Source organism: Phyllostomus discolor, chromosome 2 (assembly GCF_004126475.2).
Source record: "Phyllostomus discolor isolate MPI-MPIP mPhyDis1 chromosome 2, mPhyDis1.pri.v3, whole genome shotgun sequence".
NCBI lineage: Eukaryota > Metazoa > Chordata > Mammalia > Chiroptera > Phyllostomidae > Phyllostomus > Phyllostomus discolor.
In genome coordinates, this window is record NC_040904.2 from 111,881,937 (window position 1) to 112,374,788 (window position 492,852).

General features: G+C 39.9%; 6 protein-coding genes, 1 non-coding gene and 1 pseudogene across 16 annotated transcripts; 2 read left to right on the forward strand and 6 right to left on the reverse strand.

Moving 5' to 3' along the window:
- Positions 1-17,519: 17,519 nt before the first annotated feature.
- Positions 17,520-23,637, reverse strand: CDX2 (caudal type homeobox 2). 2 transcript variants are annotated; one of them, XM_028505301.2, is made up of 3 exons: positions 22,987-23,637; positions 19,519-19,664; positions 17,520-18,666 (listed from the first exon to the last, which is right to left on the reverse strand). In XM_028505301.2, the coding sequence occupies exons 1-3, from the start codon at positions 23,525-23,527 to the stop codon at positions 18,424-18,426; spliced, it is 930 nt and encodes a 309-aa protein (XP_028361102.1). In that variant the 5' UTR covers positions 23,528-23,637; the 3' UTR covers positions 17,520-18,423. The 2 variants fall into 2 exon arrangements, with proteins under 2 accessions (XP_028361102.1, XP_035874244.1); XM_036018351.1 differs by having other exon boundaries at positions 18,448-18,666; positions 19,523-19,664.
- Positions 23,638-31,380: 7,743 nt separating this feature from the next.
- On the reverse strand, positions 31,381-39,617 carry URAD (ureidoimidazoline (2-oxo-4-hydroxy-4-carboxy-5-) decarboxylase). Its single transcript, XM_028503069.2, has 2 exons — positions 39,371-39,617; positions 31,381-32,108 (listed from the first exon to the last, which is right to left on the reverse strand). Exons 1-2 carry the CDS (start codon positions 39,564-39,566, stop codon positions 31,759-31,761), a joined length of 546 nt encoding a protein of 181 aa, XP_028358870.1. The 5' UTR covers positions 39,567-39,617; the 3' UTR covers positions 31,381-31,758.
- Positions 39,618-58,335: 18,718 nt separating this feature from the next.
- Positions 58,336-117,877, reverse strand: FLT3 (fms related receptor tyrosine kinase 3). Its single transcript, XM_036018352.1, has 24 exons — positions 117,596-117,877; positions 105,906-106,027; positions 98,088-98,293; positions 95,775-95,890; positions 91,407-91,536; positions 88,674-88,801; positions 88,216-88,355; positions 87,967-88,120; positions 86,982-87,150; positions 81,191-81,294; positions 80,399-80,510; positions 78,500-78,678; positions 77,600-77,706; positions 77,345-77,477; positions 77,151-77,255; positions 73,876-73,986; positions 72,860-73,013; positions 70,643-70,725; positions 69,155-69,282; positions 65,295-65,417; positions 63,339-63,450; positions 62,879-62,978; positions 62,270-62,375; positions 58,336-58,898 (listed from the first exon to the last, which is right to left on the reverse strand). Exons 1-24 carry the CDS (start codon positions 117,636-117,638, stop codon positions 58,776-58,778), a joined length of 2,988 nt encoding a protein of 995 aa, XP_035874245.1. The 5' UTR covers positions 117,639-117,877; the 3' UTR covers positions 58,336-58,775.
- On the reverse strand, positions 59,945-60,050 carry LOC114491151. Its single transcript, XR_003683966.1, has one exon. It is a non-coding gene; the product is annotated as a U6 spliceosomal RNA (small nuclear RNA).
- Positions 117,878-123,977: 6,100 nt separating the features above from the next.
- LOC114490696 (ATP synthase subunit g, mitochondrial-like) lies at positions 123,978-124,505 on the reverse strand. Its single transcript, XM_036018353.1, has one exon. The coding sequence runs from the start codon at positions 124,470-124,472 to the stop codon at positions 124,161-124,163; it is 312 nt and encodes a 103-aa protein (XP_035874246.1). The 5' UTR covers positions 124,473-124,505; the 3' UTR covers positions 123,978-124,160.
- Positions 124,506-126,763: 2,258 nt separating this feature from the next.
- On the forward strand, positions 126,764-127,623 carry LOC114489001 (annotated as a pseudogene).
- A 20,541-nt stretch (positions 127,624-148,164) lies between these two features.
- Positions 148,165-284,878, forward strand: PAN3 (poly(A) specific ribonuclease subunit PAN3). 8 transcript variants are annotated; one of them, XM_036018355.1, is made up of 21 exons: positions 148,165-148,298; positions 148,468-148,962; positions 170,905-171,026; positions 171,812-171,878; positions 174,460-174,530; positions 189,876-190,037; positions 216,436-216,583; positions 249,258-249,505; positions 250,651-250,707; positions 251,935-252,039; positions 252,845-252,902; positions 258,892-259,050; positions 259,279-259,395; positions 259,483-259,584; positions 263,456-263,621; positions 264,707-264,797; positions 269,705-269,844; positions 272,353-272,482; positions 272,938-273,002; positions 278,504-278,642; positions 281,951-284,878. In XM_036018355.1, exons 2-21 carry the CDS (start codon positions 148,530-148,532, stop codon positions 282,089-282,091), a joined length of 2,721 nt encoding a protein of 906 aa, XP_035874248.1. In that variant the 5' UTR covers positions 148,165-148,298; positions 148,468-148,529; the 3' UTR covers positions 282,092-284,878. The 8 variants fall into 8 exon arrangements, 6 of the variants coding, with proteins under 6 accessions (XP_035874248.1, XP_035874247.1, XP_035874249.1 ...); XM_036018354.1 differs by having other exon boundaries at positions 258,889-259,050; positions 281,951-284,532; XR_004901420.1 differs by lacking the exon at positions 272,938-273,002 and having other exon boundaries at positions 258,889-259,050.
- Positions 284,879-289,776: 4,898 nt separating this feature from the next.
- FLT1 (fms related receptor tyrosine kinase 1) lies at positions 289,777-478,070 on the reverse strand. Of its 2 annotated transcripts, none has more exons than XM_036018359.1 (31): positions 477,732-478,070; positions 476,590-476,953; positions 449,325-449,421; positions 448,719-448,945; positions 426,683-426,807; positions 421,585-421,747; positions 421,345-421,481; positions 418,685-418,862; positions 417,595-417,712; positions 415,328-415,497; positions 414,753-414,912; positions 395,750-395,864; positions 387,638-387,746; positions 381,105-381,413; positions 376,190-376,336; positions 342,991-343,122; positions 332,937-333,043; positions 328,709-328,841; positions 323,752-323,856; positions 320,445-320,558; positions 318,528-318,616; positions 314,778-314,934; positions 314,256-314,353; positions 313,466-313,588; positions 311,784-311,895; positions 310,100-310,199; positions 302,515-302,620; positions 302,108-302,250; positions 300,247-300,331; positions 295,749-295,843; positions 289,777-292,717 (listed from the first exon to the last, which is right to left on the reverse strand). In XM_036018359.1, exons 2-31 carry the CDS (start codon positions 476,651-476,653, stop codon positions 292,519-292,521), a joined length of 4,017 nt encoding a protein of 1,338 aa, XP_035874252.1. In that variant the 5' UTR covers positions 476,654-476,953; positions 477,732-478,070; the 3' UTR covers positions 289,777-292,518. The 2 variants fall into 2 exon arrangements, with proteins under 2 accessions (XP_035874252.1, XP_035874253.1); XM_036018360.1 differs by lacking the exon at positions 477,732-478,070 and adding an exon at positions 477,086-477,407.
- Positions 478,071-492,852: the final 14,782 nt, after the last annotated feature.

Here is a 492,852-nt window from a genome sequence, read left to right on the forward strand (position 1 = left end):
TGATATTTACTATACATTAATAAAGGCTTAGGAGATGTATTGACCAATCATAATTTGCAAACCTTTTTTGTAATCTAGCATAAACAAACAAAATTATAAAATAAAAACATTTGCAAGACTTATGAGGCAGTTGTAACTTTGAACACAAACTAGATATATTCCTATTTTTATTGAGGTATAATTGACACACATTGTATTAGTTACAGGTGTACAACATGATTATTGAATGGCCACCATAAATTCAGCAAAAATCATTCACCATACACAGTTACAAAAAACTTCTTCTTGTAATGAGAACTTCAAGATCTGCTCTCCAAGTGACTCAAAAGTGCAATATAGTATAAGTTATGTTCACCATGTTGTATATTATAACCCCATGAATTATTTTATAATTGGAAATTTGCACCTTTTGACCCCATCACCCATTTTGTCCACCCCTACCCCTAACTCAGGCAAAGGTCCATCCATGTCCTTGCAAATGGCAACATTTGCTTTTTAATGGCCAAATAATATTCATATGCATATATATATATATATATATATATATATATACATATATCACATCTTCTTTACCTATTCACTCATCGATGGACACTTAGGTTGCTTCCATATATTGGCTATTGTGAATAAGGCTACAATGAGCACAGAGGTATGTATATCTTTTCAAATTAGCATTTTCATTTTCTTTGAGTATATACCCAGAAGTGGGATTGCTGAGTAATATGGTAGTTCTGTTTTTAATTATTTTGAGGGAACTCCATCCTGTTTTGCATAGTGGCTGCACCAATTTACATTCCCACAAACAAGAAAGTGTTCCCATTCCTCTAGGACCTCATCAACACTTTTTTTAATTGTTCAAACATCAATGTTTATTTGTATAACCACCACTTTATTTCTTGTCTCTTAGATAATAACCATTCTGACAGGTGTGAGGTGATAGCTCATTGTGGTTTTAATTTGCACTTTCCTGGTGATTAGTGATGTTGAGCACCTTTTCATATGTCTGTTGACCATCTTTATGTCTTCTCTGGAAAAATGTCTATTTGGATCCTCTGCCCACTTTTTAATTATATTGTTTCTTTAGTGTTATTTATTTTGGATATTAACCTCTTATCAAATATATGATTTGCAAATATTTTCTCCTGTTCAATAGATTGTGTATTCGTTTTGTTGATGGTTTCCTTTGCTGTGCAAAAGTGCTGTTTTTAAGGTATGATAATGATAAAAGTGTCCATATCTTTTAATGATATACTCTAAAATATTTAGAGATAAATTGATATGATATTGGGTGTTTTATTGAGAATATTGGGAAGATGTAAATGAAGCAAGATTGGCTACAAGCCCATCATTATTGTAGTTGGGTGATGTGTATAAGGCAATTTCTCAGACTATTTGTCTTTTGAATGTCCTTAAAACTTGTCATAATAGCCCTGAACTGTGTGGCTCAGTTGGTTGGAGCATCATCTCACACATCAAAAGGTTGTAGGTTGGACCCCCTGTCCAGACACATATGGAAACAACCAATTAATGTTTCTCTCTCACACTGATATTTCTCTTTCTCTCTAATGTGTGTATGTGTGTGTGTGTAAATCTCCTCAGGTGAGGACTTTAAAAAGATGTCTTTCCATCTAAAAGATATATATAAAATTTGAGAAATGTAGAAGAGTCTAAGGAAAAGGAGAAAAAATAAATACACAGCAGTGATTATTTCTCTTTAAAAAATATTTTATTTATTTTTAGAGAAAGGGGAAGGGAGGAAAAAAGAGAGAGAGAGAAACATAGATGTGTGAGAAATGCATTGATCAGTTGCCTCTCACATGCCCTCAACTGGGGACCTGACCCAAAACTGAGGCACGTGCCCTGACTGGAAATTAAACCAGTGACCTTTCAGTTCACAGGCCGCACTCAATCCTAGGGATTAGGACATAGCTATCTGTTAGAGGGCCATTTTCAGCCTATCACAACTGCAGAGTTACAAAGGTGATACTATATAGATTCTTTTGTGTCCTGACGTCTTGATGTGTGAGCCAAAAGGAATAAGCATTCCCCCAGATTGTCAAACACTCTGAAAAGGGCATCTTTAAAGATTATATAATATTCTACTGAATGATATACTATAATTTAGTTTTCCAAAATCTTAGACACTTATTTCCAGCTCCCTACTTCTGATTATTTCCTTAGATTAATTCTAGATGTTGGTATTATTGAAGTCAATGAGTGTATTTTAAGACTTATAAAATATATTGTTCAATTGCCATCCAAAAACATATGAATTTACAAACTTTTCAATAATCTGGGAAGTGCTGGTCTCATCATACCCTCTCTGGCATTGAGTACTGATTTTTTAAAAGTTTTGTGTCATTTCACATTTCTTTAGAGGTCTAGTATTTTTCTTATTATTTTTCATTGAATTTTTTATATATTAAGGATAACCATCATCTTTCATTTTCTGAGTAAATACTTTTTTTCTTTTTTTGCTTTTAAATTTTGAAACTGATGTTTTTGATAGCTATTTATTGTTTTATTTATAATTTGTTACTTTCCTATACACTTACAAAGTCTGCCAACTTCAGAGATTAGATTCAATAGTGGTTGAAATAGCATGGTGTTTGATGTCAGAAAGGCTGGGATTAGAATCTATCTCATAGAGATAGATGATGGTTGTTACAAAGATTAAATGAAAATCTAGAAATAACAGATTCAAGCAAATCACAGAAAATGCAAATGTCCAATAAAAATGAAAATGTGCTCACCTGCTCAATGACTATAGCATGTAAAATTAAATTAGTTACCATTTTCTGCCCATTAGATTAAGATAACCTACAGACTTCTGGCCCAGATGGAGGTGTAGGTAGACACACTGTGCCTCCTCGCACAATCAAAAGAAGAACAACAACAAATTTAAAAACAAAAAAACAACCAGAACTGACAGAAAACTGAACTCTATGGAAGTCGAACAACCAAGGAGTTAAAGAAGACTTACTCATTCAGACTGGTAGGAGGGGCAGAGCCAGGCACCAGGGTGGAGAAGACTCCAGGCAAGGCGACAGCTGGAGGACTGGGTGGGGCAAGGCGGTAACTGGCAGACTGAGCAGTCCCACATTCCTCTGCAGATAAACCGGGAAGAACTACTGGGAAGCAAGACAAACCACACAACCCAGAGTTCCAGCTTGGGAAAATAAAGCCTCAAGCCTCTGACTGAAAATACTTGTGAAGGTTGAGTCTCACAGGAGAATTCACTGGAGAGACCCACAGGGTCCTAGAATGTACACAAGCTCACCTGGGAATCAGCACCAGAAGGGCCCAAGTTGCTTGTGGGTAGCAGGGGAAGAGACTGAAAACTGGCAGAGAGCAGAGCAAGCGCCATTGTTCCTTCTGGGACCCCTCCCCCACAGACAGAGCCAGAACACAGCAATGTGGGTTGCCCTGCCCTGGTGAAAACCTAAGGCTCTGCCCCTTACTATGTAACAGGTGAACCCAGACAAAAAAAAAAAATGGCCCAAATGAAAGAACAGATCAAAGCTCCAGAAAAATACAACTAAGCAATAAAGAGATAGCCAACCTATCAGATGCATAGTTCAAAACACTAGTAATCAGGCTGCTCACAGAATTGGTTGAGTATGGGTGCAAAGTAGAGGAAAAAGTGAAGGCTATGCTAAGTGAAATAAAGGAAAATGTACAGAAAACCAACAGTGATGGGAAGGAATCTGGGACTGAAATCAATGGTGTGGACCAGAAGGAAGAAAGAAACATTCAACAAGAACAGAATGAAGAAATAAGAATTCAGAAAAATGAAGAGAGGCTTAGGAGCCTCCAAGACACTTTAAACATCCCAACATCTGAATCATAAGGGTGCCAGAAGAAGAAGAACAACAGCAAGAAATTGAAAACTTATCGGAACAAATAATGAAGGAGAACTTCCCCAATCTGACAAAGGAAATAGACTTCCAGGAAGTCCAGGAAGCTCAGAGAGTCCCAAAGAAGTTGGACCCAAGGAGGAACACACCAAGGCATATCATAATTACATTAGCCAAGATAGGAGAGAATCTTAAAAGCAGCAAGAGAAAAGGAGAGAGTTACCTACAAAGGAGTCCCCATAAGACTGTCAGCTGATTTCTCAAAAGAAATCATGCAGGCAAGAAGGGGCTGGAAAGAAATATTCCAAGTCATGAAAGGCAAGGACTTACATCCAAGATAACTCTATCCAGCAAAGCTATCATTTAGAATGGAAGGGCAGATAAAGTGCTTCCCAGGTAAGGTCAAGTTAAAAGAGTTCATCATCACCAAGCCCTTATTTTATGAAATGCTAAAGGGACTTATCTAAGAAAAAGAAGATTAAAAATATGAACAGTAAAATGACAGCAAACTCACAGTTATTAACAACCACACCTAAAACAAAAACAAAAACAAAAACAAACTAAGCAAACAACTAGAACAGGAACAGAATCCCAGAAATGGATATCACAGGGAGGGTTATCAGCAGGGGAGTGGGTGGGGGTGAGAGGGGGAAAAGGTCCAGAGAATAAGTAGCATAAATGGTAGGTAGAAGATAGACAGGGGGAGGTTAAGAATAGTATAGGAAATGTAGAAGCCAAAGAACTTATATGTATGACTCTTGGACATGAAGTAAAGGGGGGAATGCAGGTGGGAGGGGGTGTGCAAGGTGGAGGGGAATAAAGGGGGGAAATGGGATGACTGTAATAGCATAATCAATAAAACATATTTTAAAAAATAAAATAAATAAAAGATAACCTACAGTGCAAAGAGGTTACGGTGCAGAAGAAAGAACTCACTCATAGGCACCTGTGATGGTATTGTGAAGTACTAAACCTTTTTGAAAAGTAATGATTATACTTATTAAAGTAAAAAATAAGCATTTTCTTTGATGTAGCATTTCCAATGTAAGTAATCTATCCTTTAAAAATACAAAGAGCCACAGCTGGGTGGCTCAGTTGGTTGGAATGTCATCAGTATACCAAAAGGTTTTGAGTAAGATTCCCATTCAGGGCACATGCCTAGGTTTTGGGTTTGATCTCTAGTTGGGGCATCTATGGGAGGCAACACATCCATGTTTCTCTCTCACATCAATGTTTCTCCCTTTCTCTCTCCCTTCCTCTCTCTCCAAAAGCAATAAACATGCCCTGACTGGTGTGGCTCAGTGGGCTGAGCATCATTCCTGCAAACTGAGGGGTCACTGGTTCAATTCCTGGTCAGGGCACATGCCTGGGTTACTGGGTGGGTCCCAGGGTGGGGGTGAGCAAGAGGCAGCCAATGGATGTTTCTCTCATACATGATGTTTTTCTCCCTCTCTTTCTCCTTCCCCCTCTCTAAAAATAAATAAATAAAACCTTTTTTAAAATAAAAGCAATAAACATATTCCTGGGTGAGGATTTAAAATACACACACAGACACAATGATACAGGAGGGGCCCCACAGCCTGCTTATCTTGGCTGGGCACAGGCTTTGCACGGCACCCACCAGAGTCGGTTATGTAAACAAAGGGCTGCAAAACCACATGACCAATGTAGCCACTCACTGGCCTAACCATTTCTGGAGTCACCAAGCTGCCTGCTGCTTGCCTTGGTCCCACCCCACAAGGCCCACCTCACAATTTCTGGACCTTCCTTCCTCATGATCAGAGTGAGAGGGTCTCCTTGCTGGATTGATAAAGTAATGACCATATTGAGGAAGCCCATACATAGGTCAGGGACTGTGGAGGGCCTCTAGGACACCAGGCAGCCTTCAGTCAACAGCCAGCACATAGCAGGACCCTTGGCTGTCAAGCCACAACGAAGTCACCTCTGCCAACCACCTGAGTGAGCCTGGAAGTGGATGTTTCCCCGATGGGCCCTCGGATGAGACTAGGGCCCTGGCCAGCACCTGGACTGTGGCCTGTGAGGCCCAAGCAGAGGAGCCAGCGAGGCTGTGCTCAGATTCCTGGCCCAAACAGACTGTGAGATACCAAGGTGTGTTGTTTTAAACTGCTAAGGTTGTGGTAATTTGTTATGCAACAATAGAAAATGAATTCATCAGGTCACAATCCACTAGATGAATTTCATGACCCATTCATGAGTTGCAACCTACAAGCTGAAAAGCACAGAATTACTCAAATGAAAGCTACAAATACTTTTGGAATTTGCAGGAATGTGGCCTTGTGACAACAACAAATCTCTTAAGTATATTTGTTACAGGAAATTGAATGTGCATGCCTAAAGAAGAGAACAAAACAAAAGCTGCATAGAAGTATTCCAAACTATGATTCCATTTTTTCCTGAAATAAAAGAATCGAATCTGCAATTTAAAAAAATCATTATATGAGGAAAAATGATGTACAAAATTCATCATGGGGCCATATCTGTTAAAGTGATTAGACTTCCAAAATAAAGAATAATAATTTGGGCATCCAAAAAGAAAATCAATTGTCTTAAAAGGAGTGCGATGATAAGACTTGACTCAGACTTCTAACCCACCATGGCAGAGCCTGCCAGATGTTCAGTCTCATTTTCTCTTCTTTCTGGGTACAAAAAATTTCTACATTTCCTAACACACTATGCAGATAGGTGGGTCATTGTCTAGATCTGGCCAACAGTAAGTTAGTGGGAACTATGTGTACCCTTTGGGGCCTAGGCTTTTTTAAAAGATTGTATTTATTTATTTTTAGAGAGAGGGGAAGGGAGGGGGAGAAATATGGATATATGAGAGAAACATCCATCGGTTATCTCTCACACACACACAAGCCAGGACTGAACCCACAATCCAGGCTTGTGCCCTGACTGAGAATTGAACCAGTGACCTTTTTGCTTTGCAGTATGATACCCAACCAACTGAGCCACGCTGGTCAGGGCTGGGGCCCAGGCTTTTAAAGAAGCAGTTTTGCCCTCTCCCTGCATTCTCTTCTGCCAGCTGGATACTGGTGGCTTTATACTATGAAAGAAGCCTACGTCACTGAATTACCATGCTAAAGAGTGTTTTACTACCAACCAGAAACGCCCGCTTCATAGTATTTTAGAAGAAGTAAATTTTATCATATGTGAACCATAATATCTTTGGGTCCATTTTTATGGGTGTGAGCATTAGTGCTACTAGTACATCTGTGTTCAACAGTAGAAGAGATTGAAGCTGTGCTTATGAAGAGCCCAGGGAAGAAAGTATAACCCAAGATTTTTTTCAGAAACCACAGGCTATATAGGAAGATGATTTTTAAAAAGAAGCAGTACAGAAAGTACAGCAGTAAGAAAGTTTTATTTTTTTTAAAGATTTTATTTATTTATTTTTAGAGAGGGAAGGGAGGGAGATAGAGAGAGAGAGAGAAACATCAATGTGTGGTTGCTGGGGGTTATGGCCTGCAACCCAGGCATGTACCCTGGCTGGGAATCAAACCTGCGACACTTTGGTTCGCAGCCCGAGCTCAATCCACTGAGCTACGCCAGCCAGGGCTGAAAGTTTTATATAAAATAAGATGACAGAGCTGAGACCAAAGGTGTTTGTCATATCAGTAAGTGCTAATGGTAAGAAAATTAGATATCCATATGCAAAACAATAAACTTGGTCCCTTACCCTACACCATATACAAAAAATTAACTCAAATTGGGTCAAAGACTTAAACCTAAGGGCTAAAATATTAAATTCTTAAAAGAAAACATAGGGGGAAAGCTTCATGACATTAGATTTGGGAGTGATTTCTTAGATGTAACAGCAAGAACACAAGCAATGAAACAAAATAATTGGTAGATTGACTACATTAAAATAAAAAACTTCTGTATATCACAGAATACAATAAACAAAGGGAAGAGTCAACCAATGGAATGCGAGAAAATATTGTAAATCATAGTCTGATAAGGGGTTACACATAAAGAACTACAATTCAACAAAAACAAAAAAGACAATCTGATTAATAACAGGCAAAGGACTTGAACAGATATTTTTCCCAGAAAGATACACAAACAACCAATAAGCACATGAAAAGATGCTCAACACCACTAATAATTAGGGAAATACAAATCAATACCACAATGAGATACCTCCTGCAACCCACTAAGATGGCTACTATAAAAACAAAACAAAACATTGAGCCCTGGCTGGTGTGGCTCGGTGGACTGAGCACCAGCCTGAGGAAAGAGGTCACTGCTTCAATTCCCAGTCAGGACACATGTCGGGCTGTGTGCCAGGTCCCCAGCTGGGGGCATGTGAGAGGCAACCAATCAATGTATTTCACACACATCAATGGTTCTCTCCCTCTCTTTCTCCCTCCCGCCCCCTCTCTCTAAAAATTAATAAAGTATTTTTTAAATTGAATGCCAAGTGTTGATGAGAGTGTGGAGAAAGTGGAACACTTGTGCACTGTTGATAGGAATGTAAAGTGGTGCAACTAATATGGAAAATAGTCTGGTGGTTCCTTAAAACATTAGACCCAGAATTACCATATGATCCAACAAATCTACTTCCAGAGAAGCATATATACTTCTTTTATATTAAAAGCAGAGTCCTGAAGAGAGATTTGTACATCCATGCTTTATTCATTATAGCCAAGAGCTGGAAGCAACCCAAGTAAGTATCCTTCAGTGGATGCATAGATAAACAAAATGTGGTATATACATGCAATGGGACATGTATTCAGCCTTAAAAAGGCAGGAAATTCTGGCATATGCCTCAACACAGATGAAACTTAAGGACATTATACTAAAAGAAATAAGCTAGACATACAAAAGACATTTCATCTATACATTTCATCTAGATGAGGTACTTAAAGTAGGCACACTCATATAGACAGAAAGTAACATGGTGATTGCCAGTAGTTGGGAGGAGGGAGGATGGGAATTGTTGTTTAATGGTTACAGATTTTCGATTTTGCAAGATGAAAAATGTTCTGGAGATTGATTGCACAACAATGTGAATATTCTTAACAGTCCTGAACTGTACACTTAAATACGGTTCAGGTGTGTCTCTGGCTGGTATGGCTCAGTGCATTGAGCACCAGCCTGAGAGCCCAAAGGAACCCAAAGGTCACCAGTCCTGTTCCTGGTCAGGGCACATGCCTGGGTCGCAGGCCAGGTCCTCAGTCTCGGCCCTCGGAGAGGCAACAGATTGGTGTCTCTCTCCCTCTCTTTCTCTCTACCTTCCCCTCTTCCTAAAAATAAAATCTTTTAAAAATGGTTAAGATGCTAAATTTGTTCTGAGTATTTTACCATAATTAAACATAATTTTAAAAACTCAAAAAACAAGGATACAAAGAATATATGTAAAAAGATATTTACATATCTTATTATAGGATATTTACATTTGTACCACTTATAATAGCAAACTGCTGACAACTTGAATATTCATCATTAGGGAAGTAAAGAAATATCCTCTCCCCACTAGAAGTAACCTCTCAGAACACAGGGATTCTTATTTGTGATCTTATTACTGTTTTCCCAGCACCTGAGTATAACAAACATTCAAAGAAATTTTTGCATAAATGAATGAGTAAAAATTCTGGTATATCCAAATTTTATAAAATATGGTGGTCATTAAAAAGAATCAGTCAATATAATGACCTGGGGAAATGTCCATGGTATATTATTAAGTGATATAAACTAGTCACAAAGTATGACTTAATTTTTTGGTGCTTTTGTTTAATGGACAGAAAAGAGAATAACAAGACTATATGCAATGTACATTTGTGTACATAGAAAAAATTCTTAGTGTTATGGACCAGGGAGTTAACACCCAGTCCCAGCTGGGCCTGATAGAATGGAGAAATTATTAACTCATTTTCATTTCTCTAAATGGTTTAATTTCATTGGAAGAAATTGTAATTTCTTAAAACAATTACCTTGTATTAGTAAAGGCTTAAGCCCAACCAAACTCCGCTATGGAAAAGACAGCACGTTAGAATCCTTTACGCACACTTTAGAAAAAAAGTGCCCTTAACAGAGTTAGGTATTCTTTTTACAGTATTGGTCTTATTTTATTAGTGTTTGTTGAACACCTAACACTGTTACAGGTAAATTCTGTTCCCCGCACCCTCTCATCTGCCTCTCCTTAGTTTGCTCTGCTTGTTCCCTTCCTGCGGGTCCCTCTCCTGTCACCCCTCTGACTCCTCCCGCCTGCTTATCTGCACGCCGCACATTCCTGCTAGAGCCCGTGGGCGGGCGCTGCTTCCGTGAGGCAGCTGCGGTGTGCGTGCTCGACCTTTGCCACTCGCCGCCCTCAGTGACCCGGAGATTTGCAAGGACGGGGCCCACGGCTCCTTATTTCAGGAATGCACCCCAAAGTACAAGTTTCATCTCCATAGCGAGGGGTCCTGCCTTGGAAGTGGAAGGGCCGAGAGCCGAAGATGAAGCGTGGGAGAAGCACCTGCACGGCACCTCCACCACTATTAATATTAACTTTTACTAAGATTGGCCTTTCTGTCCCGGGGCATCACGAAGCAGGAAGTCAGGGCAGTGGTGCAGGGAAGGGAACTGGCAGGCCGAGAAGAACTGTAGTAAATTATTTAGCTGTGAGCTCAGATGAAGAGGGATCCCGCCCCTCCCCCACAAATCCCAAAGTGGGTGCGGGCTGAAGACCAGGCCTGGAACCGCCCCTCATCATTTAAACCGGAAAGTATCTGGAGGCTGGTGAGGGGTAGACCACGTTGGCACTTCTCTGCCAAGAGGCGCGCGAAAGCGGCAGGACCCCCGGGCCTGACCTGGCTCTAGGGAAGATGGCCTCCCCTCCGACCCTCCACCGTCGCGGCCGCCCCTTTCGGCGGCTGCAAGAAGTAGCTGGGGACGAAACTGCGACAACGCAGCCGCAGCCAAGGAAGGTGGACAGGTGGAAGGCAGTCCGTTCGCACCCGCAGTTTCAGGCGAGGCTTCCTGCAACCGACCCTCGTTCTTACGCTCTGCCGGGGGCCGAAGAAGCGGCCACGGGGCCTACCCGGCAGCTGCCCGCGGCCGGCTGCCCCTGCTTAGCCTTCGGGCTTCGGGATCCGGTTCCCCTGTGGATACTGAGGTCTTAGCACCGAGCCAATTGCCGCGCGGAGTCGCGGCCGCTCTGCCCGCTTCGCTGGAGCAGCAGCGCCGCCTGCCGGACACCTCTTGCTAGCTGAACCGCTGAACAGACCCAGACCCAGACCCAGACCCAGACCCAGACCCAGACCCGCCCGAGATCCGCAGGGAGCACCGAGGCTCCAGTCCGCCCCCAAATCTAGTCCCTCCCGCGCCCCCCCCCCGCCACCTCCCGGGGCGCTCCGCTCCTCCGGGTGGAAGCCCGGCCGGGAGCTCATCGCCCGGGCCTGCCGACACCCGCGACCCGGGTTCTCCTCACCTTCCCCACCCACACTGGGCGTTTAACTTTAACGACGACGAGAGCAACCGCTGACGCCCAGCTGTTCCAAAGAAAAAGAAAGTGCCTGGGATCTCGAGTCGCGACCTCTGCGGGCTCAGGGAGCGACCCGCGCGCGCGCGGCGGGGTCCCTTGCGTGTACCCACGCCGCGTCCCCACACGCGGGAAACGCCGCGGGTCCCAGACCGCAGCCAAGACGCGGTGCGGGCGGGCCTCCAGCTCGGGGCCCACTGAGAGCGGAGGGGTCAGGTGGTGCTTGGGCCGGCGGTGGGCTCTGGTGGCCTTGGAGAGAACCCAGGAGCCTGAAGCCTTGCGAATCGTCCATCTAGGCCACAGGGGAAGAGGGAGGCCTCTATCACCTGAGCTCTGTCTTCCCTGATGGCTGGGTCACGCACAGATGCCTTTTATTTTGATTGATTGATTAATTGATTGATTGATTAGAGAGAAACATAAATTTGTTGTTCCACTTATTTATGTATTTATTAATTGATTCTTGTACGTGCCCTGAGAGAGTGGAACAGCAACCTCGCCACCTTGGCTATCCGGGCCACGCTCTAACCAGCTGAGCTACCCCGCCAGGGCAGGAGCCCAGATGTCTTGGTGCCAGGCCCAATGCCTCTCCCAAGCCTGTATTAGACAGCTGGCCTCTTTGGGCATGAGCAGAATTTTCTTTCTTTCTTCTTTTTTTTTTTTTTTTGAATGTCTAAAACATTCCAAGATTCAAATCCAGACAGCACCTTCTCTGAGGATAGAGGTGGGAGATGGGAATAAATGAAGTTTCTGCTAAGGAAACAGCTTGCTGCTTCTCTGCTTTGTCTGGCTTTAGATTTGCAAAAGCTTACTCAGTACTACCAAGACCATTCTAAAACTGCACCTACCAACCTGGTTGGTGTAGCTCAGTGGATTGAGCACGGGTCTGTAGATCCAAAGCTCACTAGTTTGATTCCCAGTCAGGGGACATACCTGAGTTGAAGCTAGGTCTGCAGTTGGGGGCTTGTGAGAGGCAACCACACATTGATGTTATTCTCCTCCTCTTTCTCTTTCTCTTCCCCTCTCTCTAAAAGTAAGTAAATGAAATCTTTTAAAAAATAAAAATCAAAATTCTACTCACTGAACAGCTGCAGATGGCATGGTCACTTGTGATTTACTTCATTTGATCATTTGGCCTTTTAGCTCTCAGTTCTGGCCAAGGATCCACCCAAGAGAAGCACTCCTAACACTGGGTGTACATTTAAAGACTCTAACCCAGAAATGAGAAATAAGTGTTTTATTTCTTAAGAAATGGTTTTCTGCCCTGGCTGGCGTAGCTCAGTGGATTGGGCTCGGGCTGCGAACCACATATCGCAGGTTCGATTCCCAGTCAGGTCACATGCCTAGGTTGCAGGCCATGGCCCCCAGCAACCGCACATTGATGTATTGATGTTTCTCTCTCTCTTTCTCTCTCCCCCCTCTTCCCTCTCTAAAAAATAAACAAATAAAATCTTTAAAAAAAAGAAATGGTTTTCTTTGGACTTAAGATCATGACCAAGAACTGTATCTGAATAGTGTTTAATGTGTATAACAGTGTCACTAACATATCTAAATGTATAAAGGTGGTTATATGAAATTAACAGGTATGAAGAAAATTATAACAGGCACAAATGAAAATAATTAGAGGAATTTGGATTTCTGAAGTTTACATTATTCTCAATAAAGTAACATGAGGGGAATCATCAATCAGTTGCCTCTAGCATGCTGTCGACTTGACTGGAACAGAGTAACCTTTTGGTTTTCAGGGACAGCACCCAACCCACTGAGCTACAACAGTCGGGGTGCCTGCACTCTTCTGTATTGCTGTTTATTGGATAATGGCCTCTGATTCTCAGTTAATTATGTCTTTCCTCAGTTTGTTTCTGGCAATGCACATAGAAAAATGGGAGGAGAGACTGCAAATAGAATATAATTATGTTGAGTTTTGTTTTGGTTGTTTTTAATACATTAGGTACACAGAGTTAAAGAACAATACACCGTGTCTCTCGTGAGTAAAAGACAGAGCCTGCCCAGGTCATTTTTAACAACTTCTAATCTGTGGTCTAGGTACTTAATCTCTGTTGCTGATTCTAGTAATCAAGAATAAGTCAAAATTATTTAAGTGCTACACAACAGGTCATTGTATATTTGTACTTTAGCTCTCACATTGTTTCTCATTGTTTGCTTGCCTGAGGTTGGAGAGGAATTTATCAACTACCACTTGGATAAAACCTATTATTGTCACACTGCAGATACCAAGTGTTGTGATAGCAGATTGTCAATCCTGGAAGTTCTGAGATAACACATGAACAATTAGAAAAGAATTCCTTTCCTAGAAATTAAAACACAAGTATTACAATGCAGGAATGCCTGGGTTCATATCAATAAAATACTGGATATATAAACCCAATGCATGACCTGAATATTATTTTTAAGTAAATGTGAGTATGTGAAGGAACAGTTTGTTTATCATTTGAACTCAGGGAACTCTTCTTCATGAATCAAAATTGGTTGTGTTCTGGTTTATGGATTAAATCTCTAGGACAGAATTGCCAGGGTCCTGCAGAAGGAAGAACAAACGGGTCACTTTACTTTGGGGCCCTGGAAAGTTAGGTGATATTATCTATATTCACTGAGATTAATGACAAATTCCAATTTGGAAAAACTGCTGTTAAAACAAATGTAATGTTTGGGTACTAGAGATATAGTAGCCAAAGTTTTCTATGCAATTGCCTTCATCTTCTCTAAACTGATTCTTCAAGGTAAATGTTGGTATAACCTCTGTAATGGACATTCTACTTTCCTTGTTGGAATTTGACAGGTTATTTTGCCCCTCCATCCAATTTCATAACCTTGAAATAAGTAGTGATAAGATATATTCTCTTTGATTTGTAGCTAAGTAAATTTAGAGATTGTTTTGGCCCAGTATCACTCAGTTCATCCCAGTTACCAATGAAAGCTGCTCAATTTCCTAAATCATAGTCATCATATTAAATAAGAAGAGTAGAGAAGAAAGAAAAAAGGCAAGGGGATAAATGACTAAATGTAAGAGTTATGGGGATTGAGAGTTTATATGGTCTAAAAGTGATTTAAGAAAATAATTTAAATTTTAACTTAAATACTTAAAATAGCAAAATAAAGAGTATGGAATTGATTTTGAGATGCTCGGATGGAAATTGTTTCAAAATAAAGAAACTTTTTAAAAGTGCCCTAATAGATTATGAGGAGGTTCCCAACTACATCTTCAACTGATCTGTCTCCTAGGTAAAACTCTAAGTGGGGACATATCTTCTGGTAGATGAAAGGGCAAGTAAACTATGTAGATCAGCAATCATCCTCACATCTGGAATGTTAGTGCTTTGTCACTTGAGATTTCATGCAGACTCTGACACTGTGGAAACCAGAGAAAACAGACTTGAGGCTATTTTGAAATACGCAATGAATGCATTAGAAACAATTCTGGGAATGGGGTTAATCTATCATTATTGGAGACCTTATCCTTGCTCTGAGTTTCTTTGGAAGGCCCCTTGAGCACTTTGCAGAGAAGATAGTTCGATAAAAAGAAGGAGCGGCTGTAATTATCGAGATCTAATCATATGTGTATGCTTACATCATTACCTCAGTTGGCCTCCATATTACAGATGCAGAAGTGGCGACTCAGAGTTTGTGATCTCCCCAAGGTCATTAAACTTGTATATAGCAGCCTGTCTCTAAAACCATATGAAAACAATACCCCTAAAAACCATTAGGGGTATTGCCAGAATCTCTTCTTAAGATTCTGCAGCTGAGTTTTCCTTCATTTCAGTATTCTTTTACTTTTTCCTGAGTAGTTGTGAATAACAGCAAGAATATTGCTGTTTATATATTTAGATTTCTATTTAAGATTGGTTTCTTGACTAGCGTAGGTGGCTTACCAGAAAGAAGCTAGCATCATTGAAACTTTTACTGCCTTCATCAGCAGTGCATCTTGTTAACTTTATTGGATGGATACTGTAAAGCCATGAATTGTTCACAGAAAAAAAAATAAGACTCAGGTTGATTTCTCTCCATATATACTTTTTTTTACAAGAGTTCCACAATGCTGGTACTACTCCCTCTCCTTGTTTATCTTGAGTTCTCAGTCGCTGCGTGTATCAGTTTACTCAAACTAATGTAATTTTTTAAGGAAACATCTTGGGCCAAAAGACCCTTTAGAGTGGTGGATATCTCCCCTCCGTCAAATTTGCTTTTCTTAAACATTGAACAGATCCAGCAATCTCCTACGCCTGTCTTAGTTGAACTTTGTTTTCAAAAGGCCCGCGGCAAGAGTGGGGAAATCTCGCCCGACCCAAGCTTGTCAGCGGTTGGGGTGCGAGAAGCGCGGTCAGAGCCCGGTCCCTTTCCGGGTCCGCGCCGCAGGCGGCGAGGAGCTCAGGCTTTGGCCCCGCTCTTCCTGGAGCGCGTGCGCCCTCTGGCGGCCGGAGCCCAGAGTAGGGTGCCGGAGAGCGAGGGATTCCGGGGTCCTCCACGCTGGCCCAGCGCTAGAGGCGCCCGCACCCGGCAGTCACCCCGCCAAATACAAGTCCGCGGATCGCGGCCCCGACCTCGCTTGGTGTCCCCACGCTGCTCTGCCCACTCGCGCCACGTGCGCCTGTTCCGGGCTCGCTCCAGGGGAGCTGTCCTGGCGTAGGAGCGCGGCCGCCCGCGGTGCCGGCGCGGGCCCGCGTCTTTCCGTGGCTGTAAAGACTGGCGGGCGGGCGCCGGGCGCCGGGTGCCGGCTCGTCCGAGCCGCCGAGCGCCCCTTCCTTGCCCGGAAGCACCCGGCGCAGCAGACCCGCCGCCGGCTTCGGAACCGGATCGGGTCGGGTCGGGAGAAGGAAGAGCTTGTAATCGCTCGCGGCGGGACAAGGCCGACTTTTGAACCTCTAACCACTAAGCAAACAACCCTTGGGCTCTCGCTCCAATGTCCAAACAGGGTTTATTGACAGGTGTTTCGCAGCAACCCATAGCAACCGCGGCGGTGGCGGTGAGGAGGCGGGCGTGAGGGCGCGGCCCTCCTGGGCTCCGGGCTCCCCTAGCGGCGCCTGGATACCCCGGGGCGCCCCCTGCTCAGCAGACCCCCCCCCCCCCCGCCCCAGGCTCTCCCCGGCACTGGCCCTCGCACTCAGGGGCTCAGCCACCAGAGCCCTTTTCCCAACTCGAGTGCAGTGCGCCGCCCGGGAAGGCCACGGAATTGGAGAGATGCTGGAGGGAACGGTTATGTCTCCAAGCTCTCTGCTCATCCTCCCCAGCCCACAGCGCACCTCCTTTCTGTGTGAAGGCGCCAAGTAGGACTCGAAAGAAAGACCTGGGGGGATGCTGGAATCGAGGGCAAAGTCCTGCCCAGAATGGCCTTCCCAGCGGCTTCCAGAACCAAGAACCACAAGGACAACAGTCAGGTCCCCAGCGAATCAGCTGGATAATAAGCAACCATCACTGAAAGGGTCTTCTTATACTGGTTCTTGAATTCTTGTTTATGGGGGTAGGTGGGACGAGGGCGGTGGGACGAGGGCTGTGGGATAAGGAAACTGCGTGGGACAGGGCAAGAGGTGGAACCAGAAACGGCTCACGTCAATGCCTGGCCATTAACAGGAGACCGACCATATTCGTGGAAATATTCCCTGGGAAATCAGAAAATAAAATAATTGTACTCAATGTTCATGTTTAACTAGCTGGCTTGTGGGGCATTCTTTGGAAGGAGGAAACCACTGTTGAAGGAAATGTTTGCAATTGCCTTGGCGTGAATTCGATGAGACGCTATGAAGGGGTCTGTGGCACCGCTCCCCCCAACCCCACCCCTCCAACCCCCAAAACTCATTGTAGCTGGAGAGCAACGGCCCATTTAGATGTGCATTTTGCCCAAAGGCACACCCAGGGGAATCACACATTTCACAGTCCTAGGCTGGGCTAAAGCTTGGGGGCAGGGAACGTCTCACAACCTGCCCTTTTTTTTTTTTTTTTTTTGGCTTCTGACGCTCTGGGGTAAAATGAGGTTGTCCAGATAACCTTCTCCACCCTGCCCTGATTTTGCTAATTCTCTTTGGCAAGTACAAAAGATTTTCCCTTTCTTAAAAAAATAATTCTGGAAAAAATCTGAAAACAATAAATACAGAATCTGAAATATGGAAATCTCATTTATCTTTTTTCTTTTTAGAAAAAATTCAACTGTGTTCAAACACCCCCACTTCCCTTCACCATATCACTTCTCTCCCCATGGATCCAGAAGGCTTTTTAAAGACTGGCTTGGATGCTACACAGACCAACAACTCAAACAGCAGCAACAACAACTCTCCTTCTTCATCAGCCCCAAGGTTGTGAAAATGACAGGAAGTCCAGGTCGGCTCTGGCATTTATAGCACTGACATACATTCAGCTCAGAGAAGCTCTGGTGACAGGTTTGCTAAACAAGGTCCAGTCCTGGGCCCTCTTGCCAGGCCTAGAGTCCAAAACCACCCCCTCACACCATCCACCACACATACGCCAGCCAAGCCTTTTCTGGTCTGGGGAGTGAAGAGAAGAAAGACAAAGACCTGGGGATTCTGCAGTCTTCGGCCTGTCCAGGTTTCTATCTTAGCTGTCTCTAGCTTCCACAGTTTAAATCTTGCCTGCCCTTGAGGCCAGAGAGGCCAGCTGGTCATCAGATGGCAGTAAGTAGGCAGTAGCCAACTTGACTCTAAGCATTGGCGTTCCCCTGAGTTCCTCTCCCCCCTCAGCTCCAACCAGAGATGCATCCTGAAGATTTTGGAGGTACAGAGCTGGGGAAGGGGGGCTGAGAGCCTGGTCTGTTTAGCCAGCACTGCTTCTGCCAGCACTACATGGAATCCCAGTTGTTGTCACTTCCTGTCTCCTTCCTGGCAGTCAGACCAAAAAAAAAGTCAAAATCTGGGACAATGTCTTCCTCATTGAGGCCCCCAACCCCACTTGTCTTTACTCCTGGCTCTCAGTTTTCCTCTGAGAGCTGGATAAATTGGTGCACTGTGTACATTTGTAGGCAGGAGAAGAGGGTTCTCGCCTGAGGATTCAAGCAGAGTCCATGCTCCTCACCACTCAGTCTGGAATTGCTCTGCTGCTGCAGGCCACTGTAGGTCACTGGGTGACAGCAGAGTTCAACACCCCTCCAGCTGGCCCCAGAACCCCAGGGACAGAGCCTGGCACAGAAGCTTGCAGGGTAGACACAGGACTCAGGGGCTCTGGGACACTTCTCAGAGGACCTGGCTGTGGCTGGGGAGGCTGGGCTGCAGGCGGTGGAGGCTGCTGCTGCTGCTGCTGCAATTTCTTCTTGTTGATTTTCCTTTCCTTCGCTCTGCGGTTTTGAAACCAAATTTTAACCTGGAAATGGGCAGGTGGATAAAACAGAGGATGGTGAAAAAGAGATGTGGGTGGGGGGGAGAACTGGTATCAGCACTAGCATCCCTATTTTTCTTGCCAACTAAAGAAGTGTCTCTCTTAAGCAAGGACCCCCTAACCCTCTCTCAGCCTTTCATGGGATATCTCCATAACAGCCCACCTCTGGAGCCCCTCCCAAGCCCAATTCAGCACCCTAAGAGCCTTCCCCATTCACCTTGTTCCCCAGGTTTCTTTCCAAAGCTGCCTTTATCTACAACGTTACTAGAAAAGTTCAGAGTCTCAAAACCAAGGAAAACAGAAGCCACGAGGCCCTTTCTGTACCAAGCAAGAGGAAGCCAGGGCTGGATGGACTTCACTTGACAACCTTTGGCCCCTCAAAACTAAACTAAAAAGTAATATTCCTCACCTTGGGGCAGAGAATGAGATTTAATGTGGGCTTCCTGGCTGTGAATTTGACCTGTTTTATTCTAGACCATACAGAGATTTCAGGAGCCAAGCCTCACCCACCTAGTTATAGTTTTTATGGGCAGGGACTGGGGTCTATTAATTTTTTTCCAGGTACAGTGACCCAAATAGAATTCTGTATTAAACCAGTGCTGTTTTTTTTTTTCTTACATCGCCCAGGCCTCTCACAATAGAAAAAGAAATATTCAACATCATCAAATAAGACAACTACAGGTGGAAAAAGCCTTTTCTTTCTTTCCTTTTTAAGCATTCAGAAGGAAAATGCTCTCCATCCTGCTGCTTTAATCTGCAGTTTGGCTTCTAACTCTCCCCACGCGACTCCCAACCCCAAGCAGTGACCAGGTGGGGAAGGGGAAGGGCAGTTCCCACCTGCCTCTCGGAAAGCCCCAGGGTGGCGGCCAGCTCGGCTTTCCTCCGGATGGTGATGTAGCGACTGTAGTGAAACTCCTTCTCCAGCTCTAGCCGCTGGTGGTCGGTGTACACCACCCGGTATTTGTCTTTCGTCCTGGTTTTCACTGGAGGAAGGAGAAGTCAGAGCTGAGAGCTGCAAGGCAGCCCATCAGTCATGGGTAATGACAAACCTCCCTAACCCAAGGGCCATTTCTCTTCCTCCACCGCCCTGGGAGGCCGGAGTTTGGCTGGTTCCTGCCAGTTTGACAAGACCCCCCCCCCCAAGAGGGCCCTGGGGGGAGGGTGTGGGGCTCTCCAGGACACTAGACTAACCTTGGGGTTAAGTGGTTTTTAAAAACTAAGAAAAACTAAAACTTCTACACACAGAAGAAAGCAGAACCCAGCCTCCACTTTGGTGAACCAAATATGGCACTGGAGCCCGCTAGGAAAAGAGAACAGGAGAAGGAGTCCAGAGCCCGGGGGGGAATATTCAGACTTCCAGTCCCACCAGAAATGGAAGCCCTCCTAAAAACGTGGGTATGTATTAGTAGTGGCGGAGGGGTGGACATTACTTTCTGTCTGCTTTTTAGAAGTGCAAAGGGGGGTACAGGCGCTCACAGGCTCCCTCGGGTCGGCAGAATCACCCCCCAGCACCCTAGGCCCCTCTGCGGAAACCGAGCGGGGCCTGGCAGGCAGCGCAGGCAGAAAGCCCCGCTTGCTGGAACACTGGAGATACGTGGCTTGGCATTTCCGACTCTTTTTTAAATGCCCCATTTATTTCTGCGTCAAACCCTGCAGAGCTATCCTGACCAGGGATCCATATTCACTGGATTGAGTCAACATATTAAACCTCGGATTGATTGTTTTACTGAAGGGTCTTGACAAATGGTGCCGCCTCAGCTGGAGCAGACCCGAGACTGGCGTCTCCGCTGCATCTGTCCAGAGTCAACCCCCGGCAAAGCCCTGGCCAGGCTCCTGTCTTCTGGCAGCAGAGCGGTCCAGCCGCCCAGTGCCCAGTCCGACAGAAAGATCTAAAGGGTCTCAGAGCTGCTCGGAGGTGTTTAATGCCCCGCAGGCCGACTTTGTTCAGGTAAAACCCTTTGCAAAGCACAACAAAAGCGCCCTGGGAAGATACAGGCTGGATCAGAGGGAACTCCCCCAAGCCTCTGAAAAGGGGACACGGTCGCAAACAATGCCGGACAAGGCGATCTTATCAAAGAAAAGCCCTTTCAATGCCTTAATAACAACCGCATTCTGTTTGAATTACCACTACTGAGCAAATGGCGGCCCCGGCTTTCATCCCCCTCCCCGCCAGGCGCATTAACATAAACACCGCCCGGCAGGCGCATTTGAATGGGCGCTGCGGCCCCGACCCCGCGCGGGCAAAGAAAGCGAAGGGAACTAACACGTCGCGAGGGACTTCCTAGAGGTAGGCGCGTTCCCACACGCTGCCGCCCGCCCCACCCCCCGCCCCCGGTTACCACTCGAGGCTGCCAGTGGCAGTCGCCCCTTTGTACAGATGAGAAAACGGAAAATCAGACGAAGTCATGCAGATAGTAAAGGTGCGACTGGCACCTTGGTCAGGTTGAAGCTACGAAACACACCTCCAGGGCTGGGGAGCGGGACGCAAAGGAGTCGTCCGAGTCCAGTTCCCCAGTAGTGACGCACCTTGGGGCGCTCGGGAGTCACTGTTGTTCGGGTGCTGAATACCCCGGAGGGGCTGGGAAACGCGGAGGCCAGGAGGACCCTTTGCGCGCCGAAGCCCGCGCCCAAGGGCCTTGCAGGCGCCCCTCACCCCCTGGGAACCGAAGAAGGGGCTGGAAGAGGGGAGAGATGAGAGGGACTTGCCAGAATTCATTATTGACTGCGAAAGTCACCACCCTCTTTCCGGGCCCTAAAAGAGACAATGGCAGAGCTGGGAAGGTGTATATCAAAGCGGACGGGGCCGAGGACCACCCCCTCGCCCCTTGACAGATGAAGCTCGGCAGAGAAGCCGGGGTCCAGCCGGCGGGCCGCAGCCTTCCTACATTAACATCATAAGGGCGCCGGGCGCCGACTGCGGCCTTGCCACCTTGGCGCGGGACTTCACAGCGACCTCTCATCTGCTGACCTCCAGGCCCGGGCTCCCGCGGTTCTCCTCCCTCTCCCACACCTCTGCCCCCTCCCGGGACGCGCCAAAGGTCTCCCTTAGGCCGTCGGGTCGCTGCCAGTTGCGCCCCTGGCAGGCTCTGGAGAGAAAGCCTTCTTTGGGCTCGCGCTCCATTCTGACCAGGGTGCCTCCTCTCAGGGAAGGGACCAAGCAGAGGTTGCAAGGCTGGCCCTGCGGCCTTCCCACCTGAAAGATACCGGCATGTGCCCAGTGACGCAAAGCCCGATCCCCAAAGACAGCCCCCAACGGCTGCTCTGATTTATGCGTCTGTCATTGGCTGTAAACCTCTTCGAAGTGGCCATAACCTGCATGCAGCCGGGATGGGGCAGAAAAGAGGGAAGAGAGAAAAGCGGAAGTGCAGAGGGCTGGAAAGACTTCCTGGAGTAAAAAGGCGACGCCAAAAGGAATCTCCGAAACACACCTATTCGCCCTTCCTTCCCACCTTGAACCACATCGCTACACCTGAAGGGGCAGACCCGGAACCAATGAGCCCCACAGTCTGGCAGATCTAGGATCTTTGCAGGAACATCTCCTGAGCAAGCGTCTTGACCGTCTGTGTGCGCGAGCACTTGTGCACACACACGCCTAGATCCTTGATTCAGAGCAAATGATCCTTGTCTGAAGCAGCGGCTGAATCCGCATCACGGTTTCCTCTTTCCCGAGGGTTCTTACCTCCAGCTCCAGACTGAAATAACCCCGTTGCAGATCAAAAGTTCAAAGACCGGGGCGCGCCCCCTTCACCTTAGCTCCGGTGGCCAACATCTCCTTTTCAGACACAGCACCTCTGCCCGATCTCCAGACTTGCCGTAGCTCCGGTCCCTTGAGTGGACCCGAATGGCTAGACCTGGGCCCACGCGCCGCTCTCCTGGTCCCCCGGCCACCCCTCTTCCTGAGTAGTCAGATGAGGAAGGAGGGCACGGAGACCTACAGTAGACCTCCCGGGCCGTAGAGTTCGACGCTCCCTCTTCTCGGTGGCTAGAAGCGGCGCACCGCGTGGGAGCAGAGGCTGCAAGTGGGGAGGACACGATCCACTCGGTACAGCCAAGCTTCGCCTCTGCCTTAAACGGAGCCAGAGGTGTAAGGTCAAAACATTCACCCCCGACCCTCGCCAGCCTAGAAGCTAGGGAAGCCGCGAAGGCCCGAGTTTCCTGACGTCGTCTCCCCTACCGTCCCTACTGGCGCGGAGCCCCCAGCAGCCCCGGACGCCCGGGTGCGCACTGGATGCGCGACTAGCCCGGCAGCCGGCGCCGGGTCCGCGCCTCCCCGGGCGCCCTCCCGCGGGGCGCGCCGCCGCTTACCTTGGCTTCCGAGGGACTGCTGCGCCGGCTTCCGCATCCACTCGCACAGGTTCCGCCGCTGGCCGCCGGGGGACAGCTGCTCCGCGGCAGCGGTGGCGGCGGGCCCGGGAGGGCCGGGGTTGAGAGTCTGCAGCAATCCTGAGGCGCAGGAAGGTGCAGCGGGCGGGTGGTGCGGGTGATGGTGCGGGTGGTGGTGAGGATGGTAGTCGGCGGGGCTGCTGTAGCCCATGGCGGCTGCCGGCGAGCCCCCGTTGAGCCCGTGCGCCACGGCGTTGGCGGAGACTGCGGCGCCACTCGGCGCGTAACCGTTCCAGTCCTCCCGGAGTGGGGCGCCGTAAGCTGCGGGCCAGGACGGCCCCGGGGACTGAGCATTGTCCAAGTTCGCGGCTGCCGCGGCCGCGGCCGCCACATGATAGCCGCCGTAGTCCGGGTACTGCGGGGGGCTGACGAAGTTCTGCGGGGCCAGGTTGAGGCCGCCCGAGTGGCGCACGGAGCTGGGGTACATGCTCATGTCCTTGTCCAGGAGGTAGCTCACGTACATGGTGGCGAAGGCCCGACAGTCAACCTCACCATGCTGCCTGGGGACGGACGCTGGGGACTGCCGCGGGGCGCAAAAGGGAAAGGTCGCGGGGACACGAAGAGCCACGGGTGGCTGCGCCCCAGCCTGCGGTGTTCCGCTGGCTACTCGCGGCAATTCTGCCTCTAAGGCAGTCCCTCCCACTGGCCTGTCTCCTCCCCCCTCCCTCCCTCCTTCCCTCCCCCTCTTCCTTCTTTCCTCCCACCTCCTACCCACTAAGCTGCAGAGACCGGGAAGACGCGCCACAGGCTGGCGTAGGGACCCGGGAGCCCGGGGCCCGCAGCCTTACGTGATTAACAAGTGTTTACAGGACTTTATTAGTAATCACACAGACACCAATGGCTGGAGACGTCTAGGCGAAGCGCGCACCCCGCGCACAACCCCCCGAAACATGATTTGCATTTTAAAAGATAAGGGGGGAGGGGGCTCGCGAGATGGCAGCGACTCGATCACTGCTAAATAGTCAAACCTTTATTGTTAAGAACTTCCTCCTTCCAACATGGTGCACTTTAACCTCCAATTTCAGAGAACGAAATCACGAAACTTACAAAAGAGAGGGGAAAGAGTTGTCTCGGTGGTATCTGGACTTGGAGACTAAGGAGTTGTGTTTATGCAAAGACCTGGGGGGGCGGGGGTCGTCAAGACGCTCCTTCTATTCCCAGAGTAAAGGGCAGCCATTGCTTGGATGACGAGGTTTCTAACCGACCCCGGAGGTGAAGAGCGGAGCGGGAAGGCAGGCTCAGGCTCCTTCCCGCTCTGCGTCCCTGGCGGGAACGATTGCGCGCCCCACACAGCTGTCATCGCTGATCATTCATTTTCTTCCCCGAGGAAACCAACCGCTCGCCCTCCGCATGAGATAAACCATGACCCTAGCTACAGGCTGCATCTCCGAGTTCATCTAATACTTGGGATTTAAGTTAAAGCAATTTTTAAGTAATTGCGCTTAAGATCAAAAGCCTTTACTACACACCAAATTAGAAATCAGGCTAGGGGAGGGCAGTGATGGGGCAGGAGGTTGCTGGAGTGCAGATACTGGTCACACTGTGTGTTTGTGAAAACTCCGCGAGCTACACTTTAAGTTTACTATACTTAAATAAGTGACTAAAAATCAAGGAAAAGCGAGCCTAGAATGTCTGCTAATGTGTACCTAAGTCCTAAAAGCACTCTTTCCTTTACAAAGTAAAACGTTCTTGACAGAAAATTATTTTTCATCTGGGAGGGGATGGTGAGGGAACCGTGGCCCATTACTAATGATTACTAATGAAAAGCTCCGAGTGGGGAAGGGTTGAGAAAGGATCTTCCTTGGTGTTTGAAGCACTGTGCTCAAGGAGCCAGGGACTGGAAGTGGCAGCCGCGGGGATCTCTGCTGCGGGGCCTGGCTGGGGATCTGCACCTACAGGAGCACAGGCCCAGGAGATTCCGCTCTGGTAGTGTGCTCTCAGCTGACTGACCACAGGGAGACGGCCGAGGTCAGCGTCGGCCTTCTCTCCCAGTCCACATGGCAATGCCACGTGAGGATTCGCAGGGCTGGTGCGGCAGTCAGTGCAGGCTGACTGGGTGGCTTTGCGCCTGCTCTGGAAACGGCGGGGCGCTGGCCACTCTCCTCCGGATCTGCACTTGGCTCTCACTGTCAAGCACTCTCTGGTATTTGTCATTTCATGTGGTCGTCTCTGGGGCCCTTTCCAGTGACTTTTATCTCCCCGATCCGCACTTCTCCCTTGATCCAGAACAAAGCTGTTGTTGTCAAGCTCTTCGTTTTACAGATGATACCCACCAGGCTGCGTGTTGCAGAGACACCATGCCCAGGCAGGTTCAGGGCTTCTCAGGGTCCCCTGCTCGCTGGTCCCTCCCATTCTTTGTGTTTCCTGAGGAAGAAGGTTAAAATTGAGGGTGGGAGCAGGGCAGCAAGCTGAGAACTCAAGAGGCAGGAGATCCAAGCAGGTCATCCATGTGGACCCCTGGGCCTAGCGCAGACAGCTGAGTGTCATCAGGACCTCTCCAGAAAAAAATAGAAAATACACTGCAAACGCCATCACAAAAGCCAAATCATTGAGTGTGGGGTGGGTGTGAGAGGGGTGTCTGCAGTCCTGATGTGGCAGGAATGTGAGAGGTTAAATGATGGGCACTGCAGACTTTTGATCTAGTAAACATCTTCCTCCTCTTCCTGGAGACACAGTCCCTCCTTCCGTCCCCCACACCCCCCTCCCAGGCCTCTAGCTCTGGAAGCCAGCCGAGGCACAGTCTTCAGCCTGTGTCTTCGGAATGTGGGCATTCTTTGTAACAATCACTTTATTGGGGACAGCAGTCCCCTTCACCCTGCGGTGGCCACTTCCTGCGTTTTTATGGCCCGGCTGCCAGCCACTGGCTAATTGTCCCGCCTTTCCAGCTGTGTCTCTGCTCTGGCCTAGAGAAAGGGCTCTGGACTGCCCACCCAAATGTTTTGGGGGTGGCTAGGGTTGCTCTGGCCGCAGGGGTCATGCCTAGCCCCAGAAATGGCCAGACTTCAGGGAAACCTTAGGCTCACTTGGGGTTGGAGGGCTGGAGAAAGGAAATAATTGTGAAAACCAATCAGCTTCCTTCCTGGAAAAGGGGGCCTGTGGTAGCAGCATGGCCCCACCCCTGAGCCTCAGGTCTAGGCTGTTGGGTGAGGGGAAAGGAAACCAATAATGATGTCCTTAGACAAGTTCCATGGAGTGAAATTGTCCCATCACATCTAAGCACACTACAGCGGTGGGATGGTGGAGCAATCTGAGAAGGGTGGAGGTGTTCTTTCTGATGCTGATGGTTTAGCCTCCGGCGGGTCTTTATCAGGTGCTTATTCTAAGGCCTGCTGTGGATAGGGCAGCTCCTCTAGCCTCTGGGTGCAGGTGTGTGGCCCTGGGGGGGGGGGGGGGGATGCAGGTGCTACCTGCGTTAGGGCCCCAGGCGGTGCTTTTTCTAAGGTGCTTGACACCTTCCTCAGAGCCTTTTGGCCTGAGCTGAGAAGCACCGAGCAAGGTCAACCCCAAGCTTGCTGCTCAAGGCTCCTTCCAGCTAGTACCCCTGGTCTCCAGCTGGCTGCCCCACCAGAGAAGCCCTCAGCAAGTCACTCTGGAAGAAGCCAGCTTATTTGAAGAGCTTGGGGCTGGGCTTGGCCTGGGACTGAAGCTATGGTGGCCCCATGGAGCCAGGGCTAGAGCAGGCTTTTAAAGGCAAACAAAGGTGAGAAGAGGGACCCAGGTAAATAAAGTGTTAGGAAGACTACTTGGGCAGCCATGACTCAGTCATCAAAGGGATTTCTCCCTGTCACTGACATTGTAGAGGTCATTCTACATTCCTCAGAGAGGGTCGGGGCTTCCAGAATCCAGCCTGGTGGCAAGGGCAGGGGTGCAGAGGGGGATGGGAAGCAGGAGGCTCCAGAAGGGGCGGGCTGTTTCTCCAGGCAGATGAGACACTCCTTGAATCCACAGATCATTGACAGGGCTCCCTCCCTGCTCAAAGGTCCCCAGTGTTTGCTCCACCTTGGGGGACCCTGCCTTCCCCCTTATTTGTGGTTCCTGGAAACTATGGAGTCTGTGGCCCTTGTCACCTAGATAGGGCAGGCTGGCTCTACCTACCTTCACATGCAAGTCTACTTTCTAAATCCCTTTTAAAATCAAGGAAATTATCCAAATAGTGCACCATTCCCGACTCCCTCCTCACCCCTGCACAGGAAACCCTCACCCTGCATTGACTTGAGTTCCCAGGATAATTAAGAGAGAATGAGAAGGAAGAAAATGTCTGATAAAATTGTTCTGCTTGGCAATAGATATTGCTGTTGGGAAAGTGACTCAAACTTCACTGGAGTTTAGGGAGTTCCTCAGCCATTGCATCCAACCAGCACCCCCACACACGTTCAAAGGAAGGCTTCATAATCGTTGGTTTGACCCCAGCGGCCCCACCCTAGCCTGCCACACAGCCCATTTAGCTAACCTCGCTGAAAAGGAAATGGATCAGAGTGTCCTATCTGTGGGGCCTCCCCAGAGTCCACCATCTGCTCAGCCCCATCAGGCCACGTGGAGCTTGACGTGTTCATCCTGAAAAGCAGAGACGGACCACAGCCATCCAAAGCTGCCCAGGAGCAGGTCTGTCCCTGCCAGTGGAGTCAGACTGAATGTCTGGTCCTCTCTACCTAAAGAAAAGTTCCTGAATTTGTAGGAGGTCATTGGTGGCCTCAGGGGCCGGGGCCCCAGACAGTGTGGAAAACAGCTGCCTTACTCTTGTCATGGAGGTGCCACCAAGCATTCAGATCAAGGCAAGCAATACCTCTTTTCCTGTTCTTCTATCCAAGATAAATATTCTCAAAGCCAGGAGAGCTGGGAAAATAAAGAGCCCCAGGAAAGGGCTTGGAACTTGGGGACAGAAATCTGGTTTGGCCCCCGAGAGAGAGAGGGACTTGGGGTTCTCACCACAGAGGAAAACCCTTGATGCTGGGAGAACAAGACTGTCAGGCCAGCAGCGGCTAGAGGCTATGACAGAGCCTTCAGTTACCATTCGCTCACTCGTCAGTGCCTCCTGCTTCCAGCGACCTTTGTGTAGCATATGAAAATATGTTCCTAGGAAGTCCTACACAGTAGGCTTTATGGGGCTGTGGGAAGGGGCTCGAGTAAAGGTTCAGCTCTCCTTGAGTCACTGGTCCCATTGGAAAGCTACCCTTCCTGGAGAGGAGACAGGGGACTTAGCGTCTGTGTAGCCCTTGCTTTTTACAAAGGAGAAATCAGAGGCCCAGAAAGGTTAGGTGACTTTCCCAAGACCACACAGCTAACTATTTCAGTCACTAAAATTAAGTGAGTTGCTACAGTGCAGCAATTTTTCACCTGGGCACCACAAGAATTTTTAAAACATGCAATACCTGACTATTTAGTCAGGGACACTGACCTCTTTTCCCATAGATCATCAAGTTTTTTTTTTAAAGGCAACAGACAACACAACAACAGCCATCAGATCGGCAAAAAAATATACTATTTTTTGGTGTGCTGAAGAATATTAGTAATTTATGTGTGCTGTGAGATGGAAAAGGTTGAAAATCTCTGCTACCATGCATTCTCTGTAATTCCGCGCCCGTGTTCATTATTACTAAGGCTGCTGGTGCCGCCCTGGAAACACTGTCTCCCCAACAGGAGACCAAGGAGCACCCCAACTGCCCACCCCCACCCCAAACTGTGCCAGAACAACCCGTTTCTTCCTTTAGGACAGGTCGAGTGATTTCCCCCATCCAATTGATTTCCCCCTTTCACAGGCACCTGCTAACTGCGGTTTATGAGTTTATTGGATGGTGACTTTTCCACAAATTCCATCTCAGATTTTTCTCCAGTTGCCAAAGAAGGTATCCATTTACTTTTGTCCCGCAGTCAATACTTTCCGAAAAGAGATGTTTATTTTTTAATGAAAACTGGTATCATGTGGCTGTTCTCTGGAAATGTGTCCAAAGTAAAATGAGTAAAGGTTTTGCAAAGAAATTGTGCCGCCTTTCCCTTTCCCGGCTTCCCTTCATCCGGCGTCAGTGCCCGAGGGGAGCGTTTGGACACAGACCGAAAGCCTGTTCACCCGGGAGATGAGGGAAGCCCCCACTCGGGTTCCGGTTACACAGGTGAAAGCCCAGCTCCGTCGGGCCCATGAACTCGTGACGGGAGCTGTGGGAGCTGTCGGGTCCACTCATTCAGGCAACACCTGGGCTGGGCTTGAACATTTTAAGGGGACGTGAAGATGGACAAAGCAACGCCTGCTCAGAAGCGCATGTGCTTGTAGGGGCCGAAGGGTTTCGGATCCTGAATCCAGGTCCTCGGCCTCAGCGTTGCCATCGCGCTTTTGTAACGAATTGGTAAGTAAAGTATTATTATTCACCCTGGAACCTGCACCAACTACTTCTGTGCCCCCGCCACGCGCTGGGTGCGCTCTGGTCACCCAAAGCGCCTCGGTGGGTGCCCACAGGCGGAGGTCCAGGTTCTCGCAGCGGTCCCTGTTGTCGGTTCGTCTCCCGCATCCTGCGCACCCGAGCGGAACCGAGAAAGGGTCTCCGCCAGACCTGAGGCTGGCGAGGCCCAGGTGCCTCATTGTTTGAGCCAAACTGTGGCTGGAGAAAACTGCACTGCCAGGCGGCCTGCGCGCGAGGAAAGGCCTCTCTGCCGCTGCTCCTACCGGAGAAGAGAGCAGGAGCCACCGGCGGCTTCGGCCAAGGCACTTCCCAGACCGGAGTCCGGCCCTCCCGCCGCGAAGGCTCGGGCTGCTTTGAAAGAGGCACTGGGCAGCCGGCTCTCCCTGCCCTGCACCCACAGCTCCTTTGAAGGGGCAGACCCAGCGTCTTTCCCCACGCGTACTCCCTTCTGCAGAAATAAACAATTTCCCCGACAGGCTTTGAACCGCTGAAACGTAGCTGTGAAATCGAGACACCAGGTCGTTCCTGAGAGGTCTAGATCACTCCTACACTCGTTCTAAAAACAGCGTTTGGAAGGCCTGGCTGTCTTAGAGTGAGCACATTCACAGAGGGAGCCCAGACTCTGCATTTGGGGGCCCATCTGTCTAAGAGCTGGACTCGGCCAGGGTTTGACAGGGTGCCTTGCAGCTACTGCGCGATTCTGAGTGTGCCGGCCAGCCTGTGGCACTTGTATCCTGGGCCAAGCAGCAGGTTTCTTGTGTATGGTATGTCAGGAAAATTGCCAAGTTACCCTGGCCGGAGAGAGACAGGCATCTAGCCCTAGGCCCAGGGGCTCCACCATTGCCCCAGGGGCCTACAGCACAGATACCAAGTCATTGAGTTCCCTTTGTGGTTCGCACCTGACCTTCCTACCCCGGAGCAGGCGTCAGGCACAGACCCCAGCTACAAAGATACTAGTGACCACAGCTCCCTCCCCTGGTCCCCCCACTTATGCCTTCACCCTTACCACTAACAGCAACAACTGTAAGATGGGAAGGGAGAATGAGGTTACTTGATTAGAATTCCAGTGTTCCTGGAGTGGCTTCTTTCTGTTGGATTCAGCCCCAAACAAGGGTGTGGCCACACAAGCCAGATCACTTTGTATGGGAAAGAAGGTATTCTTGTTGCTGTTGCTGCTGCTAACCCAGACCAGCCGGTCCCAGCGGGCCACTAGTGGAGGTTCTTGTCTGTAAAAGGACCAACTCTGCCTTCACTTCCAGCGTGTTGGTGATGGGGAGGGTACACGTGGCTAGTTTCTCCTCTGCCAAAAGAAACATAAGTAGCAGTTGTTGGCGTCTGTTAGATCTTCCAGTGTGTGTGGCAGAAAGATAGAAAGACAGAGAGAGAGAGAGAGAGAGAGAGAGAGAGAGAGAGAGATGGGCTCCTCCTGCATGAGTGGACACTCTGGAGACCCAGGGATGACACATTCTGTTGAGCCGACCTACCCTGGCCAAAAACATTTCTTTGGGCAATGCTTTTCTTCCATTACCCACTGTATCAGCGCTATGGCGTTGCATCTTCATCCCACAATACCCGGCACTGTTCAATGAGTATTATTAAATTATTAATTTTTATTGTTAATTTTAAAAATGACTAATGGGTTTCCTGGGCAGCCTGAAGTTCTGACGAGCCCACCTCCAGGAGAGACCTGTCGCAAGGGACGCCTTCCCAGCTCTGGCCTGCCGCGGTGCTCTCTCCCACCCATCTTTCCCACACTCAGCGACCTCCGCGCGGCGCCTGCACCGCAGACTGAGACCCCCGCTTGCTTTCCTTGCACGGGCTCCTCTCCCTGCCCCAAAGTGAGAACGCTGCTCCGCTCACACGTAAATGTTGGTGCAGCAAATAAGGTGAGAGGAAGGGGGAAAAAAAAAACAACAGGCAAACCCCAATGGAATAAAAGATTAATTCTCCGTTCGTTTTGCTTGGCAGCTCCAGCTTAGCAGGAAAGGGTAGGCAGCCAGAGCTGGATAAGCGCTTTGGAAACCACAAAAGCTGGTGGTGTCAACGACCCGCAAAGGGAGTGAAGAAGTGAAGCAGTGAGCTGGATAAATGGGGCAAAGCACGAAACTACAGAGATATTTTGGCAACGCGTACGGATGTGGGGAGGTGAACAAAAGGGCTCATTATTCGTATGATTGCCTCAGTCCTCCCCTCCTTTGTGTGCGCTTGTGGACACGGTCTGGGGCTGTACCAGCCTCCCGCCCAGGGCGCACCGTGCAGGGTCGCGGTCTCCGCGCATCCTGGGCCAGGGAGCGCGCAGCCGCTACAGTCGGGCAGCAGGGTCCACGCCGAAGAGGTCGGCGAGCCGCAGGCGGCCAATCTTCTTCACCTCGCCCAAGGCTGTGCGCAGCTCCAGCGCAGACGGGCAGTGCAGCCGGCGCTCCAGCTCGCGGAACACGGTCTCCCGGTCGCTGAGGCGCGCGGCGAGCACGAAGGGGAAGCCGAAGCGCGCGCGGTACTGCGAGTTGAGCTCAGCCAGCCTTAGCCCCTCGTTGGCACCCAAGCTCATCAGGCCCGCGACGCTGTGCTCCCGCTGCGACTCCGCAGTCAGCGTGCCCTGATGCAGCTCGTGGCCCGCCAGGTCCGGGTAGCAGCGAAGGACGCCCTCCTGGCCTGCGGAGAAGCACAGACACACCGGCGGGAGCCCGTTACCGCAGCGCTGACGCAGAGGAAGGGACTCTACCTCTCCCCTGCCCCGAGGAGGCTTCGGTTGGGAACCGAGGCCCCCGGGAGGCGATGAGGGGCAAAAAGGAGTATCCTGGAGGAACAGGGGCTTCCATTGCACTCGCCCCCCAAACATATCTGGACCTTTGCGTCCCTCCGCCTCCGCTTCTTTCGGCCTCCGCTAGGACCCAGGGGCGGGGCGGGAAGTGACAAATTTGTCCTTTGAGACCTTAGGGCAAGAGGAGCGGAGGGGGTGAGGCTGTTGAGACTCGGAATTTACAACTTGCTCGGGAGGGAGCAGAGACGAGATAAGGAGCCTGAGCTTTTCGTGTCTTTTCAAAGTCCTTTGCTCTCAGGGGGACTTTGATGTCGAAGAGGGCTGGACGGAGGCCTGAGGACTTCCTGCAAAGGCCCAGGAACGGGGTTCCTTCTGTTCCAAAGGAGAAGGACGAGGAGGGTCCACGGGGGTAACATCCATGGGGCGTGGCAAAATGCCCAGGGTTTTGTGGCCCCTCTGGAATCAGGCCTCCAAAGAGCCCTGCAGATGATTAACTGGGGGGAAAAAAATTCCCGCCAGAATTCCGCAGCCCTTTGAATGAAAGTGGCTTTCCTCCTTTTAGGAAAACAGCACCCACTCGCCACCACACACCCTATCTGAGGCTCATTCCCCTTTCTCAGCGGTGGATCCCAAGTAGACCGTGGAGCACAACATTCTTTCCTACTCCCCTGGAAGTGAAATGGGGCTCAGTGTGATGCCTGGGAGTTAAATCCCAACCCAGGGGTTTTCTCGGGGACCTGGCCACTCTTTCCACTTAGCTCTCTAGGGGGGATTGGAAACCTCAGAGCCACAATCTGCACAGCGAGGGTATGTCGCTGAATTTGCTGAGCAGTTGTAAGGATTAGAGACGACTCCTCTACCTAAAACACCGTGCCCAACGCTGTCAGAGTTCAACAGCCACTATTCTCATGGTAAACTCGTAAATGACTAAGGCAGGGCCTGAAGCATCTGACTCTGGCACTGGGGATAGGCTGGAGGCTCTACTGGAAAAGGTGATCATTTAAAATCCACCTCCATTGTGATGCAAATACCCCTTTACTCAAATTTTATCATTTCTGACCAATTAAAAGATGGTTGTGATCGCACCATCTAACTCATGGACCAGAGTCCTGAGCCGTGGGGAGAACTGTGGGGGACCACCTGCATTTATGAGAGGATTCAGTGGAGGCTCAGAAAAGGTTAGGAGACTCCCTAGGTCAGCTAGCCAGAGGCTGATCGCACCTGGACGCCGGACTCCAAATCCTGAGCATCTTTTGGGGCACTGACTGCCTCTACAAGGTTAGGGGCAGTTTAAAAGGAAACCCATTGTCACCAGTAATTCCACGTCTATATCACCATGGTTTTAGAATCCCTCTCATGAGCTTTGCCCCTTGGGCCCTGCAAAGAGGAGATGGTGCTTTCTCATTTCCTGCATCCAGCCCTGTCCAGGTGGTGCGAAAATGTAGATGTTAAAATTGGTGCCTGGGGGTCCTCCTCCTTATATCCCTGAATCAGAGCTGGCTGTGCCGCGAGACCACTGAATCTGTTTCTGCTCCGCACCCCCTCAGCCCTGGGACCCTCAGACCCCTAGGCTGGGAGAGGGGAAACTTCAAGTCCGGGGTGACTTGGCAGGTCCCCACCTGTCAGCTCCCACCCTGTGCCCCATCTTTGCATATTCAGATTTTCAAAGCAGCCTCTAGGGAAGGAGAAGACTCAGAGGAGGGGGAGCAGCCCCAGTCCTTTCTCAAGACTCCTAGTCTCTTTGCTTCCCTTCCTCCTATTTCTTAACTTTTCAGAGGCTCAGCTCTAGCTTTAGGACAGTAATTAGTTACCTGTGGGAGACCCCAGTGTGGGGGCAGGGCCTGTCCCTTTACGGCCTCACTGTCCTGCATGGGCCCCACCTGCCTCTTTTCTTCTTGCCTTTGCACCTTGCTTCTAATTCCCCTAGGTTTGTCTCCTCTCTTGAAAACACTGCCTGGGGTTAATGTTTGCCTAGGACTGAGCCTGTGTTTTCCACTGTTTGCAGGAGGAGAGAAAGGAGGATGAGAAAAGGGGAAGAGCACAGGGAAGAAGAGACTGAAAACTAAACTGGAAGATACACGCACACAAACCTCAGCTGCAAGAAATAGAACCTGATGAGGGGTCCTGTCGTCTGTCCTTATTGCCCCAACCACTGAATCCTGAGCACTGCTCAGGATGGCCCTGATCCAGTCCCCCAGCCTGCAGCAAAGCTTCCGTTCCCCTCCCAATGCTGCACCCTGGAAGCACTTCCAGCCCTGGCCTGAAACTTCAGAGTAGCAGGTACTTCCCACCTCCCTGCCTTCAGTCCTGCAGATCCTCCCACTTGGAATGCCAAGCTTCTAACTAGAAGTCCCTTGAATGTCCCTTGGTTCTGAGGGCCATTTCAATGCTGCCTGTTCTTTTGCCACTCACTCCCTGTGCCACTGACATGCCATGTGTAGAGATGTGGATATGTATTGTTTGCTGCAGTCGTGAGACATGTATCTATGCATCAGAAGAATTCCTAGCATAGAGCTGATACTCTCTGTTCCAATAAAAGAAGACAGGGCAGGCTACAGTGGCCACTGAAGAGCAGGCAGTTGGATTAAAAACCTGTTCCAGTCCACTTGTGTCCCTACATCTGTGCCAAGTAGTGCGTGCACCTTCCTCGTACAATAGATCGTCTAGTCCCTCTGGCAAAGACCGACCTCTCCACTGGTGTTCTTGAAGCCAGTCTCCCTTTTCATCTCAAAGACTGCAATTTCAAACATCAATTTCTCTTCCTTCAACTCATCGTTGATATATGAACATGCCACAGAATCACTCATCCCATAAACAAAACCGAATCCCTCTCTTGAGTTCCTCTTGTCCTCTAGCTTCTCCCTGAGTCTCTGCTCCTCCTTGTAGCAACACAGGGGAGCTAGGGTCTACGCAGGATCTCCACTTCTTCACTTCCCACCCCAGGTTCACTCTACTAAGCTTTCAGCCCCACCCATCAACAAATCTGCATTCATCAAGGGCACAGAAGATGGACATTTTGCCCAAACCCATGACAAGGTCTCTGGCCTCTTCTCTCACCTCTTTGGGAGCATGTCACAGGGCTGGCCCTCTTTCCCTCTTGAAGGATTACCATCATTTGCCTACTTTCACCATCTTGCTCAGCCAGATTACTACTGAAGTACCAAGGACCCACATCTCCTCCCTTCTGTATTTACACTGATGCCCTATGTGTTCTCATCTAGTCCCATTGCTTGAGAGGCTATAAGGTCTTTGGTGACACTCAGATCTATGCCATCCCTCAGCTTTTCACTGGGTGCCTTTTTTTCTTTTAAGATTTTATTTATTTATTTTTAGAGAGGGAAGGGAGGGAGAGAGAGAGAGAGAAAGACAGAGAGAAACATCAATGTGCGGTTGCTGGGGGTTATGGCCTGCAACCCAGGCATGTACCCTGGCTGGGAATCTGAGTGCCTTTTTTATGGCCCACCTGAACCTGCTATATTTTCATCCAGGTGAATACCAGGCATCTCACACTTAGCCAACTCCCATTCTCCACCTTGTCCTCTGGATTATTTTTTAAAAGATTTTAATTAATTATTTTTAGAGAGAGGGGAAGGGAGAGAAAAAGAAAAGTAGAGAAACATCAATGTGTGGTTGCCTCTCATATGGCCCCCACTGGGGACCTGGCCTGCAACCCAGGCACGTGCCCTGACTGGAGTCGAACTGGCAACCCTTTGGTTTGCAGGCTGGTGCTCAATCCTCTGAGCCACACCAGCCAGGGCTCCTCTGGATTCTTGTCTTCCTCACTGTAGAAAGCAGTGCCCCCACCCACCCAGTTGCTCAGACTAAAAACTTAGGAGTTATCCTTAATTTCTCTTAGATTTTGACCTGCTGTCCCCCAACAAATTTCAAACACCTGTTGGCTCTAACGCTAACATCTATTTTGAGAATCCGGCCACATCTGTCCTTCTTCAATCCTTGTCCCGAGACCTCTCACTTTTACTACCACAGAAGCTCTGCTCACTGACCTCTCTCTCCTCATATTTCTCCATTTCTCACTACTCTCCAACCATCTTGATCTTTTGGTGTCCCCAAATGCCAGAAGTCTCAGGCTCCTTTTCTCAGAGTGGCCTTCTCCTAGATCTTTGACGGCTTCCTTCTCATCCTTTGGTTTTAAACTCAAATATCATTTTCTAAGGAAGACCTCTTTTTATGTATTTTCTATAATAGTAAATATTTTCTTTTAATAGTTCCTAGAACCTGAAATTATTTATTTATGCTAATTCTGTCTCTCTTCACTGGAATGTAAACTCGTTGAAGGCAAGGACTTATCTTGGTCACTGTTCCAATCCCCAGTGCCTGGGACAATTTCTGGGGCTAGTGGGCACTCAAGAAGTATTTGTTAACCAACACGTCACTCTTGGGAAGGAATTTAATATATTCTTTGACAGAACACATTTTAATAGCCTCTTCTACCTTATAGCCTGCATTCAAGGGATTTATTAGTATCTAACTTCATTAATTCAACAAGTCTGTTTTGAAATGAGTATTAAATAATGAATTATGCCATTACTGCAACTGTGAGATGCCATGAAGAGATGCATGATTAACTCTATCATAATAGTTTTTTTGCACTTTGATTTTTAACACAAACCAGTGTTTGTGCTGAACTAATTCATTATTGGCCCCACGTGTTTCACCATTCTTCCCTTTGCTATTGCCACTCCCCTTTCCTGGAAATCAGGAGGTTGGCTTCAAAGGATGCTTTGCCAATTATTGCCAGAGCTAAATATTAATCCTGGACTGCCATCTACTGGCTAACAGTCATCATAGCATAATCTAAATGGATTATCAATGGATTGTCAACCTTGGTTTACTGTAAAAACAGGATCTTCAGTTTTCTGTTAGTGGTAGAGTATTTTCTTAGATTATTCAAAAAAAAGTTTGATGAGGTAAATCACCACAGCCTGCACATCTCCTCAAAGTCGCTTTTTAGTTTTAGGATACAAAGACTATTGCCCCCAGCTTGTTTCTTGCTATTCAAGGAATAAGGCTAGACTGTGCAGGAAATCCCCTTTTATTTGACTGTTTAAACAACCAAAATGAGGTCTGTGGCATTAAGCATTTATGTTAATTAAATAAATTAGTAAACAAATGAATAAAACCCCTAGAAATTGTTTCTAGGCTTTGCTTCTGACTCTCTGGAAGAATCCTGCATAGGTTGCTGGGTTGACCATCAGGGGTTGAGTCCCAGTCCTGCCCCTTTCTAGCCGTGTGTCCTTGATCTCATTACTTAATGTCTCCGTGCTTCAGTTTCCACCGCTGTAAAGTGGGCATAATAATGTTAACACTTTTTTTATAGAATTACTATGAGGTTCAAATGAGTTAACAAATGCAAAGTGTTTGGGAAAGTGTCTGAAACACACTGATAGTAAGGGTCGAATACATTTTAACTACTGTTATTATTATTACTTTGCTAGCCTCACCTTTCGGGGATCATTAAGATGATTAGATACGGAGCCACCACCCAGGCAGCAGGAGGCTCTGCTCCCAGCTGCCTGCCTAAGACAGGTGTGGACGCCAGCATCGGGCTGAGAAGCAGGCTCCACCAGCAGAGAGGTCCCTTAACTAGAACTTAACTAACCTTAACTAGGGCTTCTAGGCCAACTGGTTGGAGTGACTGCTGGTAGGAAAGAAGACCGATATAGGGAAATTTTAATTTCATTATCTAAGCTCCTGGAACAGAGCAAACTCCAAATAAATGTTGAATAACTGATAAAGCAATGAATACAAGGCTGAAGTTATTTATGCTGTCACAGCATTCTCTCTAAATACATTCCTTCCCTGGCCCTACCTCCACTTTGGGTATTGAGACAGATAATAGGATTTTCCTCCTCTTTTTTTTTTTCCTTTTCCTGATAGAGCATAAATGTCATTCATAAAGCATTCATATGGTTTAAAAATCATTTCCCCTCCAGGTTCGGAGATTCTCATTTGGCCTCATCCGTTTCCCACCAGACATTTTGAACCTGGGCTCCCAAGGCCTCTTGCTCTCTCCAGCTTGCTCTGCAGGCCTGGCTGACTGTGCTGGTGGGTCATCAGTCAGAGGGCCCTGTGGTCCATCAGCTCCCCTAGCACCTGAGCACAGTGGTGGAGGGAGAGCTCAGCTTTGAAGAGGCTCTGAGAAATGGGTGTCAACATGGTTCTGACATTTCTGTTAGTTTGATTTTGTAACACTCTCTTCCACTCTTCCTAATTGTGTCTAAAAGGAATTAAAATGAGCTTCTTACTTGTGAGATGTTCGTCTGACAATGGGAAACCATCCTAGATATTGAAGGCCTAGGCAGATAGGCGAGACTGCCAGCCTCATGGAAGCAAGGAGAGGGTCAGCTCCACCACACCCCCTCCCCACCCAGGTCTCTGTGGAAGGCCCCTCTGTGAAGGCAGCGCTTGCCCCCCACCCCCTGCCTGTCCCTTCAGTTCCATCCAGCTGTCTCTGAAGAGTTATCTAGACAATCTCTTTGGCCTCTAAATCCCTGTGAGGCTGAGTCACTTGGGGTTTGCCTAAACCCCACACCCAGAAGTGCCTCATTTTCTCTATCTACCCAGAGAAAATCAACAACTTCCTTCCCTTTCTCCAGAGGAATTCATCCCGAATTTTTGTCTTTTCTTCCTCATTCCCCTCTGGGAGAAGCTGATTTGAATGTATTTACTTTCCTCAGCAGTCTAGTCAAACTGGCCCTTTTGGTAAAAAATGTCAGCCACGTGCTCTTTCCCCTGGGCTCTTGAGATATTCTGATACGGAGCAGACTTCTCTCCCGAATACAGGACACTCCCAAAGTGAACGCACTCAGCTGAAACAGGTAGGCCTTCCGCCAGACCTTTGGCCTCTGAGCCCCGTGAGGCCCCATTCTCTTTCCTCATGACCTCACAGCTTTAACATTTAACAGCTGCTTTACCCGAGCCAATATACATTCTTTTACCTACCTTTTGGCTTAACACCTTGCAAGTGCTGGACTTCCATTTACTAATTTTGAGGAAACTTAGTGGCCCTTACAATAAAAATAGCTAAATATAATATAGCAATTATAACTAACTAAAGGAGCTAAACATGTTTTGATAAGAATATTTGCAACCCCTTTGTGGGGAATCTCAGAATATAATACTGAAGTCTTACCTGACTGTGGCAGAGCATCAATAAAGGCAGAAAAGTGCCTCGCTAAATCTTCCCAGTCAGAGAATGGGCTCTGGGACCACACAGCAGCTGCTATCAGGGGACATCTCTCAATGACATTCCCAAACACTTCCACGAATTCTCTGAAGTCCATGGAGTTGACCTTCCCCATGTCCATTGCTTGCAGGCAGCGGGACATCGGCCCCTCTCTTGCTGAGTGGCAGCGACTCTGCTCACCAGGTTGTATTTGCTGAACGCACAGTTTTTATGTAACACCCGGTTGGCATGTTTCAAATGCCTCTGGAGCAGTAGGTCCTGAGGAGTTGTGTAATGAGCAAACACAGGCTAAGGATTCTAATCCAGGGAGTGACAACCTCTGTGTGGTAAACATGTTCAATCAAACTGTTTCCACCATCAAAGCCACAGCGGCTATATTTCACTCTCAGCATTTGAGCCACATACAGTTTTGGTGTCAGTAACATTTTAATGTCAATATATCCAGGGTAAATTTTCCCTGAGAACTTCAAAGACAGGTCACAAGTCAACCCACTTGGAATTTCATTGCCCACCTATTGTTGCTGCTGTGGAGGGCAGGTAGTATGTTTTACTCTTTCTCTGTATCACAAACGCTTCACATACTAAGTATTTAGTAAATGCTCATTTAACAGGGGACCTAGAACAGTGCCCATGGTGGGCTGGCAATAATCTGTGGGCTGAATTAGTTGATCAAATGACCATATAGATTAATTGTCACCCTCATATTATTCACAGACAACCCCCCAGAAACACTGTGGATGATAAAGTAAAGAAAAGGAAGAGTCAGAATTTAAAAATAAAGACATTGCAATTTCCCTTTAGAACCAAAAACGCAATCATATTCCCGAAATTTGTATTAGCTATACATTTGCTTCCATCTGAATCAAATTCAAAGAGAGAGCAACTGCGTTAACATTAAGAAAGCAGTTGCTTTAGTCCCTGTGGTCTGTGAGAGACCTGGGGGACCTGTGAGAGACCTAGTACCTGGGACAACCTATCACAGCTACAGATTTTATCCTAATTCTGTCTACATGTCCCAGCCCAGGTCTCACCCTCACTGCCTGGGCCGAGGTTATGACTGAAGGATGGACCTCATCCCTTGAAAAGAAACCAATGAAATTTGCTTTTCAAAGGGGAAAATCTGGTGCCAGAAGTACCACCATTACTGATCTTGTCTTCAACATGAAGGATGCTATGTAAGATAAACACTTAACATGTCACAACCTACGTATATGTAAAAACACGTAGGGTCTGGTGGAGTGCATGCTGCTTCAGGGTTCTGACCTGCTCTGCCACCTACCATCTGACATCTGGCAAGTTAGTGAACTTTTCTGTACCCCAGTTTCTTTGTTTGTAAAATGAAGATCATAATAGCATTTGCATCATGGGATTTCTGCAAAGGTTAAATAAATTAATGTACTAAAGTGCTTCAAGTGGCTCCTTTGCATAGCATTACCTGGGTGTTGGCTAATATAACATTTTCTATTACAGTCTCTCCATTAGACTAATTCTATTCTAGAATAGAATAGAATTTTCTCTATTTCCCATTCCACCACCAGAGTCACGTGGACTTTCCCTTGCCCCCGAGGTTCTGCCACTGACCCAGGTGACAGCCCAGTCTCCACTTTGCGCCCTTCTCCCCCCACCACCGCCCTGAGCCTTGGTGCATCCTGGAGCCAACCTGTGCAGTGCCTGCAATGTCAGAGTGCCCCCTGGGGAAAGGGAAGGTGTGGTCCGTCTACGGCCCCACAACAGTCCACCCAGCTCCCCACCCTGATTCCTAGGCTCTGGGTGGCTGTGGAAAAGATGGAGCAGAAACTGAGGAAGAAGGGGGTCCTGGCTCCACTGTGTTTGTCCCCCACCTACTTGCCTGACCCTCTTACCATTTCCTCTTATCTCTGTACACCAAGGGTCTCCTTGTCCTCATAGGAGCTTCTGCCTGGGGCGTTGAGCCCAGGGAGGGGTCAGTTCTTCTGATAGCAGAGGGAGATAGGCATCAGCATTTGCAGGTGGAAGAGGCTCAGGCTCACACGCCTAGAAATGCTGATACACCTGGTGGGAAGGGCTGCCTCAATGCATTTTTGGCACAGACTGGAAAGCTAACCTCCTTTTATTTTTATAAAAAATTTTATTAAATTTACTGGGGTGACGTTAGTTAATAAAATTACGTAGGTTTCAAGTGTACAATTCTGTCACACATCATCTGTATGAGTGTTCACCACCTAAAATCAAGTATCCTTCCATCACCATTTATCCCCAACTCTACCCTCTTCCACTTGCCCCCACGGGCATTTCCGCCTGGTGATCACCATATTGTTGTCTGTGTCTACGAGTTTTTGCTGTTTGTTTGTTTGTTTGTTTTCTTCACCCCTTCACCTTTTCCACCCGCTCCCAACCCTCTTCCCTAATCTCCTTTTATTTCATTCTGTCGATAATACAGGGTCTGGCAGAAGGAAGGCCTGCTTCACTGTGGTTGGTAGGTGATAATACAGGTGTAATAATTTGTAATTTTAATTTGAACATTTCACCTAAAATGCCATATGGTGTGTGTGATATTGTTATGTTACAGAATTACATGCTCATGATTTAGTAATAAAAGATTTTGTAATAAAAAGAGGCGTTATTTATGCTGGACCCTGTATAATGATGGAACCCCAAATAACCTACAACACATGAAACTTTAAGATACCAAGGTTAAGGAATGAAGTAGTCATGGATATGGAAACAACTCTGACAAAAAACCCAAATTACTAACATGGAGCTAACACGGCAGCCCACGCCTCAGAAGCTCCCTGGGGCTCACCGTTTCCTGTCTGACTCTCACCAATCAACTCAATCAACGTAATGTAAGGTGGTCAGAGGTGAGGCAATTTTCATCCAAGCATAAAGCTGAGTTGTTGAATTGCATATGAGAAATAGGTAAACTGGTGGTATATGAATTATATATCCAAAAACTAGGTTTGTAAAAGTTAGTTTATATATAAATGTAGTCTCATAATTTGTGTTTAACAATACAATACATGTTCTTATGTTCTAATTGCTGAATGTATTATAGTTGACTTTATTATAATTTTTCTTTTAAGAGACTTTTAGCAGCACATGCAAAAAATTCTTAAATAGGCACAGTTAAATTTTTATTTCATTTTTCAGTTGAAACATTTCATGTGCCTGCTCCCTTCAGCTGTAGCTGTTAACTTTCCATGAATGAGCCCATGCAGGAGGGTTTTCTCAATAAGATACCAGAAAGAAAACTCACTTTCCTGTGTATACGTTCATGATTTGAGGCAAACTGAAAGTTGGAAATCCTATAATCTTGCTGCTACCAGAAGGCTTTCCTTCGCTGAGGACTGAGCCCAAAGCAAAATGAAGGGCTGCAGGAAGGAGCCCCCTGGAGGCCGGTGTGGCTGAGAGAAGACAGGCAGGGGGTCTAGGCCAGGCCTGTGCTGAGCGCTTCCTCTGTGTGTTTCAACTTCCAAGGGCCTACCTCACAACTTGTTAAATGAAACAATGCATATCAAGCCTTTAGCAACCGCTCTAGGATACATGTGTTTTCCATAAATGCTAATATAAAGAATGCATCGAAGCAAACCTTGAAGACATTACGTTAGGTGAAACAAGCCAGTTATACAAAGACAAATACTATATGTTCCACTTCTGTGAGGTACCTACAGAATCTACTTTACAGAAGCAGAAAGTAGAATGATGGGCACCAGGGCTGGGGGAAGGGTGGGTGGGGAATAGACAGAGTTTCATTTCGGGAAGAGGGGCTGGTTCTGGAGACGGACGGTAGGGATGGCTGCACAACCATGTGAATGTACCTAGTGGTTAAAATGACACATTTTATTTTATGTATATTTTGCCACAAAAAAATCATCAAAGCCTTTTCAGCCTTGTTAAGACAATTCGAAATTTAATATAAGTTTGAACCCCTGGGAGCTAAAAAGATGTGTTTTTTTGTGGAGGGTGAGAAATCTCCCCTTACCTTTCATTGCTGTCGTTGCTGGTGGTGATTGTGGCATTGACAGAAACAAACGTGCATACTGACATGCCGCTTACTTGTGACAAAAATGACAGTGGGAGTAGCAGAGGAGTTCAGATCAATCTGTTACTGAGAAAGTCCCTCATGAAGAACTAAGGTGAGAGAGGGAAGTCCAGGAAGAAAACCCAGTGGCAGTGGTGGGGGGAGGAGGGACAGAAAGGAATGCGGGTAACTGAGGGCTGCGATAAGAGATCACCCAGGACATCTTCCTGCTGCAGGCCAAATGCCCCTGGCTGTTTTTCTTACTCCAAAAAATCTCCAGGAAATAGGCTTTTTATTTCAGGACAGGAAGTCAGTCCAGCCTCAGACAACACTGAGCATAGAAATAGAAGGTGATCCAGGAAGAAGTTCAAAAGTCAATTCCTTGTGCAGAGGAAGGCACTCTGTGGGACAGAGTGGTTAAAAACCAGGTTCTATAAAAGAATCTGACATGGGGCTGCTCAGTTCATGTCAGGAATGTGGTAAATAAATAATACACATAAAAATGCATGCATAATTGTTATCCTAGACAAGAAACAACCAAATGTTAAATAAATAGATTGAAGTTATCTTTACAGAGGGTTTTTTCTTTGTAATTATATGACTGACCTTTCCTTTAATCCTGCTGAAAATGTGCCTTTCCTGGGGCGGGGTGCAATAAGGAAGTCCGGGGCAAAGGCTGGGATTAATTAACAATCAGCAGTCCTGGGGTGCCACCTACTGGTGAGATGACTGTAAAGGCCTGGCTGAAGAGGCTGCCCAAACAGTAGCAGGAACATCTCCAAAATCAGTGTAATTGTGTTCTCATCTCTGTGTAGCCTTGGCAGGGACACCACTTTACCTAAACCAAAACCCAATCTGTTGTAAAAGCTGGGCTTAATATAATCTTATTTCACTGTAAACGCCATCTGTCCTTAGAGAATGTTGCCTTTTAAATATCCTATTTGGTATAACAGATGTTACAAAAGTAAAATGATAAAATAAACACTTGTGAATCCATTACCCTAACGAGTCCAAAACACTCCAAATGTCATCAGTGTGAGAGTGACTAAATAATAGTGATTCTGTGTTCACATAGTACAACAGTGAATGAAAGAACCAAAGGTTCATGTAATACCGTGAGTGAATCTCAGAGGCGTAATGTTGATTTTTAAAAAAATGAAGCAAGATCTCGAAGTCTGTATAGAGTGTGCTGCCATTTTCTAAAGCTCATGAACAATACAACATTCATTTTCAAGGAAATCAAATCCTCCGGTGCTTTTAACACTGCAACAACAAGGGGTGTACTGGATAGATGGTTCCATGGACAGATGTATTCACTCAGCTCCATCCACAGGGCAGTCAGGTTCAGAATGTGTGTGCATCCTGAAATCACTCTGGCCGATGGAAAAGTGCAGCATCCCCATGCATGTTAACTTGCTTTTTTGTTCCTCCTTGTAGCCACCAATGTTTTTGGACAAGCTATTAGAGAGCATACCAGTGCTTGGGACTCCACTCCCTCCCATCCTATCAGGATGGTAGAAGAGCATGCCTGTGAAGATAGATCAGCATGGCACTTGAAGATCAAAGAAGACCACTGGCAACCAAAACAGAAAGGACTTTCCAGAGAAGATAAAGCAGGTGAAACCCCCAGTTCAGCCAAGGAGACTGAGTTAGCTCAGGTGTTTGGGCTGAGGTCCTCAGGTTGTATGCAACAGGGGCAGACTTGGGCTCACTGCCTCAGAGGAGGACTTACTGATCTGACAGGAAGGCTGCATACCAAGGCTTGGGCAAGAAGGGGGACCAAAGCAACTCCCTAGAACTGAGAAGTGGGAAGTGCTTGTCATTGAAGGCATGGACTGGTGCTGTGTAAGTGATAAGCTCCAACTCCTGTTTCCATTCTTGCCTGAATCCAGTCAAGGTACAAAGTTCCACAATAAGAGAGGGTGTTTATTCACCTACCTTAAGTAAGAGCCCCCCTTGGCTAGAAAGCAAAGCCCCCTGACTAAAGTTCCACCGCATTGCATATAACAGGGAGAAGTGATACCACAACTCAACAGTGCTGTTACCAAAAGAAATGGGAATTGATACTGGATGGCTAAAGAAACATGTGATCACTACAACAGAGTCTTCAAAAATCATAAATACAACAAAACTTAAAAACACTATTACCACATTGTTCAGCAATCCCACTACTGGGTATATATACAGAAGAATTGACAGTAGGGTTTCAACAAGATATTTGTGCACCCATGTTCATACCAGCATTGTTTACAATAGCCAAGCGGTGGGAGCAAACCAGATGTCCATTAACAGATAAAGGAAGAAACAAAATGTGATATATATATATATATATATATATATATGCATGCATACGCCATGGAATATTATTCAACCTTAAAAAGGAAGGAAATCCTGTCACATGCTACAACATGGATGAATCTTAAGGACAATATGCTATGTGAAATAAGACAGTCACAAAAAGACACATACTGTATGATTCCACTTGTATGAGTTATCCGGAGAAGTCAAACTCATAGAGATAGAAAGTAGAGTGGTCATTACTAGGGCATTCAGGGAGAGGGATTGTTTAATGGGTAGAGAGTTTCAGTTTTGCAAGATGAAAAACTTCTGGAAATCTGTTTTACAACGAAGTGAATACATTGAACACTACTAAGCTTAAAATTGGGCAAAATGCCCTAACCAGCATGGCTCAGTGGGTTGAGCATCGATCAGCAAAGCAAAAGGTTGCCGGTTCAATTGTTGGTCAGGGCACATGCCTGGATTTTGGGCCAAGTCCCTGGCTGGGGACATGCGAGAGGCAGCTGATCAATATTTCTCTCATGCAAGGCCAAATGGAGGGGTAGGTAGACACACTGTGACTCCTTGCACAACTTCAGTTGCACAACTGAAAGAAGGACAACAACAAATTTAAAAACAAAAAACAATCAGAACTGACAGAAAATCAACCTGTATGGAAGTCCAACAACCTAGTTGTTAAAGAAGAAATATTCATCCAGACAGATAGGAGGGGCAGAGATGTGCAGCCAGGGCAGAGAGGACACATAGCAAGGCAGCGGCTGGAGGATGAAAGTGGGGAAGGTGGCAGATGGTGGGGGGTGTGGTCCCACATTTGCGTGCAGATAAACTGAGAGGAACCATTGGGGAGCAAGATAGACCACGCAACCCAGACTTTCAGTGCAGGGAAATAAAGCCTCAAAACCTCTGACTGGAAACACCTGTGGGGGTTGAGGCAGCAGGAGAAACTCCTAGCCTCACAGGAGAGTTCATTGGAACGAGTCCTAGAATGTACACAAACCCACCCACCAGGAACCAGCACCAGAAGGGCCCAATTTGCTTGTGGGAAGCAGGGGAAGTGACTGAAAGCTGTCAGTGAGCGGAGTAAGTACCATTGTTCCTTCTTTGACCCCTCCCCCACATACAGGTCACAATGCAGCAATGTGGGTTGCCCTGCCCTGGTGAACTCCTAAGGCTCCTCCCCTTGCTACATAACAAGAGCACTGAGACAAAAAAAAAATGGCCCAAATGAAAGAACAGATCAAAGCTCCAGAAAAAAACACAACTAAGCAATGAAGAGATAGCCAACCTATCAGATGCACAGTTCAAAACACTGGTAATCAGGATGCTCACAGAACTGGTTGAGTATGGTTGCAAAAAAAAGGAAAAAAATGAAGGCTATGGAAAGTGAAATAAAGGAAAATGTACAGGGAACCAACAGTGAAGGGAAGGAAACCAGGACTCAAATCAATGGTTTGGACAAGAAGGAAGAAATAAACATTCAACCAGAACAGAATGAAGAAAAAAGAATTAAAAAAAAAGATTGAGGAGAGCCCTGGCTGGTGGAGCTCAGTGAATTGAGCATGGGCTGCAAACTGAAGGGTCACTAGTTCAATTCCCAGTCAGGGCACATGCCTGGGTTGTGGGCCAGGTCCCCAGTGGGGGCCATGTGAGAGGCAACCACATATTGATATTTCTCTCTCTCTCCCTCCCTTCCCCTTTCTAAAAATACAGAAATAAAATCTTTTTAAAAAATGAGGAGAGGCTTAGGAAACTCCAGGACAACTTTAAATGTTCCAACATCCAAATCATAGGGGTGCCAGAAGGAGAAGAAGAGCAAGAAATTGAAAACTTATTTGAAAAAAAAACAGATAATCTGAAGATGGCGTCGGAGTAGGAAGGAGCAGATTCGGCTTTCCGCTGCTCAGGGGAGAAAATCCTGACCGATCTATGGAGTAGCGAGGCAAGCAACCAACATACTTCAGCATTTTTGAAAATAGAGGACCAAGGATTGTGGCAGAACCGAAAGACCAAAGAACGGACCGTAAGGGGAGTGCTGCAACAAGGTAGGGTCCCAGGACCAGCCTGTGGTCCCGGGGCTGCAGCCCCAGGCCCAGGGACGCTGCTGGGTTTGCCAAAGGGTCCTTGGGAGAGAGCCAGGTTAACTGCCCCCTCCCCAGCCAAACAAGGTCTGACCAGCTCTGGGAGGAATCCAGGTGCTGGCAAACACACGGGGGCTGTGAGCACCTTTGGAGGGGCACCGGAGGGGCTGAGTCGCACAGCGGACCCGGACCCCCGCGGTCACTGGTCTGGCTGGAGCCTTTGGCTGTGGGAGAAGCCAGGCCACAGTGGGAGAGGCCAGGCTACTGTGGGGAGTGGCAGGCTTGAACAGGAGGAATTTCTCAAGAGGAAGGAGTGAATAGACACAGACACTATTTGGGGAATTCTCCTAAAGTGATCAGTAGCGCCAGCCTCCCTGCTACCCAGCCGTTGGCACCAGCGCACGGGCGCACCGGTGCGCCTGCGGGGAGAGCATCCCCACACACCAGCCCACAGCAGTAACCCTGGGGAAAGACCTGATTCCCACACCCAGGGCGCAAGGCTGAGGAGCCAGTGCGAACTCCACTGGCCAAGGGAGAAAAGCCAAACAAATCATCCTTCAGCCTGCCTCAACCAGCAAGAGCAGAAAAACCAATTTGGCCACTTTGAAATCAAGAGACTTTTTAATTTGATTCTATTTTTTTTAACAATTTTTAATTTTTTAATTTTTATTGTTTTTATTCTCTTTTGATTTCTTTTTCCTCTCTTACCTGATTTCTTGTTTTATTCCTTCCTCCTTCCTGTCCTCCAATTTTATCTCTTCTTCCTTCCTTCGTTTGCCTTTTCTATTTTTTACTTTTTAAAATTTTTTTCTAAATACCTACAAGTGAGACAAAAGCCTGGATCTGTGAAAAGACCAAAGTTGAACCCAAAGAAGGGGCATCACAACAGCTGGGACAGTGAGATAAATGTCACTCTGCTATTACAGAGAACCTGCAAGTTATTGCATATTTGTATTACTGTTTTTCCAGTATTCCTACATCTTTTTTAAATAGTATTTTTATATCCCTCTTCTTTTTGTATAGTCTGCTTTGCTAGGCTGGATATATTGTATGACCTGACAGCTTTCCCCTGATATCTCTTTCTATACTGTATTACTAATCTACTGTCCTTTAACTCACCTGTGTCCCATTAGCACACTATTCGATGTTCTGTACTCCCTATTCTTGTTACCTAGATCTCATAGACTCTGTCATATGAATGTTACCATAATATTATTGTAAATAACTGCTGTTCCATGCAATTGTAATCACTTCACAACAACCCCCCACCCCCAGATCTTAGCCCATTTCAAAGTTTCCTGAACTCTATTACTGTAGTGGTTAACTCTATTCTCTCACACACTACACCTATTTACTATCCTTTACTCTCACCTTACCCCAGAATCTGACCTCCCACAACCTCCCTGCTTTATAGATCCAACTCACAACCCTTCCTTCCGCAACAAGAGTCTTACCTTCTTTCCATCCATTCTAAAAATCAGCTAGGTGGGTGGAAGATCACGGTTAACACTATACATAGTCAAAGGATCTCCTATCTCTTCCCTACTTGCTACTACTGTAAATAGCATAGAATTCTCAGTTGCTGTCTTAAACCATTTTGCCTTCCCCCTCCAACTGATGACAAAAAAGAATAGGTGGAGGAGGTGAACACCAGGATACCCACTGGAAGAGGAAACCCAACAACAAAGGAACCACTCACAGATAACAACAGAAGAAGGTGAAGGAGGGAGTAGTAACCACACAAACCTCAATCCAGGACCTATCTGGAAATACAACTAAACAGTAGAGACAGTACCCAATACAAACAACTGAACAAGAATTCTTTAAACCTTGTACACACAGAAGAAAGAGCTTCAACACAACCTGCCCTCACCAGCACAACAAAATACAGGAGGTGGTGGACAGAGTGACTCTCATTTAACCAGCTGGTGGGAAGGAACCACCAAAGAAGGACTCAACAACAACCAAAACCCAAAGGCAAACACAAAGCCAACTTAAACGACAGCCCAAGAACAGTGAGCTTGGGAGATCAAGGAAACAGCACCACTGAAACTCACTGCTATTCTACTAAAGAAGTTCACAACATAAACCCGGGGAGCCAGAACAGATCAATATAAGAAGCTGAGGCAAACAAGAAGAGTCTCACAAATAATGGGAAGACAAAGAAATAATCCCCAAATGAAAGGAAAGGAGGAAGCCTCAGAAAGAATGCTAAATGAAATAGAGGCAATTCAACTATCAGATATTGAGTTCAAAGCAATGATTATCAGGAAGCTCAATGAACTCACAATGAGCTACCAGAAACTACAGGGAAGCTACAATGAACTCACTGAAAACTACATCAGCATAAAAAAGGAAATAGAAACTCTCAACAAGGGCCAAGAGGAAATGAAGAATACAATTTCTGAAATGAAGAACACAGTAGAAGGAATGAAAAGCAGGATCGATGAAGCAGAAGATCGGATCAGCGAGCTAGAGGACAAAGTAGAAGAAAACACCCAGAAAGAGCAAGAAAAGGAAAAGAGGCTCAGAAAAAATGAAGAGGGATTAAGAGAAATGCAAGACAATATGAAACGTAATAATATCCATATAATAGGGATACCAGAAGGAGAAGAGGAAGAACAAGGGATAGAAAACCTATTTGAAAAAGTGATGATGGAAAACTTCCCTAATTTGATGAGAGAAAAAGTCACACAAATCCAGGAAACACAGAGAGTCCCAATCAAGAGGAACCCAAAGAAGCCCACCTCAAGACACATCATAATTAAAATGCCAAAATTTCAAGACAAAGAGAGAATCTTAAAGGCAGCGAGGGAGAAACAGGAAGTAACATACAAGGGAGCCCCAATAAGGCTAACAGCTGACTTCTCAATGGAAACACTCCAAGCCAGAAGAGAATGGCAAGAAATAATCCAAGTAATGAGAACCAGAGGCCTGCAACCACAACTACTTTACCCAGCAAGGCTCTCAATCAAGATAGAAGGCCAAATAAGAAGCTTCTCAGACAAAAGGAGTCTAAAAGAATACACCTCCACTAAACCAGCTCTGCAAGAGATGCTAAAGGGACTGCTTTAAGGAAAGAAAGGAAAAGAGAGAGTGAGACAGGAACACACGTACATAAAAGGCAATGAATAAGTACCTATCAATAATAACCTTAAACGTAAATGGATTAAATGCTCCAATCAAAAGACATAGAATAGCTGAATGGATAAGAAAACATGACCCACACATATGCTGCCTACAAGAGACCTAGATCAGGATAAAAGATCTACAGGCTGAAAGTGAAGGGCTGGAAACAAATTTTCCAAGCAAATGGACAGGAAAAAAAAGCCGGGGTAGCAATACTCATATCTGACAAACTAGACTTCCAAAGAAGGACCATAAAGAGAGACCCAGAACGTCATTTCATAATACTCAAGGGAAGAATTCACCAAGAAGACATAAATATTGTAAATATATATGCACCCAACATAGGAGCACCCAAATACATAAAGAAAATCTTAGAGGACTTCAAGAAAGATATGGACAGCAACACAATTATTGTGGGGGATTTTAACACCCCACTATAAAAAATGGACAGATCTTCCAAACAAAATATCAACAAAGATATTGTGGCATTGAACAATGTCCTAGATGAAATGGGCTTTACTGATATTTACAGAACCCTCCATCCCAAAGAAGCTAAATACACATTTTTTTCAAATGTATATGGAACATTTTCAAAGATTGACCACATGATAGGACACAAAACAAGCCTCAAGAATTTCAAAAAAATTGAAATCATACCAAGCATCTTCTCGGACCACAAGGGACTGAAACTAGAAACCAACCCCAAGGAAAAAAAACCCAAACACTCAAATTCATGGAGATTAAATAGCATGTTATTAAACAATGAATGGGTCAAGAATGATATTAGGGAAGAAATCAAAAGGTTTCTGGAAACAAATGAAAATGAACTCACAACAACCCAAAACTTATGGGACACAGCCAAGGCAGTCCTGAGAGGGAAGTTCATAGTGATACAGGCCCACCTAAAAAGGTTAGAAACATTCCAAACAAACAACCTAACCCTACGTCTACAAGAACTCGAGGAACAACAACAAAGACAGCCCAGAGCAAGCAGAAGGAAGGAAATAACCAAGATCAGAGCAGAATTAAATGACATAGAGACTAAAAGCACAATTCTAAAGATCAATGAATCCAAAAGTTGGTTCTTTGAAAAGATAAACAAAATCGACAAGCCTTTAAGCAGACTCATCAAGAAAAAAAGAGAGAAAACCCAAATAAACACAATCAGAAATGAAAGAGGAGAGATTACAACAGATACCACAGAAATACAAAGGATTGTAAGAAATTACTACGAAGAACAAATTTGAAAACCTAGATGAAATGGACAAATTTCTAGAAAAATACTATCTTCCAAAACTCAATAAAAAAAAAAAACAGAAAGCCTGAACAAACCAATAACAGCAAAGGAAATTGAAGCAGTAATCAAAAAACTCCCAACACACAAAGCCCTGGACCTGATGGTTTCACAGGAGAATTCTACAAAGCATTTAAGGAAGAGCTAACACCTATCCTTCACAGACTATTTCAAAAAATCCAAAAAGATGGAAGACTCCCAAATTCTTTTTATGAGGCCAACATCATCTTAATTCCAAAACCAGATAAAGACACAACAAAGAAAGAAAACTACAGGCCAATATCGCTGATGAACATTGACGCTAAAATCCTCAACAAGATACTGGCAAACCGCATCCAACAGTACATTACGAAGATCATACACCATGACCAAGTGGGATTCATTCAAGGGATGCAAGGATGGTACAATATTCACAAATCAGTAAATGTAATACATCACATAAACAAAAGCAAAGACAAAAACCACATGATCATATCAATAGATGCAGAAAAAGCATTTGATAAGGTACAGCACCCATTTATGATAAAAACACTCAGTAAAGTGGGAATAGAGGGAGCATTCCTCAACATAATAAAGGCCATATATGAGAAGCCTACAGCCAACATTATACTCAATGGGCAAAAATTAAAATCTTTTCCACTAAGAACAGGAACAAGACAAGGATATCCACTTTCACCACTGCTATTCAATATAGTACTGGAAGTTTTAGCCACAGCAATCAGACAAGAAAAAGAAATAAAAGGAATCCAAATCGGAAAGGGGAAACAAAACTGTCACTGTTTACAGATGACATGATAGTGTACACAGAAAATCCTATAGACTCCACCAAAAAACTGCTTGACCTAATAAATGAATTTGGCAAAACAGAGGGATACAAAGTCAATATCCAGAAATCGAAGGCATTTCTGTACACCAACAATGAAACAGCAGAAGCAGAAATCAAGAAAAAAATCTCATTTGAAATAGCAAAAAGAAAAATAAAATACCTAGGAATAAACCTAACCAAAGAGGTAAAAGACCTGTATTCAGAAAACTATATAACACTGAGGAGAGAAATCAAGGAAGACACAAACAAATGGAAACATATACTGTGTTCATGGATTGGAAGAATTAATATCATCAAAATGTCCATACTACCAAAAGCAATTTACACATTCAATGCAATACCTATTAAAGTACCCATGGCATATTTCACAGACATAGAACAAACACTTCAACAATTTATATGTAACCATAAACGACCCCAAATAGCTGCTGCAATTTTGAGAAAGAAGAGTAAAGTAGGAGGGATCACAATACCTGACACTAAACTATACTACAAGGCCACTGTAATCAAAACTGCCTGGTACTGGCATAAAAACAGGCACATGGACAAATGGAACAGAACAGAGAGCCCAGAAATAAACCCAAGTCTCTACAGTCAATTAATATTTGACAAAGGAGGCAGCAACATAAAATGGAATAAAAATAGCCTCTTCAACAAATGGTGTTGGGAGAACTGGACAGCTATGTGCAAAAAAATGAAACTTGAGCACCAACTTACACCTTATACAAAAATAGATTCAAGGTGGATAAAAGACTTAAATATAAAATGTGACACCATTAAAGTCCTAGAGGAGAATGTAGGTAGGAAAATCTCAGATATTTTACGAAGAAACTTTTTTACTGACTTGTCCCCTAGAGCAAGGGACATAAAGGAAAGAATAAACAAATGGGACCTCATCAAAATTAAAAGCTTCTGCACAGCTAAAGAAAACAGTATCAAAATTAAAAGAGAACCAACTGTATGGGAAAACATATTTGCCAGTGATACCTCAGACAAGGGTTTAATCTCCAAAATATATAAAGAACTTACATGACTCCACTAAGAAGACAAGTAACCCAATTAAAAAATGGGCAAAGGACTTGAACAGACACTTCTCCAAGGAGGACATACAGAAAATCCAAAGACACATGAAACGATGCTCAATATCGCTAGCTATCAGAGAGATGCAGATTAAAACCACAATGAGATACCACTTCACACCAGTCAGAATGGCCATCATAAACAAAGCAACAAACAGCAAGTGTTGGAGAGGTTGTGGAGAAAAGGGGACCCTAGTGCACTGTTGGTGGGACTGCAGACTGGTACAACCATTATGGAAAGCAGTTTGGAACTTCCTCAGAAAACTGAAAATGGATCTGCCTTTTGACCCTGCAATTCCACTGCTGGGACTCTATCCTAAGAATACTAAAACACCAATTCAAAAGAACCTATGCATCCCAATGTTCATAGCAGCACAATTTACAATAGCTAGATGCTGGAAGCAACCTAGATGCCCATCAGTAAATGAATGGATCAAAAAAATATGGTACATTTATACAATGGAATTCTATGCAGCAGAAAGAAAGAAGGAGCTCCTACCCTTTGCAACAGCATGGATGGAGCTGGAAAGCATTATGCTAAGCGAAACAAGCCAGGCAGTGAAAGACAAATACCACATGATATCACCTTTAACAGGAACCTAAACAACAAAACAAAGAAACAAGCAAAATATAAGCAAAGACACTGAAATAGGGGACAGGCTGATGGTGACAGGAGGGGAGAGAAGAGGGAATTTCAGGGGGGAATGGGTAGGGTTTACAGGAACAAATTTGGAGGACACATGGACAAAAACTAGGGGTGGGGGTAATGGGGGGAAGAGGGGAGGGTTGGGTGGGTGGGCTGGAATTGGAGCAAATGGGAGAAAACTGTATTTGAACAATGATTAAAATAAAATTATAAAAAAAAAGAAAAAAGAAAAAAAACAATGAAGGAGAACTTCCCCTGTCTGGCAAAGAAAACAGATTTCCAGGAAGTCCAGGAAGCTCAGAGAGTCCCAAAGAAGTTGGACCCAAGCAAGCACACACCAAGGCACATCATAATTACATTACTCAAGACTAAAGATAAAGAGGGAATCTTAAAAGCAGCAAGAGAACAGGAGACAGTTACCTACACAGGAGTTTCCATGAGACTGTCAGCTGATTTCTCAAGAGAAAACTTGCAGGCAAAAAGGGGCTGGAAAGAATATTCAAAGTCATGAAAGTCAAGGACCTATATCCAAGATTACTGTATCCAGCAAAGCTATCATTTAGAGTGGAAGGGCAGATAAAGTGCTTCCCAGATAAGGTCAAGTTAAAGGAGTTCATCATCACCCAGCCCTTACTATATGAAATGTTAAAGGGACTTATCTAAGAAAAGGAAGACGATCAAAAATATGAACAGTAAAATGACACCAAATTCACAACCATCAACAATCAAACCTAAAACAAAAACAAACGAAGCAAACAACTAGAATAGGAACAGAATCCCAGAAATGGAGATCACATGGAGGGTTACCAGTGGGGAGGGGCAGAGGGTAATGGGGGAAAAGGTACAGTGACTAAGAAGCATAAAAGGTAGGTACAAAATAAATAGGGGGAGGTTAAGAATAGTACAGGAAATGTAGAAGCCAAAGAACTTATATGTATGGCTCATGGACATGAACTAAGGGGGGGAATGCATTTGGGAGGAGGTGTGCAGGGCAGAGGGGAATAAAGGGGGAAAATGGGACAACTGTAATAGCATAATCAATAAAATATATATTTTTTAAAAAGTATTTCTCTCACACATTGTTTCCCTCCTTTTCTTTCTCCCTCCCTTACCCTCTCTCTAGAAAAAAAATAAATTTTTAAAAATGGTCAAGATAGTAAGTCTTATATTAGGTTTTTTAATCATAATTTAAAATAAATATAATAAATACAATAAATAAAATAATAATAGAACCCAAGAGAAATTGCAAGGTAAGTGTTAACAGGGACTTGACTGCAAGTTATTGATCTGTTTCAATTTCCTTCGAAAAAAATTAGTGTGATTTTGGTATCTATTTCATAAGGTATTTATGAAGGTGAAATGAGATAATGCATATGAAATTAGCAAATGCTTAGCACACAAACTACATAGTTGAGAAAAATATCAGCATCTTGTGAAAAATAAAAAGTCTGTTTGACAGTATGACTAGTATAATTCCACTTATGTAAAAACAAAGACTTCTGGCTCTGACCTGTGTGGCTTGGTTGGTTGGGCATCATTCCATAAGGTGAAAGGCTGCCAGTCTGACTCCCAGCGGGGGCACATGCCTGGGTTGCAGGTTCTGTCCCCGGTCGGGGTGTCTGCAAGAGGCAGCCAGCCAATCAATAGTTCTGTGCCACATCACTGTTTCTCTCTAAAAATATTTGTTTAAAAAACCCCAAAGACCTCCACATGTGTGTTTGTGTGTAAACACATGTGAGTAACAAAATGATCTTTAAACAAGAAGATGGAGAAAATATACCTTAAATCTGAACAGTGGTTCTCCCAAAGAAGCATTTTGGGATTTGAGTACACGAAGGAGAAATTTCACTATTACTATAAGTAAAAACATAAAATTATTTGAATGTTTAATATCAACCATATTTTATGCTTCAAGTAGATAAAAAATATTGTGTCCTGACTAGACATACAAATAGAAGTGTGGCACACAGCTTGGCACAAATCGTATCTTCATTTTCAAAAGGATGTTTACTTAAGAAAATAAGTCATCAGGCAGACAACTGTACTTGAACAGTAAAAAAAAAAAAACCCATAAATAAATAAGTTTTAATTAAGAAATAAACAAATTATGTATAAACTAAAAAAATAAAAAGAAAATAAAAAAGAAAACACATCATCATGTAAGGTAGGTAGACTATATGTTCAGAGCCAAGCAGACAATACAGACACAAAGCCCATACAAAATTTCAGTGGGGGGAGCCATCACTAATGGTGGATAGAGCTGAAAAAGACCTGAGCAGAAGACAGAGCACCAGTCTGCTCTTGAAGCAAAGGCTTAAATAGGGAGAGGAGGAGGGAGTTGGCATCTCAAGTAGAGGGAGGGTGAAGAGAAGAAACAGATGAGAATGCTTTAGACATCTTCACTGAACAGGGCTGGGAGGTTTGGACTAGACAGACAGGACATGTTATCTAATATAAGAAATGCAGTTGAACCAGCTGCAGGGGCCCGAATGCTGGGAATCTGACCTTAGCAAGTAGAACACAGAACCACTGAAAGCTCTCCAGCCCAGGAGTAATAGATGCAGATCAATCCTTTGGGAAGATGAAGCTGTCTGTGGCTCACAGAAAACACTGGGTGGTGGAGAGACAGGGAGCAGAGTTAGGTGAAGAAGAAATCAGTGTATTCTAAGTGACTTTGTGGAGGCCTGATCTACAGCAAAAAATTAAAAGCAGAAAAGGAAGCACACATGACATTAGATTATCTCTACTGTCCAGGCATTGATCTAAGTGATTTATATGTTTGTGTAATATATGCATACATATAGATATGTGTAATTCATTTAATTCTCACAACAGCCCTGTAAGATAGACACCATTATTATCTGATTTTCCAGAAGAGAAAACTGGGACCTAAAGAAGTTCAGTTACTTGCCCAACATTGCAAAGCTAAAAAGTGGTAGAGAGCTCTTATTTGTTAACCACTATACTAGAAGCGAGGACAAGAAGAAAGAGGAGGCAGAACTTCACCACATTCTTCACCAAGAACTACACCTGGCGTGTAAGAAGGAGGACAAGTCCAAGCTTATAAGCCTATGGGGTGGAGAGTGCTAAGTTTCAAAGGATGAAGGGGACTGCATCAAAGCAGTTCTACAGAGAAGACAGCAGATGTCCAACATCAGCTGTTCTCCTAGTCTGGGAGGCAGCAGTACGAGTCCTTTTAAGAATCTGTTGAACCCTGACTAGCATGGCTCAGCTGAGCATCATCCTGTTAAGTGAGGGGTCAGTGGTTTGATTCCTAGTCAGGGCACATGCTTAGGTTGTGGGCCTGGTCTTTGGTTGGGGTGCATATGAGAGGCAGCTGATTAATGTTTCTCTCACACATTGGTGTTTCTCTCCCTCTCTTTCTCCCTCCCTTCCCCTCTCTGTAAAACTAAATAAATAAAACCTTTAAAAAAATCTGATGAAACAATGGGCCTTCTCAGTAGGAAAAAAAATACACATGTACCAACAAAACATCACAATTTCAGTAGGTTCATGAACTCCAGATAAGTCTTGCCCTAAACATACTGTGTAAACAATTCAGTCACAAACATTTCTGTAGTAGAAATTTTATTTCCATTCATAAAATATATCACTAAATAGCTATAAAAGTTACATATTATTTTAAAACATAGAATTAAAAAAATCACATTAGCTTTTCCTTAGCAAAATGCTTCTGTTTTATGTATTTACAAGAATATACTATACTTTAGGTACACAATTTTCCCTCAAGCCAGCCTGGGAAGGCCTCTGGATGTAGGTAGATGCTCCAATAAGCTCTTCCTGCCTTGTGCAAATTCAATTTTACAAAAGTTCCTTTGAAAACAAGAGTAAATACAGAGAACTTCTAGAGAAAAAGTCCAGCAAAGCAGCAGTTGAGAATACATTTCCTCTTAGTGGTAAAGTTAATCTTGTTTTGGTAATCGATAACCTGTTGAAGGTGGGCAGGTGCAGGGAGGAGTCCTTAAGACTAAATTGTTTCTCTATGAGTCTTCAGTGTGGTCCTGAGGAGAGGGTAGCCCTGCATCCACCTCTCTGCCGTAAGGTCGCCTGTTTTGGTAGCCAGAAGGACGTTTGGAAACATGGCCATCCATGTTCTGATACATCTGAATATGGGAAAGAGACAGAATACCCATCATCTGAGGAAGACTTCCCATGTTATGTGCCTACATCACCAAGTATTACTTGCTTTCAGTGTGCACAGGCCTTAGAAGCTATTCTGTGCATTAACTGACAAAGCAATTTTGGTCCTTATATTAATGGAGAAATCGAGTCATAGTCAAATATTTTATTTCATTATTGTTTTCTACTTTAGATATTATATCTTCATCTAGAAAACCTAAAACCATGAAGAAAAACCACAAAAGAGAAAGTCCACCAAAAAAGACATCTGTTCATTATGCAAATAATACAGGAGACTGATTCTTCAGTTCTCACTTGGGAATTTAGTGACGTTTAATTGTTTTTTTTTTAATTATTTTCTATAAAAATGAAAACAGCTCTACTTTTCTGTCTGGTTAGCAAATTAATACATGTTCATATAGATAATATAAGCAATATAGAATGTTCTATAGAAAAAGCTAAGACCATCAGAGGTACTCTCCATTATAGATAGCTTGCTATGCATGCACATGAATTTGTGTCAGCCAGCGCAGACTACAGATTCTGTTTCAGAACCTTATTTTGAATTACTAGTGTGTTGTTTATATGTTACATGTGTCAACTATGTTCACTTTACATGCTACATATTTTCACTATTTACTAAACATGAACACATATCTTTTTATTATTTTAAGTACATTTTATTGATTATGCTATTATAGTTGTCCCAATTTTTTCTCCTCTTTATCCCTCTCCACCCTGCACCTGCCCCCACCAGTCTCCCCCCACTCTAGTTCAGGACCACGGGTCATACATATAAGTCCTTTGGATTCTCTGTTTCCTGTACTGTTCTTAACCTCCCTTGCCTACTTGATGCCTACCAATTATGCGTCTTATTCCCTGTACCTTTTCCCCCATTCTTCCCTCCCCCCCCAACTGATAACCCTCCACGTGATCTCCATTTCTGGGATTCTGTTCCTGTTCTAGTTGTTTGCTTGGTTTTTGTTTTTGTCTTTTAGGTTCAGTTGTTGATAGTTATGAGTTGTCATTTAAAAACATGGAATGCTTCACAAATTGCATGTCATCTTTGTGCAGGGGTCATGCTAATCTTCTCTGTATTGTTCCAATTTTAGTATATGTGCTGTTGAAGCAAGCACCAAACACATATCTTTTTAATGGCAGCCTAGGGTTCTGTAGTACTGATGTACCATAATTAACTTTTGATGGACTATTTATATGATATAAAGTGAAAAAGTACACATGCGACCATGTCTGTCTTTGGGAGAAGTGGGGGAGGTGACCAAAGGGGATGAACAGTTGATCTGTGATATGCTTGACCTGGGCTGCCCTGTGGAAGAGTTTCCTTATTTCTACTCCTATCAACTGTGTGTGGGAAGACTTTTTTCTCAGAGCCTTACCGACAGGGGGTAGTAACAATCTTTCTAGGCTCTAGCCCTTTGTCCAGCAACATGTTTTATCTCCCTACTTATCTGTATATGTTTCATGATAAGCAAAGTTAAGCATCTTTTTCTGTATTCAATGGCTTTTTGCATTTAATTGTAAATAGTCTGCTTATCTCCATTGCCTTTGTATATCGCACTGACATGTTTTCCTTATTATTTATAAGAACTCCTTATGAGGTAGAGATGGTGCATTCTTTAAGTTTGACAGACTCCTCCACTTCCCCACTCCTTGCTACTGTCTTTGTTGTTATTCATTTGTTTTAGACAATCAGTTATACTGTTAAATGAATGGACTGTTTCCTACTCTGAAGTTTTCTTTCTAGAAAACAAAAAAATACATATATCCTTTCCGCCCAGTCTGCATAACGACAGTGTGCCTTTGCCCTTCAGGAGGGGTGGTAACAACACATCTTTTCTGTAGACCAGACCTGGCAGTTGGTTGCACTGCCTTCACCGTCTTGTTCCTCCCACACCCTCCCCCCTCACCCAATACCGTAGCCACAACCAGTTATTTCCCATTCTGATTTCTCGACGTTGACCCTTTATATTACTCATCCAGCGTGGAACATACTACTAACCCTCCATTCTCCAATGGCCAAAATACTATGCATTCTTCACCGTAGTTCAAAGACCTCTGCAAATCCATACCTAACCCCCTGGCAAGTAAAAATCACTCAACCCTTTTTCTTTATGCAAACAGCTCATTTCTTGTTTCTCTCTATCACTCTTCTTTCAGTTTATTTCATAGTTTCATTAACTGTTTACAGGTCATCTGTTCAATAGCTTACAGTCCCTTGGGGGCTTTCTATGTCCCCCAACCTGTTGGACATAATTTCCTGACAATAACCTTGTTTCTATATGTGATTTTTAAAAAGTCAGAGCAGGAGAACAGGACACTCACCATCTACACAGGTCTTGAGAGAGACACAGAATTGAAAATGGATGCTTAATAGTTTTAAAACAGAAGACAGACAATTCATTAAAGAATCACAATTATATTTAAGTCACATTTATTGAGTAACTACTAAGTACCCACTATGTAGTAAGTCTTTTCACATATCTCACCTTAAGTATTCCTTACAACTTCACAAAGTAAGGTTTGTTAATCCTATATTTCAGATAATGTCTGAGATCCCAGAAAAGGCTAAATGACTTAAGTCTTATTAGAAGCAAATGATGGAGCCAAGATTTGAACCTAGGTATACAGAATTCGAGACACTATCTTTTGCTCACTTCACCTAGGCAACGGCTCCTTTTGCCGCACCAGTTGGTACTGATAAGAGGAAGAGTCCTCAAAATAAGTCCATGTTCCTGCAATTCAGGGATCATCTAGCTTAACCCATTCTATGGGTGAGAAAACTAAGGCTCAGAGAAATAAAGTGATTTGCCATAAAACACACAGCTATTAGTGGGCAGAATGGTGGAGCTGGTATCTGGCTCTCACAGCTCTGGGTCCGTGTTCTCCCCACTCTACTATATTGCATGATTGCACTGTACAAAGCTTCACGTTGAATTAGGAACGATAGGCCAGGGATTACGTTTTAGTTAGTTGTCTAGTCTTCTGCACCTGATGCTTAAAAGCATTTAATTTCTTAGTCCATTGGCTGATATTTCCAGGAAAAGCCTCCCTCCCCCCAATCATTTATCAATAAGTATGTCTTACCTATACTACCTTTCTCTTTTTTAAAATTAAGTTTAATTTTTCCATAAAAGTGTTCAATTACACTTGATGTATAATATTATATTAGTTTCAGGCGTATCAGCCCTGATATCAGCCCACGTAACTTTTACAGAGTGACCAGGACAAGTTGGGGTGAGGAAGACAACTTGGTGCCTTTGGTTCTTAGGAAACCAGCAAAGAGTGTTCTCGCTGCTTTCCTTCTCATCACAAGGGAGAAAGTGCTGCCACATACCGCTTCCTCTGCATCTGCCAGCTGACATCCCAAACACGAGGTCAGATTAGGGAAGGATGGCCGTTTCCTTGAGTCAAAAGCCCAGCAGGACTGCATTATAAAGTATCTGTAAGAGTAACAGAGCAGGCAGCAAGATGAGGAAATCTAAACAAAGAAATAGGAAACATTTTTCACTTAATGAAATACCACTGATTGCCAGGGAGCTGCTTGTTTACGGCACGCTTGTTTTGTAGCAAGTACTCGACTAGATTTTGAACTCACACCAGAAAGGACAAATGCAACAATAAACAGAAATTCATTTAAAAAAATATAGTATGAACAGCAGTCAGGAAATGGAGTCTTATCACCCTCATGGATCCCTCAAACAGAGGAACTGAAACCCAGAAGTGAGAGTACCTCAGGGCAGGAAAGGTTCAGTTTTGTTCAGAACTGCCCCCCACCCCCTCTGCCCCCCACCCCCTCCACCAAACACAAAGGAAGAGTTTTCTTTTTTTAAGAGGAATCATATAAGCTTTGCAGTAAGAAGTTTTACTTTTTTTGTCATGCATTGGGAACTAGACAGACCGCACATTTCTGATTTCAGCCACTTTACAGCCTGTGTGAACTTACATTTCTTCCGTAGCATAAAATGGCTGGTCCATTTTAAATCCACTCTGAATGAGTTTATAAAAGTTAGCATCAACTTGAATGCCAGGGTAAGGATTGACACCTGAGGAAAACATTGGGGAATGTAAGCATTTACCATTCTTCATTTCTTTATTCATTCACTCAATTAACAAGCATGTGTGGTGAATGCCCATGGGCCAGACACTGAACTATGCTAGGCTGCTATATAGGGCAAAGCCATGGTTCCTGCTCTCAAGTGGGGTACAGGCTGAAGACAGAACTATTGACACCGGCAAGTAAAACCCCAAGTGGCACCTGTCACAACAGAAGTAAGGCTCGGGGGCTCTGGGTGCATTCCAGGTGGCATTTCACCCACTCTGACTTGGGAGCTGGGGAGGGGCGGAGAGGGACAGCCCGTCCTGAAGACCCAGGCCCAGACAGGGCAGCAAACTGTCAAACTTACCGAGTGAGAATATCTCCCAGAGTAATATTCCGTACGACCAGACATCACTCTTAATTGTGTAGATCCCTTCGAACAAGCTTTCAGGGGCCATCCACTTCACAGGCAGGCGGGCCTGTGAAAGATCCAAGAGGAGATCAGTGGTGAGGTTTCCAAGGGGACAGGCATTACTTCTTATCTATTGTGAACTAGAAAATAAATTTTATCTTCCTAAGGACACTCTTAATGCTTACTTGAGAAAAGCTATTCCTCACGCGGAAGTGTTTCACTTAAAATTAACATTTTAATGCAGTAGCCATAAAAAAAAACACACCCATCTTTCTTTAAAACTTATCTTGAAGAAAAACTTGTGCTTGCATTTGGGAAGTTTAACAGTAGAAACTCTCCACGAAGGAGTAGCTAGTCCGTTGCCCAGAGGTGAGTGGATATACTAGCAAATCAGGGCACTATTTTGTTAAAGCATTCCTTGGAAGAACTAGAGTGAAAATGCTCGCCACTACAACGTGGTGAAGGGAGCACACATCCTCAGTTTCGGAAATGATAGCAGGCTGGCTGGCTTCTGTGGCTTTAACAGTTTCCAGTAGCATGAAACGGGCTTTTGAATGAGTCCGGCCTCAGATTGGAATTGAGACAGAGATGAAGAGCACTGTGTAGTAGCTTCTTTTCCGTGGGTGGAGGAGCCCTTCACAGTGCACACTTATTCTGCCAAGTAAAATCAAAACTCAAGAGAGAAACCCTATCTTAAATCCTCCACAAACTGACAAGCTGATAGAATCAATTTGATCAACTGAAGGAATTAATTGTGGTTGCAAATAGGATTCAGCTTCCCACACAAGAGACTGCCAGCTGGTAGGGCAGAAACTGCACAGCCACAGATGAGCATTCATCATATCTGTGACTTCAGCTACGACGAGGCACAAAATCAGCTGAGATGATTATGCGAGTCTAGTGGGAATACAGCTGAGTTTGGCTTTTGACATTTATTGGATGTTTACCCTGGACAGGAGCTCTCATGTAAGTTTTATTAGTTTGTCCCCACGCAATGCTGAGGTCAGTGTATAATCCTCATGTGAAATACTGTATGCCATAGGACTGTGGCCACACAGGCTCAGACCTTTCACGTTCTAACCATAGGCTGTGTGATCACCGACAGGTTACATGTCTGTGCCTCGGTTTCCTCACACACAAATGGGTATTACAGGACTACCTGAGTTAATATGAGCAAAGCACTTAGACAGTCCCTAACACACAGTGAGCATGATATCAGCATTTGTTGTTATTATTATTTCACAAATAGGGACAATAAAGCAGCTAGAATTCCCAAATATGAAGAGCCAAAAAAAAAAAATAGGGGCTTGAATCCAGGTTTGTAATTTTTAACAACCATACTCTTTTGACTAGCTACACGATGTTGTCATCTAGTATTTCTGACAGCTCTCCTGTAATAACACACCTGTCCTCATCTTTTAAAACAAGTAAGTTTAGTCATGTTCTAGGTTTCCCTGTGTGACAGTAGTAGGATGATGAATATTCACTGACTAATATTTAATTTAAATATTGCGCATTTTAGAAATGTATATTTAATATTTAATTTACATATTGTATTTTTAAGTGCTCTATTGTAACTATTAGCTATTTCCATCATTAGAAACATAACTTAATCGTCACTTTTTAGTTAAGGGAACTGAGATAAATGCAAGCAAGCTAAGTACGGTTGGCATTCAAAGGGCCCTCATCTATTCTGACTAGCCCGAGGGTGGATGTGTTGCTGTTTTGCTCAACTTTTATCACAAATGGAATATTCCCTGAAGCTATGGGAAAACCTGTTAAGCATAAGAAGGCAAACTGCTGTGAGGACTCATTTGGATGTTAATTAACACCCTGCAGTGAGTGTACATGTTCACCCTGACAAGACAAAACACAAAACAACAGAAGAACAGGAAGAAAAGGCAGTCTCACGTTGCCCCTGATGACGTAGTTGGAATCACTCATAATATCTCGAGCCAGTCCAAAGTCACATATCTTCACCACTTTGCCGCGGGTTACCAGCACATTCCTGGCCGCCAGGTCTCTGTGGATGCACTATAAGGAATGGCATTGGAGTGTTATTTGCTGTGGTGTAGAGGCTCAGAGCATTCAGTCTTTCTCCTGGCTTACAGATGGAGTTACAGATGACAAATGTATGGTTCATGTGGTGCCTTATCTCTGCTGGGGCATGAGCAGTCATCATGAAATGTCACCAAGTCTGTCAGTGAGCCCAGGGCTCCCTTCTCCAGCTATGCAGACATTGTGCTGTGTGTGGGACATTCCCAGAGACCAAAGGGGACAGGTTCTCAGGAAGGAGATCAAACTTAGCCAATGTCGCGTCTTGCTATAAATGAGAGACAGGGCCCTCTGGCGAGCTCCCAAAGGGACTTGCAGAGGCTGTCTTCCTGCACAGTTAGAGAATTGAGAGGGTGGGGAAAATAATCTCCTTTCCGTGGAAAATAGCTTTGGCAATAAAATGGAGTAACCTCAAAAGAAATATTCAGAAGGGTATTTCTAAAAATAAATTTGGGATGGTTGACTAAACCAGAATTAGAAGGAACCCCTTAATTGAAACATGGTGTGGCATTAATCCTGGTGGTCTGTTAAGAAAACTAACTCTAGCCCTGGCTGGTGTGACTCAGTCGATAGAGCGCTGGCCTGTGAACTGAAAGGACTCTGGTTCAATTCCTAGTCAGAGCACATGCCTGGATTGATATTTCTTTCACACATCGATGTTTCTCTCCCTCTTCCTTCCTGCCTTCAGCTCTCTCTAAAAATAAATAAATAAAAATATTTTTAAAAAAGAACGTTAGTTCTAAAAGGGAAGATTTTTAAAAGAACAAGGGCACTAGTAGCAAAAGTCTAAAGGTCTATCTTCAATACTTAAAAAATAAAAGCAAAAACCATAAAGACTCAAGTTCCTGTAGCTCTCTTTCCTCCGTATCTGGTTTTCTGGGAGTGTTGTCAGCCTGCATGTTCCATTTACATCTCACCCACTTCCCCACCAGGCCCTGCAGCCCGCCTCCTAACTGGCTGCCCAGGCTGCTCTGGCCAAGCCCTGCAATGACCTGCATGGCATCAATCCAGGCAAGATTTGATTTGACCTGAAGGAGGCCAGCCCTCCTTCTGTGGGTTATGCAGCTCACTCCTCCTGCTCTAGTGATTCCACATCTTTTCCTGAACCACTTCATCCAAACCCAGGGATGCAACTACCATCACCCAGATCTCCAGTTCCAATCCAGCAGTTCCCTTGAGCTTTAGATAGGCATAGCCAAGTGTCTACTGACTGGACTGAGCTCTACTTTGAATCTCACATTCAACATGTTGAACTCGCCCTGGTGAGTTCTCATGGGAGGCAGAGCTCAGCTCAGTGGATTGAGCACGGGCTGCAAACCAGTGGGTTGCTGGTTCAATTCCCAGTCAGGGCACATGCCTGGGTTGCAGGCCAGGTCCTCAGTGGAGGCCATGTGAGAAGCAACCACACATTGATGTTTCTTTCCTTCTCTTTCTCTCTCCTTTACCCTGTCTCTAAATATAAATAAATAAAAATCTTTAAAAAAAAACCCATGTTGACCTTTCTCAACAAACTTCTTTCTGTCCATACTGATTCCATATTCCTGACCCTATCCCGTGTTCCCTGCTGGCTTTCTTTTGGAAAGATTTTTCTGCACTGCTTCTCTCCAGGTCTGTGCCTGTCCCTCCACTGGGTTCCCAGCTCTTGCTGGAACACAATATTTATCATGCTCCAGTTTAATCACTGATTTAAGTCATTCATAGGGAGCACACAGTCTAGATCCCTCACATGCACAGTTCACAGGAAGGTTCATGCTCCTTTGAGAACCTAATGCCCCTACTGATCTGATAGGGGGCAGAGCTCAGACAGTAATGCAAATGATGGGGAGTGGCTGTAAATACAGATGAAGCTTCACTCACTAGCCCACCACTCACCTCTTGCTCTGTGGCTCAGTTCCTAAGAGACCACAGACCGGTAACGGTCCATGGCCTGGGGGTGGGGACCCTTGACTGAGGGAGTCACAGAGCTTACAGATGGACCTGAGGAACAACCAAAGAGGGAGAAAAGCAGGAGCCAGTGCCATCATGACTTAGGAGGAAGGCTACATGGAAAACAATGGGAGAGAGATGGACATTCTTCAAAAATTCTTATTACAAGCCCAAAGGAAGAAATAACAGTGCTCCCTGACCCCCAATTGTGAGCAGTTTGAATATTTACTTAATGTAATAGGCAGCCAACCAGGCCAGACGAACCAGGTGGATAACTCTCCAACATCTATAAAGGTCCCTGTGAAAGTACTATTGTAGACATATGGTAGTCATGCAGGTGACGATACAGATAAAGAAACTTGGACAAGAGAAATCCAGCTGCAGGGAAGAAGATGGAGAGAAGAATGTGCCTTAAAGATGAGGGGTGGGAAAAACTATGAGACAGTAATTTTTTTAAACCATTTTAAGTAAGGATGCCTAAATTTGGAAAAGAAGGTAACAGGCACTTTTAATATCCCTAAGGGAGAGGTAGGGGTGATCCATGCACTCCTAACTAGGGTTGTGCCCAATTTAGGGTAGGCAAAAGTAGGTTTACAGTTGTGATATGCAAAACACAGAGTTAATAAAGCCATTGTAATAATCATAACCTGCATGTCTTTTTCCATATGAAAAACTGTAAGCCTACTCTCACCCACTTCTGTATACAGATTAATATGGAGAAAAACGACCTTTAAACATTAATTCTCTCCTATGAACATAGTAGAACTCATTTATTTGGGTCTTGTTTTTTGCCCTTTGGTGAAATTTCACAGGTTTCTTTTATTTAAAGATGTTTTTTGTTGTTTATCTCAAGATGTCTTAGAAGTTTAGTTGCTTCTAGTCTTCAAAGCTATTGATTTATTTCTTGTTAATTTTTTAAAAAATTGAGATATAACTGACATGTAACATTATATTAGAGACTAATTTTTTAAGGGAGAAAAATACGGTTGAAATTATTTTCTCCAAATTCAGAGAGAAAGAGGAGAGGGGAAGCAAATGGGGGGAAGTGGAGGAGAGAGGGAGGAAGAGAATAAAAGACATCCCCTCCCCCCAAAAAAAAGAGGAGGAAAAAGTTTGGGAAATAAAGAGAGGGTAATGGAAGGTAAGCAAACGAGAACAGAAAGTAGCTGGGGGAATGGTCTGAATCTGCGTGTAGGCAGGAGACACTTGAAATGTCAGAGAACAGCAGGGCTGAAAAGCAGTTACAGAAACAACACAAAGGTGAGATAGAGCCGCGGTGGGTGGCAGGCTCCTGGACCTTGTCATTACAGCCCTGAAGGATCTGGGAAGAGCAGTGGGGAGGCAGTAGGCAGGCCTCTGGGACACTGCGGAGTAGACAAAGGCACCCATGGTGGCTGGCTTGGCCAGCAGAGAACTCTGCATTTGAGCCTCCTCTCATTCCTCCAGTTGAACGCCCCTGTGTGAGGCACAGCCTGGCAACCTGAACTGCCTGAGGGAGGGCCCACACTGCTGTACCCCGCTGCTGCAAGGAGGGATTCCTGAGGACTTCCTGTGTGGCCCTGTCAGGGTAGCTGGGGAGGGCTCTAATAACCAGTATCTAAGAAGGGCCCCTGAGCCTTTATATTATAATTAGCCAAGAGCCAGGCAACATTCTAGGTGACTCCAACAGTGGAAGAGACTGGGAAAGGCAGACTAAGGAACATAAGTTCAAATAAACAGGAAAGAAAAACACTCTCTTTTTCAGAATTATCTTTTGTTATTGTTGTTAGTTTCTTCTTTAAGGAACATACCGACTTAAATTCCAGAAATTCCATTCCTTTGGCAACTTGATAAGCAAAGCAAAGAAGATCTTCAAATGTAAGCACATTCAAGTCTTCTTCTTCCTCCAGCCTTTTTTGGTTTTCATATTCAATTTCATCTGTAAAATAGAAATGGTCCTCATTTTTGTCAAGACTCTAAGAAGTTGCTTTATCAAATCTCCATGAGGTTATTAAAGCCACAGTTAGGTGAGGTGCCAAGATATATGAGTACAGGCCTCACACCGTGTTCCTGGTAACACAAGGGCTATTTATGCTGAGAACTATACAGCCTCTGAAGAGTCACCTAAAGACTCTTTTTGGTGAGAGGGATAAATTACTAATTCTTTAGCTGGGCTGGTGACAGATGGCCTCTGGATCAGCCAAGGAGTCTCAGATGCTCTTCTTTTGCACTAGGTAGTTTTGTTACAATGGGAAAGTAATTCACATCAACCAAACACATTGTACACTTAATGTTCTTCCATATAACCTTCTAACAGTCTGATGAGAGAAGTATCATTAGGCCCATTTTACAAATGAGAAAATTATGGCTTGGATGGTTAAATAATTCATCCAAAGTCACTTAGCCAGAAAGTGAAGGAACCATAGGTTACCCCAACACCTGACTCCAGAACTCAGTACCTTTTCTACTTCTCAGGTAATAGCATGGCTCTAATTAATTTATGACTTTTAAAAGAATAATGTGACCAAATAAAATAGCCCTCTGTGTTTATTAGCTAAACATTGACATAAGATTCACAATACATAAACTATTGATTTTAACTGCTTTTTTAAAAGTATATTTTATTGATTATGCTATAACAGTTGTCCCAATTTTTCTCCCCTTTATGCCCCCCACCCTTCACCCCACTACCTTCCAATCTCCCTCCCCGACTTAGTTCGTGTCCATGGGTTGTAGACGTAAGTTCTTCGGCTTCTTTATTTCCTATACCATTGTTAACCTCCCCCTCTCTATCTCGTACCTACCAATTATGCTTCTTCCCTGTACTTCCTCCCTCCCATTCTCCCCACTCCCCCACCCCACTGATAACCCTCGTGTGACCTCCATTTCTGTGATTCTGTTCCTATTCTAGTTGTTTGCTTAGTTTGTTTTTGTTTTTGTTTTAGGTGTGGTTGTTAATAATTGTGAGTTTGTTGTCATTTTACTGTACATGTTTTTGATCTTCTTTTTCCTAGATAAGTCCCTTTAACATTCCATAGAATAAGGGCTTGGTGATGATGAACTCCTTGAACTTTACCTTATCTGGGAAGCACTTTATCGGCCCTTCCATTCTATCTAACAAAGCTATCTTTTAGATTCTTAACTACTTTTAAAGCAAGTGTGCATTCATCAAGCCTATAGATAACCGTAGCAAAGTAAAACAAGCTTTTGCATTTACACATGAAAATAAAAGATAGCTAACACAGAATTCTTGTATTCATTTCTACTTTTAAGTGCTACTAATTAGGATAAAATATTACCTTTGGGTTGAGATGAACTCCCATTCAACCCTGAGGTGCGATCTGAGTCTTGGTGTGTTTGAACTTCTTGTGAACCAAGCATACTATTAGAAAAATATTATTTCATTATTTATGTACTTCTTCTCAGTAGACATTTTATTTTTGAAAATACAATTTATCAAAGAAATGACTTGCAATCATAAATGGACTTTTAAATTAAAAGCACAGCACCAACTTGTCCATTTTTTGTGGAGTTAAAAACACCTGTGTAATTGAGCCCATCTAACTAGGCGAGGAGTGAGCCTGGTCTCTGTATGGAGCCCAACACTTCAAAGATGACTTTGCTTAATTCTTACCACAAGAAGATCTTACTACACGTGGGTGTCAAAGTCATATTTTGTAAAAGAAAACTTGGGCTTAGGGAGATGGATATGATTTGTTGAAATCATGAAGCTAGTAAAGATTTGCAACTGCACCTGGGTCCTCTGTTTCTAAACTCCGTTAACAGCTCAAGTAACACAAAGCTCTTACGGGGACCCTTACATATTCTCCCATCCTCCTCTTCTCAAGGTGACCTTTGCAAAGCTCATTTCCTCTTCTTGTGAAATTAATAAATAGTAATAATGCTAATTCTTTCACGGTACATGATACAGAACTCTTCACTGAGGAACTTTGTGTGTATTACATACACACAATGATTCAATTTATTCCAGAATATAAATTTACCCCAACTTACAGTTGCCATATTTTTGGAAAATGGCTTAAAGCTTTTAGGCCACAGATATTCCAAAAGTAACTGCTTCAGTGTATTTCATAGCCCAGTGACTGACTGAATCAAAGACGCCGAGTTCACCAGCCTGGGTTATTACTAACCAAGGACGGCCAGTCACGCACACCTGACGCATCAGGAAAGCCTCTCTGTTCCAAAACACACGTGACAGTAGAACTGCCTCAGTTAGGATGTGAACTGAGAAATGAACTAGTGTGAACTGTGTAAATCGGTGAAGGGAGCTGCACAAAGGCATACAAGGGGATCTCAGTGGGGCCTCACGGCTCTAGATGCTGGGTCTGTCTCACGCCTTAGAAAGCTAAAGGCCTACACTGAAACATATGCTAAGAAAACAAAGCTGGATCTCAAATGCACTCTCCAAAAGTCCCCCAGTAAAGATAGAAAGACTCTGATAAATTTGTCTTTAGGATAAGGGAGAGCATTCCCATATCCAGGGGAACAGGAAAGCACTGTGGATTGAGGAATGATTCTATCAGAGGATCATTCCTCTGAATGATAAATTTACTCAGAGGAAGGTGTTATAAATGCCTATAAATTTACTCAGAGGAAGGTGTTATACAGCTACAATGTTCAAGTATTCAATAATTAGTAAGGAATTCCTAAGGATCAGGACGAGCATCCCACCAAACTTCTCCAGCCCTCATCCACACACACTAGAACAAGCAGTCTGCCAGGGCCAAGAGTCCTTCAGGATGCCCACAGATGGGGGAGTATACAATGCAGAGCAGAGACCAGTATTACCACAACTTTATTCTGTCCCCATCACATTACATCAATGGAACTACCCTATTTTTTAAGTCCAATTTATACTGGCCAATGTGGCTCAGTGGATTGAGCACTGGCCTGCAAACCTAAAGGTCACTGGTTCAATTCCCAGTCAGGGCAGATGCCTGGGTTGTGGCCCAGGTCCCCATTTGGGGGTTTGCAAGAAGCAACTGATCAATGTATCTCTCACACACATCCATGTTTCTCTCCCTCTCTTTTTCCGTCCCTTTTCCTCTCTCTAAAGAATACATGAAATCTTTTTTAAAAATCTCACTTATAAAAATATAAACAAATAAATAAATAAATACATCCAATTTATAGGTTTAGAGCTCTTTTGTGCAATATTCCCAGGACCTCTATGAACATTTTCAGGACTTTGGAAAAAGGGTTCATTCTCTTACTAATACCTGTGTGTTAACCAGGTGGTCAGAACTAAATATGTGCGTAGAGTGTCATTTAGGCACAGGTGGGCAGAGATTGACTCAGCTCCAGTGCCTGTCATGCAAGAAAGGTCTCATTGTTCCAAGTCAACAGGGAAGCTCTAGGAATGATAAGTGACTTTTCTAGGTCTTAGAACCCCCCTACTCCACAATGCTAGAGTATGGCTTTTAGCAGCTGTTTAACCGTCGCACTTTGCATGTGTCCTAGACACATCCTCACGAAACCTTGGCCTGTTCTCTTACCTAGAATTTGGATGTGACTGGAAAGTGGGGTAAAAACTGAAATTGTGTTCCTTGAAAATTTCCGTCCATGTCCTGTGAAATTTTTCTCTTTTACTTCTTAGATAGTTGAGGAGATCGCCATAGCAACAATATTCAAAAATCAAATAAATTGGCCCTGAAATAGTGACAATTTTAATGGTAAGTAAAGGAATACCAAGTAATTTTTCAGATGTCTGTGCAGCAGGGAACATCTCTATGAGGACTCACTTCTCTCCTGACTTTGGGAGAGTGCAACTTTTTCTGAGCCTGTCTCTTACACTTTAAATTCAGTGTCAGCCTTTCATTCAAACTCCTTTGGAAAGTACAATAGTTTTTTCTTGCCTTCCACTTTAGCCTTTGTACATGTGGCCTCACCAATAATCACTGTCCACCTAGATTCTTCAGTTTGCAACTGGAAATCATAAGCCAGTTGCATGATGAGCACTTGGTAAATAGATGCTGATTTGGCCTGAGGAGGGAGAAATCTGTGCTTGGCCTAATCTCCTCAGAGATCCATTTTCTCTTCTGCTCTTCTAGTCCCAGTCCCAGGCCACCTGTCCCAGAAAGAATGACCCTGGTTTGGGTTATTTCTAGGCAGAAGTGAAAGAATCAGGGTGTGTGTTCCATTGGATTCTGAGAAAATAAAGTTTGACATCCCACCTGGGTTGTGCTTCTTTGAAGCAGCCCGTGAGGGCGGCAGCTGAGCCCAGTAGCCCTTCACAGCTGGGAAGAATGTAGAGAGAGAACCTACAAGCTGTATACTTGCAATGTGGTGACTGTTTTTACATAGGTTAGAATCATGAGGCACATCCCAATAAAGAGAGGCATCCCCTACGTCTACACTGAGTCATCTGCTTAGAGCGCACTCATGTCTAACTCCACTTGGGTCTGAGGACCTACAACATGACTGAGAGAAGAGAAACACATGAGAACAAATGCCCCCTTTGTCTTTAGGCTAACCTGTGTTGGACTAGGAGTTTTCAGTGGGAATTGATTACCTGACTGTGTACACGCCCCCAGCAGGTTCACAATATTCTCATGGCTCCCCAGCCGAGTCAGCATTTTGAGCTCAGACATGAGAGCTTCTCGTTCGCAGCTGTCTGCTTTTTCTGTCAATGGAAAAGAATAAATGTAAAACTAAAGTAAAATGGAAATTGTAGGTCATTTAATGAATTAAAACTTTCCTCAGTTCAGAGCAGATTTGCATAAACATTTTAAAAATATATAAACTACTACATGAATATTGAATAATATCCTGCTGTAAGAAAGATTTCAAAGATTTTATTACTATGAAAGTTGAATCTAAAATGTGCCTTTCTTTTGGGTATCCCTCCACCGAAATAAATACCCTTAATATTGACCCTCAAAAAGCAACACAGAATGAAATAAAAACAATAGCTTTTCCTCCACAGAAATTAATACAAATGTTGAAGGAAAAAACATACATTTTTTTTGCTTTTGAATCTGTTGGATTCATTGAGAAACAAGACAATAATGTCAGTGGGGTGGCCGACTCCAGCCTGTTGGCCCTCAGGTCTACAACCTTAAATCTGTAAGTGGGGTCAATGGTGAAGGGCTGAGAAGGACCACTTCTCAGTAACTAAGTTCTCCAGAGACTCATTAATTGATAGTGAGAAACAGAACTGATGAGTAGGCTAGAATGTATCCACTGGCCTATGCATTCTCTCCCTGGAGAAAAAGTCTAGATAGCTTGGCAAATTGTACTTATGCTTAGAAGCATAGCAGAGGGGTAATCACTGAGGAACTCAAAGGTCCTGTATCACTGAGGCTGATGTGCCAGCTGGCCAGGGAACCCTTGCCCAGGTGGGTGCTGGAGCCCTAGAGACAACAACAGTGTCTTCAGTGTTCCCTCTCCAGGTTCCAGGCACCAGACACCCACACCTCTGTTAACTTATTATTTCTTATGAACATAGTCTTTTCTTTATATTCAATGAAGATTTAATTAGCTATTTCCAGGTCTCTTTATTTTTTCCTGGAAGACATCCCAGCCTTTACTGTGTTTTTTTCCAGAGTGCTGATGCCATCAGGGGGATCATATCTCCAACATCTGGGCTTGGGTGTGAGATCCATCACTTTGGACCATTGTGACCCACTAGCACCTCATGTCTTCTGCTGCTTCATGTTTTGTAGGGACTCATGGCTTTCAATTGCCCGTGTCTTATTCCTCATATCCAAAATAATACATTTTATGGCATGCTTAACATTTTCAAAGCACTTTCATATACCATTACCTGAAGTTCATTCATTCATTCATTCATTCATTGAACAAGTGTTTGCTGAGTGCCTACTGTATATGAAGCAATGTGTCAAGCACTGGGGGAATAAATGATAGACAAGACAGATCCCTGCCTTCCTGGAGCTTAGAGTCTCCTGGAAAAGGGAGACACGTGAACAAATAATTACAATAGGCTGTGAGGTCACATCAGAGGGACACTAACCTAGACTTCAGAAAGGTGGAGAAAGAGACACCAAATGTCTATGTTGAGACCTAGGTGGTCAAAAATTAACCAGGTGAATGCACAGTGAGGAGGTAGAGAGAAGAACACTTTATATGGAAAGAACAGGACAGGCAGAGACTAAGGAACAAGAGACCAAAGCAAACAGATACAGACCCTGCCCTCCTGAGGCTTACAGACTAATGTGGCAAATAAGACATTGATTGAGTAATTAAACAAAGATATAATTATATATTGTGATAAATTCTGTGGGCAAAGAGTCTACAGAGAGCTAAGATAGCATCTAGCAAGGTACTTGATCTTGTCTTTGGTATGAAGGTAAGTTTCCCTGAAGAAGTGATATTTAAGCTGAGATCTGAAGGAGGAGTGGAACAGAACTCTGTGGAAGGGGAAGGGTGAGAGAGAGGGTCAGACTGTGCCAGGTTCCTGGACAGGAGGGAGCATGGTGCTCTGGAGGAAATGAAAGAAGTCTGAGAATGCAGGGTGGGGTGCTGAGCAGACAACAAATCAGGCAGGGCTGTGTAGTGTGTTTCAAGAGTAAAAGCAAGTGGAAAAGTTAGATAGGAAAATGACAGGATCTGCCTTGCATTTCATAGCCATCACTTGAACTTCGGTACAGAGAATCTGAAAGGAAGTAGGAATGCATATGGAGTAGCTAATTGGAAGGCTATTGCAGCTTTTCAGAAGAGATAACCTTGGACTAGTGTGGTAGTAATAGAGATAAGAGAGAGGATGGACTCAAAAGACACTAAGCAGAATCTGATGGGAATAGTTTCTGTGGTGTTAGAATGGGGATGGTTTCAAGGATGAGTCCTAGGTTTCTGGTTTGCCCAATTGTGTGGACAGTGGCAAGTCATGGGTACTCATACCAATTACTGAAGAGGGAGTATTGATGGAGGGCCGCGGTTGGAGGAGTTCAGTTTCAGTGAGCTGAATTAAAGGGACCTCTCAGACAGCTAAGCATTTGGACATATGATCCTGAGGCTTAGGAGGAAGGTGCAATCATGAGAACCACTGGTGGACCACACCCAGGTAAAGTCCTGGGTGTGGTTGAGATGGCCTATGGTGAGCATGTGGGGTGAAGATGGCAGGGGACGCAGCAGCAAGCCTCCTGGAACTCCACACAAAGAGCTGGGCAGAAGGCAAGCTGGCAAAGGGCTGTGAAGCAGTGAGTGAGTTAGGAGGAAACCCAGAAAAAAAAATGGTGACAAGCAAACCAAAAGAAAAAGGCTTTTAAGAGGAGAAAAGTCAATCCTGCTGATTTATGTTAAAAATTCAAGTCACATGAGAACTGAAAAATGCCCATTAGACTTCAGTTCACTGGAGGTCACTGATCACTTTAGCAAAGCCAGCAGGGTGGGGAAGGGGGTTCTTGCAAAGTGAGCAAAGTTGAGGGGGGTGATGGAGGTGGGAGCCAGATGGGATTGGATGGAGCAAGGGGTGAGAAACAATACAGAGAGCTCCAATATGTTCTTCTACCCAGAGTCTATGTCAAAATGGCATCAACAACATCTTCCTATAGTAACAGTACCCCCAAATACTGACTCCCTCCCCCACCCAACAACAACAGCAACAACAACAACAACAACAATCACTAAACAAGGAGAACAGGAAGAAGAGGTGCAGTTCTGGATTCATGACTTGCATGCTGTACTCACAATTTGGTTGGCACTAACCCCAACTCACTTCCTTTTCAGCTTTGAAGAATGGCAAGCAGTACCCACAAAAATGGTGGAAAAGAGAAGGGGAGGAGGAAGCCTGCACCGCCCATCTTTGTGGCCATCATTCCACTGTACCTTTCAGCATTTTGACAGCAACCTGGATGGAGACTCCTGTTTTACTAATTCCATAAGCTGTTGCATTCATCACTTTTCCAAAAGCACCTGCTCCTAGTACCTTCCCTGTAAGATAAATGGTGAGTGAGTGCAGGTTCGAGATTTTCCCACAGAAAGGACATGCTAGGGAAACATCTGGAACATTCCATTCTTACCAAATTCTAAGTTTTCTCTTGGAAACTCCCATTCAAGATCATACTCATATTCTCTGAAATCAATGTAAAAGTACTCATTATCCAAAGAACCAGTCACCTGCACCATCTGCAGCTGGCTTTCATACCTAAATTGCTTTGGAGATGAAATAACAAGTCAGTTAGCAACAAGCAGCTCTTCAGAGAGAGGAAACCATGATAAATTGTTACCTTTTAGTTTTAGGGTTTGTTTGTTTGTTTGCTTGTTTGTTTGTTTACCTTTTTGTACTTGTGACAAAGTAGCATGGTTAAAATAGCAATGAAGGGGAGACAGAGCCCAATGGTTGCATAGAATGAAATGTTGTCCTGGAGAAAAGGGAAGGGACCTGCAACAACAAAACAAAAGTGTCACCGAGCAGTGACAGGATTCCTGCCTGATCTGACAGGGAATGCACAGCACGATCTCACACATCCTGCTTGAGTCATCAGGACTTGCAACCTCTGAAGTTCTCTACAAATGTTCTACTCCCCACAGAAAATCAGGCCATGGTAGTATAAAGGACAAGTTTCCTCCCTAGGAAGTTTTTATGATCCTGCACCCATTCTTAAAAATCATGGGATTATAGGAATTATATCTACTTCAACCCACAGGATAGACAAGTCAGGTAAAAAAAGATATTGAAGGTATTATATTGTATGAATATGGAGAATGCGTTATAGGATGTTGGTTTGATTCTGGATAAGTATAGGCAGCTAGGCTTCAGAATTAACTTAGGATGGCTCTAAAAAGAACCAAAACTAAAAATTATAAAACAGCAAGCTAAAGGCAAATAAGGAGATCAAGCAAAAGGGAAAAATGGCAGCAACTCCAAATTACTAAATCTATTTTTCTAAAATTGAGCCTCTCGGGAGATAGTGACTGCTCTGGAAGTTTGTGGTTCTACCTACATCACTCTAACCCATGAGTCATAATACTGTTCCACTGAAGTCACTCTGTCCCTGAACTACACAACAGTGTAGGTTCAGTGGGGATTCCTGCCTGACTCAAAAATCCTTCTGGTATCACACACTGAACCTCTACGTTCTTACAAAATCCCCCAAACAAAAATGAACAACAGGGACTAATTTCTAGTGGGGAATTCCTGAAGGTGGTGCATTACGATAGCAGCTGCTGTGTACCTGGTGAGCTTAAATGGATTGTTTCACAAGCCGTGCCCAGGGAATTATGTGCACAGCACATCACGAGAAACCCTTTGATGGCTTCACTCATGTTCAGAGTACTGTTCGATAGCCACTGTCCAGATACTTTTTCATTAGCCTTTTTATTCCAAATTCCTTCCGTGATTTCTTCTGTGCAGCTGGAAAGAAATGATAGACAGAGTGGTAAGTTACATAGGTGGGGCTGTCATCAGACTGGAAGTTGGGGTTTCTCTAAGTGAGCTCGAAAAGATATTCATCTATCATGAGTTATCAGAAATAATCTATGACCACATAGAATTATGGTGGATTCAGAGTTGTGCATTTTAAGTATTTCATCATTTCTTCTTAAACTGTTTTTATAAGAAAGAGCCAATATGTCAAGAAGAGTGTGAATTTCATGTTCTTCCAATATAAGAGATGCCAGTGTCTTTTTTTTTTGATGTTAAAGAAGTCTTTATTCGAAAGCAGATACTGACACTTATCAAGTTATAGCTTTAATCACTTAAGCCTATCAATTAGGGCTAAACTCTAACATCTGAGTGGTCCTATCTTTTCCCAGTTAAGTTTCTATGGTTATCTTGTCTCTATAAGGTTAGTTTACAAATTAAAAACAACATAATACACAAAAACTACACAAGAACTGGAGAAATAACAACAAAGACAGCCTAGAGCAAGTAGAAGGAAGGAGATAACCAAGATTAGAGCAGAATTAAACAACATAGAAACCAAAAGCACAATTCTAAGGATCAATAAACCTAGGAGCTAGTTCTTTGAAAAGATAAAATCAACAAGCCTTTAGGTCAGGGGTGTCAAACTCATTTTCACTGGGGGCCACATCAGCCTTGAGATTGCCTTCAAAGGGCTGAAATAATTTTAGGACTGTATAAATATAATTTTTTTAAAGATAAATATAAATACTCCTTAACTGTTAAGGAGTTGAAATGATTTTCAGCCCTCTGAAGGCAACCACGAGGCTGATGTGGTCCCCAGTGAAAATGAGTTTGACATTCCTGTTTTAAGGAGACTCATCAAGAAAAAAAGAGAGAGGACCCAAATAAACACAATCAGAAATGAAAGAGGAGAGATTACAACTGATACCACAGAAATACAAAGGACTGTAAGAAATTACTATGAAGAACTGTATACCAAGAAATTTGAAAACCTGGGTGAAATGGACAAATTTCCAGAAAAATATGATCTTCCAAAACTGAATGAAGAAGAAGCAGAAAGCCTGAACAGTCCAATAGTAGCTGACTAAATTGAAGCAGTAATCAAAAAACTTCCAGCACACAAAAGCCCTGGACTGGAAGTTTCACAGGAGAATTTTATAAAGCATTTAAGAAAGAGCTAACCCCTATCCTTCACAGACTATTCCAAAACCTCCAAGAAGACAGAAGACTCCCAAAGTCTTTTTATGAAGCCAGCATCATCCTAATTCCAAAACCAGATAAAGACACAACAAAGAAAGAAAACTATAGACCAATATTGCTGATTAACAAAGATGCTAAAATCCTCAACAAAATATTGGCAAACTACATTCAACAATGCATTAAAAGATCATATACCATGAGCAAGTGGGATTCATACCAGGGATGCAAGGATGGTACAATATTTGCAAATCAATAAGCATAATATATCACATAAACAAAAGGAAAGACAAAAATCATATGATCATAGCACAGATGTGGAAAAAGCACAATTGATAAAGTACAGCACCCATTTATGATAAAAACACTCAGCAAAGTGGGAATAGAGGGAGCATTCCTCAACATAATAAAGGCCATATATGAGAGACCTACAGCCAACATCATACTCAATGGACAAAAACTAAAAGCTTTCCCACTAAGATCAGGAACAAGATGCCAGTGTCTTGATTACTTGGGAGACTTGTCTGAACACTTCTTCCAGGTCCAAGATGGTAATGGATATCCACCCGAGGAACAAGAGGCGTAACCTGCTGATGATTCCTTGCTCAACACATGAGGTTTCCCTGTAGAGAATAACATGAAAAATAAGCTCAGAGAGAACAGTACTTTACAGAAATGGTTTCCAAGTCAGCTTTGTACAGGTGACCCATTTACTCCAAGCAGTTTGTGCTTATGGGAGGGTTTCCCATGCAAGATGACACAAGGCTTCTGGTTATTTCCTCTTTGCCCACCATGTAACCTTCTGCATAGGCAGCCTGACTGCCTGTCTACATAACACCACTTTCCCATTGCTAGGCTCCATAGAGAGCTAAGGTATAGACCTCTATCTACCTCAAGATGATTCTTAGCTTCAGAAGTAGCTACAATACTTCCAGTGAAATGTACTCTTATCTTTTTACAGATCAGAGAAACAAAAAAATATTAAAATGAGTAAAAAGCAGGTAATATGGCATTTGGCCTTTCCTTAACACGACCTTTCAAAGTACTAAAGTCAACAGTCACAACACTAAACACATTCACAGAGCACATGGAATAAGTCTCTCAGCTTCAAAGGATGAGCACAGAAAAAGATATATGTAAAAACAAAGCCAGTAGGTATGAAAGTGAAATTTCAAAACACTTCAGTATATGAGAAGTTTTACATCAGTGCCTGTAAGTCATTACTTAGCTCTTTCAGGCCATAGTTAATTAATAGTTAAGGAATTATAAGGCTAAAATTAAATTTCGTGATAATTTAACTTACTTCTTACATGCAGCGTGAACATTTTTGTAAACCGGGCATCATCATTTTCTGCATGGAATATGTATTCTCCTGGCTGGTATTTGTGGTTGCAAAACTCAGATACACTGTTTTAAAAAGAATTGAAGACAGACTTAGCACAATTCTTACAGGAGATGCTAAAATGAATGATGGTGTGCATGGGAGGAATCTCCCTCAGACATTCACTCTCTAAAGTTCAATGGGCAAGGAGTGTCTGTGTGCTGGGCCCTTGCTACTCAAAGTGTGGTCTGTGGGCAGGCGGCAGCAGCACCTGTGTTATCTGTCAGCTTGTTCGAAACATAAAATCAGGCTCCAACCGAAGCCTACTAACTCAGAGTCTAAATTTTAAGATGATTTCCATGTGATTCCTATGCAAATTAAAAGTTGAGACACACTGACCCTGGCTGAGGCTCCTTAGAGAGACAAGAAGATTCCCACCCCTGCTGTTCTACACACTCTGGACTAGTCCAAATTCCCAGAAATATGGAAAAACCTCTGTGCTGAAGGAGCCCGTAACTCCCTTGCTTCCTAAAAGAATGGTTCTCTGGCATGGGTCCAAAGCAAAACCTATAACCAACCTTTGACTTAAATAGAAATTAACAGTGATGAGGACTCAAATCAACTGAATGTGTACAAAATCTTTGGGCAATCTCAGCAGGCTCTAATATCTACTTGGAATGCTCATCAACCACTCAACACATTTTAACATAGATAACTTGATCTTGGGGGTTATCCACCATATCTGTCATGTATATGAGATGCTGGCTATTGTAGTGGGATGTGGGATAGTATAAGAGAAGTAGGGGAGTGAGGACCTGTTGAATATGCCTTCATGCATTGAAGAAATAAAAAAAGTTCCCCTCCCTGAATGGTGTGGCTCAGCAGGTTGGGTGTCTTCCCACAAAGCATAGGTTGACGGTCACTGGTTAGATTCTTAGTCAGGGCACATGCCTGGGTTGCAGGCCAGGTCCCTGGTTGGGGATGCGTGAGAGGCAACCAATCAATGTTTCTCCCTCATTCCTATGTTTCTCTCCTTCTCTTTCTCCCTCCCTTGCCCTTTCTCTAAATATACATATATGGATGTATAAAGATTTTTTAAGGTTCTCCTTAGATTAAAAAAAATAAGGCTTTTTCAAAGGTTATTTAATTAGGCTTCACCTATACAGTCTGCTTAAAATGAAAAAACAAAAAACGAAGACTGGGTGTGGACAAGGTAGAAACATAAACAGGTAGACCAGAGTGAGGGCCAGCCATAAACTAGGAGCTATAGAAGATGCAAAAAACATATAAAATATGGCTCCTGTCCTCAACAATATACCCAGGTAGGTGGACATAACTACATAAACAGAATAGTTATAACATTAAACAATATAATAAGGCCAGCAGAAGATAAATGGATCAGAGGCCAGTAGAGATGAGCCAAATATCAATGGCTTCCTAGAAGTGGGACTTGTGCCAGATCTCCATGAATGAGTTAGTTTTAATGGTAGGGCAAAAGAAAAGATTTCTGAGGAGAAGGCAAGGGCAGGATTTAAGACATGAGATGGAAATTCATACAGCCACAAAGGAGAGTAATAGGGAGGCCAATGGACTGAGCAGAAGTGCTCGTTGGGATACGGGTAGAAAAGAGGGCTAAATGGGTGGGGGAGAGCCAATGATCAAGGACCTTGAAAACTCATTGAATTATTTAGAACTGATGGAGAAAGCAGAAGATGCTATAGACTCCTGAGCAAGGGAGGATTATCAGGAACACTATTTTAATTTAGACTAATGGCCATAGGAAAAGTTTATAGGAGAGAAATCTGGAGGCAGTCGTTGTAACCCAGGAATTCATTCATTCATTCATTCATTCATTCTACAATCATTGGTAGAGCCTATTTGTGGGAGGAATCAGGAATACAACAGTGATTTAGAAAAAATAGATTTCTGTTCTCAGAGTTTATAGTTTGGGGATAAAGGCAGATAAGTCAATAAGCAGTTACAGTATTATGTGGGAAGTCCTAGGAGAGAAGTAAAAATTCAGATTTCAACAGAGCATTAAAAGGTGAGCATTGCCTAAGGTAGGGAAAATGGGAAAGGAGAGAGGTACCTGGAAAAGGAGAAAGCAGGTGCTGGACTGGATATGGAGATGAAGGAGAAACCAGAATACCAGCTGATGCCTAAGATTCAAATTGCACAGCTAGCAATGGATGAGTAGCTTTGAACCTGTGTTTATCTGACACCAATGTTGTGTATCCTTAACTCCGAAGCTGGAAGGTAATTCTGACTGCATGTTTGATTCCCAGTCAGGGCACATACCTAGGTTTGGGGTTCAATCCCCAGTCAGGATGTATATGAGAGGCAACCGATCAATGTTTCTCTCTCACATCAGTGTTTCTATTTCTCTCCTTGCCTTCCTCTCACTCTGGAATCAATGAACATATCCCCGTGTGAGGATTAATATAAATAAATAACATTTTTTAAAAAGTAAAAAGGTGGTGGGGGAAAATGGAGACAACAGTACTTGAACAACAATAAAAAATTTTTTAAACCTATCAAAAAATAGTAAAAAGGGAATTTTTTATCCTGACCTACTTCTGGACAACAAGAAGAAATGACTGTGAAGTGCAAGTGGTAGAAAGATTAGGGGAAAGCCAATTTATAACACTAGAGAGAAAAGTAAATTATGTGATTTCCAGACTTAAGCAAGACAGAGTTTAAGTGGTCCAAGAGAAGGATGTGAGCCACTATAAGGGAAAATGTAATTCTCACTAGACAACGGCCAAAGACACTGAAAAGGAACAAGAGATTAAGAAGAAGAAGAAAAAAAGCCATGTGGCTAGCCAGGGACCATACCAAAAGCACAAATTAATTTGATAGAGGAAGAAATTACCAATACAACTATTGATTGTCATGCAGTCCAAAACAAAGTGTTCTGTAAATTCTTTCCCTCCTAAGTCTTTTGTGCTGTCTTCATGGAGTGTGACTGGCCCTGGTATCAAGCAGATAGCACCTTGCATGTCCTTAATCTCAGGTAGGAAAGTGGTCACATAAATAACCTGAAGGCAGAGGTGAATATCCGGGTTGTTTTAAGCTGCTTGTCTTCCTGTTTATGAGTCAGTCATAGCAGTAGAAACAACAGCATTGCTGAACCTCTTTTGGAAATTCCAAAGGGACTAACCTATTAGGTGGCTATGAGATTCAAAGCTTCCTCTTTCCTTCAGTGTTCTTCTGAAAATGGTCAGCTGGTATGAGACAATGGGAGATGAGGGAATTGGGGTTTACATTGACATAGTATCTCAGTGACTAAGATGTTCTCTCACTGCACAGTACAGAGGGTTTTCTCCTCTGAACAATCAAAATACAGGTCATTTTTATTTTCCACTTAGGGCCTAAAGGGAGGAGTTGAGAAAGGGCAGCCTCTTTCTAGTAGCTCAGGAAGTAATTTGACTATAAAGTGAAGAATGCTTTACTCAAAGAACAAGGGATTATGCAGTCAAATCGAAATGCCGAGAATAATAAAATGGGCCCTGGGGAAACTAGAGAGCAGAGAGCTGATGGACTGAGGTGCTTTACCAAGAAGCAGATGATCCTGTCTTCCTCAGACTCAAGTTTCCATGGAGGCCAAAGGAATGTCTTTAAGAAGAAATTACCAAATAATTATAAAATTCTAATAATTTGGGATTTTTTCTTACCACCAAACTAGAAAAAGCAAAGGTAGATTTGTTTGTAATTCAGTTTATAGAGATAAAATATTGTAGAAACTAACAGATAAACTATCCTAGAACCTTTTCTCAAGACCAGGCTATCAGAACTGCTGGAAAGTTACAGTTTGATAATTGTGAACACATAAAGGCAAGCCGTAGTGAACTCGGGGGTAATATTTGAGGAAGTAGATTGCAGAAACGAAGCTGCAAATGAGGGGAACCTGAGAGGCGTCTGGCGCACACACTGTGACCACATCAAAGCTCTTTCGGGAGTCATGTTATTATATAAACCTTTCAGTTGCACACAAAAATTTGTATCACGTCTTGAAACAGTAAAATACTGTACTTGACAAACAAAATTCAGTCTGATTAAATTGTTGAATCTATGTGGTGGGAAAAGGAACCTCGTTGTACTATTCTTGGAGTTTATTGGTAAATTTGAAATTTTTATGATAAAAAGTTGAAAAGAACCCAGATTATAACTTAGTCTGCCACCCCCTATCTCAACACTGAGCCTTGTGTAGACAGCAAAAGACATTTAGAGTGCTAGTGTTCACATATTTTGTGGGGTTTTCTTGAGATTTCATTTATTTATTTTTAGAGAGAGGGGAAACGAGGGAGAAAGAAAGGGAAGGAAACACCGATGTTCAAGAGAAACATCGATTGATTGCCTCCTGCAGGCCCCCAAATGGGGACCTGGCCTGCAACCCAGGCATGTACCCTGACCAGGAACTGAACCAACAACATTTTGGTTTACAGAACAATGTTCAACTCACTGAGCCACACCAGTCAAGACTGTTGTTCATTTTATGCAATATTTTGACCACTTTTTCATGATGAATTTGGCACCATATTCCTTTTGCATTTGTATTAAGTGGTGCATCATTATTATCAACAAACGCTATAGCTCTTCAAGAACTTTTTAAAATAAAATGAACACTGAGTGCTGGGTGTTGTGGTAAGTGCTGTGTGTGATCCTTGCAGTGCAAAAAGGATGCACTGACTCATCTTTGGTCCAGGTTTTACACTTGGAGTTGCCTTCCTGGGGTGACAACGATTTGTTCATTTATTAAACACCCTGGACTGAAGGAGGCATTATACAAAGACAGAGAAATGACAGATGGCCAACACTTTTGGAGCATATAAACTCAATGGTGACATTCAACACACAAAGAGCTTAACTGTATCACCAGTTCATGTTAAATGAAAAGCAAAAACCACTATGGGAATCAGGACCTGCCTTGATTCATTCATTTAGCTAGATAGTTATAAGATAACTACTTGGAGTCAGGAGTATAGATTTTGATTATGGAAAGAAACCAAATTAACTTGCCTACTAGATTAGCCCACGACCCATATATCAGAAACATGTCCTCTAATCAATGAATCTGTAAAATCTTAAGGGGATGTACCAGGTGTCACCAGCACAGTAGCAATGATCTCCCAGGTGGCCTCTGGCGCTTACACATGCCTCTGTACATTTGAGGAGGACAGAAACACTACCTTATTCACCCTGGTAGCCCCACAGAGCATCAAACTCATCAAGAAAGATATTAAGGAAATATTCACTGAACTAAATTGAATTGATGTTTGAAATCTTTGAATTAGGTTAAAAAGAGAATCCCATAGGGCCAAGTGCTTCTCTGACACCAGAGGAAAACAAAATTTTCCTTGAGCATTGATTATTGGGCAATTTCTGCACCAGTTTTTGAAAACAAATCAATACACTGACAGGTTATTCTTTCCCGTCTTTCAAGGGCTCTACTTCCTCAATCCTCTGCAGATCTGCTGAGGGAGAGTCCTGTGCTCACTGCAGCACGTCCTCTCCAACAGGAAGTGACAATCTGGTGACTCAGAAAACACCACAGAACCTTGCTCAAACTAACAGGATTCTTTCCGTTTTTCAGGTGGTGGTTACAGTATCTGAACTGATTATAAAACTCTCTCTTACTGTGTCCTCACATCTGCTGTCTCCAGTGTCAACTCAATAATACACGAACTCATAACACAAAGTTACTCCTCTGTTAGGGCAACGAGGAGAGCTGTGCTAAGATGATGCCGAGACCTGGAGCTCTGTGTTGTCTCACCTGTATCCATCATCAAGGCTACTCTGTTCACAAGGAAATGATTTTTGAGAGAAGGTCCATGTACATCTGATTTGTGGGTATGCTTTAAACCTGACAGAAAAACAAAACTTTTCATGCTGGTCAATTTCATAATCTTCATTGGTTTTGGAAGCATTTATAAATCCCTTTTCTGTTAAAAAAAAAGCATTTATAAATTAGGTGAGATCCATATGAAAATATATTGAGACAATGAATACATTGTTATTTATCATTTTTAATGCAAGAAAACTCTTTGCAGACAATTTCTAAGGGTTGAAAGGTCGTGTACATGACAGCTGGCCATGTACAGAGTAGGGGTCCTCAGACAGACTGGCTCTCTCAGTGACACATGTCATGTAAAGTAACCTCAGGGCACAAGAAAAAGAACAAAAGAACAATCTATAGCCAGCACTACTCACAAGGCTTCCTTGTGGAACACTTCCTTATCAGTGTGATAAGAGAATCACTTCACATCTTAGCATTTAACAAATCTGAAATTACTTAAGGCATGATTATTTTCAAATCCTCCTTAGTCTACCCAAATTTCAAAGCATGTAGGTGCTTGTCTAGATCTCTCAGCCACTGTCCACTGTCCTCTCAGTTCTTAGAACAAGCATGTATTAACAGCCCATTTTGTGTCAGGCTCTCTGCCATGTTCTGGGACTACAAGGACAGAATTACTCCTGTCCTTAAGAAACTTACAGTCTACTGGAAGACAAAACTCCACAAACAGATGATCACATTACAATGGAGTAAGTATGAAGACAGTGACATTCAAGAGAGCTCAGTTTAACTGGAAAAGGAAGGCAGTGGGCAGCTTACGTTTGCAAAGCTATTCTGATTCAGTGTCTTTATCAGCTTTTGACACTAACATTATATTGAAATCCGAATTTGCAGCACGTACCTCACAGTCCACACTAAAGCAACTAAAAATAAGAATAAAGATTGCGTGAGCAGCCTGCATTACCTACGATGGTGACCAACGCTGACTGACTGGGATGCTGGGAGGAGGAACAAGTGTAGTATCCAGTGTCGTTTCTTCGCACTGATGACACAAAAGCAAACAGAATCCGTATCATAGTTCTGTTTGTGGAATAGGTGCTCATCTCAAAGTAGCTGCCCTAGGTTTTAATAAAACAAAATGAATTTAATGATTTCAACTGGGACTATCAGTTTGCTGTTTCTGCATTTTCAGAATGCAAACACATCATATTACCTCCTCCAGGGCTTTATTTTCTAATTTCCACTTGAGCCCGAATCTATGGTTTACATGAACAGCTTTGCACCTTATCCACAAGGGCTCCCCCACTTTAAGAAATAATTGTGGCAGTGTGGTCTGGGGAGTCTGATTTAGGTCTACAAGACAAAAGCATTCCAAGTAAGAAAAAAAGTGATTTGTCTTCATCACACAATATATACCGAGCATTCTGAAGAGCTAAGATTTTGATGTCATCACAAATGTTATGAGCCTCTTATTATGTTATTAATCTTAAAAATCTTTCATTTTTTGTTAAATCTTGTAGCACTTACAGATCCATAATATTGCATTTAAACTGGTATAAAGGTACCATAGAATTTCTGAAGTTGAATGATCACCTAAATGTTTATGGTTAGTCTCAGGTTGTTTCTAAGGAATAGTCACTAAAAAAAGAAATACATAACATTATGTCTTACCTATGGTGAACAGCTTGGTACATTCCTGGCCCAGCTCATTTCTTGCACAACACCTTATGTCTGTTCCAAACAACTCATGAAGTATGCTTTTCTCCTTTGTAACAACAGCTGAACTTTCTCCTTTACAACTACAATTAGAAAATAAATGTCATTTGACTAAATATGCTTTCAAATTACAAATGAATGTTCAGAAGAACATAGTTACAGGTTCTAGAGCTTGTTTTACTAAGAGTTTTGTCTAGGGTTTTATCAAGAGCCTGCCTAAAAGTGCAAAGAAGGGAGAAGGTCAAAAGGCAAACAAAAGCCCACATCTGTGATTTCAGCAGAGTCCATAAGGAACTAGCTACTCATTATCTCAAGAATTAGAATAACACTAGAGAGAATTACATAATAAAAGTTTCTGTGTGTGTGTGTGTGTGTGTGTGTGTGTGTTTGGTGACTCCTTCCTTGTTGTTTAAAGAGAAAAAAAGAATTGAGAAAGAGGACAGAAGTGAGGGGGAGGAAGAGAGAGAAAAGGAAAGCATGATGAAGTTTATAATACAGCTTAACAAGGTAGGTGTCTTTTCTTTGAAGCATGGAAGGGGACAAAGCAGTGAGAGTAGCAAAGTCTTCAGTTCCCAGAGCTGACCGGGGAGGGCCAGGTATCCCTCCAGAGGGATGCTGTCAGCCCTCAGTCCCATCTCAGGATTTAGCAAGCCCTTCCCTCTCCCCCAGCAGAAGATGGACTTTGGTTCCTCCTCAGAGCTTCCCTAACTTTGACCTTTCCCAAAACAGATCCAGCTTTTGGAGTCTAGTTATTGTCACTTCTCCCCTCTTTATCACTTTAGTCAGAGGTATTCTTTTCTTCATTTGTGCATCAATCCTTGAGAGCTTTTTTTTTTTCTTATTATAATGAGGCAGGAAGGTAAGAAGCTAGGAAAATTCCTTAGCAAGTGGAATGGGGAAACAGAGATGGAAAGCTGAACAAACTGGCTGAGCAATTTACAGCCAGATAATAAATCACAAGGTCTTCTCTTGCCTAACCAAGGACACTTAGGAGCATATGGTTACGCATTCCAGAGCGTGCTGGGGCAGACCCGCCCCAATCCCAGTCCCTCTAGGGTGACATTCTTTGATGGTGAAACTGACCAGAGAATGACCCTGACCCCTCTATACACTTATTTTGATCAACAGCACATAGAAGGACACACCTGGAAAGCTGATGAATATTCTATTGAGATCCTCCCCTGAGATTCCCCTAAAATTCCTGCCTTTAGAAAACAGATAAAATCCCTCAAGATAAAGGAAGCCTGTGAGTGCTGTCCATGCAGCACACCTGCACCTCCCCATTCCTTGGGCTTGTACATTCGCTGTCTTTCTCCTAAACTCCAAGGGTCCCCAAGAAACTTGCATCCAGGAGAGCAGCGGGCAGTGGCAGCTCGTCCCAGGCTAACTCTCTGAACCTGTCTCTATGGCCCATTTTCTCTGCCTTGTCAATGAGCTAAATTTAAGCAGCCTAGCCGTGGCTCACTTTCGTCACTGTAACTTTTACTTCTCGGTGAGTCCACACAGCCCTCAACCCCACAAGGCTCACTTTCCTATAATGTTTCCAGGGAGCTAAAGCAGAGCACCCCCTAGGTTCTCTGCTGTTGTTTCTTCTGTCCTAAGCCCATCCTTGTTTCACTGCCCCCAGCTTTCATAAACATACTCTCAGAATCACCTGGACAGGTGTTGTGAAATCCTTCCTGCACAAAGTCAAGGACACACATGCTCTAGGCTAGCCTGAGGCAGACCCATCCCAGGCCAGTCTGTTTCTAGGGACAATAAGACAACAATAGTTGGATTCACTGTAGGAATTTTGGAAAATTTAGGGGGAAAAATAAAAGAGTTTTAAATTACCTAGATTTTGGTGTGCAGCTCTCTAATTTTGTCATCGTGGTGGTGGTAGTCTATGCACACAGTACATGTATATCTACAGGTAACCTCTTTTTCTTTCCCATCGAAAATTTGGAATCACATGCATGTCCTTTAATAACCTGATTTCTTTTTCTCCTCTTTAGTCCCATTTTTAAATAAAAATTGTTCCGCAAATTTTAATTAGTTCATATTGCATGAATTCTTACTTTGTGAAAACTTAGCTAGGGCACATTCAAAAAACAAAAGTAAACAGTTATATGGAACTTACTATCTGCTAGGCTCTGTTCTTTGTGTTTCAAAAACTTCAATTCATTTATCCACCATAGAAATCTTACAAGGCAAGTACCACTACCATCCCCATTCTTCAAGGCCATGCAGGTAGTAAGCAAACTAGGGTTCAAACTCAGGCTAGATTCTAAGTCCTTAAACAACCGTATTCAACTATTCTTCCAAAATGAAAAGAATAATCACAAATTAAGCATTTACTCACAGGTAAGTTCTTACTTATAGGGAACAATACACTAAAATCCCTATGTTTCTTTTTCTCTAACCAGATACTCAGGGAGCTAACAACCCTAAAACTTAAAAGGGCTTCTATGTCCAGGGAGGACCCTGCAGTTGAGTGACCGGACCCAGGAGCATTTTGAAAGGCCTCCTGGCTAAAGCAGCACCTCCCATCCTCCCTGGAAAGTCCACACTAATCATTGATTAGGGGGCCAAAGTTTCCTGTTAACATGGTGACAGATTTAACTGTGCATCCAGTATGATGTCAACTGTTTTAGAAAAATACCAAACAAGTAAAGAAATCTTAGCAGTTATCTCTATTACATGTCATACCTTTCACTCTGTGAATTGCAAAACACCCATTTCACAGTTGGTTCCGGAATGCTCTCAGACACACAGATCAGGGCATCCTGATTTTCCATTTTTCTAAAGTATGGTCTCCTTAATGTGTAAAGCTGTGTATCTAAAGCATCACAAATTATTAACATTTTAATATTTTAAAAATAATTATCTTAGCAGCCCCCTCAGAAAAATTCTACATCATTAAGAAAAGCTAGTGTTTTATATCATAGCAGTGTCTTCTGCTCCACTCTAAATATATATATAATAATATAACCCCTTCTGACCAACATAATAAATTTAACTCTGGCTGACATGCCAACTTTAGCATTTATACTCTTAGCCAGTTTCTTTGGGCACTTCATAAATCCACAGACAACTAAAGACAAATGGGGTGAAGCCATGTGAAAATACAAATATTGACACAATAGGTAAAAGAAAACTGGAAATAACATGAAGTTTAAAACCCATACTTTTATGGTTGAAGACCCAACTGTTTTCAAATAATTTTATCTAGATTTAGGCAGAAATATATGGCTTTAGAAATACAAATGTATAATAGGATAGAGTTAGAATGGGAACTGAGTAATACTGAGTGTTAACTATAATTGAAAAATAAAATTAAAAATAAAAAGAACTGGAACTGAATTGAGAGTACAAACTGGCCTCCCGTTGGCACTGGACCACTACACCTTCGCCCCCCTCCCCACTCCCCATCTGCCGCTCTCGCAATGCCAAATATATAAACTTTCTTTTCGCTTCTCCTCGGGCCCCTCCAGGGAGAGGAGTTTACTATCTCCCTGAATAGATCCTTCCATTTTTCAACAAACCTTTTTTTAAAAGAAAGTTTCCCTATGCTAAATTCCAATCTCCCATCTTTAAATTTTATCTTAAAGTACTTCATATTTTATGCATATGTGTGTTTGTATGTGTATGCATATATATACACAAAAGAATATATGAAATATGAGTTTTGGAGCCTAATAATAAAAACTAATACCCATGGACCCATACCCAGGTCAATATCCAGAATACTAATAAGCCCCTTTGAATCAACTTTTGTACTTTTTCCCCTCTTTCAACCCTAGGTAACCTTTATCCTAAATTTTGTTTATCATTCCCATGCTTTTAAAAATGTTTTCACTGCTTTGGCTGGGTGGCTCAGTTGGTTGGAGCATTGCCTCATACACCAAAAAAATTACAGGTTCGATCCCTGGTGGGGACACATACAGGAAGTAGCCAATTGATATTTCTCCCTCTCTCTCTCTCTCTCTCTTTCCCAAATGAGTGGGCATGTCCTTGGGTAAGGGTTAAAAAAATGTTTTCAACACATAGGCATGTAGCCATAAAAATATATTAGTTTCGTTTGTTTGTTTTTGAGCTTCCACAGAAAGTTCACTCAATATGTAGTCTTGCACAACTTCCTTTTTTATCCACTCTTATGTTTTTAGTTCATACATTGTACTTCATTTTTTTTACTACTACATAGTATTCTATCAGCGAATATATCATAGTCTATGACTCCATTTTTTTGCAGTGGATATTTGGGTAGTTTCCAGTTTTTCATATTACCACCAATGGTGCTATGAACATTTTGTACATTCCTCCTGAGGCAGTGTGTAAGCTTCTTTAGTAATACACCTAGGAGTAGAACTCCTGGTTTATATGGTTTATATGGTTCAGTTTTACACATAATAACAATGTTTTCCAAAGTGCTCATACTAATTTCCACTTACATCTCAGGACATGAGATTGACTAGTGTTCCCGATACTCACCAAGACTTCTGAATTCTCAACAATCTAGTGAGTATAAAATGATACCTCGTCATGGTAATAATTTGCACTTTTTGATTATTAATTTAACATATTTTCTGACCATTTCGTTTTCAGGTTCTGAAAAAGAAATCACCACTCATGTCTTTTGTTCATTTTTCTGTTTTTTCTTATTGATGTATAGGAGTTCTCTATCTATTCTGACTATTAATCCTTTGTTGATTACATGTTGCAAATATTCCATTTTCTATTGGTTTTTATGTTTTCTCCCTGTAATTTCTGACCATTGACCCCAATTCACCCTTCTAGAGCAAATTTTTTAAAGTGTAGGAAACTACACTTTAAAAAATCAGAAGACATGGGGCTTCTACATGTAAATCTTTCATGCATTCAAAATTAGAAACCAACCATTTCACAAGTTATAGAAATGCTGTATACCTGAAACTAGTATAATATTAAATGTCAACTGGAACTGAAAAATTTAAAAATATATAATTGCTACGAAAAGAAAAACAAAATTAGAAACCATCCAAGGAACTCTAACTAGTTAGACCAGGTGTCCTGAGTCACATGTCTGAGAATTCCCTCGGCGTCCTCACACGCCGCCCATCTCCCCCTCTCCTCAGAAACACTCCCTCCTCTCCATTAACTGCTGCCAGTTCCTTCTGCTGCTCCTAACTTCAGGAATTCCAAGTTCTCCACTATCCTGGTCGCTGTTTCATCAATATTCATCTGGGGGAAAAATGGAGAACTGAAAATAATAATCTTCTACTAATTTCCTTAACCTAGACAGTAGATTTTTATGAACACTGCCAAGGCTCAGATTTCCTTTTTACCGACCATGCCATGCTGGCAGTTAACACAGAACCTGTGGTTCACGAAACCCTCTTTTCTTTTTCACACTGACTGTTGCCAAGTCTCACCTGGTTCTTTTGAACCTTGCCACTCAGGTGAATGCTAAAAACAGATTACAATGTATTTGGATGGCTGTTAAAATTTTCATAAATCTTAAGTGAAAAGAAGATATTTGAAGTATAACTGAGACACAGCAGATGCCCACTTACCTTAAACAAATTCAAATATTAACACTGAGAGAGAGAATGAAAACAAGCAAGAAATCTCTCATTTTCTTTCATCTGGAGGCACACGGAGTCACTGTCCCACAGAAGGGGGTCAGGGATTGGGGAGGGAACAGAGAACAAGACCAAACTCAAAGAGCAACAGAAGGTAGTTCTTGTCTTTTGAGCTTTTAAGGCTCTGATTCCATAAATCTCAGAGTAGTGGAAGGGCTTTTCAGAACAAATATGGCTAATTTTGACTTAACCTAATTTTTGCCTTACAGGATAACTTTAGAGCCAACAGCCCATCCCTAATGCCAGTAACATGACACTTCTGGGAACCCAAAGTGCTGTTGCAGTCAGCAGCTTTGACTGCAAGCCCTGTGCAGCGTGGTGCAGGAAGTACAGCCTGGCTAAACTCAGCTCTAACTGTGCCCTTCATCACACCTCTCTGTGTGTCCATTCTCTCTCCTACGTGTAGGCGGGATCACTGTGGGGATGGAGAGGGTACGTGCAGAACACTGTCACAGAGGCTGATCCTGAGCCTCAGCACATCTGCGGGCTGGACTCATGCGGACCACACCTGGGCTTGGTGCCTTCTAGTCACTGACAAGGAAGAGGGGGCCCTAACAAGTCCTACCAATATGTACCAGGGATCTTCACTTACTGTGGCACAGACTCAGAATTTTGGGATGCCTGCCCTGGCCCCTAAGAGCAGTAGGACCTATGGGAATGCACCTGCCTCTAGTGCTGTCTGTCACGGGAAGTAAGCGTCAGTGTGTGTACCGTGCAACTGCGCGCTTACTAGGCTGGTACGCAATTAAGAGGAAACGAGAAGGCAGAAGACATACACAGGTAATGATTCTGCCACACAGTTACCTCTCTGGTTAAGAACATTTAGATTATTCCTTACAGTTTGCAGAGTGATTGGGTATTTGTATACATACAGCAGCCACTTGCTAGATTCAGCATTTTAAATTAAAATTTTAATTTATTCACGTTAAATAAAATTAAAACTTCGGTTCCTCAGTCACACTGGTCACATTTCAAGTGTTTGACAAACATGTGTGGCCAGTGACTACCATATTGGAAAGAGCAGGCGCAGTCTCAGAGACGATGGATTGCTCTAAGATCTTACAGTCTATGAGGCATGTATTTTTATCCCTTTTTTACAGGTATAGAAATTGAGGCTCAGGATGACTAAGTGACCTGCCAGAGGTGATAACAGCAGATCCAGAATAAGAACCCAGGTCTTCTGATTCCAAGATCAAAATGTTTTCCATTTCTTCCCTGTCAGCCATCTGTCACTGAAGAGAGGATGGCCTGGGTTTCTCAGAATGCTGACTCTGGTACTCCATGGGTCCTATCAGAGAGTCTCAATAGGTCATATGGATGATTGAATTGAATTCAATCAATTCAACCACACATTGAGGGAAACCTGTATATTGTGTGCAGAGCATCTAGGAAAAACTCATGAGTTCCACACAGTATCATCGTCTATGGTGGAGACCTAGTAGCGAGGTGCACTTACTTCTTATACTCACTGTAAACAATATAGTATAATTGGTCACAGCACCCTGAATATAAAGTAGGTATTCTCCAGCTTGTGTTTCTGTCATTTTCAAAATGAACATGGAAACAACGCCTCTGAAAAAGCAAGAAAGAGAACTGGTTATTTTGTAAAATGTGTGAAACTAAAAACAAAATATTTCATACTGAGTCAGAAGCCTGTCGGCTGTCTCCCACATTCTGCCTCTGACTGTGGTGCAGACTGCTGCTCTGTGGAGAACACAGCTTCTGTCCTGTGCCCAGCACTTAGCCGGGGCCCTGCTACTTTGATTTTGATTTTTAACCAGCCTCTCCCTTGAAAGTGAAGGACTTCCATTCCAGCACCTTCACCTCATGCTTTCCAAGCCCGTTGGAGGGAAATCTTCCATCCAAAACCACAAATGTGCAGGGTGCGCACCCACTGGCAGTGGCAAGCAGGCCATTCCCTTCAGTGACAAAACACCCTTCACAATCACACTGGCCCAGTCGCCTGGCCCCCAGACTCAGTTCCCATTTTCAGAACCAGACCACTGTGTAAGCAAGATACACTGAGAAAGACAGTCAGTGCCTCTCTAAATAAGAGAATTCAGCCAAAACCTGACACAAGACATTTTCCTATGAAGTAATAATGACACTGACATACCACATAGACATAAGGAGGAAGATGCCTCAATGTTTGTATTTTTAACTCTTCAGATATTCGGTAAAAATAAATTTGGCTGGCGGCATTCACTTCAAAGAAACAGCTTTGGTGTGTGTTTGGCAATACTCATTCTCATTAAAGGTCGAAGCATTTCTCTAGCAGTTTGTTAAGTAATGTTGGATTTAAATGGACACTTTCTGACATTTAGATCTTTACTACTCATAGTGTGGTCTTTCCCTAACTGAGTTTGCATCAGCTGGGGGTTGACAGAGACACCAAATAGTTCTCACTGGCATGAAATTTGATACCAAATAGTTCTCACTGGCATCAAATTTTAATAAGATTACCAGATCATTTCTTGAAGCCAAACTTCTTAATACAAGAGTGTTTTAGTTCAACCCAAAGATAAAGGTAACCAAAAAACAGAAGTAATACAGTCTCAAAAGAGGAAAAGAAAATGAATGTGTTCAAAGATTTAGAACCAGAATTCAGAATTATAGTCACTGTCCTGAAAATTACTTAAGAGTTTGCATGAACTTAAAGAAACAATAGAAATACTTGGAACAAGTCCACCACAGAGATGTCCCCCCATTATGTCATTTGAGTGTCATTTACTGTCATTTTGTTTTCGAAAGACGATATCTTTTCTACAGCTCTTGGGCACCAAAAGATCTCCCAGAATTAGAGAGAAAGGCAGTCTTAGAATGATTAACTGGACATTTAGATATCCGTGCCCCTTGCTTCCTGCCCCCATCTGATCTCAGCAAGAGGACAGGGACAGCAGGTAACAGCAACCAAGACAGCTAGACACAGGCTTGGATGTCAATGCACAAAGAGTGGCTAAGATATTTTTCTGGATCATGAGACCGATGTTCCTCACACAGAGATCAATTTCTTGCTAAAACATTTTGTGGATATCACATTTCCATTCTGTTCGTCATGCTGTGAGGCAAGAGATAAAACTAGATGTTCTTTTCCCAAGCATTTCCCAGAAAGAAGCTTCTTGCTACTTGAACTAGAATGCACTGAAAACTTTCCAACTTTTTTTATCTTTAAGATAATTAAAAACCAAGACACCTTAAAAATCCCAAATAGTCTTTTCACTATTCATTTTATATTTCACCAGCCTAGTCACTGCTTTGCCCTAGCTTATAGGCCCTAACTATACTTACCTATATATCTATGTACAATTTTTTAAATTAATAGACTTGTTTAGAGCACTGTTAGATTTACAGAAAAATTGAGCAGAGAGTACAGAGAAATTCCACATACATCCTTCTGCCTACCAACTCCCCGCACCCCCCTCCCCCAGTTTCCTTATTATTAACATCTTGGTAGGTGTAGTATATTTGCTACAGTTGATGATCCATTATTTACATAACTAAAGTTCATAGTTTACATTAGGCTTCACTCTTTGTGTTGTACATCTTAGGGTTTGTACAAATATATATAATATATTTATAACAAATATATAATGCCATACATCCATGCCCTAACTATATTTTTAGTTCATTATTTCACTGGAGATAAGGGTTATAGTAGGTATGTACAGAAATTTACAAATAAACTCTAAATGAAGCAAAAACTATTTTTATGTCAAAAAAGTGTTCTGCCATAAATCCTTATGGTTGCACATCCACACCCCTCCCTTACCTGTTTTGTAAATCAAAGCGTGGTTGGCAATTCAGGGAGCTGCGTTTAAAGACCCAGAGACAGGAAATGTTCCCTGGGGTGGTGACCAGCACTTGCAGTGTGATGGACGCAGACTTGTCTACTTCTACAGCAGCTGCTTCATAGACTGCCTCCTCCGCACTCGCAGGCCTCAAGGCACAGCCAAGGTCTTCTGGAGGTTCTGATGCCTGTGTTACAGACGAAACACTGATCGGTCGCCTCTACCAACTGGGGACCTGCCCTGAAACACAGGCATGTGCCCTGACCGGAACTGAACCGGCAACCTTTCAGTTCCCAGGCCAGTGTTCAACCCACTCAGCCACACCAGAAAGGGCACAAGTGCATGTTGAATGCAGCCTCTTACTTGAAACCTTTGCCAAATATTGATACATACATGTCGATATGCTGCAATAACACCCCTTGAGAACATATCACTGACTGAAAATTCCATTAATTATAATTCTGCCCATAGGCTCACTGCCACCACCACACTTGTTGTCTGCTTCAAAAAATTGAGGTATACTGAGAGGAGGATGGGGTAGCAGCTTCTGCTTCTGGAACCCTCACCCCCACCCTCTAACATGTAGTACGTGTCATGCACACACATAGACTAAAGCTTCTTCAGGTGATGAGCAAGGTAGCTCTTCTGCTATTGGTCACGAACCATGTTTCTGGTTTTATTTGTTCACTTATTCAGTAGTATCAGATAAGTTCATGTAATTAATATCTGGTAAGTGCTCAACCACCTGCCAGGCACTCTATGAAACCAGAAAGAAAAGATACTGATCTTGTCCTTAAAGAGTTTTTTTTTTTCTAAGATTTTATTCATCTAGTTTTAGAGAGGGGCGAAGGGAGGGAGAAAGAAAGGGAGAGAAACATTGAAGTGAGAGAGAAACATGGATCAGTTGCCTCTCAAACACACCCTAATGGGGAACCAAACCTGCAACCCAACCATGTGCCCTGACTGGGAATTGAACCAGTGACCTTTTGCTTTGCAGAATGATGCTCAACCAACTGAGCCACACTAGCCAGGGCCTTAAAGATTTTTGAGTCTACTAATAAACTGAAGTAAAACTGAAATAGAATGCCAACCATAAAAAGGTACCGACTACTTTAAAAGGTAAAATTAAGTGCTCTGAGAATTCAGCGGACGGATAGGTAGCTTCCAAGCTGGGGTGGTAGGCATGCCTCACTGAAGTCCAGCAATGGAGCTAAATCTTAAAAGATGGGCATTGAATAAAATTTTTAAAAACCTGATGTACTTGAAGAAAGTATTTGCAATATATATTACAAATAAAGGACAAATACCCCTAATATATAAATACATTTTAAAAATTGAGTGACACAGGACAAAAAAACAGTAGAAAAATGGGAAAATGAAATGAATAGACAGTTCACACACAAAATATAAAGAACAGTCTTTTAACATATGAAAAAATGCTCAGCCATGCTTATAATTAGAGAAATATAAATTAAAACAACACTGAACTATCGCTTCTCATCTATCAGACTGGCACAGATTTTAAAGTAGGACAATGCATTCTGTTGGTGAGGTTGTGAGGAAACGGTTACTTTCATACATTGCTGGAGGATTACAAACTGGTACAACCCTTCTAGAGGGGAATTTGGCAGTACCTGATAAAACTATATGTGTACTCACTATTTGAACCAGCAATCCCACTTCTAGAAATATACCTCCAACAATTAACTATAGTGTCACTTGTAACTGTACAATATTAGAAACACCCTAAATGCTCATACATAGGAGAGTGGTCCAATAAACTATGGTACACTCATACAATGGGAACCTACAGAGCTGTAATGAAGAAAAAGAATGGTCTCTGCGTGCTGATATGAAGCAATTTCCTGGATATACTGTAAAGTAAAGAAGCTAAGGACAAAAAGTATCTACTTTCAAGTATGCTACACTTCATACAAAAAAGAAGGGGATATAAGAAAATACACATGCATCTGCTTAATTGTGCACAAGAAATACAGTAATAACAATAAAATTCTAAAGGAATTAGTTAAGTACAGGAGGTAACTAGAAAAAAGATAGAAACTTGGTGATAAAGATGGGGAGAGGGATACATCTCTGAGTATACCTTTTTATATTGCTTTGTTTTTAGAACCATAATCATGTTTCATATACTTATAAAAATAATAGTTAACACCAACCAGGATATGAGAGGAACTCAGAATGGAACACAAACCAAATGAATTTAATGTGTAACAAATAAATAATAACATAGCCATAGTGAAGGGGGTAGGAGAGTAAAGAATTAACCTAGGGAACTTTGGAAAATAACAATTTGGATACAATAAGGTTAAAGACAAAAATAACTGAAACACAAATACAGTATTCTAATTAGGATGCCTGCTTCTCATTAGGATGTGGATTAACAATTCTGAAACTACTTTATGTATATGCTTGGGTTGAATACATAAGTAAGTATTATACATAGTGAGAGCTAGGTTTCTTACTGTCCAAGAGAAATATAATTAAGGAAAGAGGGAAAGCTGTAATGAACACTGGTGCCAAATTAAAATCAGAGTTATCAGCCTGACCTATGGTGATAGATGGAGAGATAGATAATAGATAGATGATTGATAGATAGACAGACAGACAGAATTAACACACAGATAGATGCAGGCACGATAGAGATAAATATTAATATAGTATGTGTGGGGTTAGTATACATACATACATTTCCTAGCTCTGCCAGCTGAGAGGGATTAGAAGCAATGACATCCCAGTAGCAATGAGTACTTCCAGCTCTCAGATCTTGGTTTCTAAATACTGTCCTCCAAGAAACCAGTGCTCCTTGGAGAAGTAGTTAACTCCAGGGCCGAGGCCAGAAAAGTACAAGGTGAGCCTCAAGTATGTTGTAGTGCTGAAATGTAAGGAAGCGCTTGAAAAAAGAAGAGGACATGCTGAAGGGACATGGGCCACCCTGAAGTAGGTCTCAATGGCCATATGCGGGGCCATTTGTACAACAGAACAAAAATGACAGTTTGGGGTTAGCGCCCATAGAATAAAATAAATATCCATATGAGTCCATACTGATATAACTAAATAATTGAATAAATAAAAAAAACAGAGAAGGGATAGCTCTTCCTCACAGAAAAATGCCAATTAATACATGTAGAGGGAATGGGGGGGGGGGAATCACCCTTAGGCAAACATCACAGTAGTAATTGTAGACAAAGTCCATCAGTGGTAGCTAAAATCAGCAGGTAAAAATTGGAGGAGAAAAAGGATATTTGTGTCTCCCCTCAAATATCTGTTAATTACCAAAAAAGTAACTTCACAGTAGAGAAACCCAGCACACAGCATCTTAATCTTCAAACAAAAATTAAAAATGATGAAAATATTCAGATTTTAAACAACTATTAGGTAGATTGTGGGAATAGTAACAGCGTCTTATTTTGGGTACGGGATATACTGGTAACATAGCCAAGGATGTTTACATGGGCAAGTTTTGTCTACTAAAGAGTGTTTGGTTATTCAAAACACCGTTGGACTATAATGTTTCCAGAAAGATGTCTCACCTGAGAACTGTGAACTGTGGAATAAATAGAAACCCCTTTTTTAAAAAAAAAGTGAGTAGAGGGAAGAAAATAATAAAGAGCAGAGCAGAAATAAATGAAATAGAGTCTAAAAAACCAAAAGATCAATGAATGCAAAAGCTGGTTCTTTGAAAAGATAGACAAGATTGACACACTTTTAACCAGATTCATCAAGAAAAAAAGGGAAAGAATCTAAATAAATAAAATCAAAATTGAAAGGGAGAAATAACTGATGCCAGAGAAATACAAAGAATTGTAAGAAAATATTATGAACAATTATATGCCAACAAACTGGACATCCTGGATGAAATGGAATTTTAGTCTTCCAAAATGAAGTAAGGAAGAATCAGGGAATCTGAATAGGCAGATAATACCTAGTGATATGGAAACGGTAATCGAAAAACTCAAGAAACAGAAGCCCAGACAGGTTGGCTTCACAGGTAAATTTTACCAAACATTCTGAGAAGAACTAACACTTTTCCTTCTCAAACTATTCATAAAATTCAAGAGGAGGGAAGGCTACCAAACTCATTTACATGATCTTAATTCCAAAACTAGACAAAGACACTACAAAGAAAGAAAATTATATGTCAATATCCCTGATGAATATAGATGCTAAAGGCCTCAACAAAATATTAGCAAACCAAATACAGCAATGCATCAAAAAGATCATGAGCCATGATCATGTGGGATTTATTCTGGGAATTCAAGATTGGTACAACATCAGCTACATACTACCCAAACATGTCCATACTACCCAAAGCAATCAAAAGATTCAATGCAATTCCTATCAAGACTCTAATGACATATTTCACAGAACTAGAGCAAATATTTCAAAAATTTATATGGAATCTCAAAAGGCCCCACATAGCAATAGCAATCCTGAGAAAGAAGAACAAAGTTGGAGGAATCATGCTAACTGTACTATAAGGCCATAGTAATCAAAACAGCATGGTACTGGCATAAAAACAGATACATCAATCAAGGGAACAGAATAGAGAGCCCAGAAATAAACCCACACCTTCATAGTCAATTAATATTTGACAGAGGAAGCAAGCACATACAATGGACTGAAGACAGTTTATTCAATAAATGGTGTTGGGGAAATTGGACAGATACGTGCAGAAAAGTGACACTGGGCCACCTTCTTACAACACAATCAGAAATAAATTCAAAATGGGTCAAAGATGTAAATGTTAGACCCCAAATCATAAAAATCATAGAAGAAAACATAGGCAGCAAAATCTTGGACATTGCTTATAGCAATTTTTTATCAGAGCAATTTCCCCAGGCAAGGAAACAAAAGAAAAAATAAACAAATAGAACTACATCAAACTAAAAAATTTTTGCACAGCAAAGGAAATCATCAACAAAATAAAAAGACAACCCAGAGAATGGGAGAACATATTCACCAATATATCTGATAAGATGTTAATATCCAAAATGTATAAAGTACTTATAAAACTCAACACCAAAAAACTCCCCTAACAATCCAATTAAAAAATGGGCAAAGGACTTGAATAGAGGCCGTTCTTCTCCAAGGAGGACATACAGAGAGCCAATAGAAATATGAGAAGATGTTCAATGTCACTAATCATCAAAGAAATGCAAATTAAAACCACAATGAGATACCACCTCACAACTGTTAGAATGGTTATCATCAATCAATCAACAAACAAGTGCTGGTAAGGATGTGGAGAAAGGGGAACCTTTTTTCACTGTTTGTGGGAATGCAGACTGGTGTAACCACTGTGGAAAGCACTAGGGAGATATCTCAAAAAATTAAAAATGGATCTGTCTTTGACCCAGAGATTCCACTTTTGGGAATATATCCAAAAGAACCTCAAACACTAATTTGAAAGAACATAAGCACCACATGTTCATTGCAGCATTATTTACAATTGCCAAGATACAGAAGCAGCCCAAGTGTCTATCAGTAGAAGAATGCATAAAACAACTATGGGACATTACCACAATGGAATACTACTCAGCCATGAAAAAGGAGAAAATTTTACCCTTTGCAACAGCATGGACGGCCCTGAAGAACATAATGCCAAGTGAAACAAGCCAGTCACAGAAAAACAAATGATATACTATTTCACTCATATGAACAAACTGAACAAATTGAACAATCTAATGAACAAACTGAACTAGCAAGGAAAATGGAGATAGATTCATAGATGGAGAGCGGGATGACAGCTAGTGGTGGGGTAGAAGGTAGAGGGTGAGGTGTGGAGGGATTAAGCAAAAAGGAAAAAGGACTCATGGACACGGGCAACAGTGTGGTGATTGCTGGGGGGAAGAGGGAATAAGGAAACTAAATGGTAATGGAAAAAATACAATAAAGATTAAATAAATAAATAAATGCAAAGCTATAGACACCCTAGGACATTCCACTCCACATTGAAGTGGAGAAATGGCCAAATGCAGCAGCTTCAGCTTCAAGGAAATGAACATGCATGATGAGGAACGTTCATCTTTGCCACAGTTAGAATTCCTATGGTTGTTTAATGTTGTTTAAGAACTACTGGGTCTCAATATAATCCTGAATATTGCATAAAAATATAATTTATACTAGATGAAAAAAAATGCAGGACTTAATACTAGCAACCAAGACCAATCATCATTAATTTCTTTTAAGACTGTGTTTTAGCCCTGGCTAGCATGGCTCAGTGGATTGAGTGCCTGCCTGAGAACCAAAAGGCCACTGAACCAAAAGGCCACCAAACCAAAACAAAAGGTCGCCAATTCAATTCTAGTCATACCACATGCCTGGGTTGTAGGCCAGGTCCCTAGTTGGGAGTGTTCAAGAGGCAACCAATCAATGTTTCTCTCCCTCTCTTTCTCCCTCCCTTCTCCTCTCTCTGAAAATAAAATAAAAAGTTTACAAAAAAGACTGTGTTATAAGAAAACACTTAAATGTGTGCATTTATTTTCTGATGTTGAAAAGACACTAAAAGTTTAAAACACTATAGAAATAATATTAATTTTTGTCTGCACTGAAATGCTATGTATGCAAATAATGTTAATAAGTCACTGTGTTATGATACCAATAGTGATTTAAAAATTGAAATCAACCATGCTTCTGGCATAAAAAAAATCATAAAGTAGGTGTTTTTATTCATGTAGAATGTCATTAAAACCTATTTGACATTGATTCAAAAATTTTAGAATATTTCTAATATCTCTGATTGGGGGGCATATAGGTTATCGTATCATGTGATTACATGTTCACCTATGCAAAAGAAAATAGTGACTCTGTATTTGCATAAGTCCTTAACTGGAAATGTCCACAGAATTGACTAATTTAGGTTCACTTTTTATTGCACATAGGCTTCTAATATTCTCAGTTGTCTATCATTTAAGCTTCCTTTATTTGCATAAATACCTAGGTTATGTTAGATTAATAGTAAGAAGGAGAAGAGTAATGAAAACAGAGACTGGAATCTGAAGGAGCCAGAGCCAGATTATGGAGCAATTTGCACATTAATCTGAGGGAGGTCACTGACGGTCTGTACGGTCTGTACATGGGCAGTAGGAGACGGAGCTGTGCTTCAAGAAGAGTCTGACAGCTCATCTGAGATGACCTGTGAAAGGGAGAAGCCACGTAGGATATGACTGAGATTAAGATGGAGTTAATGAGGGCTTGAATTAGGGAAGTGACAGTGCGACTTAGAGAATCTGAGGTGACTAGATGAGAACGAGTGGAAAATGGATATTGACAAGGCTTGGTAACTGATCACATGTGAAAGCAAAGGACACTAGGTACTCCAAAGTATCACTAAGCCTTCAAGCCTGCAAACAAGACAGGGCCATACATAGAAATCAGTTAATACAAGAATGGGAGCGGATTTGGGGAAATAGGAGTGGAAGGAATTATGGAGGTGAATTTTAACAAGCAAATGGAAAATTTCTTTGTCTATATCCAGGAGATAGTTAGAATATGGAGACTCAGGCTTGAGAGAGAAATCTGGATTCTCTTTAAAAAGAAAGGGAAATTCCTGTTACTTATTGATGCTGAGCATCAGTGTCCTTCCTGAAACCAAACTGGAAGAGAACTTGACTTGATGGAATGGAATGCCAGGTAGCAGTGACTGTAGATGCTCATATGCACCAGATATGAGTACATAATATACTCAAATACATGTAAAGAAAGGCCTATATAGCCATTGTAGGTATCAATAGATTCCACAGAAAGTAGTTAAATTTATAATATTAATATTACTTTACCGTGGGATATGATGATGTTATCCCCACTGATGAATCTCTGTTCTTATGATTGATTAAAACACACTTGATCACAGGCAGATCTTGATTTGTAATAGTCTCAAATATCATTGCTGAAAAAACAACTGTAAAACAAAATAAAAATAATGATGTTGATACGTGCACACCTTAAAAAGAAAATTATGTACTTAGCTTGCAACAAAACGACACAACAAAAGGTAATCAAGGACAAGTGGCCAGCAGGAAAGTATGCAGGAAATACAATTTCAGAAGGGTGAGTCTTAACTCTACGTCAGGAGCAGAGGCACTTAGATCAGTGCTGTTCAGCAGAATGTTCTGCAGCAATGGAAATACTCTTTATCTGTGCTGTTCTAGGTGGTTGTCACTAGGTACATGTGAGTATTAAGCACTTGAAAAGAGACTGGTCAACTGAGGAGCTGATTGTGTACAAACCATTTCTTCTCCTTTACAGATGCTTGTTGATCTTTGTGCACTACAACTTTCAAGAGTATGTGCTTTTTTGAAACTCTATATTCATCTGCAGTATTAGATATTCAGTGGGCCTTTTCAATCTAGAAACTCATATCCTTCTCTTTAGAGAAGTTTCCTTTGAATTATTTCCTTGATTCCTTCTCTTTTACTTCCATTCTCCTATTATAGGGATGTTTTCCCCAAATAAGTGATGATCCTTGACAGTTTGCTCATGTATAATAATGCAGCACAAAATGATTGTGTAAGCTCAGTGTACATGGTGTGACCTGCTGCCTGATCTTCTCCCTACAGTTATCTTGAGGTTTTCTGAGGGGCTGGTCAGCTTCCCCAGAGAGGACCCTTCTCTCTCTTGCCTGCTGCCCACACTGTGGGAGCTGGTGCTGACAACTTAGACTCTTTTGGGGTCCTGCAGTGAAAATCAGGTTGCTTCTCAGCTTTCTCAACTCCACCTTATGATTCAGCTTTCTTCATGCACTTTAATGCTTTCAAAATTTTATTTTCTCCATCCCCATTATCTTTGTCATGTTATGTTTATGTCTTAATTTTTTTCTTTTACTATCATTTGAGTGAACTATTGGTAGACAGGAGGTAAGTGTATGTGTTCAGCCACCTTCGTACCTTGTAATCTGTTTTACAATCTCAGTATTTCAGCTATGGGAACTACATGTTAAGATACATTTACTGGTTTGTTTTAATCTGTCTTTATTATTTTATTCTTTGTTAAAGAATACACATTATACCAATATTAGTGGAACTAGAAGTAAAAATTTACTCTAAATCCTGATGTCCTAACAAATGAATCCTTTTCATTTCTCTAGAACCTTTCCTAATTTGTACATACTTTTCAATTAATTGTATTGATAGAGTAGAAATAATTTTATATTCTGACTTAAACACAATATAAGCATTTTTTATGATTCTATGTGTAATCGATTTGCATTCCTTTAGTGGATATAAAATGACCCAATTGTTCCCTTGTTTGCATTTGACTGTTTTCCCCTGCCTTTTAAAATACTGCACTAAGCCTTTCACTTTTAAAATATTATTTCCTTAGTATAAATTTCCAGAGGAGGAATAAGTGGATCAAGGACATAAATATATTTCAACGGTTCTTGGTATGCACTGCCTTCTTGTTTTCCAGGGGTGCTATACCATTTTATGTTGTGAATTGGAAGATGAGAAGGTAATTGTTTTATTTACAACCACATTAGCGTCTAGGCATTATGCATTTTTATTTCTTCTAAGAGAGCTCCTATTCTTTTAAAGGAAACTAAATGAGCATAACTGCAAGGGCAAGGGCAGAGAGAGGGGAGGGGAGGGGAGGGAAGGGAAGGGAAGGGAAGGGGGAGAGGAAGGAAGGAAGGATACTTTCCTACTTTATTCCCAAATATTATTCCCCCCTATGCTTTTTTAAAGTTGTATTCAGTATAACTGACATAGAATAAATTGAGCATATTTAAAGTGTGTAATTTGATAACTTCTGACATAAATACCCACGAACATATATATCTGTAAAACCATCACCAATCAAAATATTGAATCCAGACATCACCCCAAAAAGTTTCTGCATGCTTCTTTGTAATCCCTCTCTCCTACCCACCCTACACACCCATGCCCAAGCAATATCCCATCTCCTTTCAGTCACTACAGTTTTAACTTCTAGAATTTTGTACAGATGGAATCATACAATATGAACTCTTTTTTTTTTTTTGGAAGGAAGTCTGGCTTCTTTCACCGTTTCATTTTGTTTTGTTTTTGAGCTTGGCCCATATTGAATATAATCAGCATTGCATTCCTTTCAACTGTTGGTAGTAGTCTATTATTCAGATATAACACAATATTTTAACTCATTCATCTGTGGATAGAATTTGGATTGTTTCTATTTGGAAGATCTTATTAATAAAGCACTATGAACATCTGTATAAAAGTCTCGGTGTGGACATATGCTTTCATTCTTGAGTAAATACCAAGGAGTAGATACCTAAGTCATATGTGAGGTATCTGTAACTTTTTAAGAAAGTACCAAACTGTTCTCCAAAGAGGTTGTATCACTTTCTATTTCTACTAGTAGCTTCTAGTGGTGCAACATCCTCACCAACACTTGGTATAATGAGAATTTTTAATTTTAGCCATTCTAATAGGTGTATTATATCTCTTTGTCATCTTAATTTGCATTTTTCTACTAATGATGTGAAGTGTCCTTTCAGGTGATTACATGGCTTCCTATATATCCTTTCATAGTGTGTCTGTTCATATGTTTTACCCAAATCAAGTCCTTTTAAATTGGGTTATTTTCTTTTTAAAAAAATATCTTTTATTGATTATACTATTACAGTTGTCCCATTTTCCCCACTTGATTCCTCTCCGTCCTCCACACCCCTTCCCACCCTCATTCCCTCCCTTTAGTTCATGTCCATGGGTCCTATCTATACATTCTTTGGCTTCAATATTTCCTATACTTCTCTTAACTTCCCCTTTCTATCTTCTACCTACAATTTGTGCTACTTATTCTCTGTATCTTTTCCCCCTCTCACCCCCTCTCACTCCCCTGTTGATAACCCTCCATGTGATCTCCATTTCTGTGGTTCTGTTCCTGTTCTAGTTGTTTGCTTAGTTTGTTTTTGTTTTTCTTTTAGACTCAGTTGTTAATAACTGTGAGTTTGTTGTCATTTTACTGTTCATATTTTTATCTTCTTTTTCTTAGATAAATCCCTTTAACATTTCATATAATAAAGGCTGGGTGATGATGAACTCTTTTAACTTGACCTTATCTGGGAAGCACTTTATCTGCCCTTCCATTCTAAATGAAAGGTTTGCTAGATAGAGCAATCTGGGATGTAGGTCCTTGACTTCCATGACTTGGAACACTTCTTTCCAGCCCCTTTTTGCCTGCAAGATTTCTTTTGAGAAATCAGCTGACAGTCTTATGAGAACTCCTTTGTAGGTAACTGTCTCCTTTTCTCTTGCTGCATTTAAGATTCTCTCCTTCTCTTTAATCTTGGCTAATGTAATTATGATGTGCCTTGGTGTGTGTTTCCTTGGGTCCAACTTCTTTGAGACTCTCTGAGCTTCCTGGACTTCCTGGAAGTCTATTTCCTTTGCCAGACTGGGAAGTTCTCCTTCATTATTTGTTCAAATAAATTTTCAATTTCTTGTTCTTCCTCTTCTCTTCTGGCACCCCTATGATTCAGATGTTGGGACCTTTAAAGATGTCCTGGAGGTTCCTAAGCCTCTCCTCATTTTTTTGAGTTCTTATTTCTTTATTCTGTTCTGGTTGAATTTTTTTTCCTTCTTTCTGGTCCACACCATTGATTTGAGTCCCAGTTTCCTTACTCTCACCGTTGGTTCCCTGTAAATTTTCCTTTATTTTACTTAGCATAGCCTTCATTTTTCCATCTAATTTGCAACCATACTTAACCAATTCTGTGAGCATCCTGATTACCAGTGTTTTGAACTGTGCATCTGATAAGTTGGCTATCTCTTCATTGCTTAGTTAAATTTTTTGAAGCTTTGATTTGTTCTTTCATTTGGGCCATTTTTTTTTGTCTGGGCACGCCTGTTATATAGTAAGGGGCAGAGCCTTAGGTGTTCACCAGGACAGGACAACCCATGTTGCTGCACTGTGATGCTTAAATTGGGTTGTTTATTTTCTTATGATTGAGTTTTGAGAGTTCACCCCCCCCCCTAGTTTTGTTGAGACATTATCAACATGTAACATTGTATAAGGTTAAGGTATGTAAAATGTAAAATGTAATGATTTGGCATATGTATATTTGAGACATAGTTATGCAATAAGTTTAACATCCATCACCTCACATAGTTACAATTTTTTTCTTGTGATAAGAACTTTTAAGATCTACTCTTAGCAACTTTCAAATTTCATATAGTCACCATGTTGTACATTGCATGGTGAATTTTACCTGGTTTTTAACCTGGTTTTTGTATTCTGTTAAATATTCTTGAACTTTTTCCCTGAGATTCAGTTAAGCTTATTGTAAACATTTTGTTTCTTGTGTTTAAGATTTTGGGTGGGACCAGAGTAGTATTCAGCCTATAGCTAATTTTTTTTTCTGCTAGTGGGCTTCATCAAAATGAATAATTTATGCTCTTCAAAAGAGACTATTTAAAAATTGAAAAGACAAGTCATAAATTGGGAGAAAGTATTTTCAAAACACATATTTGATAAAGGACTTGCCTCCAGAATACATAAAAAACTAATAAAAAACAAACATCCTGATTTTTTTTAAAATATGGGCGAAAGATTTTAGGAAACACTTCACCAAAGTATAGGATGGCACGCACCCTGGCTGTTATGGCTCAGTGGATTGAGTGCTGGCCTGTGAACTAAAAGGTCACAGGTTGGATTCCAAGCCAGAGTTTTGGGTTTTGGGTCAGCTCCCTGGTTGGGGTTATGGGAGAGGCAACAAAGGGATGTTTCTCTCCTTCCCTTTCTCCCTCCCTTCCCATATCTCTAAAAAAATAAATAAAATCTTTAAAAAATAAATAGGATGGCAATTAAACACACAAAAAGATGATCAACATTATTAGTCATTAGGCAAATGCAAATTATAACCACGATGACATCACTACCCCACTTTTAGAATGGCTAAAACACAAAACCAAAAAACTGAGCATACCAAGTGCCGACAATGATGCTGAATGGTACAATTATTCTGAAAGACTGGAATCCAGTGCAGTAATACAATACCATTCCTGGGTATTTACCAAAGAAAAATTAAAGCCCATCCTTGCCCCAGACCTATATTCAAATATTTGTAGCTGCTTTATTCATAACTGCCAGAAACTAGAAGCAAACAAATGAACATCAGCTGGTTAATCGATGAACATCCATACAATGGAATACTACTCAGTAATAGAAATGGAAAATATATTGATATACATAAAAATACACTGAGTACATAACAACATTGATAAATCTCAAAGAATTGTGCTATGTAAAAGAAACATACCCAAAAGGCTGCATATTGTTAAATTTCACTTACAGACATTCTGGAAAAAGAAAAGTGGCAAGGACAGAATAGAGGCTACTGGTCGTTGGGGTGGGAGTGGGCACTGGGGTTGACTAGAAAGGGGTAAAAGGGGAGTCTGGCAGAAAATGGACATGTTCTGTATCTTGCTAGTGGTGGTAGTTACGTGACTATATGTGTTAGTTAAATGAGTGGAACCATACACTGAAGAAGGTAAAACTTGCTATATAAAAATTGTACCTCAGTAAACCTGCTTAAAAAAAAAAGAAAAGCCAGAGGAAGAATTTGCCACCATTGATAGGCTCTTCCTGGGAATCCATTCCTAAACCCTAGGAGCACTTCCCAGAGACCAGTTCTAAACCCATTCTGAACAGGGAGGACAACTGTAGAATTGGAAAAGCACTCCAGCAGTCATCTACTTTGAAGGGACAGGACTGGGGGTGGGGATGGGGCGGGTGGAGAAAAATATTTGGCATGAATTTAAAATAAAATTTCTGGTAAAAGTAAAATCTACTCCATTGAAAAGAGTGATGGATTTAGGCATTACAAAACAAACCACAGGAAGTCAGGGCACCTCATTCACACATCCTCCTGCTGAGTCCCCTGTGAGGCACAGACAAAGGTAACTGGGTAAGACAGAAGACCTGAGTCCCAAGTTCCTCTCATGAGGTTTATCCATTTTGATAATTTTGAATTTCAACAAGTCATATAACCTCTTTGGGACCCATTTTCCTCCTCTAGTTAAAAAGAGCAGTAGACTAGTGTGGTACATTTGGTCTTAGCCCTGGTTCCTGGCACAAAATTCCAAAGACCCTCAATTTCCTGAGCCACAGAGTGTCTTTTATTATTCATAAGGGTCACCTTCAGAGCACCACTGAGTTTATGCTAATGTGGTAACTTAGGGTGGGACCCCTACATAGCCTTAAGATGGGGCTGGTCACCAGAAAGACCACGTGATAAGAGAGTGGGAGTTTTAGCCCCACCACTGGCCACAGTAAAGGGGCAGGGGGCTACAGATTAAGCTCAATAAAAATTCTTCAACATTATTTATTTATTTTTTTTTTAGAAAGAGAAGAAGCAGGGGAGAGAGAGAAACATCAGTTTGTTGGTCTACTTATTTATGCATTCATTGGCTGCTTCTTTCCAAAATAATACCATGTATACACATACACAGACACACACCCTGAGAGATACAATGGACCACTGAATCCCATCCAGAGACTCTTGGTCTTCATGCTAAAGTCCAAGTTCCTTATCACATCACTACAACATTCCTCACAAAGGACAGACTGAGCCTCTGGCAATCCTGAATTCTTTAAATGCTAACCATTGAACAGTCTGCAGGCAATTTTCTGAGTCACAACTTAGTAAATGATAGCTGTTGTCTTCCTGGAGGCCTTACACATCGTGTCCCAGCAACCAGGAAGGGGATTACAGTTTTCTGTCTACTTCATGTTCCTTACCTCTGTATAGTTTTCTTTGCTTGGAATCTCCTTATCCTCCCTTTCCCTGTCAACCTGTACTTAGCTTTCTAGTGCTGGCTCTGGTGTTACTTCTTGAAAGCCTTGCCTTATTTTCCTAGTCTAGTCAGAGGCTCCACCTCTGTGCCTATATTTAAAACTGCACTGCTGTTTTCCTTTTATATTCCTGACCCTTTTCTGCTGACACCCCCATTAGACTGTGAGTTCTTGGAGGGAAGAAACCATTTCTATGTGGCACTTAACACAAGTCCTGGACATAGTCGATGCTCAACATGTCTAAAAAGGGAAGGAGGAAAGTCCTGTGACTCTAAATCCTAATGACTGCTCCAGATTTTGTACATTTCTCTTTCTGCAAAACACCTGTCTGAAGAGGAACACAGCTGTGCTTTATAGGCATTATCTGATGAAGGACTAAGATACTGCTTGTCTCCTTTTTTTGTTTACAAATGAGGAACTTGAGTGCAGAGAAATTCCCATGTTGTTAGACCTACCTGCATCCCTCCCAAAAGAGAATCCCTCACATTAGGAAAATCTGAACTCAAACAGCAATGCATTTGAAGAATGAATTCAGTGGATATCTTATAACTAAAACATAAAAGTTTAAAGAAATAATAATATCCTATTTTAATGGGGATTGTAAATAATTTTATGGAGGATCCTTGGCTACCAATTGACTTATAATGACAGCAGTAAAAAATATTTTTACTGTTTAACCTAAAAAATAACAATAGTTCCTCTTTTAGAGTCTTATGCAATCCTTCTAGCCACAAAAGAACATTGTGTGTGTACTTTATATTATTTTTAAATTTCCTCCACATGTGTTGGTACCCTTAGAACAGAAATGCATGTTTCAAATTAACGACCATCAGCAAGTGCAACCACAGCTTTCATCCCTTGAGGACCACTAATGATACACCTGTAGAAGGTATCAACCAAAGGTAATGAAATCACCTACATGTAAAGCTCATAGAACCCAGGAAGACAGAAAGACATAACTCTGGCTACCTGAGAAGTGGCGAAAGCTTATTTTGGAAATCAGGGTGAAAATCTTGAGATCACAAAGTCATCTGATGAAAACCAAGAGCTCCACTCAAACAAACCACCTACTATGAGATTCATAAGAGTTTGCTGTTTCAGAGTGAATGAAGGATACAGCATAGAGGCAAGACAATGCTGAGCAAATTAAATGGTAAAGCAGGCAAAGCTAGTTTTAAGCCCCTCAGTAGCCCTCTCCAATGTCTTACTCCTCTTACCCCTATTCTCTGCAAGGTCTCTTTCAACATCCAGAAAAATGACAAAATAGAATACTTTGAAGATTATTTGCTTTTTGTCAAATCAGAATCTTGACCCAAAAGGTTAAGGTAGTATCTGGTGGGTATTTGAGGAGTCAGCAAGATTGTAATCTTCAACACTGAATGTAAGCACTTCTGTGCCATGCTTTCTGAGTTTCATTAGAGAATGACAAGATAAGGAGGACAAGAGATGTGCAGAAAGTAATATGGCTGAGCCATCCTGTGGGCTTCTCCAGTCAGCAAAAATGCTCTCTGGGAATAAAATGTAGTCAACACATTTGTTCAAAGAACATTTGGAAACTTCGTCCCCAACCTAAAAGATGGTCATAATTATGGAACAGCCCATTTGTTTCATTAGAAATGGAAGAGTGGTTTCTTTCCCATAACCATTAACTATATTCTTCACTGGACCAGGATGTGTTTATGTAGTTTTAGGGGACAAGAAACCTGGATTCCTGTTCTGACCTGGTTGAGCCTTCCTTCACTGAAGCATGCTATTTTTTGTCTATGGCTATTGAATGGTCACAAGAACTATGTTAGAAGGTTGAACTAAAAAGCAAGCTACAGGTTCAAATGCTTTCCCCTAGGGATAGGCCATTGTCCATGCATTTACTTAAATAGAATGGAATTCATGATTTCTAGTAAGCGCCCCTTCCCCCCCACCCCTTTTCATCTCTATACTCCTTGTACCTAGCACAGGAATAGGTTTTCAATAAAAACTTGTCAAAGAGAAAATTTCTTTCTTATGCATGCTTCCTCCTCATCTTTCTTATCTGAATTCTTCCCTGGGATGTAAGTGAGTGGTCCTCCTTCACTTTACTATCGCATTACCTGGTTGTTTTTCATTTAAATGGCAGAAGTCAAGAACAACAATAACAAAATATTTACTGATACTTAAGAGTTACTAAAAGTGTCTCTTAAGTTACAAAAAGTAGAGCCATTTTCTAATGGCAGGCAAGTTCACAATTAAACTCAAGAGGATCATTTATTACAGACAGATGTACAGTACCTAGAGAGAAATGAATAGGCATCTAAATGAGTATGAAGGCACCAATTCAAACTAGACTTTTACAATTGAAAGGACCTTAAATATCAGGTCACCAGATCTGGCGTCTTATTCAACCCAGACCAACCTTGGCCTAGTATCTCTTCCCTCTACCTCCTCCTGAGGCTAGCAGCTCACAAGAAGGCAAGTAAAGTAAGATAAACAACAAGGACAAAAGATAGCAACTGAAATGTGTAATTCAAGGCTCTGAATATGAATTTTCTGACACTAGTGAGATAAATTACATCACAGTTACTAAAATATTGAATTTCTCCCTTTCTTATCCAGTATCAGCACACAATACAGTTAAGTCATGGTGAGTACTCTTCCATTCTTTACATACTACTTAGAAAACATCATCATTATTCATAAAAGGTAGTTATAATATAAGGGAAACGGTGGTTGCTTCTTATAATTCAAGGAATTTAAAGCTTTTTTAAAGCCCTTACTTTTTAGCATCTTACTTTGTGCTTCTTTATTCAAGAAAATCTGTAATACTGAGTGTTGGCAGAGATGTGAGGACCTGGAACTCCCGTATGCTGCGAGTAGAAGTGTACACTGGTATGACCACTCTGGGAAACTGCTGGATAGTATCTAGCAAAACTGAACATATGCCTTCCCTTATAATCCAGGAATTCTACTCTCAGGTATCATCCTAGGAGAAGTGGGTGTTGTGTACACTAAAAACATGTTTTAAAAAGTTCACAGCAGTATTATGCATAGCACACAAAATTGAAAACAACCTACATGTTCTTCAATAGAATGGATAAAGAAAATTGTACAGTAAATCCATACCAAGGAATAGCGCCCAACAATTTTAAAAAATGACCATTGCTACTGAGAACAAAGTTGAGTCTCATAATCATTGAATGATTGAATGAAAAGAAGCTGAACATAAAAGAGTACATAATGGTTGGCAATCTTGTTTACATGAAGTTCAAAAACAGGCAAACTGATGATATCAGAAGTCAAAACAGTGGCTACTTTTGCAGGATAGTGACGGAGATAGGGCTGGGCTAGAATTGTTCTATATCTTGATCCAATGATTATGTGGGTATACATACATAATAAAAGCTAATGGAGTTGTACTGTTAAAACTTGTGCATATTTGCTATACGCAAATTATACATCATTTACCAAAATCTGCAGAGATAGAGAAATTTGGGGGCCCTTTCCTAAATAAAAAACTCAATACAGATTAAATATAGCTGTAAATCGTAATCTTTATACTTTTCAAAAATCTTTGTAGGCCACTGAAAAACTCCCTAGCATCATACTTAACAGAAAGTTAACTTTTTGTATTCATAGACTGAAAAACATACTGTACTCTACGTTTCAAGTGTACACATTTACTAATTAGTAAAAATGTTTAAGAAATACAACTCTTTCCCCCCACATTTTGCCCCTTAGGTTACATTTCTTACTGTTATTCTGAATTATTTGTAACAAAAACTATTGGACATAATTCCTGCACAGAGACTGTAAGGGAGAACCCTAGAATTTGGGAGCAGTGCCTGCCAATTCTAAGACCGCAGAACGAGGGCAGGGATCTGAGGCTCCCGGGCTCTCAGAACTGTCTCCTTCACCCGAAACTCCGAAACTCCGGCAACCCTCCCACCTTTGCAAACAGATGAAGTGCATCGAATGGATTGGGGTTTTTTTGTTTGTTTGGGGATTTTTTTTTTTTTTGGCGGAGTCCTTGAAAACTCCCTCGGGTTTTAATGCCAGAATAAAAATTGAATAGAGAAGGAAGGAACAGCTAGAGTCTTAATATGTAAATCTTGTTTGCATAATATTCCCAAAGTAACTGAACGTTTAATCCAACTGAAATTCGTCAAGGGAAGGGGTTGTTGTTCAGAATGACTTGCTTTGGGGGAGAAGGCGGGCGAATTTGCTAGAGCTCACTCCATACATAACCCCCCCCGGAAAAGTTCAAGACACCATCCAGGAGCCTACAGGATCCTGGGTCGGTCCCATCAAGGTCCAGAGCCACCTGGCGCAACCCTTGGGGTGGCAGACAGCAGGTGGAGGGCCCAGCAACTGAGCGAGCCAGCCGACCCGGCTGGCAGGAAGGAGCGAGGGCTGTGGGGCGGCCCAGCCCCCTGCCCCGGGCAGATCCTCAGCGAGGCCGCCTGCAGAGTCCCGGCAGCACGGTCCGAGCGGTCAGCGACTTTAGAGAGGAGGCAGGAGGGCATGGGGTGGGCAGGGTGGGGTCCTTGGGCCATCCGGGGGGAGTCGGAGAGCGCGACAGAGGGGAGGGGCGCGGGAGCCGGGGAAGGCGCTGGGTGGCGCGCGCGCGGAGGGGATGGCCAGGCGTGAGCCAGGGACTGTGCAGCCGGGGGCTGAGGCCACGCCGGGACTGCGGGGGGCTTCAAGTGGGCGAGCGGGGCCTTACCGAACAGCGGCAGCCGGCCGCCGAGGCGCGCCAACGCCGGCATGGCCTCCGGAGCCCGGGGTCCCCAGGCCGTACCGGCCCAGCCCTGTGATGCTGCCCACAGCGGCGCGCCCAGCACCGCAGGTGACTCTTAAGGATACGCGTCACTGACCGCAAATTCCCTCGGACTGGTGCAAAGTGGAAAGGGGCTGGATCTCTCTTAGTACTGACAGGGGCCGAGGCGGGCGGGCGCGCAGAGGTTGGGCCGAGCCAGGAGCGGGAGCCTGGCGCTGCGCAGCGGCCGCTGCCGAGCCCACGTGCCCGGTGTCCGCAGCCTGCGGCTCCACGGAGCCTGGGGCTCCCGGCAGCGGTGGTGGCGGGGATTGAGCACCACACTACCAAGGCAGTTATATAGGCTCAGCGACTCTGGTTGGGGAGGAGGCTCCGCGAGTCCCTGAACAACCTCTTTGGGACATCAGAGAACCAGAAAGCTTCCTCCTTGCGTGCGCGCGCGGGGTCCTTGAGGACCCAGAATGGGGGCTAAATCCGGCTACACCTGCGACCCTGGTCTGCGCGGAGGCTAACAGAGGGTTTCGATCCACTCTGGGTGGATCTTAACTAACCAAAGGTCTACTTTGTCTTCCTCACCATCTTCTACAATCCCGGGGCCGGGTCAGCAGTGGCAGCAAGAAAAGCAGGCTCGGTTTCACTGTCAACCTAGGCAATTCGGCAGGCTGATAACCAGCTAAAGAAACAAAAGCAAAATACAGTGCGTCCCAGAAGTCGTTCTGAATAATCCACTCCCTAATGCTTTTTCTTCATCGCATAATAAGTGCAGTAAGTTGAAGTTTGGAAAGCTCAGAATGCCCTTTCTGACTCCTCAGTTAACTAGCGCTTTGACCTTCACAAGCCGCATCTTTTCCACCTCCCACTGGACTTAACCTTCAAATGAGGTGAACAGATCAAATGGTTTATATTGTTTCTAAATTCCAGAAACTCCATGCTTTTAATAATTTGCCAATAAAGTATGAAAATTGACAGTGTTCATTTTTGGACATACAATCCTTTTACTTGGCTCTCATCTGCAGTAAAATGATCCCCCTCCCAGGGCAAGACAGAAACTTATTTAAAAGTGTGTCTTATGGTGCCGCCTCTATGGAAAACAGTATGGTAGCTTCTCAAAAAAATTAGAAATAAAACTCCCATGTGATCCAGCAGTTCCACTTCTGGGTATCTACCCAAAAGAATTAAAAGCTGGGTTGTGAAGATGTATATTTGTGCATCCATATTTATAGCAACATTATTCACAATAGCCCAAAGATGCAAGCGGCCCGGGTGCCCATCCACAGATAAACGGATAAATGAAATTGAACGAATGGATAAACAAAATGCGGTAGATACATGTAATGGAACATTATGCATCCTTAAAAAGGGAGGAAATTCTGAAATGCCACAACATAAATGAACCTTGAGGACATACTAAGTGAAGGAAGCCAGTCACAAAAACCATATAATTCTGTTTATATGGGACACCTAGAGTAGTCGAATTCACACAGACAGAAAATGGAATGGGGGTTTCCAGAGGCTGGTGGAGAGAGAATAGAGAGTGGTTGTTAATGGGGACAGAGATGCAGTTTTGCAGGACAGAAGGAGTTCTGGGGGTGGCTGTGGCAACAGTTTCACAGCAATGTGGGTGTTCTGAGCACTGCTGAACTGTGTGCACTGTGAAATGGCAGAAGGGCTCAGTTCCATGTTATGTGCATTTTGCCACAATTAAAAGTTTAAAATTCTTCAAGTGTCTGTCTTAGGTCATAGCTAGAGGAAGAGGCATGAGTTAAGTGAGACAGGAAGCTGGCTGGTGATGGGAAGAAATGTGAGCTAGTGAGCCTTCCAATTGCCCAGACCTAATGCATTACCTTTCACTTATAGTTTGATTATTGCAAACTAAAAAAAAAAGTTGGTGATTTTAAGTTTGCAAAATATCAGTTTGGGTGAGGCACTGTTCAAGGACACAAAATCATGATGCTATTGCTGCTTTTTCAAAGAATCTCGGATGCAAGGCAGAAATCTCTGCAAAGCGATGGTAAAATGGGAGAAATTTGGAATGGTTTCTAAGTGCACCTGATTTCCCCTGGAAATTGGTGGAGAAAAATAATTCTAGAAAAAGTAAATTGCATGGACTGAAAAATTTTGGAGGATGAGGCATAGGCTACCATTTAGAAGTTGAGAGAATGCCAATCATTCTTTGAAGTGTGCCAGAGTCATGCCTATCATGGTACCTAATTTATTCCTCATGATGACACTCTAAGGAAGGCAGCCCCCCATTGTCTAGAGCCTTAGAATACTAGTTATGAACACCCAAGTGTAAAATTTTATTGCCAGAGGTTGTGATACTAATGACAGCTATTATAAAAATGTGCTGTTAAAAGGTGCAGGAAACAACCAGGAGGAATACTATGGGGGAAAAATCACGAGAGAAGAGTAAGTTTGTGTGAGGGTTGGATGGAACATCTTGCCTTAGCCCTACAAGTGAAACATTTTATCTAGATTCTTGCCCTCATGAAGCTTAGGGGCTACATAGCCATGAGTGCGTGACCATCCATTTCATGAACATCTCTCCAGCGTCTCAGTTGCACACATATTTCTCTTCACAAATCGTGATATATTTTCAATGGCAACCATAGGCACAATGCTTCCATGTTATTTTTTTAAAATTCAAAGATTTAAAAAATAATACAAAGCTTTATGTTTTTCTTAAAATAAGGGTCAAGCAAAGGAAATATTTGAATAGGAGTCCTGTGAATTCAGTTGACATATTCTCATAGTACATGAGTATATATACTGGAGCCTGGAATGTGGGTATCCTCCTAGCTCTTCATTGCTACTTACACACCATTACCTCTTTTTTTCTCTTTTAAACAGAATAAAAATATACATGTTTAATACAAAAAAAACTGGGAAGTACAGTCATACACAAATACCTATGAATACCAACTAGTAATTATGACCAATCTGAGTCCATCCAGATTTTTCTCTATATATGTATGTACACATACATGTAGATTTTAAAAAATTAGTATTGAAAAATAGGATAATCTTATATATGCTTGTTCATAGCTTGTTTTTCCAAAAATCAAATGTCCATGTTGATTTTTCCACAAAGTAATTCTTAATAGTTAAAAATCCCATAATATGGATGAGTCATAATTTATGTAACCAATCCGTGTTGTTGGGCATTTTACTACTCTTTTTATTTTAGTTAATATTCAGTTATCATTGCAAATTTTAGGATTTAATTTTTTCAAAGCTTTTGAGCTCAATTTACACATCTTATTTTATTTATAAATCTGATATAATTTGTCCATAAATTTAAAAGACAACCTTTACTTGTAATTGATTAATAATGATCTTATAAATTTAAATTATTAATTTAAAATTTATTGTTAAATCTCTCTAAACATTTAACTTTTTTTTAATTTTGGGAAATTGAACACTTTTTTTTAAAGATTTTATTTATTTATTTTTAGAGAGGGAAAGGAGGGAGAGAGAGAGAGCAAAACATCAATGTGCGGTTGCTGGGGGCCATGGCCTGCAACCCAGGCATGTGCCCTGACTGGGAATCGAACCTGCAATGCTTTGGTTTGCAGCCTGCACTCAATCCACTGAGCTACGCTAGCCAGGGCTACATTTAACACTTTGATCAAATTCTCTTAGGCATTTCAAACCATAAGTCACACATTTAGTAAATGTATTCCTCTGTAGCACTTCAAATACCTAATAAAGTCTAATCAAACTTTTTTGAGTATTTATGTGCATAATGAGATAAAACTTGTAGATTTAAAACATAAACATTATTTATGAATTCAATTTGTTAAATATGTGTACATACCCACCACATAAAAATATAAGTTTAAAATGTAAGATTTTCTTACATATCAAATATTTCAAATGATGAATAAAATATAGAAACTGTAACAATGATTATAAAACCTATCACAAGATCTGTAGAAAAAGATTAACACTGTAATTTGACATTAATTTTTTACCATCTAAAAAGTTATTTTTGCACTTTCCCAGACTTGCAAGCTTACTTATCTAAGAGAAGCTCAGGCTGGCTGCAATGTGCATTTAAGATCATAGTTCACAGATTTGGCATTAGGAGATGAGAAGATGTCACAATAATTCACACAGGCCAGTCTTTATTTGGCCCACTACTTCTTCAAACCATTTTTTAAAATTAAAATCTAGTACACTATATAGTCTTCTTAGCTACTGCCAGTCTTTTCTTCACAATTTACTAGTTCATTTCTGTGATCACTTCTTGAAAATCCTTTACCTATGAAATCTTAAATTTTGATACACTAAACTAACAGCAACTCTCAACCCCTCCCTGGTCTGCTTCTTAATCAAGTCTAATTAGATTTGTGTGAAGAACGATCATCTGGAGTTAATCTGGAAAGTGAGCCTCAGCAGACTTTTAAAGGAAGGGGAAGGTCAAATGTGTTTTGACAGAGAGAAATATAAAGGTTCTGCTATCAATCAAGATGACTGTTACGTCATCTTGAGATCAGTGGAGGAGTCAAGTCATCATGGAAAACTCCTCTTGGGGTATAATGAAAGATGAGTTAGTTAAACGAAAGGAGGGGGATCGATTTTACGTAAGGGCTTTACTTTGAAACGGGAATTGGGTGTCATTCTCAGAGCAGCACGTTTTCATTCTAGGAAAAAACAGTAGGAAGGCTTAAACTTTGACCGTTACAAGAGAAAGTCTTTAAGGGTGAGTGACCATCACTTGCCAAGAACAAAACTGTTCCTGAGCACTTCGGGCTATAGGTTTTAAGAAATACAAGTTTCGGAGAATTTTTAAATTGAATGTATTGAGTGACGTTGGTTAATGATACCATACAGGTTTCAAGTGTACAGTTCTATAACACATCATCTGCACAGTCTCCTTCCGTCCCCATTTATTCCCTCTTTGCCCTCTTTCACCTCCCAAGTTTCAGAGAATTTTAATGTCACAATTATGATTTTAGAGATGGACCATATTTCATATATTTCTTCCTCAAATACTATGAACATAATCCTAAAAGTCCCAGCATTCCAGCAAACAATAACCAAATGTCTTCGGTTAGTACTACACTATATACATACATAGGTATCAAGACATTTGATTATATCTCCAGATTTACGGTTAACCATTTAAAAAGAGTTGCTTTAACTAAAGACTTTCTTTGCTTCAATCAGTCTTATTACTTAAGGGTTCATTATCCGATTTGGGTTAAAGTTGAAATGGTTCATGACTAGTTTGTTCCCTGTGGTAGGCAGCCTTTAAAACGGTCCCAAGGATCCCCGCCTCCTAGTATCCATGCCCTTGTGTAATTACCTCTCCTGACTGTAGGCTGGATCTGATGAGTCAATTCTAACATGCACAAAAACGGCAAAAGTGACAGGATAACATCTCCGAGGTTAGGTTACAGGAAGATGAAGGCTTTTATCTTTCTTACCCTCTACCCCCTCTCATTCACCTGCTCCCAGGGAAGTCCAACACCATATTGTGAGCTTCCTCATGAGGAGATCCATTTGACAAAAAAAATGTCTCTGGCCAACAGCCAGTGAGGACACGAGGCCCGACGACAGCCACAGAATGTGAGTTTAGAAGGTGATCCTCCCAGGTGGGTCCTGCAGGCCTGGCTTTAATCGAAATCCGAGGGAGCCTCTGAGCCAGATGAATTCACTTAAGCCCCACCCAGATTCCTCACCCTGAGGAACTGTGGTATAACAACTGCTCCTTGTTTTCGGCTGCTAAATATTTGGGTGATCTGTTAAACACTAATAGATACCTAATAAAGTCTCCTTTCTTTAGACTACTTTCAAATCTTAATAAATAAGTTCAGAAATGTATGGAACTTGGGTCAAGCAGGGTATCATTAAATTCTATGAAAGGACGAAAGTTGGAATGTGTTGAAAATAAAGAACAATGAGAATATGTTAGTAATAGTATGTAAAAATGGCTTTTATTTTAGCATCAGTATAAAATTTCCTTTGGATTGATTTATTTTAGTAAGATGAATGCATTTGCGTTGACTCATCAATACATCAATTTTTTTAGAGCTGTATTAATGTTTTATTTTATTTTAATTGTTGTTCAAGTACAGTTTTCTTTTACTCCCATTGCAGCCCACCCCCACAGCCCTCCACACCTCCCTCCCACTTCCATCCCCCCCTAGTTTTTGTCTATGTGTTCTTTATGCTTGTTCCTGTAAACCCTTCCCTTTTTCCCCTGAAATTCCCTCCCCTCTCCCCTCTGGTCACTGTCGGCCTGTTCTGTGTTTCAGTGTCTTTGGTTATATTTTGCTTGCGTGTTTGTTTTGTTGTTTAGGTTCCTGTTAAAGGTTGTATTAACGTTATTAAAACAAAAGACAACCCAACCTAATATCAAGAGAAATTGACCTTTCCATGAAGTGTTTGATATAGAAAACACCGATTTTGAAACATCTTTTTTTTTATTCAAATACCATTCTGATTATTCATGGTCCAAGAACATTCAAATAATAACCAAAAAGAAACAGTTGTTAAAGGTTGATCTTCAAACATTATAGCCAATGATGCCACGCTTGCCTATGATTTCGCCAATGTAAAACCACATCCACACCTCAGTGGCCACCAAACCATTCAGCACAGCTTCCTTAACTGTGAGCTGTTTGAAGCTACCAGTTTGAGCACTACTGACTATTTTTTTCAAGCTCTGTATAGCTGTTAGGATCTCAGCAGGGGTTGGAGGAATCAGCTCAACCTTGGCATAGTGCCAAAATGTGGCCAGTCGAGGTTTTGAGTAAGTCACAGCAGCATTTACCACCACTGGGGCCTTCTCTACAAGGTTACGGACAAATTGGGCCATAGTTGCTGGATGGAAATTCTGTGGTCCTCCAGGCCAGCTCAGTACATCAATCTTTAGGCTCAATGGCACACACAAGTATTTGGGTACCAGTTGGGCTGTACAGGATGACGAATGGCTAAAGAAGATGGTGAGAATAGCTCAGGCTAATCAAAATTGAAGTCATAGCACCATGGATGCAATTGGAAAACATTATGTTAAACAAAATAAGCCAGGCAGTGAAAGACAAATACCATATATCTCACCTTTAACAGGAACCTAATCAACAAAACAAACAGACAAGCAAAATATAACCAAAGACACTGAAATTGAGAACAGGCTGACAGTGACCAGAGGGGAGAGGGGAGGGAATTTCTGGAGAAAGGGGGAAGGGTTTGCAGGAACAAGTATAAAGGACACATGGACAGCCCTGGCTGGTGTAGTTCAGTGGACTGAGTGCAGGCTCGCAGACCAAAGGATCACAGTTCGATTCCCAGTCAGGGTACATGCCTGGGCTGCAGGCCAGTTCCCAGCAGGGGATGCACGAGAGGCAACCATACATTGATATTTCTCTTCCTCTCTCCTTCACTTCCCCTCTAGAGATAAATAAATAAAATCTTTTTTTTTTTTTTAAAAAAAGGACACATGGACAATAACAAGGGGGGAGGTGGAAACGAGAGGGAGGTGGGGAGGACTGGGGGTGTTGGGCTGGGATGGGGGTAAAAGGTAGAAAACTGTACTTGAACAACAATTAAAATTTAAAAAATGAAGTCATAGGCTTCTTGAGATCAAGGAATAGACAAAATCATTTTCAACTCTATCTCTGGTCTCTAGCACAGAGCTGTCCAATAGCAATATAATGCAAGCCACATATGTTGTTTAAAAATTTTCAGTAGCCACATGTTTAAAAGATGAAAAGAAACAGGTAAAATTAATTTTAATAAGAGATTTTATTTAACCCCAAATATAAAAATATTATCATTTCAGTATGTAATCAGTATATTAATGAGATATTTCAGTGATTTTTGCACTGAATCTTCAAAAGCTAGTACATATTTTACACTTACAGTACCTCTGAATTTGGAAAAAGTGCTAAGTTTTTATTGTAAATACTTGAACTATACTTGCACTTCATATAATTTAGAGTTAAAAAGTAGATTTGCACTCCCAAGTTGTTCCAAACATGCTTAAAAGTCTTCCAATAACTGAGTTGAGTACCATTTCCTAACTTTAAATTTACTAAAATTAAATAAGTAAAAAAAATTAAATGCTCAATCACACTAGCCATCTTTCAAGTTCTCAGTAGTGTGGCTGGTGGCTATGGTGTTGTATCACACACAGCTGATGTATAGTATATTTTCAATAAATGGCTGCTGGATGAATGAACTTTGCAACATCATTTTACCAACTAAATTATAGCCATGAGTTAAGCTGAAGAAAGGCTGCCTGGCATTTCTTCCAGAAAAACAATTATTAGTAATGATTATTAGTATCAACCAGAATGTTTTCAGTATTGTGTGGTTTTACTTCTGTTAATACCCAGCATGCTCTTCTACAAAGTGAAATTTGAACTCTAAGTCACCAGGGACTCCCTTTGAAATGTTTAAATTCTTTGATAACATTTATTTGTATTTTGGACTTTGGATATTTTGGGGACTTAAAATTCTCAACTAATAGGTATGGGGATGAAAGTCAAAATGACTAATGAATCGTGAATGGCAAAAAAAAGCCATTTTAAGAGTTAAAATGACAAGTAAATTTTCAAAACCATTGCAACCAATATTACCTTTGCATAAAAAATTTACTACACAGATTTTGCATATTTATAAAACCACACCAATGTTTTTCCCCATCCACACACTCATCTTCCATGGATTTAGAAATAGATCAGAAGTTTACTCTCCAAGTTGGGGTACAATGTTCACTTGAAAGACAATAGAAGACTGAGAGTAAACACAGGCTATTTCTGGATATTTAACAGAGTGGTGCATAGAAAAGCATAGAATGTTCATCTTATCAGTTCCATTCCCTTTCTGAAGCTAAAGCCATTTCTGTCCCTTTGGTAACAAGGGACGGACTGTTAAGCTTAGGCTGAGTTTTCAAATCTAAGCTGAGGGTTAAGACTTCAAAAATGTAGTGGTGGGCCTCGGACACCCATGGACCCACACCAGCTGACTGCACCTGTGCAGCTGTGCCTGCTGCCAGTTGTTGAAAAATGAATCCTTCACTCTTTCTGACTGCCCAAAAGTTGATGGAAGTTTAGATGCACAATGATACACCAGCGGGCAGCCACACACAGGGAACAATGTGGAGTGAATGAAGAAGTATAGAGGAGAGCACTGTGAGAGCATATGGGAATGACTGAACTACACAGTCAGAAACACAGCTGAAGGAAACAGCGTCACCATGACGATGAATGCCTTTGGTGACATGGTCAATGAAGATTTTAGACTGGCCTTCAAAACCAGAAGCACAGTAAGGGGAATATATGGTATTCTGAGAAACTTTCCTTGCAGAGAGCCCCTCATTTCTGGACTGGAGAGAGAAAGGCTGTGTAACTTCTGTGAAGGGTCAGGGGCTGCATAATTTTGTTGGACTTTCAGTGCAACTGGTGCCCTGGAGGGACAGATATTCTGAAAAATGTGCAAACTTATTCCACTAGGTGAGCAGAACCTAGTGGTCTGCTCTCAGTCTCAAGACCAGGAGGGCTGCAATGGTGGCTATAAGGCTTGTGCCTTCCATAATGGACAATGAGGGCTAGACTGAGAAGAAGCCTGGTATTATGCAAAGGCTGAATCTTGCAAATATGAGCCTGACTATTCTGCTGCCAATGGCATTGGCTTTGTAGACACCCATAAGTGGGAGAAGTCCCTTTTGAGGGCAGTGGCAGTTATCGAATCCATCTTGTTAGTATAGATGCAGTCCAGGATACCTTCAAATTCTATAAAGAAGGCATTTATTATGATCCAGACTGTAGCAGTGAACACCTGGATCATGGCATTCTGGTGGGTGGCTTTGACTTTGAAGGAGCAGATAAGATAACAGTAAATATTGGCTTGTCAAGAACAGCTGGGTTACAGGCTGGGGCATGAATAGCCACATAAAGATGGCCAAAGACTTGAACAATCATTGTGGTATCACCATCATAGCCAGCTGTCCTATCATGTGGCAGTGATGAAGAAGGACTTGATTGAGAATAGAATATCCAGAGGAGGAATTTTATCTTAAAACTGACCAGACCTTATTGTGAGGGATAAAACACTTGAATCATTGAAGAAGATCCAAGTTGTGATTTGAATTCTGTGACATTTCACACTGGTAAAATTTTACCACTTCTTTAATTACTGCTGCAAACAACTTTGTGTGATTGACTTGCCTAATAAGTTTTGAATTTTCATGTTTTAAAAGGGTGTATAAAGTTTTAGCTTTGATTTTTTATTTTTTTAATTGTTATTCTATTACAGGTGTCCCACTTTTTCTCCTGTTGCCCTCCTCCACTCAGCCCACTCCCTGCTCCCACAGTCCATCCCCACAGTGTTGTCCATGCCCATGGGTCATTCATACAGGTTCTTTGACTAGCCCCTTCCCCTTCTTCCTACCATTATCCCCTCCCATCTCCACTCTGGCAGCTGTCAGTCTGTTGCCTGTTTCCATATCTCTGGTTCTATTTTGTTTGTTAGTTTATTTTGTTTACTAGATTCCTCTTATAAGTGGGATTATATGGTATTTGTTTTTCACCAACTGGCTTATTTCAAATAAAACTTAATTTCAAAGTAGACAAAGAAAAACAAAGGGCCATGAATCTTAGCTCTCTTTTTTCCTTTCTTCATTTCTTTCTCCCTTTCTTTTTTCTTTCTCTTTCTCCTTGTCTTCCTATCTATAAATTAAAAGCCAACCATTTAAAGCTAAGCTGGTCCTGCAAATTGAGGGTATATATGTGTAATAGTATCAGTTCTAGCACCAAACACTTTCCCTTCAGTGATAGAAATTCCCCATCCACCCCCTAGTCACTTGCCTAATAATTATACTGTTTTCATTTTGACTTTGAAATTTTGTTTAGTTAGATAGATATACATTTTCTTAGTTCTAAGGAGGTAATTTATATGCTTTTCAAGAAAAATATTTGATTTGTTGGTTGGGAGATCAAATTAAAAAGTCAGAGAAAAAAAATCCTTTTAAAAATCTAAATCTAGCCCTGCCTGGCATGGCTCGGTCTGTCAGGCATCCTCCATGGATCGAAGGTCGCCGGTCTGAGTCTCAGTCCGGGCTTGTGTCTGGGTTGCGGCTTACATCCCTGTTGAGGCATGTGCCAGAGGCAACCCATGGAGGTTCTCTCACGCATCGATGTTTCTCCTTCTCTCTTTCCCTCTCCCTTCCCCTCTCTCTAAAAGTTAATGTATAAAATCTTTTTAAAAAAATCCAAATCTAAATTCCCAGAGTTTTTTAAGTGCTAGGTGGAAAAACCACAGACACACACAACTCTGAGACAGAAAGTGATTCAGAAGACTTGGGATCTAAAAGTGAAGAAATTTAAGAAAAAATAACCAATTAATTTTCCTCTTTTTGATGTTTTAAGGTATTTAATTTTCCATAAATACCCTAATAAGAGACTATTACCAAACAGATTAAAGCTTTGATTTTTATGAGGGAAATATTGATTTATTGAATTATGCAGATATTCTCAATATTGATACATTTCATTATATAAGACATCATATTAATTAAAACCACCATTTATTTTATGGGAAGTCTTTAAAAGTTGTCAAGTTCATAAAGGTGGATATATTCCATTTTCTAAAATTCCAATTTTTGCTTGAAAGCTTGAATTTTGTATTTGACAATGAATACTGTCAGTTGATTTTTTTTGCCGTGACAGACTCCTTTCATTTATTAGAAAAAAATGGCAATATCCTAAGGTCTAAATAAACATAGTTTTTTTCTTTTTTAAATTGTCTTTTATTATTTTATTTGTTTTTAATTATTTTTTTATGTTTCAATTACATTTTATATTCAATATTATTCTGTATCAGTTTCAGATGTAAAGCGGTTAGAAAATCATGTATTTTACACAGTGGTCTTCCCCACTGCCTCAAGTACCCACTTGGCCCCATACATATTTATCTTGATGCTATTGACTATGTTCTTTATTTTGTAATCTGTATCTCTGTGACTATTCTGTACCTACCAATTTGTACTGCTTAATCACTTTACCTTTTTTCACCCAGCCCTTCCATTTCCCTCTGACAGCTGTCAGTCTGTCCTCTGTATCTATGAGTCTGTTTTTGTTTTGTTCATTAGATCCCATCCATGTACTAGTGAAATTGTGTGCTATTTGTCTTTCTCTGTCTGACTTATTTCATTTAGCGTAATACCCTCTAGGTCCATCTATGCTGTTGCAAAAGGTAAGATTTCTCCTTTTCTTTTCTTTTCTTTTCTTTTCTTTTCTTTTCTTTTCTTTTCTTTTCTTTTCTCTTCTCTTCTCTTCTCTTCTCTTTTCTTTTCTTTCTTTCTTCTTTCTTCTTCTGGTGAGTAGTATTCCATGTGTAAATGTATCACAGATTTTTATCTTCTCATCTGATAGGCACTTGGGCTACTTCCATATGTTTCCTAGCTTCCGTATCTTGGCTGTTATAAATAATGCTTCAATGAACATAGGGGTGCATATATTCTTTTGAATTATTGTTTCAGGTTTCTTTGGATATATTCCCAGAAGTAGAATCACTGGGTCATAAGTCAGTTCAATTTTTTGTTTTTATTTATTTATTTTTCAGGTTTTTATTGAATTTATTGGGATTACATTGGTTAATAGAATTATGTTTCAAGAGTATAATTCTATAACACATCATCTGTATATTGTATTGTGTGTTCACCACTCAAATCAAGTTTCTTTCCATCACCATTTATCACTTTTTCACTCTTCTACCTCCCCTACCCCCTTCCCTTCTAATAATCACCATACTGTTGTCTGTGTCTATGAATTATTTTTTTTGCTTAATCCCTTCACCTTTTTCACCCAGCCCCCTAACCCTCCTCCCTTCTGACAGCTGTCAGTCTGTTCTCTGTATTTATGAGTCTGTATCTATGTTGTTTGTTAGTTTATTTTGTCCATTAGATTCTACATATAAGTGAAATCATATGGTATTTGTTTTTTTCTGACTGGCTCATTTCAATAAACATGATACTCTCCAGGTCCATCCATGCTGTCTCAAAAGGTAGGATTTCTTTCTTTTTTTATGGCCGAATAGTATTCCAATGTGTAAATGTACCACAGCTGTTTTATCCACTCATTTATTGATGGGTACTTGGGCTGCTTCCAAATCTTGGCTATTGTAATTAATGTTGCAATGAATACACAGGGGTGCATATATTCTTTTGAACCAGTGTTTCTTCAGATATATTCCCAGAAGTGGCATCTCTAGGTCACAAGGCAATTCCATTTTAAATTCCTTGAGGAACCTCCATATTGTTTTCTACAGTGGTTGCACCAGTCTGCATTCCCACTAATAGTGCATGAGGGTTCCCTTTTCTCCATGTCCACGCCAACACTTGTTGTTTGTTGATTTATTGATGATCACCATTCTGACAGGTGTGAGGTGGTATCTCAAAGTGGTTTTATTTTGCATTTCTCTGGTAATTATTGATGTTGAGTAACTTTTCATATGTTTATTGGCTACTTGTGTGTCTTCCTTGGAGAAGTGTCTATTCAGGTCTCCTGCCTACTCCTTAATTGGGTTGTTTTTCTGGTGTTGACTTGTATGACTTCTTTACAAACTTTAGATATTAACCCCTTATCAGATATATCACTGGAAAATATGTTCCCCCATTCAGTAGACTGACTTTTCATTTTGTTGATGGTTTCCTTTGCGGTGAAAAAACTTTTTAGTTTGATGTAGTCTCATGTTTTTTTTTTTTTCTTTTGTTTCCTATGCCTGAGGAGATATACTGGAAAAAATATTGCTGTGAGAAATATCTGAGTTTTTACTGCCTATGTTTTCTTCTAGGAGTTTTATGGTTTTGAGTCTTACATGTAAGTATTTAATCCATTAAAATATTTTTAATTGATTTGAGAGAGAAAAAGAAACATTTCATTGTTTCACTTATTTATGCATTTATTAGTTGATTCTTGTATGTGCCCTGATTGGGGACCAAACTCACAAGTGTTTTTTCTTGTGTATGGTCTAAGAATGTGGTCTTGTTTCAAATTTTTGTACATGTCTGTCCAATTTCCCCAATACCATTTATTGAATAGACTGTATTTATCCCATTGTATGTTCTTACCTCCTTTGCCTAATATTAATTGGCCATATAAATATGGGCTCATTTCTTGGCTCTCTATTCTGTCCCATTGATCTATATACCTGTTCTTATGCCAACACCAGGCTGTTTTGATTACTATGGCCTTGTAGTATAGTTTGATATCAGGTAGTGTGATACCATTAACTTTGTTCTTCTTTCTCAAGATCACTGAGGCCATTCAGGTCTTTCATGGTCCCATATAAATTTTTGGATTATTAGTTCTAGTTCTGTAAATATGCCATTGGCATTTTGATAGGAATTGCATTAAATCTATAAATTGCTTTGGACAGTATGGACATTTTATTATTATTATTTTTAAAATCCTCAGCCAAGGACATTTTTTAGTTGTTGCTTTTAGAGATAGAGAAAGGGGGAGAGAGAAAGAGAGAGACATCAACATGAGAAACATTGACTAGTTGCATCCTGTACATGCTCTGACCAAGGAGGTTGAACTGGAGATCAAATCCACAACCTTTAGGTTTACAAAATGCTGCTCCAACCAACTGAGCCACCCCAACCAGGGTGGTATGGGTATTTTAATGTTGTTAATTATTTCTATTCATGAACATGGTATATGCTCCCACTTATTTGTATCTTCAATTTCTTCAGTATCTTACAATTTTCTGAGTATAGGTCTTTTACTCCTTTGATTAAATTTATTCCTCGGTACTTTATTTTTCTTTTTTTTAAGACTTTATTTATTTATTTTTATAGGGAGGGGAAGCGAGGGAGAAAGGGAGAAAGAGAGAAAGAGAAACATTGATATGCAAGAGACACATGGATAGATTTGTTGCCTCTTACTCACCCCCAACCAGGAACCTGGCCTGCAACCCAGGCATGTACCATGACTGGGAATTGAACAGTAGATCTTTCATTTGTGGGATAATGCCCAACCCACTGAGCCACACCAGTCAAGACCCCCTTTTTAAAAAATACAGTTGTAAATGGGATGGTTTTCTTAGTTTTTTTCTTTCTTTTTCTGATAGTTCATTATTGGTATATAAAAATTTCTGCCCTGAGGCCCCAGCTGGCATAGCTCAGTGGATTTCAAATGGATCTGTGAGCCAAGGGGTGATGGGTTTGATTCTCAGTTGGGACACATGCCTGGGTTGCCCACCAGTAGGTGGCATGGGAGAGGTGCACAGTGATGCTTCTCTCCTCTTTCTCCCTCCCTTCCCCTCTCTATAAAATAAGTAAATAAAATCTTTAAAAAATACCATCAATTTCTGAATATTAATTTTGTATCCTGCTACTTTACTGAATTTATTTATCAATTCTAGTGTTTTTTTGTGTGTGGAATCTGTAGGGTTCTTTATACACAGTATCATATCATCTGCAAATAATGCCAGTTTTACTTCTTCCTTTCCAATCTGGATGCCTTTTATTGCTTCATCTTGTTTGATTGCTGTGGCTAGGACTTCCAGTACTACATTGAATAGGAGTGGTGAAAGTGGGCACCGTTGTCTTGTTTCTGATCTTAAGGGAAACACTTTTAGTTTTTGCCCTTTGCATATGAGTTTGGCTGTGGGTTTGTCATATATGGCCTTCATTATATTGAGGTATGATTTGTCTATTCCCACTCTGCTCAGTTTTTATCATAGATAGGTGCTAAGTTTGCTTTTATTTTCCTGTTTATGTAGGCTAAGAGTGTATATAATTTAAAGAAAAACATGTCTAAATAAGTCTAAAAGAGCTCTAATGATGTGTATAAAATAAAAATTTGAAATGCTAAGAAGACTGTTTTCTTAGTATTACATAAAATAGCAGTGTTTCTTATAATCAATGGCTCCTTATACTTGATGGAATATAATAATCCAATTTACATAGTAATTTTTTAGTGTAAAGATGTTCTAAAATATTTTAAATTAATAAAGTTGTTATATATTCCTATAGGTAGTTTAAAAATATTGAAATGCTCAATTATTATATAATAACATCTAAAAATCCTTTCTTCGGAAAGTCAGTATTTACTAAACAGACTTCAAAATAGTTTGAAATATTATAGCAGTAAAAATTGTGTCCTAAAATATTTTTATTAGTGTAGTTAGCATTTACAATTTCATGCTTTCTCCCCTTTCCTGCAGCTCTTTGCTACTTCCTAGTGAAAAAAAATCACTGGTATAGCCATTATTACAAGAGCTGGTGTATCATTCACATACTATATAAACTTAGCAGGTCACAACTTCTTTATTTTTCACCCATAAGGCTACTCTAGCTCTAGGCAGGTTTTTAATATTGGAGAGTCTATAATTCAGCTGATAGTAATTATTATCAGGCTGAGAAAAGGCAAAATATTTGGCACTCAGCTCACAAACAATACTGACATGAAGACCAAAAGATAATAGTAGGAGCAGAGATTATTTTCTTCTAATCCTATACCATACTTTTAGTAGGCTTGCTTTAATTTTAATTAGACATTATGCTATTTATTCATTCAGTCAACAAATATTTATCAAGAGCTTTTTGTTTACCAATTGCTGAGCTACACAGAAACAGTTCTTGCCCTCATGGAGCTTATAGCCAAGGAGGATAGACAAATATTAAACAAATAACTTGTAATTACAAATTATAATGTATGCTTAAAGGAAGAAAATGTAGGGTGTTAATGAAAGATTATATAATGGAGACCTAATTTAAATAGGATGGTAAGGGAAGGCCTCTCAAAGGAGATTTAAACTGAGATCTAGGATTTGTGCAAGTTAGTTAGACAAAGTACATGTGTGTTGAGGTGAGGGTGGGAGGCTGCATTCTAGGCAGAGGAAATGGTGTGTATGAAGACCCTGAATACAAAAGTTTGGTGTGCCAAGAAACTCAAATAAAGCCAAGGGGCTATACTACCAGGAAATGAGCTAGAGAATGTATCATATCATTCAGGCCTCCACAGGTTCGAGGAGTTTAGATACATATTGAATTCCATGTGAGATGAATGAAGATTTTAATGGGAGTGAGGGGGGGGGGTGTAATTTGATCCTCCAGTTACAATATTTACTTTTTATTTATTTCCCCCCAGCTGTTTTAAGGTATAATTGACGTATAAGACTGTGTTAGTTTAAGGTGTACAATGTGATTTGATTCATGTATATAGTAAAATGAGTACCACAATTAGGTTAGCTAACACATCTATCACCTCACATAATTACATTTTTTGTGTGTTGTGAAAACAATTAAGAGCTACACCCCTAGCAATTTTCAAGCATGTAACAAAGTATTATTAACTACAGTTACTACATTGAATATTAGATCCACAAAATTATTCAAATTATAACTGGAATTTTGTACCCTTTGACAATTTATATATTTTAAATGTTAATTGGTGTTTCTTTGGAGAAAGAATTGTAGAAGTTAAAGTAGGAAGCCAACACAATCTTCTAGGATAGAGGTGATGGTTATATGAACAAAAGCCATGATAGTGAAGGGGAAGAGAAGAGAGTTGGTGTATTTTGAGGGTAGGGTGAAAGGAGTTAGGGAGAAGGAGTGCCCAGGATGACTTTCCGTTTTCTGCCCTAAGAAACTGGCTGTTTGGAGATGCCCTTTACTAAGATAGGATGGCTGGCAGAGGAAGAAGTTTGGAGAAATAGTGAGAATGTGGTTTAGACATGGTATGGTTGAAATATCTGTGAAAATTCAAGTAATAATGACATACACATCAAGAGATCAGACTGAAGGTATACATTTGGTTTACCCTTTTATAGATATTGTTGTGACTGACTTTTAGTTTAAATTTGTGATTAGAGACAATATATAATTTCAATTCTTTGAAATTCAGTGAGATGAGAGTTACTTTATAGCTCAGCATACGGTCAGTTTTATAAATGTTCTGTATGCACTTGGAAAGAATATATATATTTTGCTACTGCAGGTGAAGTACCTAACAGGGCAAATTGGTTCATCAAATTTACATTTTGTGTATCCTTACTGATTTTGCCTGCCTGGTCCATCACTTATTGAGATATGTGTTCAAAATTTCCCATTTTGAATGGGGATTTCTCTATATTCTCCTTTCAGTTTGGACAATTTATATTACATATTTTGAGTATACAAGGTCTGTCCAGAAAAAGTCCAGCCATTGTTAATATAACAAGAACGGTTTGTGCAACATTGATGTAACCTGGCAGCCAAGGAGAGTGAACTGGAATGCGCATGTGGGAACAATGATGACTTCACTGCACTAGTCCGTGGGGGTTGTAGATGCCATTGGGTGAATGTGTGTACTGTGTGGCCGTCACATTCAAAATGACTGAGCAAATAGGGCAATGAATCTGTATCAAACTTTGCATTAACCTTGAACATTACTCTGCAGAAAGTATTTGGATGACTCAAAAGCCTGCAGGTATGGGCAACTGGTGATTGGCAGCTTCATCATGACAATGCAACCACTCATGTTATCACATCTCATGCAGAGTTTTTTGGCAAAACACCAAATCATACAGGTGACTCAGTCCCCCTACAGCCCAGATTTGGCGCCCTGTGACTTCTGGCTTTTCCCCAAACTAAAATCACCTTTGAGAGGGAAGAGATTTCAGACCATAGGTGAGATTCAGGAAACTACGACTGGGCAGCTGATGGAGACTGGGAGAACTGTGAGGTGCCAGGGTGCCTACTTTGAAGGGGACAGAGACATCATTGTCTTCTCGTATCTTCTTCAATAAATGTCTCTATTTTTCATAGTACATGGCTGGATACTTTATGGACAGACCTTGTATATTATATAATACAAATTTAGAACTATTAAATCTTATTGGTGACTTTAAATTATCAATTTGAAATGTCCTGCTTTGTCTCTGGAAGTACTTCTTATTGTGTTGTTATACATATTTTCGATCCTTTTACTTGCAATTTTTTGATTCCTGGTTTTCAATTTATTGATTGATTTGGGGGGAGTAAGAGGGAGAGAGATAGAGAGACATTGATTTGTTGTGCTGTTCATTGGTTGATTCTTGTATGTGCCCTGACTGGGGATCGAACCTACAACCTTGGCATATAAGGACAATGTTCCAACCATCAGAGCTACCTGGGCAGTGCTGATTCCTGATTTTTAAAGTAGCATATTGTAGCAGATTATATTTTCCAAAGATGGTTTCAACAATATATCCCATCCCACATGCTCTCCTAGAAACCTCATCAAAAAGTAATTTCCTAGCCTTGAATCTGGGTGAGTGGAAACCTGCTTCCTAGACAGAGTATAGTGTAAGTGATTCTGTGCAGCTTCCTAGTCTCAGTTAGAAAAGACCATGCAATTTCTTCCCAATTCATATCAGACACATACTCTGGGAACCCAGACAACCAGCTGTGAGGCAGCCCAAGCAGCCCAGGTTGAGATATGGTAGAACAGAATGGAGACCCTTGGCCCACAATCCTGAGTAGTTTCCCCATATGACAACTAGCAACAACTTGCCAGCCATGTGAGTGAGATATCTTGAAAGTGGATTCCCAAGGGGTGTGGGTAGAGGTAGAAGAAGGTATAGGGTGGATAAATGGTGATGGAAAAAATTAAAAATAAATAAATTTTAAATTGTAGATCCCAAGTTCCCAGACAAGCTGTCCTAGCTGACTGCATGGGGCAGAGATGAGCAATTCCTGACAAACACTACCAAAATTGTGGGTTCATGAGGAGAAATCAATGACTGCTATAGTGGTCAGACACTGTTTTGGGTGTGGTTTGTCAAGCAGAAAGGAAATGGAATCTTATGGATGGATTAACTGGTATTGTTCTAGATTATTTAGATTTAGTTCTCTGACCTGATTATGTTTAAAAATATTAATTACTGTTTGCATTGGTAATAAGGGCACATGTTAACTGATCCATTGAATTAGGGGTTGAGACTGCAGCTGACCATATTTAGCTTTTCATGCTTGCAAATCAAAGAAAGGAATGAATGAAGTAGCTTGGGTGACTGATCCTAGCTATCAGGGGAAATTGTATTGGTACTATACAAACAGCTAGGGAGTATGCTCAGAATGCAGGAGATACCCTGGGGCATTTCATAGTACTCCCCTACCCATTGATTAAAGCCAATAGCAAACTATAACTACCCAATATCGGCAGGACTGCTAGAGGTCCAGACCTCTCAGGAATGAAGGTTTGGGTCACCTCAATAGATAAGAAATCATGAACAGCAAAAGGTGCTTGCTGAGGCCAGGGGAATAAAGAATGGGTAATGGAGGGAGGCAGTAATATAAACAGCCATGACCATGTGAGATTAAGTTGAACAAACAAGGTTGGAATAGCAATTTCTTTTGATTTGAATATATTTGTGTATATTACACAAACTTTTCCTCTCCCTTCTGATTCCCCTACCATTTAACACAGTCTATGTTAATAGTAAGGATATCAACAAGAGAATGTGTAATTCAGTTAGGAGTGAATTTGCTTGTTTTGAGTTTATGGTTAGCTGATCATGTTGGCTGGAACCACACTTTGCTATCATCTTTATTTCCAAGTTAAAGGAAAAGCATGCACAGATACCAAGTTGACATGTCAAGGACAGTGGAGGCTTTGTTCTATGTCAAATTAGCTAAACTGGAACTTATATTTAGCAGAATTTATTTCCCAGTATGGTTCTTCATTAGTGCTGAGCGCAAGAGGAATGTGCATGTAATTTGGAAGGAGAAGGGCATTAGGCATTATGGCCACTGATTGGCAAGCCACCCTTTTGGTGTGGAGAAGTGCCAGGGCCTGAAGTTCTTTTAGTTTCTTTCAATTTTTATGATTCTTGGGCCAAGAACAGGTGCAACACCATGACAACCACTGAACTCAGTGAGAAACACATGGGGTTTCCAGTTCTTCCTCACAAATTCCAGTTATCCTTTTAGGTTCCAGCTTGTCCTGTTCTTAATCACATTCAGCACTCATTTGTTATCGTTGGATAGGCCAACCCATAGTGGCTTCAGCTCTGTACCAGATGCAAACACCAGCACTGCTTAGATGCCCCCAATTGTGTAAGATCTATTCTTCACCATTCACAGTGGTTGGTGCTTCTCTGATTGATACAAATATCATCTTTTTTCTTAATTTAACCAGAGTTTTTAAAATTATATTTTGATTATGCTGTTATAGTTGTACTGATTTTTCCCCCTTTGCCCCTTTCCACCAGCATCCCCTACTCCCTCAGGCAATCCCCCCACCATTGTTCATGTCCATGGGTCATGCCTATAAATTCTTTGGCTACTTTATTTCCTATACTGTACTTCACATCCCCATGGCTATTCTGTAACTACCTACTTGTACTTCTTAATCCCCACACCTCTTCACCCATTCTCTACCCCCCCCGCCCCCACTGCCATCTGGCAACTTTCTGGCAACTAATTTCTTTTCTCTTGCTTTTAAAGGTCTATCTTTAACCTTTGGCCTTTTAATAATGATGTGTCTTGGAGTGGACCTCTTTGCATCCATCATAATTGGGACTCTGCACTTCCTGGACTTGCATGTTTATTTCCTTCACCAAATTAGGGAAGTTTTCTGTCACTGTTTTTTTCAGATAGATTTCCAATTTCTTGCTCTTTCTCTCCTCCTTCTGGCACCCATATGAGGTGAACATTGGACCTCTTAAAGCTATCCCAGAGGCTGTTTATACTAAAGTTCTTTTAGTTTAAGTTTAAACTAAACTTTTTTTTATTCCTTTTTCTTCTGGTTGTTGTGTGTGGGTTTTTTTTTTGCTTCCTTATGTTCCAAATCATTGATTTGATTCTCAGCTTCATCCACTCTATTGTTGCTTCCCTGTAAATTCTTTATTTCAATTAGTGTATACTTCCTTCTGACTGGATCTATTTTAAGCTGCTGAGGACCTCACTAAGTTCCTTGAGTATCCTTATAAACAGTGTTTTGAACTCTGCATCAAAAAGATTACTTATTTACATTTCATGTAGCTCTTTTTCTGGGGGTCTGATCTGTTTTTATTTGGGCCATGTTTCTTTGTGTCCTCATTTTGGCAGTCTCCCCGTGTTTGTTTCTGTATTAGGTAGAGGTGCTTTTACTTTGTGTCTTGGTAGTGTGCCTAATGTAGTAGGTGTCGTGTAGGGTACAGTGGCACAGCCTCCACTACCACCCAAGCTGGGTACTCAAGGTGCACCCTCTGGGTGGGCTGAGTACACCCTCTTCTTGTAGTTGAGCCTTGGTTGCTGTTGGCAGATCAGTGGGAGGAATTTATCCATGCCAGTCAGCTGCAAAGACTGGCTATGACCCTCAGCCTCTGCCATCTGTGGAGGATCAGCTGTGCAAGGGCAGGGTGGTTGTGGTTTGACATGTTCTATAGCTGTCCACTGGGTGTGCTGGCCCTGGGGTTTCCTAGGTGGTGCAGGCCAGGGTCAGCTCCCTCCTGTTTTGCCTGAGGCACCCTGCCTGAGCTGTAAAGCAATCTTAGATGGCTGTTACCTGTGCTGGGCTTGGAGATTCCCAGGTAATGCCAAGCTGTGAGTCTAAGTTGGCTGCCACTAGGGCTCTGAAGCCAGCTGTTGCTTGTTTGATAGGAGTTAGAAACCAAGACCAGCCATTTATATGGAAAAGCAGCTTGGGTGGGCTTGTAATTTGGTTGTAGAGCCTCTGTGGATCTCCAAGGTGGGTCACCCAGTGTTAGCCAGGTTGATGGGGTTTCAGATATGGTATGAGCCTACCAGCTTTGTGGGGGAGAGGGCTCAGCAAAGGGACAATGGTCTCTGCTTGACCCGATGCCAGATACTTCAGTCTCTATCCCTGTATACCACTGGTGTTCTTCAAGCTGCCACCCTTGTGCTGGAGCTCAGAGGGAGTGAGTCTGAGTGGGTGAATCTGTGTGGGTTCCCTAAGAGGAACTGCTTAGGGCTCCAGCAGCCTCCTCCACTGACTCAATCCCTGCTGGCTTTTGCAGCCAGTTGTGGGGACTTACCTTCCTGGCACTGGAAACCTGGTCTGGGGGGCATGGTGTCAGTCTAGGATTCCTCACTCCTGAGATATTCCTCCCAAATTTTATACAGGGGGGAGGAAGAAAGAGAGGGAGAAAAACATCAATGTATGATTGCCTCTCACGTGCCCCCTACAGGGGCCCTGGCTTATGCCCTGACTAGGAATTGAACTGGAGACCCTTTGGTTCACAGGCCAGCACTCAACCTGCTGAGCTGCACCAGCCAGGGCCCTCCTGAATTTTTATTCATGTGGGTGTAAGGCCAGCCTGTTCCACATCTGCATCCCTCCTACCAGTGTGGATGGACATGTTTTCCTCAATTCTGTAGTTGTCAGACTTCCATTCATCTCAATTTCTGACATTCCTGAGTGATGGTTGTTCTATATTGTAGTTGTAATTTTGATGTGCTTGTGTGAAGTGGCAAGCCATGTCTGCCTGTCGCCATCTTGACTGGAAGCTCAGCCTCTGATTCAGATGCTTTGTTTTAAAATTCTCATTCAAGGATATGGTTTTTGATTTTTAGAGAGAGGAAAGGAGGGAGGAAGGGGTGGGGGGGGGAGAGAGGTAAAGAGAAACATCTACTGGTTGCCTCCCCTATACACTCCAACTGGGGATTAAACCTGAAATCTAGGTATGTGCCCTGAGCCGGGATCAAACCTGGAACCTTTTAAGTGCACACAGGACAATGCTCCAATAAACTGAGCCACCTGGCCAGGGCCTGAAAGGTTTTTTTTTTTTTTTTTTTTTTAAATTTTTACTTATTTATTTTTAAAGAGAGGAGAAGGGAGAGAAACAACTGGTTACCTCTTGTACACCTCCAACTGGGGACCTGGCCTGCAACCCAGGCACGTGCCCTAACTGGGAATTAACCAGCGACTTTTGGGTTTGTGAAACAACACCCAAGCCACTGACACAGGGCAGTCAGGACTAAAAGTTTTTTTTTAAGAAACTTTGTTTTCTACCATCCTTATTTCCAATTCCTGTTTAAATGTTTGCTGAACTGTGGAGGGGCTCTGTCCGCAGGGCCCTCCCCTCCAGCCGCCATGCCTCTACCAAGACGTGATCTGCTTGGGGAGGAAAGGTGGCTGATCTCTCAGAGGACAAGGGCCAAGAGCCTTTTCCCTAGTGGGCTTTTATTGGGTTCAATTTGCACAGGAATACAGGTAAAGCTCATTAATCATTGTCAGGCAGTAATGATCAAACAATAGCTAGCATACAAAGAACTACTATGGCTTATTTTGAGTCAGGGTCTGTTAGCTAAAGGGTTATAAAACTTTGGGAAACAAACTCATTTTCTGCTCTGACCCTTATCATTTAATTGAGAGCATTCTTAGCAAAGCAGGTTTCACAGGATTTTATGTATTCTTTCTTTGGCCTGATTGCCCCAGGGAACCTGCCCTTTCCAGCACAGGGCTGTGCCACCCTCTGGCATTGTTTCAGGCTTAAGTCAGGCAGGGGAAGTAAAGCAGCCAAGAGAGTAGGAGATTTCTTACAGACAAAATGAGAACTCAGACTATGTCAAAGCTGAGGGACGAGGGTCTATCACCCTCTTTTGCTATAGCCCCCCAAATCCTTCCCTGGGCCCCCTCCCCATGATTGTACCTGTTATAGGTTGTCCCTTCCTTGAGGAATCTTACCCACCATTGGCTAACGGATCATGCACTAGGGGCTAGGCAGGGTGAAGTAAAAGGGGCAGAGGTGGGTGCCTCTGCTAGGGAGATAAGCTTTGTCTCCTTTGTGGCGGCTTGTGGTCCCAAGGTCTGTCACTCAGCCTTAGCCAGGGTGGGGGGGGGTGTGTGGGGGTGGGAGTTACAGCTTCTGAAACCAGGCAGGGCAGCTCCCAACATTGAACAGTAGTTTAGGACCACCTGGTGGTTGTTCCTACCCATTCAGTGGCCTGAGAAGTCAGGGCTGCAGACCAGTTGTCAGTGGCAGGCTGAGTGCTCCAGGCTTCAGGAGGAAACTGCTGAGTAGCCATGGAGCGCACCAGGACTCCTTCCTTGGTTGAGTAGCAATACATTTTATTCTTGTTGTCTTCCGGCCAAGATGGACGTGTAGATAGACACACTGTCCCTTCTCGCACAATCAAAAGGAGGACAACAAGAATTTAAAAACAAAAACAACCAGAACTGATAGAAAATTGAACTGTATGGAAGTCCAACAACCAAGGAATTAAAGAAACAGTCAACTAGAACAACCAGACCCATGCACCAAGACAAAGTAATAGGGCCCAAATGAAAGAACAGAGAAAAGCTTCAGAAAGAGGCTAAGTGATGAGGAGGTAGCCAACCTATCTGATGGAGAATTTAAAGCCCTGATAATCAAAATGCTCACAGAACTGATTGAGCTTGGTCAAAAAATGAAGAAACAAATGAAAAACACCCAAAATGAAACAAAGCAAAATATTCAGGGAACCAAGAGTGACAGGAAGGAAACCAGGACTCAAAGCAATGATTTGGAACAAAAGGAAGAAATAAACATCCAACCAGAAGAGAATGAAGAAATAAGAATCCAAAAAAAATGAAGAGAGGCTGAGGAACCTCTGGGACAACCTGAAATGTTCCAATATCCTAATTATAGGGGTGCCAGAAGAAGAACAAGAGCAACAAATTGAAAACTTATATGAACAAATAATGAAGGAAAATTTCCCCAATCTGGTGAAGGAAACAGACTTTCAGGAAGTCCAGGAAGCCCAAAGAGTCCCAAAGAAGTTGGACCCAAAAAGGAACACACCAAGGCACATCAATCATTAAGTTACCCAAGATTAATGATAAAGAGACAATCCTCAAAGCAAGAGAAAAGGGGAGTTATCTACAAAACAGTTCCCATAAGGCTATCAGCTGATTTCTCAAAAGAAATCTTGCAGGCAAGAAGAGGCTGGAAAGAAGTATTCAAAGTCATGAAAGGCAAGGACCTACATCCAAGATTACTCTATCCAGCAAAGCTTTCATTTAGAATGGAAGGGCAGATAAAGTGCTTCCCAGAGAAGGTCAAGTTAAAGGAGTTCATCATCACCAAGCCCTTATTATATAAAATGTTAAAGGGACTTATCTGAGAAAAAGATAAAAAATATGAACAGTAAAATGACAACAAACTCATAGCTATCAACAAATGAACCTAAAAGAAAAAACAAACAACGAAAGCAAAAACTAAGCAAACAACTAGAACAGGAACAGAATCAGAGAAATGGACATCACATGGAGGGATTTCAGTGGAGGGGGGAAGGGAGGAATAGGGGGAAAAGGTACAGAAAAGAAGTATAATTGGTAGGCATAAAATAGATGGGGAGAGGTCAAAAATGGTATAGGAAACAGAACTCAAAGAACTCATATGTACAACCCATGGACATGAACTAAGTGGGGGGATACTGGAGGGTTGGGGGGTACAGGGTGGGGGGGCATAAAGGGGCAGAAACTGGGAAAACTGTAATAGCATAATCAATAAAATATACTTAAAAAATAGAGAATTATAGCACATCATACTAAAGGCTCAGAAAAAGGCTCGAAGTAAATAAAGTTGTTTAATTCAGTGTTTCCCAAACTTTCTCAACAATAGAACCTTTCTTTGTGTAATACCAAGTAATATGATTTTGAACCAGCCTTCCATGAAATATACTTTGAGAAACACTAGACTAATGAGAATTTGAAGAAATGGCCAACAATGAGTGTCCAATTGTCTTCATAAAATGAATATGAAAGAAAAAAACCCAAAATACAGAGTACAAATTAACAAGCATCCATGGACTCCTCAGAATTAAGTTAAATTTTAATGCTTATTTTTCTGTTATAGAAATAATCATGTTGTGATACAAATTTGAGAAGTAGAGGAAAAAAAAGGAAATACCTACTTTGTCATTTTCCCACCTCAGTAAAACCACTGTTAATGTTCTGAGGCAGCTACTTAAATCTTCATTTCTATTACAGTTTTTAAGTTGTTTACATCATTACAGTAACACAGCATATATAATTTTATGTTAAATATTTACATTGCATTATAAGCACTGTTGTACATTTCCAATGCTATAATTTTTAATGGTTAAATAGTTCAATATTTAACCATTCCCCTTGTTTTTAGAATTTAGGTTGTTTACAACTTTTTCTTTTAGCTTTCACATGTAATATTGCAATGAGTACATGGGAACATAAAATTTCTTTTTTAAAATTTATTTATTTATTTTTAGAGAGAGAAGGGAGGGAGAGAGAGAGAGAAAGAGAGAGAGAAACATCAATGTGTGGTTGCTGGGGGTTATGGCCTGCAACCCAGAAATGTACCCTGGCTGGGAATTGAACCTGCGACACTTCGGTTCACAGCCCACGCTCAATCCACTGAGCTACGCCAGCCAGGGCGGAACATAAAACTTCTTAGTTATTTTCTTAGGAATTATTTGCCAAGTAGAATAATAATATTTCAAAGGCAATGCACATTTTAAAGGGCATTTGAAAAAAAAAACTGCAAACATGACTGGAATGAAGTGGGGTGGAGGAAGAGATTGCATCAACAGCATATTAAAGTGACAGCCCTGTTTTCCCCAATTTAATTCAGGTTTTGTTAGCACTAGTCAATTTTTCCAGCTAATGGAGATTTACAAATCCTAATCTGCTGTTTATTAAATTATCTATCACCACCGGTTTTGCAACATATTGCAGATCTGCTAAATATGCTGTCTATTTCTTCATCTAGGCAGTAGATAACACTTTTTTTATAAAAGCAGGCTAAGAAGACGGTAATGGCCACGTTGAAATAGATCAGTTTATTAGTACTCTTTGGATATTGTTCAGGGAGCTCCAAAATCATCTTTATCAACACTTTATGACTAATTAGAATACTAAAGTCACCTAGCTGTAGTACCCCAGCCTACTTTCTTCCATCTTGTCCAGAGGATTTAATAGGAAACTTAGTCAAATGTGGTTCTGAGGAATGATTTACTTCATTTTTGGCATTTCCCTCATTGTTCTCAGTAACTCTTGGGGATAGGTTATACCTTACACATTTTTGTATATTGGAGTCTAGAACAGAACTTGATTGGTATGTAGTATAATATATAGTAGATTCTCAGTAAAGGTTTGAAATTCATTAAGCATGAATGACATGCTTAATTTGGTATGAACTTAATGAACTTCTGCTGTCTCACCATAAGACACCACTTTCTAACCCATCAGTGAATGTAAACTTTCATTTAGAAATGGCAAAATGTGTAGTGAATTAAAGCGCATATTTTGTAATCGGCAGTTCAGAGTTAAAGTCCTGGTTTTGCAATTTTCAGCTGGTAATTTTGTATAACTCTAAGTCTTGGTTCATCTACAAAATTGTGATAACCCATCTTCTTCTTTACTTTCCTTATATGTTCTTAGAAGGATCAAAATTTTTCTTCTAAAGGGAAATGTGATCATGTCATTGACTTTTTAAAACCCTGTAGTAACTTTCTATTACCCTCAAGAAAAAGTCTAATCCTTTAACATGCCTTGTAAGGACTTCTGTGATATGATCCCTGCTCAGTTCTGCATGATCACTAACCAACAATCTAATCTTTCTTACTCCTCAGGTCCTTTTGTATGAGTTGTTGGTTTTGCCTGGAATGCTTTTTCCTGTATTTTCATTTGTTGACTACTACTAGCCACAGTATTACTAATACCAGTAACTGCAACCTACTGAATTCTCACTAAGCAGGGGACACTTTATATACATTTGTTTATGCTTTAGGAAGTAGGCACTAATTATTAGGTTGTACAGATAAGGCACAGAAGTGAAGCAACTTACCCAGAGTAACACAGCTATTAAGTACAGGCACTGAGTCACGAACTCTGATCTGTCTGGATTGAAGGCACTTCTCAACTCCTGCTATTAAGGTATCAACTTTCTCCACCAAGTATAACATCTGTAAAATCCTCTAACAGTCAATGTAATAAGGTTAGCTCCCAAAACACTGATTTATAAAATTAACTGTGTACTTTCTACCTCCCCATCCAGAGGATAAACAAGCCATTTGAACTCTGGCAAGACTGCATATTGTTTACTTTTACTGCCCCAGTTTAATAAATATTTGTTGAATAAATAATAAATATGGGAAAATGTAGCCCTGGCTGGCGTAGCTCAGTGGATTGAGCGCGGGCTGGGAACCAAAGTGTCCCAGGTTCGATTCCCAGCCAGGGTACATTCCTGGGTTGCAGGCCATAACTCCCAGCAACCGAACATTGATCTTTTTCTCTCTCTCTTTCTCTCGCTCTCGCTCTCTCGCTCTATCTCCCTCCCTTGCCTCCCTAAAAATAAATAAATAAAATCTTAAAAAATAATAATAAATATGGGAAAATGTTTAAAAAACATAATGCAATGTTTTTTTTTTTTCTAATTTAGTTAAGGAATATCACCAGGCTTACCAGTTTGTAGTTCATGAAATGAACTTTTCCCTCTTTTGGTAGTGTGGCACACTTGCTTATATCTCTTCTTCTGTGACCTCTTCTATTTGCCACAGTTCCTTAAACACTACCAACAAATATTCCTCCCACCCCTTAGTAACTGCCATACTGATTTTAAGAAAATCTTTTACAAAGGAAAAAGACTGTTAAAAGTACTTATACCTTCATAGCAATTCTTTAAAACTTTTTTTTTTTAATATAGCAGAGCAAAACACCAGAGATCTTAGGATAAAAAGTATCTTTTAAAAGTGAATTTCAAGCCCTGGCCAGGTAGCTCAGTTGGTTAGTGTCCTCCAAGGTTGTGGGCTTGATCTCTAGTCAGGGCACATACAAGAATTAACCAATAAATTAACAAATAATCAGAACAACAAATAGATGTTTCTCTCTCTCCCCCAACCTCTCTAAAATCAATAGAAAAAAAAAAGGATTTCAAGTCAAGGCTAGGCTGAGAAAAACATCCTAATACATTTATAAAATAAATCATCCGGTGCTGCCTAGGCAGTGGTCCCAGGTGGCATCTTATTTTTCACCTTTTATTGAAGCCTTTCGGTAACATAAATCAAGAAAACACAGGTGCTGCACTGAGCAGGGGATTTGTCTAAATAAACACTTAAAAAAAAAAACCCGCCCAGAATTTAATCAGCCCTGTAGTTGTCACCACCTTCACGGGGAAAGGGAAAAAGGGTGATGAAAATATAGGAAGTGCGGCAAACAGGATGAAACTTCTCCACATAAGATCAGAGTCTTGGGCTTCGTCCCCAGGTGCAGCGCCCCAAAATGACCGTTTGCATTCCGTTACTTTCGTCCCTTTCATCAAAGCATGACACCTAGCTTCACAAGTAACAGGTTGTACAGAAAGAGAAGGTATTCGTCTCGTAAGCACCTCACCACCGGACCAGCGTCTGGGAACGCCACTGCAGACCGCCGGCAGAACCACCGGTAGCTCGCAGATGCCCCGCGGGCCGGACGCCAGACGAGGTTTCCCCTCTCGCTCTCGCTACCCACAAGCCCCCGCGCCTCGGCGCGCATGCGCAGCGCTGACGGCCGTCTCAGGAAGAGGAAAATGGAATAAACAACTCCGAGCAAGCGAAGCGCAAGACCGCGAGTGGAGGCAGAATTTAAAAATAAACCGGACCTTCCGCCATCTCCACCTCCTCGCGGCTGCCGCTTTCCGTCCCCTAGCCCGTGCCCTCCAAGTCCCTGTCGGCGCCCGCGCGCCCACCCCGTCGTCCCGTGCGGCCCCTTTAAGAAAAGAGAACGAGAGAGTGAGTGAGAGAATCCCAACTCTCCCCCTCCCCTCCGCGCCTTCCTACCCCGTCCACCCTCCCCTCTCCCCTCCCCCCTCTCCCCAGGCGGCTTGGGCTCCCTCAGCGGGACAGACCCACCCGCCCAGGTTTTTCTCCGGCACCGGCAGCGTCCTCCTTCCCTCTCCAGTCTATGGTGGCGGCGGCGGCTTCTCCTCCGGTAGCAGCGGAAGACGGAGCTGCGGCGTTGCCATGAACAGTGGCGGCGGCCTCCCGCCCCCCTCAGCCGCCGCCTCCTCTTCCTCCTCCTCTTCTCTGGCGGCGGCAGTGGCGGTGGTGGCCCCGCCGGGGGTCGGAGGTGTCCCCGGAGGTGCGGCGGCGGGAGTAAAGCTGAAGTATTGCCGCTACTACGCTAAGGATAAGACTTGCTTCTACGGGGAGGAGTGTCAGTTCCTGCATGAGGACCCCGCGGCCGGAGCGGCCCCGGGCTTCGGCCTCCATAGCAACAGCGTCCCCCTAGCTCTAGCTGGCGCGCCGGTGGCCGGCTTTCCGCCCGGAGCGGTCCCTTGTGGGGGAACCGGGCCACCCCCGGGGCCCAAGAAGCCGGACCTGGGGGCCCCGGGGACAGGAGCCGCACCTGGTGGAGGAGGCAGCAGCGGGGTACTCGATGGACCGCGGCTGGCAAGTGAGTACGGTCCGGGCTGGGAGGGCGGCCTCTGGGTGGCAGGGAAGGGAAGGCCTAGGGCCGGAGGGGGCCGGATGAGGCCCTGCAGCCGAGCCTAGCCTGCGGGTTCTTCCCCTCGCCTCCCTAGGCGGTCTGAGAGGCCTAGGCCAATCCTGATTCCTCCTTCCTTCTTGCTTTCTCCCCACGGCCTCGGTCGAGCCGGGGAGTGAGGGGAGACTGGGTTCCCGGGAACGTGGGTGGGTGGACTAGGGTGGTGTGAGTGGGGGCGGGGAGGAAGGGGGATGGGTTGTGGCGTGCGGTGTGCGAGAAAGGGGGTGTCGTTTCCGGGGGGTGTGGAAAGGGGCTGGGTTTGCAGGCACATGTGTTGTGCGTGCCCGTGTGGAGTGGTGTCTGCCGAGTGTTGAGGTTCCCTAGTGGATGTGTGTGGGTAGGGGGGCGGGAGGTGAGGGGCGGGCTTAAGGCTTCCGGGAGTAGGTTGAAAGAACGGAAAAGTTTGTCTAAGGCTTATGGGAGAAAAGTTTCCAGGCAGGAAATGCTTTCGAAGGATTAGGAGAGAACGAACAGCAGCTTTTATAGTGTGCTTACGTTTAGTTTAGTCAGGAGTTTAGGAGTTTCACAAGATTTGCATTTTTCACGTAGTTTTCTTCAGAGCTGGAGTAAGTTTGCTGGGTGTCAGTAGGGGGATCGTGTCTTCTACAACTTTGGATCCAGCAAACTGTCACCTTGGAGCCTTCAAAGCGTGGCAGGTGCAGGGCACATTTGTGTGCGTGCAACTTAGCGCTTGAGTTGAGAAATTTTGGGCTGTTTGTATTTTGTACAATCATTTGTTATTTTCTATTAGCTTAGAGCTTTTTAATAGTTTATTAGTAGAGTTTACAGTAGTGTTTAAAGTGTAATCTGTTTAACAGACTGTTGCTCTTTAGGAAAAAGAAGAGCAGGTGTCAAGGTTTTCCTTTTTTGTTTCCGAATAAATTTCTAAGCCAAATGGAAAAGACCTATATTTGGGGGAATTCTAAAGTGTTTGTATCGTAAAATAACTTGATAGGTTGAATTGCATGTCCAAACATTTTTGTCTTCTTTAAAAAAAAACTGCAAGTGGGCTTGATGTTGTAGCATTTATTTGCTCTACAGGGATTGTTAAGTGTTTTCAGATATTTTTGTGCGCGTGTTTTAAAGATTGTGTTTCTTTTGCTGGGATGGACTTGGCTTTATGCAGATATGGTTGGTGAGGCTGATATGGTAAGAAGATTAATTTGTAACTTAAAATGTTTTGTAAGAAATAACTGCTTTTTGGTGGAATTTAATTCACTTTAGAGAAGCAGCTTTGCATTTTCAAGATAGATTTTTGCTGGATGGGTGAGTTATGGCTCATTAACTGAAGAGTAATGTTTAATTAGTAAGCAATGAAACTGAACTGTAGTTTTGTTACCTACAGAAAGAGGCACTTTCAAAAATGCTCGTCTGTGATTTTTTTAGGATTTTCTAATATAAAGAAGTAGTAGGTTTGAGACATGAAAGATAGCTAGGTGAAGATGGGAGGTGGAGGAAGAATACTAGCTATGGCTCAAAGGTGGGGATCTTTTAATATCTCCAAAGAAAAAGGACATAATTGCCTTGACTGTAGGGTCTTGAGAGGACAGGCAATTAATGCTAAGAAGGCATTTTAAAGGTAATTAGTCATGTAACAGTTATTTGATTGAATAGCTGAGTTATGGATTTGGATTGGGTAGGCTTGCTTTAACTGGACTAGGTGAAGTCTGAGGCTCCTCTCTTCTGCTGTGCATTGTTTTGGTAACTCGCATCAGTACCTAGGTTGTGACTCCTTGGGGATGAGATAAACTTGCTTCATACCAGTGAATGGCAAGTAAAGTTGCTGAGGAACCAGGGAAGAGGATTGTGATGGTGATTTAATGGCTGCTTTGAATTTTTCAATTAATTGATTATTTTTTAGTCTCCTTTCTACCTTTAGTGTATTTTCATACTATCTTTTGAGACAGGCTTGATTTGTTAAATAAATGTATGAGGTAATAGGAGGAAGGTGCAAAATGACAGCTTAGGAGGATGTTGAGCTCAACCCTCTCCCATGACACACTGAATATACATTTGTATACAGAACAGATTTTCCTGAGACACAACTGAGGGCCAGTTGAACAGTTTCTATAGCTTCTGCACACCAAATGAATGAGAGATAGATAGATAGATAGATAGATAGATGGATGATAGATAGATACTGAGATTGCATGGAGAAGATGGGGGAACTGAGAAAGCACTCTGAGATCTGAGGGAACTTTCCAGAATTGGAGAACCCAGTGAGTGCCATTGTTTACATTTTCCACCTGGATAGTACAAGCAGGAGTTGTATCCTGGTGCACTGGCTGACCTGCAGGGCTGTAGTAGTGCCTTCCTGGCCACTTCTGGAGCTAGCTCCCTCAGGAGCAACAGGGTGCAGTAGAGTGTGTACGTGTGGCCCTCCCACTTGGAGCTTGATCCATTGGATCAAATGGGATACTGCAGTGTGTGTACCAGCCTGCCTCACTCAAATCAGCAGGATGCTGAAGTGTCGGAACACCAGTCTGCCCTGGCCAGACCTCATTTTGGCCATGGATAGGCAGAACAGGGAGCTACCACATGTGCAAACACACCAGAATGCCCTGCCCTGACCCACTTCTTCTGGCCAGGTGTCACTTTTGCCTGCCCTTACTCCAACCAGCCTGCTAAAGCCACCTGGCACACAGAGGCCACTTCTGTACAAAACATTTTTTCAAGATTGGGAGAAGTAGTTATTTCATCTAATTCATAACAAATACAGAAAAAATACAGAAAATCAAACAAAATGAGAAGATAGAGGACTATACTCCAAATGAAAGAACAGAAAAAACCCCCTAGTGAAACGCAGGTTAGTAATCTGTGTGATGAAGAATTCAAATAAACAGTTACAAGTATGCTCACCAAACTTTAGCGTAGAATAGAAAAACTTAGAACTTTAACAAGGAAGGAAACAGACCTCTAGTTTCCAGGAAGCACAGTTCCAAACAAGATGAAACCAAAGAGGCCCACATGAAGATGTAATTAAAATGGCAAAAGTTGAGGAATTAGAGATAATCTTGAAGGCACAAGAGAAAAACAAGAAGTCACATACAAAGCAACTCCCTCCTCCCCTAAACCCCCCTAAAGCTAATAGCTGATTTCTTAGCAGAAACTGTTTAGGCCAGAAAGGAGTGGCAGGAAATACTTCAAGTTCTGAAAGAGGGGAACCTGCAACCCACAGTACTCTACCCAGCAATGTACTTATTCAGAATTGAAGGAAAGGTAAAGAGTTTGCCAGGCAAAACTAGAAGAGTCTGTTATCACTAAACTGGCTTTATAAGAAGTTAGAGTGTGTCTTTAAGCAGAAAAGGCCATAACCAGAAAAAAAAATCGTGAAAGAAAAAAAAAAAATCTCACAGGTCTTTAACACTGAATCAGCTACTTCAAAAGCTAGTGTGAAGATTAAATGAACTATAGCAACAATAAATAAGAGATAAACAAACTAAAAGATCTAAAATACGATGTCAAAGCGTGGAGGGGGAAGTAAAAGTGTAGTGCTTTTAGAATGTGTTTGAATTTAAATACCTGTCACCTTAAAATGGACTGCTGTAGCTGTAGATGAAAATATATGAACTTCATGGTAACCGAAAACCTACAAAAAATACACCAAAAATAAAAAGAAAGTAACCCAAACAAGACACTAAAGAAAAAGCAGTCAATATAAATGGAAAGAAAGGAACAGAGAACTACAAACAACAAAAAGGAATGAACAAAAGGGCAATAAGTACATACCTGTCAATAATTACTTTAAATGTAAATGTACTAAATGCTCCAATCAAACATATAGGGTGAATCAATGGAGAAAAAAGATTAGATCCCATCTGTTTTCTGCCTATAAGAGACTAATTTCAGATGGAAACATATACACAGAAAGTGAAGGGATGGAAAAAATATTCCATGCAGATTGAAATGAAAAGAAAGCTAGGGTAGCAAAACTTATAACAGACCCTCTCTGATTTCAAACTATATTACAGAGCTATTACAATCTAAGAAGCATGGTACTGGCACAAAAACAGACATAGATCATTGGAACAGAATAGGGAGACCAGAAGTAAACCTTGCTTACATGGTCAGTTAGTCTATGAGAAAAGAAACAAAATTATAAAGTAGAGAAATGACAGTCTCTTCAACTAGTGATGTTAAGAAAACTAGCAGAGGTACTGAATATGCAAAAATGGAAGTAGACCACTCTCTTACACCATATACAAAAAGAAACTTGAAATGGATTAAATAGTTAAATGTAAGACATGAAACTGTGAGACTCCTGAAAGGAAAGAGGTGGTAAGCTCCTTGACATCAGTTTTTACAGTATCTTTCTGGATAAGTCTCCTCAAGTAAAGGAAACAAAAGCAAGACTAAACAGATGGGACTAGATCAAACTAAAAAGCTGCTACACAGTGAAATAAACCATCAACAAGACAAAAAGATAGCCTGCTGAATGGGAGAATATATTTGAAAATGATACATCTAGTAAGGGTTATTAGCCAGAATCTATGAAAAACTCATACAAATCAACATCAGAAAATACAAACAATCCAATTAAAAAGTGGGCAGAGTACATGAATAGGCATTTTTTTAAAGAAGACATGCAGATGGTGAATAGGTATGAAAAGATGCTCAATATCATTAATCAGGGAACTGCAAATGAAAGCCACATTGAGTTACCACTTCCTATCTGCTAGAATGGCTATTATCAAAAGACCGAAAAACAGTGTGTTTGCAAGGATGTGTCCTACTGGTGAGTATGTAAAATGGTGCAGCCATTAGGGAATACAATATGGAGGTTTTTCAGAAAATTAAAAATAGAATTGCCATACAACCCAGAAATTCCACTTACGGTTATATATCTGAAAAAAATGCAAACACTAATTCATAAGGATCTATGTACCTCTGTGTTCATTGCAGCATTATTTACCATAGCCAAGATATAGAGGCAACCTAGGTATCTATTGATAGGTGAATGGACAAAGAATAAGTGATAAGTATAAACAATAGCATATTACTCAGCAATAAAAAAAGGAGATCTTGCCATCTCTGACAACATGGATGGACCTCGAGGGTATTCTAAGTGAAATAAGTTAATCAGAGAAAGACAAATACTGTATGATTTCACTTATATGTGGAATCTAGAAAAACAAAACAAATGAACAAACAAGACAAAAACAGGCTCATAGAAACAAAACAAGCGGATGGTTGCCAGAGAGGAGGAGGAAACGGGGGATGTATGAAAAAGGTGAAGGGGAGTAAGATGAACAAATACACAGAAAAGGAAAAAGATTCTTTCCAAAAAAAGGTACTAGGCAATTAAAATAGTCTAAGAGATATTGTTATTAGAATAGTTGCTGACCTGATCATGTAGCATGAGAGGATTTTATTTTGCTTTTATTTTTTCTTTGCTCTTCTTTAAATATAAGGTTGTACAGTATTTGTATAGCTGAGAGATCATAAACTGATCTGTTCTGATTAGCTGGATCTCCCTGCAGAAATAGTTTGGGAATCTTCTGTGTTTGTATTTGTGTTTTTTAAGTTTTTATTGAAGTACACATAGCTGGGGGAATGCATACAAATCATAAGTTCTTATAAGAACATGTAACTAGCATTCAGATTTAAAAAACAGGACATAGTTAGTGCCCTCATAAATCCTGCTCTTGTCCCATCCCAATTTCTACCTTTTCCCAAAGGTAACTGCTGATTTCTAACACAGTAGATTCAGTTTTTAATTTCTTTGTACTTTTAAAAAACTTTATAGTAATGGAATCATATAGTTGTACTATTTTTTTTCTTTTTTAAATATATTTTATTGATTATGCTATTACAGTTGTCCCATTTCCCCCCTTCTCTCCCCTCCACCCTGTACCCCCCTCCCACCCACATTTCCCCCTTTAGTTCATGTCCATGTGTCATACATATGAGTTCTTTAGTTTCTACATTTCCCGTTCTGGGTCTTGCCCTCCCCCTATCTATTTTCAACCTACATTCTATGCTACTTATTCTCTATACCTTTTCCCCCTCTCTCCTCCTCCCACCCCCCTGCTGCTAACCCCCCATGTGCCCTCCATTTCTGTGGTTCTGTTCCTGTTCTAATTGTTTACTTAGTTTCTTTTGGTTTTGCTTTAGGTGTGGTTGTTAATATTTGTGAGTTTGCTGTCCTTTTACTATACATGTCTTTTCTTTATCTTCTTTTCTTAGATAAGTCCCTTTAGCATTTCATAAAATAAGGGCTTGGTGATGATGAACTCCTTTAACTTGACCTTATCCGAGAAGCACTTTATCTTCTCTTCCATTCTAAATGAGAGCTTTGCTGGATAGAGCAATCTGGGATGTAGGTCCTTGTCTTTCATGACTTGGAATATTTCTTTCCAGCCCCTTCTTGCCTGTAAGGTCTCTTTGGAGAAATCAGCTGACAGTCTGATGGGAACTCCTTTGTAGGTGACTGTCCCCTTACCTCTTGCTGCTTCTAGGATTCTCTCCTTCGTTTTTACCTTGGCTAATGTAATTATGATGTGCCTTGGTGTGTTTCTTCTTGGGTCCAACTTCTTTGGGGCTCTCTGAGCTTCTTGGATTTCTTGGAAGACTGTTCCCTTTGCCAGATTGGGGAAGTTCTCCTTTATTATTTGTTCAAATACGTGCTCAATCTGTTGCTTTTCCCCTTCCGATTCTGGTACCCCTATGATTCGGATATTGGAACGTTTAAAGGTGTCTTGGATGCTCTTAATCTTTTCTTCAATTTTTTGAATTCTTATTTCATCATGCTTTCCTGCTTGGTTGATTCTATCTTCCTTCTGGTCCACTGTATTGTTTTGAGACTTATATTCCTTCCTTTCACTATTGGCTCTCCTCCGCGTGTCTTCCTGCATCTGTTTTATGGTAATCTGCATTCTTTCATCTAAATTTCGTCCAAAATCAACCAGTTCCGTGAGCTTTCTGATCACCAGTGTTTTGAACTGCGCATCTGATAGATTGGCTAATTCTTGGTCGCTCAAAAGGATGAGTCCTGGGGGACTGATCTGCTCTGTTGAAAACATACTTTTTTTTCCCCTGTCCTTTTTTTTTTTTTCCGGTCTGGTTGCTCTTGTTACAGTGGGGGGCGGAGCCTTAGGTGCTCACCGGGGCTGGGCGCCCCCATCGCTAGATTGTGACGTTATATGTGGGGGCGGGGTGGGAGTGGGGCGGGAGAAAACAATGGCGGTAGTTCCGTTCCCCTGGACTCAGACCCTTGTCTGGGCTTCCGGGCCTCGAGTTCTGCCCTGGTCCACAATCGCTGCCCCTCTGGGTTTGCCAGCCGCAGCTTGCGTACTCAGGGATCACTGCTGCCTTCTTGCGCGCCGGATGGCTTTTGCGCCGAGTTCGCGCCAAACCTTCCCCCGACCTCCGCGCGCCGCCGACCCGAGCCAGCCCCGTGCCCGCCCGGCTCGTCTTCTCCTACCAGTCCGGATGAACGCGTCTACTTCAACTTCTTGGCTGCCCGACTTCCATTCAGATAAATCCTCTGCCGGATCTGGGTGTTATTCTGATAGTAAATTATTGTTGTAAATTATTGGTTTTCTAATCTTGGTTGTACGAGGAGGAACCGTGCGTCCACCTATTCCTCCATCTTGCCGGAAGTCCCTAGTTGTACTATTTTTGTGGGCTTTTTTCTTCTCAGCATATTTGTGAGATTGATATTATATAGGAATAGCCTCTGTAGTCTCATTCCTGTATAGTGTTATTACGTGAATGTACCATATTTTATTTCCTTATTTTGTTGCTGGTGGACAATGGAATGTTTCCAATTTTTGTCTCTTAAGAACACTTGTTTCAAACTTTTCTTGCATGTGTTTTTGGGTGGACAAATTTATGCATTTCTGTTGGATCACCTAAGAGTAGAATTGCTTGATATATACAGGGTGTACTAACTGCATGTGTTCAGCTGTAATAGATGCTGTCAAACAGTTTTCTGAAGTGATTATACTGTGCCTGCATTACCCCCAGCAGTTGTATGAGAGTTCCAGTTGCTCCACATTCTCCCCAACACTTGGTATTGACCATGTTATAATTTTAACTATTTTGGTGGCTAAAATTTATTGTATAATTTCATGTTTTTAATTTACATGTGTGTGGATTGTAGTTTACTTAGTTGACAGCATTTCAGAAATCAGAGATAATAGAATTTTGGCTACCCTTGAAAGGCAACTCTTAACTTGTATTTGAGTAAGGCCCGTTGGTGGGGCAAGACTCTCCATTTTGCCTTACTTCTTTACCAGATGACTTTTACATGCCTGGCTCCTCTAGGACTTTCTGATCCTAGCTTTAGTACTTCACATTTGCAGAATGGTTTTGTGTTTCAGATCCTGTTAAAACTGTAGAGTAAATGCAAGAGAAAATTTTATTCTTATTTTTTAAGCATTGGAAAACTGAAGCACAAAGGCCTTTTCTTAGCACATTTAGTTATAATGATGTTTCAGTCTTGTGAAGGAACCATACTTTCATTTGTTGCTCACTTTTTGTATATACGGAGTATATTTTCTTACTCTGTTGACCTGGCAGTGTTCAGGCATTCAAGATTGTTGTTTGGGGAATACCAGAGTTTCTTTTTTATTTTTTATTTTTGGCTTGGTTGGAGTGTTGATTACTGGTCAGGGCACGTACCTAGGTTGCAGGTTCAGTTCCCTGTTGGGGTGCATATGGGAGGCAACCAATCAGTGTTCTTCTGCATCGATGTTTCTCTTTCTCTCTCTATCTCAAGTCAATAAACATTGAAAAAAATTTTTTTAGAAAAGGCTTTATTTTAAGTTTTTTGACGTTTAATATTTCTTTTGGGCTTGGGATCTTGTAAGGCTTAAATGTGGACTTATTTGGGTTTACTTAAATTACTGATTCTTATTTTGATGATGTAATTATATTTCCAGCTAGCTAAAATTTTAATCTTTAAGGTGTTCAGTTTTTAGCAGTTGAAGTATTTATTTTACCATTATTTGTATTTTATGTACATTACTTTATTTGAAACTCAGTAGATTTATCAAAGTAAATCTAGCTTTCATTTCTACTGATTTAGCTAGCAGTCGAAGCTTTGGTGTAAGACCTATCTCAGATGGAGTCCTGACTCTCTTACAGGCTTTATCATCTTGGGCAAAATTTTATTCCGTTTTTCTTGTCTTAAAAATGGAGGTTTAATAGCACTCTTGATAGGGTTGCTTGTGACACTCTCAGTGCATTGCCTGGCACATAGTGAAGTATCATCAGTCTTAGTTGCTGTTGTTATTGAATATTATTACTATTAAGTCTGTAATTAACCTATACATTTCACTCCCTCCCATCTTTGAAAGTATACAGTTTACCCTCCTCATCTACGGATTCCACATCCACAGACACAACCAAATGGGAATGGAAAATACTTGAAAGAAAAATGTTATGTTGTTGCCGACATGCACTATGGAGTTAGGCCTATGATGGTTGTGTCTGTCGTGAACATGTACAGACTATTTTTCTTGCTATTATTACTCAAACAATATAGTATAACAACTACTTATGTAGCATTTACATTATATTAAGTATTATACATCATCTAAAGGTTATTCAAAGTATATAGGAGGATGTATGCATAGGTTTTATATATATTTTGTGTAAGGGACTTGGACATCCTCAGATTTTTGTATCCACAGGAGTCCAGGAACCAGTTCTTTGTGATACTGAAGGACAACTCGACTTTCAAGACCAGTAAAATAGCTGCAGATTATTGAACTGGGCTTGTCTGTCCAACCAGAGGAATAGAGTAGTGGATGACCTGAAGTTCATATACTAGCTTTGGAATGTATAGTGTGTATGTCAAAACTGTGTTTATTTAAGCCGGGATTATACTTTTCTTTCCATAAACTTATATCAGCTGATGGACAAGTGAGTGCTGGAATTTGTCATTAGGATAGCTGATAATAGGTTTTTAATATTTTTATTGGACAATACACAAAGACTTCATAATGTCATTTCACTCATTTAATTTTGTGCTTGCAAGGTGGCAAGCTTTGATCTGGGTGATACGAATACAACACTGAATGAAACAAAATTCTGCCTTAATGCACTTTACCTTCTAGTAGGGAATGCAAACATATGTATAAGTTAATATTAGGTCTCGATAAGTTTTATGAGGAAAACTCAGGTTTATGAGGAATACTCAAAAAGGGATGTGCTACTATGTAAGTCTAGGTAAGATTCATTTAACAGGTAAAACACTTCTTTACATGAAAGTTCATTTGAAATGACCCTGTAAGAAAAATGATTGTCCAAATAAAATTAGTATCTTTCTATTTTTGACCTTTTGTAGATTTTAAAAAATATATTAACTTTTTGTTTTGAGACAATTTAGAGTTTCATGATGTTGTAAGACATAATAAAGAGAGATCTTGTCCCATCACCCAGTTTCTCCCAGTGGTAACATCTTCTAGAGCTGTAATACAGTATTACAACCAGCATTGATTAATATGATCTGCTTTTTCAGATTTCCCTAGTTTATTTGCACTTGTGTGTGTGCATGTGTGTAAATTTGGTTCTATGGAGTTTTAACACATGTATGTTTGTGTACCTGCCAGCACAGTCAAAGATAGTTCAGTCAGTCTCAGATTGCCCTTTTATAACTTGCCTTCCCTCCCAATCACTGGCAATTAGTAATTTGCTCCCCATTTCTATAATTTTGTCACTTTAACAGTGTTTTATAAATGGAATTATATAGCCTGTAACCTTTTGGGATTAGCTTTTTATCGACATAATTGACATACAGTATCCTATTTTAGATGTACATCACAATGATTTAACATATACATTATAATAGTCCTCTTCCATAAAAAGCTCCCATTTGGAGGTCTCTTTTGGTATCTCTCTTGCTTTTTCTTTAAAAACAAAAAAAAGCCCTGTTTCTGTTTTTCTAAGGTAGTTTTACATTACTTTTAACATTAAAAATTCTTGCTTTAGGAAAAATAGGAACAATATCATGTTTTGCTTTAGAATTAGAAATATTAAAAATTTAAATAGCACAAAAGGGTACACAATGAGAAATAGTCATCCTCCTTCCTTATTCCCTGTCCGTCTCCAAAAGGCAGTCACTCTTTCCCATTTGTTAATATCTCTTCAGAAATGTTCTTTGTCTATATGCAGTTTTTATATGTTAATATTTCCCTATTTCTAGCACATATTTACTCCCCATGTGTGCACACATGGGGAGGCCTAATGAGCTTTGAAGTTTCTTACCAAATTGCATATCTTGTAGTTTGTTCCACATCCACAGATAGAAATCTGTCCTACTCTCTTTATTTTTAGTCCTCACCTGAGGATGCTTTTTAAAAAAATTGCTTTGAGAGGGGAGGAAAGGAAAAGAGAAAGAGAAAAACATTGCTCTGAGAGAAACATTGATCGCCTCTTGAATGTGCCCCGACCAGGGATTGAACCTGCAACCTAGGTGTGCCCTGACCAGGAAATCAAAACTTTTGGTGTATGGGATGATGTTCCAACCAACGAGCCACCTGGTCAGGGCTGTCCTACTCTTTTTAATGGCTATATAACATTCCACTGTATATTTCTATTCTTTTTAATGGATATTTAGATTGTTTATATTCTTTTATAAATGATGGCACTAAACTGTTATAAGTGTATTATGTATATTTATACATAAATTTACATAAAATATACATATGTTAAGGAGCATACAGAATCTTCAGTAACCTGGTTCAAATTTGGTGCATTAAAAAATTATGTAGCTAAATACCGTGTAATCTTACTTGCATGTAGAATCTAAAAAAAAAAAGCGCAAACTGGTACATACAACAGGTTGGTGGTTGCCAGAGACTGGGTGGGGAATGGTGAAGGGTGGGTGAAATGGATGCAGGTGGTCAAAAGGCACAAACTTCCAGTTAGAAGTTAAATAAGTCCTGGATATTATAATGTACCAAAATGTGGCTATAGTTAGCAATACTACATTGTATTTTTGAAAGTATCTTCTAAGAGTAGTTCTTAAAAGTCCTCATTATAAGAAGAAAAATTGTAACTGTGTGGTGATGGATGTTAAATAAACTCATTGTAGCAATCATTTTGCAATATATACATATAACATGTTGTACATCTAAAACTAATACAATGTTTTATGCAATTATATTTCAACAAAAAACTATGTATTTTATATACCATTAGCTGAAAATAAGATATTTGAAATAGTCATACTTTTCAGATCTGCCCCAGCAGGACTTTTTCCCCAGTGGCTCATATACTTGGAGATAGTTACGGAAATTATCAAGGTAGCTTTGAAAATAAAAATTTTAGCAAGGTCCTCTAATATATATTACAAGAAGATTTAATGTATACAAATTAATATGTTAAAGATTTATATTAGCTCCAACTTTCAACTTAGTGTAATTTGGGCTAAAAGTAGAGATTCATTCATTCATTTAATTAACAGTTATTGAGCAGTTACTCAGTGTCAGGTACTGCCTTTTAGATTCTTGGGTTGCATTAGCCCCAATAATTTTAAAATATGAAAAAAGATGACTAGTGCTATTAAAAAAAAACCCAACCCATCTCTACTCCTCAGTTCTCAATGAGTCATGGGTTAAGATGATCTGAAGCTAATTCGCACAAGGAATATGCTGGTTTTTAGAAACAAATTTTCTCCCTCCATTATGAAATTTCAAGTTACTTTGCTGAGAAAACAAGAACAGTAGAAGACTTTTCAAAACATTTCTTGCTTTATTGACAACTTTTGATCATATAGAAAAAGCAATTGTCTTGGCACTTACCCCAAATTAAAACTGCCTTTTATTGGAAGACATCATTCAGTAAGCAATCGCATGAACAGCTCTAAGTATTAAATAGCTTCACTGGAGAGCCCATTTATTTAGTTGTTTATAGTCAGCTTCGTAGCCAGCTTACTTTGGAAGGCCTGTAGTGTTGTAGCACTCCTAGAATCAGGTGTTCACCAGACTCTGCTGCACTGCTGTCCTTTCAGATTTAGTAGACTAATAATAATGCATATTTAAAAATGTTTTCAAGTCAAAGCAGTTTATATAGTCCAGTGTAGAACAATAGACTTTCAGCTGTTAAACCTCTTGATCTGTATGAAATAGCTGTTCCAGGATTTTCCTCCTAGGTCTTGCCATAGGCATTGCTGTGGTTATTACGGTGCAAAGGTTAGACAGGTTCTATGAGGGCCAGTTTGCCAGATAGTTCTTGCAGATTTTAAAACAATGTCAGCTTGCTTGTGTGGAGGTCTGATATTTTATGCAGATGACTTACTCTTTAGTAAGTGGCATAGTATATGTATACTCTGGGCACTGACTAGAGAAAGCTTAATTACTGAATATTTATTGAACAACTCTGTGCCAGATATACAGGTATTGGGGGTAAAGAAACGATGCATGGTCTAGTAAAGAATTTTGAAATGTGTAAGTTTTGCATGGTGTGATATGCTATAAATATGAAATGTGTAATAAACTCTATTCAGGGATATTTTGGAAGGTTTCTTGAAGAGGTCACATTTGAACTATTTTTTGAAAGAAGGCTGAAGCATGCCCAAGTACTAAAGAAAAACATCCTAGGCACATGAAAACAAGGACACAAAGATTTTGAGAGGAAGTGTTGAATTACGATTTTGTTGTGTAGTCATTTGATGTAATACAGAATAGGCAGTATATTATGGAGAGTGGTATGGGATGATAGACTGTGTGCCCACATTGTGAATGCCCTTGTAGGCTGTGCTAAGTGAAGTGATAAGGTTTCTGTCTTAAAAAGAACTGTGGCTGCTAAGGATCGAGATAGGGAAACCATTTGGAGTAGTTTTTTTAATAGTTGAAGGGAGAGAAATACAAGCACCTGATTTGGTCAAGTGGAAATGAAACATAGGGGACACATTTGAGAGAGATTTGGCAAAGCAGTTACTTGAGGACGGAATGGAAGAGGGAGAGAAAGGAGCTAAGGACAAATGAAATTTTAACTTAAAAGTACTTGTCACATAATTTAGTTGGAGGCATTTAATAGTAGGCAGTTGCAATTGTGAGTCTGGAGTTTAGGAATGACTGAGAGGAATATAGTATATTTGATTTTGGAGCCTTTGAAGTAAGACTGTTCTGGTTTCAAATCTCTGGCACTGCCACCAAAATGGGCAGTAATGATGTATATGTTAAAGGATTGTTGAGATTGGGTATATAAAATTTATCTATCTGTCTATCAATCAATCAATCAATCAATCATCTATCTAGCCCAGGAATGAATGCTTCAAAGGAAAGGGGTAAGAGTTCAAGAGGGAAAAGTTTGGTTTAGTTGGTCACTGAAAAGCTAAATATTTGAATCACATTGTTAGCTCCTTGTGTAATTATCTCAATTAGGTTGTGGTTTAAATATTATGTTTTCTACTTAAGAATAAATATGAAAAGTGTTTTAAGAAATCTTATCTAGAATGAAGATGCATGATGTTCAGTGCTCCAGCAATGGAGAAATTCTTGTAATAATAAAGTTTAGTACTAAGAAGTGCTTTGTTCTAAAAATTTACTTGTTATTTTTCTACATATTTTTTAACTTACACTTTTTTCTTTTTAATATTTTAACTGAGATACTTTTCTTTAGCCTGTTGTTGGTTTAATTCATTTAAACTTTTATTTGTCTTTCTTTTGTTTTTGGCTTAACAGAAATCTATTGTTTTACAATTCTAAAACCTGAAAGTTCAAGGTCAGGGTTTTGGATGGATTGTTTTCTTTTCTCTAATCCTCTCCTGAGGATACATTTATTGATTTTAGAGAGAGAGGAAAGGGAGTGGGGGGAGAGAAACATCTATTGGTCGTCTCCCTTATGCGCCCTGACTGGGGACCGAACTTGATCCTGCAATCCAGGTGTGCCCCCTGACCAGGAATTGAACCTACAACCTTTTGGTGCATAGGATGACCCTCTAACCAACTGGGCCACACTGGCCAGGGTTGGGTCACTTTCTTTTAGGGGATGTGGGAAATACACTGTTTTATGCCTCTCACCTAGCTTCTGGTGGTTTGCCAGCAGTCTTTGGGTTCCTTGGCTTGTAGAATCATCACCTGACCTCTGCTTTCATCTTCACAGGACATTTTTCCCAGGCGTGTGTCTGTGTCTAAATTCTTCCTTATTAGGTCATGAGTCATTGGATTAGGGCTCATCCTAATGACCTCCTCTTAACTAACCACACCTGCAAGACTCTATACCCAAATAATGTCAGTTCTGAGATTTTGGGGGTTAGGACATCAACATATAAATACTGGAAGGACACGGTTCAATTTTCAACAGTTGTTGAGTAGGTAAAACAATTAAATAATTCACTTGAAATGCCTACTACATCTGACTTAACAATTGGTGCTCTGTGCTCCTAAGTAAGGCCTCACTTCTCTCTGGCATTCATCAGTGTTGGTTAATGGTGCTTTGGAGTTAGGTGGGGAACTTAAAGTGTAGAATTGGTCTTTTTGTGGCTCTGCACAGAACCTTTATCACAAGATAACAGAGGACACCTGCAGGCCTTCAGACCTGTGACCTCAGGTTGAGCAGCACTGAACTCAGATTCTGGTGTAGTCCCTTCACCCCAAAATTCTTTAGTCACAGCTTTTTCATCAGTGACCTCTTTTCAATCTCTTAAGGGTCTCTGTAGAAGTAGGAATCAGGCATGATCTCCCATGGGTGTTTGTGGAAGATGGTGCCACACATGTGCAGAACTTCCCAGGCCAGCATCCAGCACCTCAGACCCAGTGAGTGGGCCCCCTTGCCATTGCCAGAGAAGGCAATGTCCAGACAGTGTGGAGGAGAGTCTGTGACACAGAACAGTGGTAGGCAGGTTAACACGAGAGGCCTCTGTGAGAGGCTGGTGGTCAGTCCTGGGATCAGTAACCACCAGCAGTTGCAGCTCTGGGAAGGCTGCCTAGATTTGGTTAGTGACAATTCCAGGAGGGAGGTGGCAGACGACAGCAGTGGCTACAGTGGCAGCAGCAAATATCAGCACAGCTCACTGACCAGCATTCCTGGATGATATGACACTGACATTAGTGTTTTTCCTTTTGAATTTTTTTTTATTGAATTTATTGTGGTTGTCATTGGAGTTTTCAATGGCAACAGTGGAACAAGCTGCCAGCAGAAGCTTCTCCCAGGTTCTCTTCAGATTTATGATGTAGATGCCATCACTTTTCCTTTTATAGATACACTATTCCATTTGGAAGTCAACATTGGTGCTACCTAAGAGAGTTCCTGCTGCAAGGAATTTGAGGACATCCTCCTCCTTATTTGCCAGGACACCAAGTGTTCCAGACATTGTGAAAGTTTTCCTTTAGGTTATGTGGGAACAGAGAAATGCTATATGGATCTCTCTCTGGGTAGTGCGGAAAGAATTTGAGGGCTTTTTAATATCAGACTGAGAAGTTTGCATTTCATCTTTTAGGGTAGCATTGCCAGCATCTTGTCTGTGATGTCCCTGTTGGCAGAGGAAAACCACTAGGCACTTTTTGTAAAGTGTGTTCTATGGAACTCCAGTCCCTCAGGCTATTTGTTCTGTGTGGAAAGAGTTTTTTAGCCAAGTGAATTTGGCAAGTATTCTACTTTTTTTTTTGATTGTCACAGTTCACATGGTATATGCAGGTCTAGATAAGTTGTTCAGTAAAAAAATGGTGTGCTTTTCTTCCCAGCATTTATCAAAATTATTGGACTGTCCTTTGAGTAACATTGATCTATTGTGATGTTTTGGGAAGTGAAACTCATTTTCACAGAGAGAGGGGGCAAGACTAACAGTGAAGTAGGATATTTATTTAGTTAAGCTATGGGATGGGCTTCTTTTAAAAAGTAGATTATTACCATACACATTTTATATGTTGGAAGTTGTGTTGGAAAATTCAGATTGTGTAGGGTAACTGCTGACAGATGCAGAAGTTCTAATTCTTTAGGTACTGTAAGACCCTTTGGTTTGAAGTTGGAGTGTCTCATGATCATTTAAAAACTGAAGGCTTGAAATTTCATCTTTTTATTTCTAATTCCCTCTCTTAAAAATTGAAAGACAGTTTAGTGAATAGAGAAATTGCTTTGTGACTTTGGGTAAGCTGTCTAATCTCTCTGAATCATAGTTGAACTGTAAAACAAAAGGAATATCAGCCTTGCCACAGTTGTCTTTCAGACTGAGACTCATATCTATGCAGTGATTGTTTAATTACTGTTCCATAGAGATATAATAGTTACAATAAGTATTGTAACACACCTTTCATAGAAATAGTAAGCCTTTAATTTAAAGTGGATTGCAAATTATTATTCCACAGAGATGGTGTAAAGTTTACTTAAAAGTGGATTGTAAGGATAAGGGGTAGAAGGAATGAAAAGTTCTGGATTCTCTAGTCTTGGTAATTAAGGTCTCTAACATATCTTATATGCATCTACATAACCTTTTCTCATTGAATATCCTATGATATAGGTAGGGTAGGACATGTATCTGTTCTTAGTAACTTAAGAAAATTAGTAACTTTGTGATCTATATAGAATGGAGTGATATACTATATGTTAGTGATTTTCCTAACTATTCTTGATGTGCCAATTCCCATTCCTGTACTTCCAAAACTGTAATTTTCCAAGACAGGAAAGCATAAGTATATGTATGGAATGCTATCTTTTTCTCCCAGCTTTAGTGAGATATTGTAAACATATAACATATGTAAGTTTAAGGTGTATGATTTGGCATATACCTTATTTGCAATAAATAATATTTATTGCAAAATGAATACCACAATAAAGATAGTTAACACCTCCACCCCATCATAAATTACCCATCATAAATTACCTTTTTTCTTTTGGTGGTAACTTTTAGGATCTATTCTTTTATACAGTATTATTATAGTCACTGTACTGTACATTAGATCTCCAGAACTTATTCATCTTATAGCTGGAAGTTTGTATCCTTTGACCAGCTTCTCCCCATTACTGCCACTCCTCAGCTCCTGGCAACCCTTGTTTGCCTCTCAATTTCTTTGAGTTGGGCTTTTTTTAGATTGCACATAAAAGTGAGATCATACAGTGTTTAACTTTTTTCTGTCTGACTTATTTTACTTGTGTAATGCCCCTAGGTCCATCCATGTTGTCACAAATTACAGGATTTCCCTTTTTTATGGCTAAAAAATGTTCCATTGTCTGTGTATGTGTCACATTTTCTTGATCCATTCATCTGTCAGTAGATACTTAAGTTGTTTCCATGTCTTGATTATTCTGAGTAATGTTTCAGTGAACATGGGAGTGTAGATATATTTCTTTTGAGATAGTGATTTCATTTTCTTTGGGTTTATATCCAGAATTGAGATTGCTGGATCATGTGGTAGTTCTGTTTTTAATTTTTTGAGGGATCTCCATATTGTTTTCCATTATAGCTGTACCATTCATAGTCTCACCAGCAGTGCACATCTCCACCAAAACTTGTTGTCTCTTGTCTTTTTCATAATAGCCATTGTAACAGGTGTGAGGTGATATCTCATGTGGTTTTGATTTCATTTCCCTGATGATTAGTGAAGTTGAGCGCTTTTTCAAGTCCCTGTTGGCCATTTGACTATCTTCTTTACAAAAATGTTTAAGTCCTTTGTCCTTTTCTTTTTATAAAATTCAGATTGTGTTTTAAAAAGTTTTTGATATTGAGTTGTAGGTGTTCCTTATATATTTTGGTTATTAACCCCTTATGTGAGATACATGGTTTGAAAATGCTTTCTACCTTTCCATAGATTGCCTTTTTGTTGTATTGATTGGTTCTTTTGATGTGCTTTTTAGTTTGATATAATATCACTTGTTTATTTTTGCTTTTGTTCTTGTGTGTTTTTGGTGTTATATTCAGAAAAGTGTTGCCAACACCAGCGTCAAGGAGCTCTCCCTCTGTGTTTTCTTCTAGTTGTTTTAGAGTTTTGGGTATTTGTGTGGAAAAATTAATCCTTAATTATTGGCTATATTTAACCCCTCCCATTCCTCCCCCCCCCCTTTTTTTTGGTTAAACCTATTCAAAGATGATCCTCTATTAGGGAACATGTTTCCTCTTTCAAAATTGTGCATCCTAAAGGAATATGAATCAATTTTAATGTAGTGAAAATCACTACCAGAAAATTGATAATATATTTGGAAAAACTGTTCCTTAATGATATAGTATTTTTTTAAAGATTTTATTTATTTTTAGAGAGGGAAGGGAGGGAGATAGAGAGAGAGAGAGAAACATCAATGTGCGGTTGCTGGGGGTCATGGCCTGCAACACAGGCATGTACCCTGATTGGGAATCGAACCTGCGACACTTTGGTTTGCAGCCTGCGCTCAATCCACTGAGCTACGCCAGCCAGGGCTGATATAGTATTTTTAAAGGATAGGATGTTTATAAGACTGTTTTATTGTCCTCTAATAGCAATTTAATATTCATTTACTTCACACATTTTTTAGGCTTAGGCATGTATTTTTAGTTCAGTGGATCTTAAAGTCAAGTAAGATAAGGCATTGACCATAGATAGTTGAATTCTGGCATGTTCAGTAATAATTTTCTTCATATTTTATATCAGCTAATACAATAAAAGAGAAAATTGGATATGAATTTTAAAAAAGCATTTGAAATAAACATGCTTTATTAAAAAATAATTTGACTCTGTTATTGTACTCTATTTTTGAAAACCATTTTATTTTATTAGGAAAAGATAAGGAATAGATGCCATAAGGGTTTTGCTTGAAAGGAGAAAAGACTAAACCTCTTCCATTCAGTCAACCAGATAACACAAGATTAACATTTTGGTATATTTTATTGTCTTATATTCTGTGTGTGTATATATAAGTACACACAATTATTCTGTAAATAAAAATGTGTTCCCTTTTCACTTCCCATTGGGAATAGTTACCACACCATTACTTAATATTTATTATCCTCACACCAATATTTAATATATATTAAATATCCTCATTCTCTACAGCCTTTTATCAACGGATGTTTCTGACTGATAAAGGAGGAGAGGAGAGTATAATAATCCCTATCATTCAGCTTTAACAGTGATCAATGTTTGTCGAGTCTTATTTTATTTGTCCCTCTTTCCAGTTTTTGTTTTGATTTGCTAGAGAATTAAATAAATTTCAGACATTACTTACCATGATTTTGATTTATTCCATAGTATTCAGAATTTAATCATTCTTCTAATGGGCATTTCACATTGTTTCTAATTTTTTGTGATTAAAATAACACTTTTAATACTTGTACATAAATGAACATAATGACAACCATCTTTACATACAAATCTACAGGTGTTTCTGATTATTTTCTAAAGTCGAACTTGAAATTGCAGTCACAAATTTAAAAGATATGAACCATTAAAGATTATTTTTTGTAATTATAAAAATAATATACTTTAATTGTGGACATTTTGAGAAATACATTTAAAAAACAGGAAAGAAAAATGACATCAGATTGTTTCCAAGGAATTCCTGTGTCTTAGTCTTTTTGTGTTGCTCTGACAAAATACCATAAGCTGGGTGGTTTATAAACAACTGAAATTTATTTTTGCAGTTCTGGCAGCTGGGAATTCCAAGATCATGGCAGATTTTTTATGGTGATTGGTGAGGATCCACTTCCTGGTTCATAGATGGGCACTTTCTTGCTGCGTCTTCACGTGGGGGAAGGGTCTAGGAATCTTTCTAGGGTCTCTTTTATAAGAACACTAATTTCACGCATGAGGGCTCTACTCATAACCTAGGTACCTCCTAAAGGCTCCACATCCCAATACCATAATCTTTGGGGGTTAGGATTTCAATATATACATTTTGGGGGTATACAGAAATTCAGATTATAGAACCCTACATGCATCTATCAGCATTTCTTTAGTTTACTTCTTAGTCAGGAGTGGGAGTGGTTTCATTGGTTCTTAGAGGCCCTGCCCAGAAGAGGGCAACCCTACTTGCAGTTTAGTTGATTTATAAAGTGTAAGGCTTTATAGTTAACTAGCAACTTAAAACCAGCAGCATTCCAAGTACTTACCAGGAAGTAGCATCTAAAGCATATTGTCCGTGACTTTGTTGGTATATGGTAGATTATTCTACTAGTTGAAATCATTCTGCAAAATCTGCAGACAGGATGTCATTCTGAACTGTATCCCATTTCTACCTCTGCAGAATTGTTTTTATTGAATTATATAATATATAAGTTAATATGAGTTTGCTGGTCTTTTTCATTTGATGTTTTTTGAGAAACAGTCCTGAGAAACAGTCCTGAGAAACAGTCCTAAGAAACTTGCTTCTTTTTACCATATGAAGATGCCCAGGAGAAATTGCAGTGCTTTATATACTCTGTGGACCACTTGCAAAGTTAAAGAAAGAAGACTGGAGCCCTGGCCACATGGCTCATTTGGTTGGAGCTCTGTCCCATACACCAAAAGGTTATGGGCTCGATTCCCAGTCAGGGCACATACCTGGGTTGGGGTTTGATCCCCAGTTGAGGCACGTAAGGGAGGCGACCGATTGATGTTTCTCTCTCACATCAATGGGTTCTCTCTTTCTCTCTCCTCTTCCCCCTCTCTGTCTCTCTCTAAAAGCAGTAAAAACATATCTTCTAATGAGGATTAATTAAAAAAAAGAAAACTGGAAATGTAAGTGTGGTTTATTTCATGTTGTGCTTGGTGGCTTTTAGGTGACTAATACAAAATAAATTACTATCTCTGTGGGAAAAACTAGTCAACTTGAGCACTGTTTGACAGATTTTTAGAGCTGAGCCAATTTTATTTGGTCCTGCTTTTTGTTATGAATAGGTAAATAAAAATAAGTGTGACAGAGATTGATACTTTAAAAGTTACGTAGGAACACAGAGGCTACATCAATGTTAGTGCTTTAAAATAATTAAATATTTGAATTTTCCTTTTCTTTCAGTTCCTGGAATAGATGGAGGTGCTTTAACTGATACCAGTCTCACAGATTCCTATTTCAGCACTAGCTTTATTGGAGTCAATGGATTTGGAAGCCCTGTAGAAACAAAATATCCCTTGATGCAGGTATCATTAGTATGAGTTTATATGGCACAAAACAGTGAAGTTTATTCTAGGGGTGGGGAGCATTTAAAGTCTTCATTTATTTCTAAATGTGTTTGTCGGGGTGAGATTTTAGATAACGAGGTAGGTGGGATATAGTTAAGCCATCTTATCTCCTTGTAGGGTTAGAGCCGGGGTGAACTTTCAAGGGTGGGGGTGGGGTTGGGATGACCATGAAGTATGTAGAAGATAGAAAGAGACTAGTTTCACTCCTCTGTGTGTTTTGTGGTTATGGAATGAAGGCCTTTCTAGAGATTTTGGAGTATGTTGAGAATACATAGGACATGTTTAGAGAACAGATAATAGCCTAATTTTGTAGAATGTATAAGGTACATGAAGGATAATATGCATTGGGAGAAGATATCAGAGAACATTATTGGCTTTATACATAGCCATTTTAAGTCTTATTGGATAGATAACTAGAATTTAAATTTTGTGGACAAGGAAACTTAGTAGTTATATATGTTTGGTCTAGGCTGTTAAGCTAGAGATGTATAATTCAAAATAGGTCTGTAGCTTTGATTTTAAATACCTGGCTAGTGAATAAAATTTTCATTTGATGTGTTACACAGAGTATTTGGAAGTTTGCATAGATTGTTGTAATCCAAGCACCAGTGATCAGAATATTAGTAATGTGAAAAATGGATGGGAGGGGAAGAAACAAAGAGGGTCAGTCTTAACTTTTCAGTTGAATATTCTTCATTCTAGTGATACTTTATGTATACGTGTGTGTATATATTCTTTTTCAGAGAATGACTAATAGTAGCAGCTCCCCAAGCCTTCTAAATGACAGTGCCAAGCCATACGCAGGCCATGGTAAGATGTGGTTCCTTTTCCTCTTTTATATTTGTATTTCTGACTCTAAAAACAGTATGTCCATTGTGGAAATTTTGAACATTATAGACAGGTGTCTGGAAGAAAATAAAAAATAATTGATTATTTTATATTCAGAGAACTATTAAGATTTGTATTCCTGATATATATATAATACATAATTCTTACGTATATATGTACATAATAATACTTGGATTACATTAAATATATTTTTAGTGGGTGTTTCTTGATAATTATAAATTGAATTCTCTTGTTTATTTTCGTAATTTACTGAACTATTTTTTTTTAACATTTTGACCAATTATTTTTTTTATTCTTTTTTAATTTTATTTATTTTATTTTTATTTTTTTTTAAAGATTTTATTTATTTTTAGAGAGGGAAGGGAGGGAGAGAGGGAGAGGGGGAGAGAGAGAGAGAGAGAGAGAGGGAGAGAGAGAGAGAGAGAGAGGGAGAGAGAGAAAGAGAAACATCAATGTGCGGTTGCTGGGGGTTATGGCCTGCAACCCAGGAATGTACCCTGGCTGGGAATCGAACCTGGGACACTTTGGTTCCCAGTCCGTGCTCAATCCACTGAGCTACACCAGCCAGGGCTCAACTGAACTATTTTTGTTCTATTCTTTTAAAAGAAAAATTAGGCCCTGGCTGGCGTAGCTCAGTGGATTTAGCGTGGGCTGCGAACCAAAGTGTCGCAGGTTTGATGCCCAGTCAGGGTACATGCCTAGGTTGTAGGCCATGACCCCCAGCAACCGCACATTGATGTTTCTCTCTCTCTCTTTCTCCCTCCCTTCCCTCTCCAAAAATAAATAAATAAAATCTTTTAAAAAAGGTTGTATTTAAAAAAAAGAAAAAGAAAAATTAATTATACTCCAATATTTGATTATATATATGAATCTGTGTTCATATTTTGAGTTATTTCTTTTGGAAACATTCTTAGATACAGAATTATTATTTCAAAGATTATAGACTTTTAAGGCTTTTGATGTAGAAGTTCTAGATATCTTTTCCTATTTTATTTTATTTTTTAAAAAATATTTTATTTATTTATTTTTAGAGAGAGAGGAAGGGAGGGAGAAAGGGAGAGAAACATCAGTGTGTGGTTGCCTCTCACCTGGCCCCCACTGGGGACCTGGCCTGCAATTCAGGCATGTGCCCTGACTGGGAATTGAACTGGCAACCCTTTGGTTTTCAGGCTGGTATTCAATCCACTGAGCTACACCAGCCAGGTCTTTTCCTATTTTAAAAATAAATGTTCAAGGGTGATTTTTTAAAAATATGTAACAATCTTTGAGTATTAATACTCTGCATCAGCAACATGTTAACAATTATTAAAAAATGACATCAAGAATTTGCATGCTTGATTATTTCCTGTGATAGACATTTTGTGTGTGTGTGCCAGTTCTCTATCACTATTTGGAAATTTCATTCTTTATTTCTCTTGCTGTAGAAAACTATAACAACATGTTGTTAATATATTGAATAAAATTATTAGAAACTAATTTGTAGTATTGTAGTGTTTTTTGGCATTCCCAACAAGTCTATATGCTGATTTTTATACTCTATTAAAGATAGCATAAAGGATAAATAATATTACCTATTTTAAGTGCCTTAAATGTATAAGTTACATAAAAATATCTATATCTTGCTATTTTATTTCTTTCTGTTTGAATTATTAGTTATGTTAAATTAATGTTAGTCTATTGAAGGACTGCACTAGGAAAATTGAGGCATAAACAGCCAAAGATATTAAGCAGCAATCTTTGTGTACTGCATTGTGAAGAAAATTAAGGTTTCTTTAAATGAGACTATGTACTATATTTTTAAAGGATTTTACAGATAATTTAAAAAGAAACATAAGATTAACTTAAAGGTCAGAAATGAAGATAAAATATTTTAATGTATGTCATGCACACCTTTTCAGAAACTTTTCTGACTTAGGTTTGTAATTTCTGGCCATAAAGTAATAGAACTCTGAATCTATAAAATTTTCATGTTTGTGTTTTACATTTTAATTTATCCTTTTTAGTAAGAATATCAAGTATTTGGTGATAAACTTAAAAATATGAACTATTTTGTAGAGTAGATGGGTATAGGGCTTTGCCTGAGTATTAAAATCCAAGTCTGATCACTCTGAGTATGGGTGACTGACTACCTTCCCTTTCACCCCCTTTTTATATTTTTCTCCTGATTTAGTCTCTAAACATTTATTGCAGGTAGACTTTCTTCATAAACACATTCCTAGTGTGCTTATGACATGGTTAAGAATCATCTTTTTTTTTTTCTCTCTGATTTTTCTTTTAGTTTCAAGCAAACAGAAGCATCCTAATCTACATAGCTTCTGGATAAATGCTTACTATTATTAGCTAAATGAAGTATTCTTCAATTTGTGTTTCATTCACTCAGAAAATATTTGAACATCCATGCTATGTGAGGCATTGAGTTTAACTCTTAGTGTAGTATGTGATTATCATTAGTTTTGTAAGCATCGCAAAGCTAAGCATTTATTATTAGATCTGTGGGTTATTGGGGTTGTGCATGTGGAAACTTACGTAACTTACCTTCCAGATCCTCTAACTTCACCTGCTGCATCGTTGTTTAATGACTTTGGTGCCCTCAACATCTCTCAGAGAAGAAAGGTAGGTGAAATTGAAACTTTGAAGCTAAATGGAATGTACAGGTGATATTGGTGGTTATCTACATCATGGTCAATATTCTTAAGTGGGGAGAGGGCTTTTAATGGACTGTAACCTTTTTCTTTCTTTTTGCTTACCCTTTTCTTTGTTATATATCCCTTGTATGTAGAATTTTATTTCATCTCTGTACATGGAATAGAAATGTTTTTGTGTAAAGGCTTGAAATCCTTTGGTTTATTTTTGTTCATTTTCCATATTTAAGATACTCTCTTTTTAAGATAACATCGACTTTAATGTTGTAGTTCTGTTGATGATTCATTTTAGGTATATTGATCATGTTTTAATATTATTTTCTGACTGCTTTGTTTAACTTTCAATGATTTTTTTGCATAATTTAAACTGCTCGTTACAAAGCAAACTTAAAATCTTAAACTTTTCATAATTGGCTCAACTATTTAAAAATAGTTTAAAATTTCTTATTCTCCCCATACATTTTTATTTTATTATATTGAATTTATTGGGATGACGTTGATTAATAAAATTAAAATCTCTTCATACTAGAAATTTAATGTAGTTTTATTTGGAATTGAGGTTGACAGACCTTGCATAGATTTTTTAAAAAAGATTTTATTCATCTTTTTATAGAGAGGGGGTGGGAAGGAGAGTAACATCAATGTGAAAGAGAAACATCTATTGTTAGCCTCTCACATACCCCATACTGGGGACATGGGCTGCAGCCCAGGCATTGCCCTGACTGGGAATCAAACTGGCCACCTTTTGGTTCACAGGCTGATGCCCAGTCCACTGAGCCATACCAGCCAGGGCAACCTTGCAGATTGCAGGTAGCAATCTTGATAGATTTTGAGGTTTGTCATAGGGACTGATCCTGTGACAGGTAAAAATTGAAACTTATTGTAGTTTGATGCTTTTGAGTTGTAACAAGAATTATTATGTTAATATTAATAATCGAGGGGTATTTTGGGGGGGTTAGGATCAATAGCAGTGAAAGATATTCAGGAGGTTGTAAATCTTGGTGGAAATTACTATAAAGTTAATAATAATTCATTTTCCTAAGTAATAAAAGAAAGACCCAAAAGAGGAGAATATTAATTTTAGAAAACTGATAGAAGCTTAAGATGCTTTTAGTAAGTATCTGATTAGAGGGTAGTATAAAATGAAATTCAAAACAAAAAATTTATGGGGTCAGGTATGAATTATATCAGTACCACATATACTTAGTATTATCTCTATTTTGAAACAGATGAGAACAAGGAGGTAATTAATTACAAAATGCTTTTAAGCATCTAGATTTGATAGACGAAAATATATGGGTTTGACTTGATAGACTTCCTTGTAGGCTCTTACCAAGAACACATTTACCCTTGCTTTATATACAATTTATATAATTTGAAATATGTAGTTTCTAAATCCACATGGTACAGGTTGAACAGAGTTGGACACAAGCAGGATCATTGGCAATAGTGAGAAGTGATAATGGACAAAGCCTGTCAGTATGGAAGAAAACAGTAAAATGCTGAAGAGCAGAAAACAACCTAGAAATCAAGTTATCAGGACCTATTGGGTTGGCCAACCCAAAAGTTTGTTTGGTATTTTCCTTAAGATGGCTCTAGGTAACGCTTAGTTTTCTTTAACTTCATTTAAGACAATTTTGTTAGATTGTATTGTGACAGCTGTCATATCAGTATGCATTTAAAAAAATCAAAATTGGTAAGTTTTTCTGTAGGCATTTTAATATTGAAGATAGAAGAAAGTAAGCAACATTTTTGGCATATTATGCTTTACCATTTCAAGAAAGATAAAAATGTAACTGAAACACAAAAAAAGATTAGTGCAGTCTAATCTTGTGGAGAAGATGCTATGAGTGCTTTGCCAAGTTTTGTGTGGGACATTTTTCACTAGATGATGCTCCAGGGTCGGCGGGTAGACCAGTTGAAGTTGATAAAATCGAGTGATCAAACTGAGACATTAATTGAGAACAGTCAACATTATACCACACAGGAGATAGCCAGCTTGCTCAATATATCCAAATCACTGAAGTTATTGGTGAAAATGAAAAATGTGTCTTTTATTTTATGAAAAAAACCATATGACTTTTTGGCCAACACAGTATTTAGTTTATGGGGAAAGAGAAAGCCCATAAGTGGTCTCAGGTGTCCCTGTAATGGCCTTTTCACAGCCTTGAATTAATAATTGGTTAACTGTGATAAGTAGCATTTCTGATGTATGAATAGAAAGTTAAAGTAGAATGGCAAATACGAGTATTCCTAATATGGGGGTTTAGTTCATTGTATCTTATAGCTGAAATATATGATTTAGAGCTACTGATGTTATTTTTGAGAAAATAGTGAAAATTCCTGGAGATCAGAGAAAGGAAGAAACAGTGCCTATTCTTTAAAAATGTATTTAGTAAAGGAAAATAATAAAAAGGAAATGTTAATACAAATGTGACCTCAGTATTTGGAGAGATATTAGAAAATATCCTAATGGAAGCAGATTAATGTTAGTGAAATGAATACTTTGCTGCAATTTTTGAGGTCCTGGATCTCTAGCTTTATAATCTTGGGCCAACTTTCTTTCCAGACTGTAATCTTCACATTCGTGAACTGATGAGCATGGCCTGGATAATTGCTTTCTTTCATCTCTAAAAATTCAGTGTCTTTCTAAACTGAAAGAACCTCATGTGTCAGTCTCTACTTAGAAGCTCAGGGTTCACAGAATATACAGGGTCTGGCAGAAGTAACTCGGCTTGGATGTGGTTGGTAGGGTAATAATACTGGTGTAGTAACTTACAGTTGTAATTGAACATTTCATCTAAAATGTCATATGGTATGCTTGAGTGTGACATTGTGATGTTATAGAATTACATGCTTATGATTTTGTAATAAAAGATTTTGTAATAAAAAGGTGTTACTTGTGCTGGACGCTGTATTTTAGAAGGACCATATTCTCTTGCCATTTATATCTAAAAAAGTATGTAGGGGCATAGAGTTTTTCGGTAGTGGGCTATATGTATATATTCTGTAATCTATGAGGGTACGGGGTGCATACATTTTAAAATTATTAATGGTTGAGTTGAGAAGGGTTAAAATCTCTTGGTATTAGAAATACTCTTGGCATAAGAATATTGCAAACTAAACATTGTGAACTGAGGGCATATTATTTTGTTGTAATTTATTGTGTCTGTTTAATGATGTAATTTTAGTGGAAGTAACTCAAATTTATGTAGAATAATTCTGTGTTGACCTAAACAGGCTACCGTGATTACTCAGTGATATTTTATTTTATAATGATATTGGAGAAGAAGTAGTTAGGCCATGCTTACTGTTTACTACTCTTTCATAGCTAGTTGGGTAAATTTTTTTCTGGAAATCTCAGTTGGACCAATCCCTGGGCCAGGCATGTTGCCTTTTTGCCTGTCGATGTGTAAACTATTGGGCTCAGATCAGTTAAGTATTTTTACTGTAGGCAGCCTTTCATGTGCTATCTGGAGAATTTAAGTATGGATTGATATTTTTCCTACTTCCTCAAATATAATTGAAGAGACAATACATGAACCTACTAGAGAACATTTATACAGCAGCATGTTAATTAGTGCCAATATAGATATCTGATGGTTGCTAAGAAGCAGCAAGTTCTCCAGATCCAGAACAGTTTATAGTGAACTTGTGTAACAATTTCATAATACAGCAACATCAGATTATATGATCATTTTTTCTAGCAATTCATGTTCATTTTATAAAAGAATAGGACCATGATATAGAGAAAAATTTTTTAAAGTGATCTTTCACAATTAACTTTTTTTCACATTAGGAATACATAATTGTATAAATAGAACAAGTAACTACTATTTATTGTTGGCCAGGGGTGGTGGTGGTGGAAGAAACTGAATTATGACTATATAGCCTGTGGGGAGTTAAGCCCCCAAAACACTGGAGGTGCAGTTTTCTTGAAAATGGGAGTTAATGTATTAGATCAATAAATGAGGAAACCTTAACAGCAAGATAGATAAGGTTGAGAACTAATATGATAGGAAAAGACTTGAGAGTGAATCACAAATGTGATCTAGTCAGCAGTATAATTTTTGGTAAGAAATCTTTTGGGAAAAAATCTTTATAGTGAAGTTATATGTTGAAGTACAGTTTCTTAAATGAAGTAATTGAGTACTGTGACATCTTGCTGACTATACTTGGTAAGCTTGTGAGTTTTTATGCAGGGCATCCCCGGATAATTGAGACAAATCCTAGGAAAAGTTTAAAAGTTAGTGTCTGGCATTCTTGGCTTCCCCTTTTATATCTTTCTTGACCCTTTCCCCCCCTCTTTTAGTCATCTATCTAGCCATTATCCTATTCAGCTTCCTCTCTCCCCACATGAAGGCATAAAAGCCTTTAGTGCCTGTCATTTACTTAATTGTGCTTTAGGATTTTATTTCTATCATTATACAGCTTTACCTAGGCATTTGTGCATTGTGTTTCTAATAGTGGGATAACAGATTTTTAGTTTTGTAAATTTTTTAGGCTTTCATAACAAGCTAAATTCTTGGGGGTTAGGGGACAGAAATTTCTGAAGTATTATGTTTATTTTTGTGTTCTTGATTTTAAAGATCTGATAGGATAAGGCAGGGAAAGTCAAAACTGCCGGCTTATCTCATAGTGTTTTGTTTGTGAGGAGATTTAGGTGGTGGAGGCCCAGTTCTGGATTATTCTGCTTGAGGGGAAAGTTCACTGGCAGGACTTTCTCTTCCTTCCCTGTTTGTCTCAGTTTGGAACCTCCTTTCCATTGTTCTCTCTCTTAAAAGCAGCTGTCCCTAGTCCTACAACCTCTATTACAGACTTTACTGATGATACATATTATATGTTTTCTGATTAATTTGACATTTAAAGTTTTTCTTGTAGCATTTCTGTTTGGTGTCTTCAAAAGATGATTTTACATTATTTCTACTCAAGGGAATAAAATATGAAATGACAAAGAAACTGGAAAACATTTATGGTAGAGTTCTTTTATGGAGAAAGCTAAAGGTAATCTAAAAAGGTAACCTAGGTGTAATGTAAATCCGTCCTTAATCCTTCTGGTTAGGCCCAGTTTGGAACATCTAAGTATTCAATATATTTTCTCAAATATCGGTTTCCTTAGTATTTAGATTTCCAGGTCAGCCACATCAGTATCTTTTTCCTGTAAATATTGTGAAGTAAGGGTTCTGTGAAAAATTGTGTTCAGAGTTCCAAATTAATACACTCAGAGCTATTCTTCTTTTGCTGGAATAAACTCCACTTCTGTTCACCTGCATTTGCAAAGCTGTGGGAATGTACACTATCTGACTTTAGCCAAATGTAGGGGAGATTTTAGATTTGGAGATACACAATGGCCCCTTATGCTAATTGATAGAGTTGTTAGAGTCCCAAGTTCCCACAGGGGAGCACCTATTTATGGATTATTTTGTGTAGCTTGCTCAAAGCCTGTCAGTGAGTGTTGATTTCTCTCAAACAGCAAACAGTAAGAAGAGTAATAACCCAAGAGTATTGACAACTGAGTAATGATTAAGGTTTTAGAGTTTGGAGTTGGATGTCAGGCAATCTGAATTGAAAGTTAAACCTTTCTGTTTCTTCATTTGAAGAATGAGAGTAATACTTAGTACTTACTATGGAGAGTGGTATGAGGACATTCCCTGTCACCAAAGTGCCTACTAAATGGCAGCTGTTACTGGTAGTAATGTGGTGTTAGCCAGTCCTTTCTAGCCTAATTTATTTAATTGTTGTTGAATAAATGTCTGTTGCAATTCATTCTGGATGCGGTTGTATTAGGATTGTCCACTGGAAGAGCTACTCTGAGGATATCCATCTTTTCTTAGAGGTTTTTAGGGTGCTGCTACCACAACATTGCTTTTTTGCCTTCTCCCTGCATAGCTGTTAGCTTCTCAAGCATATTCTTTAAATTTGGTGAAGATCCATCTGGGCTTTTTTCACGGTGTAGTGACAGACAGAAACTTGATTTCATTTATATTCACAATGATTTTCCGTGGCTGTTCCAGGTAGTATGGTAAACATTATTCTTTTATAAATGAAATGTTTTATGTTTTATTATTAATTACCCCAACAGTTCTTTAGGAGATTTTTTTTTTGCATTTTACAGATTTAGAAATGGAAGTTATGAGAGCTCAAAGTAATTTACCAAGAATAATATAGATAATATTTAAATTTCAGAGGAAAAAATCTCTCAAGGACAATATAAGAAGGGCAGGATTACTGGGTACTGTGTTAAATGGAAAATGGAGGGAGCTAGTGGAGATACCGGTAATATACAGAAGAGGAGATGAGACATTGATTGGCCTGTGCCTGCTGCTTTTTCCATTTATGTGGTTGTCTTTGTAAATGTCTATAAACAGAGTTTCTAGGGCAAGAATATGTAATTAAATTTTTGATAATTGCCAGATAATTGCCAGCATTTCTAAAAGAAATGCTGCATAAATTTGTATTCCTACTCATAAGTTCTGTTTTTTTATAGCTTTGAAAACAGGTGGAAAAATATTCAAATCCTTGTCATTTTATAAGCAAAAATCCCTATTGTTTAAATTTCATTACTGGTGGTGTTGAACTTCTCTTTTGTGTTGTAGTGTTCCTTTCATGTCCTTTGCTCATTTTCTGTTGGGCTATCCTTTTTTAATTCATTGTTAGCTCTTTGTGTATTTGATTTAAGCCACTTCTGTCAGATGTTTTAGTCTATTCCCCCCATTTTGTTTTTTGTCTTGAATTTTACCAGTAATTTATGCTGTCAGTTTTGAATGCCATACTTATTCTGACTATCGTTTATTAAGTACATTTTAAAAAAACAAAACATTAAGCTCCTTTTTGTTAAAATAACACCTTAATTTCCTCTTTGATAAGTTTGTGATTTTTGAATTGAAAGGACTGTCATTGTTTTTGTGTAAATGAATCTACTATCACTTTTATTGCTGCTAATCTATAGTAATCAACTTCCCTTAGCAAATGGGCATGTTCTTTTTTTTTCTGCATTTTAATTGTCAGAGTTATGGTTTACCTCCACTCAGTCTATTCTTTTCTTAAAATGCTATGCAAGTAACATTAGATTTAAACTTGTTTTAAAATACGACAGTTCCCGTAAACAAAGCATCAGTTTTGAATGAGTTAGAACACTACATGTTGAACTTCCAAGGTTAAGTTTAGATAAAGATGTACTTTATCTAAACAAATTAGGAGTTCAGTTATGTACTTTCTGTATTTTATTTGGTACTTTGTGTATAGTGATTTCTTGGTTTTGTTGAGTTAAGAAAGGGCTTTCCAAATTTATGATTGAAAAGGAATTTTCTACTGATTTTTAAAAAGATCTCATGAGAGATATATATATCGGAGGCTTCTTTTTTAAGTGTGTGGTGCTTTTAGTGTGTGATACTTTATTACCATATTTAAACACCTGGACTGAAACAGCATGCCTTTTATATATAATATGTAATATTGTCTACTTTTAGCTTTGGGAATTTTGAGTTAGTTTTTACCTAATAATGATAGTTCAGTGAAACCATGGCGCATTTACCACTTTGACCTGTAAATTAGTAGATCATTCCGAGATTATCTGATCAGCTTCTGTACATCCCGCTCTGATTGTTGCATTTACAAAGTATAGTAGCTGATAGTAAGAGCTTGGCATCCCTGGTGATTCTCCCCATTTTCCTAGGAAGTAGGGGTTAGGAATGAATTCTCAGAGATAAAGTTAGGATTTTCACCCACAAACATGTTAGCTCAAGTTTTAAGCTAAATTTAACCAAAGCTATGTAATTTTCCCCAACTCTATTTAATTCCCAAGATTTGTTCTCCTTACATTTTGAAAATGGGGAGGGAGAGCTGCTTAAGTTATTTCTTCGAAGTCTCTGTAGTTATTGTTTCTCTTTGATCTCATCCATGCCAGTTAGATTCAAAGAAAGATTGATTCATTTAGGAATTTTGCTCATTTTAGGATTAGCTAGAATAATGTTCAGATTATAATAGGTTAAGGAATATTATAGAAGGTGGAATAGATTTCTTGGAATTGGAGGCAGAATTCCATAGTTAAGAGTACAAGCTCTGGAGCCCAATCTTATGTTAGTTGTGAGATTATGGGCAAGTTATTTTAACCTCTTCTAAACTTCATTTTTTTTTGTCTGTGAAGTTGGTATTATAATAGAACCTTTCTTATAGAATTATGAGTATTAAATACGTTAATGGGTATAAAATGCTTGGCATAGTGCCTTGTGCTTGTCAAATGGTGGTTGTTGTTACACTCTTCTATTGCTTATGACTGTAATTTAGAAACAGGCTTATTTGTTTCTGAATGTGTGTAAGATTAATTTTGATGAACCACTACCTTAGTTTAAGTTTAGTTATAGTGAAGAGCATTTTGCAGATACTCAACTTGAAGATTAAATTTAAGCAAGGATACACATATAAAGAAATCAGAAGGGAACATTTTCTTAATCAGCAAATAGACATTTTAGCATGGTGGTTTGTTTTGATAAGGGACTAAAATTCATATAAGAACTTTTATGATTATTTCAGTTGATAGTTTATTGTGGAAATAACTTTCATGACTTAAACAAACACTTTTATTCACTTTCACTTAAAATATTTTAATAATTTGGCATGATATTTTATTTCCTCACATCTTGTATTCTGGTTCCATTCTGAAGCAAAAGAATAAAAGACTTTGTAGTTTGGTGTTTCAGTTCTTTAGAAATTGAATGTGACCTTATTTAGTAACAGTATACCAGCTGGTCATTTTTTATGACAAAATGCCATTGTAACATTGAAGTTTTAAGAACAGAAGTAATGACTGTTTCATAGGTTTTCTTAAATATATGTAGATAACACTGGGGTGCTTTCCCCCCAGGCTCTGATTCACAGTAGAGCTTAAAAATACGTGTGTGTGCACGTATGTGGATCCCATTCTGCTGTATTTCATATAATTCATGTCAGTGTTTACCTAGCAGTACCCTCTCTTTTCTTTGTCTCATCCTTTACATGATTTGTGTATTAACTTCATAAAATAGAAAGCCTTTTTAATTTATAGATGCTTACTTATCCATGAATCTTTAACAGTGACTGTCTGTTTTTCCATAGACTTATCTTTTGTAGACATACTCACCCACCCATCCCATCCTAATATTGTCTTTATTTAAACAATGAAAATGTAAGGAACTTAATATAAAGGGTCTGGCAGAAGTAACACCATTGGGTGTGGTTGGTAGGCTACGTGAATGTCTCACACGAGATGGACAGCATAGAACATTTTACCTAAAATGTCATATGGTGTGCTTGAGTGGGATATTGTTATGTTACAGAATTATATGCTCATGATTTTGTAATAAAAGATTTGGTATAGATTACCAGCAGGGAATTATTTGTGCTGGACCCTGTATTTTCATGAAAGGCCCAAGGTTTATAATAATTCTTGGGTTTACTATTCTAAATTAATTAGGTGTAGGAGCCTTTAAAATCCAGGTGTTTTAACACACCTAATTAACTAATAAATTAGGTAGAGGTAGTTCCTGATTATATGGAAATTAGTTTGATTTAAAAGATTGAAATGGTTTTAATTATTTTGGGGTCTATTTTTTTCCAGTGAGTCTACATTGACCACTGATGACTAATGGAATTATAACTTGTATTTATTTCTCATCATTGCAAACATTCTAAAATATCAGGATATTTACTTAATTGAAGGAAGACCATTGTGAACCAGAAGAGGCTATAAAAGAAATGTAGGTTTATTTTCAAATAAATATATAGTAAATTATAGGCCAGAGGTTTCTATTAGTGGACCCTTGGGATTGGCAGGAAGTAGGTTGCTGAGTTGTTACTTCAAAGGATAATGAATTAATATAGTCATTAAGCATTATTTGAAGGGAGATAATATTTCATATATGGGTACTACTGTTTTCCAAGTATGTGAAGATATTCTGATTCATAAAATGCAAATCATTTTAAAGTGTTATATCCATAGCAACTTTAAATCATATTGTTTCAGAGTACAAATAGTGAAAGCACAGTTATTATGTTTTGGATGTCCAGAGGAGGTTCTTAAAAATCAAAGTCTTGGAAACTTTTTGTCACGGGATAGCAGTTTGATTTTTCTCATTTATTACTAATGATAGATTATGTAATATAGCATATGGTTGGTGTGAAGCATTGTAGAGATGAGGTTGTTTTGCAGTTTTACTAAAAGAATTGTGCACTGAAAATTAGTCTGTTACTTGCTAGCTTTAACTACATTTTCTATGCAAACAGTGTTTATAGGCTTTTATTTTGCTAGACTGAATTTTTAGGGGAATGAATAGAGCTTTTTATTATTTTTCTAGGAAGAGCAAAAAGCCTTATGCTGAAATGTTGAGTGAATGAATGAAAAAAGGTGTATGTGTGCGCACATGGAATTAAAGCAGTCCTATAAATTAGTTTTTATTGTTCTTTGACATAGACTAGAGATTTATCTTATTATTTATTTATTTATTTTTTTTAGGAATGAGAGTAGATTTCCTTTAGTCCTAAACCACTAGAATGGGGTTTTATAAATAGGGCAAGATTTTTGAAGAGCCAGGGCTTTAGGGGCTATGAGTAATGGTCTTGAAGACTCTTAAGTATCTTGGTCAAGATATAAGAAGTTGGGTTGTAGAACTACTGAACCACTGTTCTTTTTTATCTTGGAGGTTGACCCCAATTTCCATTTGCACCATTAGTTGTTTCTCATCTAGGTCTTTTTCTCTGACATTCTTTAGAACCTTACTTCTCAAAGTGTGGACACCAGACCAGCAGCACTAGCAGTCTTGGAGCTTTTTGGAAATTCAGAATCTCAGACTTCATACTAAGCCTACTGAGATAGAAAATTTATTTTAACAAGATCTCTATGATTGATATGTTTGTTACAGTTTGAGAAATACTAATCTAGAATACATTACCAGACTTTTTTTTTTACCATTGAAAACTTTCATTTAAGCCCAAAGTTTTTTTAAATGCCCAGTAAAAAGGGTAAGGTAAAAGTGTTTTCAACTATCTTATGCAGTTTATTTAGATTTTGTGAAGAATGATAAAAATCAGTCACCTCTGCAGTGAATCTTGAGACTTAAAGTAAAAACTGTTTATATGTGTGTGTGTGAGAGAGAGAGGGAGGGAGCATGTGCATGAACACCAGTTGCAGGCTCTGCTGGTATATTTTACTACAGGAAGAAAAAGAGATGGAATTTTGATGTACAGTATTGACTTACAGGGAGGTGGAACAGAAAAGCTGGTTATTTACCAATAGGACGTGGCATTCTGAAATGCGTGCACTTCATAATAACTAGTAGGTTGGACTGACAGGGCTATGAAGGGAGGATCAACAAGGGAATCTATCTATCTATCTATCTATCTATCTGACCATCGAATTCTCAAGATTTGTCTGGGAGAGGATTTCTGGAAGTTAAGGATAAGGGAAGTAGAGTGGTTGCTTTTATTGGTTCTGGATCTTATAGAACACAGAAAACGTTAGAGAGTTAACTTTAGGGACAAGCAAATATTTCCCATAAAATTCTGTTTGCCCCTTTTTATTTTTTCACCTTCCATTTGATCTCTCCATTTCCCTCGGTTCCCAACCGTTTTTGTTTTAATCCTCACTCGATGATATATTTGTTCATTTGAGAGAGAAAAAGAGCAAGAGAGAGAGACCGACAGACATCAACAAGAGAGAGAAACATGTCATTGGTTGCCTCCCATACGTGCCTGACTGGGAATCAAACCTACAACCTTGTGGTGAACAGGATGATGCTCCAAACAACTGACCCACCCACCCAGGGTTCCAACAGTTGATTTTAACCTAGCAGATTTTCCTCCAACCATGCCTTAGCTCTCTATTCCCCGTTTGAGTTTCCTGGGTTCACATCCTTTACCTAGACCAGTGATTCTCAAATGGGGGCCATTTTGATTTTCCAAGGGGACACTGAAGATACAAGAGTTATTTTTGGTTGTCATAACTGGGGCTATGGTACTACTGGCATCGTGGGTACAGGCCAGGGATACTGCTAGGCATCTTACAATGCACAGGACAGTCCCTCACAACAAAGAATTATCCAAAGTTTATTGGTGAGGTTGAGAAACTCTCACTTCAATTATTGCCAGAGTGCAGTAATGTGTCTACCTGTTTCCAGTTTAATTCCCCTTAAGTTTTCAAGAGTTTCTGGCACCCATGGTATGAAGTCTAAACTCCTTGCCATAGGATATAAAACAATTTAAGGGTTGTTTGTTTTTTCTTTTTATTGCTTTCATTGCTCTTAAAAGAGCCTCATTTTTGGCTCTTAAAGTCATCTCTGTACTAATAGTAGACTCAGTAACACCACAGTGCCTGTACGCCTCAACATACACGTTATTTTGTAGCCTGTAATACATTATCTATTTATCGATCTATCTAGCTAGGTACAATTTAGTTCTTGTTGAAAATTTCTCAGGCATTTACCTTCTCTTTAAAGCCTTTGTTTCTGCCCTGTTGGTACTTTGATTATAATGTGTATATTGTATGACAGTGAATATGTTCTGGTTGCACGACTTTGTTACCCACTAGTTTATGTCCTCTTTTTGAGGGAAAGGTGTGTGCCTTGTCACCATTGTATTCCAAGTACTTAGAACAGTTCCTGATACAAAGTAGGCTGTTAAGTGTTTAGTTGAAAATATGTTTTTTCTCCAAGGGATAACCACAGTTCAAATAATTTTGAAATTTGTTTGCAAGTGAGATTTTACTATAATTTATTTTCTGTGTAATGAGACTTCTATGTTTAATTTTTCTGCTTCACCACCATACTTTGTATTGCTGTCTTCTTTTCAGATGTCGTTTTGTCTTCTGAAGCTTATAATGCTATTTTCTTTTTTTTTTATTTTACTTTTTTTTTTTTTTTATTTCAATCATTGTTCAAGTACAGTTTTCTGCCCCCTACTCCCGTTTCAGCCCCTCCACCCAACCCTCCCCCCTTCCCCCCATTACCCCCCACCCTTAGTATAATGCTATTTTCAATGTTATTGATACCTTATGTCATACCATTCAGTATCACATGGGAGTAGATTTTAATCACTGGTTATTGATTGAAGAAACTTAAATCTATAATGGCACAAGTTTGGAGATCTCTTTTTATCTAAAAGGAAAAAATTCTTAGGCTAATTATAGGTTTTGGGGGAGATAGGGAAGAGTGGGAGGAGTGATGAATCCCTCTTTGGAAAAACAAGAAACATATAATGAAAACTGTTAGGGAAGGAGGATGACACACTCCATTTATTTAAAACTCTTTTTCTATGTTGCTTAATGCCCTACAATAAGAAAATAAATTGTCCTAATTGCACTAATTGTAATTTTCGGGTCAAAAAGCAAGTCTGAGTTTGTGAAGGAACTTAGTAACAGAGGAACATTTAAAGCAGTAATTTTCTTGCATTCAAATATATGACTGGAATTTAGGTGTCCTTATTTAAGTCCTATTTGACAAGTTGTGATTTTGTTAAATAAATATCCTTTGATGTGTCAAATTTTTCTGATAGTTTGAATAAGCTTTAGTCCCTACATTTTCTAAAATATAAATTTCAAATTAGTGAAGGCTTAATTAAGGTTATATTATTTTTGCTGTATATTGAATCTTTATAATTGTGAGATGTTACTAGAAATAACTTGCTTTAAAATTTCCATTTGTAATATCGCTCTGAAGTCTACATTTTTATCCTCATCTACAAAAGTATCTTGTGATGAGACAGAGGATAATTGATTTGTCCCATGATTGGATAGAGGTGGAGTTGTTTTACCCTCATCGAACTTTATCCATGATTATAATTATTGTGTATGTAGGTAGACTAGTTGCCTTTCTTATGAAAGTTTAATCTTTTTTCTCTCCTTAAACCAAAGAAAATACAGTGGAGGGCCATTTGTGGACTGGAGAATCTGAAGTACATAGAATAACTTTCATAGGCATAATTTACAAGGTCATTTTGAAATTTTGAAATCAAGTGTTTTCTTCAAATTGGTTATATTTTTCAGTATTTTTATACTGGAAAAATTATTTTTTATGTATTTTCTATATTTCTCCAATTATGACACATTTTATGAAAAGAGTTAACTTAATTATTTGCTTCAACAAGCTTATGACAAAGCAATGAGTAAACATAGATTTTTAAAATTTCAGGTCTTAAATTAGATATCTTCCCTGGAATGTATCAGCATTCCTTAAAGGGAAAACACACACACACACACACACACACACACACAGTCCCTTTATGATTCAGTTTGGTGTAACTTTGCTACAACTAAATGAAGTATGATGGTGGAAACTATCATTAACTTGCATACAGTAAGAAACCCTGCATCACGAAGATTATTTACTAACTTTATTCTGTTAGCCAGTGAATTTATGCTTTTATTGGATAATTTATTACCAATCTGTTCAAATTACTGAGATTTATAAGACCAGTAATATGTGTGTGTGTGTGTATATATATATATATATATATATAGCCTGATATTATTTATAAAGATTTTTTTTATTTTTAGGTGGGGGAGGGAGGGAGAAAGAGAGGGAGAGAAACATTGATGTGAGAGAGAAACATCTATCACTTGCATCTGGTATACACCCCCAATGGGGGACTGAACCTGCAACCCAGGCGTGTACCCTGACTGGGAATTGAACTGGCGACCTTTCGCTTTACAGGATGATGCCCAACCAACAGAGCTACACCAGTCAGAGTTGAGATTATTTCTTTTCATTGAGTACCTTCAGTTGAATGCCCACTTCAGATAGAATGAATTGTACTCTGATCTACTGTGTACATAATTTTAAAAATTAAAAATAGTACATTCTTTAGGAATTAGCCTCTTCTTTAAAGCGAGGTAGTTCCCAGTAGGAAATAAGACAGTGAGATGGGGAGCAGAAAATGGTATAGTTTGGAGAAATTTTTTACCTATATTTTGTGCCCTTGAAGCCATTTCTTCATATTGCAATGAGAATAGGTAAGTGCCAGTGGAAAAAATTTTGCAAAGCATTTACTTTGCTGATAAGTTCTATTTATTAAGGTGTTATTAACTCAGATAATAATGCATTTCTCTAAAACATCTGTTGCTTTATATTATAATATTGCTGTTAAGCCTGTTAGGACTGTGGGTTTTTTGGAGGCATGTGTTGGGGGTGGGGGTGGAAAATAGTGGGTGGTGATAAGGACATTAGAAGAACTGTTTTAGCAATTTAATTGTTTTCTATTCCACCATTCCAAATATCTTGTTAGTTATGCTAGTTTAGATTAGTGTGGGGGATGTTAGGAGTGGCCTGGTTTCTTTCCTTCTTTTTCCTAGCCAAGGAAGTATCGCCTGGGGATGCTGGAGGAGAGGCTAGTTCCGATGGGATCAAAGGCACGAAAAGCAAAGAACCCTATTGGCTGCCTTGCTGACAGGTGTAAATCAGGAGTACCCATCAGTATGGTTTGGTGGAACAGAGTCACAGAAAACAATTTACAGGTAAAAATAATTTTACTGGACATTTTTTGAAAGTGAATATCTTGGCTGCTTTCTGTGTCTTTGGGGTGGTGGGTGTGATATTGGGTAGCTTAGATGATGCATTTAAGAGAGGCTAGTGGCCCCATTAACCAACTAAATGATTTTGTTTGGTGGCTTTTTGAGTTTTCTCTGTCTTTAGATTTTTCTGTTCTTTTATTAAATTTAGTTTTTTCCTTTTGGATCTTGTTAACAGTTGAGTTTAATTATTTTTAATACACAGAGTTATTCAGGATACTACATTGAAAAATATTATAAAATTTACTATAGAAAATCTCATTTGTTTGGAATTTGAACAACAGGAAGCTTAGTATTTTGTATTTTTGTACATTTTTACTAGGAAATAAGAATTGTGAACAAATTTATCAAGTGTTTTCTCTAAAACCACCTTCAGTAGTATGTTATACGATTATTATAGATACCAGTCTTTGACTCTGCCTTATCAGTCAGTGCTAACTAATGAAAATGAATTTTTGTAACTCAAAGGCTAGCTTTGGTGTAAAATTCTGAAATACCTATAAAATAATTGAATTATGTTCAGCTTGGTTATATTCTTATTTTTAAAAATTGGTGGTTGTGTAATATAGATCTATTAATCAAAATTCAATTTAGTCGGAAGTAGAATATCTTTCCTTTCTGAATAAATTGGTATCTTTAATATATTGCTAGCAAAAAGACTATAATTCCACATATACATACCACAAACTGAAAAGGTAAAACAAAGTTAAAAACTTGGTTTTATTTCTGTCACCAACCTTGTATTATGAAAGTGTTCCACAGTATTTTGGTCTATTCAATATTAATACCTGAACAATACCTATATTGCTTTGGATACAGAAATAAAGAAGTTACTCTAAATATTGCAAAATATGGGATTTGCCCAACTGAAATTTTGGTAGCAACTATAAAGATAAACTGGTGTGGGGGGACCACATAATCATATACTTAAAATTTCAGTGTAAAGTTTTGGATGTATCAGTTATGAATTGCAATATAGTTTACTGTATTTTTGATTTGAGACCAGAAGGAGAGAGATTTGATATGGATTGTTAGAATTATTTTTCAGTTTTAAAATGAAAGTCTGAAAATAAATTGGACCTGAACTATGTAAGAATAGATATAAGTGGACCTGGAATTGCTTGTAGTAGGTTGTAGAGTGAAACACTGATAAATACAAAGGTACAGAGCCACTCAACCTCCACAGCTGCCCCTGTCCCCTTATCCCAGTGGCAGTTTTCAGATACCTCTTTTTAGCACAGCTTGAAAAATTGTTAGGTTAGTATAAGAATATATGCTCCAATTATGCTTAGTTTTTAATTAAAACAGCTAGTAATAGATTTGCTTTCATTGTGAGAAAGATTGACTTGCTGATACCTGAATCTAGTACTTCAAATACTACTATTATGCTTCAGATAGTTCTTTTCTTTTAAGAACATGATGAATGCCTTGTTAGTTTGGTCTAATATTGGAGGGGCAGTAATACCTCACACTGTGTCTCATGTTGAAGTACTGAAAATACCCATCTAGTTTGGTCTTCATTACTATCTTTATGGATTCCTAAATTGGGTATTTGGTGTTGCTTTCTTTTTTTATATTGGGTTTTTAAGTCTTTTTGTTGTATAAGAAAAATAATTTATATAAACCAATTCTATACCAATATTTTTTTAGTTTTGTATGTTTACTTTTTTATATTTTATGTTTTTCACATAAATTTCAAAGGATTGTATGGCTGGATATGTTAATATTCCTTGTTTCATTTATTTTCTTTAAAACTTAGATCTTCTTAATCCTAAGGTCAGAGAAAGTTTGTCTATATTTTATTTTAGTAATTATAGCTATGTTTCTTTTTTTTTTTTTTTAAAGACTTTATTTATTTATTTTTAGGGAGGGAAGGCGGAGAGGGGGGAGAGAGAGAGAGACAGACAGACAGACAGACATCAATGTGCGGTTGCTGGGGGTTATGGCCTGCAACCCAGGAATGTACCCTGGCTGGGAATCGAACCTGGGATACTGCTATGTTTCTTAAATGGTTATTTTGTGCCAGGCACTGCGCTAAGTTCTTTACATATATTGTCTCTTTGGTCTTGCTAATAACTTTGGGACAAATGTTGCTGTTAAATTAAGTATTTTCAGTGAAGCTAAGTAACATTAAGGTTAAGCAGTAGTTAGTAGAGAAGAACTGAAATTTTAACGCATCCTTATGAGACTTCAAAACTTTGCATTTCTGTGTGATAGAGCTCTAGTTATATTAGAAATTTAATTGGTTTAGTTATCTAACAGGATAATTGAACCTTTTTTGAGGATGAGAAAGCCTACATAGTTTTTCAGGTATGAACTGTGTCTTCTCTTTGCAGCATTTGTGAGACTACCTTTTTTTCCTTTTGAGGCATAATTTTCTCAGGGACCTTTAACTACCTTTCTTTCTGGAACTTGAAACATTTCTTTACATTGACTTCTTCATCTTGATCTAACATCTTTAGAAGTATTTTCATTGCTGAAAACAAAAGAAAACTAACCAAACTGTCCCCCCCAAAACCACACCTTAAAGCAACAATAACAAAAAAAAAATCTTTCTCTGAAAGTTTCTACCTGTATTTTTCATAAGTGCATTTGTTTTCTTCAGTGCTGGACTTCTTTCAAGAGCCATGATCCCCAACCTTTTAGTGCTTAATGATCTCTTTATTTATTTCCTACCAAAAAATCTCATAATATGGAAGAATTGTCTACCAAACATACATTTATAAAACAGTGACTCATGCTTTCATTCTAAAAAATCTATAATATTGTTAATTAGAGAATCAAAGAAACAATATTTTTCTTAGTCTTTTGTAGGTTGGTAGAAGATAAATTTGTTTTTCATATGGCTATTTGAAATATTGATAATACCCACCTGGTCTCCATTACCATGTGAATTTCATGCTTCGGACCCTTTGAATAGATTCAGTCTTCTCTGTGATTTCTTTACCAGCCATTTATTCCTTCACTGCCTGTGGTTTGGTGCCGCCAAAATTTCACTAAAACTGCTCTCAGAGTTTGTCAGAGATCTCCTTCATTAGCAAATTGAGTAGTTTTACTCAATACTTAATATGGCTGGTTTTTTGTTTTTGAAACTTTCCTCTTTACAGTCTTATTTTACTTTTACACGTTTAATTATATTTTATTGGTTATGCTATTACAGTCCCAATTTTTCCCCTTTTGCCCCCCTCCACCCAGCACCTCCCACTCCCTCAGGTACTCTCCACACCATTGTTCATGTCCATGGATTATGCATGTAAGTCCTGTGGCTACTCAATTTCCTATGCTATACTTTATATCCCCATGGCTATTCTGTAACTACCTGTTTATACTTAATTCCCTCCCCTCTTCATCCATTCCCCCTATCTTCCTCCCATCTGGCAACCATCAAAATGCTGTGTGGATCCATGATTCTGTCTATGTTCCTCTTGTTTGTTTAGTTTGTTTTTTAGATTCAGTTGTTGATAGATACGTATTTAAGCTATGTTATTGTTCATAGTTTTGATCTTCGTTTTCTTAGATAAGTCCCTTTAACATTTCTTATAATAATGGTTTGGTGATGATGAACTCTAAAGTTTTTTCTTATCTGGGAAGCTCTTTATCTGCCCTTTGATTCTAAATGGTAGCTTTGCTGGGTAGAGGAAGCTTGGCTGTAGGTCCCTGCTTTTCATGACTTTGAGTATTTCTTACTAATCCCTTCCAGCTTGCAAAGTTTCCTTTGAGAAATCAGCTGGCAGTCTTATGGGAACTCCTCTGTAGGCAACTAACTTATTTTCTCTTGCTGCTTTTAAGATTTGCTCTTTATCTTTAACCTGTGGCATTTTAATTATGATGTGCCTTGGGAGTGAGCCTCTTTGCATCCATCTTGTTTGGGACTCTCTCTGCTTTCTGGATGTACATGTCTACCTCCTTCAGCAAGTTAGGGAAGTTTTTTTTCATTATATTTTCAAATAGATTTCCATTGTCTTGCTCTTTGTCTTCCCCTTGTTGTAGGATGCAACATCCCCCTAGGATGCGAACATTGGACCTCTTAAAGTTGTCCCAGAGGCTGTTTATACTATCCTTATTTTTTTAATTCTTTTTCCTTCTTGTTGTTCTGCATGTTTGTTTCTTGCTTCCTTATGTTCCAAATCATTGATTTGATTCTCAGCTTCATCCACTCTATTGTTCCTTCCCTATAAATTGTTCTTTATTTCGATTAGTGTATCCTTTGTTTCTGACCAGATCTTTTTTATGCTTTTGAGGTCCTCACTAAGTTCCTTGAGCAAACTTATAACCAGTGTTTTGAACTCTGCATCTGATAGACTGCTTATCTCTGTTTTGTTTACTTCTTTTTCTGGAGTTCTGATCTGTTCTTTCATTTGGGCCATATTTCTCTGTCTCCTCATTTTGGAAGCCTTCCTGTGTTTGTTTCTGTGTATTAGGTAGAGCTGCTGTGACTCCATCCTGGTAGTGTTGCCTAGTGTAGTAGGTGTCCTTTAGGGTCCAGTGGCACAGCCTGCTTATCACCAAAACTGGGTACTTGAAGTGCTCCCTTCATGTGGGCTGAGTACACCCTCTTCTTGTAGTTGAGCCTTAGTTGCTGTTGGCAGATCAATGAGAGGGATTTTTCCATGCCAGTCAGCTGCAAGGACTGGCTGTGACTACTGTCCACCAACCTCTGCCCTCTGTGGAGGATCAGCTGTGCAGGGGCAGAGCAGTAAGTTCTCTGATGTGGTCTGTAGTTGTCCACTGGGTACTTAGGCTCTGGGGTTTCCAAGGTGGTCCAGGCCGAGGTCAGCCCCCAAATGTGTTCTGCCCAGAGCCACCTGCGTATGCTACAAAGCAATTTTAGATGGCTGCTACTTGTGCTGGGCTTGGAAATTCCCAGGTGAAGCCACGTTGTGAATCTAGTATGGCTACTGCTAATGCCATGCCCAGGGCCACTTAATAAGTGGTATGGGGTAGGAAGGGTTTGGGGCTTATTGAGACCAGCTGTTGCTTATTTGATAGGATTTAGGAAGCATGAGCCATGACCAACCATTCCTATGGAAAATGCACTGTTAAGATCTTGGGTGAGCCCCTAAGCTGGGTGGTATGGAATCTGGGATTTCCAGGGTGGGGTAAATAGTGTTAGCCAGGTTGATGGAATCTCAGATATGGCACCTGCCTGCTGACTCTGTGAGGGGAGGGTTTGGAAAAGGGTCGTGCCCTCTATCTGCTTTTCTGTCTGGGAGAAAGCTGTTTCCTAGCTCCCTTGATGGTAGACACTTCAGTTCTTCCCTGTATGCCACTGTGCTGGAGCTCAGAGGGAGTGAGTCTGAATAAGTCCATGTGTGGGTTCTTTAAGGGAAACTGTTTGGGACTCCAGAAGATTCTTCTACCAACTCAATTCCCATTGGTTTTTGCAGCCAGGAGTTATAGGGACTTCTTTTTCTGGCACTGGAACCCTGGGCTGGGGGACTTGGTGTGGGGCTGGCATTCCTTGATCCCAAGATATCCCTCCTGAGTTTTTATCTGCTACCCATGGATGTGGGACCAGCCTGTTGCGCATCTCTACCCTTCCTACCAGTCTGGATGGATGCGGTTTTCTTTAATTCCATAGTGGTCAGCCTTCCATTCAACTTGATTTCTGATCGTTCTGAGGGATTGTGGTTGTTTAAAGAGGCGAGCCATGTTTACCTATGTTGCCATCTTGAGCAGAAGTTTGCATTAAAAATTTTTTTTCTTTTATTGATGTAGAGAGAGGAATTGAGGGAGAAAGGGAGAGAAACATTGATGTGAGATAGAGAAACATCCATTGATTGTCTCTTGCACGTGCCCCAACTGGGGTTGAACCCACAACCCAGGCATGTACTCTGACTTGGGAATTCAACCAGCAACCTTTGGGTTTTCGGGAGTATGCCCAACCAACTGAACCACACCGGCCAGGGCTCCTCTTTGCATTCACATCTCTGTTTCATCCTGGCTCCTTGTGAACTCCTGTTCTTTGCTTGTTCTTTGTTTCCCTCTGTATGCCTAAGATTCTTAAAATTTTATTTCTATTCTGTCTTCTGTGTCAAGACCCCCATTTTTCCTGCCTGTGATACTTTTACATGTGGATACACTATTTCACTGTCACTGCAAATTTGACATGTAAGCTGACTGTAGTTTTCTGTTCTTCCCAATCTACTGCTTTTTAAAATAATTCTCTTATATTCCTTCTTTAATTAATGCCTTTATCTTCCTAGTCACTGAGGCTGTGTTACGTGACTCTTTCCCATTATCACTAACACTCTGCCTTTTATTATGAGAAGGAAACTGAAAAGCAGTACAGCAGGCAGGCTTCATTTGCCCTTCTGTTAAGGCTTTACCACAATAATGTCATTATCCACATTTGAGAAATACAGAAATGGCATTTTAGAAAATCCTCATTGTTAGTAAGAAATAGAGCTGGGATTCTAGTTCACATCTGTTTTATGCTAAATCCTTGCATTTTCCTATTATATCATCCACCTCTAATCCTTATGCTTTAAATTCTTCAGTATCCTTCTCTTTGCTTTTGTTAGCACTGCTGACTAGTTTATACCTTAAGTGTATGTTCTGAATAATTTTTGTCAGTTCCTTTCAGGATCTGTTCTGCCTTTCTAGGGCTATATCTCTAACCATCCACACATACTAAATTTAATCATATGGAATCTTTCATACTTTAAGTAATGTGAAATACATTGTCAGTTCTCTGTTATGTACCTTTGTATCTCTACTGTTGTTAACTTAACCTGAAAAAATATTTCCTTTCTTTTCCTTTAAGAGTTAGCTCAGGTGCTACCTTCTCTGTGAATACTTGCTCAAACACTACAAATCAACATTTTCCCCCCTATTTCCACATACTTGGTATTAACAATTATTTCATTGTGTTTTATATTAAGTTTGCTTACCTGTTTGTCTTTTTCTACTGGATTGTAATTATTTGAAAATAGGCATGTGTTTACTTTATTATTTTTGTTCCCTTAAGGTATTTTGCTTAACTCTAAATGTTGCCATCTAACTTGCTTTTTTTAGGTCTTATGTGCTATTTGTGACAGTTTATTTTAAGACTTTTATATATTTAAAAAAATCTATTACAGGTTTTCTGAAGTTTGTAGCCACCATATGTTACCAGTGTTTAGTTTTATTATCACAACTGACTTAGAACGTAGGATGGTGACTTCTTTTGAAATGTTGAGGGTCTTTTTTTTTTTTTTAATCCTCATCTGAAGACATACTTACATGGTTAAGAGAGGGAGGTCAGGAGAGAGAGGAAGAGAAACACTGATCAGTTGCCTCTTCTATGTACCTGGACCAGGGACTGAACCCACAACCCAGGCATGTTCCCTGGCCAGGTTTCAAGCCCCTAACCCTTTGGTCCACGGGATGATGCTGCAGTGAACTGAGGTATACTGGCCAGGTGGGTCTTCTAATTTTTAAAACATAAAGGTTAACATTGTCCAGGTATTCTTGATATTTTTCAATTTTCTGAGCCTGGTAGTAGTCTTACTAACTTCTTGACAGTGTTGTTAAGGGACAGAGCTTCTCTATTTTGTATTTTTTCCATGATCTCTGCCCAGACACCTAGTAGATGGTAGATGGAAGGTCATCTAAGACTCCATATCAGCAATACTATATTTCACCTAATTGCAAATTTACTTTTATCTTTTCTCGGTCTCTGCCTAGGATGTTTACCCATCCCTCTACCTGATCAATCTGTATGTGAATTCAAGATTTTTCATTTGTGTAAAGTTCAAATGCTGTTGTTCAGGTTTGAAATATTTTATCACTTACCTTTCCAAATTGTTTTGAGGATTCAAATTTCTAAGAACATAGCAGATATTAAATACATGTCCATTCCTCCAGTTTTACCTCATCACTCCAAAACTAGTCTTTGTTTATATTTATTTAGGGTGCTAGCTGTCAGTAAGTTAAGTTGAGATATATGTGGCATCATGGTATAGAATGAGGCAGTGACAATTGTCTTTCAGCATATTTTAATGTTGATGCATTGGGATATTTTAAAAAATTAATTTAAAATGCTTTTTTTTTTTGAGGGAATAACACTGTGTTCCCATCCTTCATGTAGGAATTAGGTGTCAACTTGAATGAAAGGATGGAAAATGCATTCCTTTGTAAATGTCTGAGGATCTGTCATGTTAAGATTTCCTAAAAATAGTGACATGTTAAATAAAATTGTATTCATTCATCTCAGACCTTTGGAAATATTGTGGTTATGAATCATAAATTTTAGTATTACTATTGTTTTAGCTTATCCCCAATGTGGTGTAAATGTATGAGAACTATTGGGTGTATTAGGAAATTCATACTTGTCAACACCTCTTTCGATAGTGTTTTTCCCTTGTTGTCTGATGAAATGGCTTTTCTTTTAAGAAATGTTTAATTATGAGAATGCTCATATTAAAATATCTTGACACAAAAATCGTCCTATGAATTCTGGTTGTTTGTTACTGTGCTTTTAAGGTCCCAGAGAGGTTTTATAAACTTACTGGATCTGCTTGAATCTTGGTTACTTGTGAGTTTTGGTGTTTTTTCAGGTGATTTCTAGTCTTTAGGTCTCAGAAAATGGGGTCATTTGGGTTTTAGATGGAATGAATTGGAATGTATAAGGGTGAAGCTTCAACCCATCTACTCAGAGTTTCTCAATGCTTTGAAGAGCTAAAAAACTCTGGTGCAGCTAAAATGGAGTTGCTATATAGATATTACTTTCTGACCTCAATCTCACCTCAGAACCTCTTCTTTTTCTGCTGTTCTCTGTAACTGCTGTTCTTAATCTTGAATCTCTTAAAACCTACTCACTCCCTCTCTTCACTTTTGAGCAAATGACTTGTGTTCTTCAGAAGTGCGGGAAAAGTCATTGAGAAAGAGTTGCCTCATGCGTCAGCCTTCTACCTATGTAGAGCATTTTCGATTGTACCTTTGCTTACTGTTTTTCTTCCTGATCAGACAAAGGGGTGTTCCTTTACTGTATGCTTTAGAACCTGTCTTTATTCCATTTCCTGCCCCTTTTCAGTTTTAGACAGTCTCTCCCTTGACATGCTATGTTGACGTTTCACCCATTCTGGAAGAACCAGAACCAAGGAACCACAGAATACTTCCAGAGGAAATGTTCTGTGGTCAGTGCATTTGGGAAACTGATACAGCTGGAGAAAGGCTTATTGTCACTAGTTATTGCTCTCACTACTTTTTCACCTTTCATTTACCCCTTAATTCCTAGCTTTTGCCTTTCAATATGACCACTATAGAAATTCTTTCAGTAAGGTTACCTGACTACCAAATATAACAGTTCTTACTTGGCTGCTGCTCCATTTGACATTGTTGCCCATTCCTCAGTCCTTGAAACTTCTGTTCTCTTTTCTTAGATGTTCTTGGTCTTTTTTGGGGATCTCTTGCCCTCAGGAACTCTCCCGACCTCTGTCCTTGATTCCCCTCTTTTACTCTACACGTTGCCCCTTGGTGATCTCACATATCTTCATTACTTCAGCTATTCCCTAATCACATTGTACTCCAGGATATATTTTATTATTTTCCCAGTTCTATATTCTCACTCATTCTAAATATTAGCTTCTTTTAAACATATCTATATGGCATAAGACTTTAAATCTAACATGTGTACAGTGAACACCACATCTTTTCTTTCAAACCCATTCTTTCATTTCATTTACACACATCTGTACATGGTCATTCACAAGTATATGCCCACTATTTGTCTTGATTACTGATAACCACACAGTTACTTCATTTTTGAGCTCTTGACTCTTCCATCTTCCTTATTGGCCATATTCTTCATCCACTGAGATCTACTGATTGTGATACTTTGAAATTGTCTTCACTTTTCATATCACTAAGTTTAATTTAGGCCTACCTTTATTTTTTATCTGGACTATTATTATTATAGTTTCTTATCTGGTTCCTTGCTAATGGTCTTACCTTTCAAACTACTACCTGGGAATTATCTGGATTCGTTTCTAGTTTGTGTTATCTGTTCTTTGTCATTAGAGCAAAATCCATGTATTTTAGAAAGGTATCTGAGGTATCTCCCTCCTGATTACTGCGGCAGACTTACTGAACTATTTGCTGTACAATACTCTTTCTGTTGCTGCCTTTGAACACTCACTTTGCTTGGTGTGCTCTTCTCTCGACTCAGCAAACTTGTCTTTTAAGATTCAGTTTAAATATACGGTTTTATGATCTAATTAGACAGCTTTAAGCATTAGGAACACAACTTTTCTCTAGAATTTACATTGCTCTGATAAATGTATATGTAACTTGTCTTATAGGACAGTTTAAGTCACACGATAGACAGTTAATATTTTTGATATGTGGATGTTCTAAGCTTTGGGGGGGGTACGGAATTGGGTTCAAGGCACATTCTATACCTGTGGAATGCCATTCTGTGACCTTCTAGAACACAGTGGCTATGCTTTATATATCTTCTCCATGGTGCCTAGCACAGTGTCTTATGTGTTAGCTATTCAAATGATTGACTGAATGAGCCCAGATTAAAGATTAGCTGGTGAGATGAGTCTTTGATCTAATATTAGTCCTCAAATTTAATGTTTTCTACATTTTTAAAAATTTTTGTTTGTTACAGTTGCATGACAAAATATCATTACGGAAAAATATTTGAAAAATCTTAATATATGTTAAATTTTGTAATTGAATTGGTTATATGAATAACCAGTCCCCTGTCCCCCTTCCCTCTGGCAACCATCAGTACTATTCTCTGTATCTATGAATCTGGTTCAGTTTTGTTGGTTTGTTTGTTTTGTTCTTTAGATTACACATATAAGTGAAATCATGTGGTGTCTGTCTTTCTCTGACTTAATACACTTAACACAGTACCCCCAAGGTCCATTCATGCTCTTGGCAAATGGTAAGATTTCCTTCTCTTTTATGGCCAAGTAATACTTCATTGTATACATGTACCACAACTTTTTTTATCTACTCATCTACTGATGAGCACACAATATGTTTCTATATCTTGGCTATTGTAAATAATGCTGCAGTGAACATAGGCGTGTATATATTCTTTCAAGTTAGTGTTTCAGATTTCTTCTGAAATACACCCAGAAGTAGAATTGCTGTGTCTTAAGGACCCTGCGCACTGTTTTAATTTTTTGAGGAACCTCCATACTGTTTATCACAGTGGCTGCCACCAATTTGCATTTCCACTAACAGTGCACTAGGGTTCCCTTTTGTCCACATCCTTGTTAGTACTTGTTTGTTGATTTATTGACAATAGCCATTCTGACAGGTGTGAGGTGATATGTAATTGTAGTTTAATTTGTGTTTTTCTGATGTCAACCCACATGATTATTAATGGCTGCACACTGTTGTATGTATCATGATCCACATAACTGTATTCCTACTGATAGATATTGTACTTCCTTTTAAAAATAATAATAAAACAATGTGATAAATTAAAAATTTTTACTTGGTTGATTTTCTCTTTAGCTATAATTCCTAGAAGTAGGAGTACCAGGTCAAAAGTCATGTTTATTTTTAAATTTTGATGCATACTATCAAACTATTCTCAAGAACAGTGTTCATAGTATTACTTATTTCTGACAAGCATTGTAAAGGCTGAACTGAATAAGTATCAGTATTCTAGGAGTCTTGGAAATTTATGTACCTATAATTTTAAGGTGTTACATATAATTACCTTATGCTGACTTCATGAAAATGTATTTGTTTAATTCTACCATAGGATAAAGCTCTTATTACTAATTGATTTTCATTTGGCAGGTTCTAGCATTACACATGCTACATATTCCATTATGATAGTCAAATTACAAATAGGAGAACCTGTATTTAAAAGAACACTTATGTAAATCTCTTAGAAGCACTAGTAATCAGCTCTTTTTGGTTTCATCAGTTTGATTCTGATTTATTTAGAATATCATTTTCTTTATTGGGTATTTTTCTTTTTTTTTTTAAAGATTTTATTCATTTTTTTTAGAGAGGGAAGGGAGGGAGAAAGAGAGAGAGAGAAACATCAATGTGCGGTTGCTGGGGGTCACGGCCTACAACCCAGGCATGTACCCTGGCTGGGAATCGAACCTGGGACACTTTGGTTCCCAGCCCGTGCTCAATCCACTGAGCTACGCCAGCCAGGGCCTTCTTTATTGGGTAGTTTTCAGAGGACCCAGTTTGTTTCAGAAAATTTGTAAATTGTGATATTAGACTAATTTCAAAGTAGTACTGATATTTAAATGTGAAATTTTATAAGATGAACCATGACAGATTTTAAATAGGTGAGTTTCTGAATAATTCAGAAGTTGATTTTATTTTGATAATAATTGACCACATTTGGCTATGCTTGAAATCTGGGAAAATAACCCATTAAGTTAAAAAAGATTGTAGAAATGTGAACTTGGAGGTTCGGGTTAGCCATTTGACTTCTCCTTTCTGTCTCCTCACCCTGTTCCTCTTTATTCTGTGTTGTTTATGAACACTGAAGACTAGTAAAAATAGCACTGCACAGGGCTGGTCTTTATATCCATGGGTCTCATCTTTTTATATTTTTTTAGATTGTTTTATCAAGGTAAAATGCTTGCCTATTCCTTCCCTTTTCCCACATCGTCAGTGTCCCCTCTTTTACCTTCCCAAATAATTCACTGCTTTTTGCTCTTGCCAAGATGCCCCTCCCCCAGCACACACTCACACAGTTATATACACACACACAAAAACGCTTGCTTACCAATTTTGGACTTGTATCTTTTGAATTAATCTCAACTAGGCTCCTTTGTCACTCCAGAGAGGGAAGACTAGTAGTGAAGATGGGAGATTGGAGTTGTAGGTTTTGGAAAAAATTAGATAAGGTTAAGATTAATATTAACATTTTATTTCCCATTTTTAAAAATTGATTTAATTCGGTGAAGGGCAGTGGAGACTTGACATGGTCAATCTGGTTGGATGTCAGCAGAAAAGCAACTAAATAAAACTTTCCTTCTCCTTTTTTCTTTCCACTTTCCTTTTTTTTCTCCTTCTCTTCCCATCTTTTTCTACTTTCTCTTCTACTCTCTTTTGTCCTGGCTGAAAAGTGAAAGATGGATTGCAGTCAAGCAAGATGAATCAAGTTGGTCCATTGAGATGATGTTGTGAGTAGAGATGATGGTAACTTAGACTAGGGTACTGAGAGTGAAATGAGTAGAAGTCATTGAATTTGAGAGCTATTTAGGATGTAGAATAGACTCCATGACTTGTTGCTGCAAAGACATCTGCATTATCAGAAGGATAGTTACTTGTGACATAATTTATCTGATCTAGAAAGAGACAATATAGAAAGGAAAACAAGAGTTGAAAAGGAAAGTCAGCTATTTAGGATGTAAAATAGACTCCATGACTTCCTTGCTTTATAAGGAAGTAATTGATTTCCTCACAAATTGTTTGAAATGATGATTGTAAAGTACCACTTTTTACCGCTGTCTGATCTAACCGAAACAAGGGGTTGGCGAATTTTTATATGTCAGTAATTTAAGATCAAATCAGGAATGCCTTATGTTTTGAAAACATCACTATTAGATTTATCTTGTGGCAAGACAAAAGAATGAGGATTAGTCTTCTTTCCAGAAATAGAAAAAAAAAAACTGAACGAAATATATAAAAGAATACTTTTCAAGACATGAGATATGAGGCATGGGAGGAATCTGATCCCTGATTGGTGGAAAATAGATGAGGTGAGCTCTATGATTACTCCAGCTTACTGCCTGGAGAGAGTTTTCCAGACTTGGTGCCTGGAAAAGGAACTCAGGTGGGACCTGTCTAATTGAGGATACCAAACTGGAAGTTCACAGAGGCCTAGGTGGCTATAGTTCATAAAAGAAAGTACTGGAGAGGAGGGAGCTCATACTCAGAGGGAATTTGGACACTTGCAGATGGGTCCCGCGAGTCTTCAGTTGAGTATTGATTAGAAGATAGGAGTGAGCAGGCTGCTTGAACTAGAAGAAGAAGAAGTATCTGAAAAGATCACTGGAAATAAATCTGAGAGCTCATACAAGGTCAAGAATAGTTCCTGTCCTTACCAGCTGACATGGAAAACATAATTCATGAAGTATTAAATAGGCTAATGGGTGGCTTTTTGCTTCAGTATTAGGGCCAGTAGCCTTAGAATAAATGCTGCCCTAGTCCTTCATAATAAAGCTTAAAGCAATACCTGAGAGGATCAGACTAAGTTTTAAGTAGTCTGACTGCAATGGAGAGCAAAACTGAAGAAGATTTATAGGAATAAAGAAAACTCAGCATCCAGCAGGCTAAAGTAACAATATTTGACATCAATAAAAAATTAGCAGATATGCAAAAAAGTAGGAAAATTGGATTCACGAAGAGAAGAAAATGTAATCAATTAAAAATGACCTAGAAATGTCACGTCAATAGTGTAAGAACATGAAGTCAGTTTTATAACTATATTCAATATGTTCAGGAAGGTATAGGAAAGATTAAACATGTTAGCATAGACATGAAAGTTTAAAATCCAAATTGAACTTCTAAAATTTAAAACTACAATATAGGAATGAAAAATATATTGGATGGAATTAATGGCAGATTAGACATTGTATAAGAAAAGATTAGTAAACTTGAAGGCATAACAATAGAAACTATCTAAAAAAACAAAAGTGAGCTGTGGGATAACTTGAAGCATTCTAACACTCTTGTATTTGGAGTACCTGAGCCAGGGTAGGGCAGGGGTGGGCACATAGAACAAATATTTTAAAAAATGATGGACAAATGCCTTCTAAATTGAATAAAAACTATAAACCTACAAATCCAAGAAACCCAGAGAACACAAGCACAAAAGAATCATGGGAAAAACATAAAACTACACCAAGGCACACCAAATAAGAGCCAGAGGAAAAAATACCCATTTTTGAGCAACAAAGATACAAATGGCAGCATATTTCTTGTTGGTTGCAATGCAAGCCAGAAGACCATTGAGCAATACCTTTATAATACAGGAAGTAAAAATATTTCAACTTAGAACTCTGCTCTTGGGGAAAATATCTTACAAGAATGAAATCGAATGAGTGCATATAAGTCTGGTAAAATCTGAGTAATACTGTAGTTAATGTGAGCTGTTATTTTTGGGGAAAGATAGTGAAGGGTACTACTTTTCGTGAGCCTTAAGTTATTTCAAAATTTAAAAAGTTTTGATAACTTTTTAAAAAACGTACTTTTTCAGATATACAAGAATTGAAAGGATTCACCATTAGCAGAAATATACTTCAATAGATGTTAAGATATTGAAGTACTTTAGGAAGGAAAACAATACCTTGTGGAGATATAGATCTATACAAAGAAATGAAGAATACTAGAAATAGTAACTGCATGAGTAAATAGTCACGCACTGCTGAACGATGGGAATACATTCTGAGAAATGAATTATTAGACAATTTTGTCATTTTGTGAACATCGTAGAGTGCACTTACCCAAACCTAGATGGTGCTACTACACATGTAGGCTATAACATATAGCTTATTGCTTCTAGGCTATAAACTTGTATGGTGCGTTACTGTACAATACAACATGAGATTAAGTTAAGTACAAGAGAAAATTATGCAGTCAAGACATGGTAAACATTAGACATAAGAGACTACTGCTGGTGTAAAAAGCAAACCTTTACAGGGAACTTTTTTTATAAGTAGAAATAGTATAGTCTAACGATAAAATATAGTATAGTAAATATACAAACCAGTAATAGTTGTTTATTATTATTGTGAAGTATTGTATACTGTATTAATTGTACATGCTACACTTTTATATGCCTGGCTGCATAGCAGGTTTGTTTAGCCCAGCGTCACAACAAGCACATGTGTGAGTGCTGTGTTGTGCTACAACGTTATGGTGTAACTAACTAGTCTATAGGAAATTTCAGCTCAATTTTAATCTTTGGGAACAGTGTCATATAAGCAGTTTTTTGTTGACCAAAATGGTGTGTAACTGTATAGGAAACTTTCCTTCTTACTATTTAAGTCTCTTTGAAAGATAATTGACTCTTCAAAGCAAAAATAGTAACTGTATTTTAGGGTTTATAACATATGTAGAAATAAAATATATGATGACAGTAGCACAAGGTCTGGGAGGGGAGAAATGGAAGTATAATGTTGTAAGCTTGTTGTAGTATATCTGTAGTATTTTAAGACTATGATAGTGAATATTATGGACTGCATTGTTTCTCCCCCAAATTTGTATGTTTAAGCCCTAACCTTTAATGTGACTATATTTAGAAATGGGGCCTTCAGTGTGGTATTAAGCTTCAGTGTGGTCTTAAGGTTGGGGCCCTAATCCAGTGACTGGTACCCTTAAAAGGCGACAGATACCAGGTGCACGTACACTGGAAAGGGCCTGTTGCTATGAGGACACTGCAAGAAGATGGCTGTCTGAAAGCCAAGGACAGAGGCCTCAGAAGAAAGCAGCACTACTGGCACCATGGTCTTGGACTCCTACCTTCAATTTCTGTGAAGTCACTCAGTGTGTGCTATTTTGTTACGGCTCCAGTAGCCTAAGATGGTTGCTGATACATACTTTAAAACTGAAGGCAACTACCACAGTAATGGAGAGTTAAGCTAATAAGAGAGAGAGGATACAATTTAATGAAAGTATCAGTTGATCCCAAAGAAGGCAGAAAAAGGAATGGGGAAAAAGGAACACATGAAACAAACAGAAAGCAAATAGCAAGATGGTAGGTAGATTTAAACCCAAACAAAGCAATAATCCTATTAAATGTAAGTAATCTAAACATCCCAAGAAAAAGGCAGAGATTTTCTGATTGGATTTAGAAAAATTGAACAAGATCTAACTATGTAAAGATAAGAAATTTACGTTAGACATAAAGACAAAAGTAAATTAGAAGTAATACCTTGCACTAGTCAAAAGAAAGCTGGGATAGCTATATTCATATCAGACATAGTAGATTTTAGAGTAGAAACTATTACCATGGAAAAAGTATTATTTGATAAAGGTAAAGGGGACATGGGTATACCATTTTTAAATGTTTATGCACTGAGTGATAGGGTTAATAAAAATAGACAAAGACTAAATAGAATTGCAAGGAGATATAGAGAAACAATGCTAGGAATTTTAATACTTCATTAAAAAATTTATTTATTTTTAGAGAGAGTGGAAGGTAGGGAGAAGGAGAGTGAGAGAAACATTGATCATCAGACTTCCGCATACCCCCGGGTGGGACCTGGCCCACGACTCAGGCATGTGCCCTGATGGGGAATCAAACCAGCCACCCTTTGGTCTGCAGGATGTCACTCAACCTGCAGAGCCACAGCCACACCAATCAGGGCAGTATTCCACTTTCAATAAAAGAAGAAAGAGACGGAAAATCAGTAAGGAAATGAGAGATTTGAACAATTCTAACTACCACTTTGATATTTATGGAACACTATGCCCTACAACAACTAAAGACATTTTTTTTTTAAGTGCACATGGGATATTGACTAAGACTGACCAATTATAAATCAGAGAACAAGTCTCAATAAATTTAAAGAGATGCAAACCACACAAATATGTTCTCTGACCATGATAAAATTAAATTAGGAATCAGTAGCAGAAAGATCTTTGGAAACTCTTCATTCAAGTATTTGGAAACTGAATTACATATTTCTAAATTACTCATGGGTCAAAGAAGAAGTAGAAGGGGAAATTAGCCCTGACCAGCATGGCTCACTGGGTAGGCATTGCCCCACAAGGCACAGACAGAAGGGTCATAGGTTTGATTCCTGGTCAGGACACATGCCTGGGTTGCGGGCCAGGTCTCCAGTTGGGGGTGTTTGAGAAGCCACAGATCAATGTCTGTCTCGCACATTGGTGTTTCTCCCCCTCTCTTTTTCCCTTTCTTCCCCCTCTCTAAAAATAAATGAAAACATTTTTTTAAAAAAGGGAAGTTAGAAAGTATTTGAATTGAATGAAAAGGAAAACATGTCAAAAGTTTTGGGGTGCCACTAAAGCAGTAATCAGAGGGAAATTTAAAGCACTAAAAGCCTATGTCAGAAAAGGACAAATGTTCTCAAATCAGTGCTCTCAGCTTCCACCTGAAAAAGTAGGAAAAGAAAAACAAATTAAAGCTAAAGAAAGCATAAGAAATAATTAAGATCAGAGCAGAAATAATAGGAAACAAAAACAAGGGAGAAAAAATGAAACCCCAAACTAGTTCTTTGAAAAGATCAGTAAAATTGGTAAATAGCTACCCAGAGTAAGTAAGAAAAAACAAGATAAAAGGCACAAATTACCATTATCAGGAATGAAATAATTGGCATGGTTAGGTTGTACAGATGTTAATAAGGACACTAAGGAAATATTATGAATTATTGTATGGCAATAAATTTGATAAGGGATGAAACAGACAAAGCTTTGAAAGACAGAAACTACCCAAGTTCACTCAAGATGTAATAGATAACATGGCTAGTGTTAAATATTTTGAACAAATTGAAGGCCTGGATGACTCCACTGGTAAATTCTACCAAATATTTAAGGAAGAAATAATATAAGTTATATACAAGCTTTTTTAAAAATTGAAAAGAAAGAAATACATGCTAACATCATTACTATCATAGCAAAACCAGATGAAGACTGCATAAAAAAAAGAAAACCAGTGTGTATCATTTATATAGATATACAGATTCTTAAAAAATTTTAGCAGAATGAATTCTAATGGAAAATAAAAAGGATAATATACCACAACAGAGTATTGGAACTTGTCCTGGTAATGTAAAGTTGGTTTAATATATAAAAACTCATTGATGTAATTAATCATATTACCCAACTAACACCAGATGATCATCTCAATCGACAGAAAAAACATTTGACAAAAATCTATATCTATTACTGGTAAAAGATCTCAGCAAACTAGAAATACAGGGGTACCTATCTCCTTAACCTGAAAAAGAGCATCTGGGAAAAAAACGACAGCTAATATTATGCTTAATGGTGGAAAAGTAAATACTTTCCTCTTAAGATCAGAAGTAAGGAGAGAATGTCTGCTTTCACCATTTCTATTTTTACTGGGTATTTTAATGTAATAAGACAAGAAGAAATAAAAGACTGGAAAGAAGGGAAAATGTCTTTTACAGAGAGACATGATCATTGGAAGTTAAAATATAAACATCTGTAACTAATAAGATAAATAAGGGAGTTCTGTAAAGTCTCTTGGTGCAAAATTAACACATACAGTTCAGCTTTATTTCTCTCAAATATTGTGCTGAATGGTAACCTCCAAAAGATGGGTTCATTCATAATCCTTGGATCTTGTGAATTTCACTTCATTTAGAAAGAGTCTTTGTAGATGGGATGAATTAAAGATCTTGAGATAAGATCATCCGGAATTATTCAAGTGGGTCTTGACTCCAATAACAAGTGTCTTTATAAGACTGCAGCTGAGGGAGATTAAACACAAAGAAGGTGATTTGTGGATAGGGGCAGAAATTGAAGTAATGTGGATGCCAAGGAACGCCAAAGAATGTTGACAGTAACCCAAAGATAGGTGAGGCGTGGAATGGATCATGCTCTAGTTCCTCTGGAGGGAGTGCCAACACCTTGACTTTGGACTTTGGGCCTCCAGAAACTAAGAGAATAAATTGCTGTTGTTTTAAGCCATCAGGTTTGTGGTAATTTGTTAAAGCAGCCACAGGAAACTGATGGCATAACATACTAGCAGAACTATAAAAATTATGCAACTTACAATATCAGAAATATAAAATAGGTATCACTCTGATAAAATGTCTGTAGGTGTGTACATTGGAAACTTAAAAACATTTCTGAGAGGAATTAAAGAAGACGAAGTAAATGGAGATGTGTATCATATTCATGGATCTGAAGACTGAATTATAAGATGTCAGTTCTCTCCAAATTGATCTATAGATTCAGTATAGTCTCAAAATTCAGTAAGCTATTTAATAGAAATTGATAAACTCAGTCTAGTATTCATATGAAAATGCCAAAGATCTACAAACCAAACCAGATTAAAAAAAAGAAAAAATGCAAGACTTAACAATACCTGACTTCCAGACTTACTGCACAGCTACAGTAAACAAGATAAAGTGATATTGACATGAAGGTAGATTGGCATCAATGGAATAATTAACTCACTTATTAGTTGATTTTCAGTACACTAGTAAAGGCTATTTGGTGGAGACAGAATGATGTTTTTAATAAACAGTGCTGGAATAGCTGTGTATATGCAAGAAATTACTGATATACAAAACTTAACTCAGTATGTATCATAGACCTAAAGGTGAAACCTGAAATCACAAAACTTACAGAAGAAAACAGGAGAAAATATCTGTGACCTTTGGTTAGGTAAAATGTCTTTACTACAACACCATATACATGACTCATAAAAGAAAAATTTGATAAAGTGGACTTCATCAAGATTTAAGAATTTTTGTTCTTTGAAAGGTAACTGTTAACAGGATGAAAAGACATAGACCTGGAGAAAAAAGGATTTCTGTCCAGAACTGTGAAAATTTCTTAATAGAAAACAAAGCCAATAAAATTGGTAAAAAATGTGAACAGACACTTTACCAAAGAAGATACAGAATGGCAAATTAGTCATTTGGGAAATGAAAATTAAAATGACAGTGAGATATCACTATACACATATTAGAATTTCTGAAATGTGAAAGTCCTACCAAATCTCATGTTCCCAAGTATGTAGAGCAACTTGAGTTCTCTATACAGTGCTGGTGAACATACTGAAATAGTAAAACTACTCTGGAAAACAGCTTATCAGTTTTTTAAAAAATTTTAAAAAAATCACTTATGTATGTAAGATTAATTTATATTAAATTCTAGAAAACGCAGACTACTCTAATAGGGGCAGAAAACTGGGTTGAACAAAATAGTGGAGCAGAGAGGAATGGGAGGGAGGAGTTTAAAAGGCTTGTGGAAACGTTTTTGGGCAGGATGGATATATTTCATTATCTTGATTTGGGTAATGGTGCCATTATTGCCTGCCTATGTCAGGAGTTATCAAAACTTATATTTTAAATCTGTGCAGTTTGGCAGAAGGGGACCCTCCAATTCCAGGAAGATCTGCTGTGGAAAGTAGCTATTTCATAGTTCAGATAGTTCCAGCCAAGATGGAGGCATAGGTGGAAACCCTTCGCTTCCTCACACAACCAAAAGGAGGATAACAACCAATCTAAAATCAATGTACAACCAGAAGTGCCAGAAAATCAAACTGCAAAGAACTCCTACAACCAAGGAATGAAAGAAGTAGTCAACTAGAACAACCAGACCCATGCACCAAGACAAAGAAATAGGGCCCAAATCAAAGAACAGAGAAAAGCTTCAGAAAGAGGCTAAGTGATGAGGAGGTAGCCAACCTATCTGATGGAGAATTTAAAGCCCTGGTAATCAAAATGCTCACAGATCTGATTGAGCTTGGTCAAAAAATGAAAAAACAAAGGAAAAACACCCAAAATGAAACAAAGCAAAATATTCAGGGAACCAAGAGTGACCGGAAGGAAACCGGGGCTCAAAGCAATGATTTGGGACAAAAGGAAGAAATAAACATCCAACCACAAGAGAATGAAGAAACAAGAATCCAAAAAAATGAAGAGAGGCTGAGAAACCTCTGGGACAACCTGAAATGTTCCAATAGGAACATTGTATAGAAGGAGAAGAACAAGAGCAAGAAATTGAAAACTTATTTGAACGAATAATGAAGGAAAATTTCCCCAATCTGGTGAAGGAAACAGACTTCCAGGAAATCCAGGAAGCCCAAGAGTCCCAAAGAAGTTGAACCCAAAGAGGAACACACCAAGGCACATTATAATTAAGTTACCGGTGATTAAAGATAAGGAGAGAATCATAAAAGCAGCAAGAGGGAAGGAAAGAGTTATCTACAAAGAAGTGCCCATAAGGCTATCAGCTGATTTCTGAAAAGAAATCAGGCAGGCAGGAAGGGGCTGGAAAGAAATATTTGAAGTCATGAAAGGCAAGGACCTACATCCAAGATTAGCCTATCCAGAAAAGCTTTCATTTAGAATGGAAGGGCAGATAAAGTGCTTCTCAGATAAGGTCAAGTTAAAGAAGTTCATCATCACCAACCCCTTATATGAAATGTTAAAGGGACTTATCTAAGAAAAAGAGGATCAAAACTATGAACAGTAAAATGACAACAAACTCACAACTATCAACAAATGAACCTAAAAGAAAAACAATGAAAGCAAAAACTAAGCAAACAACTAGAACAGGAACAGAATCAGAGAAACAGACATCACATGGAGGGATTTCATGGGGAGGAGGAAGGGAGGAATAGGGGGAAAACAGTACAGGGAAGAAGCATAATTGGTAGGCATAAAATAGATGGTGAGACGTCAAGAATGGTATAGGAAACAGAGAACCCAAAGAACTTATATGTACAACCTATGGACATGAACTAAGTGGGAGGATACTGGAGGGTTGGGTACAGGGCAGAGGGGGGATAAAGAGGGAGAAATGGGAAAAACTGTAATAGCATAATCAATAAAAATACTTAAAAAATAAAGTAGCTATTTCATGAAACTAAAACCACAGTTTATTATATGTTAGTTACATCTAAATAAAGGTGTTAAAAATCACCAGGTCATGTTTCATTCAGAGAGTAGAAAGATTACTGGTGACAACTTATGAAGCCATAAGACAGGTAAACAAGTAGAGCTCATTATAAGGAGCTGTACCATGGAAGATATGGTATGGTTTTGTAAATTTACTGTGTGATGACAAAGAAACCTGACCAATATTTAGGAATATAATGATTTCTCAATTATTCACTTCACCTTCAGACAGCTCTTTTTCTTATATACCTTTCTGACAGACTTGTTGAAATACTACATAATATTTTGTTTTCTGTTTTCACTTCATATAAACCTCTTTCTGTACTTTCTGTCTAATTAAGAAAATATGTAATAGCCGCACCTTTAATTTTGTTGCATGAATTAAATTAGGTTGTTAATTTAGGGGACTGATATATCATGGTCTTAAATAGTAAGTCATATGTAGTAGAATCCAGTAGAATATTAAATACTGTGTCACTTTAAAACTTCCATGGAATCAAATGATATTAGGAAAGCATAAAATTGTGTTAAACTTGAGTTAGAAACCTCATCAGAAAACATGTTCATTTGTAAAAAGACCTTTATCAGTCATTTGTATGTAGGAAATACTGTATCATTGTGGTAGGGTAGGATGTGTGGATTGAAACACTTATTATTTCATTTAAAATATGATAAAATTATAACAGTGCTTTTAAAGCTGAAGGTCACAACTCTTGATTTAGTATATTGCTATCTAGAGTATAGGTCGGTGCCATTCAAATGTTAGGGATGTCAGTTTGTAGAACTCACTATATAAAAAGTATTTGGTTGTTTTTGGCATGAAAGATGCAGTATGAATTTAAGTATATGAGAACCCAGAACTCCATTTTTATTGATGAACTCTCACAAAGAGAATGTTATTTAACTTGATGAAGCATAGGTTTCTTTCAAATGTGCATTTATAGCTGTTAAAAATATAAATAAAAATTAGGATTAAAATATGAATAGAAATTAGAATAGAAATATATAGTAGAAATACAATTACCTGTGTCTTTAAAAAATATAAATTTAGTGATGTAGGAATATACGTAGATATTTAGAAAGGCATTAGCTTCTAAATCATAGGTCAGAAATAATAAAACTTTGATTTTCTTTCCACTCTCCCTTTTCTAATTTCTTTTCTTTAGCGTTTTTGAAGTTAGACAAATAATTTATGTAACCCAAGTTGGAGTCTTCCTTCTAGATATAACCATCACCCCTTAAAGCTAAGATAAATGGTTTATTTTCTGATGAATAGGTAGTTCATTGTAATGTCATCAGTTTATTTACCACTTTTGCCTTATATTTTTAAAAAGTATTCTTAGCATACATAATAAAGGTGTGTGCCTATGCTATTTTACTTTATAAAACCGTTATTTATACTTTAAAACAATATTAAAGCAGTTTTAAGAGTACATCTTTCTGTTGTAGTTATTTTAACTGATTTTATTATCAAAAAGTATTCAGTATTATAATTTATCATTGCTTTAAATATTTCTGATAGTTTGCTGATATGACTGTAGGAGTTTATATTATCTGTCAGTAACAATAGCACTACTCTGTTATTCCTAGATTTTGTTTTTTGTGTTGTACCTAAAATTCTTTTTTTCTGGTGTTTAAATTCTTTGACTCAAATACTCAGGGCTGAATAAAACAAACTTTTAAACCACCCATTCAAGGGAAATGCCTTGCATCTTAAATCAGGACTTAAAGGAGAGAGGATTTAGAACCCTTTTTTCACTTCTGAATTAAAATTCACTGTTAGGTAGATTCTTTGCATTTGTGGTTGTTGAAGTTTCTAGAAGTTGAAGTTCAGTGTGCAAATTTTTAGTTTTGTTGTTTTTAATAACTTGTGTTATAAGTTTTGAGGTCCTCTATACTTTGTTAGAATGATATTTTATGTGATTTGTTTGGCAAAGGTAGAACATACTTTCACTTCTCATTTCTCATTTATAGGATGCCTTAAAGTAGGCTTTCAGATAAATTTAAATGGATTTGTTTTATAGAGAAACTTGTCTCTCAGATCAGATAGACTGCTCTTCACAGTAAACGTAGGGTATGTGTGAAATAGAAATGGTGACATTTATTTCTCAGGAGCATGCTATTAAAAAGTTTTGCATGCATATATAATTTTCTTTGTCTAAATCTGGCATCTTTTAGTAATCTGTTAATCCTAAAGTCCTCATCTTTCGTAGGCATTCTGAACTCTTTCACTAAGATACTTGATTGCTTTTAAAATGTTGACTTTGTTTTGTCAAATAGGTTTAGAATTAACTGGTACAAACAGATGTAGCTCAGAAGTTATTCCACCAGTAGCCATTTGTTTCCTACAATTAGGTATTAACACATCAGTGAAATGCAGTGGTTTATTTTCTACTCCAGAAATTAAAGAACTGACCATACTTTTAAAGAATGTGCCACAGTTTTTGAAAACTTTAGAATTTGGAAGGTTTACTGTGTATGTGTCTGAATGTGTATGAGAGATAGAAGGAGATTTTATTTTTCTCTTTGGAAAATATATTTTGGCTTAGGACTGATTCTCCACTTCCTCCCCACAGAATTTCATGTCTTAGATGTGGCAGTAAAAGAGGTTCATTTGATATATGTAGAATATTTCTATTAAGCTCAGATTAGAGTTTAAAATTAGGTTAGCCTGTTGATTTATCTTCCAAATCTTATATTTTGAACTCTAACTTGACAGTTCCAAGTGTCATTCATATCAAATAGGAAAGTTTTCTTGGGTTCTGCAGTGATTCATCCATTTTCTGATTTTCTAATGATTAGTTCTAGAATACTTCTGAGTTATTAAATTCTTTGTGTCATGATTCAGTCCTTTAAACTTAGTTTCTATGCATAAATAAATTGTGACCTGAAGTATGAACATACTGAATTATTTCCCTGGTTGACCCTACTAGAGTTTGAATTCAAATGATGTCACTCATGTTATTGGTTATTGAATCTTTATCACACTTAAACATGTAGAATTTAAAATGTTCACTATTTCAGAAAAATATTTAGGATATTAATTTGTTTCACATGGACAAAAATATAGTCCATTTGTGAATTTGAAGTACTCTCATATGTTCTACTAGTTCTTAAAGCCAAAAGTACCATGCCACTTTAATATATAAATGTGACATAGCACAACTGTGGAGGAATATTTCAAATGTAATCTTATGGTAAAATATTTTCAATATAATGTAAGTTACATGTGATACTTTACATGCATTGGGGCCTTTATTTTAGCTGTATATCTTGATTTTTCCCACATTTGCCTTGTTTATAAGTATTTGTTTTGTCTTTGTTACTTAAATACATGGCACCATATTGTTGAGAAAATGTCTTAAGTGCTTATAAAAAAGGAAGTGATTAATTTTGGAATAAAGGCAGTTTTGACTTTAATACTGGTAGAAATGGTTTAAAAGTATTAAATTTGAAACTTGTTGCTCAGTTTTGAGGTAGTCTCAACCTCCCAGTTCTCTAAAATGTGTTAGGATAGTTTGGTAATGATGCGTATTTGACAAGAAAGGCAAATTTTACATGTTTTTGAGGTTAAACTCTGCAAGTGAAATGATTAAAATTCACAAATTTGATATAAAAAAATCTCTCAAGAAATTTAATCATACCACTCCAAATTATGGAAACTAAAAAACACCGTTAAGTTTTTCAGTGAAATATTTAATCAGTAAATAAAACACTGTGGAATTATGCCTCGTAGATTCAATGTTTTTTTGGACTTAAAGTGTGTTAACTTACTATATTTGATTTTTAAATAGACACCAAATCCTACCGCAAGCGAGTTTATTCCTAAAGGAGGATCAACCTCCAGGCTGAGTAACGTGTCCCAGTCAAATATGTCTGCCTTCTCTCAAGTTTTCTCTCACCCATCCATGGGAAGTCCTGCTGCTGCTGGATTAGCACCAGGTAAGTTGAGTAACTGTTTCCAGTGAGTTCCAGATATCAAATCTGTAAGCACCATTTACTATTAGTTTATCAGAACTGAAATTGTATACTTGGATGATTCACATTTGAACACATTGTGAGTTTTATGTTCTAGATTTTGGTACCATAGTTAAAAAATTGAAAGCAGAGTTTAAATGTGAGCAAAAATTATATATCAGGGTGTTTAAAAGCACAGAAATAAATTTAAAGAAGAAACTCGTTCTTTAGGAAAAATATCTATCTGGGTTTAGTATTTCCCTTTTTAAGAAGTCAGTGATAATGCTATTTCACTTAAAAACTTCTCTAAGATCATAAGAAAAAAGTATTGATGTATAGATGTGTTTCAAAAGTCCTTTTGTACTAAATTTCTAAATAACATTCTTTATTATTCAAAACACATGTTTAGATGTATTTATTAACTTTCAGATGTTTGATTATAAATCTGTAATAGTAATTTTTAATTGGATAAAGTATTATAAACAATAGTAGGAAGGAAGTATAAAAGTATTAGGGGTCATTGAGGTAGGGAAAACAGTATTTCTCAATTGTTTTCTTCCAGGTTTACCCATAATGACAGAAGAATTTGAACAAATGTACTTAGACCCCAGGGGTTCTGGGGAATGGTTCATAGTGACCCTTTGACAACTTTTTTTAAACTTCTCTCTTTTATCTTAAAAATTCATGCAACTTTTACATTCTAATTCATGACATAAACATTTATTATAATATAAAAATATGAAACAATTTTTAGATAACATCAGCCATCTCTAGTGGTCTCTACCTTAATCAGAAAAGTGAGATATGCAAAACTACATTGAATTATCATAAGTGCTGAGCAGGTTATCTTGTGTCTGTAAAATATGTGAGTTCTCCACACAGATTTTGTACGTATATTAAATGAAGCCAAAATACTAACTAGATCAGCCTGGAACTAGCACTGCCTGCAGGGCTTAATCAAATTAGTAAGAAAATCATTGGTTTTGATGCTGGTATGGAATCAAGGACCTTTTGGGGAAAAATGAGAGAAGGTAATGATGACTTTATGGAACAGAATATTCAGTTTAGCATGTAAAGTATCAAGTATACTCAGAGACTAAGTAACCTTGTGTTGCCACGGGTTTATCAGTACTTCCTTCCCCTACCTTTCTCTTTCACTCTTCCTCTCCACTCATTTCCTTCAACCGTTCAACTTCTTTCCCTTCACATGTCCCCTTACCTTTTCTTCAACTTTGGCTCTTTTCAGGTTCAGTTAAATTTGTAAACATTTTCCCTTCTTCCCTAGAGAACAATGTCAGAATTGAATATCCCTGGTAGCCTAAAAGTTTTACTTGTAAGTAATGTGCTACTGTGATTTTTCTCCCAGTGAGGTGTGTTCACATTGTGTACATGAGCATAATTTGCATGTCAGCTGTACCTTTAAAATTTCTTAGAGATTGTCCAGACTTCTGAGAAGTTTTTATAAAGTGCTCAACAATGGTATCCATATACCAATAGAAAACTTTGGCTTTTGTAATTAAGCACCAATATGTTTTGACATAATAACACATCTTCCTTTGTTTCAAAAATAAATATTTTGTTCTTATTGTTGATCAGACTAGTTCAGGCTTGCTATTTAAAAAAAATAGGCTTTTTAAATATTGGAGGCATTAAAAATGTCAAAGGGAATTTTAGACCTTGAAATGTTTAGTTAAGAAATCCATTAATGTTGGGGTGTTTAAGCTTTTCAGTAGGTATTATCTTGTGTGTAGGTAAGTGTTTTATTGGCCCCAGTTGGATATTATAACCTAAATTTGGGATGAAATTAATTAATTTAAAAATTAAATTAGATGAGAAACTATTTACTCTTCTACATAGCTCTAATGTTAAATTGGTCCTTCTATTTCTTATTGATGAGAGTAATTACTGTGTGGAACCATTGGAAGTAGGTCAGTATATTGTATTAAATATATTCCTAAATTTTTTATACATGTTATTTAAAAATAATTCTTCATTTCAAATGACAACAAAGCTAATATAGTTTCCAAGAATAGATGAATAGTTTTGCATTTATTATTTCCCCATATTTTCTTGTTTTAGTTAATGTTTTAACACTCTCTGGAAATGAGCAAAGAAAAAATTAAGTCTGACTTATTTTCAAAAAAACCATTTACCCCTTCAGTGTCTTCCATTACTTCTTACCCACAAGTGATATTTTTTTCAAGGCCTAAGAAGAGTTCTTGACATTCTCCTTTAAGGTTGTAGAGTTAAAAATGGTCATAAAGTTTGCCTTAGTGATGATGTAATTTATTGTCACTGCCTCTTGTCTACTGCATATATAACCTATTCATAATTTTCAGTTATGAAATTTCATTTTCTTTTCTCCAATTTCTGTTCCATATTGTTACCCTCAAAAACATGTGCAGCTACTGTTTCTCTTTTAAAAAGTATAAAGCCTTAAATATTTTGGCATTCAAATTTAAACTAGAGTAATATCATTTTCATTATGTACGAAGAATACATACTCAAATTATATCTCTTGACTAAAATGTAAAACGCTTGAGTAGAGTTGAGTAGATATTAAGATTTTGAATTCCCTCAGACTGTAAGAAACAAAAGCATACTTCCAGGAACAAAGTAGATCCTGAGTGAATCAAGTCTCCTTTTTTTAATCTTGTTTTGATCATCTTTAAAACATGATTTGTACTTTTAAAAAAGTTTTAATGCAACAAGCAAAACTTTATATACAAGTTACTCCGAATTTATAGCCAAATAGGTTTAAAGGTACTTAAAAATGTTAAAAATATGCAGCATATTTCCATTGAATTGTGTACACAATCATTTTATTCTATTTTCGTTTAAGAAATTAAGGATTTACTTGCTTATGCACTCAACCTAAGAACAATAGCCAGGTTTCTAAGAATCTTCTAAGAGGGTAGTTGTTACATGAGTATGGGGAATGGCACTTAACTTGGGCTGCATTGTCTTTGAAAACACCTAAATTTGTAAATATGCCCTTTTCCCTGGTCCCAGCTTGTATTATCCTGAGATTCACAGCTTTGAAAAGATAAGAATCATTGGTTTAACCCAGTCTTAGAAAAATTCATTTTATTTCTAGAGCATGTAGTCTAAAGGAATATGTATATATATTTTAATAGCTTTTGCTCTAGGCAAACAGATTTTAGATAGGCCTTTAGAAATGAAAATATGACTGCACTAAGTGTATGAAATGATAGTTTATGCTTTAATTTTTTATTCCATGAAAAATAATTTTATCATGAGAAACAATTGCTGAATATTTTTCTTAATCAGAATTTTTCCTAAGAGTGTTCTGATTTGATAGTAGATGATACAACTAACTTGGTGTGCTTTAATTACCTCAGCATTAGCCTCAATCTGTTTGAAAGTGCTTGAGAGAGGTAGCAACAGGAGCATACATTTCTAGATGGTGTTATGATATTTCATCTAGTGATTTCATGTGCTTTCTGACTCAGGAATTGAGTATCTCTTGTTCTGCTTAATTGTGTGCGGACACTTGGGAGAGACAGAAGGGAGTTCTTGGACTTGAAAAATACCACCATTGATTCATGAATGAAAGAGCCATAAGTGACTTACAATATTTTCAAATATTTATTCTTTCAAGATGAGGATGGTGCAGATTTTTGGACCATTTGGTATATTTCATTATAAATTTATATTTTATTGATTTGGGGAAAATATTTATACTAAACTTACTATTATTGAATAATTATATTCATTTATCTTATTTTTAGATGCAGTTTTTGAAGTACTTTGTCACTCATATATTCCTGAGGGTACCAAATAGATGGGTAAAATTGGCAAATATTATTTTTTGATAAAGATTTTATTTTATTTTATTTTATTTTATTTTATTTTATTTTATTTTATTTATTTATTTTTTTTAGAGAGAGGGGAAGGGATGGAGAAAGAGAGGGAGAGAAACATCAATGTGTGAGAGAAACATCACTGGGTTGCTTCTCGTAGGCTCCCGGACTTACAGGGCTGAACCTGCAACCCAGGCATGTGCCCTGACTAGGAATTGAACCGCAGCCTTTCACTTAGCGGGATGATGCCCAACCAGCTGAGCCACACCAATCAGGGATGGCTAATATTCTTTGATATATTTTTTGGCTTGGTCAAGATGTGGGGGGAAAGGGGAAATTAATATTTATTCATCATTCTTGTTGAAAATATTAAAGTATTGAACTTTATATGCAGGGCTGGCACAGATAATGCCCCCTTTTTATTACAGAATCATAAGTTTATAATTTTGTAACATAACAGTATCACACTTAAGCACACCATATGACATTTTAGGTGAAATGTTCAAATTGCTGTCCATCTCATGTGAGACATTTACATACTCTAGCAAGCACACTCAAGCAAGCCTTACTTCTGCTGGACCCTGTATATAATATACTATTTAAAATATTTATTCTTTTTAATTTTCTAAAGATTTTATTTATTTTTAAAGAGAGGAGAAGAGAGGGAGAAAGAGAGGGAGAGAAACACTGGTGTGTGGTTGCCTCTTGTGTGCCCCCTACTGGGGACCTGGCCCTGTAGCCCAGGCGTGTGCCCTGACCAGGAATCAAACAGTGACTGTTTGGTTTGCAGTCCAGCACTCAATCCACTGAGTCACACCAGCCAGGGCTAAAATATTTATTCTTATATGGTTGAAAGGTTTGGATGAGGAAATCCTTTTACTTTTAAAGTTCAATGCTAAAAAGTAAAGTTTTGTGATTTTCTTCTCTGTATGACATTTCATATCATAGATGGATAAAATGGAGGCTTAGTTCATTCAGTTGCAGAATAGTTAACTTATGTGATAATCTGATATTGATCATTGATCTAAGTGAAACCTTTGGGGCTTCCATAGTTCAGCCTTGTACCAGTGTAGAGGTGGCATTCCTGACAGAGTATCATCTAGCTTTTGCTTTGTCACTTATAGAAGCAATAAGGAATTCATTAACCAAGGCAGCTCAGTGTGCATTTGTAGTCTGAATAGAGAAGAAAATTATATCTTGTCTGAACTAATTTCTGTCTTGTCTTTTATCCACTAGTCCTAGTTCTTTCCTTTTGTATTGAATGGAATAAATGAAAATCTTTTCTACATGATAGTCCTTTCAATTATTTTTTAGGCTAGTCATATGTCTGTGTATATCCATATAACTTGTATGACTGAAAAATGAGAGAAGGCAAACTGGGAAAATATTGTTAAATATTTTAATAAACCATATTAGTTTAATTAATAAACCATATAGCTTAAAATCTTGAACTGTTTAAAGTCATAATGGCTAGACAGAATTGAATCCACAGATCTGCCTCACTGTATTACTACCCTGATGTCCAACAAAGCAGTGTATATACCACTAGGAAAACAGGAAGCTTTGCTAAGTCTTGCAGATGGTGAATATCTAAGTTCATATTTAAAAGTTCACTGTATATCCTAGACTCTAGGTTAAAGTCACTAAAGGCATAACAATTTCATAAGCTGTCATTTTAGATTATGTTTTACTAAATGGGATAATTGTTGAAAATAAAAATCATAAAAAATAGTTACATAATTCTTAAACATTGTCATGTTTTATAGGATGTAACTCTAAGCAGATTTTCTTTGCAATTATTTTTCAAGTCTACTGGATTCTGTTGGACTGTCAAGTAATTCTATCATGAGTTTTTTGAGATTCATTTTCAACTGATTTTACTGAATTATTTTTACACTTAATAGCAATAGAGGTAGTTTAGCATTAAAATGTTCTTCTAATTGTTTTAAATACCAGTCTAGATTTCCCAAGCATATTACAAATTCCTTAAGAAGAAGGGATCTTGTCATTTCTTACCTTGCACAAATTTAGCCATACTGATGGTGCCTAGTAAATGTTTACTCATTTAACTAAGTTTCCTTTCTGTCATGGAAAAACATTTTTAGTTGATGGGTATCTCTTAAATATAGTGAATTTTAATCAGTAAACATCTTTGATGAACTTTAGGAAAATGCAAATGTTCAAAAGGATATAGATGAATATTTATATGAGGAACAGAAATATGCCTGTTGAAAGTTAACTGCATCAGAACTAGAGTCATTATGTGTTTTGAGGTGCTAAAACATTAAAACCAGTTAAAATATTTGTAAGTATTATGTTTAAATTGCATATTTCCATTTTTTTTGTAACTACTTTGTTTTTCAGGTACATTCAGCAGAGTCACTCAAACCTTTCCAGGTTTTCTAATTGGGGATTACTTTCTACATTAAAAAAATAAAATAAAAATGTATAGTTAAGATCAGGAGTCCCCAGATTTTTGTGTAGAGGGGTTTTTCACTGCCCTAATGTCAAGCTCATCCTAGGTTGGGGGTCACCGTGTATATGCATGTATATGGATACAGATGTTGATGTCTGAGAGAAGGTTACTAACAGTAGAACTGTAGAACCATAACTGGTTTGGGAGTGCTTGCTGGCTGTATTCCCTTCTCAGTTGGGAATTTCAGGAAACTGAGGCGAGACGTTAATGGCACAGAGGGGGATATGTCTGCTGCAGCTGGCTTGGAGACCTGTCAGGTAAGGCTTAAATAGCTCCCAGTAGATACTGTTCTACTGGTTGGTAATCCCTGGTTAATGTGTCCTGTTAAGATTGAGAGTTCCTGTTGTGGATTTCCTGTTTAAATCTCATATATTGGCTAACTTGTCCCTTAATTAAAGGGTAGGGGCTTCATGGGAGTGGGTAGGGCTCCCTTGGACTGTAGGTTCATTGGTCTACTCCTGCAGCAAGGTCTCCTGCTGCTCTTGAGCCACTTTGATTGGCTCCATTGCCTTCAGAATATGGTGCCAGTTTTTATACCAAAATAGGTATGTGACTTTTGACACTCTCTTTTGTCCCTGTGTTTTAGCATCTTCTTTTCTATAATATAGAAGATTTTAAAAGTCTTTCTAATCTAAAATTCTGTTGTTTTGTGACACAGTGATCTATAGGAGATAGGTACACTAAAAGACAAATGAAGACAATGATGAGAGGTAGCAAAAAGGAGAAAAGAATTTGATTTTTGTACTAGACTTTAAAAGGACTTTCAAAGGCATATGGACTTCCTTGACATAGTCTGTGTAAATAGGAAATCCCACCAAGGCTCCCTTTGCATCCTAGGTGGAGATGAGGGGAGTTTTGTTTCTGTAGTGTAAGATTAGAGTCTGAGGTAACTTAGAGTGTTGTAGTGGTTTCGGATGAACTAAAAGGCAGAGAGAGCAGATTCCTGATTCTTAGCTGGATGTGGCGATTTAGAAGTCAGTCGTTTTCTTTCCTTTTCAGTCAAATAGGTTGAGAGCTCCAGGTTTTCTTTAGCCATTTGGCTCAGTGGCACCTAGGAACATTGTAGCTACTCAGTGGAGAGCGAGAGTGTTTATGTGAATTAAATAGACTGTGCTGTGTGTAACATGTCTAGTTAGGAGCAGTCCTCTAATTGTGTAGGAAGAAATTCACTGGTGGCAGCCTCTTCTGTTTCTTGAATTATTTGAGTCTTCTCAACTTAACTAATTATCTTTATTCTTATTCTTTTTTTAAAAAAAAGATTTTATTTATTTTTAGAGAGAGGGGAAGGAGGGGAAAAGAGAAGGAGAGAAATGTCACTGTGTGGTGGACTCTCACGTGGCCCCCACTGGGTACCTGGCCCACAACCCAGGCATGTGCCCTGACTGGGAATCAAACCAGTGACCCTTTGATTTGCAGCCCACCCTCAATCTACTAAGACAGGGCTTTTCTTCCCCTTACTCTTTTTGCCTTTCAGATGTGCCCTGAGTAGGGCACATGGGAAAGATTTTAGTAAAAGGAGAGGAATTAAGAGATGTACCCCTTTTAAAATTTTTAGTGCACACAGACCTGTAAAATCTACAGGTCCCATGAATACTCAAATGTGGACTGCATGTTTATATGATAGTTACATGTTTAGTTCTGAATTTTTTTTAGTCAGGAATCTCTCCCATGTTGATGTGTATAAGGTGAGATGTTTTCTTAAGATTTTATAAGTATCTTCCCATATTTTAAATGTGTTTATCCAGATTTTAGGCTGGTATTCCTATAAATTGTAAGTACTAATTAGAAGTCGCTTTGAGGGGTTTTGTACCTGTTAGAAAACAATAGGATATTAATACAATTGTAGTCACCAAACTGCTAAGTCATAATTACTATGGACAGTAATCTTATTGCTCACTGTCTGTGCTGTTGAAACAAATAGATTAAAAATGTAATGTCTTCACAGGACAGAATTTTATTTTTTACTTTATTAACAGTGAATGCAGATGTTCAGTTGTCTGTGATGAGCTCCTCCACATAGTCAGGTTGGATCCCAGGTCCGGTGGCTTCTAGGTATCTCTCCAGTCACCTGGAAGGGAGAAAGTGCAGAGGAGCATCAGTGGGAAATTGTTATAGACAAGTCTGGAAATTGGAAGCTCCTCCAGTGATAACTGTCTACTAAAATCGGGACTTTTGTTTTTTAAAGCAGCTTTTGAATACATTTCCCAGGCTTTTTGGGATGTAAAATTTTAACAGTGGAATCCCATATATACATTTTTGGGCATTATCTTATTTGCATCTTTTGTGTCTGCAGCTGCAGTAATTGATTTACCAGCATCATAAGATATGGAGCTTTTCAGCATACCTGACATTTTTGGATATCAGAAACTTTATGGCTTTGTCAAAACTTTACATTTTCCACAAGTTTTCAAAGAAAGATTTCCAAAATTTACAGTCTTCTGTTGCTTCAGAGAAATACAATTTTTTTTATGGCTTGTGCTCAGCTTTATTTACCTCGGTGATTGTATTGAATCAGAATACAAATGATATCCTTTAGGTATCAGGATTCCTAGAGCAATTTTAATTTACTTAGAGTCTTTACCCTTTTCATTGTCTTCCTGTCCCAATATATTAGATTATAACGCCTTGAGGGTATGTCCTTTCTCTCGATCTCTGAAAGTGAGATGATGCTGATATGGTTATTTTTCTTGGGATGCCATTTTGAGGATCACTACTTACTAGGTCCTCTATGCTGTTTTGTCTCCTCTTTTTTTCTTATAATCTTTTATTCTCCTCCTAATCTGCTTAGGGTCAAGAACACAAATACATTTTTAATACCTTTAAAAAAAAAAAAGACTGGGTCACGGACTTGAATCATTGCCTGTGAATAAGGTAAATTGGTTTTAAATTATACTTTGGCTGAGGCTAGTTTCAGTCTTTTGGTTCTTGCCTGTGTTCTGGGTAAATTAAGTTATCAGGCAAGGAACCACTGAATTATAGGGGTCCCTGGAGCTCAAGTCAAGATCACAAATACAGTTTTAATAAAACTGAGCAACAGAGATTTCTTCTACTTTAATAATGTTAATGGGATAAAAATAATATAAATTATTGTAATAGATCTAACAAAATTTTCAGAATACCTGAAAAATGAATATCATAGGTACCTTTGCTGTTTAAAATGCAAAAGCCCATGGGTCTAGAAGTAGTAGTCAAATATCTTATTTGCACATTACATTTTAATGTGTATGTTTTAAAATTTTTATGTAGAAATCCAAAGTTAAAATTATAGTGTTAACTAGTATTAATCTTACATCATTTTTTATGAATAGCTATAATTTTAAAAAAAGATTTTATTTATTTTTAGAGAAGGGAGAGAGAGAGAGAGAGAGAGAGAGAGAGAGAGAGAGAGAGAGAGAGGGAGGGAGAGAGAGAGAGAGAGAGACAAATCAATGTGCGGTTGCTGGGGACCATGGCCTACAACCCAGGCATGTACCCTGGCTGGGAATCAAACCTGTGATGCTTTGGTTTGCAGCCCACGCTCAATCCACTGAGTTACGCCAGCCAGGGCTCCGAGTAGCTATAATTTTTATAATCAGGCACACTTATCTTAGAGGAAGTTTCTGGTTTATAAACAATACAATATAATTCATCACTGAATGAAGGATCCCATTTGCTCACAAACATTCACTATCATTTGAGAAGAAAAAATGGTTCTTTCAATCCAAAAGAGTTTGGTAGCTAACACCTATCCTCTTCCCATTTTGTTTTGACCTTTAGTTTTAAATAACTTAAGTGTTAATGATTTAAAAGATTGCCATTATTGCAGAGGCTAGATTATTTGGTCAAGTTGGGGGCAAGCAGGTCAGTGTTCTGTTTCTTCAAATATTGTAGTGATCAAAGTTAATTACCTACTTATGCAGGCTAGAGAGTATAGTTCTTAAAATTGTAAATCAAACCCTAAAAGTGTTTTTTTTTTAATGTGGAAAACTTACATTTCTTACATTTCAGAAGTTTAGGCACTGTATTATATGCACGGTCAATATTCTAATAATATTTGTTGACTTACTTAATGAAAACTCACAGGGAAATGAGGCTGTTGAGAGAGTAAGGCTGAAGTTAGGTCACAGGGAAAGCTACTCTGCGTAGACATGGAAAGCAGAATAATTGTGCAGGATATGGTTCCCATAAAATACTATCTTAAGAGTATGTGGTTGATAAAACTTAGTTTACATTCATAATATGAACTCACAGTTATTTGCCTAAATTTGGTCGATGAAATTCAATAAATTTTGAGGGAGCTTTAGGGTTCTTAACAGCTTCATTAATGCTTACAGTATTTCGAATACCCAGGTAGTCCAAATACTTTATATCACAGATAGACATTCAGCCAAAGTGAAATATGATTATATAAATCAGTTGCTGAAATTCTTTAGATATTGAGGGGAAAACCAGAGATGGAAACCAAATTGCATTTATTTTGGCAACATCCACATGACTTCTACTAAAGGTTATTTACATGTAGAGAATAAAGTAAATATATAAAGCTTTTTTAGAACATGTTGAAATTTGTCATTTTTATTGTGTAATGTAATGAAGAGAGAAAATATTCGTATTTTTAATCAAATATAATTTTGTAATTGAAATGTTACTATAATTCAGTAATTAAAATTTCATGCTTTTTCTTTATATTTTCTTAAAAGTAAAAATAATGCTGATTCTTTATATTTCTTAAAAATGAAAAAGATTACTTTATTGTTGATATCTTTGCCCTAGTCATATAATTTTTAGTTCAGTTCTTTCTTGGTGGAGGCTTTAAAAACAAGATTCAAATTTTTTCCAGTCATCATTAGGTTAGAGGCTTTAAGGTAGAAATTGGATGATGGCAAAATAGGAGTAGAAAGAGGTATACCACAAATACTGGTTTGGTTTACCATGAATCTAGATTTTGAGGACTTCATGAATAGAAAAATGTTTTATTGGATCTTACAAAAAGCATTGTTTCAATGGTAGCTGATGATTTGATTCTTTTCCCCTCTACATAGGAAATATTTCCATGTAGAATGTGAAGCTCCAGCATAGAAAAATTCATGTAGTGCATACTTTATTGAGAATTTAATTTCCATAGGCATAAAAACAAATAATATCCACAGGTTTAAATATGTTTATATTAAGATTCAGAATAAGTATTTAGGCAATATATTTAACTTATATTAATTTGGGTTTTGACATGAATAACTTTCACCTACAAAATTTGTTTAAAAAATGCTCTCTTTTATCATGTTTAGTAAAAGCCTTAATCTGTTAACAGGAAAATAATTTATAGGTGAGATCTGTGGTGAAATTATGCCTCTGGTTAAATAATGGTCTCTGAGTGTACATATTTCCTGTTATTTTTACAGAATAAATTCTTAGCTTAGGCTCAGTCCAAAACTTTTACCTGAACTTACAGATTAGAACACAATTTTCTTACCTTTTTTTTTTTCTTGAGTAGATAAACACATGTCTAGCATGCATACTATTAAACTGGAAAACGAGAATTTTAAATCAGGAATTACAATTGAAGGCAAGTGTAATGATATAATTGAAAAAATAATGGATAGTAGCTTTGGATGGTTGCGTTTATCATTCTTAAATAAAAACAATGAGAGAAATTGTATTTATCAGCTCATATATCTTTTCTTAAATTAATAATGAAAATAAGCCCTGGCTGGCATAGCTCAGTGGATTGAGCTCGGGCTGCGAACCAAAGTGTCACAGGTTCGATTCCCAGTCAGGACACATGCCTGGGTTGCAGGCCATGGCCCCCAGCAATCGCACATTGATGTTTCTCTCTCTCTCTCTCTTTCTCCCTCCCTTCCCTCTCTAAAAATAAATAAATAAAATCTTTTTAAAAATTAATGATGAAAATAAATCTTAAAACAGTGTGACTAAAAATACTATAAATAGGATAGAGTTTTTTCTCATTCAATATATAGTTCTCTAGAGTCTTACATGTTAATTACTTGTATTCCATTTATTCATCTTATTAGTAAATATAATATTTAAAACTTTTATTATTTATACATTCTAATATCCTATAGAGAAGCAGGGATTTTGTGAGTTGCTCAGTCGCATTGTTTCTTAATATTCTGGAAATTATGACAGTTATATTTTTGGAGTTGTGACTTCTTTGGGAGGAAAAGTATATTGTGTGGTTTGTGTGCATTTTTATGCTATGAACTAATTTTGTGTGTGAGGAAGATTTAGCACTATCTCAGGATGTCATAACATCAGGTTAGAGGTACAGTTGGTTTTCATTGTTTCACTGGCAAAAATCAGGGTTAGAGTATAATCTAATTTTCCTGATGAGAGAGCTCTGAGTTTTTTGTTTGTTTGTTTGTTTTTAAGATTTTATTTATTTATTTTTAGAGGCGGGAAGGGAGGGAGAAAGAGAGGGAGAGAACCATCAGTGTGTGGTTGCCTCTTGTGTGCCCCCTACTAGGGACCCGGCCCACAACCCAGGCATGTGCCCTGACCAGGAATCAAACAGTGAGCGTTTGGTTTGCAGTCCAGCACTCAATCCACTGAGCCACACCAGTCAGGGCAGCTCTGAGTTTTTCATCATTATTTCTATAAGAAGAACAGATTTGTAATTAAAAATTTTTATCTAATGAAAAGTAGTTTATTTAGTGAAAATTTGTTTTGTTGCATTAAATAAAATGACTTGGTGAAATAAATATTAATGCATCACCAATGTTTTTAAATTTTGAAAAATTTAAATTGTTGAGGCGTTTTGTTTCTCATATTGAGTTGAGCAGAAAGTTTTAGTTTCTTCTGTAAGATGGCTCTTAGTTGTCTTTAACTTCATTTGAAACAGTTTTGGTAAATTGTATTGTGAAAGCTGTCATATCAGCATGTATTCAAAAAATTATCAAAATTGGTGAAATTTTGTGCAGCCATTTTAATATTGAAAATGGGAGAAAATGTGTAACATTTTTGGCTTATTGTGCTTTATTATTTCAAGAAAGGAAAAATGCAACTGAAACACACAAAAAGATTTGTGCAGTGTAAGGAGAAGATGCAATGACTGATGGAAAGTATCAAAAGTGGTTTGTGAAGTTTCTTGGTACTGTTGGCATTTTGGCCATATAATTCTTCACTGTGGGACTGTCTTTATGCATTGGGAGATGTTTAGCAGCACCCCTGGCCTCTACCCACTAGAACCCCATAGCAGGAGATGGCCGACATACTCAACTATCCAAAATAAATACAGTTACTGGTGAAAAAGAAAAAAATGTGTCTTTCCAGAAAAAAAATGTAAGGGGCTTTTTGGCCAACCCAGTACTTAACTCCTGGAGGTAACTTAGTATGTGCTTATATTCACAGGAAATAACTTAGTATCCCATGGGGAAATTGCTTGGAGAAACTTTAAGCACATGTTTAGACTTGGTTTTATCATAAAGTAATACTATATTTAAACTGAAATCTGTGGGAAACACGACTACCCCCAAACCTCGCCAAAAAAGAAAGGTCTCTTTTAAATATAATTGTGTAAAAATAATCCTTTTATTTTGCGACTTCAGTAATTTTGACTTTTAACTCTAACATACAGTAAGCCAAGTACACTTACACTCATGAAATATTTCTGACTGTAATAGATTTATCTCATGGCTTCAACCATTAATACTAGAAGAAGCCACTAATTTAAAAAATTGTGTGAAAATTAGCTTTAAAAAATCTTTTAAAGGTTAGCAAAGGATGTGCAATCAATATTTCCCAGGGTGCTTTTAAAATGTATACAGTTCCCTACCAGGGCCTATCTTAAACCTGTCATTCTACTTTCTTACCCAGGTCCTTTCTTCCTCTTCCCTCCACTTTTGTAGATACCTGTTTTTTGAAAGCCTTTCTGATAATTCTGATGTCCATTTCTGGTTAAGAACCAGACCTTTAGGAGGCTTGGGGCAGTGGAGAAAAGCTATTGTTGTTACAATGAGGTAGAGCTGGACTTTTACTTGTTTTAGATACTTTCAATTCCATATGTTTGTAATTAAAAGAAAATGTTAACATATTGTCAGAAAATTTTTACTTTTAGAGTATTTCATTATTATGGAGCTATCATGTGTGCAAGCAGATGTATAATTTATATATGTTTTAAAACAATTATAGGCAGCAAGGATTCTAAGTTGCTGAATTCCTTTCCCAGCTTCAGTTCCCCCTTGAGCTAACTAAGCCATATGAAAATCTCCTAATTACCTTAGAAGCATATATCCTGACTTCTCTGGGTACCTCAGTTTGTTACTGAACAGCAATTGGGGTCATGCTGCCCATCACCACCCTCTAGGCAAAAATCCAGAGGTAAATGTTAGGTGATAAAGAAAAGTAGTCTTTTTTCGAAATCTTCACAATTTTGGAATAACAGCTTTCCATATGCATTAGCCACCGAAGCCTATCCATTAAGGCTAAACTAACACCTGAACTCTATCATGCCCCTTGTTTGTTTTTAGTTTTCTTATTTGCATAAGGTTAGTGTACAAACTAAAACAACATAAGAAACAAAAGCTACACAATTTTGGAAGAATGGCAGGTTTCTGCCTCAGGGCCCATCTCTTCTAGAACACCTAAAGAAAGATAACCCTGCTACCCTCTGCCAGGCCAGCCTGATCCTAGGCTGCACGTGGAGTTATTTCCCAGCTGAAACACTGGGAAATGCAGGCAGCTGCTGCAGGATCATCCAGGCTTTCTCAAGGAAGAGAGCTGCTTTTATTTCAAATCTCCTTGCCCATAATTCCATGCTCTCTGGAAGCATTCAGCTTCTCTGCCAATCCTGTCCTAGGCTGTTCACCATCACCTTGGGCAACTTCCTTCTATGGCCCTGTCCCTATACCTTCCCAGTGATCTGATCAGATCTCTCTGTATCAAGTTCACTTTAGAATTCGGTAATTATTATTATTATTATTATTCTGCCTTCCATTTGCTGAGTTAAGATTTTTTCTTGTCTGGCTTCCAGCTTTATGAAGTTGAGTAAACCTATCATCACCCTCTGGAAGGTGTTTGAGCAAGAAATGAAACTCATCTTTGTTCTCTTTCCTCCACTCTCTACAGCTATGAGTAGTCTTGTCAGTTCAACCTTCACATTATACCTTTAGAATATACAGCCTCCATTTTAGAACCAGTCATCATTGCCTCTTTTGTGTACTCTTAACAGCCTAATTGGTCTACCCCTGCAATTCATTTTCCATATAAAAACAAAAACAATCTTAAGTATAAATCAGATCATGACTTTCTAATTGTCATTGGAATAAAATCAGAGCCCCTTGACCTGTGTCTGATACATCTCTCCAGTCTCACCCATTCACTCTTAACATTGTGTCCCAGTTGTGTACCAGTCCCGGCCATACTGGTCTTCCTCAAGTATGTCAGGCTGCTTTCTGGCTCATGCTTTCTGCCTATATTGTTCCACCTGTTCTTTCTTTGGCTGACTCCTTTTCATCTCTTACCTGCCAGCTGAAATCTCACTTACAAAGAAAGGCCTTTGACCACTGTAAAGGAAATCTTTTGCCATTAGTTTCCATCATGTTATCCTGTTTATTTCCTTTGGGAATTTATTACAATTTGAGGTTTTGTTTAAATTAGGATGAGTGGTCATCCTCACTCCTATTGGGATATAACCTCCCTTGTGGCAGGAACCACGTCTAGATGCTCAGTAAATATTTTTAGAATTAAAATAATAGAAGAATACTACAAAAGACTACTAGCTTTTCTTACTAAATGAGTCTAGTGCCTTTTACTTTATCTCATAGAGGAACTACTCTATTATAAAATACATACCCTTTTTGAGAATTAATCTCTCCCATTTCAGTGCATTTGTAGTGTTTTGAGTATTATAATTTTTTTTAAAAGTTCATGTGTATGTTTTATACATATTTATTTTTTCCACTAAAGTTAAATATTTCTAGAGACATTTTTATTATTTCATCCCTTATTATGATCACACATGGAAACCTAAAGTAAAAATTTAAGCATTTTAGTGGGCTTTATGATGGTGTGTGAACTTTGTAAGGTCAGTACTAGACTTTGTTTCTGGAATTCCTGGAACCTTGCTCACTGCCTGATATCTGCAGGAAAGCTTTCAGATGTGATTACAGGTAAGAATCACCTGTGGTGCTTTGACACTCCAGCTCCCCTTGCCCTCCTCTAAAACCTAATAAAACAGACACTCCACATTTGGAGCATTTGGAGCATTGGACCAGAAGTTTTATAGTTTTAAAAACTTCATGGGTGATTCTGACATCTACCCCCTTTACTTTGAGAGGAAAAAAAGATCAAAATGTCAGAAAATTTGAAGGAATGTGAGATTTTATCAGATTGGAATGAGGATATCTAGGAAAGAAAGGCTTATGGAAAAGGAAGTATTTGAGATGGGTTTTAAAGGATGGATAGGAATTTTTAAATCATTTTAAAAACAGTTGATAATCTATAAAACTTTCCCCAGTTTTGTTTTAATGGGTTTAATAGCATAATATAGAAATGTTCTCACCCAATCAGTAGACTATCAGTAGACTTTTAAATTTAAGTAATTTAATTAAAAAAGTAACAGCCCGAGTTAGGTAAAAACTGAATAGATGTGAAGCAAATCTGACAGGCACCTGTCTCTGGCCTGTTAGGAACTGGGCACCACAGCAGGAAGTGAGCTGAAATGATCCTGAAACCATGCTCCCACCCCTTGTCTGTGGTGCAAGAAAGGCTGGGGACTGCCGGTTTAGAGAACATGGATAGCAGGAACTTACAACTTAGCAGGCATCAAGAACTTAAGGCTTTATTACCATTTCTGCCCCTACGAGAACCTGTGAACCAGGAATACCAAAACTTAATTAGAACTTAGAACGGTTGTTTTTAAACATTTTTGAAAAGCAGGGGAACTCTTATGAAGTCTATATACAATCCCCCAATCTACAGTTATATAAATTAGATAAAACTGGCATTTTTCAGGCTCAGGTTTATTAAATTTACTCATAAAGTTATTCAGTGAGATAACAAGTCTTGGTGGTATTTTGTGGAATGCAATAGCTTAACCTTGATGGGTAAAGAATAATTGTCTTATATTTCTCAGTCTCCTTTTCTGTATTTTCTGTCATGTAGAACATGAAAGACATGATTCACATGAATAAGTTGTGTACTTACTCAGTTTTGTCTGAGTACCTGTGTATTTAAATACTGATTATCACAGAGTCACTACCTTCCTAGTAAAAAATCCGTATACATATGCGGAATGACTGGAGAGGCCTTATTCTGAGGTTTTCATGAAAATACCCTACCCAACACAAATTAAGTATGTTTGTGATAATCTCTAGTATTTAAAGAATGAATGCATGTTAATTTGGACCTGCATTTGTGATTTTATTATTGATTGAATAAATAGTGAAAAAAACCAGAAGAAATTCAAATCAAGAATTTGCAGAACTCAGGGCTCTGCTTAATACAGTTTGAAAACCACTGGCACAGAAGGCCTATGGAGAAAACTTGTTGTACACAGGTTAAGGAAACTGGGAGGGTTATACCTTTTCTCAACTGAGATTCCTCATCTGAACCACAAAATACAGAAAATGATTAGTGTTGAGTGGCCATTTTGTGAATTCTGAGGATAGTATACAACAGGTACCAATTATTACATACAGTGGTCTGTTTTAGCTCATTAAGACTGAACTCCTTTCTCTGAGAAAGGCTAGGAAAGTGAGGAGTCAGTAAGGTTTTAAACTAACCAAAATACCCACCACCCCTGCAAATTCCCAAAGTGTCAGATGCCTGTATCAAATGAGTGCAATTTTGAAGGAAATGTGTAGTCACTGGTTCTGTCCTCCATAAATCCGAGCCCTAAGTCACTGAGATCCTTGGTTGAGAATCAAGAATTTTTCATATTACAACTTGGAAATGACAAGGAAAAAATTTTTATTAGAATTTTTTCCCACACTTGAATAAATAATGCAATTAATAAATTTTTTAACAATGGAAAGTTGTACCAGTGACATCATGATTCTTTCTGGACACAGTCTTCAGTAACATGTTTGTTTTGTGAAAACACTAACCTAATTCACGTGAAAGGACAAAATGACATTTCAGTGTTCTAAAATTAGCTTGAGCTCTTTGGTTGCTTCTTACCGAGTTTTTTTTCCTCTTGTATCCATAATAATTTATTGTTGTAGACAAAACCAACTCACGAAATGGGAAGTCCACTTTTTCGTTGTGATGTGTGAAAGGCTATGTGCACGTTACCATGTTGACTACTTCTGGCAGGGGGAAATATTTAATCACTCCTCATACATGCACACTAGGAAAGCTGTTTTTCAATGATTAAAACGAAACAACAGTTTTGGCCCTTGGAATACTTTCCATTTATATTCTTTGCAAATTTCTTGAGTGAGAAACCCTGTGTTTTGCGTAATAACTTCTTTTAAGCTTTTAAAAGCTACATAACATTTATTTTAACTAAGTGAAAGCTTTAACCGTGAACTGCCAATGGCATATAAATGCCTTCAGTTTGTTGGCTACTTTGTAGTTGAAAGGAAGTTGAACTATTTTTTTTTTTTTTGGACCCAATAAGTTGTCCTTTCCACTTGGGTGTTGAAAGAGCTTATGAGCAGTAGCTGTTCTGATTTTTGTTGGTTGTTTTCTCTAGGGAACAAGCTACCCTCTGAGTCAGCACTGGACTTGAAGATAAATCCTACAATTCATGAAACTGACTGATTCGACTAAAGGATGGATAGTTTGGGCAGCGTTGGACAGCTCTGTGAGGGGTCTGTTTGTTTAACTGAAGGGATTGTTGAGTTCAGCAACTTTTCATTCCCCAAGCATAAGGGGTTGCTGTTGTATAAACAGGGTCTGTGAGGGAATCAGTTCTGGCATTTAACACCAGTGTTTTTACTGACTCCATTTTCATTTTCTCACCACACTTTATGGGACAGGTCTTTAAAGGGTAGAAATTTTACTGCTGTTTTTGGTCACCAAGAATTAGTCTGCCTCTGAGAGGTTAAACTAGGAATTTTGCAGTCTACTTATGAATCGGGGTTAATCCCTTTGTCACATGGGGTATAAACATTTCTCTCAAGTAAACCTTTTGGCATTTGGGTTGTTTCTTCTTTGCAAAGGGAGTTTGCATTTGTGTCCTGAAACTTTTAGGGTTAAATTGAACTTAGTTTGATATTTTACTAGACAAGTGAATAATTTATGTTTTGTTTTATGGATAATATTATAATATGATTTTGATAATCAGTAATTTTTACCTTAAAAATTACAGTACTTTTTAGTAATCTACCTTTGACAAAATAAGAATAATGTTTAATTAAATAGATTTTTAAAAATCTAAAACATGAAGAATTTAAGCAACAGAAAGAAACAATTTTCATATCCTAGTAGTCTAGGCCATAGTAAATTGTGCAGGAATAACACGGATTGTCTTTTTTGGATGCTTTTAAAAACAGTGTGGTGTAATATAGGGAATACTTTGGCTAAAGGCATGTCTGCATAGTAACACATATACCCCTGAGCTTTCAGAGTTAAAAGTTTATAACTATATCAATAATATTTTAATTAGCTGAAAGGTAGTTTGACTTAAAATATATAGGGGTAATGGGAATTTTACCTAGCCAAGATTTAACTTTATTATTATTAAATATCCTTTATTTTTTAGCCCAGAAGGGCAAATTTCCATTCACATCAGAGTTTCAAAAATTGGACTTTAGACAAGGGAGCTTTTATGTAGTGCAACTGAAGGTCCATTAGTTGCATGATTATTATGATCTTAAGTATAGTACTTTTGATTAAGAACATTTTTAGCCAGTTTTGATAATTACCTGCAAAACTGAATTTGATTGAATGATAAAATTATTATGGGCAAAGAAATAAAGGTTAGTATTTCTCGTAGCTTCTGCTTCCTAATTTTGTTGCTTTTTGGATGATCATTTGTTTTATTTTGTAGTCTGAGGATTAGATGCACATTTAAAATGCACACATGTCTATATGATGGCTATTTCAGTTATATCTTTATTGGGTCTACTTTTTCAAGTTTCCTTTTGTCACCTCTTTGTTACTTAAAAAGAATGGTGAAATGTTCCCAAGTTAAAATGTAGAAAATACTGACTTTATTCCTCCTTGACGGCAAGATATCGAAGGACTATTGCCATTTGTCCTCTTATTGGTCAAAAAAAGTGGCCAAATCATAATAAAAATATATCATATTCCTGGATTCTATCATGCCACCTATTATAAAATAGATCCCATCAATTTAATAATAGGCTTTGGGGGGAGAAAAATTGTTACTAGATACATAAATCTAAAAATAATCTGTAATAAAAAAATAGTTCAAATGTCAATATTGCTAGGATTCTTCAGAAATACTAAATTTTAATTGTCTTTCAGTTCAGGGGTTGTCTGAATCATACTCATCTGTAGCAGTTGTACGTGGCTTCATAGGACTGCTTTATTTTCATAGTACCTAAAGCATTCAGACTGGCAGTATAATTTTGAGGCATGTTGTAGAATTTAGAAACTTGAACAGATAAATGTTTTGAACTGGTTGTACAATCCTCTCTTCCTTTTAACATATTATATGTTCTGAAGTTTGACAGTTCTGCGTTTAATATATTCCTTTAATGCTCTAACTTTTCCTTTTAGGAGCATTATTTTCTATGACCATTAGGGATTTAAATTTAGGTTAAATTTAGTAGTGTGAAAGTGCTGCCGTGGGCTGTAGTAGCACCCAAGGGACCTAGATTCTAGTCTGATTTCTCTCATCACTGAGTTTACATGACTAAACCAGTCACTGAGCTATGTTTAGCCCCATTTATCTAATTTGTAGAAAGAGGGGAAAATGCTGTTTACTGATCATTTACTGAACAGCATTTCAGGTCAAGTTATTAAATATTCAAACAGCTTTTTCATATTTTCTATCTGAATCAAATAACTGTATCATGGGAAAAAATTTAGTGTACATCACAGAGCATCACTTACAATCAGTTGTTTTCCCCTAAAACCATTCTTACCACCTTAATTGACCAGTTGATTAACAGTGTGTTCTCTTACCTTCATATCATATTACATTCAGTGCTTTTAAACTTATTTATTAAAAAGTTGAATCTTTGTGTTACCTTTTAAAAAGCAGCATGTCTGTATATACTCTGTGTGTGTACATATTTGTCAGCTATAAATATCTTCTAGGATTTAGGACTATTTCTTTAGGATTCTTTCCAGAACTAGAATTTCTGGAACAAAGGTTGTGAATAGTTTTTAAGCTGTCAAAATTGAAAGCAGCTATTTTTGATGTATATGCCAAATCATAGCATAGATGATCCTCTTTGGAATTGATCTCCAAATTGAATACTAAAAAGAAAGGTTGTTATTTCTGGTAGTTAAGTAAACCTTTTGAATGGCTTTTATAATTTTTAGTATGATACTAGCTAAAATAGCACTTAACTAACGGTCTTACAAAGTCTCTTCTATTTAATGGTAGTAGCCAAAGTCTTATTTTAAGCCATAACATATATATTTAATTAGTGTATATGGTTAGATAGCTTATATACTAGGGCAAGGAGCTAGTAAAACAGGTTCATCTCCTTTTTATATGAACTATATTTCATTTTGCTTTGCTATATTTCCTAGCCAGGTAGTGTACAACATTAATATATGCCATTTTTATCAATGTGCATGGACAAAAATTGGTGGAATCAACATAAATCCATTACCCTAATTTAAGGCTTACTGTTTTTCTTCTCCCCCTTGTCTGAGGAATAGGTATGTTTAGATGAGAAAAATAAAACATTTGCTGTTGTGATTTTCTACAACAAAATTCCCTGTGTGTAGAGCAGAATTATGGAAAAGTGGTAATGATAACTATACTGGAGACAATTTAAGCACTTTGTGCAGAAATTAGTTAATGTGGCAGGCTGCTGTCCTTAAAAAAGCCTGCTTCCAAGGTTGTCCTTGGGCTGGTATCTGGGAACTTGGAGAGTGTTTTTATTCGAGTGCCTGTTTGACCAGTCCCCTATTAAAACCTTGGGTGCTGAATCTTAGTGAGCTTCTCTGAGCATATGCATAGCACACACTACTGGGAGAAGAGTGAGTTGTGTGATCTCTCATAGGAGGAAGAGAACATAAGGAATATTGTGCTTGAATTTCTTTAGATGCCATCTATGTCTTTTCTGTCTGGAGATCGGGATGTGCATGCTTTCCACTTCGCAGTGATAAATCTTAGCCATGAGTGCCATTCAATGCTAAGTCCTTTGGGTTCCAGGAAATTTCTGAACATGGGGATGGGCTTGAGGGCCCCCAGTCAAGTATCTCTGTTACTAAATTTACTGAGAAACTCTATGACTTGTAGGTTAAAGTAATTTTATTTGTATAGTAATCACCAACATTATATGAAGAGTTTGGTGCATTTCTGAGATTATTCTGTGACTTTTAACATTTTATTTTAGAAAGTTCTAGTCAATAGAAATCTATCTGCATACAGTATAGTTACCTAGAGTCGCTTAGAAATTTGTTGGACAAGTTGCATCAAATTGCAGATAACCCCCACTAGATCTAAACTTTTAATTATTAAAATGACTGCAATTAAATACTTGCTTTTAACTCATTTTTTCCTTCTGCTGAGAACATCTAGTGATAGAAATGGACTAAGAAAGCTTGTCTCTGAAGCATTGAAAGAGCAAATGGGGAGAGAAAAGTGCTCTGAACTGAACTTTGGGGTGGACCTTTTATACTGACCCTCTACATTAGCAGTGAAGTCAAGGAATATAATTGATTAGTTCTTAATATGCTCAGGACCCTGTTAGAATTTAGGAGTGCACTTAGTGTCAGTTTTGGGGGGCTAAAGCTGTGCATTGTTTTATTTGTCGGGAAGTGGGTATGATTGGGGAATTTGGTTTAAAAATGAACAAAGGAAGAAATGTATTTTTAGTAGTACCTTTGAGCTTTTTTGTGTTCCTGAATATGTTCATATAAATTTAGTATGATTTTTTTCTCTCAGATGAAGCCCCAATATTGGCCCTGTTGTTAAGAAGGTTATGCTTCCTCTATTTGTCTTCAGTTTAGGTTCATCTGTTCAATATGAGATATATTCTGGTAATCTAAACCATTCTTTTTAACGTGGCCATTCATGGCAATTTATTATTGGGGATTTAATTTGGTTATTGGAACTTTGTTAAAATCTTTACTATAACTTAGATATACATGGGCTACATTGACCTGGAAGGAATAATACTAGAGCATTCAGATTGTTCTTCAGAAGAATGTCCTTCACCTCAAATTTTTTAAAATTCCTCTTTCACAATGGCTTGTGGCTAGTCTCACGTCTGCTTTTACATAGTAATAACTGACACATACGCCATTTGACAGCATGACTGTTGCTTTTCTTCTGCCTCCTTGCTTTACTCAGGTAATTCTGTGATGGCATTCTCCATTTCCTGATGATAGCTGTTGCTGTGTTTAGCAGCTTGGCTGTTGATACCAATCTGAGGAAACATTTACACTTATGTCTCTTTTCTTTCAGCGCATTTATTGTGTGCTGGTACTGTACCATTCCCTGTGTAGTTGAGAATAGTGAGGGTATTAAAGCATGATTCTTCCCTACAGAAAGATAATTTGAATTGTGTGGTACTAGCAGCAAAAGATCAAATACAAAATGATGAGAATAATTTTTAAAAATGGGTATCAAAAATTTTATAGAGTAAGAAGATTTTTTCAGAGGGATGAATTGGGAGATTCTGTGAGGATGGAGTTTATAGAATTTGGTGTTGGCAAGGGGGGCTGTTGATTAATGTACCGGAAGAGTTTATTCGGTAACACCTGTGCTTGCCTCATGAAGCAGCATGGTGTCTTCAGGAAACTTGTATGGACTCTTTTAGTTACTACTTTTCTATCCATGAATGTGGGCTATCTCTCCATTTCTTTTTTCCAGGTCTTTTCACAAAGTTTTATAATTTTTGTACTCAGGTCTCATATGTATTTTGTTACATATTCTGAGATCTATTGAATTTGTTAGTATTATAATTGGAGTATTTAAAAAATAATTGTTTTCTAATTGGTTATTTCCAGTGTTTAGATATGTGGTTAAGTTTTATATGTGGGTTACTTTGATAAACTCTTTAACATTTTGTAGATTTTCATAGATGAACAATTACCTGCAAATAGTGATAGTTTTATCTCTCCCTTTGTAATCTATTTTCTGTTGTTGCATTGGCAAAGGCCTGTTGTGTGTTATGTATAGAAGTAGTCATAGTTGACATTTTTATCTTGTTCCTGATTTTAAAAGGAATGTTTCTGGTGTTTTCATATTTACAAGTATCTTCACTTTGGTTTCTCAGATGCATTTGTATCTGAGAGGACTTTTTTGAGTTCTCAGGGAGAAAGAAACATTACTTTTGTTTCTTCCTGGAAAGCTTTTAAAAGTAACCTAAGCACTTTTTCATGAAGCATTTATTCAGTAAATCTGGAGAGTCACAAAGTTGAGCAAGACAAAAATACCCACTTTTATGGAATTCATAGTTTTTATTTTTTATTTAATGACTTTTTTGTTTCAATTATTTACTACTATTATGTCAATTAAAACGTTTTAGTTGACAGATACTGCCAGATTTTCTTCCAAAAGACATTGTAACAGTCAATACTAAAAGTGTGTGAAAGTATTTATATGTCATTCACCCTTTTAATAATTGTCATATAAACTTTTAAATCTGTTCCAATCCATGAAGAGACTGATGTTATGCTGGTTTTAATTTGCATCTCTTTAATTATCAGTGAAAATGAGCACCTTTTTATATATTTGTGGTTTTTAATTTTTTCTATGAACTGGCCACCCTTTGTACAATTTCTTTACTTCTGTTGGTTATATTTCTTTCACATATCCTTTTTTTGTTTAGAAATATTTATTTTTTAGAAGTCAATTTGACTAACATTTTCTTTTTTACCTTTACAGTTTATGTCTTTATAACATATTTTTTAAAAATATTCTTTCAGATAATTTCATTTTAAATGTTTAAATATTCACTCTGTTAGAAATTTATGTGGGTATAATAAGTAAAAGAATGAGTTGCTTTTGTTTACTTTGTCTAAATAACCATCTGTTTGCTTATATCTGTATTCATTCCATCATTTAGTGATAGCAATTACTGTAGCTTTATATTGTTATTAATATATACTGGTCTTACCCTATACTTTTTTTCTTCCTTTTATATTTTAATTCTTCTTTTCCTTTGTTCTTCCTTAGTACTGGCTTTTTTTTTTTAAGTTATTTTTCTGGCTACTAATGTTTATTTTCCCACATGGTTATAATTGGTTTGGCTAATTTAAAAAATTTTGTTCTTACTTCAGTAGAGTTTAACCTTTTCTTCATATAAATCCAGCACATTTCCAGTTAAGTTTATTCCTAGGTATTTTATCTTTTTATTGCTAATAATGTAAGTGGATTTTTTTGCAATTAATTCATGGCCCATTCTCTTCCTGTTGGATTGAGGTTTTCTGATCCTTCTTTCCTCATTTCTAGCAATGATTTCCTGTTAACTATTTTTTTTTGAGATGTGTAATTCACATATCATAAAATTTATTCTTTCAAAGTATACAGTTCCATAGTTTTCGGTATATTCACAAGATTGTATAACCCTTAGTCACTATCTAATTCCACAATGTACTCATCACACCCCCCAAAAACTGCCTACCTGTTAGTGTAGTTATTACCATTGGTCCCTCTCCCCAGTTCCTGGAAAATACTCATCCACTTTCAGTTTTTGTGGATTTGCCTAGTCTGGACATTTCATATAAATAGACTCATACAATAAGTGGTCTTTTTGTGTCTGGCTTCTTTCACTTGTTTTCGAGGTTCATCCATGTGGCAGGTATCAGTATTTTCCTTTTTTTATATATATATAACTTTTTTTAAAGATTTTATTTATTTATTTTTAGAGAGGGAAGGGAGGGAGATAGAGAGAGAGAAACATCAATGTGCAGTTGCTGGGGGCATGGCCTGCAACCCAGGAATGTACCCTGACTGGGAATCGAACCTGGGACACTTTGGTTCCCAGCCCGCGCTCAATCCACTGAGCTACATCAGCCAGGGACAGTATTTTCCTTTTGAGGTGAATATAGTTTTTCATTTTATGTATAGATCACATTTTGTTTAACCATTTATCAGTTGATAGATGTTTAGGTTGTTTCCAGTGTTTGACTTCTACATAACGATGCTCTGAACATTCATGTAAATTTTTTGTGTAAACATATATTTTGAATTTTCTTGGGTAATATTTGGTGGAATTTCTGGACCCCAATGGTAACTCTGTGTTTAACAATTTGATGAACTGCCAAACTGTTTTCCAAAGTGACTGCGTCATTGTACATTCCTACTAGCAGTGTATGAGGATTTAAATTTCTTCATTTCCTTGCTAGCAATTGTTACTGCCCTTGCTTTTGATTATACCCATCCTAGTGGGAATGAAGTAGTATTGTGGTTTTGATTTGCATGTCCCTGATGACTGATAATGTTGAACTTTTTTGTATGTGTTTATCCACCATTTGTTTATCTTCTTTGGAAAAATGTCTATTCAAATCTTTTGCCCATTTTTAAATTTAGTTATTTCTTTTTATTGTTGAGTTATATGAGTTCTTTATATATTCTGCATACTAGACCATTATCAAATATATGATTTGTAAATATTTATTCCTATTATGTAGGTTGCCTTTTCACTTTCTTGATAGTTTCCTGTGAAGTACAAAAAGTTTTAAATTTTAAAGTTCATTTTATTTTATTTGATTTTTGTGTGTACTCTAGGTGTCATATCTTGAGAAAATACTGCTTAGCTAAAGGTCATGAAGGTTTATACTTGTTTTCTTTTCAGAGTTCCATATTTTAGCTACTACACTGAGGGTTTTGATCTGTTTTGACATAATTCTTATATATGGTATGAAGTGGGTTATTACAGGTTTCTGTTTCTGTGTATTGATCACCCCTAGAATTCTACCATTCATGCTTTACTAAGTATAACAGTGTTGAAGAGGAAGAAAGATATTAATACAAGGGTTTTCATTTTCAATGCTGTAATTAGTTATCTTGAGTTTTAATTATACTTTGACTTTAACCTAAATATTTATGACTAAGAATTCTTCTTTTACTGTTAATGCTTATTGCTTTACCATACATTCTTATATTCTGTGCCTTTTGGAAAGAAGGAATTTTCTCTCTGCAGAATTTGATCAGTTAATTGTTCTTTCACCAAGGAGTGTGTAAAATTGGCTTATTTTTCTCTTTGTTTGCAAATTGCATATAAACTTTAAGGTGATAGTTATATTCCTCCTTTACTTTGAATACGTAATTTCATTGTCTGGTGTTGCCGGTTCAGTCTCCTGTCAATGTAATTCTTCTTTTTATTTTAGATAATTTGTCTCTCTTCTGGTAACTTACCACATTTTTTTCTCTTTGTCTTTGGCCTGCTAATATTTCACCTGATTGAAAGGTATTTATTTTTACTTCTGGTGAAAACTCTTGCTCAGGACTTCTTGAATGAGAATTTATATGGTAAAGTAGTTCTTGAAAATTACAAATCTTTCCTTTGACTATTGCTTCTCCGGTATCCTTTCTTTTTTCTCCTGCACATTTGCCTTCTCATTCTACCTTTTGTGTCTGTAATTCACTCTTTTATATTTTCCAAGTTTTATTTCTAGTGAATTTCCTCATTTCTTTCTCTGGTTGACTTTTTCTGTCTTTGATAGTATTTACTCTGCTTTTTTAACTCATCCGTTGAGTTTTTTCCTTTAATTTTAATTGTATTTTTTCCTCTTGTAGAGTCTAGCTTATTTTGTTTAAGAGGAACAAATGTTTCTCTTTTTTTGTGATATTCATCACTTCTTTCATGTCTTTAGTCATTTTAGTTGTAGTTATTTTATCTCATTTACAGGGTTATATTATTTGGGACTCATTATTCTCAGGGTCCTAATTCTCAAGTGTATTTTGCATGCTGATTCTCATTTTGAGAGTTCTTTTAAAGTGAGATTTATTTTCTGGGGTGATATCCTGTATGTTCTGGGTTGTAAAAGTGTTCACCAGAATAATTGATGTTTGCCTCATTTAGGTGTCCTCTAGGTGCCAAAGCAGTTCAAGTTTTATGTTAATCTCTTCCTGCGGTTCCTATAATTCCTGGGAATTTTCTCTCATGTCTACGCATGGTACAGGCGTGAGGTTTCCATTTCCACTGATACCACCCCACCTCTCTTATTTCCTCCATCTTTCTTTCACAAACAAAGTTACCTCTTGCCTCTGTGGGTTGATAGTTTGAATTTTTTTTGCCCTAGATTCACTGATGTGCAGTTTTTCAAGACTCCTGTCTTTACACTAGGATTTGAGTTTTATTCTCCACATTTAATGTGCTGAAGGCCATGCTTCATATGCCCCACATGGGCATTAAAGCCTCAAGTTATAGACACTATATCTGTCATAGGTTGTAGTTTTCCAAACTTCCCACAATATAACCTCTTAATTCCAAATTCTGCCTTAGTTTTACATTCTTAGAGTTTTGTTGTTGTTCTTTTTATCTCAGCTATATTTTAAAAATTGGGTATCGTATTTTATCTTGTAGTTCTAAGTATCTATAAATTGGTGGGGACTGAGGGAGGATATTTCTGTTATTTAGTCTCTCATTTCCCAGAAACCATATTGCCCTAACTGGCTGGTTATATTTAGGAAGGCCATTCACTTAGTATATACAGAGTGGGGCAAAAGTAGGTTTACAGTTGTTCATATGGAAAGTAATACAATAGTTAATAAATTATAATAATAGTAATACAAGAATAAGCTCTGTGTTTCACAGACTCACAACTGAAAACCTACTTTTGTTCCACCCTGTATTAGTATTATAAACGTTTACTATAATGAATTATGTCATTATTTGCAACTCTTTTTTGTTGGTTTTCTTTGTTTTTTTCAGGTAAAGTAAAAATCATGTCACCCCAAAATACTGACTTTTGCCTACATAAATTAAACTTGAAATTTCCTGTATCTCATTTCTTTAGTTTGTTAATTGCTCTCATTAATTTATCCATTGAGCATTTCTGTATTGTTTCTAACTTTTATTTGAATTGGATACTTTTTAGAATTTTTTCAAATGTTCAGAGGCAGTTAATTTATTATACATGACTTAAATATCTCAGTTTGCATATTCAATTACTAAGAAATTAAACTGCAATTATTGTATATGATGTCATCCAAAAGTTACTGTTCTAAGAGTATAGAATAACTTTCTCCAAGAAGATATATGCATATTTTACTCAGTTCTTTAACATGTTTGTAAAATATTCTGGTGGCACAAAGCCATGCCTTTTGTGATTAGATTTGATATTTCTGTAATCTAAGGGTTAATTTTGTTTCTAGCTTCCTATACAGTTGAAAATTTCCTGTTATACTTTTGAGTAGTGATACTTCCTATTTTACCAGTCAGCTTCAGCTCAGATTTATGAACTCAAATTTCATTGTTGCAATTTTGTATTAGAATAGCCACAAAATTAAAAATTCTTGAGTGAGTGAAAGCTTATTATCTATAACTTATAAAGTCTACTGTACATGAATTTCCTTCTTAACTGATTTTGGATCTTTTTGATAATCTTATTCAATGTATTCAGTCTTTTTTTTTTTTAATTCTCCCTCAAGAATATGTTTATTGATTTTTTGGGGTGGGGGCAGGGGCACAGGGAGAGAGAGAGAAACATTGATTGGTTGCCACCTCTACGCTCCCTGACCATGAAGGGAATGCAACCTAGGTATGCACCCTGACTAGGGATTGAACTCACAACTTTTTTTTTTTAAGTATTGCATCTTCTTTTTTTTATGATTTTATTCATTTCACCTTTAGATAGGGAAGGGAGGGAGAAAAGGAGAGAGAGAAACATCAGTGTGGTGTTGCTGGGGGCCATGGCCTGCAACCCAGGCATGCACCCTGACTGGGACCTGAACCTGTGATGCTTTGGTTCGCAGCCCGAGCTCAATCCACTGAGCTACTCCAGCCAGGGCTGAACTTAACAACTTTTTGATGTACAGGATGATGCTCCAAACAACTGGGCCACCCAGCCAAGGGCCCCAGCATCCAACCTTAAAGAGAGATTCTACTATTGTCTCACTTATACATCTACTTTGATGTCAGCAACTCTGGCTTTACCCCATGCTACACCTTCCCCTCCCCATATAGCTCAGATATAAGACCTAGCAATTGGGCAACTGTAGAGCATATTAGCTAAGACCACAGGCTTTGAAATCAAATAGACCTGTTTTGGATCTTGATTCTATCCTTTAATAACCTATATTGCCCTTACAGTACGTTTAAAAATATTAAGTTTTTTTCTGTGAGGCGAATGTGATACACCTACCTCCGAAGGTTGTTGTGAGGATGAACAGACTAACTGAACACTTTTACTAGTGCTGGACGTATGGAAAGTGCCTAAGAGTTGGTCACTTACATTGGTTATATTCTTCTTTGGTGACTCGGCCCGTTTTATCTTGGCCTAAAACTGGAGGCCAGTTTTAGGAAAACTCTCGAAATGCATTTCGTATTAACTGGGGAATATTTATTTTTTGAAAATAGTTTAATAATCCCCCCAATTTTTACTGAATGGATTACCCTGCATTAAATGTATAATATAGAGTTAGAAAGACACAGAGAACTCTGGAACAATTTTTTTTTTAATTAGGCTTATATCTTGATATAGTAGTTCCGCTTCCTTATACATTGTTTTTAAAGGGAGTTTCAAAGTTTCTTATAGATGCATTAATGCCCACTGGAGAATTGCTGGCCTGTGTTAATGCCAGTGCAGTACACATTGCATTACAGTAGTAGGAGTGTTCAGTTGGGAGTTTGGGGACTTGGGTTTGAGGCCTGGCTTTTTGCTGTCGACTTCGCACTTGTCCTTGGTCAAATAAAGCCCCTTTTGTCTCAATTCTGATCTGTATTGTGGTACTTGTAACCTCACCTACCTACTCAACTTAGTTGTTCAGAACAACTTAGTTGTTCAGAAAATCAGATGAAGCAATTCTCAAGACTTTTTAAAAAGTGCAAAGGGCTATTTAAAGGTAAATGTTTTATCCCAGTTTTCACCTTATTTTTGTTCATCTACATGTTTTCAGAAAACAGTGTTGGTGTCTTAAGAGCTTTTAGAAATTGAAATTTATATCCCTGTTAATCCTGTTTCTTTGACCAGAGGCATTTGGTAACTTTCTTTTTTTAATTGTGAGATGCATATTACTTCAGAGGTGAAAGATTTTAGTCATTTCCCAAGTAGCCAGAAGAGATTTCCTGGATAAGCTAATTTTTTTCAGGAAGTGTAACTGTAGCTCTAGAAACTCTCTTTCATCTCTGCTCAGAACTCATCACTTCCATTAAGCCTTTAATTAACTACCTGGTTTTAATTAATTTGCACCATCTGCATTTATGCATGTAGTTTACAGTATATTAATTTATATTTAAATGTTTTTGTAAGTCATTTTATGTCTCTTATATGTGACCTGGTCTTGTTTTCTCAGCTAGCTTGGAATCTTTCTGAAGGGTAAAGACAGTTTTTTCTTCAAAGCAGATTCATTCATAATAGAGACACTCCGCATATAATGGCTTCTTACTAGTTGAGTTTAGATAAAACTTCCCTAGAACATAATGAATCATTTGTTCTAATTTTAAAGAGTATAGATTTGCAGAAAATTTCAGTTTTAGCATGTGCCTATTTAGAGTTAAAAACAAAAGGCACCAAAACAATGTACTGCTTGATTAAAAAATACGGTGTTTACGCTGCCATGTATTTCAACTAAGGTTTAAGATTTTTCCTTTTTCATACCATTCTGTTAATTATGTTTAGCCAAAAGAAATCTAGTAAATCTCATTAAATAGCATGGTTTAAAAAAAATACTCTAATATTTTAGGTTGACTGTGGTATTTCTATTGTTAATAGCCAAAAAAGGAGTCATGTCTTCTATAAAAATTTTTAATAGATTTTTGTAGATTTAATCTCACAATTAAAAAAGATTTTTGTAGAAGGCGTACTTTTACAAAGTGTCCTAATTTGTTATTTCTCATTTTTGCATTAAATTAATTTATTAAATTTTTGGTGAGCCTTACTATTGAAGTTTCTCATGTAAACCTTGATGTGGAGGAGACTATTGTTGCAATAAATTTTCTGATTTACTTCAAAATGAGTATATTTGAAAGTAAACTTCTTTACATTTGCTTTAATCAGAGCTTGTAATCAAAACAAAATAAAATTACATTTTCGCACTTAAAGAATTTGCTAAAGACAATGTTTCTTCCAAATTAATGTTTGCATTTTACTTTCCAGTTTTTTCCCTCTAAAACCAATTTTTGCTCCCTAAGAAATGTTTTTGTGTCTTCTTCAGGAATGTCATTGTCTGCTGGCTCTTCCCCTCTTCATTCCCCCAAGATCACTCCACATACTTCTCCTGCTCCCAGAAGAAGAAGTCACACTCCAAATCCAGCAAATTATATGGTGCCTTCTAGTGCCTCTACACCTGTTAATAATCCTGTTTCTCAGACTCCATCCTCTGGTCAGGTGATTCAAAAGGAAACTGTCGGTGGGACAACATACTTCTATACAGATACAACTCCAGCCCCTTTGACTGGAATGGTATGTCTCTGCATTAAAGGGAAGTGACAGTACCCTTATATAGTTCCTTCTGACTCATGAGATTCATGAGGTGTTTAACCTGCTTGCATCTTTTTATTTTGATGGGAAGAAGTATTTAATTTTCTAACTTAGATGGTAATTCTGATCTCTTATCTTTTCAAAGTAATTTGTTTTTTCAGTAGTCAGAACTCAAGTTTTGAACCAGTCGGGTTTTAGTCAGAAATTAGATTATATTCAAGTCCTAGTTTAGTACTTTATGTCATGTTTTGCTTATGGGGTTACCTAGTGCTAGCTGGAGCTGAAGCTTGATGACATTTGTTACAGGTAGTTTTTCCTCTAGTAAGAAGTTAGAGAAAGGAGATGTTATTTATTTATTTATTTATTTATTTTTAAATCAGTACTTAATGAAAGGAAACTGATGATGAACTCTCACCTTAGGTGAGTCAGTGATTTAATAACTAGGCCTCTGGATAGTAGAGTACAGTGAATGGAAGTCTTCAGTATGGGGCATTCATTGTTAAAGGGGAGGGCGTTGAGTGCGCCCTGATTATAGATGAGGAAAAGAGCTGCCACAGCACTGACAGGGGAAGGAGGGGGAGGGTAGAAGGGAAGCATTGCAGTGTTAGAAATCGTACCATTTTAGCTTCATTATTTTGCTTCTGTTCAAAAATTATTTTTTAACTATAGAACATTAAGTAGCAGATGAGGAACTTGAGCAAAAACACAAAATTCCATTAAAACATCAAAGCTGATCTAAACCATAGACATTCATCATGTTCATAGATGAGAGGCTCAGATGAAAAGTATAGTTGGATTTTAGTAAGCAGGCAGGTTTTGATCCCACAAGTTAAATTAATGATTTATTTTGATTATGTTTAATGTTTTACTAAAAGGCAATTTGAGTAGAAAGATAACAGATTTTTTGTTACTTATTTTTAAGAGTCCTAGGTCTGCCATTGTTTTGTGACTCTTGAATCTTGGTACCTCTGAGATTGTTTCCCCAGTCGTACATGGGGATAATCATACCTAACCATCTTATGAAAAATGTGAAGACATTTATAGAAGTATTTGTAAATCATGTAAAATGCCTTTTAAGAAATAATGAAATAGCTAATAGTTTTTTATTTTGTTTTGTTTTTGGTCAGAGATCTTTCAAAAATTATCACAGAACAGCTTGCCGAACAGAAGGTCAAATAATTGAGGTAGAGTAGAGACTTTCCTTGGTTCTTTCAAGTAAGAATTCTATCAATGTTTTACCTTTTGGGGGCTTATTATATTTTATAATTATTTATACTTTTATTATATTTTATCATATTTGTAGAAAGAAGAGATTTAATTTATAAACAGGTTCTTTTGTCACAAAACTGTCTCAGCTCTTTTTGTAGAGATTATATATGGTACATTTTTATGTTTTTGCCCTTCAAACCACTCAAAACTATGCTCATGGTAAACCTGATGTAGTTAAGTCAAACTATGCTATCTGATGATGTAAGGAAACCAAGGCAAGAAAAAAGGCATTATTCTCCCTGTAGATATTGGTTAAAGGAAACCTTACAAGCATTGCAAAATCACTGCCTGCTTGAGAACAGAATGGAATAATTATCTGAGAGGAACAGAAATTGGCTGAGTTAACTTTTAAAAGAGAAAAAATGTTTGTTTCACCTTTTAAAATGAAAGAAGAAAGCAAAAGGAAAGATATTTTAGAACTTTGAAAGATACTTTAGTACTTTGATTTTGTATGATAGACCAGTGATGGAAAGGAGAGGCAGAGAAAAAAAAAGAAGAAAGGGTGGTGGGGAAAGTCCAGTTGGAAGAATGAAAGACAGGAAGCTGGAAACAGATTTAGTAACTGGGTTGTAGTTTGCTTGGAACATTAAATACATTATTGTACCCTTCTGTTCACTTAACCTATTGACTCAGAGTAAATCTGCCCTCTTTATGTTTGAAGTGTTTTGAGAAGTACTTAGGTAACACTTTTTTGTTTACATTTGCCACAAAAAGCCCACAAGGGGGCAGTACTTTGGGCAGCTAGGACAGTGTTACTTCATTATCTGAGCTGCAACACCTTTAATAACTGCTTTCTTTCTGCCTTCCAATTTCTTTTTAAAATACTTAGAAAATGTTTGTGTAACATTTCATCCAAAGAGCTCCTTTTGCCTCTCATTAGAGCTTATATTTTACTGTATGTGAAGAAATGTTTCATTACATTTTTCATATTGATTATTAAATATAAGGTTACTTTTAAAATGAATTCAGAAAGTATACTGATAACAGTTTTTCTCGGAGGTATTTAATTCATTATAACTTAAAGATTTAAAATTATCAATTTATTACTATCATTTAAAGATGAAAACTTTATCAGAACAATGATAAAGCTTGTCAATTGAGAAAAATTGATAATTACACTTTCTCCTTCCCTGCCTTTTTAGGTATTTCCAAACTATCATATTTATCCTCCAACCGCACCTCATGTTGCTTATATGCAACCAAAAGCAAATGCACCTTCCTTCTTCATGGCCGATGAGCTCCGACAGGTATGCATCCAGAATTCCTTGTAGGGATGCTGAATGTCTCTTGTTCTTTAGTAAAGAACTGGAAAAACAACACAGTTCTTTTCAAAACACATTATTTAATCAAATATGCTGTCCTAAAACAGAATTTAGAACTTACGAGTTCTAAGCGACATGTAAGGAAAGCTGTTTTTTAAGAAAGTGTCAGGTAATTATGGGTTCCGATGTAAAACATAGGATAGCTATTTAAATGGGCCACCTTTCTGCATGTCGTATCGTGTGCATTAAAAGCCCTCTTCGAAATATGTTAATTATTTAAATGGTTTCTGACCTTTAGAAACCTTTTGCTAATATCTACAGATTTAGACTAGGTAGTTGGCCCAGAAATAAACCTCATTCTTAGGAAAGCTCAATAGTTTCTGTTCAGTAGGTTTTATAAAAGAATTTTTTGTTAAGACAGCTAGGTATTCCTTGTTACGTTGACTTTCACTTTATACTTAAATATTTTTGTTTCACAGAAGTATGTTGTACTTGTATAATGTTTATAGACTGAACTATTGACCAACTTAGCGTAGACCTTGAATTTCAGCCAGAGTTAGTTATGTGCTTTAGGTTATGGCACAGTTACTGGAACCCAATCTTAATTAGGGGCAGGTATATCTAAGACTGGAATTTTGTCATTATACCAGTATTAGAATAGTTATTTTATGACATCAGCATTAAAAAGTACACATACCAAAACATTAATACATTTGTTATTTAGTTATAATAGAAAATCCAGAATTTAGAGCCTGTGTTTAGATGTAAATATACTTTTTTCCCCCCTTAGGAGCTCATTAACAGACATTTAATAACAATGGCTCAAATTGATCAAGCAGATATGCCAGGTAAAATTCAAGTTGATTCATTCTTATTCTTACTTTTAAAGGATATGATAATTCTTAGCCCTGACCAGTGTGGCTTAGTTGGTTTGGTGTCATTCCACAAAGCGAAAGGTTGTGGGTTCAATTCCTAGTCAGGGCACGTAACGACAAGTGACCCATCGATGTTTCTGTCCCTCCCTTCCTCTCTCTCTAAAAATAAATAATGAAAATCTTTAAAGGATATTATAATTTTGTGTAATCCTACACATTTTTATGTCTTAAACTAGCTAATGACTATTTTATGAATATTTATTTCAAATCTACTTAAGAATTCCAGGATACCACAGATTACCCAGTTTATTTAAATTAATTTTACACATGACGGTAATGTAGTTCATCAAAAAATTAGATAGTTTTATATTTGTGGTGATTTATCTCACTGTATACTAGAATATTATTGTTTTCTGAAACTTGGATCAAGTGTATAGGTTTTTAAGCAGCAGGGAAAGGTGATTTTTATTGTTATTATTTTTTAGACTACTGTATGCCAAGCTGTGTGATGTTTTATGACTTTTCTGCTTACAGAAATCTTGTGACATGGATACTAGTATTATCATCTCCATTTTACATCTGAGGAAAATTAAAGTTGACAGGCAGGTTCAGTAACTTTCTAAGAACAGTGGCTACTAATTGCGTGGCTGAGTCAGAATTTAAACCTAGGTTTTTCTGACTGTACCACAGTGTCTCCAAGAGAGCATTAAAATCTCTTTCCCTAGTTTATACTGTGTAATCAAGAGTAAATATGGTATAATTTAACAAAACTATAAATAACACTAGGAATACATTTGCCACAGAGATAATCTTAAAACACCAGTTGTTATGAAGGATTCAGCTTGTCTACTGTGTGTCTTTTTGACTGCTAAAAAAATCAAAAGGAGTGTGTCTGGCTGTATGTCTTAAGACTGATCTTTCCATTAGATATGCAGAAAATTTACCTGTTGTAACGTTTGACAGGCTGGGATTTTCTTAATTATTTAGCTTTACATTTGAGGCCCTACTGAGGGTAAAAGAAAAAAATGAAAAATAAATAGGTTTATGTAGTATTCTAGTCTTTATGACTCCAGTCATGTATAAATCATATGTTGGTACATTAGACATAATTTGAAGTTATAGTAGAATTTAGAAAATAACTGTATATGAGATTAATATATCTCACTTGCATTTCTGTAGACTGGTAGCCAATAATCATTTGCAGTGGTTTCAGAATATCAGTACCTAGGAGTAAATACAACAAAAGATGTGTAAGTTCTCATTGGGGGAGATAAATAGAGGGAAATACTTTATTCATGAATAGGAGTATGTATAATGATTAAGATGTTAATTTTTCTAAACTGACTTATAGATTCACTATAGTACTAATGAAAGCATGTGAACTTTTTTAACTGAAAATACTTCTGACATCTAATTTGTGTCCTAACAATTGTTAAAGGCTCAGTCCCACAAGATTATTGCTATGCCAGATGCTAGTTTAAAGGGGGTATGCTGGCTACCCACACTTTCGTCTGGCCAATTACAAATTTGGGGCATTTTTACCACCCCCTCAGGTTTGGTAATTTGGAATGACTCACAGAACTCTGGAAAGCACTTTATGTACTATTATTGCTTTATTATAAAGGATACAACTCAGGAACAGCCAAGTTCAAGAGATGTATTAGTACATATTGGAGGAGGATGGAGTGTGGGCAACTTCCTTGCCTTCTCTGGGTATGCCACCCTCCGAGTACCTCAGTGAGTTCCCCAACTTGTAAGCTCTTTGAGTCTCACTGTTTGTTTAGGGTTTTTTATGGAAATTTCATTGTGTGGGCATGGTCAAATAAATCTTTGGCTGTTGGTGATAACTCAACCTCCAGCCCCCCCCCCCCTTCTCCCTAGACTTTGTGGGTAGGGTAGTCTGAAAGTTCCAAGCTTCTAATAGAGGTTGGTCTTTATTTTTATTTTTTTTATTATGTTATAGCATAGCAGAGCTTTTCATAGTATATGATAAAATCATCAAAGAGAAAAGGACCAAGGTCCTTTGAAGATTATGATTAGGAATTTTGGGTATGTTGTGGAAGGGGAGACTTGGTTTGAGTCTGCAGTGACTAACAGCGTGGCCATGGCACTGGTAGAACAGACTCAGGGAGAGCCTGGGCCCTTTCTGTGATAGAGGTGGCATGTTAGTAGGGAAAGCAAGACATCGCAAAAATGGTTGTGTTTAAGTAAAAATTGGATCTTCTCAAACCACATCTAAAAATCAACTCCAAATAGAGAACTTAAATGTCTAAAACAAAACTGTAAAACTCTTACTATAAAATATAAATAAATAGAGGAGTCAGGTATTGTTGACTCAAAGAAAATACTAATACATTTCACTAAATTAAAATTTGAAACACTCCAGAGGCACCTATAGTAAAGAAAAAACTTGGAAGAAGATATTTATAAAACTGACAAAGAATATAAAATACAAATCAGTAAGAGCATGAACAGTCCAATAAAAAAATGACCAAAGGATAGGAATATACACTTCCAGAAAATGTAAATTCATGTGACTAATAAATATAAGAAAAGATGTCGGCCATCACTGATTAGGGAAATACAAATAAAATTCTGTTTTAAAATCTGATCATATAAGGCATGAGCATATGGATCCATAGGTTCTCCAGTACATGGCTATTAGTAGTGTAAATTGGTGAACTTGTTACCACTTTTAAAACTAAAGTTGAATATCTCTGTTCCCTATGATTCAGCTATTCTGCTCTTAGATATAGGTATACCCCTACATATTTTCAACCAGAAAATGTGTAAGGTATTCATAATATTACTGCTCATAAAATCAGAAACCTTGATCAATCCAAATGCCCACCTAAAGGGTGGGATGAATGAACTCTGATAGGGTTAGACAATGGAATATTATATAGGTGTTAAAGTGAAGAAAGTGTGCTGACACGCAACAATACAGAAGAGGCTTGTAATGTAATATTAAGTAAAAAAGTAAGTTGCGACAGATTACATACAGCACAACAGCTTTTTATAAACCTAACTGAAGTGTATATGCATATTTAAGTTCATGTAAGTATGTGTGTATATCATACATGCATGAACATATACATACATAATAAACTTGAGTACGTATAGGTATAGTAAAACCATATAAAAGGGAAGGAAGAGAAAGAGAAGGAAAGCAAAGGTTGGTAGAATCATATAATTAATTTTTAATCCTCACCCAAGGATATGTTTACTGATTTTAGAGAGAGGGGAATGGGGAGAGAGAGAAAAACATTGATGTGAGAGAGAAACATCAAGTGGTTGCCTCTCGTCCATGCCCTCCACACCCTGACTCAGGATTCAGCCTGCAACCTAAGTATGTTTCCACTGCAGCACAATTTTTTTCCCTTTGCACTGTTTGGAATTCAGCATGACTTGGTTGAAGGTAGACAGAGGGATGAAGGAGTTGAGACCATAAGATTTTTAGCTGATTGTGTCCCTCATGCAGTCTCCTTTTTACACTGATGCTGTGAGTACCACTGCTAGCATAGTAAATTTCAAGTACTTATGTGGCTTTAAATTTCCCTCAGATTGAATTCCAGCATACCTCTGTCAGCTTTATCTCCACTCTGCACCTCCTCTGTGCTACGCCCCCACCCCTGTTCCTCCACCACTTGAGATTTCACTATCATGCCTTGTTCATTGTTTTTGTACATTCATTCCTTGTTTTTTGTTTTTGTCCTGTTTATTCCCTCACAGTAAAGCACTCTTTCCACTTGTTTTAACTCATTAATTTCTAGTAAACATGCCAAATCAGCTATAAGATCTTTCCTAATATCCTTGGGAATGGCTCCCTTGTCTGTGTTTCCATGTATAGTGGTTCCAAAGTATGGGTCCTTGACCTTTCCCCCCACCCCCCACCCCTACCCCACCTGCAGAGTCCTTTCATCATCACCTGGGAGCTTGTTAGAATAGTAAATTCTTGGGCCCTACTTTTGACCTACTGAATCAAAAACTTTGGGCATGGGGCCCAGCAAACTGTTTTCACAAGATTCTGCATGGTGCTAAAATTTAAGAACCAGTGCCATGGTGAATTGCTCTTTTTAAATAACTATTTTGCCTTGAATATATATATTTAAGATTTTGTTTATTTTTAGAGAGTGGGGAAGGGAGGGAGAGAAACATATGCGAGAGAGAAACACTGATCGGCTGCCTCTCATACATACCCTGATCAGGAACTGGACCTGCAACCCAGGCCTGTCCTTGTGCTGTATTTTATATAAATCTCTTAGCCTCTTGTTAAGAACCCATATTTCATTGATACTGGTTCACTAATACATAGTAGGTACTCAATACATTTTTACTAATTGGAAATTAATTACTTCCCTTATGAAATAGCTAGAAAACAAAATTTATTAGTTGTTTTTGGAAATTACACTGATCATTCAAATACATCATAAATGAGTAAAAGTTACAGCTGCATTCACTTGTCTCTATTCTTCCCTTATTGCCTTTATTTCAGTGGAACATGCTACTTGACCATGGTTTGAAAGTTACATTGAATTGATGTTTTGCACTATGGCTAAAATGCCATGTAGGAGTTAAGAGCACAAGACTCCAAAATCAGCCTCTTGAGTTTGTCTCCCTACTCCTTCTCTAGAGGAGTAATCCTTGTTCTCCTTATTTATGAAATAAGGAGTTCTATCATAAAATTGTTCCTTGAACTAAGACATTATAAGTGTTAGAATTCGGCAAAGGCATAGCAGGAGGGGTCCTTTTGAATCTGTCTTCTGGAATTAGAGTTTTCTTAATAGGGTTTCACCAGAATTTTTAATAGTCATAGGTTAAAAATTATTTGTTGTTTTTGTTTGTGAATTTTTCATAAGATATATTGCCATGTTTCTAAATAGTGTTAAACATGTTTATAAAAAGTTTGGCAACTACAGACTAGTGTAATAAGTAGGGGAAAATCCTCCCACTTTGTATTTACAATTGTTAAAATTTTGCTGTAAAATCATTTTACTAGATGATTTTCTAGGCATAGCTGCATGTTCACTCATCTGCTTTTCAATTGAGATATGATGAGCATTCCTAAGTCATTCAAGACATTTCACCACTGGAAGCTTTCCAGGTGGAAAATATAGTTGATTATATTTGAAACATTAAAAACTATTCTCTATTTGGATTGTAACACTGATTCATGTTTGTTCTAGATAATACGGAACAATAAAGAAGGGACAATTAAATACCTATACTCAGTAGAGAAACCAACCACTGAGTACATTTTCATGTTCAACTTTCTAGTCTTTTTAAGAAACAACACATAGGGATTCAAGATAAACAGTTTTTAATACACAACAGTATTACAAACAAATCCCAATGCGTTATATAGCCGTAAACATAATTTTTCTTTCTTTGAGGAAGATAGCAGGCTTGGTAGTAAAGTTGTTTAATTTTCTTTTATGTTTTGCTAGGGATTAAAACTGTGCTGTTCCACTGAGTGATTAGAGAGTTTTGATACAGATTGCCGTATTTATACATACATATACACACCACCACACTATATATACACACTCTCCATTTTAATGTTACTTACTTTGAATTTCTTTATGCTTTAAAAACAAGAATTCGTAGCTTAACCTCATTGTCTAAATATATTTTATACAAATAAATGTTTAAAAAAAACAAAATATATCTTGATTTTTATTCAGTATCAGAATCAGAAATGTTTAATATTTCTAAGTGATTAGACATTGTTTCTGATGTTTGCTGTAATTTTGAGTGTATGAAATCTATGGTTGTTTTATAATGCCTGTTTAATGTTGATAATGAAACCAGTTTTATATAATTATGAATGTTGCCACTGTTCTTGAACAGAAAGTCCATTTTGATACCAGTTATTTATAGTAGGTTTGATTTCTTCTTTATTATTCTGAGAGATTTATGAATGTCTGCAAGTCATGTGTCTTTTTATGAATTACTCTAGCAGTCCCTGCAGAAGTTGATAGCTACCATAGCCTATTCCCTCTAGAACCACTCCCACCCCCCAACCGGATACAGAAATCAAGTAATTTTGGCTACATTACATCTTGCTACAAAGCCGTAAATAGCAAAGATGATCTGCCATATTGTCTTCGGAGGATACATGGTAAGGAAAATAAATTATCCTCTTTTAGAAGCATATTATTGAGGCTGAGATTTTTCAAACATTCCTGAATATATTTACTTAATATATGATTTTAAAATAAATAAATTTATTATTTCATTTCACGATTAGTGATTCATAGTAATGTATAACATGGTTTTTTCCTTCATATTTCTGATGGAATAGGGGAGATGTCATTGACAATTTAGTAGAAAAATTTTACTTTTTCAGGTTTTCGTCTTGTTAACACAAAATGCATGGTGTTGGTTGATATGTGGAAAAAAATTCAGCACTCAAATATTGTAACCTTGCGTGAGGTATTTACCACTAAAGCATTTGCAGAGCCTTGTGAGTAATTTGCAATTGTCTTTCTTCTTATGAGTTTAACTGTTTAAAGCCAGATTGCAGTAATGAACGTTTGTGTTTTATTTTAAGCTCTTGTGTTTGCATATGATTTCCATGCTGGAGGGGAGACTATGATGAGCAGACACTTCAATGACCCCAATGCTGATGCCTACTTCACAAAGAGAAAGTGGGGTAAGGAAAAGCAGCAAGCAAGATGTATGTTGACAAATGCTTTTTTGCTCTGTGGGAGAGTAGTTTGTATTTTAAAATACATAAAATTCTATCCCTGTCGTCATTCCACTTAGAGACCCTATTGCATTTTAAAAAGAAATGGGGTAAATCTGTAACAAGTTAGGAAATAACGTGCTATGTATATAGACTGAGATGAAGATGGGTTCTGAAAGACTCACATAGATATCTGAAATTTTAATAACAGAATATGATGGGAGTTTTATTCTCTTAACAGTTTTTTTTTCTTTTAGGAATCTAATGCTTTCTGAGTAGAGATGATTTGGAAAATTCAGTAAATTGAAAGATAATCCCTATAGTTTCACTACAGCAAAACATGACCATTATGGGTGTCATTATGTATTTCTTTTCAGCTTTGGTGTTTTGGTTTATTTGGTTTCCTTTTGTATTGTTATTTTATATCATATTGCATTTTCCATTTATTATAAATATTTTCCCTTAATTTTTACATTTTCTGAGTTTAATTCAGTGACTACCTCAGAGTCCAGTGTGACTATATATCATTTATGAAATTATTTCCCTAAACCAGTGCTTTTGTTTAAATGTAGGATTTCATGTTACTGAAGGAACTAGTCTTTAAAATAAATTTTCAGGTAATTTAAATGGGGAATATTATCTTTTTTCTCATTTTTAATAATATTATAAGAACCAAAATATTCTGACAAATGTTTATTTAAAGGATAAATCATTTCAGAGTAAAAGTAAATCCATTTGAGATGTCGTTAATTTATATATTTGGGGGGAAGTGTGGTTCATTTTCTTTGGTGGGGTCAGGAAAGAAGCATTGTGTTTACCACAAGTTTTAATATTTTAAAGATTTTTCTTGAATACATACTGAGAGAAACTAAGGAGGGAGAAAGATTTGAGTCACATGACAGTAATTTTTTGGATTATAACTTTTTGAAGGATTCTACCTATGGTAAAAATATATTCTGTTTACTTGTAACTTTGCTTTTTGACAGTTACAAAAAGAAACCTGTGGTTACATGGTTGTTTCACATTGAAAATCTGGTCATATAGTGTGGTCATTTCTTTTCCTTTTGCCATGTCATCTGTAGACACATAATTTTGTTGAAAGGGATGTGGTATGACTTTTTTTACAGATGAACATAGCTGTAGTTGTTCAAGTTTATTTTAGTAATACCACCTGTGAAATGACTGTTGGCTATAATTTATAGCTGGATTTCCCAAGATCAGCCCTGTTGACATTTGGAGCTGGACAATTACTTGGGTAGGGTCTGTCCTGTGCATTGCAGGATATTCAGCAGTATCCCTGGCCTCTACCCACTAGAGGCTAGTAGCAATCCCCCACTCCAGTTGTGGTGCCAAAAATATTTCCAGACATTGACAAATGTCCCTTAAGGAGGGCAAAATTTACTTCTGTTGAGAACCACTGATTTACAGCACTTCTTTCTGGCTTTTTTTTTCTTTACTTTATTGTGTTTTTGATGTTGACTGATTATTTGATATGTTTACATTTTCACAAGAATCAGTCCTTTTTCTAATATTTGAAAGTATTGTTTGAATGGCAGTAACATCCCTAAACGTACCATGTATACTTTAATTTATAGCGGCTTCTATACAAAGCAGTCCTCTGTTTTCCCAATGTGACTATTAAAAAAAGAAAATAAAGGCCAATAATCGTTTAAACTCATAGAGACATAAATGAAAGTGTAATATTTTCTTAAACTATTTAACTTATTAACTTAGCACAAAAAATTGCATATTTCAAGAAATATGCTAATTTAGAAAAGAGGTATAATAGTAATACTGTACCTTATAGGAGTTGTGATAAGAGGTTTAAAGTAAGAAAATGTGGGTAAAGTAACTAGACACAATCTGGTACACAGTAAGCATTGTTTCTTGATAAATATTTGTTTTCCTTATTGCCACATTTATTATATAGTTTTATTTAAATTCTTTATAGCTGTCTTTAATATTGTCTTGGCAGTTATCAGTAGAGCCACTTTTTGAATCATCTAAGACTGTTTTCCTGATTTTATTATCTTTAGTTTTGTCTAAATTCAGGGATAACAATTTTTGAATTTTGTATTTGCTTTTTTCCTGAAAATTTTATCCCAAGCCTTTTAAGTACCTTTCTTTTTTTTCCCTTTTTTTATCCCCTTTATCCCCCTCCTTCCTGCACCCCACTACCCTCCAGCATCCCTCCCCCCTTAGTTCATGTCCATGGTTTGTACACATAAATTCTTCGGCCAAGGCTTAAGTATCTGTTTGCTGTTTATTATCTCCACACTTAATCATTTAACTGTGTTTTCAGACCCGATTCACAAAAGGTTTGTTTACAACCATATGAACCCTTGAATTTATAAGGTTATGTTCCCTAAAACACAGGAGTTCCCCTTTATCCACGGAGGACATGTTCCAAGACTCCCAGTGGATGCTAAAACTGGGAGTAGTACTGATAAAGTTAAATTTATAAATTAGGCACACTAAGAGATTAACAATAGTAACCAATGATAAAATAGAACATTTATATAAAAATATATGGTAATAAAAGTTATATGAACGTGATCTCTCTCTCAAAACATATTATTCTATTTAACCCTTCTTGTGATGACGTGAGATAAAATACCAATATGATAAGATGAAGTGAGGTGAATGATATAGGTAAGCACTGGGACGTAGTGTTAGGCTACTATTGACCTCAGTGGTACATCAGAAGGAAAACCCTCTGCTTCCATAGATCCTGGATCATTGAGCCACGATGGTGTCAGTGGCTGGATGTCAGGAGCAGATGATGTTGATGGTTGGGGAAATTTAATATTTTCTGACTATGGTCCATATCTGGTAACTGAAACCATGGAAGATGAAACTGTGGATAAGGGGGAACAACTATATTTATGAAATCTGGATCAAATTTATATGGTTCCTTTCCTATTGATTTTAGTATTAACAGTGACCCAGAAAATAGTATCAGGAAGCATTTTTAAGAGTCGATAGATCCCTGGCTGGTGTGGCTCAGTGGATTGAATGCTGGCCTCCGAACCAAAGGGTTGCTGGTTCAATTCCCAGCCAGGGCACATGTCTGGGTTACAGGTCAGGTCCCCAGTGGGAGGGCACGCGTGAGGCAACCACACATTGATGTTTCTCTCCCTCTCTTTTCTCCTTCCTTTCCTCTCTCTCTAAAAATAAATAAAACCTTAAAAAATAAAGGAATCAATAGAATAAAAATGATTACTTTTCATGGTAAACCAGATTTTTTTTTGTATTTTATCTTTACACATAAGTGACATTCAGTGTTTTACATTCGTGTTTTTGTGAATTGGACGTCATCATATCTAACTGACATGGCTGTAATAGAGGAGGCTAAGAAGTACAAGAAGAACAAGGAAATGTTCAGCATAAATGATAGTAGAGACTTTTATTTCCCTCAAACCATAGAATGAACAGGTCTCACATGCTTGGACAATAATATATGCTACGAATATCCATATTTTAAGTAAAATAACATTCTCTGCAGTTCCTGTTTTTTAATCAATTTGCATTTATTTGGTTCGTAATTAAATGCAAGTTCTTTAAACAATTTTTGTTTAGTTAATTATAGTAGTCACATAAAAGAGCAGTTCAGTGAGAGCTCTGCTGCTACTAACAATATAAAGGTATAATCTCAAAATGGAAAATTTTGGGTTTGTCCCTTAAATTCTTATAGACTAAACTTAAATTTTACCTATATATGTATATATATATTGACAAATTATGCCATGAATATAGATAAATTTTCTGTTATTTCAGTTTTAATGTTTTAGCTCATTACTTAAATTAAGATTTTTAAAAATTATTATTTGCTTTATAGGTCAACATGATGGACCATTGCCCAGACAGCATGCTGGACTATTGCCAGAATCTCTTATTTGGGCATATATTGTCCAGTTGAGCTCTGCATTGCGTACCATTCATACGGCAGGTTTGGCGTGTCGAGTTATGGACCCAACAAAGATTCTGATAACTGGCAAAACTAGGTACTAGCATTTTGAGTTTTGGCTTCTTTATTCAACATTTAACCTATGACAGGTTTTAAACAAAGCATGATGACTTGTTTTAATTTTACCTTTTCATATGTTCCATCCAGAAGAACTGCTGTGACTTTGAATTTATTTGTAAATTTTTAAAAAAATGTTGAATTCTTAATAAAATGCCTGGTTATTAACCAAGAATCTTGTAAGGGTTTGGAGGTATGTATGGTTAGGATTGCAGGGACATACAGTGCACAGCCATCGTTCTCAGATTTCACTATGAATCAGAACTATCCAGGGGGAGCTCATTTAGCACACATAGTTGGGCTCCAGCCCCAGAGTCCTCTCTAGATAAATCTGGAGTAACACCTGAGAGTCTGCATTTCCAAAAAGTTCCTAGGTGTCCTCTTGCTGTCGACTGGGCCCTGTGCCTTGAGAACTACTGATAGAGTCAAACACACAGATCCTGACTTCAGCAGAGTTTCATTTGAATTGTAATTTTGAGTCTTGTCTTGGGCAGTGTAGCACGAACAGCTCAGGACGTAGTACTAGATGACCAGGGTTCATATCCTGGCTCTGTTACTGACTTTACAACCCTGATCAAGTTATTTAACTTCTGTGTGTTCAGTAACCTTATCAGCCATGTACTATTCTCTCCATTTTCCACATTTATAAGACAATTGTCTCATTAAGAATATTAATAGGATTGAATAAGTTAATGTATGTAAAATGCCTCCAATGTTGACTAGTACATGTTCAACAAGTGTTAGGAAGATAACTAGTTCTCTTTACATGAATGAAGCAGCTTGGTACAATGGAAAGACCCCTGGGCTGGTAGTCAGAGATATGAGTTATAGTTCTGGCATTATTAGTTGCTGGCTTTTATATTTTTATAGCCTTAGGTCTGTCACTTCATACTTCTCACCTCTGAAATGGTGATTGGTAGAGGTTATATAGGGGTAGGACAGGAGGTTAGAGGAGATAATATTTTGAGATCCTTCCAAATATTACAGGAAGTGATAAATTTCTACTAGTATATAATTTTTAAAATTTTGTTTTAATTTATTTTTTAAATTCTCTGATCTTTAAAGGTTGCGAGTAAACTGTGTTGGAGTATTTGATGTTTTAACATTTGATAACAGTCAGAATAATAATCCATTGGCATTAATGGCGCAGTATCAGGTGAGTAAGAATTGAAAGGAATACTTAATAGCTTAAGCCTTGGTCTTTCTTTAAGACAAATTTTGTTTATTTTAACATACTTCAGGGTTTTAAGTATAGATTTCAGTTTATTCTGGGTGGTCTTTGTGCACACTTTGAATGGGTATTTCTTAATGTCTGTGATGCATTTAGTGTAGAGCCCTTATAGGTTGGAATGTATAGAATTAATGACAGTGTCGGAGACTCCAGCTGTTCAAATGAAAATGTGTTTATGGGATTAGGAAATTTGTCCTTGGCAGAGGTTAAAATAGATTAATTGGTCAGCTAAAAGAATATAATAAATGAGATTTTACTTTTAGAACAATTGTCCCACTACCAATCTGATTGGCAAAATTGTAGAAGTATTTTCAGAGGAATAGTGTTTTATTGCTGTTTTATAAGTAATTCTTTTTTTCTTAATCAAAGCCCATCACTCCTTGTACGTTATCAGAATTTGGTTATAGTCTGATTTTGTATTAATAGTGTGGCTTTAGGTCTTATTATGTCCTTAGCTATTTATTTCTTATTTCTTGAATAATCCAAGATGCAGAATAAGAACCTGTATCTACAAGGAGCGTGAAGTGTAGCTGCTTTTATCTTGACTGCCCTGTGCAAATGCCCTGGCTGTTCAAAGTGTGTTTCAGGTCATCCCGTTTGTATTGCAGTCATATTTGGGAGGCTGTGCAGCTGTGCAGCTGTCGTTTTAAGGCAATGTTCTCTTTGTGTAAGGCATTTTTGCATGTTTCTGAACATTTATTAACTTAGACAGAGATTTGATATGAAGCAGAATCTCTTCTTGTTACATGGAAAAACGAGGAAAAGAACACCTTGTCTTCCCATTGTTCTCATTTCAACTTCTTTTGTTTAAATCTTGAAAGGAGATTTTAGTTCACTTTATTGTAAGACAAAATTTCCAAACAAAAAGGAAGGATCGGACTGAGAGTAGAGTCTAAGTAGGGTTTAATATTCCAACTCATGTGTAAACTTCTCTTGCCACCGACAGTGCAGTCTCAGAGACTTAGAGCCACTCAGCACATTCGCTTAGTTGTGTGCAGACTTTTCACATCTCCTTCCATTCTGCTTGTGCCCATCTAACCTCAGTGGCAGCCAAGCTCTCCTGGTTGGTAGCATCATGTAGTGGCCTCAACATGCAAGACCATGGCTCCCTCTCCCCTAGTGGCAGGAGCTTTCTTCTATCTAAGGAGATTTGCTCCCTCTTCTTTTTTAAATCTAGGTGGTTGTTAATTATCTACTTTCCTTATTAGTTTTTGTCTGATATATATTGGCTAATTGGCTCTGAAAATTTTTCTTCATAATCATTGTGCTCCTTAAAGTGACTGATTATTGACTATTAAAAATAGTAGTGATTTTCATATATGTAGGAAAGTAATATTAAATTTTTTAAGAGAAATTAAACATTATTTTGAACTAGTACCGTCAACCTCTATTGCAAGTATCTGGAAACCCTGTATCTGCATTAAAAAATAGCCTTACGTATTCTTATTCTTCTTCATTCTGAATAGAGGTCCTTTTTATTTAATTTACTAATATAAAATAAGACCAGTTTGATTTTCCTCTGTGTCACAACAGTATTACTTAACATTTTTTCTTTGCAAGTGTACATTATTTCATTTATGTTATGGATTGTCAGATTGACCTTGAAAAATAATTTTTCATAAGAAAAAGTAATCCCAGAGTTCCAAACAGAGAACTTTTAGGTAGGCATTTGGGGCAGCTGACTGGGTAAGTTAGCAATTGCCATCATTCATAAACTCAGGCTACTTTCAACCCATTGTCACCTCCCCTTTTTTTTTCAGTAGTAAAGGTATATCAGATTTTTTTGTCTTTATTTTTTGGGGTGTGGGTATATATGTATAGAAGATTTTTCATATAGTTTATGGTAATGTAAAGGAGACAATTAAAGATAGTCCCAAACAGGGAATTGTGATTTTATAGAGAAGAGGGCACATGAGAAAGGAGTACGTTGTCTCTTGTAGTCTATTTCTCATAGTCTGTTTCAGAAACGTGAGTAGAGACTGACATAAATAGAGCCATAGATAGAATCAGAAAAATCAAGAAATCAAGAATCAGGAAGAAACTGAAAATGAGTTGTGGGGAAGAACCTCCAGAATTCAACAAATGGGGAGGAGGGGATCAGATGGAAGTAAGAAGCAAAATAACAACTGGAAAATTATTGGGTTAGCCAAAAATTCCATTATTTTTTTCTGTAAAATAAAAGACACATTTTTCATTTTCACCAGTAACTTTATTGATTTGCATATTTTGAGAATGTCTGCTGTCTCCTGCTGTTGACTTCTAGTGGGTAGAGGCCAGAGGTTCTGCTAAACATCTTCTAATGCATAAGACAGCCCCATAGCTAAGAAATACTTGGTCAGAATGTCAGTAGTGCCAAGAAACTTTGCAGACTACTTTTGACGCGTTCGATCAGTCACAGCACCTTATCCACATACTATACAAACCTTTTTCTGCGTTTCAGTTGCCTTTTTTCCTTTCTTGAAATAATAAAGCATAATACACCAAAAATGTTGTGTATTGTCTTCCATCTTTAATATTAAAATGGCTGCACAAAAATTTTGATAAGTTTTTTTTAAACTCACACTGATAAGACAGCAGTCACAATACAGTCTAACAAAATTGTTTTGAATGAGGTTAATGACAAGTAAGCACTGCTGGAGTCATTGTACAGAAAAAAACGTAACGAACTTTTTTGGCCAACCCAATATTTAGCTGGGAAATAAGGAAAGGAGAGTTACTGAAGTTCTTATGATGTTAGATGCTCTTAATTGAGCAGGACTTGGTTAACCTCTTTTATTTAAAAAAGTAGTTCTAATTTAATCTGGATTATGTGACACACATATTTTATTTCTGAAGTGGGTACTCCACTTTGAGTCAGCTTTAGAAGGGTGGTAGGAGGTACTCAAGGAGATGCTCCTATTCTTTAAATCCATCAGTCCTTCAGTGTACTTGGACTTCTGTTTCCTTGTCTTGTGGCAGGGACTGATGGGATATTCTATGCAGGAGGTTTACTTATAGCATCAGTTCACGGTGGAGCTAACCTGAAAATTCTTCTGTTTTAAGGGTGGGGAGGCAGTGTGTTGGTACATGCTGCTCACATACTGGAGAAATAATAACCCTCTGTTTGCTTTACTGATGATGTTAGATTGCAACACTTAGAACAATTTCCAGTTGGAGTTTAGATGCATCAATTTATGGTTTCATTAATATAACATGGGATGTTTACTTGATCTTGAGAATGGCTAAAGGGAGTCCTTCTTGAGTTCGTTCACTGCAATGCCCTCCAGAGAAAGAAATTGTGGCAGCAGTGACTTTTCCCATGCCACCTTCCCTTCCGCCTCTGGCTCCTAACTCTGTACCTCTAATGAAGTTTTAAATAGTTTCTCTGACATGAATCCTTGGTATCTCTTGCCCTGCTGGATTCACAGAAGCTTGTTTTTTGTAATTAGTTTTTCTACTGGTTACGGGATCTTATGTTAACAGTGTCAGATTCACAAATGCTAGTTTGGGATAAATTTTTAAATTTGAACTTCTTCATGTTATTTTAGTAATGGACTTTGACTTCCTGTTATACTTTATTATTTGGATAGAATGTGTTAAGGATAGCTATATAGTGCTAACGTTTCATTATTGATTGTCTTGAAATACTCCCCCGATGTTGCAAATGTACTGTTGTAAATACTCCATAAAACCAGTGGTTTTGAACCCTCACTGCTTATCAGAATCTCTTGTGGAAGCTTTGAAAAATAGCAATGCCTAGATCTTACCCCAGATAATAACAGCAGAACTGAGATGAGGGGATGACCACTGGGTGATTTTTGTTGTTAAGCTCCTCAGATGGTTTTAATATATAGCTAGGTTTGAAAACTCCTTACACTAAACCAGTATTCAGTAACTGAACATGTATCCAGTAATTCAGATGAAATTTCAGGTTCTGAAGATTTACAGAAGTTTTCTGTAGAAATTACTTCAGGTGATTTCATTTAACTCTGAGCTGCTCCATTCTCCCAGGTATATGCTGAGCAGGGCTGTGTGGGTCACCATTTTGTTTCCTGGAGTCATAATGTGGTAGTAGGTAATGGAGAGCTCGCCTCAGTTCATCCCACTGTCTTTTGAAACCCTTTTAAAAGGAAGGCCTCAGACTGGTAAATCTTTTTTTTTTTTAAAAAAAAAGGGGAAACAGGTGGTTACAGACCTCAAAGACCTATTATAGTGGGAGTATAATTGTCTGTTTAGAACATTGGCAGATGGGATGTCATTGGGTTAGCAGCATTTTTGATGTTCTGGAGAACATACTTGAATCAGGTGTTGGCTGATGTTGTGTTTGGAGTAATGGAATAACTTTTCTCTAAGTCATCAAATGCCCAATATATTATAAGCATCATGGAAAATGAAAAAGTGCACATTATAAATTGTAGTGATCGTAGTAAAGCAAGTGTATATGGTAGGCAGCCTTGAATTTCTTGTGATGGTAAGAGTATTACAGCTCGATTTAAATACATTTTCTTTAACATTTTAAGACATCAGTTCTGTAGTTGTCATGTGAAGTTTATTTAGAGTAATCTTTCTTAAAGTATAGTCTGAGAACTACCTTCATCAGAATTACCTGGGTGCTTTAAAAATACTGGGCCTCTTCCCAGACCTACTGAGTGACAATCTCTGGGGAAGAGGCTCAGAAATTCTTTTTGAGAAGCTCCCAGCTAATCCGGATGAGCACCAATACTAGAGACCCCTGTGCTGCACTTTGCAGCTCCTTTGTACAAGTGATTTTTCCATGCAGTCACTAGTGTCAGTGTATTAAATTTGTACCTATAAAATAAAAATTAAAAGTTGTGTTTATTCTTTTATGTCAGCAAGCAGATCTGATATCATTAGGAAAAGTTGTGTTGGCTTTGGCTTGCAACTCTTTGGCAGGAATTCAGCGAGAGAATTTACAGAAAGCCATGGAGCTGGTGACAATCAACTACTCCTCTGACCTGAAGAATCTGATTTTGTAAGTTTTCATATGTGATTTTGTGTGTATCATGATCATATGAGATAAGACAACTTATTTTTCATAAAGACCTTTTCACAGTGATTGTGTTTATTTTAATTTCTACTATTTAAAATCAGGCAAAACACAATTAAGCAACTTGTAATTTATTTTTATTGCCAAGTATGTATTTCTTGGAATAAATTTATAAACCATTGTGTTTAAATCAGTTACTGATATTTTAAACATTTGCCAAAGGGCACGTTCTGAAGCTGCATTGGTATGTACTAGCTATGTATAACCTCTTAAGTTTAAACTAATTAAAATGAAATAAAAGTTAAAATTAAGTTCTTCGGTTGTACTAACCACTTTTCAAGAGCTCAGAAGTCACACATAGCTCCTGGCTGATATTAGACAGTGTAGACGTAGAACATTTTCATCATCTCAGAAAGTTATGTCAGACAGCACCGCTCACCAGAGTAGTCAGTGTCTTTGTGAAAGCCGTCATAAATAAGCCTCAGGGTCAATTCATGATGTACTCTATGGTCAGAACACCCATTCCAGGCAGCATGTATAGAACAGTCTCTGCGTTTCCACTCCAGTGTTGTTAGACTCCACAACACTGGAATCCTTGTGTGCAGGGTTAAATGAATTGGGCTTAAGAGAAACCCACTGTGGACTGCTATCACTACAGAAAGACTTCTTCCTGTTTAAGATACCTCTAACTCACAGGAATTCCGGAGGGTGGGCAACCCTTACAAATTATTCTGGAGAACAGATGCTAGGAAGTCTCTTTTGAGATTTATCATCCTGTTGTGTTCTAGAAGCAATTAGAGCTCATTGATCCTTTTTACTCTTTCTTTAGTTTCCAGCTGTTCTTCTGATTTTTCTCGTGACCCTGGATGATCCTTTTCTTTTTGGACTAGCCTTGGGGTATGGAATTGAGGGATGGAGGATGGGGCTGCCCACCTGTGCTTTGTTACATTGGCATAAGTGTCCTGTTTGTGACAGAGCACTTGAAGCCAGTGGTACCTGATTTGATTACAGAAATCATGTAATCAAATAACATGATTTTTTCTATAAGTGAAAATACTTGTTTCATATATTATCACAACAGTGATTCTTAGCTTTAGTTTGCAACACCTAGGATGTCTCTAATCTCAAGTTATAATCTCCAAAGTTTCCTTGTTGAAAAGAAAGAGTAAAGGATATAAATGTAACAAAGTTGGCCATACATTAATAATTATTGAAATTGGGTGATGGGTACATGGAGATTCAGTATATAATTTTCTTGTATAAATGATTGAAATTTTCCTTAATAAAAAGTGAATAAACAAAAAAGTCATACTTTAATACAACACTAACCAATAACTAAAATTTATAGGGCAGTAAACCACGTGTCAGGCACTTTTGAACTGATTGATATGAATTAATTCACTTAATTCTCCCAGTAACCCTATAAATTAAGTACCATTCTTAGCTCCATGTTAAAGATAGCAAAGCTGAGGCATAGAATGGTAACTTGCCAAAGTCACATAGCTTGTAAAATTTTAAATATGAGTAACTAGATGTAAATATGTCAGTAATTACAGATGAATAGCTAAGATGTAGATTATCCACATGAATATAACTATTTATTCAACGAAAGAATGTGTGCTATATGCCAGATGCTGAAGATGCTTTGAACAGATGCACAAAATTCCCATCTCCTGGAGCTTCCACCCTAATGGGGAGGAGTTAATGAACATGTGAACAAGTAAGATGTTTGCAGATAATGATAAGTCCTATGGAGAAAGTAAGACAAGTATAAGCAGAAAGTGAAAGAAGGGGGGGGCTGCTTTAATGAGAATGGTTAGGAAATAGCTCACCTATCAGAATGAGCAAAAATATGTGATTAATAATAATTGTACTCTAGAAGGTAGCTCTTTGAAACATGTAGTTGTTTTCTGCCTTAATTGTAACAAAAGAAGAAATTTAATTGGTCTGTTCTGATGTGCGTTAGTGCATGAAGATTTCTCAGAAACAAGTATACCATGACAGCTGGTAAATGAAGTCACAGAGCTGAGGACACCTTCCTAAAAAGCTGCGGCTTGTTTGATTTATCAAAATTGAAGACCCAGTTTTAGTTTCAAAAATTATTTTTGAGGAACAATGGAAAAACTTCCTCACCTACAACCACCCCCTATTTCACTTCTTCAAAAAAGTGTGTAACAATCTTTTCATCTCACTATTGTAAAGAAGGGTTTGAGAATGGAAATGGTAAGTGTAACCTACTCAATTTTCCTTTCTCATTTTCATAATAGTAAAAATGAAGGGAAAGAGACACATTTACAGTTTTCTCATTGGCTCTTAAGGTTTTTCCAGAGAAAAGAAATATAATTATTAAGTTTACAAGTGAATTTGCATGAAAGAGTGTTTTCAAAATTGTGCGCACTGATATGATAACAGCACTAGTAGCCATGTGCTTGTGGGCTATGTTTTTTTGATTGCATGTTTGGCATTCAAGTGATTTTTCTGTATGTTGGGTAGATACCTGTTGACTGACCAAAACAGGATGCGAAGTGTCAATGACATCATGCCCATGATTGGTGCTCGATTTTATACTCAATTGGATGCTGCTCAAATGAGAAATGATGTCATAGAGGAGGACCTTGCAAAGGTAAAGAGTGCATTTAAGAGCCTGTATATAGGCTTGCATCTGTGTGTACAAATAAATATAAAGCATAGTAATTATTACACTGAATATAGTGCATAGTTGGCTCAGATGGTTTGCAGATATTTTTGCCCTCACTGAATGCTTAACATTTTGATTTTTTATGTGGCACTTGTTCTTTTTGTTCATGGCCTTGCTATAGTGATGTGACATAATCTTGATTTTTTATTTAATGTGAATTATGTTAACAATTCTTAAAAAAGGCCAGCTGCATAATCTTGAGTATTACTGCTAAGTGACATGGACACATTGTGTTTAAAAGTATAATCAAAAGGTTGGAATATTAGGGTCTGTTGCTTAAAGGTTATGTTGGTGCAGGATACCAGTTTTTGTAAACTTTTGCTTTTATATTCAGTTAGCTGGAACATTAATATTCTGTCTCTTTTTAAAATGTTTTATAGGAAGTTCAAAATGGAAGACTGTTTAGGCTTCTAGCAAAATTGGGAACAATCAATGAGAGGCCGGAGTAAGGATTTACAGTATTTTACAACACTTTTTCAATCAAGGGCATGATTTTGCATAATAAAAATGAGTATACCTTACCCTTACTGGTTTTATTTGGAAAAAAAAAACTCAGGCGAAGTGACCTTAAGCCTACTGTTAGTCATTAGGGTACTGTCTTTTAATCATAGCCTAGGCATGGTGGTCCTTAAGGATTTCGCACACATATGTACCTAAAAAAAAATACACTGTGTTAGATCTCCAGTGTGGTTTGCACATGAGTGAACATTCTATGATGATCAGTAGTACTACCTTTACCCTGACTCCTTTTTGAATTCTGGTCAATTCAGTTTACCTGTCGAAAGTAGAGATTTCAAAAATCTCTCATTGTTGTATGTCTTTTATCTTCTAATAAAGCACATTATTTATAGCTGTCATATCAGTGACAGTGGAAAAGCATCACCATCTTACATTATTTGTCATGTAGTTCTGCCTCATTTGTAAGTTAACCATTTGTTCAAGAAAGAAGCAGAACTGATGTTTGAACTGCATAACTGTCAAAGACAGAGAGCAGTGTCAGAGCTGTTGTGACTATAGTGTCAGCTACAGATCAGGAGTGTCACCTCTGTCACAGAGATAGATAAATGTCATTGCTTGAGGGTTTTTTTTTTTACCACAGAATTCAGGTCCACTTATCTTTCTTCAAAATTAAAAGACTCAATTAGTATTTTCCCTAAGAATTTTTCTAAATGAAGAGAATATGACTATATGCTGAACTATTTTTTAGATACTTTTATGTTTCTCTTGGCATTTATCTCTTTATTTTTAAATGGATTCTTACAGTACTTTTTCTTGCTTTTGTTCACTATTTAACTCACCTAGTGATTTTGTCTTGTGAAAGATGCTTTATCTTTCATACTCCTTCCCATTAACTGAAAACACACACTCCCATAAATGTTAAGTTTTGATTCAGTGTTAGTTATTATAATAAGATAAATCTAAATAGCTGTATCACATACTAAATCATAACTATTTTTCTTTTGTGTTTTGTTTCTCAATTTTTGTTTTTATAACATTAATGAGTATCTTACATAAAAAACTACTAAGCAAATGAAAAACTGTTACTGCCAGTCCATTCCAAACTCCCTGCCAGAGTTCTAAAACACCTTTCCATATGGTCAGAATTAGGTAACCTACCAATTCCTTTGTTTTCTCCCCCTTAGAGAAGTTGCCCTTGGAGCCTCTGTCCTGTTCCTATCTGGGGTGGTTGAGATTTAAGCCTGCTCACATTCACACTTTCGAAACTGGAGCTTCCCTTTACTTTTATTCTGGGAGTTTTCATTGTCTCTCCCTTTATGTTGGATATCCTGCTTCTTGCTCTTTTTCTTGGTTTAGTCTTTTTTGGTTTGATGTAGCACATCCTCCTGTAGCTTCCTGAGAAAGGTGAGTTTTTTTTGTTTTTGCAAGTTTGAGAATATCTTTATTCTACTTTCATACTTTATTGGGTATAAAATTCTAGATTGTCCTCAGAAAATTCTTTTTTTGTTAATTAAGTCTTTTGAATAGACTTAATTAACAATGGACACATTTTTTTTAAAAAAGTAGGAAAGGGTTTACAGTAAAAATAATAAAATCTCTCCTTTTATACCTAATATACCCAGTCTCCCCAATTTCTCCCACCAACCTTTATTAGTTTCTTATATATACTTCCGAGGGTTTTACTATGTCTTCTCACTCCCCCCCCACCCAAACTCCTACCTGCACCTGTCAATTATCAATATATATAGATTGTAAACCATACAGTTGCTTTTTTTGTATATTGCTGCTTTTCTCAAAATAATACATTTTAGAAATCATTTTGTTCAGATATATTTAGTGTACCGCAAACACTGTTGTCAGTGGTTTACAAAAATGACCTAACATAAGCCTCATAACGACCCTGTGACGCAGGTGCTGTTAGTGTTCGCATTTAACAGAGAATTGAGGCATAGAAAGGTGACTACCTTGTCCAGGCTCACATAATTAGTAAGTATATGAGCCAGTTTTGAATCCAGGCATTATGGTTCCAGAGTCTGTGCTCTTAGCCAAGTATGCTGTTCTTCGTCATAATTTATGGCCATTTAACATAGTCCATTCTATGGATGCACTGTTTCTCCAGTTCCTTATTGATGGGCATTTGGGTGGTTTTCCATCTTTGCTAGTATAAACAGTGCTGCAGAAGACTGGCTCTACTTCATGTTGTGAGCATGAATATAGGCCCAGTGGTGATTGTTAGGTTAGTGGGAATGTCACTGTAATTTATTATCACAAAAGGGTTTATAATGTATGAGGGTCTTTCACCAACAATACTTTTTTTAAACTTGCAGATTTTTGCCAACCCGGTAGGTGCAGTTTTATTTTGTTTTTATTCTTAATGGGCATGTTGCCTGTTTTTTATATTTTTGATTCATTTGTGTTCTTCTGTGTCGGTTCATTTCTTTTTCTCATTTTTATTTTCAGTTGGATTGTCTTTTTTTGAGAATAGGAGCTAGAGAGACTTTTCGTGATTTTTTTCTTTTAGGTGTTTCATCTTTCTTTTGACTCTGCTTATTTTTTTTCCATATTAAAATTTTTATATATACTTGGGATGTAGGATGTAAGGTATGTATGAGTCCCAGAAAACTACCCAGTGATCCAAAAGCTATCTTATTGAGTAACTTAGCTTTCCTTCAGTGGTTTTAAGGCAGTATCTTTCACATTCTTTTAATTTTTGACATTTTAAAAAGTAGTAGTATTCTTTCTTACGTCCATTTTATTTTGTGTTGTTTTTGCTGTTTTCCTAAAACTGCTTAATGTTCTGTATAAATTGTATAATCAGCTTATTTTAGTTTATAAAAAAATCAGTAAACCTGATGGCATTTTTTAGAGGATGACATGTCAGGTTTATTAATAACTTTAAGGAATATCTGTGTTTTTATATGTCAAGTTCTTTTAACCAAGGTAGTGTCATGTCACTGTATTGGCTGACTTCTGCTTTCTTTGGTGTTTAAGTTGTTCTTTATATAGTTACAGCACACCAAGCTTATTCTTAGGTGTTTTTTCTTGTTGCCATTATAAATGGGAGTTTTTCCTTCATTCTGTTTTCTATACTGCTTATCAATGTACATGAAAATTACAGATTTCTATAAATTTTTTACCCTATTAATAACCTTACAGATTCTCTTGGGTTTCCTAGCATATAGTCATATATTCAAATATTCTTAGTTATATTTACTCCTTTTTAAATTCTATAACTTTAATTCCTCTTGAGTGATTGTGTTACCTAGTACTTCTAGTAGGACATAGCTGACTAATAGTAATGCTAGTTTTATTCAGAATTTGAGGTATTGATCCATTGTCTTTTAACTTCCAGACAGATTTAAAGCGATTTTCTTTCCAAATCCTTCCCCTCCCCCCATACTTTTAGGGTCTTTATCACTGACGTTCAAGAATTCACATAGATATGCCTTTGTGTGTATAACTTCTTCTCTTTCTGGAATTCCTGTTGTTCAGATGTTACATTTTGTAACTGATTTTCTAATATTCTCTTCTATTTTTTGTATCATATCTTTTTGTTCTGCTTGCTAGGCAATTATCTCGACTTATTTTGTCTAAAATGAAAGGTTTTTCTAATCCTTGAATTTTTTAATTTCTGCTATCATATTTCTAATTTTCAAGAACTTTCTGCTCTCTGAGACTGTCAGAGATTTTTGGTTTTAAGTTTTATTCTGTTCCCTTCAGTATTTCATAGGAAACAAGAATTTGCTTTGTTTTGTTTTTTTCCACAAAGCATTTCTGATGCTTGGTTGTCCATTTGTATTAAAAATGAGGCCCTAAAAAGCTAATGGGAAACTCCTTGTGGGGGCAGAAATTGTGACACAAGCAGAGTGTGTGATGCTGTTAGGTATGACTTTTATTTGTTTTTGTTAGACTCCCCAATGTCAGTATTTCCGTTGGGCAGGTCAACAGCTCCAGAAAAGAATCTTCCAACCTTCTGTCTGTAGTATAAACTCCATAAGCCAAGCTTTGGGAAGCTAGGGAGGGGAAAAGTGTAGGTCGAATAGTCTCACCCACTGCTCCTCAGCTCCTGTGTTGCCTGGCATACCAGAGACTGGAGATTCTTCTGTTTGCCCTGTTTAGAAGATTTCTGGTGGGGACAGGGATGAAAAATGAGTTATCTGTTTGCTGTGTGTGGGACTTTTTATCATTCTGCTATTTTCAGCCTCAGTTCACACTGGCACTTTTAGCGATACCTAATGACGTCAGTCCCTGAGCCTTACTGTTCTGGCTGGCTTCTTGTGATCTTTCCTCTTCAATCCCCTCTTAAGCATTGGAGTTCAGTTTTGTTCAGTTCTGCTGAGTCATACCTGTCTGCCTTCTACCTTCCAAATTTCTGTGACAGTTTTTTTGTCTGCTATTGTTGCTTATGATCCCTTTGTCCTTGTGTGTTTGTACCCTTTTAAAGATATTTGTTGTTGATTTGGTGACGGTTTGAAAGGGAACAGAGGTAAATGGGTATGTTGAATCAATTTTAATTGGAAGTCCCTGGAATGATGTTTGCGAAGCATGAGTGTAAGTGTATTTAACCATGTGCTGGGCTCCCCCCTTGTTCTTAGAATGCAGAGTAATGTTTTAACATGGCCAAGGCTGCACAGTCTGACCTCTTTCTTATTCTTGCTTCAGTTCTGCCTTTTTCCTTTTAATTTTCTCCTCCTTGCCTTTATTCTCTAACGCTCTCTTTGTACTCCTTTTTTCTCTAAGTCTTTTCTCGCCCATTCCCATTCAACCACACTGACCTTTCGTTATGTTTCTTAAGTGCTTCATGCTGTGTCCGTTGCAATATTGATCATTTCTGTCTGTACTATATCTCTTTTTCTTAATCAGATTATTTAGATGCAGTTACAACTTTCTTTGGTTATTTGGATGTCTGCTTTCACTACTAGACCATAAGTTTCAAAGGTCACTGAAATCAAACCTGGTAATCTGGTCAGTTCTCAATTTTTTGCAGCACACTTTCACCTCATCATGTGAGACTAGGAAACCAGTAAGCACATGCCTCACTATCTCTGCTCTGTAACCTGACGGTGGGAGGGGGGAAAAGATAACCCCTTTAACCAAATTCTCACCTAAAGTATCTTTTATAACCTAAGGATATCTGAACCCATTTCTTTCTCCCCCATTTTATCTAATGGTAGGAGCTTAAATAAGGAAGTGATTCTAAAATAGGGTTATGTATGGGGTGATGACCCTTGAGAATTAGAAGCTGGTATTCAAATACTTGCATGTTAAATGAGATTATTTTTAAAATATAAGTCTGGGCAATATTAGCATAAAATATGAAAAAAAATTTCAGCCTTCCTATAACTTGTGGAGGATTAAAAAGAACTACACAGAACCCCTTTATTTATTGGAGAAAATAAAATAAAGCTAGTTTTGAGTCTGAAGAATAAACATACAGTCATGTGGCATATAGCATGAGTTATTGAGGTAAAGTATTACCTTCTCCAGGTTTCAGAAGGATCCTACCTGGTCAGAGACTGGAGACCGTTATCTGTTGAAACTCTTTAGGGATCATCTTTTTCATCAAGTGACAGAAGCAGGTGCTCCTTGGATTGACCTCAGTCATATCATTTCTTGTCTTAACAAGGTAATTTGTATCTGGATTTTTAAGACATAATGCTATCTATAGTTTGTGCAGTTGCATTTCGTACTAATACTGAGAGACTTAAGAAATTAAATGTACTCTACTATAGTCTATAAGACATTAAGTTTTAGATGTCTCTACTTAATTTTTAGGACAGGAGTTTTTAAACACCTAAATACATAATATTTTTTATTGTAGTAATGCCACAAAATGACTGCCTCTCCAACCCAATTATACTGTATTTTATTTACATGTTATTTTGTTATACCAAATAAAACGAGTGGGAAAACAGCAAAATAATTCTTTCTGTGTTTAAGTATTTTTAAATTGTTGAATTCCTTTCTTCTAAGTCATTCTGAGTAATGTTGACTGTCCTGCATGTTAAAAGTTCATTGTTGACTATGGATATACTAATCAAGTAGTATAATTGTAAAAACACAGTACTGGGAATGTCAGTAGGCCCAGCTGTTATAAATGGGGAATTAGGTGAAAGGTATATAATGTACTTGAGAGGCAAACTGTGTGTTTCTGAAAGGGCTGAAAGTGATATAATTTACAGAGGAAAGAAGAAATCCTTTTTCCTTATGGATTATGTAGAATTACAGAGCTTAGAATGGGTCTCCAGAAGTAAATCCTAGCCTTTGTATAGGTTTATTATATCTAAATCAGGGGTTGACAGATTGTGGCCCATGAACCAGATCCATTCGATGGCCTGTTTTTTTATAGTCTGGACACAAAAATAGTTTTTACATTTATAAGAGATTGTTAAAACAAAAAAATAAGGGATATGTAACACAGACTGTATGTGGCCCTGAAATTTAAAGCATTTACTAATGGACCTTTACAGAAAACACGTGCTGCCTCTTGGTCTCAACTGTCCCTAAATGATAAGCACTAGGAGAGAAAAGTACCTGCTGTCACATGAGTTAAAACTGTTAACATAAGAGAGGGGACCCCCCAAAATGGAATTTATTTGTAAAAATATGTGTTTATTCTTAACATGTTTGAACCTCAGTCACCTTCAAAGTACTTTCCATTTGATGCAATACACCTATTGAGACGCTTTGTCCACTGCTCAAAACAGTTTTTGAACTTGTCAATTTTGATGCCTTTTTAGTGCTTCTTCCATTTTTGCTTTCACCTCTTCCACACTGGCAAAACGTTTCCCTTTGAGGACTTTTTCTCATCCCAGGCAACAAAAAAAAAGTCTCTCACGGAGAGATCAGGTGAAGGGTGGGGGTGACAGGGGTCCTGCCATTTTTGTTCAAAAACTACTGAATACCTCAGTGAGGTGTGGGCAAGTGTGCTCATAAATCACCCATCATGATATGGACACAAACAGGTTGAAAGAGTCTTCAAAATTCACTGAAGCTGAACGCAGCCTCTCACAATGCCAGCTGTCACACTGATACAGATGGGTTCCTAGAGCACTCACTTAATGGGGGAAGCCTGTACTACAAGGGGCCCACCCTCCAGTAGCTAACCCAGGTTTTGTGGGGTACACCCCTCATACAGTATGTTAACCCTCCAGGGAAACTACCATGGTGTTTTGTTTTTAAGCACTGCTTTGTCTTGTTTAAACCTTAAAACTCTTCAGAGAGTATTGTCAGTTACCTACAATAAGACAACATAATACTTATGTACGATACCGTTGAACTAATCCAGTATGATTTATATATTCATTTGCCCTTTTCCCTTAGTGGGAAAACGTTTTTCTTCATCAATGAGTGGAGAAGAATTCTACCAGATTTTTTAAAAAGGTATCCATAATATCAAAACACCAGTAACTAAAACTGCGTAAAAATCAAACAAACAAACAGATAAATAAATTAAGCTGTAACTAGAAAAAACACTGGTACATAGATATGATGGAATAAGGTTGGGCCAGATATCATAAGAGAATAATTTTTTCATTATTGATTGGTTGATTTGAGAGAGAGAGAGAGAGAAACATTGATTTGTTATTCCACTTATTTGTGCATTCATTGGTTAATTCTTGTATGTGTCCTGACTGGGGATTGAATCTGCAACCTTACCCTATCTGGACAACACTCTGTAACCAATTGAGCTACTGAGTCAGGGCGAGAGAACATTTTTTAATGAATATTAAGATAATTGAAAATTTGAAGAGTCCTGGCTGGTGTAGCACAGTGGATTGAGCGCCAGATTGCGAAGTAGGGGGTCATGGGTTTGATTCCCAGTCAGGGCATGTGCCTGGGTTACAGACTCCGTCCCCAGTGAGGGGTGTACGAGAGGCAGCTACACATTGATGTTTTTTCTCTCTCTCTCTTTCTCCCTCCCTTCCCCTTCTCTCTAAAAAATAAAGTCTTTTTAAAAAGAAAAGATAATTCTATTTCATTTTATAAAATAAGAGTATAGTAGATAAGATCTATCCCAAATCTGAAAGTGTAACAATTTTAAAATTTGAAAAAGAGACTAATAAATTAAAAAGGAGAAATTGCCATATAGATATATAAATATCAAAATTTAACATAGCTCATTTTGGTGAAGATAATGAGTGAAATTAACTGGAAAATGATTTGAGAGTTTTAGTCAGATTAGTTTTAAATATATTTTAATGAATTAATAAAAAAAGGAAAAGCGAACATTGAAAACTAAGAAAAATAAAATTAAGACTATAACAAGGTAAGTTAGTTGCTGGATTAAGGATTAGTATTTACACTATAGGGACTTCATTAAAATACTGCTGCTGAATCCTTACAGATCAGTGTGTAAAGACCGCAAACTGGCACGTACCCAAGTGGAAATAACAACAGAGAATGTATGAAAGCATTTGGTAATGTAATAACATTGTAAACTAAAACAGCAAGGCACTTATTTGATGTGGTGTTGCTGTTAAATTGATACAACTTATAAATCGGTGTCTGATATCTTTTGGAAAGCTATTTGTATGTATAAGCTGTAAAATTACTCATATTTTCTGATTCATTGTACTTTTAAGTTTCCTAAGGAAATAATTTGATAGAAAAATTAAATAGATGAATATGTTCATCACACTGTAATTCATGAAACAAAATGGGGGGTGTTGGGAATAATTAAATTGTGGAATATAATGCAGTCTAATAGAAAAAGCATGAGAGATGGGAGAAACATAGGGTAGCATTTGTGTGAAAGCATCTGAGCTGAAAAGTGTGTGCCTGCTGATTAGTGATATGAAATATTTATGTGTCTCTAGAAGTGAATTTGACAAAAATTTTAAATTGTTTATCATCATTGCAAATGTCCTAAACTAGATAAAGTAGATAATCTTCTATATGCTGTCAACTCCGTATTTTATGTATCTGTTTCAGTTAGATGCTGGTGTGCCAGAAAAAATAAGCCTCATTTCCAGAGATGAGAAGAGTGTACTTGTGGTGACTTACAGTGATTTAAAGCGCTGCTTTGAAAATACTTTTCAAGAACTGATTGCAGCTGCCAATGGGCAGTTGTAGTATTTGCTAACAGCACGCAGGACATGGCTGAGAAACTTAACCAATAGTGAATTGCACTACAGCTGAACTGTCTTCATCATCTCATTTCGTATCTGGGAAACAAACAGAAGATGAACAAAGCTGCTTGCATTTCAGTCAGGTACACTGTTGGCTTGAAAGGAAGAATGTTTCAATCATCCTAGAGCTGTGGCTGCCATTGGGGCCATATCTGTGAAGAATTTATTTTAGATTAAGGAGCACCAGTAGTCAAATGATACTCCAGCTTTGGTTTTTTCCATTTGTATCTGCACTAATTTTAATTTTTTAAAGACTTTTTTCTGATCTTTGAACTTTTGCCACATTGTATACTTATTTAGGGAATTTATTTGCAAGGACATTTTTGGGAAATGATGTTGAGCAGCAGTTGTCACTGAGGGTTGCAGAATTTGCTCTTTCAGGGATGGGTTGCCCTTTATAATGTAATGGACCAGGTAAATAATTTCATAGCAGTTCAGTATAGCGCATAGTTCTTGTAAGGGTATTGTATGCAAGCTCTCCATGCCACCCACTGTTAGTTCAGATTGAGATTGGGGGGGGGGGGGTGTTTTGTTTTTTAAAACACACAAGGAGAAATATCAGTGAATTGTTGGATATGAATTTCCCTATCATTTGATTTAAGTCCTTTCTGTAAGGATTGGATGAACAGTAACGGAAGGAGCACATAGAGCTCTGCTCCAAATTCAGCCAGAGCCTTGTGTGAAAAAGGTGTTTCCCTGCTAGTCAGATACATTTACATTTATGCAGTCTTTTTTAAATAGAAAAACATATATTGTGTTAAAGGCCTGAAGTTCAGGAGTATATTGCTTTAGCTTCTTTCCAGTTTGCTTTTTTTTGTATAAAGTTCTGTTCTTTGAACTACAGCTTTATTATGGTACTTTACACTGGATACAGACACAGAGACACTGTTCAGAAGATGAACTAAAACACAGCAGTGGTCTGGCATCAAGAGCTTTCTGAATTACAACCTGAATCTGGAGGGATAACAATCTGCTGTGCCTTTGCAGTCACTGCTTAGCCCAAAGTAATAGTACTTTTGATAATAACTATGTGGGATATTCCTGAGTAAGTCAATCTCAAAAATTGGAATTTTCCTCCTCTTACTTTTCTTAATATTTAGACGTGCAGTTGTCGCCAAACTTGGGTATTCATGGAATTTCTAGTTAATGAAATACTTATACTTTGATACAGAAGACTGCCAAATACATAGAATTTTCTTAAAAAACAGTAATGAAGACTATATCCTTTCCCAGCACTGAATGTTTTACTAGCACTGGGTGCTCACCATGCAACTATGAAGAAAATGTGGAAACTCAAGAGATCAGGAAAGACTTCCAAGCACTTGCAACTGATGTTATGGTCTTCAATTTTAATAATTATACATATTTGTAGTTTTCAGAGAAGTTTTTAATATTTCTCTGTCCACTTTTTATAAGCTTTAAAATGATTTTCTCTGCCTTGAGATTTGGATCAAGAAAAAGCACCTCTCTTCACCTGAAAGCTTTGAAGACTAGAGACACGCTTCTCATGTTGTAACGAGTGCGTTTGCGTCCACATGCGGTAGCATCAGTTGTGAAAAAGGAAATCAGTGATTGCATTTGATCTGGACGGATTTTAAAAGAACATAATGTTCACTACTCAAAGGATAAATAACATTTGCCACCATGACGTTCTTTTATGTAAAAGGAACAGGAACTTGGAGACATTAACATGCAAAAGTCTTTTATCATTAGCTCATGTATTTGAGGAAGAGCAGCTGTCTTTTTATATGTTTTTTGACAAATCATATTGTAATTCTTTTGTACAAAAAAGAACTACTTGTATTCTAGAAGAAATATGAAATGCTTAATTTATAAGCGGGCTGGAGATTTTTTCCAATATTGTTTTCTTTGAAAATGAAAGGGGATCATCTATTTTAGTTTTGGGATCTGGGGACTTTTGGAAAATTTAATTTGTGGACCAATGTTTTACAAAAGCTAAGGAAGGGCAGGGGTAAAATAGGGCTTGAATTTCTCATTCTGTATAGACCAGCAAACTTCCCTCTGCAAGGCAGGTTCAAATCACAAACCCAAGAATGTTTGTGTCGTAAATGCTAGTTTGCTTCAGCCCCTAGTAACCTCAGGACTTGGTTTGAATATAAAAGGTAGACAGCTGATATGTTTTCATGAGTAAATATCATCAGCCTGAAAACAGTTGGTATCAGGTAATAACATATTTTTTTAAGCCTTGTTTTATATTTATTTTTCATTCAGTTTTTACTGGGAATGGTTTTCAATAGAACTCTTACTTCTGCTTAGGTGTTTTTTGGGGGAGCCCTCTTTTCCATAGTGTAATTCCATTTAAGAGGTTGTCTAAAAAAAGTTAAGTCTTTTCAATTAATAGGAAGATTTTAATATCTGAAAAAAGTCAAGTAAAGGATATAAACTTTCCATTCCTTCCTGTTATGATAGATAATAAAAAGCACAGAAAGGACAACCCTTAATCATGTAGCATTGGGCCATTTCAATTTTTTGTACCTATTTTAAGTTTCTGTTAGTGTATTTACTTTATTGTAAATATTTTTGAGGGTACCTTTGTATTTTGCTTTTGACCTTGGTTCTGTGATTTGGATGTCAACAACTTCCCTGAAAAGCACCAGTATGTTAAGTTCTAATGTCATGATCCCAATATGAGTTATTCATCCTTAGTCCTGTTTTCAGTCTCTATGTGTACAGCAGTATTTTTAATAAAGAGTTACAGAGAGAAACTTGTCTTTTGTTGTTGTTGTTACCAGTTTATTTAACAAGATGATTTGTTGAATGATAGGAATTTAAAAGGGTATTTACTTCCTGTTCTGGAGGAATTTTGGTCTTTGGATGAAATGGTGGCAGATTTATTGATTTATCAAATATTTATGAAATACCTTCTGGGATGTGTTCTAGGCACTCAACATGCAAATATGAAATACTTATTATTCACAAAATTTATCATTGTGCCCAAACATGTCTATATACTACATGGCTTACAGTGAAATTTAGGAGAGAAGACCTACTGTGTGAATGGATGGGAATGATACATAACTAGTCTTTTCAGTGCTTAATTTACTGCATAGGTTAAGGGTGTCTCTCCCCCCTGGTCTTTCAGAAGCATTTTTCAGAAGGTAAGGATAGATAAAAAAAATACAACATTTGTTGGATCTGGGTACTCAGTGTTTATTGTGGGTTTTTCTTTTTTTCTGTATGTTTGAAATGAAAAGTTGAAAAAAATACAGAATGCAAAGTGATAAGAGACTTTAGGCATAGGTGCAAAGTAACTAGAATAATGAAGGAGGGGTTATTTTCAGCTGAAGGAACCGGTGAGTTGTTTTTAGGAATTCAAAGAAGGAAGAGAGTAAGTATAGAAGGTGTTTTATGTAGAAGGATCTTGAAAAAAAATCCATGGAATCAGATACAAAATAAAATGGACCATTGTGGGTTCATGGAGAAGAAGGGAAACTAGTCTGCCTAGAATTGAGGAGGTGTTTAGGGATCTTTAAGGTTTAAATTTCTTAGGAGAAAACATTAAAAATACTGTTTATGTTAGGCCAGTGTTACATCTGATACACTCTGGCAAGTGGAGATACAAATACAAATACTTTATTGTTTTCATCTTCTGTGAAACCAGTGGTTTTTTTTCCTTCCACCTTTAGCAAGTAGACATATGCATAAAATAATCCTTCTATGTAAATGTGATGGGAGGAGAGGTGAGGAATGAGAATTTAAAATTGCATGTCCTTAATTATTTCAAACAGCATGGATAGTGGTTAAGAAACAAGCTTAATTATTCTAGTAGGAAGAAGACAAAGTATGTAGTACGTTAGAGGAACTAATGGTTACGAAAAGAAAAGTAGAGGATGTGGATGGGGTGCCTGATTTAGCAAACATAAATATAGAAACCAAAGTTGAGTTTGAGTTTTAGATAATTTCTTATGTCTCGTATATTGCATGGGACATAGTTATGTTAAAAACTGGTCATCCTGTGTTTAATCTTGCAGCTCCAGATGGGGGGAATGTGCTGGTGGTGATAGAATTTCCAGTGGGAGGACTTACATGGTAGCCTCTCCGAGAAGGACTTAAAATGAAGCAAATGAGCCAGCAGTCATGCAGGTATCAGAGGGGAGGAGTTCCAGGTACGGAGGTGTGCCAGGAGTATTTGAAGGGTGGCAGGAAGTCCATGTGGCTAGAATCCAGTGAGTCAGAAATGAAGACAGAGGTAATGAGGATAGTGTCTTGTAGATGATTTTAAGACCATTTTGTCCTTTACTCTCAGGGAAAGGGGAAGCTGCAGGAGAATTTGGAGCAGAATAGTGTGATAGGACACTTAAAAAGGATCACTTTGGCCTCTGGTTAGGAAACTCTTGCACTATTTCAAGTGAAAGATGGTGGGGACCTGGGTAGGGCAACAGCAGTAAAAGTGGTGTGAAGTGAATGGATTCTGATTATATGTAGAGCCCACAGGATATTCTGATTTATTGGATGTGAAGGAAGAGGGAAGTCTGGAGCATCGTACTGAGTTGACAGAGGCTGTTGTAGAAACAAAGGGTTGGTGGGGTAGGAGGCAGGGATGGATGGGGAAGTGAGGAAAGACAATTAGGAGTTTGGTCTGGGGCCTGTTAACTTTAAGATGTTTAGTACACATTGTTCTGGTTTGGTAATAAGCAACTCCAAATTTAATGGCAAAAAACAACCATCTTTTTTTATTCTCAGGGGTTCTGTGGGTCAGCAATTTGGGCAGGGCATAGCTGGATGGCTTCTCTATTTTATTATGTTTGGCGCCTCAGCTGGGAAATCATCTGATCTTGCACCTGAACTGAATTCCTTGAAGGCTGGCCCAGCTGGGGGCTGTCAGTGAAAGCACCTGCTATGGCCTCTTCATGTGGCTTAGGCTCATCACACATGGGCACTGGGTCTCTCTAATGGGAGCTCTCAGAGAATGACTATACCAAAGGATTGTGGAAAATGCATGATTTTTTTTTTTTATCCTCACCCAAGGACATCCTTACTGACTTTAGAGAGAGGAGAAGGGAGGGAGAGACACATCAATTGGTTGCCTATTTTATATGCCCCAACCAGGACCAAACCTGCAACCTACATATGTTCCTTGAGTGGGAATTGAAACCACAAGCTTTTGGTTTATGGGATGATACTCCAACCAACTGAGCCAACCTTCCAGGGCACGTGATTTTTTTTTTTTTTTTCTTACTAGGCTTCTGAGTCGTATAGTGTCCCTCCTGCCACATTCTGTTGATTACAAGTGAGTCATAAAGCCAGGTCTGATTCTGGGGGAAAGGAGTTGAACGGGGAAATGGCAAGCGCACATTGCCAAAGGTCATGTGGGATTCGGGAGCCATTGTTGCAGATCTTCAGGAATGTTTTCTCTTCAGGAACGCCTGCCACGGCATCCAGAAGAGATGTCAACTTAGCACTTGCATACACATGACTTTGGAGTTTAGAGCTGAGATGTAGTTCACATGTGCAATTTATAAGTCATGGTCATACTGGTGGAGGTGATGAAAGGAGTTAATGTAGACCAAGAAAAGGTCCATGGGCAGAGCTCTGGGGTAACTGGAGCAATGTTCAAAGGTCAGAGAAGAGAAAACCAGTAAGAGAAACATCAGTGACCAGTGAGTTAGGGCAAAAAAACCCAAAAAACAAAAAACAAAACCCAACCAATGTGATGTCTTGGGATCTAAGTAAAAACGTGTCAGGTTGTTGATGGGTCAAGAAAGACTGTGGCTGAAAATGGGCCATTAGGTTAAGCAGTCTGGAGGCCACCAATAACCTGGTGGAACAGCTTCAGTGAGTGTGACAGCAAACACTGGTCTCAGGGAGATTTAAAGTGCCTGGGGGGTGAGGAATAGAAACAAGGAGTATAACCAATTCTTTCAAGGAGTACCGCTGTGAAGAGGAATAGAGAAATGAGGTGGCTGCCGGAAGGGAAAGCATAGATGTACGGTTTTTGTTCTGAATATAAGAGATGATTCAGTGGGAAAGGGAAACACTGGTGGGGGTAAGGGAGTGGTGAATTGCCGGAGCAGTGCCCTTGTGTAGATGAGAGCAAGTAAGGGGTCGGGTGCCCCAGCAGGCGTTTTGAGTTGGCTGTCCAGAGGGAAGGCAGAGTAGAGTGTGAGCACAGATGCTGTAGGAGGGTAGATGTGATGGTGGGATTTTGAAGTTCTCCTTTGATTAATCCAATTTTCCCATTGACATGAAGGCTTTGCTAATCCAAGGGGGGACCCCAAAACTGGGCGGCTTCGAAAATTAAGTGAGTTTTTCCTTCTAAAGCACTTAGAATAGTTGCTGGCACATAAAGTTAATATTTTTTAGCCTGAGATTAAGCTCCTACTCCTTTTAAAATGGGATTCTAAAGATAATCTTTTATTGAAGAATAGCATACACAAATTTGCAAATAAGCATATAGTTCATTGGATTATCACAAAGTAAACACACTCAGCTCAAGAGATAGAACGTTAGTGGCATCCACTTGGTTTTTGGTTTGTTTTTTTTTTTCTTTCTTAAATGTCTTCAGCTCAAAAAAATAGAAAGCTAGTCATCCTTGTGTCGGAGTGTCATCCCATAAACCAAGATATTTTTGAAAGATATTTTTGAAAAATTCCCTGGCCTGTGAAATCCCCAAATCTGGTAATATATTTAACACCAAGGACTCTAATAAACCTTAACGGGCCATCCTTCTGCTGGAGGAAATTTTAAAAAATCAATTCCCAAATGAACTGTTAAGTTTCCAGAGTCGTGAGAAAATTTCTAACCCATGACATGAGACCCGTTCCTCGAGCATTCTTCAGATCATTTCCCTAGATGAGTGACTTTACTCTTATGTTATGAAAGCCACTGATATTTCTCAAGACTTAGATATTTGAAGATAAAATGCCTCTTGCCCCCTTTAGTTAACCACATATTTACTGAGATTAGTCATTTATCCCTTTAATTTATACTGTTTACCTTTGTCCCTAAGAAAGCAGGTCTGTTTTCCCTTACAGCATCTCTCCAAACCAGTCTCCTGTGTATTAGGAAGGTGATGATTATGAGCAGTTCCTCAGACAGTGTATCAATCACTTTTTCTATGTTGACAGTGATTGTCTGAATTGTTTATTTTTCTTACTAGGATTTCACCCACAAAACAAAATTGTAGAATACTTAGCTGGTGTACTTTCTTTGTCTCAAATACCATTATTTTGTTTGGTTTCCTGCACACAACCTCAAATACGATACACAACTGTGTGCAGGCATGCACACATACACCCTATAATTATGGTAATTGTTTATTAGCTGAAAATTAATGTTTGGAAAAGCCTGCCTCTTTTTAAATTGAGGGCACTTTCATCTGCAGCCAGCACTCAGCCTGTACATTTTAATTGTGGTCTTAGTCATTTTAGTGTTTCCTGGGCAGTCTGCCTAGTTTGATTTGATTTGATTGTTAAGAGCAGCTGTTTTGCCGTGTCGAGAGAAGGCTCTTCACCCCGTCTAGCAGTGCTCGAGTTACCTTTCTTGTGGTGTGTTTAGTGATTTGTATTTAAAGAGACCTTCCTGAACCCCAGCTCCCCATCCCTGGGGAAACCTGTGACTCCTGTTGTTCTCTTTTCTAAGCAAGTCAGGAAGAAAATACTTAGACGATTTTGGGAGTTAACTTTATTATGTGAAGATAGTATACAAAATACATTCATATTGACTAGAGAGATAGGACCAAATCATATATCTATCTGCAGCATAATTGTTGGTTTATATAAAAGTAACTTTAAAATTCCAGTTTCCTTAAATAGTTCTGCACAAAACACACACACACACACACACATATATACATTTAATTACTACCATGTCAGTCAAAAGATGCATTCATCCTTTAGTCAACTAAAAGGGGCTGGCAAATGTTTATTTTATGCTTGACATTCTTACAGGCTAGGGAACAGGGCAGAGCTAGAAGACCTAAGGAACATTTTCCAGGATTTGGACAAACACGTTAGTTGCACGGGCTCCAACTAAGGTCTGAGCATCGTTTCTTAGACTGACTAGACCAGCACTTCCCCGCGTTTTGTCCCCTTCTGCCCGTGCTGCTACACGCGTGCTCTCTCTCCAATCCTGCAAGAAACACTGCTGTGGCCTGTCAGTGCCGACCCTGCCTGTCGGGACAGACGACCCTCATGACGCCATCGGTTGGATAGTGCTGTAGTTTTCGGTGCTGCTTCAGTGAACTTGTCTGTGGCGAGCACTGTGCAACTTCATACAGCACACGTTACTGCAAGCTGCCATTTTCCTTCCTTTGTCCAGACTCCAGATGGGAACCTTTTTTGACAGATGAACTTGCAGGCTACACACTCAAGTCTTTCAAGAAACTGAATTAACATATGATACATTGTTTTCTATTGGTAAGATGGTATTATTAAGGTTTCAGTGATTAAAAATGAGATGATTGGAATCAGGACCTCATACATAGCTAAGGTTTTACTTGATTTTCACTAATTGCTGGATCCTTATCTGATTTGAAAAAATGAGAAAATTGATTGCGGTCGTCTTTATCCTCCCCATGTTTAACCTCCTCTTGGTTTCCTGGTTTACACTGTCACCGGTTGTCACAGGTGCTTTTGTGCAGGTGATGTTTGGACTTGGCTGTTGGCGGACAGGCCGACCCAGTGCTCTGCTGGCTGGAGGCGCCCGCAGCAGAGCTACCGTCGGAGCAGCCACTGTCTCACTAGGGATGTGACGAATTCCATCTCTTCGTACAAAGAACCTTAAAACCAGACTGACAACGGGAAGGATTCTTCCACTACTTACATTTCGGGTTCTAGAATTAAGTTACATGAATCAAGGGAACCACATCTTCTCTACTGGAAGCAGCAATTTGCTGTTGCCTCTCCAGCTGTGACTGGCTCCAAGTGCCCTGAATACTGAGCATCAAACAGAACAGAACCATCCGGGAGGCCAGGGCCCTCAGACCATGGAAGAGCAGGCACCCTGCACACCCGGTTCCCTGTTTCCATCCTCCTCAGACCAAGGCGAGGTCCAAAGCAGATGAAGAGAGGCTTTTCTCCTGTTGATGGCTGATTAATATCCTGAGTCCTGATTCTAGAAATATCTTACGTATCACCTCTGTTCTCAAGCAGCATAAAGTGCTTAATAAACCTTGGTAAATGCTCTAACACATCTTCCCAGGAGAAAAACTGGACAGTGGAATCCCCGTGAAATTTAAAAAAGAAAAACAAAACCATGATTGACTTCTATCCTTTGGGTCCCAATTGTTTCTGTGAGTTGGTTTGGTTGGTAGAGAGAGGGGCTTTCACTCTGCCTTGTCTTTTTCACTCCTATCCTAGTTTTGATATAGAGAAAGCCTCCACAAGACTGCATTTTCATTCTCCTCAGCTTCCTTTTACAACTAACTGTACAAAACAGGCTAATACAAAACACTGAGGTAAGTGTCTTGACTATACATTAACACTCAAAATAGACTCCAACAATATTCTCTAAAATGGGGCCTTAAGCCCACCAGAGACGCTCCCTAACAGACGAGAGACGTTCCCGTGAGGTTACTGTGAGCTCTATGCTGCACACCCTGATCTAATATGCCGACTGGGCTAGCTCAGTGAGTATTCAGTGTGTCTTGATCGAGGGGCCAGTAGTATGGGCTCAGCTCTGAGTACCACCCTCAGTGCTAGAAGTAAAAAATGTGCCATATACAGGAATGGACAAAGAACTAGTCCTCTAGCTGATGTTATAAAATTTGCTTTCTTGTCCCCCAAAATGTTTGCTCTTTCCTTGCCTCCCAGAATGAGGAAAGGTGCCCTCTTTCTGCAAACCCCAGGCTGGGCTCTCAAATGGGACAGGTCAGGTCAGGGCTTTGGGAGCCACTGGAGGGGCCTTGCAGGAAGCCCTCACCTCTTTCTTGTGGTCCAGCTCAAACTCTCCTTTCTCACACCCTGTCCTCTGTTTCTCTCTTCTGCATTTCTCCCTTCCTTCCCCTTGCACGGCATGTCTGCCGAAGGACCCAGAGGCATCGCTCCAGCCAGCTTGGTTCCAGGGCTGCAGCAGCTGGCCAGCCTCCTGTGCTGGGTGTCTTCTGAGTCATCCATGCCCTCCCATCTGCGGGAAGGAGCAGGGACTCTCTGGGCTTAAACAGTTTTCTCGAGCACGCTGAGTAATGTGAGAGTGTAGCAGTAGTGGCCTTCACTTGTCACCATTACTCTCTCTATCTGGGGTTATATTCTTGTTAGTCAGAAAAAAAGCACTATTAAAAATCACATAAAGCATGTGGCCCCTGTGGAAAGGTAGAGGTGTAAATGTATATGTGTATAATACTGGCAAAAGCTCATTTTCTCAGGGTATAAATACACATGTGGCTGTGGAAATCAGGCTGTGTGTCACACTTCAGACGGGGGGTGTGGAGTATAGGACCACCGACTTGTAGTCAGGGGGAGGAGAGCAGCACAAGACCTTGTCCAGCTCGGAGTCATCAGAGGCGAACCTGCGCGTGCCTTTGCTGATGCGCCCACAGCCCGAGTTGCGGAAAGTAGGCCTGGTGAGGTCAGAAAGCCCCGACTCCTTACTCTTGCTGGTTACTCTCATGCTAAAGAAAAAAAGAAAATCATCAAATGTACAAATTCAGTTTCTTGAAATCACACTGATGTCTTCTCTTTCTTAATGTGTCATTTGCTCAAATTGTCCTAGAGTTGATGGCTGTTGAATCCCATTTCAGACTCAGGTGAGGTTCTCTGTCCTGCAGGGCACACCACCTCTCTACCAGCTGCCTGTCACCAGGCAGAAGGATGCGCCCTGCTGGCTGGGGTTGCAATATGTGATGAGATCATGCAAAACTATAAATCCAGCAGGAAAGTAACTCCCAAGACTTGGGGATAGCTCTCCTCCACTCTTGGTTCAATTAGCTTCTGGGGTAGGCTAGAAAATGCTCCCCAAAGTACTGATGTCAAGTTCCTGGGATCTGTGACTAGTACCTTATATGGCAAGTGATGTGACTAAGCTGAGAATCTTCAGAGAAGGAGCTTATCCTGAATTATCTAGGTGGGCCCAAAATACAATCACCTGCATCCTTATAAAAGAGGCAGGGAGGGAGATTCACAACCAGAGACAGGAGGAGGTGATGTGAAGGTGAAGCAGAGAAACATGGCCACAAGTCAAAGACTGCCAGGGGCCACCAGGAGCTGGGGGAGGCAAGAGATGAATTCTCCCCCATAGCTTCCAACGCCTTGATCTGCAAGAGAATACATTTCTCATCTTAAGCCCACCACGTTGGTGGTAATTTGTTACGGTAGTCTCAAGAAACTAACAGAGCTTCATACAAAAAGATTAGCACAGTTGCTTCCTTGTCATGTTTGCATTCTAGGAAACTGTATGTCACTGACAAGTCTCAATAGTGACAAGCTTGCTTCTGGGCTCTACATGTTAACATCCAGTTTAAGCAGACACGCAGGAAGAAAAGCTCTGCTTCCATGTTTGTTCAGCGGTTTTCTCTCATGGCTGGGATGAAGATGAAAGGGCCTGTGCACCGCCACTCGGTTGGGCGGGCTCTGGCCTAGCTCGCCCAGCATTTGCCCTGTGTTCCGTATTCTCCATTTTACTTAATGGTGTTCCTTCCTTTAGGAAGATCTAGATAAACATGGTTGCACATTTGCTACGGTGTTCCAAAGGAGGAGACAACAGACCATGGTATCCTACACTTCCCCCCACCCCTCGTGGCTCCCCCATCTGTCGTCCTCTGAAGACATCAGGAAGGCACTCGATTCTGGTGCTGTTACCGTGCTCATGGGAGAAGCAAACAGATGTGCAGAGGTTTGCCTGAACGTGTTCCCCTCCAACAGAGTTGTGGCCAGTGAGCTCTGTGGACTGCGTCACCGAGCGGCATTAGTCACTCTCCTTTGATTTAGATCAGGGCCGGCAAACACACCTGTTTGTTTGTGGGCTGGCCCCCCGTTTGGTTTTGCTTTTGATTTAAATGACAGCTTTGTCGATATGTGATTGGCATACTATACAATTCCCCTATATAAAGTGTACAATGGTTTTTAGTATATTCACAGATGGCACAACCATAAGCACACTCAATTTTAGAAGATTTTTGTCATCGCCCCCAAACCCATACAGACCCGGAGGTGTACCCTGCCACCCTCCCCCTGCAGCCTGGACCACTGCTGAGCCGCTTCCCATCATGATAGAGTTGCCCCTCCTGGGCATTTCCTATGAACGGACTCATTCAATAGGTGGTATTCTATGACTGGCTTCCCTCACTTAACAATGTTTTCAGGGTTCATCCATGTTGTAGTGTGTGTCAGTACTTCATACTTAAAAAAGTATTCTATTGTTTGTGCTATTACAATTGTCCCAATTTTTCCACTTTTGTCCCCTTCCATCCAGCACCCCCCACAGTACTTCAGACTTTGTATTGCCAAATGATACTCTGTTGTATGGATATGCTGCACTTCATTTATTCATTCATGAATTGATGGGCATCAGGATGGTTTCTTCTTTTGGTTATTATGAGAAATGCTGCTACAAACACTTGTGTACATGGCTTTCATTTATGTTGGGTGTGGGAGTGGAATGGCCGGGTCACAGAGTGACTCCACTGAACGTTTTGAGGAACCGCTTGATTGCTTTCTGCAGCGGCTGCACCGTTCACATTCCCACCAGCACTGCACAAGGGTTCCCATTGCTCCACACCGCCTCCAAGAGACTTTTTGATTCTAGCCATCCTAGTTGTGTGAAGTACTGTCTCATTGTGGATTTGATTTGCATGTTCCTGATGACTACTGATGCTAAGCATCTTTTCATGTGCTCCTTGGCTAGGGCCGCCTGCCTGTTTTTGAAGTTTATTGGAATACAGCCACACCTCTTTGCTTATATATTGTCAGGGCTGCTTTTAGATTGCGGGTGGCAGAGTGGAGTCTTTGTTTACCCTCTGGCCCTTGAGAAAGAGTCTGCTGACCTCTGACTTCGATGAAAGAGGAGCAGGTTCTGCCTGTGGGTGAGATGGGCAGGCACTGAAACCAGGAAAGGATGGAATGCCTGCCAGGGCCAGTGGAGTACAAAGCAAGGGCTGAAGTAATTCTGAGAGTAGTTGTTGCTGGCCCCAGTATGTAAGGAGAAATGCCAGGATCAAACAGGAAGCAAGTCTTCCTTCGAAGGGCTGGATTCTCAGGGTGGCCTGTTTTAGGGTTGGGAAATAGCACTGCACTGTGACCCTTCTTGCACAAATGCCGCTGGCCCTGGGCATAACGATGGGTGTGACTTCTCTCCCTGCCCCACAGCATGTCTGATGCCTGCTCTGTTCACAGTTGGGCAGATTGGGCAGTTCCTGGGGCACTGTGTTTGGTGTGTTTGGACTGCCTGTCTTTGCTGGAAATTTCTGCATATTCTCTCTTCTTAAACCAGTTTTTCTTTCCAGGGCTTAGTGCTCTTATGTCTGATTTTATGTCCTCCTCCTTGCCCTTCTGAGGGAAAAAAACATTTTTCAGTACTGCCTGAACGCTATGGTTCAGGAGGACAAGTGGCTCTCAAATATCCCCATTAAACCATTTTTTCAGCATTTTTCTTCACTCCCTCAACCCCCATCAACAGATCATAGGAAAGACACCCAGCTTCCTTACTCAGTCTTCAGTGAGGCCTTGGGTTTGCTCTCAGTCCAGGTGAAGCGCTTCAGCAAAGGGGAGGCCAGCAGAGTGCCACCATCCAGCCGATAATCCTGGTGGGAAGAAAGACAGAGGTGATGTAACGGTGCAGCCAAGGGTGGGGCCCAAATAGGGATTTGTAACAGGATCCAGAACTCAAGGTGTCCAGGAAATATTAGAAATATATATATATGATGTCCTCACCCCCACAAGTCTGAGCTGGGGAAAGGGACACATGGAGCAGCACCATTGAAAGCTGTTTTGCATAGCAACAGCTTTGCAGCTAACCTCTGGCATGGTCATTTAACATATCTATAGCCTTTAACTGGCTTCAGGGATATGTTAAACAGCTGTAGCCAGGCTTTGAGCCAGGGGAATGGAAGTGACTTCCATCCAAGATGTAACTGGGGGGCAGCTCCCCTTGCTTACAGCACCGGGGTGAGAGCTTGGAGATGATTGGGTCCATGCCATGGGGCCACACCTGCCCCAGCAGATTCACTGGTAGCCCAGTGAAGCTGGAAGAATAGGGGAATGCTGGTGGGTATAACTGATCGTAGGAGAAGTCGGAAATGGGACTGCAGAGGAAGACTCGTGCTGGGATTTAAACCCAGGTGCAGCAGCCATACCAGGGAAAGCCATGAGGCTTTGGCAGAGTGGGGACCCTGCGGCTTTGGGGTGCTCCCTTTTGCCACATGGCTTAGGCAGCAGGAGAGACTTTGCCTGGGAGAAAAGGGGTGAAAGGACTCTTGATAGTGGGCCATGAGAAGGTGCCACATGGTTTGGGACTAACTGGAGATTGTGGCGGTGACAGAGCTGATGGTGCCAGGAGCTCAAATCACAGACGTCTACTTCTTTTCCTGAGATATGATACCCCAGACTAGGGCAGAGGGAGAAGGAAGGACTGTGTGCATCTGTATTCTAAAGGACTTTAGTGTTTTAATGAAGACATTAAGTCATTACTCTTAAGTCTGTATAGCTTTAAATAAAAATCCTTTCCTTTTCACAAATCTCTGGCATTGAGAGATGTCTTTCCTCTGGCAGCAGGTGTAGCAAACCTAGTGTGGGGGAAACCCACAGTTGCCCGGAGAAAAAGGGGGGTCCTTTTGGTAATAGTATATTGTACATCCCTCCCCCCGGTTTTGTTCTGTAACAGTTACACTTCTTGTTTGACCCAGGGTGTCCACACTAGATTTGGGGGGAATAGGAGGATGCACTTCTAAAGTCATTCCAGACTACATTCTCACCTTCCACAACCCCTGCCCATTAAAACAAAGCAGTCTCCATATTGGTAAGTCTAAACCTTGTCAGTTGCAAGAAATGCCTATTCCCAGTGGCTTTGAGGCCCTTCCTGATGGTAGAAAAAAATAAAATGGGAAACTGTAGATAACAGAAGAGCATTTTTCATAGGAAACTTTTATGCAAATTATAAATATACAAGGTATGTATGGAAAAAGTCCAACCCTTGTTAATATGCTGAATGGTTTGCATGACACTGATGTAACCTGCAGCCAAGGAGAGTGAACTGGAATGCGCATGTATGAACAATGACAACTTCACTGTACTAGTCAATGGGGGTGGTAGATGCTGTTGAGTGAGCATGTGTGCTGTGTGGCCAAAGCATTCAAAATGACTGAGCGAGTAGAGCATGAGTCTGCATGAAATTTTGTGTTAAGTTTGAACATTCCTCTGTGGAAACTGTTTGAGTGACTCAGAAGGCCACAGCTATGGGCAACTGGTGATTGGCAGCTTCATCATGACAACATGCCCACTCATGCATCATGTCCTGTGCAGAATTTTTTGGCAAAACGTCAAATCACCCAGGTGACTCAGCCCCCCTCTACAGCCCAGATTTGGTGCCCTGTGACATCTGGCTTTTCCCCAAACTAAAATCACCTTTGAAAGGGAGGAGATTTCAGACGGTTGATGAGATTCAGGAAAATATGTCGGGACAACTGACAGTAATTGGGAGAACAGTGTGAGGTCCCAAGGTGCCTACTTTGAAGGGGGCTGAGGTGTCATTGTCCTGTGTACAAAGTTTCTTGTCTTCTTCAATATGTGTGTCTCTTTTTCATAGTATGTGGCTGGATACTTTCTGGACAGACTCGTATTAAAACTGATTCTGGCAGATGAGTATTGGCTATAAGAATGCTGTTATTTGGTGGCCATGATATGCAGAAATTCTGAGAAATATAAAGACATGGCTTATTTCTTTTTCTTGAAGATTCTATGGAATTTTCAGGCCCTTCTTGGCTATGGTTTCCAACAATTCTATTTTCTCGTTGGTTCATCTTTAGCATTGAGTTTGTGCAGACTCATTACTCTTTTAATACACCATTTCCAGTAAGCAAATTCCATACTTTTTCCTGCCACCCTTTGTACATGCTGCTGAGCTGTGTTCATGTCCTTAATCGCCAGTAAACAGGCCTGAGCAAGCACAGAAGCTGCCGCAATTCCCACTGGATGAGGGTGGGGAGGGTAAGATGGAGAGAAACCCTCCACATTTGCTTGGTATCATTTCCCTGGACCTAAGACCTATGTACTAAGCGGCAAAACAAGATTTCCAGCTACTTTACCTTTGTATTCTGGGCTTATTTGTGATGTTTCTTAAATGTTTAAATAATCTTTTCCTCTTGGTGTGTTTGAAGCAGTTTTGCTGGGGTTTTTTGTTTGTTTGTTTGTTTGTTTGTTTGTTTACTGTTCAAGCACAGTTGCCTCCATTTCACCCCCGCCGCTCCCTGCCACCCCAGCCATCCCCGCTTCCCTCCCCTGTGTTTGTCTGTTTGTTTATGGTGACTGTGCTCTGTCGCAAGGCCACACTGTGGTCATTTCCTGCCCATTATAGCTGGTTTTCTAGGCCCCCTGTGGGACACAGTCATCAGCAGCACTTGTCAAACTTCAATGTACACATGAGTCCCCTGGGATCCTGTGACAGTGCAAAGGCAGGCTCGGTGGGTATGGCTGGTCCCAAGAGCCAGTAGTGGTGGCCCACTTAGGGGCAGCATTGTGTTCCTGGGGACCACACTGTGAGGCTGAGGCTCTGTGATGCCACAGGGACATGCTTGCCCAGCACTCCCTCTCCTCCCATATCTCCTCAACTCCGGGCCCCAGGGCTTTAAAGAGACAAGCTGTTGAGCCCTCCCATGTGCCAGATGACATGGATTGCTCCTCCCAGTGTCTGGCTGGCAACATGGCTGTTCAACCTCTGGAACCTAAGTGGCAAGGAACATAGGCCCAGATGAACTTCTTCCAGAGTCTCCGGTTATTCTTGTGAGAAAGTTTGCACGCTTGGCCACTCACCATTTTGAGTGCTGTTCCTCTGAAAGTGGGGTTCCATTGCTGGTAGCCAAGAAGCTTACAAACACACAATGAAGTTTCCTAAGGGACTAAATTATGACGAAGCAAAGACTTGGATCCTGGAGTGAATTCTGGGTCATCTTCAAACTATGGAATAGTTTGGGTCTGCCCTGCCTGGTCTCAGGAAGCTGTAACCCTCCATGGCTCAGGCTGAGTAAGAGACCTTCAGACCAGGAGACACTGAGGAGATAAAACTTATTTCCCTGGCATGAACGCTGCCTGTTCTGTGCCGGCCCCCAATGCTTGATCAGTTAGCTAATGACAGGTAAGATTTCCCATGGGGGGAAATCGTCTAAGACAGGCAGGATCATGAGGAGGCCTCAGGGAAAGACTTGGGGGGCTGTGGAAATGAAGGGGTGATCGACATCGACCCCTCCCCTTCGGCTTTGTCAAAGCCTGAGTCCTTGTTCTTAGTTGTGAGAAATCCAAGTCTCCTGGCAGCCTTTGTCTCCTCTGCCCGACTCAGGCCTGCGGAAATACTAGGGGCGGTGCAGTCCAGACGAGAGTCGATGGACCCCCGGGTAATCAGACCTGAGACATAGAATATGCAAGATCCTGTGAGATCTGCTTGCTGGATGATGCTCTTGAATTAGAATATGAAGGCATAGGCAGGAAACGAAACTAGCCTTTTAGGTCCTGTAGTCTTTTAAAGTGAGAAAACCTAAAAATCTCAGCCCAGAATCCCAGCAGGAGATCTGCCAGCCCCTTTGAAAGCTACCTACTTGTTTTATCTTCCCTGCCAGACTGTAATCCACAAACTGTATCTGTATTCTTAATAAAAGCCTACTCAGGTGGCTACTCGGGGCACTCTCCAGTAGAGAGAGTGGCCGTTTCGTCCCTATTCCTCCATAGGACTCGTCGTCCATGTGTATGTTTTCTCGTGTTTTCGAGCATCTACAGCAGCGATGGATACTACTGGCTGGTGTCCGCCACATGGAATTACCTTTCAAATGAGCTCTGTATAATTGTGTGGTTGTCAATCTCCCTGAAACTGCCATTTCAGCCACCACTCATTACCGGCCCGCATTGACTGAGAGCCACCAGACTACTAGAGTTTGTGTTTGGGTGGAGTCTGGCAAAAGGCTTTCCAGGGTGCATTGAGTAAGCTAATTCCACTACTTACATCAAGCATGGAGATGACTTTTGGTGAAAGCTCTTCAAATGTTTTGATTCTTTCCAGGCTTATGAAATTGAAAGCATTTACATATCTAATGAAGAAGCAGAAAGAACAATCAAGACAGGAAAGTGCATCCAGCTTTGATTAGTCAGGAGACCATGGGCACCACATCCCAGCAAAGATGAACCAAAATACCAGAAGGAATCACCTTACTCCCGAGACTGAAGTTCCCCTAGGGGTCCTGACACTCCTCCCAGTAGTGGCTAGGCCTCTGGCCCCTTGTGGAATCAGAAAATGGGAGGCCTAGAAGAGACCTGCCATTAGTCTAAACACCTCACATTATGAAGGAGAAGAAATAATGTCCAGAGAATTAATGTGACTTTATCACGTAGCTGCCTCCTTCTAAAAGAACATGAGGGAATAAATGAAATGAAGGGTTAAAGTCTAACAGCTGATTTAATGGCACAGTTGAGTACTAGAGCAAGTCTTGCATATTCTGTTCTGTGTTCCAGATTGGCAGAAATGGATAATATTTGTGTGATTTGCCCGTAAATACCTCCTGGCCTTTTACTGGTGATCTGTTAGGGAGGACGGTCAGCTATCCACCATATGGCTACTCAAAAGACAAATTTTCAGCCTGATACCCTGTCACCATCTGCAAGGCCCAGTTTCTTAGGTAAGCTCTCTATTGGGCCTAAGGCTAAGCAATATACTGGAAGGGCCCAAATAACTTTGACACTCCCCTCCCCCATCTCTGACTCAATCAGACCCTGACAATTTATTTAATCCAAGCTAGTTTTCTCATTTAAAAAAATAGATGACCCATCTGTCTCAGCTTCTTGGGCTGGTTGTGAAACATGAGCAGTGCCACTGACCTATTCAACCTGATCACAAATCTAGGTTGGCCTCTGGGCTTCTCAGCTATCAGTCTTTCTAGACTGTGCAGCTCTTCCCGACGATGCCTTCCCTGGTCCCCTGCCAAGTTTGGCTGAACTGAGGGCAGAGTCCCAGGGTTCTATCAGTTGCAGACAAAGATGCTAGAAGGCCCACAGGATAGTCAAAGTCCTAAAAAGAGTCCTGATTGCATGGGAATGGGAGGGAGTGTCAGAACACCCAGGTTAGAAACTCTTCAGCTCCATTCCAGGCACACACTTTTGGCAAGTTATTCTCCATGGAGCCTTAATGTCCACAGCTGTATAATATGAATAAGAATATTTCCTCCGTAGGATTATTTTGAGCATTGAAGGAGTTGCTATATGCAAAAAGCTGAGCCCAGTGCCCATCCACATGCAGCATGTGTCTGTGTGACCATTTGTGTACAGATTGTACATGATACACACATAACCATTAGTACAGAGTGTCATACATGTGCCATCATTAGTGCTGATGTGCAATAACATGTATAATGATTAGTAACATGTGTGACATGTAACAGTGCTAAATGTGTGGGCTACACATGAAAAAAAGTCAATGTCATTGAAACAAAGATAGAGGAATTATTTTAGAATAAGAGACTAAAGGGACTGAAGAAAAAAGAAAATAAGGTGTAAAAGACATTTGGGGAAATCTGAATATCTAACGATATTAAAATATCTGTTTCTTTGGTGTGATAATTTTGGTGTGGTTACACAGGAGAATGTCCTTCTTACAAGATGTATGCCAAAGTAGTTAGGGGCAAAGTGTCACAATGGCCTAGACCTCTTTTCAAATGCTTCAGCAAAAAGAAAAATACACAGAGACTGTGTATAAATATATTGGTATAGACATAGACAAAATAGGGCTGTTAACTATGGTTAAATTTAGGAGGTGCAATTTTTCTTGTATATGCCTGAAAACATTATAAAGTTGGGGGGAAAAGAAATCTTACCTGACATTATCAGAACTTCCTGAAGTAAGCCTTGGAGCTGAAATATCTTCCTTGAAGAAGTCCTCAGGGAAGGCAGGAGTTGAGTATGTGAACCCACTATTTCCTGTGAGTATGGCATTTAGTGGGATATAGTCTTTACCATCCTAAAATACCAAAGATCAAGCTCTAAGTGCAGAAATTTCTACTTCAACTTGTTTCAGTGAAACATTGTGTCAGCTTCAACTATGTCACTTTCACAATCTTAGCTTGGTTTGGAAAGAAAATTCTGTGAAAGATAACAGTGTGCCCATGTGCATGCACACACATCCACATTTTTTTTAAACTGCTGATCTTAGCTATTAAAGCACCCCCTTTACTTACACTCAAAGGCACCTGGCTGCTGATACTCTAGGTAAGTTTGGCTTTACCTGCTGTACATTTGCTTGAAGCAGATCTCCGAGTTTTTCCACAAGTTCTGCAAACCTCGGCCTTTCTCTGGGGTCTCTGTGCCAGCAGTCCAGCATGATCTGATAGCTGTTAGGGGGGAGCACAGCAGAAATGGCTGGGGAGCAGGGTCATTACACAGATCACCCTCCATGTCCTGTCAGCAAAGTGACAGGTGTTGTCATGCATATAAAGATTTTGCTTTGTACATGGTATCTGCCTGTATTTGTAGATTTGCATATGCAGCACCACCACATAAGTGGCTGTTTGGGTCCGGTCCCGCCAGTAGTTGGAGATACGTCTACAAGGGCAGACTAATGAACCACCCTCCAGAGCCCATCCCTGACCCAGAGTTATTCAGAAAGGAAAAGCCACTGTTCACTTGCAGTCAGGTCTGAAGTGTAACACTTCTCCCCTCACTGCCGAAAGACGATGTCCTTACAGGTAAAAAGTTAACACAGACACAAGTATCAGTGGGTGCATAGTTTGCAGCACTCAGTATGTTCTCGGGCTTCAGCAGAGGTTGACAGGTGGCATTTCCAAGTCCTCACAGTCCCACTGTTGAGCTCAGCTGTGGAGACTGACAGGCAAGGCCCTGTGTACAGGACTCATAGCACCTTGAGTGCCAGCATCTCCCTGGGCTGTGTGCAAGGTTCTTGCATGTGGCTGATTTTCCCTCTAGCATTTCAAAGCTGCCATTATAAACTGGCTTCCTACCAGTTAAGGCAAAAAGTACAGGCTGGGCTTGTGGACCTGAAAATGTTTGTCTTAATATTACAGAAGCTGAATCTTGTACCGAGATTTCAATGTCAGCAGGTTGCTCTGTGATTATTCTCCTCTGACATCTAAGGAGTGAAGGTATCAGGCCCCTCTCTTGGAAGCATCTGCAGGGAGTATAGATCTCTACCTGCCCCTCTCGGCAAAACACCACAGCAAGACTGGCTTAAGGATTTATTTTCTTTGGGCTCTTTCCTCTGCTCAACACATGCTTATTGTAGGTAATCTCTTCTCTCAGTAGATATTTGGACTAGAGAGGACTCTGATTGAGTAGGATCAAAATCTGAATGGGGAGACTTCCGGTCAAGAAGGAGGTGTAGGTAAACATGGCTTGCCTTCTTGCACAACCACAGCAAAAATTACAACTAGACTACAAAACAAATATCAAATATCACCCAGAATCATCAGAAAATCGAGCTGTGTGGAAGTCTGACAATCAAGGAATTGAAATCACTTTCATCCAGATGGGTAGGAGGGGCGGAGAGGTGGAGACACATTGAGAGGCATGAAGATGGGGAGATACGGAATGGGTGGTTCCATTCTCTCATATGGTAGATAAAAATCAGGAGGGATACCTCGAGAGTGAGGGATCCCAGCCCCAAACCAGACCACCCAGCCCAGAGTTCCAGTGCCAGGAATATAAATCCCCATAATTTCTGGCTGTAAAAACCAGTGGGGGTTGGGGTGGCAGACGAAACTACGGGATTCCCAGGAGTCTCCTCTTAAAGGGCCTGCCATGGACTTAGGACTTAATCAGGCTCACTTCCTCTGGGCTTCAGCACCAGTGCAGCACTGGAAGGGTACCAGTGGCATATGGGGAGAAATTGAAGTGTCTGACATCAGGGCGAGTGCTAGGGGACAGCTTCCTCTCAGACAAAACTCCAGAGGTCAGGTTGTAGCACTGTCCCCTTTCTGAGACCTCTGCCACACACAGGCACAGAGTGGCAACACCATATCGGAGACTCCATCAACTTGATTATAACAGGTTGCTCCACTCTGGTGATTACCTAAAGCTCTGCCCCATCCAACTTACTGCTGTGCTTTTGTACAATAGGCCATGCAGCTAAGACAGGGAGTCACAGCAGCTCTACCTGATACATGGGAACAAACACAGAGAAGCTGCCAAAATGAGGAGACAAAGAAATATAGCCCAAATGAAAGTACAGAACAACATTCCAGAAAAGAACTAAACAAAATGGAGATAAACAATCTATCAGATGCAGAGATCAAAATAGTGGTTATTAGGATGCTCAAGGAACTCACTGGGTACTTCAACAGCATAAAAAAGACCCAGGCAGCAATGAAAGTTACACTAAGTGAAATAATGAAAAATTTACAGGGAACCAACAGTGAAGTGGAGGAAGTCAAGAATCAAATCAATGATTTGAAACATAAGGGGAAAAAAAATCAATCAGAACAGCAAGAAAAAAAAGAATTAAAAAAAATAAGGATAGGTTAAGGAGCTTCTGGGACAACTTCAAATATACCAACATTCAAATCATAGGGATGCCGGAAGAAGAGAAAGAGCAAGAAATTGAAAAGTTATTTGAAAAAGTAATAAAAGAAAGCTTCTCTAATTTGGTGAAGGAAATAGACATACAGGACCAGGAAGCACAGAGAATCCCAAACAAGATGGACCCAAAGAGGCCTCCACGACACATCATAATTAAAATGTCAAATGTTAAAGATGAAGAGAGAATCTTAAAAGCAGAAAAAAAAGCTGATAGTTACCTGCAAAGGAGTTCCCATAAGACTGTCAGCTGATTTCTCAAAAGAAACTTTGCAGGCTAGGAGGGACTGACAAGAAGTATTCAAAGTGATGAAAACCTAAATTACTGTATCCAGCAAAGCTATCATTTAGAATCAAAGGGCAGATAAATTGCTTCCCAGACAAGGTAAAGCTAAAGGAGTTCGTCATCACCAAGCCCTTATTGTATGAAATGTTAAAGGGACTTACTTAAGAAAAAGAAGATCAAAGTGATGAACAATTAAAATGGCAATAAATTCACAACTGTCAATAATTGAATCTAAAAACCAAACTAAGCAAACAAGCAGAACAGAACAGAAACATAGATATGGAGATCATTTGAAAGGTTATTAGTTGGGGGAAGGGGAAGAATGGGGGAAAAAATTTAGGGACTAGGAAGTACAAATTGTTAGGGACAGAATAGACAGGAGGTGTTAAGAACAGTATAAGAAATGGGGAAGCCAAGGAACTTATATGCATGACCCATGGAGAGACTGCCGGAGGGAATGGGGGTACTGGGTGGAAGGGGTCAAAAGGGGAAAAATTGGGACAAACGTAATAACATTAATCAATAAAATATATTTTTATTTTTATTATATTTTTACAAAATCTGAATGGGCTCAGAATTTGGAACTAGGTGGGGGCCTTATGGCCATGCTCCTTTCCCAGCTCAGGGCCTGGCGTCCAAGCTGAAGGAGGTCAGGCCGTTCTCAGGGAGGGGGGGGGCACCTGAGGAAACCAGTGCCCTCTGACCTCTGCCGCTTCCCTGCTGCGTGCTTTCAGGTTGTCTCCTAAGGATACCCCTATTTGGTGTCAAAGCATATGAAGTGGCTGGTAAAGACACTAAGAATATAGGAAGATTTAAAAAAGAGAGGGAGAGTATCAGGAGGAAGGTAAAATAAAGATTAAAAGGGTGGAAGTACAGACATAGTTAATATGCAAAGTTTATTTCATGATTCCCAGGCAGCTGGAAAAAAGGAGGCACAATCAATTACCTGACACACCCGAGCCAGAAGCTTGAAACAAATTAGTTAACTTGGAAGAAGGATGGCCATTTCCAGAACTGAAATCTGAAAGGAGGCCCTCCTAGATGCCTCTCAGCATCATTACTATCTGGGCAATAACGGTTTTGTGGGAGTGTCTCCTACATCGTCTTTTAATGTGGCCCGAAGCCTTCATGGCAAAAAAACACCACTCAGTGAAAACAATCCTGCCAGCAGAACAGTGTGGTTCAGGTGATGCGTCCTAAGGTTCTGAACTAACACGGGGATGAACTTCTAGGCGCCCAGGGGAGAGGTGCACTGTGTGACCTCCAGACACCCTCCCCGGGCACTGGTCTGGACGAGCAAGCTGTCCTCACAGTTTGGTCTTGAGGTTCTGCTCGCTGACGAGGACCCAGCAAGCAGATGTCCGAAGCCTCTGATTGGGAACTGGAGCTCATGAAGGTCACTTGTCTGCATCACAAATTCTCCTCCCCTTCTCGGAGGTGATTCCAGTTCCCTCTCACCCCTGTGCTTCAGCCTGAACCCATTCTGCCTCCCTCCTGAGGGATGTGGAGTGGCCCAACCAGTTCGGAGAGCTGTGAGGGGCCTTTGGTGAGTGTGATGTGTGGGCCGGCATTGAGACCACTGCACTGGGCTGAGTTATAGACGGAGCAGACTGGGAACGAGGATGGGAACTCTAACTCGGGGCCATGGTCCTTGTTCTCTGGGAGACACAGGCCGGGGCTGCAGTGCCTCGCGGTGAAGGCTTAAGGCACTCGTTCAGGCCGCCGGGGCCAGCCTGCTCTGAACTAGTGTAAGACAGGCAGTCTGCACAATCCTATGTGAGTCTCATTTTAAGGTAAGTTTACACATTTTACTAATGTTAAGATAGGTGCAAAAATGTATTTGCCACAGAGGCAGGGGGTCACTAGAGAACTAAGTCAGATCCCCACCCCAAGGTGCACGGGCTGTGGCAGAGGCTGGCCTGCTCCCACCTGACCACAGTCAAGCCTAACAGGCCAAGGCTCCTGTATCTTTAGCAATAAACAGAACTCGGAGGCCACTGGAGGAACATGAACCATAGAAGTCGATGACCTATAAAAGGAAGTCAAAGCAAGAAAGGTTTGAGCTGGAAAAACAAAAAGGGGCCGTGAGGCAGGAGTGCTGGTAAGAGGTCCCAGCTCATCTGCAGCCAGCACCATTTCCCACCGCAGGCCGCTGGGGGTTCTGACTGTGAGCAGGGCTCTTCTGGTCTCCTGTGCCGAGACTAGCAAGACAGGCCACTGACAGCTATTGCTATTCTGCGTTTTGATTCTTGGTTTCTGATTTCCAGTTTCCATTTTCCTGACTAAAATTCAATGCAATCATTTTAGCAAACATTAAAGGAAAAGGAAAAAAAACACATTAAGTGCTTATTCCCATATTGAAAGGCATCTGATTAAATTGGCTCTGGGCAGAAAACCTACACCTGAGCATTAAACAGTTTTACACCACTGAGTAAACAAGTTTAATGCAGTAAAAGGGCACCAGGGGCACCCAACCCAACAGTCCTTGCAACAAGCTGGGGGCGAGGAGCCTATGGGAAGAGCTTCCTGTCGGAGCTGTCGCCCGAGCTCCCAAGCGCGCGCCACTTCAGGCCACTTCAGGTCGCAGAACTCCAGTTCTGAGAGCTGTACTGTGTGCGTCCTCACCCCCGAAGCTTCCAAACGCTTGAGAATGGCTCAAGGTTTGAATTCCGGCCTTCTGAACCAACATTTCAAAACAGCTGCTTCGTACTTTCTATCATTTCTGAAATAAACCCCTAGAACTAAGAAACAATCCTTTCTAAGGGTTGTCTGGGTACCAAGGCGACCTGGGAGAGGGTTATGTGAAGGTTATATGACTCGAAGGTTTGGTGAGGTTCAAGGGAGCTTTGAGTCCAAAGTCGATACAACTCTATAGCTGGACAGTTATTCTGGACCAGGAGCGGGGTAAGGATTGGAAATACACTGTGCAGGTGCGTAGCACAGTTCTGTGGACTTTGGAGTCAGACTGGGTTTGCTGAACTTACTGGCGATGTGGCAGATCGCTTAGATGTTCTATGCTCTTTGGTGTTCTCCTCCGTAAAATGGAGATAATAACAGTACCTACTTTATAGGGTTGTTATGAGCATTAGGAAAATTAACATATATTAAAAGTGCTATAAACAGTGCCTGACACTTTATAAGCACGAAATAAGTATTAAGCATTGTTTACTAATGACTACAATTATTACTACTACTGTTAGCAATAACACACTCGTGATTTCCACATTATGTGAAAAGTGGAAGGAACTATTTAATTCAGATCACGAGTGGACATATTGGAAAACATTTCTTCTATGGTACATGGGCTATATTCCTAATCTAACAGTCCTGGGATCTAGGGAGACCAGCCCAAGGGACTGGCTTCTAAATTTGCCTCCTCTACTACTTCGCCGATAGTGGACAGATCACCTCTCTTCTCAGAGGCTTAGTTTCATTATTTATCAAAGTCACATTGTATATCTGCCTGCCTGCTCCTCAAGGTTGCTGGGAACTTCACATGAGACGGTATGGAGGAAAACATTTAGAAAACCGAAAATGTAAAGTAATCTCATTTTAAACCAGATCTCCTAGGGTTTGCCTCTCTCCACCAAGTAAAATGAAGCAAGTAATTACAAACTCTCAATGCACCCTGGCTGGTGTGGCACAGTGGATTGAGTGCCAGCCTGAGAAGCAAGAGGTCTCCGGTTTGATTCCCAGGCAGGACACATGCCTGGGTTGCAGGCCAGGTCCCCAGGAGGGGGCGTGCGAGAGGCAACCACACACTGATGTTTCTCTCCCTTTCTTTCTCCCTCCCTTCCCCTTTAAAAATAAATAAATAAAATATCCTTGTAAAAAATCTCCCGATGCTTGCAATACTACCAACACTACCACCCCAATGCTGCCCAAGAGCTGATATATCTGTCCCCAGCCTTGCCTCAAGCTCCCTGCATGTTCCTGATGAGGACACCATCGTGTAAGACTGACAAGAACAGGTCCACTCTGTCCCCTCTCTCCTCTCTGCACTAAGGCTGCTCCCCTAACTCAGCCTTCACAGGCCTGAGTTTCCTGTCCTCATCCTGCATCTGACCTAGCCTTGTCTCCAGACATGAAGGAAAGAGACCTCGACCTTGCACTTTGGCCAAGCCCCCACTTCCTTCGTTCTCTCCGACTCCTCCTCAAAGGCCATCCCAGGGCTTCTGACAGGACCCACTGTGTGGGCGGGGTGAGGGGGCCGCCTGTCAGTTCAGGAAAGGTGGTGCCGCCCTGGGCAGGCCCATGTCCTTGTCAGCAGCTCAACAAAACTGCAAATGTCATCACATTCCTGCTCAGGACTCAAAGTGCAAAACATCCACAAAGCTACAGGAAAAAAGAGCATCCCAGAGAGGCAAGCAAGGACTGAACAATGGAGAAACCTTCACACAGAGCCCGGCATCTTCCTGGAGTCACGGGGCTGCACAGCAGGAAGCCATCGCAAGAAGCAGTTCCAGACGGCTGCCCAGACGATTCCTAAACTGAGCCTAAAGCAGTCTTATTGCACAAGTAGCCTCTGGGGAGCATAATTACTAATTCCATGAGGAAGGTCCCTCTTCCTTTCCTATACCTCTTCCACTGCATTCCAAACCAACCCCCTCACTGGTCTTCAGTGCGGATAGAGGACTGGTCTTGGTGGCTACCAGCCCTTCATCCCTGTGGCTGCTTAGTGCATTTGGCTTCCACTTTCTGCACCAGGACAAGGTCTTACATTCAGTTCCTGAGTGATCTGCTAGTTTTGCCTGGATTCAGACCAGCACTGAGTTTCTGACTTCAGTTCCCAGCCAGAGGTCTTGAAAAGTCATGCCCATGATCAAGAGAAGAAACAGGTAAGGATGAAGCGAGGACAATGTGCCTCACTTCTGGAAAATACTACCTGAGCAGCTGGACCTCATCGAGGCTAAAACTCAACGGAACATCCCCTTTCTGAGGTGTCCTGTGGGGACAAGAGCTGTCAGGGTGGGAAAGGAGGAGACCAAGGGCTCACATTTCAGGGGTGGCGTACTCAGGAGCCCTCATCCTCATGCCCTCCTTCAGGCGACTGCAGAAGTCCTCATCCATTTGCACTCCCGGATACGGAGACCCACCTGCACGAGACAATGGGGAAAGCACAGGGCACATTATGGCTTCGGGGCACAAAAGACCATGAGGGGTAACTCAGTGTCCGTTTCCTCCCTTTAAAGTGATGGTTTAGTAATAAATTCCCAGTGATTGCAATGGATCTCCACACACAGCACAGTTCATGCTGAAGCTCAGCAAAGCCTCACTAGTGACACACCTGTGGTTGGTTGTCCCCGTGCAGCTGTGTGTCTGATGCCCCAGGTCATTCCTGTGGCTACTCCTGTCCATTTGGTCAGGAGAGAGGGTGTCATCTAAAGGGTCCCTTTCCTCTCCCCATGAGGGAATCTAAAGAAATCCCACCTCAAGAGACTCATTCCCTGGGTTAATGACCTTATTTTTAAAAGACCAAAGGACTCAGAATAGGTCAGTTGTGGATGACACCTCAGTGAGAATGATTTTAATTCACTACTTTCTTGTAAACTTGGGATCTAGGAAGCCTAGTTGCTACGATGGCCCTAAGGGAAAGGGGGGTCTTGAGCTCCAGGAGTAGGCTGAAGGTAGGGGTTGCCTGTGGACAGGAGTCTGTGGACCAGAGGGTCCCAGAGGCGTCCAGACTTTGCTTTTTGCTAGTTTCACTGTTCAGGATGCCCGTGTAACCTTTCCTTCAGGGATATTCTTGGCTAGAGGTAGTGGTGAACCAGGCCTCCCAGTCCGCTCTGTTTCAGACTTCGAACCTCATCTATCTCAGCATTTGTTTGCCTGTGCTTTCTAGTGATTACTGCTGGTAGGAAGCAGCTGGGAGGCGTGCAGTGCTGGCACTGTGTCACTTCGGGGCCATTGTGGCCGCCAAGCTGCTTTCAAAGACTGGAAGCAACAGGTGCCTGTCATCGAAAGCAGGGGAATGATTTTCACACATTACAGGAAACCAGGGATGTTACTGCATGATTTTTATTTGCTCTGAAAGGCAAATTTTTGGCAAAGTCCAAAAGACTCTTGGCTAAACCCCACACTTGGGAGGCTTCAGAGCAGCGGTGTGTGTCTGCAAGCAGATGTGGGCTGTGTGCACATCTCTGTGCTCGGGGCCTTGCACATGGTCTCCAGCCACCCACAGTGGATGTGGCTGGAAGCAGAATGAACACAGGCCATGCTCCCGTGTACTCAGCCCACACAAATCAGTGTCCAGGACAGGCTGAGTTAATGTCAGCGGCACTAGAAAGGCCTCTGGTTCCTAACACTGTGGGACCGTGCTTGTTGGGGCCTTTTCTAGAAAATTCTGAGAAGAGGCATGATGCCGAGAGAGGGGAGGGAAGGGCACTAGGATCGGGGTGTTTCAGGAGTTTAGGAGAAGCGGCCAAAGGACAGAAAAAGGAGAAGCCAGACTGGCTGACTGCATGCCTGACTTCAGATTTCATGCTGTCTGACATCATGTTTGGGTGAGGCAGCGTTACTATCCGGGAGACACAGGCCCACACCATTCCGCATCGGAGATTCTGCATGGGCCATGCCTTTCAGTTCTCTCAGATGCTGACCTAAAGGTCCTATCTAACCAGAGGACACTCGACAGGCATTTGGTTCAGGTCTTTTTGATTTTTTCCTTCCCCCAAATTTACCTAAGGAGAAGATTTCCCACAGCAGTACTCCGTAAGACCACACGTCACTCTTGGTGCTGTAGATTTTGTCAAAGATGGATTCAGGAGCCATCCATTTCAGAGGAAGTCGAGTCTGGAAGAGGAGAAGCGGGCCTTGAGCAGAACATGCAAACACAGCACATTCAACCCAAGTGCCCCTAGGGTCACCTCCCGGATAACACTTGGCCCAGAAATCATTTCCTAGAGCAGTTATGGTTTTCAAACACAGAGAAACTCTTATAACATGCAGCATTAAACTAAAAGAGAGAGCTGTGTGCTGTACCAACTCCTAGGAAGATAATATATGTTTAGTGAGCCCCTCCTATGTGCCCTGTATGTCCTGACTCTATGACTCTGTAAAATCATTTCCCCCCAAAACTTGCACTCCACAGCAACCTGGAAAATAGTGCTTTGAATTAGAAGACATCCTGGAAATCCATAAATTCCAGGAAGTTTTCTTAGGAAGGACGATTTTGAAAGGCATTCTCATGCAAAGCTGCGGAATTTTAAAAGTCATTGAATGGGGGTGGTGGGCAAAGACACTGGGAAGAAAGAAGGTGAGAGGCAGTATTTAGGAGACCATGTGGCTGATTTTCAAGTGTGCAGACAAATTTTTGTTCTCCTCTAGGTCGCAGGAATCCCAGTGCACTAGGCCTTGCCCTTTAGATGGATGGGAATTGACTGGAAGCACAGGACAATGGAGAGAGACAGAGGACAATGCGACAGGAGGGTCGGGGAGAGAGTGGCTGAAAGAGATGCAGATGAACAGAAGAGACACACAGGTAGCCGCCACCTCTGCACACCAGGGCTCCCCAGGGAAGTATGTTGATTTTTTTCTTTTATAAAAAGAGACATGAAGCACTAGTTCTCCAAGTAGAGTCCTGGGGACCGACTGTGTCAGCAGCATCTAACATTTTTTAGAAAGGCAGACTCTGAGGTCCCACCCAAGACTTCCTAAATGAGAAGTCCTGGGGTTGGGGCCCAGCAGAAGTGTAGTTCCACAAGCCCCTCAGGGGGTCTGTGTGCTCACTGAAGTCTGAGAAGCACTACTGCAGAGTGACCAGCAGAGCCCAGGCTCAGGCTCAGACTCGCAGGGTACCAGCGGAGGAGGGAGGACACAGGAGGTCATTTACAAAAGTGAAACATAACACTATGTCCACAAACAAGCAGGGAAGCCGGTGTGAGCCAGCAGGGCGATGCTGGGGTGGAAGGCAGGGGTGGGGGCGGGATGGGACACACAGCTTCCTCCACAGCAAGATAATAACCAGTACCTCCCCCACCCTTTCCTGAGAGGCATACACCTGCTGAATCAATCACCCGGGTTTATTTGAGGGAAAGAGTCCAGGCTGTTCTTTCCAGTGGTTCTGAAAACTCCCACAGGAGTCAAAGGGAGGAGCCCAGGGTCCTGCTAAACACTTCTCAGGTTAGCATGCTCGGTCAGCACTGCCCGGAGGACAGGGACCGGGCGGGGGTCAGGAGGAACAGGACCCGAGACTGCGGTCTCTCCGGGACACAGCCCATCTGGACTGCTTGTCTCCCTGGAAAGCACACAACAGCTTTCAGGGGCCACTGTTGAGGAAGTGTCAACATTTACCAAGGGCTTTGGTCTGTGGTTTAAAAATGATAGGGTAGAAAAGAGTCAAATAAACATCAAACTGACTTACATCTCCTTTTCTCACATAATCGGGGTTCTTATAAATATCCCGGGCAAGGCCAAAATCACAAATCTTCACCACGTTGTTCTCAGATAAAAGAATATTTCTCGCTGCCAGGTCCCGATGAATGCACTATAATAAAGCAGTTGCATAATCAGTGTGTTTCCTCAATCTAACTGACTAATTTCCTGCAGCTTGTCAGTGTCATTCTTCTTCTTCTTTTGAGGATCTGTGACATGCCGGAAGCAACCCCTAGTGCTCACGGAGTCACCGTAAACGTGGAGGGCCTCTTCACAAATAGTGGCCCCCGGAGACCCTGGAGCCAAAGCAAGGCCTGACTCCAGCATCCTGGTCAATGCAGTTGCAACCGCATTCTTTCAGTGAGCAAAGCGTCCCCCCAGCCTTTGCACCTAAGTTGTGGCAATCGGACAGTGATCCAGCTGCAGAGCCGGTCAGACTCACGGGCCCTCCCGGGAAGTGGTGTGTGCTGTGGCTCTGGCCAGTGTTGTGAAGACACTGGAGGGCAATGTGGAGAATGGAGGCCAAGACTGTCCGGTGGGATTTTTCCCTGGAGTTAAGTTCTACCCCTTGGTATCTAAGACTCAGTGTTCTCAGAATTCCTCACTCCTATCAGGACAAACTCGGGCATTTGTCCTGATGTCTACTTTATATTTAAGGATGTAAGCAAATACTAAGAGAAGTGGATTTATAGCAAACATATGTTTGTCCATGTGAGTGTCCACATGCCAAGGCCTGGCAAGAACAACAATGAAGAGCAAGACTGAAGAGCAAGACTGACCTTTCTTGAAGACAAAAACTCCATGCCTCTAGCCACTTGGAAACTGTAAGAAATCAGGTCTTCCATAGTTATGGGCTGCTTGTAGAAACCCTCGGAATCTGGAAAGCATTAAAACCACAGCAGTCTGTAATGGTGCTTGCTATCCCGCCAAATCCCAGCTCACTGAAACAATGTTAGTAAAACATAAAAGAAACCAACAAGTGGATCAGAGTTCATTTTCAAGAGCATTGGAGTTTCGGTACAAATAGCAGAGATTTTTCCAGGCCTCTGGCCTGTTTTACCAAAGCGTAGGGGTCTGTTAAGACAGAAAGGCTCGAGGGGAGACAATTGTACAGAGTTCCCTGTCCAAATTAGTAACTCTGTAAATAATCTTAATTCAAATCTTATCTCCTCAGGACATTACCCTTCGAGTCTCCCACGGATGTTTATTAGGGTGATAAATAAGAAAAAAATTTCAGAGATGCGCAGTATGTTGTAAAAATATCTCGGACTGTAAGACAGGAAGGAATTATTAATACCTACCCTCCTCTTCCTCAACATCACTTAGACTTTTATCTTCTTGAAACCCGGAGCTCGCGAAGCTCTCGCTGCTGGCGACACTATCTAGTCTCTGTTTCTTGCCTTGCTCCGAGTCTGGCTCCATGTTTTCTTTTTTAGGCTCCACGTGTAATGCTGCATCCTTTGCACAGAACGAGAAGGACACAGATGAAAGGGAGCTCCAGACTGAAATGGGGAACACAGTCCATCGAGATGGCCACTGCCCGAGTGGGGAGAAGGTCATTCTGTACAAGGGAGAGTGAGTGAGCAGCCAGGGCCCTGTGGTGGCCAGGCACCTGCCTGCTCCTGGGGTCGTGAGTCTATACCGCTCTTGACCGGGCTTCTAGACAGCATCTTAGGTAGGATGAAGGGGTATTAATGTCAGCTGGAACTCACTGACAGCTTATTCAGTGTGAGCCAGAATATTAAGAATTTTAGGTATATGTTCTCATTTAATCTTTCCAACAATTCTGTGAAATAGTTCCTGCTTATACACTTAAAAATAGGTACAGAGAAGTCAAGTAACCAAAGTCATATGCAGCTAGTAAATGGCAAAGCTTGAACTCAGGTTCAGCCATCTGTAGCCTGTACCCTTAACCACATTTCCCTACTATGCACCATCTTGTTAAAGATGGTTTGGATGATAGGAAAGGGTCCCCAGTGAATTTGGGGCTTTACTTTGTAATCCCTGTGAGGAGGAATAGGAGAGGGCTATAGTTATCAGTTTCTCTGGTTTCCTTAGGAAAGGAGGGCATATGAACTTTTTTCCCCTCCAATGAAAACGAAGATACAGTTTGACCCCAGCAGGGGCAGAGCAGGCCCTTCATCCTGGACTGAGCGTCCAGGCCCTGGTGTACGGTCTGGCTCTGCCATTCAGCATGTGATCTTGGGCAAATCACCTTACTTTTCTGGGTTTCCTTTTCCTCATCTGAAAAGCTCTATCATCCCATTGTGTTTTGACTCACAGAAAAGGAGCTGTTGCTCTGGGTGTTCCTTTGGGACCAGGAAAAATTTTTACCACATTTAGTAATTCATCTAGTAACTGCGAAGACGACAGAAATTTAGCACTCCCAGTGGCCTCGTGATGGGACCATGTACTTAGGCTCAGTTCTGCTAGATGACCAGACTGAAATAGGACCTAGAGGGACTGGGGTTCCATGGTGCCCCGTGACCCCTCAGTGCCGAGTGGCAGTGCTAGGTTCCTTGGCTTTTCCTAGAAATGTCACAAAGTAGGAGTGATCCCTCCACTAGAGGGCACAGTGGGAGCAAGCACAGGACCGAAGAGGGAGCTGCAGGAGGGGTGGCGACTTGGCAATGCACGGTTGGCGATGGATGGTGTCGGGCTCCTTCCCAGGAAAAGAGACCTTCTGGTGCTACAGGAGGGGAGGCAGGCCTCGAGTGCACACCCACCGCCACCCCAGCTGACCCACCTGAGAGCTGGTAAAGAATATAAGCTTTTGTTATCGTCTCCCCGAGGCAGTTAGAATTCATTCTGCTCAGCGGGGGACTGGACTTTTATTTTTTATGAGATTCTCTCCAGGACAGAAGGCAGCAGAGGAAGCGTGCTGACGAGGGTGTCGAGGGTGTCGGGAGGAAAGTGCTGGGCAGGCCCACTCGCAGCTCCGGGCTGTGACAGCGCTCTCTGGGCGGCCTTCTGCACTTTCCCAGAAGTCTCAGCGGAGCATGTCTCCAAGCTCACAACTCAAGCCTCCTCACCCTCTTCCTGACTCTCAATCAATGGTATATTCAGCTTTGCTTATTGTTAAATAAAGGTTGATTTACTGAACTTTTGGGACTCTGTCAGAATACAGTGATTTATTTGGAAAATAAAATATCCCATTTCTATTTTGCCTTTTGGCTTTTCCTTCACCTTCTCTTTATATTCCTTTAGGTTCCAAACATGAAATACAGCCATGTGTTTTCCACGAAAACCCTAGGCTCCGCCAGCCAACAGGGTGGTGGATCATTAAATATAGCCAGAGAAGGAAGCAAACTCTTCAAAACAAAGGACGCATGAACCCAAACGTTCCATCCTGCCCTGATCCCTAGGGTATTCTGCTGGCTTAGTTCTTCCTGAAGCCAGTCCAGGATTTCAGGGACTGAGGGGAGTCTGAACTGCTCCTAGCCCAGGGCACCACTTTCCGCTTTTTCTTATGTTTTCCCCTCCTTACCCAGCGTCACGCACAGAAAAGGCATTAGAAGGGGAGAGAAGAGAGCTGGGTTCTTTCTCCCCAACTTCATCACTTGGTAGGTATCTGTTCGTAAGTCAACCACATGACTTTTCTGGGTACATCTGAAATGTAAGAGTGTGAACTAGCTGATCACAAAGATCCCTTTCAGCTTTAACATTCTAATTATGAGAGGGCATGGTTTAAAATGTGAGAAAACATGTTTTTGCATATATGCTGCCTGTCAAGTAGAACACCTGAATCTTTGGCTGGGCCAAAGTTTAGGAGATGAGAGATTGGGCTGGCTGTCCTTATGTGTATGCCACATCACGCCTCTTGCCCGTGTGCCAGGGATGGGCAGCATTCATGGGTGTTAGACACTTAATCTATAATACAAATCATACAGGCCAGTGGCATGTATGAGTTGTATTAAGTTGAACCCACCCAACCTTTCCATCTCAGTGGGTCAGTGCTGGTGATGATGATAGTGAACATTCACTGAGCACTTAAATGTATTCAATTCTCCCAACAATCCCTTGAGCTGGGTTTTGTCATTACTTCCATTTACTAAGTGAGAAACTGAAACTTGGAGAGACGGAGTAACTTGCTCAAGGCCCCAGACCTCGTGAGTGGTAGAAGTAGGATTCAAACACAGGCGGTCTGATTCTAGAGTCCGGGTGCTTAGCCACCACGCTGTGTGGACTCATCACCTATATTGCTCATTATCAGTTCATAGTGTTGAACCATAGTCTCCTGAGCTTCTCCAGACCAGAGGAGGATGCCCATTGGTGGGGTGGGCCACGCTGGCACAGTTTTATCACACTCTTTTCTCCTCCACTCATTAATCTCTTTTAAACTTGGTTTGCCCTTAGGACGCAGGCCTGAGTGCTTCTTTTATTTTAGTGGATAAGGCTGGTTCAGTGTGCGTGTAGGGGTGACAGGGGTGTGAAGGTGTGGGGACGTGGGAGAAAGGGGAGCAGGAAGGAAAGAACATGTTTTCTCGGGACTCATCCTTGGTCTATTGTAGACTGTAAAGTCACTCAGCTGGTTGAGTCCTTAATTTCTCTAGTATAATAAACTGAGACAATTACACTTGCTGTCATCTTTTAAAAAACAAGTAAATAAGTGGTTTGTGTCTGCCTGTGTGTATCTGGGGAGGGAGAGGAAGAGGGAGCAGAAGAGAGAGAGAGAGAGAGAGCTATCAAGATGATTTCATAGGTATTTAGATAGATGGCCAGTAAATTTTAACCCCAAATTATCACTGCACACTGAGACCAAATATTCTCTGTGCTGCCCACCAAAACAGTATGATGTGTTAGGGTGGGAGGAATATTATTTGAAAAAGGAATTATTTGAAAAATGAATAATTTGAAAAATTATTTGAAATTATTCATTTGAATATTTGAATATTCAAATATTCAATAATATTTGAAAAAGGAGGGAGAAACAGACACTGAATTTTAAATGTAGTCATTAATGGAAATATGCAGATTTCTCTTGCTTTATACTGTTACAGCCTAAATGGAAAGTCATTGCTATCTTAACCTCCAACCCCTAAATTCCTTACCTTGTTGAGAAAGAATAAGTCTCGTTTGCTCTTGAGGTAGTTGGACAGATTTCCATATTTGCAGTACTCAACAATCACCATGAGAGGACCTGCAACCGAAACAACACAAGCTCAGCCACACCAAGCCGGCCAGCTGTGTGCCAGCCTTCGGTGGGCCTGAGAAACCTCAGACCGACTTGCCTTTATATTCGTGGGGCCTAGAGGTGCAACTTAGGGTGGGAATTTTTTTTCAATTAAAAAATACCAAAAGGGTGAGAGGGGGATGCAGGGCGGAGGAAAATAAAGGGGAAAAAAAATGGGACAACTATAATAGCATAATCAATAAACTATACTTAAAAAATACAAAAAGAATAGGAGACAATTGGGGGTTGGGGCTGGGGGGTGGGAGAAACAGAAAAAAAAAATAAAAGAGGAAAAAGAAGGAACTTTGAGGAGAAGAGGTCCCAAACCAGGGCTCTACCTGTAACGGCCAGCCACCTCCTCTGCTTGTTTGCAGGACCCTAGCGAGTGCAGGGGCCTCAGACACTGTCACACCGGCCCCAGGACTGTCAAGCAGCCCCTTCCTTCCGTTGTGAAAAGAGTCTGGTTCCGCCTGCCCTGTCTGTGCCCCTCGCACGGCCGCTGGGGGTGTCTGCACAGCCTTTGCCTTGGGGCTTGTAAGAAAGGCTGAAGCAGGGGCCATCAGACTTTTTTGTAAAGGACCAGATTGTAAATATTTTAGGCTTCGTAGGCCATAAAGCTCCTCAGTTAATGCCTTTACAGTGTGAAAGCAGCCATAGCCAACAATACTACCAATTGAAAGACTGTGCTTCAATAAAATTTTATGAACACATGAATTTGAATTTCATATAATTCTCACTTCACAAAATATGATTCTTTTGAGTTTTCCCCTCAACCATTTAAAATGGTCAAATTAAGCTCACAGGCTGGACCCATGGTTTGCCAACGACTTCTGGTTGAAAGAAAGCAAGAGGGTCACCAGGACTGTGCTGGTTTAAAAGTGTACATGAGAAACCCTGACAGCACCTCCTCTTCCCTCGGGTTACAGAACAGGAAGTTGCTTCTACAGGTCGTATGTCTCCCCACCACCTAGGAGGATTCTCTGCCTCTCGGCTGCCTGCCAGGGGTCCAGCAACCCTGCACTCAGGAGGGGCTTCCATCCCGAAGCCGGCTACCTGGAGCTCAGAGACACAGGCAGAGGCAGGTTCTCTGCTTAGCCGTGGTCAGCTTTGATGGTGACTTTGAAGGAGGCTGACCAGAGCCAGGGTAAATGCATGGAAAGAGCTTATAACTTGTCGATACTCAAGGATGACAGAAAAGCAGGCGGGCTGTTTGTGTCCCTAGGACTCTCTCTAGTTCTGGCCTCCCTAGTGCGTAGCTGCTCTCTCTACCCGCTGCGACTTCCAACCGGCAGGTCTTTCCCAGCTGTCCTTCACCGCTCCTACCTTTGTTGAGCTTGGAAAACATTTCTATGTACAGGGACCTTACACCTTTCCTTCTGGCTCAAGCAGCGATCACAGCCAAGCAGTAACCTTGCCATAAGGGAAGACAGAAAGGTGTTCAAGAACGTTCATTCCTTTAGGTGAAGCTTCAAGGAGTGTGTGCGCAAACTTCTATGCATTTACTTTAGCTCTGGTCACACTCCTTCAAAGTCACCATCAAATAAAAAATGCCCTCCACTTGACCCTGAGCCTGTGGAAGGTGATCTACAAGATGGTCCTTTTCGGGACCTTTAAGTTAACTGTACAGAGAAGGCATTTCTAGGATGGGGACCCCCTTTTATAGGTGACAAACTGTTTCCTCTGGACCTATTGAAAGGCCATTTTCCGGCAGGTGATGAGGGACAGGGGTGGGGAGAAAGAGCTGCATGTTGGAGAACTCTATCTCAGCACGTGAATGGGGAGATGAAACATTTACCTCCTTGCTTGGTACAGGCTCCTAGCAGGTTGACTACATTCAGGTGGTGGCCAATGTGAGTCAAGATCTTGAGCTCAGTCATCAGAGCTTTGTACTCGCTGGCTGTGGCCCCCTCTGTGTGAGAAGCAAGGAAGAGTCAAGGTCGAGGGACAATGGGACTCTTTCCACCAGAGGTGGCATCCCTGTCCTCCATGTTTGTCAGTGCTCAAACTGTTGCTTCATTAACTCCCCCACATTCTGCAGAAAGGCCAAGTCCCAGGACTGTTTTCGCTACTCCCACTCTCCTGAGCCAACATCCTTTTGGCTGCAGTAAGGCCCAGAGCAGTGTTGGGGTAGTCACTGCACATTTCCTCTTTGTGGACCCAGTCCTGCTCAGGAATGCGCTGACTCAGAGCAGGGAGCCTGTGGAAGCACCTTCCAGGCTTCCCTCCTTCCAAACCTTCCTTCCGGGAAGGGGTGTGGCCACAGCTCACCTCCTTTTCTCAATTTCCCCTGCTTTGAGGAATTACAAAGAGAGAGCACAAGAACCTGCAACAGCAGAATGGCCATTTCTGCAAACATCTCTTCCATGTGTTATTTTCTCCCTCTATATAACCTTTTCTGCTTTGGAAAAGCAGAAAAGTTTCATTCTCAGAGATAAAGAACATCAGTTTAAGAATTAGCAGAGTCTAAAGCCTAAATTAACTTCTGTCTCTTTTTATTGGTTAATTTCTAAGGTATTTAAATATTTTGAGTTTACTTTTAGAAATAAAAAGTCATATAATCTTACTGTAAAATATTTCAATGGTATGATGTTTATAGAGTAAAAAGTGAAAGCTGGTCCAGCCCACTTAACTTTTTAAAAGTAGCCAACAGTAGCCAGTAGTAGTGTTCATCTTTTGGGATTTCAGACCTCTGCATGCTTTTTTAAATCTATCTATCTATCTATCTATCTATCCATCCATCTACCCAATCAAACGTCATTTTTATTTACATGAATGGGATTGCATATATATTTAAATATATATATACATATATTTAAAATTTGCCTTTCCTCCTTCTTAATATATCAGAGGTTCTTTCCACTTTTTAAAGTTGGTTTATGACATTCCTAACATTTAGACTATCCACAGTTTTGGGGTTTTTTTTGCCATTACAGATAATGCTGTAATAGGCAGCCTGTGTGTAGCCTTTGTACACATGTGTATTTCTGTAAGATGGTCCTGGAATAGGTCAAAGGGTATATGCATTTAACATTGTGGTAGATACTGACATGGTATTTCATAAGCACAAATCATTTTTCATAATAATTAGATAAACTTTGGAAGCCTCCCAGTGAAGCTGGGAGTGGCTCACAGAAAACGCTCAACAAATATTTATTAGATAAATAAACAACATGCTTACTCTTCTCATTTCAGACATGGGCCTAATGCCCCAAAAGGTTAAACGTTTTGCTCAAGGGCATTTTGAAAATGCTTCTGGCTCATGGCCTTTGTTTGACATTCTGCCTTTTCAGTTTCTCCTAGAAACAGATGGCCAACCAATTTAACAAGAGAGCTGAATGAAAATAGTTTTTAGGAATTTTATATAGTGGATGATTTGGCAGTCTTTTTCAACCAAAGCTGATGGCTTTAAAAAAAAAGTATTTATAAAGATAGTACACATACTATTTCTATATTATATAGAGTCGATTCTTTGGGCCTTTAAAAAGAAGCCTCAGGTCAGAATTTCCCTCCTCAAGCTCATCATTCCCTCCGTGCGTTTATTTGTACCCCTTTAGCACAGCCTATGCGCCTGTCTCAGGTTCAGAGGGTGGGATTAAGCAGGGAAATGGGACCAGCTGAGGAAGCAGATGCTTCCAGATTAAGTTTGAACAGGCAGGATCATCTTCAGGGTTTTGGAGCAACAGGCATTTCCAGGAAGCACTGCTCTCAAAGCTGAAAGACTTGCACTCAAACCCTTACTTCTACACTGGGGAGCTGCGTGGCCTTGCAGAGACTGTTTAACCTTTCTGGGCCATATTTCTTCATCTGGGGACCTGGACAATAGTATCTACCTCACAAGGCTGTAGAGGGAAAATTAAGAAAATGGCGATTTCAAGTGGTTCATCCTAATATACTAAAGCACCTATACTAATATACTGGTGCTTTCTCACACAGAAAACATGTTGATGCCTTTTCAGAATCTGGGCTGGGGGTGTACAGGGTTGGGTGTTGGAATATAGGTATTCTCACGGAAATCCTTCCATCGCCTGGGTTGTCCGCCTTAAACGAAAAGTCCTGACTTGTGGGTGCAAAACCTCTTTCTTGGCTAGTTTCAGAGTAGAACTGTCAGGTTCTTTGTATAGTTTTACCAAAGCTTTCCTTCCAAAAGGACAGCCTTTTGAGGTGGAAAACATCATTACATGACACTGTGGTGGTGATGGTGTCAGGGCGGGAAGAAGATGAAGAAGAGCCTTGAGGTCTCCTCCAGCAAATGGCCCTTTTTCTCCTGGAGGCTTTTGCTGGGAACCTGCTTAGCTGGGTGCATGGCTTCCAGCGCCTCAGAATCCCCTGGCAATATCTTAGAGACTCTGGAAAGCTGAAAACTGCCCTTTGGGTTTTTTCAGTCCTGTTTCTTTTGATTTGGGGACTTTAAAATGCACTGAAGTAACATGAAAATTCCACCATAAATGAGGAAGTGAATATTTTCTGAACTTCAAAGGACCCATGAGTCTTTGATTCGTTTGGTCTACATAGTTTCCACTTTCGATAGGCCTTGTGGTGGTGGTCATATCTCTGTGGATTTGGCTCTGCCCCCCAGCACTTCACACTAGAAAGATAATTAGTTGTTGTTGTTGTTATTTTCTAAAGACAAGATGTTTTATGGCTGGGACTTGACAGTATAAAGTAGTTTAGGGTTTTGATCATTTCAGTTGTTTTAGTTTCGTAGTTTTACTTTATAGTTAGGCTAAGCCTTTGGGATTTATGATGTACAGTTAAGTTTCCATTATAATGTCATAGTGGATCATTTCAAAAGTTTGAACCCGTGGTTCCCATGGGCTTAAGTCCCTGATAGTCTAGAGCCTGAGAGGTGTTAGAAGAACTATCTTCGAGGTGACAGAAATAATTTTCCCATAGACCACGCTGATTGTTTCATTAACAAGATTTATTCTGGACTCTCACTGGCCTAATCTTAGACTCCTGAAGTAAAGGGGGTCCCAGCAGTAGAAGAAAGTTATGTGGCCACAGCAGAAAGAGCTTGAATCTATTCCTAGGCTACACCCAACTCATCTCAACATGTAGGAGATGTAATGGGTCGGTTGAAAGCCAAACCACAGTGTCCTTACCTTTCAGCATTTTTACAGCCACAGTCCGGCACGTGGGTGATTTCTTAATGCCAAATGCAGATGCTTGTACCACTTTTCCAAAAGCCCCTCTTCCAAGTGATTTGCCTACAATAAAAATGATAACACTGATTTGAATGCCAAGCCAATAGAGTGAGTTGAACTCTTTTTCAGGAAGGAAGTGCCATTTTTTCCTATGTGTGTATGTGAGGCATGTAGTTTTGAATGGGATCTCCAACGACCTGACCCCAAAAGAGTCAAAGTAAGGGACATATTTCCGAAGTATCTTCTTTCCGACTCTTTACTGTGTATCCACGATGCCCTCATTCTTCACAGCTGTGCTGGGCCCCTAGCAGACCAGCACACTTTGGTGCAAGTGGATGGCCAATTTCCTTTTCACAAAATCCTCCTGGAAGGAGGAGGCCACCAAATCCTGAGTAGTCTCTTCCATTGCTAATAACATTATTAACAAGAATATTTCCCTGTGTTTAATATAGGCCCATTTTCTTGCCACTTAAGGTCATTTCTTTTGATCTGTTTTCAGCAGAAAGTAAGAAATTGAGAATGTTAGTTATGGCTATTGGTGATAATAATGCTTCATAGATTAAAAATAATAATAACCATAAAGTCATTTCTCTGACTTCCTTGCCAGGCAAAATAGCCCCAGTATTTCAACCATGTCTTCACATGATGATTATAAGTCTTCATGGTTCAGCACATCAGTCTATCAGCCACTGGCAGTAATTGTTTCAACCGCAGGGAGGTGGTTGCCATGCCATAACGAAGCAAGGTTTCTTTCGTGGCATCCATTATGTAACACTACGACTGTTCACAGGCTTCTTTCCTCACCCTTGCAGGAGACAACTTGACTGAGAGGAGCAGTGATCACATCTGAATCTTCCAGAACCTTCCACAGTGCCTAGTGCATAGAAGGGCCCATGAGATAGAGACCTTGAGCGTGGTGCTCTGTGAGGAGGGCATCCTCTGGGCAGCCTTTAGCTACCTTTTGTAAGGAAGTCCTCTGGGACTTCCTTTTGGCTCACCAGGAAATAGGGGGAGCTAAGTAGAACCTAGAGCAACATTTCACCTCAAGCATGATACGGCAAAAGGAGTGAGCCAAGAAGTCACTCCTCTTGGTTCTTCTGGGGGAAAAATGCCAACAAAATGCCTCTGGTCAAATGTTAAGCCCCGGTAGTTACGAGTGTTGATTTAATACAACACCTGCTCTCCCAAGCAAGTCTTCTTTCTCAAACTGTTCTGATAAGGCCTCAGTTAGTTAGCCGTCTTCCCTCCCTCCCTTCCTCTGTCCCTTCCTTCCTTCCTTAGTCCCTCATACTCTAGTTCCTTTCCCCAAAGGACACTGTTTTTTAAGATTTTTAAAAGTTTATAATGAAGCTTTTCTGCCGCTTCACCATATTAGAATCTTTATACTTTTACTGCACAATTTCTCAGTAACAAAGATGTCCTTACCCTGCCTCTGCCTAGTGTCTTCCATTACCAACCACCCTAGGCATCCAGATCAGACACACGAAGAGCTCAGCTACCAAGGCAATCACACGAGCCTCCTTACAGCAGTCTCTGCATCTACCTCACAGGGACACACGCTGCCTTAGGAAGGCAGCACTGGTGGGATCACATGCTTTTCCTCTGGTCACACACCCACCTGTAGTGACTGACAAAGACCATTCCTCTCAGAGCACACACCATGGCCTGGGATGTAGTCAGTGCTTGCTTCTTCAGATAAAATTGTCTGAGATACAGACCAACAGGGGGACTGTTAGTTTACACAGAAGAACCTCCAGAGGTGGAGATCACATATGGGGAGAGCACTGGCAGATCCCTCCTTCAGACTTGTAAAAATTGCTGCATTTGATCTCAGGTTTATTCCTTGTTTTTGTTTTTTTGTTGTTTTTTTTTAGGGTAAAAGAACAACATTTTCCTTTTGAAGTGCCTCCTTCTACCATCTAGTATGAAAAGTGTCCTGAGTCTGAGACATAGTAAGACTATCTGTGTCTCAGGACACCTCCCCACATGCTGCAGAGACTCTTGCTTGTCTGGGGCAGATGGAATCCTTTTCCTTCCACACGCCAGCCCCCATGCATTCCCTTTGTAGCCACCACAAGACCTTTGTTTTAACCAGCACTTGGAGACTTGGTTTCTGTCAGTGAGAATCAGTTCATTTTCACTTGGCTTCCTTCAGTCTTTCCCTTTTTTCTCTTAGAAGCTGACTGCTGCCTCGCAGAACAGCATGAAGCTATTGTGGGCTCCTTAACCTTCTGGAGTCCTGCACCGGAATTCTTCAGCACCGGAGTCCTTAGGCAGACCCACAGCTCCAGTTCCAGTGGCGCCTAGTCACACTGGACTGGAACTGCCTGATACTCCTTTTCATTTAAAGTCTTCCTTGGTGTTACCCAAATGCTACTAGCTAGTTTGGAAAAGTGCTAGGTCATTTTCATACAATGAAACGATTTTGGAATTTCTTCCAAGAATGACTGGCCAGGGTCCCTGGGAAGATCTGGGGACCCGGTGTGGCAGCTTGGGGCTCGGCCCCTCTCTGGCACCCACGGCCAGCAGCATCAGCCCAGGCAGCATCCACCTGCCAAAATCCAGACTGCCTCTGTTGTTTCCGATATTTGCTAATTCTGACTTTATTTTCCAATAGAAAGGGGCAGTGTCAGACATTCATAAATTTATAGGAAGGGAATTTTCTCTGAGGTTTAGGGAGGAATCACTAACAAAATAGATTTCTTTTGTTACTGGACTTTAGGAATTTCAATGGTAGCAACACCTTTGACTCAAGCTTCAACTTATCTAGCTATCAGGTACTGTAAATTCCCACTTCTCTCCACAGGGCTGATAGTAACCCACTGAGTGCAGACAGATGAGATCAGAAGCAGCTTGGTCTGTGCATTTCCTGTGCATTTCTCTACGTTTATAACCCCGCTGTACTCTGTCCATCAAACCTGCCTTTTCTTCCCATGTGTCCAGACATAATCTTGGTTACTCTCACTTGCCAGACTGCTTCAGATTTCTTTGTCATTTATTTGGCTTAAAACAAACAAACAAATCTTGGGCCTCTTTGCTCCCAAGTTAGTTAGAGGAGAATTTCTCTGGCCCTTGCAGATACACTCTGCATTGAAAGACTGTTAGCTGACTTGCTACACTTCCTCTCGCTCATCAAAGACACTCACATGTACATGAACCAAATCATAGCATCTGACCACTCTGGGAAGAACCATGAGAAAGCTCTTCTACAAGGAGAATCTCCTAAAATGGGACTATCTAAATCCACAGCGCCCCAGGGGAATTCTGGTAGAAGGATTAGCAATCTTCCTGGATGTGTTCTGGATCACAATGACACTAGGCCAAGGAATGAAGAAATGGGACGGAAAGCTCACGTGTCCTACACTGGAAGGAGCACACTTGATTGTGACTAATAACTCTGGAAAGCAACGTGGCCTGAGAATGGCTTATGGTTGTGGGAAAACTACCCCATGTCTTGTGCCAAGGTCACTGAAGGGGCTTGGCCAGCTGCCATATAATTTAGACTTGCAGAAGGAACTCATCTAGTTGCCACCTGCCCTTAACTACTCTAAATTTGGTTGATTTTCTTTCCTGTCAGCAGCCATTAATGGCCTTTGTCTGCCTCTCCAGCTTTTTTACTGATTTCTAATTTTCGTCTTCAAGCCAAATAGAACATACTCTTGGGGCCAAGTACTCTTTCTCATGTAGAAGGAAACGTAAGTGGAATCATTTCAAGGCCCGAGAGAATGAGAAAAGCTACTTCTTCCTCTCTGTTGCCTCACACCTTCACCTCCATATAGTCCGTGTGTGGGAGGGAGAAAGGAAGGGGGGCCATGCCACTGAATTTGGAACAACGGGCCCTCTACACAGAGTGACAAGTTCTGGGGACACCGGATGCATGATCTCTTTTCTGAGATCCAGCTACTAATGACCCTGGCATGCATAGGAGTGAGTGGAAAACCTTCAGAGCCACAATCCAAATATTTTAAGCAGGAGTGATTGAGGGACCCATTGTTTTGTAGCAACTGAGCTGGAGATTAATTTGCACTGTGGTGTTCAAGCTAGAGCAACTTGGGGGTAAACTGAGGGAAAGCACATTTGCCTGGTGTTTATAGCACTTGTGTTACCTGGAATACAACAGCCTTTGCTTTTCAAAAGTAAAACTTGGCTCTGACCAGGTGGCTCAGTTGGTTGGGGTGTTGTCCTGTACACCAAATGTTGAGGGTTTGATCCCTAGTCAGGGCACATGAGGGAGGCAACTGATTGATGTTTCTCTCCCTCTCTTTCCCTTCTCTCTCTCTCCAATCAATAAAAACATATTCTCAGATGAAGATTAAAAAAAAAGAGTGGTCTTGACACATGGAATTAGGGGATGGGAGGGTGTTTTTTTTTTTAAAGAAACTTAAATGAATTCCTAGGGCTTTCAAAGGATGTAAAAGGTGGGTTTGTGCAAAGCAATTTTTGATCCACAGCCTTGAAGAGTACCAACTCTTTCCCCAAATGTTTGATTTTGTTGTTCCTCATCATCCTGAATTGTGTTCCAGGTCATAAGTTTCTGACTCCTCAAAAATGTCATTATTTAAGAGTGTCTGTACTTGTCAGGCTCCTGATGGAACTAGCCTCTCCTCCTTTTCTTTCACTGTCTACTTTTATGGTGATCTCCTTAGATAGAAGAGATCTAGACACCTTTGTGTTTGCTGCTCAGAGAAGGTGCTTGGTAACTGTTGAAAGAACGTGCAGGTGTTCCTTGTCCCCTGGCTGTCCTCTCAGCATTCTCATAGAATCCTGTGCCTCCATGTCCCTCTCCCTTGCCAGGTTGTGAACAGCCGTGGGGGAGAATCCCAAGCCTAGTCTACTTTTGTGTCCCTCAACGCAGCCTTTTGTATGTAGTAGGTTCTCATTATGGGTTTAGGAATCTGTTGAACAAATATATTACCCAGTTTAAGTCTCTCCCGGGCAAACTCCCACTTGCTGGCATCATACGGGAGCCGCTCACACTGCTCATCCAGGGGAACTTCGTCTGGGTCCATTATAATTGACAGGTAGTCAGTCTTTATTTCAGAAGAAGACTGAAAAATGAAAAGATCTCAAGGTCATAAATAAGGAAACAACTTTGAAATCTCCTGATATCCAATTTAAAACAATACTTGGCAACACCTGTTGCTATTTTGGTTCCTTATGTTAAAACCACATGGTCAGGTATAGAAAGTATCCCTCAGGATACGTATGCACATCACACCTGAGCACGTGACGTCTATTAAACAGCCTTCACTGTCCCACCCTGCATTTCTGGAGTATTGTCTCAGACAAAGTTCACTCAACTTCTCCAGCAACCTTATTGTTTGTTCTTAAACAGTTAGCATATGATTAGCATAGTCCTCTAAAAAATGCAAAGCATTTTATAAAATCATTCCAAACAATGACTAAAAATGACTTTCCATGGCCATTCTGTGTAAGCAGGAACACACACACACACACACACACACACACACACACACAGCTGGGCTAACAGTGGTTTATGATTGTGGCTTCTCTACATTTGCTAGAAAGGCCAAAGCTGGCGAAGTAAGCCCAGGGTCCTTCCCTGGGACAGTCTAGAGGCACATTTCATATGAAGTGTTTAAATATACTCAGAAGGCCTGGCCCTTAGTTATCGTAGCTGTCTGTAAGACTGTGAGCTCCATTAGTGAGAGTAGACTAGGATTTACCTTCAGTAAGAAATTGGAATTGATTATTTCAAATACCAAGGAGTAAGACTTATACACAGCAACATTCATCCAAGTTCCTTTGACCATTGGTAGGACGTCAAGTGTGCAAAAGGCGGACATCTGGCTTCACGTGCTTGTTCTATCTTGGTCACTCAAATCAAGCCCAGAAAATACCCTTTATTTCAGATCATAAATAACTGGATTTACATTCAGTGTCTTAGATTCATATCCATGGGTGTGTCTTTCCTTTTAGTTACTTGTAGAATTGATTGCATTTCTGTGGGCAGCGCAGAAAGGAAGCCTGCTTACCCATATAAGGTGGGTTCTGATAACTCTTGTCAGAGTTATGTAAACTTCATTTAAATGAGTTTTAGGGCCCTTCCTTTCAGGGTCTCCCTCTCAACCAGATCAGAGTTCAGTAGAGAAGACAACATCTCCATACACACCATTTCCCACCCACCCACATTCTTCAGTCCTTACTCACCCTGTCCTGGGCTGTCACAGCTCACCTCATCCATCACTTGCAATCAGTCTCTTTCTCACAAAAATTATCACTAAAATGTGTGACACATAGCTCAAGGCAGAAAGATTTTCCTGGCCTCCACAAAGAATGGATAAACAGAGAAAGATCTGGAGCACGTTTGTCACAGACTGCATTTGCCACATGGGTTCGACTGCGAGGGCCCAGCCTGTCAGACACAGTGTGTGTCTGCAAGACGGGAGGGGAGTTTAAGCCCCTGTGCCAGGGCACGCGTGTGGCGGAACTTCTCAAAGTCTGATATAGCCAGGGCTCTGAGGGGCAATCTCCAGTCTCCCGAGAACACAGGGTCGCCGAGCCTGGCAGGGACATCTGGGGTTCTGCAGGATGCGAGGGGAGGTTGGCAGTGGTGTTGATGGGGCCGGAGAGCAGGCCATGGAAGACACTCTCCTCATGTGTCACCTGTGGAATTTTATGGTTTGTCTCAATAAGGCAGATGAGAGGAAACACCAAAAAAAAGTTAGGGCTTTGAGGAGAGTGTGGTAGTAGAATCTCAGTTGTCACCTATTTGCTCTTTTAATTGCCATTAACACTGAGCAACCTCGAGGTGCTTGGCATGAAAATTGCACATCTCAGCTTGCCAGTACCCAGGCCTTGAGGCTGGCTGCCTGGATTGGAATCACAGCCCAGCTTCTGACCAGCACAGAACTCGGGACAAATTGCTTAACCTTTCGAAGCCTAGTGTCCTTATCTTTAAAATAGTGATAAAGATGGTACTTATCTCACAGGGTTGTTGTGAATATAAAATGAAACAATCCACGTAAAGCTGTTAAGCATCAATAAATGTTGGGTTATAATTATAACACTGGCTCATACAGGGTGGGGACAGAAAGATAAAGTAGCCTCTATCAGTGATGAATTTACATTGTGGTTAGAGAAACCACATGGAGATAGTTTTTGATGCCTTTTTCCTCTTTGCCTCCCACAACCAATCACTTGTCAGATTTTATAGGCATTCCAGCACTTGCTCTTATCCTTTCCTATTGACGCCAAAATGGCAAAGACTTTTAGAAATACAAGAGACCCACTCAGTTTAGTCCCAGTTTGTCTTTCCAGTTTTATTTCCACTCTGTTCCTGCAGGCAAAGTCACTGGACTCCCTCCCTAACCTGGGGACTGGGGAGCAGCAGGAGGGCTGTGTTTTTCTGCCTCTTTCCTTCCAGCAACAGCCTTCAAAGTCTGTCTCTAAACTTTGCTTTCTCCGAAGTTTTTTCTCCCACTCTCCTCTTTGAACTCCAATAGTCTCTGTACCTCCTCTACAGATTTGGCAAGTTGTTTTTTGTTAGATTTCTTTCCCTATATGATGTATCTCCCCTTTCAAATGCTATTGTTTGACCTGTTTCCTTCTAAAGTAGTGTTCTGAATTGTCCTGTCTCAAAACCAGTCACGCCACAGAGCAAAAGCTTAACATTATGTATTCAATGTAGAGGATGGCTGCTGGCCTTCCTTCTCACAAGCAAGTTTTGGATATCTAGTCTAAGGTCAAACAAGTAGGCTTCAAAACTCAGCTCCAACTCTGCTTAGCAGTGTGACTACGGAGAAGTTACCTTGATTCCCGGAGCCTCTGTTTCCCTCTCTATAAAGTGGTAATAAAAATATATTTACCTCTGCATTTTTTGAATGACTAACTCAGATACTACATAAAAAGCTTCCCACAGGCTTGGTACATTAATAAGGACTGACAAATGTTTAGACATTGAGTAGGCCTCTTTGACATTCTTCAGGTTTTCTTGATTTTACCCCCTAAATATCTCCCGACTCTAATCATTTAGACTAAGCTGCCACCATCTCTTACTCAGACTACTGTTGAGCCTTCCCCTGGGTGCCTCTCGATTCGCTCTTGCCCCTCTGGTCCATTCACCTCACAGCAGCCAAAATCGTCATCGCAGACACACATTTCTCACACTTAGAATTACCTACCTTTGCTTCACAACCTGCTCCAAGGCTTCCTATTATCGTCTAGAATACAGACTAGATTCCTTCCTATAGCCTAAAGCCCTGCCCGATCAGGCATGGCAGCCTTTCCTCTCCTCTCCTGCCACACACCCTCATGCCTTGTTTCCACCACTGTGCCCACACTGGCCTTCTGTCAGCCACTCATTGTCCTGGAGTCCCTCTGCCCTGCCCCTGCTTCATACACACTCCTCTCCATCTGCAATGCTTTCCTTCCTTCTTTACCTGGCCACCCATCCCCTCTGCTCCAGCCCAGGGCATCTTCTAGTCAGCTCACTGCGGTTACACTTTGCATTGCGCAAGTGTACCTGATTAAAGCCCCAGACTGCACATCGTAGCATTTGCTATCCATTGTCATCAGAGAGCCCCACGGGGCCTGGCACTCTGCACAGAGCAGGCTCAAAGTTAATATTTGAGGCGCAAATAAGAGAATTAGTGTTGGCTCTTTCCTCACTGAACTTCAGAGAAGCTCTCAAGTCATGCTATAGACCAAATTGTAGAAATCTGATGTCCCGAATTCCAACCTGAACCTCACACTCTAAAGAACGGGATTTTACCACAGCAGTGAACGTCTCTGTGTTTCTGTATTATGAGAAAGAAGTCAGAGTGGTGTCTTTGTTTTGCTTTTTCTTTTTGTTTTTCAGCAGAGAATGAGGTTGAAAAAATTAAGGCTTCATAGGTCTTATGCTAAATTTAATTTAAATACTTTATTACATATTTTTATATCAAAAATATCCTTTATGTTCCTAGGAAATATTCACCTCTTCATTGCTCTAGCATTTCCTTTTGAATGCCCCACTTTATGGTTGAAAGACATTTTTATTATTCATTTTCCAGTGCTCACCAGGTCAGAGGTAAAGGGAAGAAAAGGGTCTAACATTTATTCAGTGCCTGTCCCAGACATCAGGTGAGCATTTTAGGATATTATGTAAAAAGGATCACAGAACTTATCTGAAATATCCTTACCCTCTTCAGTTTTCGGATAAAGAGAGTTAGGAGGAGCCAGAAGAGGGTTGCAGCCACACAGGTGCACGTCAGAGTGATTAGCTCCAGATTTGACTTGTCCGAGGTTCCTGGAAAGACAAAAACACCAAGATGGTGCTAAACACCAGCTCTCAAGTGCAGGCCTTTGTGATGTTATAACAGAGGTCCATTGCCTCTGAAAGGTTCCCCATGGTGGACGCAGTCTGCTGGCGCAAGAATTAGTGTCTGGAATAGATCTCCTCTTTCCTTCTGATTCAGGCAGGGTCCACGAATGATATTATCATAATAAACTCACAAATCAATGAAAAATCTTTCCAGAAATGTAGCTATTGAGATCGTAAACTTCATAATCCCAGAAATAGCTAATTAAAAATCAGAGGAGAAATTAAAAATGGGGGAAAAGTTATGCAGGAACAAAAGCCCATTAAAGTGCTAAATCTGGGATATGTTAAATCTCCCTAATGGGTTTTAGAGGAAATTCTAAAGAAAAAAAAATATTACATAAAAGAGTTCCTTTGGGACTCACAAAATTCTTCAAAGTAGATTTAAAAATAAAACGAAAACTCAAGGCCTATCCCAGTTGCCGGCTCGCTGCTGTAGGAACCGCCGGGCCAGCTCACTCACCTCACGGGTCCCATGGCCAAGGGCTGGTTCTGACCTCTCCAGCAGTCCGCCTGCAGGGGCTGAGGTGAGAGGAGGTAACCGCTCGAGTGGGATTCTTCCCCATCACCTCATTTCCCAGAACCACAGAGATAAAAAGCTGAGTACTGTTTGCTCATGGTCACGAAAGATCCAAAGCATTCACCAGAAGCCTCCAGAGAGGAAACTCTAGAACCTGTAAAGGAAGGCCCAGAGGCCAGAATAGTGTTTCCCTACTTATTGCCTCCAGTGGACAATTTCCTAGGAATCTCTAAAGCAATACCTGTATCCTTCAACTGCATTAAAAGAGACAGAGGCTCTTTCCTCTGTCTCTTTTATAGAGTTAGTATAAAGTTAGGCCAAGACTAAGTGGAACTCTTTTTAGAAATGATGGTGTGGATGGTGTCATTTATTGAGCCACACCCTCCTCGTCACCCTATGAAGTAGGTGGCAATCACATCCCGTTTCCTAGATGAGTATGTCCGCTAATTGGCTCTTTGTTTTAGTTCAATGAGGTTCCAGGCTGGAGGACGCAGGAAGATAAGAAGGGAAAGCCATCCCTTTCAAAGCACTCTCTCACAAACTGAACTCAGAGACTTAAGGCAAATACAAAGGAATTAGATAGAAAGAGTATCTGAGATTGAGGGAATCTAACACTCTTTGGAAGAGGTGACATCTGAAATGGACTTGATCTAAGGAGATACAGACAGGAGAGGGCATTATAAGGCAGAGGGAACAGTATGAGTTAGGACCCAGAACTCGGAAATGATAGGGGATTGATGGCAGTATAATGTAAGACCTAGGACAGGACCAGGCCACAGACAATCTGAGATCTGTATGAAGGTTCTCTGCCCTGAATAATGGCAAATACTCAAGCTAGAATTCCTTCTTCCCTCGTATACATTCAGCCTCTACTCTCTGTGGGCCATAGTCCCTGCAGCGTATTGTTTAGTTTGCAGGGGAAACTGACATTTTCTCTCCATCTGGTCCATCACAAGTTTCAGATCATGAAGTTATCGCCACCTGTTCTTGCTCACAATCACTGCCTGAATCAAGGCCTCATCAGCTCTCACCTGGACACCTGCATTAGCTTCTTAACGACCTCGACTCCCCCAGTCTCTCCTCCACTCTGTAGCCAGGGCTGTCTTCTCGAATCACAAATTTAATCCTACTACTCCTCTATCTAAATTCCATCGTTGCCAACCCCGCCCCCCGTCACTGTCAGGATAAAAAAAATCTTTCAATCCTCTATGCCCAACCTATTCTATCACTCCAGCTTCATCTCCTGCTATCTTCACTTGCTCCAGTCACACCAAAATACTTGTAGTTTTTAAAATATGCCAGCCCTCCTGTGCCACTATTCTTTGGCCTTTGCTGTTTCTCTACCAGGCTGTAAGCTTCTCAGAGGCTGAGGCCACATCTTATTCATCTTTATATCCCCACTCATCTGATTGGGTGAACTAGTGGATATAGAATGTTTTGCTTTGTCTCCAAAGAGTTTCATGAAGCTTTCAAAGCATTCAGGGTCAAATTCCTATTTCATGTGTGTTAATCCAGTAAATATAGGAAAGCGGCCTATAGTCCAGGTTCTGTTCTGGGTGCTGGTGTACAGTGGTGAATGAAAGGGCATGGTCTGGAGCTCAGTCTGGTGCTCATACCTGAACTGATGACTATGTTACGGGTTCAGGGTGAAGCAGCAGAAGCAGACTATAGGAGCGTGGTCCTTTAGTTCACTGCTACCTCTCAGTATTAAGAATTGAGTTCCTGGCATGCGGGAGGCATCCTTCAAATACTGGTTAAGTGAATACATGAATTTGGCTCCATTTGCTGCTTAGTCAGCTTAGGGTTGTTTTCCTGAACCTCGTGAGATTGATTGAGAACAGCCTCCTTGAAGAACTTTCAAAGTATGACCACCTTTTTTTCAGTATGCATCCTTTCCATGGGGATATGCTAAGCTCAGGTTAATATAAGTTTGAATTTTAGCCCCAACAGGGGCAGGTCTGCTGCTGTTGTACACACACGCACACACATGCAGAGAAATGCACACACACTTCTTTGCTTGTGATGCAAGGAAGTTTTGTGGAATCTGATTGAGGCCTGCTGAGGGCACAATGGCCTTTGGCCTTTGGAGATGCTGATAGCATCTCAAGTCTTGGCCTGTCTGCATAAACCTCTGTGGACACCTCCTGCGTGGAGTGCCCTGAGAGAGGCTCCCTCCCATTGTGGGAACATTCCTGCTGTATTCCACGGGGCAGGAAGTTGACCCCAAAGTAATTCCATAGTCCTTACTCAGACAAAATTCCGTATATGTTTGTGTGCACTTACACATTTAAAGAACCAGCTCATTAAAAACATCTTCAAGAACATTTATTAAAAGGAAAATATCTATTTAATGTATTCCTGCTCACTGAATACTATAAGAATTGTATAAGATGTAATGTAGTATATATGCTCATTCTCATTTGATAGCTCAATCTCTGTCTTTATTTGGAAAGTAACCATCAGGATGACCTTAGGCTGGGTAGACTGACTAAAATCAGCAACATCTCTTCCTATACAGCTTTTGGATGTTTGCTCAGAGGTCAAGCATCCACACACTAGCCTGACTAGAGCCAGCTTCAACTTGCTGGTGACAGCTGATGAGTTCAGTGCGTGAAACAGCCCAGCTGCACGTGGCAGGGGAAAGGAGGCCAGCAGAAGTGTGGGTGGGATTTAGCAGTGACTGGGAGTTCACTTAGGCTCTCAGGAATGTCAGGCCCATATGATGTGTGGTTCTACATTGGCGTAATTTTTCTAAGGCTTATTGGAATATTAAAATTGGCCTTCATACTATTTTTGAAGCTTTATAGGAATCTATGTACACCAATTTGGAATCCCTATTAAGGAGAATGATGTATGGAGATACTGTATTAAGATTAAATTTGAAGTACATTTTCAAGAGTAATTTTATTTATTTATATATTTTTTAAAGATTTTATTTATTTTAGAGCAGAAGAGAGGGAGTTAAGAGAGAAAGAGAAACATCAATATGTGGTCGTTTATCACACACCCCCTACTGGAGACCTGGTCTGCAACCCAGGCATGTGCCCTGACTGGGAATTTAACCATTGACCCTTTGGTTTGCAGGCCAGTGCTCAGTGGACTGAATCACACCAGCCAGGGCTCAAGAGTAATTTTAGGTAAAGATATTTAAAATTTCTCTTATGTGCCATCAGTTCTATATCACGCTTTTATTGTGGCAAATTAAATCCTTAGGTCAAATAGAAATTTTGCGGTTTGGAACACCATTTTGGTGACTTACTGGTTAAGTCTGGGAAAGCCATAGTATAAAGGTTTTGTTGAAATAGGATTTGGTGTATCATTACAAAATAATGATGTTAATTAATATTTCAAAAGCTTCTATTATGTGCTAGACAGTGTTTTAAATGTGCTCATCCTTACCACAACCCTGTAAGTTGGAGTACCGTTATCAACATACATTTTGTAGGTGAGCATACTGAAGCACCAGGAAGGTACCATATTTTTCAGACTATAACATGCACTTTTTTCTCTCCCCCCAAATTTGGGAGGAATAATGATTGTTAATGCTGCTGTTGAGTTCTGTTTACATTTACATTGGTGAAATATTATGTTATTTATGTTATTAAATATTTTACCACATTTTTTGCTTCAAAAATTTATTTCCTATTTTCCTCCTCTAAAACCTAGGTGCATCTTATGGTCTGAAAAATATGGTAAGTAACTGGCCCAGTGTTACACAGCTCATGAGCAGTGACACACCTCACTTTAGAGTGGGTCCTCTTCCCCTCATGGCTCTCCTGCCTTAGAGCTGAGAGGCGATAGTGCAGAATGGTTAAACATGGATCCAGTTCTCAGCTCTGCCACACCCTAGCTTAGGAACTTGGGACAAAGTTCTAAACCCCTCTGAGCCTCAGATTCTCACTTGTAAATGGAAAAAAAAATCCTCATTGGATTTCTGCAAAAGTTAAAGAGGTTAATGCATGTTATGTGCTTTAAAAAGTGCACTACATGTTCCATAAACATGACTGAATGAATTCCATCACCATTTTTTGAATTCATGTTCAAGTCCAGCTTTATGTCATTGTGGATTTGTGCCCAAAGGCAGAAGTCCTGTCCCCTGGCCCTCCTGTGCAAAATAGTGGGCAGCCAATTCGGCTCTCTGTTGTGAGCACTATCCTCTCCTTGGGAAACCCTTTTGCATTGCCAACACCCATGAGAGGAGTAATATCAATCACCAACATCATCGCCTGGATTAGTTCATCACATCCTTCCTAGTGTCGGAGAGCTGTGGGGTGAATGTGGGGACATGATTCATGAAGAAAGGGGCTAACGCGGAGGACAGCCAGGAATTGGGGGAGAAACGACGACTGAAAGCTGGTCAGGGTGAGATAAAGGAGTTTTGTTTTGATCTGTTCCTGTTCTTTACTCTTGGAATTTTATGAAAGGACATAGTGTGTACTTTCTGCTGTATGAGTCCTTTTCTGAAATGTGTTGATGTGCAGTCACTGTGGCACACAATTTATAAATCACACCTTTAATGCCATTTCAAGCAGGGAGACCTGCTGGGCCCTGAGGCCATCACCCTTTTGTATCCATCAGTCATCCTAAAAAATGTTTAAAAAGGTAGTTCTTCTTCATGTTGTTTTCTCCTGTGTAATTATAAACACTATTGAAATAGCATTGCAATAGCAAGGTCTAAATCTGTTACAGGAATGTATCTATACATATTGTAACTATTACTTCCCATAATAATTATAAAATAGAGTTTTATCTTACGTCCTTGAATGCAAATGCATCACACTCTCATCGCAACAGTCCATTGAACTCCACCGGCTATTGAAGGCTGTGTTAAGTTCAGGAATTATTTTGGTTAGTAACAGTTTTGTTGTTGTTGTTTTTAATATTAGAACTTCCCCTGCGAGAGGTCCACGTGCACTCGCTCGCTCCTGCACGGGTGTGCGGTCCAAGCCAAACAAGAGTCATGATTATTTAAAGAAGCTCCTTTGACTCCACAGTCCACTCATCCTTTTCAGATACAAAAATAACACATTGTTTTATCTCTGAGTATAAGAATCGTGTTTCAAAGGAAATAAAAAGAGCAGACAGTTTCCTTCCTGGCTAATTCATGAACCTCTTTAAATCTGTTAAACATAACCACAGACACAACTTACTCGCCTGGTTTCATTTCCTAAACTCAACCTGACAAGATAGGTCAGTGGGAAGGGACAATTTGCATATATTAGAAAATCAGGCTAAAGCCAGGGAACGTTTCACAGCCACTGGAGTGAGGAGAATAGTGCTTTAGACTCTAGGGCAGGAATCTAATTTCAGAGATAAAATTAGTAAGCAGGTACTGCATTCTATTGTTCTGAACAGCATTCAAAGATCAAATTTTTATTCAGTGAACCCAAAGTATTTTAATTTAAGATGGCATATAACTCATAGGAGTCATATAATATCAACTTTCAAAAAGTTTTCCTACTGAAAATGATAGTTATCCTTAAATGGAGCTGAAACCTGCCTCCTTGAAACCTCACCACCATCTCCTACCTTGGTTCTCTCCTTCTCTGTGTCAAAGAATGAGTTAAATGTCTCCTTGATCTGAAAGCCTTTAAATATTTGAAGAAAACAATCAGCCTAAGTTGTCTCATTTTTAGAGTAAACAATCTCATTTCCTTGTACTGTTTTATCATTACCGTATTAGGACTATGGTACCACTAATTTATGCTTCTGTTACAGATGGATGTAATGTCTCAGGTGTGATGACTGCAGAGCACGTCATCTGTTTTCTCAGCTAACCACAACAGTTGAACAGAGAGTTTGGATACAGTCATCACTCTAAAAAAGTACAAAAGGGAGCAAGTGAGAAGGCAGAAACACTATGAAAAGCAGATACAAGAACTGAAAAGCACGGCAGCTGGGCAGCGGCCAGTAAAAGCAAGGTTGTATGGAGCATCCGTGGCTGTGCTGCAAACTCCACCATTTCTCTGAGTGATGGCAGAAGTTAATGCCGCATGAGGGAAAAGAGGTCATGGATCAAAACCACAGATTCCTCATGAAGTTCAATGGACTGGACAATAGGAAATGTATAGAATTATTTAGACTCTGTAATTACCAAAGAAGATATCAATGTAGAAAGTCCAAAGTCGCTTCATAACTTGCTGCTTTTCTCCTGACTCATTCACCTTGCCAATCCAATATCCTACAAGGCCTCCTCAGAGGTCAAGTCACCGTGTCCTTTCTTGCCCCTATGAACATCTTGAGCCCCTATTAGCGGCATTACGTCTTGTTTTATACAAACTAGTATTTCTACTTTACCTTTAAGAAGCAATCAGAGTGTTTATTTAACTGGTTCTAATTGTTTCACATGCACCTTACTCTCCTTCCAACTAGGTCCTCAAAGCCCTTTGAAGTTGGTCATGGCTTACACTTCCACAGCCTGCATAATCCTGGGCAAATGAATGTGTTGAGTTAACAACAAACTGAATTTGGCTTATCTCTATTGCCCTAAACAATATATTGTTTTTCAGATATTCAGTGGTGGTTTTCTAAATAGATAAATCCAACAAACACTTATCAACTGCTCTGGGATAGCCAAGTGAATAATAGGCAATGATAAGCATTGCATTAAAGGTGCATGTCAAGTGCCATGGGAGCATGGAAGGGCCTGTGATGGTGTGACAGGTAGTCAGGTGTAGAGAAAGTGAATTTTAACAGATGAGTGGGATTGTCTGGGGCAGGGGGAAGATGGGAAGGAAGCCTCTTCAGGCAAAAGAAAAATGTAAAGGCAGAAGACTAGAAGGAGCACAGTGTGCACGCTGAATCACAAGCAGTGCAGGCCAGCTGCAGTGCTGGGCGTGGGAGGGATGTGGGGTGAGGATGGAGAGCAGACCATGGAGGACCTGTGTGCCTGGTGAAGGGAACAGGTGTTTGGGAACCTCTGCAACTTTTGAAGCAGGGAAGTAACATGTCCTAGGTTACTCATTCAAAAAGATCGCTGTAGATTTGGGAGCGCGTTGGAGGGTAAGAGGAGTAGATAGGCTGCTTGGGAGGCTAAGATATGATGTCGAGAGATGATAGGGGGTCAGAACATCTGCAATGGCAGCTGATATGGGCAATTCAAGTAACGGTTATTTCCCCTTTCCTCAACAGAAAATGATATAGGCTGATAGAAACTGTCAGAACTTACCAGTGACAGCAGTATTCCTGTCTGACTTTTCAGGAAAGCATAACATTAGTGGGAAAAAGAATCAGTGTAGGAAATCTAAAAGCAGGTAGAGAGAAAGCCAAATAAGAGGATAACTGAGTCTAAAAACTCAGTTTTATGCTAAGGCCTTGCAGACAACTCCCAAGACACCTCAGGAATGAGAAGAATGGAGGGAGGATGGAAATGGACAGTTTCCAAAGACGTGAGCTCAGGTCTTAGCCTCACTACCTATTCTTTGTGCAGCTTTGGTCAAGTAACTTAACCCCTTCAAGTCTCTTTCTTCCTATCTGTAGCCTGAAGATAATACTATAATACTTCTTTGGACTAAATAAATATTAGTCTCTTGCTAAGTGCTGGGTATGGGTATGGGATACAACGATATGTCAGACACAGTTCACTATTGAGTAGGGAAGAAAAGCATATAGATAATTAAATAATAACAGAATGCAGAATAAAATGAGTCTGACTAAAGACCTAGGAACCATGGTGTGGGAGAGCAGAGAAAAAATGAGGAGAAAACATCTGACTCAGCTGTTCATCTTGGAGGACATTACCAGGTAGAATGCACCTAAACCATCCTGGAGGGTAAGGAACAAGTCAATGAAACAGGGAGGAGCCTGGACAAAAGACTTCACAGGCTGTGTTCACGGCCATTTTTGACCCACATTCAGGCAGAAGTGGGTACAGACACCTGGGAAGGGAGAGCAGCTATGTGGTGGGTTGGAGTGAGTCAGCGCCCACTTGCCATTCCTGGCTATAGGATTAAGCTAACCATTTCATTCCTCTCTGGGTTTATTAGAACTGCTCCAAATATCTTGCAGGGTTGCTGTGAGGATATGGGGGAAAATGACTTCTGTACTGAGCATTAGGAGTCTTCCTTGCTACCCCTTGCTCAGATGCAGGTCCCTCTGTGCCCCAGTGCAGCTCCTCTCTGAGAGTCACATCTGGGGTTCTTGTTAAGAGATAACTTAACAGTCCTTTGAGGAATGAAGCATTAATGAGAGATTCACACCTAATAAATCATTTTCTCCCTGTATAAGCAGAAAACTTGAAACAATACTTTAAAACAAGGGTTATCTGGGAGACAAATAGGACCATCACTAGAAGTATGTGGGAATGCTGCCTCGGCTTCCTCTGAAAGCCTAAGTTTGTGGGAGAGTACTTTCAGATTTGTTAGGAGACCCTCTAAAATAATTTCCTTGTAAAAGTGTGGGGATGCTGTTCTCTTTTAAAGGAGCCTGAATTCTCAGAGTTACAATCTCTAAGTACTGAAAATTTCTAGGGCAGAGGAACAGGTGTATATTGCCTTCTCCCTACATGTTCTGAAGTCTGGGGAGCATTTGGAGATAGGCTACTGAGCAAATTCTCTCTTTTCGTGTAAAACCTCAGTGTACTATAGATATTTACATCTAATCACTGCCAATTTAATATTTTATGATGCACTAACTGTTATGTTTTGGGTGATTCTTGGCACTGGAGAATTGAAACTGAGGTCTAAACTATTTTCTAAATGGAAGCCACATGGCCACAGCTCCGGGTGGGATGAGGCCTCTTTGGATTTTGCTGCTCAACAAACTATCTGAAGACCATAAAGAAGAAGCGCTTGGAATATTTTCCAGGTGGTCTTAAAAGTGGTCTGTTTATTGTGTTGCTTCTCTTAAAGGTGGTCTGTTTATTGTGTTGCTTCTCTCTGATAATATTTTGCTGCCTACTTCATGTTAAAAACCGCCTTGTGAAAAATTTGGAAGATATGTCTAACTCACGGAAATTAGAAATGGGAAAAAAATGAACAATTTCCAGTGTGTCGTGTTTCTGTTCCCATCTACACCCATCTTCCTTTTTGGATCTCCTTCTCACAGGTGTGGCCACTCAGTCATCCTCTGTGGGTCAATGTCATCACACTGGCAGCAGCTGGTTTTCTTCTGGGAGCTGCTCCCCTCACGAAGACTCTGTTCTGATGGCTCTCTAGGGCAGCCAGCCCATGTCCTCACCTTCTGTCTTGCCAAGTGGAGCCAGACAAGCTCTTCCCAGAGGGATAGGGGGAAGGGCAGGAGGTCAGGGAAAGGCACAGATGGGAGGGGCAACAGGAGACTGGGAGGTGAAAAGTTAAACAAACAGGGAAATAGATGTCTGAACAGTTTCTGGTTGCTCTCTAAAGCAGCTGTTTACCTTGAACAGTGAGGTATGCTGAACTTTCCACGGACCCCCTCCGGTTGGTGGCTTTGCAGTGATAGAAGCCTTCATCCTCTTCTGTGACTCTTTCAATAAACAGCGTGCTGCTTCCTGGTCCTAAAATAATTCCTAAGGAGTGAGAGATGTTTGGATTAGTGGGCCTGGATGACAAACATAAACAGCTCCTTTTGTAACACAACCCGTTCCTATCACTATGCATTCAGACAAGGAAATCCGAGCTTGGGCTAACCTGGGGCCGGACTGCTTATTTGTTTTCTCTGATCCAGGCTCTTTAATAGCACCTTCACCACCCAGCAGCACTCTGACCCCCAGCTTTGGGGATGCGTCTGACCAAGGCCTTTCGCTGTACGAAAGAAATGAGATGGGCAAATCTCATTCGAAGAGCAAATATCAAGGAGGCAGCATGCCTAATAATGATAACTACCATTCGCTCAGGGTCTGCCGCATTCTGGGCATTATGCGAGACACTATCTTGGGTTTAGAACCATCTGTGAGGTGTGGTCTCCATTTTATGAACGTGGAAACTGAGGTTTGGTGAGTTAAGCAAATGCAAGAGCATTTGCATCTTGACCAAGAGCATACAGCTGGACTGAACACGCATTTGTGGCACTTGGGTTGAAGGAAATCAGGCTTCGTTTGTCACAGGGGTAGAGATCTTGGGCTATATTTAATCTAGACCTTACTGCTTCAAGCTTTGTCACTTTCAGCAAGTTACTTAACCTTTCTAGGTTTCAGTTACCTCAGTCTTAAGATGAATATGAAAGTGGTTCCTACTCGATAAACGGGAAAATGAAGGCAAGTGTACAGCATATAGTAAGTAAATATAAGCTTAAGTATCACTACGGAGCAGGGTGTCATGACAGGAGCATCAGGAATCTTCAGATCCTGGCTTGAGACCCAGTAGCTTCAATGCCAAGTGCTATCACCATGTATTTATTGAGTGCTTACTCTGCCATTAGCCCATGGTAGAGACTGGAGGTGGGGGAAGGGAAGAGAGAGAGCCAGGCTAAGACAACACCTGCTGAGAAAGGAAAATTAACTCATACCAAACACACACACACACACACACACACACACACACACACACACACATCTGACACACAGCTATACCAACAAACAAAAAATGGTTAATGAATGAGAATGAATAAATGTAGCACAGCATACACAATTAAACACCTAGGGTGGGGGTGGGGGGTGAGATCGGTAGGACTAGGAATACTCAGGGAAGGCAGCATGGAGAGAGAAATGGAGGAGGCGGGCCTTGAACTGAGATTTGAAGGGTTAGCAGAGGTGAAGGGAGAAAGGGAGGCTGCAGAGAAGGTGTGATGCTGAAATGAGTATGCAGCGAGTGCTTGTGCTGGCACAGTGACAAAATGGGCCTGACCGGACTGCAGGGTATATTTTGTTAGTTTAAATAGTTTGTAGTCTCTCTGATTATAATATATTCAATATAGAAAATTTGAGAAATCTTAGAAAGCATAAAGAATATGTGAAAGAAAAAACCTATACTCTTATCTCTGATATTTTTTCTTTAGTCTTTTAAGTGGACTTTTTTGTAAACTGTTTGTTTGTTCACATAATAAATATTTTTGAGTTCCTACCATTACTGGACAGTATTCTAGAGGCTGGTGATATAATAATAAGCAAGGCAAATAAATATTTGCCTACAAAGGGCTTAAGTTATAGTTTTAGAGAACTATAAATAAATAATGCAATATCAAGCAGCTAAAAAGTCTGAGAAGAAAATAAGCCTGATTAAGGAGATTGTGGGTGAAGGAGGGTTAGGAAGCTTATATAGGGTGTTTTGGGAAGGCTCTCTGAGGAAATGACGTTTGAGCAGATACTAGAAAGTTGGGAAAGAATGAGCCATTTGAAGATCTGGAAAAGAGCATTTTAGACATGAAGTCCCTGGGGCAAGAATGAGTTTAAGGAATAGTGAAAAGACCATTGCGACTAGGGTAGAGTGAGCACCAGGAGAGATGAGAGCAAGGCAGTACCCACAGGCCATGGTAAACATTTTGGGTTTTTCCTAAGCACAGAAGAAGCCAGTGGAGGGTTATAATGCTGTAGGGGGACCAGGGTGGAAACAGTGAGAGCAGTTGGCTAGCTACTGAAAGTGTCCATGAAAGATATGTGGCTTTTTCCTGGAGTGACTGTGTTGGAAGTTGTAAGAAATGTTGGCTTTGGGGATATTTGCAAAGGCAGAACCAATCAGCTTGCTTATGGGTTAGTATATGATACATGAAAAGGAGTGATGGAAGTGAATGATTTGAATACCTGGAAGAGAATAGTGGAAGGAATAGTACCTTTCCTGTGGGGGAACAGGTTCAAGGGAGGAAAATCAAGAGTTCTGTTTCACACATGGTAAGACTGGTGTGCCTATTACACATCCAGAATGAGGTTTTGCTGAGAGATCAGGCAGGATATTGGGAGTAGAGACAGCTACACGGAATCAACGTACAGAAGGTGCATCAAGCCCTGGGGACAGAAATAAACCTCATCAGACACGAGTCCAAATAGAGAAGAGAGCAGATATGAAGGCTGAGCAGTAAGAACTTAGAGGAAGAGGAAACAGCAACAGAGGCCAAAAAGGAGTAGGCTCTGAGCTGGCAAGAAAACAGAAGAGCGGGATGCTCAGAAGCCGAGGAAAGAGTTCACAAGGACAGAGTAGTCAGTCCATGCAATACTGCTGCGAGACTATGGCGAAGGGAGACAGCTGGCCACTGGATTTGACAATGATCCATTCCAGTGAAGTTTGGGATGAAAAGCATGATTAATGTAACTTAGAGAATAGGAGATAATGAACTAGAGATTACTTTCAAAGAGGTAGCTGGAGAACAACATGAGCACAAAGAATGAATTCTTTTTTGAAATGTGAAATTTTATATCATGCTCTTGTGCTAATAGGAAAAATGTGTATGTGTGTGTGTGTGTGTGTGTGTGTGTGAGAGAGAGAGAGAGAGAGAGAGAGAGAGAGAGAGAGAGAGAGAATATAAATATGAATGAATGTGAATGCCAGGAGTAAAATTTCTGAAGTGAAAGGGAATGGAATTCTGTGGCCAAATTGGCCTTAGGTAGGAGTAGAGATAGTTAATTCATTTTAACAGGAAGGATGGAAGAGTATAATGGGAGAGGTAAACTGGATAATTTGGTGATATATATTTTTAATAAATAAGTGGTACTCATCTTTTTAAATTCAGGAAGAGGAGGAAATTTTGGAGTTGTGAAGAGAGAGAAAAAGGTGTGAAATATTGTGCTGGGAAAGAAAGTAAACAAATTCAGCACTGAAATGTAAGACTTCTAATTATAAAATACTAATTCCCCCTTCCCCAATATCAAGCATAAGTATTCCCCCATGCTCTTATGTACTTTTAGTATAATCATTCATTAGGTGTGTGTAGTCTATCAGTGGCATTAGGTTATATATCTAATTGCTCATAAATATAAATAATAATGCAGTTAATGTCTTTAGGCATAAAGGTTTTTGTGTATTTCAGATTATTTCCTTAGCATAGATTTTCAGAAACAGATTAGGTCAAAAACTCTTAATTCATATAACCAAAATGCCTTCCAAAAAGATCATACCAATTAACACTTCAATAGCAGAGGATAAGAGACTATTTTATCACTCTCCTGCCAGTACTGAGCAGTATCACCTAAAATATAAAACAAAACTTTGCTGATTTGATAGATGAAGATCACAGTCATTTTAATGTGTATTTCTTTGCACATTCTTTCATATGTTTGGTAGCCATGTTTACTTTTAAAGTACTGGTTTTGAGTAGTTGAAAAGGTGAGTTCATACTAAGGAGAGCTCTGAAATCCTGGCTGAGGAGTTCCCATTCCATGTAGAAGGAAAGAGGGGGTCACAAAGATTTTTGAGCAGGGAAATGACATGTGAAGGCAATGTTTAAGGAAGTTTAGTCTAGAAGGAGAATGCAGAATGAAGAAAAATGAGGAAAACGTGGTGTCTGGAAGGCCAGCTCAGCAGATGTAATCCAGGCAGGGGAAGATGAGGACCCAAACCTGGAGGGTGGGGAAGGAAGCGGAGAAGAGAAATGGAAATGGACACTTTGTAGAAACGATCTACAGGAATTAGTGCTTCATTGGATATAGGAATGGGAGGAGGTGAGTTTTACAGGGTTTCAGTGTCCTAAGTCCAGAAGACAGGGAAAAAATGAAGAGTTTCCCCTTGTAACCTTGGCTAACCCATTTAATCTCTTTGAGGGTGTTTCCCCAACTGTTAAATGAGAATTATATCAGCTTTGCCCATTTCATGGTATTGTTATGAGGTCAATTAAAATCATATTAGTGAAGCTTTGAAGCTTTGAAAAGATGAAGATATAAGTGGTAATCACAGAAAGTAAAAGTATGCCTGGATAATAGGTGGTTGGGGGTAATGAATGTTTATAACGCAGCTATTTTGTTACCCTTAATCATCTCTTGCAGCAGACGTGAGCCTCATCCAATTTTTCTATCACTCAAATCCCAATTTAAGGCCAACACCATGAACAAATACAGCCAAAGGACTTGGATTCCAGCCAAAGAGACAAATGTATGGTTGTAAAGGAGAGAGGAATAGTGCCAAGAATGCTGATAAGCTAACATCTGGAACAGTTTCCTCTTTCCATCACATGGAGAAGAGGAGATGGGGTGAGAGGGTATCCCACATCAACAAGTAAAGCTCTTCCTTCTGATTTGCTCTCACATTGCACCATAACAAATGGCAGACATTGATGGCCCCCATCAGATATGCCACTCAAAATCTCATTCGCTACTCTTGTTATTTATTTCCCTTCTCACAAAATAGGCCAGCTACTGCCCTTATTATATTTTGCTCATAATTCAAATTTTCTGCCCATATTTATTCAGAGTTATCTCCTTCTTTAATGCCTTAACCTATTATTCCTCACTTCCTATTACCCAATTCCTGTGATACAGGCTCTGTTCTATGGAGAAACGCACTTTTTAAAGAGTTCTCTCTTTTTCATTCATTTTTTTTTCATTGTGATTAATTTTAAGCATTTAAAAAGTACATAAAAATACGACCCATGTACCACCATTAAGATAATCAGATGTCAACATTTTGCCATATTTGCTCTAGACCCCTCTCTTTCATATGAATAAAATGTGCAGCTAATCCTTTTCTGCTCCCTCTTTCCAGGGGCACCACTGTCCTGAAGTTGGTGCGTGTCATTCTCATTAATGTTTTTGTGCCTTTCCTACATAGGATATGTATCTCTATAGGCTATAAAATGATGTTTTGTGGGTTTAAAAATTCTGAATAAAAATATTATACAGCATGTATAATTTTTCAACTTGTTTTTACCTATTCAACATTTTAATATTTATCCTTGTTGATAAATGTAGATGGAATTCATTTTTAGGTATATTTTATTGATTTGATATTATAGTTGTCCCATTTTTTTCTCCCCTTTATCCCCCTCTACCCAGTATCCCCATTCTCTCCAGCATTCCCCTACTTAGTTCATGTCCATGGGATGTACATATAAGTTCTTTGGTTTCTCCATTTCCTATATAGCTCTTAAACTCCCCCTGTCTATTTGGTGCCTACCAATTATGCTTCTTATTCCCTGTACCTTTTCACCCATTTTCCCGCTCCCCACTCCATACTGATAAACCTCGAGATGTGGTCATATGTCTGTGATTCTGTTCTTGTTCCAGTTGTTTGATTAGTTTGTTTTTGTTGTTTTTTTAGGTTTAGTTGCTGATAGTTATAAGTTTGTTGTCATTTTACTGTTCATAGTTTTGATCTTCTTTTTATTAGATAAGTCCCTTTAACATTTCACATAATAAGAGTTTGGTGATGCTGAACTTTAACTTGACCTTATCTGGGAAGCACTTTATCAGCCCTTCCATTCTAAATGAAAGCTTTGCTGGATAGAGTCATTTTAGATGTAGGTCCTCGCCTTTCACGACTTGGAATACTTCTTTCCAGCCCCTTCTTTTTGGGCTACAAGGTTCCTTTTGAGAGGCTTAGGAACCTCTGGGATAACTTTAAAGATTCCAACATCCAAATCATAGGGGTGCCAGAAGAAGAAGAGGAAGAGCAAGAAATTGAAAACTTATTTGAAAAAATTGTGAAGGAAAACTTCCTCAATCTGGCAAAGGAAATAGACATACAAGTCCAGGAAGCTCAGAGAGTCCCAAAGAAGTTGGAACCAAAGAGGAATACACCAAGACACATCATAATTAAATTACCCAAGATTAAAGATAAGGAGAGAATCTTAAAAGCAGCAAGAGGAAAGAAGAGAGTTACCTACAAAGGAGTTATTATAAGACAGAGTTCATTTTTAACTATGTTGTATTCCATTGTATAAAGAATCCACAGTGTTGTTGTTTTTTTTAAATCCACTTCTTTACTGTAGGATAGATAAGTAGTTTTGATTGTGTTTGCTACTACAGAGAAGGCTACAGTGCACATCTGATACAGCTATGTGTACATAGTTATATATATCACCTTTTGCTGGGTTACAAGGTAATCCCAATTTCAACTCTACCAAGTATTGCAAAATTGTTTTCCAAAAGATACCAGTTTATACTTTAACCAGTAATGAGTAAGAGCTCATGTTTCCTCACACACTTACCAATACTTGACATTATCAGATTTTTAAAAACACTAATATTTACATGAGTAACATATTTCATAATTGTACAAATATATGTAAGTAAATTATAATTAATTTCTTTATAATTAACAATATATCTTGGAGCTGTCCCTTGTAAGTTTGTTTTTTATTTACTTTAATTGTATTTTTTGGTTACAGTTGACATTCAATATTATTTCCTATTAGTTTCAGGTGTATAGCATAGTGGTTAGACAGTTACATAATTTACAAAGAGATCTTCCCAATAATTCTAGTACACCCATACATAGTTAATACAATATTATTGACTGTATTCCTGATGCTGTACTTTACATCCCCATGACTATTTTGTAACTACCAATTTGTACTTTTTAATCCCTTTACCTTTTTCACCCATTCCCCCAACCCCTCCCACCTAGCAACCCTCAGTTTGTTCTCTGTATCTATGAGTCTGTTTCTGTTTTGTTTGTTCATTATTTTATTCTTTAGATTTCACATGTAAGTGAAATCAGTGATATTTGTTTGACTTAATTCACTTAGCATGATACCCTTTAGGTCAATCCATGTTGTTGCAAATGGTAAGGTTTTATTAATTTTTATGGCCAAGAAATATTCCATTGGATATATGTACCACACCTTGTTTATTCACTCATCTATTGATGGGCACTAGGGCTGCTTCCACATCTTGGCTATTGTAAATAACACTACAATGAACATAAGTGTGCATATATCTTTTTGAATTAGTGGTTTGGGTTTCTTTGGATATATACCCAGAAGAGCAATTGCTGAGTCATGGGTAGTTTTATTTTTAATTTTTTGAGAAACCTCCATACTGTTTTCCATAGTGGCTGCACCAATTTACAATCCCACCAACAGTGGGAGTTCTCTTATTTCCACATTCTTGCCAACACTGGTTGTTTGTTGATTTATTGATGATAGTCATTCTGACAGGTGTGAGATAATATCTTATTTTGGTTTTAATTTGCATTTCTCTTATGATTAGTGACATTGAGCATCTTTTCATATGTCTATTGGCCATCTGGATATCCTCTTTGGAAAAGTGTCTATTCAGGTCCTCTGACCATATTTTAATTGGACTTTTTTTTTGGTGTTGAGTTATATGAGTTCTTTTAAAAAAAAGATTTTATTTATTTATTTTTAGAGAGGGGAAGGGAGGGAGAAAGAGAAGGAGAGAAACATCAATGTGTGGTTGCCTCTCAAGTTCCCCCTACTGGGGAACTGTCCCATAACCCAGGCCTGTGCCCTGACTGGGAATTGAACTGGCAACCCTTTGGTTCACAGGCCAGTGCTCAATACACTGAGCCACACCAGCCAGGGTAAGTTGTATGAGTTCTTTATAAATTTTGGATATTAACCCTCCATCAGATGTGTCATTGGCAATTATCTTCTGCCATTTAGTACATTGTGTTTTCATTTTGTTGATGGTCCTTTGCTCTACAAAAACTTTTTAGTTTGATGTAGTCCCATTTGTTTATTTTCTTCTTTTGTTTTTCTTGTCTGAGGAAGTATATCAGGAGAAATATTACTAAGAGAAATGTCAGAGATTTTACTGTGTCTTCTTCTGGGAGTTTTGTGGTTTTGAGCCTCACATTTAAGTCTCTAACCCATTTTGGTTTACTCTTGTACATGGTGTAAGAAGGTACTGTAGTTTCATTTTTTTTTGCATGTATTGTTCCAATTTTCCCAGTACTATTTATTGAATAGAATGTCATTTTCCTATTGTAGATTCTTGCCTCCTTTATCATATATTAATTGATAATATAGACATTGATTTATTTCTGGACTCTCTATTCTGTTCCATCAATCTATGTGCCTGCTTTTGTGCAAATATCATGCTGTTTTGATTACCATGGCCTTGTAGTATAGTTTGATACCAGGTAGTGTGATACCTCCAACTTTGTTTTTCTTCCTCAAGATTGCTGTGGATATTCAAGGTATTTTGTAGTTCCACATGAATTTGAGGGTTATTTGTCCTAACCCTGTGAGAATATCATTGGTATTTTGATAGGGATTACATGGGATCTATAGATTTCTTTGGGTAGTATGGACATTTTAATGATGTTAATTCTTCCTACACATGAGCATGGTATATGTTTCCATTTATTTGTATCTTCTTCAAGTTCTTTCTTCAATGTCTTACAATTTTCCAAATACAGGTCTTTTACCTATTTTGTAAATATTTTCTAGGTATTTTTCTGATACAATTGTAAATGGGATTTTCTTAATTTTTCTTTCTGATAATACAGTATTCATATATACAAATGCCACTGATTTCTGAATATTAATTTTGTATCCTGCTACTTTACATTTATCAGTTCCAGTAGTTTTTGGATGGAATCTTTAGGGTTCTCTGCAGTATCATGTCATCTGCAAATAATGAGTTTTACTTCTTCATTGCCAATTTTGATATTTTATTTTTTTCTTGTCTGATTTCTGTAGGTAGGACTTCTAATACTGTTGAATAAAGGTGGTGAAAGTAGATAACCTTGTCTTGTTTCTTAAGGAAAACACTTTTAGCTTTTTCCCATTGAGTATGTTAGTGCGGGTTTATCATATGTAGCTTTAATTATGTTAAGGTGTGTTCCCTCTGTTCCCATTTTGTTGAGAATTGTTAACACAAATGGGTTTATATCTGTGATTAAAACCCATTTAAGATGAAACCCATTAAAAAACTCATTTGACTGGGTTTTGATATAATTTTTATTCTTCATTTTGTTTGTGTGGTGTATCACATTCAGTGATTTGCAGACCTTGGACCTAACTTGCGTTCCAGGAATACATCCCACTTGATCATGGTGCATGATCTTTTTAAGATATTGCTGAATCTGGTTTGCTAATATTTTGTTGAGGATTTTTACATCTACGTTCACCAGGTATATTGGCCTATAACTTTCTTTTCTTTTTTTGTAATGTCTTTTCCTGGCTTTGGAATCAGGATAATGGCAGCCTCATAAAATGAGCTTGGGAGCCTTATCTCCTTTTGACTATTTTAGGATAGTTAGAGAGGGATAGGTGTTAATTCTTCTTTGAATGCTTGGTAAAAAGTCACCTGTGGTGCTATTTGGTCCAGGAATTTTTTGTATGAAGTTGTTTTGATTACTGATTTGATTTTCTCTAAAATAATCCATTCAGATTTTCTGTTTCTTCTTGATTCAGTTTTACAAGATTGTATGTTTAGAAGATTGTGTTTCTAGAAATTTACTCATTTCTTCCACATTGTCTAATTTGCTGGCATATAATTGTTTGTAGCATTTTAAATAATCATTTGTATTGCTGTGATTTTGGTTGCTCTTATTTTTCATTTCTGACTTTATTTGTTTGGGTCCTTTCTCTTTTTTCTTGAGGAGTCCAGTTAAAGGAATATCAATCTTGTTTATCTTTTCAAAGAACCGGCTATTGGCCCTGGTCAGTGTGGCTCAGTTGGTTGGAGTGTCATCCTGCAAATCAGAAGGTTGTAGGTTTGATTCCTGGTCAGGGCACAAGCCTTGGTTGCTAGTTTTGTCCCCAGTCAGAGCGTGTACAAGAGGCAACCACTTGATGTTTCTCTCTCATATTGGTGTTTCTCTCCCTCTCTCTCTCCCTTCCTTCCTCTCTCTCTAAAATCAATAAGCATGTCCTCAGGTGAGGGTTAAAAAAATAAAATCAGCTCTTGGTTTCATTAATGTTTTGTATTTTTAAACTCTATTTTTTTTTTAATTTTCTGCTCTGATCTTTATTATTGCCTTCTTTCTCCTTATTTTTGGTTTTGTTGTTTTTTTTTTCTAGTCTCTTCAGGTGTAAGGTTAGATTGTTTATTTGAGACTCTTCTTGTTTCTTGAGGTAGCCTTGTATTGCTATGAATTTCCCTCTTTGGACTGCTTTTGCTGTGTCCCATAGATTTTGGGTCACTGTGTTTTAATTTGCACTTGATTTCTTCCTTGATTTCACTGTTTGTGTGTTTATCAGTTTTCTTGTAATTGATTTTTAGTTTTATATCATTGCAGTAAGAGAAGATACTTGAGATGATTTCAATATTCTTAAATTTATTGAGACTTGTTTTGTGGCCTAACATGTGGTCTATCCCAGAAAATATTCCATGTGCACTTGAAAGAATGTATATTCTAATGCTTTGGGGTAAAATGCTCTGAAAATATTAATTCTATCTGGTTTAATGTGCCACTTAAGGCCACTGTTTGTTGATTTTCTGTCTGAAAGATGAACCCATTGATGTCAAAGGGTTGTTAAGAGTCCCCTACTATGACTATATTACTGTCAATTTTTCTTTTTATATCCATCAATATTTGTTTTATACATTTAAGTGTTCAAATATTTACAAGTGTTATATCCTCTTGTTGGATTGATCCCTTCATCATTATGTAATGTCCTTCTTCATCTTTGTTTTAAAGTTTGTTTTTGTTTGATGTAAGTATTGCTACCTCACCTATTTTTTCATTCCCATGTGCATGAAATATGATTTTCCATTCCTTTACTTTTAGTCTGCATGAGTATTTTAATCTGAAGTGAGTCTGTTGTAGACAGTTTATGTATGGTTTTTTTTTAAGATTTTATTTATTTATTTTTAGAGAGGGAAGGGAGGGAGATAGAGGGAGAGAGAAACATCAATGTGCGGTTGCTGGGGGTCATGGCCTGCAACCCAGGCATGTACCCTGACTGGGAATCGAACCTGTGACACTTTGGTTCGCAGCCCGTGCTCAATCCACTGAACTACGCCAGCCAGGGCTGGGTTTTGTTTTTTTATCCACCCAGTTACCCTGTTTGGAGCATTTAATCCATTCACATTTAAAGTGATTATTGATAGGTATGTAGTTATTGCCATTTTATTATTCATATTTATGTTTTTTTCTTTCTTCTTTTTAAAGAAGTCCCTTTAACATTTCTTGTATTACTAGTTTGGTGATGATGAATTCCTTTGACCTTCTGCTGCCTAGGAAGCTTTATATCTCTCCTTCAATTTTAAATGCATAACCCTGACACATAGAATAGTCTTGGTTGTAGGTCCTTGCTCTTCATCACTGAATATTTTGTGTCAATCGCTTCTGACCTGCAAAGTTTCTGTCGAGAAATTAGCTAACAGTCTTACGGGGGCTCCCTTGTAGGTAACTGTTTTTTTTTCTTGCTGTTTTTAAGGTTCTTTGTCTTTCACCTTTACAATTTTAATAATGAGGTGTTTTTGTGTTGTCTCTTTGGGTTTATCTTGTTTGGGACTCTCTGTGCTTCTCAGACTTGTATATCTTTATCCTTTGCTAAGCAAAGGAAGTTTTCAGTCATTATTTCTTTAAATAGGTTCCCAACCCCTTGCTCTGTCTTTTCTCTTTCTTGTACCCCTAAGATGTCAATGTTGTTACACTTGATGCTGTCCCAGAGGTCCCTTAGATTATCCTCATTTTTAAAATTCTGTTTTCTTTTGGGTGTTCTGATTGTGTATGTTCTGCTACTTTGTCTTCCAAATCACTGATTTGATCCTCTGCTTCATCTAATTTGCTATTGATTCTTTCTAGTGTATTCCTCATTTCAGCTATTTTATTCTTCACTTCTGACTCTTTTTTTTCTTATGGTACATCTTTTTCATGTTTGCTATCTCTTTTTTGAAGCTTTCACTGATTTTATCTTTCTTTTAAGTTCTTTGGGCATCCTTTTAAGCAGTGTTTTGAACTCTGTCTGGTAGATTACTTGGTTCTATGTCACTTAGTTCTTTTTCCTGGAGATTTCTCCTTTTATATGGGACACATTTCTTTATTTCCCCCCTTTAGCTGCCTCTCTGTGTTTGTTTCTATATATTAAGTAGATATGCTATATTGCATAGCCTTGGCAGGGTAACCTTATATAGTAGGTGTCCTGTGGGCCCAGTGGCAGTTTCCATGAGTACCTCAGCTGGGTGCTCCAGGAGGGTCCTTTGTCTGTGGTGTGTGTGTCCTCCTGTTGTAGTTGAGCTTGGTCTCTGTTGGTACATCAGTGGGTGGAATTGACCCTCAGGATGGCTGATTGTGAGGATTGGCCATGACCATAATGTATGAGCTGAGGTCTTAGGCTAACTCCACCAAGAGGGATTCACCCCAGCAGGGCCTGGTGCCTGCTGAGATCTCCCTTTGGGTGTGCTGCTTGTAGAGCTAATTGGGTGATGCTCTATTTTGGTCTGAAGCTGACAACTGTGTATGTTTGTTCTAGAGATTCTTATGAGGGACTCTGGGGCAGGTCAATGTCAGATACTGCCTGTAACAGACCTGGGACTATCCATTAGGAGCTACAAACTGATCCATGGTTGGTAGCTGGGTCTGGATGTGTGTGGGAGGGGCCATGATGTGATCTGGCACTGGCTGCCACCAGAACTGGGCCTGGGATAAGTCAGCAAAAGACACAAGGCACACTGAGACCTGCCACTGGCTGCTGACTGTCCACAAGGCTCTGTTGTTGAAAGACCCTAGGGCTGGGTGAGGCAGGGTCTCAGGCAATCCCCAGGGTGGGGTGAGTGGTGCTCACCAGTAACCAGGTTCAGATTTGGCACTAGTGCTGGGCCTGAGGATAATTAGTAAAAGTGTCAGGGAACACCAAGACCAGCTCCCACAGCCTAGGGCTCTCAGGGAGTCATCAGGGTGGAGGTAGTGGAGATCACTAGGCTAATGCAGATTCAGATTGGGTCGTGTGGAGAGAGGGACAACACAGGGACAAAGGCAGCTGTCCCTCCAGGCCTTGCCCCAACACCACACAACTCAGTTTTCCTTTGTCTCTGGCACCCCTCAAGCTGCTGTCATTTATGTGATTTTTATCATATAAATAGCCAATTATCCCAGTGTCATTTACTCAGTAATCTCTGTTCCCATTGAGTTGTGGTGTCAGTTCTGTCAGATGCTAAGTTTCCATATATTTGTATGGTTCTACTTTTAGGTTCTCCATTTGTTCATGATGATCTATTTATTTACCCAACACAACTTATGATTGCTTGGTAATACATTTTGATATTTGGTGTGGCATGATCCCTTCTTCAAAATTGTCTTCGCCCTCTATAACTCCAATATGAATTTCAGGTTTGGCTTGTTGAATTCTGTAAAAAGCACTGTTCACATATTGATGGGAATTCCGCTGAATTTATTTAACAATTACAGGAATTTTTTATATTTATTTTCAAGTTGAAACAAATGAAATTGCCAATACTTTGACATAAAAATGTTTCAACCTAAATAATTATTCCCATTCAAGAATGTCAAATATCTTTAAGTTATTTAAGTCTTCATTTATATCATTAAAGTTTTATGATTTTCTCTGTAAATATTGTGCTTTTCAGTTATATTTATTCCTAGCTATGTTACAATTTTTGTTGTTATGCAAAATGGTATTTTCTCTTTCCCCTTTTGGTGTCAGTCATCAGATCTAACAAGTAGAATTCACTTAGAAGTGTGATGTTCTGCTTTATGTTGCTGACATAATTTAATTGTAAGCCCGCTTGCTTCTAGAGGGATGGCTGAAGTGATTTCCAACCCCTAAAAGCATAACAATTCCCATAGAAATTTACAATTTATTTCCCTTTATTATAGGAAGCTGTATCAAATTGTATGAACAGGACACAGAGCAGGATCTGTAAATGTGGATGTCTTCAGGGGCCAGGCACATAGCATAAATGAGTAGGGGATGAGATCATGAGATCATGGGAGAGGAACCAGGTATGGAGCATAGAGGGCCTGTCTCCCATATAAAGGCAGAAGCATTAGCTCTAATCAATTGGAATCTAGAAAATTGAGTTCAGAATTATCTTCTGAGTTTTAAAGAGAAGATAGAAATCTGGATTTTTCAAAATAAAGCTCATGATTTTTAAATGCTGGGGATCAAATCAACTTATTTCAATTTGCTGTGAGGACCAGTACAGCTTGTATGCTAGGTAGATTAGACACAACTTTGACCTAAAGGATGTACATGGGAATATACTGCTATATTTTTATTAAGGAAAGACCTCTATGATTAGGCTGTCTGCCTGGCTTTCCAGTGTCTGTCCTGTTATATCCCTAAATGTATCCCTGGTGTGAACCATACTGATCTAGTGACAGTTCTTGATAAGACACAAGAACTTTGTACATTATTATTTTCTGAGCTGCCACTTGACTGGCATTCACTTGTTATTAACATTTAGCTCAAGGATTAGCTGCTCTGGAAAGCATCTTCTCATGCTCTTGGACCTGTACTCTATTACTCTTGTACCACCTTGTCTGTGCCTCTGCTCTGGCACTTTCCACTTTGTAGTGAACGTGCTGATTTTCTCACTTGCTCTTAGAGAGCAGTAACTGTGCTGTCTGTACTCATTAATGAGTCCTCAGTATCTAGAGCTGTACCAACAGATAGCAGACATTCAGTAACTGAGTAAATGTCCAAATAAACCAAGACAATAGCAAAGGGAATTTAGGGGTGAGGAAAGGAGTGAGCATTGCCATGTTTGTGAAGTTATGAAGCTAAGGTGGCAGAAAATGCTGACTCCTTATGTAGTATTGACTATGACTCGCTGAATGAGCAGCTCTCCTCAGTCTGTAAAATTGTATGTCAGTTAATATTTTTGTCTTACAATTGATTTGAAGAGCTCCAGTTCCTAGAGGTTAGAAATGCAGACTCAGGTCATTTCATAGTTCTGCTAGAACATTAGCCCTAAAGGGTCAAGTAAAATTTCACACTGAGTTATTTTTTGTAGGAACTTGCAACGTACTCCAGGAAATCAGATGATGAGGCTCAGTGTCAAGACATGCGTTATCTCTTGTGTTGGTTGCTAATGGGGGTTGTGGAGCAGTGTGTGATGATGTTGGTCTACATATTTATCCATGGGATATAGTCTAAATTTTAAACCCATGTCCACTCCTTCAGTTTTTAGCATTTTCAAGGGATTGCAATCTTGCCATTTATATATAAGCATTTTTGTCCAGGGAAGAACAAGGAATAGAACTTTAATTCAGTTTACCACTGAGTAAATAAGTCTGCAGATTTTGGATTCACACATTTGATGAAATAAGGGCACAACATTTGTTTGCTTTCTGTTTCTCACACAAAAATCTGACTTGTTGTTTTCCTAAATTGTCTAATAGATTGACCAATGACTTACACTTTGTTGTTCTGTTGAGCATTTGTACTTCTGACTTAAAGAATATTATGTACATCCAATGTGGCCAAATTGTCATCATCAAAACTCTCTTCATCTACCAAAGTCTGATTCAAATGACATCTTCATGAAGCTTACCCTGAGCACCTCAATCAGATGTGCTAATTTATATTTAGTAGCATTCACACCATTCATGTTGTATATTTATGAATAACCTTTGTACCTATTATGTGTAAGTTTTTCAAAGGTAAGGGCTAAGTTTTCTCTTTTTCATTTTCTCTAGAATATAACAAAATGTCTAGTTCATGGTAGGTAATTAATATATGTTTGTTGTTTTAATGAAGTAAAAAGTAAATTTCATTTGTTATTATTATGATAGGCTCTCCAACTAAATGATAAATTCTCTGAAGTTGGCACATGATATACTTTCAATAAATGTAAGTTATTGTGATGGTGATGTGTACAGCTCCAGGTACATAGTAAATAATCATACCTTTAGGCTGCTGGCTCTTTTTTATATGATTGATTTAATTATTTTTTCAGCAGGAGAAAAAAGAATAAAGCTACAAGATTCTTTTAATATTTTTACAATGTGGACTTCTAGCCAAGATGGAGGCATAGATAGACACACTGTGCCTCCTCACACAACCAAAAGAAGGACAACAACAAATTTAAAAACAAAACAACCAGAACTGACAGAAAATTGAACTGTATGGAAGTCTGACAACCAAGGAGTTAAAAAGAAACATCCATCCAAAGGGGTAGGAGGGGCGGAGACAGGCAGCCAAGTGGAGAGAACTCTTGGCAAGGTGGCTGCTGGAGGACTGGGCAGTCCCACATTAGCATGCAGATAAACAAGAAGGAACAACTGGGGAATGAGACTGACTGTGCAACCCAGGGTTCTAGTACCAGGAAATAAAGCCTCAAAGCCTCTGACTGAAAACACCTGTGGGGGTTGAGGCAGCAGTGGGAGAAACTCCCAGCCTCACAGGAGAGTTCGTTGGAGAGACCCACAGGGTCCTAGAATGTACACAAACCCACCCACCTGGGAATCAGCACCAGGAGGGCCCAATTTGATTGTGGGTGGCAGAGGAAGTGATTGAAAACTGGCAGAGAGCAGAGCAAGAGGCATTGTTCCCTCTTGGACCCTTCCCTTTCCCCACAGACAGCATCACAAAGCAGCAATGTGAGTTGCCCTGCCCTGGTGAACACCTAAGACTCCACCTCTTACTGTGTAACAGTTGTGCCAAGACAAAAAAAAATGGCCCAAATGAAAGAACAGATTAAAGCTCCAGATAAAATATAACTAAGCAATGAAGAGATAGCCAACATATCAGATGCACAGTTCAAAACACTGGTAATCAGGATGCTCACAGAATTGGTTGAATATGGTCACAAATTAGAGAAAAGAGTGAAGGTTATAAAAAGTGAAATAAAGGAAAATGTACAGGGAACCAACAGTGATGGGAAGGAAACCGGGACTCAAATCCACAGTTTGGAGCAGAAGAAGAAAAGAAATATTCAACCAGAACAGAATGAAGAAACAAGAATTCAAAAAAATGAGGAGAGGCTTAGGAACCTCCAGGGCATCTTTAAATGTTCCAACATCCAAATCATAGATGTGCCAGAAAGAGAAGAGGAAAAGCAAGTAATTGAGACTTATTTGAATAAATAATGAAGGAGAACTTCCCCAATCTGGTGAAGGAAATAGACTTTCAGGAAGTCCAGGAAGCTCAGAGAGTCCCAAACAAGTTGGACCCAAGCAAGCACACACCAAGGCACATCATAATTACATTACCCAAGATTAAAGATAAAGAGAGAATCTTAAAAGCAGCGAGAGAAAAGGAGACAGTTACCCTCAAAGGAGTTCCCATTAGACTATCAGCTGATTTCTCAAAAGAAACCTTTCTGGCAAGGATGGGCTGGAAAGAAGTATTTGAAGTCATGAAAGGCAAGGACCTCCATCCAAGATGTCTCTATCCAGCAAAGCTTTCATTTAGAATGGAAGTGCTTCCAAGAAAAGGTCAAGTTAAAAGAGTTCATCATCACCAAGCTCTTATTCTGTGAAAGTTAAAGGGACTTATTTAAGAAAAAGAAGACCAAAACTATGAACAGTAAAACGACAACAAATTCACAACTATCAGCAACTGGATCTAAAAAAAAAACAATAAAAACAAACTAAGTAAACAACTAGAACAAGAACAGAATCACAGAAATGGAGATCACATGGAGGGTTATCAGCAGGGGAGTGGGAGGGGGAGAGAAGGGGAAAAGGTACAGAGAATAAGTAGCATAAATGATAGGTAGAAAATAGACATGGGGAGGTTAAGAATAGTATGGGAAATGGAGAAGCCAAAGAACTTATATGTATGACCCATGGACATGAACTAAAAGGGGGGAATGCTAGTGGAAGGGGGTGGTGCAGGGTAGAGGGGAATAAAGGGGGTAAAATGGGACAACTGTAATAGCATAATCAATAAAATACTTTAAAAATATTTCTACAGTGTTAAAACTAAAACTGAACTCCAGGTATGTGTGTAAATAAGTACATCTAGAACGCAAAAGGGTTAAATAAGATTTTTTCTTTTGAAGATACAAAAATTTAAGCTTTTCTTACATTTATTTATTTACCTCCCTTTTTAAAATTCTATATTATTGATTATGCCATTTCAGTTGTCCTGAATTTTCCCCCTATGCTTGCCTCCACCCAGCATCCCCCACTCTCTCAGGAAATCCCCACACTATTGTTCATGTCCATGGGTCATGCATCTAAGTTCTTTGGTTACTCCCTTTCCTATATTACTTTACATCCCTATGGTTATTCTGTAATTACCTATTTATACTTCTTAATTCCCTCACCTCTCACCTATTCTCCTACACCCCCTCTTTCATCTCTTTGTCTTTAGCCTTTGGCATTTTAATTATGATGTGTCTTGGAGTGGGCCTCCTTGTGTCCGTCTTGTTTGGGACCCTCTGTGCTTCCTGGACTTGCACATTTATTTTCTTCACCAAATTAGGGAAGTTTTCTTTCATTATTTTTTCAAATAGATTTTCCAATTTCTTGCTCTTCCTTTTTTCCTTCTGACACCCCTATGAAGCAAATGTTGGATTGCTTAAAGTTGTCCCACAGGCTGCTTACACTATCCTTGTATTTTGTATTCTTTTTTCTTCTTGTTCTGCACGGTTGTTTTTGGCTTCCTTATGCTCCCAATCATTGATTTGATTCTCGGCTTCATCCACTCTACTATTGTTTCCTGTAAATTGTTCTTGATTTCAATTAGTGTATTTTTTTTGTTTTAGACTGGATCTTTTTATGCAGTTAAGGTCCTCACTTAGTTCCTTGAGCATCCTTATAAACAGTGTTTTGAACTCTGCATCTGATAGATTGCTTACCTCCATTTCATTTAGCTCTTCTTCTGGAGTTTTGATCTGTCCTTTCATTTGGGCCATGTTTCTTTGTCTCTTCATTCTCAAAGCCTCCCTGTGTTTGTTTCTATGTATTTGGTAGAGGTGTTTTGACTCTGTGTCTTGGTAGTGGGACCTAATGTAGTAGGTGTCCTGTAGGGCCCAGTGGCACAGCCTCCCCTATCACTCAAGCTGGGTACTCAAGGTACACCCTTCCTCTGGGCTGAGTATACTCTCTTCCTATAGTTGAGCCTTGGTTGCTGTTGGCAGGTCAATAGGAGGGATTTACCCAGGCCAGTCAGCTGCAAGGTTTGGCTGTGACTGCTAAGCACCAACCCCCACCTTCCATGGAGGATCAGCTGTGCAGGGACAGGGTGGTTGTGTTCGGACATGGTCTGTAGCTGTCCACTGGGTGTGCTGGCCTTGATGTTTCCCGGATGGTGCAGGCCAAGATCATCCCCTATCTGTGTTTAGCCTGGGACCACCCTTCCTGAGTTAGAAAATAATATGAGATGGCTGCTACTTGTGCTGGGCTTGGAGATTTCCAGGGGAAGCCAAGCTGTGACTCTAGGCTGCTAGCCTGAGGCTCACAGAGGCCAGCTGCTGCTTGTTTGAGAGGACTTAGGAAGTTGTGAAGCAAGAGCCAAGACCAGACATTCATATGGAAAACCAGTTTGGGTGCGTCCGTAAGATGGATGGGGTGGAGTCATGGGGATCTCCAAGGCAGGTCAAACAGTGTTAGCCAGGTTGATGGAATCTTAGATATGGCACCAATCTGCTGGCCCTGTGGGAGAAGGGCCCGGAAAAGGGACAATGGCCTCTGCTCACCTCAATGCCAAATACCTCAGCCCCCCTCTACAAGCCACTGGTTCCCCTCAAGCCACCTCCCCAGTGCCAGAGCCCAGAGGGAGTGAGTCTGAGTAGGTGAGTCCATATGTGGGTTCTATAAGAGGAACTTCTTGGGGCTCCAGAGGTTTCTTCCACTGACTCAATTTCTGCTGGTTTTTGCAGCCAGATGCTGTGGGGACTTATCTTCCTTCCTGGGCTGGGGGGGCCTGGTTTGGGCCTGGGATTCCTCATTCCTGATACCCCTTCTGAATTTTTATTTACCACACAGGTCAGCCTGTTCCTCGTCTGTGCCCTTCCTACCAGTCTGGATGGATGTGGTTTCTTTAATTCCGTAGTTGACTTTCATTCAACTTGGTTTTGGTTGGTTCTAAGTGATGGTTGTTCTATATTTTAGTTGCCATTTTGTTGTGGTTGTGGGAAGAGGTGAGCCATGTCTGCTTACGCTGCCATCTTGATCAGAAGTCTCTAAGCTTTCCTTATATTTAACAAGCTCCATAGAACAGATACCATAGAACAAGCCCTTCTTCATCATCTCTACCTTCAGGAAGTGAACATGGGCAGCGAGCCCTGTGTTCAGTGTTCCCCAGAGAGCCTGCTTTCTATTGCTGCCTCCAAGCAGCAGCCAGCTGGTAGCTCTTAAAGGCACTGATTATTGAACTAAGGACCAAAAGAACCAAAACATAGATTCAGGATGGCTAAAGGTAACTGAAGAAAATTAGGGAGAGCATGTCTGATTGATTTCCCACAAAGAATACAAAGGCTATTTCGTATATCCAGTCTTTGGAAGTTTGGAAAACTATGTCTGGGGAAAAGAAATCCAAGTTTAGTAAACTATGTAGGCTGACAACATTGGGAAATGAAGGATGATGGACTCATTAAATGGCACTAAAATATAAATGAGTCCAGTGTGTTCAAATGGTTACCGTGTGGCCTCTTTCTTGTCTATGGTGAATTTTACCCTAAGGTCAAACCTCGTGGAAAAGCCTTTGTAGATGTGAGAAAAAAGAAGTTGGTGAAAGGTGGAATAATCTGAGACATAGTGAAAAGCAGCTTCATGATAATGTGTTAAGTAGGAAGAGAATTATGAGATGTTAAAAACAGATGGTCTAAAGGAAATCTGATGGGAATGTGATCCCTGATGAGACAACTTACTCTTTAGCCATGGAAAAGACAGAGAAAAAAGAGGAGCTCTTAGATAAGAGTAGGACTGATGACAGTGGTGAAAGAAGCTATATATATTATTCTTCTCCATGTAATAAAGAAAAAGCCATAAACCAAGGTGCTTTCATTGGGGATAATATCTAGTCCTTTGCTAATTTAACTTATAAAATTAGGTTATGATAATAGAAAAGTTTCCAAAAGCTTTCAAGAAGTTATAAACTCGTTGACTTGAAGGGGTTATAGTGGAAGTAAGCACCTTGAAACTGTGCCAAAAACACATGTATTTTTAAACATTTAAAAATGAAAAGCATTTTTGTGTCTATCCCCTGTGAACTTTGCTGTTGTTCTAATGAAGTACTTCAAAATGATTCAGGCACATCAAATGGTCTTGAAAACGTGTCAAGCAGAGCTAATTCTATGATTATTAGCTATAAAACCTTAGTTATCAACTACATATATCTACAAATTGTGAAATACGCACATGTACACACACATGCACTCATCCTTGCCCCAACAAGTTCTTGTGGTGTGTTCAGATTTGCCACAGCTCCTCCATGAGGTTGGGTGCATTTATACTGCAGGATATAGCCACTCATCTAAATGGCCTTTCTGTGTGTAGTGAAGCAGTGTTTTTGTGACCATTTTAATAGCATTGCATTGCATAAGAGGTTAAAGTTAAGGAAGTGTTTTTCCATCAGAAGAAGAATAGCTAAATAAATTATGGGAATACATAGTATATTATAGTGCATAGCTGCTAAAGTGAATGAGCTAGAATAATATGTACTGACACAGAAAGAACTCCCAGACAAATTGTGATAAAAGCCAGTCATAAAACAAAACAGCATGGTCTCAGCTCCGATTTGTCTTACAGATACTGGCTTTCCCATAAAACCCCACTATTGGCCCCTCACTATAATCCATGATCTTGTTTTCTTCATCGTAGCAGTTATTACTATCTCATTGTATGTTATATGCTTACAGTTTTGTTTGCTTACAAAATTTATGACCTGTAATTTTCCATTAGAATGTAAATTCAAGGTTCCTGCCTTGTCCCCAGCACTAGTGTATTTCTGGCCCAGAGCTGGCTCTCAGTGAAGAGCTGATGAAGGAATGAATGACTGAATCCTGTTCATTATTTGTCCCACTCTTGCCTCACATTTGAACATATGCATATATATATATATATATATATATATATATGTAAAAACAGAAAAATCATTGACAAGGTACACATTATACAGTTATCATGTGTTAATTCTGCATAAGGGAAATTTTTATAATTTTTTCTGTTCTAGTACTATGTAATCTTTTACCATAAAATGTGTTCATGTATTGCTTATTTAATTAAAATAAATATTGGTAGTTTAAAAAATGAAACTGTAGGCATCTTTATCATCAGCCAAGAGCCATTGAATTAAAGCTTGAAAACTATATAGATCCAAATACTTAAACATTTGCAAAACTTTATAATATTGACTATAAAGGAACAATGAAATATTTTTGAAGCAAGAAAAATGTATTTACACTTCACAAGAATTTACAAATTTAGATCAAAGCAATAAAAGGACAAATCAAAACCCATTCCATCAACTGGCCCCTATAAAGTGTGTATGTGTGTCAGGGGAAAGTATGGCATATAATATGTTTTTTAATTTTTTTCATTTGTCAGTGATGTTCAGTTTAATTATGACCAAGTTAAATGAGATAGCTCCATAAGCAAATATACGAATTCATTGTTTAAGACTCCTTAGCAGCAGAGGTTATGTGAAAATCAGGTTTATCACTTGGATGTGGAGTGGAGCAGGCATAGACTTTCTTTTATAACTATATTTTATTGATTATGTTACAGTTTTCCCATTTTTTCTCCACATTATCCCCCCTCTGCCCAGCACCCCCACCAACCCTCCAGCATTCCCCCCCCTTATTTTGTGTCCATGGGTTATACATGTATCTGTCTCCTGTACTATTCTTAACCTCTCCCTATCTATTTCATACCTGCCACATATGGTTCTTGTTCCCTGTACCTTCCCCCACTTCTTCTTCCCCACCCTGCTGAAACCCTCCATGTGATCTCCATTTCTCTGGTTCTGTTCCTGTTCCAATTGTTTGCTTAGTTTTTGTTTTTGTTTTTTGGTTCAGTTGTTGACAGTTGTAAGTTTGTTGTCATTTTACGGTTCACAGTTTTTGATCTTCAATTTCTTAGATAAGTCCCTTTAACATTTCATCTGATAAGGGCTTGGTGATGATGAACTCCTTTAACTTGACCTTATCTGGGAAGCACTTCATCTGCCCACCAATTCTGAATGATAGCTTTGCTAGGTAGAATAATCTTGGATATAGGTCCTTGCCTTTCATGACTTCGAATACTTCTTTCCAGACCCTTTTTGCCTGCAAAGGTTTCTTTTGAGAAATCAGCTGATAGCCTTATGGGAACTCCTTTGTAGGTAACTTTCTCCTTTCTTTTTGCTGCTTTTAAGATTCTTTCTTTATCTTTCATCTGGGGTAACTTAATGATGATGTGCCTTGTCATGTTCCTCCTTGGGTCCAACTTGTTTGGGACTCTCTGGGCATCCTGGACTTCCTGGAAGTCAATTTCTTTTGCCAGATTGGGGAAGTTTTCCTTCATTATTTGTTCAAATAAGTTTTCAACTTCTTGCTTTTGTTCTTCTCCTTCTGGAACCCCTAAGATTCTTATATGAGAATGTTTAAAGTTGTTCCAGAAGTTCCTAAGCCTTTCGTCATTTTTCTTTTGAATTCTTGTTTCTTCATTTTGTTCTGGTTGGATGCTTATTTTTTTGTTGTTGTTCCAAATTGTTGATTTGAGTCCTGGTTTCCTTCCCTTTGCTGTTGGTTCCCTGTATATTTTGCTTTATTTTACTTTGGGTAGCCTTCATTTCTTCCTTCATTTTGTGACTGAGCTCAACCAATTCTGTGAGCATCCTGATTACCAGTGTTTTGAACTCTGCATCAGATAGGTTGGCTATCACCTCATCGCTTAGCTCTTTTTTTTTTTGAGCTTTGATTGTTCTTTCATTTGGGCCATATTTCTTTGTCTCAGTGCACCTCTTCTGTTATAAGGGGCAGGGCCTTAGGTGTTCACTAGGCTGGGCAACCCATGTTGCTGCGTTGAGGCGCTGTCTGTGGGGGAGCAGTCAGAGAGGGAACAATGCCGCTCACTTGCTCTGCTTCAGCTCCACCTTTCAATGAACTCTCTCCTGTGAGACAAGAAGTTTCTCCCACCATTGCAACTCCTGCAGTAGTTTACAGCTAGCTTTGAGTCTTTAGTTTCCCATTCAGCCAGCCCCACGGTTCCACTGCCTTGCTGAGTGTCCTCTCCACTCACCTGCCAGTCTCTGGTCTCCGCCCCTCCTACCGGTCTGGGTGAATGTTTCTTTAACTCCTTGGTTGTCGGAGTTCCCTGCAGTTTGATTTTCTGGCGTTTCTGGTTGTTTATTTTTTTTAGATTGGTTGTTATCCTTCTGCTGGTTATGTGAGGAAGCAAAGCATTTGTACCTATGCCTCCATCTTGGCCAGAACTCAGGAATAGACTTTATTTATTTGACTTTTTCAGCAATTCAGAATAATGTGAGTGATAGGCTGAGTTCACTGAATAAGTTATCTGAGGATATATTTGTGTACTTATTTTCCTTAATTGCATCGAGCATAGTGATGACCCCAGCTGCACTGCTATGTCACTTTTGGTTCTGGCTACACCGCTTCAAGTTTGTACTTGGGTAGAGGAGGGGTTTCCATGGTTACTGTAGATATGTGTAACAGAAAAACCTCATGTAATTTTTTTTGCTAAGAGATAGAGAAGAAGACTTATCTAAGGTACTGTAAGAGTTTTCCTTCTTTAGTCTCCCAGTTTTCTGTGTAGATTGGGCATTGAGACCCCTCCTACTCTAAGAGCCCAAACAGGGATGTTAGTTTGGGGGTTACTGACTTTGGATGGGGTACATCCAAGTCAGTAACTTTGGATTACAGGGAGTCACAGTCAACTCCCTGAAATCTCTGGGTTGACTGCTGGGTGTCTTCTCTCCCTTGTCCCCCATCATATTTCTATGTTTCTTTATTTTTCTCTTCTTTGGTTTTTCGTTCCCCATTTCTTTTTCTCCGCTCCTGGCCCTGCAAACATCAACTGCTCTTTAGACAAAACAAGTGGCTGATCTCAGCCATGTCACACTACAGTTCCATGTGTTGCATCAGAGGTCACAGAAAGAATTAAAAGAGGAGGCTGATTCACAGTCAAAAGGGAGAAGCTGTCATGGGCATGAGGTTTCCATTTGAGATGATGAAAAAGTCCTGAAACTAGACAGTGGGGATGGTTGCACAGCATTGTGGACATACTTAATGTCACTGAATTGTACACTTCAAAGTGGTTAGAATGGTAAAATTTATGTTATGTGTACTTTGCCACAATAAAAAAAAAGGGAGGGGCCTTTCCCAAAGCAATGGCCACATTTGTGAGTTCTCCTCTCCCATTTCTTACATCCTAAATTTTTCATTTGAAAATTTTAGGACTTTTAAAAAACGCACACAATGGGGAGTGGTGGGGGATAATGGAGACAACTGTACTTTAACACCAATAAAAATGTGGAAAAAATAAAAAAGCACACAAGGTCTTAACCAGATGACAGGGTCCCTGCCATTGATGTGAATGGATTTGTGCCACCCAGTGTGTGATCCCTCGGGTGCGTCCTGCTATGAGGCGTTTCTGGGCTGAATGGGGATGAGGATGATATGCTGGAAAATACATCCAAGAAGTCTGGGGGGGGGAAGCATTATGATATAATATAATGCTGTGTATATATGTGTAAGACCTAAATAAGCTGGAACTTGACAAGGAAGAGGTATATTGGAGGGGGTCGAGATCGATTCTCCATAAATAACTTTTGATTTCCAATACAAAAGGGGACTGTACTCTTGGGCTACTTGACTTTCCTGGGTGTAAATTGTAGAACTCTGCAGCTGTTCCCATCAGTCTCCTTGAACTAGCCAGACATTAGCAAGTCACTGCAGAATTTCTGGAAGCGAATGAAGTAATATTCTCCATTTTTCACCATGTTAGGGCTATGGTTCAAGTCAGGCTTCCTTTTTTTTTTCTGGGGTTGGGCTTGTAGCCAACCAACTGTATGTCTTCCCTGCTATTACCCCACTCCACTTCTTAATTTCATTCCTCTCTCTTCACCTTCTAAATGGAAGTTTTTCCTTAAGAAAGAACCAAGCCTTGGTTCTGCAACATGTTCAGGATGTCCCTTATGCTTATATTTTTGTCAGAGGTACACCTAAACCTTAAGAACTTGTTTGAAGATTTTGGCAGGGGAGAAGAGCTACTGGCATATCCGCTAGAGAAGCCGGGCCCTTCTTGGTCTGGGTACATGACACATTGAAAAGAAGGGAATGGTGAGAATGGCTGCTTAGCCAATCACATCAACAGACCAGCTGGCTCTGTGGGAGTCATGGATGGAGCAGCCAGCTCCCCTTCCATGCACCACCCTAGTGTACCTGGGAATCTTGTACACATTTCTTTTCTGCAATATTTCTTAATTCACTATGCACTATAAGGGTGGGTTTCATGAGTAAGGAAAGGCAATTACTACTCAAGTTTTGCAAAAGATAATTGACATTTCTGGATTTTATTTTTACTAAGAAATCAGGCAGAGCTGCTAATTCAAATAGCCTGAGGGTGACAGTCAGTCATCCCCAGGCATTAATATTCCCATTCATCTCTTTCCTCTCCTTTTCCTTAAGATCTCTCCTAGGTCTATGAAAACCACTTTAAACTTCAGATATAATTCTGTTTTCCCGGGTACTATGACAGGTCACCTTGGTCTGAATGTGCATTTACAGGTACAGATATTTGGTGTCAGTGATACAGTGGTGATAGGAAAAAACTCCCTGTTAAGTCACGAAATAGTCCTGGGGACTAAGGTTCCCAGGTCACTAATTCATAATGAATATCATTAATCAGTGGGTTAGAGCAACTCTCCTCTTCCAACCTCAGTCTATTTAAGACAGAACTTACTCTTTCTAAACTCTTTGTTGTTCCAATCTTACTGTTTTAATCTTAAAGTATTCTGAAAATATCTTGCTGTTATAGAAATTTAGTTTAAGTAATAGTTTGATGATGGTTTTTTGGGTTCAGGCAGGCCTGACTAAAAACATCTCAGGTCAATATTGCCTTCTGTCTTCTTGAATATTTTCAGAGAAGGAGAGTTTGTTACTTTGTTTAGCATTCTAATGACTTTTCCAAATACCCCAATTTTCTCTGCACAATGGTTTGTGTGATGATTCATTCTTGTGTCGGTGTAAAACCAGGCTAGACAGGCCTTTTGCCATATCTGCTTTGCAAACGTATCTCGGATCCTCACAGTGCCAGTTCTGAAGGAAGTTGCCAAACTTCTCCTTGTTCACACAATATGTCCTTTAAAAATACTTAGGGCCTCTTTGGAGGATCTGTGAAGTATGAGGTAGATGGGTAACTGTTGATCATTTTGAAGGAACTGCTGGTCCCTTGGCCACGTGGCTGGAGAAGTAGTGAAGACATTGGGAGTCAAACATTTTCCAAGGTGATCTCTTTCCATCATCCCAAGTCTGGATGCAAACCATGTACATTTTTAGCCCAACAGGAATGAATGTTTCCTAAAAGAGCTTTGCTGTCTCTGTACCTCTAAGACTTGAACAGTACTCAAAGCAGCCACTGTCACACAGAATTTGTCTCCAATGAGAACTCTTGCATGGTGCTTTTTGGTATGGGTCCTTCCATATTATGTGTGTGTGTGTTTTTTTTGTTTTTTGTTTTTGTTTTTTGGTATGCCCAGTCCATTCTCTTTTCCCCTGTCTCTTCAAAGTAAATACGTCTCAAATTACCTCCCTCTTTCAACTCTTTGCACCTCATTAGTCCCTGTTAATAGTTACCAATTCCTTCTTTGCTCACTTCTAATGTGAATGTTCTCCTACCTTCATTGCTTCTCACATATTTTCTCTTTATCTCTTGTCCATTCTCTGCATTTTAATCCTGTGATTGAGCCATACTATTTTCTACTTGTCCCACTTATTAATTCACCTTATCTCATTTTAGACCCATTAAATCTGGTTAATAGAAATGATGATAGTGAGTAAGGACACAGTTGCTGCTTGAAGAAGCTGTATTCATTTAAACACAGGAATTAATTACACTAGATATTCGGTTATGCCAATTTTAGTTTTCTTGTTGATTGCTGTACTTGCCAAGCCAAGAATAGCACCAAACACAAAGATGTGTCTTATTAACGTTTGCTGAGTGAGTAAAAGTGTGTTGGGCTGATACGCAATGCATTCTAGAACTTTAAAAATTGAAAAGTAAGTTGATTTGAGTTTGAAATGATTTTTAACTTTATATATGGCATGTCTGCTTTTAAAAAGTGCTTTAAATCTTTTTATTATGCTTTACAAATTTTTAATAAATAAATTAAAAAATAAACTGTAGTCTTTAGGAAGCTTACTCTTTAAGGGTTGGAAATGAGAAAATAAATATTCATTGTTTAAATGCATGCTTGTTAATGGCCATGAGGTCATTTAAAACTAGTACCTCTTTGTTCTTTTGTGAGTGACATGTACTGAGCATAGCCCCACCTCCTCAGGTGCAGAGCACAGGCTCACGGTCACTTCTGGTCTGAGCCTTGGTCACCTCCCCCTACGACTTGGGGCCAGTTATCTCTCCTCTCTGCCTCCACTTCCTCATCCTTTGATCTGTGATCCAGGCATAACAATTTAGCAAACTTCGTAGAATTGCTTTGAGGAGCAAAGAAGTTCATATTAATAAAGTGCTTAGAACAGCACCGGGCACCTAACAAGTGCCTGCTAAAAGAGACTGTGAAATGAATCTAATAACATTACCTACCTCAGATGACAGCTGTGAAAAGTAAATGAGATGTTGGTAAAACTCCTAACACAGGACCTTCATATCTCCTATAACACAGTTTATATCTATCTACAAAGGCTTTAAAAATAAGCATACATAAAACAAGGGAACAACTGAATGATGCTCTCTGTGACGGGAACCGAAACTAAAGCCAGACGCCAGAGAAAAGGAGTGTGAAAGAAGGACCCCTGCCCAGGGCAGCCCTTGGGGCCCAGAGGCTGAGGGGGAGAGGAAAGGGGAGACACTCTAGGAGTGCTAGGGGTGCTGGGGGTGAGTCATAATTAGTAGGCCATGCAGCGGAGGCCCTGGAAAGCCTGAACTTGTGCTGGAGTTGGAGGCTGGCGGCAGGACACCCTGTCCGTGGGTGTCGGGCAGCATGGTGTCCAGGTGCCTGGTTTCTTCTCACTTGGGCTGCCCTGGTGGAGTTGCTCCATGTCTCCTGCACACACGCTTTCCTGGGTCTGTGTGCTGAGGGTCCCTGTTGTTCCTGCTCAATACCCAAGACTTTAGTACTTAGCTTTCATAACACTTTCTTGAAATTTCATTTCTTCTATAGAATGGCTGTGCCCCACTGAAAGGTTTCCCTGAAAGGAAATGAGCAGGGAGGGAAAATGTCCCAGTCCCCTAAGTCCTTGCAGCAGGCATTATGTGGTCACTTGTCTAGTGAGGTCTCACATGTGTCCTGCTTCCTCTCTCCTATTTTCTTTGGAATAGAGTAAGGTGACATTTAACAAGTAACAATGATAATGGGCCAGATCCTATCAGTGATCCAAGGTCACTAAAATGCTGTCAGTGTATAAATTCTTCCTGAGTTGCCAGGCTTCACATAAAAGATGCCTCTCGAGTCTCTAAAGGATGTGATTTATTCTCAGGGCTTTTACTCTCAGTCTAGCTTTCCAAAGGCTTAGTATATTGTGAACCAGTTTTCAGTCATTTTCAGGTTGTAATCTCAATGTTTTTCCATTTTTGCTTTGGAACCACCAGTGAGTCAAAGAGTATCATTTTGGTTACCTGTAATCTTTACCCAGAGGTCTGTAAAAAGACATAACTGTGAGAGAACTGGTATTTTGAAGATATCTACACGCATGAGCATCGGGGTCATAGTCACAGAGCACATTGCATTGGCTGCTGAATTCGCTGCCTCAGATAGAAATTTTACATAAGAAACTTTATAAATACTATATGCATGTAACAGATTATCCCTAGAAAATGAAGAAATTCCTTTTTAAAAGGCTATAGTAGTTTTAAGGAGTAAAAAAAAGGAAGAGAGATAAAATTGACAACTTAATAGAGTTGAACTCAATAAATCCTAAGAGTAGCATATTAGAATAAGATTCAGAAAAGATTTTACATAAGAATTTATAAGATTCTGTAGATATTCTTCTTTTGGCCCTTGGAAGATCAAAGAAGGCTGGGAGGAAGATACCTTTATTGGATTTAGAGTTGTCTGACGCTTGACCTGACACCTTCCGGTGAATTCTGACAACTCATTGGCCAATTTCTATATAAATGAAGTGGGTCAGAAGGTCTCATTTACTAAGTAAGTCATGATTACCTGCCAACTTATAGTAACTCATTTAAACCTCACATGTGCCTGTGAGGTCAGTATTATCCCTATTTTATAAGTAAGGAAATTGAGGCTCAGAGAGTAAGGGGTGAGTTGCCCAAATCCTCTGGCCAATGAGGACAATGCTAGTACTCAGGCCTTCCCTAACACCTCATAATCTTTCTCTTTTTGTAGTAACTGCCTTACAACATTCTCTTGCGTGTTTACCCTCTAGTCTCAGAATGCTTTCGAGCTTTCAAAATTGGTTCAGCTATAATTCTTTAATCTACATCCAAGGTATGAAAACTGAACTTAAGTCAAAATTATTTTTTCAAAGAACCACATCTTACATTAACATTTCATAAAAAGTATTTTGTGTCCAAGAGAGTTGAGGGAATAAAGAACTTGAAATCATAGTTTACCTGATTTCTTCAGTACAGGACTTCTTTGGGTGCTTAATATACTGGTGTGAACTCCGAATCTCTAATGGGAGGACATTATACTCGTAGGTATAGTTTCACAAGCTATTTATTCATTCTTTTATTTTGGTAGGCTACCTCAGGGGATTAGTTTTCTATGAAACTACATGTCTTAATTATATATCATCTTGGACAAGATTATGTATCTTAATTATGTATCATCATTTCACTTCTTTGGACCTAAATTTTCTGTTTTACAAATGGGGCTAAAAATATTCCAAAGTTTTCTTTAGCTCTAAAAATTCTATGACATACCCCCCTCTCCCCACCAAGTTTAAGCATTTGTACTACCAAGTGAACTTGCTAAGGATAGAATAAGATTTTCTAAAGATCATTCATTCATTCATAAAACATTTATTTTTTATTTTTTATTTTTTTAAGATTTTATTTATTTATTTTTAGAGAAGGAAGGGAGGGAGATAGAGAGAGAGAGAGAGAAACATCAATGTGCAGTTGCTAGGGGTTATAGCCTGCAACCCAGGCATGTACCCTGGCTGGGAATCGAACCTGGGACACTTTGGTTCCCAGCCCTCGCTCAATCCACATAAAACATTTATTGATTGCCAAGCACTGTGCCAGGTTCTGAGGATAAAAAAACAAGTAGGATGCAAAGAAGCCTAAGCTCCACTGTGTGCCCTCAGGGTGAAGGTGTGCTATGCTGATGCACAGACAGTAAGAGAGCATGTGCAGGAAAGATGGACAACATAGTCAGAGGGCAGTGTGAACGGATGATCATAAAACAACTCAGAAGAGAGAACAGAAACATTCATACATAATAAAGACTCCAGGAGCACCCGCCACCTCTTTGCAGGGGTTCAGCAAGGCTGTCTGGAAGGTGAACACCCAATCTGGGTTTAAGGGATGGGTAGGTGTTAGGGGAAGGGAAGGTAGGCATTCCAGGCAGAGGTGCCATGGGAACAGCAAAGGCACAGGGGGTTGGAGCAGCATAACGCGTGCACAGTGTGCAGTTCGCAGAGATCTCGGGGAGTGTGGCAATTGCTAGAATGTAAAGTGTGAGGGAGAGTACAGAGTTGTAGGAGTAGGTAGGGCCAGTTGTTGAGGGCCTGCTCTGCCAGATGCTTGAACTTGGTCCTGCGATAAAGATCCAATGGAACATGTGCAACAGGGAAGTGACATGCTCCCAGTTACATTTTACACAGCTGTGTGGAAAATAGATACAAAGAGAGAAAAGAGAGCTAGGGAGACCAGTTAGGACATCACTGCAGATGTACAGGGGACAGATAATGGGCACCTGAACCAAGAGAGTAACAGTAGGGAAGCAGAAGAAAGAATGGATTTGAGAATATTTAGCGTTTAATGAGTTTAACTTGCACAGCCTGGTGATTAATTAGGGGAGTGGGCTTAAGGAGACACCATTACACCACAGCCCTTTCCGTTCATTAAATTTAAGTGGAGACTTCGTGTGGAGGACTCACGTTTTGGGACCGCTTTGTATTGCCCATGATCTGATTTGGGTTGCTGGGTTATTGCAAACAAATGGCAATTTTATTTTTAATATAAATGTAATTATTAATCAAAATTATAAATAAGTTTATTTTAAACTTATTTAACCATAGAATTATGAGGCAAGCAATAGATAGTGTTTATACCTACTAATTTAAGTGTAGCTGTTTTTAAATATATTTTTTGTTGAAGGAAAATAAATACATGATCATTAGTTTAGATTTATTTACCAGTATTATAAAATATCAATTAAAGTATTCTTCTTTTTACCAAACTGTTAAAATTGATACAGGTGAATTTAAAAGTTTGTGAAACTACTCCAAACTTCATCTATGGCAAGTGTTCAAAGCTCTGCTGTCCCGCAAGCCAAGGAACCAATCCTGGCAATGTTCTCCTTGTTGTGAAGGTGAACTGAAACCTTTCCTGCGTGGCGCTTACCATTTCTTTCTGAATGCACCGTTTAAAGCAGATGCTGTAGGGTTAGAAACATGGTCTGCATAAGACCTGGCTCAAATACTCCTTACTTGAAGTTGACGTAAGTATGAACCAGAGCCCAACTTTTTGCAGCTCTATTAGCAAGTGGTTCTAGCTGTACTAGCTGGAGGGGTAGGAATGTTGAGGGAAGAAGGGGACAATAGGAAGAGTAAACACAAAGAAAACATCTCTTACCAGGTTCTTGTTGTATTTTGTGGTTGTTTTTAAACCAGGTGATCTCAGGCTCAGGGACACCGCTGGCATGACAGTCTAGAGTAGTGGAGCTGCTGACAGCCACTGTGTGGTCACTGAGGTTTCGAAGGAGGTGTGGTGCTTCCTGATCTGATGAATGAAGAAAGAGATTGGCTATTACTTGTCAGTTTCTTTTTTGTATATGCATATTGACATTTGAAACACATAATGAGCAAAACTCAACTGTAAGGTTTCATTCGTATTTTCTTCCCTAAATGTCTCTTCTGTGATTAACCCACTGCTTCCTCTTTATTAAGCTGGTACAATACATTGAAGTTCATTAGAACACAGAGTAAAATCAAGAACCAAATTCTTTGTTTTTAGATTTTATTATCAAGATTTTTTGCTGGCCAACAAGTTTCTTTCTTCTTTCTTTCTTTCTTTCTTTCTTTCTTTCTTTCTTTCTTTCTTTCTTTCTTTCTTTCTTTCTTTCTTTCTTTCTTTCTTTCTTTCTTTCTTTCTTTCTTCCTTTCTCTCTCTCTCTCTCTATCTCTTTCTTTCTCTTCCTTCCTTCCTTCCTTCCTTCCTTCCTTCCCTTCTCTCTTTTCTTTCTTCTTTTTTTGAGAGAAGCTTTTCTAAAACCTAAGGATTTTGCATAATGTTTTAGGAACTAGAAAGGAAAAACAGAATTTTGAATGCAGGTTTGTAATGACTTTTTACATAAAAACATAGCGTGGTGGTGATGAGCTAATGTAATTTTGTAGGCACTTGTGTAGCTGTGTTTGTGAGGGGATGTCTGTGTTTCTCAGCTGTCAGTAACCTGGGTTGTAAGGCAGCAGAACAAACAGCAGAATTTCTTGAACTTTGAAAGCTTTATTGATTATTTCCTCCCTCAGTTCCCTTCCCAAATGCAAGTCACCAAAGGATTCATTCAAGAGGCAGAGGCACAGATTTGTGGTTTTTGCACTATATAATAGTACAATATTGTATTTTATATTATTTTCTCTTAAAACATACAAATATGATACAATTTATTTTAATAAAATGCCAACCAATATAGTACAACAAAATGAACTTAATACATTAGGATGCAATACATTACAACAGTAAAATCCCACACAGAAATGGCAGTACCCCCAAGGTCCCAGTGAGCACAGTGTCTATTTAACGAAGTCAGTCCTGCTGATGTGTGTACATTCTGGTTAAGCAGGTGCTAAAGCTTCCACAGTAAAAGGATAAAAACAACTCCTGACGTCTTCCCCACCCTCCCAAACCATCCATTTCCCCCTTTGTAGCAAATTCTAGAACAGAAATCAAAAGAATTTTGGCATAACTTACACATTCTGCGTCACTGGTTTCAATTACACAGTATGAGCTTTCTCTGACCATTTCTGATTTTCTCATCTGATTGTACTAAACTGTGAAAGCAGCTTAGGAGGGGCTGCAATGCTATGGGAGATGACACACTGCCATGGCTTTGGCTCCATGTCCCTGCGGTTCTGCCGAGGCCCCAAACCTTTCTCTTATTCCTGCGGGGAAACTCTCAGGATTAGCATTCATTGAAGCAATTTAGAAATCTCAGGTTAAAAAGTGTATTATCATGTAACTTTTAAACATGTTGACATAGTATAATATGGCAGGGTTACTATGTTAAAAGAAACAGATTTCCAATTAAATTTTGATTCCCGTAGTTTATCATTAGCCTTTTCTCATTTTATACAAAGTGAAATCTGAAAGGAAATAAGAATGCTGAAGGAAAAGCTCTGATTTGTAAGTGCTTCCCCCACCCTTTCCCCAGTGTCTGTGTGTCTTTCCTCGTCTCTCTTGCCCCAAACAGAACCTTTTGAGTAGTTCTGTGCCTGTGTTCTGTGTATCTGTCAGATAGCTTTACTAACCCAACAGGTAGCCATCTATCAAAATCTGGCAGCTTTGACAGTTTTACGTGAGAAGACCCCAGACATGTCAGTGAAACCTGGAAGATGATGAAGGACAGTGTCATTTACTATTTAGTGCCTTCTATGGGAGGAAGCCAATTGTGATGTGATGTGTCTCATGGAAATTCAGACCCAGTTCACTAAGTTAGACTTTGAATAGTTTCTCTGAGCACATTTGCTATTTCCCATGTACTAAAAATGCTTAAATAACCGACCACTGTCCATAGGCCTTAACATAAAAAGAAAATCTGATCATAGGGCCCGCAGCACCCAGATAATCTTCATAGCTACCCACTGTAACATCATCAACACAGGCAGGATTTGGCTTTCCTGGCAGGTGTACTGGAAAGCAATGCTTATGTGCACGAGAACACTTGCTTTTAACAAAAATGTCATGAAGAACTCCCAGAGGCTGTATCTGCCCTACACAAACTTCAGATGAGCAACAAAAGAAAGGCTTCAGAATAAACATAGAACTTTCAATTAAACACAAAGCTTACATAAACATGTTTGAAACTTATAGTAGTATGGCTTTTTTCTTTGTACCCATTTCTGAGAAAAAGTTCTCCTAGAAGCAAATTCTCATTTTGGGCTAGTTTTTGAGTGACCAATCAATCAAGGGATCATTTTATCAATTTCCACTTTCTAGTTATCTGTTTTGACATTTTGAATAAGAAAGTTACATTGAACACATATTTTTAAAACTGAGTTATTAAATGAAAATAGGTAGCTGCTTCCCAAAAGTTAACAAAGTGGAGCTGATCCCTTCCAACTGAGAAAATCAGAACTAACAGAATATTTCTGCTGCTTATCATAGCCAAAGAGAGTTCTCACCAGCTCTTCCCTCTCGTGCCCGTGTCTCTGCGCCTGAGACCCGGCAGGCCCCATGCACACAGAGTGTCCATGCACACGGGATGGGGACTGAGGAGCCAGCCTCTCACCCTCCATTCCATCGCTGTCCTTCTCCACACGGGCTCTTTTCTCTCTCTCTTTCTTGTTACCACCACCTTCCTCCAAACTCAAAAGTGACTAATAAAAACAACTGTTTTTCTTTTTGAAACTCTCTGGAAGGATTAATTATACAATGAACAATTAATTACACAATTCTTAAAACCATCTCTTGGAAGTACTTAAAATCATGTCCTATGAATACAAAGACCCTTGCCTTCCTCATGAAAATTGCAGTTGCAATTTTAAGGGGAAGGAAATGATAGACTCTGCATGTCCAATTCCCGATGCTTTCCAAAGCACTCCCCCACAGTTCCACTTGCTCTAAAAATCAGGCTCACAAGGTCTGTGGGTCTAAGGTATTATTTCCTGAAGAAACACACTGACTTATAATGAACAAAGACGCCAGGCACAAGAGCCATAGGTAAAATTTCAACATACAATTGATTATTCTTTCCTTTGGGCTGACAACTTCCAGGTTACTGATTGTTTTCAGAGTATTCTGGGCTCCGTAAAACTGGCATTCTGGGGAAATGGTATTGTTTACTCTTTCACACTTGACAAAAGCAATTCCCACGTGAAAGACAAGTTTAGCTGTGGGACAGTGTCTGCTACCTAAAGTCGGAAACACTCCAGGGAGTTCCCGAGCCTGAAGGTTGTCACACTGTCAGCTCCCATTGGACTGCCCGGCCACGGCGTTCCCAGCCTTGGCTATTTTGGTCATTATGGTTTGTTTTCCAATAGTTCATGCCAGTCAAATATGATGATCAATCATAAATGAAAACAATAGAACAGTGAGTATTAAACTAGTCAAAAAAAACCACTTTCCCCTCAAATGCAAGCTTAAAACAAGAGATTATAATCGCTCTTGATTTAAAAATAATGTGTATTTTTCAATGACTCTGAATTCTGCTTCTGTAGTTTTGCCATTTCTTAATCCCCATAAAAAACCTACTAACATAGGTATGTGGGGAAGTAAACTTTTTTTAATGGGCAAATTTTAGATTTATATTTAGAAGACTGCATTAAACCTCTGGTCACAATGGCCTTTATTTACTTAATAATTGATTGTGGTACACCTTTCAATGCCATCAATTAAACAGGACAAAGCTCTTTAAAAGAATAACCAGAGAACAAAAAAATCTGAAACAAAGGTGTGATCTGCTTTGTTTCAGGTGCTGTCAGTAGCTGCTCAGTCCACTCAGAAGCAGCAAGGACAAACTGACCCCTGGACTGGTCGATCAGCTACCGAGAATCACACGGGACAGGAGTCATCTTGATTGGGGTGTGTTTTCCCGATTCCTGCTGTGATAAACCTTCAATACCTCTGAATCATACCAACACTTGCACCCGTGGGACCCACTTTAGAAGCTCCAGTTTAAGATTAATGTGCTTAGTGTAAAAAAACAAAGCATTTTCAAATAAATAAGCATTATAACTTGGTATTTAGGTGCTATTTACAAATGAAGAATAGATAAAATAATACAAAATAAAACCAGGCAGAGGTCCGACGGAGTCTCAAATTCAACTGTACTCATTCTCAGCTGGGAAATTAACTTATTCATGTCCATCTTTGGCAGAAACCAGCATTTCAGTTCGTGCAGCTTTGAAACTCAAAAATACAAAGAGGCTGGCGTCAAAGTGGAAGGAAGGGGTCAGCTCCCAGGTGTTGTTTACCAGGCAGGAGAAGACAGCAAAGAGCAAAAGCACAGAGTGTGCCTGCGGGGATCCTCCAAATCCAAATGTGCACCAGGTCACTGGGTTGACCCTAGGGAGACCCCTCAGCCTGATGGGGAGCCCAGTGCAGGCCTGGGGGCTCATGATTACTCCCATCATCTCCAAACTCATTTTGGGAGGAGAGTCTCCTCTGAGCCAGAAAGTTAGCAACAGTGACAATAAATCAAGATGATATGAGACAACTGTTACTTTTGAATGAGTCCTTTAATGTTTTACATTACTTTGTGTGGTACAATCATTCCTCGTGCTTTTAAATTTGGAGATCCGAGAGAAAACAGCCTTTTTGTTGCAGTGCTCACCTCTAATTATAACTTCTTTCTTCTGAAGGACATCTTCCCCTGTGTATATGTTCCTGGCTCTGCAGGCATAGGTGCCTGAATCTTCCAGGGAAGCATTCTTGATGACAAGGTGAAGCGTAATGGAGTGCTCCTTAGTGATGCTCGTTTTTTGCCTGCTAATACCATGGTGCATGGTTCGGTTATTAGCTGTCCGCAGCAGAATCCAAGTAATGTCTCTGTATAAGAACTTGCTCACTGTGCAAGACAGTTTCAGGTCCTCCCCTTCAGTAGGCATTTTTTCCAAGTTAACATGGAATCCATTTGGCACATCTATAAAATAAGAATAAAGAACTTTTGGTTCATAGAAAAACCAATGTATCACACAGAGGCAGCATCTCATCAGGAGATAGTCAAAGATCTGAAGAACTGTTCCTACAGATCCTGTCAGCATCAGCGTTAAAAGGATGACTATCTGTTTACTTTAGGGGCACTGATCAAATATAGCAGGTGGGAACCAACTAAGTTCAACCATCCAAAGCAGGAAATGCCTAACAGAACGTTTAGTAGGATGGGACATTTTCCATACTTGCCCAAATACGCTCTTCAAAGTGGAACTGTTTCTTACAGTTTGGGATGATAACCACGTTTCCCATTTCTTTATCACAAACAGAACTACTGGTAAATGGACAAAATAGTAAAGTAATAACAGCAATTTGTACCAAAACCACAGGTGTTTTTTCAGTCAGGCTTATTCGAAGTAAGTTGTGAAAAGTGAGACTAGAAGTCCCAGGTCCCTGGTAGAAGAAAGACCTAGTCATGCCAGTCAAAACCATGCCAGCCCTAAATGTTCCAGAGAAAGAACACTGCTTCCCCGAGTTTCCCACGACTGGGTCGCCAGCACCCCGCCCCGTCCCCCTGGCCCGCCCCCGTCTACCCCCCCAGGCTGCCATCCACAACTCTGCCTGCTCTTCGCTGGCATGGTGGGCTCAGCAGCCAGGCAGAGCCAGCTCACTTGCTCAGGTCCCCTCAACGGTGATCATGCCCTTCAGACATAAAAGAGCAAAGATTTCTTCTGAAGATATAAACAACTAGTCTGGAAGAGTTGCCAGATAATTTTAAAACTCAAACTTGCTCTCAAAAGCTTATTAAGCATTTTCTGAAAGTGTCTGTGTCATTAAAAGCCATTTTCTCCAGTGCCCATTTCTGGCTAACCTTCATGTCCATTTTCTAAGTGCCCCTGACGACACCTCATGAGCTCTCTCTCCTCCCCAGAGTTCTCATTAGCTTTTGCACTGAGAGGTCCCCAGTCTCATTTCACCAGAGGATTTTAAAAAGCCATTGGCTACTACTGGCCCTGAACTGATTTGCTCTCAGAACCTTGCATTGCTTGTTACTAGTGGTGTATCTGTATTTGAGCGAAGAATTTGGGCCAACATTTTACAAAGTACTTTGAAGATGAAAAGCTCTATGTTATGCTATTATTATTATTATTATTATTATCCTTTGCACACAAAGCTATAAAGAAACCTTTAAACCTTAAAGAGACAATAGTCCAAAATTAGATATCATATCAACTCTTTCCTAAATCTCACTTTGCTTGTTTTTCTGATTTTTCTGGGCTTGGCTTTATTATAAAGTGTCACGTCTGAAGAAATGCCAAAGTATTCATTTGAAATCTGGGAGCGGGAGTAACAGTGGCTTATGAAGCTATCAGTGGTCAGAGAGAGAGGAGACCAGGGGAGGTTTTCCTGCTTTGAAAATTAAAATCTAAGGATGTGCCAGAAGATGCAGAAGCAGCTGACAGTCATGTCTAACATAACAATAAGGTGTCTGAAATAGCCCCTGTAATTCAGCAGATTTTTGTAGTTGAGACATTTTCTAAGCATAAGGATCAAAACACCAGCCACCCCCGTTTACACATATACTAGAACAGAAGTCTTGCGTACCAAGTGCAATCAGATAATTTCTCTAAAGACCACAGACTCCATTTATGAGGTCACATCTGGTACTGGAACCTAAGTGAGCCCAAGTAACACCACTGAGACCAAGTAGAGAGTTTCTATTTACTTCAGTGGTTTGAAACTTCCTGTGGAAATTAGCTCACAGGTTTCCTGATGGAAGATTTTGTTTATCTTTGCCAAGCACCACCAGGAATCTCAAAATAAAATGCATTTAGTGACATTGGGAAGCCAGGGAGATAAGGCAGTGCTGTTCCTGTTTCACACTCAGTGATTGCTAACACACCCACAGTCCTGCTGCGTGCCAGCAAAACAGCAAAAACACACACACGGGAAAAGAAAAGAGCCCAATAGGTTCTGAGGTCCATTTTTCATGTGGGGCACACTGTCACCAAAGCTAATTTGGTGTATGTTATTGGACAGCCTCTTAGAAGTGATTATCTATGTCTCAGTATCACCCTTTTGGCATTCTCTCTTGATCCCTGGAATATGATAAATAAAATGTCCTAAAACTACTTAATGAATCCAGAGGGATTTTTCTCCTTAATCCATGTTGATTTTTTTTTCTTTTTGCCTAAGTACAAAAACAGACCCAAGAAAGAATTGCCTTCTAACTCTCACAGTAAAAACAAGAAATCTTCCCACACTCAAGTGTCTGTTAAAGATTCAGCACAAGCAGCATCAGCACCCGCTAACACTCACTGTCTAACAGGTATCACACCCATGGCAGCTTATGAGGTGTGGGGGAGAAGAACTGACCCCTGCTCAGGAGAGATGTTCAACCTAGGGTTAGGTGAAAGTGTCATCTACGCACAAGGGCGTAGACATTTTGACTGGATTGGTCAAACATGTGAACCGAGTTCATGAAAGAGACAAAAGGTTGAAAGAAATCAAAAGGATGGAAGGTGTCTCATTTGTCAGGCGGGAATAAAGAAGGCCTCTCTTCTACTGAAGAAGAGAAATAATATTCTCTAAAAAGAAAGTGAGTGGTTACCAGAAAGGTTTGCTTTTTCAGTCGCTGCTACACATATGTTATGGCCCAACTCAGGGTCAAAGCTGTGCAGTGCTCTAGTGGCTGCAGGTCATCACTTTTCATTGACTTAGAAGGCAATGCTAAGTCATCATTAGACAGGGTCCGGCACAAATAGCATGCCTTTTTATTACAGAATCTTTTATTACAAAATCCTAAGCATGTAATTCTGTCACATAACAATATCACACTCAAGCACACCACGTGACATTTCGGGTGAAATGTTCAAACTGCTGTCCATCTTGTGCAAGACATTCATGCAGCCTACCAACCACACTCGAGCAAGACTTACTTCTGCTGGACCCAGTATTTTAAGGAAGGAGAAACGTGATTGAAATGAGGCTCAGCAAAGAACCAAATCCAGATCTAGGTTTAAAGCAGTTAAATTTTAGACAGATTTTTGAAAGCATTATCTGCACTAGGGTCAAGCATAAACACACAAAATAGACACATAAGGGGTGATATTCCTAAGAGTATTTAGTCTCCTCTCTAATGAAAGTAAATCTAGTGACAAAGAAGATTTGAGTAAGAAAAAGATAATAATGAGTTTTAAAATAATGAATGTAAGCAAATGAATCCATTAGCACCAATCAAGACTAGAACTTTTCATTACTGGTAGGGAAGAGTTCAGAAAAATTATATTTCAGGCAATAGGAATTTGGTTGAATTTGTGCTCTGTTTTAAGATTAAGATTCTTGACTTTCTAGAGAAAAAATGGTGAGAGCTTCAAGTAGGTATGTTTGAATTGAATTCTCATTGCTCCTTTTTGTGGACAAGCCTTGGGATCTAGAAAAGGTCTCGACCACTCCACAGTTATTAACTGTATCAAATGGCGGGAGGTGAGAGGGAATTTCTTTCTGAATTCAGCTGATCATCTCGATCAGCTTCACCAGCTGGGACACTATCAGCAACAATACTGTGCATGGGTTTATGGTGTAGTGAGGAGGAACTCAGTGGGACAGACAGGTGAGACGTGGGTGCTGCAACTCACGCTGGGCATCTGTGCACTCTTCCTGGAGATGCTGAACAATAAGGAAATGAGGATGCTGTTCCCCTCCACAATGTGTACATCCTCTTCCAACATTGCTTCAGATTCAGGCAAGAGGGGTCCCTGACCTGGGCCTTCGGATGGCTCTGTCTGGCTGTCCGTCTTCACAATCAAAGAGTCCGTGGGCTAAGTGGGCATGCCCACTCAGAGCCTATGTTAGTCCCACATCTAGATCCTTGTTGGGGGAGGGGGTCCCCAGAATCCTAGAATTCCCTGTAAAGATGATCCCAAGCCTGTTTCCAGACTGCCCCAAGTCTCTTTCCTCTTCTCCAGATCCGTCCTCCTGAAGCCAGACTGTGTGTCACTGAGCACACTTCAAGGTCCCGGGGAAGACTGTTCATGAGAGGTGTGGAAGGAGTTTGCATTTGCAGGCTGGGGAGCCCGGACACATGGGTGCATGGCCCCTCATCATGTGGGGCAGAGACAGGAGTGGAAAGAGAACACAGGGGAGTCAGGAGTAGCTCCTTTCTGCACCTCTAGGTGCTGCCACACTCTGCTGTGGAACTCTGAGTAGTCTCAGAACTCAAAATTTGGACCTGATCTCTCCAGTCCTTATGAATGGCTTGTTCATCCCCAGAGGCTGAAACACTGAACAGCTATTTGCTTGAGCCAGAACCTGTATGTGTTCAGATGCATTGTTTATGGTACTCCTGTCTTGACTCTGGAAATGCCAAGACAGCACTGTCCTCTTTTTTCTACCCGTTCAGATTCTAATTCTGCTCAGTAGTGCCTCAAATCCAGGACCCTCTCAAGTCCTGCCTCCTTCTCTGAGGCTTCAAGTTACACCGTACAACACAGAACCCGAGAGCCCCGTGTGGCTATTGCGCATTTACAGTGTGGTCAGGGTGACTAAAGAACCGAATTTTTATCCAGTTCTTTACTTCAATTAATTTAAAATTTAAAAACTAAAGCAGTGCAATATTTTTAAAAACATCAAGGACAGATTGATAATATTTTGAGTATATTGGTTTAATAAAATTAATTTCACTTTTTTTCCTTTCGCCGTCTAAAAATCTGGATACTAGAAAATTTTAAATTACATATGTGGCTTGTATTTCTGTTAGAGAGTGTTGGCTCAACGCTGGCAAATTCATCTGTCACGTTACTTCTGCTCATACCTTTTAATACTAGGATATATATAATTTAACATTTCTTCTTTGTTTCCTTGGTGTTAAAACTATCTTCCTAGAAAGACAGGGCACCACTGATACTTCTACAAGTGCTCTGTAAGAGTTAAACTCTACTGTCTAATAGCCAGTGCATTTAATTTGTGTAAACTTGCCAATCGTTCGAAACGGGAGTTGCTCAGTCTTTTGTACTCTAAATCACATGTATGGTGGCTATTGATTTGGATGGTAACTTGTTTCCAACCAAATATGCAGGACAATACAAACCTTTGTACTTAATTAGTCTAAATCATCTGAGACTGATCTGTGTGAAGTTGCTACCTGAATGCTTCTCAATGTAAAGGATTTCCCCACTTGGAATGGATGCAAAGATGACTGTCCTTCCACTTCTCACACCTGGCAAGACAGGGACTGGTCTAGTCTAGAGCAGTTCTGCTGTCTGCCTCCTCCCATCTGCAGACCCCATTTCTGCATGTTCGGAACGTGAGACTCGAAGGTCTCTTCCAGCTCTGACACTCTGCGGCAACCTGCTCGGGGTGTCTCCTAGGGCAGCTTCTTGGGTTGGCTTCCTCGCCAGAAGGCTCCCTCCTATGATCTGACAGCCCATACATCTCAGGACATTGGACCTACCTTTCTTTCTGGAGAACTCTAGGCAACCGCTGCAGCCTGCCTCATGCAGTGTGAAGTTTCCAAAGAGTTGGCACACTGCCTAGGTTTCCTCAGAAACTGGGGGAGTGTGGAGCCAGGCGATTGTTTTTATACTTTGAGCTACTTCTTCCTTCCTGTACCCGTGGAGGGACACAGGGAGTGCCATTTGTGTACCTTGGAAGTTTTAAGATGTGCAGAGATGGTCTTATTTAAGGCCAAACATTCTTAAATGCTACCAAAAAAATAGTGCATTAATTATTGTCATCAAAACTCAGTTTCAGATTTCTTTCTATAGGAGAGCCTTATTTCTCAAAAAGTTGAAATTAAGTTGTGAAACAATTAGCTTTTTGGTTAAGTTATATGATATTGTATTATAATGTATTACAACTGGTTTCCTTGCTTGTTCTTAAACAACTGCTGTGTGCCAGACCTGGGGCTAGGTTCTGAAATGAGTTAGAAAATCAATAGGACAAGATCCCAAGCTCACAATCCAGCCCAGGAGCCAGGCAAACACAGAGAACTCTAAAAGAGAATTCAGGGAAATTACTCTTTAGAAGATTCAGTGATGTTGTAGAATACTATTCCTAAGGGCAAGGATGAAGGCTGTCAAATTTTAACAATTCTATGAAATATTTTCTTTAAATAAAAGTCACTCAATCTGTGAGTGCTCTAACAGCAAACAATATCTGAAGAGCAACTGAAGTCACCAGGCTGTCTTTTTGAGGATAGGATGCATGCCTTACCTGTGATATAAAAGTGTATGTTTCTCTCCACAGTCCCAGCTTTATTAGAAGCCATGCAGCTGTAGGTCCCAGAAATTCTAGAGTCAGCCACAACCAAGGTGCTAGCAATCTACAAAAGAAAAGGAAATTTTAGCTTGTGATAGGACAAAGCACCATTTGAACGTCGGTCAGCTACTTCTGCGAGTTGAAATGATTCAGCTATTTCATTCATTCAACAAAGATAGTAAATGCATGCACGAGTAGTGGTTACCAGAAGGCTCTCCCCTTCCCGAGCCCCAGTGAGAATGGAAAAATAACAGGAAAGCAGGTCCTCAGTAGACCGGAGCCAATGACGTCCGCCTCGTACTAGGGTTTCAGGGTTATTTATCTCATGCTGCTGGTGCAACAATTAAAGCCCTGAAGCTAAGATGCGGGACTGCACGTCCTACTCTCTGAGGTGGTCAGTTCCACGTCAACAAGAGCAACAGGTGAGGCCGAGGCCTCCCTTCATTTGGATGGCCTGAGATTGTGGCTGCTCTCTGGGGACAGGAACCTTAGAGTGTTAAGTGAGCAGGGACAGAAGAGATAGGTTGACTGAACCATTTTTTTTAATGTGCTCAAAGACTGTGGCATTGTAGCCTGATGGTGTTGGAGGAGAAGAAGGAGAGCTCATTGAGATTATTGCCTGTGTTTGTCAATGACTCAATTTCTTGGTCTGTAAATTCCTCATCTAGGAAATGAGGATATAAGTTATGAATTAATTCCATGATCATTTCACTAGATTTTAGTGCTGCTATTTGACAAATTGGCCCTTGTTACAAAAGGACCAGGAGTCAAATTTGTGTAAACTTGAGAGCACTTTAGAAACTATATGTCTCAAAAAGTAATAAAACTCAAATTTATACAGCATAAAGACTTGCATTGCTATTTTCTTTTAAGAGAAAAATTAGTAACATGAAAAAATTGTTGAGTTTTAAAATCCAACCCAACCTTGCAAAAAAGTAATGCATACTATATGAAAAAAATGAAAAAGCATAAAAAATATAATTTTTTATATTTAAACTTATTTTTAAAATGTTGACCTAGTTACTTATAAACTGTTGCAGCCTATCTCCTTGGACACACATAACTGTCTTTGAAGTTGTGCGGGCTGTGCTGATGCTTCCGGACTAACGGCATGTCCTAGCTGGAGTATAATGGCTGAGCGGCTTCTAGGCTAAAGTAACATATGAGCTGAAATGAGACCACGGATTTTCTAAAGTGGTCAACACAAATTCTAGAAAAAGCCTTATGTTTTTTCTGAGTTGCCAAGTAATATGCTAGGCACTTTACATGTTCTCATATCCCATTCAAGAAATTAAGCTATTTTTGTCTTTAGTCTACAAATCAGGAAGACTAAAAATATACTCCTTATTTTTAGTCAAGTTTGTTGCTCCATATTCTCTGTAATTTTCACTATGATATAGTGAGTATTACACGATGGTTCCTCTTCTGTCTGTTGGATCTCTTTAATTACATATATCCAGATATTCTTAGTGTATTATTGAAATTATTGGAAACGAAAGTATCTACAATATGTGGCATTTTTCATTCAATTTAGCAAACACTGACTGAGCTTTTACTGGGTATTGCCCAGATGTTTTAAGGAAGATGGAGATGGATATGACAATCTTATTCGTAACCTTGAAGGACCACTTTAAGATTATAAAGAATGTCCCGACTTGAACATCCAATATATATTACTCTCTTTTGCAGAAAACACTCACACAAAGACAGATAAGCAGTGAAGTGAATGGAAGAGAGCTCAGGTGTCTCCCTTTTGATTATTAATCTGTAAGAGGTGGGGAATAAAAAAAAATTCTGGATAGCCATTTCCTTTGAATTATTGCATCCACCACTTAAGAGTCATGGAAGAAAAGGAAAGCAGTTAGGAGAGAAGGTTATAGGTGGCAATGTGAAATGAAGTGTTAGCTGGTGGCAGCTGGAAGGACGTGTCTCAGCAAACCCAGGCTCAGATGCCCGACGCAGCGTGCCACACTGAGTTCAGGAGCCAGGACACAGACGGGGGCCTTGCAGCCCCTCCCTCACTGCTTGCCTCTCCTGTAAGTACTGCCTTCTTATGGAGTTAGCTCTCTAGTGTTTTCCCTAATGGGCCTCAGCAGAACTTTATTTAGAGTCTCAGATCTATTATTTCTCAATAAATAGCTGAAAAACTCATTTCTATTTGGCTTGAGAATATCTGATATTATGGACAGCAATAACCTGAATCTGAAAGTTATATTTGGGCTTCTATTAAAAATTATTGTGATTTCACTGAACTCAAAGCAACTAAGAACAAGAACTGGGCTCCATGATAAGGGAGAATCATCAGATGCACACATTTGCCATATTTAAGACATGTGCAGGCAATCTGGGATGGCCATCTTACAAGACTCCAGCACAGCCAGATAGCTCAGGAGCTTTGTATAATCAATGAAATTAAGGTACCTAGAAGTGAAATGAATCCAGTCTCATGATAAACCATGGAGATACTAATGCATTTGAGTCTCTCTTATTTTGCCCAAATGGGCCCTCCTAAAACAGACACCTTACTTTTAGTGAAGCATGCCACAGAACTCACCTCTCCAGAGTTTCTATTGAAATTGAACTGTAAAATTACACTGATGGGAGTTTTCATTATTTCTTTGGTTCTGGGTACCTTTATGTAGCCCTTGCTGTGTGCCAGATAGTGTGCAAAGCATTATCTCATTTAACCCTCCCTCTGGCCCTGAAAGGGCTGTATTACCCTCTTCTGCACAAGAAGCAACTGAGGTCATAGGAGGTTAAGTGATTCACTCAAAGATACACAGTAGCACAGGCAGACCTAGGCAGAACTGATACACAAAACTACTTCTTACCCTAAAACTATTTAAACTGATATCACAGATCTATTGTAGAGTTCTGACTGTCTTTCAAATTGGGTTTATTCCTCGAGAATACTTCCTTTAGCCAGCAGAGATAGGTCACATAAGCTAAATGCTACTATGTACAGGAATATTAATTTCTTTCTTAGTATTTTACAAAAGCTACAAGCTTTTTTTTTCAATGTATTTTGTGTTACATGGTTTGAGAATAGGAGTGATGAATGAAAAAGTTATAATTAAAGAAAACTTAAAAATAAGATGAAACTTGTATCGCATGATCAACTTTATTAAAAACTCTGATTTCAAGAGTACTTCTCTTTTTTCAGAGAATATATATTGTCAATTTAAACATATTTTCATGAAAAATGAAATCATTTTTGACAACTGAAGTATTAACTTTATAGGATCAGGGAAAAAAGGCTCAAATATGAATTATAAGTGAGTATCAATCGTCTGGACTGACGGCAGTAAGTCTCAATGCAAGAGTCTTCTGTGTTAAAGGGGCCAACTCATTTTTTGGTGCTCATGGCCAAATACTATTGTTTCAAGGAGAAAAGATACAAATAAAGAAATAGTTGGAACCCAAATACCAACTCAATATTTTAAAAGAGAAAGTGCCAAGAATTTGAGTTGTAGCATGTGTTTAAAATAATAATAATTTATTTTACAAGGCACACCAAAAGAAATTCTCCAAGATTTATGATTGTATTATTACTATAATTAATTTTCATTTGCAACAATATTTTTGGCTCTGGACCCTCACTTTGGGGGTGCCTCTACTTGCCCTGCCAGGACCTCAAAAATTTAGATATTAGAAACAGACCCTTTAAGGCCATTCTCTGGTTCTTTTGCATGACTCAGGAACACTGACGAAAACCCTCCTCACGTACTGTAAGTCCGGAAGTTATTCATATTCCCTCCTCCCTTTTCGCTAAGTATTAGTAATTCACCACTACAATATGGTTTGAACCTCACAGAATAGAATGGATGGGATGACGTGTAATTCAGCCTAATCTCCAGCAAAAGTTTTTTTTAAACTCTGTATACAGAACAGAGATTTTAATCTCAGAATGTTTCTAATATAGTTTCCTCCTAAGTGTCACAGGGAGACATAAAAGGAGACATGGAGAAAGGTCATGGAAAAATCTAAAATTAACCCAGGGTGGCACATTTGAGCCACGTGATGGAAGGATAGAACATGAATGAAATTAGAAAAATGGGGGAGTGTGCGGGCCACGCAAGAGAAACTGGGATTCTGCGACTCGGTGCTGATGCGTCTGTCATGGACTGCCGCACGCGGTGCGCCACTTCCCACTCTCACCTCCAAAAGGCTTCAGTGGGAACGGTGCTGACACCCTGTGTTGTCACAGTTCTCCAGCCTCGCAGAAGTAATGCTGATATGTGTTTCCTGCGCGTTTTTTCTGCCCCAGGCTCCTTCTACTTCCTACTCTGCATCTACAGACCTCGCAGCCTAGCTGCCCCCTTTAAACAATACAAAACTCCGCGTTTCGTACTAGCAACTCCACTGATGACTCACTTTTCACAAATCTAGGCCAAACCCTGCCAGTAAGGAACTGAATTTTATTGTCCCCTGCACTCTTACTTGAATTACATCAAAACAAAACAAAACAAAGGGAAAAAATGCAAGTCCCTGAAATCCGACAGGTGCACCGGCGGACCCACTGTCCCCTGATCCGTGGGGCGGGGGCTGTCGCCGGGCGCGCGGACACTCTGCTCCAGAGAAAAGGATCGTGACAGTCCAAGTTGGGACTGCACTTTCTTAAAATGTACAGAACATAAGGGCGGTTTGAATTGGAAAGGGAAGACCAGTACAAATCATTCTGAAATAGCAAAACGTCCACTTGTTATTATTATATGAAAGATAATTTTTCATAAAGATATATTAATAAAGTAAAAAATTCTTTAAAAGTTAGAACCTAAAATTAATAATTTACTTAAAGTCTAATGTGTTATAGCCACTAAAAGGATATTTTATATATACAGATATACATATATATCAACTTTGTTTAGAAAGAGCATTAACTATTATTTGCATTGCAAGTAACTGCTTAACAAATAGTCTTCATTATATATGATCCCAATAATTTCTGGACTCACATTAGGGTCTATATGACAACCACTTTTTCTTGTTTTCATCTTCACCACAGGACATGCTTATTGATTTTTATAGAGAGGGAGTATAAGAGAGAAAAATTGATCAGTTGCCTCTTGTTATGCACCCCAACTGGGTACTGAACCTGCAACCTAGGTGTGTGCCCTGACCAGGAATCCAGCCCCCGACCCTTTGGACCACGGGACAATGCTCCAACCAACTGAGCCACACCAGCCAGGACTATGACGACCACCTTTGTAACAACAGGCAAATTAGGTAGGGCAAATATTATTAGTCCCATTTTCTGGAGGAGAGAACTCCGGTTCAGAGAGGTGAACTGATTTGCACGTGGTTCTATAAGACAGAAAGTGGCAGAGTCTGACTGCACCTGGGAAGGCATAGTACCCACTGGGTCTGGAGATTGATATTTAACACCTCTGAGTAACCACAGAGGTACATGTAAATCAGGGAAGTTCCTTTTCCTAGCTCCTGCTGTTCTGCTACTACTCTCTAAGGAGTCAGGTAGCCACTTCATGGTTCCGGCTACTCAGAAACCTCACCTCGCCTTCTCACTTTCCATTTTATTTTCTATAGCTTATTTTTGTGAATTTAACTTTCAAGTTTATAGACTTTCCTCTTTCCTAGTATTTCATTACAACGCCCCTCATCGACAGCTACACATCATGGAATGTTTCAAACTGCTGTTCATTTGTATCAGAGAAAAAAAAACCCTATAAACCACCTACAACTGCTGGTAGTTATAAAAACATTTCCTAAATCCTTGACAAACCATTGCTGATAGTCCCATGGAAGCCATCCCCATTTTAACTGGTATTTAACTGTATTGGCTTAAGTCTGCAGAATACTGGGTTTTGGAACAGGAAGACTTTGGTTTGAGCTCTTTGTTTTCCACTTTTACACTGTGTGGCTTTGAGTTAATCATCTTATCATGCTAGTTTTTCTTATCTTTAAAATGGAGATAACCACTTTAGCCAGCCAAAAAATGACATTGACATTAGCGTATGTCAAAAAGTTTCACACATTGAAGAACTCAGATGTTATTTGTTGTTACTGCTATTGTTAAATCCTACACAGACAATGATGCCATCTATTTTGTCGCCTTCAAATGCATACAGCTGAATAAATAGGCCACAAGCATAACCACTCTCAAGCAGACGGCATCCACATTAACAGATGACTCCAAATCAAGACATGCAAGTATGGGCATTTTGGCAAGGGGTTGTTTGATATATATTTTTTCTTTTTCAAAGCATCACTATTCCATGCCTTTAATAGCAGATTTTTACGTGTTCTTTTCACTAATTCCACAGGAAAAAAAAAGCCAGCAGGTCTGAGGTCCACTGAGATTTGCCTGGTGCCAGCTGTGTGGAGGCTCAGTGGAGGTTAGGGGAGAACAGAATGAATAAGTAGCACAGGAGTGGCAGAAAAGATGCCTGCTGGACCCGGTGAGATTGGATACGTTTTGGGGGGTGTTGAAGTTCCTCTCTTATAACGAGATTAGTTTCAGAGGTACAATATAATGATTTGGTATTTGTATATATTGCAAAATGATCACCATAATAACTATAGCCAACACCTTTCACCATATATAATTACAATTTTTTTTCTTGTGATGAGAACTTTTAAGATCTATTTTCTTAGCAACTTTTTAAAAAAGATTTCATTTGTTCCTAGAGAAAGGGAAAGGCGGGGGGGAGAAAGAGAGGCTGGGAAACATCAATGTGTGAGAGAAAAATTGACTGGTTGCCTCTCACATGCTCCCCAACAGGGGACTGGGCCTGCGACCTAGGCAAATGCCCTGATGGGGAATCGAACCAGTAACATTTTGCTTTGTGAGATGACACTCAACCAATTGAGCCACACTGTTCTGGGCTCTTATCAACTTCTAAGTGTGCAATATAGTATTACCACTATAGCTGCCATGCTGTACATTAAAATCCCATGACTTACTTATTTTTAACGGGCAGTTTGTATCTTTTGATCCCCTTTACCTTGTTTGCCCACCCCCACCCTCTGCCTCTGGCAACCGCCAACCTATTCTCTGTATCTATCAGCTTGATGGTTTTTTTTGTTGTTGTTTGTTTTGTTTTAGATTGCATATACAAATGAGGTATTTGTTTTCCTCTGACTTATTTTATTTAGCATAATGCCCTCAAGGTGTATCCATGTTGTCACAAATGGCAAGATTTCATTCTTTATTATAGCTGAATAATATTCTGTTGTGTATACACACTGAATTTTCTTTATTCACTCATCCATTGATGAGTACTTAGGTTGTTATCATTTCTTGGATATTTTGAGTAATGCTGTAATGAATGTGGAGGTTTATATATCTCACTGAGATAGTATGTTCATTTTCTTCAACTATATACCTATAATTGGGATTGCTGGATCATATGATAGTTCCATTTTTTTTAAGGAAACTCCATACTGTTTTCCATTGTGTCTGCACCAATTTACATTCCCACCAACAGTGTACAAGGGTTCCCTTTTCTCCACATCCTGACCCACAGTTGTTATCTTTATCTTTTTGATGATGGCCATTCTAACAGGTGTGAGGTAGTATGTCATTGTGGTTTTGATTTACATATCTTAAGACAGAAAATCTTGACACTGCATGTTTGTATACCCCAACATAGTCAGGCTTTGCTCTTGCAAAGACAAAGGGAAAAACAAGATATTAGCATCACCCCACTTTATGTATGGCAGTGATTCTCAGTCCTGGCCTCTCCAGGGAGCTTTTATGAACCCGGGGCTCCACCCCAGAGGCTCAAATGTAATAACTGGGCGAGTACTCTAACATGCCCCCAGAGCGTATCAGAGAAGCACTGATGTGGGCAAGTCTGATGTCTAGGAGGCAGTTTCGCCTCTTCTGCTAGGACTGGTTCTCAGTGCTTTGGAGCTGGTGGTCGGTGGGAGAATGCCGCCGTTAGAGCGGTCTCGGTGCCCCTCTCAGGGAGCCGTATCTCAATACTTGCTTCTCTCTGAATTTTTGTTCAGCCTTTTAATTATGTCAGGTTCTAATAAACCCAGAACTGGGAACTGAGTGTGTGTTTTTAGAATAAATATCCCAGTGCTTATTTTTCCAAAAAATACCTTATTCTTTCCTTCTACTACTGCCGTGCGCTGAGTGATGCTCTCGATTCTGTTTCCTATGTTGCTGTCAGGATCCAGGATAAAGGACTCTTCACTACTGGAGCAAAAGTCATACCTATTTAAAAAAAAAGAGTCGTTACTGTGTTGCTTTGCAACATGGTCAAGCCCAAGGCTTCAGATGAAATGAGAATCACTGGGCAACAACAAAAACAAAGAAACAAATAAAGTCATTGGATGAATGCTTGGGTTACAAAAATCACATTTTCCCCTTTTCCTTAGATTTCCCCCAATATCTGTCCTCAAAACTTAAAAATAGCAAATATATTTTCCATGATCTGAAATACCCATACTTATGTACCTCCATACATCTTTCCTGTTCTAAATGTTAATTATGAAGTAAAAATGCCTAAATTAGAAAGTTTTAGTATCTAGATTTTAATTAGTTTGTAGTGGAGGAAACATATAAACTGAAAAAATGAAGTTATGCTAATGAATGGAAATCTCAAATAATAGCATTTCACCTCTATAAAAGGCTGGCTTTTAATCAGAACATTCCATTATGCAGGTAATTTTTTCCAGGGCTAATTTGGTGTGTATGGAAACACATTATGGAACAGTTACTATATTCAATCTATTTCTTTTCAAGTTTGGGGGTATCACATCAAGCTCTTTAATTTCTCATGCTTTAAGTGTTTAATGATAAAATAAGGATGTTGAAGTTATTTATCTGTAAGATCTTTTTTGATTCTAAAAGCCCATGAAATCTCTCCTATTATTTCAAACTAGTTACTGGAGAGATTTCGACCTGGATCCGGAAGTCAGCATGTTCTCTCAGACACGTTACCATCAGCAGGCTTCTGTTTTCGTGCAGTTTCATTGGTCTAAGTATTTATTGACCATTTGTTGCACTTCATGTATCCTACATTCTACCTGAATAAAACCCCCAAACAACAAAAAAGACATTCAAGTCCATCCTGACCTGGGCAGTGCACCAGCATCTGAACTACCCTTGCTGGCCCCTGGCTTTCCCACTCTGACATCCCCCAAACTGCTGGCAGACCAACCCCTGAATGCCCTGGTTTTCAGGGGAGTCCTTTTGCTACCGTACTGGAGAAAGCCCAGGCTTCCTTGTCTGACAGTCCAGGCCATCCACAGTCGGTTCCCTACGTGCTTTGCCAACCTGAACCCTACAGAAGCTCTTTGTTCTAGTCAAATCATGTTTTGGTTTGGTTAGTTCAGAGTCCTGGACCCGAGCTCACAGGGCTCCTAAATCCTAGTCCCACCCCGCACAACTAGTCTTCTCTTCAAAAAAATAAGAATAAAAATATACCCGCCTTGTTAATCTCACAGGATTATATAAGCATTACATGACTTAATTTACCTACAGAGGTTTTATAAATTAAAGACACTGCAGAAAAGTAAGGAAATATTGTCACTGTATCATGGGTATGTGATCCCTCCACTTTACTCGCTCAGCTACCACGGACTAGACAACTTCTCTTCCCACAACCTGACCTTGTCTAACAGCTTCTTCTGACCTCTGTGACTCCTCACTGCTCTCACGACTGGAGCCACTCACTGAATTTATTGCAAGTTCACCTTAAAAGACTCCTTGAGATTTAAATATGGATTTATTTGAGACACAATGCAAATAGAGAGAGACTTCAGGTCCCTCCAAACTGCACCTGTGGGGTCCCAAGGTTTGCACTTTTCTGCCAGTCTGGGCAGGAAAGGAGAGACAGGTGCTGGCGGAACTTGAATTGAGGACCTGCAGCCACCCTCAGCCAGGTCCTCTGCTTCCTGATGAACTTAAGTGTTGATTTTTGTTTCCTTATACTGTGACCATTTCATTGAAGCATTTTGTATTGCTATCTGTTGGACTAGAATTTATTGTGAGCAGAAAGTTTGCTGGGCTTTACATGTCTTTGGGCAGATTTTGGAGATATTCAAACCAGGAGAAACTTTTAGAGCCCAATTTCCAGAAAAATTGAGTGGATGATCTTAAGGAGCCAAGGGCAACTGTGACTTACGTGAGATGAAGGTGAGAGGGCAAATACGTGAGAAAAAGGGAAGAGAGACAGGATTGCGATGATCCATGGGAAGTCCTGTGATATTCCTTCCTGGGCCTGGAGCTGAGGAAGGCTCCAGAGTCTGAAACGAGCCAGTCTTCTGGCTGGTCTCCCCTCCTGGACATGCTGGCCAGTGAGGTCCTCCCCCAGAGCACCCACACTTTCTAAGTTTCCATTTAATGCTTCCCAGGCCCCACTGGGCCAACAGCTACAGAGGGACAGGGGCCACATCTACTTCTTCACCCTGTCCTCACAGTTAAACAAAGGACTAGGAGGTAATTGGCGTTCCATAAACATGTGTAAACATACAAACAAGCATGAGGTACTGATACATTGTTTCTAGTAAGAGGTTTCATTTGTTCCAGTTATTATTTTCAAACATACTGATAAGTACATATAGTATAATAAATCTTCATATACCCAGAACCCAAATTTAAAGCTAAGATTTTACATTTGTTTCATCTGTTCCTTATTTCTTTTTATTTTCTATAAGTGTTTTAAAGCAAATCCCAGACATAATATCATTTTGCCCTAGTTTTCATTATTAGTATTCCTTACTTTCTAGGCTATAACATCTATACCTCGAACTAGTACTTGACCTCACATTTTTCACACATGCTCAGTACCTGTACGAGTATATACAATGTATATGCACATTATAGGTATATGGGGTTTATGACGCCTCTATGAACATGCATACACCTACGTTAGACATGTGTGTTTAATATGGGCCATCACAACAACAAACCGCTGAAGTTCTGTTGTATCTGGAAGAGAAGCACTTCGTTTCATTCTTTTTCCCCCAAAGAAGCAAAAAGGATAACAGAGGTCTTAGACAAAGATCATGGTTTCACACGCTTGGTCTTCAGGAAACACAAAGAAATATGTGAGAGTAAAGCCCGTCTGGGTGTTTCCGGAGGGAAACGCCGTCTGCTGCCGGAGTTCGGTAGGGGCTGTCAACCTGTGACCCCCGCCCCCGGCCCTAAGTCTGAGGGAGGTTACGGATGGCACAGCCCCAGCGTGGAAAGTATAGGCTAGACTAGTGCAAGGTCCTCCAAACAAAAAGGACAGATTCTGTGGCTGTTTTCTAATTTGGGGGCTATTATTTTTCTCTCTTTGTAATTGGAACCATAAAAATAGAATGTCGTTTGGGAGCCTGACTATATAACAGCATTTGAAACGGGATTTGGGGGGAGGGGAGTTTGCTTAAGCCTTAAGAATACATCAAGCTCTTAAGGAAGTAGATTGTGCCATGTTTGAAGATGCAAAGATAATCACTGTGCTGGGAACCGTCTTGAGGGGGGAGGAAGCCGAACAACAAGAGGAAAGCAGCGCTCACTCCTGATTTCGCACAGGAAGCCCACAGCACCTCCTGCCAAGGAGAGATAAGAAAGCTCCCAGGCACTATTCTGGACAAGGCCACTGTTATCAGCTTCAGCTCTGCCGTCCTCTCTCTGCTCCAAGCCTCTGTCCCTTTCCTAATGAGTTTTAGGGCCCTGACCTCCATTTGCATGCGGCATGCCAAGTACAATAGCATGGAGGTATTTATAACCATTGAGAGGGAAAAAAAAATTTCCGGGGTAAGAGTGTACTCCATGTCATCTCATCCATTGCCCTGGAGTTGAAACGAATTAGTTACTAGAGATTGATATAAATAAATTAAGAGAAAGCAGCCAATTTCATATCCAACACATGGAGCGGGGGCCCTACATGTGACATGTCAGTCTCTCTAACTCCAGGCAGGAGCCATCCATGGGACTCTCCCGTCTGGTCTAAGTTACCAGCCCTCTTCTCTTGACATTATTGGGGAAACGCCAGGCTTCAGAGACATAGATGACATTACTGACCTACATGCTTTGGGTTGATTTTCCTGTAGGGGTGATGGATTTGCCCTGTTCCCTTCACACTCGTAAGCATTTGGCTCCTCTGTGGCCACAGACAGATACAGGCAGTCTGGGGCCACAGATAAGGAAGGGCAAAGCCAACACTGTCCCCGAGAGGCATGTTAACCAGCCACAGGTTAGAATAACTATAATATATACTGTGCACATTACTCTCTACTACAACAAGGACTATATTTCCTATGCACTTGGCAGTTCATACATGCTATCTTCACTAATCTGTATGATATCTTAAAAAGTAAGTACTCTCATCTCCTATTTAATGAATGAGGAGATTGAGGATTAGAGAGGTCAAACAACTAGTAAGTGGCAGAGGCAGAATTCATAATCAGTCATGGCTTATTCCAGAATCTGTGCACTTAACCCTTAATCCGTAGGTAACATAACATCCACAGACAAGCATCACATAACAAGAAGTTTCTGTGCTTCAGTGCTTCTGTGTGCACAGGAAGACCAGGCTTCAAATATTCACTACACGAATACTATTAACATAGTGGGGATTTGAATTTTTTTAGCCCTTTTTGTATAACATGGTCAGTTTCTTTCCCAAGTTTTGCAAACAAATCTCATCATACACAACCAAAATGTGTTGAGTATCCAATGTGCCTGAGGTCTGCAATTTGTTTATAGTAGAGCTCCCTTTGTGACCCCACCATTCTGAACTTAATTCCAAGTCACCTTTGCAAATCCAGCCCAGGAAACACAATGCACAGTGTGCACCCAAAGGGGCCCCTTTGTGCTCCCCTGTGATTTTCCTTAGGTGCTGGCTTTGAACAATTCCAACTTTCAGGCTTTCTTTGTTCCTTCTGCCTCTCTTTCTCTGCCCCCTGCCTGGGTGCAGAGCTGGTGCTTTTCTTCCTTTAGAGGACGGATTGTTGCATCGGTGGAGTCAGAAGGGACAATCCAGCTGGGTGAGCTTCAGCCACGGATAGTTAGTATCTGTGTTTTCTTTGAAGTGACTCTTCTGTGAGCAAACGATAGCCTTTGAAGAATGAGGTGAGGTGGTTCAGGCTTGCATTTCACCTTTCTGGAGATCGCCCATCTGTTTAGTGCCTGTTCTAGTAACCAAGACTCCTGTCATCACAAAATCCTCATTTCATAAATAATTTCTAGCAAGTTTCATAACCACCCCAATCCTAGAAAGTTTACTCTACAGTCTGAATCTTAAGATAGAAAGATTTTTTTTTTAGGATCTCCTTTCTCCCTATGATAAATGATATGAGGCTGACCTTTCTTTCAAAATCTCTGTTCTCCTAAATTCTGACTCTAATGCTAGGCCCAGGCTAGAGGCTACATACACACATTTAAGCTCAACAAATTCTCAGTCACACAATGAAGCAGGTATTATGATGCCCAGTTTACAAACCCTTTCACCAATAAGGAAACTGAGACTCTGAAAAATCAAATGCCTTGCTCAGATTCACAGAGAAAGTAGCAGCCCTGTGATTAGAACCCAGATCTTCCTAACTCTTCCTGTCACACCAGCACTCAATCCATCACACAGGATGAATTCTGTTCCCAAGTAACCTCCCCAACCTTTACCACAGATTCACATTACAGGGTGAATCTGTCTCAGAATTACCTGCTAGAGGGAAAGCTCAGGGGGATCCTCTGAGTCCTACGGTTACAAAGTCAAGCACCGAGAGAAATGGAGCATTAGCTTGCCAAAAGAAGAGGCACCCAGTCCTCTGGTGAAGTGAGAGAGAGGAAGAATACTTTATATTTACACTGGGACTTAAATTCTGGTTAGTTTTGCTCATAAAAATGTTTTGATGTTAAAATTATAAGAACTCTGGCCTTCTACTGGCTGATAAATTTTATCATTTAAAAGTTTTGCAATGAAAGATAAAATTTAACTTTATCACAACCTTTCTCTTTCCTTGTTAACTTACTTGGTCTGCGTGATTCCTGAACATGTTCTGAGGTAAAGCTAGCCTGCTTTATTATGAACTCCGAAACATTTATAGCAGGCAGCTGACTTTAAAGAGGGTCTCTGGGGTGGGGGGGTGTGCAGCGGTGAGCTGAGCACCCCAACACCCAACGGCTGCCTATTTGAGCCTGAGCCATTGCCTAGGAGTGATTGTATATATTAAATTATAATTACAGCACATTTATGGGGGAGGGGGTGGAAAGAAGCTCTAGAAATCTCTAAAGGGTCCCGAGACAATAATTTCCCTCTTTCTTTTTTGGATAACAAAATCTGAGGACTCTGGGTAGACTCTGCTTATCTGTTTAATGAGATTGGACTGCACGTGCTAACTGTGATTAGAATCTATTTGTAAAGAATATTGAATCAAGTCAACTTAGGAAACAAAGGGGAAGGACAGCAATAAACAACAAATTGAGGCTGTAAAATGTCTCTCAAAAAATAGAAAGGAAAGAAAAGAAAAGACCACCTGGCAGTCTGCCAGAGGCCACGCCAGGGCTGGTTCCCCACGACGGCAGCGCCCCTGCAGAGCGCCTGATGTAAACTTTCCTCTGCCACAGAGGGTGTTGTGTCAAAACATCAGTGATAGTGTGTCTGAGCCATCAGATTAATAGGAGCTGCAAACACTATCTTTTCCCCTCCTCTCACATTCTCTTAAAACAAATAAAACAATGTAGGGGAAAGGATGCTGGCAGAAAAAGGCGTAGAATTGGAAGGAGTGTTTAGACAGAATGGTTCCTGCTCCTTCAGCTCCAGGAAAAGGGCCTGGGCCTTCAGGGTGGCCACGGGGTCAGGCCGAGGGGATTCTGGAGGAGTGGCTTTCTTGCGCAGTGAGAGACCTTGTGACGCCTTGGAGCCCATACTGAAAAGTACTTCTCATCTGAATGGAGAGGGGAGAGGGCAGAGTAGAGAAGACTTTTCAGGGATTGAAGGCTTTGGGACAGCTCCTCAGACAATGGTGGAGGTGATCCAGAGTCTTGGCCACCTCTGTTTAGATAAGAGCTTTTCCGTGAGCGTCTTGGCCTGCCCTGCTTCCTGCTCTCAAGGGCCTCGTGGTCCATTCACACTCAGGACAAGGCCCGTGTTCCCAGTCTCGCTCTCCCTCCTCTTCTCTCCTGCTTGTTTCCCCTGAGAGCTCCAGCAATCCCCGGACCTCCGACTCTCAGTCTCTCTACGGAATCCGGGCCAGGACCGAGGCAGCCTTTCCGTCCTCCACCGAGGTGACTGGGAGGCTAAAAGGGTGGATACTTGCTTGGTTACAACCAGATATGGGTCTCAAAGAGCACACCTACTCTGTTCATTCACTTTTCTTCTTAGTGAAAGACTGGTCAGCTGAGGGAGAGTGACTTAGTAAAAAGGAATCTTTAGGGAAATGTTAGGAGTGGCTACAAATAGCTCTTACTCTGACACATGCAAGGAGCCTTAAGGTATTAACTACACCCACTCAGTGAAGAATATTTCAACATTGTTAACAGTTTGTTCTCATGAAAAGGAAGAGAATACATTACTTATTAATAGCAGTTGACACTGAAACATTCAGAAAGCATAGAGGTGGGGTGGGGGTGGGAAGTCACAATGTATCCTAAGGACCATAGATTCTAGACCTAGCCAGACCTGAATTCAAATCATGGTTTTATAACTTTCTAGTTATGTAACTCTGGATAGCAAAAGCCCGGCTCTGAGAATCAAAGTCATAGAAAACTGCTCAGAAGTTTCAATCCTTGAATAGTTATGAAATCATTGGATGGTATCAGCCCACAAAATCACTTTGAGTAAGTTCTGCTTTGGTGTTACTCACTGGTCACCACTGAGGGGCGTTATCATTCCCAGTCCTGTGACCTTCCCTCTTGTGGAAATGTGGTTGAGGAGTTTGTCAGATACACTCCACCCAACAGGAGATGAGAAATCATTTTTCTCAGCTGTCAGTCCTCTGTAAGGTTGTACTTCTCTCGATTTGTTTTTCACTCATGGGCCCCTTATTCTTGAAAATGTCTATTTTATTTCTCTTTTTCTCTGGAAAACTTACAAAGTAAAGCTTGGGGGCCATATCTCCATACCCCACAACTCTTAACTCCATTTTCTCCTTTCATCCAGGTTTGCTCAATTATTTATTGTAATTTTTTTTGTCTGTGTGTGAATCATCTCAAGTCCTGTGGGAATGGACATACTGTTAACATGGCCAACTAAAAAGAAGCTACCTCTGTTACCCTGTCTTGCTAGATTTATTATGAAGTTAAAAAGCAAACAGAAGGGAAATAAGTTAAAGAAGACCCTTTTGCATCTGCACACATTGCTGTAATACTAAATGAGTTAATTTGTGTAACAAGCTTAGCACGGTGCCTGGCACACAGTGGACAGGTCATTCATGGTAGCTGAGATTTTATCGTCTGACTGGAGAAGAGCTACTAAAGAGCAGGGGCTGCGTCTTGCTCATCTTTATAGTAACCTCAGGGCCTAGCCAACCATCTGGTGACCAGTGTACAAGAGCACGCGCCTCTTGCTCAGGTGACTGCCTGAGAAGGGTAAGTCCTGAAAATGGCCTGACTGGATATGAACTCAACCTCACATCAGGTGTCAACCCCACATCCATCACTTATCTTGAATGTGCTGGAAAAAAGGGGCATTACTAACCCTCAAATGACCTCACACATACCACCTCAACTAAGCACAATGTCATCTCCATCAGTGCCTTTCCAGTCACAATGAAGAGTATTAATGAAGACAAGGGATCTGACTGGGGCTGGATAAATTTGTCACAGCAGTATCAACATCTGACAATTTCAGCTTAGGCGAGGATGCTGACATGTGGAGAAGCATCTTCTGATTTAATAGAACACTAACCAGCAATAGTCTTCCCCTTTCTTCAAGGGTCGGCAAGAACATTGGCTCATAATGACTAGCACCGTATTAGTTAAATAATTTATACACATATTCCATTTAAGAAGTAAAATCATGTCCTTTAAGAGAAGTACAAGATTTATTGATAGCTCCTTCTGTTATAAGGGAACATATCTCCTTATTGAAGAGATAAGTCAAATGCATGGGAAAAGTGTCAGAATATAACTGAGCACAAGCAAGTGAATGTCTGGAGTCCTCATGCCACAGGCTGGACAAGACTTGGGTCGATGAGTGTTTGGAGAGCTGAGGTAGAATTCACATATGTGAGTATATCCAGGACATTATAACTCCTCTAACCTCCTAAACAATCAGAAAATTCTACTATTGCTGGTCCCATCTTAATTTCCTTGGAGTAAATCACCACAGTCAGAAGACCACTCCAGAAACGCAAGCCTGTTTCCAGGGCGAACATTAACCTAACAGCACAGCTCATTTTGTCAGATCATCATCAGCTTTCATAGGATACTTAGTATGTGTGATGCCCCCTCGGAGGGAAGTTGCTTTGCAGTGGTTGGCAGAACAACCTAAAAGCACTGAACAACTTATGGCAAACAAACTTAATACTTGCGATGTGCCAGCCACTAAGCTAAAGACTTCTTATAATACAGTATCTCATTTAATTCCCCCAACCAACCTTACAATGTCACTGCTATCTCTATTATAAAGATCAGAAAACTCAGACCCAGAGAGGAGGTTTATTTTGCACATAAACACACCGCTGTTTAGGTAGGTGGCAGTAGGTGCCAGAGCCAGGATTCAGACTCCAGAGCCCATGTCCTTGAACTCTAGACTCTGTTGCCTTTCTGCATCCTAACACTTTTAAAATTGGCTCTTCATGTCATAGCATAGGCATCTCAAGACATATTTGCCTCCTTATCATGAGCTTTTGACCAAAAATTACTCATTTTAATGTCTAAGTAGTTGTTATGGGACTAGTCCTAGTAACGATGAATGAAGTGCCTGGCAGATGATGTGCTTGAAGGCCACTCATTCATAGTCCCAGCACGTCAACCAGGAACTCTCTGTGCCCCATCCAGAAGATGGTAATAATCACAGTACCTACCTGCCTCACAGAAGTTCTGTGGTAACTCAATGAGATAATACATACAAAGCACATATTAATCACTTAAGATCCTATAGATAAGTGCTTAACAACTTTCAGCTATAAAGGAAAAAAAAAAGGAGTTCCAGTCGAGATGGAGGCAGAGGTAGAAGCCCTTCGCTTCATCGCACAACCAAAAGGAGGATAATGGCCAACCTAAAATCAATAAACAACCAGAAGCACCAGAAAATCAGACTGCATGGAACTCTGACAACCAAGGAATTAAAGAAAAAATCAATCAGAACAACCAGACCAGTAAGGCAGTGGACCATGCCACCGGCCAGCGGAGAAGAACCACAGTGAGTTTGAGGAGCTGGGGGCGGGGCTGGTTGTGCAGGTGGGGCTGACTTAGGGGAAAATGAGACTCAGAGTTAATACGGCAGTTGCTACATTGGGAGAAACTCCCAGTCTCACACAAGAGTCTGAAGGAAAGTGCGCTAGAGGCAAGCAGGCGAGCTGCACCATTCCCTTTCTGGAGCCTCCCGCACAGGCAGCACCACAGCGCAGCAAAGAGTGTTGCCCAGTGAATTCCTAAGGCCCTGTCCCCTCACAACTTCTCAGGTGTGTTGAGACAAAAACATATGGCCCAAATGAAAGAACAGAGCAAAATCTCTGTTGTTTCTGAAAGAACAGAAACAAAACTAAATGATGAGGACATAGACAACCTATCTGATGAAGAGTTTAAAGCCCTGGTAATCAAAATGCTCACAGATCTGATTGAACTTTGTCAAAAAATGAAAAAAAAAATGAAGGATACCCAAAATAAAATAAAGCAAAATATTCAGGGTACCAACAGTGACAGGATGGAAACCAGGACTCAAAGTAACTTTTTGGAGTAAAAGGAAAAAAATAAACATCCAACTAGAACATAATGAAGAAACAAGAATTCAAAAAAGTGAAGAGAGTCTTACAAGCTTCTTGGATACCCTGAAATGCTCCAGGATCTGAATTATAGGGGTGCCAGAAGGAGAAGAACAAGAGCAAGAAATTGAAAACTTATTTAAACAAATAATGAAGGAAAACTTCCCCAATCTTGTGAAGGAAATAGACTTTCGGGAAGTCCAGGATGCCCAGAGAGTCCCAAAGAAGGTGGACCCAAAGAGGAACACACCAAGGCACATCATCATTAAGTTACCCAAGATTAAAAATAAATAGAAAATCCTAAAAAAAGCAAGGGGAAAGGAGAGAGTTACCTACAAAGGAGTTCCCATAAGGCTATCTGCTGATTTCTCAAAAAAGACCTTGCAGGCAAGAAGGGGCTGGAAAGAAGTATATGAAGTCATGAAAGGCAAGGACCTATACCCAAGATTACTCTATCTAGCAAAGCTATCATTTAGAATGAAAGGGCAGATAAAGTCATTTCCAGATAAGGTCAAGTTAAAGGAGTTCATCATCACCAAGCCATTATTATATGAAATGTTAAAGGGACTTATCTAAGAAAAAGAAGATAAAAAACATGAACAGTAAAATGACAACAAACTCCCAACCATCAACAAATGAATCTAAAAGGGAAAAAAGCAACAAAAACAAAACTAAGCAAACAACTAGAATAGGAACAGAATCAGAGGAATAGACATCACATGGAGGGATTTAGGTGGGGAGGGGGAAGAGAGGAATGGGGGAAAAGGTACAGGGAAGAAGAATAATTGGTAGGCATTAAATAGAAGGGGAAAGATAAAAAATGGTATAGGAAACAGAGGACTCAAAGAACTTATATGTACAATCCATGGATGTGAACTAAGTAGGGGGAATGCTGGAGGGTTGGGGGAGCAGGGTGGAGAGGGGATAAAGGGAGAAAAATTGGGAAAACTGTAACAGCATAATCAATAAAAAATACTTAAAAATAAAAGAAATCCTAAGCCACATAGTCTTCTGAGCCACAACCTTCCATTTGGCTCTGTATAGTCTCTACCCATTTTCCTCTTCCTCACCTTACTTAACCAAAGACTTTTTCACGCAAGCAAGGATTTCTCAATAAGGTGGCAATAAGCAATCATCTTACATAATTTTCAATGATGAGGACAAGGCAGGTGGACCATTAAAGGCCAAAGAAAGTGGGATAATATGTACACACATAACTTTTCTAAAAGACTGAGCACAAATTCAAGTTCTTGGATTCCAAGATCTTGATCTTCACACACGGAAGGCAGAGTTTCAGAGATACAATGCACATGACATGCTTAAGATGTTCCATAGGAAAAGACCACCAACGAGTTTGTAAAAGCCCATCGATCTATGGGAATGACAGGTTGGGCCTGTGATAAACAGGCACTAGCCAGAGAACATGATCTGAAGTAGAACGACTGACAGGCTCAACTACTCAGCCCCCACTGAAGAAATTCCATGTCACTTCCAAACTTACTTTCCAACTTTATTTTTTTTTCTCTAAACCCAAATCCAGTGAACCAGCCAAATTCTTTTTCAAGCGGTGTCTTCTTCAAATCATCAACTCATTCCTAGTGCCATGTCACTCTGTCACATCTATGTTCCTCTCCCTTTCCATCTAATGTCCCTGTGTGCACCCACGGCTTTAGGACCCAGATCTGGCTTCCTCCATGGTGCTTCCTCTAAACGGCAGCACTCGCCACCCGCCATCCACTGAAACCAGACTATCAGCATCTCTCACGGAAAGTCAATACAATGTTACTGTGGAAATAATAATAAAGAAAAATAATAAACAGGGCATCAGAGACGTGAATCTAGTTCTGGGCTTGCCGTTAACTGGATGAGAGGTGACGGGTAATTGTTTATCTTTGAGCCTCACTTTCTCATGTATAAAACAAGCTTTTTTCAAAAAATCATGAAAACTCCTAAATTCTGAGTGAAGCAGCATTCAAAGTGACTACACAAGGCAACGCCAAGGCTGAAATTTGTAGCCTTCTCCTCATTTTGTACACTCGTCAACTAGAAACCCTATGTTTTCCTCTTCATTTTCTTTTACTTTTCCTTCTTCATCTCCTGTCATTATCTCCCACATCTGTTGCCTAAACATCCACTGACAGCTGAGTGCTTGCTGAATGTTGATCCCAAAAATTAATCCCAAACAACAGATAAGGAAATGGAACTTCACTGCAAAAGATCAAATCCCCCTGCATGGTGGGAAGGTCACAAAGAGCAGTATTAGGGGGAAGTGCCAGAGAAGAAGCACCAGATTAACTGTTTGACTCGTTACCCTCCTGAGGTTGGCCTTATTCAGCTCTGCTCATCCCATTGGGCTTTATCCCTGCTCAAAAAGGTCTACGCCCACCTGTAGGCTGGGGCCTGAACCAGCTGATCATCAGTGGTTCCCAAAGAAATTGTGAGATTTGAGTCAAATTCTCCCAACTGCTGCAAGCTTTTCTCCTTTCCTCTCCCACCCTCAGTTCAGCTCTAACTCAACAAATGGATTCTGTGGGATCACTGGTGACAAGACTTAAAACCGATAGTTTAGGCCAGTGCTCCCTCAAACCTGTCCCCACAAGGATTTCTGCTCCTTCCTGTAGCAACTCACAGGGACTGATTTTGAGGGGTTCTGTGGAACACTGAGGAAAAGTAATCTTCTGAAATGCCAACTCACTTAGCTCCTTTTATTCTGTGATCTGAAAACACCTGAGAAATAATTTTCTGAGCTTCAGTTTCCTTATGGAGCATTATGTCCATTGTGTAAAATTGCTGTACAGATTAGGGATAATGTATGTAAAAGGACAAACACTGCTTTGACAGACCCTTAGTAAGGGCTCCTTGATTGAACTGATCACAGCTAGTATCATTAAGTAGACAATTGCATTTAAGGCAACAAAATATCCTACAAGGCTTTTAGAGAAAGTGTGAAGAAACAGGATCTAATGATTTGAAGCTCATTTATAAGGCACTAGCTGGCCCATAGTTTAAATCTGCAACACACTTTCCATCTTCTCAATCTACCAGATTCTGCCCCTCACCCAAAAGGACAACGAAGTTACATGAGAACCACAGACTACAGTCCATATTCCAAGAAACAGTCTACCAAATCAATGGAGATAGAACTAAAATATAGATTTCTGAGAATTAGTGTGTGTTTTATATGTGATTTGTCCTATTTATGTACTACCTAAGGATCTCATTATCAGGATGTTAGTTTCTAGATTCAGTAGTGACAGTGCCTATTCAATTTTTTAAAATCTGTAAATGTGGCCAAAGAAATTTCAAGACATTCTGCCAGTCTTCTTAAGGAATCTTCCCAAATTGTGCGTCACTACCTTCTGGTATTCCTAGTCCCGGGAAACTCCATTGAATTTTGCTCAGAACTTCCCTATAAAAACCACCCGGCATAGCCTTCCTATGACTCAACCATTTGGTTTAATTTAAACACATAATGAAATGTTTGACAGCAATTACAGGAGACAGTTAATTCATAAGAGACAATTACTCATCAGACTCATTGTATAGCTGTGAAGACTGGGAAAAATGAAAATCTCACAAAGCCTAGAAAAGTGGCAAAGAGGCACTTGGCAAATGAACTGCTGCTCAGTTGTCAGGACTTTGTATGAAATATTAATAAGGGCCGTTGTCTGAACACTCACACGGGGCAGCATGCACCTCCTCAGCCAGTAATTATGTAACAGAAAGCAAGAATTCTCTCATTAGTAAGTGAACATTCACTTTGGACTTGTGATGAAAGCCTTCTGTACAAGATGGCCAGATTTATTTGGTTCTTTGTTCAAGCTCAAAGTCCTGCCAAAGTGGTCCCTGGTCACGTGGTCTTTAAAGTCCCCATTCTGATTCATCCAAGGCTGTGCATGTGGCAAAGTAAAACGCCCTGCAGCATGCCTGGCTGGAGTCTGCCTACCCATATACACACTGCACAGAATATATGTCAAGAGACACCTGGATACCAACTGTGTTCAGGGTTAAGAGGAACGTAATAAAGATTAAAACATGGGGTATGTAACCACATTTCCAAAAGAAGAGGTCTTGTCAAATTCCAGCTTCCCTCAGATATCTGACATACAGTTATCCCCCAGGAAATGTTGACTTTTTTCATGTTTAAATGGTTAAAACTTTTACTCTGTAAACAGAAAATAGAATATGGGACATAAAACTGTTTCAGCATAAAAACAATAGCCATTCATGCTGGTAGTCAATTAAATTTGGGTCCTTAAGTACATTTCTAATGAACTACCATGAACAATTGTTTTGTCTTCGTCCTGTTAATTTTACATACCCCACTGGTGCACACAACTCTTTTTCTCCCAAATGATCTTCCCCCGACACATCCCTAATGATTCAGGCCTTCTTTTCCTTGCCAATTTGCTGACATAAACAGTAGAGATGCAATTAGGAAAGGCCATCTCATAGTTTCTAGATGCCTCTCCCTTCCCCTGTTTGTAGGCCACCCCCAACTCATCTAACCCCTCAAAACTCCAGCAAACCACACCTAGTCCTGGAGTGGTGAGCTTCCTCTAGAGTCCCAGTGGGACTCTACTGCTGGGGCAGATGAAGAGCGTTTCAGAAATGGGACCTTAAATTGTGTGTCAGGGAATATTGTGTTCTGTTAAACTTCTAAAGTATGTAATTATTTAAGACTCCAGGGATGGTCTACTTTAGAGTTTTGGAAACAGTACCTTGAGATTCCATGGCTGTCCGGTTTCCCTTTGAAAAGCCACCATTTTAGCTAAGAAAGTCAAGAAAGAATACTTTACCCCCTTGCCACATCCCTTGAATTAAGAATCCAATGACATTTTTTTTTGCATTCTGAAAGGGTTCCTTGGCAAAAGACCAAATAAAGCAAGCAAGGTGTGCAGACTAACTAGGAAAAGGAAGGTGATGTCTTCATCTGTGTGTCAAAGGTAGGCCAGTTTAACCCTGAAGAAAATATGGGTTAACATTACTGGTTGAGGAGTGGCTGCATTTTTTTCTCAATGGGTTATTATTGGCATTATAATTACAGAGTCAGTTCTGTACCCCAGAATACAGACTTCCACATAAGACTCTTACTACCATTCTATGAGGGGAGACCCAAAATAAACCCAGAATCATATACTGGAGGGTAAGCCCCTTGTAGTACAGGCTTCCTCCACTAGGTGAGTATTCTAGGAACCCATCTGTATCAGTGTACCAGATGGCATTGTTGGGAGAGGCTGCGTTCAGCTTCAGTGAATTTTTTTTGAAGACTCTTTCAACATGTTTGCCCATTTCATGATGGGTGATTTATGAGCACACTTGTCCACACCGCGCTGGGTGTTCAGCAGTTTTTGATCAAAAATAGCATGAACCCTGTGCCCCACCCTCCCTATTCACCAGATCTCACCCTGAGCAACTTTTTTTGTTTCTCTGATGAAAAAAGTCCTCAAAGGGAAACATTTTGTTGATTCGGAAGAGGTGAAACAAAACAAATAGCAGAACGGAAAAGCATCAAAATCCATGAGGGATTTGGGAAGAGGGAGGGAATTGGAGGGCCCAGAGAAAACCCACGTAGATGTGGGAAAAACGGGCAAACTCCACACAGACCCTGGCTGGGAGTGAGTTTTTTCCCCCTCATCAATTTTACAATGAAACATCATTGAATGAAACAAGTATTTGAGGGCTTGCTGTTACATTAATCACCAAATAGCTTTTGATGATCACCTACAGATACCACTATGCAAATATGTTACTATGTAACTCAAAATAAGTAAGATTTAAAAATGTATGCAATAGAATATCCCTTTATTCAAATGTTACTAAAATTCCTGTTTACAATGCAATCTAAGTGTTCATATAAGTATATAAAATATATTTATATAAAGATATATTTTTAACATTGTAGTAATTAAAGAGGGATTCATTGATCTGTCAATTTTAGCTTTTTTCTCTCTGACAGGGTGAAATAGAATTATTCCATTTGTTTGCTAGTGCACAAAGGTCCCATACATCTTTCTGAAATGCTTCTGAGTTAAATATACTACTTAACCACCACATCTGGGCTTGACACAGGTAAGCTACTCCATCAGTCTACTGACTAAAAGAAATGAGAACATTGTATAAACATGCACATTTTCAACTGATAATTTCAAGCAACAAGATATTCTTTTAAATGAAGCATGCCCTGTGATTAGCAAAAAAAAAAAAAAAGCCTTTAACAAAGGATAAATCAAATGATCAACAAACATTGAGGATTTAAGGCACTGCTCTGAGTCCTGAGAGAATTCCAAGGGGAATAAGACATCTTTTTGTGCCTTGGCAACATTATTCCATAACATGGGAGAAGGATTCCATTTTCCACAAAGAAATTGGAAAAGAGAGCTAAAGTTTCCAAAGTTTCATTTTAGCAGGCCTCATTCCCTAAACTATATTTTATTAGCATTATTTAAACCTAACTTTATAATACAACATTCTATTACTTATAATTATTATTTTCTAACACAATTACTAGTTATAATTCTGAATAGAACAGATTTTTAGATTTTCTATGATCAAAACAAAAATTTAAACTATCTATAGAAGTGTATGTTATTTTATAAAAATTCAACTCTAAACTTTTACCCAAATTTAATAGTTTAAATTATTTAGTTATTTTTATTTATATGTTAGGGTAGCACAAATATCTAGGCTTTAAAGGAATGAGTCTAGCCCTGGATGGTGTGGCTCAGTCCACTGAGCACTGGTTTGCAAACCAAAGGGTTGCCAGTTTGATTCCCAGTCAGGGCACATGCCTGGGTTTTCTGGCCAGGTCCCCAGTAGGGGGCACGCAAGAGGCAACCACAAATTGATGCTTCCCTGCCTCTCTTTCTCCCTCCCTTCACTTGTTTAAAAATAGATAAAATCTTTTTAAAAAGAAAATACCCATTATTATTAAAAAAGGATGAATCTATAAATATGGATGCCTGCCTCCAAATTAGCAAAATAATAGAAAATCTCATATATCTCATTTTCTTTTGAGTTAAATATCCAAGTGGCAAACAAGTTATTTAAGGTTTGTAAGTTCTCCATATTTCAGATGAGAAATCAGATGTGTATGAAAACAGCTACTTCTCAGAAATTCCATAACTCACCAGTAACTTTCAATGCCAGAACAATATACTTTAAACACAAAATAAGAAAGAGCTGAAATTGCAGGACGAAGCTAGAAAACCAAGTAGCCACTTCTATCCATTTATGCTAGAGTTATATCTTGTTTACTTTTTATCAAGCTAACATTTTTAAGAGCAATTCTCCTGAACACTCTGCATGTGGAGTTAAAAGGAATGAAGCAAATATTTGGCATAATGACAATTCCTGAGCAACTCAATAATATTGTTTTACCTACCAATTCTATTCCTATTTGTCAAACTAGCTCCCATTAACTACCAAGTGTACCATTCCTTTACACTAGACAGAAATGGAAAAAAGCAAACAGGACTCGGTCATCAGCAGGATGCAAGGGAACACTGCACAGTTAGCAGAGGGTGGGGATGTGTCCATCTGCCAGTACACAGCGAGCATCTGCTTTGTGCCCCACACCATGCTGGGCCCTAAAGACACAGAGGTGCTCTCCATCAGCTCAGAGCTGGAGAGCAGACGCATGTATACACACCTGGTCCCGTCCAAGTGGATTACACAAAGTGCTTTTTTGTACAGGGGAGGGAGGAGGGTCAGAGAGAGGCAGTCAGGAAGCTTCTGAGGAGGTAACATAAGAGCCAAGCCTTGAAGGATAAAGAAGGACTTCTTGGGAAATGGAAAATGGGTAGAAGTGCCTTTTGGACAGATTGAGGAGTATGAGCAAAGCCCCCGAAAGCCCCATGATCATCTGTGTTGGGAAGATCTCATATCATATCCAATGTTTAGAAGATGAGAAAGAGGAAGACCAGCAGTACAGCCAAAGCCTGGGGGTGCTTAACTGAAAAACAAGAGACTGGCCTTCAACCTGAGATCTAAATGATGGCTCACAGGGTGACCTTAATTCTGTCCCTGTCAGGTAGCTCCTAAAGCCACCAACTCCAGAAATCAATCAGAAATGAGTAGGGAAGAATAGATATTGCCTACCTCTTCCCAAGGCAGGCAAAGTCTTTGCCCCCAACATACTGCACATCCCTTCTGCCAACTCCCATTGGTGTTCATTAAAGAATCTTGAGACCAGGTGACAAAAAGTACTTGAAAGTTATTCAAGAAACTACCTGTCCCTCCCTACCTTGCTTTTGAATGGTTATGGTTACAGGGACGCCAGAGCCACTTGATTGTAGGTTGAGGAATACCGTAAATGGTACAAGTCAGGATTTGTCTGCTGCCCAGTGGGTAGAGAATAGGTTCTGGGAACGACGACACAGCTTTCTCGTAAATCTGGGGTTTCACTGGAAAGAAGATGAACAGGACAGAAGTCAGGAGCTGTTCTAATGACTTGTGCTCCTGGGCCACAGCAGTAAGGACCACATTATCACTGGTTCTGATGTTAGGGAAACACACATGAACAAAAACCAAATAAGTGCTCATACCTGTCATTATAATGCCAACTTTTTAAAAAGTAGAAATGTTTGGAGAACATTAACAATTGATCCTATGGCAGGTATGATTATAATGATGCAAAGCTACATCACTTATGGAAAATAACAAGTAGACATGAAATACTTATGATGAGACATAAGTGGTTTTTAAAATAATTATTTACAAATTGTTTTCTCTGATATTGTTATACTGATTTTTGATTTATAAATTTTCATTATTTTTACCTATACCAGAATCAGGAGAAAGCCTGAACAGTAAACTTACCATTTACGAGTAGAGTGGCCGTGAGGTTTTTAACCACATTAGACTGCTTTATGCTCAGCAAAATTGTGTAATTCCCTGCATCTTCAGCAGCTACATCTTTAATAATTAACGAATAGCCACGAACCAAATAGTGAGCTGATTTCTCCGTCACAGGTAACCCGTCTTTTAGCCTGTGGTTAAGCACATGATCAGTAAGTCACTTCACACTGCCTCTCAGATATCACTTTGACACTATCACTTACATTCATAAACTCAAATTTATGCCTTTTAAGCCTTTAAATGTTGATCCTCAGCATTCATTCACAAAAACTTAGACACTAACTTTTCAGTACAGCCAGGAATGATTTTTAGACTGTGGTATGCTTTATAATTCTTGGCAAAAAGGAAGGAGTAAGCTGAAGGGAGACAGAGAGGTGATGGTTCCATGCACCCCTGGGTGTTCAGGTCACCACTGTGACTTAAGCAGTAACCCAGAGGCACTGGCTGATTCCCTCCGAGATGTTTTCCAGAGTTTTCCATGAGGCTCCACCAGCAACAGAAGGGCCATTGTAAGTCAGATCAACTAGATCACTTCTCCAGATAAAAATAAAAATAGACTTTCCTATTGTGATCTCATGTGGAGTTCTTATTAGCTATATAAATGGTCACAGCAGTTGTCCCTTTTAAAAATGAGTGAAATCAAGATTATCGAGATTTTTCCCAAGGAAGAATAGTTAAAGCACAAAACTCACAAACAAAAGGTATAAACTTAAAAAATGTTTTTAACTGCAAATATAGAAGTGATGCCTAGATGTCACACAGCTGCTTACAGTACTGAGAATTGATCAGGAGGCCTGAGTGCTGGGCCTGGCTGGGCCACTGCATGCTGTGCACCTAACTTGTCCATGTGAGCCTCAGTTTCTCAAGTTTTCTATAGAGTTTCTCAAAGATCTCTTTTAACTTTAAAATAGTAAAATTTCATTAAACTGCACAGTTTTTGAAATGAGCAATTTATACTCTGTTAGGAGTTTACTGTGTTCTGTATAAAGGTATATAATATTGCAAGTGGTATTACTTCATATGCATGCATGTACTACACAGTCCTGCAACCAATTCCCATTACTGATGGGTCTCAGTTCCAAAGCATTTAAATGACAAGTCAGTACTTTTAAAAATGGATTAATATTTTGTTTTAGTTTAGGTCTTGCTACTTAGTGACTATAGAAATTAGTGCTGTTTAATGGATGGGGATACTCTCAGCCTGAGAAAGAGGGAACATACCTCCAGAAGAGATTAAATGCCAGTTAAGGAATAATGTACGCTAATAGGGAATTCACTATTAAACTTCACTATTATGAAATTCCCCTGAAAATCTCTCTTGTACTGCAATAGCATGAAGAGCCCTAGCACAAATTTAATTTTCTGTTTAATTACCTACTAACTATTCGAGGAAATGGAAAGCAAGCACAAGGCTCATATGACAGCGAAAGCAAAGTAAGCTCTGGTCGAGGAGATTCTAAAATGGCACCACTTCTATATTACATGGGTTGTTTTCCTAATCAGCTTTGTGCTGAACTCTTTGTTTAAAATGTAATAGTTAGAGCCAAGGATACTGGCATTCAAAAGCACTTTAAAAATGACTGCAGATTATAAACGGATTACATTGTTTCAAATCAGGTGTTGTGCAAGCATAAAAAAACTGCTTAAGGGGTTTCTGAATATGTAAATTTTGAGCCAAGACAAACACACAATTAGTTCAAGTAGGTGCATTTGTCCATCCCTGCAACTGAATTAAGTCTTGTCTCTATTAATGTTTGTTTAATTTTACAACAAGACTGGAATTTTCATCCCAGTTGTATATAAAAGAATTATTTTCAGATAATAAAAGAATTACTATCCTTGTCACAAGGGCCACTTCTTCAGGGTTAATAGAGCATGTTATTTCTTCAGGAGGCTTCCTAGTCATTGCCCAACATGTTCCATTCAGAGGATGTTGACATCATAGGAGGGTTTAGAGATGCAGAAATTTCATCCGAGTGCATGAAGGACTAGACTGCAATGAGCACTCAAACACCCTAGTCCCCACTCCATCCTGACACAGTGCTGCTCCTCCCTGCAGCCCGTCCTGCCCACTCCACTCCCAGCCCAGACTCAGTGTGGTTCTTAGCTCTCCACTGCTGTCTGAGAACTTATCTTGATTATCTTCAGGAATTCAAGCCAGTGAGCTCCTGCACCTTCAGATTTACAAAGCTTATCATGAAAGCATAGGAAAATAATTTTGATCCTACCATGCCACTTCTGGTGCGGGAAATGCCTTCACTTGCATAGACAGCCGGTAAGACTTCTTGCCAGCTACAGTTTCAAGCACCTGCTGTTTTTGATGATTCACAGTGATGAATGCTTTGTCTTGGAAAGGAGAAGTGATTGATATATTAAAACAAAAATAGAAAACCTCTCAATTCCCCCTGCCATTAAAGGAGGGTGCAACCAATGAGTAAATAAACAGAGCTGAATTATCAATGAGTCCAAACAGTGATGAATGAGTAAAATAATTTCAAAGTGCCCTAACTGGTAAAAAACCTTCAAACTAAACGGTTGCAAGTCCCAGAAGCACAGAAGCAGTGTGGGCCAATAGAGACTGAAGCACCATGTCTACAGCACAATAACAAAAAAGTAGAAAGAGACTTCTTAAAATCTCTCAGGCCAAATGAGTATGGTGAGAGAAAGTGGCTCCAGGCACCATAAAACAACTAACTCGATATAAAAATCAACTGGAGAACATCAAAACAGTATCAAAGGCATTGACAGAATTGTTCCCTGGTTTTTGCACCTCACACTGTTTTTCTTTTCAACAGTGAAAAGGAATAAGTAAGGTTTTTGAGGTTTCTAGGGAGGGTTAAGTATTTTCGTAACAGAATTTGCCCTTTGGAATTAAGCAACAGTATTAAGATTTCATGCGAGTAAAACCAGTGATGAAAGAGCATTAATTCTAAATAATTTATCACAGCATATTTTTATTTCTCTAAGTCAGAGTAATACCTTCGAAATTTTCCCTTGAAAATAAGGGTAAAAATGATTCTATTTTTCCATTTTGTTTATAAGGAACACTAAATAAAGGATTTCATATAGATTTTAATATGACCTGAGTTATTATTAACCACAATAAATTTGTAAGGAAAAGATTCTCTGTTCAATTCTAAAGTATTCAATTTAAAGAGCACTTAATGTGATTTGCTTTTTGGCAGGGGGTGGAGAGGGACAACATTGCTTTCATTTGTGCAGTGTTCCTTTGACCAAAAGAAAGTTTACTTGGTTTATTGAACGCCCCCACCCTCCCCAAGACCACAGTGACTATAAAACAGAGCTAGAATTGCTTACCATGTACACGCACTGAGGTGTTGACAGATTTGAAGGATGGGCCACTCTTCACATTACAGGTATAAATGCCTTTGTCTTTGCTCTGCACTTGGTTAATAGTAAGAACACTGTAGAATATATTATGGGCATGGGAATTGATGTGGTCAAATCGTTGCCTTATAGAGGCACTCTTATTTTTCTAGAAAGAAAATGTATAACAAATGTAGAGGTAGTAATTGTTCACAATTAGAGTGATAGCACTTCATGGATTATTACTGAGAGCAACATTTGATGCTGAGAAGCAAACCCACCCGGAGCAAGAGGTTTGAAAATTACGTCTCTGTCTGGACATTTCAAATACGTGCCACGGTGGTATTTTTGAGCACTTCCTCTTCTTCCGATGTACTTTCACATACATTGTCTCAACCATTCCTCACCACTACCCAGTCAGATTGGCAGGATTTTTGTCAGATGGACACTGAAGTTGTCAGAGACACCAGCCAAAGTAGGAAGAACTAGTCTTTGGAGCAGACATCTAGAGTCTTCTCTCCAGCACACACATTTCTCTGAACAGTAACATGTTTTCTAGGCACACACCTCACACACAAATGCAGGCAAAAATCCTCTTTAACATCCAGCTTAATGGCAGTATTTCTCTTACTAAATCACCATGTGAGCTTTCTTCTGCTTCCTTACTTGAATTGAAGGAAAAGGTAGTGAGTCCCGGCCACACCTACTAAGGTGTAACAGTCCCAGTTTCATTATTTCACCATTTGAGCCATGCTTGCCAATTTCTGCTAAATCACACTCTATGGATGTGGGGACATGCAAAGCCGTCGACATGGTTAGCCACCACCTTGGGGGTGCTGTCTTGTATTTGCTTCTGGGAAGACCTGGAGCAGGCCTGAGGGTCTGCCCTGTAAGCTGGCCACAGTGACCACTCCTAGGTCTGAGAAGATGAAGTCACATTTCCTTTTCTTTTCATTGTCCCTTCCTCATTTTTATTTTTAAGCATTATATTTTATAGCACATAATATGTTATTTCCTTCTGTCCATTCTTCCTCATGAGGGGGCATGGGAAAAAAAGACGGGAAACTGTCCAGAACTTCAAGTCTTGAACTTCTCTCCTATGCACCATGTTTAATAACTTCTGCCCACCTGTCCTATTGTTGCCTTCTTGGGACAGACACACGTTTAGGACATGTTCTTCCTTCTCAGCAGTAGCCAAGGAGAAAATGTCAATCTCCGCCATCAAAAATCAGATACTCAGTCCCCTAAAATAACAGACTAAGGGACTTTCAGCAACTTATAGAGGTGCTACTTCCCCTTCTCCCTTTGAGAATGCTTTCCTTTCCAAGTTTGAGTAACACTGATATTGTTTCTGCCTTGGAAAACAACCGATCCTGTGTTTTAGAACTGAGTTATCCCGTACTGTAGCCACCAGCCACATGTGGCTATTTAAGTTAAAAGTAAACAAAGTTAAAAATTCTCTTCCTCAGTCACACTAGCCACATTCCAAGTGCTCATTAGCTATATGTGTCTGGAGGTTACTATACTAGGCAGCAGTGATATAGAATATTTCTGTCACAGAAAGTTCTATTGGACAGTACCACGTTAGAAGGTTATTGGCTTTTAGTAGATGTATTATTGTACTCTTACTTAAGAGTAGCAACATTAACAAGATGAAAGTTCCTTCCCTCTTGGTACTTATTGAAAATAGTTAATTGATTGAGAATATTTAATTTTCTCAAGTCATAGCATTTCCATTTAAGTGAAACAATACCACTTTCTAGAAAGTACTTTGACTGATGAGTCCTTAATGTGTCCCACAGGGCACTTGTTGCACCTTTTCATTGCCAAGTTATTCAATTTTCATGGCAAGAAATGTTGATGAAGAACAATAGCTTGAGGCTAATGCATGAAACTGTCCTACATAATTTAATCATAAGTGAACTTGGTGATTGGGCAATTGGAATGACATAACAGATGACTGTACTTGGGATGTGTCACATAAATCATACTGACACACAAGAGAAGGGGGAGAGGTGCGCTGTCAAACATTTCCAAACAGTTTATCATAGGTTCCTCATCTACACAGTTTTAAACTAATTACTGTTTGCAAGGATGTTTAATATGTAGAAGGGAACCCAAGTCAGTCTTCATTCTTATTTTTCTGAGGGACAGAATTGCTCCTTTGTCACTTAACAAATGAAACGCTGGATGGCTGGGTCGTATTATCTTTTCCAAACATGCTCCAATCAGGTGCCTGACTGTCTGCCAGTATCTCAAATTAATGCGCTGACAACAACTTCTTGTTGTTGCTGTTACAAAAGATAGTTCTTGCCTGGCATTAGTGATAAATTTCTCTCGTCTCTAAATCCTGGAGAATGGTTTCCAAGGATGAAACAATCCCTTTTTCCACCCAGAATCATGCAATAGAAATACCAGTCTGTTTACTTCAAAATGAAACCTCCAGACATCAAGAGACTGTATCTATGTATATCAGACTCACGAAATGCTAAGCAAGGAAAGCACCCGAACCAAACCCAAAGCTTCTTCATGGACTCACACTGCCACAGAAGTTCAGAACATTCTGGTTTTTCCCACTGCAAAAACACAGTGGCATTTCATTAAAGTAGAAATACTATTTTATAGAAGAAATAGAAAAATTGGTCACTCACTTTACCAGGATAACTCCAGGTCATGTGAACTCTTGTATTCAAGGCAGTGGTGGCAGTACAGTTGAGGGTGAGAGTATGACCTCTAAGTAACTTGATGGGGCTTGGTGTGCTCATTTGGACATCGAAGATTACATGGCCTACAAGCATAAGAAATAGTATTTTTTTAAATCATGGTTTCATTAAGCAGGTTAAACCCTTGAGTATTTTGTTTTATGTTCACGCCTTTGGAATGTCACTTACTTAGTCGATATGTGAGATAGTTTGTCTTGTACAAATGGCCGTTGACTGTTGTTTCGCAGGTCAGAAGCCCTATTTCTTTGTATGTTGCATTTGCGATTATAAAGCCCTTCCTGCTGTCCCAAGTTATTCTTTTTCCATCAGGGATCAGAGTATCAAGTGGAAACTGAAAAGGAAGAAACATGCTTTAACAAAATCATATTAACACTGTGGCAATTAGTTTCACTAATAGTTTGTGAAAACATAACTCTCACCTAAAATAAAAATAGCACAAGTACAAAGATCTAGTTTGTTATAAGTGGCTCTTTAGTTTTCTTTGCATGTAGCAAGATATACATTTATTATGGTAGATTAGAGTAATCATGATAATTGACAATAATTACTTTAACAACAATCTGCCCCCCACCTAGGATGGACCAAGTTGTCATGTCAGACATCTGGTGGGAGCCTGTGTCTCTTTGGCCTCTGGGAACCTTTGTAATAAACTGGCCTGATGGCCTGATACTCAATAGAGAAACTGAAAATTAGTATTTGCCCCAAGGGGCTGCCAGGTGATCCTCATGAATGTCTTTATTTGGAGTTGTTAACACACTGTAACTTGTCTTCCTATTTTGCATGATTCACAAAAGAGGTGGCAGTCTTAAAAGGGCTAGAAATCATTCCAGATCCTCCAAGATTCAGAGCATTCTCTGGGTTGTCATTCTGAGAAGGCTGAGGGTACCAATTGCCTCTGGAGGGGAGCACCTTCCCACCTCAGCCACTGAAGCTGAGGCTGTCAACAGTGAAGACAGCTGCCAACAGGTGCAGAGAGCAAAGGCACTGGGGCGGTGGAGTTCTCTCCAATCCTCAAAGTATTCCCAAGCACAGTAAGTCCAAATAGAAGAAAAGAATCTAGGATCTGACTCTCCCTTATGCCTTCCTCTAAACCCCAAGGACTTCATTTTTGAAGACTACAATGTAAACAGTCCCTTGGAACTGGACATTATAAAGGGTCATTGCTGCCCAGAGGGGCTGGGACAAATCCCTTGGATTCCAGGCTGCCAGTCCAGGTTCAGATGCACTACCTGCCCACTGCCACTAGTGTTTGTCCCGACTTGGAAAAGGAAAAAAATCAGATTACTTTACCATCAGAGACCATAAAAGAAAGGCCAAACTGCATGAAGAAGTTTAAAATCTTTTCTATATTCTTTTAAAAAGTACACCTGACATCACTCTATCCATTTATCATTTGTTTACATTGCTTGTTGAAGAAGCTAATCTGGTTGGCATTTGTGGTTCTGGGGCTGAATTTCTATTCCAGAAGTCACCACTGCCTCTCTCCCAGTGACAATGTGTAAGTGGATATGTGACTATGTTACCTGAGTGTTACTCAGGTTGTAATGAATTATACCCTGTTCATGAAAAACTGAAAGAGACCAAAGGGCATATTTCATGTTTTAGAAAATCAGGATTCTACCTGTAAACTTAGGAATGCTTTGCATTCAGTGGGGAAAAACAACTTTCTCTTCTAATTTAGTGTAAACTATTAAGGGAAAAATTCAGAAAAATTTAAGTCAGGGATTGAAATCATGGCACTTAAAAAATATTTGAAAACAGGTAGATTACAGCAGTTGCCATGGTAGGAGAAACTCCCAGTCTCACAAGAGTTCATTGAAATGTGCACTAGAGACAAGCAGGCAAACTGTGCTGCTCCCCCTCTGGACCCTCCCCCACAGGCAGTGCCCCAGCACAGCAAGGAAGTTTGCCCTGCCTGCAGCAAAGGCCCCACCCCCTTACAACTTATCAGGGGCCCCAGGCAAAGAAATAGGGCCACAACGAAAGAACAGAGCAAAACCCCAGAAAGAGAGCTAAGCAATGAGGAGATAGCCAACCTATCTGATGGAGAATTTAAAGTCCTGGTAATCAAAATGCTCACAGATCTGACTGAGCTTGGTCGAAAAATGAAAGAACAAATGAAAGATACCTAAAATAAAATAAAGCAAAATATTCAGGGAACTGACAGTGACAGGAAGGAAACCAGGACTCAAAGCAACTTTTTGGAATAAAAGGAAGAAATAAACACCCAACCAGAACAGAATGAAGAAACAAGAATTCAAAAAAAATGAAGAGAGACTGAGGAATCTCTGGGACAACCTGAAACATTCCAATATCCAAATCACAGGGGTGCCAGAGGGAGAAGAACAACAGCAAGGAATTGAAAAGTTATTTGAACAAATATTTTCTTTCCCCAATCTGGCAAAGAAAATAGACTTCCAGGAAGTCCAGGAAGCCCAGAGAGTCCCAAAGAAATTGGACCCTAAGAGGAACACACAAAGAGGCACATCACCATTGAGTTACCCAAGATTAAAGACAAAGAGACAATCTTAAAAGCAGCAAGAGGGGAGGAAAGAGTTACCTACAAAGGAGTTCCCATCAGACTGTCAGCTGATTTCTCCAAAGAGACCTTACAGGCAAGAAGGGGCTGGAAAGAAGTATATGAAGTAATGAAAAGCAAGGTCCTACATCCAAGATTACTCTATCCAGCAAAGCTATCATTTAGAATGGAAGGGCAGATAAATTGCTTCCCAGAGAAGGTAAAGTTAAAGGAGTTCATCATTACCAAGCCCTTATTATATGAAAAGTTAAAGGGACTTATCTAAGAAAAGGAAGATAAAAAATATGAATAGTAAAATGACAATAAACTCCCAACTATCAGCAAATGAACCTAAAAAAATAAAAGAAAGAAAAACAAGGAAACCAAAAACTAAGCAAACTAGAACAGGAACACAATCAGAGGAATGGACATCTCATGGAGGGATTTCAGTGGGAAGGGGGAAGGGAGGAATAGTGGGAAAAAGGTACAGGGAAGAAGAAGCATAATTGGTAGGCATTAAATAAACAGGAAGAGGTAAAAAATGGTATAGGAAACAGAGGACTCAAAGAACGTATATGTATAACCCATGGACATGAACTAAGGTGGGTAGATGCTGGAGGGTTGGGGGATACAGGGTGTAGGGGGGTAAAGGAGAGGGGGAACTGGGAAAACTGTAACAGCATAAAAAAAGAAATAAAAACAATGTGAAAAGAAGAATGTGCTGAATCTGAAAGACAGGTTTGCTGATGGACTTCCACAGCACAGTTTAAAACAGTAAAATTTCCTCCAAAGTGTTTATGTTATGCTAATCTAACCATAATTGCTCTGAGTAGGATTTCATTGAGAAGTAAATTTATTTCTGGCTGACAAGAGCTCAAATAGCAAAAGACTACAGGGCTCGAAAGCTCTGACCGTGGTGCCTGCATCATAAACAGGTGGATGATGGACACCTTAGCAGAAGTGCCGACAGGGAGGCCTGTCTGCAACGGCTCTGAGGAAGCATGTATTGGCAAAGGAGAGGGAGGCGCTAGCAAATTGGAAGATAAGGCCCACTAAGGGAAAGATGTTTCATTAATGTCAGTTCATCCTACATATGTTATAGGTTAGGGCATTTTCAATATATGTGTGCCAAACCAGAATCCTTAATAGAACTTGATCCCCTCTCTCTTTCTCATTCTGTTATAGGCCTTTAAAAAATGTTTACACACGAGAATTTGGGAATGTTTCTTGCAATGAATCTGCATTAGGGTGAACAAGCAAGGGGCTTGCCTGAAAAAGAGAAGTTTCATATCCCCAAGGTTTGCTTCATATTCATCATATAGCAATTAACATATCACACTAAGAGGAGTAACACCATGTTATTGAAAACATGACTCGATAATAACCAAGTGTGAGTATTAAACTGCTAGATTAAGTAATAAAAATACTAATCCTTGATTAGGACCCTCCTTGCACAAGACATTGTTCTAGTGCCTTCCCTAGATCCCCTCACTTCCTAACGATCCTGTGAGGTGGGTACTGCTGTAATTTCTCCCATCTCCAAAATGAGGAAAGTGAGGAAATTTGCCAGTTTGCCCAGCAGGTAAGTGTTGGGTGGTAAGAAGTCATGTGGTAAGAAGTCACGTGGGGAGGCCTGGGCCACCACAGTGGGCTTCCTCCCATGCAAACTGGACAATTCCAGAAGGGTGGCGGGAGCACTGAAGGAGTGGACAGGACATGGGGTTCCCAGGAACCTCAGGCTTTTCTTCCATTCTGTGCAGAAGTTAGACTCCTCTGCTGTTTCCACTGGGACATACAAGGCTTTTTTATTTCCTGGCAATGATACACAGATGTAACAGAAACCCAAACCTGTCTCTGATGGGCTGCATTGAGGACTTAAATTAACAATATGAAAGAGTGAATGCAAAGGAAGAAGACAGGGAGACACCCCCATCACATTTCGGTACTCAGGATCCATAGGTGTTACTGGAAATCACTCTAAATTCCTACTGATCACCACCACCACTCACCACACACATCCGGAGTTGCTGCTTTGTGGCGGGACAGCCTTAACTTTTCCTCTTAAAACTCTGAGTTCTCAGGATTCAGTAGTTTTTCATTTTAGGAGCTTTTATCCAATTCTTAGTATTAGTGTACTCCTGAACTCCTATTGCTGGTGAATTAGCAGGGCTGTACAAAAGCTCTAACTTTTGTTTTTATTAAATTCTAGCCTAAATCTTTTCCTTCTCTTCACGCACAATTTACAACATAATAGGAAGAAACATCTCATTTATAACATTCTTTTCCCTTTTTTCCCTCCTAAGAGGCTAAGTTTGGATGCCCAGCAGGAGAAAAGCCTTTTGTTACCAGGAACTCCCCAACTCCACCAAGGACGGGAGCGTGGAGAATCACCCGCCCGGCAGTTCTGTCTTTAGCAACAATCTGATGAACCACTAAGCAGCAGAAAGAACTGCTCTTTCTCACACAGGCAAATACTTGGATATGTGGCAAATACAAAACCTTTCATGGTTTTAGTTCTTCCATTATTCACATAGATTTATGCTTAAGACATTATCATTTTATTCATTTAGATACATGCACAAGTATAACTTCTAGCTCTTATGCTTTATACTAAAAGGATGTTATTAAAAGCCCATCAGGGAGCCCAAGTGTCTATAAGAGAAGAACTCTACAGATATAAAATATCAAAAAATTCGTTATGCTGATTTTCAGTAAAAATCTTCTGAGAATAGCGTCGCTCAACTTTACCTTTTTTAAAGTGACAGTGATGTTGGGTGACGTGACTCGGCAGGGAATGACGAGCCCCCGTCCTTCAGTCATGTATATCGTTTCAGGTATGTCACTGTGCATCTCTAAGAAAGGTCTACCTGTATCTGAATGAGAAGAAAACAGAGAAATATACACATATATAAGTGATCATACTGCAAACATCTAGAGCTTGTAGCTGGTGAGGCAATATGGACACAACCATAGTACATCATGCCCCTAATGTAACCTGCAAGTTCACGTCTTTGTTCCTGAAGCTGGCTCTCTGTGGTTCTGCCCAGAAAAAGAATGCTTCTCTAATAAATTGAATTACTTTCTCGGGAGTTGGCCTTCCATTAGCTTGACTTGATGGCCTGATATGCAATTGTGACATGAGGAGGGAGGGGGTTGTTTAGACCACTGTGAGGAAAAGCCATAAAAATGCAAGTTAGAGAGAAAAGACACTATTCTGCATAAACTTCTCACCACAGCTATGCTAAGTGCCTCAGGAAGCCCCTCCAGAGCCTTTGTAAGAAGTCAAAGGAAGGTACTACGATCAGATGTCTTTGGAGCACAGATGACACAGATAGAGGTGATGGAAAGGTGTCAAGTTGAAAAGGGGATTAGCATTTGAATGACCAAAGCTTGACTTAAAGGTTTTCTAAACCTTTCCCGGCAGCCTAACAATGAATTTGCAGGTCTGAGCTACTTAGGGGGTGGGGGAGAGGCTGGAGAAGCTGTGGTGAATACTGTATTGATTCCACACGAGTAGTAGGTCTTTTTCTTTAGTGTGCACCAGTTCTCTACTTGGTCATATTTTCTAACAGAAAATACCAGCAAGTGCATGCAAAGAGGTCAGATAACGTCTTTAAATCGTCACCCTTTAAAGGATGGCATTTGGCCAGTCTCAGAGGTCATTAGGAGTCAAAACACCTGTTCAGCTTTGCTTTAGTTCCTCTGGGGAAAAGGATGAGCATCAGATCTTATTAGAAACATCCTCATATGTACCATGACCTTGCCCTCGGTAATCCATTGACAGTGCTCTCTCAGGAGTTACTATGTTCCCATCTTCTCCTCTTGGTTTCAGCCTGAGATGCCCAAATGGAAAAAAATCCTATGTTAACTCTCTCCATCTGGATCTGAAAGAACTAATTAGGCGCTCCTCACCTGCTTGCTGGAGTGGAAGAAGCTCATTCTGGATGCTGAGTGGAGAATGAATTGGAGAAACGAGAATGGTGAGTAGACAATGGTTACCTAGACCCAGTGGTAGCTCCAGAGATTGTTATGGGTTGAACTGTGTTTCCTCCCAAAATGATAGTTTTAAGTCCTAACCCCTAGCACTTCGGCATGTGACCTCATTTGGGACAAACAGGATCATTGCCTATATAATTACTTCAGTCACGTAAGGTGGGCCCCTGGTCCAATATGACTGGTGTCCTAATAAAAAGTTGGCCATTTGCAGACAGACATACAGGGGATAATGCCATGTGAAGCTTTAGATCCAGGAATGCCAAGCACAGCCAGTTCCCACCAGAAGTTCTGAAGAGGCAGGAAGGATGTTCCCCTTCAGGTTTCAGGGGAACACGCCCCTGCTGACACCTTGATTTTGACCTCTAGTTTCTAGAATGTGAAACAATAAATTCCTGTAGTTTTAAGCCAAAAAAGGAAAAGAGTGCCACTGTGACATTGTTGTAGCCTGCTGAGGGTGGGATGGTTTAAAACACACTAGAGAGGGCCCTCAAGATACCCTACCACCACAGACCAGCTCGTTTGTTGCTACATCCTACATCATTCGTGCTTGTCCTCCGGGAAACCTGGCAGGCCAGCCCCTTCCTTGGACCCTCTCTGCCCCAGCTGAGGGGCCTTCACAACACCCCCAGCATTCTCTCATCACGACAATACACTGACATTGAATTGGCAGCTCACTTCCGTGGCTACATATTGGGTGATGAATTCCTACAGGAGAGGAAATAGAGGACAAACTGCCCCAAAGTGTGTTAAATGAATGAATGAGTGGGCCAATAAGTGAATGAAGGGCTGTCCAACGCCATCATTTTATCGATGAGAAAACAGAGGTGTAAACAGATGAAATGAGTTGTGAGCAGAGCCAGGCCTGGAGGCCAGCTCCTCCTCCAGCAGCAATCTCCAGCCTTCTCCCGAGGGAGGGCTCCCCCGCAGGAAGGGATGTAGGTGGTGACTGTTTTTCAGAGATGGGACTGATTTCCTCACTAACCCCTTCCCCTGAAAGGACATGGCATGTCATACTATCCAGAGTTACAGGAATTCTGAGAAGAGGGTGATCAGCAGGAGGCAGGGCTGGACTGCAGCTTTGAGGCAGGCCCATGCAGAGGTGGAGAGTCAGGGGGAGGCAACAGACAGACCGCTGTGTTTCAGAGCACATGCTTTACAGTCTGGTCTGACCCTTGTTCTGCCCCTTCCTAGTCGTGAGACCTTGAGCAAATCATTTTGCCCTCTGTGCCTCGCTCATAATATCTTCTTCAAAGTGTTATAATGAGGCTTATGTGAATTAATATATGCAAAGTGCTTAGAATGGTGCCTGGCAGATAGTCAGTACCATATATGTGTTAGCTGTTACTTTTCTTCTATCATGAGAAATTTGAACTTATGGGCAGAGGGGGTTAGATTACATGAAAATCACAAATTATACTGGTGATCTTAACTATTAAAAGCAAAAATATATATTCATATAATGGCACCAAAAAAAACCCCAAAATTACACACTAAAGTGTTAATGATTATCTTTGAGTAGTGGCTTCATGGGTTATTTTCTCATTTACCTTCTTCTGTATTTGCCAGATTTTCTAGAAATTATGTATTATTTTATAAAAACATGTTGCCCTGGCTGGTGTAGCTCAGTGGATTGAGTGCGGACTGGGAGCCAAAGTGTCCCAGGTACGATTCCCAGCCAGGGTATATTCCTGGGTTGCAGGCCATAACCCCCAGCAACCGCACATTGATGTCTGTCTGTCTCTCTCTCTCTCCCCCCTTCCTCCCTTCCCTCTCTAAAAATAAATAAATAAAATCTTTAAAAAAATAAAGCATGTTCAATTATTGGATTTAAGTCTCAAATTATAAAGCACCATCCATTTTTACTTGAGGAACACTATAAAATTTGCATTTGGTTTACTTTAGTTTTGTCCAATATACTAGAATGAGACATTAAGTATCATAGCTAACAGTTACATGCCTGTTAGGAAAGCTTAATGTGTGAAGTAGCATATGCAGAGAGGAAAAATTAATTATACAGGGACAAAAAGTCATTATCAACACAAAATTCCTCCCCTTAACAAAGTTGCTTAGCTAGTCATTTGGGCAGAGACTATCAGGATTTGATCATTTCTTTTCTTCCCCCTGTGAGTCCATATTGTTGTCTCCTTTGTTAGTTGCAAGGTACACACAAACACCAGGAAATGGTTTAATTCATATTACTAAACTCTAAGTGAGTCACATTTAATTTACTGTCTCCTTAAGCAACCATTTTTTGACCAAGGACACTAGCATTAAATTTCCTGCAAGAAATAGTAAACATCAGTGTAGTCATTTCTAGGCTAACGAATGCCAATCGTAAATGAAAACGGAAGCATTTCATTCAAAGGGCCTTTGGATTTCTTCTTTCCCTTTGCCACTTTGGATCCCCCAAAGTCTTGAATTTTATTACAGTTATTGGCCTTTAAAAATCAATACCAATTTCAGCACTGGGCCCACTGTAACTCTGTTCAAAGGTGTCAGAACCTCCATGAGCTGTGCCCATCCTAATATAATTCAAAACACATCATTTGTATCCTATATAGTGGCATTATAAGCCATTTGTAAGTGAGTTCATGGTTATAGACACCTGTATATACACACTCACAAACCATATTCTCTGGGCTTAATAGTATATTTCCTTTGCAGTTTACTTCAAGGGAGGGCTAGGAATGAATGTGCCTGACATACTGAGTACAAACATTTTGTGTTTGCAGGACCATAGACACAGAGGGGGTCATGGTTCCATTAATATCACCCGTGAATCCACTTTCTACTCCCATAGAATACAGTTGTCTTTGTCACAAAATTAAAAATGAATTCCAAACCCAGCCACCACTGCAGAGTGGTTTTCTGACACCAAGTTGGCTAGTTATTGAAAGAGTGAAGAAGAGCTTCCCCAAAGATTGCCAGTGTCTCAGTGATGCAGACACATTGTCACCAGGGACCCATGCCAACACACAGTTAGGTAGAGGCCATGCCGCCCTCCCCTCTCTGAACTCGTGGAGCTCAAAGCAGAGACAGGAAACTGGCACAGAATATGAGGTTTTCTCATGCAACGGGAGTATCTGGGCTCTCATTCCTCAAAACAAGTGGACTCAGACCAGGAAAACATTCAACAGGGACCCTTGCTCAGGAGGGCATTACATCTATTTTTTTTTATGCTTTCTTTCTTCCTTTTGAAACCTGTAATCACTGTGGCCAGGAGGGCACACAGACAGAGGTCCCAGTGTGCCATCCTCATTCCGCTCCATCTCCCACTGGCCTCACCTGGTAGTTCTACTGGGCTCAGACCAGGCGATAACCCAGAGAGTTCTGGGAGCTTTTCTGACTTGAGGGGTTCAAGAGTGAGTATCTTGTTTCCTAGCACTTGTTTATTCCTGATTGCTTTTTCCTTTAATTTCATTTTCCTTACCTTTAAGTCACTGTCATGAGGACTCCTAGTTATTTTAAAAGAGGATGTGATTTAAATTTATTGAGGATGAAATGAAGAGGACAAAGAACTAATTCAATCCCATGAACAGAGTTCCATCCATACTCAGGAGTCTTCACATCACGCAGGCCCTTGTGTTGTGAACCACGTCCAGTGCCCCAGGAGAGTCTGCTGACTGGTGAAGTATTTCATTTGAAATGTGAGTAAAAGAAGAGGAAAAGAGGCAATTTCTTCACTGACTTACCCTGCCCCTCAAAGCCTTTGAGAATTCAAAACAGAGCTTTGGAGCAACTACAGGAAAGCTGTAGTAGCTACACTAATATCAGAGAAAATAGACTTTAAAAGTAGAAATGTTACTAGATATAAAGAGGGACATTTTATAATAACAACAGAACCGATCAACCAGGAAGATATAATTATAAATACATATTCAGCTAACAACAGAGCACCAAAATACATGAAACTAAATGGACAGAAATAGACAATTCAATGATATTAGAAGATTTTAGTATCCCACTTTCAGTAATGTATAAGACATCTACACAGATTTAAATGGAAGTAGAGAACTCCAACAACACTAATAACCACCTAGACCTAACTGACATTGCTAGAATGTTCCACCCATCACAGCAGGATATACATTCTTCTCAAGTGCATATGGAATATTCTCTGGGATAAACTACATGCTAGGCCATTATACAAACCTCAATAAATGTAAAAGGCTGGAAATAGTACAATGTTCTCCAACTACAGTGAAATGAAATAAGAAATAAATAACAGAAAGACACTTAGGAAACTCACAAATATGTGGAAATTCAACAACATATTCCTAAATAACTAATGAATAAAAAAATAATCAAAAGGAAATGAAAATATGTTGAGATGAATGAAAATGAAGACAACACACCAAAACTTATAGGATGGAGGTAAAACAATGTTTAGAGGGAAACTTACAGCTGTATACCAAAACTGATAAAGGAGAAAGATCTCAAATCAATATTCTAATCTTCCACCTTAGAATTCTATGCAAAGTCCTGGCTGGTGTGGCTCAGAGGGTTGGGTATCATCTCACAAACCAGAGGGTTGTTGGTTTGATTCCTGGTCAGGGTACATGCCTGGGTTGTGGGCCAGGTCCCTGGTTGGGGGCATGCTAGAGGCAACCAATAGATGTCTCTTTTGCACATTGATGTTGCTTTCCCTCTCTTCTTCCCTTACCCTCTCTCTAAAAATAAATAAATAAACAACAACAAATTAAAAGTAAAGGAAGCAGAAGGGGGGAAATAAAAGATCAGAGTGAAAGTCAACAAAATAAAGAACAGAAAAACAATGGAGAAATATCCATGAAACCCAAAGCTAGTTCTTTTAAAAGCGAAACACAATTGAAAAACCTTTCACCAGGCAACTCAAGGAAAAAAGAGGGAAGACATATGAATAAAATCAGAAATGAAATGGTAGACATTGCTACTAACATTATTAAAATAAAAAAAAATTATAAAGGAATATTCTAATTGTGTGCCTTCAAATTAGATAACAGATGAAACAGGCACATTTCTAGAGAAACATAAAACTAACTCAACAAGAACAGATGACCCAACTAGACCTATAAGCAAAGGGATTGAATTAGTAATTAAACTGTCCACCAAGAACAGCCCAGGCCCAGATGCAAGTGAGTTCTATCAAGTGAATTAATACCAATCCTTCACAAACTTTTCTAAAAAACGTCCTCATTCTTTCTATGAGGTGATTATTACCCTGAGACCAAAAAAAAAAGCCCCAAAAAACAAAAAACCAAACTACAGATCACTATCTTTTACTAATATGGATGCAAAAAAATCAAGAAAATACTAGAAACCTGAATATATAAAAATAATTATATGCCATGACCAAGTGGAGTTTGTCCCAGGATTGTAAGAATTGGTTTATCATCTAAAAATTAATCAATGTCACTAATACATTATATCAATAGAATAAAAGCCAAACACCATATGATTATTTTATTAGACACAAAAGAAGCATTTGACAACATTCAAACCCACAAGACAAAAGCACTCAACAAACTAGGAGTAAAAAGGAACTTCTTCAATCTGATAAAGGGCTTCTACAAAAAAGAATTAACAGCTAATGTCATACTCAATGGTGAAATACTGAACACTTTCCCCTTAAGATTAGGAACAAGATAAGGTTCTCCACTCTTGCCACTTCTATTCAACATCATACTAGAGGTTCAATCGCTATTATAAATAACATTTCAATAAATATTCTAGCCAGTGCAATTAGACAAGAAAAAGAAATAAAAGGCATCCAGATTTGAAAGAAAGAACTAAAAGATTGTGTCATCTGAAAATAGAGAAAATCTTAATAGATTTAAATCTATTTTAGACACAATCTTGCATACAGAAAATCCTGAGGAATTCACTAAGAAACTATTAGAGCTACTAAACTAGTTCAGCAAGATTGTAGGATCCAAGATCAATGTAAAAAATTGAATTCTATTTCTACATACTTATAATGAATAATCTGAAAATAAAATTAAGAAAATAATTCCATTTACAAATAGCATCAAAAAGAATAAAGTATTTAGGAATATATTTAACAAAAGAAATGTAAAACTGATACTTTGAAAACTAAAAAAATTGTGATAAGAAACTAAAGGATAAATAAATGAAAAAAATGTTTATAGTTTGGAAGACTTACTAATGTTAAGATGATCTATAAATCCCATGCAATTTGATCTATAAATTTCACACCATTCTTATCAGAATCCCAGCTGACTTCTTTGTAGTAATTGACAAGCTGATTCTAAAATTCAGAATTGTAAGGAGCCAGAATAGCTAAAACAATCTTGAAATAGGAAAACAAAGTTGGAGGACTTACATTTCTCAATGTAAACGTTACTATTAAAACCATATACCATAGTGATTAATTAAGACAGTGTGGTATTGACATAAAGACAGACATATAGATCAGTGGAGTGGAACTAAGAGTCCAGAAATAAGTCCATGAGTCTATGGTCAGTTGACTTTCAATACGGGTGTCAAGACCATTCAATGGGGAAAGAATAGTCTTTTCAACAAATCATGTTGGAGCAACACCACAAAACAATGGATTTGGACTTTCACATCACACAGAAATATTAACTCAAAATGTAAATCAAAGACCTAAATGTAAGAGCTAAAACTGTAAAACTCTTAAAAGACACCAAAGAAGTAAATCTTTGGCTCTCGGTTTTGGCATTAGAGTCTTGTATATGATACAAACAATAAAAGAAAAAATAGATCAGTTGGACTTTATCCATATTTAAAACTTTTGTGCTTTAAAAATTAACAAGAAAATGAAAAGAACCATAGAATGAGAGAAAATGTTTGCAAATTATGTATCTGGTAAGAGACCTGTATCTAGAATATATAAAATATACTTATGTGTAGAATACACTAAAATTTAGATATAAATGTATATATAATTTCTCTATATATTGCACATAAAATATATTTATAATATGATTATATAAAATCTATTAATACTTAATAGATGAGAGACTGCTTCATACCCATCAGGAGGGCTAGAAGAGAAGGAGATACAATAACAAGTATTGATGAAGATGTACAGGAATTGGAACCCTCAGTCATTGCTGGTTTGTGTAAAATGGTGCAGCCACTTTGAAAGAGTCTGGCAGTCTCCAAATGGTTAAGCAGATGACCAAGCAATTGTCTGCCTATGTATCTACCCAAGAGGATGAAAATTCATGACAGGATTATCTATAATAGCCAAAAGGCGGAAACCACTCAAATGTCCATGTACTGATAGCTGAACTGTAGATCCACAGTGGAATATTCATTATCCAGCAATAAAAATATAAACTACTGATAATGGTACATCATGGACAAACCTCAAAACAATATGCTGAATGAAAGAAGCTAGCAAATATTTATATATTTTATTTATATGAAAAAACGAGAACAGGCAAATCTATAGGGACAGAAAGCAGATTGGTGGTAGCTTAGGGCTGGGAGCTATGGAGGGAACAGGGCAACAGCTAAAGTGTACTGGGGCTCCTTTTGAGATAATGAAATGTTCTAAGACTGGCTGTGGTGGTGGTTGCATACATTTGTCAATATGCTAAAAACAATTATACTGTATACTTTAAATAAATTGTATGGTATGTGAATTATACCTCAAAAATCTTATACTGAGGAAAAGAGAGAACTTTGGGCTCTTTCTTAGATGAGGTGACCCACTGTTTTTTGAGCTGCAGTAGTTCCTGGAGATCATCCAGTGCAGACTCCTCACCTTACAGGTCTTTTCAACTTTCTCTCCCACTCCCCTCTGCTTCTGGGTGGGCCACTCACAAAAAATCAGATCTTCCCCTGTGACAATGTCATCCTGATTGCAAATATGTCCCTCCATTCCCCTTGGCAGCCCCAGGTCAGCCAGGAACATAATGAAGTATACCCGTCTTCCTTTAGATGGGAAGTTATTTGACAGATGTATCTGAGTATTATAGTCCACACTGAGTATACAATTAAGTATTTCCTAGTGAGTTATCATGATGATCCAAATGAATATCATAACACCTCAGCTGTAACTCACCACTAACCCTAAAAATGCAGACACTGTCACCATTAGAGGTGAATCAGTATCAGGATTCAAACGTGAATAATCCCACTACAGCTGACACAGGAATGTCAGCTGCCAGCTTCTGCCCTCTGGACAGAGAGTTTACACAATATTTCTATTAGAGCAAAGTACATAGAGAAAGCTCTTTATGTTTCAAACTCTAGAGGCCATCCTAAACTAAAAGGAATTAAAAAATGGTATAAAATAAGAAATTCCTCTTTCTAAAAAAGCTGTTTCCCACCTCCCTGCCCATCTTCAAAATAGAAACATGTAGTTTTGCCTTGAAGGCCCTGGTCCACTTATAACAGTGGATGGGATAGAAAGGTAAGGGGAAAGGACAAGAGTTAGAAAGGAGAGAAGAGAACGGGGACAACGGGCCACCCTCTCTCCTTCCTCTCACGTCTTCCACTCCTTGAAATGTGCGTGGCTAGCAGCAGGTTACCAGGGTGACAGGCCGGACACATGGCACATAGTCAACTGATGTCTATGGAGAAGATATCGGATGAAGTAAGTATTGAAAAAAAAAAGCAAAAGAAAAAGGTGAAATTAGGACATATCATGTACCCAGCATTGTGCATAAAGCATAGGCCACTAACTCAAGGTCTTTACAGTCTAGCTGCATGGTCAACTCTTACCTCCCACACACATCTGCTTTCATGTTGACTAGAGGAAGAGGTAAGTACTGAATACTGCCTTGAAGGAGAATAGGGACAGCATTTTTACAAACTTACAGCTAAGATCAGCTAAGAAGTTAGTTGAAGATCTAAGTGAGAGTAGATGCTGGGTAGACAGTAAGCTTAGCTAGAAGATCAAGCAAAGAAGGTCTCAGACTTTCGAGGTTTTGTGGAACTTTGCTCCATGGGCATTCACATAAAACTGCTTAGTTGATTTCTATGTTCACCAAGTGAATGACCTCAGTCATATCTTCATCTTGATTAAGTAAAGCATCTCAAAAGGGAAGAGGAGAAGAGAAAGACAGGACAGAAGGTAGGTAGGAAGATAGAGAGGGAGGGAGAGAAGAGGGAAGAGAAGATGGAGAGATGGATGGGTGGAAGGAAGGAAGGGAGGGGAGAAAGAAGGAAATGAAAGAGAAAGGAAAGGAAAAAGCAAGGAACTCTGATAAACTACTATAACTTTTTCCTTCCACTGCCAAGATTTTTGGCCATGTCCCAAGTCCTATTATTCCCAGTTCTACCTCTGAATCATGAAATTTTTAAGGTACTTTAAAGATACCCTAACACTGCCTGTTATATTACAGAAGAGGAAACCGAGGCCCAGAGAGAAGGAGAGACCTTCCTATAAGCACAGGAATGGTTTCAGTGGCTGAGCCATAACTGAGTTCTGGTTTCCTGATCCTAGACCATTCTCTCTCCACCACACCAAAACCTGGTCTAATCCTCTCAAGGATTTGGGAGTGACAACTTCATCTTCAAATACCCACATCAGTGGGGGAACTGGTGGCACAGAGACAGGGTTAACATGGGATCTTCTGACAGAACTTAGAAATATGAAATAACAGACTTATAAAGTAATTCTCACTATTAAAATCAAGCTTGAGTCACTGGGCCCTCTGCCTAGATCTTTAGCTATAAGGTGCTGGGGACTCTTGGGTGGGGGGGTCTCTGAAAACACCTGAGAACCAAGAGCACTCAAACCAGAGAAAGTCCTGTTTTATGGAGACTAGACATAAAATGCCTTCTAAGGGCGCAGGGGCTTGGTCAGACTCCAGCCAGGACCCAGGTTCCCTCAGAGCATAGCCTCCACACTTCCCACGAGAACATTTCCGCCAGAGTGTGTGTGTGGTTGGGAGCCAGGAGTCAGGGTTCTGCTGAGGTCAGGACCTGTGGCTCTGATGCCCCGTGCCACTGTGGGACTCTGGCTGGGGCTCAACCTTCCCATCTAGAAAATTAGACAGGTACTTTCCTACCCCTGAGCTTACGATTGGTTGTGCATTTGCTAAAATGTTCACATGGGTATAGCACAATGCCATCCCTCTGGAGACCCGGCAAGGAGGACACACAAGTGGAGCCGCAGGATGCGAGGCAGTTAAGAGTGGAGGCAGTTGAGAATGTGAGGGCCGTGACAAAGGGGCAATCCTTGCGTGCTGCAGCCAGTTGTTGCCAAGTGGGAATTTGGGCCAATGTAACCAGAGTTTCAAAACTTTAAGACAATTGTTAAATACTGGCAGCCAAAAGCACTATGCCTGCCAATCAAAACATATATTAGCTGAATCTGGCCCAAACAGTTTCAGTTTGCAGCCCTGCATCATGCTCTACCACCCCCCACTCCATTTTATTCTGCACACAAAGCTCGGACGGAGCTGGGATGGAAGCCCAGGCAAGGCCATGTTGGAAAGAACAAAAGCTTTGGAGTCAACCTGGGTCCAAAGCTTGACTTGGTCATTTACAAGGATGTAACTCAAACACGGTATGGAATTTTTCCAACTTTTCTGTAAAAGATGACTGATAATAGAATTTCTCTCATTGGTTTGTTTGAATAAAATGAGATGATACACGTAATGAACCCGAGTCAGATATCAACAAATAATAGTGATGTGCAACAGGTTCACGTCGAATCTCAGCAGGAGAAGGGCCTGATCTTGCCCGATCCCACCCAGTGAGCACCTGTCCTGTGCTGGAGTGCCTACACACACGAGGGGCTCACCGTCTCCCAAGAGAGTTCACGCCACTTTTGGACAGCTCTCCATGTCAGAAGGCATTTCTTATGTCAAGCTGAAATCTGCCTGTCTTGACTTCTTTCATTCTTAGATAGGAGCTCTGCCATTTGGGATTATGAAGATGAGGCTTAACCTCTTTCTCACCCAAGAAAACTTTGAAGGACACCATCCCAGTCATGTTCCTACTTTCCCTCTCAATTTGTACCCTTTTTAGATTAAACATTTCATTTTCTTCGATTTCCTTGCCAATGAAAATAATAAATCATCTATTAATTTTATGATCACAAGCCCATGAGGCAGATACCCATTTTACAGATGACAAAAATGAGGTTGAGAGGGGTTAATTGCTTGGAGTTACTGGGTCCAGTATCTCCCTTGAAGTGTGAGCTGAACAGTGAGGCTGGCACCCCTCAGTAGAACACTGCATATTTATTAATGCAGCCCACACCTGTATTAACTTTTTTTTTACAATTTTATTTGTTTATTTTTAGAGAAAGGGAAAGGGAGGGAGAAAGAGAAGGAGAGAAACACCAATGTGTGGTTGCTTCTCTCGTGCCCCACACCAGGGACCTGTCCTGCAATCCAGGCATGTGTCCTGACTGGGAATCGAACTAGTGACCCTTTGCTTCGAAGTCTGGCACTCAATCCACTGAGCCACACCAGCCAGGGCCTGTATTAACTTCCTTGGTGAGTATGTAATCCACTAAAAGCCTGAGATTGCTCTCATGAGGGCTGTCTCAGTCACAGCCTCTCTGTTATAGTAAGAGTGAACACTGACACAGCACACATTGCAGGCCACACACTGAAACTCAGGGTTTTATATATAAGAGCTGCTGACTATGAGAGGTGGTTAAGGCAAGAACTTCGTTGCCTTCTCTACCATGTAGTAGTTATATGACCTACAGGTACTAGTTATATGACTAGTTCTACGGACAAGTTACTTAGCCATTCTGTGAAGAGAAGACGAAAAGGATATTATTATTTCAAAGACTTGTGAGAATGAAACTGTTCACATGTGCGAAGTGCTGAGAACAGCGTCCAGCACAGACCAAGACCTGAGTGTTAATTACTGTTCTTGGGAAGGAATTTGTACCAGGGCTTCGCATGTGTCAGAACAGGGGTTTGAACCCGATTTCAACCCCAGATCACACTATTTCGACTATAGCTTATTAATTGATATTTGATGAAGGAAGGAAGGGAGGAGTGTTTTTGCCTTAGTAGTCACTGGTTTTTGAATAGCACAATGCATGTGCCAAGGGGACTGCCAGGGTAGCCCAGCAAAAATGCCTCAGATGACAAAAACAACAAAAACTTTAAATAGTAAAGGCAAACTTACATGTATCTGAACTGTAAGGACCATGAAGACCAAAACAAATCACCTGCTCCTCTCCCTGCAGGCCGGGCCTTGTTTGTCGTTGTTAAAGAAAGTTACAAAAAGTTGGAAACGGAAGGGCTTCTCAGCTGAAGGGGATTTTTTCCTGAAAAAGTCCCTTGCTCATTTTTTAAAAAGATTGCTTGAAGATCTTAAAAACCCCTTTAAACCATAAAGTTTTGATATACTATTTTCTACAGTTCTTGCTTATAAGGGGAACATGAGAGGATATTGTCAATTTTATGCCTGTAGACTTCACTGCCATCTGGAGATTTTATAATTCTACCACAATCATTAACTTTTCAAAGTTATGTCCAAACAGCTTATTCAAGACTATGTTCTTTCTGATTATTTTTGAGTATTTACATAGTTGTACTCAATGCCTGGTTATATACAATTGTGTTTTTGCTAGTGAAGCTTAGTGATGTGGCTCCACAGAACTGGCACGCCAGCATTCCCCGGTGTGGCGCCTAGGCAGTGTCAGGGAATGTTCTCTCCTGAAGGAATGGCCTGGACACTGGGCAGGCACCTTCGAATACTAAGGATGAAATTCCTAGGAACATGCTCAGTGAACACAAGATCAGGGACAGGGGCTAAGGAAAGAAGATGCAACATTCCCGGGTGCCAAGGAAGCCACCAACATGAGTGGCTTCTATCTCTATCACCTGTGAGTGTTTTCTATAGTCAGAGTCCCTTGGTATCTAATGACAAAAATGTTTCTAGAAAGGAAATGTGGAATGGCAGGGCTTAAAGATACCAAGAATATCTTCCATCAAGCTTTCATGTATCGGGAAAGGAGAATGGATAAGAGTTAAGTTACTCTTGTCTAAACTCTAGCCATGTGGTCCTAATCAGCTGTCCCCCAGTGATGGATAGAATGGATAATGTCCTTCATGCTTCAGCTCTAGAGGGAACCCTGAGCCAGGCTGTAGAGTGCTCTGTGATTCCAGTCAACAATGCTGCAGTGTGTGTTCTAAACCCTAGAAATATTTGTTTCCCCTTTTTTACAACTTCCTCGGAATGAAAAAGACATTCCAGCAAAACCTGACCTTGTACTAGATTTTTGATGAAGCTGTATGCAGAGACAGGCCAGAAAATTCCTAGGAATTCTTTACAGAAGATCATCTGAAGTAAAATTCTGCAAATGCAAGCCAGCCTTGGATGGCTGCCATTTTAGGAAACCCACCTGGGTTTCAGACATGTCTCAGTCCAGAGGCTGAGTCCAAATTTCCCTACTTCATGCATCCCAATGTGCTCATCTGTCTGCTGAACAAGTACATCAGGCAATGATGTGAGAAGAAAAACATGATATTCACCCAGGCTGTCTGCATTGGTTGTTTCCATGTGGTGCAAGGTGACTGGTGAGTTTTCTCCTCAACAACTATGGGCTCAGGTGGCTACTAGGGTAGGAATCTTAGACAACCCCTGAAACCAAAACTTTGGAAACCAATTCTTACTGAAAGATTCATGCCAGATTAAACACAAGTTTCAGAAAATAGGTGGAAAGTGCCAGGCATTAGAGACAGAGGTGATGTGAGTAAGAAAGGTGTGGGAAGCTCTACGGGCCAGCAAGGGGAGGGTAAATGAGCACGTATTGAAAACTGACCTTTAAATCTGGAGGAGAGGGGTGGCGGGGGCGGGGAAGTAGGAGAAGGAAAAGGGAGATAAAGTGATGAAGGAAGACTTGATTTGGGATGGTGAATGCACAATACAATGTATAGGTGTTGTAATATAGAACTATACACCTGAAACCTATATAACTTTATTAACTAACGTCACTCCAATAAATTCAATTAAAAATATAAGAGTAAGTTTAAAAATAAAAAATAAATTAAATAACCAAGCAATAGTAGCTCATGTAATAAATTTGCTAAGAAATCCAGGACAAAAGGATTCAGCCATTTTTGATGAGTAGAACCAATACTTTCTTTTTAAGGTTTCTCTCACAAAAGTATGACTGTGACTGCACTGAAGTGTTTTCAGAGGCTTTGCAAGTGCATGCAGCCTCGCAATGCCGTCTGCGCCTATCCCAGATCTGACCTGCCCAATGACAGTCGAAGGAGCAAGACCTTGCAATTCAGGTTGGAGAGCTGATGTCCTTTGTGCATCCCCACCTCTCGAACATTGTTATTACCCCAGGGGAAACAGTGGTGGTTGAGAGTCTCTGTGAGTAAAGCCACATGTTGCTACTCTTTACCCATGTCCCTGCTTGTTCTAATGGTGGTTTTGGCGGGACTTGATACATCAGTGTGGCACATCGGTCAACAAATACCAGCTGCCAGCCAGTCCTCAGCTACGCAATGTTGACCAAGCATGTCCTGTGTGCTCCCCAGTGCATTGGTCTGGGTAGGAATCTAGGAGAAGGCAGTGTTGGAACAGAACGTCTGGGCACAGAGCACGGCACCCCGAAGGGGGCCTTGTCCATGAATACTAGAGTCCTCCTCACTCCCTGCAAAGACCCACTTTTGAACAATATCTCTTCTTAACAAAAGTTAAACTTGTGTATTTAAAAATGTATTGTAAGTCACAGTCCTAGAAATTGACCAGGGGACTCCAAAATGATAAGACCCCACATCTTTGCTCTTGTGCCACCCACAGGATAAAGAACAGGGCCTTGCACAGAGCAGGTGTGTGAGCCACACGGCAGACAGACTCCACTGCTGACACCCCTCCTGGGCTAGACCCAGCAGTGGGAAAGCCCAGGTCAGGAATGGGGCAGGTATTAGTAGAGAACCGCCCAGCAGTGGTACAGCCATAGCGCCTGGCGGAGAGGGGCACTCCCACAACTACGCTCTCTGTGGCCTCTGTTCCAGCAGTGGTATGCAAAAAAACACCGTGCTACTTACCACTGGTGCTGTTTGTCCAAGTACAGAGATGACCTCCCCTGTCTAAGCCTGTTAAAACTTTAATGTTTACTTATTTAAACTTTAAAGAGCAGAAAGCTTTTAAACTTATTATATCAAGTTCCACAATAAGAAATACATTTTACATCAAACTCCTTACACACACACACATACTCATAAGTATTTTACATGTATGTGGGTGTAAAATAAATGTAAAAGTATGTGTACAAAATGGAAACAAACTTTTATATAAAAAAGAATTTTCTCTAAACAATATTTACCCTTACCTTTTGCAATATACTTCAACCTTTTCCATTCTATTCTTTTCTTTTTTAATGCTGATCACAGCCTACTAATCAGCTTTCACAGCCCATTTAATGTGTTAGGAGGCACATTTTTTAAGGCCCTGTCAACTGCCCTGGCTGGTGTGCTTCAGTGGCTGGAGTGCTGTCCTGTAGACTGACAGGTTGCGGGTTCAGTTCCTGGTCAGGGCTGGGGGTGTGTAAAGGAAGGCAACCAATCAATGTTTCTCTCTCACATTGATATACTTCTCTCTCTCTCTCTCTCTCAAAGCAATGAAAAATTTCCTTAGGTGAGGATAAATAAAGAAAGCCCTGTTCGACTTAGTAAATAGCGTAGCGCCTCTTGCCCATGTTGTGTGAGCTACAACGTGTCAGTGAGACCGTGTGCGTACAGACAGTGCCAAACAAGCTCTGTCCCTGTGAGGGGACAACATAAAACCCTTTGGGATCATGATTTGTTTGTCTAAGGTCTATCATTCAGAAAAACAGTCTGAAATTTTAAAAAACTTAATAACTATATAATCTATATTCTTAAAGATTAAAATAACAACTAGTTCATACTTTGAAGTCAATGGCCGAAACTCCAGTGTTCTAGAAGTAGCCCTAACCCAGCACCTGACCTGGATCCCCTCCTAGCTTGTTATTAGCTCTCTCTATCGTGTGCAGGTTGCTGAGGCTGTTTTCTCATACATAAAACATACGAAGTCATACCAACTTAGTTTATCTCAGAGATAATTATAGGAAAGCTCTTGGAAAAATCTGAAGTGCTATACAAACAAGTACATTGAAATCTTCTCAGAATATCTGTGCTGTTATTATTTTTACTAATTCAAAGTCCCATGGCCAGGTAGAACATTTTCCTACTAAGCATATTTATGTGAAAGCATAATGATTATCCTCTCCCAGAATATCTGGGTGGCTAGAACTTCTACCTCTTTTCAATTACATACCCAGTGTGTCTGATCATTTTCCACCCGAAATTAAGCTGTTATGCAAATCTCATCAGTTTTATGCATGTGGGAGAACCAATGGAGGAAAATCTGTTATGATAATGCTCCAACCTATTTGCTTAAATAGACACAGAGAGAAAAACAATCAAGTGAAGAGAAGCAGAAGAAAAGAGATGAGTTTCATTAACAGGGAAGAAGTAGAATATATCCACTCAACCACAGCACTCACACCCCATTTTTTCCCTTTTCAATTATAATTTTCAAGGGAAGACATCACATTTAAGTAGCCCTGAAAGTCTTAGGCTTAGAAAGGCACTGGCTGACTTCATGGTGTAGGGAACTCAACACGCCACGTTTAAGGTCTTTCTAACTGAATTGGAGACACTGACAAAGTATTTAAAACTTCAGAAACGCCACTAAAAACTTTTCAGGTCAGTTGTCTTACTTTACAGTTACAACCCATATGGTACAATAATGATTTCAATGAAATCTTCTAACTTCTAGAAAAAGTGGACCTGATTTCTCATGTATACCAAAGGGGCAGAAAAGAAATACAAAAGTGATCCTTTTTCTCAACAAGGAGATGAATACCACCTGAACAGCCCTAACATTACAATTTATCTAGCAATATTTTAGTTTTGTAATTAGCAAAGCATTAAGGAGCACTTTACAACTTATTTTTCTTTATGACTCAGAATTTTGTAGCTATAGTTCCTGAGGGAGTCTATGCATTTTTCAGCTACTCTCATGCAAGAGCCATTTGTGGAGACGATGCCAAGGGAGTACCAGCAGAAGAGGATGGTTGCCTTTGCGTTATGTAATTTAGTGAAACAAAGGTCTGCTTGGCTAGGAGACCTGCAGCAAGTTGCCCAGTTGCTCCCCCCTCCCCCGCAAGAATTCCCAGTCATTTTGACTCCTCCCTCTTCTCACCCACCCTTCCCACCCACTCACCAAGGTGGATGGAATCCCTCCAGCTCATCACCTCTCCTTCATCACAGCTGCTGTGGTGACCTTGGCCCACTCGCTCTTCTGCCTCTCTGGCAGGAGGTCCTACCTAGTCTGCCTGCCTCAGTCTTGGCCCCCTCGATCTCCTCCCACCACTGAGACTCAGAAGAGAAGATCCCGACCACTCACTCTGCTGCTGAGGCTTTCCCGTTACTCCCCACATAGCCTGGTTGTGAAGTGGCCTTAGGTTCTTCATGTGTAAGATGAAGAGAAGACAACTTCATGGATTACTGTGAGTTTTAACTAGTACAATGTAAATAAAACCATTTTTTTAAATGAAAGGAAACTACAAATGTAAGAAGTTATTCAATTTTTATCAGACAATTCAGGAATTAAGTAGTCAAATATAATTACTTGAATAACTAAATGAAGTTAATGAATTATGTCAAAGGTTTTGCAGGTTCATACAAGCTGAAGTGATAAAGTGGTGACGCCGACTTTTCTGTACACTGCATAGCAGAGATCTGTCCAAATTAGTGCTCAGATGGGAACCGTGCCTGTTACACAGCAGGAGATCACTAATGTCGAAGCAGTGGTGTGTTTATCATCCACACACTGAATCTGGCTCTTTGTAGACAAAGCTATGCAGCCCTGATTTCTTTTTTCTTGGAACCACATCAGACCACAAATCTGTGCCTTTTCAAAAGGTGTACCTACTAGTGTTTCTCTTTAGAGAGAAGCAAAATGAAATGCCAGCACATCTGCAGGTGCTTATCAGGGGCAGAAATCTTCCAAACAGAATAATGTGTTCTAAGTAAGGACTTAACAATAATAAATAAGTGACAACGAGTTCCTAACTGCTGTGTATTAGGAATTGGTTAGAGTTTTATTAATCCCAGAGACAATCCCGAGTGACCAGAGATGAGTTAAATGCTCCTAAATGAAATGAAGCCTGTGATGTAGTAAGGATTCGCTAGAAAGAGAAGCCTAAGACCAAATTTTCTCAGGAAGAGAATCAATAAAATAATGAAAATATGAAATGCACATAATGTTAAGGTGTCTGGAAAAGTTATACTGCTTAATGAATTGTTTCACAGCTGCACTAGACTTCAGTAAAGTACAATTCTGAGACCAGGAAGAAGACAGTATAGTCGATGGTAGGATTCACATTAGTACAGCGACGGGCACATAGCAAGTGTTCCCTAAATGTTTGCTGATGAAGCTCATTGACAAAGAAGATTTGGGTGCTCTTCTATGGCTACTATTATTAATTCAAAATCTTTTAGTATTAGTGCTATTGAAAGTAATCAGTCTCATATTTTTTTTCTAATGAACTCATATAACAGAGCAGTTATGTATGTTCCATAGTGATGTCCTATGATACAGAATTAACACATTTTACAATCCTTTTTCTCCAAATACCTAATTCCTAATTCCAAATTCCTAATGCCTAACCAGGTTGTGCAGGAGTTTTGAGATACTGGGACTTGTAACTTTATGCTAATGTTTGTGGACTACTACAAGCAAGCAGACATAATGAATACACAATAAAATGGCCACTACTCTTCCTCCTAATCACATAACAGACAACAATAATTAGTTATGGCACTTTCTACTTAGGCTGGAGTTTATCCTCCATGTCAACTCCAACAGAGTATTCTACACAGCCCTGTTAAGCCCTTCCTATATTTGTTTAACAACTATTACTGAATTCTTGCTAAGTGCCAGGCACTGTACCAGGGAGGCACATTGCAGATTAAAGTCATTTAAACAGACATGGATCCTGCCCCCATGGGGCTTAGGTTGACAATTGATTTGACACCCAGAGTAACAGCTGCTTGCAAGATCTGCTTTGTTCTGTAGCTGAAATGGAAATAATCCTAAGTAACTAAGTTTCTCCTCTATTATCAAAGGGGAAGAAGGTGGGTGCTGCACTCCCTACCTACGGGCTCCAGAAACCCGTGCAGTCTGCTGAACACTATAGGAGCTAAAGATGAAAAGAGCTGAACATTGTTTTTCAGAGCAAGAGAGAGAAAAAGAGATGGTCTTCTTTTACTTATTTAAGTACTTGATTTGCAAGTCAGATTCTGATAAACTCATAGGAGATAATTTTATGAGAATTTTCACATGAATGAATTTTACACCACTCCCCTAGAAAGACAGGGATAAAGTGTTTTCTCCTCCACAAGTGCCAGAAAGAGCATAACGACTGTGCAGAACTATAGAAAGGGAACAGATGTCTGTGTATATACCTTTTCCTACCACTTTGTCTGCTTTCTCCTGGAGCTGCAAAAGTAAATCTCTGAAAGTCTTACCTTCGTTATGAACCTTCCCCGCCCTGCCTGCCACCTGCCCTGGACTCCTATGGAAGTGGGCTCACTTCCCTCAGCAAAGATCCCTGGCCTACTTCCTCTTGTTTTTAAGCGGGAGGATTGTATCCCTACCGTGGCAAACTGCTAGGAAGTTGGTATCTCCTCCAGTTACCAACCCGCCTAGAAAAGTGCAAAATGTGAAAACAAGACTTTGGATGAGCAGGGACAGAAAACTGGCTTGGTCTAAATCAGGCTGACAAGAGCTGAAAAGATATTACTGCTAATATATAACTGTTCAACTGTCTCCTCAGGCTAATCCTGAGTCTGCTATTTACATAAGATGCTCTGTTAAAACATTATTTAGTTGCCTTATTTCAAAAAGTCAAAAAGATTTCCACCAAAACATAAGTCTATGGTACTGTCTCCAATGCAAGGATCCAGTTCTTTAACTTGCCTGGATGTATACATGATATGTATTTAGGCTACTGTGACATATGGTTGATCGTTTTGTTTCTTAATTTGCTTTTGTGCCTAAGTTACCTACTAATTTTGCTTTATGTTCTCCAGAACCTCTTTTTTAAAAAAAATCCCTTCCAAGGAAGAACAAAATAACAAGCCTGCTTCCTTATTCTTCCTCAGGGATCCATTTCTATAATCAATTTGTATTTAAGAAGTTTGCACTTCTTCCCTCTGAATATTAATGTATTTCTTCATTCTTTAAAGAAAAATAACACCATAAAAATTATAACTGAAAAATTATACATTTAACCTTTTGCCCTTTTTCCTATAGAATGGCATAAGCCAGCTCTTATATCATTATAGTACTTACTTAAGGAATGTGAAATCATACAACATCATAGACGGGAACTAATTTTGTGGCATTCAAGAGACAATTAGCAACATTACATTTATGAATTCAGTAGAAAGAGCAATATTTTTACAAATCTAATATAGTTGTTTTAAAGGACAAAAAAATCTTGTATTCTGTTTTGAGCTTCTCAGTAATTAAGAGATGGAACTGAATTCTTGTCATTCATTTATTCTATGTGCTAGACACAGTTCTATTTTGTGAACAAAATAGACAAGAATCTCTTCCTTCAGGGAGCATAGAATTGACCAACCGGTCCATGAAAATTCTAGTTGAAATGGACACTCAATAAATGCATTAAAAATGTATCCCAAAAATTCCTACAAGTAGGCTAGGACCTCTTCCCTGGCCCCTTTCTTTCCCACTCTCTAAGGTAGCCCCCTTTCCAAGGGGTCAGGGTAGGTTTATGACCCTCTGAGAAGCTATTAAAAAACAATGTACAAAATGGAAGACTTACCATTAATAAATATATAGATTTTAGATTCTGTTTGCTTGTTCTTTGAAGCAGGAATAGATAGATATTTGCAGCTATAGAAGCCAGTGTGGTTTGCCTGGGCTGTGGTCAAGGTCAAAGTGCTGCAGAACAGTTTGTTGTTCCTTCCACAGGCAGATTTTGTTATGCTCAGCCTTTTCCTATCCTTACTCACTGTTTCAGGCAAAGACCATGAGTGGTCTGCTTTCCCTCTGCAATCACAGAAAAGAAAAGAAAACACAATTAGGGCTGGGGCCAGCTCCCAGGCACTCATCTCATTGGGAAGCACTATTCTGAGGTTCTGTCTTAAGTGCAGTCATCTTTACAGAAAAGTGATGCTAAATTTAGAACAGCTTTTAAACAACTCAGAATAAAGGTGCAAAAATGATCAGGGCTCCCCTTCCCTTGTTTCCCCTTGAGTGAGTCTTTTCAGGAGGTGAATTACTTCCATGTGAAGCAGGACCCTTGTGATTTGCACTTTGTGAATCACTAGAGACCACTGAAGTCCCTACCTTTCTACTCTAAGAGGTGACTGTTCTACTCTGCCTTAGGAAAGGCAGCCAGGTAATCCCAAAGCCGACAGTCACTTACCTGCATTTGATATGTAGTGTCTTGCCTGCTTGCATGACGTGCTGGGTGCCTTTTAAACTCAGTTCAGGACTTTTTAATTTTGAACCCAAACTAGATCCTGGAAAATAAATTTTTGAAACGTATTATTTACAAATTGCCCTCTCATGTTTTTTTAAAGTTGTATCTTTCCAAAAAGGTAACGTTTTACCTTTAACTTATTTTCACATGCAGAAAGGTACAGCTAAAACAAGTTTCTCTCGATTCACTAATTTTTTTCAAGTCCAAATCTTACTCATGAATATTATGTATCCTTTTATGCCAAATGGTCTAAATAATGTCCAAAAGACCATTAATTTAGAACATTAACAGATTTATACATTGTTCAAAATGCAACTACATTAAGACTATACACAATGTGGACGAAAAATGGGCCGCATGCTAACCCTGACAAGCTTAGGGGAGGCCTGCGCGGCAGCCTTGCAAACTCAGAGCCTGAAAGTGACCATGCAGGATGGTCTAGACGTCAAAATTCCTAACGAAAAGTGGGTCATGGCAAGTAGTCACGTCCTTGGCTGGTATCTTCCTTGACAAACATCAATCTTAACCTTAAGTGAGCCAGTCTATTGTCCTTTCGCAATTAACAGCATACCTTTGAAATGTCAGAGTAGTTTCCTTTTCCAGACGCCTTGAGGCACAACCTCTGCACTAGAACGGAGACCACAGAATACCTCACCCATGGTTATCTTATTCCCCACATACCATCTCTATGTGCTGTAAATGTTAACTATTAACCTTCTTGTACCCACCTGTGTGAAAGAGGTACGTGTCTCTCTATTTTACTTTTTATCCAATCCCAGAGATTTTCTGGCTTTGCTTTCTCCCACCCCTTAATCTACCACCAATGGATTTCATGGAATCCCTCTTACATCTCTTCTTTTGATTCTAATGTATAAAATATGCTGCGAAACTGTCATTCTCTGGAGCATTTTCTCAATCCATTGAGGTTTTGCTTCCTGGAAGTTGTCAGTTTGGCTCAAATAAATTCATATAAATTCTCTGTAGGTTTGGATGTTTCTGACATCAACAGTAGTAACTTAACTAAAAATTCTCAGGATAAAATGTCAATGTCATCCAAAATATAATCCTAATACCAGTGTAGGTCAACTGTATAAATGGCCTGTGTGATCTATTTTTCTGATTACAAGGCATACAAAATTTCCTGGGTTCTAGACATAGCTCAGTCACTAGTTAAGCCATAATATTTTGGGCAAGTCATTTTCTTTCTGAACTAGTTTCCTCATATGGAAAACTAATTCTAGAACCAAAATCAGTTTTAGAAGCCACTTAGTTTGTCTTACATAATCCCCAAGTTCCTTCTGCTGTGGTACAGAAAAATGGGAACTGCTCACGTACCTATGTGGCATTTGACAGGCATATTTCATGATTGTCGTAAGACAATAAAATAGGCCCTGCAAAAGTGCCTTAAAATCTATACATCTCTATACTGCACAATAATAACACCCACCCTATTGACTGGCTGGGTGAGCCTGGACAAGTCGATCCTCTCTCCACTACTCAGTTCTCTTATCTGGAAAATGAGACACTGGACTGCATAGCCTTGGGTCTCTGACTTCCTGTTACCAGGCCCAGTTTCTCGGCTCTTTGAGCCGTTGTCGGTACTGTCAAGGTTGATGCTCTCCTTGACTAGTCAGGATGGATCTCAGTAAAGACCTCTCGACCTCCTCCTGCTCTGCTCCCCCACTGCCCCTTCCTCTCACATTCCTCCTCCTCTTCCTGCTGAGGCAGCTGCAAGGCCAAGTAAAAACCCCGAGATTAGCAGGGATAATGCTTGGGGGAGGGAGGAAAGATATTCTGGAAGGGAGGAAAATTCAGGATTTAGAGCCAATCTTAGGGAATATTTTTTACTTAAAAATTGGTTTATGCCATGGATTTCAAAGTGGGAGGTTGAGCTGGACAGCCCTCCACGTTTTAATGTGAGATCACAGAGCTGAGAGATGAGACACACATGTCTAATTCCACAGTTAAGTCTAGCAGTGCTCTCTAGTGTTTCTCTTGGGTCCTAATATCTAAAAAAAAATTAAAAAACTAGACTCAGTTAAAGATCTGAATTTGAAGCTTAGTTTTTCCAGTTACTCACTGTATGGCTGTTGGCATTATTATTTGTAAAACTGGGAAACCCAGGATCTCTCTCACAGGTACTGCATGTGGATTCAGTGCTGTGTCATCTAGGTGGTGGCTATGCTGCCTGGCATGTGGCAGACACCCACTGTCACTGACATCCAGAGGAACTGCTCCCCTCCCCTATCAGGGAATACTTTGCTGGGTACATAATTGCAAAGATATGAAATGAACAGTTTCTGCTTTTCTAGTGTTGCTGGTGATATAAATTAACATTTTAAAAGTACCTTTTATATATAATAGACCTAGTATCAAAATACTACTAGAAAAACATGGTTCAATATTAACTAATTTAAATTAAAATCACTGTTTCATATGAATGCAACTGGTATACCACATAACAAGTCATCGAACAAGTCAACCCATTCAAGCAACTAGGAAGGCCTTTTGTATGTCACTCATATTTATGGGTTCCCTGAGGCAACATTGAGCTCAAAACCAGTGATCCATGGGAACACTAGGTTTCTATAAAGCCACAGGCTGAAACTGGTAACACTTGCCCTGAGAAATGTCCAGGCCGAATGATTTCTGCCCTTCTTTATAGCGTGGAACTTTGGGGATTTAGCTGAACAATTGTTTGTGTTTGGAAACGATCCAGCATAGCTTCCTGAGGAAAATTCTGGCATTACTTGCAGGTGATCTGTGTGTTTTTTGTGGAGACGAGGAGCTTTCTCATCTAGAAGGGGCTGTGGGGAAGAGGCTTCCCTTTCCATGGTACGGGTGGTTCCCACTGCCTGCTGCTTTGGTTTCCAAAGTGTATGAATCTTTCTTTATCAGCAACTTAGAACACCAGGAATCCTAACCCTAAACAGAGAGAAACTTTGACCTCAAAGGATCACCCGAATGCCAGCAGTGAGAAGATTCCTTGAAGAACATGCCATCTGCGAGTTCCTTTCTTCACTCCCATTCCAGCCTCCAACTGAGAGAAGACACACAGCTGAGTGGCTAAATAAGACACTGAGACAAAAATAGGGTTGTTGGAAAATTTAGGGGGAAAAGGCTCAGAAACATATTTTGCTATATAATTTTTCTCCACTGACATCAATTAATTTTGCACTTGGAATAAGAAAGCTAGAGAAAAGCTTCATTAAAACAAAGCAAAGGAGAAGTGTAAGTAAGCTGTGTTTCCAAGAAACTGGACCCTGAGTGCATCACCATTCCTCAGTTAATAGGAAACTAGTCTTGTAAAGATTAATGGAGGTGCCAAGATACAGTTTAACAGGAAAACTAATAAGGAAAAAGGAAAGTGAAATATTTATTCTTCAAATGCTAGGAAATGACATTAGGCCTTAAAACATTTCTTTGCGGCATTTTAATGTCCACAAATGTGCTTGAGTAATGAACACTTAACATGTTTTTAGTACTTACTGCATGTCAGATGCATTCTCCTCAGGAGTGATATATTCATAACATAAAGATATAAATATGTACATGTCCACATACATGTCCACTTCACACCATGTGCAACTTAGTTTGCTCTTCTCAGTAAGCAGCTTGGAGTCACACTGCCCATTCAGAAACAAATCCACGGACTACCTCACTTCCAAGGGTGGAGTGCCACAATTTTACAATGACTCTCCCATTGTGAAGCTCAGATGGGGATCAAAACTGTCCTGTTGGCCATGGTAGCCTAGAAGTCTCATTTAAAAGAGTTGTTGTCCTCTCAGTGAACTAGCGAGAGGTCTGTGAACTACTGTTTTCATCCAAGTCAACTACAGTATAATCATTCCTTATATTAGGAGACTGAGGCTCTTTCTTCAAAGCGACAGTGCTGGGTCCAAAAAGAGTGAATTCCCACTATAGGTCATAAGGAACCACACACAGATCATCATTTTAAAGCTGAGAGACGACTCTTATGTAAAGTCTGACTGAAAATACACAAAGAGCCCTGATTGGTGTGGCTTAGTTGGTTGGGCATCATCTCACAAAACAAAAGGTTGTCAGTTCAATTCCTCGTCAGGGCACACAGGGCACATATGAGAGGCAACTGGTCATTGTTTCCCTCTCAAACACCAATCGTTTTTAGTTGAATGCCACTTCCAAGACAAAAGTACCTAAGCTCCATTTCGTCCAGATTCTACCTCTGCTATATTGAAAGGGGCCTTATGCAAATACAAATCATGAAATGTTCATGCTCCCATTTTTTATTTAGTAATTAATCTCCCCAGGTCTGCTACTAAATGGCTCTGTTGTGACCATGGACATGTCACCGTAAGCCTCAGATTCATTTGCCAACAGAAGGGGCTGGACTTAAATTCCTACTGTCCCTTCCTGACTAAAAATTCTATGATTCTGAAATCACAGGAATGGGTACCGAATATACAAGTTAGAAATTGCATTCTAGAGATACTGATCACTAATAAAAAGACAAATAACCCAATTTCAAAAATAGACAAAAGATCTCAATAGATATTTTCCCAATGAAGATATATAAATGGCCAATGAGCACATGCAAAAATACTGGATGTCAGTAGTCATCAGGAAAATGCAAATCAAAACCATAGTGAGAGCCCTAGTTGGTGTGACTCAGTGGATTGAGTGCCAGACTGTGAACCAAAGGGTCCTCAGTTCAATTTTCAGTCAGGGCACACACCTGGGTTTTGGGCCATGTCCCCAGTGCAGGGGCCCTTGAGAGGCAACCACACATTGATGTTTCTCTTTCTCCATAAACAAAATAAATACATAAATAAAAATAAAACATTGTTATAAATAAATAAATAAAACATTTTTAAAAAACAAACAAACCACAGTGAGATACCACTTTACACTCACTAGGACAGCTCAAATAAAAAAGATAGACAAAAACAAGTATTCATGAGGATTTGGAGAAATCGGAGCCCTCATATATTCCTGGTAGGATTGTAATTTGGGGCAACCACTTTGGAAAGGAGTATGGCAGTTCCTCAGCTGGTTAAACATATGACCCAGGACCTCCGCTTTTAAGTGTCTACCTAAAAGAAGTAAATACATATGTCCATATAAAAACTTGCCCATCACAATATTACTCATAATAGCCAAAAAGTGGAAACAACCCAAGTGTCCATCAATGATAACGGGTAAACAAAAGGTAGCCATACAAGGGAACACTGTTTGGCAATAAAGAAAAATGTAGTGCGGGCACGTGCTACAGTGTGGACGACTTCTGAAAACATTATTCTGGTGCACTCAGAGAAAAGGCCACCTGAGGCCACAGTGAGAAGGCAGTCGTGTACAAGCAGAAGAGAGAGGCCTCAGGAGAAATCCAACTTCCTTACACCTTGGATGTCCAGTTTCCAGAACTGTGAAAAAATAAGTCTTTCTTGTTTAAAAAACAAAAACATTATGCTTAGTAAATGAAGCCAGTCACAAAAGGCTACCAATTATATGGTTCCATTTATATGAAATGTTCAGAATGGGCAATTCCACAGGGACAGAAAGCAGATTGGTGCTAGGGAAAGAGGGGAATGAATGGAAAGTGACTACCAGTAGGCATGGAGTTTCTTTTCAGGGTGATGAAAATGTTCTGAAATCAGATAGTGGTAACGGATGCATGTCAGTGAATACCAACATTTTCAGACTATAAGATGCACCTAGGTTTTAGAGGAGGAAAATAGGGGAAAAAATTTTGAAGCAAAGAATGTGGTAAAATATTTAATAACATAAATAACATAGGCCGCCTCCCTACACCCCCTACAGCGAGCCAGGTAAGCTACATTTGGACTATAAGATGCACCCCCATTTTCCTCCCAAATTTAGGGGGAGAATTGTGTCTTATGGTCCGAAAAATATGCTATATTAAAATCCACCAAATTATACAATTTAAAACAGTGAGTTTTATAGAATGTAAATTTTACCTCAATAAAGCTGTTATTTAAAAAGAAAACAGAAAACCTCATGACTAAAGTAATCACAGAGTTAAGACGAAGGCTTAGAATATCAAGCTATTTTGAACTTTGTTGCCACATATGACCCCATCAGTGTTAGATTTTATGCTAGCTGTTTTCCCAGCTCAAAGCTTTACAAGGCTGATTTTAGAGAAGTAATGTTTCTTTCATGATCGATAACATTACTATTTTTGTATTACAAGCTTTACAAACATACTGCAAAAAATTTACCATTTCTCTAAATCACAATATTTTTATAAATTTAGATTAATGTTAATTTTAAATCACTTCTAATTGTATATTCTGAATTTTAACTAAATTCGTATATAACAAATTTTTATTGAAATTAGAATTTTAACAAACTTAGTCACATTGAAAATTATGTTATGAGAGCTCTCTGAAGAAACTGGCTGGTGTTACTTTTATATTAAAATTAGTGATTTCTAACTTATTTGTTTTTTAACAAAGCTTTGTATATTAAATTTATTTCAAATAAGATGCATCTGTCTTTGATTTAACATACTATGTTTCCAACAGTGCATAATCCTATGTGATAAATGACCTCTTTATCTAAATATAATTCCCCAAGTATCATGTTTCTAAAACTTGATTTTAAGATCAAGAGCCTCTACCAAGGTTGGGTGAGGTTAATTAGACATAATTCATAATAAAAGATATTCTTTCTTCAAGATGTAGCAATATTAAAAGCTTAAGTTTCAGACTAAACCTCGTAGAATCTTTTTGGTTGGAGACATCGGGGGAAGAAAGGCTAAGAATGGAATTGCAGGTAAACCAAATTTCCAGAAACTACTAAAATTTCTGTTTGGGCTGCTAATTCTTGCAGGACTCTAGCACTTAATAAAAAGTTACATCTTGGTCTTAATCTCCATTTCGCACCTCTATTAAAGTATTTATCAGGTAATATGAAGTGTACATTGTAACTGAATGTACTAATTAGCAAGAAGGCCTTAAGTAAAGGAGGACTTTACACATGTGTTTTTCTTTCACTGATGGGAAGATGGGGAAAGACCCCAGGGCTCATATTCCATTTACCAACAGGCTAAGTCGAAGATAGGACAGGCCTAGGAATCTGCATGGCAGCATTGTAACTTGAGTGCCACAATGAACCATGACACCTGTTTGTAAAACGTTATTTTCCCCCCTAATCAACTGGCCTTAAATCAAGGAAGTACCTACAGAAATGAAAAAACGTTTACATAGACACACGCACACATAAGTACCTACCTACCAGTATGCACACGTTTCTCTTTGCGAAGACATCAAGTTTGTTTTGGGTGTAGTGAGGAGGTGGATATAGAAATGAAAGGTTTTTGGTGTGTGTGTCTTAATCACATTCTTCATTTTTTTAGGCACAGAAAAAGCTCCTAGGCTGAGAGTTAGGAATGGACTTATATCCAACAATACCAAGAAGCTCTGACTCACTGCTGACTAATCCCTCATGCTGATAAGATTATTTGTGACTTTTAGATGGACAAATAGGACATTTTAGGGGAGAATAATTGTGTTACTGAGCTTCAGGGTTGCCCAACCACTCAATGTCTAGGTGGCTGCTGTTCAGCAACAATACAGGGTGGGGCAAAAGTTGGTTTACAGTTGCTCATATAGAAAATAATACAATAATTAATAAATAATAATACAGGAATAAACCCTGTTTGTGTACTCACAATTGTAAACCTAGTTTTGCCCCACCCTGTACATTTAATTTGTAGAAAGTTGCTAATGCCAGGGACTTGCTATTTTCCTTGACATCTTTACATTATGTTAAACTCACTATTTTAACACATGGACTCACAAGAAGAATTCACTGGCTTCTTGCTTTAGTTTTTGCTATTATAAGTGACCCCCAAAATCTGTAGATTTGAAAGGTGAAGTGTCTGGTCTCCATGCCTTAGTAGAAAATTTAAAGTAGTCATTTATATAAGATTTATGTCTTAAATTCAAGTATAAAAGAAAACAAGTGAAAATTATTTTAAATGTTTAATATGAGCAGTTAGCATTGCCACTATTCTGTAGATATTCATTTAAATAATTCTGCCACGGTTTCTGAGCAGAAGCTGTTTTACAACTCATGGTTTAATTGTCAGCCAGCAAGATCCATGAATAGCTTTTGCAACACATAGCACAGGGACAATCCACAATGAACCACTAAAGTGGGCAACGTCTAAAAAAATCAGAACTTGGAGAGTATTCATTCCATCCCTGGGTCGATAGACTTTACTCATTGTTCCTTAAACTTTATAAAAGTCATTTAAAAGAAAAAAATTCTGTGTTGTTTGAGATGTTTGCTAATTAGAAAAATACTCTAAATAACATTGACATTCCTACTGTCACTGTTTATAAGGAGGCATAGCTTCAGTATACCTCTTTGAGCTTTTTACTTGACGCTGGCTTCTTGGAGGGTCATGGAAAGAGCATGTTCATTTATCATTAGGCCTGTCACCAGGCTACGATCAGGAGCCTACCCTCCCAATGACCTGTACCCATGCACAGCTCCTTTTCATGTGACATCAGACTAATTAAAGTCAGTCAGTGAGAAATCTCCTGCCAGCCATGGAGTTACCTTTTCCCAAAATATGCTCTCCTCCTACACCACAGTTCTTTTATTGAATAGGTTCGAAAAACACCTCTGTAGAGCTGTCTAACAACATGTCATTTCAGTTTACCAAATGATGTCATGGATGTTATCTGAGCCGCTTGGAGCAGGGGTCAAGATCTGGTTGACAGTGCGTGAGACATAGCTTGGAAAGAATTTCAGGAGAGAAGTCTGGTACACCTTCGTCTGATTACGCAAAGGGAGATGAACAGAGCAGATAGTCTTTGTACCCCCCAAATGCTGGGAGAATGCTTTCATCTATTAGGCAGGGCTTAGATACATCTCCATTTCTCTACCAATAGCAGGAAATGGATTACACTTGAAGCATATTACCTCCTGGCCTATGCTGTTATCTGATGTCTCCATTCAGAGGGCTGTGGGGAAGCTGGGCCTGATGTCATCTCATATAGAATGGATCCTATTCACCAGTAGTATTATGCTATTTACTGTTCATTTTGATTTCAGGCCAGTATATATTAACTTTCAGGTTATGAACACCAGAAAAAGAGATTGTTCGGTAAAGGTGCAATTTCAATAAACACATGCAATATATGTAAAGACTCAATATATAACACTTGGCTCAATGCAAGTAACTGGTGTTTTTGTTGTTAATATTTCTTCAACTGGTGTGTTCTCTTTAGAATCATAGCACTATAAAACAATTCAGCATCAAGTCAGTGACAAAGTGCTTATCACTAAAACAGCATTCAGATAGAGGCGCATCAGGAATAGCAGTAATATTAATAAAATGCTTGAACTTAAAGTTATTTGCTTTGTAGCATCTTACTCTATATATACGGGCCACTATTTGAAATCAAAAGTTTTCCTTATCCTACATGGCATTGGAATTACAGTGTGGTTCTACCACCCAACGTTTTACCAATTACTCTGTGTTCATTACTGTTCAATGCAAGGCTTCAGGCATCTGTGGTGTTGAGGACAGCAGGTCTTTGAATCTCATGGACATGTTACTTACATGGGCCCCTGTGGGTTCCCTTAGGAAGGAAAGCATCAAGAAGATCTGGGAAATATTTTGTCAATTCAGTATAAGACCTGCCATATAATAGTTAAAGCAGATGAACTAGAATTGGAACTTTTACATTTTAGTTTAGCCGCTGCTTATAACATGTGATGTAACACAGATAACCTTCGGATTCACACAGATCTTTCTGGAGGGGGGAACATCCAGAGCTGTATGTTGCGATGCTATTAGTTAACCAGAGAAAAAATGCATTGTGGTAAAGTTTTCATTTTGAATCTAAAATAATGCCTTCAAAATTGTGAACTGTAAATTTTGATCTTTTTTTTTTTCTTCTTCTTGTTAAAGAAGACCCTTTAACATTTCATGTAACACTGGTTTGGTGGTGATGCACTCCTTTAACTTTTTCTTCTTTAAGAATGAGAAGATAAAAAATATGAACAATAAAGTTGCAATAACAATTGACAACAATTGACAACAATTGAATCTACAAAACAAAACAAATGAACAAGCAGAACATAAGCAGATTCATAGATACAGAGAAGATTTTGACTAGTGCCAGATGGGAGGCGGGTTGGAGGGATGCATTGAAAAGGTGGAGGGATTAAGAAGTACAGTACAAACTGGCTATTACAGAATAGTCATGGGGATGTAAAGTACAGCATAAGGAATATAATCAATAATATTCTAATAACTGTGTGTGGTGTCAGATGGGTGTGACATTTATTAGAATGATCACTAGTAAATTATGTAATGTCACCCTGGCTGGTGTGGCTCAGTGGATTGAGTGCCAGCCTGTGAACCAAAGTGTCACTAGTCTGATTCCCAGTCAGGGCACACGCCTGGGTTATGGGTCAGGTCTCTGGTGGGGGATGTGGGAGAGGCAACCACACATTGATGTTTCTCTCCCTCTCTTTCTCCCTCCCTTCCATTTTCTCTAAAAATAAATACAGAAAATCTTAAAAAAACAAAATAAGGTAAAGTCTAATCACTGGAGTATATATCTGAAAGTAATATAATAATGTACTTTAACTGTAATTGAAAATAAAAATGATTTAAAATTTTTGTATAATAAAATGAAGAAAGGCTAGCACACATGCAGACTATTTATTTATGCAAGAAAAAAACCAAAAATGTTATTATAGCTAACCCAATGATTGGTCTATTCTTTTCATACAGTTTTTAACTTTATAATCTATTGCAAAGAAAGAGAGAATACCAATTGTTTTGCATATAAAAATAGTGGAGAAACAAAAGGAAATTGGAAGGCTGAGTGTGATAAAGTTCTGACATTAATTTTAAGCTTACTTGGACAGTTTATAAAGTACTAATTATATTTTTCTGAAATACTTTAGACTGTCTATAAAGAAGGTGCTTTATAAATTCACTCACTAAGAGGAAAGTTGAGATAACCTGTCTTTATAACCAACAATATACACAAAACCCTCTTACCCTTGAGATTTAAATGGCTAAGAGTGTGTAGTAAAGTGATCCATTGTAGGGGAATTGAATTTTTGAAAGCTACAGCATACTTCCTAAGGTTCATTAAACACTATCTTGACCATTGTGTTTCTGTTGTCAAAATCAGTTTCCTTCTAAATTAAACTATTTGAAATATAATTGCTTTTCACTGGGCATATTTTGGAGACTAATCCTGCTTAGACAATGGAATGGGCATGTTGACTTAAGTATTCTTTTTTAAAATTCTGAGTTCCTTTAATTTTCATGTTTTCTTACAACTTGTTAAATTTACACAGCAAATATTTGTAATAGCTGTGCCTTCTTAAGATTTTACAAACTTTAAAAAAATCTTATCTTAGATGAAATTAGTAAAAGCAGTATGCCTCCACCAGCAGTATCTCAACTTTTAGAAAAATAATTTAGTGAGTGATTTTTACTCATTTCAGTGTGTGATGTAAAGGCCTTCCTGACAAACATCCACAGGAGATTTGAAGTCATTTGTACCCCAAACCTGGAGAACATGGTTTTTAATTCTTGGGACATTTTTACTTTTATATTTTCATTAATTTATCTAGAACTTTGTTTCTGGAATTAGTCTTTTTTTATATCATCCAAGATATCACATCTCTGCTAAAAAACAAAACAAAACACCAATTTCTGTTACAAGTTGGCCATGAACCTAACAAACTTTAAAATAACTTATGAATCAGCTCATTCTGGAGGACAAGACCAGAAACAATCAGTAGAAGTTACATAAAGCCAGAAGTCAGAACTCTGTGGTGAAGTAAAAAGGTCCCTAATACCAGAGCTGTTTCCACAAAATTAAGCTACTCAACCCCCGGAAAGAGACCTATGATTCTAGGAATCTGGGAACTCCTCCCTCGTCTGTCTGTCACATGCCCCAGTGACCCCTTCCTCTCACCCCCTCACTGTGTTGATTTCTCCAGTCTTTAGCCTCAGCATTTATTTTTCCACTTACTATTTTAAACATATACTAAGAGAAAGATATAATAATAAGACAAGATTGTTTTCCTTAAGTTTCTAACTTAGGCTGGATAACAGAAAAATAAGTAAATAGAGATGTATGTAATTTCATACATATAAACTCCCTTTTGTATAAAAATAAAATTACATTTGCATGTTATCAAAGGGAAGTACCCGCTGTGGAGGCAGCTAACCCAGCCCAGGGAGAGAGGGACTTCTCTCAGAAGAACGATGTTGAAGGTAAGGCCTGAAAAACTGAGTGTCTGTGTGTTTACTAAAGGAAACACCAGTGAGTTTTTCTCTCTTCTTCAAAGACTTCCCAATCTTCAAACCCTCTAAGCTCATCTTTACCTTTTAAGCAATTGTTATTGGCTGCCCTTCAAAGTCTTTGGCTTCTATAATTCTGCTTTCCTTGACCTCTCTGCTAGAGGAGAAAGGCCTATTGTCAATAGATAGATAGATAGATAGATAGATAGATAGATAGATAGATAGACAGATAGATAATTCAGAGTCTACCTGACTCTACTTGTCACTAGAAAAAAAGCCAAAAGTGAACATTTGCTAGATTATATTGAATATATGCCTAGTTTCACATTGTACTTTTTGAAATGAAGGAAGAGGTCTGGGAAGGAAAGGCAGCAATGAGGGTCATAAAGGAAAAACCATGGGATGTGATACATTAGCCAGGATGTAACTTGTCCCCTCTTTTCACTCCTCTTCCTAGGCTACACCATGGGTGGTCCAGAGCCAAGAGGATATAGTTTTCAACCCATGTTCTTATCCAAGATGGAAAAACAATGGCAACAACAGTAACGTTATTTAGTATATTTTGGCTGTGTTGGTGTACCTAGAAATTAAAATTCCCCATAAAGAGTCCCTCTTCTGTGCTGTTTGGAAACCTTGCCCAGCTAAGAGTATCCCAGCATGAGGATTCACGAGAGGAAATATCTCTGGGAACTATTTCTCCAGTGTCTGGGCAGCTTAGTTTCTCACTCTGAATCCTGAGCCTAGATTCAATTCAGGAGAACCTGGCAAGCTCAGCCAAGGACAAGAAAGGGGTCACTGGAACCAGAAGATGGTCCAAATGGAAGAAACAGAACATTTCAGATATGTGGGAGGAATTATCAGCAGCTCTTGGACATATGTCTGCCAACCCCCTCCACCCACCTGTACACTCACACATAGATTCTTAGAAGGAGAACTAATATGGAATCATGACTCCTTCAAAGTCCTCTGAGGCCCAGTGGAATGGTTAAGGTACAGTTTCAGTCAGTTCGGCCAGCGTTTATTGAGTGACTACTGTGTACCAGGCACTGTACTGGATTCACAGCTGGAAGGTAAATCAGAACAAGCCTTTCTTCTTGAAGGTCTTTCAACCATGAGGTCTCTTAAGACATGAGTCATCTAGAAATAGATTAGATGAATTCCAAGAAATGTAGAAGACTTACGTCAACAAATAAGAGATCACCTCAAAGCTATTTATACCATGCATTTGAAAGACCTGTTTTTTAGTATAAGGAGTCACAACTTCTTTGCTAGCCTAAGTGACTCATTTCACTAAAATTCACAGTTAATGTCACAAAACAGGGCAATGGTAAATGTAGGACAAGAAATACAGCCATGTTTACATCTTGAAATAAAAAATAACATGTTAATTGATGATTGCTTAAGTACCTTTTAAGTGAATGTTGAAATGTTCTAAAATAAGAATCTTCTATTCCTACCTGAACTCACTCTAGAAGTTGGACATAAACCTAGAATGATGACTGCTTACCAATTGGCATCAGGAGAATTAGAGTTGATATGATCCACAATTTTCCTCATGAAATCATACCAGAAAATATAGCACTCCAAAACATTGTAAGAAAATATATTTCTTTTAAGACATATTCCCATAGATCTGTACTTAACATTCTTCCAAAATGGTGAGTGAATTATCCCAGGGAGGCAATCCCATGCCCACCTGCACATTAAAATAAAAAAAAACAACTCTTTCCTAAGGCCCCCCCTTACAACTTCACAGGTGTATCAAGACAAAGAAATATGGCCCAAATGAAAGAACAGAACAAAACTCCAGAAAGAGAGCTAAGCAATGAGGAGACAGCCAACCTATCTGATGGACAGTTTAAAGCCCTGGTAATCAAAATGCTCACAGAACTGATTGAGCTTGGTCTCAAAATGAAAGAATAAATGAAGGATACCCAAAGTGCAATATGGCAAAATATTCAGGGAACCAACAGTGACAGGAAGGAAACCAGGACTCAAAGCAACTGTTTGGAAAAAAAGGAAGAAATAAACACCCAACCAGAACAGAATGAAGAAACAAGAATTTAAAAAAAAATGAAGAGAGGCTTAGGAACCTCTGGGACAACTTTAAACATTCCAATATCTGAATTATAGGGGTGCCAGAAGGAGAAGAACAAGAGCAAGAAATTGAAAATTTATTTGAACAAATAATGGAAGAAAACTTCCCCAATCTGGCAAAGGAAATAGACTTCCAGGAAGTCCAGGAAGCCCAGAGAGTCCCAAAGAAATTGGACCCAAAGAGGAACACACCAAGGCACATCATCATTAAGTTACCCAAGATTAAAGATAAAGAGACAATCTTAAAAGCAGCAAGAGAAAAGGAGGGAGTTATCTACAAAGGAGTGCCCATAAGGCTATCAGCTGATTTCTCAAAAGTAACCTTGTGGGCAAGAAGGGGCTGGAAAGAAGTATTCAAAGTCATGAAACGCAAGGATCTACATCTAAGATTACTCTATCCAGCAAAGCTATCATTTAGAATGGAAGGGCAGTTAAAGTTCTTTCCCAGATAAAGTAAAGCTAAAGGAGTTCATCATCACCAAGCCCTTATTATATGAAATGTTAAAGGGACTTATCTAAGAAACTGAAAATCAAAAGCTATGAACAGTAAAATGACAACAAACTCCCAACCATCAGCAAATGAACCTAAAAGAAAAGACAAACAATGAAAACAAAAACTAAGCAAACAACTATAACAGGAACAAAATCACAAAAGTGGACATCACATGGGGGGGTTTCAGTGGGGAGAGGGAAGGGAGGAATGGAGGGGGAAAGGCACAGGAAATGAGAAGCATAATTGGTAGGCATAACATAGGAAGTGGTCAAGAATGGTATAGGAAACAGAATTCAAAGAACTTATATGCACAACCCAAGGACATGAACTAAGTGGGGGGAATGCTGGAGGGTTGGGCAGTGCAGGGTGGAGGACAGATAAAGCGGGGGAAATTGGGAAAACTGTTTAAAACAAGAAAAAAACAACTCTATTTCTACATTTAAAAAATTTACTACTCCTAAAAAGAGATATACCTGAATATAGAATCACTAAGTTTAATGTCCAGTCTAAAAGGCTAAAGTGAAACAGAAGTTCTTGAAAATGAACATCCATGCTAATTTCCTGAATGCCAAATGACTTTTTGTAGCAAACACTTGGTGTATGGTGTTTTCCATTTACAAGGTTTGAGGACAGTGAGCCAGGGTGCGTGGCAGGACCACTTTTCATCTGTGCATCAATGATGTGTGTCAGATATCCCCTAGCACTCAAGAAGCTATAGGTACACAAAGTCTATTTTAGGGCAATAATAGAGAATAATAAAAAATTAATAATCATTAAGGGAGTTACTCAATCTCCATGTTTTTTTTCCCTCTAGTTTTAGCAGAATTCCCTATGCAGAAGATTTCAAAGCTATAAACATTTCCAAATAACAACAGCGAACAAAACTCTGATCTAGCAGTCAACATTAAGTGGAAAGGAGAGTTAAACAGTATTTTCCAAAACGAAAACAATACAATTAATCATAGTCGGAATGCTGTAACAAGGGTTTACATAGCCTTTTAACATTGTTTGTTTGCAATTCCCTCTAATAGATCCCTGCCTTTCCATTTGTTTACATATATTTTTGGTTTCTCTAATGCCAACTTAGAGAAAGAAAACAAACATTAAAATCAAACAGTATATATCTCACTCTTTAAAATTTTCATCCAAAGCATATATCTATTTCATCACTCTCCATTGTTCCCGTGGAATGAAAGAAGGAAAAAAAAACCTCCTTAATAGGTGGCAGGATAAGATTTTTTTGCAGATTGGATAAATGTGGCCATATCCTGGTATCGAAAAGTGTCCCTCTTCAAGTAACAAACCAAGAAATAAGTAAAATGCTTTTTTCTCTTCACTGCTTGCAGGTTTGAATACCTGAAAGGAATAATCTGAGGAAGAGCAAGAGACCCAAGGAGTAACAACAGGGCCCAAAGGATCATCTCCATTTCCGACAATAGTACAAGGGCTGCCAATCAAATGGAGAGATGGAGGCCATGGTTGTGGCCCTTCCAGACAGAAAGGAACACCTCCAGGGAAATGTTGGAACAGTTAGCTGTCTTTTTCTCAGACACAACAGCTTGTTATTCTACACCATGAAAACCAAAGTGATTTTCTTTAATACATAGATTTTAACATTCAAGGTATGTTGGGGTAAATATTGGTGGAAAGGGCACTGATTTTAAAATCAAAAAGACCTAGATTTGAATCCTAGTCTGATCACTACATTAAGAGTGTGACCATCCACAAATCATCAAGTTTCCCTAGCTTCCAGGTTTCAGTGCTGGGAAAGCAAAGTTAAAAGTGCACATGCTCATGGCCTGGCCATGTGGCTCAGTTGGTTGAAGCGTCATCCAATAATCAAAAGGTCACAGGTTCAATTCCAAGTCAAGGCACATGTCTGTATTGCTGGGTCAGTCCCCAGTCAGGGCTTGTGCAATGTTATTCTCTCATATCGATGCTTCTCTCCCTCCCTCTCTTCCCCTCTCCCTAACATCAATGAGTATGTCCTCAGGTGAGAATTAAAAAAACAACAACAAGGTGCACATGCCCAGGAGATGATTCCTCCATTTTCCCCTGGAGTCATGTTTCGTCTGCTCCTGCCCCAATCCAGGTAGCAACTGCCTTCAGGGTCAAACAACACTTCAGGATCCTTCCCTGTACTCCAGTTCCACTGAGAAAAGCTCCAAGTCTTTTGGAAATCTAAAAGGTGCGGTAGACACTGGCCTATTGGAAGCAATCTGGCAGCAGGCAGTCAAGCTTTTCAGAGGACCTGAGTGATAAGGCCTTTTTCAGAATCAAAGTGCTGCCTGGCTTTCTGTCTCTCTGCTTGAGTTTCAAGTCACTTACAGGAGAGCAGCGTGGAAGGCCACATCAAATCATGTTCTTAATGCCTTTGGAGATCCTTTTTGACCTGAGTTTTTGGGATGGTCCTTGAATGCCCTCATAAGAAAATCCACATGGTTAATATTGTTTTCATGGAGACTTTACTGGCATCTGCCACAAGCAGAAGTGGAATGTCCCAAGGCCACTTTAAGCTGGAGTAGCAGTGCTTCTCACATTCTTTGGAGATGACAAAACTCCAAGGATAGAATGGTTTGGAATGAAGGGAAAACCAGCATGCTCTCATCCATGATCATTTCTTTCTCCCCTTTTCACTTAGGCTAGAACGTGGGGGTGAGAACAGTGAGGTTTAGAGTCTGACTCAATGAGACTGAAACAATTTCAGCCTTACTTACCACTTCTGTGATCTAGGAAAAGTATTTAATTGACCTCAGCCTCATTTTTTTCACACTGAAGAGTACTGTGCTACCTCTTGGGATTGAGTAAGATAACGAATGTAAATTTAAGTGCCCAACAATCTGCAGAGGTTAGTTACCTCCCTTCTTTCTCCCCCAAAGCATGCATCCTCACCACATTCTCCAGGAGAAAGTACTCAACCAGAGGTCCTATGATATAAACCCCAAGAGATGTCTATACTCAGAATCTGAGGGTCAGGGGTCCTCCTCTGCTGGTGTCATGGTATTCATAAGAGGCCAGCAGCGCCAACCTTGCATGGACCCTAATCAAAAGATTTCTGAATGGGAAGCTTTTTCCATTAGACCGGTTGTCTCACTCAAAGGTTCTATGTAGAAGGGCCAAGGTATTTTCACTATTAATATCTTGGCCAAATTCCAACCTAATATCTAGATGGAAAAGAAAGGGCTAAGTACCAAACAGTGGTATATTAAACATGGCCACAATATTGTACAGTTCCTCCCATCAGGAGAGGAACCTGTTTCCCCAATCCTTAACTCTGGGTTAGGACCAATCAAATGTGGCAGGAGGGGTGTGGTAGTGGTTCCAAAGCCCAGGCCTCAAGAGGCCATGAAGCTTCCACCATTGCCCTCTTGGACTGCTCCTGCCTCCATGTAGGCAAAAGACTGCATGCGGAGAGAGGCCCAGTAACAGCATGCATCAAGGCCCCAGTTGAAATGCCAGGTGACTACAGTTGCACGAGTGACTTGGGTGAGACCAGAAGAAAAACCATCCAGCTGGGCCCAGCCCAAAATTTCTAAACCACAGACTCATTCGACTGAGTAAATTCTTCTTTTAGGCAGCTGAGTTTGGGGGCAACCTGTTGAGTAGCAATAGATGACAGACACAAATGCTGCCATGACTGGGCCCTGCAGAAACAGTAATTCAGTAGTGCATAATGCATATGCCTTTTCCATATTTGAAAACATAAGTGTCATGTGGGACTCACACAATATGAGGCCTTCAATGCCCTATAGTGACCCCAGATGCTCACAGAGAAGGAGAAGCAACTTGAATGCTTCGTGATTCACAAAAAGTGTCCCAGTGCCATGGTTCTGCACAGAGGCAGCCTAACTTTGTCTCCAACCAAGCAGTGACTTTTCTCACCAATGGAGACAGACCTCTGGCACATCATAAAAGCCAGCAGAAGCACACTGCTCCAACAGGTAGAATTCAGCCACCCAAGCCAGGAGAAAAATCCCAGCAAAGGAAATATGGATACAGAGGCTCAATGAGAGTTAAATCACCGTGAGGCTTCAGACGGCACTCTGCTGTGGAGGAAGGCAGGGCTGGACCAGGGCATGTGGGTGCCTGGGACAGGTCAATATATGCACCTTTCAAAAAACATCTATAAATGTTTTCCAGTATTTATAAAAAGGGAAGGCTGAATGCTCTGTGGTGTAAAAGCAGAGAAGGAAGACTAATGTCTAGATCAGCAATTCACTCTGGCTCCTAACTCACACACCCCGCTGGGCAGTACAGACCCGCTTTCCCCAGAAGACAATTCTGCCACATCTACTGACAGCACGTCCCGAGCACTTTATCCTCTTATCCCTTCAACACACCACCAACACACACTTTCCCTGGCAGGAATTCTTGTAAATACAGTTTCCTCCACCTTGTTATAGGTCTAGTGATGGTTCAGTGCATTTTACAGATTGGCACAGGGCAGGTCCCTCCCAAGCAGCCCTAGGGGAGGGGATCCCAAAGTGTGGTCTCTGGAGCAGGGGCATCAGCACTACTTGGGAAGTTGTTAGAAAGGCTAATTCTTGGCCCCACCCCAGACCCACTGAATCAGAAACTCTGGGGTGGGGCCCAGCACTCTAGTGTAGCAAAGTTTTCCCAGTGATTTGGATGCCTGATAAAATAGGATTTTCTTAACCTCAGCCATCCACTGAAGTCACCTGGGAGCTTTAAAATCACTGATGTTTTGGTCCCACTTGACCAATTGTGATTAAATTGGTCAAGAGTACAGCAGGGCAAGAAGAGCTTTTTAAACAAACAAACAAACAAATAAAAACATCTCCAGATGACTCTAATGTAGGGCCAGACTGGAGACCATGGACCTAGATGAGAAGCAAAGGGTTTTATAGACCCTAATGGGCAGACTAGTTACTAATCAGGGTTTTGTTAAAGGTGACCTTGAGTTTAAGTGGTTTCACATTTTTATATAATGAAAGCCAAGGCTTTTTATTTATATGAGGTTCACTTCAGGCCTCTTTTAACAAAAGAATCTGATCATTGTTATAGCTTGGCTGTGTAAACCACATGATGGGTGGCTTGAAAGGAAATCTATTCCCCCTCCACCTTTTAAATAGAAAAAAATGGAAGACTAAGCTGAGAAAAATACCCGTGAGCACTAGGATAATCTATGAAAAGATAAAAGCATTTTCCAAGATTTGTAATAATGAGACAAGGAAGAATGCAAGAGACAAACACATGAAATTTCAAGCCAATAAGAAGCACCAAAAGTTTGTTATTAACTACAGCACGACACTCTGAGACAGCAATGCCCCTTGACAACAAAGATTCTGGAGGAGACACTAGCTAGTTTTTACCACCAAGTAATTTTGTTTTGGAAGCAAATGTCTTATAGAACTTTTTTTATGGCTAAAACCTATTTAATTCCATTTTTACTATTTTACACCAAGTTCATATTTTGTAAAGCCTTAATCTTGCACCTAGGATTTGGTTAACCATGGTATCTTCAAGATCACACCGATTTGCTTTGATTACAGGTACAAGCTAAATCTAAGGTTTTGTAAAAAGAGTCCAGAAGTAGGACACAGGTGCCCTAGCGGGCGGCAGGGCACAAGAACAATGTGGGAGCCAGAAGGGGCTCCTGGTTGACCCAAGTCTAGTTCATTGGTCACACAGGTCAATCAACGGTCTTTAAAGGATACTGGTGAAGAGGATTTAGACCTTGACATCAGAGCTAAAAATCCCTTAGTGTATCTCAATTTTAAAAAATTACTATTTTTTTTGTGGTGACATTGGTTAACAAAATTACATAGGTTTCAACTGTATAGTTTTTAATACATGATCTCTATGTTGCATTGTGTGTTCACCAACAAAAGTCAAGTCTTTTTCTGTCACCATATATTTGACCCCTTCTACCTTTTTCTGCTCCCCTACCCTTTTTTACCTCTGGTAACCATGGTACTGTTGTCCGTGAGTTTTTGTTTGTTTTTCTTGTTTGTTCATTTGTTGCTTTCTGTTTTATATCCCATACACAAGGGAAATCATACAGTTCTTGACATTTTCCATCGACTCATTTCACTAAGCATGATATTCTCAAGATCTATCCATGCTGTTGGAAGTATTTCATCTTTTCATTAGGCTGAGCAGTATTCTATTGTGTATATGGACCTCGTCTTCTTTATCCAATCATCTATCAAAGATCACTAAGGTTATTCCCATGTCTTGGCCAAGTGCTCCTCAATTTTTAATGAGCAAACAAAACATCTGGGGACTTTATTAAAATATAGGCTCTGATTCATTAAGTTACTCAGCAGATGCTGGACCATAGACCACACTTTGAGAAGAATATTTTAGAGTATGTTGTAGACACGTGAAAGTGTGGGGCTGGTGGGGGAGTCGGGGACAGGAGGCACCAACCTGAGCCCCAACCATAGGATTCAGATTTTTCAGATTCACAGTTCACACCTACCTGGTAGGATGACCCTGCCAGGAGCCTGTTTGCATGAATGGTTGAGAAGAACTCATCCTAAGGAAAGAGGAAATCAGGCAGACTAGCCTGGTCTAATGATTTGAAATCAAAGGCTGCTATTAAAGCAGAGCATTGATGCTAAGTGTGGACAGGTCTCTGTTCTTCAAGTTCTGCATCAAAGCCTAGCACCCAAGGACTCAGGGTTGAGTCTATGAGAGGATGAGTAAGTCAAAGCATAAAATCTAACAGCATTCTTATCTCTAAAAATTGGGTAAGATAGTGCAGAGTAAAGTTAAGTGTTTGGCATCTCACCAATACAGGCTAAGACAGAACTTCTGCACAGACTGAAACCCAGCTTTGGGGGCTCATAGGTCCCAGTGAAGTATGACAAAAAAAGAGAAAGGATTACAGGAGATAAGTATCTCAGGGAGTTGAAGTTCATAGCTGATTTCCTATATCTTAGTCACTCACTACTGAGGATAAACACTATTTATTAAGAATAGTCCCTCTAAAGAATCCACTATAACTGAGGCCAAATGGATAGGCAGAAGCACATTCATATACTGAAATAAATTCATATCTGGCCCTGACAGATTTCTTCTTTGAAATGATAGTATGGTTACATCATTCATTCACTCATTCATTCATTCCAATACTTCCTGAGAACCTCCATGCCAGGCATCACACTAGGTGCTAGGAACCCAAGGACAGTTAAAACAGGGTCTCTCCTCCTCAAAGGGTGAAGGCACAGCCATATAAGTAGAATGATAACGATGCCAGGTGGAAACTGGAAGATGGTCACAGGGAGGGGCTATATATAGGAAGGTACATATAGGAGCAGGAGAAGCCATTCATTCTGCCTGGGGCTATAATGAGGTGCTCATGGAGGTGGTTCTGAGCTGGAATTTGAAGGCAAGGGGAGGAGGAGAGGCACAGGGAGAAAAAGAGTCTAGCAGACAAAACAGCATGAACACGGAGCAATGAGCATGCAAGGATCATCTAAAAAAAAGGGGGTGGGTAATTCCTTTGACTGGGGTAGAGTTTGTATAGCACTGACCACAAGGAAAATTAATCTTTGGACCACATCTCTCAATGTACTACTGGTTAGCCATAATTCGGGTATTCTTGATTCAAACCTCTATGGGCTTTTTAAAAAATTGATGAATATTTCATATTAAAAAAACAATGCTAGGGTTTAAAAAGAAATTTTAGTACTGTAATAACTTCATTCAACAAATATTTGAATACCTCTACTCTGCCTGGGGTAGATGAAATATAAAAATGAAGAAGAAATGTTATCTGCAGTACGAACATTGGGTTCTGTGCCTGCATCTGCCATTAGCCAGCTGTTGACCTTGTTTAGCACAGTAATAATTTCATTCAGCAAATATTTGAATACCTCTTCTCTGCCTAGGGTAGAGGGAAAACAAAAATGAAGAAGAAATGTTATCTGTAGTGTGAACACTGGATTCTGTTCCTGCATCTGCCATTAGCCAGCTGTTGAAAAAACAAAAACCATCACTCAACTGCTCCTGGTAGATTTTCTTCTCTCTGAAGTGAGTAGATTCCATCTATGAGGTTCTATCTATCCCACTCTCCCAATGTATGTGTTTATGAAACAAGATCAAATCTCTCAAAAACATCAAGGAGAGGAGCAATAATCAGAAATGGCTTCACCAAGACTGATGGGAAATCCCCAGGAATTCTTGACATCCCCCCACATCCGCCCCAGCAGCAATGCAGGAAATCTAGTCCACTATCTCCAGCAGACTCAATGGAACCATTTCCTTAATGAAACCCCCCTGTAGTCCCAGATGCTAAGCCAGAGACTCTCCTTTCAAGTCCTCCCTCAATTGCCCCATTCCTCCCATTTCCTTCCCCTCCCTCAATCTGGTATAAAATCCAGTAATTTAATCAGCAGCATGCACTTTCCAGGCACCCGAGTGTCTGTGTAACCACCAATAATCCTGAAAAACATGTGGCAGGAGATCTTGTCTTTTCAAACCAGCTCACCAGTATGCTAAGGCCAATGGAACAGAATGGATTCTTCTGTTTTAATAAATTGGTTAAACCCACGCAACAGATGCTTTAAATCATTCCTAATAATATATTTTACTTTAAATATATATATAAAATACTGGGTGTTATTTCAGATGTCCTTTCTCCCCTATCCACAAGGACAAAGTACATATTCTGAAAAGTTATAGCATGTATTTGATATCCAATGAATTCCTGACCCAACCGAACCAAGAATTTAACTCCTGCAAGCTTTGCATTTCATACCCAAGTGCCAAGAGAGCTTCCCTCACTTTCTCTCCATTCTTATGCCCACTCACGTTCAAATCTCACCTTAAAGTAGCACCACAGAAGGTACTGCTCTGTTATTTGTTCTTACCTTGCAGAACTTCCCGAGGAAGAGTAAATACCAGCCATAACTTTGTAATAGGCTGGATAACCTTCCTCAAAGATACGCCATTTTTTTGATCAATAGAAAACCATTTTTTTACAACATACTATTTTCAACTTCTACAGTCTGTATATTCAAGGTAGATTTAGAATGTCTCAATAGTTTTTGGTAAGGAGAACAAAGTGATTATTTGGTTTGTTCTAAAAAATCATATAAAATAGAGGCTTAGTATCCTCATTGAATTCTAAACTTCTTTTAGAATAAAGTGAGAATTAATAATAATAATAAAAAAAAAGAAATGCTTATGGGTTTAAAATGATTGGCATCATTAGCACTTATACTGTAACTAGAGTTCTAAAGTAAAGTCTACTTGCTAGAGTTACATATTCTGCTAGAAAAAAGCAGAAAGTCTAAGATAATGATTAGTACTGGTTTGGGCATACTCTAATAGGTTAGCTCTTGCAACCCACTAAAGACCAAGCTAATTGGTTGGTCAGGTGCGTTCTCTAGGGAAAAGAAAATACAGTGTGATTACTGATAACAGGGAAAACCCTGTTTATCCTTCTAGCCTCAGCTCTGGCATAGCAGGGTTTACTACCCACCCTACATGCAAAATGTAGGTAAGGGAAGAAGAAAAAGACATATTGTGTTCAGCCTATTTCTTGGAATCATTCATTGAATTTTAGAGTTGGGAAAGGGTCTTAGAAATAATCATCTACTCCAACTTCCAAATTTTACATATGAAAACAGAAAAGCCTCTTAGATTTCACTAGAAAAGAAACTGGATAGCCTTTTATAGAATTTTCAACAGAGAAAGAAAAACTTCAAATAATAATAAATGAATAAGGTAAAAATATTCAAGAACTAGAGTAGGTGACGATCTACAATTCACCTGCAACATGATCTATCAGTTGGAAAACTAAGTGAATTGCCTAACATGCTATAAATAATTAACATTTTCAATACGCAATTCAGAAAAACACAACAAAAAAGGAGTGACTGCATAAACCTTGGGGAAACAACAAAAATTGTTATGTCAAATTAGCTTTATTATGAGATTTATTACATTCGATTTGGAAATATGTATTATTTTCATGTATATTTTGATTTAACTTTGTTATTAATGTAGACTTTACTCACAAAATCCCCAAGGGAAGAATTTCCATTTAGTTACAGCAAATTGTAAATGTTAGCTGCTCAAAAACTCAAGAAAAACGGGGCCAGAAAAAAATGGTCTGTGGCTTTAATCAAGGGTGTGGTGACTTAAAAGTAAGAAAATGAGACTTTGAGTAGAGTTAAAGGAGGACTGGTATCCCTTCTAAGAAAAAAAACATTGCAATACTGAGGACTTGAAAATATCTGAATTATTGGCATCTTTTTATTTCCCAGAATATTTGGAAGCAGGTAAATACACCCTCTGGGGGAAAATGCATTACCTTTTTGTACTGCCGAACCTCTGGTTATTTCATCCCTCCAGGTGCGCGTGCACATCGCTCACAAACAGGATAATAACTGATAAGTACACAAAGGATCTAAAGTACCCGAAGGAGCGCAGACCAGGCCCGTGATGGGCGCAAGTGGACTCCTGATAAATACACCGGTCAGAAACGTGGTCCCTTCCCGGACCCTCTCCCCACAGCTGCAGCCCTTCAGGTCAGTTTGAAAGTCCTGATGTGGTTCAGAAAGCACGTAGGTACTATTCTGCTGTGAGATGCCTGTTAGCCAGACAGAGAAGCCTGTGTTCTGGGAAGTCAGGCTTCGCAACAACAAACCCCAAAGGCTGAGAGAACGTCCCTTAAACCAGCAGGTAAAGGGGTTCTCACCCTTTACATATGTAAATTTACATATGTAAAATTTTTAATCACAAAAGAGTTCCAAGATTCTTGCCTCATTTAAGTAAAATCAAATCTAAGAGAAATCACAAGGGAATCTCACAGGCTTCTGAAAACCTTTCACCGACCTAAGTGGCCCTTAATCAGGAAGAGAACTGTACTTCACTAGTCAACCACAGTTTCAAAACAAAGGTAAAGAGACATCTGTGTGAAGCAGAAAATCCAATACAACATACTCTCTTCCCTCCAATTTTTGGACCCACAATGATTTACCTAGATTTACCTTTACATAACAGGCAGGTGCACTGCAGCAAGTTATTTAGATGCTCCAAGCAATTGCTTCAAAATAAATGACTTTTCCAAACTAAAAAAAATGCGTTTTTGAGTTAAAACAGCAATATTTCAAATTCATACAGTTATTTGGCAGCTTTTTCCAAGTTACAGCGCGGTTCTCAGACATTATTACTGCGCCTTTCCTCTCGGGTCAATGGTTTCACCGATCTAACTGGAACTATTGGCTTGTTATTTAAAAACCGACGGTCTAATTAGTCTTCCCACTGAGAAAGAATATTTAACTGTTACAGCCTGTGGGGTTCAACGAACATTTTAAAAAAATAACTGACTTTACTTGAATGATTGCTGTCACTTATTTGATGTTACTGTCTTCTGCCCGGAGGGACTGAACCAGGGCTCGGCCGCTCGGCCCCACTGCGCAGACGCCCGACCCAAGCCCCTGAATGCCCTGGGGCCCCGACACCTGCCTGGGGCGGCCTCGGCGCTGAAGGAGGCGTGACCTCCGGGCCGTGACATCTGACTGCCAGTTTCCCTAACACCCGGCAAAGGGGTGGATCTCACCGGTTTCTCAAACCGCATCGTTTTGACCAAATGTCCGCCCTTTCTTCTCTCGGAATTTAAAGGCTAGATTGCAATTCCGAAACCTAACGGTATTTGGGTTCTGGACTGCCCTCGTCCGTCAGGTTCACTCAAGCAGCCGACCTGAGCGCACTCGGGCGGGACCCGTGGAAAGAGTCCCACCAGTCCGGGTGGCTGTGCGCAGCGCGCTCCGGCCCCGCGGTCCGCGACCAGCGGGAGGAGTGGACGCTTGTAGAACGTTCCGTGGACAGTCGGGCTCGGGGGCCCCAAGTGGGTTAAAGGGTACCAGTTATTGCCCCTTCGGGGATCTGTCTGCTCCCGGCAAGCACACGACCGCCTCCGAAAGGGCTCTCCTCCTTTCCTGTGGAGGCGAGACGTCGTGGCCGGTGCCCAACATCGCCACCGTCGGGCTTCAGTCCAGCCCCCGCGTGGCCCCGCGGGCGTTCTGGGAGCCGAGGCGCGGGCTCTAGAGGGTTCTGAGTACTGGCCGCCTGGGAGGTCTGGGTGCGCGGCGCTCCCAGAGCCCGGAACGAGGCAGAGAGGATGAGCGACTTCAGCGGCCAAGGAGCAGCTCCAGTGCCATCCAGGGTGGCGATGCCCTCGGGCTTCGCCAGTTGCTCTGCCAGGTGAGCCTTGACCGCCCCGCGCAGGAAAAAGGAGCCACGACCCCACTCGGGTCCCAGGTTCCCACCGTGGCTCGCCTCCCCCGCGTGCCCTCGGCCCCCCAAGGTGTGCCCCCTGCCTGCTTATCGCGGCACTGGCCTCGCCTCACCTGTGAGAAGCAGACCGCCGAGCAGCGCGCACAGCAGGACTCGGGTGTCCCAGCAGTTGACCATGGTGAGCGCGACGCGGCCTGCTTGCCTGGTGCCCGCACTCCTGGCGGGCTACCGAATCAGCCGCCGGAGCTTGTCTTCACCCACTCCGCCTCCGCGCACTCCGGCCCGCGTCCCGAGCGCCCCTCTCCGCGGCTCCAGCCAGCCAGACAGCCAGTTGACGGGTAATCCTCGCAGCCCAGCGTCCTTGGCCGCTGAGCTTCAGTCCCAGAGCCGGCTCCTGGCCGCCGCCGCCGCCGCCGCCGCCGCTGGGAAAGAGTAGCGAGAAGTGTCTACCCGGCGCGCTCCAAGCCTCTAGCGGACCTCGATGAAGAGGAGCCGAGGGCGGGGGCCATTTATAACCTTTCCCCAGCCCACTTCCTACCCCGGCACCTCCTTCCAGTGACGTCAAGGGGTCCCCCACCCCTTATCCGCCCCCCCCCCCCCCCCACCTACCCTCTTCCTCCGGGACCTGATTCCCTACTGCTGCGGAGAGGGGCGGGGGCCGCCAGGCGTGGGGAAACACGGCCGAGCGCGCGCGCGTGGGGAGGCGCTGACGGCTTGGCCCAGGAGCACGGCCGGGGCAGGTTCTGGGTCCTCGTTCCGGACCCTCTAGTCTGCGTGCCCTTCTGTCTTCAGAGCTCTGGAAATCTTGGCAGGCTCCTTCCGGCCGGCTTACTCAGCTCTGGGGGCCGCCAGAAGCTGGTAAGGTCACAGGAATGGAGCTCCACCGCCCGCCCCCGGGGCGGAAAGTCCTATCCACGGGAAGCTGGCCGCAGTGTCCTTGGCACCAAAGAGTGAGGCTCAGTCCCGCTCCCTCCCCTTCCTTGCTCATCCCTTCTTGTCCAGCCACACCCCCTCCCCCGAGCCCCCTGACTGTCCCCAGACCTCGGAAGGCGCCGGAAACTTTCGGCACCTGACACTGGACCGCGAGAACCCGAGATCACTGGACGCTTGCCTGGAAGCGCCTGGAAGACAGTGGACCCTCTCCGGTCCCTAGAGAGTGCAGTGCGTCTGTGTCTTTTTCGGCCGCAGATGTACCCGCCCAAGTCATGTCCTAAGCCGCTTCCTAGAAGCAAAACAAGAAATAGCATCAAGATACCTCTTTCAAACCTGAGGCGTGAAACTGCGCCTGCAACTTGTAAGGGCCGGGCACTTGAACTTTATTTCCTAAATTCTCGGAAAAGAAAAAACAAATCCTTCTGATAGCAGCTAGCTCACTCAAGATGAGTGAGTGACTTTGCTGCGCTTCGAACAAAACGAGGTGAAATTAACTGGAGGCACTAGGGCATTTGCTAGGGCACTGATTCCACGTTGTTCCTCAATTTCGTCTCCATTGCCACAAAGGCTGAGAGCGTCCTAGGCTGCACGGAGCAGTCCCACCTTGTCCCTGTAAACACCGCCACTTTGGAAAATCGCTCTTCTGGAACCTGCCAGATGGTCCTGATAAAAGGAACTGTGATTGCTCCTGAACCGGGCCGGCGACACCTCCTGACGGCTGGGACTACCACCCCGCCTGGGAAAGTTGGGCAACCCGAACCTGCCACGCCTCTGGGCGGGTGAGCAAGCACAAGTCTCTGCCACCAGCCGACCGACCGACGCAGGAAACGCTCATCGGAGCACCTGGCGCCGGGGCTACTAAGCCACAGTCCCTCTTGGTTTAAAAGGAAGCAAGACAGCGCACAGCCATTGCTTGCCCGCTGGCTTCACCATCCTTTCCCAGTGCTCCTCACCACATTTCCCCAAAGCCTGCTTCCTCCCAAAACCACAGGCTCACTCAGTGTAGAGTTGGTAAACACACATCGCTGGGCTGGAAGCTGACAGCGGATCCTTCTTGCAACTGGTCCCCCAGCCCAGGTCACGGTCTGGAACACACCCGGAGAGCCGAATTTTAGAGCTATTTGTCACTTTCTACTTTCTCTAAAGGCAGGCTGTCAGCATTGCCCTTCTGCACTTCACAGGGACCAGGCATTGTGTTAGAGCCAAAGACACCGCGATGGGAAGGGCTCATCTCCGTCTTCTAAGGGGTTTAAGGTCCGCAAAGGGGCCGGGACCACACAGTGCTAAGATCCTAGGGCTGGGCTGGCTTGGGTTTACCACCGACACAAAGGAGAGGTGGTCTGTCCTGAGGACTCAGGAAAGACACTTAGTTGACTCTGGGGAAAGTGGTCCACAGGACGATTTACCAAAGTTTACTACAACTTTTCAAAGCGATTTGATTTTTTTTTTAAACATGCAGGGGGACAACATTTGAAATAGCAGCTGTCAGAAATGAATCTGCATGGGCTTTCTTTGTAAAGCCAGGACAGCTGAAACAGCCTTCCTACTTGAAGATGTCGGTTGGTCAGCAATGGTAATATATTGCTCACTTATTTAAGGTTAAGAGTCATGGTCGAGTCTCACTTTCTTCACACCCAAATCATTCTGCATTGAGTGGTCCTCCACAAAGCCCCCAACTATTCTTTGGAAAAGTTGCAGGCTTTTAATGAGAGCCAGCAATTTCTTTACTCTTCCTTCTTTTGTTAGTCACATTCGCTTCCTCACGAAGAATTCAGGATGCTACAAGTTGTCACAAAGCTTTGTTCATGATTTCATTTTATGTTTAGATGAAATTTAGCATTGAGATAAATGACTGTCTAAGCTGAAATGATGAGAAATAAAGGTATGGCTCTCAGCTCTTCCCCCAAAGAGAGATAATATTTGAATGAGAATGGGCTACAGTACTCCCCAACTAAATCACTAAGGAAGAGGTTTTATAGATAATAGTGATGGAAAAGATCAATTTCAACACGCCTGGTGGGTATAAAAAGCTATTGAAGTGGACTATCTGCTTACTTCCTGCTCAAATACAAAAGAACATTTCATCTCCTGCAAAACCAGACACTCTCTCTTGTTATCAGGTATAAACATTCTCTTGAGGATTCTTTCTAGTCCCTATTCAGAGGCACACCAACAGCTTTAAAGTCCAAGACTAAAAAACAGTGTGAAAGCATCAGGGTGGGAGACAGAAGGAAACCCAGGCCCTCATCTTCCTGCTGCCAACCAAGGGTGGAGAGGGCTCAGCTTGCAGTTGCTGGGACTCAATCAGGAATCTCATCCCCACATGGGCTAGGTAGCTCCAGACCAAAGAAAAAAATGGATTCTGTGGCTACACACTACATAGCGTAAATAAGTATGGTTGGCCACAAGAACCAAATGATCTTATAAAACCCTGCTTTGTTATGGGAAAAAAAAACCACCTCACAGTACATATCCACTTGACAGTTCAGGCTCCTTGGTCTAAGAACATACTCACAAACCTTAGGTTGCTAGTTCTACTGACAGAGTTCCTTGGGAGCCATCTCCTTTTGGCTCCATAAGCCCCATTCTGTTTCTGACTACCTGCTCCTCACATAGATTAGTGCTGCTGCTACTTATCTCATTTTGGTTTATGCAGGGTTTCAGCTTCTTTTTGAGTCTGTGTGTCCCAGTTCAGGCCTGATAGTTATCCCTATATCTCCTGATACTCCCCAGGGGCTGAGACATAGTTATAATACTTCTGTTACTGCAACCTAAACTCAAAGGGGACTTTCCTGTCAGCTAATTCAGTCCCTGCACTCTTAGGAGAGCTTACTCTGGGTAAGACCCCTGAGGCTTTTTCACAAGGGCTGTGATCTGGCTATACTTGCACAGCCCTAGCTTGGACAATTCAAACTGCAGACCCTTACACACACTCTTATTTAACTTCTTATTTGACTTAGTCCATGTTGCTGGCATGTTGAAATCTTTCTGCTCTCCAATTCTGCCATTCAGTGCATTTCCTGTATCTTCTGCTTCAAATCATCGACAAACAGGATAAGCGTGCCTTCTGGATCACCACCAAAATCCTTAAGGAGGACAGAGCTGAATGAATGAATAAATGGACTTGAACAGGTTGAATAAACCAAAGTATTTGTGTCATTATCTCTAGATGTATGTTCATCAATATAAGCTTCATGTTAACTTGTTATTATTTAGGATTGACATTATTTAGGAATACTTGATGGCCTGAGCAAGAGGAAATAGGACAGATAAGTTTTACTCAAGTTACCCTAGGAAAGTTTTTAAAAAGTCCAGAATCCAGTCATTAGAGAAGATTGTGGCAGGAGAAAGGCAAAACAGAGAGGGGACTAATACTAAAGGAAAAGTAGTTGGTTAAGGAAATATGTATATGGGTCACCTAATCATTATAATTAAGAATTTTGCCAAAGGTTAATTTTATCTTAGCATGTAACTATCAGCTATTGACTTTTTATCTTATTTAAAAATATTATATTATTTTTAATATACTCTTTTAATTAGAAAACATTTAGACAGATGAGAAGATAGGGAGAAGGCTAGAGGATGTAATAATTGAATCATTTTGATATAATTACCATGATCACTTTGGTATATTTCATGCTACTCTTTTTCACACAGAATGCTCTTATTTTTCCATGTTTCTACATTGCTTTCATAATTATTATATTTAATAACTGCAAAATATTATCCTACTGCTGGACATTTCAATTTTATCCTTACAAATAATTCCAAAATTAACTTAATTTGATGCTGGAATGTTTTTTAGTCAGTTAGGTACACATACTTTTTTATTCCTCTCCTCCCTCCAAGCCCCTTTCATACACACACACGCACACACACACACACACATACCCCAATATTCTTGCTTCACTTGAAACCAGCACCTGTTTTGTCAAACAGAGATGTGGCTGAACAATCAGAAGGAAAAGGTCCTTGTCGTGGTGCACAATCCAGAAAATGTATTCTTGCTTTCAGTTAATATTTTTATGCACAGACCCCTTACCCAATCATGGGCCAGTCTTGTTGAAAAGAGTAGCATGAAAGACATAATTATTGTCCTAGAAGGGCTTCCAGTTTATTTGAGATAGCCAGGTTTACCTAAAACCTTGGGAAATAATTCTACTGCATGTAAAAGCAACAAGATACAGTTATGAGTACTGAAATTATTAATTACTAAACTTAGAAATGATTTTGAGGGTAGCAACAGGTTAGTATCAGCAGAGGAGAAGGCATTCTGAAAAGAAGGCAAAAATGGTAAAACCAGTGTGGGCAGGGAAGTGCGTGAGTAGGGCCAGTAGAGGAGGCAGGTGACAGGGAACAGGAGGGTTAAATTCAAATAGGCAAGGTTGAGGGCCCTTGATGACTTGATAGGTAAAGTGTGCTTAATCCTGCTAGTACTAGGAAGGGATGGTTTAAAGTGGCTAGAGTGGCATATGGGGGATTAAAGAGGAGTGAGACTGAAAGGAAAATAATAAATCATTAACTAAATCTATGAAGAAACAAACTATTAGAAGGAGAGAGGATAGGACTGGAACAGTGATGAGAAGGAGCTCTGGTTAGTAGTTCAGAGAAGGGATGGAGACAGAAATTCACTTTGAGGTTCAGTGAGGGAGAGGGAGGAGCCGAAGAGAAACTAAGTTTCCAAGGAGCATTCTGAGCTGCTGAGCATTGGGAGGATAGGGATGTAACAGGGCTCTGCGAGGGGAGGAGAACAGTGCACGCACGAGGTTTCAGCCAGGTTAAGATGAGTGGGCAATTGAAAGCAACCTACTTTATTTTCCTGTTTGGGACAATGTGGTGTTTAAAGTGATAGTCTAGCTCTGGTCCAAACATTTTAAGGTAGTAGAAATTCAGCATCAGATTGCTGTATCCTAATGCTGGACTGAAATCATATATATATATATATATATATATATATATATATATATGCATTTTCAATTTCAGACTAGAAAAGAAAAGCATGTTTTAGCAAGAAAACATTTTAAACATATGCATAAGACCATACACGTGTGTGTGTGTGTGTGTGTGTGTGTGTGTATAAAATCTGAGTTCTGTATACTAGAAAGCTTATTAAAAGCCATGAATTTAATTCCCACATCTGAGTGAGTAGGGGTGCCCAGCTGAGTTCTCCTTCTTCAGCCTTCCTTCTTCAGAATTTCCCTTGACTGCAGACACAGCCCCAGGGCAGGTCTCCTGGCAGTTTCAGTGGAAGACCATCCCTTTCCTTCCTGCACCTCTTCCAGGCTCCTCCCAGATGTACTTTTCATGTGTATCAGCAACAGCAGAAGTTGGAGAAGGCCAGCCACTGTCTGTCTCCAGCTGCAGACCAGTCTGAGTCAGAAAATAGATAGATGTGTGGGCCTGGAACTTTCTAAGTCACCATCAGATCCAAAATCTGGCAAATCTGGCATTTGTAAGAAAGTTAGGTCCCCAAGCTCACCTAACTTTACCACAGATGGAAGAATTGAGTATCAGTGGCCTTAGGTTTATTCTGTTGAAAAAATAGTCCATAAAATCAAGTTCTAGCTAAACTGAGAACATTGCTTCTAATTATGACTTGAAAGGCAAAACATCATAAGATGCTTTCTCCTCATTTTAAGACTGCTAAATCATTTTGTTTCTATAATTTTATAACAAGATTTTCATCAGAACACTTGTATACAAAATCAAGTGTTGCAGGTTCGATTCCCAGTCAGGGTACATGCCTGGGTTGCAGGCCATGACCCCCAGCAACCGCACATTGATGTTTCTCTCTCTTTCTCCCTCCCTTCCCTCTCTAAAAATAAATAAATAAAATTTTTTAAAAAAATCAGAACCACCATTTCTGAATTTTGGAGTACAACAGTTAATCCACATTAAAGAAAACAAGTTAATGTCAAGATATGACAAATTTTATTTCTGAAGCACCAAGTCAAACATTACTTTGGTTTTCCTTGCTGAAATTTAAAACCCAGCCAAGTAATACTTGATTATTTAAGTAAAATTCTCTTTCTTCACATCCTAAAGGAAGCACAGGTAAAGTGAAAAAATGTTTGAGATTTGTTTCAAAAGTGTACAAAAAAAGTAAAGTTGAAACAAGATATGTCATAAGGTATAATGGTGAAGCTGGATTATGGGTCTATTATACACACACACACACACACACACGGTCTTATGCATATGTTTAAAATGTTTTCTTGCTAAAACATGCTTTTCTTTTCTAGTCTGAAATTGAAAATGCAAAACTATCAATCCTTTGGGTAAATTTTAGGATCTGAGCCTAGAAAAAATACATCTAGAGAGAAAAGGGGGACAGTGATTATACCTGGTGACCAGAGTTTTGGCTCTGGATGATGGTCGTGAGGACACATGTCCTTCCCACAAGTTTGCAGCAAATCCACAGTGGGTTGATGAAGAAGTGTGAATAGGTATTAAAGCAACCGCACAGAGAAGCAACTTATGGTTTGAAAATTCCACTTCATTTGATAAGTACTGCTGTGTTAAGATGTAACACACATGGGTAGAGACAAGATCAAGAAGAAAAAAGAAGGAAACAGGAAAGTTTTTAAAAAGGAGAATCGAGAAAAATACCATCTCTGTGAAGAGGGGGAAGTACACAAGCTTTGAAAATTGTGTACTTTTCTCTCCATCATATTTATTTAAAAATTGTGAGTAGTGATCATTATGTAAAGAATATAAAACAGGTAAAAGTATAGAAACCTGTGCTTAATTATCTAATGATATTATTTTAAAAGGACTTTAAAAACTATGTTTGTTAAGGAAAAAAATAACCCAAAACTTGTTGGCAAGCATCCTAAGCAATTTTAAGAACAGGAAGAGGATATTGCAAGACAATTGGCCATTTTTTCCTACAACTTATGAAGAAGAAAAGTTCCAATGGTTGGGAAAAGAAAGATTCCAGAAGACTGGTGAACATAAAACATACAATTATAAAATACTAGTTACAGATGAACCTCATAGAAAACCTAGCCCAGCCACCTGATCTTACCGTAAGGAAACAGGCAGAGAGGTGATGTGCTTTGCCCATAGTGAATCTGAATCCAAATGGCCTCTTGGGTGTACAGCTTGGACTCTGCTGGGTAGTCCTTCAGGCCTTCGGATCTCTTAATACTAAGCCTATTGGTGGAGAAGGAGAGAACTTTTTCCCAAAGGCCCATTGCTTCATCCACTGAATCAGTGGGGGTGATTTGATAAGCCTGTAGAAGGAAGGATTTGCATGCAAGTCAGCTCAGATCTTATTCAGGTCAAGATCACTGCTTTTGGGCAGAGAGTCATCCGCACCCCAAAAACAACATAAAATGAAGCAAAGAACAAAGAGCTTCTGCTAATAGGCTGGGTGGTATAAGCTGGGTAGGGTCAGCCTGTCAGGGGTTCTCAGCTTCTTGCTAGTAATCAATGTTACCCCAATAAATTTAGTTTTAAAAAATTTTTAAGCAGTGATGGAGGAGGAAGAAGTAGGAACTATGATTTCAATGTCTAGAAAGAGCAGGAATTATAATAAAAAACCATAGGATTTCAGTTTGAAAAAGCCCCACTGACTCATCCCTTATAAATGAAGAAAATGAAGTTCCCAAATAATAAATAGTATATTCAACCAGGGCAACATACTTAAGTTAGTGCCTATTCAGCTGACTTTACAAAACTGAATCTGCCTTTATTTGCAGATTACTCTGCAAATTAATTTAACCTCTCTGAGCTTCAGTTTACTACTCTGTAAAATGGGGATAATCACAGTATAATATATACCTCCTTGTGAGGATTGTATGTGGCAATCAGCGAAGTGAATGACACATGGTAAGTACTCAATAAATGTTAACTATTATTATGACCACAATCTTCATTGTTGGCCTTATTGTTTTAATTGTAACATGTAATTCATGGTCCTCCCCAAAGACATCCTTAATGATCTTGAGCTCCACAATCTCTACTTACCTGAGAACCACCATTTAAAGGAATCAGCTTCCTGGAGAAAGAGGTTCTGGACTTCTTGGCAGCTTTACTCCTGAATTATGAATGCTCAAGATAATCTGGGGTAATGGCCATTATCATGGTGGAGAACTACTTTGAATCTTTGAGGTCAAGATCTAAGAAAATAAAAATTTCACGGTAGTATTTTGGGATATAATTGTCTTAATAAAATATTTTCTAACTACGTGAGTCTAGAGAACAGGTAGTATTTTTCAACAGAGGCTCTTTTGCGTGTTACATGGAATTATTTTTGTAAGATATTTATCATTCTTAAATGGCAAGAGTGTGTTTTATTAAGAATGTTCCATTGTGCTTTAATAATTAAAGAAATAAAGTTGTGCCATTTCAGTGCTCTTGAGCTAATGTTCCAGAGACACTCAGAGTGAAGTGGGTGTGAGTGTCCAGCCATCAGAGGGCAGAAGAAAGCAATCAGATCAAATTTTAAAGGCAAAGCACAAAGACAGGAGCTTGATATGAAGAGACTCCTTTGCTGATTTAAAAACTCAAGTCAAGGAGTATGTATAAAGGGTCCGTGGACAAAGACAATGGGGGTGGGAAGAGGACTGAATGTGGGAGAGGGGAGTGGGCAGGGCAGGGAAGAGCAGCAGTGGGGGAAAATGGGGACAAATGTAATTGAACAATAATTTTTTTTTAAAAAAGTCAATCTTCACTAAGTGAAAGAAGTCAATCTGAACAGGCTATACTACACTGTATGGTTGCAACTACATGACATTCTGGAAAAGGTAAAACTATGGAGACAGTAGAAAGGTCAGTGGTTATTAGGATTGTGTGGAAGAGGAAGAAATGAATAGCAGAGCACAGAGGACTTTTTAGGGCAGTGAAAATACTCTGTATGACACTGCAATGGTAGACACGTGTCATTCTATATGTTCCCAAACTATAGAATGTACAATACCAGTAGTAAACCCCAAGGTAAAGTATGGACTTTGGGTGATTAAGATGTGTCAGTGCAGGTTAGCTGCGTAACAAATGGGCCACTGTCATAAGGGACATTGATAAAAGGAGGGCTGTGCATGTGCCTGTGTTGGGGGAGGGTATCGGGGGTAAATGAGAACTCTTTAATTTCTGCTCAATTTTGCTATGAACATAAAACTGATCTAAAATATACAGTTTATTTAAAAAAGTTTTAAACTTATTAAAGAAGAGTGAAACTTCAGCTTCTTGACTGACTAATGTGTACATATTGTAAACTTCCCTCTTCACTATTTTTAGCATTCACAGAAATGTGAAGCCTAATTTTGTTTAATATTTCCCAGTGTTTGCTAAAGAGGAACAACTAAATATTACAGGCATGAAATGAAGTTACAAAAATGTTAGTACGTGTTAAAATAGAAAAACTAGAGGGCATATGCGGTAAATACAGAAATGAAAAGAGGAAAACATTAACTTAAAAGAAGTGAGTAATTTGGCAATTAAAGGAAAACAACTACTCCATAGATACAGTTTCTCTATTTCTGGACTATACTTACTGTAACTTTGAAGTAATCCTGATTCATAATCTTTTTCATACCAACTCCATTGTGTTAGCAACAGTTAGTCATTTCATTCATCTTGAGAATTTTCTCTGCTGAGCCTCCTTTATTTCCTAAGCTCCTTCCCTAAGTTTGCCTTCATGTTTTCATCAACACAGTTAGGAAAAGGTAAAAGGATATTTAGTTCCTCAGACACAGAATAGGCCTCAGATTCCCCAGAATAGCTCTGCAGCATTCTTAGAACCAACAGGAGACCCAAACAACTTGGTCAGCTTCAAAAAGTGGCAGAGAATTGGGGTAGTAGGGATTTAGGTCCCCGGGGGATCCAAGAGAAGCTGAACTGTTGGTTTCAGAAAGGGTGGCCTCTCTTGCCCACCAGGAAATGAGGACGCTTTGGACCTCACTTCTGATCTGACCAGCATGTGGTCTACCTGCCCTGTCCTTCAGTTTCCTCATTTGTGGAACTGGGAGGAAACCAGTGCATATTTCCCAGGGCTGTGTAGAGGGAAAGGCATGCAGATGCTCGCACCACACACTCAGCCCACTCTAACTGCTCAGTACTCCTTCCCCATTAAAATGACTCACTTGCCAATTGCCTCATGACTTAAATTTTCAAGAGATTGAGTCTTATCAGCTCAGTGAAGCCTGTGGATTGTTTTGCTCTGGTGGAGGGTGGCAACAGGTGTGTGTTCATATGCGTGCCTGTGTGTGTGCACATGCCTATGTGCTGGTACACACACGAATGGAGAGGTGTGCCGGCATGTCTGATGCCCAGCATGAACTCTATGGCAAAGGGCCTACCTAAGAAAGGTGGCTCATGTAAAATCTTCCAGTTAGAAAGAAGGCAGCTGCCATGGTGCTTCTGTTGCTGAGCACCATGCCGCTTGTTCTCCCCCATTCAGGCTTGTGGGAGGGAAACAGAGGGCAAGAGGGGCAGGGGAGTCATTCTCTTTTTTTTTGAAAAAAGCTCCATTTACATTGGTGAAGGACAGCCTCGCTGTCAGTATGAACCCAGAGTTAATACAGGAAAGAGGCCTGTGGGAGTGGTGGACATAGGGCCACGAGGTTTGAGGCGAGTTAACTAGGCATTGTCAACTCACATACCTACACTGGACCAGGAACAGAACAGAGGTGAAGAGGGGTGATGAAGTCACTGAATTTTATTTATTACCATCTTGTATCCATACATTTCACTTAATTAAGTCATGCTTTAAGTAATAAAACAAGTTTAAATTTACTTACTTATCCTAAACTACTTAGGACAAAGTAGAGCCGTTTAGAAATTAAATCTTAAGATATTACAAACCATTGCTTATAGGAGGTCAACATATTGTTCTTTAATATTCATGTTTAGGATTTTTAAAGAATGTTTCCTATACCAGCAGTCTCTATAACAAGGCTTCTTCTTTTATATGTGTAATTTATTAAAGCCATGCTATATTCTTGCACTTAGTGATTCTTCTTTGTGGGAGAATCCAGCCATTTGAAAATATGAGGCACCACTGCTCACTCATTAGCAACATATTTAAAATGTGAGCAGAAATACCCAAAAGAAAATAAACACACTTGGAATCTGGCTAGCCTTGCAGACCCAAACCTACAAGGTGACTGCAGACCTCACTGGGCATTTCAAATCTTGCTGTGAGTCACATGTTTCTTTTTTTTTCAGGTGTCACAATGATGATTCTCTATTGATTAAAAAAAATTAAATCTGCCTCTTTTCAGAAAATGAGCAGTCACTGGACCCAGTGGGGGCGGTGGGAATGGTCAGGTGATAAGCTGAAGCAAAAGAAGAGTAAGGCACTAGAAAGGAGAAGAACAGAGGCCAGGAGAGTTGGCCTTGCACAGGATGTTCATGCCCACAGATTATCATCTTGAGTCCAAGTCCAGGAAGTTAATCAGCAATGAGGAAAGAAGCCTAAGATGAAGCAAAGTGATACCAGAAAATGTAGACAGAGCTCAACAGTAAGAAATTAGGGTGGACATGTTTCCTAGGAAGGCAGTTAGGCAAGGGGTGTCTGATAGGGCTCTCAACTAGGCCCCAGCCTCAGGACCAGAGTTCTGAAAAAGGGACCTGGCCACAGTCCTAGAAGGAGAAGATTACAGACAGAAAACAAGGGTAGGAACTTAAGAGGGGGGGAAGGACCAGATCAGCAGCCCAGGAACAGAGCAGGGAATGGAGGGCAAAGGGTGGGATGCCTGATGTAATAAGAGAGAGCTTGTTGTTAAGTCTCTGAACTCCTTTCTTTCCCATAGACTTCTACCTGATGGAGCCAAGGAACAGCCAAACTGATATGTATCATCAATCCATGCAGAAAATAAAAGATTCATCTGTAGTAACCTACAAAAATGAAGCCAACACGAAGATAGTCTAGGAAAAGCAGGCTGAAATGTGACCATTCTGCATCTGCTGGTCCTGACATCATCCTAGCTGAAGGTTACCCAAGAAACTACACAACTCAATAAGCCCTTGACTTGTTCAACTTAAATTCAGGCTAATCACTTTGAGAGAAGACTGTGGGGAACAACCTGCCTGTCTGCTAGCAGCAATAAAGTGAGGTGGACACATAGAGCATTAAGAATCTGGAGCTATGGCTATAGACAACTGTTTTTATGAAGAGGACAGAGGATTAAAACCTTCCATCATTTTTCCATAGCTCTGAGCATTTTTAGGAAAAGCTTTCTTTTCCTTCTAGTTCATAGAGTATAGAGCATGTTCAGAAAGGTTTTTTAAAAAGGTTAATGATGGGGATAGTTCATTCTTCAGTATTTTCTCCATTAATAGGCTTGGGATACCAATCTGTGCTTTGCCTGTTGTTGTCATACTTCTGAGATGAAGTTTGCAAAATTGTCCTGAGCAGCTGGACTTCAAATATAAAATCTCTCTAGTAGAAGATCCTCCAACGATCCCTCAAAGCACATCCATAATGCCATTGGAAAACTGCCACTGGAGGGCATTAGCATCATTTAATGTTCTAAGTGATGACTTCTGACCCCTGCATTCATTTCACATAGGTCACCCATTATCATCATCAGATATTTGTTCATCTGTTTCTAGGTGTAGGAAACAGTGAGAGGTCTGCATATTCAAGATAATCCTCAAAGGGGCTCACACACATATAAACAGATAAATAACAACTACAGTAAGTTTAAATCAGAGTTGCACATTCTAGAAAGATCCATGGCAAGAAGGCTCTCAGTAAGTATTTTGCAAAAGCAACAAAGACTGTCTTAAGAGGTAAAACTCACAGTACCTTAGGGTGTTGCACACTTTGCTGCCACAAGTCTCACCTCATCTTTTTTTTTAATTTTCACCTGAAGATATATTTATTGATCTGAGAGAGAGAGAGGAAGGGTGGGGAGAGAAAGAGAAACAACTGTGTGAAAGAGAAACATTGATCTGTTGTCTCCCACATGTGCCCTGACCAGGGATTGAACCTGTACCATGGGGGACACTCCACCAACTGAGCTACTCAGCCAGGGCAAGTCTCATCTTGGCAAACCATAGCAGTGAGCCAAGTTTTTCATTATTAAAAAATATTTGTTGAGCAATTAGTATGCACCCAATTTATACCTCTTAGTGACTATGTCACCTCTTCTCAAATTTATTCCTACAGACCACAAGCTATAATCTATTTTGTAAGATTATAAATAAAATAACATGTAAACAAAAAATAGAATATGATCAATCATTCATTCATTCAAGACCATTAAGCAGACTTGGCTCTTACCCCTGGCTCCACTCAACCAGTTCAGCAGATGATCTTAAAGACTGAAGTAACTGGGAGTAAAGCAATTAGGGGATAATTTTCACATTACAAAGAGTCCCACGGCTTTCCTTTCAGCATTTCCCTAGAGGACTTAAATATTTGAGTATTGTTTTAGAGACCATTAACTGTTACAGCTGGAGGAGAAGGAAGGGGTGGATGTAGTTGGTCAAGAAAATGCAGATTTCAACTTGAAGTGTTAGAAGCCAGTGCCAACAGTAGATCAATAATTCCAGTAATTCTTATTTATATTTTACTCATAGAGGGTAGAAAGTCCTCAAAGCACTTTCTCAACATTCTCTATTTTGATCTTAACATTAATTAGGCATAACAATAAACTCAAAAATTGAGGGTTTAGAGGGATGAATCGATGAAACACATAGGATTTTTAGGGCTCCTACTCTGTATGAGACTATAATGGTGGATGTGTTGGTGGTGGCAAAAATGACACCAGGTGTTAGACCAGTGGAGTTAGGCTGGTAGAGTCACACTGGGCCTCCATTTGGCAACCTCCATACTTGAGTTCTCGCTAAGAAAGAATGAAGTGCCAAGACTCAGAGTATAAGAGAAAATTTGTTTAGAAAGTCACAGAGGTAAATGAAGTGAGCTGTAGAAGAAATAGCCTCAGGAAGAAAGTTACAGAGGCAAAAGAAGGGTTTTTGGAGCTTAGAAGAAGATAGAGGCCAGAGAATGTGCCTGGGGGAGTGAGTAGGGGTAGATGTGGGTATGTTCCAGACAGAAAGTGGCACTAGGTCTTCTGTCCTGAGGATATTTATCTGAAGGTTTCAGAGGAGGATTCCAATAAAATTTTCATTAACTTTCCAGGTGTGTCCTTTCAGGGTCATGGTCTTCACTGCTTGATCATCACTGGGGCAGGAGTCCACTAGTCAAAGCAGTTGGTCCTGATGTCAGCCATAGCATCACTTGTCTGCTTTTGCTGCTTTTCTGTGCCTGGAGCTGAAACATAATTGAAGCAGAGATGAATTCGATGAGGGTCAGAATCTCATTGTTCTGGGGGCTTAATGTTAAGGGCTATGATTCAGTCCCATCTTGCTAAGGTTCAAACCTGATGACCAGCCACATGTCAGGACAGGAAAGGTGAAGGGAAGCTCTGAACTGCATAATCAGGGATATGAAAAGTCAGGGGTTCTAAATCCCATGACCAACAATATTCTAGGGGAGAAAAGGTTACCCTAGGGGTGAGGACATTGTTTTTTCAATTTTGCCTGTTGCTGGGCACCTGGGAGTCTCTGCCCTTGTGCCCTTCTGTACCTAGCCTATCATCCTTGCTCTACTCATACCTGTCTAACTGCCTACCACATTGCCCTCTCAAAAATCCTTGTCTCTGAATTCTTTAAGGGAAAATGGGCTCAGGGTATCTTATGTAGCTGCTTCCTGCTGAAGAGTGATGTTTTCCTTCAGAGCCAAGAGATCCTTGCTCTATGTCAGAGAGATGATGAGGGTTAGCATGGAAGGAGGTTGTGATGGTGTCTAGAGGTGGTATTCCCTGAGTTTAAGTAGGGCTTGTAACCTGGTGGAGGCAAACTGTGTTATATATCTCAATATTATTAGGGCAAAAGCTAGAACAACAACAAGTATTATGAATTGTCCAATGGAAGGAAAAAATTTTAGTTCTCAATAATTCCAAGTGAAAGGATGGGAGAACAATGAAAGATTACTTTAGAGGGTTGTAGCCAAATATTTAAGAAAACTAGAAAAATTCAGTATCCAGTTCAGTTTATAGGCAAAAAATAAAACTTAAGACAATTGAACTAGAGTCTAATATCCACAACTGTGTATCATAGAGTCTGTTGAAATATCCATCTTCCCTAAAAATCACCTTCATTTTTATCAAAGAGCAAAATTAAGACCAACCTATTTACTGCATTAAGTCCAGTTTCAATTTGGCTTGATTATTTGTATAAACACAACAAGAATAGCAATTGGTCATATAGGCTTTCTTAAACCTGCTTTGCTGAAATCTCATAAAGAATCTCCAGACTGAGCTTTAATAAGCTTCTCAGGACAAAGAAGCCAAGCCACACGGTTGCCACCTGGCTTTGCCTACAATAGCTATAGGTTTGGGTGAATTGCTCAAGTTCTCAAGGTCCCCAAAATGTCTTGAGGTTCTTCTTGCTATCTCCCAGGAAAGCAACCTTTGTTCTTTATCTGGAAA

What these genes read in the sequence shown, in the direction of transcription:
- FLT3 (XM_036018352.1), bottom strand. Translation starts at nt 117,638, where the DNA reads ATGCCGGCGTTGGCGCGCCTCGGCGGCCGGCTGCCGCTGTTCG. An exon ending in AAAATAAAGCCCTGGAGGAG is followed by an intron (nt 88,121 to 88,215) that starts GTAATATGATGT and finishes ATTAAAACCTAG; the next exon opens with GGCAGCTACTTTGAGATGAG. An exon ending in TGGCAGATGCAGAGGAAGCG is followed by an intron (nt 58,899 to 62,269) that starts GTATGTGGCAGC and finishes TCCCATATTCAG; the next exon opens with ATGTATCAGAACATGGATGG.
- FLT1 (XM_036018359.1), bottom strand. Translation starts at nt 476,653, where the DNA reads ATGGTCAACTGCTGGGACACCCGAGTCCTGCTGTGCGCGCTGCTCGGC. An exon ending in ACACTACATATCAAATGCAG is followed by an intron (nt 448,946 to 449,324) that starts GTAAGTGACTGT and finishes CTGTGATTGCAG; the next exon opens with AGGGAAAGCAGACCACTCAT. An exon ending in AGCCTGTACCAAGCAAGGAG is followed by an intron (nt 318,617 to 320,444) that starts GTAAATGTTTCA and finishes TTTCGGTTGCAG; the next exon opens with GTCCTCTCATGGTGATTGTT.
- CDX2 (XM_028505301.2), bottom strand. Translation starts at nt 23,527, where the DNA reads ATGTACGTGAGCTACCTCCTGGACAAGGACATGAGCATGTACCCCAGC. An exon ending in GCAGTCCCTCGGAAGCCAAG is followed by an intron (nt 19,665 to 22,986) that starts GTAAGCGGCGGC and finishes TCCTTCCTCCAG; the next exon opens with TGAAAACCAGGACGAAAGAC. An exon ending in TGGGGCTTTCCGAGAGGCAG is followed by an intron (nt 18,667 to 19,518) that starts GTGGGAACTGCC and finishes GCCCATTTCCAG; the next exon opens with GTTAAAATTTGGTTTCAAAA.
- URAD (XM_028503069.2), bottom strand. Translation starts at nt 39,566, where the DNA reads ATGTCCCGCTGCCTGCAAGCAATGGACATGGGGAAGGTCAACTCCATG. An exon ending in TGATGCTCTGCCACAGTCAG is followed by an intron (nt 32,109 to 39,370) that starts GTAAGACTTCAG and finishes GCTTCTCCGCAG; the next exon opens with GCCAGGAGGGCGTCCTTCGC.
- PAN3 (XM_036018354.1), top strand. Translation starts at nt 148,530, where the DNA reads ATGAACAGTGGCGGCGGCCTCCCGCCCCCCTCAGCCGCCGCCTCCTCT. An exon ending in TGCTGCTGGATTAGCACCAG is followed by an intron (nt 216,584 to 249,257) that starts GTAAGTTGAGTA and finishes TGTCTTCTTCAG; the next exon opens with GAATGTCATTGTCTGCTGGC. An exon ending in TCATTTCTTGTCTTAACAAG is followed by an intron (nt 278,643 to 281,950) that starts GTAATTTGTATC and finishes TATCTGTTTCAG; the next exon opens with TTAGATGCTGGTGTGCCAGA.
- LOC114490696 (XM_036018353.1), bottom strand. Translation starts at nt 124,472, where the DNA reads ATGGCCCAATTTGTCCGTAACCTTGTAGAGAAGGCCCCAGTGGTGGTA.